The 567,814-nt window shown below is 47.8% G+C and overlaps 3 protein-coding genes across 4 annotated transcripts in view; 1 reads left to right on the top strand and 2 right to left on the bottom strand.

Moving 5' to 3' along the window:
• The window catches only part of ETHE1 (ETHE1 persulfide dioxygenase), a 90,386-nt gene extending 33,218 nt beyond the window's left edge, over positions 1 to 57,168 (bottom strand). Inside the window, exons 1-2 of the mRNA XM_085615663.1 lie at positions 56,798 to 57,168; positions 1,650 to 1,794 (exon numbers count right to left, since the gene is read on the bottom strand). Of these exons, the coding sequence (XP_085471789.1) occupies positions 1,650 to 1,794; positions 56,798 to 56,911 (259 nt within the window). The 5' untranslated portion in view covers positions 56,912 to 57,168. The remainder of the gene's footprint in view (positions 1 to 1,649; positions 1,795 to 56,797) is intronic.
• Positions 57,169 to 96,019: 38,851 nt separating this feature from the next.
• Positions 96,020 to 347,168, bottom strand: LOC146808839 (transmembrane protease serine 5-like). The gene is made up of 18 exons (XM_085614243.1): positions 347,041 to 347,168; positions 333,165 to 333,224; positions 305,278 to 305,349; positions 299,172 to 299,231; positions 296,725 to 296,796; positions 285,885 to 285,944; positions 253,284 to 253,419; positions 225,512 to 225,649; positions 208,546 to 208,695; positions 200,671 to 200,815; positions 170,923 to 171,042; positions 144,110 to 144,153; positions 143,356 to 143,521; positions 141,930 to 142,099; positions 135,825 to 135,920; positions 120,196 to 120,338; positions 117,812 to 117,964; positions 96,020 to 96,152 (listed from the first exon to the last, which is right to left on the bottom strand). Exons 1-18 carry the CDS (start codon positions 347,047 to 347,049, stop codon positions 96,132 to 96,134), a joined length of 1,815 nt encoding a protein of 604 aa, XP_085470369.1. The 5' UTR covers positions 347,050 to 347,168; the 3' UTR covers positions 96,020 to 96,131.
• Positions 347,169 to 401,771: 54,603 nt separating this feature from the next.
• On the top strand, positions 401,772 to 444,159 carry LOC146808838 (uncharacterized). Of its 2 annotated transcripts, none has more exons than XM_085615662.1 (4): positions 401,772 to 402,013; positions 415,134 to 415,260; positions 415,370 to 415,468; positions 435,224 to 444,159. In XM_085615662.1, exons 1-4 carry the CDS (start codon positions 402,002 to 402,004, stop codon positions 441,307 to 441,309), a joined length of 6,324 nt encoding a protein of 2,107 aa, XP_085471788.1. In that variant the 5' UTR covers positions 401,772 to 402,001; the 3' UTR covers positions 441,310 to 444,159. The 2 variants fall into 2 exon arrangements, with proteins under 2 accessions (XP_085471788.1, XP_085471787.1); XM_085615661.1 differs by lacking the exon at positions 401,772 to 402,013 and adding an exon at positions 402,332 to 402,505.
• Positions 444,160 to 567,814: the final 123,655 nt, after the last annotated feature.

Below are 567,814 nucleotides of genomic sequence, written 5' to 3'. Positions count from 1 at the left end.
CGTCACAGCTGGAGAGCCGGGTGAGTGCGGCTCTTCTACTCTTCCTTAGGCTCGCAGCCGGTTCCTCTCACACCTCCAGAGCTCATCTTTGCACAGCTGGGGCGTCTCGAGCTCACTCGGGTCTAGGAGCTTGTCCCAACACCTCACGGTGGCCCTATCCAAGAGGCAGGGCCATGAGGTCATTCCCAATCCCAGCCTCAGTGCCTGGACCATGACCCCTCAGGGCATATTCAGAATCCTTGTCAAGCACTGACCTCCAATTCCTTCCCAACTATGCCCCCGCCTCTAGAATAACATCTCGGCGCCATCAACCATCTTGTCTGAGCCATGGCTGTGAAAGCAATATTGGCTGGGCCCAGATCGTGCCCGCCAGACTCCTTACCAAAAGTATTTACCCCATTATCGTAGGCATAGCATTGTTTGAACTGCTTCTCAATGTGTTTCCACCTTAAGTTAGATGTACAATGCATGCACTAATATCTTTACATTTCCACCTCTTTTATCCGTGTCCTCTCCAAGTCCAATTTAAACTCTTTCTTCTTCTGATCGAAGACTAACATTTTGGTTTTCTCCACATCAATCATGAGTTTCTTGGTCTTACTGTACCTTTGAAAGGCATCTCATTTCCTCTGGAGCCAATCTGAGCCGTATCCACAATGACTATGTTGCCTGCATAGAGTACACAGGATATATGGTGCCCACTCATCTCTGGGGAAAAGGAGGCGGATCCCATAAGGCCTCTTAGGGGGATCTCTTAAGTTTAGTGCGTACAATCTCAGGGCCAGCACACACCTCTACCGCAAACCATTCTGTGCCTCAATCTTATCAGCTAAAGTTCCATCCATACCTAACTCTGCCTGCGCCCAATGCCTCTGATGGCGTCCCTTCAGTATACTCAGCAACTTTCTTAACGGACTCCTTCGCTTCTGGCACTCTGGGTCTGGTTTAGATCTCAGCGGACGGGTTACTCCATCACAGCACTGACGTATATCCCGTCCACCGAAGCGTAAATCGCTTAGGATATAATGGGAATTACATTTTGCTTCGAGGATATCTGTCACCGTGGTGAGTGGAGTAACCCATTCACCAAAATGTACTTAGGCCTCTGCGTCCATCTATCGGTTCAGACTGGCCAGTTGCTTTCCACCTGTGGTTATTTTCTTCCTATTGATTCCAGGAAACGCAGAACCAGAAAAAGAGCCTCCAGGGAACACATAAACGAGAACACAACAAAATGTCGTTAGGCACGGACACAGGATAAGAGAACACAGGAGACACACACACAAGAACTGGAGCAACACAGCACAGACAGAAGAAGAAAATGCCACAGCGACATAAAAATGTACCTCCTACATGCGACAAAGACTTATGTGCATTACACAAAGAGCAATATAACACATAACTCACTACCAACATCCCGCCGGATGGAGTTGTACCGAGTACTCACCTGCGACATGCCTTGGGACTGAGACAAGGAGGCACTTTACTGTGATGGCCAACACGCAAGATGCACACTTGGTATCCACCAGTAGGCGTCTATGTAGGAGCCGTAGTTGGTACTCACCCGGAGCACTGCGGGTAGTAGATGTGCGGCACAGAGCACCTATAGAGGTAAACATGCTGCCCCAGAGGGAGGGGCCAGTACTCACCAGCGTACAGAAGGTTGAGTCCGAGATCATTCACCAGCTTGGCGTCTCGCTGGGCTTTCTCCAGCACGGGGTCAATCAGGACGGCCTCCTTCGTCGCCTGGTCAGCCAGCAGGTAGGTGTAGGTGGCACTCACTGGCTCGAAGAGCTGCGGGTCCAAACAGAGAGGGGGTCAGGGTACAGCAGTGGAAGCACAGAGAACCTATAGAAGGTCAAGGCCAAAGAAAAGGAAACAGGGTACAACAGCCGCACAACGTCCCTGTAGAAGGAGGTCACAGGATAGAGAAGAGGGAGCACACAGCACCTATAAAAGAGACTCAGCTCAAAGAACAGGAAACACACAACACCAAATTAAAGGATCAGGACAGAGAAGATAGAGCACACAAAACCTATAGCGGAGGATCAGGATAGAGAAGAGAGAGCACAGAGAACCAATAGAAGAGGATCAGGGCAGAGAAGAGGGAGCACAGAGCACCTACAGAAGAGGATCAGGATAGAGAAGGGAGAGGACAGAGAACATATAGAAGAGGATCAGGGCAGAGAAGAGTGAGCACAGAGCACCTACAGAAGAGGATCAGGACAGAGAAGAGGGAGCACAGAGCACCTACAGAAGAGGATCAGGGCAGAGAAAAGGGAGCACAGAGCACCTACAGAAGAGGATCAGGGCAGAGAACAGGGAGCACAGAGCACCTATAGAAGAGGATCAGGATAGAGAAGAGGGAGCACAGAGCACCTACAGAAGAGGATCAGGATAGAGAAGAGAGAGCACAGAGCACCTATACAAGAGGATCAGGGCAGAGAAGAGGGAGTACACACCACCTATACAAGAGGATCAGGACAGAGAAGAGGGGGCACAGAGCACCTACAGAAGAGGATCAGGATAGAGAAGAGAGAGCACAGAACACCTATACAAGAGGACCAGGGCAGAGAAGAGGGAGTACACAGCACCTATACAAGAGGATCAGCACAGAGAAGAGGGAGCACAGAGCACCTACAGAAGAGATCAGGATAGAGAAGAGGGAGCACAGAGCACCTACAGAAGAGGATCAGGATAAAGAAGAGGGAGCACAGAGCACCTATAGAGGAGGATCAGGATAGAGAAGAGGGAGCACAGAGCACCTATAGAAGAGGATCAGGATAGAGAAGAGAGAGCACAGAGCACCTATACAAGAGGATCAGGGCAGAGAAGAGGGAGTACACAGCACCTATACAAGAGGATCAGGACATAGAAGAGGGGGCATAGAGCACCTATAGAAGAGGATCAGGACGGAGACGAGTGAGCACAGAGCACCTATAGAGGAGGATCAGGACGGAGACAAGTGAGCACAGAGCACCTATAGAGGAGGATCAGGACAGAGAAGAGCACGCACAGAGCACCTATACAAGAGGATCAGGATAGAGAAGAGGGAGCACTGAGCACCTATACAAGAGGATCAGGATAGAGAAGAGGGAGCACAGAGCACCTATACAAGAGGATCAGGTCAGAGAAGAGGGAGTACACAGCACCTATACAAGAGGATCAGGATAGAGAAGAGGGAGCACAGAGCACCTACAGAAGAGGATCAGGGCAGAGAAGAGGGAGCACAGAGCACCTACAGAAGAGGATCAGGACAGAGAAAAGGGAGCACAGAGCACCGACAGAAGAGGATCAGGGCAGAGAAGAGGGAGCACAGAGCACCTATAGAGGAGGATCAGGACAGAGAAGAGGGAGCACAGAGCACCTACAGAAGAGGATCAGGATAGAGAAGAGGGAACACAGAGCACCTACAGAAGAGGATCAGGGCAGAGAAGAGGGAGCACAGAGCACCTACAGAAGAGGATCAGGATAGAGAAGAGGGAGCACACAGCACCTATAGAGGAGGATCAGGACGGAGACGAGTGAGCACAGAGAACCTATAGAGGAGGATCAGGACAGAGAAGAGCAAGCACAGAGCACCTATACAAGAGGATCAGGGCAGAGAAGAGGGAGCACAGAGCACCTACAGAAGAGTATCAGGGCAGAGAAAAGGGAGCACAGAGCACCTACAGAAGAGGATCAGGGCAGAGAAGAGGGAGCACAGAGCACCTATAGAAGAGGATCAGGATAGAGAAGAGGGAGCACAGAGCACCTACAGAAGAGGATCAGGATAGAGAAGAGAGAGCACAGAGCACCTATACAAGAGGATCAGGGCAGAGAAGAGGGAGTACACACCACCTATACAAGAGGATCAGGACAGAGAAGAGGGGGCACAGAGCACCTACAGAAGAGGATCAGGATAGAGAAGAGAGAGCACAGAACACCTATACAAGAGGACCAGGGCAGAGAAGAGGGAGTACACAGCACCTATACAAGAGGATCAGCACAGAGAAGAGGGAGCACAGAGCACCTACAGAAGAGATCAGGATAGAGAAGAGGGAGCACAGAGCACCTACAGAAGAGGATCAGGATAGAGAAGAGGGAGCACAGAGCACCTATAGAGGAGGATCAGGATAGAGAAGAGGGAGCACAGAGCACCTATAGAAGAGGATCAGGATAGAGAAGAGAGAGCACAGAGCACCTATACAAGAGGATCAGGGCAGAGAAGAGGGAGTACACAGCATCTATACAAGAGGATCAGGACATAGAAGAGGGGGCACAAAGCACCTATAGAAGAGGATCAGGATAGAGAAGAGAAAGCACAGAGCACCCACAGAAGAGGATCAGGACAGAGAAGAGGGAGCATAGAGCACCTATACAAGAGGATCAGGGCAGAGAAGAGGGAGCACAGAGCACCTACAGAAGAGGATCAGGATAGAGAAGAGGGAGCACCTATAGATGAGGATCAGGACAGAGAAGAGGGAGCACAGAGCACCTACAGAAGAGGATCAGGATAGAGAAGAGGGAGCACACAACACCTATAGAGGAGGATCAGGACAGAGAAGAGCAAGCACAGAGCACCTATACAAGAGGATCAGGATAGAGAAGAGGGAGCACTGAGCACCTATACAAGAGGATCAGGATAGAGAAGAGGGAGCACAGAGCACCTATACAAGAGGATCAGGTCAGAGAAGAGGGAGTACACAGCACTTATACAAGAGGATCAGGATAGAGAAGAGGGAGCACAGAGCACCTACAGAAGAGGATCAGGGCAGAGAAGAGGGAGCACAGAGCACCTACAGAAGAGGATCAGGACAGAGAAAAGGGAGCACAGAGCACCTACAGAAGAGGATCAGGGCAGAGAAGAGGGAGCACAGAGCACCTATAGAGGAGGATCAGGACAGAGAAGAGGGAGCACAGAGCACCTACAGAAGAGGATCAGGATAGAGAAGAGGGAAAACAGAGCACTTACAGAAGAGGATCAGGGCAGAGAAGAGGGAGCACAGAGCACCTACAGAAGAGGATCAGGATAGAGAAGAGGGAGCACACAGCACCTATAGAGGAGGATCAGGACGGAGACGAGTGAGCACAGAGAACCTATAGAGGAGGATCAGGACAGAGAAGAGCAAGCACAGAGCACCTATACAAGAGGATCAGGATAGAGAAGAGGGAGCACAGAGCACCTATACAAGAGGATCAGGTCAGAGAAGAGGGAGTACACAGCACCTATACAAGAGGATCAGGATAGAGAAGAGGGAGCACAGAGCACCTACAGAAGAGGATCAGGGCAGAGAAGAGGGAGCACAGAGCACCTACAGAAGAGGATCAGGACAGAGAAAAGGGAGCACAGAGCACCTACAGAAGAGGATCAGGGCAGAGAAGAGGGAGCACAGAGCACCTATGGAGGAGGATCCGGACAGAGAAGAGGGAGCACAGAGCACCTACAGAAGAGGATCAGGATAGAGAAGAGGGAACACAGAGCACCTACAGAAGAGGATCAGGACAGAGAAAAGGGAGCACAGAGCACCTACAGAAGAGGCTCAGGGCAGAGAAGAGGGAGCACAGAGCACCTATAGAGGAGGATCAGAAAAGAGAAGAGGGAGCACAGAGGACCTACAGAAGAGGATCAGGATAGAGAAGAGGGAACACTGAGCACCTACAGAAGAGGATCAGGGCAGAGAAGAGGGAGCACAGAGCACCTATACAAGAGGATCAGGGCAGAGAAGAGGGAGCACAGAACACCTACAGTAGAGGATCTCGACAGAGACGAGTGGGCCCACAGCACCAATAGAGGAGGATCAGGGCAGAGAACAGGGAGCACAGAACACCTATAGAAGAGGATCAGGGCAGAGAAGAGGGGGCACAGAGCACCTACAGAAGAGGATCAGGGCAGAGAAGAGGGAGCACAGAGCACCTACAGAAGAGGATCAGGATAGAGAAGAGGGATCACAGAGCACCTATAGAGAAGGACCAGGACGGAGAAGAGGGAGCACAGAGCACCTACAGAAGAGGATCAGGGCAGAGAAGAGGGAGCACAGAGCACCTACAGAAGAGGATCAGGATAGAGAAGAGGGAACACAGAGCACCTACAGAAGAGGATCAGGGCAGAGAAGAAGGAGCACAGAGCACCTATACAAGAGGATCAGGGCAGAGAAGAGGGAGCACAGAACACCTACAGAAGAGGATCTCGACAGAGACGAGTGGGCCCACAGCACCAATGGAGGAGGATCAGGGCAGTGAAGAGGGAGCACAGAGCACCTATAGAAGAGGATCAGGGCAGAGAAGAGGGGGCACAGAGCACCCATAGAAGAGGATCAGGACAGAGACCAGTGAGCACACTGCAACTATACAAGATCAGGAGAAAGACGAGGAAGCACAGAGCACCTATACAAGAGGATTAGGATAGAGAAGAGGGAGCACAGAGCACCTATAGAAGAGGATCAGGATAGAGAAGAGAGAAAACACAGCACCTATAGAAGAGGATCAGGATAGAGAAGAGGGAGCACAGCGCACCTATACAAGCGGATCAGGGCAGAGAAGAGGGAGCACCGAGCACCTATAGAAGAGGATCAGGATAGAGAAGAGGGAGAACAGAGCACCTATAGAAGAGGATCAGGATAGAGAAGAGGGAGAACAGAGCTCCTATAGAAGAGGATCAGGATAGAGAAGAGGGAGCACGGAGCACCTATACAAGAGGATCAGGGCAGAGAAGAGGGAGTACAGAGCACCTATAGAAGAGGATCAGGATAGAGAAGAGAGAGCACAGAGCACCTATACAAGAGGATCAGGGCAGAGAAGAGGGAGTACAGAGTGCCTATAGAAGAGGATCGGGGTAGAGAAGAGAGAACATAGAGCACCTATACAAGAGGATCTGGGCAGAGAAGAGGGAGTACACAGCACCCATACATGAGGATCAGGACAGAGACGAGAGGGTACAGAGCACCTATAGAAGAGGATCAGGATAGAGAAGAGGGAGCACAGAGCACCTATAGAAGAGGATCAGGATAGAGAAGAGAGAAAACAGCACCTCTACAAGAAGATCAGGACAGAGACCAGTGAGCACACTGCACCTATACAAGATCAGGACAAAGACGAGGGAGCACAGAGCACCTAAACAAGAGGATCAGGATAGAGAAGAGAGAGCACAGAGCACCTATACAAGAGGATCAGGGCAGAGAAGAGGGAGTACACAGCAACCATACAAGAGGATCAGGACAGAGAAGAGGGGCACAGAGCACCTATAGAAGAGGATCAGGATAGAGAAGAGGGAGCACAAAGCACCTATAGAAGAGGATCAGGATAGAGAAGAGAGAAAACACAGCACCTCTACAAGAAGATCAGGACAGAGTCCAGTGAGCACACTGCACCTATACAAGATCAGGACAAAGACGAGGGAGCACAGAGCACCTATACAAGAGGATCAGGATAGAGAAGAGGGAGCACAGAGCACCTATAGAAGAGGATCAGGATAGAGAAGAGAGAAAACACAGCACCTATAGAAGAGGATCAGGGCAGAGAAGAGAGAGCACAGAGCACCTATACAAGAGGATCAGGACAGAGAAGAGGGAGTACACAGCACCCATACAAGAGGATCAGGACAGAGAAGAGGGGGCACCGAGCACCTATAGAAGAGGATCAGGATAGAAAAGAGGGAGCACAGAGCACCTATAGAAGAGGATCAGGACAGAGAAGAGAGAAAACACAGCACCAATAGAGGAGGATCAGTGCAGAGAAGAGGATCGGGACAGAGACCAGTGAGCACACTGCACCTATACAAGATCAGGACAAAGACGAGGGAGCACCCACACAGGGTCTATACCAGGCAGCACAGAGAAGCCTCTGGCAGGCTACAATGATATGCAGAGGTTATTAGGAAAGCACGGACTATGCTGAGCAGAGTGTATTTAGTACTCAAAGTGAGTGGCCCTATCTGATTGTCCTTAGTTGCTGCTCCCACACAAAGATGTCAGTGTGAATTCCCCTAGTGCACATTCACGATTCTCGGTCACCACCCCAGGCTTCAGAGTTGAGGTGAGTGACTATCAAACTAGTCCTTAGTCGCTCCCCTATGCTTTCGATTCAATCTGAGTTCCCCTACTGCAAAAAGAACTATTGATGGACAGAATGCAGAACAATATCATACATTCACCCCAGTACAGAGATCTGGGCCTAAATCCATCGATTTTTTGCTCACCATGCCATTCCAGTATGGACCCAGCCATATGCAAATCAGTCTTGACCCTGTGCCAGGATAGCTTGATTCCAGTGGCTGAAGAGGGGTGAAACCCCGAAACCGGTCCTAGGATGCTTATTTCCAGTCCAGGGAGGACCTAGCTTGGCAGTTCGGGCTGGACTGTTCCCATGAGGCACAGGGTCAAGACTGATTTGCATATGGCTGGGTTCAAACTGGAACGGCATGGTGAGCAAAAAAACGATGGATTTAGGCCCAGATCTCTGTACTGGGGTGAATGTATGACATTGTTCTGCATTCTGTCCATCAACTGTTGTTTTTGCATGAGTTCCCCTACTGCACATTTCGAACCATGTTTTACTGTGAAGCCACACTGCATTGCCACATATGATCAGTTGACTGCTTGTCCTGTGTACATGAACTTTGACTAAGAGCCTCTGGTGAAAGCATCTGTTACCGTATAAGGAGTTATTGATAGCTGGCTGGAATACATACACATTTCTGCCAAGCCATCTATCTCTAGATTTTCCAAGAATATGCCCTTCATCCATATTGGCTTCCTACTCGGTAGTTCAAAGGAAGGCAATGCTATTGTTTGAGAGGCAGATCAGTGTCCAGTGTGGTGCACACAGTCATCACAAATATTTGCTCAGGCTGAAATACCAACCCCTGTCATTTGGTTAGCAGTGATATTCCATTTTCGTTTTTTGTCAGCGCTTAGCTACCTCTCTGATCATTGGGCAGATCCTTCCAACTTCAGCAATAAGTTGTTAAACAGCGTGAACCAGAAAGGGAAAAGGACTCCCCCAGGAACGGTGGACCTTCCCTAAGCCACACCTGAACTTCTCAAAGTGTACTCAGAGTGAGGATTCATTCTCCATGGAGTGGCCCAACCATAGAAGCTGCTAGGGGCAAAGATGTCCAATCTGACCTTCCATGAACAGTAAAGTCAGTGTGAACCACTAGAAAGGATTCTAGTGTTCCCACGGGAGTGGACTTAGGCCTTCACATCCTGCACAAGCTGCCAGTTCCTGCACATCTGTCGTACTGGGGGCAAACATCTCGCCAAACTGGGATTTTCAGACGCCAAGTGGAACATGAATCATTAACACCACAAAGTGCTCAAGGACTAGAAGACCTTGACATGAGAGCCTAGGGGCAGAGATAAGCCAGTCTCCTCTGGTACTAGTAGGCCCTCCAGAAGAGCGAGAAAGGAAGCTTATGGGGTTGGAAGTGAGAGGCAACACCAACGACATCCCACCTTCACAAGACCTGTGCGACTCGCTGGCCACCTTCTTCCATCGCAAGATCACAGACATCCACAACTGCTTCAACACCGTCACCACCCCGGCAACCACTAAGACCCCCGCTCCCACGACCACCACCCGCACCAACTGCCTGATCTCCTGGACCAACATCAATGACGACGACACCATCAAGATCATGAACACCGTCCACTCCGGATCCCCGGACGACCCCTGCCCACACCACATCTTCAACAAAGCCAGCAGCACCATCGCACCCCATCTCCGGAAAACCATCAATATCTCCTTCGAGACAGCGACCTTCCCGGAGAGCTGGAGGCATGCAGAGATCAACGCCTTACTCAAGAAACCCAAGGCGGACCCCAAGGACCTCAAGAACTTCCGACCCATCTTCCTGCTCCAGTTACAGGTGAAGATCTTTGAAAAGGCCGTCAACAAACAACGGACCAGCTTCCTCGAGGAGAACAGCATCCTGGACCCGTCCCAGTCCGGGTTCCGCAGCAACCACAGCACCGAAACTGCCCTCATCGCCGCCACCGATGACATCAGGTCCCTGCTAGACAACGGAGAAACCGCAGCCCTCATCCTCCTGGACCTTTCAGCCGCCTTCGACACGGTCTGCCACCGCACACTACGAACACGCCTCTACGATGCCGGAATCCAAGAGAAAACTCTGGACTGGACCTCCTCATTCCTCTCCGGCAGAACACAGAGCGTCTGCCTCCCTCCTTCTGCTCCGAAGCCACCGAGATCATCTGCGGCGCACCCCAGGGCTCATCCCTCAGCCCAACGTTGTTCAACGTCTACATGGCACCACTCGCCCACATCGCACGACCTCAACCTCATCGCCGACGACACCCAGCTGATCCTCTCCCTCACCAAGGACCCCCACACCGCTACTGGCCGACTGCACTAGGAACACCCCCAACTCCCACCGACCACGCACGCAACCTACGGGTCATCCTCTACTCTACCTTCTCCATGACGAAGCAGGTCAACGCCGTCTCCTCCTTCTGCTTCAACACCCTCCGCATGCTTCGCAGGATCTTCAAGTGGCTCCACACAGAATCAAGAAGGACGGTCACCCAGGCCCTCGTCAGCAGTAGAATGGACTACGGAAACGCACTCTACACAGGAGCCTCGGCCAAACTCCTGAAACGGCTTCAATGCATCCAGAATGCCTCCGCACGCCTGATCCTCGACATTCCTCGCCGCAGCCACATCACACCCCACCTGAGAGACCTACACTGGCTCCCTGTCAACAAGAGGATAACATTCAAACTCCTCACCCACGCACACAAGGCACTCCAAAACACCGGACCAACGTACCTTAACAGTCGACTTAGCCTCTACATCCCTAACCGCCAGCTCCGCTCCGCCACCGTCCCCACATCCGAAGAGTGACCGCCGGCAGCAGATCATTCTCCCACCTCGCCGCCAAGACATGGAACACCCTGCCCATCCGCCTACGGCAGACCGAAGACATTCTGCCCTTCAGAAGACTTCTCAAGACCTGGCTCTTCGAACAGTAGCAGCTTCCCCCCCCCTAGCGCCTTGAGACCCTCGTGGGTATGTAGTGCGCTTTTCAAATGCCATGATTCAGAGGGCCCACTGGGAGCATTCTGAAAGGAAGACCATGGAAATTAAACTCAAGCAGAAGACTTGAACGCCTCAGCCTAAATGAGTTTTAAACTTCTACCATTTTAAAAATTGGGCAATTTTATATCTCTTTTAAAATACAATGTATACCTTCTTTTTAAACAAGCATTGGCATAGCCAATAGGTCTCGCCTTTGGAACCTTATAAGTATTTAGTTATGCAGTACAATATCCTTGGTGCAACAACATCAACTGTTGCATTGTTGTAAATTGCAACTTCGATGTGATTAAGCATTTACTAAAGACATGAATTCTCCTCCCTTATACATGTTCCTTTTGTTATGTTGACTGAAGTCTGGACTCCATTTTGTACTGTCATGTCTCCACGTGCTCAACACGAGGAGAGTCTTATCTTTGTGTTAGTTGCTCTTGTAATCTGCCTAGTAACAGTCTATAAATAGTTCCTTTGTCCGTCTGGCGCATGCCCAGACTTGACCACATCTGTTATCAGTTAGTCCTTGCTTGACCATGTTTTCGCGGGCTTAAGGAGTATGTCAGCTCCGCCCACATATCGATCTTGTATTGCAAATGTCCATAAAAGGTAACATTCCTCGTCTCATGTCGTACCCTCCCACTTATGAGCCCCTCTGTTGTGTATAAAAGGGGACCGTGTATGCAAGTTCTGTGTGCTACTCTATGCAATACTGAAGGGTATTGTATGGATTGTAGGACCACCCTTAAGGGTTAATAAACCTTGTCTTTGTACTTTGCAGTTTCCGTGCCAACTTCCTTATAGATTCCATTGCAGGAGAGCGAACCCTTGTGTCCTGCGGGCCTAGCTGGGGCCTGTACTCATCAATTGGCGCCCGCCACGTGGGGCTCATCGGCGACTCGGATGCTCGAAGGATTGGTCGCGACGAAGGTGAGGAATTTGGCCGGGGATGTGATCACTGCCAGAGGCACTTTAGTCCTGGCATCCCGAGGTTTTTCTTCCTTCCCTTCCGAGCTGACCATCTGGGTGGCGCCGGTCCTCGACTGAGACCTCTTCTGTCGGTTCTGCCGTGACAGCCGTTTGGGCGAATTTCGGAGCTTGGCAGTTGGAATCTGGACTCTTGATTGGTAAGAACCGTTGTACGGTACTTGCTCCGAGTTTTTGAAGCCTGGGTTGGCTATTTGAGTTTGATTTGTGATGACCGGTCATATCTTGTATTGATTATTGTGAGAATATATGCGTTGCAACACATATAGGCAGGTAATGTGGAGATATTTCTCCGGAACTGTGTAACTTTGACCAGCACAACGTTTAAGTGCCATTTTTGATAATACTGCATATTCTGCATTATTTTTGAGCATGCCTGCTTTTAGCGCACTCCGTAAGTGGTGCTGCTGTTTTGGAAACCGGTTAAACCTCGAGGAATCTGCTCCAGCTCCCCCAGAGGGGACTCCTAATAGGGATATGTATGTGAAGCATGGTCTTTCCTCCATAATGTACAGCACACTATGGAGGAAATATACCAGGAAGGATCCTGAGTTACGGTGGCCGTTGTATGGGTCGTTTGATATACGTAAGATTGAGTATGTGGAACAGTGTATGTGTAAACGGCGTGCGCGGCAAGATATGTTTGAATGTGTGCGATTATGGGTGAAGGAAGTGCGTGAGCGAGAGAAACGCGAGAAAGCGCTGTTTGATAAAGAGCAACGAAAGAATGATCATGTGAGAGCGCAGGAAGCAAAACGTCGGGAGGAAAGAGAACAGACGGAGAAACGAGAGAAAGAACATAGGTTACAAGTCTCGGGTCAATATGCTGTTCGTCAGCCACTCTATCCTGTCCTTAATAATCATGACGATGATTTTTATTTATTAGATCGTTCTCCGCCTCCTTATGTCGGCGCGTCTGCTCCGAGGCCACAAGATTCTGGATCGGGTTCGAGTAAGGTAGACACGCGGTCCATGTTATCGGCTGAGCGAATGGGTGAGCTTCGGCAGGTTTCTTATCGTGCATGTAAGGGCAAGTTATCCCTTGATGAACTGTTGGCTTCTTGGGAACCGTGGCAGGATAGAGAAAGGTTGTATTTCTTGGGACACTTTTCTGATGAAGTGATTGGTGCCTTTCGGAAATATTCCAGCGTCTTTGAACCTGACGATGTGGTATTGGATGCTAAAGCATTGCGTAATGGTGTTTTCTCTCCCTCTAAGGCGCCTGAAGCAGTTCGGCGACTGTTTGCGTTGCGGGATGCGGCAGCAGACCTTAAAGAGAAAGCGCGCCAACATCTTGAGGAGGAAAGGCGGTCGGATTCGCGTACTGGAGGCGGCCATTCATCCATCTCTCAATCAGATAAGAGCGATCCAGTGCATGCTAAACCAATGCGCGAGGCGGCGCCTTTGTATGTTCCTCCTAAAGGAGCGGGGACTAGCTCGGATATTACCTCCGCCGATGCTAAGGGATATTTTGTGTATAATTGGGTTTATACTCCCTGGCATAGGGCTGACGTCATGGCATTAAAGAATGCGTTGCCTGATCCCCGCAAGAATCCAGCGGCCTTTTACGAAGAAGTCGAGGGGGCCTTGAATTCTTGTATTATGACCTTAGCGGATATAGATTTGTTCTTTGGGCTTATTCTACCACCAGATATGTGGCGATCCGTGCGGAAGGTAGATGATGTTGCCACTTTTAAGGCTCGATGGTCTGAACTTGAGGATGAGGATAGGGAGAGAAAGCCCGCGCAGAAACCACCTCAGATTATTTTAGATCTCCCCGCTGCTATTCTGACTAAGTTGAAGACCATCATTCCCCCTAAAAAGATTGACTGGAATATGCTAGCCTCGTGTAAGCAGAAAGCCGATGAATCAGTTGCAGATTTCTTTACGCGCTTTGAGGAGACGTTCCATGATTTTAGTGGTCAGTCTCTTACGGATGATACGGGTCGGCACCTTTTTGCTGACAAATATGTGGCGAATTTATTACCGGCAATTGCAGCTCGCCTCAAAGCGAGTGAAAGTTCTTGGTCCACTACGACCCCGACAGCCCTTCTGACTATAGCTCAGTACTATGAGCGCCAGGAGCTAGAAGCGAAGGGGCAGGAGGAAAAGAAATCGAAGGATTTAAAAACGAAGGTGATGTTAGCACAAGTATATGGTCCGCCCCGGCGGGGTGTAAATAGAGGTAGGGGAGGATTTTATGGTCCTCCCTCGGGCCGATCTGATCTGAATAGGAATCAATGTGCGTATTGTAAGCAATCGGGGCACTGGGCCAGAGAATGCCCAGCATTGCATGCTTCACGGCAGGGGCACGGTCAGGGACACACTCAGAGTGGCCCCAGAGGTAGAGGGGGTTTCTTGAATTTTAGAGGGAATTCTAATGATCACGCTCGTTTTGACCTTGCGGGGCAGCAACGAGATAGGCCTAATGTTTTTGATCGACAAAATCAGTATCAAGTGTCGGGGATTGACCGGTCTGGGTATCATGATTCTCAGCATGCATAGGAATGCGTTGGATGGGGGTTAGAATCAGTTGAGGTGCCAGTTGATCAGAGGGGTCCTTACGTATCAGCTGAGGTTTTGGGCTCCACTGATCAGTTTCTAGTGGACACAGGAGCGACTCGTAGTGCGCTGTCTAAACAATTGGTTCCGAGGGCTCCCCCATCTGGCTTAATGGTTACATCGGTAGGGTTTGATGGAACACTCTCCCGAAGCCCTCTTTCGCAGCCCCTTGCATTTCGGGTTAATTCCTTTTCTGCACCCTGTCCGTTTTTGTTAGCTCCGAGCACGCCGGATAATATTATGGGCCTTGATATGCTGAAGCACTTCAGAGCTACGATCCGGTGTTCCCCTGCTGGAGTGCGGGTGATATTGAATGACAATTACCCCTTGTCTGAACGGATGTGTGTGGCTACAGAAGATGCTGTGTTAGCTGCCCTCCCCCGTGCTCTGTGGGCCACTTCGGATACTGATGTGGGACAGATGGTGATTCCGCCCGTTCACATTAGTGTCCAGGAGGGGGCGGTGTTACCCCGCCTTCCACAGTATCGTATTTCGCAGGAGGGGGAAGAGGCTCTTATACAGATTGTGCAGGATTTGATTAAGGTGGGAGTGGTGGAAGAAGTTCCCTATAATGTTTGTAATAGCCCGATTCTACCCATTCTGAAAAAGGATACGGATGCCAAAGTCTATCGGTTTATCATTGATTTGAGAGAAGTAAACAAGATCGTGATACCTCAGTACCCAGTGGTTTCGGATATCACGACGTTGCTTACTTTGGTCCCGCCTACGGCGACCACGTTTTCTGTTATTGATTTGAAAAATGCCTTCTTTTCAATTCCCATTCATCCCGATAGTCGATACCTTTTTGGTTTCACTCTCAATAATAGGTCTTACCGATTTTGTAGAATTCCCCAGGGCTATACGGAAAGCCCTAGCATCTATAGTCAAGCCTTGAAAAGACAATTGGACTCCTTTGTTCTGCCCGAGGGTGTCGCCCTCATTCAATATGTCGATGACATCTTGCTGGCGGCTGACACCCCGGAGTTGTGTGAAACGAGTACGTTGTCTTTGCTTTCCTTTTTGGCATCCCACAATCACAAGGTCTCTCGGAAAAAGTTGCAATTTTGTAGACCAAAGGTGACTTATCTAGGTCACCTTTTGTCTAAGGAGGGACGTGCACTCACACCAGACCGTGTTCAAGTGATTCTGGATACACCGACGCCGTCCACGCAGAAGGACGTGCGCACATTTTTGGGTCTTGTCTCTTTTTGCAGGCAGTGGATATTAGGGTTTTCGTATATAGCCAAGCCATTGTTAGTCCTTTTGACAAAAGATACACCTATCCCGCCCCCCTGGACGAATGAGTGTGACACTGCCTTTCAGAAACTGCGACAGGCCCTCTGTTCAGCACCAGTATTAGGAACACCTGATTATACCAAGCCTTTTTCATTGTATGTGCATGAGAAAGATGGATGTGCATTATCAGTTTTAGTGCAGATGCACGGCGATAAGCAGCGCCCTTGTGCATATTTTTCGGCTGTACTTGATCCTGTTGCCCGAGCATTGCCTGGTTGTTTTCGCTCGGTTGCGGCGACAGCTGTGTCAATACGCCAGAGCGAGGGAATTGTGTTATCTCATAAGCTGTTGGTATTAGTCCCCCATGCTGTTGATGCCCTGCTTAATCAGACAAAGACGCAGCATTTGACCAGTGCCCGTTTAACGGGATATGAGCTGACGCTTTTGGCTCCTCATATCACGTTGAAGAGGTGCGTGACGTTAAATCCTGCCACATTGTTGCCATACCCCGAGACTCGGTCTGAGGCACGAGAAGCACATGATTGTAACCTCATGACCGAGGAACAAACAAAGGGTCGTATTGATCTCCAGGATACGCCCTTTTCAGATGTAGATGGAGAACTGTGGGTGGATGGGTCATGCCTGAAGCTACCAGATGGTACGACTTCAGCGGCGTATGCGATTACCACATTGCAAACAATAGTGGAGACAGCACGCATACCACAGAAATCAGCTCAAGCAGCGGAACTGATAGCATTAACACGAGCATGTGAGCTCAGTACAGGATTGTGTGTGAATGTTTATACAGATAGCCGCTATGCCTTCGGAGTAGCGCACGATTTCGGCCTGCTCTGGAAGGAAAGAGGGTTCTTAACGTCGCATGGAGTACAAATAATGCATGGGGAGTTAGTTCATAATCTTTTAACTGCATTGACATATCCGAAGAAAATTGCTATCATTAAATGTAGCGCCCATAGGAAAGTAGTCGATAAAGTTGGAGAAGGGAATGCGTTAGCAGACCGAGTGGCGCGGGAGACTGCGATGCAGCCCGGTGCTACTGCCATGTATGTAGTGAAGTCACAAGTAGAAAGATGGCATGATGCGAAGGAAGAAGTGCGAGAAATACAGAGGACAGCTTCTGACAAAGAACGGGAGCAATGGTCCAGTGAGGGAGAATTGGATGATGAGGGTTGCTGGAGAAATAAGCAGATGGATCGATGGAAATTACCCACAGCTTTTGTACAACCTATGGTTCAGATGGCACATGGGCTAGCACATGTTGGAGCTTCCGCAATTGTAAAATTGCTTACCCAAGTCTGGGAGCATCCAGAGATTGCTAGCACGGCAAAGAGGGTGGTACAGACCTGTATGATCTGCCTGAGGTACAACCCAGGAAAGGGGACTCGGACCCCAGCAGGAGGATTCGTAACGCCTACTGCACCCTTTGAGGTGTTACAGATGGATTACATCCAGCTGGAGCGTTGTAATAATTTGAAGTATGTTCTAGTAGTGGTGTGTGCCTTTAGCAAATGGGTTGAGGCATACCCCACGAAGGATAATACTGCAATGACTACCGCTAAGATGCTGTTGAAGGAGTTCTTTCCTCGATATGGCGTTTGTAGACTTCTGTGGAGTGATAACGGGCCCCACTTTATAGCGGACGTTATAAAGTATGTTCTGAAGGGTCTAGGCATCACCCAGAAGTTCCATGCAGTATTCCACCCTCAATCTGCAGGACTAGTCGAGAAGTATAATGGTACACTGAAGCTCAAGATCGCTAAAATTCAAGCTTCAACGTCTTTGACTTGGCCAGACGCCTTACCGCTGGCATTGTTGTCAATTAGGTCGGTACCGCACTCTCGAATCGGTCTTACACCATATGAGATGGTCTTTGGACGCCCAATGAATATTTGGGGTCCACCAAAACCTAAGACTGTGTATGATGTACCTTGCGTAATGATGAATGATTATTTGGCACAGTTAACGGATAACTTGGTTTCCATTCATCAACAGGTCCGGGAGGCGCTCCCTGATCGGTCCACCGGCGAAGGACATAGTCTCCGGCCTGGAGACCATGTCATGCTGAAAATCTTCGACAGGACGAACAGCCTGGAGCCGAGATGGGTGGGCCCTGAGCAAGTCTTGCTGGCAACAAGGACGGCTGTTCGAGTCTCCAACAGAAAGAATTGGATCCATTCCCTGCACTGCCGCAAAGTACCGCCCGGATTGGTGGAGCCCGCTGTACTGACCGATCAACGAGAGATTCTGACCACAGAGAAAGGCCGTGCTGTGGAATCGAACGACGCTGAGGAGCTCTTTCCGGACCACGCGACTCCTGGAGGAAGGCGATATCATCTGAGGCCAAGAAAGTGAATCCTTCAGTATCGGGACATGTTGTCAGAACGGCCCTTGGGTTAGTGAAACGGAGAGCCAGTGAGGCAAGGGGGGGGGATCAGCCCTGCATTAGTGTAGTGACACCCGTCTTGGCCCGTTGGTGAAGAAATCGACCGCTGCCCAAGGGGAAGAGTTCTGACAAACCTTTAGTTTCAGGAAGATATTGATTTTTTATTTTTGACATGGAGAAGAAGAAGATCCTCTGTGCAACAGGGTTTATGCTCACAGTAACTATTGTTGGGATAACCACATGGTTTGTGGAGAATGTGACTCCTGCCCGAGAGTTGCTTGTGTTGACCACTCCAGTGCCTGCGGAGCACTATTTCTATACCCTTCCATACCAAGAATTGAAGCCTCGTCAGTCTTATTTGAATAACACTTTCATTCAGATGTTACATCATACCCATGTTGCCACCAATGCTACGAACTGTTGGATATGTGGTATGATGCCAGCTCATCAGAAGAAGGGAGGAACGCCATTTATACCTCTTCCTTTCTCTCATAATGGCTCTTGTAGAGCATGGTACACTTTGCTTTTTGCCACTCGGAAACCCACAGTGGGACGATTACTCTTCAGACTCAATAAAGAATGTCATCAGGATAAAGATGGATATCCGCAAGCGAATGGGACAATTTGGGAATGGGAAGAGTATCGACCAGACAATGAATCGATTCCATATGTTTTTACGAACACCAGAGACACTGTGGGAAGAGATAAATTTGTGATTCAAGTGGCACAAGCTCAAGCGGACCTGTGTGTCCAAAGTGTGGGTTATATTCCCGTCGGTGTTAGCGATTGTATTATCATATTAAACATCGATGGATTGAATAACAGTACTTTCCTAGCATCCCATAATACGTACTTTGTGTGTGGAACTAAAGGTTATTATCGTTTGCCAGCCGGTTGGTCTGGAGTATGTTATGTATCATTTTTGTTACCTCCTGTATTTCTGGCACCTGCATCCTATCATAAGGATTTAAAGTTGTTGAATAATGTGACTGTAAATAGGTATAAACGTACTTTATCAATTGATGATGTGGATCAAACTGACACCAGTTTACAGCAGTATATCGACTTCAATCTAGGATTGTTTTTCTTTGTTGGAGCTGCCCTAAATAGTAGGAAAATTCGAAGATTAACACGAGTGGTAGAGGCTGTGACAAACCAAACCGCTGCTGCTCTTGGGAATCTTACGGAAGAATTACAGATTACCAGAATTGTTGCATTGCAGAATCGTATGGTGTTAGATGTTATGTTAGCTGATCGAGGTGGAGCTTGTAAAATTATCGGAAGTAGTTGCTGTGTGTTTATTCCTGACCACACACCTTCAGTCTACAATGCAATTAATAGGTTGCATAAAATTGCAGCTGAAATCCATACAGAAAACGGCACTTGGTCCTTTTCTGGATGGTTTTGGGCATTGATCACTGCTTGGGGTTGGAAGGTTTTGACTGGTCTCTGCATAATTATAGCAGTTCTGTTTTCTTGCTGTATCTGTATTCAATGTGGTCCTTTGCTCTGTTCCGTATGTGTATCATTTTGTATCCCCGATAAGAAAGCTATTTCCAATGTCACTTATCAGAAACGTTTAGCTAAGGAAGTAGAAGAGATGATGATAATTGATATATATGATGATTATTCTAACAAGCCGGATGTCTTCAGTAAATGCTGAAAGGGTCGTCTGTTGTAAATTGCAACTTCGATGTGATTAAGCATTTACTAAAGACATGAATTCTCCTCCCTTATACATGTTCCTTTTGTTATGTTGACTGAAGTCTGGACTCCATTTTGTACTGTCATGTCTCCACGTGCTCAACACGAGGAGAGTCTTATCTTTGTGTTAGTTGCTCTTGTAATCTGCCTAGTAACAGTCTATAAATAGTTCCTTTGTCCGTCTGGCGCATGCCCAGACTTGACCACATCTGTTATCAGTTAGTCCTTGCTTGACCATGTTTTCGCGGGCTTAAGGAGTATGTCAGCTCCGCCCACATATCGATCTTGTATTGCAAATGTCCATAAAAGGTAACATTCCTCGTCTCATGTCGTACCCTCCCACTTATGAGCCCCTCTGTTGTGTATAAAAGGGGACCGTGTATGCAAGTTCTGTGTGCTACTCTATGCAATACTGAAGGGTATTGTATGGATTGTAGGACCACCCTTAAGGGTTAATAAACCTTGTCTTTGTACTTTGCAGTTTCCGTGCCAACTTCCTTATAGATTCCATTGCAGGAGAGCGAACCCTTGTGTCCTGCGGGCCTAGCTGGGGCCTGTACTCATCAGCATGTCTAAACACTTATAAGGTCCCAAAGGCGAGACCTATTGGCTATGCCAATGCTTGTTTTTTAATCTTTCTAAGAATGATAGCTGGAACTTGTGTGCACTGACCCTCGTCACCATCCCTCTACCCACTTTATGCCTCTCACGTTTAGTGGCTAGGCATAAAGTATTTTTAAGTAGGTTAAAACAAGTTGGCAATTAAAGTCTGTAAATCAGTACACTTTACCATCTTGCACGCTGAAACACACAAACGAAAGGAGAGCTTTAGGAAGGTTTCTTTCACACCCACCGGACAGCAACAAACGCCTTGCGAATGCTCTGCCATGGACCACCACCGCCCCTTCCCCCACAAAAGACTGAAAAAGAACTTGAATTATTTGACTTTTTTGGGTAATCCATGATTTGATGCGCCTCCCCCATGGAATCACAATCATACTAAGTTTTGAAAGCGAGAGATGGTGCGACCCAGTGCTTTCTTTAGCTGCTTATAAACAAACGAACCTGGTCACAAGACAGAAGTGAACCCCTCAGAGGTGACTCTTAGCACCTGCAAACCTACTGCAAGACAATATGTGGTCTGTAGCCCTGCAGCTCTCAGGGTGCTTGGTTCATGTAGCTCTCACAACAGGGCAAGCTTAATTTATTTTCAGATGCACCCTGAAAGGACCCCGCCAGTATCAGGCACTGTACGGATAAAAGCAGAGCACACCCAGAGTGGTGAATGTTCGAGTTATGCAAGACCTACCCTGATGTAATGTGGCATGGGCCCTAGCACCTGAAAACAGGCCTCAAAGCGCTCTACCTTTGCAGCCCTCAGGATGGTGTGTGATTTAGTTATTTACAGACCATCCCAACCCTGAGATCATATACAATATGTTCCCTGACCAGTACATCTTCTAAGGCAGTCAGTGCGGCTCTACTGGAGAATACGTTGGTCATTTACAGGCCCATACTGAAAGGATAGCGATTCCTTTCAGGCATTGCACTGGTAAAAGCAGGTAAGTCCTAGGAGGGGGTGTGCTTCGTTTATTCAAGACCTACACTGCCAGGATGCACAGCCTGCTCCCATTTCAAAGGCATTGTGGAGGTATACCAATGCAGTTCTCCGAAACTGAAACATTTTGATTTGTTTCCCCAGCCTCGGTGGTCAAATCTCTGAAGTACGGTGAGCGACGAGGCAAAAGCAAAAAGACACCCACTTCTCATTGACTAATTAACCACATGTAACCTGTCGATAGCAAGTCTTCTGCAAGCCCCCGGCAGCACTGTTTACTACGCGTATCCATCTCCTAGCTGGGAAATCAGCGTGGTGATGAGCTGAAAAAAAAAACTGTTTTAAACAACGCGGCCACGAAAGTTAAAGAGTACTCATGCATGCGCCGAGAGCAGGGACACGCAGCGTTTACCTTGCGGGAGCGAGCGCGGTAATTGCCAACACATGGCGCCGCAGCACGCTCCCGCAAGCTAATCGCCAAACGTGTACGCATTGCAATGCAATGCGTGCACGTTTTTGGCCCAAAAAGCCAAATCGATTTCAAGAGGTCCTCCCTATGCAACGCATGTGCGCTGCGTAGGCGAGACCTAAAAAGAGAGTAAACGACTCACAGCCATTAACTCTCAAAACTGATTTGTATATGGCAGGGTCCACACTGAGTTGGCAGGCAAAATAACAATGGTTTGGCATGCGGCCTCAGTAATTACCATGGGCTTCCATCCATCACTTTTGTGTATAATTTGGTGAACCGGGTATGCCCAGAAGTGGGTCCAGTGCACAGTGTGTCATTGGAACCAAGTAATACCTGGCTAATGAAACCTAACTCAGACGAAACCAGTCCTGGGTTGCTTGTGTTCTGGTTCATACAGTCCCTGGTTGACAGTTCAAACTGGGCTGTTTCCATTGGGGCTGGGTAAAGACGGTATTGCATACAACTGTCCAAACTGAGGTGGCACGGTGTGCAAATTAACGATGGACTGGGATGCAGCCCCCAGTAATTACCAGTGGCTGAGATTAATTCAAGCATTCCATCCATCGCGTTTTGTACACTGTAGCACTGAATGGGGTTCAGTCCCTTCATAGTCCTCCTCAGACACCCTGTGGGGGTGTTTCTGACGGTAGCAAGGGAGCAGCTCCACACTCGTGATGTAGGGAACTATGTGCTATGGCTAAGGAAGAAGACAGACCAACTCATGATGAAGGTACTGCAAACTCCGAGCCAACGAGGATAAGGGGATGTATTATGTGTGGGGCACACTTTCACTATCTGCAACACAGCGCACCTTTCAAAGGCCCTGGAGGCAGCACTTTCAAGTAAGATTCGTAGGAGCTGCTTCAAAGCCACTCTGTTTCACAGAGAGAGAAATCACCTTGCAGGTGGGTGCAGTAAATGACTGCACCTGCCTGCAGGGGGATATCTGGGGGGTGGGGGAGGGCGGTTCATGGGACCCACTTCCTCCCCTTCAGAGGGCTACTCATAGGGGCATGTTGACCTCTGTGTCCACAATCCATAATGCGGCACTGGTGCAGAGGAAGAGATTCCCTCAGCTTTATGTTTCGGACGCTGGCAGCAGCACATTTCCCCAAGAATACGGAAGTGTGTAGCTAACGTACCACACACGCTGCGCACAGGGGTCACGTAACGTGACCTGGACGGCCATTTTTAGTATCAGCCAGAGAAGTGAGGAAGTCTTTGCACGGGGAGTTGAAGATAAACGGTGTTATTTATTGACTTCTGTGGCATTTCATTTACATATTTTTCTTTCTTGCATCGTTTTATTGTTCCTGCCTATGGGTTCTAGTTGCACAGGAAACAGATGTGAAACTTTGCCTACTAATGTATTGAGGAACTGTTTGGGGCAGAAGTATTTTTACACAGTTGTGCTGCATCTCCTTTTCATTTGACTTTTGAAGGCAAAGAAGTTTTCTTTTCACCTTTAACTTTGTTTTTGATTACAGTGTATTTCTATACAGAGGTACACAGTTTTTTGGGCAACAGTATAATGGCACAACAACATTTTAGCCCCCCACATGCATTTTGGGTGTCGGGATCCAAATCTTTTATAAAGTGGGTAGAATGCAAGGAATATTTCGAGGAATATATAGCTGCAATCGTTGGATCCCAAAAAAGTCTTAGGGGAGCAGAAAAAGAGGATACTTTTGCATTCTTTGGGCCCCATTGGTTTGAAAACATACAATTGCATGCTAAAAGCTACGGTTGGGGGGGGTGAGGGGGGTTGTGTTTTTATTGGTGCCTTACAGGAGTTGGGCAAATGTTTTATACCTAAAGTTTGCTTAGGCATTACCAGGTTTAAGTTTTTCCAATGCAAACAAAATAAAGGTGAATCAGTGGATGATTATGTGACAACATTTTAAAAATTGGCCATTGATTGTAAATTTGGGTCATCCACGATGATTTAATTAGAGATGAATTGGTCACGCACGTCAATAATCCCACAAAACAAGAACAATTGTGGGTTAATGGTGAGTCCCCATTGGAGGAAGTATGCTCAGCAGAGATATGTGGGAAATGTGCCACTGAATTAAAGCAATCTTATAAGGAACAAGCTTGTGTCTGTAAAGTATTGCCTCGTAAAGGTGATTACGAGAAAAAGGGTGACAGTAAAGACAAACATGGAGGCAACAACAGAAGGTGTTATCCCTGCAGAAGCAAGGAACATCCTGCTTATAGTAAAGCTTGTACTTCACTCAAGCAAAAATGCAGTAGTTGTGGCACTCTGGGTCATTACGCTATAGTATGCCAGAAGAAGAAACACAAATTGAAGTGTATTTATGTAAGTAGAAGCTCATGTGAGAGTGAAGGAGAAGATGTGTCTCCTAAGAGGGACTGTGCGATGAATTTACAGGAGAAATCTGTTATCAAGATAGAGGAGAGAAGTACTAAGGGACACTACTACAGTCTGTTTGTGCTTTTACTCAAGCGAACAGTACTGGCCCAATCAGAAGCTGCAGTGTCTCTCTGGTCTCTGAGGACATACTGGAATGAAAGTCGTGTGTGGGATAGGTGTTGAGAGAGATCTGGAAGAAGCAGAATCCTAGGAAGGTGGTGCAAGCCAGTTCTTTTGAAGCGTTGTCTGGGTATCTGGTATTTGGGAGTTTTCCGGTTAAAAAAATCCAACTTGAGGTGTTTCTCTGGTAAAATCATGAAAGAGGTTCCAGATCACAGATTTTTGAACAAAATCCAAACAAATCACTCCGCTAATTTTAGTATCGTGCTAGGAGGTGAGAGATGGGCACTGTGATCACAGCTACCAGAAACCAGTGCTTCTGTTGAGAGTCACTCACAATAGGTACCACCGCAGTGCAGGGACAGAAAGAGATGTAGCGGGCTGCAGTCATTAGTCCCAACAGAAGAGCGAGGGCTCAATTGAAAAGGACACAAAGCAGAGGGTTACTCTCAATGCAGATTATCACACATCTTTTTGGTGGGCATTTTAGAGATTTATGAACAAACTGAAAGTAGAAAGGACCCCAATTCCAGACTGTTTATATTTCCTAATTAGACCAACATAGTCGTTTGACTCCATAACATGAATAGACAGGCCGCATACATAAATGTTTTCAGAAGATTGTTGTAATATCAAAGGATTGTCAATGCTGAATACAGCTACTTCTAAACACTTTACAGAAGTGGACCATAAGGGTTCAGTAAACATTAAATAATGTGAATTAAAGCAGGCTTTTTATGAAAGAGGGCAATAACTACACTTCACAACCATCATTTTTCACCGTGGTTGTAGAAGTGGTCTGCAGCACTGAATCGATAGCCATATTTAAGATACCCCAGTCGGTAAATCAGTAGATTTAGAAACATGTTTTTTATCACTTAAATATTTTGTGATCTCCCAACAGCAGTAAGTTGTAAGAGTACATGTACAACCCTGTTGATGTGTTCCAGTAATGATAGCAAGGAGATGTGAAAGGCAAACTCCATGTCAAAATTTACACTTTGTATACAAGTTTATTACAGATCTGTAAAGACAATTTACTTAGTATAATCTCCAAGTCTGAAAACGCACCTTATGTGTGCACAGTTCATTTTCTAATCAAATAGAAATTTTAATAACCAAATGAAATGCTGTGGACAGTATTTATTTGATTGGCTACGATTTATCTACGTTTTCCAAACAAGACACAGGTGATATTTCGGTCAGTCAAGTGTCCAGCATCAGTTAACATGACACCGTGGGGCACCTACTGTTTAATTACAGTATTTCTGAACAAACAAATTCCGCTGTTTAACGTGGATTTGTGTGTGTACATATGTACATCTTCACGTCTGGTTAAGTGATCAAGTCGGCTTAGAATTGTACCACTACAATACAGTGAGACCCTATTTCGGGTTACTATGGCAAAGTAACTGAAGTATGCTTTATGTCACTTAAAGGGTGTCATGTACTGGGATGCTGTCTTGGTAGTACTAATTTCCTTCTTGAGGAAAGGGCGGCAGCTCCCAGTTGTTACTGTCCCACCCTGCACCTTATGCACATGTGAAAGGTTTCAGGTATCTCCTTAAGAGGGGCATCTCAGTTAGGAGGAAAATGCCACAAAGGGCATGAAAAAATCCTATGGGTAGAGATTGTGAATGGTACAGGAGTTCCGCGTGACTGGTTCGAGAAAGAGCAGAACATGTACAGGAAATCCAATGAGGGACACTGCTGCAGGAAAAGGGAGCAAAAATCAGATGATGCCTTTTGACTTTGCCAATTTGCCTTCCCTAAAGACAGCTGCCACGCTCATGTACAAACACTTGCGAAGAAAAATCATTCATGTAAAAATGTCGATTCTTGAACATTGTGAATTTGAGGAAAAAGTACCCTTCTTGATACATTTACTCCATATTTATTTATTTATTTATTTATTATTTAAACTTATAACACGCATCAGCTACCCGCAGTGGGTTTCCCGGCGCAAGGGGTAGACTCAAGGAGAAAACAAACCTCTCAGACAGCACCGTGACTCAACTAAGGCGGCATGAAGATCATTGGAAAAGTAAAGTTTTCAGTTTTTTTCTAAAAATGAGAAAATTGGTTTCCGTTTTCAGAGTGGTGGGTAACGCGTTCCAATATTTAGGACCTAGATGGGAAAAGGCCCGTCCCCCCATCCTTACAAGCTTGAATCGAGGGACAACAAAGTCGCAATTGGCAGAAGATCTAAGTGTGCGACTAGGCTTGTAGGGTTGGACCAGACTTTGCAAGTATTTTGGGGCCGAGTCCTGCTTGATTTTAAAAAGATAGCATATGGCTTTGAAATTGATGCGGCTGGGGATCCTGAGCCAATGTAGATCGCGCAGAGCCTGTGTGGCCGATGATCTCCTCGGGATATTGCAGAGAAGTCGTGGCTGCCCGGTTCTGAACAAACTGGAGTTTGTTTACGGTGGCCACATCGGCGCCGAGATAGAGGACATTTCCGTAGTCCAGGCGAGATGTTACTAACGCCTGGACAACGGTTCTCCTGGTGGCAAGAGGCAGCATCCAAAGAATTTTCTGGAGCCATCGCAGGATGGCAAAGCATATGGCGGCCGCCTTTGTGGCCTGCTGTCTCATGGAGAGTTTGTCGTCTATAAGAAAACCGAGGTTGCGGACCACAGAAGATGGCTGAGGAAGGGGTCCCATCTCACTAGGCCAATGTTGAGGGCCCCATAGATCTTTATGCTTCCCTAAGATAAGAATTTCGGTTTTGTCACCGTTTAGTTTGAGGAGATGCCTTTGCATCCACTCAGCTATACGTGACAGTCCAATTTTCAGAGCCGATATATCGTTGCTCTCGCTGCTGCATATCATCCTAAATCATTCACATTTCAGAACTACAGATACATTTTACCTACAGATGTAGGAGGCGTGGCGTAGGGCAGCAATATGGCCCCAACATACCTGAACATTCTTATGCATTACACTGAATAAAAATGATAATTGTCCAACCAACAATGGAAAGGCCATATTATGGTGGTGTTATATTGAGAATGTTTTCGGTGGATGGAAATGGCCAGATGGGGAACTAAGAGAATTTGAAACGTATTTGTATACATGCCACATTATGATTATGCTTACGTTAAATACTGGACAACCAGATGGGGCTTTCCTAGATTAAAGAATTATTGTTTGACAAGTTTAATTAATGACAGGCTTGCATGTAAAGCCAACCAACAAAAAATAGCACAAATGATGAAAGACATTTCCAACCTGAATCTTTTTTTTTTTTTTTTTTTTTTTTAAAAACCTTTATTTGCGTCAACATGGTACACAGCTATTCAGCCGACATCCCGGAGGTTCGGCAGCACAATAGGAACAATACGTAGGAAGGTCCATGTCCGTACATCAGGAGTAACAAAGGTTTAGTTTTAATGTAAACCAAAAAAAAAAAAAACACGAGCAAGGCCAAGCATATAATAAGAATGCGCTAGTTCTCAGCTGGGGCGAGGTCCCACTCCCATCAGCGGAGCGGTACTCCACGCCAAAGAAGCGAGGGGAACGCAGGGGTACAGACTCCAGGTTATGAACAGTTTACTTATATAGTTGGAAGTAGAGCTAGGGGGAAAGTTGCACATCGAGCATCTCAGCAACCGGGGGCACACAAATATCTCCCCTATAATGGTTCCATTGCCCCCATATCTTATGCCACTTCTTAGGGCGCCCCCGGGCACTGTACACCGTTTTCTCCCGGAACATGCCCCAGTCCATATTTTCCATCCATGCTGCCAAGGTGGGAGGTCTCTGGGATCCCCACAGCTGCGCAATATCTCGCTTCGCCACCATATTCCCCAGAGTCACCCATTGGGTCTGAGCGGCATCGTAGTCGGTGGGGCCCCAGACATTCAACAGGCATCGTCTTGCCTCCGGGAAGAGTGCGATACCCGTGACCTCTTCCATCACGTCATGAATTTGTTTCCAGAACTCTACGATCTCCCCACACTCCCAAATAGTGTGTAGAAAGGTGCCCAACGTCCCACAGCCTCTCCTGCATAAGCCATCGTCAGAGAAACCCATATGGATCAGGCGGGGCCCCGTGACGTAAACCCTGTGAAGTATCTTAAGCTGCACCAGCCGCAGTCTAGCCGGGATCGCAACCTCCTTCGGAGAGGAGACGGCGTATTGCCAGTCCTCATCGTCCAGTTCGAGACCATCCCTAGTCCATTGTTCTCGCACATCAAGGAGGAGGTCGGTCCGGACATTGACAAGCTTCTTGTAAATCAAGGAGATTGTACTCTCCGGCATATGACCATCCAGAAACCGATCCTCCAAAGGAGAAGACTCAGGCACGGCCTCCCCCTCGGCACGAACGGAAAGCAGAGCGTTACGCACCTGGGCATATCGAAAGTATTCGGTACCCCCTAATTCGTACTCCATCTGCAGCATCTCAAACGATTTCACCTTACCCTTAGTCAGCAGATCCCCAACTCTAGAAATCCCAATTAGGTCCCACTTCTCAAACCCTTTCGTGTGCCATAATTTCCCTAGTATATCGGATTCAAAAAGCGGAGTAGCTCGGGTAAGTCTGTCCTTCCAGCCCAACGAGTTTGTAACCGCCTTCCACACATGCACTGCCGTCTTGGTCGGTCCCGTGAGGGACCCGTCCAATGATTTGGAATACAGCGCCCTAAGGTAATTGCCCCCGCGCAGCAGCCACCGATCCATAGCAAACCCAGGGTTCAACGCCGGACCGTAAACCCCATGGTTAATCGCTCCCAATTGGGTAGCCCAATAATATCTTCTGATGTCAGGGAGTGCTATCCCCCCGTCATACCATGGAAGGGTCAACTTTGCTATAGCTATACGCGGTCGACCGTCCCATAACAGCGAACGCTGGAGGCTCTCCACCTCACGAAAATAACAGGCAGGAACTAACTCTAGGGTGTTCTGTAAGGCGTAGAGAAACCGGGGAAGAGACATCATTTTAAACAATGTGGCGCGGCCTAGGAGGGAGAGCGGTAGCCGCCTCCAACCCGCGACATCCCGTCTCAAGCGTGACAGCGGAGGGAGGAGGTTCTTCTCGTATCGGACAGAGGGGTCTGTGGAAATATATATCCCCAATTACAGAAAGCCCCGCTGGGCGATCTGGATGGAGCAATCCCGCGGGACAGCAGGGGTGTCCCCACTGAGAACATATAGGTGCGACTTTTCCCAATTAATGGCGAGACCCGAGTTACTACCAAAAGACTTCAAAACGTCGCAGACCACTATGAGGGATTTCCGAGGCGAGGTCAAGTATAACAAAATGTCGTCTGCATACAATGAAATGCGGTCCTCGTGGTCTGGCGACCATCGGATCCCTCTTATGTCTGGCTGCCATCTAATCCATGCCGCCAGCGGCTCAAGGGCGAGAGCGAACATTAGTGGCGACAAAGGACAACCCTGCCGAGTGCCCCTCCCGAGCCCGAACGGAGATGACGCCCTACCGTTCACCGCGATTTTAGCCAAAGGGTCCTCATAAAGTAGCCTAATCCAGCCTATAAAACCGGGTCCGAAGCTGAATTTTGTGAGCGCTGCCCACAGATACGGCCATTCCACAGTATCGAAAGACATCGTGGCGTCGAGTGACACCAAAATGGCCGACTCCCGCAGCGTCTCAACCCTCGCGAGCGTGCCATGAAGTCGCCTGAGGTTCAACGCAGTGTTGCGGTGTGGGATAAAACCAGATTGGTCCGGGTGGATCAAGTCCCCAATGACCCTGATCAGACGGTTAGCCAGCAGTTTGGCGAGGATTTTGGGCTCAGCGTTGAGTAGGGAGATCGGCCTATACGATCCGCATCTGTTTCGGGGCTTGCCATCTTTATGTATAACCACTATTGTCGCCAGACGTTGGTCGAATGGAAGACACCCTTGCTCCCGCGCCTCCACAAACATATCTCGCAAATACGGAGCAATCTTATCCGGTCTGAGATTATACAACTCGACCGGCAAGCCATTCGGGCCCGAGGCCTTGCCCGGGCGTAGCAAGCGGATAGCAACTGCAACCTCGTCAGCGGTGATGTCACCATCAAGGTCCTCCCTGTCAACGTCGGATAGACAAGGCAGGGCAATGTCTCGCAGCAGTTCATGCGAGTCTTCCTCCGGCTTGTCCGACACAGACGTATAGACCCTGCGGAAGTGGTCCGCGAAACACTGGACTATCCCATCGGGTTCTGTGACAATATCCCCGCCATCCGTCAGTATTTCTGGCACAACTCTATTCACTCGTTCTTTCCTGTCTAACCACGCTATGAATTTCCCAGCCTTGTCACCCACATCATACAATCGCCCTTGTTGGTCCCTGCTAAGAACCTTAGCCGCGTTTGTCACCAGTGCTTTATATTCAGAATGTTTTAATCTCAACTTATGCAGTGTTTCCGCCGTGACCTCATCTTCCAGGACAGACTCTAATGCCACTATCTCAGCCTCGATCTGCGCCACCTCCGCATCTCTCCGACGTTTGACATCCGCTATCAAGGAGAGGGCCTCCCCTCTCAGTACTGTTTTAAACGCTTCCCACAAAGACACCGCGGAGGTAACCGAGCCAAGGTTCTCCGAAAAGTAAAGATCAACCGCTTTCAACAACGCACCACGAGTCTTAGGATCACGGAAATACCAGGGGTTAATAGGGGCAACCCTACCTGCCGCACCACGGCCAAAATCCATACTAATCCACACCGGCGAGTGATCGGAGATGCCCCTGGCCATGTGCCTAGCCTCGGACACCAAGGAAGCGTGGGCAGCCGAGGTGAGAACATAATCTATTCTAGAGAGACTGCCGTGCGCCCCAGAGTGAAAAGTGTACTGCCGCTGAGCGGGGTGCAGCAGCCTCCAGCAGTCAACCAAACCTAGTGTATCAGTAAAGTCTGGGAGCCATCTCTGCGCCCCCCCGGGGTCCCTTGGCGGATGTCTGTCTAGTAATCCGGAACCAACTGCATTAAAGTCACCACCCATTACCAACACTCCCTCGGGGAGATCCAACATGGCCCTCCCCAAGTCGGCAAATCTGACGGCCTGCAGGCCAGGGGGGACATAAACAGAAACCAAAACCAGTGTCCTGCCCTCCCATCTCCCCGCAGCCGCCGCAAAGAGCCCCCTCCCATCAACAGTAGTAGAGTCAATCTCCAACGGCAGCGAGGTCCTAACAAGTATTCCAGCCCCCCGAGATCCCGAGGAAAACCCAGAGTGGGCGATAAATTTATACCCCTTTCTATTAAGGGCATGACACGTGTTGCCTATCAGGTGCGTCTCCTGCAGCAAAACTATGTCAGGAGAGCACCTCTTCAGAAATTGCAGAACAATCCCCCGCTTAATACGATCCCCCCAGCCGTTAACATTCCAACTAAGTATATTCAAACCCCTACCCCCATCACAAAATGGCAAGAGACCCCCGCCCATCCCCGAGAGCAGCACACAAGACTTGCATTGCGATACCTTGCAAAATGAAAAACAACAAACACTCCAACAAACCCAAACCACCCCCCACCCTGCACCCCTGCATAAGCCTAAAAGCCCCCCCAACTTGCAGTGTGCCTGTCGCCCTAGCAAAAGCTAATCTACAAGAAGAAACCCCATAGGAGGAAAGAGATCCCAGTGTGCCCTCGCCACCCCCGGACAATAGCTAGCAATAAAAACAAATCAGTGAACCACTGCCCCGAGCTTAGCCAGAATGGTCGATCACCAGAGTCCTCACTCTTTTGCGACATGGCCTCCGTCCGCTCCGACAGCATGATCCCCGCTAGTCCGCCGCTGAGGCAATGTGTCCAGCCATTCCCCAACCTCGTCTGGCAAGTCAAAGAAAAAGGTTCGTTCTTCGTACTCGACGCGCAGCTTGGCTGGGAAGAGCATGGCATACTTCAGACCCCTATCACGTAGCCTCCTCTTAACCCCCAGGAAACTCTGCCGTTGCTTCTGCACCGCCTGGGTGAAGTCAGGATAAAAACTCACTGCAGTGTTCTGGAAAGTGACCGGTCCGGACCCCCGTGACGCCTGCAGAATGGCATCGCGGTCCCTGAAGTTGAAGATCCTGGCGATGATCGGTCTCGGGGGGCTCCCACCTTGGGCCTGCCGCCCGGGACTCGGTGGGCCCGCTCGACCGCAAAGAACTTGCTGAGGCCCTTAGGTGCCAGATGGTTAAGCACCAAGTCCTCGACAAACAAATCCGCCGATTGCTCCTCCGATTTCTCCGGAACGCCAACAATGCGCACATTATTGCGCCTCGCCCGGCCTTCAAAATCCTCCATCTTGCGGGCAATGAGGTCGTTGGTAGTCCTCAGCGTGCGGACCTCTATTTGCAGATCAGAGACGTCCCCCGTGAGGCTAGTGGTTTTTTGGTCCAATGATTTTACTCTCTCATTAGTTTTCCCCAGGTCAGCGCGGAGCAAGTTAACGTCGACTGAGATGGTGTCCACTTTGAGTGCCAGGGTCTCAAACTGTTGCCCAATAGAGGACTTCATCTCCTCAATGGCGCCCATAATGTCTTGCAGTGTCAATTCCGGTGCGGGGACCGAGCCGTCTCCCGATGATTCCTGTGGCTTCCCCGGTCCGCTTGGCGATCCCTTTTGCTGGGCATAGCGATCCATATTGTTGGTTTGGGTGTAGCCCCCCCGCCTGGTATTCTTGGGCTTCTGTTTGTCGGCCTCCGATTTGGTCGACATCCTCAACCCCGGAACAGTCAGCGTCAAAAACAGGCCGCTCAGCCACGCAATTGGCACGAGGTCCGCTGGATCTGGGACTCCGATGCAATCCCATGCATGTGCAGGCCGAGCTACAGGCAACTGTTGTCCAAGACACTCGCGGGCCGAGGCACGTAATTGTGAGAGAAAGCGAAAGTGAAAGTGGAAGCAGCCCCACTCCGATGATCCGCACCGCACACGGCTGCTGTTGTTCAAATAGTGTGCGGGCCCATGCCAACGCGAGACCCGGGCACCTCCCGGGGGATAGGCCGCAAACTTCAGCCTGTCACAACTTCGGTCTCCGGTGTATGATTTCAGTCCGGACAACGACGCTCGCCTCAGCAGTAGTCCATGTCCAATATTCCGGATATTTGACACAGGATTTTTCCAGGATAATTGCCGGAGGGAACGAGGGTCACGGGAGCTCTGTGCTCACGCGGCCATCTTGGTCCCGCGCTAGGCTCCTCCCCCCAACCTGAATCTGTAATCGCAAATGCAACAATCAGCCACTATTTAAGACTTAAATAAATAAGCACATACAAAGAGTGATACCAGATAAGAGAAAATGAAATGTGTGACAATTGTTACAAAATAAACTATTTGCAAACAATGGTTGAAGAATCAAAACGAAAGCTAAAGAACACTGATAGAACAACGGCTATACAGAAAAGACCACAAAAGAGTGCACAAAACCGAGTTTAAATGATGTTACCGCATTCAAGACAAAACTATAAGATAACTTGGGTAAAGAAAAAAAAGAACTGGAACATTCTGGAGAAAATAACTCCTTAAATGAGCTATGTCAATTGAAACCAATGTCAGTGTTTCCCAGAAAGAAAAATATCCAATAGTTGGTTGTCAAAGCTAATATTACAAAAAAACTTCAAATATTCTATATCAAATCTAATGGAAAGTTCTCATGTCTACATTGTACAGATTGTTGCAATGTTATCAAGGGAGGAGAAATGCAAACACTCGATAACTGGTAGTGATTTTAAAGTCAACCATTGTGCAACATGCTTAAAAAAGAATGTAATCTACTGGATGAAATGCCAATATGCGAAGGCCTATGTGGGCCAAACAGAACAACCAGCATGATCAAAACACAGATTTGTGAGCACAAATCAGAGATTAGCAATAGAAAAATTAAAAGTCATAAGCAGTGAGACGCTTTATAAGAATGAGACATAAAATCAACCAAAGGAAATACCAAGTCTCTGAAATTGTAGTTCAGTCAAAAAGAATAGCGAACGCAGAAAAAGTACAGCAAAAAGAGATGGGGTGGATAGAATTTATGGGGACGCTTTACCCAAAAGGTCTGAATGAGATGGTGACAACTGTCTTTTGTAAACCACCGGGGGGATTTTTGGACACCCTGCTATAAGATGTTGAGTGTTGATGGGTGCATCCTTTCAGAAACTTAGCTGAATAAACTATAGGATCAGAAATTGAGGACATCGCTATCAAATACTGAATCGGACTACAATGAAAAAGGGCAAAGGACTACTCGATTACTTACAAAATTAATAGAAAAAAATACATATTACTTTTTGTATAATGTATAGTGTTTACCATGTTACTGGAAGCTATATTCTGTTGAAGTTGAATTTTAAGCACCGTGAAAGGGTACTGCGGAAGTGAAAATCAATGGTACATCTTACTCGAGCCCGATCACTCAGGTGACTGAGGCGCACACCAGCGTGTATGGAAATATGGCGGGTAGGCCATATTGGCTAACCAGTCTGCTAGTAAGAACAGAGAGAACTCTAGCAGCAGAAGCACTGGTAGTCTGAATGTGGAACTGTAAACAGGTATCTATAGTGCAGAATAAAAATATATAATTCAACGTGAGGTGTGTACTGTAAATACGATATTTCAATTACTGCTCGATTAGTAGTAGTAGTAACTTTATTCGGGAGCCAAGTACCATCAAAGTATACAAATATATAACATTACAATAAATACATCAGAGTACATATTAAAAATATCTTCCAGCGCAGTTCAATTTCCCTGTTTTTTGCAACAAATAGAGGCTTATCAAGATTCTCTCTCTTCCGTTATTATTAGCACAAAAAAACAGAAGCTATGGACAGGTTAGGCTAAGTACAAATAGTGCAAGACATTTGAAAACATATAAAATGTACCTTTCTACTTGATACATAAAATACATAAAATTGATACAATTTAGATCAGACAATAATTAAAAAAGAATTAATCTAAGCACTAGAAATCAAATTTAGCCATCTACTGCGTTTATACCAGACTGCCTGTAAAAATTTGCTTGTAGCAATAACAATAACAGGAGTAGTATCGCTTTTTAGAATTCTGAGACACCACAAAATATTTGTTCACCTTCAAATTTTGACACAAGGGAATTATCCAATTCCGGCGTTGGCCGTGGTAATGAGGACTGAAAAATAGTATATATGCCTCGTTCTCATCTCCCAGGCCACACGCTGGACAGATACTAAAACTAGAGACCTTGTGTCATTTATTAGTTAGAGATCTCAAAGGTAGAGTACCAAATCTGAAGCGAATATAAAGGCTTTTGGCTAGGGGAGAGGCAAAATCTAATAATTCCTCAAAACGGGAAAAAAGGTTTAATGTCTAAAAATCTACTCGTCAGTGTGCCAATTTGCTGGTTATTAAAATAATTGTCTAGGATATAAACCCAGTAGCTAGATTTCATAATGTTAAAATCAATTTTACGCATATTTTCCGGGTTAGTCCAAAATCTTGTTAGGCCCAGTTTAATGAACCAATTGGAAACATGTTTAACCCAGGATATTGACTTGGCACCCCTAATAGAGAGCATTTCAATGAAACAATCTCTAAATCCCTTTAGCTCAGGGGTGACCCAAAGCCGAATCCAATAAACAAGTGGTCTTAGAGCAGCTAGATCTGCAATTCTTTTGAGTCCTAAATCCAAGAACAGGGGAGTTAAAGGTGTACTGTTGGAAACAGAGACAAGCCGTCTAACAAATCTATTTTCTGCGGCAGTAACTGGGGAAACATCAGCACATCCCCATATTTCAGCTCCATATAGAGCAGCCCCTTGTGCCTTGCCATGGTAAACCTCTATAGCCGGCGAAACAGCACGAGAGCTTGTTTGTCTATGTACTAATAGCATTTGCTCTATGCTCCAGTAGTAGCATGCTTTTCCGGAGCTGATGATTCCACTTCAGGCTCTCCATTACCTTGACTCCTAAATAATACAAACTATTCACCCTCTCCAGTGTTTCCTTCCCAGCATGTATCGCTAAGTTTTTGGCCACTTTCTTCCCAAACACCATGAACTTGGTTTTACTAGCATTGAGCTCCAGACCCCTTGACAGACAGAAATCTATGAATTTGTCAGCAAGGAGCTGGAGTCCCATTGGAGTCTTGGAGATGAGAAGGGAGTCGTCGGCAAACAAGAGGATCGGCACCTTGCTGCTGTTCTGTGTAAGGGAATAATTTCTGCAGGCCTTCAGGATGTCAGCCACTTCATTTATATAGAGGGTAAAGAGCGTAGGAGCAAGGAACACCCTTGGCGCACTGCTTGATTATAGTATTTTGCCAGGTTTCCTATTTAGAAAAAGAAGGGAAACCCAGTACCGAAACACATAAGGAGATGGTTGTGGAACACAGTTGTGATTTAAAGGAAAAGTGATTAGATTATTAATCATTTATCAAAAAGAATGAATGGTTGACTACAAATATGAATAACTATGCAATACAATATTTTCACTAAGCATCTGGGCTGTGTGCTCCTACCTAGGGTGATAGAGTTCACCATATATTTTCCCTCGAATTCTTTTACACTTACAGCAGTCAGGAAAAACTGTATTTTATTGGATTTGCTCGAGACACTGGCCCAGAATAGATTTGATCATCTCCCTTCCTCCAAGCCACCTCAAGTTGTGCAACCTGCAGCATAAGATGAATGTGTTGAGGCACTGGATAGACTTAAGCTCCAGTTCACTGAAGAACCATATGCGGTTATGAAGCAATCAAACTTGTACGGTAGACATCAATTTGTTTGCAAACCCATTGACAGTCAAGCTGCTGCTCTATGCATAATACCTGCTAAATGCGAAATTAGTTAATCATTATATTTATGACCAAATTATTATGCACAAAAAAAGCATAGCAGCAACTTCTGAGACATAAACATCCCACCTTTGCTATTGAAACAGATCTCGCTCAAGGAGCTGAAAAATCGACCAGATCATTTAAACTTTTGAACGAAGAGAAAGATACAGAGGAAGAAATACCTCTAGTGCAGAACAAGGACAGAAAGAAATGTAATATAATGAAGGATCAGAGTTCCTTTAGAGGATAATGCATAAGGTGTGGCTGGAAATCTCACAATGGCAAGGCAGTTTATCCCGCTTTGTACAGGCAGTGCAGTATAGCAAAGTTGGTCATTTTTCAAGTGTTTGCGGATCTCAGCGTAATACCAGTTCTATTCAAGATTGGATTAATGGCTGTCAAGAACCTAGGGCAACTAAGGAAAATATTGTTCTGTTGGCCAAAGAAGGTTCAGATGAACAGGTTCAAAAGTTTTATCATTGATGGTAACCCATGCATACCTCTGTAGTGCAAAAGTTTGACTGATAGGGTCTACTGACCCGGCGCCCCCAGCAAATAGCTGAGGGGCGCTATTATACACTCCGAGGGCAGGAGCGAGCCAAGGTGTGAGTCCGTTGTTTGTTCTGCCTCTGAACCAGGTCATGACGTCATGAAGAAGCGCCCGTGCAAAGATATTTAAAGCGCCGCGCTCCGGCACACCCTGTGGTGTGAAGACCCTTGCCAAGACATCTAATGCACTCACATCTGAAACCTTTTTACATGAAATCAGACGTAATAGTTTGGCTGATAGCTCTTTTCAGCAAAGATAATGGTTATCCTGCCAACTCGGAAGAAGTCGCAGGACTACATTAACATCCCACAAACCAGAATATCTGGGTTCTGGAGGTCTTGTCAGCTTTATTCCCTTCATCAGCTTACAAATCGAAGGATGGTCCCCTATCGGTATGTCGTTCATGGGGGCATGACTCAAAGATAAAGCCGATCCATGGGAATTCACTGGACAATAGGACAGGCCTGACTGTGCCAGTTCCACTAGAAAATTCAGGATATTCGTAATTTCAGACCCCATGGGATCCAGATGTCTCTCCACAGATCAACTAAGCCATCTTCTCCAGGCTGATCTGTACCTCTTGATGGTACCCGATGCCCAGGCCTGCTGGATGAAGTATGCAGCGACCTCTGAAAGTTGGTTGTTTTTCCAATGTCGCCGGAAATCTTCCACATCATGAGTCTGAGATGATCCTACAAAACCAATGGATGCAGGCAGCCTTGGAAACCCGGTACATGGTGAGGTAGAACAGCAGTTCCCACGATTATTCCGTCGGGAACGAGGCTTGAGACTTCCAAATCGGTGGCACCAATACCAGGGTTGTTTTCTGATGCCTGACTTCAGCTGCCACTCTGGGAATCATCAGAAAGGGCGAAAATACAGAAAGCTGGCCGCTTAACCAGTCATGGAGGAAAGCGTCTACCGCTGTCGCTCCCGAATCTACATGCCAGCTGACATAATGGGGCAGTTGATTATTCAGACTGGACGCAAACAGATCCAACTCGAACGGTTCCCATCTGTCTAGTAGGGGTATAAAAATGATGTGATCCAGTTGCCAGTCACTGTTGTTTGTGATATATCTGGAGTTCCAGTCCACCAGCCCGTTCGGGATTCTTGGAAGGTATTCCGCTGTCACAGAAATCTGCCTCTGTAAACAATAATGCCAGAAGTCCTTTACCAGGTCTGACAGGGCCTTCGAGCGAGTGCCCCCTAAGCAATTTATGTATAGTACCGCAGGCACAATGTCCATCCTCAAGAGATTGCAGCAGAAGACCTAGTGCCTGGTCAGAAATTCAAGGAGATCCAGGTAGTTGAAGTGTATCGCAAGTTCCTTCTCCATCCATGCCCCCCATGGAGATGTTGCCGCATTTGGCTCCCAAACCCCAACCTCTATCATCCGATTCTATGATCAGGTCTGGCGTGGACCCGAAGAACGCCCAGCCATTCCAAGCCGCCATGTGATTTATCCATCACAGGAGTTCCGTCTTGGCTTCGGATGACAGAGGAATCAGTTCTGAGTATGTCAATGCCCTCTGGAGATGTGTTGCCTTGATCGTTGCAGGGCTCTGTAATGCAGCGGGCCTGGGAAGATGGCTTGGATCGATGAAGATAACAACCCCACAATCCTGACTAACTGCCAGAGAGAAACGCTGCTCAGTCTCAATACTTTTGTCAACTCCTTCTTTATTTTGGAGACTTTCGACTCTGGAAGACTCAGAGTATCTAGGTTTGAATCTGTAAGGAAGCCTAAAAAAGACATCTTCTGTCTTGGATCCAGCTCTGATTTCTTGCTGTTGATCACAAATCCTTGATCTTGCAGAAGCGCAATAGTCATGTTCAAATTGGATTGTAGTTGTTGCCGAGATTGGTCCGTCAACAGGATATCATCTAGATAAATAATCAATCTGATCCCTCTCGTCCTCAGAACCTCTGCCACTGGGCAAAGACGTTTGGTGAAGCACCACGGGCTAAGGACAGGCCGAAGGAGAGTGCCTAGAACTTGTAGATCTGCTCCTCCAGGAGAACTGCAGGAACTACCTGTGAAGGAGGTAAATAGCGATGGTGAATTACGCATCCATTAAGTCAAACCTTACCATCCAATCCGTTGGGCCCTATGGGCTTCCCCGTATGAAATGCTCCTATTGCCTGTGTGAGTTCCTCCGGATTTAAATCTTCTTCCAGAGTTGCTGCTGCATCTGGAGTTAACGTGGGAATATGTATGTCTCAGAGAAATGCAAGATTGTCATCCCTTGAGGCTGTGGCGGTTGGTGTATATATAATTTTATAATGCGCCGCTAACACTTCAGTGATTTGTTGCGGTGCCGCTGTTATTTGTCCATCTAAACGGATCTGCGCCACCCATTTAGTCACCCTTTCCTTCTTTTCCAACCAAGCCAGTAGCTTACCTGCTTTATCGCCCAATTCGTAAACGGTGTGTTGTGTTTTTGTGAGCGTATTATTAGCCTCCTCCCGCATGTATGCTTTATATGCCTGTTGTGCAAGGTGTAGCTTATGTGTCGTCTCCTCATTAATGTCTGCCATATGTGCTGCCTCTGCCAAGGATACTTCCAACACCTGATCCATTTTCTATCCCACCTACAACAGAGGCAGGAGAGGCAGGCAGAATCAAGGTGGTTACAGAGGAGGCAACGCCAGCAATGCCGGTGACACCTCCTATGCAGGTAAGCATTGTTCAGGCTGGAGAGGTGTTGGTGGGAGGAAGAATTGGTCTGTTCCTTCAAAATTGGGAGGCATTAACGTGAGACTCTTGGGTGCTTTAAACAGTGCAGGGTTTCCATTTCAGGTTCTACTCCTCCCCAAACCAAAATCGAAGACCTGAACCTATAAATGTTTACCTAACAGAGAGCTTTTTCATAGACGAAGAGGTAGCATCATTGTTGAAAAAAAGGGCAATTATAGAGTCAATACTTCATCCACACGGTTTTGTAAGCACAACTTTTCTGGTGCCAAAGAAGGATCAGGGATTTCTCCTTGTTTTAAATCTCAAGGACTTCAACTCCTGGATTGTGTATCACCATTTCAAAATGGAAGGCACACACCTATTGAGGAATCTGATGTTAGAAAAGTACTGAATGGTGCGTCTCGACCTAAAAGATGCATATTTGGCAGTACCTATTTTCCCACCTCATCGAAGGTTCCTACAGTTTCAATGGCGACAAGGATGGTTCGAATTTATCGCCATGTCCTTCGGCCACTCCTCCGCCCCTTGGTGTTTCACCAAGCTGCTCAAACCAGTAGTGCAATATCTTTGAGAGAGAGGAGTGAGGTTGATCATTTATTTGGATGACATTCTGATTATGGCACAGAACGCAGAGACAGTGTTACTCCACTTACCTTAGACGATCCAGCTCTTTCAGGACTTGGGTTTCGTCATCAGCTCGGACAAGTCGATCCTGATCCCGTCTCAGTCAATGGAGTTCTTGGGGTTTCAGGTGGACTCTGTGTTGTGATAACTGTTGCTCCCTCTGAAGAAGAGGATCTTGATCAAGAAGGAGTTGAGGAGAGCGCTTGCCTCTCCGACTATAACCTTGAGGATTCTGGCTCGCCTGGTAGGCCTTTTGGCCTCTTCTATTCAGGTGTTTTTCCCAGGCCCTATGCATTACATAGACTGAAGATCATGCATTTGTGCAAGGGTGTGCGTTATTCAGGCAACCATGATAGTGGGAAAGACACACTGTTATCCCTTACTATCAGAACCTAGAGTGTTTGTGAAAAGGAAAAAGCATTATTCTTATAATACTGCCCTCACACACTTTTCAGTGTCATGCTTCATCATTGGGCCGCGTCAAACGCCCCCGTGCAGACCAACACAGAGGGCGGAGCGCAATGTTTTTTAAGAGATGAAGAAAGTAGTGGTGAGGTCACAGAAAGATGAAAGGTGATAACAAATACAAATAATGACAACAAACAAAGTAAGGAAAAATATTCCCTCAAGAAGGGACCAAAGGTGTGCAGACATATATACTAAAACTACCTAGGGGGAGACTGTATACCATTTTTTTCCTGTCACCTCCTGGCAGAATTTAAAAATAAACTGTTGGGATTCTTTTGGGGAGGTAAAGACCCCTAAATCCCAGCTGCTTGTACCAGGAGGACCGAGGTGAGGGCGATCAGTCCCGTGGGTCCTTGGAGTAAGTGTGACTACAGGACCACGGTCCCTCGCCGGTCCCGGGTTTGGAGACTTTCTAATAAACCCTTAAATTGTTCACTCTTGGAAACTTTCCAGAGTACAGTACTAAAAACGACAAGCGGCTGCCTGTCGTCTGAAGGTAACGAATCCTCAAATAGGGGTTAGACTATAAACCTAAGGGACCAACACCCTGATGAATGCCAGTACGACTCTTGTGAGCGTTGAAGTTGGCAGAAACATGTTGGTTTCGGTGAAGACTGGAAGATTCCTTAGGTTGGAGGACCTGGTGAAGAAAATCAGTTGGAAGACCGGAAGTTATGAAGTTTATGTTCATGGGTATGGACTTTTGGCAAAGAAAGGACGGACATTGGTGTTCTGCGGTTATATACTTAGCAGGGTGCACACTGATTGGTAGAGAGATGACAAGCTATGCTTCATGGGTTATGTAGTTTAAAGTATATTGCTGCTGTTTGGCTTCAGTAAAGAAAGAGAAGCATAATCCTCCGTATCATTAATAGAATTGAAAATTCTTGATTTGTTAGCTAGAAAAAAAAGATTCCTATGCACAGAATGCAAATCTGAGGGAGCACACAGGGCTTCCATGACAGGCCACGTCGCCCCTGACAGGGCCGAAGACAGTGCGAGCAGCTCCACCAAGAGTCCCCGAGAGGTAGAAGAAAATAACGCACTTGAGCAGGAACACTTACTGAGCCTGAAACCAAAATGTGTAGAGCAATATATATAACATTAATGAACAACACGAGGAACCAGAAGAAAGATAATCATCTCCTTTACTGAAGAATGCACACGGCCACTCCAGCAGTCTGTCCCAGCACAACTGCCTGAGCCATGACAGACCGCCAGAATGAAGAATGAGGGTTTGGGTTTAAATTAAGAACGGTGATGAACCACGGCAAACATAACACTGTCTATCACCCTCCCCTAACAAACACAAGGGAAAGTGGAAAACGCAAGGCAATAAAACAAAAGGAAAATAAAGAGGAAAACTAAATTTAATTACAGAAAAGAATACACCATAAGAATTAGAAAAACCTATAACCTATTGGACACAAAACAAAAGAAGATACATTTCACATTCTTAACATTGTTGTAAAAACAAAGATGATACATTTCAAGTTCTTACACAGTTCTATAACAAGATACGGTATATAAGAACATCAAGCTTACAAAAATGTCCACTGTTGGAAACAGCAAATCCCATCAATCTAAAACGTAGTCTCTTAGATATCTGGGACGACTAATATTGGTCCTTATATGCTCCCTGCCCGGCCACCATCTGTTATTGCTCACCCTCATCAAGGATACCTCCCCTGCACACTCATCCATCTTCTTAATCAAAGCAGCGTTCCTCTTGCTCCACCATTTTCCATTCTCCATTAGTATAGCATGACTAGAAACTTTTACCACTTGCATGGCTGAGAAAAATCTGAACCCATTCTTTTCTGCCCATGGGGCCTCTTGATTTTCACCACATCGCTCAACCGAAACAATACATCTCTTACTTTATTTGAAACATCATGTCTTTCTTTGCTTACTTTGGCCCACTTCCACCTTGGTATGTACCTCCTCCATACCCAGTATCTTCTTGACAGCCCCAGTCTTATCCAAGACCCATGCTGGAGACAAATCGAGAAGAGAAGAACCTGCCTCATAACAAAACGAATGGGGAGACCCCCGTGGAGGCATGTGGCATGTTATGTTATGTTAATATTGAGCGCACGAATACCCGGATGTGTCTTGGCGCTACGACAGTGGTAAGACCAGGAGAAAGCAACTTGTTCTGAAAAAAACATGTTTTAAGGTCGTTTCTGAAAGTGGTGAGTGAGCAAGCGTTTCTAATATCAAATGGAAGCTTATTCCATAATCTTGCTGTGCCGTACGAGATATTGCGGCCTCCCCAGCATGAGGTTTGGATCCTTGGAACCCTCATGAGTCTGGCGCGAGCGTAGTTGTCTGGCTGGGTGATACCAGGAAAAAAGACTTCGGAGAAACATTGTTCCTGAGTTGTTCGAGGCCTTGCAAGCTAGACAAAGTGCCTTGAACTTAATAAACTGCGCCACCGGGAGCCAGTGAAGTCTTTGAATTTCCTTGGCTACAGACTAGTATTTAGGGACATTTAGTAGTTGTCTTGCGGATGCGTTTTGAATCATCTGAAGCTTTTTTAGATAGTGTTTCTGCATATTTAGGTAGAGTCCGTTGCAGTGGTCTAACTTTGACTGTACGAGTGTGGTCACTACCATTCTTTTGGCATTGTTAGGAATATAAGAAATACCCTTCACAAAACCAAAAGCTTCCTCACAAGCAAAAAAAAAAAACAGAAAATGGGCTTGGGACACTAGAGGGCTCAATATGGATTTGGTCGCAGCACGCTGTGAGATAGAATTGCAACCTCCTAATAACATGGTGGACGTCAGTGACCTCACGGAGTATTACAATAATACAATGTCAAGTATTATGGAGGACATAGCCCCGCTAAAACTCAAAAAGACCCCTGACAAAGACAAAAACCCTTGGTTTGACAGCGACCTCAATGAAGAAAGACGGTCACTTAGATTCACAGGACGGAAATGGCGACAACACCCTTCCTTGCAACTAAGACTGGCCAGGAAAGCATACAATAAAAGAATTATAAACTAAAAAAAAAAAGACTTCTTCAGGAAAGAACTGGACAGCGCAAAAAATAGACCGAGGAAACTATTCGACCTGCTAAAAGATCAATCTAATAAAATGGCCAAATCAGCACCAACTACCACAAAGTCGATTATAAGCAGTGAAGATTTCTCCTCCTCCTTCACAGCCAAAGCCAAATCGATGGAGGTGGAGCTCAAAAAAGCAGCTGAAGACCCTTGTATTACTAAGAGCACCCCAGTTCTGGAAAAGCCTAAAAATAATGCGGGATGGTCAGAATTCAAGCCTATCAGTGATCTAGACATTGCAAAGATCATCCCGATCATTAAACCAAACAATCACTACAACGATCCTTTACCTGCAAAGTGTTGGTCTTCAATAAACCAATTGCTCATTCCCTCATGGACAAAGATCATCAATGCGTCACTGGCACAAGGCTCAATATCGGACTGCCTAAAAACAGGGCAAGTCACCCCAATCTTAAAAAAAACAACAGAAAACCCCGCTGACCCCCAACAATTTTAGACCAGTAACAAACATCCCCTTGCTAGCCAAAGTCCTGGAAAAATGCACACAACAAAAATTGAGCCATCATATCTCTGAATTCAATCTGCTGAATGACTGCCAATCAGGGTTTAGACCAAACCATAGTACTGAAACAGCGATCCTGCACATCGTGGATGATGCTCTACTAGCCCTTGACCGCAACAAAACCTGTCTCTTAATCCTGCTCGACCTCTCTTCGGCATTCGACATGGTGAATGATGCCAAAATACTTGATCGAATGAAAAATAGGATGGGCTTAGAGGGTACAGTTCTGAAATGGTTTAGATCTTTCTTAGAGGATAGAACACAAAAATTTACAGTCAACCAAACACTATCAGCTTTGTCCAGAAATGCGACCGGAGTGCCTCAGGGCTCAACACTATCCCCAGCACTATTCAATTTGTACGTAGAGCCACTCACAGAAGCCTTACAACGAGCTACCATCTCTTTCCACATGTACGCAGATGACACACAGCTGTACATCAAGATTGCATCGACAGAAGAGATAGATATCATGAACCAAGCTCTAAAGAGTACCATCCATAGGCTAACCAGTAATCATTTAAAGCTTAATCCTCATAAAACCGAATTCCTGCTGATTCACACACAGAAAAGCGTTGATCACAGCACTAAACTGTATGCCGAGGATTGTTGATTCTACCAAATCCTTGGGAATTATACTAGACAAAAACCTGAATATGCTATTGCATATCAACACAATGGCAAAAAAATGCCCGGTTCCACCTAAGCTGCCTTAGAAAACTGAACCCTTCCTAAATAAGACAGACCTTAAAACTGCAGTCCAGGCACTAGTAATATCAAGGATCGAGTACGGTTGCACAACCTTAGCTGGTCTCCCCAAGATTTCAACAGCCCCACTGAAAGCCTGTCTCAGTGCGGCCACAAGACTTATAACGGGCTCCAGGAAATTCGACCACATCACCCCTCATCTGAAATCGCTTAACTGGTTGCCTTACGAAGCGAGAATACAAGTGAAAATGGCATGTATCACCCATAAAGCGATTTATTGCAAAACACCAGCATAACTAGCCCAGAAAATAACACTATCAGGAGGATGCCGCGTATCACGGAGTCAGGGAGATCTACTACTGAAACCGGCCCGTTTCCGTAAGAAAAGAACCTATGACTGATCTTTCTCTGGTGCAGCGCCTAGAATTTGGAACGCTCTCCCCCCTAACATTAGAAGAATTTCGTCAACCTCTGCTTTCAAAAAGGAAGCCAAATCTTTTTACATGAGTAAATACCTACCATAATCGCAACAGATTCGTCATTATCATGGATTCCCATGGTCATATGCATGCTACCTCGCACCTAACATTAACCTCTTCGGGGTACTGTATTTATGTGTTTTTTGTTGTTTTGTAAGCATAATTGTTTTCGCAAATAGTGTACAACTACTGATGACTTGGCAACAAAATTGTTGATAGAACTATTAATGTATAGCGCTCTGATACCCCACTCAGGGTCATGTCCGTGCTATATAAAACACCAAATAAATAAATAAAAATAAGGTTGAATCTTCTGCAATTTCTTGATCAGAAAATGGGAGGTAGACACTATGGCATTGGTATGCTGAGATAAGGTGAGTTTATTATCAATCAGAACCCCCAAGTTTTTGCCTTCTGAACTAGTTTTGGCAGTTCCTCCATTTCTGCCAGCCACCAAAGGTCATCAAATCTGGGTTGTTGATTCCCAACAATCACCACTTCGGTTTTCCCGGAATTAAGCCTGAGACAGTGGTTTTCCATCCGCCTGTTTATTTCCATCATACAATTTTGAAACTGCAATGATGGGGACGCTTGATCTTTATACGCTGCCAACATCATCTGAGTGTCATCGGCGTATGAAGTAAGACTAAAACCGAAATCTTGGATAAACAGGGCAAGTTCTGAAACCTAAACGTTAAAAAGTGCTGGGCTTAGCGACGAGCCCTGTGGGACTCTGCATAGAAGGACATAAGGTGTTGATTTAGACTGGCCCAGTATCACCGTTTGTCTCCTTCCCTTCAGAAAGGAGGATAGCAGGGCTAGTGCTGGAGCGGGTAGTACAAAATGTTGCATACCCCCCCATTCTGCATGTTTATATTAATCCGAATAATCAATTAATTGTAATATTATCAATCTGTTTGAAGTGATAACTCACCAACTATATTAACAAGAGAATTACACGTGGGAATTGCATTATGCATGGCTATATTAATTGTGAATTAACTTGTGTACGCATATTTATAGTAAAAAATTAGAATATTATATGTTGCTTTAAGTGATGTATTTGTGATTTGTGCTTTATTCAGTGAGTATAAACCGCTCTGAGTGTTGCTTCTGCTAGATAAATACACACACATATGGGTATTAGTAAGGGGATAACATTTTATTAGTCATTTCTATCTTTTAATTACGTTTTTGTGTTTCTTTTGCTTAAGTTGACCATTTCGGCCTATACAAGATGGCTGAACGAGACGTTAAACGTGACTGCCCTGACAACACGAGGTTCTGGGTGAAGTGTGCATGCGTCACCGCCAGCGACAGTGGCCTGGACCTGACCCCGGGAGAACATGTACCCTCCAAGGTCGTTCCGGGAACCCATCCAAGACTAAAGACAATGCTCAATTTAAAAGCCAGAACAAGCAAGTTTGATGACTTCATCATTCAACACCCTGAGAACTGTGCATCGCAAGTCAAAATTGACCAATAAGAACTCTCTAAACCCCGATCTTGATACATTTTAAATTATTATTTTCCTTATAAAAGTAGGTAGGGAATTAGGGTAGTATCTGGACGCTCTCGCTCTTCTTTGACGAACTCGATTTCCTGACGTTATGCTGACGGAGAGGACAATGACACTGCTGGACAGCTGTTATCCTGAATCTATGAGAGACTGAATTGCGGCCTAAACTTTGCTGAATAAATTCTCTTTGACTGACTGACTTAGAGGATGACTTTAGCCAGAATAGGTAAATATAATGCTCTGAAATGCTAATGATGATTTCTAACATTTCTTTCATATTTCTTAGATAAAGAATAATTGATTAATTGACAAATGTGTTGTGTCGATTGTTTGAAGAAGAAGATTGAGAGAAAAGTAATAGAGCAAAGGTAGATGAGTTAATCATCAATTACCAATTCAACTAAATGATCTATCTCCGTATGGGAGGGATATCTTAGGTTTAATTTCAATGTGTTTAATGTAAAGTAAAGGTATTCCTCTCATGTCAGCGTTGAGAAACGTATTTTCCCCCAGAAAACAGGTCAACCGAGAGGAAGTATATTGGTGTTATGGGCCCCACCAATGAATGTATGTGAGTGAATTGGTCTGTGCCAAAGGGAAATTTGACGTTTTGCGCTGCATCACCATGCCCTTAACCCCTAGCAATTCCAGATGCAATAGCAGTAGGTTATGATCCACAGTATCGAAAGCTGCCGAAAGATCGAGGAGGATGAGGGTGGCAGCGCCCCCTCTATCCATCACCTTCCTGATCTCTTCGGTGGCCTTGATTAGTGCTGTTTCTGTACTGTGTTCAGGGTGAAAGCCGAATTGGGAGGGATCGAGTAAGTCATTTTCTTGTATGAACTGAGATAACTGCTTGCTCATAATTTTCTCCACTATCTTGGCAGGGAGGGGTAGTCTGCATATCGGACAATAGTTATTAGGGTTAGAGTAGTCCAGAATTATTAATTTTTTTTTTTTTTTTAAATCAGTGGCAGTATTGACACATCCTTCCACAGAGCCGGAAAGGTGCCAGAAAAAGAACATATTGTTCAAGATTTCTGTGAGCGAAGGGCTCACCTCCTTCGCTATATCTTTCATCCAGATTTAATTTGTTTGATGTGTTTTTCCACTAGCTTAGTATTAACCAGCGAGAAGCTGTGAAAAATCTTTTCACTGGGATCTGAGCATGGCAGTATATCAATAGGAACAGGAGTGGGGATAGTTTCAAAAGAATCATAGATGTCTTTAACTTTATTTCTAAAAGCCTCACTAATAACCTCACAGAAACTGTGGTTGTTCTTGGTGCATTTTTTCTTTGGTAGAGAGGAAAGCTTCTCTACTACCCCAATCAGTTATTTGGAAGAATTCTTGGCTTTTTCACTCTGCCAGGTAAAACATGCCTTTTTTCTGCGATCAGCAGAGTTGTGTAACAAATTAATGCCGATTTATAAATGCCTTTGTTTATTATATCATATTTTGTTCTCCAGCAACTTACGAATCTGTGGCATTTTTGTTTTTCCTGTCATAAGGCCTCGGTAAACCAATGGGCTGAAGGTAAGCTACGGTTCCCTGAAATTTTACCGGTGGGCACCGTGGCCCCAATTGCTTCATTAAGCCAATCCGTATATTTGCTATCTGCTAAGTCCCCAATTGCTTCATTAAGCCAATCCGTATATTTGCTATCTGCTAAGTCAGGTGACACATTTAAAGGTGGTCGTGTCCTATCCGGTCAGATAGCTCCATAACCTATGCTGTACTGATTTCAACACTTCCTACCCAGATGCCAAAGCCACGTGAATGGTTTCTTTCAACATTCTATTAACACTTTCCACCATTCCATTTCCTTGTGAGCTGCACAGGGCAAAAGATAAATGTTTGATACCATGGCAACTGACGAGCGACTGCATTGCACTAGATTTAAAAAACACCATTATCTATGACCAAGACTTGGGGAAATCCTTCCCTTGGAAATAGTCACAATAGAAAATGACAGCCATGGTGTTCGGTTCCCTCATGAACTCACATTCAACCCATTTAGAAAAATAATTTCCCACCACCAAAGCGTATCTCATGTTTGTTGGCAAATTGTACATGGGTCCCACAAAGTTCATACCCAGCTTCTCCTGTTGACCGCTAGAAAACTCGACCCGGCATAATGGAATTTTATAAACTCGCAAGGATTTGTCGGCCTGATTACAGACATTACATTTCCCTACCATGACTTCAATATCGTTGTCCATGCGTGCCACCAGTAAAAATGATGTACTATTTTCTTTGTGCCTGTCAAACTCACGTGGCCCAGGTGTGCCATCCTCACCAGCCGAGCTCTAAGTGTGACTGGGGAATTGACAGACTTTCATGCAACACCAATTCTCCCTGTATGGACAACTCCTCCTTGATTTTACAATAAGGTTTGAAATTGTCTCTAACATTCCTATCATGGGGCCCTCCCCCAATGATGAATTTATTCAGAATGGGTTGGCAACTGTCAAGCATGGCACATTCTTCACATTCCCGGAAAGACACCACCCCTCAGCTGCCACAATTCCATCCACCTTCCCAACAAGGAAATTGAATTCATACATCCTAGCAAAAAGTCTTACTAATCTAGGACTAGCCTTGTAAAAATTATCCTCAAACAATAGGTAAACCGGATGTTTATGGTCTGTGATGAGTGAAAATTTCTGTCCCCACAAATATGTCACTAAGTGCCTTGTTGCTCCCACACAACATCCAGCCCAACTCCACAGGCATCAACTGTTACAATGGAAATAACATCATATCTGAATGGATAAAGCACAGGAGCCTCCACAATTAATTTCTTCAAACCTATGAAAGCTTTGTGCTACTCAGCTCCCCACTCAAAGATCTTCCCTTTGCATAAACGTTTCCTGAGTGGTTCTGTTTGAAAAGCAAAGTTCTCTAGGAACCTGGAGGATTCCTCGTAAAGCTCCAGAAATGTTCTTAGTTGGTCCTTAACTGTAGGCTCAGGACCACGTGATTGCGTCTACCACATTCGTTTTAGGTTTGATGCTCCCCCAGAGAGAACATGCCCCATATACTCTACCTCTGGTACGACAAAACAACACTTTTCCTCCTTCGCAGTGAACCCTTTGGCTTTTAACATGCCCAGAACCCTCGCATGTTCCTTTTCACTCTGAGTAAATACCAGGATATCATCCTAATATGCCAATACTTGCTTACAGTCCCCAAAAAGCTGAAGCTTTAACTTCTGAAAGACTGATGCGGCATTGTGCTTTAAACACGTGGGTTTGTATCTCATCCTCGTCGCCAAAACGTATTATAGGGAACACATGGAAACAGCAAAAGATAATAATCTCATTTATTAAAGAATATGGACAGCACCTGGCCACTCCCACAGTCCATCCCAGCTCCAGCTCAACTCTCTGAGCCGTGACGGACCGCAAGAATGAAGGTTCAGGTTCTAATTGAGAACTGTGCTGAACCAGAGCAAACATAACAATTAACCTGAGCAAAGCCAACATTCACAGTAGCTAATGTGAAAGTAGTTAAAGAAAGATAAGTTACTTAACTGAGGAGCAGTGAAGAAGGAAGAACTGGAAGGGACGTCATTCATGATAGATAGATAGATAGATAGATAGATAGATAGATAGATAGATAGATCCCTGTTGTGATTGGAGGACTATGGATTATTGTTATTACTACTATGAATACTTATACCCCAATGGTTGCTGGAGAATGTAGTTCAATGTTTGTTTCTTTTTTAGGTCTCGCGAGCCAAAGGCTCGAAGAGACATTTTATATGTGGGATTTTCAAAGTGCTACCCACACTTTTGGCTGGCCTAAACCTTGAGTGCACGATCACATGCACGTGCACAGCTGCTCCTCTGCTCATTGCATTCCCCCCTCCCTTCTCACCCAGCCCTTTGATGCTCTGCTCGATTACTTTCACTTTTGCCGCTTTGATGTTTGATCGCAAACGCGATCACTTCCGCTTGTTGAAATTTGTCTGAGAGGGAAACTCGAAACGGGAGCGGAGCGTTGTGGGTGAAAATATTTCCTTGATTTATTCTGATCGTAGGAGGTAATCATATAAACCACATTACATGCAGGTAGTTTGGACAGTCTGTGAGAAGAACTGAATTGATGTATGAATATACCTTAAGTTAAAAATACCGTTTTACATAGGAGCCACAGACGTCTAGTAGTTTATCCGACCGACGATCCTCGGTTATTAACCAAGCTGGCGAGTGTTAAATGGGCTGCTTTTTTTTCGCCACCTTTTATTTACATTTAATAGTGTTTGTTTTACGCAGCAATCGGCGCTTAATTGTCCCTGTTCTTGTATTTATCTGTGGAAACTGGGCTCCCGAAAGGTGCTCTCTCCACGTAAGCGTGTCTGGCTGTGGATCACAACATTTGAAGCCATGAAAGAGAATACATGAATAAATGTTATGCACTAGTTTGATGTGCTGGCTTACGACTGAATGTTTTCCAAACTGAAAACGGGGCACCCGGACTTCGTTTCAACTTCAGAATAATAATTCATGTTTCTCACCTTAGTGACCTCGTTCCTTCTTTTGTTTTAGGTCGAAGCCTGTCACAAATTGCAGCTCTCTGATTGTGAAATACTTATTTGGGGCATGTCCCTATCTGACCTGGGGCTAACTCCGCTCATTGCCGTTTTATTTTGTCTTACTTTCTAGCTTGTTATAAAATGGTTTTATTTGTTTTAGCCCTTCCAGCTAGACTTTGGCCCTCCAGTGGGAGCATAGCGTGTTTACTATCTCCCTGGTCTGCTCCTTTTATCCCTCCTCGAGTGTCTTTTCGGGAACTTTTTGTTTGTTTTCTAAAAGGACTTGATTAGAGTGCATGCATTCCCCCGTTCTCTGTGTTTTCCACTTCTATTAGCACGTTTGGTTTCCTATTAATATAAAAATATAATGTTCCATAACTTTACCCTTTCAGTGGCTCTTATGTACGCTTTCCCTTTTATGCAGCTTCGCCTGCTTCCTTGTAGCTTTTAGCTGTCAAACCTGATGTTCATGCACCCGGAGACGAGGTTACTTGCTTACAGGGTTTATAAATGCAGCAGCTACAATGCTGGGGTACAGGCTACCACCTCTCAGCCTCCTGTGTCTTGGGTAGGAGGAACAAGAGTCCCCTCTCTTAAGAGGTAGGGGGGACTCTGTCCACTCCCGACTTGTGTCCTGCGGGCGGTGCACACTTCCATTACTAACAAATATCAAAGAGTGAGACTGGTGAAAGCTTGCTTCACTTCTCTCTGATTCAACAAACACAAAGAGAGAGAGAGCCTGCTACCAGAGTCCTGGGTCTGCAGGATTGGTAGAGGCGCGCTTGCATTCCCCCGTAATGGTATCTCAGCGCTTCTTCAGTGCTGTGGTTGTGCTCAGTATTTGAATTCACCTTGGACTTCCACACAAGCCTCTGAGGCCAGGCTCTTTCATCAGTATGTAGCCCACTCGCCCACGTGCAAGAGTGGAATGTCTTTGAGTGGTGTTTAAAAGGGGACCTATTTCCTTGTGGGCAGTGTTGTGATTCCAGAGGTATGATCTACTAAAGAAAGGGCAGGTGTTGTACTTTGTGTCGGAGTTCTTGAAGGTACCTCACTGTTAAAGAACAGAGGCTGTGGAAGAGAGTAAACCTGGAAATAATATCGGGGCTGGACTACCAACCCAAAGCAGCCCTGGTAATTTTCTGGGACCAGCCCCTGGGGAAGCACAGCCTGCCCCTGGAGGCTGGAAACGAATATGACTTGTTACAACGCAAGGAATTACATCGCGTGTCATCACAATGTGGTTGTTACAACGACCACATTGTTACCACGCAAAACCATTACTACGCAAGTCATTACATCGACTTGCAGTAGATGGCGCGCTGACATTAGAAATGTATAATTTACTATTCCAACTCCAGCCTACGTAACAGTAGGGAAGGTGTTGGAATAGTAATCTATACTATTCCTAATGTTAGCGCGCCATCTACTGCAAGTCGATGTAATGACTTACGTAGTAATGGCTTTGCGTGGTAACAACACGGTTGTTGTAACAACCGTGTTGTAATGGCATTGCGGTGTGATGACCGCAATGTAAAGGTCGTCTCCCGCTGGAAACGCTTGCTGCTTTTAATACAGGTGGCCGATGTTGCAGCACCACAGCAAAACAGGCCCCAAGTAACAAAACCATCCCCCACCCTTCCAGCCTCCCAGGGAAATGCTCAATGCCTGGTACAAGCCCTGGATCATATCAGAAAACTTGATTTCAGTCCTAGAAGTTTCACCTGCCCGTCTCTCCACAGGTGGATCGTATATTGTTTAGTGAAGCTGTGGTTGCAAAGGTGTTGCCGTAATCCGTGAATCCATGGTTTAGGGCAATCTCCCAAGCCCAGAATTTGGCATTCGACATTGATAATACATCACCAGTGCAACCTCAGGTTTCCGCAGCCTGCTAGAGCAGCCTCTTTCTATTAAAACTATTCCACCTCAGGTGTCATATTATAAATGATATTACACTCAGATTACAGCCACAGTTTTTTACTTGGGTCTCCCAGAGTGGGTAAGGTTCAGAACTGGACATACTGCTGGTCTGCTGCTTGAGTAATTGTTTAAATGTGGATGGCCATAGCACTCATCCCCCCAGTGAGGCACCCTTACAATGGCACCACCACTGCTCTTGGCCTTACAGCGGAAGTGGAACAACACACTTACAACTACAGTGAGGTGAGTTACTGTGTGTAGTAATTACTATGCATACTGTGTGTTTAGGGAACAGTGTATAGGGCGTTTAGAGGGATGTTTTAGGTTTTTAGGGCTTGGTTGTAGGAGATACAAGTGATCAGGGATTGACTTTAGGATTCAGTGTACCTATGGCTCTTAGGGTGTGCACAGCTTGTTTTTTTAAGGTAGCATTAATACACAAATATAACAAGCATTTGCAATGCAATAGGTCTCGCAGTTACACAAGTTTAAGCTATTGGCATTGTAAATGACCATGCCTTTTATTTATGTTTTAAAAACGAAAACAAAAATAAAAGGCATTGTTATTTGCCATGTCAATAGCTCAAACTCGCGTAAATGCGAGACCTATTGCATTGCAAATGCTTGTTGTTTATGATGTGCTGTGAAGGTAACTGCTGAATAATAAAGGTGAAGAAAGAAACGCATAACCCTCGCCTCTGGTCCTGGCAGGTCCTGTCTCCCAGGCCTGACTATAACTGGTCTTTCCTTAGCTCTGTCAGTCCTTCTTACGTGTTGCAGAAGGCTGCGACAATGGTTCTTCTTCCAATCTCTGGTTGGAGCCCCCCCCCCCCCTGAAGTCCTACTTCTATGCTAGTGATCTGTTTCAGTTTTTATTTTGAAATGCTGTCTCCCGCCCCCAGGCAGCGTCACATCCAGTCAGGGATATTCGCTGGCTTTTGGGTCACGTGCTGTCTGTCACAGTGACAGGTGGCCGCGCGGCGGGGAGGATGTTTAACGGACAGAGTCAAAGCCTCATTAGACAAGTGTTTAGGGGGGCGGTGGGGTGTCACTGACTGTAGATTGTGTGGGAAGTTAATGCTCTGGAAACGCGCGTGTCAACGTTTCTAGGACATTTCGCAAACGGACGTTTCCTCAAAACTAGGTGAGAGGAAGAGATGGTAGACGGCCGGAAGTGACGTCGGAGACAGCCTGTCCTGGAGCCCCGTTAGAGTTCACAGGGGGTGCGAAGTCCAAGTTGCACCGCCTGCGGAAGTACAGGGGGGTGCACGGGTACAATGGCAGTGTCAGGGTTAAAGAGACTGCTGGGGGGATGTCAGGTCACACGCGGGATGGGAGCGCTCTCCATCCTACCCCACGCACACCTTTGGGCCCCTGAGGGCTACAAACCAGGAATACAACACTCATCCACACAAGTACTGTTGGGCCACCCCTACCCCCAGTGTCTCCCATGTGCCTGTATATTTATCCAGCTCAAACCCCCCAGTCGCTATTCATCTATTCACCTGTCCATGTCGCTTCAGCCCCTTACCTAACAAGTGACCCCCTGCCACATGTGACACACCCTAAGACAGTCTGACCTTTTCACCCAACATCGCTTTTCGTACTGTAATGTTCCAGCCCCTGTTAAACTACAGATCCCAGAATGCAGTGCGTCGGTGGCTAACAATGCATGGCTGGCTGCAAGTGGTACACACGGCATGTGACCCCTGAGCAATACATGTTTCTTGCCTTGTCTCCGATGCCAATATGTCCATGTTCCAACCCACATTCTTCTCAACCTATGACACGTCCCTGCTCCAACCCTTCGCACACCTGTCAACTCACTCTTACGCTTTCAAACCTACACCACCCTTTGAAACAGTTTATGTCCACTGACTACAACCTGCACCCTTGTAAACACCTGATATCCCCATTAATAAAGTGCCAATATGTTGACAGGTAGCTGTAGGTGCTATCTCGAGTCTCTACAACCCCATTCTCGTAACCTAAACCCTACCTACCACCAGTCGGAGTCAACCCCCGATCGATGCTCCCCGTGCCTTGCCTACTTCCCCCATCGCATCTCCTCAAAGCACAGCACTACTCTTTCTGCCCCAGCCCACCTGTCCCAGTTTTCCTCATCCGGCCATGTTCAAGTCTGACCGTGCCCTCGTTACTGAAACACCTAGCCACCCCCCCCCTGCCTTCTCCCATCCCCTTCACAGGAACCCGGCCCAACTCTCCCTCACACCAGGGGTGAATGTCCTGCTCCCCACTCCCAGTGACTCCTGCCCACCTCCCATCCCGATGCCCATTCACCCCTCCTGGTTATCCACACCCTGGTCCAGCCCTCTCCCAGACCCCTCCCGCACACCAGGGGTCAATGACCTGCTCTAACTGCCAGAGCCCCACTCATTCCCAAAGACCCCTGCCCACCTCACATCCCGATGCCCCTTGACCCCTCCTGGTTATCCACACCCCCTGACCTCTCATCCCCTGCCCCCACCAGTCTCACCTGCCGGAAGATGAGTCCCTGCAGCTGTCCTGCGCGGGCACAGTAGCCCCTGACCCCCCCGGACACGGGGTGTCCAAGGGCTCGTAGGCCTGCCTTCGGGAGGGAGCCCAACATCCTCAGCGCACCCGGAGACGAGTGGTGCCGGCAGGGCTGGGGCAGAGGGCGACACTGACAGCAGAGGGCGTGCAGGGGAGTGGTATGGGAGGACCGAGGGCGTGCAGGGGAGGAGCTTGAGGTGGCAGAGGGTCGACGGCAGGAGGATAAGGGAGGGCAGTAAGGCCCTGGGCAGCGGGAGGGGATTGTGCCCACAGGTAAGTAAGGGTCTTGTCAGACCTAAGAGCCTCGCCAGACAGTAGGGGCACTGGTAGGATGAGGATCAGATGTAGGAGAGGATCCTACGTAGGCGGAGCCGGGACTGGGCGGACGGAGGCGGGGTGACAGGGAAACAGACAGAGGATCAGAGCAGACAGGGAGGGGCTTGATGACAGGGGAGGGGCAGTGGACAAGGAGGGAGGGACCGGGTACAACAGAGGACTCCCTCAACCAGGCACCAAGGGCAGGCCCATGCCGGGAGGTGCCACCGCAGGCCAATAGGATCTTCCCGAGGGAGGACTCTAACCTCCCCAGCTGTGGGCTGGAAAGTATGGTAATGTACGTTCACTCTTTTACTCTGAGTGTGTTGTGAGGTATTGGCGAAGCTCTTGTAGGGTGTTTGAGACACTGAATTCGGAGACCACCACCGGGACTGTGTGTCAGTGAGTGAGTACATTCCAGGGGCTGTGGGGCATTGTGCAGTTTACAGAGGTGTGAAGAAGTAGGTTATATGGATGGACCTTGGATCAGGTTGTGGGTTTCTGAATATTCCACATTGACTGTGAACAGGCATCAAGTACTCTGCGGGGACTGTGTGAAATCAGTACCCGGCAGGACGTGTGTGGTAAATAGTAGGGGACTGCTTGAGGACTATTTATTTATTTAATGTCGTTTTATATAGCGAGGACTTTACCCAAAGGTGTCAGAGCGCTTTACAATAGAACCAAGCACGCTACATAAAGAGATTTACACACTAACAAGTTACAAATAGAGTTAGGATAATTAAAAAATAAAATACAAGGTGGTAAAATTAGGTTAATACAGGTATAGAATACATATTTACAACATTGAGCTCAAGTGAATGGCATGCGGCCTTGATCATGAAAACGGGTTGAATTAATCCTGGAAGTGTCTTTGGGAGAGAAAAGATTTGTGATCTGTTTTGAAAGTCCGGATAGAGGTGGTGGTTCGGAGGATTGGAGGAATCGAGATCCCGATTCTAGCCACATTGACTGAGAAAGATTGAGCTAGGCGTGCAAACCCATAGCGCTAAAAGGGCTTCAGCCCCCCGTGTGTCTCAGCCCGGGCTGCTGCAGCTCGAGCTGGCTGGGCAGTGTCTGGAGTCTTATCTCCGGCACACCCACGTTTTTCACAGGTCTTTAAAGACTATTTGCATATTTACATACCTTTGTAAACTGGTTACTGAGGCTTCATTTTTTTTCTGGTTCCAGTATCCCCTAGGCCCCCACTCTGCCTGTTCCTTACATTTGTATTTTACATTTACTGCCATAGTGTGAATATGCATTTCATGAAAAGGAATATAAAGTAGGGTTGCCAAAAGAAAAAGGCCAGCCATGTGTTGTTTAAAGAGCCTGCAAATACCTCGTTTTGACACTAAATAGGGTTATAAATAAAAAAGAGAGAAGGTGGCCTGATATATGCTGTCCACTAGTTCTAGTGGGCACCTTGTATCAGTCCAAACAACCCCTTATTGGTTATAGGTTAAAGACAACCTTTATTGAAAGCTATCCTAGTGGTAGCTATGGAGAGCAGCCTTCAGACTAAGTCTTGAAGGAATGTAAAGCAGCTTGTTTTACCAGTCTATAGTCTCTTGAGTCACTAAATGAAAGATATCCACACCAGGTATATATATAAAATATATGTATTTATTACTAAACAACACACCCTCCTAGTCTCTTTATGAGACTAGAGGTCAAAACACATAAGTTCCACTTCAATAATCACAGTAAAATAGCACAAATACACGTCAGTCCCTAGGGGCGAGCCAAACCATATACTAAAATAGTGGTATAAGAACCACGACTTAACTAGACACAAGGCCTAGAACCTGTAGAATCGCTGGAACCCCAAGGAACCACCCAAGGTAGTGAAACAGGGGTACCACGGGGGCCGTGTGCAGTGTGTGAACACAGCCGCAAGCTCCCGTTAGTTTCTATGGGGAAAGTCGCGGTTAGATTTTTAAAGATTAGGGACACCTAGAAATGAGTCAGGACCAAACCCTTTTGGACTTAGGAAGTTCTAGGGCTAGCACCCACGGGAGCACAGGAGTACTCGTGTTACCTCACCCAGGGAAGCTGGGTGCAGAGGTGTCTTTTGGTGTCGGGTCACGTTGTCGATTTAAAAGGGAGCTGGCGAAGAAGTGCTGCTGCCGTGAAGATGCAAAGTGTCCAAAGAGATCCAAGCCTTGATGGAAGACGAGAAGAACCTGAAAGCAGAGGGGACAGAGTCTGGGTCACTTGCCAGTGACCAGGAAGGCAATGAGCAGATGCCCACCGATGTCGGATGATTTCAGGTGAAGGAGGTGAAGCTTGACTCTTCAGCCACGAGAACCAGGAGGCGTCGAGGGCGACCAGGAGCTGGATTCGAGCTGTCCCACGGAGGATGTCGAGTGCTGTAGCGTCGGTGCCCGGATAGGACACAACAAGCCTTGGCAACAGCAACCCACGCAGAAACGAGGTGCAGACCAGCAAGGTCTGTGGGACTCACCACTTGGATGGGAGTCAGGGCACATCTGGAACAACCCGGAAAGCCCAAGGAAATGCAAAGTTACCCCCTCAGGGACCCACCAGTCAACGGACCAGGGTTCGCGAAGGGACCTCGAGACGAAACACAAAATGGCAGCCCACGGGTCACTCGGAATGACCAGGCCGACAATCTTCAGTGGATTCAGTGCTTGAGGTGGGGGCTACATGTCAGCCCAAGCACGACTTCAAGATACGTCGAGAAGTCAATGCACTTGCAGAAAAGCATGGTGACCAGGAGTTCCGGTTCCACGCTACTCACGAGGGCTGCGGGTCTCAGCTTTGCTGGGGACTTGGGTTGGCCTCTGAGATGTCTGGAAATCCTCTTCCTGGGCTGCAAATACTTCAGAGTCCGGCGGGACCTTCGATGATGCAGACCGGCAAATTGCTTCGTTGGTGCCTGCTAAGCAGGGAAGTCACTCCTTGACCCCAAGGGAGATTTCTTCAGTCCTCTGGTCTTGAGCAGAGCGTCGAAGGTCCAGGATTCAGCATCAGAGTTTCGTCCAGGGTAATCTAAAGTCCTAAGGACAGGGGTCCCATACTTATACTAACGTAGGGGGTTGGACATACTCTGGGGACCCACCTATGGGAGGGTTTGGAAAGAGTGGTGGCTACACCCATTTCCTTTGTCCAGTTTCGCACCAGACCAGGGGCTGGAAGCCCCTGAACCGGTTTGAGCTGGACTATGCACAGGGACACCAAATGTGCCCCAGTGCAGGACTTCAAAGCACTCAGAGAGTGCTCCCACCCAGCCCCAATACACATAAGCCTGTCTGGGAGGTGGTTACACTTCTCTGTGACAGGAAACCTATTGTCCATCCCTCCCCTGCCAGAGTTTCGGTCAGCAGCAGGAGGCCAGACCCCCGTCTGTGGCTGCAGCATCCATTTTGTGATGCCAGGGCTCTATTAAGTTTCTACTGGGTATACCAGTGCTGTCATGTCTCTCCCTCTAGAAGGCTGGGATCATACTCCCACACCAGTTACTGGTGTGGGGGTATGATTCCAAGGTGTTTGACACCAAACACAACATGTTTCCGTGCAGCCAGTCCAAAGTTAGCATTTACCGTTTGGTTATAATGCACTTAAGAGTGTATGGTCAGGCAGCACTACAAACAGCATCAGAGAAGGGTCTCCGAACGCTGCAGAGGGGCTCTGCTCATGCAGGGGCACCCTCTCACATTAGAACCAAGCACTCTGCCTTCAGGATTGATAAGGCCTGCCATAGGAGTGACGTATAGGTTTATTTGTGTGTATATATATAGTGATATAGGTAACCTATATCACAGTAAGGGGTGCAAGCACCACCTTACCCAGGCTGCAGTAGCAGCCCTGTGGTGTCATTTTGGGTGGCTTTCCAGGGGTGGCATAATACATGCTTCAGCCCCTGGTAGGCCTCTGGGGTACCTATGCCCTGGGTACATGGTATACCATATACTAGGGACTTATACGGGCACCTCAGTTCCAATCTGAACTGTACCTAAAGTACATGGAATCATTTTAGAGAGGAAGCAGCTAGGCTGGGGCCCTGATTAGCAGGGTCCCAGCCGGACTAAAGTCGAAAAACAGTGAAACACCAGCAAAAAGTGGGGGTAAACATGTGAAGCAGATCCTACTCTCCTACATGTATTTGTTTGTAATGTGACTTTTATGTCTATGTTCCCTTTAATTATCAGTCATGGATCATTCAGAAAGCCCTACAACACAATTAAAAGTGCTTTCAATCTATATTTGCTCTTTGAAAAAAGCACAGATAGGTGCTGAAAATACGGCTTTAGGTGACTGTTTATGTTTTTTACCATCTGGGACATCAAAATAATGAGCTGGCAACCCTTATCTTAAGACTGGAAGTTTGTTGCAGGATCAGCACATTATTTATTTCCTCCACCCTCGATCCCTGATTAATGCCATAATAGCAGTAGTTTAACTTATATCTGAAACCCTACGCCGCAGTCTTTAACAAGCTGAGTTACTTCAAGTGTCTGGGAATGCACCCTGCATTCAGGTCACTGACTCCTCATTCTCGCCCTTCACTTTCACGCTCACCCTGCACTCACAGCCATTACAATGCACTCACACTGATCACCTTGCACTCACACCATTTACCCGCTCACCCTCCACTCACAATGATCACTCTGCACTCACAATGTACTTGCGCTGTTCCCCTGTACCTCACCCTGCAGTCACACAAGCACACGACTTACCCTGCACTCATGTGACACTTCACTCACCTGTCCCCCTCACTGCTCAATCTGCAATCTCACTCAAACAAGCTCATCACTAACCATGCATGCATTCGTCCCACTCTGCACTTACATCCGCACCCAAAGTCATATGGTCACTTCACTCAGCCTGCAGCCACTCCTCTTACTCTATGCTCACACTGTCGCATCGCACACCATGCACTCACATGGGCACTCCTGCCATTTACATAGCGCAGAGGGTCAATGTGCTTGCTACAAAGAACATGTACCATGTAGATCACAAAACTGAGTGTGAGTAGCGCTATAAAACAATGAAATGTTTATAAGAAAGGTGCTATAGAGAGATGTGGTGCATTGTTGGTGAGTGGTAGTGAGGGAATACATGGAGAAGGAGGAAATGGGGACGGGGTGCTAAAAAAGACTGTTGCACAATGTGACACTGCACCCATGGGCTATGCAAGGACCGTGAAGACTTGTCATTACATGCTCTGTGGGGACTGTGAAGAGGCGCGCACTGCAGTGTCGGTGAGAAACTGCACCCATGGGGTGTGCACGCTCGTACAGTGAAGACTTGAGTAATTACGAGCTCTGTGGGGACTGTGGAGCAGTGAGCACTGCAGGGTTTGTGTGCACCCATGGGCTATGCAAGGACAGTACCTCTCTGCTGAGCTCGTACAGTGAAGACTTGAGTCATTACGTGCTCTGTGGGGACTGTGAGGCAGTGAGCACTGCAGTGTGGATGAGACACTGCACCCAAGGGCTATGCAAGGACGGTGCCTCTCTGCTGAGCTCGTACAGTGAAGACTTGAGTAATTACGAGCTCTGTGGGGACTGTGAGGCAGTGAGCACTGCAGTGTCGGTGAGACACTGCACCCATGGGCTATGCAAGGACGGTGCCTCTCTGCTGAGCTTGTACAGTGAAGACTTGAGAAATTACGGGCTCTGTGGGGACTGTGAGGCAGTGAGCACTGCAGTGTCGGTGAGACACTGCACCCATGGGCTATGCAAGGACGGTGCCTCTCTGCTGAGCTCGTACAGTGAAGACTTGAGTAATTACGAGCTCTGTGGGGACTGTGAGGCAGTGAGCACTGCAGTGTCGGTGAGACACTGCACCCATGGGCTATGCAAGGACGGTGCCTCTCTGCTTTACAGTGAAGACTTGAGTAATTACGAGCTCTGTGGGGACTGTGAGGCAGTGAGCACTGCAGTGTCGGTGAGACACTGCACCCATGGGCTATGCAAGGACGGTGCCTCTCTGCTGAGCTCGTACAGTGAAGACTTGAGTAATTACGAGCTCTGTGAGGCAGTGAGCTCAGCAGTGTCGGTGAGACACTGCACCCATGGGCTATGCAAGGACAGTGCCTCTCTGCTTTACAGTGAAGACTTGAGTAATTACGAGCTCCGTGGGGACTGTGGAGCAGTGAGCACTGCAGGATCTGTGAGACACTTTATCCCAGGAGGCAGTGATCACTACAGGGTCTGTGAGACACTGCATCCCAGGGCGGACGGTGCCTCTCTGCTGAGCTCGGACAGTGAAGAATTTAGTCATTACGTGCTCTGTGGGGACTTTGGGACAGTGAGCACTGCAGGGTCTGTGAGACACTGCATCCCAGGAGGCAGTGAACACTGCAGGGTCTGTGAGACACTGCATCCCAGGGCTATGCAAGGACGGTGCCTCTCTGCTGAGCTCGGACAGTGAAGACTTGAGTCATTACGTGCTCTGTGGGGACTGTGGGGCAGTGAGCACTGCAAGGAGATTTGACACCGCGCATCCAAGTCTGGAAGCACTGAAAATAGCGCCCTGGACTTCTCAGCACGGTATTTGTGGCAGGGAGTAAAAGCGTTTCGTGGAAGGGGTTGTGAGTACTCACAGCCCCCGCAGGCTGGGGATCTCTTTCTGCCTGTGTCGGGTGACTCAGCAGTTCTTTCAAGTTCGTGCTGTACGTGCCTGCCTCAGAGCCCTGCATGGGACTGTCCTTTCCCCAGGAACAGGAAGAACCTGCAAGGCCTGGCTGTGGGAGGTGCTACTTTCTAGGAAACCTTAACCGTCTCGCCGCCACTGCCTACACATGTCACAGTCCACAGCACTAGGTACCTTGGCTTATCAGACACATCAGGGTGGGAATGCACAAACTTTCACTTCACAGACTCCTTTTATGGCGGTGTGACAACCACTGAAATCAAATACAGCTTTGCCAAGATTCCCAGGCCAACGACTAGCTCTTCAAGTTCAGGTTTTTACTTTGCATCTGGGACCCCCTTGTAAAACCAGGGCTACAAGTCCAGAATGCAAAGGAAGCCTTGGCCTGCAGCAGCTAGACTCGTCCTTGGAGCAGCTAGATTCGGCCTTGGAGCAGCTAGATTCGGCCTTGGAGCAGCTAGATTCGGCCTTGGAGCAGCTAGACTCGGCCTGGAGACGCTAGACTCGGCCTGGAGACGCTAGACTCGGCCTGGAGCCTCTAGACTCGGCCTTTGAGCAGCTAGACTCGGCCTTTGAGCAGCTAGACTCGGCCTGGAGCCGCTAGACTCGGCCTTGGAGCAGCTACACTCGGCCTTGGAGCAGCTAGACTCGGCCTTGGAGCAGCTAGACTCGGCCTTGGAGCAGCTAGACTCGGCCTTGGAGCAGCTAGACTCGGCCTGGAGCCGCTAGACTCGGCCTGGAGCCGCTAGACTCGACCTGGAGCCTCTAGACTCGGCCTTTGAGCAGCTAGACACGGCCTTTGAGCAGCTAGACTCGGCCTGGAGCCGCTAGACTCGGCCTTGGAGCAGCTAGATTCGGCCTTGGAGCAGCTAGATTCGGCCATGAGCCTCTAGACTCTGCCTTGGAGCAGCTAGACTCGACCTGGAGCCTCTAGACTCGGCCTGGAGCCTCTAGACTCGGCCTTGGAGCAGCTAGACTCGGCCTTGGAGCATCTAGATTCGGCCTTGTAGCAGCTAGACACGGCCTGGAGCCTCTAGACTCGGCCTGGAGCAGCTAGACTCGGCCTGGTGTAGCTGGACTCAGCCTGGTGTAGCTTGGCTCGGCCTGGAGCAGCTAGATTCGGCATTGGAGCAGCTAGATTCGGCATTGGAGCAGCTAGACTCGGCATTGGAGCAGCTAGACTCGGCCTTGGAGCAGGTAGATTCGGCCTTGGAGCAGGTAGACACGGCCTGGAGCCTCTAGACTCGGCGTGGAGCAGCTAGACTCGGCCTGGTGTAGCGGGACTCGGCCTGGAGCAGCTAGATTCGGCCTTGGAGCAGCTAGACTCGGCCTGGAGCCTCTAGACTCGGCCTGGAGCAGCTAGACTCGGCCTGGAGCCTCTAGACTCGGCCTGCAGCAGCTAGACACGGCCTGGAGCCTCTAGAGTCGGCCTGGAGCAGCTAGACTCGGCCTGGAGCCTCTAGACTCGGCCTGCAGCAGCTAGACACGGCCTGGAAAACTTGACAGCTTTGATTTATGCGTCCAGGGAAAACAGTTTGGTGGTTTTAAATGGGACTGACCTGAACATGCGACAGTTCCTTTTACTGCAGTAGAATACTGTGAGCTATAATCTAGTATACAACAAGGACGGATTTGTTGAGTGCTGTCTTATGACAAGACTGCAGTAGCCCAACTTTGACAGCGTCATGGAGTTTCTTGACGTACCATATTTGCTGTCTGCAAGAGAAATATACTGTCCTCCTTGAGCCACTGCCCTCAGTAATTAGGGAGGAGGGTCCCACCAATAGCAACTAGTCTAAAAGTATTTTATTAGCCCTATTAACCACCAAATGCTAAATCGAATGCCATATGCCTTTCTAGTCTGATATGCGCTCTTTCACTAGAACATAGCCCTATCGAATCTCTATGGCATAGACCGTCACTGGCGCGTGAACTGGCATGTCTTAAGAACACAAGACTAAAGTTACGAGCGTTACCCACAAGAATCCCAGCCTGATGCGTGAAATTAGTTTTCATGTAAAATAATATTTGTGACAGGGCTAGCAAACCAAACAATGCATGAGCCACATACCCAGCTGTGTGCCACTCGCCGAAAAAGCACTCCAGCGCCTCTCCAAGGGTAGTAAGCATAGCTGTACTACTAATGCTATAGCAGTACAACATCAGGCCGCGGAAAATGCACGTTTTCAAATTCCTTGTGTATTATCCCCGTGGACAAAAGAGACACGGACACAGGGTTCTTGCTGGTCAGCTCCTTTATTATGTCTATCCTCTTACAGGGCTAACGGCTAACTGCCGTCCCTAGCCCTCCGCTCCTCCCTTTCTGCCCGCCCTGGTCCCCACTCAGGCCGGTCCTAGTGCCTGACCTGTTTGGTCATTGTGCACTGTAGAGTAGGCGCCATTACATCTCCCCCCTCTGTAAATAAGAAAAACAGAATATGACCAACACAGCAGCTGTCTCTTTAAAGTTCCTCAATAAGGTGAGACGGTTTTGTGATGACCCGTCTGGGGCGTGCCTGGAGTTCAGGATTGTCACGCTCGTTCTCGTCGGCCATTTCCATCAATGCCTGACTGTGGTGCGGCAGTGTCTCTGGTTCTCTCTTCTCTATTTTCAGTACAGTCAGTAGTTCCTTAATGTTGGGTCCGCACTTTTTAAAATACGTCACGTTCCTGGTCAGTCTTCTTCCGTCGGTCTCTGCAGTGATCATAGTTCCTTTTTGTTGTATCACTTTCAGCGGAACCTCATGATACTTGCTATCAGTCTTCCGGGGCTGCTCTTGTCGTGCCAGCACCCAGTCTCCTTCTTGTATTTGAGGGGACGTTGCACGTCGCCGTTCATCCGCATAGTCCTTCATCTTTTCTTTCTTTATCTTGTCTCTGGCTGCCATCTCCTCATGGTCAGAGTCGGGATACTGTTCGTTCGCTGTCATCGTCATCATCGGTAGTCTGGTGCGCACTGGGCGTCCCAGCATGAGAGCGGCAGGACATTTGCCTGTGGTCGAATGAGGCGTGTTTCGGTATGCTCGCAGTACCTCGTTCAGTGCCATCTGAAAGCTCTTTCCGGTGAGTTCTGCTTGCTGAATGGCTTTCTTGATTGTGGACATGAAGCGTTCAACCATTCCGTTGGCCTGAAGCCATAATGGTGTGATCTTGCTGTGTTTGAAGTTGAGGTGTTGAGCAAAAGCAGCAAAGTCGTGGCTGTTGAATGGAGGCCCGTTATCTGACTTCACCACTAGGGGAATGCCCCATGCGGCAAAGACCTCCTCTAGTATCGGTATGGTACTCGATGCTTTCGTGGATGAGCACAGTTGTGTGATGGGGAATCTGGAGTACTCGTCCATGATGACCAGGACATATTGGCCCGATTTTATTGGCACAAAGAAGTCAATGGCAATGTGTTGCCAGACACCCTCCGGTAGTGGAGACATTTGTAGCGGTGCAGGAGGATCCGGACGGCTCACCAGTTGACATTGCGGGAAATCTTTCAGGGTTGTCTCTACCATCAGGTCTAGTGTTGGAAACCAGACTCTTTCACGGAGTACTCTTTTTGTGGCTACTATGCCCCTGTGCCCTTCATGCGCTAAATTAATGACCCCTTGTCTGAGTTGTCGTGGGATCACTATTCTGGTGTCTCGTAAAACGAGACCATTTGTTGCTATTGACAGTTCGTCATGGACATGTTTGAATGCTGCCATTTCTTGGTCGTTTTGTTTACTGATTTGGGGGTGTCTCCAGCTGTTGGTTTGAATCCGACTTTTCACCTCTTGCAGGGTGGCATCTGTTTGCGTCGCTTCACAAATGGCTTCCAGTGGAACAGCCGGAGGTCTCGCTTGGTCTACTACGAAGTGAATGTATTCGTCCGCGATTGATTGTTCTGATTTGTTGGATCTGATGGGGTGCCGGGACATGTAGTCTGCGGGGTTTGCAGCTTTTCCTGGCTTGTGAATGATGGTGTAGGTGTATTCCTGGAGTCGGAGGCCCCATCGTTCTATTCTTGGTGGCATTTTTGCTCGCGGGTTTCCAAAAATTGTGGTCAAGGCTTGATGGTCAGTCACTAGTGTAAAGTGTTTCCCAAAGATGAAGATGTGAAAGTGTTCACACGCCCAGACAACGGCCAGGCTTTCTTTTTCTGGCTGTGAATACGCTTTCTCCGTGTCTGTTAGACTTCTGCTGGCGTACGCTACTATGTGTCGCTGATCTTCTTCTCTCTCATATTGTGCTAGGATGGCTCCTAGTCCTACGGGGCTGGCGTCCACTGTTATCTCTGTTTTCTTTTTCGGATTGAAGTAAGCCAAATTTTTGGCCGACTCTACAGTTCTTTTGATCTCTCTGAACGCCCCTTCACATTGGGTGGACCATTGAAAAGGTTGTCCTTGCTTGGTGAGCATCCTCAGAGGGTAACTTAACGTGGCGTAGTCAGGTATATATCTGGAACAGTAGCTGGCCATGCCTAGGAACGATCGTACATCGTCCACGTCGTCTGGGCTTGGTGTGTCGTTTAGCGTTGCTACCTTTTCTGGGTCGGGTTTCATGCCACTTCCAGAGAATATGTGGCCGAAAAATGTCAGCGTCGGTTTGTGAAATTCACACTTGTCGCTGTTGAGTGTGAGGTTGGCTTCCCTGAGTGCATGACAGACCTGATCTAGTGCTTTGTCGTGTTCTTGAGTCGTTGCTCCATATACGAGTATGTCATCACTGTAGTTTAGGACATGTGGAATGTGATGTATTGTTCTCCTGATTGCCTCTTGGAATATTTCCGTTGCTGATGACACTCCGAAACTTAGTCTTTTATACCTGAATAGCCCGAGGTGTGTCGAGAATGTCGTGATATATCTTGACCTTTCATGCAATTCTAGCTGGTGGTATCCTTTGTTGAGGTCTAGTTTTGAAAATTATCTTGGCTCCGTTGAGTGACGTGATCATGTCACTGATGTGAGGGCCTGGATGTCTCTCTCTCTCTATCGCCATGTTGGGCGCCCTCATATCCACACATAGGCGGACTCGGCTGGTTTCCCCTTTCTTCGGGACTACCACCACCGGGGAGACCCATGGCGTTGGTCCATCTGTTTTTTCTATGATGTCTGCTTCCAGTAGATCTTGGAGCTCCTTCTCCACGGCTTCTTGCAGGTGAAACGGGATTTTCCGGTGATGCTGTGCTACCGGTGTGACTTGTTCATTTATGTGTAGTCTTATTTGGCAGTCCTTCATTTTTCCAAGGCCTTGAAAGAGCTTGGGGAATTTTTGGATGATAGCTGGTTTGTCAGCCACTCGGTATAGGATGTCAACCAGTTTCAGTCGTTCTGCGGTGGCCAGGCTCAGGAGGCAGTCGGCCTCAGGCCCCTCGATGACATGGATGTAGGCTGATATTGTGCGATCTTGGTATGATAGTTCGGTTGCAAATTTCCCAAGACACGTCAGTGGCTTTTTGGACATCCACGTGTATACTCGTACATGTGCGTTATCCAGCTTGGGAGGTGACTTCATTCGTTGGTATTCCGTTACGGGCAAGTAGTTTAGTGATGCCCCACTGTCTAGCACGAACTTTGTGGGGTGAGTACCAATTCTGATGTCCAATCGCGGGTACTCTTTCAGCCGATCAGGGTCGGCTACACAATAAATATATTCCTTTCGGTCTTGAGAGATGGGTGATGTGGTTCGGGATTCTCTTGATGACGACCGTCGAGATTGATATGTCCTGCAAGAGTGGCAGCTGGATTGTGACGACCCAGTGGATGAGTCTTGTCTATCCTGGACTGCTCTGACCTGGTGACGACGGCTTGAAGGCTGTTGTTGCCGGTGCCTTCCCTGTTGATCACCTTTGGGTATCGCCCCGCACATGCTTTCAAAGTGGTTGTCCCTACCACACTTCCGGCATTGTTGTCCTAGTGCTGGGCATGCGTCGGCATGTGGGAAGTCGTAGCCGCATCTGTAGCATTTGAGTTGTCTGTCTGATCGTTCCCTGGTGTGGGATCTGCCTTTGTGTCCTTTGTTTGACTGGTGGTGATGTTTCTTCGATCTGGAGGAACGCACCTGTGGTGGGGATCTTCCATGCATTTGCAGAGACTGCATCCTGAATGCTTGTTCCCGTCTCTCACCCTTCCCGGCTTCTATTTTCTTCGCATGTTCATCGGCTTGTTCATCTACTCTTGTCATCTCTTCAATCTCTTCCAGCGAGTAGCTTCTCTTGAGCAATTTGCGTCTCAGTGGTTCCGAGAGGCAACCTTCTATGACTCTCAGCCGAAGGGCGTCTTCGGTTGAAAGCTTGTCAAAATCACAGTATCTCGCCAGTCGTCTCAGACGTGTGACGAACACCCCCATTTGCTCACCTTTCTCTTGCGCGGCCAGATTGAATGTGTACCGCTCGTAGTCAACGTTCCTTTTGTGTAGGAACTTGCGATTTAGTGCTTCGCAGACTTTGTCATAGGAAGCAGAGGACTCAGCAGGCAGTTCCTTTATGATTCGTCCAACTTCCTTGCCAATCAGGTTCTTGAGAGCAGTTGTTCTTCAAGGTCCGTCACCTTGGACGCTTTCATGAAGTCCTCGAAATCTTCTATCCATTCTTGCCATCGCGGACCCATGCCCCCACCAGATTCAAGAACGAGGGGCTCGGGGCGGCGCAGGAATGAGGCTCCAAACATGCTTGTGGGAGCTGGGTCGGGCATTGTTCGACTGTTATTGCTGATTGCATTTACAGACTTTGTTTGCTCTCCGTTACACTCGCCAGTGTTTGTTTGTTAGTTTTGTTGCACTCGCCAGTGCTTGTTTGTTACTTCTGATGCATTCACCAATGCTGGTGTGCTACTTCTATTGCATTTGCCAATGCTTGTGTGTTGCTTCTGTTGCATTTACCAATGTGTGTTTGTTATTTCTGTTTCTTTTGCCAATGCTTATTTGTTACTTCTGTTGCATTTACCAATGCTTGTTTGTTGCTTCTATTGTATTTACCAATGCTTGTTTGTTACTTCCGTGTCATTTATCAATGCTTGTTTGCGGTTTGGCTCAGCTGCCTGACTTCAAAATGGCCGCTGATGGTCCCTGACAGGGGGATCGGGCAAATCTCGCGCCTGACCTCAAAATGGCCGCCGCGAGAATCTCGTGTGCAGCGAGATTTTGCCTTTTGAATCACCGGAGACACCGCGCTCATCAGCACTTGAGTTCACTCACCGGGGCTTCGCTTTTGGGCACTGCTACCACGCCAGGTGAGGTTATTTTCTTCCGCCGAGGTGGACTCCCGGCGGGCACTTCTGTCGTCGCGCTCCCAGCCCCACACGCGGGGCTAGCTGACGTGTCTCGTAGAGCTTCACGCACACGTGGAAAGCTCGAAACCTTCGTCGCCAGTTGTAGTATCCCCGTGGACAAAAGAGACACGGACACAGGGTTCTTGCTGGTCAGCTCCTTTATTACGTCTATCATCTTACAGGGCTAACGCTAACTGCCGTCCCTAGCCCTCCGCTCCTCCCTTTCCGCCCGCCCTGGTCCCCACTCAGGCCGGTCCTAGTGCCTGACCTGTTTGGTCATTGTGCACTGTAGAGTCGGCACCATTACATCTTGCATATGATGTCAAATGTTTGTTTCTCAGTTCTGAGTTTAGCAAGCGCAGAGCGGGGGAGTAGAAATCTGATGAATTCATTCTCCATGATTCTATGACTATTGGGATCTGGCGTGCAAAGCACTGAGATTTCACAGGATTGAGCTGGGAGCGTGGCGCCGTCTAACTTCCTTGGCTATTCAAACAGGAGACTTACACAGTATTATCCATTATCATAATTTGCTTTTTGTTTCCTCCATGTGAATCTATCTGTTCTTTATCTAGTCACAAGAAAAAAAGTTGTTATTTAGTGGTAAGAAATGTTAAATCTTTATTGTGAGAAATTTGTATGATGGATTTACTACAAATGCTTATCTTGTGCCCCACCAGGACCTCAAATTTACAAAGATTGATGAGTATAAAATGTACAGAATAAATACATGTTTTAGAATTATATTATAAACTGTATATATTTTAGTATTTTAATCAGCCGAGTGTTTAAAAAATTGAGAATACATGAAGTAATACTAGTAGAAAAAGTGGCTGTGAACAATTGAAATGTCGAACTAGAAAAAATTAGGAAATTTGAAACAATATGGTTCATTTAATAAATTTTGATATAAATACTATTTTGTTTGTATTGTATAAATTATGTAAATAATGTATAATAACTTTGTAAATATATATATGTTATTTGTAGCCCTGAAGAAGTCCGCGAGGATGAAACGCGTTGGCTACGGTCTTTTTAACTTGTTGGAAAGAAGTTTCTGAATAAAGGATCTGATGAAAAACAACTCTGCTGAATGATTATGTGTTCTTATGGAATATAATCCATTGATATATATCTGTATTTAAATATTGCTTCATATTTTGATTGGAATTTGAGTGCTGGACCATTGTGTTGTGTTTATAGTTATTGGAGGCATTCTGTCTCAGGAGATTTAGGGGTTTTGGATCTCCGGTCATTAGCACCTTGCTTATATAAATAAATTTCACTAAGGATAGGTGCAATTGTGCTTTGCCCCAAACCTCGTTTTCTTGTATAATATGTTCTTTATCCAGTGATGGATCTGTTGCAGGCAGGCTGTCATGCTACGTTTTCCAGTCTGAAAGCTCACCTGGACTTAACAAACTTGGATCCCACACTAACAACACGAAGTAGACATCCTCAAAACTCACTATCCCCCACCTCTGAAACCTTCATTCTGCTCTCACAGGCTGAAAAAGTGTCCATCCTAAACCGACTCAAGATCACCTTATATGACAACGAACTTCTGCAGTCCACCATTGTAGGAAGGTAGGATCCTTCTAGCATGGTTACTCCCACTTTTTGCCTGGTGTCAATGTGTTTTGGACTAGTCTGACTGGGATACTCCTAATCAGGACCCCCAGTCACTGTGCTTTCTTCCTAAAATAGACTATGTTAAGTACTTGGGTAGTTTTCTAATTGGCTACTGGTGTACCCTTATAAGTCCCTAATATATGGTATTAACCTCTTCTGTGCCCATGACGAGATAGTCTCGTCATGGATCACGGTTGCGCTGTGCCCATGACGAGACTATCTCGTCATGGACCCCGCCCGCTAATGTAACGCCCGGCACAGGAGGGGGAAAGGGCGTGGCACTGAAGGGGTTAAGGTTCCCAGGGCATAGGGGATAGGCACACCAGGGGCCTCCCATGGGCTGCAGCAAATATTATGCCACCCATGAGAGACCACTCAAACTGTGATGACAGTCCTTCCATTGCAGCCTGTGTGACCTGGTGCTAGCACTACTCACAACAGATATAAGTTTCCTTATATCTGAGGTCATTGCACATAAAACCTATAAGTCATCCCTAAGGTAGGCCTTTCAATCCTGAAGTCAGGGGTCTTGGTTATAAGTGTGAGGGTGCCCTGCATGATCAGGACACCCCCTACAAACCCAGGAATCGATTCTCCAGACTTTGTAAGTGCAGTCAGCCATTTTATACATATAGTGGACATCAAGTCAATTACAAGATGTCTAACTATATATTGGCTGCACCAAAACTGGTCATGTTTGGTATCAAACACGTTAGAATCCTACCCCATCACCGATTCCAGTGTTGGATATAGGATCCCAGGTACTGGGGGCTCCCCTAGGAAGCCCCCTGTATTACCTGTACCAGCCTTTCAGGGTCTAACAGCAAGCTAGTGCTGCTGCAGACCACAGACACAGTTCTGCCCTCCTGCTGCTGAGCCAGGCTCGAGCAAGGGAAGGTAGAACAATAAGTTTTCTGTCACAGGGAGGTGTGACCACCTCCCAGACAGGACTTAGTGTGTTGGGCTGGGGTGGGGGCCTTTGCCAGCGCCACCAGACTGCTTTGAAAGGCGTATCTGGTGCCCTCTTTGCATACTCCAGTTGGAACCAGTTCAGGGAGCCTTTGGCTCCCGCTCTGGTGCAAAACTGGACAAAGGTCATGGGAGTATCCTCCCCTCTGTCCAGCCCCTCCTGTGAGAGGGACCCCTGAATCAACCCAACCCTTTCCTTTGGGTACTTAAGGGCTTACCTGTGAGTGGCTCTTCATATTCGTCTTGGGACAAGATTCAGATCTGAAACCACTTCTACTTCATCCGTCTGGGCACTTTGGGCTTCGTTGGACTTCGCTTTGGGAACCAAGACTGCATATGGGAGACTCCTGCTGCTTCTGGCCTCGTCGTCCTGCCAGTCTTCAGCGTTGTCTGTGCCTGTGCTCCATCCAGGTTCTTCTCCAAGCTTGTGGGCATCAAAGACTCTCGAAGGAATCTCACTTGGAGGGAGGGAGTCATTCCCCTGCATCTGCAGGCACTGCAACTAAGCTGACCGGTCTGCTGCTCCTGATGTCCTCCAGACTTCACAAGGCCCAGTAACACAGGTGGTGGTTCTGCAACTCCCTCGAGGCCTGCACTGTCTTCTTACCAAGTGCGAGGCCAGTATGCCTTTGTAGGAACAGCTCCCCTGTGCACCCCGTCGACTTGCCATTGCCAAGGCTTGTTGACTCTCTTCTCCAGAGATCTTCGGTCTCCAAGAGCTCCAGCCTCCAGCATCTCTTGCTACCAAGATCTTCGTCCTCACCGCATCCTGTGCATCGTGGCCCTGTATCATTGGTCAGCTGCTCGAAGTCCTCTCGGAACTCCTGTGCCTTTTTCCTGTGGGTCCTCTTGAGGTTCTTCTTTGGCTCCAATGGGCTCCCCTGCTTGCTCAGGGCCTGCTCTGACTCTCCTGCATTTGGTGAGTCCCTTGGACCTTGCTGGTCTCGACACTGTACCTTCTGTGTTTTCCACATCTTTTGCTGCTGCCAAGACTTCTTGGTGCTCCCGCTGGACACTGACCCCCTGGTTCTCGACTTCTGACGTGGGACAGCTTGTGAACGGCTTCTGGTCTTCCACAGCGTTGCCTGGGCCTCATAGCTGCAGCGACAAGGTCACCGTCAACCCTCCCGCATCTTCCGTCAACCGTGGTCATTGGTCTTCCATGCCTCCTAGTCACTTCCGAGTGGCATAGACTCGGTCCCTTCTGTTTGCAGGTACTCCTCTTCAAGAATCTACCCATGAATGCCACCAGACTCTTTCACCTTCTTCACAAGCGGCATCTTCACTGAGGTCCTCCATTGTGGTCTACAGCGGCTTCTGATGTCACTTCGCACCCATGCACCAGGCTTCCCTGGTGTAGTTATCCTGTTCCTGGGGTATCCACAGTTGAGGTGACTCTCCAACCTTCCATCTTCCACGGGGTTTCTTCAGGGTCCTCTGAGAAGGGTCCTTCTTCTGCAAAACTGCAACACGACTTCCCCATTGAGTTGCATTGAATACACGGCTGTGTTTCCACTCTGCACACAGCTCAGTGGGGTTCCTGGGTACTTACCTTGGGTGGTTCCTTGGGTCTTCAGCTCTTCTAAGTCTTCTGGGTCAAGTCTCGACTTCAGTCGCACCTAGCATTCCACTTTATTAGGAGCTGGTTTGGTCTCTCCTTGGGGACCACTGTGTATTTAGGCTACTTACCTGTTCTCCTTTTGAAATATTGGGTGTATTGTGTTTATATCTCCAGTTAGGAGATATACCAATGTGTTTGTGAGCGTGTGTAATAAATATTACTATTTTCAAAACTACACAGTGTGGTTCTTTTTCGTTTAACCTACACTATATGATTAGTACTGGTAAAACAAGCTGCCTTACACTCCTTCTGGACTAAGCCTGAAGGCTGGTCTCCACAGCTACCATTTAGAGACCTTTCTAAGGTTGTCTAAGACCACTAAAATCACCATAAGAGTTGTCTGGATTAGTGCAGGGTGCCTCACTTAAATAAATGTGCACCATATACTAAGCCAGCCTCCTACAACCATTGTTAAATCTCTTTAAGGTAATGCCTCACACCTCACGTCAACATTATCAACTCCCTCCTCTCCTAGGGAATATTCCTGTATACCTTTAGGCCGGGACTGATCTTTCCCTTGCTGAAGAAACAAACAAAGGAGCAAGATGATCTTGCCAATGTCCTCAGCTCTACACCATTATCTGCCTAACTTTTATCGGTAAAATCATTAAAAAAAAGTCTACACAGCCACACAAACAGATTAATAAGAACAGTCTCCAAGACTACCGCTTCAGACCATGCTCAGGCATAGAAAGCTACTCTTCACGTGGTCAATAACACCCACCTCCTCAATGGTGGACACCATCCCTGCTCGACCTCTCTGTGGCCTTCACCACTGACCCACAAACTGGAAAACCCATTGGCTCCTATGACTGCAGTGGTTGGCATATATAGGTACCAAAAGATCTCAGAAGCTCACTGTCACCCATGAAGTACCACAGAGCTCTATCCTCACCCCTTCATCTTCAACCTCTACCATGGAGCTCCTCATATCCATAGTGTAGGGACAGAAAAGTCCCTAGCATGTTAATGGATATGTATACCTCTGTCCTGAGAGCAGAAGCTGCGATGATGTCAGGATCCCTGGTGCTGATTTTTGTTGTCATGCGCAAACTCAGATCATACGTGTGCACCATTTCATAGGCCTATCTCACGGATTGTAATCTTTATGGACTAGGAGGGGCAACCAAAGCGCTACCACATAGTGGTAAAAGGCTTCGGCCTTTGCCACCATAATTCAAGTGGTAGGAGTGGGGTGGTACCAGCATACTATGTAGTGATCAGTAGAATTGAATAGGCTGTTTTACCTGTGTCACTGGACTGAAGCCTACAGGTTCACTCATGTAAAGTTCCGCTGCTGTGTGCTTAACTTATCCTTGGCCTACATCAAGTAAGTATGTAATGATGTGCATTGTGTGTGTGTTGTATGTATGTGGTGGGTGTATGTGTACCTGTTAATGGTGCAATACATGGGAGATTCTGGGTTTCAGTTTAGGAGACAGGGCTGACTGGTGGAGCATGAGGAGATAGAGGCATCCCTCAGACAGGTTTGTGGATTGCTGTATTCCTGTGAACCGGGTAGGACACACACTGGCAGGGAGGAGAGCCAGGATCTCCAGCACAATACAAAGAGTGTCCTTTGATTCAGAAAGGGGTCACTGGAAAGTGGCTGGGCACATCTCTGGAGAGAGATGGGTCTGATAACGGAATCAAGAAGAGTAGGACCGAGGCCCTGGGTTAACTGTTTGATACATATATCACTGTGGCTGACATCCAGGTGTGAACCTCTAGTCAGATTTGGAGTCACTGCTGCTGTGACAAACTGCTTTCTGGAGGAAAGGCAAGGCCGAGGAGAGGACACTTCAAAAGCAAGCAGACCCCAACATAAACTTCAAAAACTCAGACCCTAAATCACATTTGGTGTCTGGAAATAGACTATAAGAAGGGGCGCTCGGACCCCAAAATTGTCAACTGTCAAGCAGCCAGATGGGCTGGGCGAGGAGAGAAAGCTCTGCAAAAATCCTCTTTGTAACCAGGGCTTGAGGCAAGTCTCCCAGCTGGGTGAAGGGACATCACCCAGAGACATCCAAGACCACGTGCATCTGGAGCCTAGAGCACCAGTGGCTGCCTGCTTGCCAAGACCATGAGTTCTGTGAAGAAGAGGAGAGCTGGGAGCAAAATTCGGTGGTGGATTCTGGTGAGTAGATCCCTGCAGCGAAGTGTGGAGACTTGATGCTGCACCATTCATGTGTTGCCCGTGTGCAGGGTTAAGTGAGTAACTCCCATTTGCCGGATGGGGCCTGTCAGGGAATGGGCTGTGAACTTTGCTGCACCAATCGGGTTGTTGCCCGTGTGCAGTATCAAGTTGCTAACCAATGTATGCCAGATGTGGGCTGTCAAGAATTGAACTGTGAACTCTGCTGCACCATTCGGTTAGTTGCCTATGTGCAACTCTGAATTAGAGATATGTGACGTTACAACGCATGCCATTACATTGCATGCTGTTGCTTTTACTCCGACTTTCTGTTGGGGGGGCGCTGGAAGTTGGAATAGATTAATTTTCTATTCCAACTCCAGTGTGCAATAGTAGGGAAGGTGTTGGAGTTAAATTCAACACCTTCTACCCACTGCTACACACCTGGCATGCATTGTAGTGGTTGCGTTGTTAAGGTTGTTTCCTGTGAATCGGTGACCCCATATGCCAAAGGGGGCAGCCGTGAAGATTGCCATGCTTATCGGGCCATCACCCATGTGTGGTGTGGGTCGGGAACCCTGTAAGCCAGTGGGTACTGCCACGAAGAGGAACCTGCTGTTGAGCCGATTAGGCCATCACCCGAGTAAAGAGCAGGTGGGTGATCACGTATGCCAGAAGGGCTACCAGAGGAACACAAGGACAAGGAGAACAATCTGTTGAATGCCATAGTCGTGAGGGGAAACCACTGTGGTGATCTGTACAGGCCCGAGCCCCAGCTGAGGATCAAAAACGGAAACCGAAGGCAATACTCTCCCCCTTGAGTGGAAGACCAAAGGAAACTTACTGTTGCATCGGGAGAGCGCAGAGAACACCCTGTTATGGCCCCTGCAGAGTCATGTGTGTAATATCCAACCGAGGTAGCCGCCGTGCCCGCAAGAGAGGCACTCTTGGAGACTTTGGTCGGACAATCCCTGATGATGTGGGTAAGACTGAGCTATGGGCTTGAAGGCCCAGAGGGAACTTGGCTGCCAGATAGTGCTTCAGCGCTTAAACACTTTTGACTTTTCCAGCGGAGTCTGAGTGTGACTAATGAGACTAAGGCTTGCTAGAGTGCCTAACCTGAATTTGGTTGAATGGTGCATGGGGAATAACCGCATCTTCTAGTGATAGGGAAGTGGGACTTTGGGGACTACCATTAAACACTAGAGCTCTGACCCAAGAGGGCTGTGTGATTACAAATATGCCGTATTTTACTTTGTGTTTGTATATAAATACTACTTTTGTCACAAAGGAAAGTATTTGAACGGACATTCATTTATTGATGCTATTGAATGTATTTTCAGTTTTGAGCCTGTGTTCAACCCCTCTGCCTACCTCCCCTCAAGAAGCCTTACACTGCTCACCACTGAGAGTCAAGTGATGAAGGGGTACTTAGCCCTGTTTCTCAGCATCCATGGTACGTCGAGCTCAGGAATTCAGTGGTAAAAGGCCTCAACCCTCTTGCTTGGGCGTAGTGGCTCCTGTTTGCCCCGTGACCCTCTGAACGGGGTTCTAACATAGTTATTGACAACATCAAGATCATTCAATATAGGAACACCACTCAACTATACCTCAAAATCTCAATCATTGACATACAGTGTCTTAATATCTGCCTCCAAGTCATCTTTATTTGGATATCCAATACCTATCTATAATCCAGTAAATGAATTTAGGATTCCTCCGGCTTACCCACAACTCCAGACGACCTCAGTAATAAGCGTGGCTTTCTAACATGAACACCACAGTTGACAGACAAGGCAAAATTATTCGGGTTCGCCCGTAACCTAGATCACACTTTCCAAAAACCCAACACATGGAAAACCAAGATATCACGATACAAGCTTTCTGTCCGGAAAAAAGATAAAATCTTTACTTCCAGAAATGGATTTCAGATTAATTGTACCAGCAGCGGTGCTCTCCCTAGAAAGGGAAAGAGATGGTAGCTCCAGGATGACAAAGAAGGGTCAGTTGGTCCATGTCAAACAAATGAGTGCAAACATGGAATTTCACGTCTAGAAAGTGTTACGTTTTTAAAAGAAAACAAGAAAAGGAGCAACTGTAGTTTTAACTAGCAAGTGGATAAGACTGAAATTATGTTATCTTTAAAGAGACTAGAATGTAAGTATGAGGAAAAGTGTCTGAGCGCTTTACTAAAGTAACGCACATAAATAAGAGCAAATGGCCTCTACAAAAAGTACATTGAGCCATTGATCAGCTAAGGCATACTATTAAGTTCATATAATCAGTAACTTGATGTACTGAATATTAAAAAATACAAAAAGACAAAGAGAGTCTATGCAGCTGTCAGGAAGAAGCAATCAGTAACACACAAAAATTGTACATAAAATATAGGAAAATACAGTGGAGATCACAGGACCTTCACCAGAATTTTAGGCCAAGCACTGTAGTACTTTAGATATAGGATTAGGCGTTTTATATACTATTTTGCCTTAAGGGTAGCTTTGTAGGGCCAGTTTAGCAATGTTTGTGACATCAGACCTTTCACATTAAAGTGACCTTTTACACACTGTTTATTGCTCCTTTTTGCTAAGAGTAGCGGTGTGCTGATCGATCCAAGATGGCTGCTGCCTGGCACTGGTCATCTGGTCAGTAATGCCCTGGTTACTTACTGGTAATCTTTATTGCCCTTAGTCCATCCCATCCTCATCTCAGTAATTACAAGCGAGCTGATGTTACCTTACAACAGGAACAAAACTAGAGAATTCTGAAGCCAGCACCACCAACCCTGCGTAGGTGCCATAAAGGGGGCTGCCACTCCTGCTTCCTCTTGTAAATATCTAAGCCCCTTTATCAAAGGCCTGAAAGCAGGGAGGGTTGGTGGGATTTAATGACTTTGACGATGACGAGATGGACAAAGGGTAATGAAGGTTACCGGTAACTAACCAGGGCACTACCCTTACGTCCCTCATCCTTGTCTCAGACATTGCAAGTGAGATATACCAAAGCTGAAGTCCTTTAACCCTAAAAGACCTAAAGCCATGATAATGCAACATACAGAATCTTTAATAGAATCAAGAAAAATAAAGAAAACAGCAACAATATATATCATGTACTCATTTATCTGAATTATAGACAACAGTGCTTAGTTACAACTGACAATTTGTAATATAATTAAGACAATATTGTCTCACAAAGGGGTGCTCTGAAGCCCAAGTGTCTGCTCTACAAATTTCCTGGAACAATACTCCCTGCAATTCTGCCCAGAAAGTGTCTATCCCCTGGTGAATCTTCCCTGGATAGGAATACTTGTATCCATATCCTGCAGCGCCAAAAGAATTGTAGATTTGATCTATCTCCGGAGAGTGATCGTAGATGCCCTCATACCCCTTCTAGATTGTCCAAAAGTCACAAACAAGTAATCGGTCTTTCTGTGTTGCTGCGAGCTATCAACGTAAATTAAAAGAGCTTGTTGAACATCAAGTATACTTAACTGTTCCTCTGCATTAGAGGGGGAAGGAAAGAAAGAAAGTAGGATTATCTCCTGAGACATATGAAAGACAGAGTTAAACTTAGGTACAAAGGTTAGATCAGGTTTTAACACCACCCCATCCTCCATAAACCTCAGGTAAGGAGAACATCTCAATCCCCCTAACTCCCCAACTCTACGAGCTGAGGTAATGCCAAAAAAATAAGGAATTTAAGGAAGAGGAGTCTTAAGTCTACACTTTCCAAAGGGTCAACTGGGGGAAATAGAATTCTCCCCTGTCTTTCAGTTCCTTCTCGATGGCTTTCACTAAGATCTTTCTGTCTCAACCCTTAGATATCAGTGGTTCGCTAACAAAGCTTTAAGGGAATTCACTGAGCCTTTGTCTATAATTACATTTTTGATTGCTAGATTATTTAAGAGGTTTTTAGTGGCTAGGCCTGGGAGAAATCCTATCTCTCCATCTTGGGATCTTCCAACAGTGTTGAGTGCACTTAACTTATCAGGCTCATTCTTGCCACTATACTCTAGCGATTGCCCCTCATTCATAATGGATATGCAAAAGTGTAACGTGAATGCCACATCGTGTAGAGAAGGCAAATCTAAGTAAAGAACAAGCAGTCTTCATGTAATTTGCCTCTTAAAAAGCAGTTAAGAGAGTTGATTGGAGTACATTCACAAAGGCCCAAATGGATTGCTGTAATGTCTTCTATACTGACCTCCCTAAGTGACTCCCAGATATCTGCAGGTCCAAAATGCAGCAGTTTAGGACATCTGGGGACCGAAGAAGAAAGGTGCTGCTTCTGTCACTTTTGGGGTGCTGCACTGGATCCCAGTTTCTTAGCACACTGCATTCAAGATTCCCTGAATTCTCTTCTAAAGCCTGTGTCATGGTGCTGCGTCCTATATTGCTAACAAGAGTGAAAACCATTGTTGCTAGCTCGCAATCTCTGCAGCAATGACAAGAACAACTTGATAGTTTGGAGATTGAGCCTTATTACTCAAGGCAACCGATCTTCTACTGTCCAAGCTACAAAACTGTGGAATGCCCTCCTAGAAGAATTTAAACTAGCAACCACAATATTAAGCTTCAGGAAAAAGCTGAAGTCCTATGTGTTGGGTTAGGCAGTTTTAAGATTAGCAACAAGAGACTCCACAAGGGGTGGTGTTGGCTTCCCTAAAAAAGTAAAACATCAACAAAGATACATTACCCCCTCATGGGTCCTCCTCATCCCAGTCCTTACAAAGTGAGCCAGTCCTCCCTCCATCCAGCCAATCAAAACGCTAGAAAACCAAAGGCTAAAGGTCACATGAGCCCCTCCCAGCCACCGCCATGCCTGTTTTTTTTCTGCTCCGACGGCGGTCAGAACGCTGGTGCTCCGTGTTCCAGTGTCTATTTCTGGGTTTCCTGCAGGATGGTTGCGGTACCGTGAGTCTTTCTAACCATATTTTAAAAAAAGGTCGTTTTTACAGTTTATTATTCATGCTGTTGTTTCGTCTCTGCGCGGCCGTACAGGTGCTCCGGTCGGCCGCACTCCTGCTCTGCTCCCCGCGCATGTGCTGGGCTGGGGCAGGGAGCTCTCCAGGTGTCCTGGCCCCGGGTTGTTCCGGCGCTGGAGTTTGCAAGCAGCGTCCGGCCCCCGCGGCCATGTTTGATGTATGTGGGTGGAGACTGCCGGGCTGCCCTTTTGTTGGTTTTTCAGGTCTCTCGTTATGAGACTTGGATTTTGGGGGCAGTATTTAATGGAGGTTGCTGGGCACTTCCTTTTTGGTGTATTGAGAGTTACCTGTGGGGTTTACTCCTTTTTGCTCGCCATGAGTGATGGGGCTTCTACGGTGCCTGCAAAGGCAGTTTCCAAGCAGTATAATGTCCAGGACCTGCAAGAGGATGACGTTTTGCAGATTTCTAGGGCTGTCTTGCAAGAATTGATGAATTCTGCTGTCCAGTCTGCGCTGCTGGAGCCTGCGGCGAAAAGGTCTAAGGATGATGAGAAGGACATGCACAATTCTTCTAAGAGAAAGTGTGTCCAGGGCGAGGTTTTTTCAGACATGCTGGTCCATATTCGGGAGGTGCTTGGTTTTAACCCTAAATCATTGTCTGATGAGGGGTTTTATGCCCAGTATAGTTCCTCTGTGGTGGATGACCTTCCCTTTCATGATGTCCTGAAGGATATACTGACTCAGGAATGGCTTGAGGTTGATAAACAGGGTATCCCTCTCTTTATGGGGAAGCGGTATCGCCTGGCGGACTTTGACGCCCAGTTTCCAGCAGTTCCCAAAGTCAGTTCTCTTTTGTCCTCTATGGCTTCCGCTTCTTCTTCCTCTTTGTCATCGGAGGAGTCTTCCCTGACAGACCCGGTGGAGCAGAAGTTGGAGTCTGCTCTCAAGCAGTCTTACGCAGCTTCTCATTTTGGGGTCCGTGCTTGCACCTATGAGGCATATGCCTCACAGGTCCTTTTGAAGGATTTTGAGAAGTTGTTTGACTTCAGTCAGGGGGACCCTACTCCTGTCTTGGCTCAGATAGAGGTCTTGGCGCAATTCCTCTCGGATGTGACTTTTGATTCGTTGTGGGCCTTCTTCTTGGCTGCCGGGGCAGCAGTGGCTGGTAGGAGGTCTCTCTGGACCAAGCCTTGGCGTCTTGAGGCTGCTCAAAAGGCCTTGGTCCATAAACTGCCTTTTGAGGGTTCCTGTCTCTTTGGGGATGCTTTGAATGCGATGATGCAGCGCTCTGCGGAGGAGAAGAAAATCTTGAAGCCTTTTCAGCCTGTGCCTAAGAAGAAGTTCTTTTTTCATAAGCAGGGTTTTCAGGGGGCTTTGTCTTCTCAGCCCTTTCGTGGTCGGGCCCATGGTCGGGGGGCCGCGTTCCATTATAAATCCTAGCCTCAGCAACAGCAGCAGCTGCATCCCTCTGCTGCGGGCCAGAAGTGACTATGCTGTAGTGGGGGCTGTGCTCCGTTTGTTTCTGGACCGTTGGTCTGCTCTGATTTCCGACCTGTGGGTCTTGTCTGTCATCAGGTTGGGGTACCAGATTCCCTTCTAGGGCCCTAACCCTCTGGATTACTTTAAAGTTACCCCATTGTCAAGAGATCATGTGAGGGGGTCTGCCATGTTGTCCGGCGTCGCCATGTTGTTGTCAAAGGGGGCTGTTGTACTGCTTCCAGTGGTTCCATTGGAAGAAGTGGGCTTGGGGCTCTATTCCCATCTGTTTCTGGTTCCAAAATCAGATGGTTCCTTCTCCCCAATTCTGAATCTCCGGTCTTCGAACAAGTTGGTGCGGTTGGATCATTTTTGGATGGTCACCTTACAATCCGTCATTCCCTTCATCCAGGAGGGCATATTTTTTGGCTTCTCTGGACTTGGAAGACGCCTATTTTCACATCCCAATCCATCCTGCCAGTCAGCGGTTCCTGTGGTTTGCTGTCCAGGCGATGCATTTCCAGTTTCAGGTTTTGCCGTTCGGCCTCTCCACTGCTCCCAGGACTTTTACCAAGGAATTGGCTCCTGCTGTGGGGGTTTTACAGCATCAGGGTTTCTCCGTGTTTCCCTATATTGATGATTGTTTGATCTCTGCTTCCTCCTTTCCTAAGACTCTTCTGGTTGTGGAGGCTACATTGACCTTGTTCCAGGATCTGGGGTTCAAGTTGAATCTGGCCAAATTCTCATCTGGATCCTGTTCAGAGACTTCAGTTAATCGGGGGTCTGTTTGACACCTCTCCTGGGGCGGTGTTTCTCCCTCCTGTTTGGATCCTTTCCCTGCAGTCTCTGTTGCGGGATCTGTTGAGTCGTCCCTCTGCCCCGGCTCGTGTTTAGGTGTGGGTTCAGGGGTTGATGGCTGCCACCACTGCTGTGGTTCCTTGGGCTCGCCTCCATCTCAAGTCCTTGGTGACTCATCTGTTGGCTCGGTGGGATTCCTCCCGGGTGGATTACGAGACTCTGGTTCCTCCCTCTCCTGCTCTGGCTCGGGACTTGGACTGGTGGCTTTGCACTCCCAATCTGGAGAAGGGGGTGAGGTTTTGTCTTCCACATCCCCTTTTGTTGACAACGAATGCCAGTCTTTGGGGTTGGGGGGCCACATTGGGGTCCTTGGAAGCCAAGGGTCGGTGGTCTCGGAGGGATGGCGCCCATTCCTTGAACTGGCAGGAGTTGGCGGCCATCTGGGAGGCGGTGCAGTTCTTTCAGGTTCATCTCCACGGGACGAATCTGTTGGTTTGTAGCAACAAACAGGTGACTCATTGTTACTTGAACAGTCAGGGGGTTTCAAGTGCGCGTCTCTGAACCGGTTGGCCTCCATGATTTGTGCTTGGGCGGAATCTCACCTGTTGGCCTTGAGGGCGGTGTACATTCTGGGACAGTTGAATTTTCATGCGGACGCTTTGAGCCGCAACCTTCCATCCTCTGTTCTGTACCATCTCACTCTTCCTCTGTTCCAGTCCCTTTGTCTTCTGTTTGGGACTCCCTAGATCGATCTCTTTGCCTCTCCTCACAACGCTCTTCTCCCCCGGTTTTGTTCGGAAATGCTGTGTCCTCAGGCTTGGGCGGTGGATGCTCTTTCGATTCCCTGGCCTTTGGCCCTTCTGTGTGCCTTCCCTCCTATTCCCCTCCTCCCGTGGGCACTGCAGAAGATTCAGGGGGAGAGAGTGTCGGTCCTGTTGATTGCTCCCTTCTGGCCTCACGCCTTTGGTTTCCTCTCCTGTTGCGGCTGGCGGGGGTCGGTTTGTCCTGCTTCCTTTGGTTCTGGCTCCTCTTCAGTTTCCGCTCCTGTATCTGCCTTGTCTTCGTCGTTTGCAGCTGACGGCCTGGCTCCTGAGCGGTTGATGTTGGAGTCTTTGGGCTGTTCTTCTGTGGTAGCTCGCGACATCCAGTTGCCACGTCGTCCTTCGACCCTTAAACGCTACCGTCGTCATTGGGCCTCCTTTGTCTCTTGGTGTTCTTCCCATGGGGTGGATCCTGTGCTGGAGGATCCTGCGTCTGTGTCGGATTTTCTCCGGGATGGTTTTTTAAAGGGCCTTTCTCCTTCCATTTTCTCTACTCAGTGGGCGGCGGTTCATGCTTGTCGGCGTCCTGGGGCCTCCTTGGAGGTTGTTGCCCCTTTGGTGAGTCGGCTTCTTCTGAGCTTTAGGCTTCGTCAGCCGGTTTCTCCTGTGATCGTGCCTTCTTGGGATTTGCCTACTGTTTTGCGGGGTCTGCAGTTGCCCCATTTTGAGCTCTTGTTGGAGGCGGACTTGTTGTGGTTGTCCGTTAAGGTGGCTTTTTCGCTGGCCATCACCTCCGCTCGTCGGTTGGGCGCCGTGCTTATTTCTTTCCCTTATTTACAGTTCCTGCAGAATTGGGTTGTTTTGAGGCTTGAGCCGGCTTTTCTGCCTAAGGTTTCTTCCCGGTTCCATTTGCAATGGGAGGTGATCCTTCCTGATTTTCCTACGGAGGGGGATTCCCTTGTTCCCTCTTCTTTGGATGTTCGCAGGGCTCTTCAGATTTACCTACAGCGTTCGCTGGGGTTTTGGCTTTCTCCTGCCCTGGAAGAAGGTGTCCACTTCCACGATCAGTCAATGTGTGCGTTTGGCGGTCCGCAAGTCCTATAAGTCTGTGGATCTGCCCCCTCAGTCTCCGGTGCACGGTCGTTCGACATGTTCTGTGTCCGCTTCCTGGGCTGAGGCGGCAGGGGTCTCTATCCAGGAGCTTTGTAGGGCGGCCACTTGGCAGTCCCATCACACGTTTGTTCGGCATTATCATCTTGATGTTTTGCATGCATCTGTTGACAGTTTTGCTGTTGGGGTTCTGAACGCTGCTGTTCGTTGATCATTTCATTGATTAAACATTTTGTACTTTTTGAATGGATCCCTGGTGTCCTGCGTTTTTTCTTCTTGGTTCTCTGCTTGTGAGTTCCTCACTTTGTAAGGACTGGGACGGGGACGACCCATGAGGGGGTAATGTCTTGTTACTTACCGGTAATCTTCATTACCCCAATTAGGGTTTTCCCCGTCCCAGTCCTCTTCCCTCCCTCCCGCTGTGTTTGTATCTGGGTCTTGTTGATAACCGGCATGGCGGTGGGTGGGAGGGGTTTATGTGACCTTTAGCCTTTGGTTTTCTAGCACTTTGATTGGCTGGGTGGAGGCAGGACTGCCTCACTTTGTAAGGACTGGGACGGGGAGGACCCTAATCGGGGTAATGAAGATTACCGGTAAGTAACAAGACATTTACAGGGCAGCACCAGACAGAAATGCCCACTGTTGCCACCCCTCTTTACAATCTACATAGAGCCACTGACACAGAGGATAACAGTGAACGGGGAACAACCTTTACAACGCAACTTTTACAACGCACTACACTTACAACGCATTTTTTACAACGCAAAATCCATTACAACGCACTACACTTACAACGCATGACACTACAACGCATTTTTAAAAACTACCTTTACAACGCATTCCATTACAACGCCTACCATTACAACGCATAATATTACACTACACTATCCAACACTTACCCTACTGTTGCACCCCCTGGAGATAGAATAGTAATTTTTACCCCTATACTATCCAACACTTACCCTACTGTTGCACCCCCTGGAGTTAGAATAGTAATTTTTACCCCTATACTATCCAACACTTACCCTACTGTTGCACCCCCTGGAGATAGAATAGTATTTTTTACCCCTATACTATCCAACACTTACCCTACTGTTGCACCCCCTGGAGTTAGAATAGTAATTTTTACCCCTATAGTATCCAACACTTACCCTACTGTTGCACCCCCTGGAGTTAGAATAGTAATTTTTACCCCTATACTATCCAACACTTACCCTACTGTTGCACCCCCTGGAGTTAGAATAGTAATTTTTACCCCTATACTATCCAACACTTAACCTACTGTTGCACCCCCTGGAGTTAGAATAGTAATTTTTGCCCACATCCACAGTGAACACCGATATTAGTTGGGTAGAACTCTGGGAGGATACCCATGTGTTGAATGCTTACAGATTACTTAATTGCATCTTTAACAGACATGATTCATTCACAAACCACTCTAAAGAAAGTTATTAGACAATTTGAAAGAACATCTTCCTTCAGTATTAAATTTGGGAAAACAGATTGTTCAAAATGGACATGTTTAAACCCCTGCCAAAGGGATATTAATAACCAGCAAAATAGTGCTTCACACTGCACTGCAGCACCGTTTGTAAGCTTTTTACAACTGTACCTCTTCCAAACTTCTAGCCCTGTTACCTAAGACATCGAGCACATGCTAAAAAAGGAAATAGAATGTCTTAAAATTCCCATCTATTTGAAAGAAACAAGAGCGCTATTAAGGAAGGCCGGAGGTCACTCCATGTCGGAAGACCCGAAATATGCAGCACTCAGTATCCCCATCACTCGAATAATCAGCAACAGGTAGGAAGAGGAACACCCATGATGTGTCTGCAAAGACTTCAAGCCCCGGAACTCTTCGAGTGAAGGACAGAAAGGACCTGCGACCATTCAAGATTTGCAAGGACATGAGTGATTCTTCTCGCGGGGCAGCATTCGGAAACCTATAGAAACACCTGCAACGGTCAGATATGAATGAGCACACCTGCTCTGGAACCGTATGACTGCACTAGGTACATGATCAACAGGGAGGGGAGGGGAAGACAGGAGCATTTTCAAATTTCATCAACGGGTAGAATTCACAGGATTACTTATCAGTGAACATCTATGTATGTGTTTTTACCAAATATTTCTTATTGTTAGAAATGACAAAAAGTACTTGGAATAAAAATTCTTCCCTGAAAGCTCGACATCCTCTCCCGTAGTCTGGTTCTTTACACACTGCCATGTGGGCCTTAGGAATCAAAACAGCTTCTAAGTATTGTGCACTCTTCTACAACATAGAATAATAAGCAGCATAAAAGGCCTCATTGGCCACAGTAGTTAAAGGCCCCTCCTTTTGTGAGGTGCCCAGGTTGGTGAGGTGCTGAACAGTCAAACTGTTGCTAGTATCCATGCTGATCATGGTGCCACATGTTGGCCACCAGAATCACCCCTCTGGGATTTCTCTGCCTCATGAAATGGTACAGGTGGACAAAGGAAGCCTATCGCTGGCCTGAGAGGGGTGTGATGCATTGCAGGACCCCAGTGTCCATCATACTTTAATGAATAGTGAGGGGGCTCTACTCATTCAATAGAATTAAATGCCCAATTGCCAGTCTTAGTCAAAATAATTATTAGGCATCTTGGAAAAATAGGATTGAGAGGATGGGAGTTTAGTTGTATCTTAACTACAGTCTTCCCCCAGACAGTGGGAGGGTCTGAATGTCACACTAGATTTTGTGAGAGCTGCTTTTATAGCTGGATGTATGGTCCCTGAGTGCAGCCCTAAGGGATTAGTACTCTGTCTCAGCCCACAGCCATGCCCACCCCTTACTAAGGGACCTGCTTCATCCCTTAAACCCATCCTTGAAGTCGTCAATGCCTCCCTCAGCAAATCAACAACCAAGATGACCTCAAAACAGAACAGATTCTGCTCCTGCTGCAAGTCTAGGTTGAATCGAGACAACCCTTAGCCCCAGCTACTGATCTGTCACCCACCTTCCTTTCATTGGAAACATCGTTGAGAAAGCAGGTAATAACTACGTAGAGCATCAGACTATCAAATACATCTTCCAATATGTCGACCAATCTGGTTCCATACCATGCTGCATTACTGAGGCTGCCGCCCTGCCAGTAGTTCACAATGGCCTCCTCCTCAAGGACAGCATGAAGACGGCCTCCTGCTTGACTCTCAGTTGCCGTTGACTCAGTGAACCACCGAACATAAATCAACACCCTGGGTTAGGTTTCATGAGCACGGTTCTTCATTGGTACACACCGCCTATCTCACCAACCTCCACTAACTCACCCAGGTGGGAGCGTTTAAGAGCTCTGAAACTCCCTAACCCTACAGAGTCCTCCATAGTACTAACCTCTCCCTCATCATCCTCAAAAAATGCCAGGAACCACTGGGAGCCCTTAACAACAACAGGCACCAGTATGCCCCCGATACTCAACTGAATCTTCTCACTGGATGGCACTCGGAGACTTAAAATCTTCATTGAGCTTATTTAGAACTGGATTTGTTGCAAACACCTAAAGTTCAACCCAACCAGCGCATAATTCCCCCTATACTCTAATAATGCAAAACAACCTTTGAGTTAAGGCTGACTTGCAGGCATGTACCTCGACACCTTCACCACAAAAGCTAACTCAGCCTTCACCACAAAAACTAACTCAGCCTTCACCACTAAAGCTAACTCACATGCCTTCACCACAAAAGCTAAGTCAGCCTTAAGCTAACTCACATGCCTTCACCACAAAAGCTAAGTCAGCCTTAAGCTAACTCACATGCCTTCACCACAAAAGCTAACTCAGCCTTAAGCTAACTCACATGCCTTCACCACAAAAGCTAAGTCAGCCTTAAGCTAACTCACATGCCTTCACCACAAAAGCTAAGTCAGCCTTAAGCTAACTCACATGCCTTCACCACAAAAGCTAACTCAGCCTTAAGCTAACTCACATGCCTTCACCACAAAAGCTAACTCAGCCTTCACCACAAAAGCGAACTCAATCTCCATCACTGGTAATTACTGAGGCTGCACCCCAGTCCATCCTAGTCCATGGTTAATTTGCCCACCATGTCACCTCAGTTTGGACCTAGCTATATGCTAAATCAGTCTTGACCCTATTGGAACAGTCCAGCTCCAATTGCCAATCCAGGTCCTCTCTGAACCGGAACACAAGCAACCCAGGACCAGTATTACCCTTGTTATGGGCTCATCAGTCTGGTATAGCTTGTTTACAGTGATGCAGTGTACATGGGACCCATGACTGGGTGACACACTAAAGTATACAAAAAGTGATAGATGGAAGGCTTGAATCAATATCAGCTACTAGGCTTCACTTGGGCCGCATCCTAGTACATAGTTATTTTGCACAACATGCCACCTCAGCTTTGGCCCAGCTATGTGCAAATACGTCTTGCTCCTGCTCCAATGGGAACAGTCCAGACCGAACTGCCAAGCCAGGTCCTCCCTAAAACAGAACGAAAGCAACCCAGGACCGGTTACACCCTTGTTATGTGCTCATCAGCTGGGTGCTGGCAGCAGTATCAAAATGATCTGGATTCATCATCCTCGACACTGGCCTCTACTTTAAAGATCACAATGCTAAGAAAGGTAACCAGGTGCCTATAGTCCCTCCTGAAAAGTTACACATTTCCTACTGAAAAGTAACATCATATCAACAGTGCAAGCACGATTACCTCCCATTTTGGCAGACAACACTGAGCTCGACAGTCCCTGAATTGCGTTAAACATATCCTTAGGGCATCCTGCAAGCTGGAGCTCGTCTGATCAAGGGCCTCAGGATATTTGACAACAACACCTTAGACTCTGAGGAACTTCACTGGCTCTCTGTCAACCCTATGGATTTGATGCTCATGGACGGTACCCTTTAATTCAGAAAACCAGCACTGGGTAGGCAGCAGCATCATTGGGGCTCTGGAAGAATAAATGGGATCATTAATTAGTCACAGTTGTGTGTGTAGGATAGAGCTCCCTCCTTTCCATAACTCCCACGTCAAATATTGCAGATATCAATGCTGCGTTGCATTATAAATCGCCTTTTCCCCAATTTATTAAATCAACAGGAAAACTGGTTCATTTACCTGATCCAGAATTTAAGAAGCTGACAAAGGGAAGTGGGAAATGCATTCAGAGCATTGTCAGGACCCAGGAACGTAGACAGCCAGTAAAGTTAGGTAGCAGTCAGGAACACAAAATGCAGAGTGAACCCTTAGGGTATTTAATAATTTCCTAATAGCAGGTTAGCACAGGTCAAGGTATCCTCGAGCAAGCCACAGAGTAGGACGTTCATTACGCACAAGGTGGGTCAACTGATCCAGGAATTGTAAAGGCACCTCTTCGCGGTTAGCTGAACTCTTATAGGTCCATGTGCACGTGCTCTCTTACCCCCGGTTCTGGGATTGGTTGGAAGACACGAGAAACAAACCAACAACAAATCCAAGCAGGAGACAAGGCCTCACCCAATTGCCCTGACTGTATCCCTGCACTCTCACTGACATAAAGGGGCCAATACTCTGGATCGCCATTCTTCTGTATTGGGCCCTTGTCACATCCCCAACAATGGCTGATGACTCCAGGTAGGACCAGCCGCGGCTCTTCGGTCGGGCCAGACCACGCAAGACCCATCCTTCTCTGCTTCTGCGGCAGTGACAGCAGGAATCAGCTAAGACGGCGGTCTCTGCTCCTTTCACTTCTTCCAACACCCCCTCCAAGCCTGCATCATTTTCAAAACTACCTGCACCACCAATGAAGCCTTCAGAAACAAATCTTCATGATATCTGGATGAGAAGCTAACCATGTTCAGCAGACAATGCCCTGTAGCAGTCATCGCTTTGCCAGGCTTGAAATATGGACACGAAATTATGAAAAGGCAAGTTATCTCAGTATACGGACCCAGGATATTGAGGTATTTGGATAAAATATCCGAAACTCACAAAATATTGTGTCAAACTATCGAGGACAAGTATATAGTGTAGCTCATTTTCTGAAGTCTTATTATATAAAACTCAACATATATGTACCTTCAGAATATATATCTTCAAGGTACGTAGATCTGCAGTCAAGAATAGTAAATGTATACATCCCTATTTGCACGATATTCTTGTCGTCGATATTTTTGACACAATATTCTGTTCACACGATATTTGTGTTTCCGATATTCTGTCACAGATCCAATATTGAAAAGCATCCTCATCGACATGAGAAATGTGTCCCCCGGCCTGGTATTGAGATTACACTGAAGATAATGTCATCTCAGCAGTATGGTACTTCTGTAGTGCTAGAGGCACTCTTATGGTTTGACACCACGTGGTGACCTTTGACTACCATCATTTTGACTTTTGGTGTTTTACTTTACCCTAGCCCGAATGTACGTCCTGCATATGCCTTTTTCCTTGAAGATTTAATCTTTTAATCTTAAAGTGGGATCTGTCACAGATTACCAGGAACAGAACGTGTGGGATGTGGATATGAAAGCAAGAGAGAGAGAGTTGTGGAATTTACTTTTTGGTCCCGAAGTGCAGCGTTATGAGCAGTGGTGCACAAATGTGCATTGTGTTGTACATTTGGAAGTATAATGAAGTTCTTACTAATGGCTTTGACATGCCCTCATGTCATCTTGAATTCTGACTCTGTCTTGCTTGAGCTTTTTGCGCGCATAGGCAGGCCCCTAGAGTTCTCAAGTTGTTTGGGTTATTCACGTTCAAGGTTGCTTTGTTTTTGGAGAGGAGATTGTTGAATGTACCAGTGGAGACTTTCGTAAGCTTCGTTAAGATAAAGGCTGGAACATGTGAGAATGTAGAGGGAACGTGGGCACTCCTTTTGCCTTTGGAATGCTTGCATGGAAGGTGACCAATTGGAAAGACTCTCGAACCTTCTAGTGTGTTTTGAGACTATAAAGCTGAGGTTTGGTGTCTTAGAAACCGGGATTGTTTGAGCCTGAGTGGACGCATCATCAGTGCTGGCATTTGGTTGCTGAGTCTCCTGACTTCGGCTGTGAGTCCCCTAGTCTGGAGTGGGTCAGGATGTAGATTGCACCAGGTGAAGTGTGTGATTTTTGATTAGTGCATTGTGATGCATGGCTGTTTATATCGGCATATTCAGTTTCCAGTGGCTATAATCATCCAAGGTGTTTTCTTTGTGATGTGTGAGTGAGTCAGAGTGCACATCCATGGTAATCATTTGATGTATTTAGTGTATATAGCTGTCTGATTTCTTGCAGGATGTCCAGTATAGCTTTCTTGTATTATTGTGTTTTATTTCATATTATTATTCATGCATGTAACAGTTGCATTTTCCAAGTGTGTTATTATTGCTTGCATATATACATATATATCTATATACATTTTAATGTTGTTCATTGGACATCTGGAAAAGCCTTTCTGTTAGAGAGCATTGCATAAATAAAACCCCCAAGCCTTATACTAAAAAGAGAGTCTTTGATGTGTTTCATTTTTTAAAGTGAAACCCCTTTCTAGGTGGTGTTGTGTTATATGTATTGCCCCGCTGTGTTTGAGCCATCATGTGGTATTCTGTATTATCTGACTGAGGGCGAAGCAAGACACCTTCTCTCTGCCTCACTGTTAGCATTTAATGAACCTCCCTGGACCTCACCTTGCTTTGCTTTCTAGCTATTTGTTCACTATAGATGTACAGACACCGACAGACTGACACCGCACAGAAAAGAAACAAGCAATGGGAAATATGTATCATGTTCTAATTTCTGAACAGGGCAATGGCTTTGCTGAGTGGGTTGGTGGAGGTGGGGAGCTTGCCAAGGCAGCACTGTGTGAGGATATGTGGCTACCGCAGTGATAATAGTGATTTCATTTTAGAATGGGAGCATGTATATTCTGGAGTGGCAGAAGTGCTCTCTGTACTGAGGTCATGTGAATTCTGGATTGATAGAAGTACTCTCTGTACTAGGGGGCATGTGGCTTCAGGGAGTGATAGGAGTGCTCTCTGTACCAGAGGTATGTGGATTCTGGAGCGACATAAGTGCTCTCTGTACTGGAGGGATGTGGATTCTGGAGAGACAGAAGTGCTCTCTATACTGAGGCATGTGGATTCTGGAGAGACAGAAGTGCTCTTTGTACTGAGGCATGTGGATTCTGGATTGATAGAAGTACTCTCTGTACTAGGGGGCATGTGGCTTCTGGAGTGATAGGAGTGCTCCCTGTACCAGAGGTATGTGGATTCTGGAGCGACAGAAGTGCTCTCTGTACTGGAGGGATGTGGATTCTGGAGAGACAGAAGTGCTCTCTATACTGAGGCATGTGGATTCTGGAGTAACAGAAGTGCTCTCTATACCTGGAACATGTGGATTCTGGAGTGACAGAAATGCTCTCTGTACTGAGGCATGTGGATTCTGGAGTGACATAAATTCTCTCTGTACTGAGGCACGTGGATGCTGGAGTGACAGAAGTGGTCTCTGTACTGGAGGCATGTGGATTCTGGAGTGACAGAAGTGGTCTCTGTACTGGAGGCATGTGGATTCTGGAGCGACAGAAATGCTCTTTGTGCCGGGAGGAAGTGGATTCTAAAGTGGCAGTAGTGCTCTCTGTATTGAGGCATGTGGATTCTGGAGTGGCAAGTGCTTTCCGTACTGGAGGGATGTGGATTCTAAAGTGGCAGTAGTGCGCTCTGCACTGGAGGCATGTGGATGCTGGAGTGACAGAAATGATCGGTACTGGAGGCATGTGGATTCTGGAGTGACAGAAATGCTCTGTACTTGGAGGCATGTGGATTCTGGAGTGACAGAAGTGCTCTGTACTGGAGGCATGTGGATTCTGGAGTGACAGAAGTGCTCTGTACTGGAGGCATGTGGATTCTGGAGTGACAGACGTGCTCTGTACTGGAGGCATGTGGATTCTGGAGTGACCGAAGTGCTCTCTGTGTTGGAGGCATGTGGATGCTGAGATGGAAATAGTGCTTTACATGCTGGACTCGTGTGGATCTTAAAATGCCAATGATGCTTCACAGGATGGTGTGTGGTTAGCGGATTAGCAATGGTACTTTACACGTTGGAGAAAGTAGATCTAGGAACAGGAATGACGTTTCACATTCTACAGGCCTTTTGATAAAGGGCATCACTGGTGAACCAATTGAGGTTTACACACCAGGGGACATTTACACAGTGGAATGGCAGCAGTGCTTTACCTGCTGGAAGTATATGGATAATGGAATGACAAACATGTTCTACATATAGTGAGTACACATATACTTGAATGGCTGTGGTATGTTACATACCGTGGAAATGTATATTTATGTCCAGAAGCAATGAGGCAGCTGGCATCATGGCAGTCTTTGAGAACATGATGCATTCACCTTCTGGCTGAGAGCTGACCCTGTGCAATCAGTAGCATGAGGGCAGTCAGTGACCTGCTCCAGCCCCCCCCCCCCCTGAGTCACAATCCTGAGACTGCCTAAAGGGGCCTTGATGGGGCCACTGGCGCCCTCACAGCAGAGCTCTTTGGTGCTAGATTTCCAGGTCTCATCTAGAAGCAGAGAGATGCTTCCTTCCCATCCCCACCACCCTGCAGCAGAAATAATTCTCAAAGACAAACTAAGGAGTTTTCCATGTTTTATTTCAAGTCACCAATTGTCCATTTAGCTGTGCCATTTCCCACCAGGGCAGACGGCTTGCTCTCGTTTACTAAGCTCAGCACGAGGGGTTGGACCAGACGTCAGGGAATCTCGTTATCGACCTGTAGAGAAACAAATGCATGAGCAGGAAGTAGAGAAATGATAACCTGTCCCTTCTACCGCTAGAGGAGTCAGAGCCATAAAGCATGCACTGTCTAGGACTGTCTGTCCGTGGATTCGCACAGAGGTACAGAGCATGTCACTACTACGGCTTTAGGGTTACAGGGCTACAGAGCATGTCACTACTACGGCTTTAGGGTTACAGGGCTACAGAGCATGTTACTACTACGGCTTTAGGGTTACAGGGCTACAGAGCATGTTACTACTACGGCTAGAGGTTCGCAGAGGTACAGAGCATGTCACTACTACAGCTAGAGGGTCACAGAGGTACAGAGCATGTCACTACTACGGCTAGAGGGTCACAGAGGTACAGAGCATGTCACTACTACGGCTAGAGGGTCACAGAGGTACAGAGCATGTCACTACTACGGCTAGAGGGTCGCAGGGCTACAGAGCATGTCACTACTACGGCTTTAGGGTTACAGGGCTACAGAGCATGTTACTACTACGGCTAGAGGTTCGCAGAGGTACAGAGCATGTCACTACTACAGCTAGAGGGTCACAGAGGTACAGAGCATGTCACTACTACGGCTAGAGGGTCACAGAGGTACAGAGCATGTCACTACTACGGCTAGAGGGTCGCAGAGGTACAGAGCATGTCACTACTACGGCTAGAGGGTCGCAGAGGTACAGAGCATTTCACTACTACGGCTAGAGGGTCGCAGAGGTACAGAGCATGTCACTACTACGGCTAGAGGGTCACAGAGGTACAGAGCATGTCACTACTACGGCTAGAGGGTCACAGAGGTACAGAGCATGTCACTACTACGGCTAGAGGGTCGCAGAGGTACAGAGCATGTCACTACTACGGCTAGAGGGTCGCAGAGGTACAGAGCATGTCACTACTACGGCTAGAGGGTTGAAGAGGTACAGAGCATGTCACTGATGCGACTAGAGGGTCACAGAGGTACAGAACATGTCACTACTATGACTAGAGGGCCGTAGGGGTGCAGAGCATTTCACTGCTATGGCTAGAGGACCGCAGACGTTCGGAACATGTCACTACAATGGCTAGAAGGTAGCAAAGGTACAGAGCATGTCACTACTACAGCTAGAGGCTTGCAGAGGTTCAGAGCGTGACACTGCCATGACTAGAGGGTCACAGGGTAACAGAGCATGTCACTACTACGACTAGAGGGTCGCAGAGGTACAACACATATCACTACTATGCATAGAGGGTCGTAGAGGTACAGAGCATGTCATTGCTATGGCTAGAGGGCCGTAGAGGTACAGAACATGTCTCTACTACGACTAGGGGGTCACAAAGTAACAGGGCATGTAACTACAACAACCAGAGGGTCACAGAGGTACAGAACATGTCACTACTACGACTAGATGGTCGGACGGGTGCTGAGCCTGTCCCTGCTACGACTGGAGGTACAAAACATGTCCCTGCTATTACTAGAGGGTCATAGGGGTGCAGAGCATATCACTGCTATGGCTAGAGGGCCGCAGAGTAACAAAGCATGCCACTACTATGCATAGAGGGTCATAGAGGTACAGAGCATGTCACTACTATGACTAGAGGGTCACAGAGGTATGGAGCATGTCACTACTACGACTAGAGGGTCGCAGAGTAACAGAGCATGTCACTACTATGGCTAGAGGGTAGCAGGGGTACAAAGCATGTCATTACTATGGCTAGAGGGTCACGGAGATACAGAGCATGTCACTACTATATCTAGAGGGTCGCAGAGTAACAGAGCATGTCACTACTATGGCTAGAGGGTCACAGAGAAAAAGAGCATGTCACTCCTTACCTTAGAATATCCCCAGGCATCAGACTGGATCCGGAAAGTTTTTCGTCAGCAGTACCCCTGCGCATCGGTAGGTGGCGTCGTGCGGCTCCGCATCCGTCGCTGGCGTCGTATGTGCTGAGATGACATCACGGAGACTACTTAGACGCCACCCATGCGCTCTTACGTCAGTTCTTTCTTTTTCTGCGCCAGTAAGCGCAGATCCGGTTAGAGCACGTACCTTAGTCACTTTTTGACTATCTTTTTGAGACTTTTTGTCTCCTGTAAGTTTGCGTCTACTCTGATGCACGTAGGGATTCCTGGTTTTAAGTCTTGTGGGACCTGCCGTCACAATATGTCGGTGGCGGACCCCCACGACGTCTGTCTCTACTGCCTGGAGAGCGACCACGACTCCCGGTCCTGCACTCGTCCCCGCGCCGTTCACGGACCAGGGGCCGCTCCAGAGAACGCTCGCGGGGCCACCATCATCGTTCCTCGTGCTCCGAGTCTTAACCCTCGGATTCAGGTAAGAGACGACACAAAAAAAGCCGAAGAAGCGTTGTCGCTCTCCGACGTCCCCCAGTCGGTCCCCAGATGCGGATGAGGGGGACAGGGGTTCTGCCCCTGTGGCTCCTTCGGAGCCCGGGAGTCCCACGGCCTACCCACCTTACCTGGGTCCGTCGGCGACTCCCACACAGGTGCAAGAATTTCTTGCTACCATGGACCACCTGTTTAGGCCTCGGGCTCTCGCCGGCTCGCCCTTGGGCCCCGCGGTCCCGTGTCAGGATCCTGTCGGGCTGCCGGCAGCTCCGGCCACGGCACCACAAGGTCCCGCGCTGCGGGCTCTGGCCCCAGCGCCACCCTCGGCTCCGCCTCCGGCACCGCAGTGGATGCCATTTGTTCTGTCCCTGCCCAGGTTCCCAGACGCTTTTGTCCCTACCTGGGATCCGCATTGGGACACGGCGCCGGTTCGGCCCCGCCTGGCGCCATTCCTGGCGCTGTTTGTTCCTTCCCCAGTCCCTACCCTGCCACCGCAGTCTGTCCCACATATGGTGGAGGTGGAGGATGACTGTGAGGGGTTCGAGGGCCCTCTTGCTCATCAGTGTGACTCAGAGCAGGACTGGACGGATGAGTTAGAGGAGGTCGGCAGCCTTGATCTCTCGTCTGACCCAGGGTTTGCCTCTCCTCCGCCTACCATGGAGGAGGGTGCTTCGTACACGATGGTGCTCCGTCGGGCCACTGAGGTCCTCCACCTTGATCTCCCTACGGTGGTCCTCAAAACTATTCTCCTCACTGAGGTGCTCCAGACGGCGTCCACTTCGTCGGAGCCCCTGCTGCCATTTAATGACGCCCTCACTGATGACTTACTGGGCACTTGGTCGCGGCCAGCCACAGGGGCCCCTGTGGATAAGAATGTCGCCAGGCGTCATCACCCGGCGCCAGTTGACCCTGCCTTTCTGACCACTCATCCTACGCCCGTGAACCTGGTCAACCAAGCTTTGACGTCCCAGAGTGCCTTTCCCACGGCTCCGCCGGGTAAGGACTCTAAGAAGCTGGAGCAGTTCGGCAAGCGGTTGTTCTCTTCGGCCAGCTTAGGGCTGCAGTCGGTGAACACCGCATGTCTATTGGGCCGCTATTCCCACATGGTGTGGGATGCCGTTGCACAGGTGTTACCTCAGTGTCCTGAAGAGACCCAAGCTGTGCTGTCTCAAGCTGTTGCCGAGGGTAAAGATGCGGCTAAGTTCGCCATTCGGTGTGGTTTGGACACCACGGACTCACTAGGTAGAGCATTTTCTACGACTGTGGTGCTTCGTCGCCACACCTGGTTGAGATCTGCCGGGTTCTCGCCCGATATACAAAGCTCACTCATGGACATGCCCTTTGATGGCACTCGCCTGTTTGGCGGGCTACGGCCAAGTCCTTAGGTCTTTCCACGAAAAGCCCAGCCATTCCTGGTTTTCATTCCTTTCGTGGCCACGGAAGGGGCACCCAGCCACGTTCCATCAGCAAACCTGTGCAGAACCAGCCTCAGCGCGGCTGCAGACGCGGTTTCCGCAGGGGTGCGTCTGGGAATCAGCGTGGGGGCCAGTCCACCTCCGCCCCCGCTGCTTCTACCTCCAAACCTTCCTAATCTGAGCTTTGTGGGGCACCCCATGCCAGTGGGTGGCAGGATCAGCCATCACCTCCCCCACTGGCCTGCTATCACATCGGACAAGTGGGTGTTGCAGATCACCGCATGTCGGCGGAACACTTGGCAACTCTCCAGCAGGAAGTTACGAACCTTTTTTTTTTTTTTTTTCCTTTTTTTTTTCTTTTTTTTATTATATACCTGGTACAATCCGTAAACATTACATTTTATACTTCAATTTATACATAGTTCCAACTAAAATCCAACTTTCTTTACAAGGATTCAGAAAAATGTCCAAAAAAAAAAAAAAAAAGAAAGAGAAAACAAACCGCTAAATCATTAAGAGGACAAATTCACCATAATGTAAAATATATCACCATAAACAATTCATAGTCGAGAATCTCTCCAGCTCTTGAGGGGGGCCCAGATGCTAATCCCCAGCATCTTCAGCTTCCTGCCCTTCCTAGTATATAAGGAGGATTCAATGTTATGAATCCCCAGGAGTCTAGCCAGCCAGAGCTGGAAGGTTGGTGCGACAGAATCTTTCCAACCTGCCGCTAATAGTATTCGCAAAACAGCCACAGATATAAAAACAAAAGCTTAATTCTCCTTACTGAGACCCAGTTTACTATCAACTCCTAGTATCATGAGAGTGGGGGATAGATTAATCTTAACATTTAGCAGCCCTTCCCAAAACTTCTCTATCTCTCCCCGGATTCCAATTAATTTAACACATTGATGAAACATGTGTATAAGGTTGGCGGGCCCTTCCAAGCACCTTGGGCATGTATCATTGTCTCTTTTACCCCAATCATATAATTTAGCTGGTGTGAAATACAGATTAAACAGTGTTTTGTAATGTTGGGCTCTAAGATTCGTGGAACGAAACAGTTTCCCAGCTAGTTGTAAAGCTTTATCTAAGTCTACTTCAGGGTTTTGTAGTTTCAGCATCCAGGAGGACTCAAATTTGTCCAGATCATCTAATATTGAAGATACTAGGGTTCTATAGATCATTTTAATTTTTGTTCCCCCTCCTAATAAATACTCAATAATATTGATTTTCCCCCATGGAGATAACCGTGGTCTAATACCTTTCATGGTTTGATATATCTGTACAAATTTATACACTTGATTATCCGATATTTCGTATTTACGTTGGATATCATCAAAACTCAATAGATTATCCCCTACAAATAAATCACCAATTCTTCTGACACCTTGCTGAAGCCATATTTTTCCCATCCTATCATTACTAAGATGCGGAAAAATACCAGAGTTCCAGAGAGGAGTATATTAATTGATCCTCGGAATTGTCAGTATTCTCTGGACTGATTTCCAGACTCCCCACACGCTATCTAAAACCTTATATCGTTTTTTATTATAATAGCGTCTGTCGGTCTTACGTAAAAGCAACCCCAGGGCTTCTCTCCCCAATAATAATTCAAAAATAGACGGCGGATTCAAGTTGCCTAGAGGAGTATCCGTCAAATTTGTAGCAGAATCGAATAATATTGCCATCTGACTAATTAAACAAGCCCATTGATAGAATCTAATGTTAGGGATTGACAATCCTCCCCTTTCATATGGAAGGGACAAATATTTAATAGATCGCCTAATTTTACCGGTAACTAGACATAATATCGGAAAAAAAATATCGAGTAGCCAGAATATCGAGTTTTTAATATCGAATGGACAGAATATCGACTTGCAAAAATATAGTGGTGAAGAATATCGAAAAACAGGTAAGAAATATCGATTGCAATAATATAGAAGTAAGTAATATCGACAGTCATAATATAGTTGTTAAAAATATCGAATTTTTTATAGTGTTTTAAGTGTTAGTATATGTGTTAAAAGTATGTATTAATATTGGAATGTATGTTAGAATATTTTTAAATTAATGAATTTTATATATTTTTTATTTTTTTGTAATTTAATTCCGTAGCGGGTTGTGGGTTTATAGGGGAGTAGGGTGGGAAGTAATGTAATTATAGTACATTAAATAATAATTTATAGGAATTATTAATTATTTTTAATTTAATTTTGCGTTTTACTTCTGTAGCGGGTTGTGGGTTTATAGGGGAATAGGGTGGGAAGTAATTTAATTATAGATTATTAAATAATAATTTATAGGAATTATTAATTATTTTGTATTTAATTTTGCGTTTTACTTCTGTAGCGGGTGGTGGGTTTATAGGGGAATAGGGTGGGAAGTAATTTAATTGTTATTAGTTAATTATTAATTGGTATTGAAAATTAATTGGTTGTTGATGAATTATTAATTGGTAAATAATTAGTATTAATTGGTAATTAATTTGTATTAATTGTTTAATTGATAATTATGTTAATTGTATTCATTTAATATTTGTAGCGGGCAGTGTGTTCATAGGGGAATATGGTGGCAAGTAATATAATTGTAAATAAATAATTATTTAATTTATTTGTGTATATTGTTAATTAATATATCTTTAATTTAATTTTGCGTTTTACTTCTGTAGCGGGTTGTGGGTTTATAGGGGAATAGGGTGGGAAGTAATTTAATTGTTATTAGTTAATTATTAATTGGTATTGAAAATTAATTGGTTGTTGATGAATTATTAATTGGTAAATAATTAGTATTAATTGGTAATTAATTTGTATTAATTGTTTAATTGATAATTATGTTAATTGTATTCATTTAATATTTGTAGCGGGCAGTGTGTTTATAGGGGAATATGGTGGCAAGTAATATATTGTAAATAAATAATTATTTAATTTATTTGTGTATATTGTTAATTAATATATCTTTAATTTAATTTTGCGTTTTACTTCTGTAGCGGGTTGTGGGTTTATAGGGGAATAGGGTGGGAAGTAATTTAATTGTTATTAGTTAATTATTAATTGGTATTGCAAATTAATTGGTTGTTGATTAATTATTAATTGGTAAATAATTAGTATTAATTGGTAATTAATTAGTATTAATAGTTTAATTGATATTTATGTTAATTGTATTCAATTAATATTTGTAGCGGGTATTGTGTTTATAGGGGAATATGGTGGGAACTAATATAATTGGAAAAAAATAATTATTTAAATAATTTGTGTATATCCTTAATTAATATATTATAAATTAATTATTAATTGGTATTATTTGCATTTATTAATGTCTGTTATTGAAAAACAATTGTTTGTTAATTAATTATTAATAGTTAATTAATTAAACACAAATGTATTGGTATTTATAAATAATCAATTCTTGTGTGATTGGTAATTAATTGTAATACTTGTTTTTGTATTAATAATTAATTAATTAAAAAAAAAAACATTTATCATTTTCTCTACTATTGCACTTACTTGAGTGGGAATAGTAATTTTTACCCCTACGCTATCCAATGCTTTCCGTATTATTGCACTCTCTGGAGTGTGAATATTAATTTTTATCCTCCCGCTATCCAACACTTTCCCTACTGTTGCATTGTCTGGAGTGGGAATATTAATTTTTACCCTACCGCTATCCAACGCTTTCTCTAGTGTTGCACTCACTGGAGTGGGAATAGTAAATTTGACCCTCCCCCTATCCAACGCTTTCCCTACTGTTGCACTCTCTGGAGTGGGAATAGTAATTTTTACCCCTACGCTATCCAATGCTTTCCCTACTGTTGCACTCTCTGGAGTGGGAATAGTAATTTTTACCCCTACGCTATCCAACGCTTTCCCTACTGTTGCACTCACTGGAGTGGGAATAGTAAATGTTACCCTCCCGCTATCCAACGCTTTCCCTACTGTTGCACTCTCTGGAGTGGGAATAGTAATTTTTACCCCTATGCTATCCAACGCTTTCCCTACTGTTGCACTCACTGGAGTGGGAATAGTAAATGTTACCCTCCCGCTATCCAACGCTTTCCCTACTGTTGCACTCTCTGGAGTGGGAATAGTAATTTTTACCCTCCCGCTATCCAACGCTTTCCCTACTGTTGCACTCTCTGGAGTGGGAATAGTAATTTTTACCCCTACGCTATCCAACGCTTTCCCTACTGTTGCACTCACTGGAGTGGGAATAGTAAATGTTACCCTCCCGCTATCCAACGCTTTCCCTACTGTTGCACTCTCTGGAGTGGGAATAGTAATTTTTACCCCTACGCTATCCAACGCTTTCCCTACTGTTGCACTCACTGGAGTGGGAATAGTAAATGTTACCCTCCCGCTATCCAACGCTTTCCCTACTGTTGCACTCTCTGGAGTGGGAATAGTAATTATTACCCCTACGCTATCCAATGTTTTCCCTATTATTGCACTCTCTGGAGTGGGAATAGTAATTTTTACCCTCCCGCTATCCAACGCTTTCCCTACTGTTGCACTCTCTGGAGTGGGAATAGTAATTTTTACCCATACGCTATCCAACACTTTCCCTACTGTTGCACTCACTGGAGTGGGAATAGTAAATGTTACCCTCCCGCTATCCAACGCTTTCTCTACTGTTGCACTCTCTGGAGTGGGAATAGTAATTTTTACCCCTACGCTATCCAACGCTTTCCCTACTGTTGCACTCACTGGAGTGGGAATAGTAAATGTTACCCTCCCGCTATCCAACGCTTTCCCTACTGTTGCACCCTCTGGAGTGGGAATAGTAATTTTTACCCCTACGCTATCCAATGTTTTCCCTATTATTGCACTCTCTGGAGTGGGAATAGTAATTTTTACCCTCCCGCTATCCAACGCTTTCCCTACTGTTGCATTCTCTGGAGTGGGAATAGTAATTTTTACCCTCCCGCTTTCCAACGCTTTCCCTACTATTGCACTTACTGGAGTGGTAATAGTAAATTTTACGCGCCCGCTATCCTACATAGAAAATATTGAATATTTTTAATTAATATCATGTTAAGATATATGTATTAATTTTTTTTTTTAACTTACTTTAATTATTCATTAAGTTTACTGTTATTTAAGTATTTTTAAGTATGTGTCAGTTAATTATATGTATTATTTCATTAATTTAATATTACTTTTAAAACATTTAAAAAATTCGATATTTTGACTAACTATATTATTTACAACGATATTTTGGATTCGATATTTATGTAATTTCCTGTTTGGAGATAGGACTTCGATATTTTGGTATTCTATATTTTTGCATCGATATTTTTGTAAGTCTATATTTTTGTAGTCGATATTATGTCAGTGATCCAATTTTACCATATTGCCACATAAAATTCCTAAATAGTGCTCCAAGAGATTTTAGCATATCCTCTCCAATCATATACGGGATAGAGCGGAAGAGATACAATACTTTAGGTAGCATTGTCATTTTAAGGACATTAGCCTTCCCTATTAAAGTCAGATGCATGGCATCTATTCTTTTTAAATCTGACGCAATTGATATAATTAAGGGAGTAAAATTGTCTTTGATAATTCTATCAATTGCGGAACTTATCCTGACCCCCAAATAAACCGCAGAATCAGAATAGCTTTGATCAGGCCTATCTATATTATTAGTACATATTATCTGGGTTTTATTTTCATTAAGTAGGTACCCTGAACGCTGTCCAAATTCCAGCGCTATACCTGTTATAGCAATCAAAGATGCCACTGGATCTGGGGTAATTATGGCCAAATCATCAGCATAAGCCAATAGTTTGGTTTCATACCTATTATAGACTATCGGCTTAATATCCTCACAGCGTAGTATTCTACGTACAAGTGGATCGATATACATGGCAAAGAGGATTGGTGAGCATGGGCATCCCTGCCGTGTTCCACGAGAGATATCAATTTTTTCCGAGCTTTCTCCCATTATCTTGATTCTAGCCTTGGGGTCTGACTACATGGCTTTAATAGCTTGCACCATTTTAGGGCCGAAGCCCCTTCGATCCAATATCCCCCACAGATACTTCCATGTAACGCGATCAAAAGCTTTTTCTGCATCTAGGAGGATCATGGCCATCCGTCCCCCCGTGACAGCATGTATATCAAACAAAGTAATAGCCCGCCTGATATGATCTGTTGTTCCTCGACCTGGGATAAATCCATGCTGCCACGGGGAGACCATACCACCAATGACCCTCCCGAGCCTTTTAGCCAAGACCTTGGCGTAGATCTTAGTGTCCACATTTATGAGGGATATTGGTCGATAAGACCCAGGATTTTCTTTAGGCTTACCTTTCTTATGGAATACCACAATATTAGTTTCTTTCCAGGACTCTGGGATTACCCCAGAGATAATTATGCCAATAAATAAATCCAGCAATAGAGGAGCTATCACATCCTGTAAGCATTTATATAGCTCAAGCTGTATACTATCCGGCCCTGCGGCTTTCCCTGTTGATAGTTCCTGCAGTGCTTCGATCACTTCCCCTATTGCCAAATCCTCCTCCAACATTACTATATCCTCATTAACTAACTGTGGGCCTATATCCTCGAATTCTGGACTAGAGGTATCTATTCTACTCACCTCACTATATAAATTTTGATAATAATTTTTAAATACCTTAAGAATGTCCTCTGGCTCGGAGTAATCCTGGTCCCCTTCTCGAATATTGCTTATCACATTCCTACTTTGCACCTGCCTAATCCTAAGTGCTAGAAGTTTACCTGCCTGCTCTCCTGTCTCATACATCTTACCCCTGAAGATCTGATATTCCTCCGCAGTTCTCAAGGCTATCCATTTATGTAATTCAGCTTTAATGATTAAATATTTCTGTTGGCTTTCATCTGCCTCCCTCCTATGAATTATATCCATCATATGTGCTTCTTCTGCTTCTGTCAGATGAGCCACTAATCTCTCATTTTCGTCCCTTGCCACCTTCCTTACACGGGCTGAATAACTAATGATTTCACCTCTCAAAGTAGATTTAAAAGAGTCCCAGACCATATTTCTAGATGTACTATATCGGTTCATCTCGAAAAAAATTTGAGACCAGATCCTTATATGTTCAACAAATTTAGGGTCTGCTAGAAGTCTCCTCTCAAAAGTCCAACTCGAGTGGCCCTTACTGAAGATTTCTATATCATACTCCATAATTAACGGATTATGATCGGAGATCACTTTTGGTAGTTTTTTTATGCCCACTCTATTCAGTTCGGTTGAAGAGATAAGAAAATAAGCTAATTTAGTATATCTCTTAAATGGGAATGAAAAATATGTAAATCCTGGGTTGCTCGGTACTTTAGCCCCCCAGACATCTGATAGTCCATGTGATGTAATTAAGGAGCTCAGTGCTTGAAATACTTTGGGCTTATGACCCGTGTAACAAACATTATTATCTACATTATTACCTACACCAGTAAAGTCTGCTGAGATGTTAAAATCCCCACAGACCACTACAGGACCAGGCCAATTCGCCAATTCTAGCTCCAATTGATCAAATAGTTTGGGCTCATCCTGGTTAGAGCCATAAATTGTACATATTGTAAATCCCATCTCGAGTTCCGCCAGTGCCCACCTACCTAAAGCATCTGACTGAAGACGTCTAGCCCCTCCCATCATTGATTTAGCCAATAAAAAAAAATAAGGAAGTTACGAACCTCTTGGCCAAGGGGGCCATCGAGTGCATTCCTGGGCCAGAAGTAGGGAGTGGTTGTTATACTTTCTGGTCCCCAAGAAGGACAAAGGAGGTCTGCGTCCCATCTTGGAGAAGTTCAAAATGCTGACTCTGGCTCAGGTCTAGGTTGCCCTCGACCCTGGAGACTGGATGGTAGCGTTGGACTTGCAGGACGCATATTTTCACATCCCCGTCCTGCCGGCCCACCGGCGTTACCTGCGGTTCACGGTAGGCCAGGGGCATTTTCAGTTTGCCGTGCTCCCCTTCGGCCTTACCAGTGCCCCTCGGGTGTTCACGAAAGTGATGGCAGTGGTCGCAGCTCATCTGCGCAGGTCCGGGGTGTCGGTCTTCCCCTACCTTCGCCCCAAGCAGTCGTCTCCGACCTTCAGACTACGGCCGACCTCCTGCATTTGCTGGGGTTCTCCATCAACGTGCCGAAGTCCCACTTGAGTCCCTCTCAGCAGCTCCCCTTCATTGGAGCTGTTCTGGATTCGACTCGGTTTCGGGCGTATCTTCCCGAGCAGCGACTCTGGGATATTCAGGCTATGATTCCAATCTTTCAGCCTCTATCCTGGGTTTCAGTCAGGATGACCCTCCGGGTCCTGGGCCTGATGGCCTCCTGCATCCTGCTAGTGCAACATGCCAGATGGCATATGCAGGCTCTGCAGTGGGACCTAAAGTTCCAGTGGGCGCAGCATCAGGGCAACCTGTCCGATAATGTCCAGATGTCGGAGGGCACTGCACGACAATTGCAGTGGTGGCTCACGAATCGCGATTGGGTCAATGGCAGATCCCTCTCTCTTCCCCAACCGGAGCACACAATAGTGACGAATGCGTCCCTCCTGGGACGGGGAGGCCACTTGGGAGAGGCGGAGATCAGAGGACTCTGGTCTCCGGCGGAGTCCCGGCTCCATATCAACCTTTTGGAGCTCGGGCGATCCGACTTGCACTGAAGGCATTCCTTCCCTCTGTCCGGGGAAGTGTGGTGCAGGTGTTCACGGACAACATCACCGCCATGTGGTATTGCAACAAACAGGGTGGGGTGGGGTCCTGGACCCTATGTCAGGAGGCTCTGCGCCTCTGGACATGGCTGGAACATCAAGGTATTACCTTGGTGGTTGAACACCTGGCAGGTTCTCTGAACACCAGGGTGGACGAACTCAGCCGCCGGTGCTTGATGGATCACGAATGGCGTCTGATCTTAGACGTGGCGCGAGGTCTCTTTCAGCAGTTGGGAGAGCCTTGGATAGATCTATTTGCCACCGAAGAGAACACGGAATGTCATCAGTTCTGCGCGTTGGAATTTCCGAGGCGGCGCTCGCTATGCGACGCTTTTTCGTAAGTGGAGTTGCGGTCTATTGTACGCCTTTCTGCCTATACCACTTCTGCCCAGAGTGCTGAAGAAGATTTGGCGCGACCAAGCCCAAGTCATCCTTGTGGCTCCGGACTAGGCACGAAGATACTGGTATCCCGAGCTACTCAGCATGGCGATCGATCCCCTGATCCGGCTGCCTCTTCGGGAGGATCTTCTGTCACAGCAGCAGGGGACGGTCCTCCACCCGAACCTGTCCAGCCTCCACCTACATGCGTGGAGATTGAGCGGCGACAGTTGACAGGCTTCGATCTTCCTCCTGAAGTCTGTGACGTTATTCTGGCAGCCAGGCGTCCCTCCACTAAAACGGTATACGCCTGCAGGTGGAACAAATTTGTGGCATGGTGCACAGCCAAGGCTGTGGATCCCCTCTCTGCCCCTCTTTCTGAGGTCCTTCTGTTCCTTCTTTCTTTGGCCCAGCAAGGCTCTGCCTTGGGCAATATCAAAGGTTATCTTTCAGCCATCTCCGCCTTCCTACGACTTCCAAATCAGCCTTCTCTGTTTAAGTCCCCGGTTGTTAACCGTTTCTTGAAAGGCATTACGCACACATTTCCTCCCGTCACGTTCAGAATGCCTCAATGGGACTTAAACCTTGTTTTGACATATCTGATGTGCACTCCCTTCGAGCCCCTTCATACCTGTCTTTTTTGTCTTCTCACTCTTAAGACGGCTTTCCTGGTAGCTATCACCTCTGCCAGAAGAGTGAGTGAGCTCCAGGCTCTTTCTTCCAAACCTCCTTTCCTTTCTGTTCATCCGGACAAGGTGGTTTTAAGGACCCGTCCTTCTTTCTTGCCAAAGGTTGTCACGCTCTTCCACATCAGGCAGACCATCACTTTGCCAACCTTCTTTCTGCCTCCGCATCCTTCAAAAGAGGAAGAGCGGCTCCACAGTCTGGACCCAAAACACGCGCTCTCGTTCTAGCTGACACACCGTTCCGGATGGATGACCAGCTCTTTGTTGGCTACGTGGGCACCAAAAAAGGTCGGGCTGTGCACAAATGAACCATCTCTCGGTGGGTTGTTCTGTGCATAAAAGCATGTTACTCGTTGGCCAAGAAGGAGCCTCCTGTGGGGCAGTGTGCCCATTCTACCAGGGCAACAGCAGCCACTACTGCCTTGGGACGCAGCGTTCCCTTGCAGGACATTTGTCAGGCAGCTACGTGGGATTCGCTGCACACGTTTGCCAAGCATTACTGCCTTGACAGTCCAGTCCGGAGAGACGGCTTCTTTGACCGTTCTGTTCTTCCTGACTTTCTGCTGTAATCTTGTTCGCAGACCCACCACCAGGGTTGGTATTGCTGGGGTATCTCTACTAAGGTAAGGAATCTATCACTAACGTGTCTCTTTCAGATGCACAAGTTACTACTTGTGTAATGATATATCTGTAAGAGACATTAGTTAGTGATAGATTCCTTACCGCCCCACCCATCCTCCCCGTTCTGCGAAATGATTTCTAGGGTTAAGGTCATCCCTTTAACTGCCCTAGTTTCATGGCACCAGTGGTCAGTTTTCTTGCATGGCTCTGTGTTCCTGGCACGGAAAGTCATGTACAGAACTGATGTCAGAGCGCATGGGTGGCACCTAAGTAGTCTCCGTGACGTCATCTCAGCGCATACAACGCCAGCGACGGACGCGGAGCCGCGCGACGCCACCTATCGACGCGGAAGGGTACTGCTGACGAAAAACTTTCCGGATCCAGTCTGACGCCTGGGGATATTCTAAGGTAAGGAATATATCACTAACTAATGGCTCTTATAGATATATCGTTACACAAGTAGTAACTTGTGCGTCACTACTACGACTACACAAGGAGGAGGGGGAGCACACTGCCTGTCGCCCCAGCACAGTTCTCCCCATTGCATCATGGTAAATGCAGTACGCTTACTTCAAAGTTGCTGTAGTTTTTCACCAAAGTTGGTGCAGGTAGTGCTGTTCTCTCTAGACACATGTTTCTGGGTTTAGCCCTTCATCAGTAGAGAGCAAAAAGTAGTAAAGAGGAGAAAAAAGTCATCAGGGGTTGCTAAAATGCTTCCCAAGTCTTCACAGGTCACAGCACCATTCCACAGGCACACAGGTGCATCCCAGGTGAGCTCGTCAGCTCGTTGGCTCAAGGGAGCCTTTTAAACACAAGGGGGAGGGATAACACTGCCTCTCATCTCAGCAGAGTTCTCCCCATTCCATTCTGGTAAATGCAGTACGCTTACTTCAAAGTTGCTGTCGTTTTTCACCAAAGTTGGTGCAGGTAGTGCTGTTATCTCTAGGCACATGTTTCTGGGTTTAGCCCTTCATCAGTAGAGAGCATAAAGTAGTAAAGAGGAGAAAAATGTCATCAGGGATTGCTAAAATGCTGCACAAGTCTTCACAGGTCACAGCACCACTCCACAGGCACACAGGTGCATTCCAGGTGAGCTTATCAGCTCGTTGGCTCAAGGGAGCCTTTTAAACACAAGGGGGAGGGAGAACACTGCCTCTCATCTCAGCAGAGTTCTCCCCATTCCATTCTGGTTAATGCAAAGCATCTTACTTCAAAGTTGCTGTCGTTTTTCACCAAAGTTGGTGCAGGTAGCGCTGTTCTCTCTACGACTAGAGGGTCACAGAGGTACAAAACATGTCACTACTATTATTAGAGGGTCGTAGAGGTGCAGAGCATGTCACTGCTATGGCTAGAGGGCCGCAGGAGTACAGAACATGTCACTACTATAGCCAGAGGGTCGCAGAGGTATAGAGCATGTCACTACTACGGCTAGAGGGTCACAAAGGTACAGAGCATGTCACTACTACAGCTAGAGAGTCACAGAGGTACAGAGCATGTCACTACTACGACTAGAGGGTCGCAGAGGTCCAGAGAATGTCACTACTATGACTAGAGGGTCACAGAGGTACAGAACATGTCACTACTATGACTAGAGCATCGTAGGGGTACAGAGCATGTCACTGCTACGGCTAGAGGGTCACAGAGTAACAGAGCATGTCAATACTACGACTAGAGGGTCACAGAGGTACAGAGCAAGTCACTACTATGACTAAAGGGTCGCAGAGTAACAGAAGATGTCACTACTATGGATAGAGGGTAAAGAACATGTCACTACTACAGCTACAGTGCCGCAGAAGTACATAGCCTTTCACTACTATGGCTAGAGGGTAACTGAGGTACAGAGCATGTCACTACTATGACAAGAGGTTTGTGAGCACAGTGTCATAGTCATTACTACGACAAGAGGGCTGCAGAGGTACAGAGCATGTCACTGCTATGGCTAGAGGGCCATACATGTACAGAACATGTCACTACTACGACTAGGAGGTCACTCAGTAACAGAGTATGTCACTACTACAACTGGAGGGCTGCAGATGTACAGAGAATGTCACTACTACGACTAGAGGGTCGCAGAGGTACAGAACATGTCACTACTATGACTAGAGCGTAGTAGGGGTGCAGAGCATGTCACTGCTGCACCTAGAGGGCCCCAGAGGTACAGAACATGTCACTACTATGGCTAGAGGGTCGTAGGGGTGCAGAGCACGTCGCTGCTACGGCTAGAGGGCTGAAGAGGTACATAACATGTCACTACTATGGCTAGAGGGCACAGAGCATGTCACTACTATGACAAGAGGGCCGCAGAGTTACAGAACATGTCTTTACTATGGACAAAGGGTCTCAGAGGTACAGAGCATGTCACTACTATGGCTAGATGGTCGCAAAGGTACAGAGCATGACACTACTACAGCTAGAGGGTCACAGCGGTACAGAGAATGTCACTACTACGACTAGAGGGTGGTAGGGGTGCAGAGCATGCCACTGCTATGGCTTGAGGGCTGCAGAGCTACAGAACATGTCACTACTATGGACAGAGGGTCATAGAGGTATAGAGCAAGTCACTATTACTACTAGAGGGTTGAAGAGTAAGAGAGCATGTCACTAGTACGACTAGAGGGTTCCAGAGGTACAGAACATGTCAGTGCTATGACTAGAGGATCGCAGAGGTACAGAACATGCCACTACTACAACCAGAGGGTCGCAGAAGGACAGAGCCTTTTACTACTACGGCTAGAGGGTAACTGAGGTACTGAGCTTTTCGCTACGATGGCTAGAGGGTTGCAGAGGTACAAAACATGTCACTACTATTATTAGAGGGTCGTAGGGGTGCAGAGCATGTCACTGCTATGGCTAGAGGGCCGCAGAAGTACAGAACATGTCACTACTATGGACAGAGGGTCGCAGAGGTGCAGAGCATGGCACTACTATGACTAGAGGGTCACAGAGGTACAGAGAATGTCACTACTACGACTAGAGGGTCGCAGAGGTACAGAACATGTCACTACTATGACTAGAGCGTCATAGGGGTACATAGTATGTCACTGCTACAGCTAGAGGGTCACAGAGTAACAGAGCATGTCAATACTACGACTAGAGGGTCACAGAGGTACAGAGCATGTCACTACTATGACTAAATGGTCGCAGAGTAACAGAAGATGTCACTACTATGGCTAAAGGGTACAGAGCATGTCACTACTATGACCAGAGGGCCGCAGAGTTACAGAACATGTCTTTACTATGGACAGAGGGTCTCAGAGGTACACAGCATGTCACTACTAAGGCTAGAGGGTCGCAAAGGTACAGAGCATGACACTACTACAACTAGAGGGTCACAGAGGTACGTAGAATGTCGCTACTATGGCTAGAGGGTCGTAGGGGTGCAGAGCATGTTGCTGAGGTACAGAGCTTTTCGCTACGATGGCTATAGGGTTGCAGAGGTACAAAACATGTCACTACTATGACTAGAGGGTGGTAGGGGTGCAGAGCATGTCCCTGCTACGACTAGAGGGTCACAGAGGTACAGAACATGTCAGTGCAATGACAAGAGGGTCGCAGAGTAACATCGCATGTCACTGCTACGGCTAGAGGGCAGAAGGGGTACAGAACATGCTACTACTACAACTGCTACAACTAGAGGGTCGCAGAAGGACAGAGCCTTTCACTACTACGGCTAGAGGGTAACTGAGGTGCAGAGCATGTCGCTTCATATGGCTACAGGCTCGCAGAGGTACAGAGCATGTCACTGCTATGGCTAGTGGGCCATACATGTACAGAACATGTCACTACTACGACTAGGAGGTCACTCAGTAACAGAGTATGTCACTACTACAACTGGAGGGCCGCAGATGTACAGAGAATGTCACTACTACGACTAGAGGGTCGCAGAGGTACAGAACATGTCACTACTATGACTAGAGCGTAGTAGGGGTGCAGAGCATGTCACTGCTGCACCTAGAGGGCCCCAGAGGTACAGAACATGTCACTACTATGGCTAGAGGGTCGTAGGGGTGCAGAGCATGTCGCTGCTATGGCTAGAGGGCTGAAGAGGTACATAACATGTCACTACTATGGCTAGAGGGCACAGAGCATGTCACTACTATGACAAGAGGGCAGCAGAGTTACAGAACATGTCTTTACTATGGACAAAGGGTCTCAGAGGTACAGAGCATGTCACTACTATGGCTAGATGGTCGCAAAGGTACAGAGCATGACACTACTACAGCTAGAGGGTCACAGCGGTACAGAGAATGTCACTACTACGACTAGAGGGTGGTAGGGGTGCAGAGCATGCCACTGCTATGGCTTGAGGGCTGCAGAACTACAGAACATGTCACTACTATGGACAGAGGGTCATAGAGGTATAGAGCAAGTCACTATTACTACTAGAGGGTTGAAGAGTAAGAGAGCATGTCACTAGTACGACTAGAGGGTTCCAGAGGTACAGAACATGTCAGTGCTATGACTAGAGGATCGCAGAGGTACAGAACATGCCACTACTACAACCAGAGGGTCGCAGAAGGACAGAGCCTTTTACTACTACGGCTAGAGGGTAACTGAGGTACTGAGCTTTTCGCTACGATGGCTAGAGGGTTGCAGAGGTACAAAACATGTCACTACTATTATTAGAGGGTTGTAGGGGTGCAGAGCATGTCACTGCTATGGCTAGAGGGCCGCAGAAGTACAGAACATGTCACTACTATGGACAGAGGGTCGCAGAGGTGCAGAGCATGGCACTACTATGACTAGAGAGTCCCAGAGGTACAGAGAATGTCACTACTACGACTAGAGGGTCGCAGAGGTCCAGAGAATGTCACTACTATGACTAGAGGGTCGCAGAGGTACAGAACATGTCACTACTATGACTAGAGCGTAGTAGGGGTGCAGAGCATGTCACTGCTGCACCTAGAGGGCCCCAGAGGTACAGAACATGTCACTACTATGGCTAGAGGGTCGTAGGGGTGCAGAGCATGTCGCTGCTACGGCTAGAGGGCTGAAGAGGTACATAACATGTCACTACTATGGCTAGAGGGCACAGAGCATGTCACTACTATGACAAGAGGGCCGCAGAGTTACAGAACATGTCTTTACTATGGACAAAGGGTCTCAGAGGTACAGAGCATGTCACTACTATGGCTAGATGGTCGCAAAGGTACAGAACATGACACTACTACAGCTAGAGGGTCACAGCGGTACAGAGAATGTCACTACTACGACTAGAGGGTGGTAGGGGTGCAGAGCATGCCACTGCTATGGCTAGAGGGCTGCAGAGCTACAGAACATGTCACTACTATGGACAGAGGGTCATAGAGGTATAGAGCAAGTCACTATTACTACTAGAGGGTTGAAGAGTAAGAGAGCATGTCACTAGTACGACTAGAGGGTCCCAGAGGTACAGAACATGTCAGTGCTATGACTAGAGGATCGCAGAGGTACAGAACATGCCACTACTACAACCAGAGGGTCGCAGAAGGACAGAGCCTTTTACTACTACGGCTAGAGGGTAACTGAGGTACTGAGCTTTTCGCTACGATGGCTAGAGGGTTGCAGAGGTACAAAACATGTCACTACTATTATTAGAGGGTCGTAGGGGTGCAGAGCATGTCACTGCTATGGCTAGAGGGCCGCAGAAGTACAGAACATGTCACTACTATGGACAGATGGTCGCAGAGGTGCAGAGCATGGCACTACTATGACTAGAGGGTCCCAGAGGTACAGAGAATGTCACTACTACGACTAGAGGGTCGCAGAGGTCCAGAGAATGTCACTACTATGACTAGAGGGTCACAGAGGTACAGAACATGTCACTACTATGACTAGAGCGTCATAGGGGTACATAGTATGTCACTGCTACGGCTAGAGGGTCACAGAGGTACAGAGCATGTCACTACTATGACTAAATGGTCGCAGAGTAACAGAAGATGTCACTACTATGGCTAAAGGGTACAGAGCATGTCACTACTATGACTAGAGGGCCGCAGAGTTACAGAACATGTCTTTACTATGGACAGAGGGTCTCAGAGGTACACAGCATGTCACTACTACGGCTAGAGGGTCGCAAAGGTACAGAGCATGACACTACTACAACTAGAGGGTCACAGAGGTACGTAGAATGTCACTACTATGGCTAGAGGGTCGTAGGGGTGCAGAGCATGTTGCTGCTACGACTAGAGGGACGCAGAGGTACAGAACATGTCTTTACTATGGAGAGAGGGTCTCAGAGTTACAGAGCATGTCACTACTACGGCTAGACGGTCGCAAAGGTACAGAGCATGACACTACTACAGCTAGAGGGTCACAGAGGTACGTAGAATGTCACTACTATGACTAGAGTGTGCTGGGGGTGCTAAGCATGCCACTGCCATGGCTTGAGGGCTGCAGAGCTACAGAACATGTCAATACTATGGACAGAGGGTCGTAGAGGTATAGAGCAAGTTACTATTACTACTACAGCGTTGAAGAGTAAGAGAGCATGTCACTAGTACGACTAGAGGGTCACAGAGGTACAGAACCTGCCACTACTACAACTAGAGGGTCGCAGAAGGACAGAGCCTTTTACTACTACGGCTAGAGGGTAACTGAGGTACAGAGCTTTTCGCTACGATGGCTATAGGGTTGCAGAGGTACAAAACATGTCACTACTATGACTAGAGGGTGGTAGGGGTGCAGAGCATGTCCCTGCTACGACTAGAGGGTCACAGAGGTACAGAACATGTCAGTGCAATGACAAGAGGGTCGCAGAGTAACATCGCATGTCACTGCTACGGCTAGAGGGCAGAAGGGGTACAGAACATGCTACTACTACAACTGCTACAACTAGAGGGTCGCAGAAGGACAGAGCCTTTCACTAGTACGGCTAGAGGGTAACTGAGGTGCAGAGCATGTCGCTTCATATGGCTAGAGGCTCGCAGAGTACAGAGCATGTCACTACTATGGCAAGAGGGTTGTGAGCACAGTATCATATTCAGAAATATTGTCTGACATTAATGCTGTGTTCAAATCATTGTCCAATGGGGTGTAGACTTTCTGTTATTAACTCTAAAGGGAATTATATTTTTGTAAACAATGTTTAAGACACAATATTGATGGCAGGCAATATTCTATAATATTTTGATATATCTACCTAGAGGATTGACAAGATGGTCACAGGACACATAGCCTGCCACCTCTAGGGACTGGTTTAGGGATACAGCATCTGTAAGCAATAGTAGAGGTGGGGGTTGGCACTGCAAGTGCCACTGCTAGGGTTGGTTGGTACAGGAATACGGAACATGACAACTTTAGGAAAGGATGGCTTAAGGGACTGACACAGGGAATCAGAGTCCATCACCTCTAGGCATGGATGGCTCTGGGGACGGGCCCATGGATACAGAACTGTAGGCATGTAATGTAATGTAACGTAACGTGGACTTGTAGAGCGCTGCTTGTCACCCGGGAGGGTATCCAGGCACATTCATGGCTCCGGAGGTTAGCACAGTGGTAGAGCCACTTCTGTAGCTGGCTAGGTGCTTGATGCTTGCAGACACCACTCCCTCACCTGCAGCCGGTGGTACACCCAGTCCAGCAGCACAGTGAGGTTGGCATAGACCCCTGGCCGATTGGGCCTGCCACAGCCTTCACCCCAGCTCACGATGCCCACCTGCCACCACAGCCCATCCTCCTGGCACACAAGGGGTCCGCCAGAGTCACCCTACAAAAAAAGAGATGAAGTATGTCACTCCGATAACCAGATTGTCAGAGGCCCTGATTACAAGCTGTGTGAGTAGGGCAGGATATTTACCTCACCCAGTAAATACCATTATCACATATCTCTGACTTATAATCCCTCCCAAGCCTTCTGTGTGCATATATCAACCCTTGACCTCCATCTTATAATCAGAGCCTTACATGCTGGGAATGCTAACAGAAACTTCTATAGTATTGACATTGTGAAAGGGCAGGAGAGGTAAATTTCCAGGCACTAAGGCAGACGTCTCTGCTTTCAGCGTGGAAGCTATTGCTGTGAACTGCCTGGGACTCAGCGGAGAACCAATGGTATGAGGATTCTTGACTGAAGGGGGATGGGACATAGCTCCTAAATTGCCCTCGGAAAGCCTTCAGCACTAAACCTTTCAAACAGTCGCCTAGCTTTTGGAAAAAATGGTCTGAGCAGAAGCTTTTTTTCCTACATAAGGGATTGTTTTTTCCTTGATTCCATAGTCATTGGCCTCACTTTCCCAGTTCAACTTGAGAACCGTTGGTAGAACTCACAAGCTGGGGTGCGATGGTCTTGTACTGGCAAGAAACACAGACTTCATGGGAGTCTTCTTAAAATGAAACCTTTTCCTTTTCTTATGCTGTTATTGCATTGTGTATGGCTTATTGCCTATCTCACGCTGATAATAAACGATGGATTTAGGCCCAGATCTTTGTACTGTGGGTGAATGTTTGTCATTGTTCAGCATTCCTTCTATCATTCAATTGTTCTTTTTGCATGAGTTACCTCGAGTGGGATGGGTATGCCCAGACGTGAGTCCCGGCTCGCCATCCCACTGAAGTCAAGCTAACTCGACTGATGAGGGGTGATACCCCGAAACCTGTCTCTGGGTTCTTGTTTCCGGTCCAGGGAGGACCTGGCCTGGCAATTCAGGCTGGACTTTTCCCATGTGGAGCAGGGTCAAGACTGATTTGCATATGACTGGGAGCAAGTTGGAATGGCATGTTGAGCAAAACAAAAAACAGTAGCTTTAGGCCCAAATATTTGTATTGGGGGTGAATGTTTGACACTGTTCAGCATTCCATCCATCAATTGTTCTTTTTGCAACTTATACTCTCCCTCTCTGACAAGACGCCAAACACTAGGACCAATTTCCCCATCTGCATGACCAAAATCGCCAGATGGATGAAAATCAATTGCCTCCAGATCAACACAGACAAGACGAAAGTAGTAATCTTCCGCAAAGACACCTTACTCTGGGACTCCATGTAGTGGCCCACTGAACTCAGACCCACGCCCCTCCAGGCAAGCCATGCAAAACATTCTTTGGAATAGCAGTCAACATCCAACTCACCATGATTGGCCAAAAGAGCTCATTCTCAGTCTCCTGCTTCCACACACTCAAGATGCTCAAGACCTTCAAATGGCTCCCCGGCAAAAGTTGCAGAACTGCTTAGAATGACCTGCCACTGTGCATCAGAGCCTCCTCCTCCATTCTTGAATTCCTCAAGAAACTAAAGACCTGGCTCTTCACCTAGCCCTGACCTTGGCTCAGACCAAACAGCTCCTATTTCAGCACAAGAATATCCTCAAGGGTGAGTTGTGCACGATACAGACACACATAATATAGCAAAACAGAACATAATATTGTAACCAGAAAATGACAGGTCTCATTACTGGGGTGGAGCTATCAATGGTTCAGCAGGTGCAGTGGCACCCGAACCCAGGGGTGTGAGGGGCTCTCTGCACCACAATTGTATATACTTTTAATATCCTCCAATGAGTAAAGGAGTGTCATTTGCCATGCTTGCATTAAACCCATGATACCATTGTTTTGCTACTGCTCGATACAGTGTTTAGTAGAAACAATCTTAGACACAAACCTTTGTAACAAAGGAGATAGTAACAAAATATTTGATATTTAAATCTGTCAAGTAGAGCAACAACTCCTTGTAGGATTCCCTCAGAATAATATGTGATGAAGAAACAAACTAGTGTGTTGGTTATGGGTTGAGCTACTGCGTTAGCAGAACAAACATAGGTGGGTGAAAACAAGCCCTACTGCCTTTAGACATCTATTTTTACTCATCTATTTTTACAAGGGATTTTCCATCTGACACCAGGCAATATTAAAAAATATGTGAATCTATAATCCTGCAGTATTTCAGAAGCAGGAGCATGAGGCTGATATGGAGAGAGGTTAGGGCAGGAAAGCGAAGAGTCACCTGGCAGGTGTCCACAGTGCCATCGAGGTACCCAGCGCACATCATGCGAGGGGTGATGGTGCCATCATAGTACCGCGATTGGTTGCACGTCACAGCATCGATCAACTGCAGTTTGGCTTCCCTGAGGACTGGAGAGACTTTTCCTGGAAAGGAAGAGAGCAGAAAGTATTACTTCACCACAGAGTAAGAGTTCCCCAATGGTGGTTGGGATGACACCTTCCCCACCATGTGATGGCTATGGGAAGGGATACTTCTTATAATGTCTTCAAAGGCTAACATTGTGTTTACTTGAAAGCCAAGAGATGGACCACTGCCTGCCTGAAATGGAGCCAGACCACTAACAGAATACCAATGGCAAAAGAATAACGACAGTCAGTCAGACTACTGAAAAAATGATTAAAAAATTCAGACTTCCCGGGTGATATTTGGGGAGTAACATAATTAAATATAAATATATCACTTTCACCTCCTGCTTCTATAAAAGAAGGCACCAAAACTGCTGGAATCTTTTTAAACAGTTTTATTTACTCCGAACACAATGGTGTTCCGCGTTTCGGCAGTCTCCACTGCTTTGATCACAGATATTAGATGCCATTTTCTCACCCTTATATAAACGTAGCCTGATGTGCATACAGAATGGCATAGACATAGTAAACAGTTAAAAAAATATATATTCTTATTAAACAACAAAAACGACATTTCCATTCACGCTTTGCCAAAGGAAACCACTTTACATAGTTGCAGACACAATCACCAACGTTGTACAGTCCATGGGTGATACAGTAATATAATGAACTCTACGGCGTAACAGGATCTTCCAAAGAGAGAACAACTGGGGGTTCACATATATTCACACGGTAGTTATTCCATTTCCTCCTTATGTCAATCCATTTTTTGGGGCACCCTCTAGAGACATACACAGTTTTCTCCCGTAGCATGCACCAATCCATGTCTGCTTTCCACCCTTTATCCGTGGGCGAATTCGCAGCCCCCCACAATCTTGCCAAATTCCTTTTTGCGACCATCAACCCCAATGTGACTCAGATGCAGTCTTTCCTCCCTAAGTCTGTGGGTTCCCAGACATTTAGGCAGTGGCGGCTCCTCCATAGGAGCGTGGGGGCGTCGCCCCACTGCTTTCTCGCAGTGCGAGAAGCAGAAAACATACATTGGTAAAACTACCATTGTATGTTTCTGCTTCTCGCACTGCGAGAAAGCAGAAGTGCCTGGTTGTGGGAGGGCGGGTGGGCGGTCCCGCTCGAGGTTAGGGGGTGTGGCTAGCCCAATGCTTTGGGCCCTGAGTGCTTTGGTCAGCCTGGGGCCGACCAAAGCAGTCATGCGCACTCTCCCTTTTCTCTATGTAGGGAAAAGGGCCTCCGATTAGGCACCTGGCTGGGGCGCTGAGCGCCTGCAGCGCACCAATCACAACGCTGCCTTGCAGCGTTCTGATTGGCGGAGGGGAGGGAGGCTGCTTGTGGGTGGCTTCCCTGTGGAGAACGGAAAATGCGGGAGTGCGGGAGTCAAGAGCTGAGGTTGTGTTGAGTTTTCTTTTCTTTTAATGATATTCTGTTAGCATACCGAACAAATGCCTTAACACTGAATGTCTTATTTATTCTGCCCTCTGAGATTTCTCGGGGCACAAGTTGTGATCCCAAAGAACTGTTTGTTGCTACTGCTAAACCCTAAAATAAATAAAGTCGTTTTACTTTAGGGGGTCCCTGCCAGTTATTTGCGCATGAAGCTAGCATTCCTGCTCACTCTGCGACCCCTGGGTGAGTGAAATCTTACGTTGAGTGTGAAAAATGGCAACCCAACACAACCAGCTAAGCCACATCACAACATATTTCATCGCACTGCCATGACACGGACAGCTAATCTTCCGGCCTCCGCTTCGCCGCATCCGAAATAAGCCGTCTTCAGAGCGACGACATGTTGTAGGAATTGGATTTCTCCAGGGAACCATTCTCTATTATTTTAAAGTGCGTCATATGCTCTGAACACTAGACATGAAGGGTAACGGGATGGATGCGTCATTAAAAATGTTAACACCAGACTCCTCCGTGAGGTATCTCAGAAGAGGAAGGCGCCCAGAAGGCCACCTCTTTTGCAAATAGACGCCAGAAATTGTAATAAATTAGCACCAGCTGCCTCAAAACAAAAAATGTTCCCGCCCTCAAGGGCAGGACAGTATGTTCACCAGCTACTGTGTAGTCCATCATTTGATACGGGGCGTGCAGCAGACCAGAGCTCCATAGCCTGCTGTTGTGATTTTCTGTCACGGCGCACATATTTCCTGTTCATTGATTAAAGACTCCAACAGGCCACACCATCATTGTCCCACGGAAACAATGCACAAAATACGTAAGATTCAACGAAAAGGTAAAAGGCTTACAGCAGAGATCTGCACATTACTGTTATATCCTGAGTTCAATGCTATTCATGCCCTGCCTGTAGAATCTTACTGTGATGACATGTCATAGGATGCTATGAGTCAATTGTTCACAGGTGACTGGGCTGAGGAGCATGCTGGCTGCTCCTGGTGGGGTCTGTTGTATCATCTTGAATAAAGCTACCTGAAACTCATCACTTGTATCTGACTCAATCACTACAAGTTTTCCCGCCTCCCCCCGCCCGCCCGTCATACCATAAGTCTCCCACATCCTGCCAGTAACTTGCATGACTTTTTTTGTCCACGACTGTATCCCTCGTCGTGTGTGCGCACCTCAGAAAATACAGCCCAACAATAAACTGCGATAAACATTATGCTCGTGAGTAAGAAAAATCCGTTGTCAGACAGTATTATGAATGGTTTTGCATTATTGTTGGGCTGTTGTGTGTGGTGGTGAAGGATGTTTGTGTGTGTTCGCTGTAATCAATATTGCGACTATTAAGAGCCTTTTTACTTAGTCACTTCTACCTCATCATCACCCCCCATTTCTCGCTAATTTCTTAACTGCGCGAACTGCTCATTTCTTTGTTATTAAGTTGTCGATTCTCAAACCCTTGCTGGCAGCTACGAGGATCTATGAGAATTTCCTGGGAGTCTGTTAATGTTACCACAGTCTGTTACCCAGGAGTGGCTACCGTTGCTGAAATCTTGCGTCGCTATCCCTAATGAAAAGAAATGTGTGTTCACTGGTAGCGTGAGGTAGCAATGACGCCGATGGTTTCCCACCCTGGCACTGCTTGGAGGGGGAATCATAAGTGTAGATTAAAAGCATATCTTTACCACTTTCTTTGAAAAAAACTGCATAATATTCTGCTCTCTTGAAGATTCGATTGATTTGTGTTCCAGGCATTTTGATACCACTATGTTTCTCGGTCTGTGTTGCTTAAAATAGCCTCGTGCATTTCCACTTGGCCGGGCCTGTTTGTTTTGCACGTGTGGTTACAATTATTTCACCTGTAGCCAGGCATGTCAGCAGAAATGTCACCCCTCGTTCTTTCCCTCGACGGCAGATCTTTGGGTCAGATGCATGCATTTGCATCTCATTTCACCTCTGATAAAAGGAAGGTGCGCGGTTTCGGCTTTGAGGTTAGGCCTATCTCTGCATCTGTGTGCGTGCTTTCCTGTTTCTCTCAGACATCCTGGGAAAAACTATTATTTATGCAATAATAAAATTAATGCACGGTTGCCCACTTGTGGTTTAACCCATTGTGTTGGTGAGGTCAGGTTGAATCACAGAAAATTGAAGATTGCCATGTACCCACAGGTGAGGTAGAGCATTGGCACATGATGTTGGGCTGCTGCGACTAGGATGTATTATATTGCAGCATTTATATAGTGCGTACTACCCCTATGTGGGCTTGCTTGCGTGTGTAGCATGCTGCACTGCATACAGTGTGTGGTTGAAGTGTGTTGTGTTTGTTTTGATCCTTGCCACCTGAAAACTGTTCAAAGGCGTAGCTGGGGTTTATATGCCAATAGGGGTAACAAAATCAGTAAACCCCCTCAAACCCCCCGTAGGTTGTTCAGGCTTGCTACGCTCGCTCGCCACAGTGCAGTGTGATAATTATTTTACGCTCACTACTTTCAAATGTCACCAGCCGCCACTGCGTTTAGGAGACATCTCTTACCTTCGATTCCCGCCACAAGTCCAAGGACATCCCCCAGAATGGCGTGTATCCCCTTCCAGTAAACACACTGTTGAATAATTTTCTCTGCTTGCTTCGTGAATTTATTCTTTTCTATCCTCTTATTTCTTTTTTTTCTAATAAACGTCATTCTCTTTTATCACCTCAAAGTGCAAGTGCTATGAAAATGCAAGATTTTAATCCTTCAATATACAAACGTGCAAAAAATGCAAAATAGAGATTAATAAATATGATAACGTTTCTAAAATATTAGAGAAAAGATCACCATTGGTTTAAATAAATCTCAACAATCTCCCAGTGGTTAAAATCGCTGTCTGCGCATCATGACGAGGACAAAAGTCAATCAAACTCGCAAGTGGGATATTATTTATGTTGCCAATTTCTTGTCAGTTATCACCTCCCACCATTATTGCATGATGCGTTAATTCCATTAGTGGCAAAGCGTTACTGTAGGGTATGTCCTCCCCGAGCGGGGTTTTGTGTTGAACTTTCCAACCATCTTCCAACATTGCTGACATCAAATTGCCGTACATTTCTTACCCGAAAGCCCATAGCGACTCTACCTCTCCAATTACGCTGATGATAATGCATAAAAACCAATTATCTAATGTAGCAATTCACTCTTACTGCCTTATCTATCAGATTTCATTTAGTAAACTAGAAGGAATATTGGAATCATCATCACGTCATAGCACAAAAAACAAAAAAATACTTAATGTAACAATAACGTGCAAAACCAGTGCATACTCTTTGTGCCTGAACATTAAATTATAGTATTAATGAATACATCTATCTAAAACTGGTCTTCTACAGAACAGGGATGGTTGATCATGGTCCTGATATTACATTCATATGTGAACATGTAATTCTTCATCAGAACTCAGTCCATTCAGAATTTTTGTATTAAGGATGATGATATATTTGGACTACAACTTCCTCAATCTTAGTTCTCTGTTGCCTCACATCCTACTTTTGGGAACCAAATCAATGACAAAATACAGTAATTCGTCACATCTACCATTGTGGGACTCATGCATGTATTGGGCAACTGGGTAATTCCTGTCTTAATTGTTTTGTTTTACTGCTGTCAAATGCTGCAGAATCCTCACATGCACCATATGAATAGCGCTCCCTACATACATCATAGGGCCGGGACATTAGTATGTAGACGACATGGTCACTACTGCAATTGAATGAATTGCGTATTATGAACAGAGTTTTCAATAATGGTGATGAGACTTTGATATTCAGACCATGTTTACATGCCTTGCACCGATTACATTTTTGGAACTCAGGATTACCTCTTAGCCAAGTGTCAGATAGGTGTGTCTCTGGACTACTGTCTACCAATTCCTGGCACAAAGACTTGGCACACCTGAACGTAAGCAGGCGCGTTTAAGGAACCGAAAAGCCAATCACAGGATCACTCTTAATGAGGTTCCAGTGCGTAGTTAGTATGCCTCTCAATTTTTGGTGAGAAGTGTGATTCCCTGTGAAAATCCTAAAATCCTGTTTGTCACCTGACATTTTTCCTACTCCCTTTTGTGCAAACAGTAAGGATTCTTTTGACATACTCCCTGCTTTACTTTTTGCTTGATCTAATACTTGAGGGCTATACCCTCTCTCAGCAAATCTTTTCTGAAGTTCCATCTGCGTGTCCCTCAATGTGGTTTCCTAGCTGCAATTTCTCTTCATCTGAAGATGTTCAGCATATGGAATGCTTTGTTTTAGTTTACTCGGATGAAAACTATTTGAGTGAAAAATAGAATTTCCCGCACTAGGCTTTCTGTGTGTTTTCATGTGTATTTAGTTGTTTTTTACAAAAACAATAAAGTCAAGAAAGCCTACCTACGTCGTGCTAATATTGGAAGTAAAATTCAGATTTAAATTGTTGTTATTTAGTTGTTGTGCAAATGCCTGCACAGACTCAGGAGTACCCTTCCACAGAATAAATAGATCGTCAATAAAACGTGTCCAAAGGATCACGTAGGATCCTACGTGTCCAAAGGATCATGTAGTACTGTGGCATACTACATCATGAGCACCTGCTCCTCCCATCAGCCCATATGTAGATTGGCATAACTAGAGGCTAAGCAAGTGCCCATGGCCGTTCCCCTAACCTGTCTGTAAGTGACCTTCCCAAACATGAAGACATTATTTTGGAGACACCACTCTGTCATTTCTAAGAGCATTACTTTATGCTGATGTAGATGTATCGGTCTGGAGCGTAGAAAGTGTGACATGGCCTTAAGCCAATCCTGATGGGAGATGCTAGTGTACAAGAAAGACAAATGTGTTTTACCATTGATTTCATTAATCCTTCAAAAAAAATCTCCTGTGTCTTAAATGTAGGCGGGCAGGTTACAGACATGCTCTTGCAGGAAATAATCTATGAATCGAAAGGTCGTCTTATTATTGGCCTGCCTGGGGCACTGAGATAGTTCTTATGAATTTTGGGAATCAGGTATATAAGAGGTATTACTGGTGAATCTACCTTCAAATAAATATATTCCTCTTGTGTAATCAGACCTGTCCCTCTCCACCTAGATAACTTTTGCTTCAAATATGTTTGTTTGTGACACTTTACAATAAAACGGGTCTCTTAATTGGTGCTTGGCCTCTACTACATACATTTCTAGGGGCCATAAAACTATATTTCCCCCTTTGTCCGATTGTCAGACAGCTATATTCTTTCTGGTTTTAATTTATTGACAACCTGATGTTATCTAGCCGCTGGAGCACCACTCTCAGACAAACATTCCTCACTAGATGCCACTAATAATGCTTTTAAATCAGAAATCACCAACTCTGAAAAAATGTCAAAAGATTCCCTGGGTAAGGTTGGGAGAAACACTGATTTCGGCTTCAATGGAGTATGAACACTTTCGTAGGTGTCAATTCTGAGGGTATCTGCTGTCTCCCTAGTGCAGGATAGTAAATTTCTTTCTTTGTTATCTATTTCCAATTGTTCCAAATTGAAAAAGAGTTCCATATCGGCAACTGCCAAGTTAGTCCCAGATGTTTCTCCACTTCCTCCGGGGCCGCTTTCTCTCCTTTCATTATTAAATAAATATTTTTGCAATTTTAGCTTTTCTTAAATCGAAAGAAATCAATGGAGGTTTGTCCATAATTCAATTTGTACAATTTGACAGTCCCAAAGTGAGAGTTTCTCCTTCTTCACTCGATAATTTCATGTTCGAAAGATTCCCTATGGTTTGGGCATTGTTCATCACCATCATTTGCTTTGCCATGTTTGTTTGGCTTTGGTTCCTGAAATTGGCTCCATGCGGTTGTTTTCTTCTTTGGCGCCTCCCTTGGTTGACTTGTCTCTTCTTTGTGGACGAGGCCTTGTGTTCAACGTACGGTTTAGCCTTAAAAACCTGAGCTCATCAATAACTGTGGGGTATTCTCTGTGGTTATCCATACCCCCTGAAGCCCGTTCTCTTCTGGATCTGTTTCTACTTCCAAGCTGAACTCTGAGCTCGTTTATGTTCTGGCTGATTTTACTTGACTAGGTGCTTTGTTAGAAAGCTTTTGTCTACGCAAGTTGTCAAATCTGGGCTAAAAGGTATAAATTTGCCCCCTTTGATAGTCAATCTTATCTCTTAGAAATTTCACTGCCTTGCGATCTTTAATTGCCTACTCGTACTTTTTTTTTCTACTCACCATCTCCTTCTCAAATTTCTGGATCTCTTCCTGATTGGCATGTTGGCTCATTTCCTGTTACAACACTTGTTTTCCCTCCAATATCTTATCACCCTCTTGTTTCGTACATTTTACGAGAATTGTCATAATTCTTTTAGATGATTCAGCACTGCTGTCGGCCCATTCATGAAGCATTTTCGGGTCTGGGTTTTCATAAGTGGGGGCTATTAGTACATGCAGCCCCCTTGGAACTCTGCTCACTTCTCAGTATTTAGAGATTTAGCTCTTGCTAAGCTTTATCATTCTCTGTATTTTAGCACGCAGGTCCAACTCTGGACTTGGAGTATTAAAGTGTCAAAGCGACAAATCAGCGGCAGCTGCCCTGCTTTCGTCGAACATTATCTCTGCAGTCTCTTCCCATTCTTTCAACCAGATTGAAGCCATAGTTCTAGTTGTTCAATCCTTTTTTATTGTGATTCAAGATCAGCTGTAATTGTATACAGCTACCTCTCCCAACTGCCCCAAAACTGTGAGTGAAGTTTCAAGAAGTCGCCTACCTGCCCACCGGGCATCCTCTGACACTCCGTTAGCTGATCGCTGCACTCCTCTTCACTTCTGATAATCGCACCACTTTTGGCTTGGGTGCTCCGCGGTATGTGTTGCATCAATTTCCCATGACTGTTGGAATCCGCATTGCACCAAAACGAAGGTGTGTCGGTTCAGCCGAGACCAGCATATATCAGCACTACATCACTTCTACCTCCTGCTTCTTTAAAACAGGTACCGACACCGCTAGGATCTTTTAAAACAGTTTTATTTACTCTGAACACTATGGCGTTACACATTTCGGCAGTCTCCACTGCCAAAACGCCATACATGTATAAAGTTATTCAGCTACTAAAAGGGATTGAAGAGGGTAAGGCCCATCTTTGGCCCCACAGGACATTTCCAACAGTGGAGAAAATGATGAGACAGTGTTATAAATTCCTTCAGCGTTCGATACACGCTTGTGGGAACTGCAGAAACCAACTCTGTCCAGAAGAAAGGGTTATTCAATAAGTCAGTGGTTGCAGGGAGGGAAATCCCAGCCCTCAGTACCACAGAAGCACTTATGCAAGGTGAGTAAATGAGAGGGTAAACACATTGCTGAGATGAAGCAGTATGCATAACAACTACCCAAGGTGCATTTAGGATGGAGGTGTGGATCAAGATATGCTAAGAAATGGTATGCCAGATGTTTGTTCCAGAGCTTACAATTTTAAGTAAGAATCTTTAAACCTTTCCAGAATCATCAAGTGCCATTCAATCCCTAGGAAATGCAGCGTGAGACTGGTTCATTGCTGGGGACCGGTGGTAATCCAGTGCAAGAGTAACAGAGACGGTATGGAGAAGCCCCTGATAACTAGTGACACTATTTCCTCCCACAAAGCAATCACAAGGACTTGATGGACGGAGTGCTGAAACTGTTCAGACACTCACCCCAATCACAGATCTGGGTTGAATCCATCATCGTTCTTTAGCTCACTACGCAACCCCATTTCAGACCCAGCTATATGCAAATCAGTCTTGACCCTGTGCCTCATGGGAACAGTCCAGCCTGAACTGCCAAGCCAGATCTTTCCTGTACCCTAAACAAGCATCCTGGGTTTGGTTTCAGGGTAACACCCCTTATCAGTGAGGCTAGCTTGGATCCAGTGGCAAAGTGAGCAAGGGACCCAAGTCTGGACATACCAAAGCATGTGGCGGGAGTGGTTATTTTATCTCCAAAGGAGAGTTGAGAAACGAAAGCCCAACAAACATGACAAAGAATGACATGGTACCTCCAGTTGCGAAGTAGACTGCAGGGTTCTTATAAGACATTGGTGCTTGCTAAGAGTAATCACCATCTGCATCTCATCGAGAGATCCTATTGAGCAAACAATGATCGGGTGAAGCAACAACCACCGGTCACGGTTCCAACATGTTTGCTGTCCGAAGGCAGTGCCTGGAAGCCTGTGAGGACACCAACACCAATTGTACTCCTCAAGAAGCCTGGTGGAGTTTGCATCTGATGAAACAAAGGACCGTGCAGCGCTGAGAAACAACATACTTACCTTTGGTAACACTTTATCTGGTGTAGACTTTAGCTAGCTGCAGATTCCTTACCTTAGAATATTCCCCAGAAGTCAGACTGGTACCATAAAATCTTGAGCGGAACATCTGCTTGCCTGTAGGTGGCACTGATTGGCTCCACATAAGCGTCTTACATGCCAGATGTGACGTATGCGGTGCTGATAAAGCCGGCATCCTAGCGCGCAGACATCAATTTCTTTACAAAACTCTTCCTGTGCCAGAAGCATAGAGCCATGCCAGAAGGCTTATTGACCAGTGTGCAGAAACTAAGGGCCTACAGGAAGCTTTTTAGGTAGGAAGACTGGTATGCTGACATTGGGAGGCTTGGAGGGTTGTTAAGGAATCTGTGACTAGATAGAGTCTCTACCAGATAAGGCATTACTGAAGGTAAGTAACTTGTTCATCTGAAAGAAACTTCAAGCTACAGATTATAGATATCAAAGCAATACCACCCCAGAGGTGGGTTTGCAAGCTGGCTCAGACCAAAAAGTCCTCTAGGTCCAAATCAGCAAAGGGCCCGCCAAAACAGATCCGACTGTCAAGGCAGTAGTGTTTGGTGAATGTGTGCAATGATGCCCACATCACGGCTTGACAGATGTCCAAGACAGAATGTCCATGAGCTAACGTAGTGATCACAGCTTTGACTCTAATGGAATGAGCCCACAAGCCCATAGGGAGTTGCTTTTATGGCATTTTGTAGCAGATCTGAATGCAGAGTACAACATCTCTGGAGAGCGTCCATTTCTACACTGCTTTCCCTTTCTACATTCCAATAAACCCGACAAAGAGCTGATCATCCGTCCGGAGTTCTTTGGTGTGATCAATGTAGAACAACGCTCTTTTTGGGTGAAAGTGGTAGAGTCTCTTCTCCTCTTTGGAGGGATGAGGCGGAGAAGAGCAGATAGGCAGCATGAAGCCCTGGCCACGTGGAAAGGTGTCACCGTCTTTGGCAGAAATGAGGCACTGGTGCAGAGAAAACAGTTTGTCTGGGAAAAAGCTGGTGTACGGAGCCTGAACAGAAAGCACCTGCAGCTTGCGGACCCTCCTGACTGATGTGATGCCCACCAAAAAGTCTGTCTTGATTGTTTGAAATCTTAAGGGGCATTTATGCATGGATACAAATGATGAACACATTAAAACCAAATCACGGACACATTGTGGCATAACAAACAGTTTGGGAGCAAACATTTGTTTAAGACTCATTAGAAAATGTGTCACAACACAATAGGTGACTTGATCAGGAAGGGTTGATCGGGCAACCTCAAAAAAGCACAGCTGGCCAAACGAGATGCCACGCAACTGTGCCCAGAGCAAGGCCTTGCTGGGGTAGAGATAAAATAAATGGCACACTTCAGACAAGGGTGCAGAAAGAGGGTCAACAAATTTTTCAGTGCACCAAGCCAGAAATGTGTCCCAACAACAGGTGTAGCAGCGGTCTTTTTGAAGGGAGGACTGGCTGACAAGATAACCTCACAGACTGTGGAGGGAAGATTAAAGATGCTCAACACTGTAGTTCATTCTCCACGCATGTAGCCGGAGCTCGTGCAGGTTCGGGAGCAGAACCCTGCTGCTGCAACAAGAGATCCTCCTGAACGGACAGACTAATTGGAGGACCAATGCTCATGCTCAGGAGTTCGAGATACAATACTCTCTGATCTGCACCTCTCATAGATGGCTGCCCCAACCCAGGGGTTACACCACTGTCATATCTGGGAGGGGAAGAGAAGGGGGTCTGCCGCCGACCCAATTGCCAATAGATGGCTGCCCCACCCAGGGGCGACACCACTGTCATATCCGGGTGGGGAAGAGAAGGGGGTCTGCCGCCGACCCAATTGCAGTCTGTTTATCTGCAGTTTACCACCATATCTGGACCAGGCCAGAGAGATTCTCCCTATGCTGTGCCTATTGGGACTTCAGGACCCACTGCTGAGCCCTATTATATGCCAGCTGGCATGTTTTACCAGCGGAATGCATGAGGCCAGGAGGCCCAGCCTCCTCAGAGTTAGGCTCACCGAAATACAGGATGAAAGGGAGCATCTGAGAGGGAATCAGCTATGACTTTGGCACCTTTATAGTGAACTGCAGTAAAAGCAGGCAGTCCACCATAGTCAGCAGGTGGGTGACAGCCACCTGGGGCCAGCCTGCTTCCAACAGCAATTCATCAAGGTTGGGGAACCCCTGACCTCCGCAGGTGAGCTGCAACTATTGCCATCACGTTTGTGAACACCAGAGGAGCTCTGGTAAGGAAAACAGGCAAGTACAGTGAAGTAAAAGTGCTTGTGGCCCACCATGAACCACGGGTAACATCTGTGGCCCAGCAGAATGAATATACAGAAATGTGTGACGTGCAAATCCAACACTACCATACAGCCTCCCGAGCCCAGGGCAGACAGTACATGAGCCAAGGCGCAGGTCTAGAATAGGAAGAGGTCTCTGTCCTTCTTTGGCATCAGAAAATAGTGCGAATAGCATCCATGACCTACTTCTGATGTCTACACCCTCTCTTCTTTGCCCCCAATGGCCAAAAGAGCCTGTACTTACTGACGCAACATGGAAAGATTATCCTCCATCAGCCAATCTGAAGATGTTGAAGGCATGGCAGGGTTTCCGTGAATGGGAGGGCACAGCTCAGCAGAAACATTTGGAGCACCCACTATGCCGAATTTATGGACTGCGAGAAGGGCAGGTGATGCTTGAACCAGTTGCCCTTGATGTTGCAATGGCATGTTAAAGAGTTGTGGAGGCTAGGGCTGCTGGGAAGAGGGTGGCAGACTGGGCAGATCTCTGGGTTTAGGTCCTATGAATCTTGTGAGAGCCGCATACATGGCCATTGAGGGACTGGGAAGCCAGCAGGTCATATTGGCTGGGTGGAAATGGACGTGGCTGGTAGCCCCTACAGTAGCTACAGAAGGAGCGGAGTGCAGAATAGGGCTGGCGTGGGGCCATGGTCATCCCGAAAACTGGGAGATGGCTCTCTATCCTTGAAGCACTCGAGCACTTTGTGTGTGTTGTCGCCAAACAGGCAAGTGCCATTAAAGGGCATTACCATAAGGAATGTCTGGACATTTCCCCAGAAGCCAGTCGACCTCAGCCAGACATGGCTGTGGAGCACCACTGATGAAGTAATCGTTCTACCCAGCGAGTTTGTCATGTCGAGTCTGTAGTGTACCATGAACTTTGCTGCATTCCTACCATCGGGCTTCCTCTGAACCCATGGGCAGCACTTGCATGACCAAGTCCCACACTGTGTGGGTATGCCAGCCCTAGCGGCATGCAGTGTTCACTGACCACAGTGCAAGCTGATGTAAGAGAAAATCCTCTTACCAAAGGTGTCCAGCCTCCCGGATTCCTTATTCGGTGATTATGGTATGCACCAGGATTAACCTTGGACATTGATGCCTGCACAACCAGGGTCTCAGGGGTAGGGTGCTGGGGGAAGGCAGCTGGATCCCCAGGAGCAGGCGGTGGCAGCAGGCAACTCTCTTGTGCACTGGAGTGCCTTTGCAGGGCTTGCCCCAGGCCCCGAGCAGGACATGGGTAAGGGCTTAATTGAAGGGGAGGAGAGGTACTGAGGGGCTACCCCGGGTTGAAGCACCTCTGTGAAAACATTGGTCTTGCCGGCCACTGAGGGCAGCATAAGGTCCAGGACCGCAGCCACCCTCTGCACCACCATGGTAAAAGAAGCCTCTTCCTCTATAGCCACACTGGGAGGAAAGACCAGGACAACATTCGGTGAAGTGTCCAGACCATTGGCATCATCCAGTTCCTCATACCAGTTATCCTCGGTCAAGTGCTCCTCAAGGGAGTCAGAAAAACCATAAGGATCCTCATATCTGATTTAAGCATATTTTCTCACAGGGCCCGTCAAATAATGGAGACACGGTCTCCGACCTGTTGGGTCTTGGTCTGGGCGGCGCCAGATTCCATGTCCATCGCCCCCAGTCCAACTCCATAGCAGAGTCAGGGATTGCAATGGGGTCGGCGCTACTGAAGGACCTTCGGGACGGCACCACTGCATCAGACTCCAGTGAAGGTCATGGATTAGTGACTGGAGACGATCTCGATCTAGGAACGCTTAAAAAGGACCTGGCTGACACCCAGGGCAAACCTGCAGGTGGAAATACAGTTTGGGCACCTCCAGAATGTATAGGGCCCAAAGGCACTCCAGAGGGGTCAGTTCGCCTAAAGACAAGGTGCATAGCCTCACAGAATACTTGCAGCTGGACAAATTACAATTATGGAAGGCGCAGACTGGACCCAGACTTAAACTCCTGGGGGCGACGTTTGGAAGTGGGCCTGGTCTTGTGGTGTCTTTCCCACGCCTCATTCGATGACTTGTTCCAGCGCAGGGCAGTTGGTTTGACTTCTAGAGTGGGCCCGGGACCTTCCACCCGACCTAGACCTGTAGAAGTGCTGAGTCGTCTGATGCCAAGTGACCAGGCACTTCAGCGCATGGCATGGTAGTCAGGACAGGCCGTCGAGCTGTGGTCTGGCTCCAGGCACTATAAGCAAACGCAGTGGGGGTTTGCCACAGACATATGCCTGTGGCAGGCTCCACAAGGTTTAAAACCCATAGGTTTCTTAGGGGACATGCTTAAGGCACATTGGGAGCAGAATTGCTTGAAAAAAGGTCGACAGAAAGTTGAAAAAAGTAGTCAAAAAATGACTGAGGTAGCTCTTCCAGCTCTGCACTGATGGCGCGGAAAGAACAGAACTGATGTCACTATGCTGCGATGGCGTCTATATAGGCATGGCGAACATCACATCTGGCGTGGACGTCACTTACGAAACCAATTGTTGCCACCTACCAGCGTGCAGCGGTACGGCTCAGGATCTTCCAAATCCAGTCGCGACAAGTGATCATCTTGGGAGGAAAGTGGCATCCGCTTTAAAGCCCTTGGTACAGCACAACTTCTTTCGTCTCTATTTCAAATTTGCTGACGAAGTAAAACATGTGGGTGTTGTGTTCTGCCCTGACACTTCTTTTATGCCCCAGGTTGGCAGGGCGCCAAGCAGCGGCCTTCCTCTGAGCAAGTGAAACCTTCCCTCCCCTTTCTGACACCATAAGCTCGCGCACTGGTTGTGGGGTGATGATTCGCTCCCGCCCTGGTTGCTGTAATTCTGAGTCAATCACTTAACCTCCTGTGCCTTAAAAACATTGTAACGTCTGGCTCTCAAGTAAAGCAATCTAACGTCCTTGGGCCAAGTGTTAAATAAAACTGCAAAACTCGAAAATAAAATAAATCCATCAACTTATAGTTTGATGCACTATGGGCCTGCCTACGAGTAGCCCCTCTCCGATACCGTATTTATCGCATCCCATAAAAATCTGAAACTAAGGTCACACATTCTAAGTGAGGAAGGAGTAACTTGCAGATTTTGGTGCTTACCACACCCAAATTCTCATGTGTGGAAAATACCAGGTCATTTAGCCTAGTTTGAACAGCAGGTTTGAACAGCTGACATTTAAAGACCAGAGTGAACTGTATATCACCTAATGACTGCGCAGGAATCGCAATCCGCACCTCCGAGATTCACAAAAAAGCAATTCTAAACTCAAGGAGCAGGTGCACTAGAAATCTTAGCTTTCAAGCACTTTACGACTCATTGGAGAGGATTATGGGCAATAAAGAAATGTAAATAAAATAAATACCCTGCCTGGCCCAACTGTCTCCGAGAAGAGGTCCTAGGGATTGGCTGGTGTAATATCAATGCAATCTATGGGTGCACCATGAAAGATGGGGTGAGTGCTGTTTGCCAGGTAACCCCACCTTGCTTACCCCCTTCATTGAGGTGGCCCCAGCCAGTGATCCAACAGTTGCCGTTGGGCTGGAATTGCTGTCGGTATCCAGGAAGGCAGACCGGCTTCAGGGTTTCTGCAATAAAGAAGAAAGCCAAGAGGGTTTACGTAAGTCTGGATGGTGGGGGTATTGTGGTCTTCAGCACAGAGGTGGCCTTTATAAGCACTGGGTAAAGTCTCAAGCAGCAGCGGGGGTGATGCTGCACTAAGGATACCATGGTGGTCCCAAAACCATTGCTTGTTCTCTCTTTGACAGCATAGTTAAGCAGGAACCTCTGAGTGAATAAACCCAGACGAGCACAGAGTTTAATATATCTGAACCAGTTCTGTCTAACCAAAATACACAAACTTTGAGAGTAACTGCAGACTATGTAAACAAGTTACATTTACTGTCACTGGGGCCTATTTAGAACTGCATTTCGTATTCTGTTTAGTATTGCTACCCGGGTACTACAAAATGCAATTCACAAGCCTTCAGGTGGTCACCTCCGTCTCTCCTATCCGTTGCATGCGGAGAGCTCCTCCGCTAGTAAATTTACCACCTCACACGTAGGTCTACGGTTTCGTAGTAAATGTGGAAGGGGCAGTGGGAACAGCTGGCAAATGGGGAAAACTGATCCCTAAATGAGAGGGGAAAGGAGGATTTAGAGAGGGACATTCAAAAACAAAACATGCACCCACACAAGAGTTAGCTCATTGCTTTTCACAAAGTGGCAACTGACAAAACAATCCCAAAACAAAATAAATGCACTCCAGCCCATCCCTGAATTAAGCCCAGCACCACACATAGCCACTCACAGGTACTGCAGAAGACTTCCATCGAAAGCAACGGAGAGAGTGACTTAAAATAATACCCACAGGAAATAACATTTAAATAAATAAAATTATTTCCACTTTTGAAATAAATATACAGATTTTGTTTAGTTTTAAGCCATATATAATTAATAAGTAATTATTATATCATTGAAATATTTATTAAGAAGTTATTTTAATATTAAATATTTTAATAAACGTTAACATGTTTGTTGAACAATTATTAGTATTTATAAAAAATTATATACATAACTTTTGATAAATTTTAATACATATTAAATTACAAAAACATGATGTAGTTTGGATTTTTAAAATGTATTCTTTAAGGATAATATTTTTAAAATTAAATATACATATTTAAAATAATTATTTAATACAAAATTAAGTTAATGTGCTTTCACATTAAATTTTTATTAAGGGGCTGATTTAAATGTTGGCAGATGGAGTCACTACTGTCACCATTGCAAAGTACTTTACGCCCGCCATGGTGAGCCTACTCTGCACACCCCATTTGGAAATGTCCACTGCCCCTGCGGCCATGTCTTGCATTTCCAGGAACCACCGTCATGGTGGTTCCTCTAAACGTATTGTAAGGTTGACGGATAGGTCTGTCAAAATGCAATTTTTTTCGATCTTCAAAAAGCAAATCCCAAAGCAGTATTTTCTTTTTGAAAATAAAAAACAATGATCTCCCTCACCATGGAAGCTGGTCATTTAACATTTTTCACTGCCCCTTACTGCCACGTTTTTCATTGCGGTGATGGACAGTGAACACTGGCCATGTGTCTGCCCACTCTTAATAGTGCGGGTGGGCACATGGTGATACCTCCGGCGGCTCTTACTCCATCAGAGGTGTGTGTAGGCGGCTTAAACAGAGTAGTCTCTGTTGTCTACACACTGAAATTCCACCTGACTCTAAATGAGGGGGCGGACCTTCAGGTTGCCGGAAAGGGTACTTTGTCGCCTTTGCAACAGAGTACCTTTTCTGCTAACATATAAATCAGGACCGATTTCTAAATGTAAAATATATATATAAAAGTATTTTACGTTATTATTTTCTACTTTGTTTCAAAGTTTAATAGGCTTTAATACGTGTTCTTTTACTTTACCATAGGGAGATCTCTGCTCCGAAGGCTGAGACCTCCGGCCACATATGGAAAGTTATGAGTAGGAACTTTACACTCATAAACCATAAACCAGAGAGGAGACATGCAATTCTGCACGTCAGAATAATTTTACACTCCGAGCGGGCCTATGCCAAAACAGTTTAAAGTTGCTTATCAGGTGCAGTAGCAGATTGACATACGAGTAAATGTACATGTGTAAATTTATCTTTGTGAATAGGCATCATTGCATGTAAATGTATGTCAGATGGAAATCCCATAAATTTCACAATTAACCATCCCACCTTTGGTGTGAACCATGTTTAAAACCATCGAAAATTAAACCAAACAGAACTGTAAAAAACAGAGACCATCAACATCTATATTAGATGTTCTTAATTACTATTATGTCACGTGTGAAATCCATAGTCTAGTTAAAGCCCATAAATGTACAGCGTTCAGATCATAATCTGAAGGAACCTCCAACACTCTTAAATGTATGCGATAATGTAAAACCCCAACCAGACCTTCAAAAGGTAATGTTTGGAGAAAGGTTAAAGTCAGGTCATGGAGTAAGGGTCTATCTTTGATAATTAAGGCTCAAAGTAGCTCAGGGCCCCACGTCCTAGATGAAAGATGTAGGTGAATTAGGGTCTGGACCTACATCACAAAGACTCAGGGAAATTCATGGTGGGTGGGTGATCTGTGGCCCTATCTGAAAGAAGATCTGACCTCCATGACCAAGGATTCAGCTGAGGTAGGAGACCTTCACGGTGATGGATCATGTGGGATCTTCGGTGAAGGAGGGCCTGGCCGTCATCACCAAGGCTCCAAATGACTTAATGATCCACCATAGTGGATGGATAATGTTAGATTCCTTGGCAAAGTTTATACATACAGACTTAGCCTGAGATACAGCCAGTCTGGCTCTATGTGGACTTCTTGGCCCATCATGCTGCTCTCCCTGGCTCTTTCATGCTAAGGTTCTAATTACTAATTTGACTAATTCTGAGTTTGGTGCAGGAGTTTGGTGATTCCTGCACCACATTCTGGCAATCAGAAGTTTTGTCTCCAGGCTGGAAACTAACAAATATGGATTTATTTTCTGTGTGTTATTCTACGATTCTGGTGAATAAACCACACACATTTTCTACCATCTCTGTGAAGGGCGGGAAATGTCTGGAAAATGTCTGATAGGGGTTTGGAGGTAAGGTTGAGGAGTTGCATAGTCCGGGCTTGCGTCAGTCCAAGTGGAGCACCATCTGCTGCCCACGTAGAGCTGCAGGGACCAGACGGGGGCCAGCCTGTGATGCTGCCCCTTCCACACTAAAGACAACACCAGTGTTTACGGAATGATAGGGTCTGGAGTGTGCAGACCCATTAAATCGAGGCTTGAAGAGAGTTGAAATTGCCAGGGGTGAACTTCATTGGAGATATTGCTCCGGAGGAATTTCCACCAGTTATTCTATGCAAGAGTATTGCCACCTGTAGAAGACTGTGCACTTTGCGTGGCTCTGAGTGGATTAAGAAATCTGGAGTAAAGCAGTGCACCGTAAATTGCTGCGTTGTGTTACTCTGCCCTGGGAAGGCGTTCAATAGGCATAACGTGGGTGTTTCCACGCAACTCCCATGGATTTTGACGCGTTCCGAAATTTACAAGAATTTGTAAACCTGGGGATGCTCCAAAATCTTACACCTTGCCAGGTGAGACGTAACAAAGGGAAGTATCTCCATTTCACTTCGTTTCTTCCTCTTTCTATGTGTGCTGCATTCTGCCGCACATATAGAGGAGGAATACGCCTCCCAGGGTTGCTTTTGTGCAGGAAGATGTACCTTCCTGCACAAAAACAATCCTGCCTGCAATGCAGACACCCTTGTACCACAGTGCCTGCATTGGCGCTAGGCAGCCCATTGTGCGCTTGTGCATGGGAAAGGACAGAAATGCACCATATTCCATTAAATACGGCGCATTCTGGCACTTTTCAATTCACACAGGGCATCAAGGTGACTTGCTGCGCTGCACTGCATCACAAAGCTCATATATGAGCCCATAAGGCTTCACTATACAACAGCTCTGTACACACTTCTGGAAAAGTGTTTCAGATATTTATAGATTCTTTGAAAACACAGAGGTGTAGAGCAAATGCTGCAGGTCTGTTTTCCTTGCATAGTGTTCTTGGGAAGGTCAGAAGAGGAGGAGGAGCAAAACTGCCAAGGGCCCCAATGGTAAAAAAGAAAAAGGACCTCCTAACCCAGGATCTCTGGCACGCCCTACGTCAGGCAATTCACTCTCAGCCGCCATCACCTTACTGGGCCCAGCCAGGGCTTGTCAGTAAATCTCCAATGACAGTCATTGGTGACCTCAGACCCGTGCACAGTGGCGGCTCCTCCGCTACGGCAGAGGAGGGCCGCCCCAATGCATTCTGAGCAGTGGGAAAAGGAAAAATGATAATAACACTTAGTTATTATCATTTTATTTCTCTGTTGTCAGGCAGGTTTGTTGGCGTGGCAGGCGTGGCTTGGCTGTTGTCACAGCCAGCAAGGAGAGGAGGGGTGGGCACTTAAGTGCGGATGACGGTTTGGCCGCTCGTCATGGGCAGACCCAACAGTCATGCACACTTTGCATGTTGCCCACCAGGCTGTAATGCACTGCCTGGTGAGGAACATGCACAGGCTCCCACTGCCTGTCTGAGCGCCGAACCGCGGCACTCAGACCAATCACAACGCTCCATTGCAGCATTGTGATTGGGTTAGGGGAGCCTTGGTGTGCTTTCTGCTTTTTTCATTCAGGGTGCTATCTGAGCAAAGGCCGGCTCTGGGTAAAACGTACTGCAGTGTACAAAAAAATGATGGATGGAATGCCTGAACTAATCTCAGACACTGGTAATTACTCTGGCCGCGTCCCAGTCCATCGTTCTTGTTATACTGAGGTGGAGTGATGTGCAAAATACAATGGACTAGGATGCGGCCCAAATAATTGCCAGATTGTTAAGGCCTTATAATGGCAAAACTGGTCTTGGGTTGCTTGTGTTCCGATTCAGGGAGGACCTGGCCTAGGTGTCCAGTTCGGGCTGGACTGTTCCTATTGGAGCATGGTGAGAATGATTCGCATATGACTGGGTCCAAATTGAGGTGGGATGGTGTGCAAAATAACAACGGGCTGTGATGCGACCTGAGTAATTACCAGTGCCTGAGAGTAATTCAAACCTTCCATCCATCACTTTTTTGTAGACGTCAGTTTGGCACCCTAAGTGGGACGGTTATGCCCAGACATGGGTCCTGTGCACAGTGTGTTACTGGAACCAAGCTGTACCTGGCTGATAAGCACTAACTAGGTAGGGTGAAACCGGTTTGGGTTGCTTATGTTCCGGTTAAGGGAGTACCTGGCATAGCAGTTCAGGCTGGGCTGATCCCATTGGAGCAAGGTCAAGACTGAATTGCGTATAGTTGGGTCCAAACTGAGGTGGCATGACAAACAAAGTAACAATGGACTGGTATGCAGCTCAAGGAATTACTAGTGGCTGAGATTAATTCAAGCATCCCATCAATCACTTTTTTGTATATGTTGCTGTAGATGTTTTTAGTAGACCCAGAGGGCCAGGAACAGGGGCACCTGGGAAAGAGGGGGGGAGCTCACAAAACGCTGCAGGGACTATGTTGGGGGAGCTGTGTAAGAGTGTGAGAGAGAGGAGAGTCAGAAGAGACAGAAAGGGGTTAATATATGCAAGTGTACAATTATGTGCACACATCATTGTCAAGGGGAATAGAAACAGGTACAGACACTATGAAAAACTGCCGACCACTGCGAGTCGGGTGCGTGTGAAAACACAGCCTCCAGAATATAAGCCCCAAAGGTTAGACCACCAACACCTCAACCTTGGATAAATAACTCCCTACAAAATGTCAATCCACTATTAACCACTTACACCAAATATACTAGGACAGGACTTGGAATAAGAACATTACACCAGCACCCAAATATGTGGGAAGTGACTCTGGGTGGATTTAAGAATTACATTTACATTAAATTGACAAAAGGTCAAGATTTTGGCAGGGTATATGTCGGAGCCTATGTCACATTGCAGTCTGTGTTTTTAGATGGAATTCCAGCAGTGAGACAGCCTGTGGTAACGAATATCACACTGTCTTCTTACATGAGGCCAGGTCACCTGAGAACTGTAGAGGTACAGAGGTCTTCAGCAGGGCCACGTCGTAGTCAGTGGTAGATGTGGAGAACTGCGCGTTGTAGTAGATATTTTTCACTGAATAAACCCCAGAGCCCCCAATCAAGGTGGAGCCAGCATGGACCTTCCAGTTATTGACGGTGAAGAGGCCGGACCTGGAATACAGGGTAGAAAGGACTACTTGTTAAAGGCAGACTTGCTAAGGGGCAGGTGAGGCAGGACTCGGTGAACAGAGGAATAGTCACATTGATGGGGTGAAAAAGTGACCTGACCCTCAGGGCAATAAATGCTATGACAGATAATCAAGGCTCACCTTGACAAAAATCATTTTGGCTTCAGAATGAGTGGTCAGTGTAGGGCAATCATCTTTTTACTGATACCAACAATGCTGGCATGGGGTTCAAATGACAGTGTAACTAATCATGGGAAGCTAGGTCTGTGGTGAAATTGCACCTGTGCGAATTGAAGCAAGATCTGACACACCGGCCTTGTGACCTAAAGATCACATCTGAAATCACCAGCAATTACTTTGCGAGTTCCCTGGCTGCTGCCACGGAAGAACAGCCAGAGAATAGTTTGTCTGGGCAAATTTGGCCCTCATGGAATCAGGACTAGGTAAAACCTAAGTCTTAAGCTTGGGTGGTAGATTGCAAAATCTAGGCTAGCGCATGGTTGATCAGCTTGAATGAGAAATGTCAACTAAAGAAGGTAAAGGCAATGGTTTTAAGACTAGTGAATGAGGGCGGGGAATGTAAGTAGTGGACCCATAGATTCAGATGGCCTCCGAGAACAAGGCTCAATGAAGCCGGGCAAAAGTAGTGCCTACAACTCATGGACAGAATGAGAGAGAGAAGAAGGCCAGGCATGGGGTGATTATTTACAGCACAGCTGTTCTCCAGAAAAAAAGACTTGTGAGACAAAACCATTGTCAGCAATCTCCTGATAAAATGTGTGCTGTAGAAAGCAATGACTCAACTTTCCAGTGGATGGCAAGCAGGGAAGCACAGACTATTGGATAAGATTTCCATTATGAATGTCTAGGCCAACTAGTAGTGTTTGTAAAACAAGGAAGAGCATTTCAGCCATGAAACTCAAAGCATACACACAGAGGACACTTGGGGGCATACATGAAGTGCATTCTCAACATATGCATGGAGTAAAGCCCTGGCGCATACACTGAGTAGATTCCAAACTTGTGCACGAAGGATACGTACTCACAGATCATACCTAGCGGATATTCTGAGTATATTTATAACTCATAGACCATACCTGGAAGAGGGAGATGTTCAAAGCACAAACGGACATTTGAATCTCATCCAGGGTAGGAGAGGTCCTCCACGCACATAGGACAGCATGACAACCGTAGCATGGGGGTAGGTTACTCGCAGAACATATCCAAAGAGATACTCACAGCACAAAGCAGTGGGCAGAACTCAGGACCCACTGCGACGAGATGATGGAACCGCTGCAAACATGCTGCCCATCCCAATGTAGGCTGACTTGCCAGGGCCAGCTCCCCTCAGATGACGGGGACCCTCCAATGATACGCTGCTCCACTGCAGGCCGACGACCACAGTCTACAGAAGGACAGACAAGGGAGAGATACTATCAGTAGAAAAAAGGGTGTGTGGAAAGGGTAACAAGATGGGACAGCAGAGCACACCCCACTTCAGCACAGCAGAACCACACACAAACAGCAGGTCCATAACACCCTCTGTAGCAGACTAAAGGACATACAGATAGAATTTACTGCATCAATTGAAAGCGTGGCTGATTCCAGGCCCACTCTGTCCTATTTCACAGGGGTTCAAGAGTTGAAATGAGGCTGAACTCAGAGAAAAGCTGGTGATATACCTGAAAGACCGTCTAGGTCATGTGTAGACAAGGACTATATACCGCAATGCATGCACAATACCTCATTCTGAGCAGCCGCCATGCCAAGTTTTAGCAAAGTGTTCTGATAAATCTGCAAAGATGACATCTTGGTCACATCCACCATGAAGCAAGTGCCATTGAACCCCGTCAACATGCACGGTCCAGGGTTTCAGAGGACCATCACTAATAACAATAGTCTGCGACCAGTATGTTTCTTTTAAGACACTCAACTGGGCCTGGTGCCCAGCACACACAGCACACAGGAACAGGTGTGATGCCGGAAGCATTACCTGTGCACTGCAGGGAGACGCCTTGTTGAGCGGGACAGCTCTGACTTCATGTACCACAAAGAGACAATAACACAACTTAGAGATTAAGGCCACTCCCTCTTTACTTTGTTGAGCATTCTAAATAATTTCCTGAATAAAACGCATGTACAGAAGCAAGACTGAACCATGGTCATCAATAAATGAATGGGTATAAATTATTGTCATCCATGACTAGCTGTGAATGAATCATGGTCGTTTATGAGCGAATGCTAATGAACCATGGTCGTTTATGAGCGACTGCTAATGAATCATGGTGTTTATGAGTGACTGCTAATGAATCATGGTGTTTATGAGTGACTGCTAATGAACCATGGTCATACACGAGTGACTGCTAATGAACCATGGTCGTTTTCTGAGTGCCTGCTAATGAACCATGATCGTTTATGAGTGACTGCTAATGAACCATGGTCATTTATGAGTCACTGCTAAAGAACCATAGTCGTTTATGAGAGAGTGCTAATGAATCATGGTGTTTATGAGTGACTGCTAATGAACCATGGTCATTCATGAGTGACTGCTAATGAACCATGGTCGTTTTCTGAGTGACTGCTAATGAACCATGGTAGTTTATGAGTCACTGCTAAAGAACCATGGTCGTTTATGAGTCACTGCTAAAGAACCATAGTCGTTTATGAGTGAGTGCTAATGAACCATGGTCGTTTATGAGTCACTGCTAAAGAACCATAGTCGTTTATGAGTGAGTGCTAATGAACCATGGTCATTCACGAGTGACTGCTAATAAACCATGGTTGTTTATGAGTGACTGCTAATGAATCATGGTTGTTTAGGAGTGACTGCTAATAAATCATGGCCGTTCGTGACTGCTAATGAACCACGGTGATACATGCCTTATTGCCTATCCACCATGAAGCCATGACTGACTTCATAAATCCATGAATATAGTTGATCATAAACATGAGAGCAGGCACCAGACCATGTTCTGCAGTGCCCTCAAAAACACCAAGGAAGATTCCGGATCCCTGTAAACACTAGAACGTGGAAGATCACTCTAGACTACAAATGAAACCACTTTCCTGTTGGTCTGGAGGACTTTGTCTTTTCAGTTATGGTCAAACACACATTGATATAGTTAGTGTAGTGAACTTTTAGGGAGAAGATGACCTGGAAGGTTAGTACACAGCCACAAAGCTGTGAGTTACTGAGAACTCAACATTTTATCGGCCTAGACGAATCTGGAAAACACTCGAGTTAATGTTATCAGAAACAGGAGTATACGTGTTTCCAGAGTAGGAACAGGCATACAACAAAATTGGCAGGGGGGTGAATATATTTTCCACATGTTGAAGAAAAAAACAGCGAGCGAGAAAAAATGCACTTTTGATAAGCATTTTCACAAGTGTAAATGTACAAATTACGCATTATGATTGTGAGTAATGTGGAATTCTCAGACAATTGAAAAACATGTATACATTTATTTGCATGCATAGTTTCAAATTCAAGATTTTTTCCCCACAAGGTAAGAGAAAGTTGCACTTCCGGTATGGCTTGCACACACCTTTATTTTATAACAAAGCTGCACCAATCCTTACGCATTTCGGTCTCAATAGACCTTGATCACAGGTGACGACAAGCATGCACTGATGCCTACCACAGTGGCGCTTCCAAAATGCAAAGTACTTTCCAAGTGGCTCCCTTGTGGGTTCCAGATGCATGATGGGACCTGTAGTATGCCCTAAAGCAAACAAATTGAGACGGAGGCTACTGCCGTCGCGTGTACCTGTACTGCTGGAAGGAGAACGGCAAGAATTGGCGCATTGCCTTCATTGGCAGCCCACGGACCTTGCCTTGCCGCTCCTACGTTTCCAGTGAGGCCACAGTGAACACAGAAGATGACGGCAGGAGCATACGTGGTGAATACGTATTAAATGCGGGTGCCCGTGGACCCCAGAGGGGGCCACCTAAAAGGGCAGCCCTTTAGTGCCATTTGGGCAAAAACGCCACCTCTACTGGTCTATAGCTTTGGACTCAGGGAAGGAGTCCTTCGCCTTGATGAGCTAGGCGCGTCACTTCTGGCGCACAGAGGTGGGGGGAGGTTTCTTATACCTCCCCCCACCGCTCTGGCATCCTCTTTGTGCCAGACACGCCGTCTTGCTGAGGGATCGCTGCCGAGTTCCCACTCGGGTCATGTGGTCGGTCGGAGTGGGAAGTGAGGTTAGTTGTGAACTGTTGTTTTTGCATTTGTCACCCCGAGTGGGACGGGTATGCTCAGACGTGAGTCCCGTGCTCTCCATGCCACTGGAATCAAACTATCCTGGCTGAAGAGGGGTGAAACCCCGAAACCGGTCCTAGGATGCTTGTTTCCAGTCCAGAGAGGACCTGGCTTGGCAGTTCGGGCTGGACTGTTCCCATGAGGCACAGGGTCAAGACTGATTTGCATATGGCTGGGTTCAAACTGGAATGGCATGGTGAGCAAAAAAACGATGGATTTAGGCCCAGATCTCTGTACTGGGGTGAATGTATGACATTGTTCTGCATTCTGTCCATCAACTCTTGTTTTTGCATGATCTATATTCAAAGCACCGCGTATCTTGAGTTGTTTATTACCCCTGCTGCACAGGCTCACCCAGGCACCACCTTACTAAACAAAGCAGTGGGTGGGATTATCGTTAAGCTGTACAGTTCGGGCGTGTTGCCTTACCTGGCAACTGGGGCATGGTTGGCTGCCTCATCACTACTCGGTTGCCTGCTTGGTGTGTCACTGCTTTAACACCATGTACACAAAGTTTGTCATCCCCTGGGGCAGCCACTCACAAGTACAACTCCACACCATATCTGCCTTGGTTATGATGGTACTGATCATTGTTGATTCGGAAGGGGATCCACGGTACGGTACCTCTTGGGTTAATCCGGTGTTTTGTTTGCAAGTTAAGGCTGTGGGTCGTGCTATCAGGTGTGCAATAGATAAGTGATGGTTGCTAGGCTGTCCGAGGCAGCGACTGCTCGCACGGTCTTGCTGGAGCTCCAAAGTTGTACCGCTCCTTCCTTGCCTTGGTTTGTGAATAGCCTTTGGGACTGGGATTCCGGCACAGATACGGTTAAAAAAGCCAGGGTCCAGTAATGCACACATTTCTCTTTTCTCATGAGCACTTCACGACATCGAGGTTAGCCTCACATGGAGCAACAGCATTGTGCAGGCAATACCTACCGGTACTTCAGTTACAACTTACCAGAGCAGATAATTATTCATTAATTATGGAGAACTGCATGCGTGGACATCCCTGCGCTCCAATACAAAAAAGCATTAGTCCCCTGTACAGAATGCAGACATGAATCTAGTGGCTAGCGAATCAAAGCACCCACTGCAGGGGTCCGTGTTTGTCCCATGGTAACAGGTCATTCCCGGCAGGCCCACCTAGCTTTTCATCCTTCTGAGATCGATCACCATTAAGTTGAGTATCAAGAAACATTGGTTATGGGGAGGTACTTTTGTTCTCACCATCCCAGGAGCTTCATTAACTGTGTGCTGTCTGTCAAGAGGCTGGGAAGATGTGGTTGGGGACAAATGCCGACAAATAGTTGCTCATATTTTACTCCCTGTCCTCATATCCAAATACATTGGCTAACCTTTTGACACGCTGGGATACCTTAGCAAAAGTTGTTATGGGATACATATGCAGGATGAGGGACGCCGGCATGGCGACACAGCATCAGTCAGTGCAGATGACGGATGGGTTTGCAGGCTATAAGGACCTGGTGATCCACCCTTGTCTTGGTTTAGGCGAGGTGACACATCGAGCGGCCTTGTAGCGCATGATATAGCGTAAATTCATTCCATGTCTATATGTTTATTGGCTGGCGCAGCACTTGGTCATCAGTCTGTACCCTCGTACTGGGGATCATCCAGGTAAAGGGGCACATTAGTGCTTAGCCACCCCAAAATGATATGCACAAACTGGCACACGGGGCGTTAGGGTGGTATCCCACAGAACTGGGGTGTCTCATGGGTCACACTCACTGCCTGTGCATTGGGCCTTGGCCGGTTGGTTTCATCTTTTCATAGGGAAAAGATAGGTGGGGTACCTAATTGCTCACAGCATGGCACATTAAGGTGGGCGCAAACCGGGTTGTTACTTATTAAAAGTTTTATAATAAATGCTTTGGGAACCTGGAGCAGCGAGGGATGCTCCCTGAGTGCTTAGGACTTGAGGGTCAGTAGCACTCCCTTCCCCCACGCCCACAGGGCTTTCAGCAGAATAGCCACATGCTCGTGCAGGTCAAATGGGGACTTCTGTGCAGTGCTTGTAAATGTCACGTACCATTAAGGCTAGCAAAAGTTTGCGAGGGCTACTCGTCACCTAGGGTGGTGACTGGCCTAATTCAATGGACAAGTCCAGAAGGTTTCACATTTATTAACATGTGCCATTTTCGTTGCCTGTGCATAGTATTCATATGCACACTATTATATTAATTTAAATAATCACTGTATTAACTAGTGCGACCGGCCATGTGTCATTGAGTGACAGACAAGGGCATTAAGAGGCAGTAGTAAGCAACGAGGTCATTTGCAAGGATGCAGAAGGGTCACAGCGGATCCACTGAAGGTGGGCTGCAGCTAAACAACAAACTGGGAATCCTGGATTACGGCGCTCCTGATGCTTAAGCATCTAGGGTCGCAGCTGGATTGCAGGTACGTTGCATCTGTGACCGGACAGCAGTCAAGCAAGCCTGGTGAGCTGTGTAAGTTGTCATTCCACAAAGGGGTGAGGTGCCTACAATAGTGGGCACAATACATTTATTGTTTCAAACCAGATTTGACACCATTAATGGTTCATTAGGGTCTAGCAATCAAAGAGGTCTGTGAAATTGTCTGGTCAATGGTGCGAAGTAAGTGCACTCCAAAACTAAGGTTAAGTGACACAGGAGGATGGAGGGTGATTCAAGGAACACAGGTGGTGTGACGGTAACGCGAGACTGTCAGCTGATGCTGGGTAGGAGGTTCCGTATCACCAACCAGAAGGGTGCCATGTGGCAAAACCAGTAATATGTTTAAGAATGATATAGATGCTGGTCAGGAGAGATTTGTCAAAGGTATTACACTTAATGCCAGGCATCGTTATCAACCCATCCACACCATGCCTATTGCTTATGTTCCTGGGCCGCATAAACACAGCCCGGTATTGGGCACCTGCGCTTGTCTGCGCCATGAGTTACTAAATTACAACTGTACAGTGGGTGTACTTGCTGACCGAGCAGTATTGCTAGGGCCTCCAAGGGCCGATTAGTCAGACACCAGTAGCAGTGAGTGTGGCTTGCCCTTAGTGCAGTTGTTAGGAGAATTTAAATTCCATGTACAGGTTATGCTGGACTGGCTACCAGCAGGTCTCCTGTGTGAGTGGGTTAACAGCTTTGAAAAAGGCATAAAAGGAGTATGGCATAACACATACACTACTAGGAATTAAATCAGGGACCAGCTACCCTTACACATGGATGTCGGTGGAGGGCAATTAAGTCTGGGGTAACCAGGTGTACCGGGTCTAGGGCTTTGCATCTTGGGTCAAAGCGGGTTGGCATGCAGGGGGCGTCTAGGATCGTACCAGGCTCACACTGCAGTGTAGAATGCAAAGAACTGTATCCCGGGATAACAAAGTGAACTAGGTCTATAGCTGGATTGAGCTCCAAGGGTCACAGGATCGAGCTTTAGTAAGCAAGCCAAAGGGTCCGGTGCAAATATCTAGGCAACTGCAACAGAGTAGGGTCACCCTGCTCTATGGGCAGGTTTTGGGTTGCTTCAGTTAAGCACAATATTCTCTGCCCTTACAGCCCCAGTAGATAGGCTGGTTTTGGAAGCGGTCATCTAACAAGGGTGATGCTGTCCCACAAATTGGGGGAAAATGGTGCTAAAGCACTTAAAATACTGGAGGATTGAAACTACAGGTTGCAGGAGGTGGGAGCCTACATTAGCCTCAAGGGCTAATGTAGGCACCATATTGCAGACTGTGCGCACTGTATTAACGCAGACAGGTTAACTAAGCTGATATGTCTAGGGGGGTTTCACCACAGTGGGAGCTGAGCAGGCAAAATTCCCATAAGGAATCAGGGATGCATGGCAAGTGCAGGGGGACACCCTTGCTCAGAGATTGGCCCAAGGGGGGGTCCCCTCCCACAATTTCTTAGTGATACACCTAGGGGGCAACAACCTCATTGCCATGGGGAGGAGGTCACTCTTACAAGCCATGAAAGCTGACTTAGGGGAGATCAGCAAATACATGGGTCAATGTGAGCTCTGGTGGTCTGAGATTATTCCCCGCAGAGTGTGGCATGTGGCTAAGTCAGAGGAGGCCGTTGAACATTTCCGAAAGAGAGTGAACAGTTCATGGCGTTAGTTCGCAGACCAGAGGGGTCTGGGTTTCATCAGACACGAGCTGATTCAGGCTAATGTTAAAGGCTACTTTGATAAAGATGGGGTTCATTGTCACCATTGGGAATGGAGTTGTTTCCTTGGTCTTGCAGGGGGCCCTGGAAATGAAAGGTAGCAAGTGAGAAGACAGCTGTCTTGGTAGCACGGGCCATGCAGGCGTACGCCTAAGGTTAAGTTGACAAACATGGGGTGCATTTGTCACAGGTGGGCATGGACACATTCCTCTGGACATGCAGGAGGCCCTAGAAAGCAGGTTGCAGGTGAGAAATGAGCTGTTTGGTGGGGGACTCTGGCGGCGACGGGGGGTGCCTTCAGAGCTGGGGCGGAGTTACAGGGCGATCTGGAAGCAGACTGGTACAGTAAGGGTACCTCTGTGGCAGACGGGTACAGAAGGGTACCTCTGCGTGGCACAATAGGGGTGCCAGAGCCAAAGACCAGGAGCCTCGGGGAAGATTCCTGGAAAACCGTGACGGCGCCCTGTTAGTCCTTCGGGCGGTTAGGGGACTGACCAACCGGGGGTTCGCCCTGCTACGCTCCGCCCTGAAAAGGGCGTGAGTAATAAGGGACCAACGGGTCACATGATCCAGAGGAGGATCACCCAAAAGGTGTAGCACTGATTGGGTTCCCCACAGTGCTTGGCTCATCAGGCGGGTGGGGCAGCATAGGTTGGTACAGCTTCCTGCCCTCGGATCACCCGAAAGATAACCCACCTTATTGCATACTTTTGTATGGAATAAACCTGCAGCAATGTTTTCCCATAACAAAAGTTGTGTTGTGTATTTATTTATTCAAAGCGATACCAAAGGGGATAATGGACGGAGCGTTTGAGCAAATCAAACACTCACCCCCAGTCAACTGATCGGGGTATAATCCATCATCATTCTTTAGCTCACTCCACCACCCCAGTTCAGACATGGCCATATGCAAATCAGTCTGACCCTGTGCCTCATGGGAACAGTCCAGCCCGAACTGCCAAGCCATGTCTTCCCTGGACCGGAAACAAGCATCCTGGGACCAGTTTCGGGTTCATAACCCTCATCAGCCAGGCTATCTTGAATCCAGTGGCAAAGTGAGCAAGGGACCCACGTCTGGGCATACCCTGCCATCTTAGGGCGAACAAAGCGTTACCAAAGGGGATAATGGACGGAGCATTTGAGCAAATCAAACACTCACCCCCAGTCAACTGACCTGGGTATAATCCATCATCATTCTTTAACTCACTCCACCACCCCAGTTCAGACATGGCCATATGCATGCAAATCAGTCTGACCCTGTGCTTCATGGGAACAGTCCAGCCCAAACTGCCAAACCATGTCTTCCCTGGACCGGAAACAAGCATCCTGGGACGCGTTTCTGGTTCATAACCCTCATCAGCCAGGCTATCTTGAATCCAGTGGCAAAGTGAGCAAGGAACCCACGTCTGGGCATACCCTGCCATCTTAGGGCGAACAAAGCGATACCAAAGGGGATAATGGACGGAACGTTTGAGCAAATCAAACACTCACCCCCAGTCAAATGATCTGGGTATAATCCATCATCATTCTTTAGCTCACTCCACCATCCCAGTTCAGACATGGCCATATGCAAATCAGTCTGACCCTGTGCCTCATGGGAACAGTCCAGCCCGAACTGCCAAGCCATGTCTTCCCTGGACCGGAAACAAGCATCCTGGGACCGGTTTCGGGTTCATAACCCTCATCAGCCAGGCTATCTTGAATCCAGTGGCAAAGTGAGCAAGGGACCCACGTCTGGGCATACCCTGCCACCTTAGGACGAACAAAGCGATACCAAAGGGGATAATGGACGGAGCGTTTGAGCAAATCAAACACTCACCCCCAGTCAACTGATCTGGGTATAATCCATCATCATTCTTTAGCTCACTCCACCACCCCAGTTCAGACATGGCCATATCGGACGGGTATGCCCAGACGTGGGTCCCGTGCTCTCCATGCCACTGGAATCAAGCTGTCCTGGCTGAAGAGGGGTGATACCCCGAAACCGGTCCTAGGATGCTTGGTTCCAGTCCAGGGAGGACCTGGCTTGGCAGTTCGGACTGGACTGTTCTCATGAGGCACAGGGTCAAGACTGATTTGCATATGGCTGGGTTCAAACTGGAATAGCATGGTGAGCAAAAACTCGATGGATTTAGGCCCAGATCTCTGTACTGGGGTGAATGTATGACATTGTTCTGCATTCTGTACATCAACTGTTGGTTTTGTATTTATTGATACATCCATGCTCAGACTGTGGGTGGGGTTGTTGCCAATAATGGCACTGTAGGTATTCAGTATGTATGCTCCTGCGGCCATTTTCTGTGTTTACTGCCGGCCTCAGTGTCCTCACGGCACCGTGGGAAAGCTTCCCAAAAGGCCCTTTAAAAGTCAGCTATGAATGCGCTTACAGCTGACTTTTAAAGGGCCTTTTAGGAAGCTTCCTGTTTGGACAGAGACAGGTAAAGGCATAGGCGGGTAGAGGCAGAGAAAGATAGAGACAGACAGATAGATAGAGACTGAGACAGAGACAGACAGAGAGAGACCGAGACAGACAGATAGAGACAGATACAGCTAGAGACAAAGACAGGGATAGAGACAGTGACAGACTGAGACAGAGAGAGAGACATCGATAGAGACAGGGACAGACAGAGACAGATAGGGACAGAGACAGAGAGAGACAGAGACAAATAGAGACAGACAGTTAGAGACAGAGAGAGATCGAGACAGATAGAGACAGAGAGAGAGATAGGGACAGACAGTGACAGACAGAGAGAGACAGAGAAAGACAGAGACAAATAGACACAGAGACAGAGACAGACAGATAGAGACTGGGACAGACAGAGACAGGGACAGACAGAGACAGAGACAGATGGAGATAGAGACAGATGGAGATAGAGACAGATGGAGATAGAGACAGATGGAGACAGAGATAGAGGCAGATTGAGACAGAGATATAGACAGATAGAGACAGAGACAAATGGAGACAGAGATAGAGACAAATGGAGACAGAGATAGAGACAGATGGAGACAGAGATAGAGTCAGATGGAGACAGAGATAGAGACAGACAGATCGAGACAAAAACAGACAGAGAGAAATGGAGACAAAAACAAACAGACAGAGAGAGATATAGCTAGGTAGATAGAGAGATGGAAAGAGAGAGAGATAGATGTGTATATGCCGGGTATGGTGGCTCAGTGGACTAATGCATCTGCTGCAGGGGCCTGTGTTCAACCTCATGGTAACAGGTTCTTTTTTTTTTTGCTGTAGCCTGCCCCATCACTGCCCCCGCCTCCACCGGGTCTGCCCCTCGGCCACAAACCACGCTGTAAATTTTCCCCCAAGAGAAAGTTTGTGAGTACACATGTCTTAGAGTGTCCCTGTGGCCGCAAATATATTGGGAGTACCAGGCTGAAATTAGGACTTAGGATTCTTCAACACCTACGTGCCATAACGAACAGGGATTTTAATTATCCTTTAGTAAAACACTTTTATGAACAACGTGACAGTAATAGCGATCTGCTAAGTTTTTATGGCATAGATAGAGTTATGGCATATCCCCGTGGAGGTGACAGGGAGAAACACCTACGTAACCTAGAATCAAGATATATTGTGGACCTTAATACAAAAGTCCCCAATGGGCACAATGGAGGAGAAGAACTGGCTACTCACATAGGGTGATTTATTGAGATCAATGAATCACACATATTAAAAAGTTGTAGCTGCCCACATAGGGATGAAACCACAGGAGGGCCCTTCTGTGGATAATATCTTCCCAATTGTGAGATAATGCTATTGATGTATGACTATGGCTTTCAGACACATAATTTTAAACCACTGGGTGTGGATTATATGAAGCTATCATTTGCACTAGGCACTTTATTCACATTAACTTACTCTTATATTTACACTTGTGTTTTAAAGATATACGTAGGCATGGGACGATTATAGTTTCCTTCACCTATGAAACCCCTATAGGGATATAATTGTTTACTGCTGTTTGTCCCACAATGAGAAATAAATAGATCCATACATATTACTCTCAATTTTATATAAAAAAAAATGGGGGGGGGACATATTATGCAGAAATCAAACCTAATAATCGAACCGGTAAAAAACCCAACCTACTATCATTTATTTAAATTAATTTATTTTGTCACATTATCAGTATTAACAATTATCGGTGCACATTCTCACGTACATGGGGTGCTATTTTTGCCGAATTAGAGATCCCTATGATGGAGTGAATGTTTTTGACAAAATGAGCCTGTACATATCGCGTACGAAAAAAAGAAAAAAAGTTAATTTTGTATTATGTAACTTTATTGTTCCCGCTGGTAATCATGATGGCATTTGTAAAGGAAACTTTTCTTCGATAAATTCACAAATGATTTGTATCCAAATATTGTTACAATCCATGATGCCAGGACCGGCTTGTCTTATCATGAATTTGAATTTAGCAACTTTATTGTACAAAGCCAGAAATAATGAGGAATAATGGATATTCATTTAATTCTCTTTTCATTGTCAATGATGCATTTTATCCTTATTCTTTCCACTTTTCTGGATTAATAATTTAAAATTAATATTTTCGTGAACTAGCTAGATGAATAGGAATTTAACTTGGAAACTTTGTCAAAATTCCGACAGTATGTCTTTCATTTCTATGATGCATTAGGACTATTTCTATCGGCATTTGGGCATGGTAAAGTTACTCGAAAAAGGCTTTTGCCGAAACGTGTCGTCGTATTGCATAAATAAGTGAATCCTTTTATGCTGTCTGTAGGTGTGCTGCAGTGATTATTTTGGGAATTGCAAGAATTGCCCTAAAGAAAACATATATATATATATATATATATATATATATATATATATATATATATTTATATATATATATATATATATATATATATATATATATTATCTACTGGCGGTCGCCAGTAGATAGTTATAGTTAGGACCGTGTTTCCATAGGAAATCCGCAACATTCTATTTGGAATAACTTTGGCGCCGGTCGACGAATCCTCGCGAAATTTTCAAAACTAATGGGGCGCTACGCTCCGCTCCTACCCTGAAAGTCTCGGGGGGATTCGTCAAGCGGGGGCTGAGGAAAAAGGGGGGTCCCAAAACGCGTTTTCCCCATGCATTTTCCCATAGGACCTTTAGTCCGAGCTACAGCCCGAACGGCTGAACAGAATTACTTGAAATTTGGCAGAGAGGTAGTCCTCAGGTCAAGGATGTGCCTTTTGTAGGTCTGGTGTAAATCTGTTCAGTAGGTCCTGAGAAAATAGCATTTAAATCAATATATACATCTGTAAGCGCGCTCCGTGCGCTTACCGTAAGCTTAGCGTACGCGTACAGTGCCGTGCGCGAGCTCAATTCTGATTGGTGGTTACATGACTGTAAACATTCAAATCGGTCGAAATCAGGAAGTGTCGGCCGCTATTTTCTGTCTCTCGCACCGAGAAACAAAGGTGGGGAACGTGAAAAGGGGGCAACGAAGAGAGTTGCAGACCCCCTAGTGTTTGTCAGGGGGTCCAAGTAGGACCCAAAAGTACGAAAACTACATTTAATAATTTAAAAAAAAAATCACGGAGTGCGCGTACCGTAAGCGTACCGTACGCGCACGGCAAAAAAAAAAAAAAAAAAAAAAAAAGAATTAACAATCACATTTATTAAATAAATTAAAGGACCCACAAGGGAGAAAAAAACAAATGTTACTGTGTAAAAAAAAGCGAGGCGCGCACGGCATGGACTGCGCTACGTGGGCGCTCGGTGCTTGAAGCGCACCGTGCGCGCAGGGTGTGCGCACAGTGAAAAACCAGAAAAAAAAAAAAAAAAAAAATACATAACTTAGCATTTAAAAAACGGTACAAATTCACTGAAAAAACCATAGGTTTCACACACGTTATAGTTAGGAATTATCATTTACAAAACCTTGCAAATTCACTTAAAAAACCATAGGTTTCACACATGTTATAGTTAGCTGTACATTTCACTCGTAAAAAACCAATGAAATTCCACGTTATAGTTAGATCAGGTAACTATAACTTGCGCGACCGCAATCCACAATGTGTAATTTCAGATGGCATCATTGATGTCATGAGTGATGTCACTGACCATGTCATGAGTGATGTAATATGTGACGTCATGAGCAGTTTATTGTGGGCGCGCAAGTTATAGTTACCTGATCTAACTATAACGTGGAATTTCATTGGTTTTTTACGAGTGAAATGTACAGCTAACTATAACATGTGTGAAACCTATGGTTTTTTAAGTGAATTTGCAAGGTTTTGTAAATGATAATTCCTAACTATAACGTGTGTGAAACCTATGGTTTTTTCAGTGAATATATATATATATATATATATACACACACACACACACACACACACATATATATATATGAAGAAACAAAGTGCCCGTAGCATTTTGAGAAGCACACAACAGGTCTCTGCCCTCCGGGCTTACAGGTCAGCATTCATTTCTGCATCACAAAACATTAAAACGCCCGACGCGTTTCAGGGAAACATCCCCTTCCTCATGGGCTGCTGATGAAAGACACTCGATTTTGCGCCATGAATATTTCGACCTTTTATTCAAACAAGCCCCCTTGTGGGCGTGTGCTGAGTGCATCGTCCAACATGGTTTGCTGGGACTTGTGGTCCGATGTGGTGCAAATTCAATATTACCTTTGCAGTAAGGTCGAGTGTTCATTTCACTAGTAATGCATTATTTGTTAGTCTTTTCAATACCTTAAGTAGGCTGTGTGACAGGCAGGTGCGCTGTAGTTAAATTTAGAGTCTGGTGCTTCTCAAAATGCTACGGGCACTTTGTTTCTTCATATATATATATATATATATATATATATATATATATATATATATATATATATATATATATATATATATATTATCTACTGGCGGTCGCCAGTAGATAGTTATAGTTAGGACCGTGTTTCCATAGGAAATCTGAAAATTCTATTTTGAATAACTTTGGCGCCGGTTGACGAATCCTCGCGAAATTTTCAAAACTAATGGGGCGCTCCGCTCAGCTCCTACCCTGAAAGTTTCGGGGTGATTCGTCAAGTGGGGGCCGAGAAAAAAGGGGGACCAAAAACGCGTTTTCCCCATGCATTTTCCCATAGGACCTTTAGTCGAAGGTACAGCCCGAACGGCTGAACAGAATTACTTGAAATTTGGCAGAGAGGTAGTCCTCAGGTCAGGGAAGTGCCTTTTGCAGGTCTGGTGTCAATCTGTTCAGTAGTTCCTGAGAAAATAGCATTTAAAAGCATATAAATATCTATAAGCGCGCACCGTGCGCGCACCGTGCGAGCACCGTGCGAGCATCCTAACGTGCGCGAGCGTAATTCTGATTGGTGGTTACATGTTAGTCAACGTTCGAATCGGTCAAAATCAGGAAGTATCGGCCGCCATTTTGTTTGTTTTCAGTGCGAGAGTGAAAAAGGAAGGTGGCGAACGTGAAAAGGGGGCAGGGTAGAGAGTTCCTGACCCCCTAGCCTTTGTCAGGGGGTCCCTGAAGGACCCCGAAGGCAGAAAAAAAAATGTAATTTTTTTTTAAAAAATCGCGGGGTGCGCCCACCGTGCGCGCACGGTAAAAAACCAAAAAAAAATAAAAATAAAATTTTAATACGTAATTTATTGTAAAATAAAAATATCAAAAAAATAATAATACGTACATAACTTAGCATTTAAAAAACCGTACAAATTCACTGAAAAAACCATAGGTTTCACACACGTTATAGTTAGGAATTAGCATTTAAAAAACCTTGCAAATTCACTTAAAAAACCATAGGTTTCACGCATGTTATAGTTAGGTGGATATTTCACTCGTAAAAAACCAATGAAATTCCTCCCGTTATAGTTAGTTCAGATAACTATAACTCGCGCAACCGCCACTCTATCACAAGTATGATGTCATCAGTGATGTCATGAGTGATGCCACTGACCATGTCATGAGTGATGTAATATGTGACGTCATGAGCAGGATTGCGGGCGCGAGAGTTATAGTTATCTGAACTAACTATAACGGGGGAATTTCATTGGTTTTTTACGAGTGAAATATCCACCTAACTATAACATGCGTGAAACCTATGGTTTTTTAAGTGAATATATATATATATATATATCCTTTCACCTACGGCCCGTTTTTTTGACACCTGGGCGCTCTCGATGGTGCGTGTGCGATACGACGGAGCCAAGTCGTTAACAAATCCACAAACAGCGTCTCCGATTAGAAACAGGTTCGCTCGCACTCAGAAATGATCACAGCCGAGATTCGGCTGTGATCATTTCTGAGTGCGAGCGAACCTGTTTCTAATCGGAGACGCTGTTTGTGGATATATATATATGTATCTACATATATATATATATATATATATCTCCAAGCTCCAAAGTACCCAACGTACATGGAGCACTCGAACGGCAACATGCTCATGAAGAGCCTTTATGGTATACAATCCGCCGGCAGAACGATAACTTTATGCAGTTCAATTTACCATGGATGCCTGACACGTTTCGAAGTGTCCCCACTTCTCTTCAGAGGCTTTTGCAATTGAAGGCGCATAGGACACGGCCCTCATCATTTAAATGCTCCGATGCATGCCCTGGATGGGACGCTCTGCTGCGACTAGCAGAGCATTATGGGCCTTGTAGTGTCCTTTGTCTCCAGATGGAGCATATATATATATATATATATATATATATATGCAAAAAACACACGAAGTCTCAGCACTTCCACAGACTATGAGGCGATCAGAGACGACACAAATCCTCCAAGTATAGGCACTGCTGTTATTTATTTGAGAGCTGCAATCTGACGCGTTTCGGACAAGAATGTCCTTGCTCACAGATGATGTATATATAACCTGCGCAATAACTGAGAGCAAGGGAGGTAAGGCACCTGGCCCAGACGGCGTCCCAGTTGATCTTTTAAAATCAGATCTGCTCTTATGGGCCCCCTTTTAACACAGGTATAAGCAGCCTGCAGTTCTTTTGGATTCATCGAAACGTGGTCAGAATCCATACTGGTACCTAGTTTTCAAAAGGGCGACTAGCAGAATCCAGCGTGTTACCGTCCTATATCTTTACTGGATTCACTAGTAAAGACAGCGGGACGGATTGTGCTCAATCGGCTCCCAAGACTGGGTAGAAGATAATCATGTGCTTTTAGATGTACAATTTGGGTTTCGCCAGGGTATGGGTACACTCGAACAAGGATTAAACCTTAATATTTTGTTAGGGAAGTGTTGGACCCGGCCTCGTGGCATGGTCTTAACCCTCTTGGTTTGTGCTCGTCCCCCCGCACCGGCCTACACGGGCCGCCCTTTCAGGCCACCAGGGACCTCTCCTCCCTTCGAGGTCCCCCTGGGATTGTATCCCTTTGCCTACACCCGCCTCAGCGGCCCCCTTTTCCAGGCCGCACAGGAACCCTTCATCTCTTCGGGGTTCCCCCCCATGCTTGCTCCACGCACCAGCCCACGCAACCCGGCTCCCCCCGGCCGCGGCCCCAGCGAAGCCCCGACATCGAGGCACCAAGATCTGGCCAGGGGGCACCACGTGGCCACTTCACCTCTCCCGGAGGAGGAGAGTTTCGATGGGACCCCCACCGTCCCCCCACACCTAGGTGCGATCATCCTCCGGCCTCCCCGGGCCTGGCGCCTCCCCCGCTGGGTGTCTGGCCTCTCCCAGCCCGGCCTCTCCACGCCCCCCAGGCGCGAGGGTCCGGACATCAAAGAGCTCCAGACCTATATCTGGGGCAACCCCGCAAGGGAACGGCAGCTGTATCCCGGAGTCAAGAGCCCTGCTGATGAAATCGCGGCTGACCCTACGGAGAAGAACTCTTGCTTGACCCTGTACCACGAGCTCAGCTGACTGCGTCGCGGCTCCACCTTATTGAGACAAGGAACCTCACGGAACATCGGGGCCCTGCTGACGCCGTCGCGGCCCAACCTCGCTGAAGCCTCCCCCAGAGCCCTGCTGACGTCGTCACAGCTCGAGCTGAACTGAACCACCTGAAGAGCCCTGCTGACCTAGTCGCGGCTCAAGCTCCACGAACTGATCACCAGAGCCCTGCTGACGCCGTCGCGGCTCGACCACTCCGGGACACGGAGTCCCTCCAGCTTGAGGAACAAGAACTGGGCCTAAGGTACCCTCGTACCCCGCTACTACCAAAGACTGTCCCGCTACCCCGTCCCCACCAAAGACTTTGAGACTCTTGCGGATCCCTCGATCCTCCCCTTGTATATATCGATAACCGTAACCTCCTAAATGCTGATAAAGAATTGCTCATCGTGATAAACAGCCTCGAGTCCTGTGTGGTGGTGTTACTGTGCTGGTACGGTATAGGAGAAGGACCTCTCCTAGGAGGCTTCTCAGCGGCGCTCGGCTACTTCGTACAGTGTGGGGGCCCCCCTGGGTGGTCTCTCCGACTCCCCCGGGGTCCGCCTTCCAACATTTGGTGGCCAGCGACGGGATCCGAGCCGAACGCAGAGCGTACAAGCAAGTAACCCACTCGCTATCCATCCAGAGGAACACAGACCATGGAGTTCCAACCAGAACGATTGGAAGAGTACACACACAAAGAGTTAAAACAGTTCTGCAAGGACAAGGGCATTTCGACCACCGGCCTAGGTACCAAGGAAGAGATGCAGGAAGCCCTGAGAACCTGGATAGAGTCCGAGGCGGGTCCTTCCCAGAGCGAAGGTCCCCTGCCCCTGAATGCAGCCACGCCACCAGCCCCGACCCCCGCGAACGGGGGGGAGAAACAGCCTGGAAACCAGCCTCTCCGCGGAAGAAATACGAGAGCGGGAGAAGGTCCGGACCCATGAGCTAGAGCTCGCACGACTTCGGCTGGACGGCGAACTCTTGCTGGCCGAAAAGAAATTGGCCATAGAACAGCTACGGCTACAAGAGGAGATAGAGGAGAAGAAGCGGCATCGAGAGCTGGAGGAGAAAAGGCTGACCCTCGAACACGAGTGGGGCCTCAAAGAACTCGAGCTCAAGGCCCAGAAGGGGGAGACTGGCACCCCCAGCAATAGAGATGCTCTGCCGCCCACCGAGGCCAAGGTCCATATTCCCAAAGATGTCGTCAAAGAGTACTATAAAAACGACGACATCCAGCAGTGGTTTAAGGCATACGAGGTGGCCATGACCTCCCATCGGGTACCCCGGAAGGATTGGGGTGCCGGCCTATGGGGTCGGTTCCTTAGCGAGGGCCGAGACACCCTACTCCAGCTCCCGGAAGAAGTGATGACCTCGTACGACAATATGAAGGAGGCCCTGCTCACCCGCTATGGACTAACCGCGGAAATGTACCGCCAGCGGTTCAGAGACTGCAAGAAAATCCCCGGTACCACGTGGGTAGAGTATGTTGACTTTTTCAGCAGGGCCCTAGAAGGGTGGATCAAGGGGAGCAAGGTCGCCACCTACGGGCAGCTGGTCGACCTCATTATTTGGGAACACCTCTCCAACAACTGCTTCGTGGAGCTAAGACAACACCTCCTCGACAGCAATCTGACCGAGCCGCGGAAGCTTGCCGCCGAGGCCGATCGATGGGTCAACACCCGAGTCCCCCGGAGCTCGATGGGGGAGTACCAGCGAAACCCCACCGGACCCCCCGCCAGCGCGGCGGGGGAGGAGGGTCAAACAGGAGTCGGGACATCCCAGCCAGGCCGCCCCGGAGTCCGCCGCGAGGGCCGCCTCAGCAACACACCTCCCCGAGCTTAGCCCGAAGAGGGACGGCGCCAGCCAAAGCCGGACCCCGGCCCACAATAACCTGCTACGGCTGCCAACAAACAGGACACTATGCCAGCGACCCTGCCTGCCCCATGAACCGACGAAGTGGGAGCAGCGGGCCCCCGCCCCGACAACTAGTGGCTGCCGCCCTGGGAGAAGGGGAGGAAGAGGAAGAACCCCTCAGCGGGGGGTCCACTGAGTGGGAGCCGGCGGCTATGTCCCTGGTCTGCCTGGGCAGCCGAGAAATGGTGCCCCGAACCCCCATCCCGAGCAACACCCAGAAGTACCAACAGTGGGTCACTATCAATGGACGGCGGGCCGAAGCCCTCCGTGACACCGGAGCCAGTGTCACCGCTGTCCGCTGCCACCTGGTGGCCCCCGAACAGATCCTGCCAAATGTGCTATGCCCCGTCCGGCCAGCCGACAACAGCGAGAACATGTGCCAGATGGCACAGATTCCCTTCGAATGGGGAGGGGTGACGGGCATACTGAAGGTGACTGTCAGCGACGACGCTCCGGTGGACTGCCTCCTGGGGAACGACCTCGAGAGTTCCCCCTGGGCTCAAGTGGAGCGGCGAGAGCATCTCCGAATGCTAGGACTACCCGAATGGGCCTGCGCCACCACCCGGTCCATGGCCGCCCAGGCTCCCCGTTCGTCCATGGCCGCCGACACCGTCGAGCCCGAGGGGCCCGTGCCACCGCCTGCCTCCAGCGAGGAAGAAGCGGACCCCGATGCCAGATCCACGGTGCCCCCCCCCCCGGATGAGATCGCCTCTCTCGGCACACTCCTGGAACTTGCCCAATGGCGCCACGACGGGGGCCCCACCAGAGAACAATTTGTGCAGGAACAGAAGACCTGCCCCTCCCTTGAAGGAGTCCGGCAACAAGCGGCCTCGCAGGCCAACGGTGACCAGACCGGAACCCACTGGGTCTATTGGGCTGAAGGACTACTGTACAGCGAGCAGAAGATTGCCGAACCAGGGGCCAGTCGAGTGCTGGTGGTCCCCCTCCGGTTTCGGGAGTTCCTCCTTAACCTGGCACATGATGTGCCCCTCGCTGGGCACCTGGGGCAGGACAAAACCTACAGCCGCCTGGTGACCCACTTCTACTGGCCCCGGATGCGGAGGGACGTGGACAACCACTGCTTGTTCTGCCAGACCTGCCAAGCCAGCGGCAAGATGCGGGGACGGGTCAAAGCCCCTCTCCAGCCCTTCCCAGCAGTCAACACCCCCTTCGAACGGGTCGGAATAGACATCGTAGGGCCCCTGGACCCCCAGACCGCCCTGGGTCACCACTTCATCCTGGTCCTCTTAGACCACGCAACCAGGTACCCTGAGGCCATCCCGCTTCGAACTGTGACTGCCCCCGTAGTGGGCCGGGCCTTAATGGGGATCTTCTCGAGAGTGGGGTTCCCCCGAGAAGTGGTGAGCGACCGAGGTACGAACTTCATCTCTAAATACATGCGGTCCCTGTGGCAGCAGTGCGGGGTCACGTACAAGTTCACCACCCCCTACCACCCTCAGGGGAACGGACTGGTCGAGCGGTTCAACAGAACCTTAAAAGGCATGATCAAGGGCCTGGAAGAGCCCCTACGGAGGAGATGGGATGTCCTGCTGCCGTGCCTCCTGTTTGCCTATCGGGAGGTCCCGCAGAAGTCCCTGGGGTTCAGCCCTTTCGAATTGTTGTACGGGCATCCCGTCCGAGGACCCCTCAGCCTGGTCAAGGAAGGCTGGGAGACGAAGCCCCGAGATGCCCCTCCCGACGTCTACAGATACCTCCTGACCCTTCGCAACCAGACACGGAGGTTCCGAGCCCTGGCCGAAGCCAACCTCGAGGCCAGCCAAGAGGACATGAAAAGATGGTACGATCAAAACGCCTCTACCATCGAGTTTGAGCCGGGCCAGCAGGTCTGGGTCATGTCACCGGTTGACCCCTGCGCCCTCCAGGACAAATGGATCGGGCCCTTCAAGGTGGTGGAAAAGAAGAGCCCTGTCACCTACCTGATCGACATGGAATCTCCCCGGAACCCCCTCCGGGTTCTGCACGCTAACCGGCTCAAACCCCACTTTGCCCGGACTGAACTAAGCCTACTGCTAGCGACCGACGACGGGGGCGAAGGCGACTCCGAGCCCCTACCCGACCTCCTGCGGACCAGCGACCACGACGGGACCATCGAAGGCGTCCAACTCGCCCCCTCCCTGACCCCGGAACAGCACCACGACTGTCAGCAACTGTTGCCGCCCTTTGCGGCCCTCTTCTCCCTCACTCCGGGGGTGACTCCATGGTGTGTCCACGACGTCGACACTGGGGACAGTCCCCCCGTGCGACACAGAGCCTACAGAGTACCTGACCGGGTGCGGGCCTGCATCCAGGCTGAGGTGGCGAAGATGCTGGCCCTCGGGGTCATCGAGCCCTCCGACAGCCCGTGGGCCAGTCCCGTCGTCCTGGTGCCCAAAGCCGCCGCACCAGGCACCCCCCCGGAGCTACGATTTTGTGTGGACTACCGGGCCCTGAACACCGTTACCAAGACCGATGCCCATCCTCTTCCCCGGGCCGACGAGCTCATCGACCGCTTAGGGGCAGCCCGCTACCTGAGCACTTTTGACCTCACCGCCGGGTACTGGCAGATCCAGCTCACCCCCGGTGCCCAAGAAAGATCCGCTTTCTCCACCCCTGACGGGCACTACCACTTTCGGGTGATGCCCTTCGGCATGAAGAACGCCCCGGCCACCTTCCAAAGACTAGTGAACAAGGTCCTGGCCGGGCTAGAGGCCTTCAGCGCGGCTTATTTGGATGACATTGCCGTATACAGCAGCCACTGGGCTGAGCACCTGGGACACCTCAAAGCAGTCCTGACCGCCCTCCAAAGGGCCGGGCTCACGATCAAGGCCAGTAAATGCCAGATAGGCCAAGGATCGGTGACCTATATGGGCCATCAAGTAGGGAGCGGCCAGGTGGCTCCCCTCCAACCGAAAGTTGATGCCATCCAGGCGTGGGAACCCCCCACCACCCAGACAGCTGTCCGGGCCTTCCTGGGCCTCACCGGGTACTACCGGCGATTCATCAGAGACTATGGGAGCATTGTCGGCCCCCTCACAGAGCTCACGTCAAAAAAGCAGCCCAAGAAGGTACACTGGACCCCCCGCTGCCAGGCGGCCTTCGAGGCCCTCAAAACGGCAATGTGCACGGCCCCCGTGCTACAGGCCCCGGACTACAGCAAGGAGTTTGTGGTGCAGACGGACGCCTCCGAATATGGAATTGGGGCCGTCCTGTCCCAGGTAGATTCGGAGGGACTCGACAGACCCGTGGCCTTCATCAGCCGACGGCTGCTGCCCCGGGAGCAGCGGTGGAGCACCATCGAGCGGGAAGCCTTCGCTGTAGTGTGGGCCCTCAAAAAGCTCCGGCCCTATCTCTTCGGCACCCACTTCCGGGTCCAGACCGACCACCGGCCCTTGCGGTGGTTAATGCAAATGAGGGGCGAGAACCCCAAGCTGCTGCGGTGGTCCATCTCGCTGCAAGGGATGGACTTCTCTGTTGAACACCGGCCTGGCAGTGACCACGCCAACGCCGACGGCCTGTCCCGCTTCTTCCGCCTCGACGAGGAGAACCCCCAAGGAAATGGGTGACTCTCCCTGCCTTCGGCTGGGGGGGACGCCTGTTGGACCCGGCCTCGTGGCGTGGTCTTAACCCTCTTGGTTTGTGCTCGTCCCCCCGCACCGGCCTACACGGGCCGCCCTTTCAGGCCACCAGGGACCTCTCCTCCCTTCGAGGTCCCCCTTGGATTGTATCCCTTTGCCTACACCCGCCTCAGCGGCCCCCTTTTCCAGGCCGCACAGGAACCCCTCATCTCTTCGGGGTTCCCCCCATGCTTGCTCCACGCCCCAGCCCACGCAACCCGGCTCCCCCCGGCCGCGGCCCCAGCGAAGCCCCGATATCGAGGCACCAAGATCTGGCCAGGGGGCACCACGTGGCCACTTCACCTCTCCCGGAGGAGGAGAGTTTCGATGGGACCCCCACCGTCCCCCCACACCTAGGTACGATCATCCTCTGGCCTCCCCGGGCCTGGCGCCTCCCCCGCTGGGTGTCTGGCCTCTCCAAGCCCGGCCTCTCCACGCCCTCTAGGCGCGAGGGTCCAGACATCAAAGAGCTCCAGACCTATATCTGGGGCAACCCCGCAAGTGAACGGCAGTTGTATCCCGGAGTGAAGAGCCCTGCTGATGGAATCGCGGCTGACCCTACGGAGAAGAACTCTTGCTTGACCCTGTACCACGAGCCCAGCTGACTGCGTCGCGGCTCCACCTTATTGAGACAAGGAACCTCACGGAACATCGGGGCCCTGCTGACGCCGTCGCGGCCCAACCTCGCTGAAGCTTCCCCCAGAGCCCTGCTGACGTCGTCGCGGCTCGAGCTGAACTGAACCACCTGAAGAGCCCTGCTGACCTAGTCGCGGCTCAAGCTCCACGAACTGATCACCAGAGCCCTGCTGACGCCTTCGCGGCTCGACCACTCCGGGACACGGAGTCCCTTCAGGTTGAGGAACAAAAACTGGGCCTAAGGTACCCTCGTACCCCGCTACTACCAAAGACTGTCCCGCTACCCCGTCCCCACCAAAGACTTTGAGACTCTTGCGGATCCCTCGATCCCCCCTTGTATATATCGATAACCGTAACCTCCTAAATGCTGATAAAGAATTGCTCATCGTGATAAACAGCCTCGAGTCCTGTGTGGTGGTGTTACTGTGCTGGTACGGTATAGGAGAAGGACCTCTCCTAGGAGGCTTCTCAGCGGCGCTCGGCTACTTCGTACAGTGTGGGGGCCCCCCTGGGTGGTCTCTCCGACTCCCCCGGGGTCCGCCTTCTAACAGGAAGTATATGCGGTCCAAACAAGTTAGATTATATCTTGCCTTCGTAGATATCACGGCAGCTTTTGACTGTGTGATACACAGTAAATTATGGGAGATATTAGCTACCAGGGGGTGGAGACGTCACTGATTCAATTTCTAAGGCAATTGTACTGTAACGCGAAAGCAAGGGTTCGCTATGGCCTTAAGGGAGAAAGCACTGCACCGTTCGACATGGAGAGGGGGTCAGACAGGGATGCGTCCTGTCACCGTTTTTATTTACACTCTATACCAATGGTTTGGTACAAGCATTGATAGACAAGTGCCAGGACTTCCCACAACTAAATAATCGTCCCATACCTACCCTTCTGTATGCAGACGAGGCAGTGCTGATGGCCCGAACACAACTAGAACTCCAAAGGGTACTCACTAGCTATACTGAGTTGTGTCTACAAGTTAATATTACAAAAACTTTCAAAATGAAGTGTGTTAAAAAACAGCTCTAGGTTCAGCGGCATTTTTATTGGCAATAAAAGTGTGGAATCTACCAAAACATTTCCCTACCTAGGTATTTCATTTGATAATAAGGAGACATGGTACAAGGCAGTACAAAATAGGAGTTTGCAATTTATGAAAGCTACTGCAGCCCTAGCCAATTTCTCTTGGGCAGAAAACCACCCGTGGAGCTCCTACAAATTTATCGGGCAAAATGCATCAGTACAGCGATGTATGGCGCGAGTGTGTGGGGCTATCATGATACCAAACCTATACAACAGGTTGAGAATGCTTTCTTAAAGTATCTCCTCCGGTCCCAGATAGTACTTCTACCTATGTATGCCACTCAGAACGAGGACTGCCATATGTTTCAGACTTAATAAAAGTCCAACCAGTTCTGTTGTGGCATAGGATCTGGACTTCTCCAAAAACCACTTTGAATTGTGACATACTAAAAGAAAGCCTCACGTTGGATTGGGCTCTGGAGATTTCTTGGCTAAAAAATAAAAATAAAATTAGGAATGATTTGGGCCACTCTGAATATTATACCAATCCTGGAATTTTACATTCTGTCACCAGAAAGCACCTTAAAAAATGTTGTATGACCCTTCTGGAGGCAAATAGATTTGCTGTTGAGGCAACTAAATCGTCGGACCAATCTAACCAATTGATACTCACCACTTATGGTATGCAGCCGTATCTAAACCTTGCATTAAGTGGGTACGACCGATTTGTTGTAACCTGTTTTAGACTCAGAATCTTTCATCGTCTGATAAGCTTTCCAAAATTAAACGACTGGTCTGCAACATTAAGTAGTTGCCCATGTGATAAACAATCTCAGCAATCAACAATGTATGTGGTATTATTTTGCAAATTTTATGTAATGCAAAGGAGATGGATTTGACCAATTGTAAGATTGCTAGGATTGAGACAATGCAGGCCAGCGCGTTTATCATTACAATTTTTAGAAAATTAATGTTATGTATAGTCTATTGCATCTTTTTTTTAAAGTATTATAAGGTGTAGGAAAGACATTTTTATATGATTTTCGTTGGGGGTGACAAAACCAATTTGTAATTAGCGTTGGAATCAAATGCTGTATTATCAAGTAACTTGTATTTAAAATTACCCTACGCACTAGCATTGCGTCTTAAAAATGCCTACATAATCTTTATTATCTAAAATGAAACACTATTCATTTTAAAATATATAAATCACTAGCATGGTCTTTAAATACCCACAAATAACTCATATAACCTTTTAAAACACTTACGCAAGATATACCTTATCAATAATCATTAGAAACACTGTTTTAAGCTCTAAATGTTATTGATAGGCATGTGATAGTTTTAAAATAGAAAGAAAGGTTCATTCAAATGCCTTTATTAGAAGTTCTTCACAAGGTTAGCACTGTTTAATAACACAACAACATTTTATGAAAGTTGAAAAAAAGATGGACTCGTTAAAACAAAAAATGTTATAAAAGTTATATTGGGTTCAAACTCATGGTTAAAAAAAGCTCAACTTTCACCAGGAATTTTTTTTATTCTTTCAGGAGCAAGATTTCAGTAGGAAGACCTGTTCTTTATTCTTAGTCGAAAGATGCCTTTAGTTTGTAGATCTTGTTTTCGGGTGATGCCTTTTCACCTGTCTGAGGGTGAGTACCTGCGACGAGGTGCGGCGGCGGTGAAAACTGTGCCTGGCCTACGGCTTCAACCTATCTTGAAGGACTTGGACTCAAACTGCTGCTATAAAACTTAACTGCTTTTGGGTGAGGCATGTATTGAACTGTAAACAGTGGTGTGGCATTTATAGGAGGTTCAGTGCAACCCATCAGTTCTGATACGCCTTTTTGCGTCATAGCAACAGGGTAAACATTCGAATCATGAAGAGTAGATCTCTCTTGCTCGCCTATGCACCCTAAGGGTCACTCTGATGCCACTGCTTAGCTGAACCAGTAACAGTTGCTGGTGTATGCCAACAGCTTTTATTGGAGCCCTCTGCAGTGTCAGATGGACCAAGTGCCAACAAAGGCCAGAGTCCCCTCTCAAAGCCGGGGGCATAGCTGGTGTCCCAGAGACTAAAGCTCAGCGTCATCTGTCCTTACGCCCACGCAGCTAACAATCTATATAGTCAATATAGAATGCGTTGAGGGTTGGGATATCTTCACAAGAGGTGTTGGTGGCCAAGAGGAAGAGAGGATCAGCTCCCTTTGCTGACACCCTGAGATACCATGCTCACTCATTTGACCATGGCCTCCTTAGCCTTGGGATTTATGCATGTCTACAGGGCATCCGTATAGCGCCTTAATGGGCTGGTGCCATACAGTACAGCTCCAAACCAAGCATGGCATGGCACACTACGGATGACCTTCTCTTAAAATGCCCAACATAGCAAAGGCCGCCTTCACCAAAACACAGCCGAGGTTTAGAGGCCAAGACTCTGTGAAGCTTGCAAAGTAAACGGCGCCAGGATGAGAAAACTCAGGGAGAATTGATGCAACAATTGAGTTTCAACAGTCCAATAGCGAGTCTGCGCGGTGTGTCAGGAGGAAGAAGAGAACTTCATTTGCCCAGAACTTCAAACATAAAAAGGAGGCTTGAAACTTGTGGTTCGATTACTTTTTTTCTCACAAAGGAAAGGTGGAGCATTAGTAGCTGTGAGCTGAACAGGAAGCGCTCTGACCTTGATAGGTGCATCACATCCTGGTTCACAGGAGGCAGGATGAAAACAATATGGCGACCCCCCGCTGCACAATAGGGCCACCACCAAGCAGGATAAGATACATATGTAGAAGTGGTGACAGAGGTCAACCGCAGCAGTATCAGAAAGGTTCATTTTAAATATGGAAATCATAGGAACCTCTTTCTGAAGAACCATGTACGTATGTCTGTAATAGCTTATGTATGACGTGCTCCATGCCAGCTGGGGAGTCTGCTTCCAAACCGCTGAATCTGATATGTGGTCGGTTAGACAAATAGCCTTTGCAGAAGGGCATGGGAGTGGACCGCAAGGTCAGAGATTGGATCAGTACTACTAGGTTATTAATGGAAGAAGGCTTCCATTCACAACAATCTATTACTATTTGACCTGAAGGTGCGGTGACCCCCAAAGATGTTGGCAGGGCGTTTCAAAGCCTTGGTAGCAACACAACATTCAAAAACTGTATTTTTGTGGTACATACTTTCCATATAAATGTTTGTTAAATATTGTTACATATCCTACACATATAAAGTTTCAGAACTTCCCCCATCCCCAATATTTCTTACAGTGCATCCAGAATGAATTTACTCTAAACATGATCAGAACTTACACCGGAAGGAGGAAGCTCTCTGTGGTTTTTGGCAGGTCTCCACCCCTGTTCACCAAAGCGAAACCATCCAAGCACCAAGGCCCAGGAGAAGGCAGATCTACCGCTTCTGAGTCTATGTGGCTGGAGAAGGTGGAGGAAAAGGTACAAAATACAGTACAACATGACTGGGCGTGATAATACAAAGCACACAGAAGGGAAAGAATGAACGCAATAAAACACAAACGAGAGTGCAAAAAAACAATAGACAGAAGGCAATAATAAAAACAGCGCTCAAGGAAGCGCATTAAAAAAATAGCAAAAAGAAGGGTGCGTGTAAAATGCAAGACATAAAATGAGGGAGTAGAAACAGTACAAAAAGGGAAAGTGGTAAAAAGCCTAAAGCAAAGCGTGTCAGATTGAAAAAGCAAACCACAAATGTGGGGGAATGACACTGAAAATTTAAAGCAAATTTAGAAAGAAGAGTGAAAAAAGGATACAGAAACAAGGGGGTGAAAAAAGAAAATGAGAAAGAACAAAAGAGAAAATGAGGGAGAATGAAAAATTCAAATCACAAATACAAAGAACCTTATGGATAGTTTGCCCTAGGACAATAAGACAGTGTGGTTTTCATCTTCCTGGGATATGTAGTGGAAAGCCTCGAGGCTTCACCTGAAGCAAACTGCTGACTTCAGGAGCAAATTGTAATCCATTGATCTCCAATGTCAGATTTTGGGGTATGAAGTGGACTAAAAGAAGCAAGGAGACAGCAATGCATTAATGTTGCTGACCAGAGGAATAGCTGTCTCCAGCCTAAATATTCATTTTCTGAACAGAGAAGATGGGTGTCAGGGCAGGGATCCCAGTGGAAGGCCAGCCCGAAGAGTCGCAGAGAAGATGGGTGTCAGGGCAGGGATCCCAGTGGAAGGCCATCCTGAAGAGTCGCAGAGAAGATGGGTGTCAGAGCAGGGATCCCAGTGGAAGGCCAGCCCGAAGATTCGCAGAGAAGATGGGTGTCAGGGCAGGGAACCCAGTGGAAGGCCAGCCCTAAGAGTCACAGAGAAGATGGGTGTCAGGGCAGGGATCGCAGTGGAAGGCCAGCCCAAGAGTCGCAGAGAAGATGGGTGTCAGGGCAGGGACCACAGTTGAAGCCCAGCCCGAAGAGTCACAGAGAAGATGGGTGTCAGGGCAGGGACCACAGTGGAAGGCCAGCCCGAAGAGTCGCAGAGAAGATGGGTGTCAGGGCAGGGATCTCAGTGGAAGGCCAGCCCAAAGAGCCGCAGAGAAGATGGGTGTCATGTCAGGGACCACAGTGGAAGGCCAGCCCGAAGAGTCGCCGAGAAGATGGGTGTCAGGGCAGGGACCACAGTGGATGGCCAGCCCGAAGAGTCGCAGAGAAGATGGGTGTCAGGGCAGGGACCACAGTGGAAGGCCAGCCCAAAGAGTCGCAGAGAAGATGGGTGTCAGGGCAGGGACCACAGTGGAAGGCCAGCCCGAAGAGTCGCAGAGAAGATGGGTGTCAGGGCAGGGACCACAGTGGAAGGCCAGCCCGAAGAGTCGCAGAGAAGATGGGTGTCAGGGCAGGGATCCCAGTGGAAGGCCAGCCCGAAGAGTCGCAGAGAAGATGGGTGTCAGGGCAGGGATCCCAGTGGAAGGCCAGCCCGAAGAGTCACAGAGAAGATGGGTGTCAGGGCAGGGATCGCAGTGGAAGGCCAGCCCGAAGAGTCGCAGAGAAGATGGGTGTCAGGGCAGTAACCACAGTGGAAGGCTAGCCCGAAGAGTCACAGAGAAGATGGGTGTCAGGGCAGGGACCACAGTGGAAGGCCAGCCCGAAGAGTCGCAGAGAAGATGGGTGTCAGGGCAGGGATCCCAGTGGAAGGCCATCCCGAAGAGTCGCAGAGAAGATGGGTGTCAGGGCAGGGATCCCAGTGGAAGGCCAGCCCGAAGAGTCGCAGAGAAGATGGGTGTCAGGGCAGGGATCCCAGTGGAAGGCCAGCCCGAAGAGTCACAGAGAAGATGGGTGTCAGGGCAGGGATCTCAGTGGAAGGCCAGCCCAAAGAGTCACAGAGAAGATGGGTGTCAGGGCAGGGATCTCAGTGGAAGGCCAGCCCAAAGAGTCGCAGAGAAGATGGGTGTCATGTCAGGGACCACAGTGGAAGGCCAGCCCGAAGAGTGGCAGAGAAGATGGGTGTCAGGGCAGGGACCACAGTGGAAAGCCAGCCCGAAGAGTCGCAGAGAAGATGGGTGTCAGGGCAGGGATCTCAGTGGAAGGCCAGCCCAAAGAGTCGCAGAGAAGATGGCTGTCAGGGCAGGGACCACAGTGGATGGCCATCCCGAAGAGTCGCAGAGAAGATGGGTGTCAGGGTAGGGACCACAGTGGAAGGCCAGCCCAAAGAGTCGCAGAGAAGATGGGTGTCAGGGCAGGGACCACAGTGGAAGGCCAGCCCGAAGAGTCGCAGAGAAGATGGGTGTCAGGGCAGGGACCACAGTGGAAGTCCAGCCCGAAGAGTCGCAGAGAGGATGGGTGTCAGGGCAGGGATCCCAGTGGAAGGTCAGCCCGAAGAGTCGCAGAGAAGATGGGTGTCAGGGCAGGGATCCCAGTGGAAGGCCAGCCCGAAGAGTCACAGAGAAGATGGGTGTCAGGGCAGGGATCTAAGTGGAAGGCCAGCCCAAAGAGTCGCAGAGAAGATGGGTGTCAGGCAGGGATCTCACTGGAAGGCCAGCCCAAAGAGTCGCAGAGAAGATGGGTGTCATGTCAGGGACCACAGTGGAAGGCCAGCCCGAAGAGTCGCAGAGAAGATGGGTGTCAGGGCAGGGACCACAGTGGAAGGCCAGCCCGAAGAGTCGCAGAGAAGATGGGTGTCAGGGCAGGGACCACAGTGGAAGGCCAGCCCAAGAGTCACAGAGGTTGCTGCTGCAGCTATTCATTGAAACAACCAGGATCAGCTAAAGAGGGGAGGGTGAGGAGCACCACGGGGAGTTGGATAAGTGTAAGAAAGGGAAGTACAGAATATTATAATCCACAGACCAAAGTTGGACATGTTTACTAATATAAATGCCAAAACTTGTCCAGAAAGACGAATCGGCACTCTTGTCGAATTTACAGAGAAATGACAAAAGTAAAATCACTGGAAACAGCTTTGCCTTACGCGTTTCGGAAACCATATCCTTGAAAACAGGCTGCCATTCTGATCATGTGCAACTTTAAAACTAAACCACCACTTGATTGACTGCCCATGTGGGTTTCCTTTCATTGGTCGAAGACACACCCATGTCGCTTTGTATTATGGAACATGTAATTTAAAAATACATTTCTACCCCTTGTGGGTGTTGCACTGTTAGAAACATAAATACATTTCCATTGCCCAAGTGGGTCCATACTTTTGCCATGAAACAGCATATCACATCCCCTTTTGGTATTCCGCATAAGTCTCTAAAAATGCACACGGACCTGCTTTTACTTCCAGCAACGGTGCACCCTTCACGGTCGGACCACCGTTTCAAATAAATGCCAAAGATTGTCCAGAAAGACAAAACTTCAAACTATATTTCTAAACCACATGTTCCATAATGCAAAGCGGCATGGGTGTGTCTTTGACCAATAAAAGGAAACCCACATGGGCAGTGAATCAAATGGTGGTTTAGTTTTAAAGTTGCACATGATCAGAATGGCAGCCTGTGATCAAGGATATGTTTTCCGAAACGCTTAAGGCAAAGCTGTTTCCAATGATTTTACTTTTGTCATTTCCCTGAAAATTCGATATGAGTGCCGCTTCATCTTTCTGGACAAACTTTGGCATGTTTACTAATATAAAAGTGTCCAACCAGCTGTCATTTAAAGAAAATCAAGAACAATTATGGTGAGATATTCAATGGATAACAATAAGCAGTGAATGAATCGGTGAACCATAGTTAAAGAAAAAGACCATGCAAATAAAAACACAATGTAGAAAATAGTTTATGTATAGTAAGTCATAGAAAGGCCTTATATCAATCAGTACCGCAGCTATATGTGCTCAGTGTGAAAAGTGAATTCACACTGCTAGTTATCAGAAAAACAGCCCAAAGAGATAATCAAAGGAACAGCGACAGATTTTAAACAAGACAATTGCAAAGAGCACTGTATTTATAAAGTTCATAATGGTCAACCCATTATTCCCTACATTGAACTGATTTGCAGAAATGTCGTTGAAGCAGCATGTGTCCAAGACGTTTCGGCTCTCAAGCAGTTTACATGGTCGTCATCAGGACAAAGACAGGCTGAGCATAGCAGCAGTCTATGTCACTTGGACTAGGCAAGAGACAGCGAACACAGAGAAGTTCTATGGTGACCACTGCGTAGACAAGAGGTGTACTGCACACACAAGGATGCATGAAGTCTGGCTGCCAGACTGAAGGATTGGAAACAGCAGAGAAAAAGGAACACTCTCCTGCCCTCCGAGACTGTGATCTTACTATGAGCCTGTCCCAAGGCGTAGCCGCAGGGAGAGCTGGGAGACCTAATGCAATAAACTAACGATAAAGAACCTGAAGGATATAATGGTAGTGTAAGAACAAGTAAATGGGTCTCATGAGGGGATCCGGTCCTGGCATAACAGACCTTGTGCCATACTCTAGTTAGGGGACAGTGGAGGTGCTAGAATATAGTTTGGATGGAGAAGGATTTGTGGGACAGAGGAGGCTCTAAAATAGAGTGTGTGGAATGGGATGGATTTGTGGGACAGAAGAGGCACCAGGAGAGAGTGTGTGGAAGGAGTGGAATTTGTGGGACAGAGGAGGCATCGGGATAGAGTATAGAAGGAGATGAATTTGTGGGACAGAAGAGGCACCAGGAGAGAGTGTGTGGAAGGAGTGGGGTTTGTGGGACAGAGGAGGCATCAGGATAGAGTATACAAGGAGATGGATTTGTGGGACAGAGGAGGCACCAGGATAGTGTGTGGAAGAAGAGGAACTTATTGGACAGAGGGGGCACTAGGATAGAGTGTGGAAGGAGGGGGATTAGTGGGGGAAAGGAGGCACCAGGATAGAGTGTGAGGGAGAGGGATTTGTAGGACAGACCCAACCCCAGGATGGAGTTAGGAAGGAGGAGGCTCCAGGATAGAGAGTGTGGAAGGAGAGGGATTTGTGAGATAGAGGAGGCACCAGGAGAGAGTGTGTGTGGAAGGAGAGGGATGTGTGGAACAGAGGTGGCTCCAGGATAGGGTGTGTGGAAGGAGAAGGATTGTGGGACAGAGTAGGCACCAGGATAGAGTGTGGAAGGAGAGGGATTTGTAGGACAGACCCAACCCCAGGATGGAGTTAGGAAGGAGGAGGCTCCAGGATAGAGAGTGTGGAAGGAGAGGGATTTGTGTGATAAAGGAGACCCCATGATGGTGTGTGGAAGGAGAGGGATTTGTAGGACAGAGGAAGCACCAGGATGGACTGTATGGAAGGAGAGGGATTTGTGAGACAGAGGAGGCTCCATTATAGAGAATGTGGAAGTAGAGGGATTTGTAGGATAGAGCAGACACCAGGATAGAGTGTGGAAGGAGAGGGATTTGTGTGATAGAGGAGACCCCAGGATGGAGTGTGGAAGGCGAGAGATTTGTGGGATAGACGAGACCCCAGGATGGAGTGTGGAAGGAGAGGGATTTGTGGGTCAGCAGAGGCTCTAGGATAGAGTGTGGAAGGCGAGGGATTTGTGGGACAGAGGAGGCTCCAGTGTAAAGAGTGTGGAGGGAGAGGGATTTGTGGGTCAGCGGAGGCTCTAGGATAGAGTGTGGAAGGAGAGGGATTTGTGGGACAGAGGAGGCTCCCGGATAGATAGTGTGTGGAAGGAGCGGGATTTGTGTGACAGAGTAGACCCCGTGATGGAGTTAGGAAGGAGAGGGATTTGTGGGTCAGAGGAGGCTCCAGGATAGAGTGTGGAAGGAGAGGGATTTGTGGGATAGAGGAGACCCCATGATGGAGTGTGGAAGGAGAGGGATTTGTTGGACAGAGGAAGCACCAGGATAGACTGTATTTTAGGAGAGGGATTTGTGGGTCAGAGGAGTCTTCAGGATAGAGTGTGGAAGGAGAGGGATTTGGGGACAGAGGAGGCTCCAGTATAGAGAGCATAGAAGGAGAGGGATTTGTGGGATAGAGGAGACCCCAGAATAGAGTATGGAAGGAGAGGGATTTGTGGGATAGAGAAGACACCAGTATAGACTGTGTGGAAGGAGAGGGATTTGTGGGATAGAGGAGACCCCAGGATGGAGTGTGGAAGGAGAGGGATTTGTGGGACAGAGGAGGCTCCAGGATAGAGTGTGGAAGGAGAGGGATTTGTGGGACAGAGGAGGCTCCAGTGTAAAGAGTGTGGAAGGAGAGGTATTTGTGGGATAGAGGAGACCCCAGGATAGAGTGTGGAAAGAGAGGAATTTGTGGGATAGAGGAGATACCAGGATAGACTGGAAGGAGAGGGATTTGTGGGATAGAGGAGACCCCAGGATGGAGTGTGAAGGAGAGGGATTTGTGGGACAGAGGAGGCTCCAGTATGGAGTGTGGAAGGAGAGGGATTAGTGGGTCAGAGGAGGCTCCAGGATAGAGTGTGGAAGGAGAGGGATGTGTGGGACAGAGGAGGCACCCGGATAGAGAGTGTGTGGAAGGAGAGGGATTTGTGAGACAGAGAAGGCTCCAGTATAGGGAATGTGGAAGGAGAGGGATTTGTGGGATAGAGGAGACCCCAGGATAGAGTGTGTAAGGAGAGGGATTTGTGGGATAGAGGAGACCCCAGGATGGAGTGTGGAAGGCGAGAGATTTGTGGGATAGAGGAGACCCCAGGATAGAGTGTGGAAAGAGAGGGATTTGTGGGACAGAGGAGACCCCGTGATGGAGTTAGGAAGGAGAGGGATTTGTGGGTCGGAGGAGGCTCCAGGATAGAGTGTGGAAGGAGAGTGATTTGTTGGACAGAGGAAGCACCAGGATAGACTGTATTTTAGGAGAGGGATTTGTGGGTCAGAGGAGTCTTCAGGATAGAGTGTGGAAGGAGAGGGATTTGGGGACAGAGGAGGCTCCAGTATAGAGAGCATAGAAGGAGAGGGATTTGTGGGATAGAGGAGACCCCAGGATAGAGTGTGGAAGGAGAGGGATTTGTGGGATAGAGAAGACACCAGTATAGACTGTGTGGAAGGTGAGGGATTTGTGGGATAGAGGAGACCCCAGGATGGAGTGTGGAAGGTGAGGGATTTGTGGGACAGAGGAGGCTCCAGGATAGAGTGTGGAAGGAGAGGGATTTGTGGGACAGAGGAGGCTCCAGTGTAAAGAGTGTGGAAGGAGAGGTATTTGTGGGATAGAGGAGACCCCAGGATAGAGTGTGGAAGGAGAGGAATTTGTGGGATAGAGGAGATACCAGGATAGACTGGAAGGAGAGGGATTTGTGGGACAGAGGAGACCCCAGGATGGAGTGTGAAGGAGAGGGATTTGTGGGACAGAGGAGGCTCCAGTATGGAGTGTGGAAGGAGAGGGATGTGTGGGACAGAGGAGGCACCCGGATAGAGAGTGTGTGGAAGGAGAGGGATTTGTGAGACAGAGAAGGCTCCAGTATAGGGAATGTGGAAGGAGAGGGATTTGTGGGATAGAGGAGACCCCAGGATAGAGTGTGGAAGGAGAGGGATTTGTGGGATAGAGGAGACCCCAGGATGGAGTGTGGAAGGCGAGAGATTTGTGGGATAGAGGAGACCCCAGGATGGAGTGTGGAAGGAGAGGGATTTGTGGGTCAGCGGAGGTTCTAGGATAGAGTATGGAAGAAGAGGAATTTGTGGGACAGAGGAGGCTCCCGGATAGATAGTGTCTGGAAGGAGAGGGATTTGTGTGACAGAGTAGGCATCAGGATAGAGTGTGGAAGGAGAGGGATTTGTGGGACAGAGGAGAACCCAAGATGGAGTTAGGAAGGAGAGGGATTTGTGGGGAGGAGGAGGCTCCAGGATAGAGTGTGGAAGGAGAGGGATTTGTGGGATAGAGGAGACCCCAGGATGGATTGTGGAAGGAGAGGGATTTGTGTGACAGATGAGGCTCCAGGATGGAGTGTGGAAGGAGAGGGATTAGTGGGTCAGAGGAGGCTCCAGGATAGAGACTGTGTGGAAGGAGAGGGAATTGTGGGACAGAGGAGGCTCCCGGATAGAGAGTGTGTGGAAGGAGAGGGAATTGTGATACAGGTCTACGGTGCAGCCAGCAAAGTTCAACAGATTGCCCCTTGAAATATCACATTTTCCCCATTTCAATGGGAAGGAGGCTGCAAAATACCATTTACTCTGGGGTTCTACAAGGACAGATGTCATTCCACCCTGTTGTGATGCGAAGGATTTTGATTTCATAGGCCCTCACGTTGCATTCTTTTTGACGTACGGACCCCTTTTGATCTTCCTAAAATCCTTCCTTATCCCATCAGTACTGGTCTGTTACTCTTCCACCCCAGAACTACTGCACGGGTTGCATGAGGACTTAACTCCTAGTGAAATCAGTGCCTATGGTGAAATGTAGTAAGCGGCCCCCAACGAAGGGCTCTCATTTACAGTATTTAGAAGGCATTACATGAAGTGGCCTCCAATGGGCATCTTGACTGACAGAGCACTGTGGTTCTGATGTGCTTCGGTCAGTTTCTTGAATGGTGAGTTCTCAGCACATAAGTGTGTACATCTTTGTGTGTTTTTCTCCATCAGCATGAGTAATACTACCAAGAGAACAGGTTGCCAATAAATCAAGGCTGTTAAGCTGTGACCCAAGACGAAAAAATAATCAATTAACCAAATCATTTATTTTGGTAGGACCACCAACCACCCGTGGACAGTCCTTAGAAAATTGGGCTTTAAATGAACGATTGGAACAAACTTGTAAAGCGTGATACCTGCTCCAACCGGAGCGTCCCAGCGCTAATTTGATGTAAGAAAGCAAGGACCAGGGGCGTGGCTAGCAGCCAGACAAGATGGCCGCAGCCTGAAGGAGCTCCGAGGGTGAGGCCGACTCCCCTTGCATCCGGACATCAATCCGCTAAGCAAGCTGTCCTCAAGTACTATAGGCTGTGAGCCTAAAGGTAGCGGCACCGTCTGAGGCGACTCTGGGGCTCCTACGTGGTCAGGAGCTCGATCGACGCTGACCCGACATTTGCGGCCTGGCCGCCGGCCGCGACCGGGGCCTCGATTTTGCTGGAGGCCGGGCGCGGTGCGGAGGGAGCCTAAGATCGGGCGGCTCAGTGAGGCGGCCGGATCCAAACGTCGCATTGGAGGCGGCGGCGCTGTAGCGAGCGAGGCTCAACGCTACGCTGAAACCCTGAAAGATTGCCCCGCACTGTGATACCGCACCACAGGCATCAGGAGGCGGTCCCTGGCGGGGGGCTGGCGCCGGCACAACCCGGGGAAGAAATATCGGCTTGCACTGCCGTTGGATTAAGCGATGTAATCGCCGGCTGCGGAGGTCCTTTGCCCCATGAGCAGACACCCTCGGGTGGGCCCATGAGTCGTGCTGCGCAAGCGGAGGACTTGAGAGGAGAGGTGCAGCGGTGATCGAAACTTCTGGCCCCAACTGACTTGAAGGTAAGCCTGCGGCCGGTCTATCGTCCAGGGAGGAGGTGCTGCCTGCCGGGGGCTCCGAATTCGCTGCGTTTTGATCTGTGTGGTGGCCGGGGGTGTCTATCCGGGGCCCCCCACTCCCCCGACTGATCGGTGAGGCGCGGAGAAGACTCGAGACGGCGTCCACCTGCCCAGAAATTACTGGGAAAGGGACTCGTGTGCACCAGCAGGGTAAACTGGACAAATTCGCCTATAATAAAGACGCCGCCGCAATGCCGGAGAAAAATGGGAGAGCGGAAAAGGCAGGGGAGGAGGCTGGGGCACCTAAAGTGACGCTGGAGGACATCATGGCAGCTCTCACTAAAGTGCAGACCACAGTGGGGTCTATCTCCACGGATGTGTCCCTACTCAGAGCGGTTCTCCAGAAAATGACGACCAGGGTCACGGAAGTGGAGCAAGTGACAACCGCGTTGACGAAAGACACTAATTTTCTGCTCCAAAAAGTGTCCCAGCTAGAGGCAGAAACCAAGCGAATGGCGACAAAGATGGACGATCAGGAAGGGCACTCCCGGCGCAATAACATACGAATCACGGGAATTCCCGAAAGTGAAGGGAATCCCGCCATGGACCTGTATGTGGATGAATTGATAAAAACCAAATTGCAGCCCAGGGGTCTCTCGTCCTTCTTCTCAGTGGAGCACGCTCACAGAGTGCCTGGAGGTAGGCCCAAGGTTGGGGCGCCCCCCCCGGCCGGTACTGGCTAGTATATTCAATTTCCGCGACAGGGATGCCATTATTCAAACGGCACGGGTGGCGCCGCAATTGCGTATACAGAACTCGACGGTGTCATTCTTCCCAGACTTCACGGCAGCGGTGGCGGCGCGGCGGAGTAGCTTCTTGGAGATCAAGAAAAAACTGAGAGCCCGGGAGCTGCCCTACTCCATGATTTTTCAAGCGCGACTGCGGGTGGTGGCGGATGGGAAGACACTGTTCTTCGAGACGCCGGAGGAAGCACACGACTGGCTCGAGGGATGGCGGCAGGTGGGCAGCTCTGGGCGCTCTGACAGGCGGAGGCAGCGCACGGAGGGGACAGAGGACATCAGCGACCAGGATAGGGGAGAGGAGGACTCGGACCGGCTGTAGGATGAAGTAAAGTATCATGCTGGGTGTTCCTTTTTGATCTCTAAAGGTGCCGAGAACTTGATGGCCTACGGGGATAGACGGTGCCTACTCAGTTATACTTCAACGGGTGGACAGTTGAACTTTGGGACAGGGGAAGTACTTGGTCTTCCTCGGACCGCCCGCTCCACTACACGCAAGTACTGTTCCGGGGATTGGGCTTTGAGCACTCTGCTGAGTTGGGGTGGCGGGCAGTTCGGAGTCCGTATGGCAGGGAGGCAGCGAGGGGGTGGGGGGGTAAGGGGTTGGTCAAAGGTTTTGTTCGAAAGTTCATGTTAATGATGTCAAGGTTATCTCAACAAACAGTACAAGCACCAAGCATAACAGGCACGGCCAGCGCCGATCCATTCACAACGCCAGTTCTACATTACTCCAATTGCAGTGATAGCTGACACAGCGCAAGGGCAGTCCAATAAGTTCCCTCTCACTCCAGCGCAGCCTCTCTCCCTACTCAAGTGGAACGTGCGCGGTTTAGGAGACAAGATTAAAAGGGGTCTGGTCCTCCAGAGTCTCAAGGGGTGCTCCCCTGTGGTGGTCTTGTTGCAGGAGACCCACCTCATGGGCACCGCTAGTAAAGCAATGGATAGGTGGGGATATAAGATGGTAGCACACTCTGAATTTTCATCCGGTTCCCGTGGGGTGGGTATAATGGTGAAAAAACAGTCCCCACTAATCATACACAAAGCCAAAACCGATGGTTTAGGGAGATTTCCAGCGATCCTTACCCAGTGGGAGGGGCGTCCCTTAAATATTGTTTCGGTTTACATTACTCCTGCCTTACATGCCACAGCACTTCCTGCGTTGAGCGGATTCCTGCTTGATCTGCCGGAGGGGGAGCTCATAATGGGCGGAGACTTCAATGCGGTTATAGACGACCTAATCGATCGCTATCCTCTGGGAAGCATATAAAACAGTCCTGAGAGGGCAAGCTATTGCTTCCATTGCGGCGCACAATGGCGAGAAACATCTTGAACTGCAGTCGCTAGAATTAGACCTTAACGCGGCAGAGGCACAACAGGCCACAAACCCGACGCCTCAGACTTCCCGAGGCTTGCGAGCGGCGCAGGCGAAATACAAGGAGCACCTTGCGGAGCGTACCAGGCAGCGGTTGGAGACCACAAGGCACAGAATCTATGATGTTGGGGACAAGACTGGGAAGCTGCTGGCATGGTTAGATAAAAGGGAAAGAGGTTCTAGGTGGATAGCGCGGATCAGCTCGGAGAGAGGTCAGGTAACAACTTACCCGCGTGACATAGTGAACATCCTTGCAGGACACTTTCAAGCGGTCTACTCTTCCGCTTCCTCTATGACAGTGGAGGAGGCGCTGACATATGTTAAAGATCTGGATATGCCCAGATTGGCCCCTGAAGCAATGACGGCCCTGGAAGCCGATCTCACGGTGGAAGAAATACAGGCTGCGGTGGGGGCGCTGCGGTCGGGTAAAGCGACAGGTCCGAATGGCATCCCGGTCGAGCTGTACAGGAGGACGGTGGGGACACTTGCCCCTCACTTGCTCAATATGTTCTCGGACAGTCTGCAGAGAGGCGAACTCCCGCCTGATCAGCGCACAGCCACCATTGTGGTAATACCAAAGCCAGGCAAGCCGGCGGATAAGTGTACTTCTTACCGCTCCATTTCGTTACTTAATGCAGAGGCAAAGATTCTGGCAAAGCTGCTGGCGACTAGGCTAACACCGCACCTGTCCGAAACTATACATCCGGATCAGTCTGGCTTCATGCCCGGCAGAAGTACGTCCCATAACCTAAGGCGATTACAAGCGCACTGGCTCGGGCCGATCGTGTGGGGGAGCCAGCGGTGCTCCTATCACTTGATGCACAGATGGCGTTCGACATGGTCGAATGGCCCTTTCTGTTTGCAGTACTGCACCATCTGGGATTTGGGCCCAAATTTTGTGCCTGGATTCGGCTTTTATACACCAAGCCGGTGGCTCATGTTACAGCCAACGGGCATATGTCCGATGATTTCCCCCTGACGCGGGGCACGCTTCAGGGTTGTCCCCTATCGCCGTTGTTATTTGCCCTTGTGCTTGAGCCTCTGGCGGCGTGGATACATTGGGAACCCTCGATAAGGGGACTCAAGTGGTCAGATGGGTGGGAAGACAGAGTCTCGCTCTACGCGAATGATGTGCTGTTGTATCTGGCCTCCCCGCGACACTCCATCCTAACACTACTCAATATCTGCAAAGTCTTTGGCAAGGCATCAGGGTATACGATAAACTGGTCCAAATCTGTCATGTATGTGCTCCACGGCCCTCCACCGCAACTACCGGCAGATTGCCCCCTTAGGGTGGCAGAAGGATCATTTAAGTATCTGGGTATACACATCACAGAAGATCAAGCTGAATTTTTCCAAAAGAATCTTCGGCCCCCACTGGACCGTCTCAAGCAGGATGTCCGTCATTGGGGTGCGCTGCCGCCGACCCTGTTGGGGAGGGCGGCGCTTTTTAAGATGATGGCCTTGCCTCGCTTCATCTACGTGCTGGAAAACACACCGTACCAAATACCGCCGGCGTATTTTCGTACAATTGCGGCGCAAGTGACTGGCCTTCTGTGGAATAACGGGCCGGCGCGTATTGCACAGTCCAAACTAACCCGCAGCTGGTACGATGGGGGGATAGCACTTCCCGACATCCAACTTTACTATTGGGCGACACAGCTAAAGGTCAAAACCAATGGCTTCCCGTCTCACAATGTGACCCAGCATTTAAAGCGGACAGAGACATACTGGGCACAAGGGGTATGCTATCGCCCTTGTATGACGGGAGGCTAACCCCAGACCTAATTGGCCCCCTGAGGCAGACCGTGGCCATATGGCATGCGGCCCAGGCTAGGCTGGGGTGGAGAGGAGTTCTGACCCAGCTCACGCCTCTGTGGGATACGAAGCGGCTCGGGAGGCTTAGGCACAGCAAGGGCTTTGATAATTGGGACGACATCGGAATTTCCACGGTGGGCGACATGTGGCATAAGGGTGCAGTGGTCTCCTTCTCGCGCCTGCAACAACAATACAAGCTGGCGTCTTCGGAATGGTTCCGTTATACGCAAATCAAACACGCATTACTATCAAAACTAGAGCCTGGCGCTACAGTTCCAGAGGCGTCGCCAATGGAGGACAGGTTGCTGACAGATTATAGGCCACATCATTCACGTACCGTAAGTTAATAAATAACCTACTGGACCCTATGGGACTCCTGCGGGAGAAATGGTCCAGCGATGTAGGGGAATTTGATGACCCGGAATGGAGGGAGGCATTGGCGTCCCCCCGGGAAGGCGGGGATACCCTCTAGGCTTAGGTTGGTACAGCTCTGGATTATTACACCAGGTACACTCTACACAAAATAGGTAGGGCACCCCACCCATTCTGCCTGCGCGGCTGCGGGGAGGAGGGTACTGTAGGAGAGTAGGGTCTGCAATCCTATGATCACCCAGATTTTTTGCTTTTGCTTCATTGGTTTACGACTTTCTCCGGCTGTGGGCCTGCCAATCAGACCCACAGCCTAGCTGTTCTCTCTCGAAATTAACGCACATGTACGTTAGGTGCATCCACTAATTGGAACTGGGCCGCCTTGTCAGTCCCTGTCTCAGCATACCACAGGTATCCAGGGCACCGGTGTACCCAGGGCCTACCAGGGGCTGAAGCAGGTATTATGCCACCCCTGGAATGGCCGCCCAAATCTGACACAACTGGCTGCACGACAGCTGGGGCCACGTGGTGTAATCACCCGTTGCTGTAGGTGTAGTATTCCTACACCTAACCCCTAAAATGGACACATGGATTCCTATCAGTCACTCCTATAGCAGGCCTTATCAATCCTGAAGGCAGAGTGCAGGGGATCCTGTGGGACGGTGCTCTGGCGCGAGCTGAGCCCGTCGACGGCTTGCGGAACCAAGTCCTAATAGCCGTGCCATGGTGACGCGGGCCAACTACTTTTAATGCCTTATAATCCTTGCGGTTATCTGCTAACTTTGGCCTCGCATCACCTACACATGTCGAGTAAGGTGTCATACGAATGGGAATACGAACCCCTCGCCAGTCCTGGTGACGGGGTTGGCATTCCCCCCTTTTAGAGGGACACGACATGGAAGTAACCTTGAACCCCGGTTAAAGTTGACTCAAGCCTCAGCATCACAAAATGGATGCTGCCACCAGACACAAGTCTGACCTCCCGCTGCTGGGGGACCTTCCAGCGAGGGGAGCTTGGACAAAGGGTTTCCTGTCGAGGGCGGTGTCAGCACCGTCCCAGACAGGGTTTGTGTATCCCAGGTAGGCAGGGCTGAAAGGAAGGTGATTGCAAGTGGCACCCCGGTGCTCACTGTGCATAGCCCGGCTCAAACCAGTTTCGGGGGCACACCAGCCCCTGAGCTGGCGCGAAGCCGGACAAAGGATAGGGGTGTAACCACCCCCCTCCTGGCTCCACCCATAGGTAGAACCTAGTCACGGGCCAGCCCCTTTTTCTTAGAATAAAGGTAGGAGCGAGTCCCCTTCCCAAATTGGATAATCGGATAATCAGATAATCGGATACCTCCGAATCACGAACCACTTTCCACGAAAGGAACTCTTGACTATTTCTGAAGACTCTCCCTTGTGGCTAAGGAGTAGCCACCCTGCACCAGCAGGCACCACCTAAGCGCTTGCGGTTTGCTGTAAGTCTCTCCTACGGATCAAGACTGCCCAGCTCGACGAGACCCGAGTTCCCTGCCATCTCTGACCTTTTACCTCCCTCATCAGCTCAGCTGAGAGTCGTAGGTGTGACGAGACCTGCGGGACCGGCTATCTTCAGAACCTGCACGACGCTTATCTAGCACGCCCACCGAGGGACCCTCGAGTGAGTGCACCTAGGGTTTGAGAAGCCCTAAACCCTGAGCAGCTCCAGCATCGAAGTCTGTCTCCCCAGCATCCACGAGATCTGCGTGGGGGCCCTTCCGCTCCTTGCTGTTCACCGCGTTGTCCGACCACTTGCCGACCGGCTTGTGGCCCTCTTCACGGCGCACCACGTTTTGGTTTCATCACTAGTCTGGTTGCTCCAGACTGGCTCTTGCTCCCCTTCAACAGAGGAGTACCCCGGACCCTCCTGGTCCACTCCCGACGCCATCTTGACTCCCCCGCTTGGGTGGCCACTGCCAAGATCCGCTGCCCCTTCCTGGGCCCAGCATCATCGACAGCAGACACCTTCGTGGGACAGCTCGCCCTCCATCCTGGTCGCCGCCGCGCCTCCTGGTCCGAGGAACAGCCGAGTCCGACGTCACCCACTCACCTGGTCGAGGTGACTTCAGCCGGTACCCTCCTGGTACCCACACGATCGCTGGCTAGCGGTTGAGAACTGAGTCCCCTCTGCTTTCAGGTTTTCCTTCATCACCGATCCAGGCTTGGATCGCTCTGAACATCGTCACTGGTCGCCTGCCAGCAACTTCTTCTTTCAGGCTCCTGAGACTACACGAGGACTCCCGACATCTTGACGAACTTCACGCAGCCGCAGCCTCCGGGCTAGGTAACTCGAGCATCTCGGTGCTCCATCGCAGGTTCGCTCTACAAGTGTCCAGTTCCTTTTTCGTTTAGTCCCACTGATCGGATCACTCCGGAATCAGTACCTCCAGACTCTAACCATTCGCATTTCACTGTTAGTGTAGGTGGTTTCTCGTGCCCCTCGGGCATTTGTGTAAATTGTGCAACTGAAGTATTTTCCTAAGAGTTTTGTAGTGTGCTTAGCTCCCTGACTCATAAAGAGCCAGGGTAGTCTTGTTATAAATAAATATCCTTTTATTTTCATAACAACTTGTGTGGTGTCCTTTCACTTGGTGTTCAAGGGGTATATGTGATGGTAAACAGCTGGCTTAACACGCCCTCTAGAGTTTAGCCTAAGACTGCTCGTATCCACGCTACTAGGATAGCTGGTCTAAAAGGTTGACTTACAACCAATCATCAATAAGGGTCGTTTGGAATGATACACAGTGATCACTAGAATAGTGAGCACTACATATCAGGCCAACTTCTCACATTGGTGAGCAGCGGTTGGGATTTGAGCTTGCTGTTGTTTTACCACACACGTATCCTAAGAATATCGCAGTGAAAGATCACATAAGTACCCAGGTACATATAACTTAACTTAGAATACTCCGAGTTCTACTGAACTGGCTGTTGTAGTGTAACAGGGCTTAGCACACCCTGACTACAACTCCTAGCAAGGGATCAGTAGGTAAACCCATAGTGTAGGTAGGTGCAACACTTACACCTCACTAGGAAAGCATGTCGATCCACGGAGAGTCTTCGCAGACTCCCTTAGTGGTCAGTGACCCTCCACAGGTCGTGTCACGATATGCAACTCTTAGCTTCAAGGAGATGCGACAACTGTGTGCCTCCAGGAAGCTAAACCAGGGTTCTAACCCTACCATCGCAATACTGATAGGTCTCTTAGAGGCGTACGATGCTAGGAGGTCCTCTAACACAGGTCCCCCCAGTGCAGATGGGAACATGCCGCCCTTAGAGGGAACCCTCGGTGACCCGGACCTCGACCCTCACACAGAGGAGGAGGACGAGGACGAGTTATCGGGAGACGAGGCAGACAAAGGTCCAGTGGTAGTCGGCAGGCTTACAAGGACCAACTTAAGCAGGCATGAGAATGGAACTGGGGGAGCCCCGGGCCCACGCTCAAGCAGGCTTAACCTTGGGAACGGACGAGCTAGGTCTCTCTCCAGAGGCTCTGGCAGATCGGTTCATACACATGTCTCTCAGGCATCCTCTCAGAGAGGAATGACTTCCCCTCAGAGGAGGGAGCATGAAGCGAAGATGCGGGAGGTCAATCTGAGGATCGAGCGGGAAGAACTTGCCCTCGCCAAAGAAAGACTTGCCTTGGCCCGAGAACAGAAATTAAGTGGGTTAGATCCCACTGGTGGCAGCATTCTCCTTAGAGAGAAAGACAGGGGTATAGACACTAGACACCTGAGTAAAATCGTGCCCCCCTTTAAACAAGGGGACGACATCCACAAGTGGATAACTGCCTTGGAGAGGGCCTGCACTGTCCAGTGCGTCCCCCCAAGTCAGTGGGCAGCTATACTGTGGCTTTCCTTTGAAGGTAAAGGAAGGGACAAGCTCCTCACTACAAGAGCTGAGGATGCTAACAACTACCAGGTCCTGAAGAACACACTGATTGATGGGTTCGGCTTAACCACGGAACAGTACCGGGTGCTGTTCCGGGACACCCAGAAAATTCAGTCTCAGGATTGGGCTGACTTTGTCGATTGTGCCACTAAGGCTTTGGAAGGCTGGTTGCTGGGTAGCAAGGTTACTGATTACACAGGATTGTACAATCTTATCATGCGAGAACAGATTTTAAACAACTGTCAGAACCAATTGTTGCATCAGCACCTTGTCGACTCGGATCTGACCTCTCCCCAAGAATTGGGAAAGAAGGCGGACAGATGGGTCAGAACAAGGGTCAAGCAGAACCAGAATCAGAACCAGGGTGGTCAGAAGAAAGCAGACCAAAAGGGTAACAAGAACGAACAAAATGACCAGAAGTCTTCGACAGGTCCCCAACAAACCAAAGAGGGTGGGGGTCAGGCTTCACAGAAGAAGAAGACTCAAGAAGGCCAGTCAAAAAGGTGGTGCCAATACTGTAAAAGTAAGACTCACTGGTTTAGTGAGTGCACCAAGAAAGGAGGGCAAACTCCTGCCACTGCAGCCCCTAAGGCACCTGCACCCCCTAGTACAGTCAGCAGTGGTAGTGCGCCTCCCAAGGCATTAGTTGGGTTAACCTTGGGAACCGAGGGGAGTGACGACTTAGTCGGCACGCTCACTCAGGCCGTCCTTGTCTGTACAGGGGATATGGATATGTCCCCTGACGCCAGTCCCAATACTTTTGGCAAATACAGACAGACACCTTTGATAAATGGAAGAGTGGCTCAGGCCTACAGGGACACGTGTGCCAGTGTCACCATGGTGACGCCTAACTTCGTGGACCCTGGACAGATCATGCTAGGTACCAGTTACCTAGTGACCAATGCCAGCAACGTCACTACCAATCACAGTATGGCAGTTGTTGATTTCTCCTGGGGAGGGGTAAGTGGCCCGAAAAAGGTTGTGGTTAGTTCAGACCTCCCCGTAGAATGTCTGTTGGGCAATGATTTGGAAACGTCACAATGGTCAGAAGTGGAGCAGAGGACTCACATGGAGATGTTAGGCTTGCCAGCACATGTCCTTGCTGTGACCAGGTCACAGGCCAAAAGATGCCCCACTGAACAGGTGCTGGATCCTGGAAGAACGGACCAGGCACCTTCCAAGAAAAGGAGCAGTAAGGGTAAGGCTTCGCCTTCCCCCTTGCCCCAGGTCGTGGATCAAGTCTCCGAGGAGGCTGACCTTAAAGAACTGAGGGAAACTGAGCCGCAAGAGCTTGAACCTGGTCAGGTTGAGTTTCTGGGCTCAGGGGGACCCTCCAGGGAAGACCTGGGGAAGGCACAGTTAGACTGCCCCTCACTTGAACCCCTCAGACAGCAGGCCGCTGCTGAGGCTGCAGGGAACGCCACAGGTACCCACACAGTGTACTGGGACGATGGACTCCTGTACTCCGAGGCAAGAGACCCCAAACCTGGTGCGACCAGGAGGTTGGTCATCCCCTTGTCTCTGAGAGGTTTCCTTCTCACCTTGGCCCACGAGATTCCCCTTGCAGGTCACTTAGGCCAGAATAAGACTTGGGACAGAATTGTTCCACACTTTCACTGGCCCCACATGTCCGAAGATACGAAGGAGTTTTGCCGCTCCTGTGTCACTTGCCAAGCCAGTGGTAAGTCAGGTGGCACGACAAAGGCCCCCCTCATACCACTGCCAGTGGTGGGGGTACCCTTTGAACGAGTGGGGATCGACATTGTCGGACCAATGGAACCCCAGACAGCATCAGGGCACAAGTTCATACTGGTGGTGGTGGACCACGCCACCAGGTATCCTGAAGCTATTCCCCTTAGGACCACTACAGCACCTGTGGTGGCACGGGCCCTACTTGGAGTGTTCTCCAGAGTGGGCTTCCCTAAGGAGGTCGTCTCAGACAGAGGTGCAAACTTCATGTCGGGATATCTGACTGCTATGTGGAAGGAATGTGGTGTCAACTACAAGTTCACCACACCCTATCACCCACAATGCAATGGGCTGGTTGAGAGATTCAACCGGACCCTAAAAGGGATGATTCACGGACTACCTGAAAAGCTTCGGCGGAGATGGGATGTCCTGATACCCTGCCTCTTGTTCGCCTACAGAGAGGTCCCGCAGAAGGGGGTTGGCTACAGCCCTTTCGAGCTTCTGTTCGGACATCCTGTAAGGGGACCCCTTTGTTTGGTAAAGGAAGGATGGGAGAGACCTCTCAGAAAGCCGGCATCAAACATTGTGGACTATGTGCTCGGTCTCCGCTCGCGGATGGCGGAGTACATGGAAAAGGCGTCTAAAAACCTGGAGGCGAGCCAAGAATTACAGAAAGCTTGGCACGACCAAAAGGCTGTCCTGACTGTGTACCAGCCTGGACAGAAGGTGTGGGTGCTGGAGCCAGTGGCCCCAGCAGCACTCAAAGACAAATGGTCTGGGCCCCACACGATCATTGAGCAAAAGGGAGAGGTCACCTACTTGGTAGACCTGGGAACTCCTCGGAGCCCCCACAGGGTGCTCCATGTAAACAGGCTCAAGGCATATGTCGACAGGGAGGGCATGGGCTTGCTCATGGCCACAGATGAGGGACAGGAGGAGGAGAGTGACCCTCTCCCAGACCTGCTCTCTCAGAACCCTGACGATGGATCAGTAGATGGTGTTGTCTTTTGTGGCAGCCTCTCTGGACATCAACAAGAGGATTGTAAACAGGTTCTTCAATCCTTTCGACATATGTTCTCTCTGACACCCAGTCAGACCAAGTGGTGTACCCATGAGGTCGACACTGGGGACAGTCTGCCCGTAAAGAGTAAAATCTATCGGCAACCTGATCATGTCAGAGACTGCATCAAGACAGAGGTGCAGAAAATGTTGGAGCTGGGAGTCATTGAACCCTCGGACAGCCCCTGGGCTAGTCCCGTAGTGCTCGTGCCGAAACCTCACACCCAGGGCGGTAAGAAAGAGATGAGGTTCTGCGTGGACTACAGAGGTCTCAATGCGGTCACTAAGACTGACGCCCACCCGATACCAAGAGCAGACGAACTTATCGACCGGTTGGCCTCGGCCAGCTACTTAAGTACGTTTGACCTGACAGCTGGGTATTGGCAAATCAGGTTAGCTGAGGAGGCCAAGCCCAAAACAGCATTTTCTACCCCGGGTGGGCACTATCAGTTCGTGGTAATGCCCTTTGGTTTGAAAAATGCACCTGCCACCTTCCAAAGGCTGGTGAATCGAGTTCTCACTGGGTTGGACGACTTCTGTGCGGCGTATCTGGACGATATCGCTGTCTTTAGCTCCACCTGGGAGGATCACCTGGTCCACCTGAGGAAAGTGTTAGAGGCCCTGCAGAAGGCAGGCCTCACTATCAAGGCCACCAAGTGCCAGATAGGGCAGACACAGGTTGTATACCTGGGCCACCTTGTAGGTGGAGGCCAGGTTCAACCATTGGAGAGCAAAATACAGGCCATCCAGGACTGGGCTCCTCCAACCACCCAGACTCAGGTTCGAGCTTTCTTGGGCCTGACTGGTTATTACCGGAAATTTGTCAGAAATTATGGATCCATTGTGACCCCGCTAAACGACCTGACAAGTAAAAAGATGCCAAAAAAAGTTCAGTGGACAGCAAGCTGTCAGAAGGCATTCGATGACCTAAAGCAGGCCATGTGCACAGCACCTATCCTAAAGAGTCCAGACTACTCCAAACCATTCATTGTCCAAACAGACGCTTCGGAGCTGGGTGTGGGAGCTGTTCTATCGCAACTGAATTTTGATGGTCATGACCAGCCCATAGCTTTTATTAGCAGGAGGCTGACCCCCAGAGAGAAGAATTGGTCAGCTATTGAGAGGAAGGCCTTTGCTGTGGTTTGGGCCCTGAAGAAGTTGAGGCCATACTTGTTTGGCACTCACTTCAAGATTCAGACCGACCATAAGCCCCTCTTGTGGCTAAATCAGATGAAGGGTGAAAACCCCAAACTACTTAGGTGGTCCATTTCCCTACAGGGGATGGACTTCACAGTGGAGCATAGACCTGGCACTGATCATGGCAATGCAGATGGGCTCTCCAGGTATTTCCACTTAGAGCAAGAAGACTCACCTGGTCAAGGTTAGCTTATTGTCCCAAAGTTTGGGGGGGGGTCATGTAGGAGAGTAGGGTCTGCAATCCTATGATCACCCAGATTTTTTGCTTTTGCTTCATTGGTTTACGACTTTCTCCGGCTGTGGGCCTGCCAATCAGACCCACAGCCTAGCTGTTCTCTCTCGAAATTAACGCACATGTACGTTAGGTGCATCCACTAATTGGAACTGGGCCGCCTTGTCAGTCCCTGTCTCAGCATACCACAGGTATCCAGGGCACCGGTGTACCCAGGGCCTACCAGGGGCTGAAGCAGGTATTATGCCACCCCTGGAATGGCCGCCCAAATCTGACACAACTGGCTGCACGACAGCTGGGGCCACGTGGTGTAATCACCCGTTGCTGTAGTTGTAGTATTCCTACACCTAACCCCTAAAATGGACACATGGATTCCTATCAGTCACTCCTATAGCAGGCCTTATCAATCCTGAAGGCAGAGTGCAGGGGATCCTGTGGGACGGTGCTCTGGCGCGAGCTGAGCCCGTCGACGGCTTGCGGAACCAAGTCCTAATAGCCGTGCCATGGTGACGCGGGCCAACTACTTTTAATGCCTTATAATCCTTGCGGTTATCTGCTAACTTTGGCCTCGCATCACCTACACATGTCGAGTAAGGTGTCATACGAATGGGAATACGAACCCCTCGCCAGTCCTGGTGACGGGGTTGGCATTCCCCCCTTTTAGAGGGACACGACATGGAAGTAACCTTGAACCCCGGTTAAAGTTGACTCAAGCCTCAGCATCACAAAATGGATGCTGCCACCAGACACAAGTCTGACCTCCCGCTGCTGGGGGACCTTCCAGCGAGGGGAGCTTGGACAAAGGGTTTCCTGTCGAGGGCGGTGTCAGCACCGTCCCAGACAGGGTTTGTGTATCCCAGGTAGGCAGGGCTGAAAGGAAGGTGATTGCAAGTGGCACCCCGGTGCTCACTGTGCATAGCCCGGCTCAAACCAGTTTCGGGGGCACACCAGCCCCTGAGCTGGCGCGAAGCCGGACAAAGGATAGGGGTGTAACCACCCCCCTCCTGGCTCCACCCATAGGTAGAACCTAGTCACGGGCCAGCCCCTTTTTCTTAGAATAAAGGTAGGAGCGAGTCCCCTTCCCAAATTGGATAATCGGATAATCAGATAATCGGATACCTCCGAATCACGAACCACTTTCCACGAAAGGAACTCTTGACTATTTCTGAAGACTCTCCCTTGTGGCTAAGGAGTAGCCACCCTGCACCAGCAGGCACCACCTAAGCGCTTGCGGTTTGCTGTAAGTCTCTCCTACGGATCAAGACTGCCCAGCTCGACGAGACCCGAGTTCCCTGCCATCTCTGACCTTTTACCTCCCTCATCAGCTCAGCTGAGAGTCGTAGGTGTGACGAGACCTGCGGGACCGGCTATCTTCAGAACCTGCACGACGCTTATCTAGCACGCCCACCGAGGGACCCTCGAGTGAGTGCACCTAGGGTTTGAGAAGCCCTAAACCCTGAGCAGCTCCAGCATCGAAGTCTGTCTCCCCAGCATCCACGAGATCTGCGTGGGGGCCCTTCCGCTCCTTGCTGTTCACCGCGTTGTCCGACCACTTGCCGACCGGCTTGTGGCCCTCTTCACGGCGCACCACGTTTTGGTTTCATCACTAGTCTGGTTGCTCCAGACTGGCTCTTGCTCCCCTTCAACAGAGGAGTACCCCGGACCCTCCTGGTCCACTCCCGACGCCATCTTGACTCCCCCGCTTGGGTGGCCACTGCCAAGATCCGCTGCCCCTTCCTGGGCCCAGCATCATCGACAGCAGACACCTTCGTGGGACAGCTCGCCCTCCATCCTGGTCGCCGCCGCGCCTCCTGGTCCGAGGAACAGCCGAGTCCGACGTCACCCACTCACCTGGTCGAGGTGACTTCAGCCGGTACCCTCCTGGTACCCACACGATCGCTGGCTAGCGGTTGAGAACTGAGTCCCCTCTGCTTTCAGGTTTTCCTTCATCACCGATCCAGGCTTGGATCGCTCTGAACATCGTCACTGGTCGCCTGCCAGCAACTTCTTCTTTCAGGCTCCTGAGACTACACGAGGACTCCCGACATCTTGACGAACTTCACGCAGCCGCAGCCTCCGGGCTAGGTAACTCGAGCATCTCGGTGCTCCATCGCAGGTTCGCTCTACAAGTGTCCAGTTCCTTTTTCGTTTAGTCCCACTGATCGGATCACTCCGGAATCAGTACCTCCAGACTCTAACCATTCGCATTTCACTGTTAGTGTAGGTGGTTTCTCGTGCCCCTCGGGCATTTGTGTAAATTGTGCAACTGAAGTATTTTCCTAAGAGTTTTGTAGTGTGCTTAGCTCCCTGACTCATAAAGAGCCAGGGTAGTCTTGTTATAAATAAATATCCTTTTATTTTCATAACAACTTGTGTGGTGTCCTTTCACTTGGTGTTCAAGGGGTATATGTGATGGTAAACAGCTGGCTTAACACGCCCTCTAGAGTTTAGCCTAAGACTGCTCGTATTCACGCTACTAGGATAGCTGGTCTAAAAGGTTGACTTACAACCAATCATCAATAAGGGTCGTTTGGAATGATACACAGTGATCACTAGAATAGTGAGCACTACATATCAGGCCAACTTCTCACAGGTACCTTCTATCGCACCATATGGGAGTGCCCCATAATCCAAGAATACTGGAGGCGGGTGATGCGGACGCTGTCCCAGTCGGGGGGAGTGTCACTGGTGCCGGAGCCCAGGCGCTGCCTGCTAAACATGTGGGAACCCAATGACCTTAGCCGACAGGCTCAGAGCTGGGCTACGCTGGGGATTGTGCTAGCTAAGCGGAACATAGCTCAGAAATGGGGGTGAGAGAGGCGCTGTTGCTGTCCATATGGGGAAGGGACATGGATATGGCTATGCTGGCCGAGCGATCAGTGTTCATCAGGCGGGGGTGTCCTCAAAAATGGAATAAAGTGTGGGGGGCATGGAACAAATACAGAGGGGACATATGCGAACCACCACAAACGCAAGACGATGAAGCCTCTGACACTGACTGAGGAGAGGAACTCTGATGCGAACATTTGGGGCGTGGATGTCAGAACTGGAAAACTGTGCAGAAGCACTACTGGAGGGTTGGATGTAGGGCCAGGTGCGACACTGTTATATGATGGAAAACGAATATGTAATCAACTACTAATGCAAAGTACTGTTATGAACGAAAACAATAAAATTCTTTAAAAAAAAAAAAAGAAAGCTAGGACCTGAGTCCCCTTTCAGAATTAATCAGCTTAGATATCCTTATTTGGCAAAGGCACATGGAAGAGGTAACCAGGAACGTCAAGGGATGCGGTGAGGCTGATCTATTGTTTTTGAAAATACATGGGTACCCTATCCTTGATCTGCTAATCCAAGGGAAAGGATGAGCTATAGTTCAACATCTAGGGCATATGTGTAGATATTTCACCAATAGAGTGTCTAGAAAGATGATTTTTGTGGAAAGCATTTGGCAATTTCATTGGTTTCCTAAGCAGCACCCAGAGTTACATGTCAGTCCCAGATTAACCAGAAAATGGCCACCTGTTCTACTCAGCGAAAAACAAATTTAGCACAACAAAAATGCGGTATGGTAACTCAGGTAAGTTGAAAGGCCTAATTTTAATGGAAATCCAGAACCCGCCAACAAACCCAGGCCCACCCAATGCTACAATGAAGGCACTTCTGAAATAGTGTCCAGCAGAGTAAAATCTTTGAAATAAAGAAACTGGCTGAAGATCCCGAAAGAATGATCTGGATAGAAAATTACTAATTTTGACAAGCACTGTTGGACTAGCAAAAATGTTCTTTCCAACATGCAGTAATACTGCTTTAAAAACAAGCATTTTTAAAACATATTTACTGCATATTTGCTATGCCGTGGGTTTTAGAACAAGCTGCGCACGGTTCATCCTGCAGCAGAGCCTCTCTTCCTCCTGCAGAGTACATCTTCTTGCCCGCGCTGTGACCTGGGAAATGTCTGAGAGCCCCAAGAGATTGTTACATACAGGAGACTGGTCGGTCCAGGAGAGGTAGGGGACACGTTTGTACTCAGCAAGGAATGTTCGAGTACTTAAATCTCAGATTTTATTTAATTAAATCCTGGATGTTTATTTTCCAGTCTAAAAAACACTTAAGCCGCTCTTTTTAACAAATGGATGAACCTTTCCTCTTGAAGCAATATCGTGATTGGAACGAGAGGACAATACTCCCTGGGGCGCACAATTGAAAATGTCTGAATTCAGTTCTTAAGTGTGTTGGATTGCTGAATTTTACTTAGCCCACATGTATGGAAATAGAGAATTTTCATATTCTGCAGCGTACATTGAAATGATGGTTCTGAGATGGACAGTTTGATTGTCTTGAAAATAAATTGCTGCAAAGTCATTTTGTTTGGAGCTCTGCTGCCCTCTTGTGGGCTCTGTCAGCACTGACATTGGCGCGGCGAATAAGAGAAAGCCGGAGAGCATACATTTTCTTTTGTCTAATTGCTGAACCGTGGATTTTGTCTCATCTACAGGGTAGGCTATATAGTGTTGTGACCCTAAAGCACTGCGTAAAACAGATTAGAGTAATACCAACAAGCATTGGCAATGCAATAGGACTCGCATTTACGTGAGACCTATTGCATTGCAAATAGCAATGCGTGTGGGCGATGAGGCACGAGGGGGGTGGCGGCGAGAAGGCATCGGACTGTGGGTGGGGGCACAGGAAGAAAGTAGTCTGTGCTGTGAAGGGGGCAGTAGCCGTGGAAAGACACAAATGACTGACATGGCTGTTATGAGGAGGGACTAACAAGCTTAAAACCAATCGGAAGGCAGCATTTAGAACCTAAGGCAATGAAGAAGATGGGCCGGAGAGTGGGCGGAGCTTCCACAAAGCTTCCACACTATAGTGTATACTGCATGCCTCACAAAGCGATGGCAGCGCATTCGCGCTGCAACGCTAGGCAAGACCTAAGAAGAAGAAAGTAGTCTGTGCTGTGAAGGGGCCAGTAGCCGTGGAAGGACACAAATGACTGACATGGCTGTTATGGGGAGGGACTAACAAGCTTAAAACCAATCGGAAGGCAGCATTTAAAACCTAAGCCAATGAAGAAGATGGGCCGGAGAGTGGGCGGAGCTTCCACAAAGCTGCCACACTATAGTGTATACTGCATGCCTTACAAAGCGATGGTAGCGCATTTGCGCTGCAACGCTAGGCGAGACCTAAAAAGTAACTCGTGGTTCGAACACCCAAATGCCAGTGATGTATATTTCACAGTGAAACATTTACTTGTTTTGCCTTCTTTTCAAAGCACACAACTAGGTGAGGCTAAAGGCAACAAGGCCTTAATGTAAGGAGTGATCACACAAGCAAAACTCCCTAGGATCTTTCTACTAAAGAATTCTGAAGACTGTATTCCTCTTTCAGCGAGACGCTTCGACTCTCCTTCAAGGAAGCCCATGATAGGATGTTGACACCTAAGGGCAGCTCGTGCCAAACCTACAAACAAGAAGCAGAAAGGAAAAGGTGCTCCTTCAACTGTCTCCTCCCATTAAAACTTTGGTATTAGAGATAGTAGAAGGATGTTCTTATTTTTAAAACGTTTTTACAGTGAAGCATTTAGGTCCCTAAATTGTATTACTTTATATTATTTTACTTTAGTTATGTTATGTATTTGCCTCTACATATTCTTATTTCGCTCATGAAACTTGGCAGGGCCGATTTTGAAAATAAAATTATAATTCCAATTTGGGGGTCCCAAATAAACCCACATTTACTCACAAAGGTGAACGGGGAACCTGCGCAGTGTGAACAGAGCGTGAGAAGGTTTCTGTTCGGCCTCCTGGCAGGAATATGAATTTGAACTTTGAATTCAGAAAGCGCATAAAACCAAAGAGGCATTAAAGCGCTATAACTGGCAGGAGCAAATGGGGAAAGCCAGCAAAAGTAGTTAAGGTTGCGAGAAGAGCCACATTTTCAGGTACCTCCAAAAGATAGAATAAGTATTAAGGCTCACAGTGTGAGCAGGGAGAGTGCTGCATAGCCTGGCAGCTGCCACAGGAAAGGCACCCTCGCCCCATTTCAACTTCCAGAACCTGGGTACAATCACTTTCCTCTAACAAGCCCATCTCAATAGTCTGTAAGGAAGATACCAATTGAAGCTGGTTCTCAAATAGCAAGAGCCCTGCTGGTTGAGGGCCTTGTAAACCAAGCACAGGGCTTTGAACATTAACCGCTTCCTCACAAGCAGCCAATGAAGAAACTGCAATCCCTTCCTCACCCAGAGATGTTTAGGGACGCCCAACACCAACGTAGCAGCCATATTCTGGGTGACCTCAAGTAGGGACTGTGGCCCCACCAACTTCCAAAGGTATGCAACCCTGTGCCTGTCTCACCTCGTCCTTGCCGGTCCCTTCTTGCCCTCTCCCTTCACACCTCCTTCTCACTCACCTTAACGGTCAGTCCCTACAGAAGCAACCACAGGACGGGCACTGTTCTCTCACTCTCTTTCCTCTTTGTCACTGGTCCTACTTTCCATCTGCCCTCACACCTACCCACTACATTCACCTGTCTGAGGCCAGATGTCTACAGAAACATCATAGGCCGTACACCATTGTCTCACTCTCTGTCCTCACACATCTGAACCTCACTCACCTTGAAGGACTACCTTAGCCCTGATAGGTTGTTGTTCCACCATCCCAAGATTGTGGAATTTCAGGAGAGGGGTTCACATCATCTGCCCCACCCTAGGGTGGTGCAGGCTAACTGGGGACGCTCCTCCTAATCTAACTTCTGCCCCGCCAAAAGTGGAGCAGGAAAGGGGGTTTGGCTTCCCCCACTATCTAGAGGTTCCTAAGTTGGATTTCGAAGGCAGCCTCGCCTTTGAAGTTTCCCGCCGAGTTGGCCATCCTATCCTGGAGGCTGGTGAAAACAAGACTGGAACCACACCAGTGCTTGGTAGGGTTTTCAGGGGACCCTTTTATAGGGTCACCTGTGTGAATTTATTAATAAATCCAACACTGGCATTGAGGATTTATTAGGATAAGATGTTGGTACCAAACATCTTAGAAATCAGTGAACCCATCATAGAGCTGGGAAACCCATGTTGACAAGTATCCGGCCCATGTACTCTTTATGGCTTCCCTGTTCACTTACATCACAGAATGGACTGGGCTTTGTATGGGCATATCTGTTAATGCAGATATGCCCACACATGGGATATAGTGCACCCTGCCTTAGGGATAAAGGCCTGCAATAGGGGGGACGTATCTATATTATTTGCAGTGTATGGGTGGCAAGGCACACAGGGCTGTGTGCCATGTTGTCTCTTTGGATTTTACATGCACCAAGACACGCAGCCTGCAATGGCAGAGTGCATTGTCTTGGTGAGGGGTCCCTGCGGGGGGCACAGCCAGTGTTGCAGCCCCAGGGGACCCGCTTCAGTACCTATGCCCTAGGTACCAGAGGTACCACTTACTAGGCACTTACAGGGGTAGCTGAAGTTGTGTCAATCATTGTACAGGGCTTGGGAAGGAGATCTGGCAGTGGGAACCCGGCTGGCAGGGACCCAGTGCACTTACAGTTCGAAATCACATCATACATCAGGCAAAACATGGGAACTAACCATGCAAAAAGGTACTTTCCTACACCTGCCCACCTCACTCCCCTTGAAGGAGAGGTCTGTACAGCATCCATAGACTGGACACCGTTGTCTCACTCCCTCCCCTCACATATTCCCACCTTGAAGGACAAGTCTTTACATCAACTGGCTGGGCACCATTGTCCACTCTATCCCCTTACACCTCCCCCCTCACTCACCTGTTGAAGCCAAGCTCCCTGCACGTGATCCAGCCGTGCGCCGGGTCCCAGCCCTCGTGGCACACGGTGTAGTAGCGGCCCTCAGACCCGTTGTACACCTGGAGTAGGGAGCTGCCCCCCAGCAGCAGCACCGGGTTCCTGTAACCTGCGGGAGGAGGAGCGTGTTAGCCGGAGGAAGGGTGGTAGGCACATGCCTGCATGCGCTTGCCCATGGGTAGCAGAAAGAGAGACTCAAAGAGGAGAGTTGAATGTCCTGTCCTGCCCTGCCCCTCTCACACTGAAGAGAGACCTCTAAGAGGGAGGGGGAGCTCTGTGCCAGGGCCATTCAGTCTCTCTGGAAGGGGGGGATCGCTTCTTAGGTAACTTTTATCTGAAGACCGTTTCAATCTTTGATTTCTCTTATAGATCTCTCTTTCTCGCTCTGTCTGTCTCTCTCGTGCCTTCATTTACTGTCTCTCTCGAATGAGTCTCTATCACTTTTTGTCTTTGTCTCTCTCGTTCTTTCATTTATTGTCTCTGTTTCTCCCTCACAAGTCTTTCTTACGATCTTTGTCTCTCTTGCTCTCATTGTCTCTCTCGCTCACTAAAGTCTCTCTTTTTCACTCTCTGTCTTTGTGTATCGCTCTTTTATTTATTGTCTCTCATACATCTCTCTTTCTCACATTGTCTTTTTCTCTCTTGCTCTCATTTATTCTCTGTGTCATAAGTCCCTTTCTCACTCTGTCTTGGTCTCTCGCACTCTTTCATTTCTCGGTCTCCCATAAGCCTCTTTCTCTCACTGTCTGTTTGTCTTTGTCTCTCTCGCACTTTCCATTATTGTCTCTATCTCTTTCTCATAAGTCTCTTTATCTCTCTCTCCCTCTATCATTTATTTCTCTCTCGCATAGGTCTCTCTTTTTCACTCTCTGTCTTTGTCACTCTTTCATTTATTGTCTCTCTCACAAGTTTCTATCACTTTCTGTCTGTGTCTCCCTCGCTGTTTCATTTGTCTCAGTTTCCCTCTCATAAATCTCTTTCCTACCGTCTTTGCCTCTCATGCTCTCATTGTCTCTCTCGCTTTCATAAATCTCTCTATCTCACTATTGTTTCTCTCTCACTCTCATTTATTCTTTATCTCATAAGTCTCTTTCTCACTCTGCCTGTCTTTGTCTCTCGCTCTCTTTCATTTGTCTATCTCTCACTGACTGTTTGTCTTTATCTCTCTCCTTCTTTCATTTATTGTCTCTGTCTCTCATAAATCTCTCTCTGTCTCTTGCTCCCTCTTTCCTGTATTATTTTTCTCTTTCATTAGTCTCTCTTTCTTGCTGTTTGTTTTTTTCTCTTTCACTCTCATGTATTCTCGCTCATTCACAAGTCACTCTTTCTTACTCTCGCTCTCTCTCTCTCTCCCTCTCTAAGTCTCTCTCTCTGTCTCTCCCTCGCCCTCTTTCTCCATCTCTCTGTCTCCCTGTCTCTCTTCTCTCTCTGCCTCTCTTTCGCTCTCTCTGTCTCTTTCTGCCTCCCTCTCTCTCTTTTCTCTCTTTCTCCATCTCTCTTTCTCTCTCTCTCTCTCTCTCTCTCTCTCGATGACACAGAGAGCCCTCACCAGCAGGGGTCTGTGCCAGACATAAGCACGGCACATCCCTCACCCTCTTAGGATTCACAATTGAGATTATAATGACAGCAAACACAAGCGCAAACCCATCCCAGGTAAGTGGAAAACCTACCCCAGGTTATAGACAGAGTACGAGCCCTCCCTGCTGCTTCCAATAGGTTAGCGAAAGGGGAAAAAGTGCGAAAATAAGTACGCGTTTGAGCTTCTTTCGACAACCTCACCCAGTGGCCTCCTCTATTATGTTCAAAGGTGTCTTGGGCAAAGTTCATCGACATAAAAAACGAAAAAGGTCTGAAAAGAAAAATGTTTTGAAATGAGACAGCTTTGTGTAGTGTGTCTGTCAAAAACATGCAGGACGTTGTGTGGCACAATCCCCCCCAACTCTCCCCCAGGTGCAGTGTGGGGGTGGGGGTGTTCAAAAAGCTCTGAATGAAAGAAAGAGTCCGTAAGTGGAAACTCATCAGCTGAATTGTCAGCATCAGCTTCCGGGTCACTGCAATGCAGTGGCGTAGCAAAGATGCCTTTGATCCTAGTGCACTCGAAAAGAACAGTTGATGGACGGAATGCTGAAATAATCAAACAATCACCCCCAGTCACAGATCTGAGTTAAGCCATCATTTTTTGCACAGCACGCCATTCAAGTTTAGACCCAGACAGAGATTGAAATGGAAAAATAGAAGTGCAGTTACTCTCTACCAGAGTACCTGCTTGTTTTTGAGAAGTGCCAGTACTCTCCAATTAAAAGTATTAGGTCACTCTTGAGAAGTGCAGGTACTCCCCTCTCAAAAATAAAAAAGTGCCGGTACTCAGTACCGGACAGTACCGCCCCATTTAAAGCACTGGACCCAGCCATATTCAAATCAGTCTTGACCCTGTGCCTCATGGGAACAGTCCAGCACAAACTGCCAGGCCAGGTCCTCCCTGGACCAGAAACAAGCTTCCTGGGACTGGTTCCGGGGTAACACCCCTCATCAGCCAGGCTAGCAACGCATCGAGCACGGGATCCATGCCTGGGCATACCCGTCCCACGTCTGGGCTTCCCCTTCACACTTAGGGCGACAAATGCAAAAAAACAGATGATGGACAGAATGATGCAAAAAAAAAAAACAGATGATGGACAGAATGATGCAAAAAAAAAAACAGATGATGGACAGAATGCTGAATTAATCTAACATTCACCCCGTCACAGATCTGGGTTAAATCCATCAATTTTTTTCCATGACAAACCATTCCAGTTTAGACTCCGCCATATGCAAATCAGTCTTGACCCTGTTCCCCATGGGAACAGTGCAGCCCTAACTGCCAGGCCAGGTCCTCCCTGGACCAGAAAGAAGCATCCTGGGAACGGTTTCAGGGTAACACCCCTCATCGGCCAGGCTAGCTTGAATAGGGTGGAGTAGTGAGCACGGGACCCACACCTGGGCATATCCTTCCCACTTAGGGCGGCACATGCAAAAAGAGCAGATGATGGACGGAATGCTGAATTAATCAAACATTCACCCCCAGTCACAGATTTAGGTTAAATCCATTGTTTTTTTGCACACCACGCCATTCCAGTTTAGACCCAGACATATGCAAATCAGCCTTGACCCCGTTCCCCATGGGAACAGTCCTGCCCAAACTAGGGTGATGAAGTGAGCTAAAGAACGATGATCGATTCAACACAGATCTCTGACTGGGGGCAAGTGTCTTAAAAGTTTCAGCTCTCCGTCAATGGTCTCTTTGTGTTTGCACTGACCCTAGTGCAAGGAAGGAGGAGTCACTGACTGCCCATAGCTGGCTGGTAAATCAGCGCAATAATCCGTGTTCCGTGGGCCCTTCAGCCACTGGACCACGGTGCCACTGAATCTGCGGAACCTTTGGTAGCTATGCTCATGCTGTAAGGTTAATAGCTTCAGTACTGCCCATGGCTGCAGAGACTCGCAGGGTATATTTACAAGGAAAGTGACGGAGCTTGGCGTTAGCCTTCTTGGATTAACGCCAAGCTCCGTCACTTTGGAAACACAGGGCTGCACCGTATTTACAACAATACAGGGCAGCCCTGGGTTTCCCCTGCGCTGGCGCTAATTACAGGCACCCTTGCACCTGTGTTGTGGGAATGATTATTTATGTGCAGGTTGGTGTTCCTTCCTGCACATAAACAATCTTAAATGGCGATTTGTAAATTCTATGTGTGCTGCTTTGTGCAGGACACATAGCAATTGCAACTCATAAGTTTTTTAAATCATTTTTTATGTGCAGGAAGGGACACCTCCCTGCACATAAGCAATCATTCATGGCAATTTGCTGTTTCTATGTGTGCTCCACAATACAGCACACAAAGAAACATCAAAAATGAGGAGAAATACAGCATTTCTCCTCGTTTCGCCATGTTAAGACCAGGTTTTCCATGGTCTTAATTTTGGCGCTGCCACATATTTACGCCACCCTTGTAAATATGGGGCAGCGTCAAAATGAATGGGTGTTGCAGCGCAATGGCCACCGCAACACCCATTGGCCACTCCTTTCACACTAAGTATAGAGTGAAAGGGTTCCTTATTTACATGGCGGCGTTAAGCCACTTAGCGTGGCTTAACGCCGCCTTTTAAATAAGGCAAAGCCCCTATTGCCATAGGAACGTCAAAAGAAGTGAAGTTTCTGTGGTGATAGGGGCTTGTAAATATGCCCAGTGTGCAGCCACTCTTTCTATGTCTCACTCTGACAGGCACCTTCAGGGCAAAGAACACAGACCTTTGGGTGAAAAGTCTTTACTTTATCAACTATTTAAGGCTTATATCGTTCAAACTGTTTGGCAGAACCTTCCTTTTTGTGACGACGATGCAGCCCCATACCCGGGTACTCTGGTTTCTTTCCAGGCAGATTGAGCCATCCTGAAGTTTGATATCTCTCCCTCTCCTCCCTATATATATTTCTTCCGAAGAGTGGTCTCTAGACTGAACCACAATTCTTACTATACTGTGAGAGACCTCCCTGGGCACAGGGTCATTATATAGGTCCCCTGTGCAGGGGTTACCTTTCCAACCGCTCCCAGAAGACATAGATGCCCTTCACCCACCTATTGTATAGTTGATGGTCACTTCCGAGGGAAAGCTCTCTTCTCTACACCTTGGCGCCCAGGGAAGCAAAGGTTATCATCTACATCGCGAGGTACCTAGTATCCAAAGAATTAGGGTAATGGGCATCAAGCACAGAACCACACACCAAAGGACACCTAGACCTCGTCTACCACAATCTACCCTACAGAAGAGTCCTTGACTCAGTACCGAGCATCTTTCAGACACAGAGCCTCCATCTGTCAGTATCCATACCAAGCATCTGTCGGAGACAGGGCCTCACTCTGTCGGTATCCATACCAAGCATCTGTCGGAGACAGGGCCTCCATTGGTCGGTAACCATAGCAAGCATCTGTTGGACACAGTGCCTCACTCTGTTGGTATTTATAACAGGCATCTGTCGGAGTCAGGGCCTCCCTCTGTCTGTATCCATACCAGACATATGTCGGAGACAGGGCCTCCCTCTGTCTGTATCCATACCAGACATATGTCGGAGACAGGGCCTCCCTCTGTCTGTATCCATACCAGACATATGTCGGAGACAGGGCCTCCCTCTGTCTGTATCCATACCAGACATATGTCGGAGACAGGGCCTCCCTCTGTCTGTATCCATACCAGACATATGTCGGAGACAGGGCCTCCCTCTGTCTGTATCCATACCAAGCATCTGTCGGAGTCAGGGCCTCCCTCTGTCTGTATCCATACCAAGCATCTGTCGGAGACAGGGCCTCCATTGGTCGGTAACCATAGCAAGCATCTGTTGGACACAGGGCCTCACTCTGTTGGTATTTATAACAGGCATCTGTCGGAGTCAGGGCCTCCCTCTGTCTGTATCCATACCAGACATATGTCGGAGACAGGGCCTCCCTCTGTCTGTATCCATACCAGACATATGTCGGAGACAGGGCCTCCCTCTGTCTGTATCCATACCAGACATATGTCGGAGACAGGGCCTCCCTCTGTCTGTATCCATACCAGACATATGTCGGAGACAGGGCCTCCCTCTGTCTGTATCCATACCAGACATATGTCGGAGTCAGGGCCTCCCTCTGTCTGTATCCATACCAGACATATGTCGGAGACAGGGCCTCCCTCTGTCTGTATCCATACCAAGCATCTGTCGGAGTCAGGGCCTCCCTCTGTCTGTAGCCATACCAAGCATCTGTCGGAGACAGGGCCTCCCTCTGTCTGTATCCATACCAGACATATGTCGGAGAGAGGGCCTCCCTCTGTCTGTATCCATACCAGACATATGTCGGAGACAGGGCCTCTCTCTGTCTGTATCCATACCAGACATATGTCGGAGACAGGGCCTCCCTCTGTCTGTATCCATACCAGACATATGTCGGAGACAGGGCCTCTCTCTGTCTGTATCCATACCAGACATATGTCGGAGACAGGGCCTCCCTCTGTCTGTATCCATACCAGACATATGTCGGAGACAGGGCCACCCTCTGTCTGTATCCATACCAGACATATGTCGGAGACAGGGCCTCCCTCTGTCTGTATCCATACCAAGCATCTGTCGGAGTCAGGGCCTCCCTCTGTCTGTATCCATACCAAGCATCTGTTGGAGACAGGGCCTCCCTCTGTCTGTATCCATACCAAGCATCTGTCAGAGTCAGGGCCTCCCTCTGTCTGTATCCATACCAGACATATGTCGGAGACAGGGCCTCCCTCTGTCTGTATCCATACCAAGCATCTGTCGGAGTCAGGGCCTCCCTCTGTCTGTATCCATACCAAGCATCTGTCGGAGACAGGGCCTCCCTCTGTCGGTATCCATACCAGGCATGTGTCGGAGACAGGGCCCACCTCTGTCGATATCCATACCAAGCATCTGTCGGAGTCAGGGCCTCCCTCTGTCTGTATCCATACCAAGCATCTGCCGGAGTCAGGGCCTCCCTCTGTCGGTATCCATACCAAGCATCTGTCGGAGTCAGGGCCTCCCTCTGTCTGTATCCATACCAAGCATCTGTCGGAGTCAGGGCCTCCCTCTGTCGGTATCCATACCAAGCATCTGTCGGAGTCAGGGCCTCCCTCTGTCTGTATCCATACCAAGCATCTGTCGGAGTCAGGGCCTCCCTCTGTCTGTATCCATACCAAGCATCTGTCGGAGTCAGGGCCTCCCTCTGTCTGTATCCATACCATGCATCTGTCGGAGACAGGGCCTCCCTCTGTTGGTATTTATAACAGGCATCTGCCAGAGACAGGGTCTCCCTTTATCGGCATCCATACCAAGTGTCTGTCTAAGGAAGGGCCTCCCTCTGTAGCTATCCCACATGGTAGAGAGCCTGGACAGACTCTGTCAATTGATCATGATCTGATCATGCCATTAATTTGATTGATTCCTAGCCAGGGAGGTGCAGGTTGGCTAAGGCAGGGAATCTCTGCTTAATTTATTGTTTCTCTGCAGCCCCACCCGGCAACAGGTGTCCAACCTAGGCTGTTGGCTATGCCATGGGTGACATTACACTGTTTGCGAGAAAGCGTCACTCATAGTCGTTGAAACGTCACCCATAATTACACTGAAATTGTGAAAATGTCACACATAAGCAATCTGAAACCTAGGCAGCTATACTGCAAGGTGTGTTTTGTGAAATATTAGTGGCATGGCTTCAACACTGTGCCAAAACCAGGAAATTTCCAAAACAGCATTTTTGACTCAGTAAACGCCTACCCCCACTCACTACTCATCCTCGGCCATTGCCCTCCCCTTGAAGTGTTGGCACTTTGGTGTTGGCACTTAGAATGCAATGTGGTGAGCACCCTATTTTTAGGTTAGGTGAAAATTGCTTTTGGCATAGGATAGACTCTGGCCCAGCCCCAACAATTATCAATGGTGAATGACTCTGTCCACATTGCACTGACCTTTGTGAGCCTGGCATGCAATTTACTCTCCCTAGGGCTTATGCTACTTTAAGGCCTTATGTTGCCACCACAAATGCCCACAAGAGGGCACTAAACTGCAACACACAGCCTCAAAAAAGAGCTTGTTACGAGGGGAAAAGAAGCGCCAGGGGACAAAAGATTGGCCTTGGTCTCTGAGTATCCTTGCACCCGAGCTGGCTCTGCCTAACTGGAATGTCCTTTTGGATGTCGAATGACATCATTAACTCTCCTCCTCCTGTACAATACTTTCTGAAGCACAGTTTGTCGTGGAACCTTCCAGGTTTGAGAAGAACTCCCCACCATAGACATGGGTCACCCTGCCTCAGCTCAGATACTCACTAGATGCAGAGGTGAAGCTCTTGTTGGCCTGCTGCTTGGCGGCCGAGCAGCCGTTTCCACCGGTGGGAGTTGAGCAGTTCTCAGACAGGATGCAGAGCTCCACATAATCCGGGCAGGCTTTCTGGCTTGGCGGGAAGTAGACGTATCTCACTGTAGGAATGTAAGTACAAAACTCAATGAAAACCAAGTAGGCATTATGTTTCATCATGGAGGGCGCATGAACGGAAGCCACAAGAGCAAGAACGCACTAGGAACATTCAGATTTTGTGACTTCACTCTGTCCAACAGTGGAGAACTTTCTGCCTCCTCTCACATGCTTCTTCAACACACTCAAAGGCAGCCCTCCCAAGACAACATTCTGCCTTCACAATACATATAATATCTTCATTGAGGTGCCCATAAACCCTATCTTCAATGAGAAGCACTAACAACCCAACTTCGCTGGGCTGCCCTTCCACCCCTCCATCCTAAACACCTTCCTCAACCAAGCAACATTCCTGGACAAGCTCAAAATAGGATAGATACTTCCACTGCTGAAAAAACCTATTCAAGAACCAGGCGACCTAGACAACTATCAACCATCAACTCAAAACTCAAGTTGAGTTTGTCTGAATAATTGAGAAAGCAGCCCGTCTACAAGATCAGATCATCAAGAACAACATCCTATAGCTTGAGACACCACAGCAGCACTAGACAAATCTCTACCCAAGTAGTCAATGTCATCTTCCGTCTTAAGATGCTGCTTGACCTCTTAGCTGGCATCGGCACAGTTGATCAGCGAACATTGATCAACACCCTGAAAACATTCATGGGTTTCACACAGTCCTGTTCTCACCTGTTGCCACTAGCTCATCCAGGTGGAAACGTCAAGAACCTAGAGCCTCCCAGCCTCCCGAAAAGACCCCCAAAGGATCCATGCTCTCTCCATCATCTTTAACGCATGGAAGCCTTATTGCACGCTGCTCACTGACAACATCAAGATCCAACAATACACCGGCAACACACAAGTCTACCTAAGGATCTCCTCAGTGACCAGCACTCAGTGACTTAAAACATGTTTTGCGCTAATTCACAACTGGATACAAAGCGCTTAAAACACAAACTTAGGCAACATTTCTCCTGGTCTCCACCTGTTTAGTAAACACGAAACTTGATGGCTATGACACCAAATGCAAAATCCCTTGTATGAACTATTGACACACTCTTCGCCATCCCTAAGAAAACCAAGACGGAATGGTACAAGCTTTCCCTCCAGAAAATATTAGGCACTTCCTATCTGAAACCAACGGAGGTGCGATCAGGGGTTTTATCCTGACTCTATGAAGGCAACGCTCTGCTCAACGGCTTTCCGCTCCGCTCAACGGCTTTCCGCTCCGCTCAACGGCTTTCCGCTCTGCTCAACGGCTTTCCGCTCCGCTCAACGGATTTCCGCTCCGCTCAACGGCTTTCCGCTCCGCTCAACGGCTTTCTGCTCCACTCAACGGCTTTTTTGACTTCATATTTAAACCCCAAGAAAACATCCTATATGCTGAGACTTGTCTCATTGAGTACCACATTATTGTGACACTGAAGATACTTCACTTTCTCCCACTCCAGGCCACCATAATCTTCAAGACAAGTTGTGTCAGCTACAAGACTCTGAGAAACCAAAGCAAAGTACAGCAGACAGCAAAACTAGCCATCAAGAACATACAGCGCCACACTAAGCACAAGACAACACCAGACTAGCGAGAAGGAAATGCTAGAAAGAAAAGACAAGGCAGGTCTTCTTGGCTTAGGCACCCAGGATCTGGGTATACTTTCCCACTGACTTCAAAAGTGCTCACACCAGGGTAACCAACTCACCCCATATCACTAAGACAATCGTTTCCATTTTGGGGTTTAACGGACCCATCACTGCGGTCAGCTGTGTTAGTCTAATGAAATCAATGGAAAAAACAAGACTAGAACAGCAAGAATGCATAAGGTTGTCACATGAATGCCTAGGAATGGAGAAGCAAATGGCCGCAATGACACAAATTCTTCTGGTCACCATAACTCCCACCCTCCTGCAGCTCAAGAAAGAAACTGAAGGGACCCCTCTTCACAGGACCCATATTCTGACCATGAACCCTCTTCAAACATACCTTGGGCTCTTGCTCTTCATTTCGGCTTGTTTTGTTCTGCTGCTTCCCAGTTAGGGTTGTACTTTAGAAGTAACTTTAAATGCATAGATACTCATGGGCAAGGAGGAGGAGGCAGGGGTTAGATGGTGGATGGGACAAAGTCGAGATCATACAGGACTAGAGGGGACACAGACATCTAGGCACAGAGGGCAAGGAGGCCTGGGGTAAAATGCACAGGATGAGTAGGCTGGTAGGGGAGGCAGAATGGAAGCGCAGGCGAAGGAGGACCAGTGCATCACAACAGGCGCGAGAGGGGAAGGGTGACTGAGCATGCAGGCTTGACTTAGGGGCAAGGTGATGCATGAAGGCAGGCGGTCGCACTGGGATGTGGCCAGAGAGGTTGTGATGCACAGGGAATATGGGTGGCATCAGCGCACAGAAGCAGCTAGGAATAGAAAGGCATGAGCAGGCAGAAAAAGACTGGGCATGAGTGGGAAAGAAAACCAGGGACACAAGTGTAGTGGCACAGCCAGGACACAGGAGAAATGATGCATGAGGAGTAATAAGGCATGGGGAGGTACAGGCAAGAGGCACGGAGGCCACGCGTAAGAGGGTACAGAGAGCTGGGCTTGGGCGCAAAGATAGAAGATGCACTAAAATGGAGGCCAAGGCAGCACAATAGGAGAAGTGACAATGACACTAAAACAAGCATTGGCAATTCCAATAGATCTGGCCTATGAATGCACTGTAAAGGCCGACCTAGACATCCATGCATGTTAGTGACCCACCTCCTCCCAAATGCATCTAGAGAAAAACACCATCAATTATTTAGTTGTCTAAGACACTTTCATAGCATTCCAATGGCGTGTGTGCCCCTAAAAGTTCAACCTAAGCTAGGTGAATAAATATATAAAAGGATCACACTGAGTGGAGGGCAGGCACTTTTTTTGCGGAAGCATACAACTTCGTCCCATTCAAAACATGAACTGCTGGCTCCCAACATTCAGGCGGAGCCGAAGCCCCGGCCTCTGCTGGAGATGCTCACACCATTGTCTGGCAACAGTAGCGCTATCAAGACAGGCCACAGCCAGAAAGAAAATGGTAGACTGAAAGTACAAACATAGTAAATCATCACTGTTTGGAATGCATAAGCCTCCATGGACAGAAAAACGCAGAATACCAACAGTGACAGGCCTGTAAAGGTTTTCAGATCCACGTGTACCTCGGTGCTCCAGTCCAGGTTTTTTCTTTGCTTCCGGTGACTTGTAGTTTTGTTCATCCCATTATAAAACCAGGACTTCAAGGACTCTGAACTGGAGTAGCCAGTCTTTCATGCACCTGAAAAACCTGGCAGCCCTGCAGTGATTCTGCCATTTAGCTGATGGTGGAGGAGAGGGGGGGAATCAGTAATTAAAGGTGGGGATGCTTCTAGGCAGGACCTGCCCTTTTGCTTGTCCCTGATTACTGCTTCAGGAAGGCTGACAGCAAGGTGCAGAATACTCACACTTCTTTGTGCTGAGGGTTTGGTGACTCCTACTTGGAGCCAGCTCCATCACTTCCTGCTATAAGATGCATCATCATGCACAAACTTTGTGTCTGCACAACAGCCAGAAAATGACACCTCAAACTGAACCCGCATCCCATCTAAACAAGCATTGGCATAGCCAATAGGTCTCGCATTTGGGACCTTATAAGTATTTAGTTATGCAGCACAATATCCTTGGTGCAACATCAACTGTTACATGGCTAAACACTTATAAGGTGCCAAAGGCGAGACCTATTGGCTAAGCCAATGCTTTTTTTTTTTTTAGTAGGGAGCAACTACTGTCTCTTAACTGGCCTGGGAAATACTAGAAGCTGATAATACTGGGAGGAGTAGACACCCTTTTTCTGTTCAATTAATACAGAAAAGGGCCTACATGGGAGGGAAGTGGATATGCATGTGACTGTCCTTTCGGACTACAAAGACACAGGAATCCATTTTGAATCCTCTGTGCAAGGGTGATTCATAAAACTGGGGAAAGAGAAAGATTGTCAGATGGGATGCAGACTGGAGTCAGACCCTAGAACATTAGTGAAGACCTGGGAGTGCACTAGGCTCCAATGAAAAGAACGAGAGAGAAAAAAGCCACTCTGAAATGTAAGGCCAGACTCCGCCCTCTTAGTAACTCCATTATTTTCTAGAAGTGTGCACAGATGGGGTTATGTATCAAAGAAGTGAGGGAAGTACAACTCCTTTAGGACTATTTACCTTGCAAGACCCACTCAGGCAAAACACCTGGCTCCACCCACCTACCAGCAGCATTTACAGCACAGTGACATATGACCAAGGAGCTAGGTGTGAAAAGACATGCTCCCCTGAAACCAGACAACCCATAAAAAGTCAGGCTGGAAGAATATACATCTCTAGCCTAGAAACAGAATACAAATATGTGATGGCCTCCTGTGACAGGGCGTTCGATACTGTAGGACCGCCCTCCTATAAACAGAAATGTTGTACACCAGATGCCTCGTTGACCCCTTCTCTCCCCCTGCAGCAACCCGAAGTGACAGGACCACTGGAGGAGACATATCCCTATTATACGCAGGACTGGCCCGTGGAAAGTGGACAGGGCTCCTTTAACTTCGCCTTTCAGAATGACGAGACCACTCCCACCGATGACGTCACGTTGCTAGGATACACAAAAGCGGTAGGATTCCGGAAGACGACGGACGGCGTTTCCCAGGAGGCGGAAGGAGATTCAGTGCGGAGAAGGAGGACGATTCGAGAGCGGAGAAGCGGAGGTAGCAGTACGGAGGAAGGGAGACCGGACGAAGACGACACCGACAAGCCAGGAGGCCAACATTACCACGAAGCGCCCGGCCACGTTCCCAGGGGAGGAGCGTGGCTCGAGCAGGGAAGACACGGAGGGAACCAGACCGGGGAGTCAACAGCAGCGGACCTGACGATCGAATAGGAGCGTGCCGCCCTGAGTGTCAACCAGACAGTCCAAAGACGGAAGAGCCGGAGACATACCATCCTTGTACCGAACATTATTGGGAGAAGCCCTGTACCCGGTTGAGAATAAAGTGCTCGACCACCCTGCATTCTCTTGTTTGTCGTCTCTGCCGCCCCAGCCCCGTCACACTGGTGTCAGAAGTGGGATCCAGTCCGTCTGTACGACAAGATGGACGCCCTCATCCAGCATCTCGTAAAAGGACAGGAAAAGTTAGAATGGGCAGTACAGAGGCAGATGACGTCAGCCCAAGCCGACCGGGACCTTTTCCAAAATACTATCGCGGCCCACATGGAGAGTCTGCAGAAAAGTCCTCCGGTCGCAATAGTACAAACAACCCCGGAGGCGCGACCCCTTCCCGCTCCTCACCCCTCAGGACTGGCCTTACAGAAATATACGCCGGGGGAGGACCCGGACATGTTCTTGATGAACTTTGAGAGGGCTGCCAGAGCGATGGGATGGCCGGAGGACAAGTGGCTCTTCTTTTTGGCGCCGCTCCTGTCAGGGGAGGCGCAATTTGCATATCAGGTGGCCAACCCCATGGGCACCACGCCCTACCCAACCATAAAAGAGGTCATCTTGGACCATTTAGGGCTCGATGGAGAGGCATACAGACTCCGCTTCAGGAAAGAGAGGGGTATACCAGGCGAGAACCCCAAAACTTTGTTCTTCCGATTGAAGTTCGCTGCGGACAAGTGGCTACGACCGGCCACCAGCACGACGGAGGAAGTAATGACCAAGATATACTTAGAACAGTTTATGGAGGCCTTGCCGTACGCCTCTCAGAGGTGGCTCAAACAACACCAGGGGTTGACCTTGGAGCAAGCCATTGAAATGGCTGCTAATTATGCTCGTGCACAACCTAAGGTCACAGGGTGGGACTACGAGAAGGGGACAAAGATACAGACTCCCGTCAGGACCGAGAGAAAGAAACCAGTACCAGACAACCCGAAACCTAGGCCCCTAAGATTTGAGGGAACACCGCTCCGAGGCCCCCAGTGCTTCGAATGTGGAGAGTGGGGCCATATAGCCCGCCTGTGTCCCAAGAAACGAGCGACCGAGGAGCCCATGGAGGTTGGGTATCTCCCTAAGACCATAATGTATGCGGCTGAAACAGGTCCCTCGTTTTATGTGAGTGTGTCTCTGAACGGTAAAACTGTAAAAGCCCTCTTAGATTCGGGATGCCGACAGTCGGTGGTCCAAAAAAAACTGATACGTCCAAACCAATATGTCCGGGACGTTCTGGTACACATAAAATGCGTCCATGGGGACGTTAAGCCTTACCCACTTGCTCAGGTCACAATAAAACCCCATGAAAAAAACCCGTGCACAGTAAGGGTTGGGGTGGTTGACTCCCTGCCGGAGGAAGTGATTTTGGGGGTGGATAATCCGGAGTTCTTGGCCCTCTTTCATAGATCAATAACCACTACAACAGCTCCTAGGATAGTAACAACCCTTATCTCTCCCGAGCCATGGGTCACGGACCGCAGTTTTCGTTTTGCACAAGCCAATGACTCCACTTTATTAAATGCTTGGGAGAGTGCACATATGTCCCAGAGCCTAGACACACCGAGATATCCTAGATTTCTCATAACCAAGGATCTCCTATACCGGGAGGGGGTTGAGGGAGGGGACCCTCAGTTAGTGGTGCCTCTCTCTTTCCGAGACCAGGTTCTCTTCTTCGCCCACACCCATCTCACAGCCGGACACAGTGGGACCGAGAAAACCACAGACAGTATACTACGGTATTTTTACTGGCCCGGGATTTATAAACAGGTGAAGGACTATTGCACGAAGTGTGAAATATGCCAGAGAAGGAACCTACATCGCCCCCCAGCAACACCGCTGGTTCCATTACCAATCGTAGGACGACCCTTCGATAGAATTGGCATGGATTTAATCGGACCGCTACCCCGTTCATCTAAAGGCAACATGTATGCGCTGGTGCTTGTTGATTACGCCACCAGATTTATCGAGGCTTTTCCCCTAAGAGCCCCCACAACAGCTAACATAGCCGAAAGGTTGATTGAGCTATGCTCCAGGGTCGGATTTCCGAAGGAGATTTTAACAGACCAAGGTACCCCGTTCACTTCAAAATTGATGCAGGAGGTCTGTAAAACCTTAGATATAAAACATCTACGGACGTCGGTGTACCACCCGCAGACGGACGGTCTCGTCGAGCGGTATAACCAGTCTCTGAAAACCACCCTAAAGAAGATGCTGTCGGCTGAAGGACCCGAGTGGGATCGCCTCCTCCCATTAGCCCTCTACGTCTTGAGAGCTCAGAAACAGAGCAGTCTGGGATGTTCAGCCTTCGAACTCCTTTATGGCAGACATCCGAGATCCCTGCTGGAAATGACCAAGGATGCGTGGGAGATGGAAGGCGAACAAGAACAAAGGGCCCTCCTTGACTACACACAACAACTCCGGTCCAAAATAGGTAAACTAAGGAGCTTGGCCTATACCAATTTGGAGATGCAAAGACAGAAGCAAAAACGATGCTATGACAAAGGAAAAAAACTCCGGACCTTAGCGGTCGGCGATTGGGCTTTGATCATGCTCCCGGCCTGCGCCAGCAAAGAACGGAGTGAGTGGAAGGGACCTTACGAGGTGGTTGGTACGATCGGAGATACCACCTACCGATTACGTCTTTCACCATCAAAAACCCAAACATACCATATAAACTTATTGAAGAAGTGGATAGGGCCCCCCCCAACAAGTGCCCACTTGCTCCTACCTCAACCCCAAAAGGAACCCTCCACCCTGAACGAACTGGTCATAAGTGAAGAACTTCCACGAGTCCGCCAGCAACAGTTACGCGATGTTCTCCGTCCCTTTCAAGAGATCTTTTCAAATAGACCCGGGAGAACATCGTTAGTGGAACATCACATTGAGACCCCGACGGGACAGAAGGTAAAGCTGAAACCGTACCGCATACCGGCCGCTCGGAGAGAGGCCATCAAAAAGGAGGTCAGAGAGATGTTGAACCTTGGGGTGATTCGGCCCTCGAATAGTGACTGGGCCTCGCCGATTGTCATGGTGCCTAAACCCGACGGTTCTCGGCGTTTCTGCATGGACTTTCGAGCCCTAAATGCCATCTCTACGTTCGACGCCTACCCCATACCGCGCGTAGACGAGTTGATTGAAAGACTCGGAGAAGCCGCCTTTATAACAACGCTAGACCTGACAAAGGGATATTGGCAGGTGCCCCTCAGGGAAGCCGATAGGAAGAAAACGGCCTTCATCACGGACGAAGGATTATTCGAGTTCACCGTGCTACCGTTTGGCCTTCATGGGGCCCCGGCCACTTTTCAAAGACTTATGAATGCGATCCTACAACCCTTCCCGTCATTCAGCTCAGCTTACTTGGACGACATCGTCATATACAGCGACACTTGGGAGGAACATTTGGGGCATCTAAAAATGATCCTCACCGCCCTGCAAGAAGCTGGACTGCACATAAACGCCAAGAAGTCCAGAGCGGCGTTTACGAAGGTCAATTATCTCGGCTTTGTGTTAGGTGAGGGCTCTATCACCCCACAAACCTCCAAAGTCCGAGCTATACAGGCTACCCCCTTTCCTTGCAATAAAAGAGATCTGAGGGCGTTCCTAGGCCTTATCGGGTACTATCGGAGATTCATCCCCAACTTTGCAGACACTGCTGCCCCTCTTACAGACCTGCTACGCAAGGGGAGTAACCAAAGGGAATTCCTACAGCCCAGTCCTAGTGCACTACGCGCCTTCTCAGATTTGAAAGATACCATCACAAACCAGCCGGTGTTGTTATCCCCGAACTTCTCCAAGCCCTTTATCTTAGCCACCGACGCCTCGGACATGGGCATAGGAGCGGTGTTGTCTCAGGAGGGGGGGGATGGGCTAGAACACCCCATTCTATTTGTAAGCCGAAAACTGTTCCCGAGGGAGGCCAAGTACCCAACTATTGAGAGAGAGTGCCTGGCCATAAAATGGGCCATAGAGAAGCTTCAATATTACCTGGAAGGTAAACCATTTATCCTATATACTGACCACGCGCCCCTGCAATGGATGTATAAAAATAGGAGCCAAAACCCCAGAATCCTACGATGGTTCCTCACCTTGCAGCCGTACGCCTTCACCATCAGACATAGGAAGGGCAGGGATAATGGTAACGCTGATTTTCTCTCAAGGGTCTTCCCTCTCCCCGAACGGGAGAATCCAGGGGGGGAGGAGTGTGACAGGGCGTTCGATACTGTAGGACCGCCCTCCTATAAACAGAAATGTTGTACACCAGATGCCTCGTTGACCCCTTCTCTCCCCCTGCAGCAACCCGAAGTGACAGGACCACTGGAGGAGACATATCCCTATTATATGCAGGACTGGCCCGTGGAAAGTGGACAGGGCTCCTTTAACTTCGCCTTTCAGAATGACGAGACCACTCCCACCGATGACGTCACGTTGCTAGGATACACAAAAGCGGTAGGATTCCGGAAGACGACGGACGGCGTTTCCCAGGAGGCGGAAGGAGATTCAGTGCGGAGAAGGAGGACGATTCGAGAGCGGAGAAGCGGAGGTAGCAGTACGGAGGAAGGGAGACCGGACGAAGACGACACCGACAAGCCAGGAGGCCAACATTACCACGAAGCGCCCGGCCACGTTCCCAGGGGAGGAGCGTGGCTCGAGCAGGGAAGACACGGAGGGAACCAGACCGGGGAGTCAACAGCAGCGGACCTGACGATCGAATAGGAGCGTGCCGCCCTGAGTGTCAACCAGACAGTCCAAAGACGGAAGAGCCGGAGACATACCATCCTTGTACCGAACATTATTGGAGGAAGGGAGACCGGACAAAGACGACACCGACAAGCCAGGAGGCCAACATTACCACGAAGCGCCCGGCCACGTTCCCAGGGGAGGAGCGTGGCTCGAGCAGGGAAGACACGGAGGGAACCAGACCGGGGAGTCAACAGCAGCGGACCTGACGATCGAATAGGAGCGTGCCGCCCTGAGTGTCAACCAGACAGTCCAAAGACGGAAGAGCCGGAGACATACCATCCTTGTACCGAACATTATTGGGAGAAGCCCTGTACCCGGTTGAGAATAAAGTGCTCGACCACCCTGCATTCTCTTGTTTGTCGTCTCTGCCGCCCCAGCCCCGTCACACCTCCCCAGAACAGTGTTTGAGGCACTTCTCATTGATCAGTGCGAGGTGGACCACAGCAGCAGACTGGTGAGTGGTGCTTTTGGGCATCAGTTTCCTTTTTTGGTTGGAAACACAATCTTAAGTCCTGCTACAATTTTGCTTGGACTACACCCGAGAGAGGTTTGAAGGAAGGGTCAATCAATGAGCCGAAGCGGGTACTGAAGGTGTCCCCAAAACAAAGCACCCCTAAGAATAGCATCCAGTGGTCAACAGAGGGAAGGAGCTGTGCCAAGAAGCAAGATCAACAAACAATGAGTTAATAGGTCGCCAGGTGCTATTTGTTGACCTTCTCCCCACTGCTTCTGTACCATTTAGTATTTACGTCAGTAGGACCTTGGGTCATACTCAGCAAGTGTTATCCCAGAGCAGTAACCTACTACCTAGAGGACATGTGAATGTGCAGTTACCTGCATGCCATATCTTGTGTCGGAATGAACTTGAACCGCGGAGCTTCTGCTGAAATATCCAGCAATCAAAGCATGTTCATAGACCACTTAAAGATGGTACCTGCGTCACCAGAGGTAAAACTCTGGGATTCTGGTGGACAGGCACTGGGTGACATCTCTAATCCCATTGGATGCATGTAAAAATCTCGCCGAACAATCCAGCATAATTGTTTGTTAGGAGATGGCTCTACACCCATTTTAGTAGTTGGCTTGGGTGAGCCCGCATGACCACCTTCGTAGGTCACTAACCGCTGCGTCACCGACAGATGTGGAGGACTGCAACTGGTATTCCCCTTGGTCACTGAAGCCGCTTTATAATATGTTCTCTAACTAGGGTGGTTTCCAAGCGAAACCCCCTTATGTACTTGGTCAGAGCGAAAGAACTGGCTGAAATATCAGTTGTGGTCAGCACGCATGGGCAGCACTGAATGGTGGAGAGCATTACTGTAAAGAAACACTGACTAAGCAAATCAATTTGGGAGGGCGCTTGTGTGACCGTAGACGCAAGGAGAAAGGTGATGCAGAACGGGACGGGTGCAAATTGCCGAAAGGGATACTGCCCGGACTACAAGTTCCAGAGTGCACCAAGTCCGTTATTTAGAAGTGTGCACAGATGGGGTTATGTATCAAAGAAGTGAGGGAAGTACAACTCCTTTAGGACTATTTACCTTGCAAGACCCACTCAGGCAAAACACCTGGCTCCACCCACCTACCAGCAGCAATTACAGCACAGTGACATATGACCAAGGAGCTAGGTGTGAAAAGACATGCTCCCCTGAAACCAGACAACCCATAAAAAGTCAGGCTGGAAGAATATACATCTCTAGCCTAGAAACAGAATACAAATATGTGATGGCCTCCCCAGAACAGTGTTTGAGGCACTTCTCATTGATCAGTGCGAGGTGGACCACAGCAGCAGACTGGTGAGTGGTGCTTTTGGGCATCAGTTTCCTTTTTTGGTTGGAAACACAATCTTAAGTCCTGCTACAATTTTGCTTGGACTACACCCGAGAGAGGTTTGAAGGAAGGGTCAATCAATGAGCCGAAGCGGGTACTGAAGGTGACCCCAAAACAAAGCACCCCTAAGAATAGCATCCAGTGGTCAACAGAGGGAAGGAGCTGTGCCAAGAAGCAAGATCAACAAACAATGAGTTGATAGTTCGCCAGGTGCTATTTGTTGACCTTCTCCCCACTGCTTCTGTACCATTTAGTATTTACGTCAGTAGGACCTTGGGTCATACTCAGCAAGTGTTATCCCAGAGCAGAAACCTACTACCTAGAGGACATGTGAATGTGCAGTTACCTGCATGCCATATCTTGTGTCGGAATGAACTTGAACCGCGGAGCTTCTGCTGAAATATCCAGCAATCAAAGCATGTTCATAGACCACTTAAAGATGGTACCTGCGTCACCAGAGGTAAAACTCTGGGATTCTGGTGGACAGGCACTGGGTGACATCTCTAATCCCGTTGGATGCATGTAAAAATCTCGCCGAACAATCCAGCATAATTGTTTGTTAGGAGATGGCTCTACACCCATTTTAGTAGTTGGCTTGGGTGAGCCCGCATGACCACCTTCGTAGGTCACTAACCGCTGCGTCACCGACAGATGTGGAGGACTGCAACTGGTATTCCCCTTGGTCACTGAAGCCGCTTTATAATATGTTCTCTAACTAGGGTGGTTTCCAAGCGAAACCCCCTTATGTACTTGGTCAGAGCGAAAGAACTGGCTGAAATATCAGTTGTGGTCAGCACGCATGGGCAGCACTGAATGGTGGAGAGCATTACTGTAAAGAAACACTGACTAAGCAAATCAATTTGGGAGGGCGCTTGTGTGACCGTAGACGCAAGGAGAAAGGTGATGCAGAACGGGACGGGTGCAAATTGCCGAAAGGGATACTGCCCGGACTACAAGTTCCAGAGTGCACCAAGTCCGTTATTTAGAGATGGGAAGAAACTGTGCAAGTGCAGCCTGCATACACCACAGCAAGAGAAATTTTCAAGGTTGGGACGCTGGGAACACAATAAGTCATCAGTGCATGAAGGTTTTAAATATCCCCTTTGAAGCAATCTAAATGGGACCTGTGGAGAAAATGGAATTTGAAGCAATGCAAACGTTTACTGGTAGATATAACTTTTCTATACTATCAGTGGCGGGAGTCATTTTACGGCCTAGTATTTCAAAGCAAGCGCCCGCTTCGAGCAAGCGTCCGCTTCGAGCAAGCGCCCGCTTCGAGCAAGCGCCCGCTTCGAGAAATGACTACCGCCGGCCACAGCTTGCAGTGCATGTGCACGAGTGGTGCGCGCGCAGCAGTAATCACGCCATATGGCGCCTCTGCTCAAGTGCACGCCCGTGCACATGCACTGCAAGCTGTGGCCGGCAGTAGTATTTTTTGAAGCCCTTACTTAAAGTCTCGCCAGACCAGTGCAAGCGCTGGGTCAGGCGAGACTGAAAAACGAGCATACAAGTAGGATGCAATCCTCCTTACTTTGTGTCTGTTTCAAGTTCTTCTTGACCAAGGAAGAAGGCGAACCACAAAGTGTCTTGCAACCAGGGCATGTCTGTCTGAATGCCAATCTCCCAGAGGGGAGGGGACCACACCAGAAGGCTGTAACCTGCTCAAGAAGCTGTGGTTCTTCCATGAGCCAAGACGCCTGCCTGGTCAGAAAAGGAAGGAGAGTGCCTGGCCTTGTAGGCGGAGTGACTGTCCAGGAGGGGGAGCTAGCTATGTATCCAGTGGGTGAAACATCCATAAGAAACTGACTTCCCAGTGGGGGTTGTCTGTTCTCCAAAGTGTGATTCTGGTGATGAACTGTATGACGAAGTGCATACCACCTGGCACAGTAAACGACTGGTACTGCCACTGGCAATGTTTGGTAAAATTTCCGAGGAGCTTTCGACCATCTAAGTAGGAGAAATGTGCCTTGGCCTGGAGACTGCATCTGCCATGAAGCACTGTCCCTGGGCCCCACCTGCTGAAGGCAAGCTCTCACCAGTTCATCCTGCCATACGCACACATGTAGGGGGCCGTGAGAGAGAGAAGCGGGACTGCTGTCGCAGTCAAAGTGATACCACCAAAGACACTAATGGTGTACACCTATGGGCACCCCCTCTAACAGCCACCAAGCCACCTCCTCTGCACAGAAGTAAACGCGAGGCACAGCATCTGGAGACTGGGAGACTATAAGCACGAGCAAAGCCAAGTCGCTTCAAGGAACTGTCCTTATCAGTAAGACTGTTTTGGGATACAGATCTGCATGAACAGATCCACTGGTTGACATTCTGTGAAAGTTGCACCTGTGCATAATCTTACCTAACTTGACTTGTTTGGGGGCTCCCTAAACCTTGTTGCGTAGGCTAGCTTCAATTCCACCCAAACTGAAAAAACTGATTCGCACAAGGGAAGTCAGGTGGTACCCCAACTTACAGCACCTGTCTGATTTATCTCTGTGCAAAAATGGCAGTAATGTACCACTTCATTCCACAGTGTGGGGTAAGCAACTCCTGTTACCATTAACCACTTTAATGTGAATCTGTTTGGTTACCTCGGAAGGATGAGTTGACCTGGTCAGGATGAGAACTCGTACCCTGCAGACCATTGGATGTGGGTGACAGAGAATACTCAGAACTGACTGAGATGAACGTGCATGCTACACTCACTCCGCCGCGTGCCATGGCACTGATACAGAAACATTTTCCAGAACTCCCTTGAGCTCTCGTCCCACTTCTACTGGCTCCTGCCCCATTCCAATATGTCACGCCTTTGGCCAGACCCCTGATAAACACAATCAACATGGGGTATGGAGGGCGGCGGCCAGGGGTGCATCTGATGTATGCAGCAAGGGCTCACCCCCTTTCGAGGTTCCTCTCGGAACCCCTCAGCCTGAAGTTGGAAGCATTGGACTGAAGGCATTATTGGGATGCTATAACTTTTTGTATAAAATGAATGCGAAACTTTGACCAGAGCCCCAAATAAAGGCCGGAGGAGTCATGACAATCCACGCGACGGCTTCAGGATTCTGTCTAAGGGGCTCTTCGTAGCACAGACCAGAGAGTCTTTGGGGGAAAACTCTGTTAAAGTGGTCATCAAATACCACAAGCCTAAATAAGATGTTAAGTGTGCATCAGTAGTAACTAAATTCCCTTAAAGTTTTCTCAGGGTAACACCAATGCTCCCTGTAAAGAGGTGTTGAAACCATACCAATGTTACTGGCATATGAAGCAGTTGAACATTTTCCTCTTACATTTTCCCTCAACTTCTCCTGTCGTGGCCCATAAGATGCTCAACCCATCACAGCCCCCAAGAGCACGAGGGGTGTGGAGGAGCAGAGGGTATTATGATCACTTCCCAGTGACATGACTTGGGATTGGATGAGGAGAGGGACACGTGGTTGCTGGAGCGGGTCATGGAAAAATTTTGTATACCCACCCCATTTTGCATGTTGTTTTATTAATTAGATTAATTAATTAATTATAATCGAACTAATGGATTGGAGTGATGTGGAAAATATTTACCAACCTTACTAATGTATGAATTACACGTGGGATTTGCATCTGCATGGCTTAATTAATTACGTAAACTAAACTTTGTACGCATATTAATGATAGACAATCAGAATATCGCATGATATTTGTCGCTTTTGTGATGTAATTGTGATTCGTGCTTTATTTAGTAAGTATAAATCGCACTGAGTGTTGCTTTTTGTTAGATAAATGCATACACATATGGGTATTAGCGAGGGAATAACATTTGATTAGTCATTTTTATGTATTAATTACGTTTTTGTGTTTCTTTGCTTAAGTTGACCATTTTGGCCTATCAAAAGATGGCTGCCTTTGGTGCTTAACCCGACTGCCAACGCTGAACAAGGCCTGGGTGAAGTGCGCCTGCACTGACAACAGATACACAGTGGCCTGCACCTGACCCCAGATGAACATGTACCTTTCAAGGACAGCCTGGGACGTCGTCCAAATATTCCGAACAAAGACTGTTGTGTGAACCGGAACTGACAAGGGTCATAACCCAAAAGACACTTTCGTGAGAACTTAAAAGGATGATCCCTGATTGTCCAATCAGCGAACTCGGATGCCTAAAACTTTGATACATTTGATATTGATTTTACTATAAATTATGGTAGAATAGAGAGGTGGGAGCGGGTTTGTTTCTGGCCTTTCTCGATTTCCTGACGTTATGCTGACGGAGAGGACGGTGACACTGCAGGACAGCTGTTTGCCTGAATCTTTGACGGACTGAATTAATGCCCAAACTCCTGATGAACTGAACCTACTAATTTTGATGGGCATAGATTTGCGAGACTGCCAGATTTGACATAGAGGACGACATTTAGCCAGAATAGGTAAATATGAATGGCAACTTGATCAAATGAATGATTTAATTTGCAATATTAATATAAATTAGAATTTGAATATCTACAGAAACGAATTGGGTGGTTTATTCATTGAAATGTGTTAATGAAAAGTTTCATTAAAGAATTAGAAAGTCACTTAGACCTACAACTAACTGATCCGTCCCGATTTAAGAGAAGGAATACCAAAGGTGAAGTTTAGGGCCTAATGAGTATCAGAAGGCTGTGTAGATTTGTCGCTCATTAGGGTAGAAATGGTATTTTCCCTCTCATTTCCAGCGCTTGGAAGGATAATCGCCTCCCACACGGACTGATGGTGAGTGAATGTTGGTGTTATGCGCCCCACCAGCGAATGTATGGATAGTGTGTGTATGTGAGATCTTTGGTCCGTGACGGTAGGGAGGGATTTTGCACTCCGCGCTGGAGCATGGTCACCTGCCAGTGCTATGAATTGAGACTGCGGGAGGAGAGAGGGAGGCGTTTCACCTGTCAGTGTTGTGGATTAAGATTGGATGAGTAAAGGGGCAGTCCTTCCTTCACCTCTCAGGGTTGTGATTTGGGATTGGATGCAGAGATGGGCAGGTGTTCAGTTGTCAGTGTTATGATTTAGGACTGGACGAAGAAAGGGGCAGTCCCTCATCTGTCAGTGTTGTGGTTTGTGATTGGAAGAGGAGAGGGCCAGGCTTTCACCTGCCAGTATTGTGATTTGGGATTGGATGGCGAAAGGATGAGCTGTCCTCCACAGTTTTATGATCCATTAGTAGTCGACCAGGAGAAGAACAGGCGATATCTCACAGTGGAGTCAGGTAAGATTTGGGGGTTCTTGAAGAGAGACTGAGGACACTTTAAAGGGTCTTCTTTGGAGATTCAGACTTACTTATGAGGCAGATGGAGAGCGCGGCAGCCGTCAGTGCTAATATGATGGAGACGTTCACAAACCAGATGTAGAACTGTTGTCGAGAGCAGCAGCGAGCCGGATCTCCCTCCTCACTGAGCTGCTCTATGCTGGAGACATCTGGAAGAAGACAAGCATGAATCAAGATGTTGTGTGACACATTGACCATATGCAGTCTGTTGCTCTATGTATAGTCCACACCTCTGGTTCCTTTGAAATCCTCACCATAAACAACGCCTACCAGCCTGGGGGCAGGGACATCGCCTGCTAACAGCTTGGAGACGTCTGTACACCAGAGTGGAGCATTTCATAATTATTTGTATATTTAGCACTTCCATGCAGAATACCAGAACACCTCTACTGCCATGTATACACTCTTCTGTGAGGGGTTGCTTCAGGAGGCGAGGTGATAAGAAACCATATGTACAAAATGTGTTTAGGCTTCATACTAGCTGTGTCTTATGCTTTAAAGTTGCCAAGTGAAGTGTGATTCACACTTTGTTGAAGATAATTGGTTGTTGAAAGAAAGAGAACCTTATTTACACAGCTTTTGACACACCAAGGTTCACGCAGAAAGGAAAAAAGTATCATCTACAAAACACAGGTCCTGGTTCAGGGACTCAGGACCTGCAGGAAACAGAAAGAAGTTACAACAGTAGAAAATGCACCAGGTAATGACGTATTTTGCAGTCGTGAGTTTAGTTCAAGGATGTGAAAATGTATGGTTTGAGGGGAGATTCGGGGGACTGTGGTAATGTGGCAACAACCAAAATTGTAGCTTAGAGTGGGTTCACAAACACTACCAATGGGTTTCCCCTCCTTAAAGGTAGGTATGGACATTAAATACCGTAAACTGTACTCGACAAGGGTACAACAGTGCGATACAGGAGGGGTGAGTATGAGGAGAGAATGGACACATGACTAGTGCAAGAGGACAGGAGGAGGGACCAGTTCCTCTTAATGGTTAGTACTGTAACCAAGGTGATTATACAGCATTCCTTCAAAAGAAGAGTTCTCAGCTGCAGCAAAACTTCACATCTCAATTTAGTTGTAAATTAAAAGCTGGAGTAGGTTTGCAGTTAGAGAAAGAAATAGCTCCAAACATACACTTATTATGAGTGGGACTTGAGAAGGGAATTCTGCAATGGCAAAAACATTCAAAAAATGAATTTAAAAGTATGCTGGTGGTTATGTCTACCTATGATTGCTGGTGTGTCGACATCTGATGGTGGTCGTGGAGAAGTATGAGGTTGGTGAGTCGAAGTATGATGTTTTGTTCTTTCATATGGTGTTGAGTGGGTTATGAATGATGTTGATTGTGTTAGTGTATGATCGTGGGTTTGTTGATCTATGATGGTGGGTGTGTTGACGTATGATGGTGAATGTTTTGACGTATGATCGTGGGTGTATTGACGTATGGTGGTGGGTGTGTTGACGTTTGATGGTGGGTATGTTGCTGTATGATGTGGGTGTGTTGGCGCATGATGATGGGTGTTTTGATGAACGATGGTGGGCACATTGGCGTATGATGGTGGGTGTGTTGAGGTATGATGATGGATGTGTTGACATATGATGGTGGGTGTGTTGACATTTGATGGTGGGTCTGTTGCTGTATGATGGTGAATGTGTTGACGTAGGATGGTGGGTGCGTTGACGTATGATGGTGGGTGTGTTGATGTATTATGATGGGTGTGTTGACATATGATGGTGGGTGTGTTGACGTATGATGATGGGTGTGTTGATGTAAGATGGTGGGTGTGTTGATGTATTATGATGGGTGTGTTGATGTATGATGGTGGGTGTGTTGACATGTGATGATGGGTGTGTTGATGTATGATGGTAATTATACCCCCTCCAACCTGTAGTCTCTCTATTTGCCCCTGAAGCAGCTCTATGTGAAAATGTCTCATCTGCAGCGGCTTTTTGTGCCACACTATCTTTTCAGTCCCTCTAAGTGGCACCCTGCCCTGTCCCTGCAACCCCTCTGTGTGCCACTGTACCTCACCCTTGCATCCTTTCTGCACCATCCTGCAGCACCTCTACAAACTCTCTCTTTGTCCCCAGCCTCTAAAACTGGCAAAGCCATAAGTCCAGCTTGTAGATGAAAATGCAATGTCAAGCCAGACCCATTGGCTATGCCATTGGCTTCTTTGCAAATCTCTTCCATGGTCAGCGAAAATATATAGATATTTTAAATAAGAATTGAGCCCAGGAATTGGTGCATGTTATGTTTTTTAAACTCCCTAACCCCCAGACTCAGTTTTGTTTGAAATCTCTTCTGATAGTCATGAAGATCAGGAGACAACGTTTGTAGGAAGGTGGAATCTGACTAATGGTTGCCACCAACTTTTTGCCTGGCATTTGAGTGGTGTTTGACTAGTCTGGCTGGGATCCTGCTATCCAGGACCTCAGCCTATCTGCTTTCTCCCTAAAACTAATGTGAGTACCCTAGGTACAAACCAATTGGATGCTGAGGATGCCCTGACAGTCCCTTGTAGATGGTACCCTAGGTACCCAGGGCATGGGTCCCTCAGTAGGCCTACCAGGGCTGCAGCACTTATTGTGCCACCCTGGGACAGCCATACAAACTGACACCACCAGACCACTACTGTAGTCTGGGTAAGGTGGTGCTAGCACCCCTTACAGGGATATAGGTACCCTATATCCCACCCCATTACAACACATATACTCTCATTGGTAACCCCTATGGCAGGCCTTGGTAATCCTACAAGGCAGGGTGCTGAGGTATGTGTGAGGGGGGACCCCTACGTGAGTAGGACCTCCCTGCAACCTTCGTAAAATCATTGCTGGGTTGTTTGTAGTGTAGCCATACCATATACTCTTAACCGCATTATAAGTCTATCGCGATAACGCGATAACTTGGGAATGGCTACACAGAACCATATCGTGTTTGATGTCAAACATGTAGGAATCATACCCCCAGTCCAGCCATGGGCATGAGGGTACGATTCCCCCCTGCTAGAGGGGCGATATGGGAAAAGCGGTAGAATTTGGACACCAATTTAAAAGTGCACAAGTAACACAAAATGGCTACTACCCGCCACCTACACGACCCTAGCGGTACAAAAGGGGGTGGTGATGGACGGAGCATCAGAACCAATCAAACACTCACACCCAGGGGGGAGGAGCCTAGCGCGCATCCAAGATGGTCGCGTGAGCACAGGGCTCCCCGGACCCTCGCTGCTCCTCGGAATTTATCCTGACTTTATCCTGACTTGGCTGATGGAATCTGGAAGGCGAACTCTGGCTGAACGTTGACCTTCTTTCAGAAACCGAATCGGACCTGGGAATCCTGATCTAAGGTGGTTTGAACTTTCGAGGCCCAATCGATGGCTGTGCCCGGTGCGAGGGTGACCTGTGGACCCGGGGCGTAATTGAACAACAGCGGCAGCGGATCTGTGCCAGTGGCCGCTCCATTACTTTCGGTTTCACTTTTGGATCCCTGAGGGGCTGGAAATCGTAACTGCTTGGAGCGGCTGGGTGTTTATCTCTGCTGGATGCCCTTGTCTCCGCCTGCCACCAGTGTGCCCGTTGACTTTGGTTTCCTCGCCCGGCCGCATCACGGTCTCTGGTGCGGCTCCTGACTGAGTGGCCGGTGCCCCCTTGACGCTTGGCCGGTGGTCCCCGTTGGTGAGCGTGGTTCTCATGGGTGGCAGGGGGGGCCCCGAGGGGCGTAAGACTAAGACATCCCTCCGCGGGGGACCGGTCTAGACGAACAACATGGACCGCTATACTCAAGGAAGAGGGTCCCCTGGAGCGGCCGGTGCCCCCCCGGACGACGCTGGTGGTGGCCTGTCCGTTTCTTCGGATCTGTCCCTGCAGGACATTATGGGTGCCATTAACGGCATCAAGGAGACTATTGCTACGCAATACGAGGCCTTGGCCCGTAAAATCGACACGGTGGCTATTGATGTCGCACTGATTCGGGCGGATCTCTCTAAGACCAAAGAGAGGGTTCAATCGCTTGACGTGCGGACGTCCACCCTGGTTGCGGATGTGTCGGACCAGCGGGCCACTCTCGGCGACCTCAAGTCGGCCAACGATCTGATGGCCCGGCGGCTGGAGGACTTTGAGGGACGGGCCCGCCGCAATAACATCCGCGTCATAGGCGTCCCGGAGACCTCCGACAGCCACCCGGTGGATCTCATGGTGGAGGAGCTCATCCTCAAGCAGCTTGCCCCCGCTGGCCTGAGTAAGTTCTTTGCCGTGGAAGCGGGCCCATCGAGTTCCGGGCGGTCGGCCGCGGCCGGGGGCCCCCCCGAGGCCTATTGTTGCCAAACTTTTCTACTACAGAGACCGAGATGTGATTTTGCAGGCCTCGCGGGCCCATGGCCCGGTCCGCCATGAGAATGCGTCTATTAACTTTTTCCCGGACTTCACCCAACTTGTCCAGAAACAGAGGATGGGCTTCCAGGGGGTAAAGCGTCGCCTCTGGGTCTCAAGTACTCCATGCTTTTTCCTGTTAGGCTCCGAGTGGAACACGACGATCGGACTACCTTCTTTGACTCTCCCGCGACTGTGAGTGACTGGCTTGACTCGCTGCCGGGCCGCGGGGACCGGCCTGGGCCCTTTGCTGGTACCGAGGGTGGCGGGTCTCCCTCGTAGTGACTTTGGTCCTTGACTTTGCCATTTTGTACTGTTCGGCTGGGTTCAACTTCTTTTTTGCATTTTGCTTCATTATGATCTATGTGGGGGGCGGTCGGGGACGGGTCCCTCTCCTCCTCCGGGGTCTTTCCGTAGAATGGGGTTTATGGGGCGACAGGCACACTGCAAGTTGGGGTGGTTTTTTGGGTCGCAGGGGTGCAGGGTGGGGGGAGTTGGAAGTGGGGGGGGGTTGGGGGGTTTTGATTTGTGTGTTTTGTTTTTAATGCGAGGTCTTTGTTCTGTTCCAGTTTCGGGCGTTGCGCTATCTGCTGGGGGACCCTTGATCGATTGGAGGGGATGGGGGGGGACGGGTTGAGGTTGATGTCATGGAACGTCAATGGATTGGGGGACCGTATCAAACGGGGTGTTGTGCTGCAGTATTTGCGACGCATGTCTCCTGATGTGGTGTTTTTACAGGAGACGCATCTGGTGGGTAACGTTTGTCATGCCATGAACAGGGGGGGTTACCGACTCGTTGCCCATTCTGGTTTCACCACTGGCTCTAGAGGGGTTGGCATTCTCCTGCGTTCTTCACTTCCGCTGGAGATCACCAGGGTAGTCCCGGACGATAGAGGGCGCTATGTGGCTTTGACTGGGCGGTGGGAGGGGCAGTCCCTTTCCTTGGTCTCTGTCTATGTTCCCCCGGGCCTCCAGAACTCCACCTTTTCAGACTTGGGTCGAATGCTGCTTGAGCTTCCTGACAGTCTTCTGCTTATGGGTGGGGATTTCAATTCGGTAGTCTCGGGCGACCGGGATCGCCACCCGCCCAGGGCCCTCCCTGCTGCCCAGGCGTGGCTTGGCGGATTCTTGGAGACCTTCGGTCTGGTCCATTGCTGGAGGTTAATGCATCCTACACAGTGTCAGTACACCTTTCACTCTGGGGCGCATGGGAGTCTCTCCAGATTGGATTACTTTCTTATGCCCGCGGCCCAGACTGCCCGGATTCGAGAGGTTAAGCACCTGGCCCGGGGTATTTCTGATCATTCCCCACTGTGGTTGCTTTTTGACACTGGGATGCGGTCTGCTGGGCGGATCGCTCCTATTAACCCTTGGTACCTGCGGAACCCCTCGATCCGCGATAGCCTGGTCAAGTCGATTGACCAATACTTCCTTGAGAATGATGGGTCGGTGATGTCCGCAGTGTCCCTGTGGGAAGCTTTTAAGGCAGTACTCCGTGGGCAGGCCCTATCCCAGATAGTGGCGGCTAAGAAGGTTAAGACGGAGGCGGTGGTGAAGCTGGAGACCGACATCTTGGGGTTGGAGGCGGCCTTGGAGACGGGTGTCACTCCGGATGGGCTACATGCCCTCAGCCTGAAGCAGTTCGAGTATAAGTCCCTTGTCACTGACGCTGCCAAGACCATGTATAGGGAGCAGCAGGGTAGGTTGTATGATGCCGGGGACAAGGCTGGTAAATTGATTGCTTGGCTGGATAGGAAGGAGAGAGTGAATCGTGTGGTCCCAGAGCTCCGGGTTGCGGATGGAGTGTGTGTGACTGAGCCTGGCGAGATTGTGGAGTGTTTTGCTGACCACCTCCGGGCGGTGTATTCCCCGGTGTCTGATAGAGATGAAGACGACTCTCGTCTTCTACTACGGGATATTGCCCTGCCCGGCTTATCCGTCGAGGACCGTGAGCAGTTGGATGCCCCCTTGTCCGTCGATGAGATTGCTACTGCGATTAGCTCCCTTCGCTCGGGCAAAGCCATGGGCCCCAATGGCCTGCCGATCGAACTATATAAACTACGCCCGGATAAAATCGCGCCCTTCCTTCGTCGTATGTTTCAGGAGTCGAACGAGAGGGGTTCCCTTCCCGCCGACCAGCGTCTGGCGACTATAGTCGTGATTCCCAAGGAGGGTAAACCACGTGACCGCTGTGCTTCGTATAGGCCTATCTCCCTCTTAAACGCAGAACCCAAAATCCTTGCTAAAGTCCTCGCCAACCGCTTGCTGAGCGTTATCTGTGATCTGATTCATCCGGATCAATGCGGCTTCATCCCCCACCGTAATACCGCTCTTAATCTGCGGCGTCTGCACGGCGTCCTAGCTAGGGCGGAGTACTTTTCTGAACCAGCCGTATTGGTTTCCTTGGACGCCACGATGGCCTTTGATACCATCGAGTGGCCATTCCTCTGGGCTGTCTTGGAGAAGTTTGGCTTTGGGGAGGGATTTCTTAGCTGGGTGAAGCTTCTTTATGCCGGACCAATGGCTCAGGTGGTTGTCAATGGGCGGGCTTCCCAGCCTTTTGCTCTCGGGAGGGGCACTAGGCAGGGGTGCCCGTTGTCCCCTCTGCTTTTTGCTCTTGCCTTGGAACCGCTCGCCGCCTGGCTCCGCTGGGAGCCCTCGATCAGAGGGATCCGGTGGGCCCCGGGCTTCGAGGATCGGGTCTCGCTGTAAGCGGATGATATTCTTCTGTACCTCACCTCGCCGCGACAGTCGCTTAATGTTCTCTTTGATGTCCTTACTTCCTTTGGGAGAAACTCGGGTTTGATAATTAACTGGTCCAAATCTTGCGTGTACCCTATCTCTGGTGGCCTTCCCCTTTTGCCGCCTCTACTTCCTATCCAAATGTCTTCATCCGGCTTTAAGTGCCTGGGGGTATATGTTTCGTTGGACCCGGCGGTCCGCTATGAGCAGAACCTCCTGTCTCCACTCCGACGTTTGAGGGTGGATACGGCTCGGTGGTGTAGGTTGCCCCTGTCTCCGCTTGGTCGCGCGGCCCTGTTTAAAATGATGTCCCTTCCCAGATTTCTTTACGCACTTCAGAACTCCTTTGATGTCATTCCGGTGGCCTACTTTTGGGAGGTGGAGAGTCTGCAGAGGAGACTGGTTTGGGACGGGCGGGCGCGTATCGCTCTGGCAAAGCTTACTCTCCCCTGGTATGACGGGGGCATCGCGCTTCCTGACATTAGACGGTACTATTGGGCCTCCCAACTGTCGGCAATTAACCATGCCACGTATGCTCCTGGTCTGAACCCGGCGTATGAGATGGATAAATTCCTGCTTCCCGGCGGTAATTATAACAGAGCGCTTTACTCCCGATCTGCTGGTAGGACCCTCACGGGCCCTACTAGGATTGCGGTACGGGTGTGGAAGGCGGCGAATGTAGCGATGGGCTGGAGTGAGCGTTTAACGTGTGCTACTCCCTTGTTTGCCTCAGACCGCCTGGGGAGCCTCTGGACGACGAAAGGCTTTGAGCACTGGGACACGATCGGCATTAGCAGAGTGGGGGATCTGTGGGTTAAAGGCGCGGTCAAGACCTTCGCGGCGCTCCGGAGCGAGTATGAGCTTAGTGAGAGGGAGTTTTTCCGCTACGCTCAGGTTCGGCATGCCCTGCTCTCGGTTTTTGGGGAAGGGACCACGGTCCCTGTTTCTTCGCCCCTCGAGGACCGCATACTCGACGGTCACGTTCCCGATAGTACTATCTCTTTGATCTATAAAAAATTGATAAATAATCGGGCTGACCTCTTGGTGCGTCTACGGGAGGCATGGACGGGGGATGGGGTTGAGTTGGACGACGAGGACTGGCAGTCCGCGCTGTCATCTCCTAAGGAGGTTGCCATCCCGGCCCGTCTCCGTTTGGTCCAGCTTAAGATTCTCCATCGCGTTTACGTGACGGGTCCCCGATTGGTCTCGATGGGGTTTTCTGAGGACGGGCTCTGTAAGCGTGGCTGTGGGCTCAGTGCCACCTTTCTCCACATCCTGTGGGAGTGCCGCGAGGTGGTGGAATACTGGCGTCAGGTACATGAGGTTATGAGGCGAGTCACCGGGGTCACGCTGTTGCCGGAGGTGCGTCGCTGTGTTCTGAATGTGTGGGAGCCCAATGACTATAACGCGGCCCAGACTCGGTGGGCGGCCCTGGGGAACATGATAGCAAAGAGGGACATAGCGCAGCTTTGGGGTTCGCAGCGGCCCCCCACCGTGTCTGTCTGGAAGGAGAACATGGACTGGTGCATGTTCAGGGAAAAGACTGTGTATGTGGCTCGTGGTAAACCCGGGGCTTGGAGTAGAATTTGGGGGCAGTGGAATGTGTATCGTGGAAGTATTTGTGCTCCCCCCCTGGTGGAAACGTCTGAGGTAGCCTTGTCCCCCTGATCCTTGATGGTTCCTTACTTATCTGGCACATCTGAGTATAGATTTGGTATTCCCGTTTCTCCCCCCCCCTACCTCTTAGTTCCCCTTCTTCTTGACTGCCATCGGGTGGTCGGGTATGGAAGTGCCCCTGCTGTGGTCCGACGCCCATCTCATGTCTTCTTGCCTCGCTTTTTGTTTTAAGTTGTTATTTACGTTAAAAGGGTGTATCCTGATTTCCTTTATGTGCAGTCTGATCTTCTGTAGGGTGCGGAGCCCCGGTGGGCCAGTCATTGTGTTTGCACTGTTTGAACTTTTTACCTACTAGCGGCCGGCCCAGGTGGTTGTAGGCCCGTGCTTGTACCCTTCTTTCTGCACAATAAAATTTTCAAAAAAAAACACTCACACCCAGTCAACAGATCTGGGTTTGATCCATCACCGTTCTTTAGCCCACTCTGCCACCCCAGTTCAGACATGGCCATATGCAAATCAGTCTGACCCTGTGCCTCATGGGAACAGTCCAGCCCGAACTGCCAAGCCATGCCTTCCCTGGACCGGAAACAAGCTTCCTAGGACTGGTTTCTGGCATTTCAGCCGTCTTCAGCCAGGCTTGCTTGAATCCAGTGGCAAAGTGAGCAAGGGACTCACGTCTGAGCATACCCTGCCAACTTATGGCGAACAAAGCGGTACAAAAGGGGGTGGTGATGGACGGAGCATCAGAACCAATCAAACACTCACACCCAGTCAACAGATCTGGGTTTGATCCATCACCATTCTTTAGCCCACTCTGCCACCCCAGTTCAAACATGGCCATATGCAAATCAGTCTGACCCTGTGCCTCATGGGAACAGTCCAGCCCGAACTGCCAAGCCATGCCTTCCCTGGACCGGAAACAAGCTTCCTAGGACTGGTTTCTGGCATTTCAGCCGTCTTCAGCCAGGCTTGCTTGAATCCAGTGGCAAAGTGAGCAAGGGACTCACGTCTGAGCATACCCTGCCAACTTATGGCGAACAAAGCGGTACAAAAGGGGGTGGTGATGGACGGAGCATCAGAACCAATCAAACACTCACACCCAGTCAACAGATCTGGGTTTGATCCATCACCGTTCTTTAGCCCACTCTGCCACCCCAGTTCAGACATGGCCATATGCAAATCAGTCTGACCCTGTGCCTCATGGGAACAGTCCAGCCCGAACTGCCAAGCCATGCCTTCCCTGGACCGGAAACAAGCTTCCTAGGACTGGTTTCTGGCATTTCAGCCGTCTTCAGCCAGGCTTGCTTGAATCCAGTGGCAAAGTGAGCAAGGGACTCACGTCTGAGCATACCCTGCCAACTTATGGCGAACAAAGCGGTACAAAAGGGGGTGGTGATGGACGGAGCATCAGAACCAATCAAACACTCACACCCAGTCAACAGATCTGGGTTTGATCCATCACCGTTCCTTAGCCCACTCTGCCACCCCAGTTCAGACATGGCCATATGCAAATCAGTCTGACCCTGTGCCTCATGGGAACAGTCCAGCCCGAACTGCCAAGCCATGCCTTCCCTGGACCGCAAACAAGCTTCCTAGGACCGGTTTCTGGCATTTCAACCGTCTTCAGCCAGGCTTGCTTGAATCCAGTGGCAAAGTGAGCAAGGGACTCACGTCTGAGCATACCCTGCCAACTTATGGCGAACAAAGCGGTACAAAAGGGGGTGGTGATGGACGGAGCATCAGAACCAATCAAACACTCACACCCAGTCAACAGATCTGGGTTTGATCCATCACCATTCTTTAGTCCACTCTGCCACCCCAGTTCAGACATGGCCATATGCAAATCAGTCTGACCCTGTGCCTCATGGGAACAGTCCAGCCCGAACTGCCAAGCCATGCCTTCCCTGGACCGGAAACAAGCTTCCTAGGACCGGTTTCTGGCATTTCAGCCGTCTTCAGCCAGGCTTGCTTGAATCCAGTGGCAAAGTGAGCAAGGGACTCACGTCTGAGCATACCCTGCCAACTTATAGCGAACAAAGCGGTACAAAAGGGGGTGGTGATGGACGGAGTATCAGAACCAATCAAACACTCACACCCAGTCAACAGATCTGGGTTTGATCCATCACCGTTCTTTAGCCCACTCTGCCACCCCAGTTCAGACATGGCCATATGCAAATCAGTCTGACCCTGTGCCTCATGGGAACAGTCCAGCCCGAACTGCCAAGCCATGCCTTCCCTGGACCGGAAACAAGCTTCCTAGGACCGGTTCTTATACCACTTTTTTGATATATGGTTTGGTCCCCCCCTGGGGCCCTGTGATTCCTGTGCTATTTATTGTGTTTATAAATGCTTGTTTGAATTGTAACTTTGCCACAGCTTCATAAAGAGACTGTGGGATTCTGTCTAGAATAAATACATATATTTTATATATATACCTGTGTGGGCTACTCTTTCATTTGGTTATTCAAGAGGTTATCTATGGTAAAACAATAAGCTTAACACTCCTTCAAGACTTAGCCTGAAGGCTGCTCTCCACAGCTACCACTAGGATAGCTTTCTTTAAAGGTTGTCTTAAACCTATCATCAATATGAGTCAAATTGGACTGGTGCAAGGTGTCCCTATAACTAGGAGACACATTGGTGTGCAGCGGTTGGATTCAAGCTTGCCATTGTTTTACCAGATAACAAATTGAATTTCTAAAGTGAAAGCCACTTGGTACCAAAGGTACATATAAATTCAAGCTTAGAATACAATAAGTTCTACTGAACTTAGGAGTTGTGTGTAGAGGGTTTAGCACACCTTGACTACAACTCAAGAAAGGGTTCAGAAGGCCACACCTAGTGTAGGTAGATACACCACTCCAACTACACTAGAAATGTCTTTAGGTTCAGGTGCCCATAAGGCTCAGGAAGGACCCCAAAGGGTCCCAGTCGACAAATATGATCATCTCTCCTTTGCTGATCTTAGGGAGATGTGCACCTCTAGGAAACTTAAGACAAACAAAGGTGCCAATACCCAACGTCTCAGGGAAATCCTGCTCATAGCAGACTTTAAGCAGACTTTAGGGTCTGATGGGGTAGACAGGTTGGGTGGGCATCCCTCAGAAGAGGACCCTCCTAGAGAGGACTCTGATGAGGACCAGGAAGAGGATGAAGATCCTGACCTGGGAGAACCAGACCACTCACAACATGGAGGTGATGGCCCAACAGGCACTCTCTCCATCCCTAAAAGGAGAGTGGTGGATCCGATCCAATTAGAAGGAACAGATCCCCCTCAGTGGGGTCCAACCATTCTAGGAGATCCAAAAGGACCTCTGCCTCTCCTCAGAGGAGAGAATCCTCCCAAGAGAGGAAATGCAGACTGATCCAGTTTGAGCAGGCTAAGCTACAGCTCAGGAGAGAACAGTTAGCATTGGACAGGGAGTCCCTGGAGCTTCAGAAAGCTTCAAGAAAGTGGGGTCTAGAGACCCCTGGTGGCAGTAATGAAACCCCTAGAGTTAGAGAGAAAGTCCCTGACAATAGGAACCTCCACAAGATTGTGCCCCCCTATAAGACAGGGGATGATATCCACAAATGGATCTCTGCTCTTGAGAGGGCCTGTAAAGTACAAAGGGTCCCAGTAGAGCAGTGGGCAGCAATCCTGTGGCTCTCCTTTGCAGACAAAGGTAGAGACAAGCTCCTCTCTGTAAGAGAAGAGGATGCAGATGATTATTATATCTTTAGAGATGCTTTAATAGATGGGTTTGGCTTAACCACTGATCAATACAGACTTAAGTTCAGAGACACCCAAAAAGCACAGGATCAAGATTGGGTAGACTTTGTGGATTGTGCTATCAAGGCATTGGAAGGTTGGTTAAATGGCAGTAAAGTAAATAATTATCAAGGATTGTATAATCTCATCATGAGGGAGCAGATTCTTAATAATTGTCAAAACCAACTCTTACACCAGCACCTGGTGGACTCTGATCTGACCTCTCCCCAAGAATTGGGAAAGAAGGCAGACAAATGGGTCAGAACCAGGATCAGGCCCAAGAACCAAGGTGGTGACCAGAAGAAAGATTCTACCAAGCCCAAAGAGAAAGGTGGGGATAATAAAACAGAAAAGTCTCCTGAAGGACCCCAAAAACCCAGTGCTGGGGGTGGGTCCCAAAATCCTTCCTCTTCTAACAAGAAACCATATTGCCATGTGTGGAAGCAACCTGGCCACTGGAAAACTGACTCCAGCTGTCCAAAGAATGGCAATAAAGAAAAGGTACCTCCCATTGCAGCTCCAACACCTCCTGTTGCTACTAGTAGTAATCCCCCAGGTGGTGGGAGTGCACCCAAAAAGTTAGTTGGGCTTGCTTGGGGAACTCAGGTGGACTCTGACCTAACCAGGTCCCCTACACAAGCAACTCTAGTCTGTGATGGTGGCATGGGGTTTGTCAACTTTACCATGGATCCCAATATCTTGGGCAGGTACAGACACGAGCCCATGATCAATGGTCAGAAGGCTGTGGCCTACAAGGACACAGGGGCCAGTGTCACCATGGTGACCAAAAGGCTAGTGCCCCTAGAACAGCTTTTACCTGGGTTTAGCTACCAGGTGACCAATATAGATGGAATTAGGACAGACCATCCCATGGCAGTGGTAAATCTCAGCTGGGGAGGGGTCACTGGCCCAAAGAGAGTGGCAGTGTCCCCCACCTTGCCTGTAGATTGTCTACTGGGGAATGATCTGGAAATCTCAGCCTGGGTTAAGGTAGACCACAAGGCCCATTTGAAAATGGTAGGAATCCCTGAGAGAGTGGATGAGACCCTGAGGGCCTCACCTCCACCCCAGGAGAAAATCAAGGGAGTGAAGCCTGAAACTATGGATCACTCCACCCAAACAGAGAGCATAGGGGGTGAGGAACAGCCCTCCCCCCAACAGACCAAAGGTAAGGGTCAAGTTTCTCAGGGAACTGATCCTGCCCCTTGTGAAGTAACTGCCCCAGAAGTGGACAGGCCTCGCCTGGCCACCTCTCTGATGGCAGGGGATCCTTCCAAGGTGGTACCCAGTCTGGAGCAGGTATCCTGCCCCTCTCTACCCTGCCTCAGTCAGCCCAGGGCTGCAGAGGTCAGGGAGGTCAGTGGACCCTAATGAGCCCCTGCCCAGAGGAACCCCCTCATCAGCAGATTAGGGACACCCAGCAGAGTAGTTCTAGCCAGGTGTATATTCCTCTACAAACTGAGGGATCCCCCTTACCCCTAAGTATAGGTACCCCTCAAATGGATGTTGTTGGGCCCAGGGAAACCTGGGGCATAGTTGCCCCAAACCTTCCAGTGCCCTCCACTATTCCAACCAAAGAGATCCAACCCCCAGCTGTAGGCAGCCAGAGGTTGACCCTTAGGGCCAGATATGACACAGTCATGGGCAGAAAGGCTTCCATGGTGACCAGTGACCTGAGGAGGTTGAGACCACCCCAAATAGGGCCTCACTTCCAGACTCAGACACCCCACCAGCCCACCTCTGTACCAAATACCAATACAGGTAATTCCCCTAGACTTTGGAGAAACTCTAGAACCCCTTGGGGTAGGATTTCCCAAGTGGACCATGAGACAGGGAGCAACCATGCTGGTGCAGGTTCTTCCTTATATGGCCACTCAGGAAATAAAGGCTTATCTGGACAAGGTTAGCCATATCTCCTTTCGTTTGGGGGGGGGGTGGGGGGGTTATGTAGGAAGGTGGAATTTGACTAATGGTTGCCCCCATCTTTTTGCCTGGTATTTGAGTGGTTTTTGACTAGTCTGGCTGGGATCCTGCTATCCAGGACCTCAGCCTATCTGCTTTCTCCCTAAAACTAATGTGAGTACCCTAGGTACAAACCAATTGGATGCTGAGGATGCCCTGACAGTCCCTTGTAGATGGTACCCTAGGTACCCAGGGCATGGGTCCCTCAGTAGGCCTACCAGGGCTGCAGCACTTATTGTGCCACCCTGGGACAGCCATACAAACTGACACCACCAGACCACTACTGTAGTCTGGGTAAGGTGGTGCTAGCACCCCTTACAGGGATATAGGTTCCCTATATCCCACCCCATTACAACACATATACTCTCATTGGTCACCCCTATGGCAGGCCTTGGTAATCCTACACGGCAGGGTGCTGAGGTATGTGTGAGGGGGGACCCCTACGTGAGTAGGACCTCCCTGCAACCTTCGTAAAATCATTGCTGGGTTGTTTGTAGTGTAGCCATACCATATACTCTTAACCGCATTATAAGTCTATCACGATAACGCGATAACTTGGGAATGGCTACACAGAACCATATTGTGTTTGCTGTCAAACATGTAGGAATCATACCCCCAGTCCAGCCATGGGCATGAGGGTACGATTCCCCCCTGCTAGAGGGGCGATATGGGAAAAGCGGTAGAATTTGGACACCAATTTAAAAGTGCACAAGTAACACAAAATGGCTACTGCCCGCCACCTACACGACCCTGGCTGGCTGTTGCTGGGGTAAACCCCAGCCTCGCCAGCTGGACAATAGGGCTCCTGTGGCAGGGAGGTGCTAGCATCTCCCCAGACAGGATAATGTGGATTGGAACAGGGTGGGTGCACCAAATGTCCTTTCAGAGTTGCACCTAGGCAGCTGCAGAGCCCTCATTCTGCATACACCGCTTGGAACCGGTTCAGGGGCATCCTGCCCCTTGCCCAGGTGGGAAACACACAAAGGGGAGAGGGTGTAGCCACCCTTTCCCGCCTCACATCTCATTGGTGGACACTACTCTGGACACTCCCCTAATCTTGGGGATAAAGGTGAATAACGTGGCCCCCGAGCCTCAGATTAATCTTGAACTTTACAGTCTTGACCTTCAACTTGCTGCTGCCCAGCTGACAGAAGAAATCTCCCTTGGAATAAAGGAGTTATCCCCCTGCTTGGCAGGCACCTGAAACACTGCAAGTGACCCAGTTGGAACCTCGCTGCTCCTACGGACTTCGACGACTTCCAGCACCCTTGAGGTGGGTTTCCAGCGCATCCCAGAGGACAGTGAGTGTGCTCAACGAGTTTGGGCACCGTGGACCGTGTGGGTGCCGAGATCCCCAATACCCCAGGACACCGGCCACCTCTTGCGTAGCACACGACCCTGACCAGTGGGGAAGTTGTGCTTTGGCCCGTTTACGAGCCAACCCCTCTACAGCAATTGTGCTAAAGACCAGCGCCCTAGCCCCGTCCGGTGGCCCGTGGGTGCCCTTTTACGCACTCCAAATTGCCACCTCCCGTGGTCCCTTGTCTCTCAACTTGTGGGCCCCAGCGGAGGTCTATTTCGACAATCAAGAGTTCCCCTGGTTGCTCCAGGCCTGCTCTACAGTCTCCCCAAAGGAGACCTCTCCCAGACCTCGTGGGTCTGTATTGTAGCAGATTTGTTTATCTTGCATGGGTTGCGGTTGCCAAGGCTTAGTGGATCCAATCCGGACACTAACACCGCAGCGACCCTCATCTGACATGGGACAGTCGCCCTCCAGAAGCTGGCCTTCCTTGAAGCCTCCCGGAGCCCGTGGCTGCAGTTCCAAGCTACACCACTTCGCACCTGAAGCACCCAACATCGAAGGGCTCTTTGCTTTGAGCATCCTGGTCACTTTGCCGTGACCCAGACTCTGTCCCCTCTGCTTTCAGGTTCTTCTCTACAATCTTCACATCTTTGATCTTCACGGCATCATCGACGCTTTTGGCTAGCAGCACTTTTGAACATTTTCCTATTGAAAATCAGACCGCGACCCGACATCGAAAACGACCTATGCACCCGGCTTCCCTGGGGCAGGTAACAGTGGTACCTCGGTACTCTCGTGGTAGTGGGCTCCTCAATAGCTTAAGTCTAAAGTTTTAACTTTGTACTCCTGCTAGAAGTGACTTTAATCTGTGTAATTTCAACCGCGACATTCTCCATAGGCTATAATAGAGATCCCGATAGCAGCTATTTCCACTGCACGCGCCTCCCGTGGGTCCCCTTCCTCATAACCTAGGGTGGATTCTTAAGGGGCCAGCGATCCTAAATGCCCTAGGCATTGTCTGTAGAATTGTCGTGGTTCTTATACCACTTTTTTGATATATGGTTTGGTCCCACCCTGGGGCCCTGTGATTCCTGTGCTATTTATTGTGTTTATAAATGCTTGTTTGAATTGTAACTTTGCCACAGCTTCATAAAGAGACTGTGGGATTCTGTCTAGAATAAATACGTATATTTTATATATATACCTGTGTGGGCTACTCTTTCATTTGGTTATTCAAGAGGTTATCTATGGTAAAACAATAAGCTTAACACTCCTTCAAGACTTAGCCTGAAGGCTGCTCTCTACAGCTACCACTAGGATAGCTTTCTTTAAAGGTTGTCTTAAACCTATCATCAATAAGAGTCGAATTGGACTGGTGCAAGGTGTCCCTATAACTAGGAGAGAGCATATGCCAGGCCAACTTCTCACAACGTTCTTAAAAACTGGTCCTGGGGTGCGGTGTTTACTGTAAAGCCTCCCTGAAGTGGGCATCACAGGTCTCTACATCTGTCTTGTGCATGGGCGGAGGGTTCATAGGAGCCGGAAGTAGGGGTGCTGAGGATGCTGCAGCATCTCCAGAAATAACCATTCTGGAGTTCAAAAGCTGAATGAGCAATAAAGCTGTCTTTCATTTTTGTTTTTAACTTGTCATGAGTACTGTGCGTTCAAAGACATGGGGTCAGATGTCAGGCTGTGTTTTCTGACAAATAGCTGCTTATTCAATTACCATGAAGATTGGTGTTTACTTTCTCTTTTTTTAATATAATGATTTTAGGAACAAGATATCATTACAGTTCATTTACTTGTCCCCTTCCCCTCCTTCAACCCCCCCCCCCCACACAGAGAGAGATGTGAGTCACACCATGTACAAATGAATATAAGTCCATACATTACATTTGGATTGTGTAGGCAGCACAATTAGTATCATTACATCATCTTACAACAAATCACCATTACAGACACATCTAGGAAGTATTAATCATCTGTTCCTTATACATCTTGTTTCGGTTCAGGGCTTTCCGTTTTCTGATGTAGTCTCTTAAGTCCCATTCCACCCTTCCTCCCTGTTCTTCTCTGGTGTAAACCAACCTATGACATACCCCACATTCAGCCCATACTCACCTTGCAAATTCCCATAACCATTGATTTTGTGTGGGCAGTGGTTTGGTCATCCATCTCAAGGCTACACCCTTCTTTGCCACAGTGAGGACTATTTCCAATACCTACTCCACACATTTAATGTGTTTATTATGGGTAACTAGTCCCAGCAAGCACATCTGTATCATTGGCTGTAGTTGTAGATCGGTTGGTATCCCTGAGGTCTGAATTACCTCACCCGAAAAGGCACTCATACCCGGGCATGTCCACCACATGTGAATATAGTTTCCTTCTGTTATTCTGCGTTTGGGGCACTTCTGCAGTTTGGAGGAAACTAGTCTGTGCAACCACTGTGGCGTGATGTAATCCCTATGTACACATTTATAATGTATACATTTCAGGTGTGCATTATGTGTAACTCTCCTGCAATTACCTAATATAGATGTCCAGTCCCCTTCCCTTAACACACTGCCCATATCACCTTCCCATTGTGGCTTTAGAGTAGTTTCAGAGGCAGCTGTGTGGAACCAGCAAAGAGTAATTTAGAGTGAAGAGTTTACCTCTCCTTCGATGTCAGAAGAGTCTGGTTTAACACATGAGTTTCCAGTTCCCGTGGAAACCCTGCCCAGATCTTGCGAACAGCCGCCGCCAAACCAGGATATGCCAGAAAGCGCCCACTAGCTATCCCCCATTTATTGCAGAAATCTGCATAGCCCACCATTCGTCCATCCTCAAACAAGTCTCCTATATTCTGTGGGATATCTCTCTAACCTCTATGTCTTAAGAAGAAAGGCATCGTTGGGCTAATCCCAGAATGCCGGGGAACCAGCTGCTTTTAGTTGCCTGTCCCCATATATCAAACATGGTCTTAACCTGTAATGGTAAAGCTGTCTGCTTCTTGCAAGGAACTAGGGGCTATGAAAGTAGTGCCCGTGGTCGTACCAAGAGAGCAAACATCCCTGCCACTGGATCAGTACTTTTGTCCGGAAACATAACATGTCTTGAAATGTGGTGCCTGTAACCCTCCACTGTCCCACAGAATCTTCAGTACCTCTAAACATATCCGTGCTCTCCAGGTCCCTCAGTAGAGCAATCCATCCAATCTGCGCAAGTAGGACTCCGGTATGCGCATCGGCATGTATTGCAATACATAGAGTACTTGAGGTAATATGATCATTTTGCTAATTGCAATGCGACCCATTATGGACATCGGGAACTTTAACCACTTGTGCACACTTTGTTGAAGGGGGACCAGTAAATTACCCACATTAGAATCATATGTTTCAGTGCAATCCGAGCTCAAACACACTCCGAGGTACTTCACTGGAGTTGTCTCCACCTTTTTGTTAGGGAGGCATACCTCATCAGCTACAGTCACTTGTATGGGATACAACACCAACTGGTCTGGGTTCAGCCAGAACCCTGGGTATGCGGCACCCATGTTAATGCACTGTATATAGCTGGCATTGTGGTCATCGAGTTTCTTAATGTGAAAAGTATATCATTGGTATATAATGAGATGACTTCCTGATTACCGCCCACCATTATACCATCATCTGCATGCCGGATAAAAATTGTTTGTGCCAGTGGCTCTATAATTAGTACAAATATCAGTGGAGAGTGAGGACAGCCCTGCCGAGTCCCTCTCTCTATCAACCAACTGTCCGGCACTCTATTACCTACTTTCACGCTTGCCTTGCTGGCAGTATAAGTAGCTTCACCCATCGCAAGTAATCTGTCTCCAAAGCATAATGCCATAGTGTGCGGTCCATAAACACCCAGTGCCCGATTCACAGAATTAACTTAAGACAAAATCCTAAACTTACTACTTTTGGTATTCACAGACTGCACTTACTACTTTTGGTATTCACAGAATGGATTTACGACTACTAACTTTACGTCCGCACTCGGGCCGGAAATTCCGGCCCGGAGGTGGAGCTTCCGGGCCAGAGGCGGAGCTTCCATCCTAGAGGCGGGGCTTCCGGGCCGGAGGCGGAGCTTCCGGCCCAGAGGTGGGGATTCCGGCCCGAGTGCGGACGTAAAGTTAGTAGTCGTAAATCCATTCTGTGAATACCAAAAGTAGTAAGTGCATTCTGTGAATACCAAAAGCAGTAAGTGCATTCTGTGAATACCAAAATGGTAGTAAGTTTAGGATTTTGTCTTAAGTTAGTTCTGTGAATCGGGCCCTGCCAGTTAACAGTATCAAAAGCCTTGTGAGCATCTAGACCAGCAACCGTGCTTGGTTCCTTTATATGCACAGCCTGTTCTGTGATGAGGAATGCCTTTCAGATGTTGGCAGTGGTGGTACGCCTGCCAACAAATTCCGCCTGATCAGCATGTATTATCCCCTCTGCTGCCTTTGCTTGGCATTGTGCCAATATTTCCCCAAATATTTTGCATCCACATTTATCATTGATAATGGGTGATATGTTTCGCAATCAGTGGCGTCTCTCCCAGGCTTGGGCAATACTACTATAGCTGCATCCCTCAACAAAGCCGGCAATACTCCTGACTCAAACGCCTCTTTATACATAGCTAGCAATGGTGCCCACAGCAAATCCACATATGTCTGGTAGAATTCAACTGACAACCCATCCTTACCTGGTGTTTATCCCTTGTTCATGTACTTAATAGCCCACCTGATATCCGCCTCCTCTATAGGAGCATTCAGAAAAGCCCTTGCAGCCTCATCCACTACAGGTAAGCACGATCCAACTAAAATGGCATCTATGCCTGCCTCATCACTGCCATTGTGTCACGCATAGAACATGTTTACTTTCTCTTACTAAAAAGTGAGAGGAATTTGTAAAGTGAACTATGTGACAATCTTCAATGAATTAAGGAAACAGTATTTGTAGAGTGCGCGCCAACTCCAAGGAGTGTCCCGGCACTGGAGAAAGTTATCTGCACACGTGAAGCTGGACAAATTACCTCATTTGCTGAACAACCAAGTTTTCAGTTTCTTCCTGAAAATTGAAAGTTCCGGGATGGCATGAAGTGCCAGTGGGAGTGGTTTCCAGGCTTTAGCACCGAGATATGAAAATGACCTGCCAACTATTCTGGTCGGGTGGATTTTTGGAATGGTGGCCAGGTAGCCAGAAGTCGACAGTAGTGTCCTAGGAGGGGCATAAGTAGAAAGCCTCCTCCTAAGGTATACTGAGCCATTAATGTGCAGTGCTTTATGTGCCAGGACCAGTGTCTTAAAGCGAATCCTCTTTTTCACTGGAAGCGAGTGAAGGGAATATAAATGTGGGGACAAATGGGGTCTAGAGGTGAGATTGAGAACTAGTCTGGCCGCCGCATTTTGAACAATTTGTAACTGGTTCAAGAGATATCAGGCAGACCCAGATACAAAACATTTCCATAATTGAGTCTGGATGTAATCAGGGCCTGGACTACTGTTTTCCTTGTATCAACTGGAAGAAGTGGTAGGAATTTTTTCAAGGTAAGTGGTAGTCAAAACAGGGGACCACTAGAGCCTGAATTTGAGTTTGTAGGAACAGAGCACTGTCAATTTTTGTCCCCGAATTTTTCACCGAGCTCTGAAGACTGGAAGGAGGAGGGACATCTTGAGGCCACCACAATCTCCAGATTTCTAATGCAGTTGTGCCGAAAAAGACAATCTCCAATTTGTCTGGATTGCATTTCAGTTGGTTGATGGACAGCCAGTTGAACACCTTAGACAGACAAGTTGATTTCACCCTCAAATTCTGTCCCCTTATCACAGGTAAAACAAATCTGAGTGTTGTCCGCATATGATATCACTTTGGCGCTACATGTTTCAGTAAGAACGATTAGGGGAGCCAGATAAGCATTGAATAGCATGGGGCTCAGTGCTGAACCTTGAGGGACACCCACCTTCAAGTTCTGTATAGGGGATGCAAACAGGGGTATCCATACTTCTTGGCTTCTATTGTCCAAGAAGGAAGTCAGCCAGTTTATAGCCAGGCCACCAATCCCGATGTTATGAGGCCGATCTGATAGTCTTTTATGAGGGACGGTATCAAAAGCCGCCGACAGATCCAACATAATCAAGACGGCCTTGCCCGACAATCAAGCTTGTCTTTCATGTAATCTGTTACCTCTAGCAAGGCTGTTTCCGTACTACAGCTTGCTCTAACACCCGATTGACTGGGATGCAGCAAGTTGTTACTTTCAAGGAAACCTGAGATAAGTGAATTTCCATGTTTTTCTAGCACTTTTGAGAAAGCAGGGAGAAGAGAAATTAGATCTATAATTGGCCAGGACCTTGTGGTCGGCAGACGGCTTTCTAAGCAGTGGGAGGATTTTGGCGTGTTTCCATTTAAGAGGCACCCTTCCAGATGCTAGTGATGCATTTAAGACTTTATTAGCCACTCGATTAATAGCCTGAGCCACTTTGGCCAAAAGCCAGAGAGGTTAAGGATCGGTGGGAGATCCAGCCTTCGGACATGCAATGGCGGAGAGGGACTCGTCCATAGACATGAGAGGAAAGTAGAGGAGTGGGGGCGCTTCACCGTGGGATGTCCTCGGGTGGGCTCCTCAGTAACACAGCCTGTGACACATTCGCCAGAGTGACTTGGATAATAACTATTTTTTTATGAAAAAACTTCGCCAGTTGGTTGACCTATTCGGCCATTAGTTGTTGGTGTTTCATGATAGCCTCTGGGTTCAAAAACGTTTTAACAATTTTGAACGTTTCCTTAGTCTGATTCTTCAATTTTTTCACAATGAAGGCTTTTTTCTTTAAGTTAACCTTGACATAGTATTCCTTTAAAGCAGCTCTATAGGTGAATTTGCCCTCTAATTTGTAATATTTTGCCATATCCTTTCGAAGCTGTTACAGAGTTTTTTTACTTATCTTAAGTTTGTCATTAAACCAAAATGCCGACTGTTTAGATCAGAGAGAGCGTCGTTCTGAAAGTGAAGCTAGTCATTTATATTGTAAGTATCCACTCATCCATCTGAACGGCGTCAGCCTCTGGATCGCCAGAAAGTGTAGGGGGACTGTTGCAAGGGTGGCACTGAGGTCGGAAGGAAGAATTCTGTGAAAAGTTCTGGTGATAGTTTTAGTTTCTACAGGGAGAGTCTGTTTTTTTAGAAAGTTTAGACCAGTTCAAGCTGACTGACAAATGGACTGACCAAGTTAATGGTAGAGGGTTATCTGTCTTAAGCGTGATAATAGAGAAAATTTGTTCTAATATATGGCCAGCCTGGTGTGTAGGTTTGAACACATGTGGGGCCAGACCGAGAGCAGACAGGGTTTCCGTTTAAGATGCCACCTCCAAATCCAGTGGCTTGTCCATGTGGAGGTTGAGGTCACCAAGCACTAAACAATGTGTATATTTGAGGGACCAGGGTCTGAAATATTATTTAATGATCTCAGGAAGGGACCGGCATAGCCGGGAGGTCTGTAGATCAGGACTCCACCCACAGACTCTTCAGGCGACAAAAAGTAGCAGAAACCCAAACCTTCCGCTACATCTAAATCCCCACGGGTAATAGGGACACAGTCATATTTATTTTTATACATGATGGCCATTCCCCTCCCCCCTGCCTATCAGCTGTCCCTCCCAAGGATTTTATAACCCTGAGGGATGGCTGTTGCTGGGGTTGCTGGAGTACAGGGAGAGTGACAGGAAAGACTGTAGGATGTCAATTTGTTTTCAAACACCACAAAATCAGAAATACCTGTAAATGGACTTTACAAACATTTCAAAATATGTCGCAACTGTGGATTGCACCACCAAATTCGGGTTTCTCAAATAATTGGGTCCATCCAGTGTTATTAATGTTAAATTCCTTTATTCTTTTCTTGTGATAAAAAACAGCCAAGCAGCCAATGCGTTTCGTCCAGGTTCAGTGGACTTCATCAGGGCTCATTTTTGAAATTCAAATTCCTATCTCTGTAAGGAGTTGCAAACATGCTGTGTTATCAAGTTTGTTTCTCCGCATTCGAACTATACCCTACTGTATCCAGGGTAGTTTATTAGTGATTGGCTCTTGTGCAGTAATAGTTTCAAAGTGTGGGACGCCAAAGATCCGCATCTTACCCCATGCATCGAGAAAACTCAATACCTCTGCTCTAAATTGATGAAGTCCACTGAAGCTGGATGAAACGCATTGGCTGCTTGGCTGTTTTTTATCATAAGAAAAGAATAAAGGAATTGAACATTAATAACACTGGATGGACCCAATTATTTGTGAAACCTGAATTTGGTGGTGCAATTCACAGTTGTGATGAATTTAATTCTGGTCTTGGAGACTGCTCTCTGGAGACAGCGGAAGCGGTGGAGGTGCACACCATTGGAGTAAAATACTCCAAGCATTGGACTTTCTATGGGGAATTGGTGTTTTTCTTTCAGGGGGAGGTGTGTCACATATACACAGTAGTGTGTATGTATGGACTTGCTGTTTCACCCCGGTACTGTAACATTTCAAAATATATCAGCACTTAAGAAAGCAGAAATAAAACACTTTTTGTGATTCTGAAGTGCCATTTCAATGAAAATGAGTGAGCTACCACACCATACTTTCATAAGATGTTTGTAGCAGTGTGCTCCAAAATGCACACCCGCTGGCTACATACCACACCTTTACCGCCCTCCTGCTGAGTGGGCGTGCCTCATTTGCTGCACTTGCTCATTGTATGATGCTTGGATGTTTCCAGTCCCTATGACGTGGGTGACGTACCATTGATGGCAGCACCCCACTCTGAAAATAGTTTAGGGACCGCTGGGAGGGTTGTTGGAAAATAAGTAACCTGTCATGCCCAAGGGGTGGGGCAGAATCTAAACCCAGGACTCCCATCGCCTTGCCTAAAGGCAGGGCCGTTTCTACCATTAGGCAAGACTCGGCGGCAAAAGGATAGAGCGGCACTATTTTTAATTTGAAATCAAACAGCAAAAACATTAAGCACATTAGGAGAAAAAAAATGAAATAGAGGAAAAATTAAAACATCGAATTGTTTTCAGAAGCATAGGGAACAATTACTTAATAAGTGTTTACTTTGACTAATGTAAACATTGCCTCTACCTACCCCAAAAGTAAGAAAGTAAAGAGCCGCTACTGAGTCAGAAACGTAAACAAACATGAGTTTGGGAATCCCCGCCTTGAACGGACTTCGACCTCGAAAGCGCATTGGTAAGCGCCTTCTACAATTCGACGTCACCTTCGGCGCCACAGGCGGGGTCCGTGCGCACTGCTATAATTGTGCGAGTCTCGCCGACGGGGAGGACTTTGGGCGAAAAGGAGTTCTGAAATGGACTTTCGACTTCAGATACCGACTTCCGATTTCGCTCTCGACCCGATCGGACCTCTGTGACAACATCAAACAACACTCGCTGAATCGCCTCCTTCCACCGGATCATTACACGGGAAGAGCCTCTAACACGAAGCATCGACGGGTCAAGAGCTGCCGCATTAGACAGCGCCAGAAGTTCCGGGATCGAGCCACACAACGACCGTGCCTGAGTAACGGTCAATGTACTAGAGCTAGGTTTTGTACTTCTCTTTCAACATATCTAAAAGATAAGTGCAATTAATGTTTCATATAAAAGAGATAAGTACCATTATGTTATATTATTTCCTAACAACCTACCTATATAATTGTGAATAAGTGTGAGGGCTATGAGAAACAAAATGGCACCAGCTTAATAATTTAGATTTTGTGATGGCCGGTAGAAAACAAACAGCGAAAAATAACTAATTTGTGAACAGTAAGCCGATTTGAAAAATTCTGTGTAGTGAGATGTAGAATTGATGTGTTTTATTGTTTAATGTTGAATACAAGTTCTTTTATATCTAATGCATTAATTCTTCTAGCCTGGATGACAGGGGGAGAGAGTGATGGTAGTAAAAGGGAGGGGGTGGCATTTTTCAATTCTCGCGTAGGGTGGCAAAACACCTAGAAACGGCCTTGTCTAAGGGCAAGGGGGTGGGTCTAAAAACTCCCCAACCCTTGTACTGCCTCAGTGTGGGTGTAGTGTGTGACCCTATGTCTTCCTGTCCTTGCCCAAGAGCAAGAGTTGGTTTGAAAAACCATCACACCAACAGTTCATGGCTCACACAAGCCTGTGCCAGAGTTACTTCCGACCTACATCACCCAAAGCATGCAGGCCATGGAGTGCCAGACCAGGTGGCATCTACTCTGCCCCCTGATGCCTGCTGTCAGCAGGGTGCAGGAGATGGCACAAGTGGGGCAGCTTCTGTCTGGCTCCTCCTGGGGCTGCACAATGCTTTAGGGGCAGAGGCAGCTGGCACCCTCTCCTGTGCTCTGTTCACAATTGTGAACAGGGCACAGGGGCAGGTGCCAATTATGCGCTCCTCTGTGGCCCCAGAGCAGTGGGGCAGCTGCTTGCAGCCCCATTGTTATTGCCTTCTGTTTTCAAAGTTCCTCATCACCCTTGGGCAAGGTGATGGACTTCCGTGGAAAGTCTCCCCAGCACTTGGGCAATGCCCGGGAAGTTAGAGGGAAGAGTAAGACATCTTCTCTCCTAATCCTCAAACAAGGTGAGGGGGGACCAGGGCCTGCATGTCCCATCCCCTCACCTTTAGGGAAGGGGAAGCAATGTTAATTCAGCAGTCCCCCGCTGCACCGGGTTATGAGAGGGCAATTTCCCTCCCACATAACCTAGGGGATAGTTGAGGGAGGTTTGTCCAGTTCCCCCTCACACTTTGTCAAGGTGAAGCGGGGGGTGACCCCCAAAGTTAAATTGCTTTCCCACTCTTGACCTAAGCACCAGAGCACAGGCACCATGCACCCCGGGCCACCCCTTAAGCAAGGCCAAGGATGGAGTAAATGAACTCCCACCTGCCTTTGGACCGGGCAGAGAGTCTATATACAACCCCCCCCAAAATCCACAGTCCTGTACATGCTGGGGGGTTGAGATTCAAAGTCTCTTTATTCATGCCTCCCAGGCTGTCAAGAAGCATGAGGGGAAATGCTCAAATGTGGCTGGGAATACAACATACAACATTTAGCTTTCTTGAATAATTCTCAGGGAAGTTCTAGTTCTGATCTACAAAGTTTCTGTAAACGGAAAGGGGTGCTATACACACTGGGGCTAGCAAGCTGCATATAGGACCGCGTGTTTCACTTAAGGCCTAAACTAGTCAATATACTGGGAATATATTTGAATGCAGTGTCTCAAAGAACTCTTGGCTCTAGTCTCTACTTGCGCCCCTTGGTTCACCCTGTTGTTCCCTTCAATCCCTCAAATGTCTCTCCATACTAACCAGCCAGCCCTTGTTAACCCCACTGAGGGGTTTCAGACGGGGTGGATGGCACTCTTTCGATGAGAGTTGGATATTTGCCTTCAACCATCTTATTTACTAGTTGCTGTCGGAGGTCTGCTTCGCTTCGCTCCTCATTGACCACAACCCCCCCATGGCCATCATCGCAGCACCTATCCCGGATCCATCTTTGAGTTTGATGCATATGGTGAACATATTGTATTCGGTGTTTAGTTTAAGGGGATTTGAGTCATTGGCGTTCAATCATTGGCTTCTTTGGCTCTGGAACTTTCAGCTGTTGGCTTGAGTTGATGTCAATCACATCTTGGATCAGCCAATAGCAGTATCTCAGCCACACCGTTTTCCTACTGGCTGTTTGGATGTGTCCTTCTCCCTTTACTGCAATGCATGAGGGGTCATCTTACATTTCAAATCAGTTGGTACCCGGTGTGGTGGTAATGGGCAGCAAGAAATAAAGGCAACCCTTCTTTCTGTAACATCCATTTTGTCAGATACTTTTCTCCGCACTCACCTCCCTCCCCCCGTTCTGAATGGCAAACAAGGGTCATAAAAGTCCATGGATTTGACACATGTATGACATGCATGTCCGATCCACATGCCACACAAACATCAAGTCTACTGGTGTTGTCAATGCTTCTTTTATAGCTACTTTCTGAGGTGCACTTTGCTTCCCTTCTATGGCCACACACAAGAACTACCCTTACCTGCTTTCGGTGGCTCGTCGTCCGTTTGGACCGTGATGGCGGACACCTCGATGGGCGTGGAGGAGCCATCCCCTTCTGGGTACCCCGCCCCTGGTCGGGCGGTGACTGGCTGCCTCAGAGGGGGGCTGCTGGAGGGCTGGGGGGAAGGGGAAAAGAAGGAGAGATGGTGAGAGAGCCATGAAAGGTCAGCCGGAGCGAGAAGGAGAGATTGAAACCGGGGTTCATACAATGCTGAAATGTGGGTTCACCCAACTATGGCTTTTAATGGATCTTTCAGCTGAGTTCAGATACTGGACTTCTGCAGACTATGGGGCATATCAACAACAACCGGCGATAATTATCGCTGAGCGCACTTAGCGCTCGGATAATTATCGCCGGCTAGCGCCGATTTTTATCGCTGAGATAGTGTGCTATTAGCAACGCTTATCTCATCAGCGATAAAAATCCTAGCGCTAACTGGCTAACGTGAGATTATCGCTGGAAATCCAGCGATAATCTCACGTTAGCTAGTTGATAGGGACTCACAAACTTAGCCATGATATCCTCCTTCCATTGGATACCATGGCTAAGTCAGTGCTGAAGCAGGCGTAAGGAAAGTAGCGATAACAGGGGTTATCACTACTTTTCCTGACACTATGCTTCATAGCGTTAGGCTTGCTGATAGGAGAAATGTCGCTTAGCGACATTTCTCCTGTCATGCCAGGTCAAGAACGCCCACTTTGCATCTCATTAGAGATGCAAAGCTGGGCGTTAGGAATCCTGATGCTAAAACAAGGTTTCACGCGTTAGCGTGGCCTTGCTGATTAGGCGATAAAATTATCGCCGCTTTTCGGCCGAAAACGGCCGCAAAAGTGGCGATAATTTTTTATCGCCTGCTTGTTGATATGCCCCTATGTTTAGATAGGTGTGGCTAGTGATTATCGCTCGGATATCACAGGAGATTAATATGTGCGACAAAGTATTGAAAGGTGAGTTGTATCGATTGTCTATATCTATCTCCACATCTATATAACTTGCCAATACATATATCATCAAGTCACGCAGATGTGGAGTTGGGAATAGTGAATCTATGCTTGCTTCTGCGTGTGACCTTTCTGTATTTTGGCCTCAATATTCCCTCCGCAATATTAGAGTGGCACAACGTTCTTGTACTCCATATTCAATAGCGAAATCCTTTATATATTTACCTGTGCGTAGATAAACCATGCAAATTCAGAAAAAATTCACTTTAGACCAGAACATTAAGATTTATAGCTTGAAATCAAATTGTTAGATGAGGAATTCTTATATCTTTAATTTGTTTTATTACCCACAATCTGCTGATCGAATAAAGAAAAAAAGGAAAGTAAGAGCTCATCCTTTTGATATCATTCCATTGCAGTGAGTGGTTTTGTCAATTTTGAAGTTTAAGTTAACGAAGCATTGACAAAACCAACAGTTTTTCCTTTTGCATAGTGAAAACCCTGTAGTGAGTGCACACCGAGGACCTCATAGCGAGGTCTTAGTAGATTCCGATTTGGTCAGCATCAGGAGTTACCCTTTGAATCAGGAAGATTTGCGGGACACCCGCACCTCTGCTATTTGCCAATTCTTCCTTCGCCAGGTAAAGTCTAGCACTATGCGAATTGGTTAAACCGAGGGAATCCACAGCGAAACACCAAGTTCTAAGTTCATCCCTCATTGCAGCAAACAAAAAAATCTCCCTCCCTGAAAGAAATTTCAGACCTGGGAATTACAAATCTCCATGGTGCAGAAGTGCTACCAGTAGACAGTTGTATTAGTCGATTGCTTGTTTAGCACCGAATGAAACAATCTTTTTTTTTTAATTATTTCATAAACCCTATTGCTTTTTACTTATAAGTGAAAATAGCCTTAAACAAAACTATGCATGCCATCAGTCTCAATGCACCAATGCGCGACACTTATCCCTCCCCACTCCCCAGCATGTATCTACATTTAATGTATCCCTCTCACGCCATGCACACCTGCTACAGCTACCCCCTTGCATATCATATATCTGTATTCCAGTTTAATATGTTCTGCCATGAAATTCGTACACGTATATATGTATATCTATCTATCTATCTATCTATCTATCTATCTATCTATCTATCTATCTATCTATCTATCTATCTATCTATCTATCTATCTATCTATCTATCTATCTATCTAAACTAATCTATCTATCTATCTATCTATCTATCTATCTATCTATCTATCTATCTATCTGTATATATGCACTAATTTAAAATTCAAGGTTGTCTATCATTTGGTGGGTCTCTCTGTTTAGTTAACATTTCAGCACAATCCGCTGAATCCTCTGCCAGTGTCTCATCCTTTCTTCTATTCTTCAGCTTCAGCCTGTTCCAGTAAGTCCTTACTCCAGGTGTGGTGTTCAGGAGCTCTAGGAGGCTTTCTATGAATAGCAGCTCAGCATTTGGCCAGCACCGTACCCAATGTTACCGTTCACTTCTCAAACTTGTTGTAGCTCCATCTCCCGCTGACAGATCAGACACTACCCTCTCCCTGTATATCAATGGAATTATCCTCATCCAGTCCTCAGACCCAAACTTTGCTCTATGTGATTAAATTTTCTCTAACATCAAAAATGTGGTTATCAACTATGCCCCCCAAGTCCGAAATACTACACACACAGTTCTGAAATAGGGTCACCGCTTATACTTGATTCTTCCCGCATGCCACATCTCTCACCTCCTCTCCCCCCCATGGCGATCTACTTACATAACATCAACCTCCCCTCACTCTCACCCTCACCGCCTACACTGAAGCATAATCTCCCCTCCGTGATTCGCCAGACTAAGTTCCACCCACACGTCTTCCACTTAGCGGCAAATGCAGCAATACTCAAGTACGCTTGTAACACACCAACCCCTTCTAGTCCGTCATCTCCGAAAGTTTCCAACTTTGATATAACTAGCTTCCCTGTGACACTACCCATGGCCCATCCAAATTTAACCCCAGAGTCTGAAACCTCCCCTACGAAGAGCAACATGACCTGTACGTCCCCAGCGATCTTACACAGCCAGCCTCTAAGTCCTCCTCCGCCCTCCCTCAAGCCCTACCCTATCACCAACCCACCCACTTCTCTGTTGAATCTCCATGAACAGAGTTTTCCCAACACCATAGTCTTAGGCATTGTTACCTCGGGTCCACTTTCACAGAACACGACAACGCTCTCCCATATGTCACTTAAATCCAGACTCGATGAGATCTTATGGGATTTACATCAACTTAAGGATGTTTTACAGGGTCTTATCAACATCACCTTAGAGCTCACAAATAAGACCTGGCCCAACAGGATTCCTAGGGAGACCTGTAATGTCCATGCCAAATCTACCTCCTCCCTCACTAGACATCCTTCACACCTCTCTACCAAACGGATTGCCACAATCCGCATTGCTCCTCTCCCTAGATGAAATTCCACTCCTTTTCCAAATGACCCCACTAGACCCGCTAAGACCTCAGACCCTATATCAGACAGTGACCTTCATGCCATCCTTTGCTCCTATAATTCTGCTTCTTCGGACCACTCTGTACATATCCAAACAATCCCTTTGAACCCACTCAAAGTACAGAGGACCAATTCTAGATCTGTTAACAACTCAAACCTCACGCAAATCTCCATCACCCAGTCTAGCTCAGTTGACCCTATTTCTCATCTGAAAAGATTGACTCTCAATTTCAGATCAGCTATCAAACACGAAGCGGACATCGCTGACCTCATTCTTACAAATTATCTTGACCTCATTATCCTTACTGAGACATGGCTTACCAATTCCTCCTCACCTCTCATTGAACCTTCTAGTTCCTCCCGATCATGACATCATAAGACTGGACAAAACTGACAAAACGAGGGGTGGTATCGCCTGCATCCACTGCAACAATCTTGCAGTGAAACAGACTCAAATGGTTGATCTTTCTTCATGCGAATACCTTTGCATCGACATTGCATGTAACAACAGACCACTATGCAAACTGCACGCGATCGTCATCCACCACAAGATAACCTATCGTTCCGTGAACAATTCATGGAAATCATCTCCTCTAACTCGGGACAACACTGAACCCAAATCTTCCTTGATGATTTCAACCTCCACTGGAATGACCAGAACGACGCTGCAGTGATCATCCTGAAAGCCTTCCTAGAGGATCTCAGCCTGATCCAAATTTGCGACATTCCTACTCAGAACAAGGGTGCGATGTTAGATCTAATTATAGCCAAGCCCAATACCATTCTCCTCGAATCCATTGTCCCCTGTGATTGGACCAACCACCACCGCATCACCTTCCTCATCGCTGAATTGATAATAACTAATAAGGCCGAACCAAAGAAACCTAAACACTGGAAAAGGAGCGTAAGAAATATAAATACCAATGATTTAACAGTCATCGGCAACATCTTCTTGCCTACTCCGGCAGAATTGCTGGATGTCCATGAACTCATAAACCATTATAACTATTTCATGACGAACATCCTGGACTCTAATGCGCCTCTTCACCAAAAAAGAGTGTCCACCAAAAATTCTAAACCATGGTATAATACCCTTAATGAAGAAAGACACAATTTGAGAAGGGCTGAACGTATATGGAGATTCTCCCCGTCCCTCGGTCACTTGAAGCAGCTAAGATCACATATGCACACCTATAACAAACACATCCGAAACTCAAAAGCAAACTTCTTCAGACATCAGCTTGACAATGCTAGAAACCGACCTAAAAAAGTATTTGAGCTGGTCAAACTTCAAACGACTAGTCATCCCAGTCTGACCCACAGTGGATCTAATCTGCAACCAAACTGCAAGGATTTTGCCTCCTTCTACTGGAAAAAACCCCAAATACAATTGAAATTGAGCTAATGACAGCTCTGGAGCTCCTTCCAAACTCTCCACGTCCCAGCCTCTCCCCACCCCTCTTGGGGCTTTCCCCTAAAAACCCTGTGTGGAGCTCTTTCAAATTTTATTAAGAAACTGACATTCTCAAAATTCTCACAGCACTTAAACCCTCCAGTCCAGTCCAGTATTTGTAAAGCACAAACAATTACCCGAGGGTGTCAAGGTGCTAGGGGCCGTCCAGAAGATTAAGCAAGCTATTGCCCAGAGTCACATGGTGTTGGGATGATCTGCCGCTGGCACTGGGGATCGAACCGTGAGCCCCCAGGTTCTGGAGTCAGATGCCCTGGCCGCTGCGCCACACCTCTTCCACCTCTTCTGACCCTCAAGCCACTTCAACGACCCTCTGCCATCGAATTTCTTTAATGACTTCAAGCTGTCCCTACTGTCACTCTGGGCCAAGATTGTTAATGCCTCTTTACGTAAAGGCACTATCCCAGATTACTTAAAGTCCAGTCAGGTAACTCCTATTCTTAAGAAATCTATGACAGATCATACATACCTGAATAACTTTTGCCCTATCACCAACATTCCGACTTCGGCTAAGCTATTGGAGAAATATGTTCACATCCACCTAGCCAACACCATAGAACATTTCCAGTTGTTAGACCAATTCCAGTCTGGCATCTGCCAAGGCAACAGCACTGAATCGTCTCTAACACACATAGTAGATGAGGTGCTAAAAATGCTGGATCAAAATGAATCCTGCCTACTACTTCTCCTTTACCCATCATCAGTCTTGACACTGTTAAACACGACAGCTTCCTTCACCTTTTGGAACGGAGAATGGGATTATTGGGGTCTGTCCTTACTCAGTTCACTTCCTTCAAACACAACAGATTCCAAACATTTAAGGTTAACCTCTCCCTTTCCACTTCATCGCCTGTCACACTGAGGGTTCTGCAGGGATCAAAGCTTTCACCCACCCTCTTTAACCTGTTCACGGAGCCACTAATGGAAATCCTGAAGTTATCCTATATTCACTATCACATGTACGCTGATGGCTCCCAATTGTACCTGAAAATCTCTTCCCCTGAAGATATACGAGTTCTTAACTCTACTCTCCACAAAACTCAAAACTGGCTTACATGCAACCACTTCAAACTAAATGCAAAATAACTGAATTCCTCTTAATTGCCCCACTCAATCAATCAGCTAATATCGGAGAATGGATGAAGCAACTTACAGGTCTAACTTGCCTTCCACACATTATAGATTCCACAAGATCACTTGGAATAATCCTTGATAAGAACCTGGATATGCAGGAGCACATCAGCTCTATCACTAAAGGTGGCAACTTCCAAATGAACATCACAAGGAAAATCAAACCCTTCCTCCCCCTCAATGATTTCAAGGCAGTGGTTCAAACCCTAGTCGTTTCCAGGTTGGACTATGGAAGCACAACCCTCTGTGGCCTCCCTAGATCAACGCTGGCCCCTTTAAGAACCTCCTTGAACTCTGCTGCTAGGCTCATCACAGGATCCAAAAAATACAACCACGTCACTCCTGATCTCCTCGGTCTAAATTAGCTCCTGTTTGAAGCAAGAATTAAGTTAAAAATCGCATGCATTGCCCATAAAGCACTACATCTTAACACCTCCTTGTACCTAGCACAAAAACTGGAGCTCTCTAGTAGCTGCAGATCTTCCAGACTTTATTGCTAAAACCACAGAAATTCTGTAAAAAGAAAACCTACAATTGAGCTTTCTCCTGTATTGCCCCAAGGATCTGGAACTCCCTACCCCCTGAAATAAGACTGAACCCCTCGCCTGTATCATTGGCATTGCCAATAGGACTTGCTTTTGGGACCTTATAAGTATTTAGTTATGTAGCACAATATCCTTGGTGCAACAACATCAACTATTGCATGGCTAAACACTTATAAGGTCCCAAAGGCTAAACCTATTGGCTATACCAATGCTTGTTTTTTTTTACCAATTAGGCTCTGGCGTCATGCACAGGCTCGCCTCCAGGGTAACTTCTCTCATGCACTGTCTGGGACCGATTAGGCAATGTGAGGATCATTGTGCTTGAGGGATGTGCTATCTCTTTCTGAAAGCATCACCGTCCACCAATGTAACTGCTGTATTTTCTGCTGAACAAGAACACCCTGAAACCTGTGGGAAGCTGAGGCAGGAGTTGGAAAGAGCATCCATGACAAAGCCCAGCTAGATGGAAGACCAATTAAAGACACCAAAGATTAAAAGAATTGCCTGATGGATGCTCGCACCTAATCCTCCGGGGGGGTGCTGTCCCGCCAAACCCATCTTGTCTTCTCGTAAGGGGGAGGGGTAATGTAAGGTGTTAAAGAGCAGAGATGGGGAGGGTTAGCCCGTATGCAGTTGTTATTTGAAGCCACTTTACCCCCAAGAAGGATGAGCTCACTTTTCAACAAACAGTGTGTCTGGAACACTACATTGGTGTCTTAAAGCAGCCTGTGTGTATAAAGAGTAGAGTCCTCTGTAAGAATGACTGGATGCAGGAGGAGATCTTGTAAGCTTCCTAAATACAGAACCCAAGGCAGCAACATCCCCTCCATCAAGGTCTCCAAGAGTCATGCAAACTCTGGCCAGGCCGGATATGGAGAGGCCGCTCTAGCAAACCTCCGAGAGGCTGCTGTCCATGCCATGCAGTGCCATAACAACGGGCTTGATTGGATGAAGCAGCTTTCAGGGGTGCAAGGTGATATGAAGCGGACTCGCCTCCATACCCTTCTTCCCTTGTGATGCATTAAATACTGGGGGCATAAGAGGGTCCAGGGTGGGACTCCTTTGAACACTTCATAGACTAACTCCTGTGCCTGGAACGGATTAAAAATACATTTATTGACTGTTTAATATGGTCACTGGTGCACCAAGCTCCTGTATTAGGGGTCTTCTGGCTGGCCATGAGGTGTTTTATTTGGTGGTTATTCTTACAGTTGCCTGGTGATTGGTCATTTGGTTGGAAGATTATTGGTATTGTGTTAGTTCTTGTGGTAGGCTGACGTCTACCTCTACCCACCTCTTTACCTTGAGTCGGTGGTCACTGGTGACCCCCGCTGCTTTCTGCAGTGCCTGGCTGTCTCTGAAGGGAATGCATAGATAGATGGATAATGAGGGGCTCAGCAGACATGAAGTGGGCGTCTTGCACTGTGCACACCGTTCTCCTCGAGGCTCGTTTATCTGAGGGTGTGGCGGAGAATTAAGTTTGGTGTTAAAATTCTTGGAGAAAAGTGCGAGGAAGGAACATTTCTTCAGTAAATGAGTCCTTTGGGGGCTGTGGCGGCGTCCCGCTTCATTACTCTGCATATTGGTTCGTGGTTTTACTGTGTTCAACAACAAAAACTGTATAGAACGCAAAGAGCACCGGGAGGAGGGAGAAGAGAAGATGCTGAAGAAGTGACGGAATAGGGGAGAAGACGAGAGGAGTTTGGTGAAGCAGGGAGGGAGGATGGGACGGCAGTAAGGAGAGCCAGTGCAGAGGTGGAAAAGAGGGACAGGAGAAAGCAAAGAATGGACAGATGAGGGGTGGCATAAGAGGGCAGTGGATAAACCGATAATGGCAAAGGTCGTGCAAAGAAATCAAGTGGAAAGAGGAGGCGATGGGTGTAAGGACTGAAGAGAGAGGGGAGAAGGAGGAAAGAAAAAATAGTGAAAAGATCAGGGAACATGGGCGAAGAATGCATAGATGGGGGCTGCAGTGGCAGAGAGAGGCGGAGGGAGTTGCGTGCGCGCACGCGCTGAAAGAACATTTAAAAAATCCACGCGAGTGGTGCGCACGCGACGGCAAAATTGAAAGCAGGCTGGTGAGTGGTGTGCGATGTGTGCGCCCCATGATGAGAGAGGAAAGGCAGATGGCGCCTCTGCTCGTCATTGTGCACGTAACCGCATGCTCTATGCCAGACAAAAAGCTGTGGTCGGCTTTTTAAAGGCCACACACTAAATGTCTCGCCAGTGCAGCGCATGTGCTGGCTCAGGCGAGACCTAAAAAGGAAGTCAAAGCAATGCTAATGAACACGTTCTTGCTCTAAGGCTCATGCACCTCAGTAGCCTTCATCCTTTACTACACTTGCCATGTTCAGTTCTGGCCCCCTATAATCTTGTATATTCTGTGATGATTTGGTCCCGTTACTGGCCACCAACCTTTTCTGGGACCCACCACATCTTGGTTAGCTCTCAATCTTGTTTGTTTTATTGTTTCTTCCTTCCTGATATTTTGTAAAGCGCTCTAATACCCTCTTGGGTCATGTTTGTGCTATATAAAACCTTACAAATAAAGTGTTGTGTGATAGGAAATACGCCCAGTAAGCTATGTTTCTCAGATTTTTCAGGCGGACCACCTGCCATTATCTGAAGGCTTCTCACAACCCCTCCCAAAATCCCACCACTTTAGAGCATCTCCACACCATATGTAGGAAGTTTGCCCCCAAGCAATACGCATGGACATGCTGAGTTTGTTAGCTGTGTAAACTCTAGTCGATTTTTAGGTGTGAGGTAAGCCATGTGAAGGTAATGGCAGTAAATTCATCTGAATCTTGCATTTGTGGAGAGAGTTTTCACTCGGTCACACACTTTCATCCACTTAGCATCCGACAAGGTGACCACGCATGCTTGTAAACACCTCTCTCTTGCATTCACTGTGCTTACCCCCATCTGATATCAGGGCTGCATATATTAACCGTGCAACTGCAGTCAGCTGAAGCTAGGAGCATAGTCATCACTTAGGTGGAGGACGTTCCACCTGGAAAAGCTGCCCATATTGCCCTAGCTGTCCAGGCGGTACATATATGTTCTAAAAACTGTTCAGGAACGAGGTCAAATGTCTCCTTCGCTTGATCATATGTGAGAAATTGCTTATTTCGATAAAGGGCTCCCACCATATAAAGCCTCCTTCTTGCCATATATGGACTGTGTGATCTGATCATTTATATCTTTAGGGGGCTGTAGGGCCCATAATGGAATGCTTGGGTTGTAGAGTGGTTTCTCAAGACAACAATAATCACCATTTCCCATAATATCACTGCTTGTCTGATCAGATATGGGAATGCCCAACCCACCTTTTTCACATCCATCATAGAGGCTTCAATCCAATCCTGCGCTGGGTGTGTTTCTGCTATAAGGCTTTTTCCCAATTATCATTCGGGTCAAACCAATGCGTAACTTGTTGTAGTTGAGCCACCGAGTATTATAAAAAAAAAGGGTCAGGTAATCCCATCCCCCTTAGGGGGTGTGTCCAATCAACTCGGCAGCACCTCCAGCCCAAACCGAAGAAGAGCCAAGCAGTCTATCCAGCTCTCAACCTTTAAAGAGTAAGGGGCACATTGTATTGAGTAGCATATACAGGCAACTGGGGAGGAACACCATTTTTCGCTAGTGCTATCCTTCCCATTATGGAAAGCAGCAAAGTTTTCCAAAATGCCAATGGGCCTACAAGTCCCGTAATCAGCCTTCCCATATTTAGGCCATATTGTGGGTTAAGATCTACTATCACCTGAGTATTTAAATATCTAAAAAGCCCTAAGATCTATCTAATCCCCACCTCTGGAAACTGCACAGGGGCAGCCTCTCTCAAACGCCTTAAAGGGTATAGTAGCGCTTTACTACTGTTGACCTTCAGCCCCAGGGCATCACCAAAGCCAGTCAACTCAAGACAAAGAATTTGCACCAATAGTTGCAAGGCTCTCAGATATACCATTAGCTTATCTGCATAATGTGATATCATACGAGTTGTATAAGCAACACGTATACCCCATTCCAACATGGATGCCCTCAGTCTGTAGACCAAAGGCTCCAGGGCAAACACAAATAACATTGAGGACAGCAGGCACCCCTGTCTTGTTCCTCTTCCCAGAGTCCTTTCCTCCAATACCCAAACTCCAGTTCTCACTCTCGCTGTTGGCTGCTGATACAGCAGGTGTACCCACAAGCAGAAGCTTGGCCCAAACCCATGCACGCCAGTCCTGTCCACAGGTATCGCCAGGACACTGTATCAAACTCTTGCTCAAGAGTAAGAATAGCTCATGCTAATGTTTTAGGAGCACCCGCATCAGAGGTCATCACATGTGTCAGGCGTGTGCATAGAGCTCCTACCGGGTATAAAGCCTGATTGGTCAGAGCGGATCAAGGTAGTCAGGACCCGAAGCATCCTGTGAGCTAAGTCCTTACTTAATATTTTCACATCAGTACTGAGCATAAACAAAGGGCGATATGAGGCTCTGAGTGTTGTATCTCTGTCTCTTTTCGGGATCAATGTAATCACTGCTTGGCAAACATATCAAGTAGCTTCTCCCTCACCATTTGCATCTGGTAATTTTTGTTCTTCCATCCTGTGTAATGTCTCCCGGAGCTCCTGAGCAGTGAGGAGCCTCCAGCTGCTACCTTTGCTTCCCGGACAGAGAGGGCAGGTGCAGACCAGCGAGATGTCCCTGCATCTCATCTCTGGTCATTTGTGGTAACTGCGCGTAAATCGCTTTCAAGTTGTCCTCACCTTTGTTGTTTAATCCCTTCCACAGAATTAATATCTGCCCCCCCCCCTCCTGGTTTAGCTGTAAAATGTGGGTGTGAGGTAATTTCCTCTTCAGCTCCAGGCTAGGTGAGGACCAGATGTGCACCCCTCCCTGTAGAGTCCCTGCCTGTGAGTAGTAAGTGTATACTTATCAAGCCTGTTCCATGTGTCAGATAGTCTCCGTTTAACGTCTTTGAGGCTGCGCGAGTCCCCCGGGTTGGACACCACCTCAAGCCTTGCCACTCCATCTCTCTATCATGGAGCTTCTGCTGTAGTTCTGCTTTAACTCCTCCAATGTGGGAGATGCATTCCCCTTTCAAGGCCACCTTACAGGCTTCCCATTCTGCAGACCTGGTGTGCCCCTGTCAGCCTCAAAGAAATACGAGGTAAAGTCTCGTACATGTGAGACAAATGGAGGGCTGGACAGTGCCTCAAGTTTCAGTCTCCACAAAGGGATCTTGTGTGTCGCTGCCGTTTGCTTCTTCGTTAGCACCACGGGTGAGAGCTCAGAAAGGAAGATGAGTAAATATGCAAACGTACCAACTCACATCACTCATTGTTATAATATAGTCAATTCTATTGTTTGTGTTAGGTGTGGGTGAGTGACACCAGAACTCTATTGCTGTTGGTGTTTGAAATCGCCAGATGTCTACCCTTCTCATCTCAGCTTAAATCTGCTTCAGTGCAGCAACCGTTCCAGGCTTTATCCCCTCCTCAGGGTGGTGTCAATTGCAATGTCCATAGACTGAGCAATTAAAGTTTGCCACCCAAATATATAGTGCCTGTATATGTGGGCTACCAGATGAATAATTTCTATGAATCAACCAATCTTTAGTGGAAGTTCACACCTAGGCTAGAAACATTCTACCTTGGGTCCAGTCTGCCATGCCACCGCCTGCCAATATTCTTACATTAGGATATCATACAGGTATGCCAACGAGGCTCTCCAAGAGCCAGGAGAGTCAGGTGTAGGAGCAGTGTTTACCTACCATCTGATAAGTGCTGGACTCAGGGTATGGGCGCCGATATCAAGTGTAACACTGATGCCAACTGTTAAAGGGGTTATGGACTATTAGAACATTGGAATGCTGGAAGCTCCATTGAAAACAATGGAGTGCTTCGGGCTTATAATGGCTGGTATAAGCCCGGAGCGCCAACATTCCAATGTGTCTTTGTTCACAGCTCTGGCTGTGAACAAAGGCTTCAGGGAGCCCGAGGGGATTTGAATCCCCTCGCGCTCCCTGAAGGCTTCGTTTTGTTAGAACATTCTGCCCTCTAGTGGCAGAATGTTCTAATAGCCTTATAGCCCTTCGTAGCAGGGCTATACCGGCTTTTAAAGTCCCGCTGCTGTTGTTAAAGTCCCTCGCCTTCGGCTCGGGCCTTTAACGCTGCAGCGGGCCTTTAACAGCCGGTATAGCCCGCTACGGCGGGCTATAAGGCTATAGGAAAGCATGAATGCACCAAGCCCTGGATATCAGACGAAGATACGGGGCAAGAGCAGGAACACACCTGGGTCTCCTCACCCTGCTTGGCTCCTGGTAGTTGGTGCCTGTCCTTGATCAGGGGAAGAGATAAATGTGGTGTTGGATGCCAAAGCATTCCTAGGGGAGTGTACCATTGGTAGATAAAGCACTGCTGATATATTCATCCGCTAGGCAGTGCATTAATGAACAACAAATCATTTTACATACCACTAAAAAGAAGAAATAAAAGATTGGATATGTGTAGAAAAGGTCTATGTTCAATTTCACTCTTTTGCACCGCAAAGAGTGAGAGGTGAACCTATGGCAGATCTGCCGGATAATCATTGTTAATTACAATGGAGTCAACTGCGCCAGCTAGACAGTGGGCATCTGTGAAGCCTTGACTGTGCCGGCTAGACAACGGGCATCTGTGAAGACTTAAGTGCACCAGCTAGATAGAGGGCATCCATGAAGCCTTGACCGCACTAGCTAGACAGGAGGCATCTATGAAGCCTTAACTGCACAAGCTAGACAGTGGGCATATGTGAAGCCCTAACTGCACCGGCGAGACAGAGAGCATCTGTGAAGACTTAACTGCACCAGCTAGACAGTGGGCATCTGTGAAGCCTTAACCGCACCAGCTAGACAGCAGGCTTCTGTGAAGCCTTAACCGAACCAGCTAGACAGAGGAAATCTGTGATGCCTTAACTGCACCAGCTAGACAGACGGCATCTGTGAAACCTTAACGGCACCAGCTAGATAAAGGGCATCTGTGAAGCCTTAACCGCACGAGCTAGACAGACAAAATCTGTGAAGCCTTAACGGCACCAGCTAGACAGCAGGAATCTGTGAAGCCTTGACTGCACTGGCTAGACAGTGATCATCTGTGAAGCCTTAACTGCACAAGCTAGACAGTGGACATATCTGAAGCCCTAACCGCACCGGCTAGACAGACGGCATCTGTGAAGCCTTAACAGCACCAGAAAGACAGTGGGTATCTGTGAAGCATTAACTGCACTAGCTAGTAAGTGGGCATCTGTGAAGCCTTAACTGCACCAGCTAGGCAGAGGGAATCTGTGAAGCCCTAACTGCACCAGCTGAACAGAGGGCATCTGTGAAGCCTTAACTGCACTGGCTAGACTTGGGACGTCTATGAAGCCTTAACTGCACCAGATAGCATGCATCTGTGAAGTCTCAACTGCACCAGCTAGACAGTGGGCATCTGTGAAGCCCCAACTGCACCAGATAGACAGTGGACATACCTGAAGCCCTAACCGCACCAGCTAGGCAGACGGCATCTGTGAAGCCCTAATAGCACCGGATAGACAGTGGGCATCTGTGAAGCCCTAATAGCACCGGATAGACAGCGGGCATCTGTGAAGCCCCAACTGCACCAGCTGGACAGAGGGCATATGTGAAGCCCTAACTGCACAGGCTAGACAGCGGAGATCTGTGAAGTCTAAACTGCATCAGCTAGACAAAGGGCATCTGTGAAGCCTTAACTGCACCAGATAGACAGGGGACATCTGTGAAGTCTCAACTGCAGAGCAGTATTAACAGAAACAAGCATTGGCATAGCCAATAGGTCACGCTTTTGGGACCTTATAAGTGTTTAGCCATGCAACAGTTGCATAAATAAATACTTATAAGGTCCCAAAAAGGAGACCTATTGGCTATGCCAATGCTTGTTTCTGTTTATTACTGCTCTGTAGTAATGGTGGCACCTGCTACATAGAAGTAATAAACAGGGGGAAAAAAACCTGGCTCACGGGAGAACATCAAAGCGGCCCTGCGGCCGCGAAAGTGAAAGTGATCGCAATCGCAATCAAACATCAAAGCGGCCGTGCGGCCGCGAAAGTGAGGCGCACGCGCCCGCGCACATGCGCTGTAGCTCTAGGCTTCAGTGTTAGCACTTTTTTGAGCCCTCACAAAAAGTCTCGCAAGACCAGCGCATGCGCTGGGTCAGGCGAGACCTAAAAAGGGCATCTGTGAAACCTTAACTGCATCAGCTAGACATCGTGCACCTGTGAAGCCCCAACTGCAACAACTAGACAGCGTGCACCTGTGAAGTCTCAACTGCACCAACTAGACAGCTGTCATTTGAGAAAGAGCAAATGCCCTGCTGGACAACGGGCACTAATAATGTCTCAACTCTACTTGATGTATATCGATCAGGAGTGAAGACCCAACCCCACGCTTTAGGTAGTGGGCACTGGTGACGTGTACTAAGTAAAGGGCATGGGTGCCACCATGGTGCCAGAGGTATCACATCAAGATAATGCTTTGGAAACCTGTTCTTATGTCCGATATTTACCGGAAGTGGAGAGCAATCTGTCTGCCACTTTCATGCCTCCCGTGTCCCTTCCACGATGCACCACTGGAATAAAACCCCCAACATCGGATGGCTGTGCCCAGAGACATCAAAAAGTTCAAAGTTCTTGCTCTTGGCACACATATCTATTTTGCCTCTTTTTCAAATATTCAGAGATGTGGAAAATAAAAACTGAGGACAGTTTATAGCTTTCAGTTTCATCTTATGCAAATATAATTGAGAAGTTTGCATGAATATTTTTAACACTCAAATTTAAAGATTTTCTGATATTCCCTGCAGATTTTGACATGTTTTGTGCAGAGTAAGACTGCCTCTAGACATGTAGCTACCTGCATTTCTACTGCGTGTACGTATGACGTCATCTCTGTTGGGCACCTGTATGTCCGTGTGCTCAATGTCATTGTAACTGTGCAACACTGGCTGCTTTTCCCGAGGTGTTTGTTCTTAGGTGCCCCATGTCTGATTTTTGCAAGGGTGAGCGAGTACTTTTATGCCTGTGTGTGCACGTGTGTATCCGTATATCTCTCGTGCTTTGAGTAGAGGTAAGTGTATTTTTGTTCGCCTTTGTATGTGATACATGTATGTCTATGGGTGTGGATGCTTGAATGTCTGTTGGGTTATGTACATGGATGTCTATAAGTGCATTAGTCAGTGTGTGCTTGTGTATCTGTATGGTCTCTTGGTCTTTGAGAAGAGGTAAGTGTTTTTCTGTTAGTCTTTGTATGTGATACATGTATGTCTATAGGTGTGTGTGCTTGAATGTCTGTTGGGTTATGTACATGGATGTCTATAAGTGCATTAGTCAGTGTGTGCTTGTGTATCTGTATGGTCTCTTGGTCTTTGAGAAGAGGTAAGTGTTTTTCTGTTAGTCTTTGTATGTGATACATGTATGTCTATAGGTGTGTGTGCTTGAATGTCTGTTGGGTTATGTACATGGATGTCTATAAGTGCATTAGTCAGTGTGTGCTTGTGTATCTGTATGGTCTCTTGGTCTTTGAGAAGAGGTAAGTGTTTTTCTGTTAGTCTTTGTATGTGATACATGTATGTCTAAAGGTGTGTGTGCTTGAATGTCTGTTGGGTTATGTACATGGATGTCTATAAGTGCATTAGTCAGTGTGTGCTTGTGTATCTGTATGGTCTCTTCGTCTTTGAGAAGAGGTATGTGTTTTTCTGTTAGTCTTTGTATGTGATACATGTATGACTATAGGTGTGTGTGCTTGAATGTCTGTTGGGTTATGTACATGGATGTCTATAAGTGCATTAGTCAGTGTGTGCTTGTGTATCTGTATGCCTCTTGGTCTTTGAGAAGAGGTAAGTGTTTTTCTGTAAGTCTTTGTATGTGATACATGTATGTCTATAGGTGTGTGTGCTTGAATGTCTGTTGGTTTATGTACATGGATGTCTATAAGTGCATTAGTCAGTGTGTGCTTGTGTATCTGTATGGTCTCTTGGTCTTTGAGAAGAGGTAAGTGTTTTTCTGTTAGTCTTTGTATGTGATACATGTATGTCTATAGGTGTGTGTGCTTGAATGTCTGTTGGATTATGTACATGGATGTCTATAAGTGCATTAGTCAGTGTGTGCTTCTGTATCTGTATGGTCTCTTGGTCTTTGAGAAGAGGTAAGTGTTTTTCTGTTAGTCTTTGTATGTGATACATGTATGTCTATAGGTGTGTGTGCTTGAATGTCTGTTGGAATATGCACATGGATGTCTATAAGTGTATTAGCCTGTGTTTGTGCCGGGATGCCATTAGATATGTTATCTGTCTCTCAGTCCTTCTGTCTGCTCATTCAGCCTGCGTGCCCAGTTGTCACTTTGTCTGTCCATCTGTGTGTGTCTCCTTCAGTGGGTGTTTGGTGGGACTGCAGATCGAACTTTGTGTTTTGTCCACATGTGTGTGGGTCTGTGAGCCTTTGCATGTTGATCTGCATGCTCAGATGCCTGTGTATCTTTGGTCTGTGCGTACAAAGGGCTGTAAGCATGTTGATCTGAGTGCCTGGATGTATACATGTTGGGTGGCCTGCATACATAAGTGCCTTAGGCACTCGGTTTGAGTGCCTTGAAGTCTGGAAGTCCGTGCACTTAGATGTTGGTGGGTGCGCGTCTGCGCGTTCACGTATGACTGAGGTCTGTTCTGTCTATACAAGTGTATGTTTTAACTATGGGTGTATAGCTAACTGAACATGCTAACGAAAGTGTCCGCCTCTGTTGTTCATGTGATTGCTGCTATGAGTTCGGGTGGCCGATGCTTCTGTCTTTATGGTGTTAATCCGCCATCTGTACCTCATCTCATTCAATCTTGTCATCAGCTATGATATGCATTTACACAGCTGCGGAGGCCAATATTCCATAGACTAGCAGTCACTACTACCACTCAAGCAATCAGCCTGTAAGTCAGTGAGTGGCAGGAGCGAGCAGGCGGCGGTGTAACCTCAGACAGACTTAGGGTGCCCGCCTCACTCCGGGGCATTAGGGTGCCCCTCTGCAGGACTGAACTTCTCCCTGCGAATCAATGGTTTCAGAAGTGTTACTTTTATTAGTTCACAACTACAACTCCCAGAGTGCACTAGGCCATCACCCAGCAGTCCAGGACTGGGCCAGGGGTCAGGTGGGCACACTGGACAGAAGGCTGCCAGCACCATGAACCTCTGCCCAGCAGTGCCCCGAAAGCTCCCTGAATCTGAGGAACTCTTCAAAGCGGCAGCATAACGACTGATTATTGCATGACTATGCTTGAAATCAGTTCACTCATAAAGTGGCTGGCCGGGGTCTGTGGAGACGCTTCTTCTAACAGCCCCACACTCCAATCGACACGCCTTCACCCGGAGGCGTCCACCGTTCAAATAGAGTCACCCCTCTGCCGAGAGTGGGGCTGGGTCTCACTGGGGTCTGATTGGGGTCAGTGGCCTTGCACTTCCATTCAGTGGCCTCACCCCTGGGATTGAATGAATGGGATTATTCGGCTTTTTATGCAAAGAATAATGACCTGAGCCCAGGTTTGAAGAGCCTGGCCTGGTTGAGACCTTTCCTCCGGCACCTCAGGCTCAGGCCGGTGCCTCTAGTAGGTATGTCCTGCTGCACGTAGGGGTTCAATGTGCACACAACGGTGTATCCTAGTAGCAGACTGTTCTGGGGCTTGGATCACATCTTGTTCGCTTCTGTCACCCAGGGCAGCCCCAGTACACTGAGTACATTACGATTTGCTGATGTTAGTCGTTTTATAGATTTACAGTTTAGTAACGAGGCCAAAGCACGCTGTGCTGGGGGTGAGCATGGGGTTCACAAGTTGTGTTGTAACAGCAGCTGCTCTTGTGGCCTCATTACCTTTATATTTCTAGTTTTTGATGCACAGAGCAGCCTTCTTTTAAAGACCATGCTACGTTTTTATAGTAGGTATTTTCTCAGGTCTGTGTTAATGTAATGTTTATTTAGTTCTTATATTGTGGTGATTATCCACAATAAAAGTTTACTGGAGTGCATGTCCGCACGCATGTACTTTGAACTTTTCTGTGTGCTTGTGCTGCAGAATAGCCGAACATATTGGCTGTGCCAAGTCTTGTTTTCCACGGTGCTCACTCTTTTCCCATGTGCTGCCATTCATGAGCAATGCGGGGGAGAGACTGGAGAGAGAGGGCGAGAGAGAGACAGACAAACAAAGATAGAGAGAGACAGAGAGAAAGAGAGAGAGAGAGATTGAGAGAGAGAGTGACGGAGAGAGAGAGTGACAGAGAGAGATAGAGATAGAGAAGGAGACGGAGGGAGAAAGAAAGAGCGACAGAGATGGAGAGAGAGAGAGAGACAGAGAGATGTAGAAAGACTGAGAGAAAGTGACAGAGAGAGAAAGAGAGCTAGAGATGGAGAGAGAGAAAGAAAGGAAGCGAGAGAGAAAGTGGCGAGAGACAGTGGGGAGAGAGAGAGATAGAGAGCGAGTGGAGAGAGAGAGAGACGGAGAGAGAGAGAGGGTGAGGGGTGAGGGACAGTGTGCGAGAGAGAAAGAGGGGAGGCCGGGGTGCGGCAGCCACAAGGGAGGCGCCTGGAAGTCTCTCCTGCAGGAAGGCGCTGGTTCTACAGCCACGCATCAGCGATGGCGCTGGACCCACCTGGTGCACGTGCGGAGGCACACTCGTCCTCACCTTTACACACCTGGCGCACAGCCAGCGAATGATCGCTGTATGAAAAGGTGCTTCGAGGGGCGTGGCCAGCTCTAGGACAAGGGAGCACCTCTCAAATGTCACTGAGGCAGGGGGAGCCTTCCTGCAGACTACTGACCCTGCCCCAGCCCTACTGCCAGAGGTACTGTGGTGTCTAAAATGTCCTGGTTTACTTACAAGTGGTGCCACCACCACCAGGCGTAATGTGATCTACCTCAAAAAGAGCTTTCAGGAGTGCTTCTGTGAGGAACCTTGGCTCCGCCCACACGTTTGTAGCCAGAAGCACAACTTTTGAGTGGGCGGAAGCTGTGAAGCATGCCACTACTAGTGGGGAGGGCAATTTTAAACCTTTTTTGGTTTCCCAGTGCGGGTGGAGTCCCCTTTAGACGACCTCCTGTTCCCCTTTTTGTGTGTGCTATATTATCAATGATATTATAGAAGATGACTCATTAGACTCCGGGGACCCTACCCCCGGGGCCAAATTCAACAAAAAAGGAAGGGGCCGCACAGCCCCCCTCCCCAACACTTCCTGGACCCCAGGGCCCCAATCCCCCAGGGAACAAAAAGGAAAGGGGGCCGCGTGCCCTACTCCGTGAGACTTCAATGTATCCAGGGACCCCGTCCCCCAGGGCCAAATCCAATTACAAACGGGAAGGGGGTCTCAGGGCCCCCCTACCTGAGCCTTCATAGGCCCGTGGACCCCATCCCCCGGGGCCGTATCTTACTACAAAGAGGAGGGAGCCACGCGCCCACCCTCCCTAGGCCCCGAGGACCCCCTCCCCCGGGGCCGTATCTTACTAAAAAGAGGAGGGAGCCACGCGCCCACCCTCCCTAGGCCCTGAGGACCCCCTCCCCCGGGGCCGTATGTATTTTAAAAGGGGAGGGAGGCCATGTGGCCCCCCCTTCCTGAGCCAGGCCCCCCCTTCCTGAGCCATCTCAGGCCCCCCCAACAGGCATATTCTTTGCAAGGGTTAACATCACCTGTCAGTGCCTGATTGCTGCATTTAGGGGTTCAATTGGGGCTAGGGAGGTGCACCTTTTCCCAGACAGTATTAATAGCTGTTGTTAACATGGCGGCAAACTATTAACAAAAGAATAATGCTACATATTGTGCACGCTATGCCGCATAAGTGGCCTTTTCTTACTGCATAACGCCTGCTCGTTCCAGGGCATCCCGTGTTTGCACCTTCTTAAGGGCTGCTGAGATATTTTCTGCTGTGTGCTTCCTTCTGGGCCTGGGAAGGTGTATGTGTCTAAAGGTTGCGTGCAGTCCACATTCTAGTGCACAAGGTGACAGCGGGCCTTAGAATGACAACTAATAAAAGAGTCTGACTGTCCATAATCCACGTCACCAACCAAGATGTCTGTAACCAGAGAGATCACGCAGGTCCTGTCCAACTGTAAGACACTGCAGTGGCTGTCTCGTTCCTTTTTAGGTCTCGCCTGACCCAGCGCATGCGCTGGCTCGCGAGACTTTTTGTAAGGGCTCCAAAAAGTGCTACCATGGCCAGCCTAGAGCTACAGTGCATGTGCGCTGGCGCGCGCTTAGGAGCAGAAGCACCATATGGCAATCCTCGTCATGCTCATTAAGCGCCCGCGATCACTTTCACTTTCGCCCGCGATGTACTCAGTCAATAGAAGACACAAGACTCAGATTATGTAGGCTTCCAGTATGTATGATGCTCTGAATTCAACCTCAAACTCGACTTTACTTCGTATCCTCTCACTCGCACACATGCCGCTTTACCCCTGCCCCATCATTCAGATGACACTCACGCTCGCAGGACCAAGCCATGCATCTTGAAGGCAGAAGTCACTTTGCTCTTCAATTTGTCTGTTGCCATCTTCCCGTCAGACTTTCGCGCCACTTCAGACACTAGCCCGCCCCGTCTACATATGGTAGAAATAAAAAAGGCACTAGATATTCTGCCTCACTAGCTATTAGAAAACAGGCAATACTTGAAGCAGAAGCGGAAAGCCTTTTTCAGACAACCAGGTAATATACTTTTACGGCATATAACCACTGAAGTTGGCAAAATATCAACGTGCATAAGCTTCCGATTTACTATAAACTTTCTTTTAACGTGAACATAATACAAATAGTAAATAAAATACTGACATTGAACTTTTTCTCCGACGCAGTACATGTATTTTAATGTTTCTCTATGGTTTTTCGGTCGTTTGTAGTGACTTAAAACCAAAAAAATACATTCACCTTGAATAAAACTGTCTTTAAACGTATTATGCATATATATATATTGCACACTGCTTCTGCCGCGACAAGGTTGCGGCCTAATTTATAATAAGTGACGGACATCAAGCAGAAGTGCTTGGAACTGCACATAGGTGTTTTTTTGCTATTTTATATAGAGCTTCATCGGCCCAAGGGCATTGAAGCGCTTTATATGAGCACCAGTTACCACATTGCACAAGGTTAGATTTACATATTCCAGTTAAGTCCTCTGCGCAATACATACATTAAGCGTTAAATGAACAGTTATATGAAATTCAAAAGTTGAGTTCGTGGACTATGCCTTCCTGCGCAGAACGATGTTCTAGGGTTTCACGTGGGTCTCCTAAGCATATGATAAAATACGAATTGTATTGTATTTTGTAAGTTGCTTACAAACCCCTTCGAATCAGAACAAAATTCTAGGTTATGAGCAGTATCTGGTGCATTGATGATTATTTCCTGCGATTAGAAGTGGCAGTAAAAAGGTGTGAAGCACACACACACACAACCACACACACACACAGACACACACACACACTATCACACACACACACACAACCACACACACAACCACACACACAACAACCACACAACCACACACACACAACCCCACACACAACCCCACACACAACCCCATACACAACCACACACACACACAATCAAACGCGCAACCACACCCACAACCACACACACACACAAATACACACACACAACCACACACACACAACCACACACAACTACACCCAACCACACACACAACCACACACACACAACCACACAAACAACCACACACACACAACCACACCCACAACAACACCCACAACCACACCCACAACCACACACACACACACAACCACAACCACACACACACAACCACCCACACACAACCACACACACAACCACACACACACAGCCACACACACACACAACCACGCACAACCACGCACACACATAACCAAACACACACAACCACACACAACCACACACACACAACCACACACACACAACCACACCCAACCACACATCCACAACCGCACCCACAACTGCACCCACACACACAACCACACACACAACCACACACACAACCACACACACACAACCATACACACAACCACACACACACAACCACACACACAACACAACCACACACAACCACACCAAGCATTGGCATAGCCAATAGGTCTCGCCTTTGGGACCTTATAAGTGTTTAGCCACGCAACAGTTGATGTGGTTGCACCAAGGATATTGTGCTGCATAACTAAATACTTAGAAGGTCCCAAAAGCGAGACCTATTGGCTATGCCAATGCTTGTTTATATCTGACGGATATTTCTTTTTACATGGGCTCCTCCACACACCCCTTGTCCTTCAGTGCTGTCAGTCATCTACTTGTGTCAGCCGAAGCCTTCCATCTATATATTTTCCAACCAAGCTATATACTGACTCTGTTCTGTGTTTTGCCACTTTACTCTACGCCATACCACTCCATTTTAATCTACGCCAACTGTACTCCACTCTACGCCACTCCACTCCAAGCCACTTCACTCTATTCTATGCCACTTTACTCTACACCACTCTACACTACTTCACGCCACTCCACTCTATGTCACTCCATTCCACTCTATGCCACTCTACTCCTTTGTATGCCTCTCTAATCTACACCACCCCTCTCTAACCTATGCCACTCCAATCTATACCACCCTACTCTATGCCACTATACTCTACACCACTCCACTCTACCCTAAACCACTCTATGCCTCTCCACTCTACAGCACTCCACGCCACTCTACTCTATGCCACTCTACGCCACTCTACTCTATGCCATTCGATGCAACTCTTTTCCAACCCACTCTACGCCATTCTACTCTACAATACTCTATTCCACTCTAAGCCACTCAACTCTATGCCACTACACTCAATACCAACTATAAGCCTCTTGATGCCACTCTGCCATTCCACTTCACTCTTCTCTATGCCTATATTGTCTACGTCAATCTACCCCCTCCACTTTACTATACACCCCTCTACTCTACAGCACTCCACCCAACTCTACACCACTCCACTCTACTCCATGCCACTCCAGACAATGGCAATCTACAGCACTGTACACTACTCTACTCTACTCTGCTTTATCCTACACAACTCTGCTCTACGTTACTCTACACATCTCCACTCTAAGCCATTCCACTCTATGCCACGCTACTCTACTCTGCCTCACTCCACTGCATGCCATTCCACTCTACAACACTTCACAACTCTCTACACCACTCCACTCTTTGCCAACCCACTCTATGCCATTCCACTCTATACCACTCCGTGACACTCCACTCTATGCCACTCCACTCTATGCCATTCCACTCTACTCACTTCAACTCCACTCTACGCCACTCCACTCTCTGTCACTCTACTCTACAACACTCTATTCCACACCACTCCACTCTACATCACTCCACTGTAGTCCACAGAATGCATGGAATTGTACTCTATGCCACTCTATGCCACTCTACTCTACATCACTCTTTGCCACCCTAGGGTACTCTGTGCCACTCTTCTCTATGCCACTTTATTCTACTCTGTGCGACTCTACTCTAAGGCTATGCCACTCTACCCAATGCCACTCCACTCTATGTTACTTTACCACACGTCACTCCATGCTACTCTATGCCACACCCACCTACCCTCCCCCATTCTTGTCAATTGCTTCAACCAACCCCTCCCCCCCAAGCTGGTTTTGTCTATTTTATTTTGACAACACCCTCCCCCCAACCAAGTTCCTCTGTTGCGCCCCCTGCTGCTCCCGCCGCCTACCGGTGCCTATTTCTCAATCCCACCCTTGCCTGCTCCACCGCTGCTCCCCTTCTAAATCTTAATTCTTGTTCTTTTCAAAACTTGTGTGTACTTTTTTTGTTCTATTTGGAGAGACCATCAACTGTTATTTGCTGCCCGAATGCTCCTTTCTTTTTTATCTGATGCTCCATCTTGGAATGGTAAATTAAAACTAAAAACAAAATGGTCACCACGTTGTGATGCATCTGTGGTGCCACATGTATGGTGATGCCAGTGCCCTCACAGAGTCACAGTGGATATGCACGTATGTGTGATGACACTTTAAAGCATGTGCATTTTCACACCTTTTTTTGATGATGCTATTCAGCATTGCTAATAATATATATATATATATATATTCAATGAAAAAACCATAGGTTTCACACACGTTATAGTTAGGAATTAGCATTTAAAAAACCTTGCAAATTCAATGAAAAAACGATAGGTTTCACACATGTTACAGTTAGCTGGACATTTCACTCGTAAAAAACCATTGAAATTCCCCCGTTATAGTTAGTGCAGGCAACTATAACTCACGCGACCGCAATCCTCTGCTGATGACATATGTGTCTTTATGAAAAAAAAATATTTGTAATATATGTATAGCTAAAATTTAATGGAAGAAGACATGGGCAAATAAGTGTCTAAATACAGTATTAGCATCAGCAGAGGTTTGCGGTCGCGTGAGTTATAGTTGCCTGCACTAACTATAACGGGGGAATTTCATTGGTTTTTTACGAGTGAAATGTCCAGCTAACTGTAACATGTGTGAAACCTATGGTTTTTTCATTGAATTTGCAAGGTTTTTTAAATGCTAATTCCTAACTATAACGTGTGTGAAACCTATGGTTTTTCAGTGAATTTGTACATTTTTTTAAATGCTAAGTTACTTTACGCCATTCGTGGCGTGCGCGCCCACTTCACGCAGTTCGTTCCGTGCGCGCACGGTGCGCGAAGCGCACCGTGCGCGCACAGTGAGCACGCGGTGCGCTTCGCGCACCGCGCGCCCACTTTACGCAGTTAGTGCCGTGCACGCACGGTGGGCACGCGGTGCGCTACGCGCACCGCGTGCCCACGTTACGCTGGATGGGCCATGTACGCAAGATGCGCTTCGCGCACCGTCCGCACACGGACATATTATGCGCTTCGTTGTGAAAGGTTATCTATTATTGGTTCTATAACGTTATATGCCATGCACAAAAGGTGCAGTTCGGGCACCTTTTGCACACGGGGTGGGGAAATTGTGGATATTTTTTATTTTTTTATTTATTTTTTACCGTATGCGTACGGTAAGCGCAATCGGCGTTTTTTAAAAAAAAAGTTAAATTGAATTTTTGGCCTTGGGCGTTCTTTTGGGACACCCTAACCATGGCTATGTGGTTAGGAGCAGTCTAGCCTGCCCCTTTTCATGTTATCCAGCTTTGTTTTTCCTCCCCCCCTCAGAGTGCGAGAGAGAAAATGGCGGCCGACACTTCCTGGTTTCGACCGATTCGAATGTTTACTAAGATCTAACAGCCAATCAGAATCGCGCTCGCGCACGTCACCGTACGTGTACGGTAAGCTTACCGTAAGCGCACGGTAAGCGCACCGTAAGCTGCCACAGATATATATATTGATTTAAATGCTATTTTCTCAGGAACTACTGAACAGATTTACACCAGACCTACAAAAGGCACTTCCTTGACCTGTAGACTACCTCTCTGCCAAATTTCAAGTAACTCTGTTCAGCCGTTCGGGCTGTAGCTGTGTCTAAAGGTCCTATGGAAAAATGCATGGGGAAAACGTGTTTTGGGACCCCCCTTTTTTCTCAGCCCCCGCTTGACGAATCCCCCCGAGACTTTCAGGGTAGGAGCGGACCGTAGCGCCCCATTCGTTTTGAAAATCTCGCGAGGATTCGTCGACCGGCGCCAAAGTTATTCCAAATAGAATGTTGCGGTTTTCCTATGGAAACAGGGTCCTAACTATAACTATCTACTGGCGACCGCCAGTAGATAATATATATATATATATATATATTTTTTTTGCCAATGATGAGCATCGATAGAAAAAAAAAGCAACTGCAAAGCCAATAAATCTGTATTTGCACAGCTAAAACGTAGGAACTGCTGGCTTTGCCAAAGCTTGTTAGCTCTAGCGTGGGGAGCAGCTATTGCTTCCTTCCAGGTTACAGGAGGGGTGCATGGAGGTGAGAGGAGCCTTGTATGGCCACGCCTCCTCTGTATAAACACTGATGCTGCCTCCTGGTCCTTCCTTGCTGTTACTTTGAATGAAGGAGTTGCCGACGTGAAATGGGGCTATCACTCAAGGACAGCAAAAGAAGCCGCTTCCAATGTGTCAGCCTCTTACAAAGAGTCTAAACATCTAAGTATACATTATTTGCAGAAGTTAGCAGTGAGTTTTACAATATTATGACAGAGCGAGAGGGAGAGGTAGAGAGGACAGAAAGGGAAAAGGTAAGAGGCACCCAGGGTTGGCGTGTGTATATTTGCATAGCGAGGTTCTAAGCTTTCGAAAGCCCTACCACACTACACAGCACCTCTCTAATGCTGTTCTGCAAACTATTGAAAACATGGCCATTCTAAGCCCGGTGTCTCAGTAGCCTATGCCTATGCTTAGCGCCGGGAAACCCAATGGGTAGCCGCGGGCTCTACAAAGGAAATTAATAATTATTAATAATAATAATAATATATGTGACAGAGACGAAAAAGCTCCTCTGGGTTAAGACTGAAGCCTCATTTCTTCGGGTGCGGTTGATGACCAGGCGCCCCCTGCAAATAGCAGTAGGGCGCCCTTATTCGCGTCACGGGCAGGAGCCAAAGCAGGGAGTCCTTTTGTCTGTTTTAACAGGAAGAGGGTGCCAGTGATGTCATCTGGCGGTGCTTGGAGCGGCAACATGTAAGGCATCGCGAGGTGAGGGATCAGCCTCTTCATTCACTCCACCGCGCCCGCCAGCATACCTCATCAACCACCCACCCACTCCTGGAGGAAGGAGGAATTGGCGGAATTTCTTGAAGCTGAAAAAGGGGGCAACCCAAAATTTCGACTGATTTACTGAAATTGCACCTTCGAGAGGTGTTGTTTTGTGCAGGCACTGGGCAGACAGAAGGGGGGGACTGGCCTGCTGGTGGTCCTGGACCTTTCTGCCCTACCCCGGAATGCCTGGAGTTGAACAATTTGGGGGTTTGCCCGGTGACAGGTACCCCGGCAGGGTAGGGTGACCAACCGTCCGTAAATTTCATGGACAGTCCGTAAATTGGACCTCACGTCCGTTGTCCGTGAGGATCCTTTTTACGGACGGCTTTTGTCCGTAATTTTAGGCATGTTAGGGAACAGATCTGTTCCCCTGCGAGAGGCCTCAGCTCCGTGATGGGGCCGCCTCGCACTCCTCTGAGCACAAGAGCAGCCCCACCCGCCCATTGTCATTCTGTGTGGGGCTGATTGCCACATACAGAATGACAATGCGTCAGTCTGGGCTGGCACAGCATGTGGTGGCCTCCTCCTGCCTCGGTCCAGGCAGAGCATTCTGTCACCTGGAAGCGCAAAACGCCCATGCTGCTGCTGCTACCTGAGAATCCAGTTAATCGAAGGAAGGCAGTGAAAGAAGTTCAAAGGTGTGAGACCGGCCTCACGGCGTTGCCCTCTCCATCGTCCCGCCAACCTGCAACCACCCTCAAGACACGACATCCCCGACTCCGGCCGCCCCAGCCACCCCCGATCCACGGGCCGGCCAGAGACCTGACAGACTCAACACCCTACCACGCATGCCCAACCGAGGGAGCGGGAACCCTCGAGCCAGACCCAGAGGCGCCAGCCCAGTCACACCTCGGGTCGCCTTCCCCGGGAGGACTCAATCGGCCACCCGGCCCCTGGGGAGCAGGCGCCTCCCCTACCGAGCGTCTGGGGTCCCTCCCAGACCCGCCTGAAAAGACCAAAGGAGTGAGCGGCAGGAAATCCCGCCGAACCCCCTCCGTCACCCCAGTCCCCCCTCTGCGAGCACTCCGGACTTCAAAGAACCAGCGGAGTATAACAAGGGGTGCCGGAGGAACAAGGAGAGGGAAGACCTGGAACCATCTGAGCCTGCTGACGCTGACGCGGCTCCTGAACGCTGAAGTCACCTGGGCCTGCTGAGTGACTCGCGGCCTCTTGCTATTGAACCATCTGAGCCCTGCGGACGAGGTCGCGGCTCCCGAACACTGATCCACCTAGGCCTGCTGAGTGACTCGCGGCCCCCCAGCTATTGAACCATCTGAGCCCTGCGGACGGAATCGCGGCTCCTGAACTCCGACCACCTGTGCCTGCTGAGAGACTCGCGGCGCTCCCCTTGAGGACGACTCGATAAGAGATCGCCCAGAGACACGACACCCTCCAGCTCGAGGATTGTGAGCTTCCGCAGGGTATTTCGCAGAGACACTATCTTGAAAGACTGTCCCGCTACCCCCATTCCCCACGACTGATTTGTGGTACGTTGTGCCACTGCTGTACTATTTGCCTTTGGGTCATAAAGATCCCTGAAATCATCGATAAAAGAACTTATCGTCCTACAAAGAATACGTGTGGTGTCCCTCTGTTTACAGTGCAGATCAGGGTGTGCGCGCCTGGTTCGGCTTACTTGGGAGAGGTGGGTCAAAGGGGTGGGCAAGACGTGTATCGAACCCCCTTCCGGCAGACGCCTTTCCAACAAAAGGAAAGGATTGTAGTTATAGTATAGCAGTCATGGTTGCTGCTTTTTTATTTTATGCAACTAACAACCATTGACAAAGCCAATAGTTCTGGCTTGTTGTAGGTGTAACGTTACTTGTTCCAAGTGTAACGTTACTTGCTGTATTATATATCTGGATGCAATGACACAAGTAACAAAAATACCAGTCGGGCGGCACATTATATTAAGCACGGATTTTTAGCTTATGTGTTTTAAGCCACGCATTTTATTACATTAAACACCCTTTTGGAGAGACCCCCCCTAGTTTTTACATCCCACTTAAAGCTCTGGAAACACCATGTCACAGTCGCCCCACGTCCAGGCACTGTGCATGACTCATGCCTTCCACTTTTTCAGATTGCCTAAGTGCAGGGGCATAGTGAACCCTGCCCCACCCCACCCCTTGCTTTAGGAACTACAGCAAGGGTGGAGTTATTGATGGGTCTCATAATTAATGTGAAAAGGTGAGTGAGTAAGTAAGTGAAGGGATGGGATGGGTGGATGGATGGCTGGATAGATGAGTGAAATGATGGATTGATGGATGAGTGAAAGGGTGGATGACGGGCGAGAGAATGGGTGGATGGATGAGTGAAATGATGGATGGATTGATGAATTGATAAGTGAAAGGGTGGACTGCTGAATTGATGAGTGAAAGGGTGAATGATGTACGGATGAGTGAAAGGGTGGATGTAAGGCTGGATGAGTGAGTGAAAGGACGGGTAGATGGACAAAAGGATGGATAGATGAGTGAAAGGGTGGATGGGTGAGTGAAAGGATGAATGGATGAGTGAAAGGATGGATGAATGATAGGTTCAATGGATGGATTCATGAGTGGATGAGTAGATGGATGGATGGGTGGATGGATGGAAGGATGGATGGCTAAGTGAAAGGGGGATGGGTAAATGGATGGCTGAACGGGTGAATGGGTAGAAGGATGAGTGACTGGATGGATGAATGAGTAAGTGAAAGGATGGCTGGATAGGTAAATGGCTGGATGGATGAGTGAATGGATGGATGGGTGGAAGACTGGATGGATGAGTCTACGGATGGATAGGGTGAAAGGGTGGATGGATGGATGAGTAAAAGGGTGGATTGAGGGATGGATGAGTGAAATGATGGATGGAAGGATACATGATGGATAGGTTTGTAAATGGTTGAACATGGACGGGCACAGATGGAAGGACAGAATGAATGGTGAAAGACTGAATGACGGATGAAAGTAGGATTACACATTGTAAGCCCCATTACCTTAAGCAACATTTCCTATACATTGACTTTCACATTTATAGGAGTGATTGTCTCTTTATAATATGTGTGTGTTGTAACACACTCCAACACTCTGCCCCACATACTTGGGATGAGTAGGACTATAGAAGAAATTAAATACACATGAGAGAGGGTCTATGTGAAGATGAGGGGCGCCATTGGAGGGTGGTAGCAAGGCCAGACTGGCCGGACCGGGCATCAGGCGTTTTCTCTGGGAGCTGGAAAGGTGGGGGCGGTTTTGTTACCACAAAAAGACCTGCACATTTGCTTAAAGCTGCACGCACACTGACAAACCATGAAGTGCACAATTGTCTCAACCTAATATAAACTTATTTTCACTTGTACTTTAGTACTTGTCTATTTACTTACTTGTATACTATTGCGCAACCTTCTCTGATATGTCTGTAAATCGTACCTTTTGTCCTGCATTTTGACCTCCTGTCCTGAATTTTTGTCCTGAATTTTGACCCCTTGTCCTGAATTTTTCCACTCACTGTCCTGAATTTACACCGATGTCAGTTGGTCACCCTACGGCAGGGACAGGGCGCGATGCGGTGCCCTGGTGTATGTGGAACTGCGGGTATTGCATATCCCTTTGAGTGATGGAGGAGAAGTTGCCACTAAGATATGCTCCGGATGCCCTTGGTTGAGGGTGTGGGCGATGGATATGGATAACGGGCCTTCTGGCACTTTTACATTCCGAAGCGTTGCCAACTGTTTTATTGCTTGCACAGTCTTGTTTTACTGATCTTGCGCCCTGTATTCTCATAACAATGTCTTTGGCCGATCTGATGTCCTTTGTTCTCATAACAATAATGTATGCTCAACTATGGTTATTATGCCTCACTGATGCGATGTGACTATGTGAATAAAAGGCTACGCCCCCGGTTTATCCTTGGGCGTTGTTTCAGTGTGGGGCAGCGAGCTGCACTGTGGGGCCCTGCATCAAATATGGCCGACTTGTCCATCCGCTGGCGGTTCTCCATTCCATACCCTGTGCAGACTGTTTACGGGGGTCAAAGGTTATAAGCCGCCCTGTGGTGTCACCATTCCAGATGTGACTAGCACAAGCACAGCAGGTACTTTTTCTTTGAAATGGCAACACTTGTAACCCTGTATCACGCCTAAAATTCAGAACTGCAAATTTTGGAAGGCAAAGAAAAACACTGGCTGTACTCACATGTAACGCAAGGCCCCTTGGGAGCTCGTTGTGTCGTCACACCACGGAAGCACATGGCGTTTGTTGATCTCTCCCTCATGTGCTGATTTCTGGTTTGCGGAGATTTCCACCAATCACGTTGTTTTTTGTCACAGCTCTGCTGGGTTCTGGCTATTCAACTCTTATGATTGGGTTTTATATATTGCCTAAAGCGAGGCTTCTTGCCATCACCTCTGCTGTTAAGTGTCTCTACGGGGAATGTTCTAGAATTAAGTCTAAGGTGGGCCAGCCCGAAAATAGGGAACGTTATAAATCTATTAATATATGATAATGCCTGTTTGTTGTTACAAACTCTTTGAGGTCTTCAACACCAACTGAATGCTCTCTTGTCTTACTGTAGTGTTTACCACCGAAGCATAAAAATCTCCAGCCAAAAACGTGATATTTGGAAGCGGCACAGACTCGCCCTCTTTGGCCATCGATGGACGTCCTGAGAACAATCAATCATGGTATTTGTAAAGCGCGCTACTTACCCGTGAGGGTCTCAAGGCGCTGAGAACAGTATCATTAATTATTCAGAGTATGCATACCTGCCAACACACACGGTGCCACAGTGTGACTCACGATATCGGCTTCCATCACACGGTCACCCGGTGAGGAGCCGATTTCAAGCTGTGACAGGGAACATTTACTGTAAAGAGTGGTTTTCCGGGTCGTTTTCGAGAGGATTTACACTGCCGAAGTCCATTAAGGGGTTTGAAAACACCCAGGACATCAGCACCGGCTTCAGAACCCTATTTTGTTTTGGGGATGCGGGGTTCAAAAGTCAAGTGCCTACTAGGTACTTCTCGGCACGAGGCCCCGCCCCCTCCTCACACTGTGAGATTGTTCTTCAAGATAGAAGGTATTGAATATGGCAGAGAACCCACATCAATGACCCTTGGAGGCTGAGCGTGAAGCGCACAGGGGTGGTGATTTCACATCTGGAATTACCGTCCCAGGACCTCTCCCCAAACTCTGCTGTCCTGTTACGAGTGTATTATGGCAGTGAATGTATACCTGGCACATCGTGTCTCACCTGCTCTGCTGCTGCGGGGGCACGGTGCTCAGCGAAGCTCTGCAGCTGGGGATAGAGACACTGGAAGAGAGAAATAAAGATGTTATTAAACTACAGACAACAGTGGCATCTAGTGGTCTACGGGAGCATGGCATTGACAAAAGTAAGGCCTCGTCGCCACACAATATATGGCGTTAACAGCACTGACTGTAGCATGCTGACCCTGGGACCAGGCTTTCGCCATGACACAAGGCTATGCAAAGAAGCACATTTATTGCAATCCTGTTATAACATCTTCCCATAGTTGCATATTTAAGTGCTGCCACTTGCAGTACGTGTATGTGCACATCCCTTAGTGGCACATAATTGTACACACCTTTTGGATGGGTAACTTATGTACAATTCTCTTGATGTACATTAACGTACACTCACCTGAAAGGGGGCAGTATTAGGGATCAGGTGTTTGGGAAGCATTCGGAGAGCCACACACAAGCACACTTCTTTAAATACAGACATGCATACATAAAAAGGATGCCTAGTGCAAGTCCGGCCTAACCCCTCCTGCCCATCATTAGATCTGGCTAGAGACAGCTTCTGGTTCTGCTCACCAGAGGACCGCCTTCTCTTTCCAAAATACTGTTCATTGTTTGGGGAGTCACTCCGCTTCCTATGGAAAGTTTCTGCTATTGGACTATATGAGGGACTATTTTACATTGGACGAGAACAACCATTAATTACACAACTATCTAGAAGACAGAACTTATTTTCTTTGGAAACACCTATATTCAAATCTGCTTTTAGCGCTAATGCAATCCTTTTCTGGAGTGGAACTCAGTTTTTGGAACGCGCTTCCTCTAGACCTAAGACGCAATCACGACATCCTATCTTTCGGGAAAGGCCTCAAGACTTACCTCTGTAAACCTTACGTTTACACTGATTGAACAAACTTCTAGAAGACCCACGCAGAACACCACCTTCATTGCTGCCCCGAAGTATGGTCTTACTGTCATACCTGAAGAGACTACACGACTCACAGTCGGCTGTTGTTGGCCTCAGCTTGTTCCATCTTACTGTCCCTGCACCCCCTCTCTCTCATCCCCTCGTTTCTTGGTGTTCCCAGAAATACTCCTATACATTGGTTTTATATAAAGTGTCTTAATAGATGTCCAGTGACGAGGCCCTATATTCAAACTTCAAATGAATGAATTATATGGCAATCTTTTTTTTTTATAGTTTTTCAATGCAGTGCAGTGTTTGCTGTTCTTCTTGTTAAGGCTCAAAATGAAGCTTGACATTAATATGGGCACCTTGGTGCTTTTTGCCTTTATAGCCTGACATTAATATGGGCACCTTGGTGCTTATTTAGCTTAATATCCTGACATTATATGGGCACCTTAGTGCTTTGTGCCTTTATAGCCTGACATTAATAGGGGCACCTTGGTGCTTTTTACCTTTATAGCCTGACATTAATATGGGCACCTTGGTGCTTTTTGCCTTTATAGCCTGACATTAATATGGGCGCCTTGGTGCTTTGTTCCTTTATAGGTTGACATAAATATGGGCACCTTGATGCTTTTTGCCTTTATAGCCTAAAATTAATATGGGCACCTTGGTGCTTATTTACCTTTATAGCCTGACATTATATGGGCACCTTGGTGCTTTTTGCCTTTATAGCCTGACATTAAGATGGGCACCTTGGTGCTTTGTGCCTTTACAGCCTGACCAACAAATGGCCGCCCCAGCTTCTTCTTAGCCTTGCCCTCTTTCACTGCAGTTCAGTGGCCTTGCGGCGTCTCTTTCCACTGCCCTTGGATGCACCCTCTTCCTTCCTCTGCTGGTACTCTGCCTGGATCCCTCTGCCTGTATGGCCTCCATCACTCCCTGCCACACTCATAGCTTCCTTTGTCGTTGTGCCATTCCACTTTCAATAGAAGGATGCATTCAAGGGGGTCTGCTCTGTTCAGAGCTCTCTGGCTTCCTGAGATTGGGAAGGCAGTGATGGGCGCCTGTGAGAGAATGTATGATGTTAAAACGCAAACATTAACAACGCATGCCTTTACAAAGCAGTTTTTACATCGCAACATCCATTACAGCGCATGATTTTACATCGCATGCCATCACAACACATTTTTAGAAACTACATTTACAACGCATTCCATTACAATGCATATTACTTTTAGGGCAACAGTAGGGTAAGTGTTGGATAGTGCAGGGGTAAAAATTACTATTCCCATTCAAGTGAGTGCAACAGTAGGGCAAGTGTTGGATAGTGTAGGGGTAAAAATTAGTATTCCCACTCCAGTGAGTGTAACAGTAGGCTAAGTGTTGGATAGTGTTGGGGTAAAAATTACTTTTCCCCATTACTTACCTTATATTGTGCTGTAATGGCATGCGTTGTAGTGACATGCGTTTTAATGACGCGTTGTAGTGACCTGCGATGTAATGGCTGCGTTGTAATGGCATGCGATGTAAAGGATGTTGCATTGAAATGACTGCGTTGTAAAGGTAGTGTGATGTAATAACTGTGTTGTAAAGGTTGTTTCCCCTGTGAGACCACTAAAAAACGTCTCCTCTCCAGCAAGGACTTGTGTCTGACTCAATAGACCCACAACAGTGACCTACGTCCTGCTACAGAGAGGAGCTGTGTACAACTCCGGGGCCTCTCATAACGCACTGCAGCCTGCCACAGCACGCACGTGTATTTCTGACTCAACAGACCTACAGCAAGGACCTATGTCCTGCTACAGAGAGGAGCTGTGTACAACTCAAGGGCCTCTCATAACACACTGCAGCCTGCCACAGCACGCACATGTGTCTGATTCAACATACCTACAGCATGGACCTTACGTCCTGCTAAAGTGAGGAACTGTGTACAACTCAAGGGCCTCTCATAACACTCTGCAGCCTGCCACAGCACGCACGTGTATCTGACTCAAGATGGACATCTACTCCCCTGCAGTACTGCTGTTTCCATGCATCCGTATATGCAATCCAGACCTATTGCATTTGCCACTGCTTCTTTTTCAGGTATACACACCAGAGGAATGTTGTGCTAGAGCCCATGTGCTACACATACAATGTTTTGCTTATAATAAGAATCCGGTATTTGTAAAGCGCAAACTAACCACCCCCAAGGGTCTGAAGGCGCTGAGGGCCAAGTATGCAATTACCCAGAGACACATGATGCTGAGCTCAGCTGCCGCTGGTGATCGAACCGTGAGCCCCGTGCTCCGGAGTCAGCCGCTCTGGCCGCTGCGCATTGCCCAGAGACACATGATGCTGAGCTGCCGCTGGTGATCGAACCGTGAGCCCCGTGCTCCGAAGTCAGTTGCTCTGGCCGCTGCGCATTGCCCAGAGACACATGATGCTGAGCTGAGCTGCCGCTGGTGATCGAACCATGAGCCCCATGCTCCGGAGTCAGCCGCTCTGGCCGCTGCGCATTGCCCAGAGACACATGATGCTGAGCTGAGCTGAGCTGCCGCTGGTGATCAAACCGTGAGCCCCGTGCGCCGAAGTCAGTTGCTCTGGCCGCTGCTCCATGTTGTGTTGCTGTGCAGGATGCAGCAACTGGCAGGTACGGCTAGCAAAGTATGGGTGCAGGCGACTTCCCTTTGCTCATGAGGGCCCATTTGTAAAAAGTGATCAAGGACACAACATGGTAACTTTCCCGATGCTGCGCGGGGTCCCTCTCTGAGGCCACCCCTGGCAGCATCAGCATTTATTATCCTGGTCCCACTTTAGCAGTAGCCCGGGGCACATCACCAAAACACCCCCAGCTTTACACCAACATGATAACGACGCATGGGGTGACATCATTGCAACGGGCGACATTACATTCCTCCCCAAAACAGAAAACATCATGCACAGTAGCATTTGAAACAACATTAATAACAGCAAAAAACATAACTTGACATTTTGTGGAAAAAGGTCCCAAGCATTATAAAATCTACCCATGCCGACCATACCTGGGATCAGGAATTTACCTCACATCATGGACAAAGCAGTCCTTAAGATCACATGATCTTTCGGTTTGGTCGAGGGCATGGGATTGCTACGGCGCTGTACCTGGTTCGAGAATCACAGCCCTGTTGGAGATCCGCCTCTCGGTTGACAGGAATCTCTAGGGGGTTTAGTACTCCACTAAGACTCAGGATTCTCGGATCGACACCCTCGACTGGTCTACACTCCAGTCTTCGAGATCGATGGCCCCACCATCAGGGTCCTCGACATCCCAGGCACCGCCCAGGCAGGATGGAACTTTTTGAATGCTGAAGTATTCGAAGTTGTGGTCTCTCGCCCAGGACCCACAGTGACCTGTGTGCCACGCAGAGAAGTAATGTGCCAGGGATCACTTTCAAACAGTAGCCTAAACGTCCTACCAGGATGTCAATCCTGCACAAGCACCAAGTCACCTACTTGCAGACTTGAACTCTGGGCTCTTCGCCCATGACTGACCTTCTCATTGGACATCTTTCTCTGCTCATAGACCAGATGATCATTCATGGGACCAGGAACCCATTTCGGATGGTGAGGAATAGAGTCCACAATAATCCTTCTCATTGAAAGGTGCCCAGGCGCTCGACCCGTGGTAGAGTGGGGAGTCTGCCTATAGTCTAGTTAAAAAAAGAGTAAATAGCCTCCTCAGGAGATTGTTGGCTCGCCGAGGCAATCTGGATGACCTTGGCTATAGTCCTCATGAATCGCTCAGCCTCTCCATTAGCTTGGGGCCACCTTGGAGTGATTTTCTTTTGGACAATTCCCAAGGAGCTGAGATACGAGGCTATTTCCTGCCCCTGAAAGGGAGGACCAATGGCAGTTCTGATCTCTTTGATTAATCTATGGGTAGCCATGATTTTTTCTAACTTGGGTACCACTTGAGACAGACTTAGAGAAGACAGGATTTCTACTTCCAGATATTTGGAATAATCGCCAATCATCACTAGAGTATGCCTTTCATCTGAGAGACTTCCAAAATCCATGCCAGCGCATACCCATGGACCACTTGGACCTTATTCAGTAAATATGGGCGGTGGAGGATTGGCATCTCCCAATGCTTGACACCATGGGCTGGGCTGGACCTGACGGCTTCTTCTACCTTCTCATCCATTAGAGGGAACCAAACCTAGGTTTGGGGTCGACCCTTGGTCTTCACCTTGCCCTGGTGACCAGCCTGGGCCAGCTGTATCACCCTTTCAGTGAGCGAGGTAGGGATGACCAGATGATGGCCTCGCAAAAGACATCCATTTGGATCAGCACTCACTTGTTGGCGAACATGGTATAGGCTTTCTAACACATTGACAACGCATCGACAACGCACACAACAGCAAAGAACTCTTCACCATCGTGAAGCAGCTCGCCAAACTCCAGATCTCTGCGACTCTCTAGCAACCTACTTCTACCGCAAGATCGCAGACATCCACGACAGCTTAAACTCCCAGACCTCCCCAACAGCTGCTGTCACCCCATATATACCGCCCCCCAGTCACACCGGCCGTCTGATCTCCTGGAACCACGTCAACGACGAAGACACCATCAAGACCATGAACATCATCCACTCCGGCGCACCATCAGACCCCTGCCCCCATCACATCTTCAACAAAGCGAGCTCCATCATCGCCTCCCAACTCTGTAAGATCTTCAATAGCTCATTCGAGGCCGCCACCTTCCCAGAAAGCTGGAAACACGCAGAGATCAACGCCCTACTCAAGAAACCCATGGCAGACCCAGAGGACCTCAAGAACTTCCGGCCCATCTCCCTGCTCCCGTTCCCGGCGAAAGTCCTCGAGAAGATCGTCAACTGACAACTGACCCAATTCCTTGAAGAAACCAACACGTTGGACTCATCCCAATCCAGATTCCGCAGCAACCACAGCACCGAAACTGCCCTCATCGCCGCCACCGATGACAACAGGGCCCTGCTGGACAAAGGCGAAACCGCGGCCCTCATCCTCCTGGACCTCTCAGCCGCCTTGGACACCGTCTGCCACCACACCCTCCGCACACGCCTCTACAACGCAGGTATCCGCAACAAAGCCCTGGATCGGATCACCTCCTTCCTCACCAACAGAACCTAAAAGGTCCGCCTCCCTCCATTCCAATACGAAGTCACCAAGATGACCTGCGGCGTACCCCAAGGATCATCCCTCAGCCCAACCCTCTTCAACATCTACATGACACCACTCGCCAACATCGTCCGATCACACGACCTCAACATAGTCTCATACGCCGACGGCACCCAGCTGATCCTATCACTCACTAAAGACCCCGACACCGCCAAAACCAACTTCCACGAAGGGATGAAGGCCTTCGCTGAATGGATGAAGAGCAGTCGCCTGAAACTGAACTCGGACAAGACATAGGTCCTCATCCTCGGCTCCACCCCCTCCGCCTGGGATGACACCTGGTGGCCGGCCTCACTGGGAACTGCACCGACACCCACCGACCACGCATGCAACCTGGGCTTCATCCTGGACTCTTCTCTGTCAATGACCCAACAACTCAACGCCGTCTCCTCCTCCTGCTTTAACACCCTCCATATGCTTCGTAAGATCTACAAATGGTTCCCCACCGGAACCAGAAGAACGGTCACCCAGGCTGGACTAGGCAATGCCCCCTACGCGGGTACCACGGCCAAACTCCAGAAGAGACTACAACACATACAGAATGCCTTCGCACGCCTCATCCTCGACATCCCCCACCACAGCCACATCACCGCCCACCTGAGGGACCTGCACAGGCTCCCCGTCAACCAGAGGATCACCTTCAAGCTCCTCACCCACGCACACAAGGCACTCCACGATGCCGGACCAGCATACCTCAACAAGCGACTCACCTTCTACACCCCCAACCACCAACTCCGCTCCGCTGACCTCGCCCTCGCTGCCGTCCCGCGAATCCACCGCAAAACCACCGGTGGCAGATCCTTCTCCTACCTCGCCACCAAGACATGGAACACCCTCCCCATCTACCTACAAGAGACCCAGGACCTGCTGACCTTCAGGAGACTCCTCAAGACCTGGCTGTTCGATCAGTAGCTGCTCCCTTCCCCCCGGCTCTCAGCGCCTTGAGACCCTCACGGGTGAATAGCGCTCTTTACAAATATTTGATTGAATACCTGCCATGCTACAGGAGTGAGTAAAACCCACTGGCTCTTGAAACTGTGCCACTGGTTCATCCTTATCGTCTCCAGCGTTTTCTGTGGACATTTGTCCTAAGGGGGGTGTTGCGACACAGGTCTTCAAGGGATAGAGGTATTTGGCGAGACTTGTCAACCACATACCCCACATACTCTTCAGTTTCCTCCGCTTCATCTTCCTCACTAGCAGTGGTTGCCCAAGGATGCCTGGATAAATAGTCTGCTGGGTTATTCAACCTAGGGCGGTACTCTGCTCTGCAGTTGTACTCTTGCAACAGGAGCATCCACTTTTCTATTCTCTGTGGTGGTTTCGATGCTGTTCCCATGAACAGTGGAATTAAAGGCTTATGGTCAGTGGTGACCAGGGAAGGTTTCCCATACACATTTAGGTGGAAATGGCGGCATCCCCAGTGGATAGCAATGGCCTCCTTCTTTATTTGAGAATACCGTTGTTTGGTGTTAGCCAGTGAACTACTTGCAAAAGCAACAGGAGGCCAGTCATTTTCATCAGTGGACCTCTGCATTAGAACCGCCCCTAATCCTCGAGGACCAGCATCCACGGCTATCATGGTGCTTTGTTGAGGGTCAAAGTAACTCAGTGTGGTGGAGGACGACAAAGCATCCTTTGTGGCCTGAAATGCAGCTTCTTGCTCAGATCCCCACGACCATGGGACAGATCATTTGGTCAGCTCTCGGAGAGGCTGCATCAGTGAGGGGAGCCATTTTATGAAGCGACCACAATAGTTGACCATGCCTAGGAAACTGTGCATCTCGGTCACGGGTGGTAGGTGCGGGTGCCTCTCTGATATCCTTCACCTTCTTGGGGTCAGGAACAACCCCCTTGGACGAGAAGATGTAACCAAAAAACTGTAGCCTTTGCTGGAGGAATTCACATTTGTTGCAATACATGGTGAGACCAGAGTCTTGAATTCGCTGCAGTACCTTCCGTAATCGGGCGTTGTGCTCTGGCACATCTTTGCATGAATCAAAATGTCATCGCTGACATTCACAACTCCAGGGAGGTCCATACGAAGTTCTTGAATTGTGTTCTGAAATACTTCAGCTGCACTAGAAACTCGAAAACTCAAACATTTGTAATTCCTTAGTCCCACATGTGTTGAAAATGTTGTGATATAATGGGTCTCCTCAACAAGAACCAGCTGGTGATACCCTGAGTGCAAATACAGCTAGGAGAACCAGCTGGCTCCCCTGGGCTCACCAATTAATTCGTCAATTGTTGGAGTGAGGTGCCACTCTCTTTTTATGGCAGCATTGGGTAGGCGCATGTCTACACATATTCTCACCTCTCCAGGTCGGTTTGGTTTCCTTGCGAAGAAATTTGGCAACACCCACGGGGTGGGCCCTATCACCTTCTCAATAATCCCTGCAGCCTCAAACTTGTTCAGTTACTTTTCCATGAGAGGTCTTAGGTGGAGCGCAATGTGCCTGTGTCTGAGAGCCACCGGCTGTACTAATGCATCTACATGCAGGTGAATTTCTTTGTCTCGCAGGCACCTGATGCCATCAAATACCTTTGGACATTCATCCAGAATGTGATTTATGGCTTCCTGATGTATCCCGAATGAAAATATCACGTTGCCCAGAGCCTCCGCGCACCCCAGAAGCATGCCATGACCTTCTTCAGTAACATATACTTGAGATTCGACTGATTAAGAGCCATTTGTTATGGTTGCCCTGAATTTGCCTCGCATTACCAGAGGTCTCTCTTGACCATATGCAAAGACTTTAATCATGGTGGGAGTAGCAGTGGGGTCGAACGCATGGCCCCATAGGCTTCCGCCGACATTATGATGATCATCGCACCCGTGTCCACAACTGCAGTTGAGGGGTGTTCTCCCACCAGTATTTGACACTGGGGTAGGCACCTTATGGACTGAGTGGACTGTGTGTTCCTCGCTCTCGTCATCATCCATGTTGCTGCTTCTTTCCTGCCCCTCTGGTATGGCATTGACAGTGGTGCGCAGAAATCATCTCTCTCCTGGATAGCAGACTTTCATGAAATGATTAAGCTTTCTGCACCCGGTGCACTTCTTGCCTCTTGCCAGACACTCCGAGGGTTGATGAGTGGGTCCGCCACAATTTCCACAGGTCCGGGTCCTCATGTTCCTTTTCCTGTTCTTTTTTGCTGTAGGGCCCGGTGTAATGATGGTGACTGGTTCTGCTTTCATAGGTTTCTGTAATGCGGCTTCCATGTGTGCAGCATGAGCTCTGGATAGTTCTTTGGTCCGGCCTAGCGTCAGGATGTCAGCTAGAGATTTGCCTGACTCCTCCAGGATTCGCTCACGTGGTTTAGCTGAGGCCCACCCCTGGATTATTTTACCTCTTATTTCTTCAGTCTCATCATTGAAACTGCATGTACTGGCTATCTCCTTTAGGCATGCGTACAAGACATCAATGGATTCTTCTGCCTGTTGTTTTGCCTGTGAAAACACAAACCTTTCATAGTCCTGGTTTGCCATTGGTTCAAAATGCGCTGTTACGGCTGCTATGAGGGTGAGGTGCGTCTTTGGCGCTGCTTCATTGATTGATTTGGATATTTTATAAATGTCTCTTCCCCATAAATGGAGTGGTATAGCCCGCTTTTGGGCATTTTTGATTTTCATGGCTTCAAAGAATAGCCTTACTCTCTCCACCCACTCCTTCCACTTAGGTGCCTGCGCTGATGGGGCACCTTCCACTAAGAACGGTTCCACTGCCGGAATGTTTACCATTTTATAGTGAAGATTAGCCAGTTCTAGTCACGTGTTCTGAGTCTCCCCTTGCGTGCCTTCTCCAGTAACCCTCAGCCTGGATGTGGGGTTATTTGTCGATAATTGTGCTTGTGTGACCTAGGGGTTGATGTCAGTGAGAACCCTCCTTTAAGAATAACTTGTGCTATCTTTACCCTTGTCCTCCTTTCATGACAATCCGCTTGTGGAAACAAATTTTCATTGGTGTCTTTTTATTTATTATTTTCTTTTTTATTATTGTCTTTACATTTTTTTTTCAGAGCATACATTTCCTGCTCTTTGCCAGTATAATCTTTCCCATCTGTGCAATTGCCTGCCTTTCTTCTTTCTCACCGTTGAAGGCCAGCATGCAGCTACTCTCAGTGGGTCAACGAGGCAGCCTCTGCAAGGGGCAACTCGCTCTGTGGCCAGAAGAGTGGGATCGCCTCGCTGCAGATGCTGACTTCGCATGGCGCGATGTGGTGGAGGAGCCCACTACAGCAGAACAGACGTGCAGGGCTAATCGGGGCTGGGCCTAACATGCAGCACGAGCACTACGCATCCTTGCACCAGGTACGCGGCTGCCACGTATCACTGGAGACAGCACGGGGCACTCTCTTGTCCCCAATATTGTGTCACTGTGCAGGATGCAGTGGCTGGCAGGTATGGCTAGCACAGTTTGGGTGCAGGTAACTTCCCTTTACTCATGAGGACCCATATGCGAAAAGTGATCAAGGACACAACGGGGTAACTATACCGATGCTGCGCCGGGTCCCTCTCTGTGGCCACGCCCAGCAGCATCAGCATTTATTATTCTGGTCCCAAGTGGTGTGGGACGAACCACTTTAGCAGTAGCCCAGGGCACATTACCAAAACACCCCCAACTTTACACCAACATGATAATGACGTTGGGGTGACGTCATCGCAACGAGCCACATTACACTCCACACCTCTTTCTCAATGGCACGGTGAAGGTAAGTTTGGCACAGTATCTTACCTGCTGTGCTGCTGCAGTATCAGGACCAGGTGTGATATATCCAGCCAGGTTCTGCAGCTGGGGATACAATGACTGAGAGAGAGAGACAGTGTGAGATAGATAAAGCGAGAGGGAGAGAGAGAGAGAGAGAGAGAGAGAGAGAGAGAGCGAGAGAGAGAGAAAGAGAGAGATGTAGACGTTATTGAACTAGAGATAATAGTGACACGTAGCGGTCAAGGTAAGCATGGCATGACGCTTGCAGTGCGTCTCCATGAATGCTCCTCTCGCAGGGCAGAGGCCTGTCAAGGACATTTCCCATAACCTGATTACAAACCACTCCTATAGTTTGCAGTTATCCTACTTGATTTATCAGCGGCCTTTGACACTGTGAATCACCCAGACTTACTGGAATCACTGAAGATCCGCTTCGGCATCAATGGCACAGTTTTAAAATGGTTCACTTCTTACCTTCAACACCGATCACAACAAATCAGAATCCAGTCTTGCCTCTCGAAACCCACACCTGTCACTCTTGGCGTCCCCCAGGGCTCAGTCCTCTCCCCTTCAATTTCAATCTTTTCATGGAGTCCCTTACTTTCATCCTGAAGCAAGCAGGGATCAAAGTTCACCTCCATGCAGACAACACTCAACTCTACTACAAAATGAAATCACCCAGTGACATCCTACAACTCAACGTCACACTGAGTAATACACAATCTTGGTTTAACTCTAACCATCCACAATGAAACGCCACCAAAACAGAAGTAATCCTGTTCTCCCCCAAAAGTAACCACCTTCCAATCAAAGACTGGATTAGTGACCTGAAGGCTCTAAATTGTTCTCTCACTCTTTCCAACTCGGCTAAATCCTTAGGCTTCACCCTGGATAAAATCTCGTCAATGAAGGATCACATCAAACACTCAGCCAAAAGAGTGATTTACACACTAAAACACCTATAAAAAAAATCACACCATTCATTCCCTCGGATGATCTCAAATGGGTCATTCAATTTCTGGTCCTCTCCAAACTTGACTACGGGAATGCTACCCTAACAGGGACCCCGAAATCGCACCTCGCTCCGCTCAGATCTGTACTAAACATTGCAACCCGCCTCATAACACATATTAAACGGTATGATCACATCAATCCTGCACTCCAGACACTCAACTGGATTCCCATCGACAGAAGATGCAATTACAAGACTGCCTGTATCACCCACAAAGCGATTCACTCACACACCCCTGACTATTTAGATAACAAACTCACAAAAGCAGGAAGAACCAGATCACCGAGAAGCTCAACCACACTTCTTCTCGTTTCTCCCAAACTAAAAAAATAAATCTACCCAGGCTCCCTCTTTTTCGGGTAATGCTCGCAGCATATGGAACTCTCTCCCGAGGGACCTACAATGCAACCCCTCCTTCACTATCTTCAAAAGAGACCTGAAACGCCATCTCCTCAACAAATACTGGGACACATGAGCAATTCTGGAACTAGGTTCTATTAGTCTCTCTTTCTCAGATCTGACCCTGTTGAACAGTTGGCTGTTTTCTTTTCGTTGGCCTCTTTTGCCTAGAAGGTCGATCTCTCTCTCCACTTAAAATATGCAATTTGTCCACAATCAGTAACCGCCCTCAGGGCCGAACTTCTGTTCAGTGTACATATTGTATTCCACCCTCATTGCCTCATATTTTTTTGTGTGTATATATTGTTGTTTGTACTTGAACCTAAGATTGTTGCACGTCATATACTTAGTGACTGGATTATGTCCTTGCTCTCGATTCTATAAAGCGCTCAGATACCTTTGGGTCTAGCTTGCGCTATATAAAATGTATGAATAAATAAATAGAGTGTGTGAGGGTTATTTAAAGAAAATTAACCCCTTCCTTCCCCACCCATAGGAAGGCGGTGCGCCACCTGAAAAGACTACTGCCCAGCACGCCGGTAAAAAATATTAGGCGGGATACCTTTTGTTTGTATGAGGTCATCAACACCAACTGATTGATCTCTTGTCTTACTGTAGTGTTTACTACAGAAGCATAAAAATCTCCAGCCAAAAACGTGATATTTGAAAGCGCCACAGACTCGCCCTCTTTGGCCATCAGTGGACCTACCAAGAACAGTATCAGAGCAGCCGCGGCCCGTGCAGGTAAGAGAGGTGGGGCCGTGGGGGAGGTGGGGATTTTGACAGACGACCAAGAGAGAAAATGAAATAAATAATTCATTGTTCCTCCTGGTTGTCTGTCGAAATCCCCCCACCCAGCCCCACCGCTCGTGCCTGCATGGGCTGCGGCTGCTTCAGAGTATGGCAGAGAGCCCTAAGCAGCGGCCCTTGGAGGCTGAGCGTGAAGTGCACAGTGGTGATTTCACATCTGATGTTACCGTCTCCAGCCCTCTCGCCCAAACACTACTTTCCTGTTGTGCGTTTTTGATGGCAGTGAATGTATACCTGGCGCAGCGTGACTCACCTGCTCTGCTGCTGCGGGGGCACGGTGCTCAGCGAAGCTCTGCTGCTGGGCATAGAGAAGCTGGAAGAGAGAGAGACAGATAGAGATATTATTAAACTACAGACAATAACCCAGGGACAACCTGCTGGAATCTTTGAGGCTTGACCCTAACTTACTTTCTTTCAGAAAGAGCCTTAAGATATGGTTGTTTCAATAAAATACCGGCCCTTTCACTCCTCTCTTATCGCTGCGCAAGCGCCAGGACACTCTTGTTTGAGTAGCTGTGCGTTCTACCAAATACAAGTTTTCATTTCATTTCAACAGTGACATCTAGTGGTCTACAGGAGCACGGCATTGGCAGAAGTAAGGCCTCGTCGCCACACAATATATGGCGTTAACAGCACTGACTGTAACATGCTGTCCCTGGGACCAGGCTTTCGCCATTGACACAAGGCTATGCAAAGAAGCACATTTATTGCAATCCTGTTATAACATCTTCCCATAGTTGCATATTTAAGTGCTGCCACTTGCAGTACGTGTGTGTGCACATCCCTTAGTGGCACATAATTGTACACACCTTTTGGATGGGTAATTTATGTACAATTCTCTTGATGTACATTTACGTACACTCACCTGAAAGGGGGCAGTATTAGGGATCAGGTGTTTGGGAAGCATTCGGAGAGCCACACACAAGCACACTTCTTTAAATACAGACATACTTTGTGCAAGTCCGGCATACCCGTTCCGACCCATCATGAGGTCTGGCTAGAGACAGCTTTAGTTGACTGTGTACAGACATCTTTAGCTTCTGGTTCTGCTCACCAGAGGACCACCCTCTCTTTCCAAATACTGTTCATTGTTTGGTGAATCACTCCGCTTCCTATGGAAAGTTTCTTCTATTGGACTATATGAGGGACTATTTTATATTGGGCGAGAACGACCTTTAATTACACAACTATCTAGAAGCCAGAACTCCTTTTCTTTAGAAACACCTATATTCAAGTCTGCTTTAGCGCTAAAGCAATCCATTTCTGGAGTGGTACTCATTTTTGGAACTCCCTTCCTCTTGACCTAAGACACGGGGAACAACCTTTACAACGCAACTTTTACAACGCACTACCATTACAACGCATTTTTTACAACGCATAATCCATTACAACGCATGACATTACAACGCATGACACTACAACGCATTTTTAAAAACTACCTTTACAACGCATTCCATTACAACGCATACTACCATTACAACGCATACCATTACAACGCATAATATTACACTATACTATCCAACACTTACCCTACTGATGCACCCCCTGGAGTTAGAATAGTAATTTTTACCCCTACACTATCCAACACTTACCCTACTGTTGCACCCCCTGGAGTTAGAATAGTAATTTTTACCCCTACACTATCCAACACTTACCCTACTGTTGCACCCCCTGGAGTTAGAATAGTAATTTTTACCCCTACACTATCCAACACTTACCCTACTGTTGCACCCCCTGGAGTTAGAATAGTAATTTTTACCCCTACACTATCCAACATTTACCCTACTGTTGCACCCCCTGGAGTCAGAATAGTAATTTTTACCCCTATACTATCCAACACTTACCCTACTGATGCACCCCCTGGAGTTAGAATAGTAATTTTTACCCCTATACTATCCAACACTTACCCTACTGATGCACCCCCTGGAGTTAGAATAGTAATTTTTACCCCTATACTATCCAACACTTACCCTACTGATGCACCCCCTGGAGTTAGAATAGTAATTTTTACCCCTATACTATCCAACACTTACCCTACTGATGCACCCCCTGGAGTTAGAATAGTAATTTTTACCCCTATACTATCCAACACTTACCCTACTGATGCACCCCCTGGAGTTAGAATAGTAATTTTTACCCCTATACTATCCAACACTTACCCTACTGTTGCACCCCCTGGAGTTAGAATAGTAATTTTTACCCCTACACTATCCAACACTTACCCTACTGTTGCACCCCCTGGAGTTAGAATAGTAATTTTTACCCCTATACTATCTAATACTTACCTTAAATGTAATTTAATATTATGCGTTGTAATGGTATGCGTTGTAAAGGTAGTATGCGTTGTAATGGTAATGCGTTGTAAAGGTATTTTTTAAAAATGCGTTGTAGTGTCCTGCGTTGTAATGTCATGCGTTGTAATGGATTATGCGTTGTAAAAAATGCGTTGTAAGTGCATGCGTTGTAAAAGTGTGCGTTGTAACGTCATACATCCTAAGACACAATTACGACATCCTATCTTTCTGGAAAGGCCTCAAGATTTACCTCTGTAAACCTTACCTCTGCAGTGATTGAACAAGCTTCTAGAAGACCCACACAGAACACCACCTTCATTGCTGCCCCCAAGTATGGTCTTACTGTCCTACCTGAAGAGACTACATGACTCACAGGCACCTGTTTAATGTTTAAACTCAGCTTGTTCCATCCTATTGTCCCTCCCCCCCACCCCACCCCCCACGCCTCTCTTTCTCTTCCCCTCATTTCTTGATGTTCCTTGACATACTCATAGAAACTGGTTCTAGGTAAAGCACCTTTATAGGTCTCCAGTGACGAGGCCCTATATACTAACTTCAAATAAATGTATTACATGACAATCTTTTTTGTATACTTTTCCAATGCAGTGCAGCTTTTGTTATTCTTTTTGTTAAGATGCAAAATGAAGCCTTACATTAAGATGGTCACAGTGGTGCTTTTTGCCTTTATAGCCTGACATAAATATGGGCACCTTGGTGCTTTTTGTCTTGATAGCCTGACATTAATATGGGCACCTTGGTGCTTATTTACCTTAATATCCTGACATTATATGGGCACCTTCGTGCTTTTTCTCTTTATATTCTGACGTTAATATGGGCACCTTGGTGCTTTTTGCCTTTTTAGCCTGACATTAATATATATACCTTGGTGCATTTTGCCTTTATAGCCTGACATTAACATGGGCACCTTGGTGCTTATTTACCTTAATACCCTGACATTATTTGGGCACCTTAGTGCTATGTGCCTTTATAGCCTGACATTAATATGGGCACCTTGGTGCTTTTTGCCTTTATAGCCTGACATTAATATGGGTACCTTGGTGCTTATTTACCTTAAAACCCTGGCATTATATGGGCACCTTGGTGCATTGTGCCTTTATAGCCTGACATTAATATGGGCACCTTGGTGCTTTTTAGGACTCGCGCCTAGCTTTGCAGTGCGTAGCACTGCTCATACAGCGCAAGACCTCATGTAGGGGCTTCTGAAAGCTGACCACATGCTTGTGCATGTGGTTTTGTTATTGTTGCAGGCTATTGGGCGTTGCGTGCGTCTTTCTAACAAAGACAGCACGCAATTGGGTAAATGCAGGCGCATGTCCCGCATTTGCCCCGCCCATGGCCTATTGGTGTCTGTTACCCACACGGCCGACATCTGTTTTGCACTATCATGCCAGATAATGCAAAACATATGTGTCGCTGTGGCGTGCGCATGCGCACTACTTCCATGCTTGTTGGTACTGCGAGTGAGATGCACCGCGTTGATTGGCATCGCTTGCTGCTAAGCCGTGTCTCTGGAAGGTGGGACGGCAGGTCCTGCCCCTGGCCGTGCGTCAGCCTGTGTCGGTATGCAGTGTGTGTGCTTCAGCACTGTCAGTGCGTGCTGACCTCACCTCGCCCCCCCGGGCGTCTACAGTGCTCAGCCCCTCTCCCTCGGTGGATGTGCTGCCCTGGGCCCTATTGTTGAAACGCCTGCCCTTCCTGGCAGCCCATGGTTGGCTTGTGGCCTGGATTGGCCTGGCTCCCGGTGCCGGCTTTGCTGCATTCGGCCGTGTGCGCTGCCTCCTCGCCGGTGGAGAAGGCCTCTGTGCGCAGACAGCGGCTGCTGGGGAGCGGGAAGGCAGCAGCCTGGGACCCAGGACGACAGGGCCCGCCATGCATGTTCCAGGTGAGAAGAGTCCCGGACTTATACCCATCCTATGTGGCTGGACCGGTACGCTTCTGAGGGGTCAGCGGCTTAAGGGTGCACCCGTGGGGTGTTTTTGCATAGTTTATGCATCCCGAGCACACCCCAGGCTCCCCGCTGCGCCGCGAGGGTTCCTGTTGCATTGGTGGATCTCATTGGAACCCCTATTGCGTGCTGGATCTCCTCGAATCCTGCGAGGCATGCTGTCGCGGTGCATCTTGAAGCAGCGCACCTTGGCGCTTCTTCTGGGCCCCGTGGGCTTCTTGCTGCCCCTTCTGAGTCCCACGTGCACATTGGAATTTCATCTGTGATCTGAGAGTCCCTTAGGTATTCCACAGGCGCATTTGTTATCCCCTCCCCTCCCAGTGGTTACCTTGATGTCCCTTCTGTATCTTCGGGGTGACTTTCGTTATAACCCCTTTTACCAAACGGAGACGACTTGGTGAAACCGGCACAATGCAGACGCCCGAAGAACCAAGTAATAGGGATTCTCTGCACTTCAAGTAGTGAGAGGGTGGTGTAAAAGGGGCTCACTGACACTGGTCCACGAGGAAATGTCCCTACTGGCCTTACTTAAAAGGCCTTTAAATTGCCATTGGGGCTGTGGCGGAGTCAGTCACTCATCAAGGCACCTCAGCATTTCTTACGTTTAAGATGCCAAGAAAATGAGTACCTTTGCCTAACAGAACTTGTAAATCGCTCACATTCCGACTGTGCCGCTTGGCGCAGGTGTTACCAACCAAACACCACAGGCAGGTTTTGAAATGCGAGTGCCAAGAGGCCCAGTGGGGTGCTGTGCACTTTACGCCATTCAGTCCACGCCAACGGTACGTGTTTTCTTGGCGTCACTTGAACACATGGAGAATAATTCGTAGCAGGTCCGAGAGGCCCGCCTGTTTTAAGTGCTAATAGACTGGCAGCTCTGTCCTACGGCCCAGGAGCTCACCGAGCAAACAACACCACTGGCATACCACAAGCGAGCTCAGCGTGATCGTTTCTGTGGTGCATGCACTCCCTGTGCGTGTATGTTCGTGTGTGCAATAGGCCTCGCATTTGCGAGAGATTAGGCTATTGGCATTGTAAATGACAATTCCTTTTATTTATGTTTTAAAAACCAACACGTAAATAAAAGGCATTGCCATTTACAATGCCAATAGATCAAACTATCACAACTGTGAGACCTATTGCATTGCAAATGCTTGTTACCTTTATAGCCTGACATTAAGATGGCACCTTGGGGCTTTTTGCCTTTATAGCCTGACATTAATATGGGCAACTTTGTGCTTTTTATATCCTGACATTAATATGGACACCGTGGTGCTTTGTGCCTTTATAGCCTCACATTAGGATGGGCACCTTGGTGCTTTGTGCCTTTACAGCCTGACCAACAAATGGCCGGCCCAGCTTCTTCTTAGCCTTACCCTCTTTCACTGCAGCTCAGTGACCATTCGGCCTCTCTCTCCACTGCCCTTAGATGCACCCTCTTCCTTCCTCTGCTGGTACTCCGCCTGGAGTCCCACTGCCTTTATGGCCTCCATCTCTCCCTGCCAGGCTCATAGCTTCCTTTGTCGTTTTGCCATTCCACTTTCAACAGAAGGATGCATTCAAGGGGGTCTGCTCTGTGTATAGCTCTCTGGCTTCCTGTCATTGGAGGAGGGGGGTGGGGTAGTGATGGGCGCCTGTGAGACCACTAGAGAAGGTCTCATCTCCAGCAAGGACTTGTGTCTGACTCAATAGACCTACAGCAGTGACCTACGTCCTGCTACAGAAAGGAGCTGTGTCCAACTCCGGGGCCTCTCATAACACACTGCAGCCTGCCACAGCACGCACGTGTGTCCGACTCAACAGACCCACACCAAGGACCTACGTCCTGCTACAGAGAGGAGCTGTGTACAACTCAAGGGCCTCTCATAACACTCTGCAGCCTGCCTCAGCACGCACGTGTCTGACTCAAGATGGACATCTACTCCCCTGCAGTACTGCTGTTTCCATGCATCCGTATACACAATCCAGACCTATTGTATTTGACAATGTTTCTTTTTTCAGGTATACACAGCAGAGGAATGTTATGCTAGAGCCCATGGGCCACACAGACGATGTTTTGGCTATGGCACAGTGAAGGTAAGTTTGGCACAGTGTCTCACCTGCTCTGCTGCTGCCGGATCAGGGCCTGGTGTGCCATGTTCAGTCAGGTTCTGCAGCTGGGGATACAACGACTGAGAGAGAGAGAGACAGTGTGTGAGCGAGAGAGAGAGGGGGGGGGGCGGAAGAGACAGAGAGATAGAGAGAGAAAGAAAGAGAGAGAGAGAGAGAAAGCGAGAGCGAGGGCGAGGGCGAGGGGTTGTGAGGGAGAGAGAAATGCAGAAGTTATTAAACTACTAGAGATAATAGTGACACCTAGTGGTCAAGGTAAGCATGGCACGACACTTGCAGTAATCTCTATGGACGCTCCCAGTGCAGAGGTCCATCACGGACATTTCTCATAACCTGATTACAAACCTCTCCTATAGTTTGCAGTTGTGAATCATATTTGCATAAAGTAGCGTGGGGAGTTTCGAGTGGCAGAACAGCAGCTCATATTCTTCTAAAGTCCCTGTAAACCCTATGGACGTGTAGTAACCTGGCTTCAACGGGGTCTGCTGACTCTGCACAGACACTTGTATGGGAACTACAGGTCTGCGGGCCCTGCTCGGTTTCACCAGTGGCCTTCTGTGGCCCCGTGTCTGCGGAATGGAGACCAAGACCATGTGACAACACCTGACCCCAGTATAGCCCAATCAATTCCAATCATGGGCAACAGAAACCACTTATGTGGGACTTTAGCGATATAGACTGCAGCTGAACCACCACCAATCGATGACGTCACATCTGAAACCAATATATATGCCAATAAAACCCCAAATGCACCAACTGTCCACCTTCCCACATCCAACTCACCACCATCTTCCAATGTATAGTGTGCATCACCACCCAGGAGCTCTCTGGTGAAAGTCACCGAACATGTGAACTGGAATTCCCACCTACCAACCAGATGTGCAAACAGAAGCAGGCGATGACACCCTTCATACCCCACAGACCAATGCAGCGATGCAAGCAGCAGCTGGGGCTGAAGTGAAGGTTCACAGCAGCACCAGGGGCAGAACGTCCCCTGGTGCTTGACTCCTGCACTGGGTCTGCTGGGATTGGAGCTCTTGTCTACACAGTCTGCTGCCTTATATATCACAAACCCCACCCTTGGTGCTGTAGCCTGAGGGCTCCGGCCTCCACCATGAGCCATTCTTAATGGGGGTCCCCCGCCCCTCCCTGCACTCAACCTCTTCCCATGCTGCAGTAGGTTTGAGGGAGCATGACTGACTCTCCTTCCTGAATGGTCCACTTCTTACATAACCCCTTTCTTGCTTCTCCCCCTCTCCCTGTCTGGGTTCTCACTGCCACAATTCTTTCCTTTCTTGCAATATTTTTTCTTACTGGCCTTTCTCTCTCCCACGTCTGTCATTTGCTACTCTCAGTTTCTTCTTTCTGTGCATCATTTCTGTCTCCCTCTCGTTCACTGAGCCCTCACATAGGAGCACTTCACCCCATCAGTTAGCCCTGCTCTGATCTTCCGTGGGCCGTTTAATGAGATTATCTCTGTGGCCCGTAGAACTGAAGAGGCCAATTTAAAACGGTTCATCTTTCAGTGGTTGCCCCCACTTAGGATGCTAGAGCGGGTGCTCACAGCATCACTGTCTCCAACCAGAGCCTCCCGCTTTGGCGTCCATGGAAAGGGTGGGGGTTAAGGGCCTTGTTATTGTTTGGGCCTGTTAGGCTCCAGGCCCAGAATCCAGGCTGTTAGAAGGGCGCCCGCCGGGAGCCCGATGGTGTCGGACTGACCACCCCGAGGGCCGCCGCTCCGTAGGCGAGTAGCCGAGCGCCGCTGAGAAGCCTCCTGGGCGAGGTCCTTCTCCTATGATCGTATCAGCCAAGCAACCCCACCACCACAAAGGGACACAGCCAGGGTATTTATTCTTATAAGAATTTATCGGTTATCAAGGCAGGTTTCTGTGGCAATATTTACAGGTGTATCTAGGGATCCAAGAGAGTCTCAAAGTCTGGTTTGGGATGGGGTAGCGGGACAGTCTCAGTCTTAGCCTGGTACTGGACACCCTGCGCCTAGCTCTCAAACCTCGAGCCGGGGCGTTCCGGGAGCCGGGACGTCGTCCGCACGGTTCGGGGGATTGCTGCGGTGAGGTCGAGCCGCAACGAGGTCAGCAGGGCTCCGATGGTCTACTTCTGCGAGGTCGAGCCGCGACGAGGTCAGCAGGGCTCCGATGTTCCGTGAGGGTCTTCTTCTCAGCAAAGGGGGGAGCCGCGATGCAGTCAGTAGGGCTCAGAGGTCCAAGTTCCCAGTACGAGTCTTTCTCCGTAGGGTCAGCCGCGATCCGATCAGCAGGGCTCTTGACTCCAGGATACAACTGCCGTCCTGGTTTGAGGCTGCCCCAGATATAGGTCTGGACCCCTTTGATGTCCGGACCCTTGCGCCTGGGAGGCGGAGGGGCCGGGATGGGAGAGGCCAAACACCCAGCGGGAGAGGCACCAGCGCCCAGGAAGGATAAAGGGCGATCGAAACCAGGCGTTGGGGACCGGTTGGGGGTCCCATCGAAACTCCCCTCCTCCGGGATCGGTGGAGTGGCCACTTGGTGCCCCCTGGCCGGTTCTTGGTGCCTCGATGTCGGGGCTTCGCTGGGGCCGAGGCCGGGGCGAGCCGTGTCGCGTAGGCTGGGGCCGGTAGCAAGGTACAATCCGGAGGGACCCCTAAGGGTGGGGGCTGCCCTCGTCGGGTCGGGTAGGAGGGTTCGGGACCACGCCACGAGGCCGGGTCCAACACAGGCCTAGCGAGATATGCAGACCTTTGCCACGCCTCCCTTCACTCCTTCCTCCCCAAACACTGAATGCCACCGGAGAGCACCCCCTTTTACCGGCTGCTATGCTCTTGGTTGCCCCCGACACTCTGCCTCATTCTGAGCTGTAGGTACCTCCGCTCTGCTGTGGTCACTCTCTTTACACCATAGTGGTACCTTTAGGACATTTTTAATGTTGAAGCCACACCCACTGAGTGACCTGCCACACTCAGAGCTTATCTTGTCCTTGTGCCATTCCACTTTCAACAAAAGGATGCTAAGCGTGCTCTGCTGTGGTCACTCTCTTCACACCACAGTGGTACCTGTAGGATGTGCCCAGGTGCCTGAATGTGGCGCGCCCTGGTCATTCGCCCATCTCTTGCTTCTGGGTGGAGACCATAGAGCAGGCTCTCCTATGTCTCCAGCTGTCCCAGATCTTTCACTTTCTTCCACCCTTGGGCGCACCCCACAGAGCAGGGGAGCCCAACACAGGTCTAGAAGATGGATGCTGGGAACTCAGCAATGCTGGTACTCCTGGATCTGTCGGCCGCCTTTGATACGGTGGACCACACCAGACTACTCAGCCGGCTGGCCGAGATAGGGATTCAGGATAAGGCGCTGGATTGGGTACACTCCTACCTATCCCAGAAAACCCAGAAGGTGGCACTTGGAACGATCTCGTCGGCTCCCAAGCCCCTTGGCTGTGGAGTCCCGCAGGGGTCGGCCTTAAGCCCCCTTTTGTTCAATGTCTACCTTGCTCCTCTCTTTACGCTTATTGCCAACTGGGGTGTCAAGGCAATTTCATATGCCGATGACACACAGTTGGTATTTCCGTATTCCGAGATCACGCAAGAGTCCTTTTCTAACTTCAAAGGCTGTCTTCAAGATGTAGCCCACTGGATGAACGCTAATAAATTAAAACTTAATGCCAATAAGACTGAGGTTATCTTTTTTGGCAAGGGCTCCCCGCCCGCGTCAGATCTTTGGTGGCCGTCGGAGATGGGTCCTGCTCCATCACCCAGTCACACGGCAAAAAATCTTGGAGTGAGATGGGATGATTGCATGTCCTTTACCTCCCATATCCAACAAGTTGCCGGATGTTGTACGAGCAAACTGAGAAATCTTCGTAAAATTCTCAGACTCCTACCAGAAGGCTGCCCGAAAAACGGTTATCCACGCTACTGTGACCTCAAGGCTGGATTATGCCAATGGACTCTACCTAGGCCTACCAAAATACCTGACACAAAAGCTTCAGGTAGTTCAAAATGCGGCTGCGAGACTGTTACTGCGAATTCCACTCAAGCAGTCAGTCTCTCCGCATCTTCGATCTCTGCACTGGTTGCCAGTTGCCAGCAGAATAAAGTTTAAAGCACTAACGCTGGCTTTTAGATCTTTGCATGGCTCCTGTCCAGTATACCTGAAAAACCGTCTTCCCAGATACTCCCAAACCCGCGCATTGCGGTCTAACTGCCGTGTTCAACTGACAGTCCCACGCACGAATAAGGCTCGACTCGGGGGTCGGACTTTTTCGGCTAACGTCTCCGCTCTGTGGAATACCCTGCCACAAGAAATTCAACAGGCCCCTTCCGAATCCTGTTTTAAGACACTGCTAAAAACCTGGCTTTTTAACCAACCACGCTAGCTTTTTAATTTTTAATTGCTATTTTTTCCCATGTCTTCTGTGTTCTACTAGCGCCGGGACACCTCCTTGCGAGGTAGCTGTCGCGCTTTACAAAATCCAGTATTATTATTATTATTATTATTAGAAGGGCCGAATGTTCACCAGATGTTCAGTATATTCACTTTACACTCAATGGATCTAAGTGGCGCTTATTTACGTAATCTGCGAATATCCTGCAAATGTGGCATGGGTGTGGCCCTCCTGGACAGAGAACGCTGAGTTGCCGTTTTATCTACACAAGACAGCATTTTACGAATCGGAGGACTTATCAAGGTCCAAAAACGATTTCCAGAAACCAATTGGGAATTCTGTTTGCAACTGCGATAAACTTTTCATTTAGCACGCACTATGGTCGAACATACCGACGTGGTACAAGACGAGTGAGTTTACGTCCGTGACTCGGGAATTAATCAAGCAAGTGATTTGTATACAACAACTAATACCATATAAAACTGGATACATAGCTACGAAACTCAAGCCTTGAAAAAGCCCAGGGGGGCGAAACGTGCGTCGGCTGCTGTTGTTCTGCATGTTTTTTGACCATTAAAACTCTGCGACAGGACCTGATTGAAAAGTTTTTTGTGCCATCACGATAAAGGACATTTGAACAATTGATTCTTTGACATTGTGCTCAGGTTTTAACTATACCTATGGATTACAGACACTACAAATGGGTGTGCTCAGGTGTATTTTAAGTTTGTATGTTGCTATAGGACTTGTCCTAACGCTATTATACCCTGATGGGTGGGTATTGCCAACACCATTGCAGCACCCCTAAAAGAAAGACATGAGCTATATATTTTGATGTTCAATTGACTTTTTTCAATGGATGTGCAGATCCTTAAGCAAATACCCATTAAGTTTTGAGTATACCCTCCTGGACTATGTTAGAGCTCATCCGCTACCTGCTCTTGAATGTTGTAGTCTGTGGTTTGCTCCTGTTCCACTGCTCCCTTTGGTCTTTGGCCATTCCTTCCCAGTTGGCGTCCATCAGTCCATGATGGAGCCCACAAACCACAGCTCCATGTTACAGCTTCCCCACTCAGTGGGTTTCTCCTCTTGTGCACTTGTGTAAACCCCATGGACCATATTCTCTTTAGCTGCTTCTCTTTCACTCCTAGGTGGATCCCAAAGAGCAGTCGACCCCCCCTCAGCTGTGCCTCTCACTGGGGGCTTCTCTTTCACTCCTGGGAGGATCCCAAAGAGCAGTCTCCCCCCCCCCTCAGCTGTGCCTCTCAGTGGGGGCTTGTCTTTCACTCCTGGAGCAGTCTCCCCCCTCAGCTGTGCCTCTCAGTGGGGGCGTCTTTTTCACTCCTGGGTGGATCCTACAGAGCAGTCTCCCCCCCCTCAGCTGTGCCTCTCAGTGGGGTCGTCTCTATCACTCATGGGTGGATCCCAAAGAGCAGTTCCTCCCCCTCAGCTGTGCCTCTCAGTGGGGGCTTCTCTTTCACTCCTGGGTGGATCCCACAGAGCAGTCTCCCCCCTCAGCTGTGCCTCTCAGTGGGGGCGTCTCTTTCACTCCTGGGTGGATCCCAAAGAGCAGTCTCCCCCTCTCAGTGGGGGCATCTCTTTCACTCCTGGGTGGATCCCAAAGAGCAGTCTCCCCCCCCCTCAGCTGTGCCTCTCAGTGGGGGCGTCTCTTTCACTCCTGGGTGGATCCCAAAGAGCAGTCTCTCCCCTCAGCTGTGCCTCTCAGTGGGGGCTTCTCTTTCACTCCTGGGTGGATCCCAAAGAGCAGTCTCCCCCCTCAGCTGTGTATCTCAGTGGGGGCGTCTCTTTCACTCCTGGGTGGATCCCACAGAGCAGTCTCCACCCCTCTCAGCTGTGCCTCTCAGTGGCTGCTTCTCTTTCACTCCTGGGTGGATCCCAAAGAACAGTCTCCCCCCTCAGCTGTGCCTCTCAGGGGGGGCGTCTCTTTCACTCCTGGGTGGATCCCAAAGAGCAGTCTCCCCCCCCCCTCAGCTGTGCCTCTCAGTGGGGGCGTCTCTTTCACTCCTGGGTGGATCCCAAAGAGCAGTCTCTCCCCTCAGCTGTGCCTCTCAGTGGGGGCTTCTCTTTCACTCCTGGGTGGATCCCAAAGAACAGTCTCCCCCCTCAGCTGTGCCTCTCAGTGGGGGCGTCTCTTTCGCTCCTGGGTGGATCCCACAGAGCAGTCTCCCCCCTCTCAGCTGTGCCTCTCAGTGGGGGCGTCTCTGTCACTCCTGGGTGGATCCCAAAGAGCAGTCTCCCCCCCCTGAGCTGTGCCTCTCAGTGGGGGCGTCTCTTTCACTCCTGGGTGGATCCCAAAGAGCAGTCTCCCCCCCCTCAGCTGTGCCTCTCAGTGGGGGCGTCTCTTTCACTCCTGGGTGGATCCCAAAGAGCAGTCGCTCCCCTCAGCTGTGCCTCTCAGTGGGGGCTTCTCTTTCACTCCTGGGTGGATCCCAAAGAGCAGTCCCCCCCCTCAGCTGTGCCTCTCAGTGGGGACATCTCTTTCACTCCTGGGTGGATCCCACAGAGCAGTCTCCCCCCCTCTCAGCTGTGCCTCTCAGTGGGGGCGTCTCTGTCACTCCTGGGTGGATCCCAAAGAGCAGTCCCTCCCCCCTCAGCTGTGCCTCTCAGTGGGGGCTTCTCTTTCACTCCTGGGTGGATCCCAAAGAGCAGTCTCCCCCCCCTCAGCTGTGCCTCTCACTGGGGGCGTCTCTTTCACTCCTGGGTGGATCCCAAAGAGCAGTCTCCCCCCCCTCAGCTGTGCCTCTCAGTGGGGGCTTCTCTTTCACTCCTGGGTGGATCCCAAAGAGCAGTCTCCCCCCCTCAGCTGTGCCTCTCAGTGGGGGCTCCTCTTTCACTCCTGGGTGGATCCCAAAGAGCAGTCTCCCCCCACCCCCTCAGCTGTGCCTCTCAGTGGCTGCTTCTCTTTCGCTCCTGGGTGGATCCCAAAGAGCAGTCTCCCCCCTCAGCTGTGCCTCTCAGTGGGGGCGTCTTTTTCACTCCTGGGTGGATCCTACAGAGCAGTCCCCCCCCCCCCCTCAGCTGTGCCTCTCAGTGGGGGCGTCTCTATCACTCATGGGTGGATCCCAAAGAGCAGTCCCTCCCCCCTCAGCTGTGCCTCTCAGTGGGGGCTTCTCTTTCACTCCTGGGTGGATCCCACAGAGCAGTCTCCCCCCTCAGCTGTGCCTCTCAGTGGGGGCGTCTCTTTCACTCCTGGGCGGATCCCAAAGAGCAGTCTCCCCCCCTCAGCTGTACCTCTCAGTGGGGGCATCTCTTTCACTCCTGGGTGGATCCCAAAGAGCAGTCTCCCCCCCCCCTCAGCTGTGCCTCTCAGTGGGGGCGTCTCTTTCACTCCTGGGTGGATCCCAAAGAGCAGTCTCTCCCCTCAGCTGTGCCTCTCAGTGGGGGCTTCTCTTTCACTCCTGGGTGGATCCCAAAGAGCAGTCTCCCCCCTCAGCTGTGTATCTCAGTGGGGGCGTCTCTTTCACTCCTGGGTGGATCCCACAGAGCAGTCTCCCCCCCTCTCAGCTGTGCCTCTCAGTGGCTGCTTCTCTTTCACTCCTGGGTGGATCCCAAAGAGCAGTCTCCCCCCTCAGCTGTGCCTCTCAGGGGGGGCGTCTCTTTCACTCCTGGGTGGATCCCAAAGAGCAGTCTCCCCCCCCTCAGCTGTGCCTCTCAGTGGGGGCGTCTCTTTCACTCCTGGGTGGATCCCAAAGAGCAGTCTCTCCCCTCAGCTGTGCCTCTCAGTGGGGGCTTCTCTTTCACTCCTGGGTGGATCCCAAAGAACAGTCTCCCCCCTCTCAGCTGTGCCTCTCAGTGGGGGCGTCTCTGTCACTCCTGGGTGGATCCCAAAGAGCAGTCTCCCCCCCCCCCTGAGCTGTGCCTCTCAGTGGGGGCGTCTCTTTCACTCCTGGGTGGATCCCAAAGAGCAGTCTCCCCCCCCTCAGCTGTGCCTCTCAGTGGGGGCGTCTCTTTCACTCCTGGGTGGATCCCAAAGAGCAGTCGCTCCCCTCAGCTGTGCCTCTCAGTGGGGGCTTCTCTTTCACTCCTGGGTGGATCCCAAAGAGCAGTCCCCCCCTCAGCTGTGCCTCTCAGTGGGGGCATCTCTTTCACTCCTGGGTGGATCCCACAGAGCAGTCTCCCCCCCTCTCAGCTGTGCCTCTCAGTGGGGGCGTCTCTGTCACTCCTAGGTGGATCCCAAAGAGCAGTCCCTCCCCCCTCAGCTGTGCCTCTCAGTGGGGGCTTCTCTTTCACTCCTGGGTGGATCCCAAAGAGCAGTCTCCCCCCCCCCCCCTCAGCTGTGCCTCTCAGTGGGGGCGTCTCTTTCACTCCTGGGTGGATCCCAAAGAGCAGTCTCCCCCCCCCCTCAGCTGTGCCTCTCAGTGGGGGCTTCTCTTTCACTCCTGGGTGGATCCCAAAGAGCAGTCTCCCCCCCTCAGCTGTGCCTCTCAGTGGGGGCTCCTCTTTCACTCCTGGGTGGATCCCAAAGAGCAGTCTCCCCCCCCCTCAGCTGTGCCTCTCAGTGGCTGCTTCTCTTTCACTCCTGGGTGGATCCCAAAGAGCAGTCTCCCCCCTCAGCTGTGCCTCTCAGTGGGGGAGTCTCTTTCACTCCTGGGTGGATTCCAAAGAGCAGTCTCCCCCCCCCCCCTCAGCTGTGCCTCTCAGTGGGTGCTTCTCTTTCACTCCTGGGTGGATCCCAAAGAGCAGTCTCCCCCCCCCTCAGCTGTGCCTCTCAGTGGCTGCCTCTTTTTCACTCCTGGGTGGATCCCAAAGAGCAGTCTCCCCCCTCAGCTGTGCCTCTCAGTGGGGGCGTCTCTTTCACTCCTGGGTGGATCCCACAGAGCAGTCTCCCCTCCCCCCCCCCTCAACTGTACCTCTCGGTGGGGGCTTCTCTTTCACTCCTGGGTGGATCCCAAAGAGCAGTCTCCCCCCTCAGCTGTGCCTCTCAGTGGCTGCTTCTCTTTCACTCCTGGGTGGATACCAAAGAGCAGTCTCCCCCCCCCCCTCAGCTGTGCCTCTCAGTGGCTGCTTCTCTTTCACTCCTGGGTGGATCCCAAAGAGCAGTCTCCCCGCATCAGCTGTGCCTCTCAGTGGCTGCTTCTCTTTCACTCCTGTGTGGATCCCAAAGAGCAGTCTCCCCTCCCTCAGCTGTGCCTCTCAGTGGCTGCTTCTCTTTCACTCCTGGGTGGATCCCAAAGAGCAGTCTCTCCCCCTCAGCTGTGCCTCTCAGTGGCTGCTTCTCTTTCACTCCTGGGTGGATCCCACAGAGCAGTCTCCCCCCCTCAGCTGTGCCTCTCAGTGGCTGCTTCTCTTTCACTCCTGGGTGGATCCCACAGAACAGTCTCCCCCCCCCCCTCAGCTGTGCCTCTCAGTGGGGGCTTCTCTTTCACTCCTTGGTGGATCCCAAAGAGCAGTCTCCCCCCCCCCTCAGCTGTGCCTCTCAGTGGCTGCTTCTCTTTCACTCCTGGGTGGATCCCAAAGAGCACTCTCCCCCCTCAGCTGTGCCTCTCAGTGGGGGCTTCCCTTTCACTCATGGGTGGTTCCCAAAGAGCAGTCTCCCCCCCCCCTCAGCTGTGCCTCTCAGTGGGGGCTTCCCTTTCACTCATGGGTGGTTCCCAAAGAGCAGTCTCCCCCCCCCTCAGCTGTGCCTCTCAGTGGTTGCTTCTCTTTCACTCCTGGGTGGATCCCACAGAGCAGTCTCCCCCCCTCTCAGCTGTGCCTCTCAGTGGGGGCGTCTCTGTCACTCCTGGGTGGATCCCAAATAGCAGTCCCCCCCCCCTCAGCTGTGCCTCTCAGTGGCTGCTTCTCTTTCACTCCTGGGTAGATCCCATCGAGCAGTCTCCCCCCCCCCTCAGCCCTGCCTCTCAGTGGGTGCCTCTCTTTCACTCCTGGGTGGATCCCAAAGAGCAGTCTCTTCCCCTCAGCTGTGCCTCTCAGTGGGGGCTTCTCTTTCACTCCTGGGTGGATCCCAAAGAGCAGTCTCCCCCCCCCCTCAGCTGTGCCTCTCAGTGGCTGCTTCTCTTTCACTCCTGGGTGGATCCCATCGAGCAGTCTCCCCCCCCCCCTCAGATGTGCATCTCAGTGGGGGCTTCTGTTTCACTCCTGGGTGGGTCCCAAAGACCATGTCTCCCCCCCCCCCTCAGCTGTGCCTCTCAGTGGGGGCGTCTCTTTCATTCCTGGGTGGATCCCAAAGAGCAGTCTCTCCCCTCAGCTGTGCCTCTCAGTGGGGGCTTCTCTTTCACTCATGGGTGGATCCCAAAGAGCAGTCTCCCCCCTCAGCTGTGCCTCTCAGTAGAGCTTCTCTTTCACTCCTGGGTGGATCCCAAAGAGCAGTCTCCCCCCTCAGCTGTGCCTCTCAGTAGAGCTTCTCTTTCACTCCTGGGTGGATCCCAAAGAGCAGTCTCCCCCCCTCAGCTGTGCCTCTCAGTGGGGGCTTGTCTTTCACTCCTGGGTGGATCCCACAGAGCAGTCCCTCCCCCCTCAGCTGTGCCTCTCAGTGGGGGCTTCTCTTTCACTCCTGGGTGGATCCCAAAGAGCAGTCCCCCCCCCCTCAGCTGTGCCTCTCAGTGGGGGCGTCTCTTTCACTCCTGGGTGGATCCCAAAGAGCAGTCTCCCCCCCCCCCCCTCAGCTGTGCCTCTCAGTGGCTGCTTCTCTTTCACGCCTGGGTGGATCCCATCGAGCAGTCTCCCCCCCTCAGCTGTGCCTCTCAGTGGGGGCTTCTCTTTCACTCCTGGGTGGATCCCAAAGAGCAGTCTCCCCCCCCCCCCTCAGCTGTGCCTCTCAGTGGCTGCTTCTCTTTCACTCCTGGGTGGATCCCACAGAGCAGTCTCCCTCCCTCCCCTCGGCTGTGCCTCTCAGTGGGGGCTTCTCTTTCACTCCTGGGTGGATCCCACAGAGCAGTCTCCCCCCCCTCCCCTCAGCTGTGCCTCTCAGTGGGGGCTTCTCTTTCACTCCTGGGTGGATCCCAAAGAGCAGTCTCCCCCCTCAGCTGTGCCTCTCAGTGGGGGCGTCTCTTTCACTCCTGGGTGGATCCCAAAGAGCAGTCTCCCCCCCTCAGCTGTGTCTCTCAGTGGGGGCTTCTCGTTTACTCATGGGTGGATCCCAAAGAGCAGTCTCTCCCCCTCAGCTGTGCCTCTCAGTGGGTGCTTCTCTTTCACTCATTCATGGACCACATGGAGCCCCCTCCCTTCTGTATTCACGCGGCTTTCTTGATGCTCTGAGTCCTTCTTCATGTCTGAATATTCCAAATCCAAGTGATCCCTGAAACCTGAGCTTCCGCCACACAGATCTGACACCAATTCAAACTCCTCACCCACACTTCAAGGCACTACATAGCACTGGTCCAGCACACCCTAACAACCACATCTGCTTTTACAAACCTTGCAGACACCCACGCTTGTCCAGACTCTGACTTGCACACAGCCCACGCATACGGAAACCCAATTCCGGTGGACGGTCCATCTCCTACATCACTCCTAAAGCATGGAACGACCTGCCTTCACCGCACATCTTGAGTTCCGCAAGTGGCTAAAGACCTGGATTTTCTGGTAGTCCCACTGGGCCCTCGGATTGGCTAGACTCGCCCCTGCTCATCGGCAGCGCTGGAGTACCCTTCCAGGTGATCCTGAACTCTACAAATCTGCATAATATAACTCCTCAAAAAAGTATTCACAAGCTTCTTAGGACAGAAATAAATACCAACAATGCCTGGAAGACGGGCTTCAGCACAGAGAGAAGACGGCCATTGAAAAACAAATACAAGTTTGGACTGACCCAACCCAAACAATGGAGGGGGTCCTGGGAGAGCTTCTTCCAGCCAGGGATAACGCCACACCAATGAATAATTATTCAACCATCTCTGGGCAGAAGTACAACCAAAAGCACCAGTGGTCCTGGACATTTCACTCCACAGCACACCTTAGATAACAACCAATAACCCTGGAATGATGTCATCATCCAGATAAAAATATGCTTCTTTCTGACTATTCCACTCCAATGAGAAACTACCTCCCACCAATCGCACATAAAGCCATACATTGGGCTACAAAATACTGTTCATAAATCAACCCACAAAGAAGGTTGGTGGAGAACTAGCCACTGCCCACAGTAACTCTCCAGCAACCCAAACTATCCCAGATTACACTGCTTGGAATGTATACATCCAGCCATCCAATGCTCTCCATCCCCAACCCTCGTAGCCAAATTTGTTTTTATTTACTGACGTTTCCCATGCAATCTGTTATTTGCTGAGCCCTTAATAGACGTTGCCTCCAAGATTGTAATGAAACATCCTAACCATTGCCCACTCCAAGACTTTCATTTCTGGGTTGACAAACATAAACTGTCTAAGATTAAATGCCCCCTTTCCAACCTGGAATCACTTACCTTCTTCAAATGACATATGCCCCCTTCGACCCTCCTAGGCATACACTTCATACAATATTCACCCCTCTACTTCATCACCCTGACTGACAAACATTGCATCACCTCAACTGACAAACACATAGTCCAACCTCCAAATCTCGTCGTCGCCGTTGACTGGAACCCCACAAATCATAAAATAACTGACTGTAGAAAAAATGAATGTTCCATTTCTCAACTGACCACCTCCCTCCCTAACAACCCAAGAATAGCAGCCCCACCTCTAGCTGACATCTGTCCATGGCAACCTTGTCTGGCCCTAAACCTGCTGAACTACTTATCACCCACAGACAGCTGGACAGCTTCAATCTGTATTACTATCCCTGGAACCAGGTCAAGGGGTTTCTGGAAAGGTGATGGAATTAAACGTGCAGCCGCAATGACAAACCAGGGCTCTGCAGCTGTGGAATTTATAGAGCCACTGTGAAAAAAACAAATTACCCCTGATGCATCTCACGCCATCACCCCACCATCGAAGTAAGTTGACAAGATGACAATAGAATTCCAGAATATGGAATTAAGTGGTAAACTTTACCTCAAGAGTATTTCACACAGAAGACTGATTCATCTCAAAAGCTTAAAAGGTGAAAATAATATCTTCACATAAGCAAACTGATTAACTTAATGCTTCAGCCTTACAAAAGACCCTGTCTCATCAGGATTCCTAGAAGTCACACCCTCCGCACATATATTCCAGTAAACTTCCTTAATATCTCAGTAGCCGCCCTGGCGAGCGCGATCATCAAACAATCAAGAGAATTGACGAACAAACTCAAGAGCTCATCTATGAAACCTTTTGTAAAAAGCTGCGCAGTGACCCAAGGGCTACTTCTCTCGCCAATAGAGAACGGTCTAGTCTTAGGCAAAGGAAATGAACGGTCTGACGTCAGTCAACTGCCAGCCTTCATGAACCGCGTCTCCGGATTCTGCCCTGTTCGTGGCATGGAAGCGGCAACGACACATGGGACGACATAAGACTATGACCGGTTGTAATACGGTCCATCCTGCCACGCTGCCACAGACACTCAAGTACTCTGGCACTGCCCCCTTCCTCTCTAGCAGGCACCTCGACATAGCGCTTTATCTTCAGCGCACTCCCCTCTAACCGAGAGATTCCCACGAGGCGCTATCATTGTCCTCTTCCTCTTTAATGTGTAACTCAGCCCTCACCCTGCCTCATCCCTCGTCCAGCATCAAGCTGTACAATTACACTCATGACACACGTAATCCACCTTACAGCACGGAAACCCATTGTGTCTGCTTCCGGTGCCAAAGGCCAATACCTGGAAAGGGGTGACCACGGGGTGCTTAGCACCTCAAACTAGACACATGGAAATCCGCGATGCTAGCTTACAAAAACCATCAATGTGTCCCTTTTCCACATCTACCAAATGAGCATGACCCCTTCAAACCAGGTAAGGAATCTGGGGTGATTATGGGCTTCAATCTTTCCCTTGTGGCACAGGTGAAGCATGATAATAAAGGGTCTTTTACATGATGTAAAGCCTATGTCGAAGCGTTCATTACAGCCTCCACCTCGAAGGGCATAAGCAATATCAACCTACAACTCCTCCGCCCAGACTACGCTAATAGTATATGTCTTGGGGTTTACTTTCCTCTCCACTGGATTCGTAAATTACAGAAAACCAAAACTGCATGTGTGAGACCACGCCTAAGTCTATGCATCTGGACTTGCGTCTCACCTCCTTGTATCATTACACTGGCGGCGCGTGTGAGACCACGCTTCACTCTATGCATCTGGACTCGCGTCTCACCGGCACGTATCACTACACTGGAGGCACGTGTGAGACGACCACGCTTCACTCTATGCATCTGGACTCGTGTCTCACCTGCTCACATCACTACACTAGAGGCACGTGTGAGACCGCGCTTCACTCTTTGCATCTGGACTCGCGTCTCACCTGCTCGTATCACTACACTGGCAGCGACTCGCGTCTCATCTGCTCGTATCACTACACTGGTGGCGCGTGTGAGACCGTGCTTCACTCTTTGCATCTGGACTCGCGTCTCACCTGCTCGGATCACTACACCGGCGGCGCGTGTGAGACCGCGCTTCATTCTATGCATCTGGACTCGTGTCTCACCTGCTCGCATCACTACACCTGTTACAGCAAACAAATGATGGACAAAATGCTGACAATGCAAACATTCTCCCCCAGTCAAAAGATCTGGGTTAAACCCATCGTTCTTTTCCCCACTACGCTATCCCAGTTTGGACCCAGCCATATGCAAATCAGTCTTGACCCTGTGCCCCATGGGAACAGTCCAGACCGAACTGCCAGGCCAGGTCCTCCCTGGACCGGAGACAAGCATCCTGGTACCGGTTTCAGGGTATGTCACCCTTCTTCAACCAGGCTAGCTTGAATCCAGTGGCGCAGTGAGCAAGGGACCCACGTCTGGGCATACCCATCCCACTTAGGGCGAAAAGTGTTACAGCAAACAAATGATGGACGGAATGCTGACAATGCAAACATTCTCCCCCAGTCAAAATATCTGGGATAAATCCATCGTTCTTTTGCCCACTACGCCACCCCAGTTTGGACCCAGCCATATGCAAATCAGTTTTGACTCTGTGCCCCATGGGAACAGTCCAGACCGAACTGCCAGGCCAGGTCCTCCCTGGACCGGAGACAAGCATCCTGGGACCGGTTAAAGGGTATGTCACCATTCTTCAACCAGGCTAGCTTGAATCCAGTGGCACAGTGAGCAAGGGACCCACGTCTGGGCATACCCATCCCACTTAGGGCGAAAAGTGTTACAGCAAACAAATGATGGACGGAATGCTGACAATACAAACCTTCTCCCCCAGTCAAAAGATCTGGGTTAAATCCATTGTTCTTTTGCCCACTACGCCACCCCAGTTTGGACCCAGCCATATGCATATCAGTCTTGACCCTGTGCCCCATGGGAACAGTCCAAACCGAACTGCCAGGCCAGGTCCTCCCTCGACTGGAGACAAGCATCCTGGGACCGGTTTCAGGGTATGTCACCCTCTTTCAGCCAGGCTAGCTTGAATCCAGTGGCACAGTGAGCAAGGGACCCACGACTGGGCATACCCATCCCACTTAGGGCGAAAAGTGTTACAGCAAACAAATGATGGACGGAATGCTGACAATGCAAGCATTCTCCCCCAGTCAAAATATCTGGGATAAATCCATCGTTCTTTTGCCCACTACGCCAGCCCAGTTTGGACCCAGCTACATGCAAATCAGTTTTGACTCTGTGCCCCATGGGAACAGTCCAGACCGAACTGCCAGGCCAGGTCCTCCCTGGACCGGAGACAAGCATCCTGGGACCGGTTTCAGGGTATGTCACCCTTCTTCAACCAGGCTAGCTTGAATGCAGTGGCGCAGTGAGCAAGGGACCCACGTCTGGGCATACCGATCCCACTTAGGGCGAAAAGTGTTACAGCAAACAAATGATGGACGGAATGCTGACAATACAAACCTTCTCCCCCAGTCAAAAGATCTGGGTTAAATCCAACTGTTGTTTTTGCATGCATCACTGCACCGGCGGCGCGTGTGAGACCACGCTTCACTCTATGCATCTGTACTTGCGTCTCACCTGCTCGCATCACTACACCGGCGGCGCGTGTGAGACCACGCTTCACTCTTTGCATCTGGACTCGCATATCACCTGCTCGCATCACTACACCGGCGGCGCGTGTGAGACCGCGCTTCATTCTATGCATCTGGACTCGTGTCTCACCTGCTCGCATCACTACACCTGTTACAGCAAACAAATGATGGACAAAATGCTGACAATGCAAACATTCTCCCCCAGTCAAAAGATCTGGGTTAAACCCATCGTTCTTTTCCCCACTACGCTATCCCAGTTTGGACCCAGCCATATGCAAATCAGTCTTGACCCTGTGCCCCATGAGAACAGTCCAGACCGAGCTGCCAGGCCAGGTCCTCCCTGGACCGGAGACAAGCATCCTGGGACCGGTTTCAGGGTATGTCACCCTTCTTCAACCAGGCTAGCTTGAATCCAGTGGCACAGTGAGCAAGGGACCCACGTCTGGGCATACCCATCCCACTTAGGGCGAAAAGTGTTACAGCAAACAAATGATGGACGGAATGCTGACAATGCAAACCTTCTCCCCCAGTCAAAAGATCTGGGTTAAATCCATCGTTCTTTTGCCCACTACGCCACCCCAGTTTGGACCCAGCCATATGCAAATCAGTCTTGACCCTGTGCCCCATGGGAACGGTCCAGACCGAACTGCCAGGCCAGGTCCTCCCTGGACCGGAGACAAGCATCCTGGGACCGCTTTCAGGCTATGTCACCCTCTTTCAGCCAGGCTAGCTTGAATCCAGTGGCACAGTGAGCAAGGAACCCACGTCTGTACATACCCTTCCCACTTAGGGCGAAAAGTGTTACAGCAAACAAATGATGGACGGAATGCTGACAATGCAAACATTCTCCCCCAGTCAAGAGATCTGGGTTAAATCCATTGTTCTTTTGCCCACTACGCCACCCCAGTTTGGACCCGGCCATATGCATATCAGTCTTGACCCTGTGCCCCATGGGAACAGTCCAGACCGAACTGCCAGGCCAGGTCCTCCCTGGACTGGAGACAAGCATCCTGGGACCGGTTTCAGGGTATGTCACCCTCTTTCAGCCAGGCTAGCTTGAATCCAGTGGCGCAGTGAGCAAGGGACCCACGTCTGGGCCTACCCATCCCACTTAGGGCGAAAAGTGTTACAGCAAACAAATGATGGACGGAATGCTGACAATGCAATCATTCTCCCCCAGTCAAAAGATCTGGGTTAAATTCAACTATTGTTTTTGCATGCATCACTACACCGGCGGCGCGTATGAGACCACGCTTCACTCTATGCATCTGTACTTGCGTCTCACCTGCTCGCATCACTACACCGGCGGTGCGTGTGAGACCACGCTTCACTCTTTGCATCTGGACTCGTATATCACCTGCTCGCATCACTACACCGGCGGCGCGTGTGAGACCGCGCTTCATTCTATGCATCTGGACTCGTGTCTCACCTGCTCGCATCACTACACCTGTTACAGCAAACAAATGATGGACAAAATGCTGACAATGCAAACATTCTCCCCCAGTCATAAGATCTGGGTTAAACCCATCGTTATTTTCCCCACTATGCTATCCCAGTTTGGACCCAGCCATATGCAAATCAGTCTAGACCCTGTGCCCCATGGGAACAGTCCAGACCGAACTGCCAGGCCAGGTCCTCCCTGGACCGGAGACAAGCATCCTGGGACCGGTTTCAGGGTATGTCACCCTTCTTCAACCAGGCTAGCTTGAATCCAGTGGCGCAGTGAGCAAGGGACCCACGTCTGGGCATACCCATCCCACTTAGGGCGAAAAGTGTTACAGCAAACAAATGATGGACGGAATGCTGACAATGCAAGCATTCTCCCCCAGTCAAAAGATCTGGGTTAAAGCCAACTGTTGTTTTTGCATGCATCACTACACCGGCGGCGCGTGTGAGACCACGCTTCACTCTATGCATGTGGACTTGCGTCTCACCTGCTCGTATCACTACACTGGCGGCGACTCACGTCTCACCTGCTCGTATCACACACTGGTGGTACGTGTGAGACCACGCTTTAGTTTCTGCATCTGGACTTGCATCTCACCTGCTCGTATCACTACACTGGCGGCGCATGTGAGACCACGCTTCACTGTTTGCATCTGGACTCGTGTCTCACCTGCTCGCAACACTACACTGGCGGCGCATGCGAGACTGAGGTTCACTCTATGCATCTGGACTCTCGTCTCACCTGCTCGTATCACTACACTGGAGGCACATGTGAGACGACCACGCTTCACTCTACGCATCTGGATTCATGCCTCACCTGCTCGCATCACTACACTGGCGGCATGTGTGAGACCTCGCTTCACTCTATGCATCCGGACTTGCATCTCACCTGCTCGTATTACTACACTGGAGGCACGTGTGAGACCACGCTTCACACTATGCACCTGGACTCGCGTCTCACCTGCTCGTATCACTACACTGGCGGCGCGTGTGAGACCACACTTCTCTCTATGCACCTGGACTCACGTCTCACCTGCTCGCATCACTACACTGGCGGCGCGTGTGAGACCGGGCTTCACTCTATGCATCTGGACTCGTGTCTCACCTGCTCGTATCACTACACTGGAGGCACATGTGAGACGACCACGCTTCACTCTATGCATCTGGACTCATGTCTCACCTGCTCGCATCACTACACTGGCGGCGTGAGACCTCGCTTCACTCTTTGCATCTGGACTCGCGTCTCACCTGCTCGCATCACTACACTGGAGGCACTTGTGAGCCCACGCTTCACTCTATGCATCTTGACTCGCGTCTCACCTGCTTGTATCACTACACTGGAGGCACGTGTGAGACGACCACGCTTCACTCTATGCATCCGGACTCTTATCTCACCTGCTCGTATTACTACACTGGAGGCACGTGTGAGACCACACTTCACACTATACACCTGGACTCGCGTCTCACCTGCTTGTATCACTACACTGGCGGTGCGTGTGAGACCATACTCCACTCTATGCACCTGGAATCGCGTCTCACCAGGTCGTATCGCTACACTGGAGGCACGTGTGAGATTGCGCTTCACTCTATGCATCTGGATTTGCGTCTCACCTGCTCGTATCACTACGCTGGAGGCACGTGTGAGACCGCGCTTCACTCTTTCTATCTGGACTCGCGTCTCACCTGCTAGTATCACTCCACTGGCGGCGACTAGCGTCTCTCCTGCTCGTATAACTAGACTGGTGGTGCGTGTGAGCCACGCTTTAGTCTCTGCATCTGGATTTGCATCTCACCTGCTCGTATCACTACACTGGTGGTGCGTGTGAGACTGCGCTTCACTCTTTGCACCTGGACTTGCGTCTCACCTGCTTGCACGTGTGAGATGACCACGCTTCACTCTATGCATCTGGACTCGTGTCTCACCTGCTCGTATCACTACACTGGAAGCACGTGTGAGACCACGCTTCACTCTTTGCACCTGGACTCGCGTCTCACCTGCTCGTATCTCTACACTGTAGGCACGTGTGAGACCGCGCTTCACACTTTGCATCTGGACACGCGTCTCACCTACTCATATCAGTACACTGGCGGCGCGTGTGAGACTGTGCTTCACTCTATGCATCTGGACTCGCGTCTCACCTGCTCGAATCACTACACTGGTGGCGACTCGCGTCTCACCTGCTCGTATCACTACACTGGCGGCGTGTGTGAGACCGTGCTTCACTCTATGCATCTGGACTCACGTCTCACCTGCTCGTATCACTACACTGGAGGCACGTGTGAGATGACCACGCTTCAGTCTATGCATCTGGACTCACAACTCACCTGCTCGTATCACTACACTGGAAACACGTGTGAGACCACGCTTCGCTCTATGCATCTGGACTCGCGTGTCACCTGCTCGTATCACTACACTGGAGGCACATGTGAGACCGCGCTTCACTCTTTGCATCTGGACTTGCCTCTCACCTACTCGTATCACTACACTGGCGGTGCGTGTGAGACCGCGCTTCAGTCTATGCATCTGGACTCACATCTCACCTGCTCGTATCACTACAGTGGAAGCACGTGTGAGACCACGCTTCACTCTATGCATCTGGACTTGCGTCTCACCTGCTCACATCACTACAGTGGCGGCACATGTGAGACCGCGCTTCACTCTTTGCATCTGGACTTGCCTCTCACCTACTCGTATCACTACACTGGAGGTGCGTGTGAGACCGCGCTTCACTCTTTGCATTTGGATTCGCGTCTCACCTGCTCGTATCACTACACTGGAGGCACGTGTGAGACCGCGCTTCACTCTTTGCATCTGGACTCGCGTCTCACCTGCTCGCATCACTACACTGGAGGCACGTGTGAGACCACGCTTCACTCTATGCATCTGGACTCGTATTTCACCTGCTCACATCACTACACTGGAGGCGCGTGGTAGCCACGCTTTATTCTATGCAGCTGGACTTCATCTCACCTGCTTGCATCACTATACTGCCGGCGCGTGTGAGACCACGCTTCATTCTGTGCATCTAGACTTGCATCTCACCTCCTCGTTTCATTACACTGGCTGCCCGTGGCTAGATGTACTACCTTTAGAACAATGTGCACCGTACATCAAGCCTTGCAATGCACAGGACCACTTTTCCCTCTGATTCTACAGCCACACTACACACATTGTCAGACCCACCATTGACCGACCCTTCTTTCCAAAGCTCTTGTACTGGCTTCTCAGAGCAAATGGCTGAGATTTGGAAATCCAGCAAGAATAAAAACAATTCTTGGCCACCTCAAGTTCCATAGAGTATTAAAAACCTGCCTCTTCCAAGACATTTAAAAATCATGAAACAGAAACAGAGGACTCCTAAACCAAGCACAAGCAAAGCCAACAGGCCTCAGCCTTAAAAAGGCTGAAGTAGCCAAAGGTAGTTGGCACTGGCATGTGATTCCATGCATGGCTGGCAACCTTGGGGAAAAGAGGAAAAAGAGCAAGAGAAAATGTGCAGCAATGTATTAACAGATTAAACAAAAAAGTGATGGGTGGAATGCTTGAATGCTTCACTTAATCTCACACCCTGGTAATTACTCGGGCTGCACCCCATACTAACATTATTTGCCCACCAAGCCACCTCATATTGGACACAGTCACATGTAAATCAGCCTTGAACATTATCCAATAGGAAGAGTTCACACTGAACTGCCAAGCCCAGCTGGTCCTTTCTGAACTGGAACACAAGCAATCCAGGCCTGGTTTCACCCTAGTTGGGGCTCTTCAATCGGGTACAGCTTGGACTAACCAATAAGTCTGGTGTTTGCTACCAGTGTTTTGGCTTTGTTAATGCTTGTTTTTTATCAGTAGTGGCCGGTCTAGTGGCCGAGTGGCAGGGCTAGGAGGGGTGTGAGGGGGACAGGATACAGGTCACAGGACAGCAAAAAAAGATTATAATATGTATTTTTTTAACTTACCTGCAGCCGGCCATATCACCCTCTCTTGCTCCTCTTCTCGCGAGCACAGGCTCTCAGACTGCCCTGCGGCCAATCCTGAAGCTGCTCTCAAGCGTGAGAGCAGCTTCAGGATTGGCCTGAGTGCCTTTGATTTGCACTCCCAGAGAGACTGGGAGCCGGTGCCTGCTCTCTCCAACCCAGCAACGCAGCTGGGTTGTAGAGTGCTTAAATGCGCATGACAGTTTGGCTGGCCTGAGACGGCTGGCCAAACCATCATGCGCACTGAAGACAGTTCACTACCAGTCCTCCTGTCATTCCTCTGTCCCCGCCCCCAAGACTCGGCAGAAAAGAAAAAATAAAACGATAATAAAACAGATTTGTTTATTTTCCCTTTCTTGCTATGTTTGGGGAGGCAATGCTCCTCTGCCATATCAGATGAGCCGCCGCGCTTTGGTATTGTTTTTGCAACACTTTTTTTAGGTCTCGCTCCTAGCGTGGCAGCACGCAGCACTGCTCGCGCAGTGAGAGACTTCTTGTAGGGGGTTTAAAAACTAACCTAGGAATCGCACATGCTCGTGCATGTGCTTTTCGTTTTGCCCCACACTATTGGCCTTTGCGTGCATCTTTTTAACAAAGACAGCACGAAATTGGCCAAAGCCGGGCGCATTGCTCCGCCCATAGCCTATTGGTGCCGGTTACCCTCAGCCCCGACATCTGTTTGCAATTATCGTGCACAGAGGCGTGCGCGATAATAGGAAACAGATGTCTCGGTGTGGCGCGCGAGCGTGCACCACTCGTTCCTGTCTTCACGTTGATTAGGTTCATTTAGGTAAAAGTTCAAATGCTGTTTTTGAACGATGTGAGAATTAACTTGTGCTGTTTTTACATAGATCTCTTTTTAATTCCGTTTTAGCATATAGTCTACCTGTTTTTTTTAATTGATAGGGATACTTTATTTGAAATTTATTTTTATTTTCAGCTATTAATATGTTTAATTGTTATTCTAGTTTTTTTTTACTTTGGGGTGGCACTCTAAGAGAGACAGACATTTTATTCAACCCTAGTGAAGTATAACGCAAGCCTGTGGACGACGACAGTTGTATGTGGAGGAAGGAATCAAACTAAATACGAAGGGTAAATAAACCGTGTGGTACTAAAAGTCTGCAGTCCCCTTTCTGCTTCACTGTAATAGAATTTTACATTACAGTTGCCTGTACAGTTATCAGTGTCATTCTGGATACTACAGGGCATTACTTTCCAGCTAAGCAGTGTTTCGAGATATCCAGCATTTTATTTGAAATGTACTGTGGCTTAGTAGGATTTCCAGTGATGTCACTGCGCCTGATGTTTAGTTTGTCTAGACTGCATGGAGTCTTCCTAATCTTGTTTCTGTACAAGCTCAGCCTCACAGTTATAAATTCAACATTGCACCATGTATGTACCAATTTGTAAGTAGAAGACCTCAATTGGAAAAATCCTTTTCATGCACATGATATATTTGCATGCTGAAAAAGTGGACTGCTCAGCGTGCAAAATCTAATTCGAATTCACAGAGGGTCGCTAATCAATAATCATTATAGGATGCCGACGTTCACTTTTGAAATTAATTATCACAATTGTGCGAAGTTCCACTAAGGGTTGAGATTTCTCAGCAGTCGTGAACATAGTGTATATTGTCAGGGGAGCGCCACTGGGTGGGGTCTGTGCAAATTTGATTTTTGCGGATGATGGGGGAGATTCGGGGGGGGGGGGGGAGATATTTTTTAAGATGCGCTGAGCTTTTCTCACATCTTTTTCCACTTCTAAACTCAAACGCAGCGCCTTAAGTGGTCTGGGTCCTGCTAGGCCTTATTACCAGAAAAGCAAAACAAGCACTTGCAAAGTTAATAGGCAAGGGTTTGACCAGCACACACATGCAAACCCAGTGTGAGCACATTAAAGCCAAATACTCAAAAAAAACAAGCATTGGCATAGCCAAGAGGTCTCGTCTTTGGGACCTTATAAGCATTTAGACTAATACAGCAATACATACAGTGGAGTGCTTCCTAGTAAACATCTGCCATTTTTGGAATTGTTCAGGTGTTATTATCGTCCACTTTAATGATGCTGAATTTACCGGCCTAAAAAGGATGCAGGCTGGATTCTGAAATCCATGTTTGACAGTAGTCCGTCAAATTATAACTTTAACGCCGCAGTGCTCTGATAGTCCGGAGTAGCGCCGTGAGCACAGAGAGGTGCGCTAGGCACGATCCCGGCTCCTGGGGACCTCACACACAGTCTCACCAGTCGGACTGCCCAAGGACCGCACGAGCGCCGTTACGTTCCACTCCCCACATGTACTCTCCGGCCAGGCGACCACCACTCTCTCCTGTCTACGTACTTGCTCGCTAGGCGCTAATTTTCAACGCGCTAGGTACAGCTCGGTCCTGCCTCCGGCAAACTCGTCCCATTATTGTGCCGCTTGGGATGAAAACAACAACAATTTGTTATTACAATTATTATTATCTCCACTGATGCTAGTTGTAGCAGCGAGGTACCGATAAGCACAATAACAGTGATAAAACGAATACTAGGAGCGCTTGTGCACGCGGGGTCTCTTCCTCGGTGCACTAGCGGCTGTCACGGATCACCTCCTCGGAGCTCGCCGCGCACACAGGCCTTTTTATTCGCCTACTTTTCTTCTTCGTATACACAGTAGTACGATGCATCTCATTAGTAGTAAATATTAGTATTTGTATAACACGGCCACTGTAATTATCAATACTACTACCAGGCATTCTACTGATAATAATAGTGAACATTGTGAAAATTGGGCCTTGGAGCCGGGATGTCATCTCAAGAAGGGAAACTCGAAAAAAAGCAAACTTTTTCCCCCAGTTTTTTAAGCAAGAGTATTCTAGTTTTCTTGATATTTAAAAATAGTGGACTGAATCTGTCCCTAAATTCAGGCCTACGCAGAACCGTCTATAGGCACATTCACCTATTTTAATGAGTGTTTACAACGTGTTTCGTCTCTTACCTGCACCTCAAAAAGTCCGCCTGTTTCAGCCAAGCCCTTCATTCGAAGGATAAAATGAGTTCGCAGTAGGTATAGCGCCAACAGAACGACCTCACATGATTTGTAGTCCCAAAAAGTGTGCATTCAAGTGCCGTGCACTTAAACATCCACATATACATACATAATACATCACTGTATTTCTTGTTAAACGGAACGCTGGACTAAGAAGCGGGCTCTAACGCTGGAATGCGGAAGTTATGCTCACTTGCCTGAATTACCGTTCTTTATTCTGTTAGAGGCTAGAAATGAGTACAGTTCTGTGACGCAGGCTGAGGCTCATTAACCTAATAGCTCACCTAACCTAACTCCCGCTCGGAAATGGTACAAGCAGTGTCTAAGGCCAGCCTCCATTACACCTACTGTGTGTGAATAAGCACCACACGCCCGCTCCCCCCCCCCCCACCTAACTCTTTATTCCATGGATTATCCCACTGTGTGGACCTGCAGGCAACTGGTTTACTGACAAAGCAGGGGATTTCGATCACCTGCAAGGTCTCTGAACAGAGGCTACAACCAGACCACAGTCAGACGGGTGCCAGAGCGGTGATTCTCTGAGTCCGCGAGGCTTGGGGCACAGTCAGTTACATTGCAAAATGGCACCTTTCAAAGGGCCCTAGATCAAAACTTATCAGTCACCAGTCACCACTAGTCCATACATACCAACATTTCAGAGCAGGCAAGTGGGAGATTTAAACAAGCATTTGCAATGCAATAGGTCTCGCAGTTGTGAGAGTTTGAGCTATTGGCATTGAAAATGGCAATGCCTTTTATTTACGTGTTGGTTTTTAAAACATAAATAAAAGGCATTGTCATTTATAATGCCAATAGATTAAACTCTCGCAAATGCGAGACCCATTGCATTGCAAATGTTTGTTGTTGGAAAGTTGCCAGTTCTCTTTAATCTAAAAAGGAAAAAGTTGCTAAAGACAAAAATATGTTTTTGGTCTCAAAAAGCACACATTGACATAGACGTCCCTGGCACTTAAAGGAACTGCTATGTGTGTGAATGTGCCGTCATTCACAGTGGAGTCAGCCAAAGGCTTACGTGGGTTGACCTACTGTCCCTACTTGCTGTGGTTGAAAATGTGAATGACACAGTGACAGACCAATGGATGAAGAGGGCTGACTGAAAGCCCTTATCAGTGTTGTATAAATGTAATTCTTTTACAATCAAAATGTCTTGGCTTATATAAGACCTAAAAAGACTCCGCTCAAATATGTTGTGGAAGGAGACAACTCATCCAATCACAACGCTGTGAGACTGAAATGCTCCTGGGTGGGACACGCGCAACAATAGGGAGGAAAGCCATCAACCATTGAAAAGGCAATAGAGATAGACAAGAAATCCATCCAATCGTGAGCAAGGGACTGACCCAAAGTCCACTCAAAGTAAAGCTATGCAGGGCCGACTTTTGCCACGTGCGAGCTGGGCGCACTCCCTGGGGGCAATCATCAAAGAGGCGCCCTCTGCTGTCGACATAAAGGTCGTGCAAACAGCAGCGTCCATCTCAGGGCTCCAGTGCCTCGGTTTCAAGTGCTTTTAATCATTTGTGCACGGGTGCTTTTTCAACACCCCAACAGCCCTTCCTCTTGTTGTTCCTTCTCACCCCCTGCTGTCACACACCAATACCACCCCCAACAAACAGCGTGCAACCAGTGTGGGAGGCCTGAGCTGTGGGTGACTCAGGTGAGTTGGGGGAGGTGCGGAGATGCCTGTGCTCAACCACAATGTCACTGGTGTGATGTTGCCTGAAGGTGACCTGTGAACACAACAGGGCCCCCCTGCTGCCTCCTTTTATTCATCAGCAGCAGCGAGGGCGCGGATCTTCCTTCCACCCAGGGCGCTGTCACAGCAAGGACCGGCTCTGATGTATATATCGCGTGAACTTTGTGGAAAGTCAACTGTCCTGGCTCGGGTAATTCCAAAAGTTTAAATACTTCAGCTTTAGTATCAGGCAGGGAGTCTCCTGCGCTGTGAAACCGAGGGAGGGGCCGACAGCTGAACAAGCCTTCTTGCCAGGGTGCCTGCTTGCCTGAAAGAAGTGTAAACGCGCACACTGGTTATTCTGAAAATGTAACGGGTGCTTGGAAGCCAGTATTGGCTTTACTTGATGGAATCACTTGAAATTTCCTGATGACACAGATTTATTCTTTTTAAGTGGTTGTGCAAGGAGTAACAGGCTGATCTGTGAAGTACGTGCTTTTAATGGACAGTTATATAAAATAAATTGCACTACAAATACGTCTGGGTAATGCTACAATTGATACTTTGGAAGCAACTTTGTATCTTAAACCTTTTTGGGCATTTTGTAGCAGCCTATCTCATACAGTCTGTAACGCAAGTTTCAAATATTGAAATATATTCACAGTGCTTCATGTCACGGCTGGACCTCGTAGCACTAAAAAGACACAAATCACTATTGTCCACTGCATCAACCAAGATTCAGCGTGTGGCTCTCCGGTTACCCGCAGGCCTCTGCAGTGCATTAACTAATAGAGGTTTCATAATGTACAGCTTTGGGGCATGTCCCACTGATTAACTTAACTTGTATTTATCTTTCATTTAAGCAGCACCATTTTAATATGTAGTTACCTGACGGTGAAAGACATAAAAACTTGCAGCATATTTGATTTGTTGACCCCGCCCCCACGCTCACTCCCCTCCCCCATTTTATACAGCATCACACTTCCCATACTTTTTTTAATGCCCTCCGGCCGCTGGTCCGACACAGCATGTTTAGAGTAAATCTCTGACCCTGCGAACCTTACTCAACACCCCTCGTAGGCCTAACTATATCCGGCGCCCACCCAACATGCACTCCGAAAAAGAGCGCCCAGAGAGCTGATGTGAAGCACTAAGCAGACTGTGCAACACAACGGATAGAAACATCTATGTGACAGTGATCGATAATGTATTGTTGGTTACTCTCCGTTTTTAATAGATCAATAGGGAATGGCTGGTGTCATTAGTGGCTCTGTGGTCACCCTTACCTTCCCCTGGTAAAAGTGTGTGTGCGAGCGTGAGGGCGCAGCACTTACCTGTCCGGCGGGGGCCCGTGGGAAGATGTCGAACACAGAGACTCTCGCGGGGGCTTCAGGCTGCGGAGACAAAGCAGAGGTGGAAGTGAGACGAGGCCTCAGTGACGCAGATGACCATGGGCCATAACAACTCTTCTTGGGCGCTTTCTGCTGCTTCCAAAAACCATCTTTGACTCGGGTCTGGCCCAGGGCTGGACTGGCTGTAGCGGGCACCTGGCGTTTACCCGGTGGGCCGCCAGGGTGGATGACGGTTTTGGGCCCCTGGGGGGCTGCTTTTGTTACTGGCCCCCTGCAACAAAATCGGCCCAAACTACCCCTAGCAAACTGCTCAGCCGCACACACCTACCCGGAGGGGGGTGGCTGAGCAGTTTTCCAGGGTCGGTTCCTAGTCCGGCCCCGGACTCCTTATTTCTAATCAAACTGTTCACAAGTTTCCCTTTTACGTCTTTTTTCTGGTGCGCTACTTTGCTCTCCCTGGTGCGCTACTTCGCTCTCCCTGGTGCGCTACTTCGCTCTCCCTGGTGCGGTTCTTCAGAAGTCAAATGCCTGGTTACTCATAATAATATTCATTTCTCCGAGTCCTAGTCTTCCCGTTCCATTCCTTAACAACGAGCAGCTCGTCTGCTCCGGAGAAGCGTATCACCCAGCAGAGGTCAAACACTTCCCTCAATATGGCGCTGCCTACTTGGCTTGCATAAAGGGGGAAGTGCATCACCACGATAGCCTGCGAGTATCAAAGAAACCCAAGAAATAGAAACACACAAAGAATCACCACATAAGCAGGGAGGGAGGGACGGGCTCAGCAATGGAACGGGGAGACCAGGACTCGGGGTAACTGGGCATTACCTCCTCATCCTTCTTCCCGTTCCATTCCTAAACCATGAGCCCAGACCCAAGCACATGGTGATTGAAACACAAAGACCAGAGAGATGCAGCAAAAACCCACCGGGCCAGTTTAATGACAAAAGAAAACAGTACAAATCATGTACAGCAGACAAAACATGAGCACCAAAAGCAGCAGAAGCCGCCATCTGAAGAAAGTGGGGGACAAGAGTGTGGGGAGAGACCCATGGAGCAGCATTACAAATATCACATAAGAAGGCACCCTTAAACATGGTCCAAGATGAGGAAACCCCTCGAGTGGACCGCCCCTTGACAGAAGAAGGAAGAGGACAATGAGCAGCCTCACAGGGCAGCAGAACTGGACACTTCACCCAACGAGTCACAGTGGACAAGGAAAGCTTGAGACCCATCCCAGAGAGACCGTTGGTAACAAGTACGGAATCCACCTTCCTAAAATCACGGGTACGATCCAGGTATACGCGAAGGGCCTGCAATACCATCAAGGGAATGGAGAACCTCCTCTTCAGGAGAAGATGGGTCAGGAAAAAACAGGAAGGACAATATCCTCCTGACAGTGGAAGTCAGGCAAGATCTAGGCAGAAAAAACTGACTAGGACTCAAAATCACCTTGTCTGGTCTAAAATGTCAGAAAGGGAGAGAACCCAATGAAGCCACAAGCTCACCAACCTGTCGACCAGAAGAAATGGCCACCCAAAAAAAACCTTTGCCGAAAGAAACTTAAGGCCAACACAAAGCAGGGGTTCAAACAGAGGACCAGTCAATGCCTGAAGCACCAAGGGACGATCCCAAGCCAGAACCGAAGAACGGGAGACAGGACGTTGAAGCAAAAAACTTTGCAAAAGGCGAGACCTCAAGGGAGACACAGACGCCATAGCAGAACCCCAAAAGGCAACAATGGCAGCTCGCTGGGCATGGAGAGTAGAACCAGCCAGAGCCAAGACAAACCATCCCTTAAAAGGTCTAACGCCTTGAAAGGATCATAGCAAGAAGAAGACAGACTCTTCTCAGGGCACCAGGAGTCAAGGTGCCACGAATGCCGACCATAAGACTTCAGGGTCAAAGGCCTGCAAGATGATTGGATGCACTGAGCCACTTCAAGCGATCCAACAAAGTCATCCTCTCAAGTGGCAGAATCCCAGCCGGAGGCGAAGGAGGGAAGACAAGCTGAGAATAGGAGCATGCAGCGGAGATGGGTACAGGGGAAACTGTCATTAGGGACAGACTGCCAAATCCAGGAGAAGGGGAAACCAGGGCCTCCGGGACCACTCTGGAACAACCAAAAGAACCTCTGCCCAATCCAGCTGAATCTTTCTGAGGACCCGGGGAATCAAGGGAAAAGGGGAAGAGGGTGAACATGAGTCCCTGAGACCACGGGATGGAGATAGCATTGATTGCCCAGCCCAACCTTGATGCAACCTAGCTCCAAAAATGAAGAAGAAGAGCCATCTCCTCTTAGGTAAACCGAACCAGCCATGGAAGGCCAAACTTGGAAAGAATATTCCCAAAAAAAGGGGAGACAGACACATGGCCACTGATGAGGGAAACACCTGGCTCAATGAATCCGCAGGTCCATTCTTCCTACCTAGAAGAAAGACTGCTGAGAGAGAATGGATAGTCTTCTCAGCCCACAGACCGATCCTCTGGGAAAGACAAAACAGAGACTGACGAATCCCCCCCTGCTGGTTAACATAAGCGCGAACGACCTGGTTGTCAGTTTGAATGTAAATAGCCTGATCCGCAGGAGGGGAGCAAACCAAAGAGGCCCCCCAAAACCACCATCAATTCGTGCCAGTTGGAAGACTGGAGAGCCACAAGACAGGACCACTGGCCCTGGGCCTTGGAATCCCCCTGAACTGCACCCCACCCTGTGGCACTGGCATCTGTTGACAAGACCACCAGGGAAGGAGGAGGAAGGAGCTCAAAACCCCTGGAGAGATAGAGAGGGGACAACCACCGCTGAAGGGAATCTGGACTCTCCGGAGGGAGAGACTCATAGGTCTGAGAAGAAGGATCCCAGTGGCGCAGAATGTAATGCACGAGGGGATACAAATGGAGATGGGTCCAGGGGAGCACATCAGGTGTGGAGACCATCTCCTTCTGACTCCGCAGCCAGAGCCAGGCAGACACCTGAGACTGGGACAGGACCCAAGAGACATACTGGAACAGAGTCAATTGTCTTTCAGGAAACAAGAACACCATCCTCAGATCCATCCGGAAGAGGGCCCAGAGGAGCTTCAGGGACTGGGAGGGCCGGAGGGAGGATTTCCTGTGGTTGATGAGGAAAACAAAAGAATTCAGCAGAAGACAGACCTGATGAACATCCTCTGTGGCCTGAGAGAAAAAAGGAGAAACAATCAGCCAATCATCAAGGTACGGAAAAACCTGAATGCCCTGGGAAAGGAAAATACCCACCAAGGGGGCTAAGAGCTTCGTAAATACTCTTGCCATTAATGAAAGGCCGAAAGGAAGCACCTAGAACTGGAAGTGCTGGGAGTCCACCACAAAGTGCAGAAACTGCTGATCTGCCAGATGGAAAGGCACATACAGCTAGACGTCCATCAGGTCAAGGGAGGCGAGGAAGCACCCCTGGCGCACCAGTTGAAGGATCGACTGCAAAGTCACCATCTTTAAACAATGATGAGGAATGTAGAGATTCACCAACTTCAGAACCAACACAGGGTGAAAGTCCACAGTAGCCTTTCCGCCGTTATCTTGTGGGTGGTAAGGGGTGGTGAACTTGTAGGCTACACCCACTCGATATGGTGACGAGCAGCAATGGAAGCCTGTGATGCAGTAGCCGTCGCACACAAGTTATCAAAGAAGATGTCGGACAGGTAGTGAACCAGGGGTTCCATGAGAGCTGACAGAGAGGAAGCATCCCCTCCTTCACCCAACTGGAGAGCCAAAGCCTGGAAATGCTGCAAGAGGAATTGAATCATATAAGTGGTATAGGCCATAGCCCGAACCGACAAATTGGAGGCAGCGTAAGACCTCTTCACAGGACCCTTCATCTTCTTGTCTACCAGGTTGGATGGGAGGGCATCATCGGAAAGAACCATGCCCTGTGAAGAACAGCCAGCCATCAAATTATCCCACTTGACAGGCTGAGGGAACTCCTCTGAAAACCCCTCCAAAGTGTAACGTTTACGCAAAAAGTGAGGAAAGGCAGATTTCTCTACATCTCACCATTCATGGGCCAGCACCTTGCGGACAGCACTGTGCAAAGGCAGAGTCAGGATCAGGTTGGTGATTCTGATTCAAGAGCTCATCCTCCAAGTCATTTATCACAGGTGAAGGAAATCCCATAATATTTTTGACATGGGCAAAAAAGTCAAAGAGCTCAACTCCCTGCATAAGGCGACCCCTCCTTCCATCCTCGTCATCAGGGTCAACAGAATCAGCCAGGGGAGCAGGGAGAGGTACCTAGCAGGAGGACCATCAGCCTTCTGAGCCCCGATTCCAGCCTCAACAGCCTCATCTATCAGGAGGCGCAGCGCATCCACTGTGGGCACCCCTGCAGAGCCAGAAGCAACCGGCTCCATGACCTCAAGCACAATGGAGAAGGCACTTCCTGCACTAGACCTGTTACAAAAGAAGCAAAGTCTCACAGCCCCCGACCTCTCGTGGGAGGCTATGACATGCAGGAAGCACCTGTAACCATAACAAGCATTTGCAATGCAATAGGTCCCGCATTTATGAGGGTTTGAACTATTGGCATTACAAATGACAATGCCTTTTATTTATGTGTTGTTTTTAAAACAGATTAACAAAAGGCATTGTCATTTACAATGCCAATATCTTAAACTCTTGCAAATGCGAGACCTATTGCATTACAAATGCGTGTTATAAACATTTTAAAAAGCGTTAGGAGAGAGTGTGTCCTGCCTACAACAGCAGGCAGGACAAAGCTTTATGAGAAATTAGTGCTCAGAGGCTGTAATTAAAGCCTACCGAGCAACAACACACGTAACAGGGAGTGTGACCATGGGAGGTTACAAAATGAGACAGGCGGTACTAAGGAGGGACTACTAAACCTTTTAACCAATGAACAGCCACAGATTACAGTGGACAAGACCTCTGAAATCCTGGTTAGGGACATGCTCTCTCCCCCACAGCTCCGCTGTTGTGCTGCTGACGCTGATCCCGTCTCACCTTCGCTCATAGGTTCGAGCTCCCTTGCAGGTTCGAGTCTGCCCCTGAGTCTGTATCTGTGACTGTGCCTGTTTATGTTCTGCTGTTTGTCTTTTGTTTGCTTTGGTATTTGCTGTATTTGTCACCTCTGTTTTCTGTCTTATTTGTTTTGCCTGTTAATTCATTGTGCCTGGTTGTCCCTTTTGTTGTGTCCTCCGTGCCCGCTCGCCGCCCTCACACCACTGCTGCCCCTGCGGTCCCTCCCCCCTGCCAGTTCCCACTCCCGCCTTCCAGCTGTGCTTCCCTCCCCCCTTCCCTATTTAATAGCAGCCACTGAGCTGGAGTGCGAGCAAGATCTCTGACCTCCTGGTCAGGGACCAGCTCTCTCCCCCACAGCTCTGCTGTTGTGCTGCTGACGCTGATCCCGTCTCACCTTCGCTCATAGGTTCGAGCTCCCTTGCAGGTTCAAGTCTGCCCCTGAGTCTGTATCTGTGATTGTGCCTGTTTCTGTTCTGCTGTCTGTCTTTTGTTGGCTTTGGTATTTGCTGCATTTGTCACCTCTGTTTTCTGTCTTATTTGTTTTGCCTGTTAATTCATTGTGCCTGGTTGTCCCCTTTGTGTGTCCTCCGTGCCCGCTCTCCGCCCTTCCCGCCGCTGCTGCCCCTGCAGCCCCTCCCCCTTGCCAGTTCCTGCTCCCACCTACCGGCTGTGCTTCTCTCCCCCGTTCCCTATTTGATGGCGCAGGGGCGTACCACTGGCGTGCCAAAGGGAAGCCCGTCTGAGCCCGTCCATGACCCGACCGCGACCAGCGCCAGAGACCCTGGATCTCCGGCCTCCCCCCGCTACGGTTCAGCTGCCCTCCACGCACTCAACCCTGGAAGGAACAACATGTGCCTGCTGTCCTCGCCAAACACCACCCATGGCCAGTTCTCCTGCCTCCACGGCCGCCAGACCTTCACCACCCTCCACACCCCCACAGTCACTGCCCCCTCTCTGGACGCCAACAACGCCGAAGCCCTGAAATGCATACTCCTCAAAGTGCGCTCCATGCACAAACATGCCGTAGAGATCTGGGACCTCCTCAACACCCTCTCGCCAGACATCGCCTTCTTCACAAAACCCTGGACCAACGCCTCCTCTGCCCCCGACATCACCACCGCGATCCCTGAAGGTTACAAGACCCAGAGGAAGGACCACCCAGGAGTAGGACTCGTCATCGCACACAAGAGCTCCCTCTAACTCTCCACCTCCACCATGAGCGATCCCTCCTCCACCACAGAACACCTTCACTTCCAGATCCAGACCAGCCCTAGAACCACGCTTCACAGCACCCTCACATACAGACCCCAGGACCTAACACCTCATTTGCCACAACCATCGTCGACCTCAACACAAGCCACCCCATCGCCTCCATGGACTACATGCTCATCGGAGAGCTAAACTTTCACCTCGACAACCCCAGCGACCCCAGCTCCACCACCCTTCTGGACAACCTCGTCAACATCGGACTGAAACAGCTCGTCACCACACCTACCCACAAGGCAGGACACACCCTCGACCCCATCTTCGCAGGTGGGAACAACATCTGCTTCAGCACCAACACGCATCCACCATGGACAGACCACCACTGCGCACACTTCCTCATCAACAAACCAACGAAACCCAAACCTGCAACCCTTCCTCCATGAATAAACTGAAGCAAAGTCACTGAGGAGCTACTAAACTGCACCCTTAACCGTGATGCCCCCACCACCTCAACCGATGCCAATCTCGCAGCCAAAGAACTCCACAGATAGATCACCAACTGCACAGAATGGCTCGCACCCCTATGCAACCCCGGCAAACTGCCCCCCCAGGAAGGCTGCTTGGTTCACAGCCAACCTCCAAGAATCCAGACGCACCTGCAGACATCTCGAGAAGAACTGGAGAAACAGCAATGCCTCAGAAGATCACACAACCTACAAGAACGCCATGACGGAATACCACCAGACCATCAGATCCACCAAAAGGACCTTCATCCAGGACAAAATCCTCGCCAACTCCAGCAACTCCAATGACCTCTTCAGCATCATCAAGGAATTCAACCAAACCCCCCAGGGAATCCTCGGACAACACCCCCTCCCAAGACCTCTGCAACAAGCTCGGCTCCTACTTCCACCTGAAAATCAAGGGCCTCTATGACAACTTCAATGACCAGACATCTGACTCCGTAACTACTCCCTCCTCCAGCAACATTGACTAGCCCACCATCTCCTTCTGGACTGCAGTCACCACAGAATACACTGCATCCACCATGAAAGGCATTCTCTCAGGAGACCCCACAGACCTCTGCCCCACGCACATCTTCCACAAAGCAGCTGTTGCCATTGCTCCGGAACTGCGACGCACCATCAATGCCACTCTCGAAACCGGCATATTTCCTGCCGATTGGAAATGCGCAGAGGTCAGACCTCTACTCAAGAAGCCCTCAGCAGATGCCACGGACCTCAAGAACTACCGGCCCATCTCCCTCCTCCCCTTCACGGCCAAAGTCACAGAGAAGACCGTCAATGCCCAACTAACAAAATTAATTGAAGAAAACTCCATCCTCGACCCCTCCCAATCCAGATTCCGCAGCAACCACAGCACCAAGACCGCTCTACTCATCGCCACAAACAACATCCGCACCCTCCTCGGCCAAGGACACACCGCAGCCCTGATCCTACTCGACCTCTCTGCAGCCTTCGACACTGTCTCACACCGCACACTCGCCGCCAGACTCCACAACGCTGGCAAACAGGGAACCGCCCTCAACTGGCCCCGCTACTTCCTCATCGGCAGAATGCAAAGAATCAGAATGCCGCCCTTCCTCTCCGAACCCACGGAAATCAACTGCAGAGTACCCCAAGGATTGTCGCTCAGCCCCACGCTCTTCAACATCAATCAATCAATCAATCAATCAAAGACATTTATAGAGCACACTACTTACCCGTAGGGTCTCAAGGTGCTTGGGGGGGGGGGCCGTTACAGCTCGAACAGCCAGGTCTTGAGCTTCTTCCTGAAGGAGAGGTGGTCTTGGGTCAGGCGCAGGTCGGTCGGGAGGGAGTTCCAGGTCTTGGCGGCCAGGTAGGAGAAGGACCTTCCTCCTGTTGTCGCTCTTTGGATGCGGGGGACGGCGGCGAGGGCGTGGCTGGCTGATCGGTGGTGGCGTTTGGGAGCGTAGAAGTTGATGCGGTTGTTGAGGTAGCTCGGGCCTTGATCGTGTAGGGCTTTGTGTGCGTGGGTGAGGAGACGGAAGGTGAATCTTTTGTTGACGGGGAGCCAATGCAGGTCTCTCAGATGTCCGGAGATGTGGCTGTTACGTGGGATGTCGAGGATGAGTATGGCTGAGGCGTTCTGGATCTGTTGGAGTCTCTTCTGGAGCTTGGCGGTGGTTCCGGCGTAGAGGGCGTTGCCGTAGTCCAGTCGGCTGGTGACGAGGGCCTGGGTGGCAGTCTTCCTGGTCTCGGTGGGGATCCACCGGAAGATCTTCCGTAGCATGCGCAGGATGTTGAAGCACGACGAGGAGACGGCGTTGACTTGTCTGGTCATGGAGAGGGAAGAGTCCAGGATGAAGCCCAGGTTGCGTGCGTGGTCCGTCGGTTTGGGTGCGGTGCCCAGGACGGGGGGCCACCAGGAGTCGTCCCAGACGGAGGGCGAGGAGCCCAGGATGAGGACCTCCGTCTTGTCTGAGTTCAGTTTCAGGCGGCTGGTCATCATCCACTCGGCTACATCTTTCATCCCTTCGTGAAGGTTGGCTCTGGCGGCGGCGGGGTCGTTGGTCAGGGAGAGGATCAGCTGGGTGTCGTCGGCGTAGGAGATGATGTTGAGGTTGTGTTGGCGTGCGATGGCCGCGAGGGGGCTCATGTAGATGTTGAAGAGGGTGGGGCTCAGCGAGGATCCTTGAGGGATGCCGCAGATGACTTTGGTGGCCTCTGACTTGTACGGTGGTAGGCGGACTCTATGTGTTCTTCCGTCGAGGAAGGAGATGATCCATTCCAGTGCCTTCTCCTGGATTCCGACGTTGCTGAGGCGCTGCACTAGGGTGCAGTGGCAGACAGTGTCGAAAGCCGCAGAGATGTCTAGGAGGATGAGGGCCGCTGTTTCTCCGTTGTCCATCAGGGCTCGGATGTCATCGGTGGCAGCGATGAGGGCGGTCTCGGTGCTGTGGTTGGCTCGGAAGCCAGACTGTGAGGGGTCGAGGGATCCATTCGTCTCGAGGAAGGCGGCCAGCTGTTTGTTGACGGTCTTCTCGATGACTTTAGCTGGAAACGGGAGGAGCGAGATGGGGCGGTAATTCTTGAGGTCGGTGGGGTCGGCTGTTGGTTTCTTGAGTAGAGCGCTGAGTTCGGCGTGTTTCCAGCTCTCCGGGAAGGTGACGGTGTCGAAGGAGGTGTTGATGATGTCCCGCAGGTGGGGTGCGATGACAGAGTCGGCCATGTTGAAGACGTGGTGAGGGCAGGGGTCGGTCGGAGATCCGGAGTGGATGGAGTTCATCATGCGGATGGTATCTTCGGTGCTGATCGGAGTCCAGGCGCGGAGGGTGGTGGTGGGCGGTGTTGCTGCGGTCGTGGCGTGCGTCGGTTGAATGCTGAAGCTGTTGTGTATGTCCGCGATCTTGTTGTGGAAGTAGGAGGCGAGGGAGTTGCAGAGGTCTTGCGATGGGGTGATGTCGTTGTTTCCGGCGTTGGGGTTGGAGAGCTCTTTCACGATGTTGAAGAGTTCCTTGCAGTTGTGTGCGTTGTTGTCCAGCCGGTCCTTGAAAGCAGTTATCTTGGTGGCGCGGATCAGTTGGTGGTGCTTCCGGGTGGCAAGCTTGAGGGCGTTCATGTTGTCCGGTGTTGGTTCCCTTCTCCAGACTTTCTTGAGGGCTCGGCAGTTCTTCTTGGAGCTCTTGAGTTCGTCGGTGAACCATGGGGCTTTCTTGCTGCCGGGTCTGCTGGGCGGGGTCCTCAGAGGGGCGAGTTCGTCCGCGCAGTTGCTGATCCACTTCGTGAGGTTGTCGGCGGCCTGGCTGGGGTTCGCTGAGCTAGCAGGAGGGTGCTGGCTCAGGGAAGCGGCGAGCTGGTCGGCTGTGATCTTGTTCCAGCTTCTTCGGGCAACCTGTTGCTGGTGGTGGTGGATCGTCGTTCTTCTGAAGGTGAAGTGGACGCAGCTGTGGTCTGTCCAGTGGAGTCCTGTGGCGTGGCTGAAGGCGATGTCTTTGCTGGATGAGAAGACGGCGTCGAGTGTGTGTCCGGCGAGGTGGGTGGGGGTGGACACCAGCTGCTTGAGTCCGAGGTTGGCAAGGTTGTCGAGCAGGGTGATGGTGTTGCGGTCGGTGTTGTTCTCCAGGTGGAAGTTGAGGTCCCCCAGGAGGATGTAGTCAGCGGAGGGGAGGGCATGCGGGCAGACGCAGTCGGCGATGTCCTCGCTGAATTGTGTGCGTGGTCCCGGGGGTCGGTAGATCAGGGTGCCTCTGAGGGTGGTCTTTGGGTCGGTGTGGATCTAGAAGTGCAGGTGTTCGGCGGTGGTCAGGGTGTCGTCGGTGTTGGTCGTGATGCGGATGGTGTCCCTGTGGATGATGGCGATGCCTCCTCCCATCTGGTTGGCGGTGCGGTCCCTCCGGGTGATCTTGTAGCCCTCTGGGATGGCGATGGCGATGTCGGGCGCTGAGGAGTCGTTCATCCAGGTTTCCGTGAGGAAGGCAACGTCGGGGGCTGTGGTGTCGAGGAGGTTCCAGAGTTTGATGGCGTGTCTGTGGACGGAGCGGGTGTTGAGCAGGATGCACTTGAGGTGGTTGCTGCTGGTGTTCGGCTTGGCGGGTGCTGGTGCGAGGCAGGTCCGGATGCAGGTGAACTTGCAGGCGTGGCAGCTGAAGGGTCCGTGGGTGCGTCTCGGGGTGGCTCGGTAGCATCCTGGGATTCGTCCGGTGTTGAGCGCGTTGAGGGTGGCGGCGGTGTACGTCCGGCGGGTGGGCAGGGGTCCTCGAGGGCCAGGGGTCCTGGCACTGGGCGCGGTCCAGGCGCGGACGGGCGCAGACGGGCTTACCTTTGGCGCGCCTTCGGCGCACAATCGGCGCACAATCGGCGCGCCCGCTGCGCGTTCGCCCGGTCGCCATATATGGCGAAGTGCGAGGGGGCGGAGCAGCTGGGAGGCGGGAGCGGGGAGGGTACAGAAAGAAAAAAGGGGCGGGGTTAGCGGCGGTGGCGGGGAGAGGGTAGGGAAGAGACGGAGGAAAACAGGCAAACGCGCAATCAGGCAGAAATTACAATATCACAAACACAATAATTACAAAATACAAAGGGGCACACGTCGAGAAAGCGGGGAATGGGAGCCTGCAGGACAGGGGAGCTCAGCGCTACACGGAGCCCACGCCGCTCGGTGGCAGGGGGCGTGGTCACACGGCGGCGGCCGGGGCAGCGAGGCAGACAGGCGGGGAGGCACACGCAGCAGCTGGTGGCCGTGCGGCGCGGGGGGTGTCCTAAGCTAGGTCACATCTAAATGGTCCCCCTCGCCACCATTTTCAGACAGCACAGACTCAGCATAGAGCTACATCGACAACACCCAGCTCATCCTCTCACTCACCAAGGACCCTATCATCACCAATCTCAACTTCCGGGAAGGAATGGAGGACGTTGCATCCTGGATGAGCAGCAGCTGCCTGAAGCTCAACTTAGAGAAGATAGAAGTCCTTGTCCTCAGACCCTCCCCCTCTGCATGGGACAACAACTGGTGGCCCACTGCCCTTGGCAGCCCCCCCATGTGCCACACCCAAAACCTCGGCATTGTACTCAACGATTCCCTCTCCAGGGCCCGTCAGGTCAATGCCGTCACCTCCACCTGCTTCAACACCCTCCGCATCCTCCACAAAACCTTCAAATGGATCACCCCTGAATCAAGGAAGACCATCACCCACGCACTCATAACCAGCAGACTGGACTACGGAAACACCCTCTACGCCAGGATCAACAAGTCTCTGCTCTGCAGACTCCAGACCATACAGAACACCGCAGCCAGACTCGTCCTCGGCACCCCTCGACATGAACACATCACCGAATACCTGCGTAACCTCCACTGGCTCCCCGTTGAGAAGCAAATAACCTTCAAGATACTCACCAATGCCTACAAATGCCTCCACATCACTGGACCTCAATATCTCAATGACAGAATCTCCTTCCACGTACCCAAGAGGAACCTCAGATCTGCCAACCTCGCCAAACACCCGCGCATCCACAGAGCAAGAACAGGTGGAAGAACCTTCTCATGCATCGCGGCCAAGACCTGGAACGAGCTCCCGATCGACATCAGACGTGCCCCCACCCTGCACACCTTCAGGAAGACCTTCAAGACCTGGCTCTTCGACTGATCGGAGCTGCTCCCCCCTCCCAAGCGCCTTGAGACCCTCACGGGTGTGTAGCACTCTTAAAATTCCTAGATTGATTGATTGATTGACAATGACAGAAGCGAATGAAAAAGGTAGGTGGAGAGTGGTCAGAGCTTCAAGTCCCTACCTCAATAAAGCATGCCTCACAGAGCAGCGCATGGGCTGCCTAGGCTCGACCTAAAAACAGCTCATACGGGCGGGCACCACAATGGAGGAATGCAGGGGGTCAAGAACAGGCACCAACATGCTCTGCGCTGCAGCCCAAAGTAAATACCAACACACGCTGAGCAGGGTGGGCAGGCCACAGAAATTAACATGACTGCTAAAGCAAGTCACAAAAAAACAAAAAGGTAATGAAAACATAACTTACCTGACCACGCTAGGTAAGCTGCACAGCAAGGCAGAAAAAGGAACAGGCTACGGTGGTGAAGCGCTTTGCCGTTTATGCATGCCGGTAGGCAGCGTCATATATGGGGACGTTTTTGACCTCTGATGGGCAATGGGCTTCTGCGGAGCAGACGAGCTGCTCATTGTTAAGGAATGGAAAGGGAAGACAGACGAGGAGGTAATACCTGTGTTGTAAATAAAGGTATGATTTACACGGGAGTCTTTGTCGCAGTCCTAGACAACATTCTTATACATCAAATAAATACCTAACTAACATTCCATCTATTACCTGTGGCACAAGGTAAGAACTGATAGGACAGTGACCTCGTGCAAGTGTTTATGTCAACGTGTGAGTGTCAGTAAGTGTGTTACATGTTTTACTGTATGAATGATTGGAAGCATGAATGTATGAATGTAAGGTGCTAGTTAAAGCCACGTGTGTGAACTATAGACAACAGCCTGTTCCCCACGATGCACCATCACTCAGTTCTGAGAAGTAATACAGCTGTGAGGAGGTCCCCTCCACCCACAAGGCACACTCAGCCTTCCATGCCACCTATTCTGTCCCTCCCAGATCTCCTGTCCTTACCAGTGCTTTGAAGCACCCTTGGAACAGCATGAAGAGCTATGCAAAGAATTAATGTAAAAAAACGTGCAGTTAAGCTCCATGTTGGCTCTTCGATTCCAGCCACTAGCGGTACAGAAGACTCACCCAACATCTGCCAGTCTGTGCCCTGACAGGGCTTCAGACCACTTTGTAATCTCCAGTACCAATCATAGGGGTGCATGCCCACTTTTGTGAGAGGCAGATGGAGCCTTTGTGGGGACTCTTAGCAAAGGGGCCAAGGAGTGAATGGGTATTATGCCTGGCCCATGGAAATGCTCCAGACCATGGACATGCTTGCTGTCCTGGGGGCTTCGGTCACTAGAGATGTCTATGCCCCATGTTTATGGGCAAGAAACTCATCCTAATGTCCAGACACTGCAAGTGCGAGAGCGCAGGAGAATCAATACCCAAGGATGGTAACAAGAGACACTTGGCAATGAAGCTAAGACTGGGACACAGATCCTCTGACTCTCTGACCCCTTGAGTCCCCTCCCTCCATTTACCTGTTTCATGATGGCGCCATGCCGTGCTGTGGCCTCATCTCAGCTGGAATCCTTCTCTTCGGTGGCCTTAGACCCCCCTCCAGCTCACGCACAGTCGCTACCGCTTTCCAGTGGGCCGTCCCCCCACCTGTCGATGGTCCAAGCTTCAGGGTGACTAAAAGCCCCGAAGAAGCCTCAGAGCCGAAACATGTTTGGATCTGGGCCACTTCTCAGGTGTTCAGCTCACTACACCAATCGCACCAGCCTTGCTGCCCCCTGTCCTCAGTCAGCGTCATTCCCGAGTGCCAGGGAGTGAGAAAGAAGCAAACACATTTGCCTTTCCCAAAAAACATCTGGATTCCATGATGGGGTGAATACTTGTTTTTAGTGTTCGGCACGCGCCCCTCTTGGATTTAAGAGAGTTATTCCAGGTCCTCCGGATATTGTTGGTGCCGCAGCAGGTACCTTTGACGGTGGACAGCACAATGTGAGAATGATGGCTAAACCGGATACCTCGGGTAGGAGGCCCTGGGGGAGGAAGTGGGGAGGAGTATACTGTTACAGGCAGCACCAGGCTCGTGGCACCAGCGATGATGTCACTTGTGCTTCCAAGAAATTGCAACCGTACAATGGACTGGCGGGGGGGGCGAGGAAGCGGCGGGGGTCTCCCCTTACCTTTTCATACTTCATCCCCCATTCCGGTTACACCTGAGGACGGACACAGGTGTGCTGTTTGTGTTCAGAGGCATTTGGTACCAACCGAAAGGGGGCGGGGTCACCTGTAATATGGGACATGTTACTGCAGGTCTGGGTCTCTGAGAAGCCACTATAACCAGGTAGAGGTGACATCTCACACATCATCAGAGGAATCACTTTGAGCGCATATTAACCTATAAGCAGGGAAAGGTGACACATCACACATCATCAGAGGAATCACTTTTAGCGCATATTAACCTATAAGCAGGGAAATGTGACACATCACACATCATCAGAGGAATCACTTTTAGCGCATATTGACCTATAACCAGGTAGAGGTGACATCTCACACATCATCAGAGGAATCACTTTTAGCGCATATTAACCTATAAGCAGGGAAAGGTGACACATCACACATCATCAGAGGAATCACTTTTAGCGCATATTGACCTATAACCAGGTAGAGGTGACATCTCACACATCAACAGAGGAATCACTTTTAGCGCATATTAACCTATAACTCGGAGGGGTGACATCTCGTCGCTGTCAGAGCATATTAGCCTTTCACCTGTGGCTGACATATAATAGACATCTAAACATCTCTTTCAGTGCATATCAACATATAACCATGGGAGGTGATCTCATGTCATCAAACACATTACTGTTACCTATGACTCGGAGAGGCGACATCTCTTTACTTTCAGTGCATATTAGCCTATAACCAGGCGTGACATCGCATACACCTTTAGAGATATCACTCCCAGTGTATATTAACATATAACCAGGAGAAGTGACATATCATAAGTCATCGGATACATTACTATCTATGACGTAAGTCTCGGAGAGGCGACATCTGGTTACTTTCAGTGCATATTAACATATAACCTGGGGTGACATCTCACACACCATCAGAGATCTCTTTCAGTGCATATTAACATCTATCCATGAGAGGTGAAATCTCATGAGTCATCGGACTTATTAACATATAACCAGGGATGACATCTCGCACACCATCAGAGATCTGTTTCAGTGCATATCAACATATAACCATGGGATGTGAAATATCATGTCATCAAACACATTACTGTTACCTATGACTCGGAGCGGCGACATCTCGTTACTTTCAGTGCAGATTAACATATAACCAGGGGTGACTTCTCACACACCACCAGACATCTCTTTCAGTGCATATTAATATATAACCAGGGGTGACATCTCACACACCACCAGGCAACTCTTTCAGTGCATATTAATATATAACCAGGGGTGACATCTCACACACCACCAGGCAACTCTTTCAGTGCATATTAACATATATCCATGAGAGGATACATCTCATGAGCCTTCGCACACACTCGCTTTACTATTAATCTAAGACTCGGAGAGGTGACATCTCCTCGCTTACAACATATGTTGGTCTATAACCAGGAGATGTGACGTCTCATACCGTCTGTGTCTGCGAATGTACACTCGGCGTGAGATCGCCGCACACGTTACAATTATATCTCTGCTGCATTCGGCTGACCAGACACGGTGAATGAAGCGTCTGGCGCCCGCGGAGGTGGTGCGAGGTGGGGGGTGTTGTCTGAATTAAGGGGGCAGAGCTGGTTGTGTTACCTGGCAGACGGTGTCACCGGACACCTGTCTCTCGGTGGACTCCATCTGTGCAGGGTGCAGCTAGGGTGTCAGCCCCCCCACCTCCGCCCATGCACGTTTATCACCATCCTCCACCTGCCCCGGTCTGTCCTCGTCTCCAGTTGCGCCTCACCCAGGGCCTACGTCACAGCGTGCATAGCACGTTACTGCACTGAGACAGCCGTGCACTATACACCTTCTGGCCAGGGTTTACTGTTAAACAACCGCTCAGCGGCGCTGCACAGAGAAAAGGCAGGCACCCTGCCACCCACTACCTTTACTGAGAGCCCTTCGGAGGCTATAAGCAGGGCCACTGGAATTATGCGGCAGGAGAAGGCCAAATTACACAGGGTTGAATAAATTATGCAAGAATTTTTGCTACAGCATTACTTCATTATTTTGTCACTTTTACACTGTGTGGGCATTGGTTGCGCCTCTTTCCGTACCAGTTTAACACCCCTATATGGCAATAAGCAACAGAAAAGTGACCAGTCAACCTTTGTAAAGGGCCTTCCACTGCCAGGTGCCGCTGCATTTTTAGTAACTTTTGAACCATATGAGTTAGAATGTTTTTGGGTTTAAATCTGCAGATTATAGATTATGTGGCAAATGCGGAAAATGTATTATCATGCAAAAAAACGTAGTAGCAGTAATATCCCAGTGAGTCTGGCTATAACTGGAATGGAAAAGGTGGAGGGTCTCTAAAGGGGGTGTGGCCAAAGAAGCATAATGCTGTCCAAGAGGCGTGGCCTATGCTATTAACACTGTGGCTTAAAACACATGAACTAAAATCCTGTGCTTTGCACAGCATGCCACCTGAGCAGTATTTGAGTTACTCTCAGCGAGTTCTTCGTTAGTGCTTCCAGATGCATCACACACAACCGAACATAGGCCTGAAACAAGCCAGAACTTTTGGCTTTACCAGTGCTTGTTAGCATTATCAGCAACATGAGTAATAAAATGGTCTTGTTATGACTAATTAAAACTGAAAATGTTTCAGCTGTGAATGAAACATTACTAATGTCTCTGGAAGGTTAGTCGCCTCGCGAGTGTCCCAGTGTCCCCGCTTCTACTCTTCACACTTCTTTCCACTACAGTCTCTCACCATTTAGCTCTCACATTTCTGAAATCCTCCGTCTGCATCTCACACATCATCTTCTTCCACTTCATCACCATCTCCTCACTGTGTCTCTACATGGTACATGGCCTTCCGTGCATCGTCACCATTTCCCCATGCACTCTCTCACACACCTCTCCCTCCCCACCTGGAACACAGAATTTCTTTTTCCTTTGGTGTTGCCAATATTTTGTGTTGTGTGCCTCCTTCACACACTTTCACATACAATGGCTATTTCAATATGCACATATATGACTATCGCTCTGCGAGAGAGGCCAAGGATTGGATGAGCATCTACTCTGAGCATCTTTATGACAAACTGCACTGACAAGCATGGTGAGAAATGTACTTTGCCTTCAGCCTCAGCTCCAAAGCTCTCGGTCATCAAGCCTTGACAAACCCAACCACCCATTACATGAACTCAACCGGACACCGACAGGCTACTCTATGCAATTTACAAGATTCACACACTGCATGACAAATACAGAAACACATGATATGGAAAAAAGCAAATACTCCTCGGTAAAGCTAGAAAGTACAATGTAACAGATACTGCGTCACCAACGAGGATTTCTAGGTGTTTTCACAGACATTCAGAAATCAATCTGTGTTTTTACCTGTAAAGTTAAGGGCGTGAATATAGGGCCTAGCAGGGACCCATCACAAAGTCAGCTTTTAAATCACTGCTAGGTGTGAAACTGGTAGGACCCGCCCCACTTTAAGGTCTGTTCCTCAGGTATACATATGAGCTAGCAATGAAAACAAGCATTGGTAAATGTGTTAGATTTTGCCTATGTGATTAAAAATAAGCTGTTTGTGCAGGTGAAACCTAAAAACAAAGATATCCAACTTTATATCCGAGTTAACCTGTGGTATTTGGTTAAGTACCCGAGCAACATAAAACTTAGGCTGGGCGGTGAACTTTGCTCCGCTCGCGGAGTTTACTGCACTCAGGGTTACGCGGCGCTGGCGAAGTTCCAAAAAACTCTGCTTCGCGGAGCAGAGTTTTTTACTCGCTCGCGTTCGTCAACGTCAAGTTGGCGAGAGAGGAAAATCCACCTCCCGGTGAGATTTATCCTCGTTTGTGATCAACAACATCAAGTTGGCGAGCGCAAGTGTGGAAAATCAACCTCCGGTGAGATTTTTCAACGCGGCCGGTCAGATTTCTCATTGCGAGTGGTCGCGTATGCTCACGACCGCTCGCATTGAGAAACCATCCGTTCGCATTGAGAAAGCTGCCGCTCAAGTGAAAATCTACTCGAGCGGCAGAAAGGAAGCAGCACCCGCTCGCTGTGCATGGTGCCGTTCACAATGATTGCACAGTGCGGACAAGCACCTGGAACTGAAAATCACAGTGAACAGCATTTATCTAATGCAGTCTGCTGTTCGCGGAGTGCCGTGTAGCGCGGCTTAGTTTTTTTTGCACTTTGCGGAGTTCCGCTACGGAACTCCGCGAACTCCTCCCAGGCTTACATAAAACCTGAAGAGAAAATGTGTGCAAGAGCAATTTTTATACATTCAATTAAAAAAAATACCCAGTAGATGGCAGTGTTGTCCAGTTCTTTCATTATGGGGCGAGAGTGACGTGAGATCTTCCCAAGGCTAATGGAGGCACACTAATAACTGCCCAAAACAAAGCCATAAAATCAAATTCAAGAACTTAAGCCCACATAAAATGTAGAGTGAGATCAAATGAATACTCCTGTGTGGCGTCCCAATGAAAAGATCAGGAATGTAACACAGCTGTTTCAATACGTGCATCCAGGGAAAGTAAATAAAAAAAAGTTCCACACAACAGTGGGGACACAGTAATTCGGCTTGGGTACCGATAAGAGCCCCCTTTAAGATATATTCTGGGTCTGGTGGCTCAGTGGACTAATGTGTCCACTGCAAGGACCTGTGTTCGACCTCATGGTCACAGGTTCAAATCCTGGTGGGTCCACTCAGCCTTTCATCCATCGGAGGTCGATAAAATGAGTACCATTGAGTTGGGTAACAATAAACATCTGTTTTTCAGCGCCAAGATGCCTACGGGTGAACAAGTGCTTTACAAATACACATTGTTGGACCTAAATACCTTTGGTAGCTTGGCTCAGGTGATAAGGCTTCATTCCGGAGTATTATGTCGTGCTTGCATTCCACTCAACTCAGCACTCCAGCGTACCACCACTAAAAACGACAATACACCAAGGAATTTAGAGAAATTAGAAAAGCTTTATCGTCTCTTTTATCATTCTTTTCCTTTCCTTTCAAATGGCCCTAATTAGCTTTTATCCGCTTCACATTAGGGTCTAAACATTTCTTCGTGACCAGATTGGCATTGCATAGACATTTTAAATCTGTTACGAAATCAAGCACGCCACCTGATGATCAATCACAGTACCGCCAATTCAATAGTGCTTTGGATAGAGACTTTAAATATAGCACTGCCTATAGCGATTTCATTAGCGCCTTAAATAGAGTGTCTAAACATAGCACTTCACATAGCGATTTCCTACCACTTTAAATAGAGTCTTTAGACATAGCGCTTTACTTGGCAATCACATAGAACTTTGAGTAGAGTCATTAACTATAGAGCTTCACTTATGGATCACATAGCACTTCAGGTAGAGACATTAAATATAGCGTTTCTCTTAGCGATCACATAGTACTTTGAGTAGAGTCATTAAATATAGCGCTTCACTTATGGATCACATAGCACTTCAAGTAGAGACATTAAATATAGCGTTTCTCTTAGCGATCACATAGTACTTTGAGTAGAGTCATTAAATATAGCGCTTCACTTATGGATCACATAGCACTTCAAGTAGAGACATTAAATATAGCATTTCTCTTAGCGATCACATAGTACTTTGAGTAGAGTCATTAAATATAGCGCTTCACTTATGGATCACATAGCACTTCAAGTAGAGACATTAAATATAGCGTTTCTCTTAGCGATCACATAGTACTTTGAGTAGAGTCATTAAATATAGCGCTTCACTTATGCTTTTCATCAAGGGGACCAAGCGCTGAGCATTGAACTGGCTACCTCCGTAGACTCATGTTGACTGGGGAGGCAGTTATTTCCACTCTGGGGGCCAACGTTTAGTATTACACTGGCACGAATTCACTGGGCCATGGTTCGACCGCTTCCCCACTCCGGGGTAGTTGCAGGGCCAAGCAGGCCCGACGATCGGATTCCCCGGGGGAGGGGCGTGCACGGGGCTTCTCCCAGGCCTCCCGCCCTCCTCCCCAGGGTTTACCTCAGACTTTGGCCTCACCGGCCCTTGCGAAGATCCTCCGTCAGCCGTGCAGTTTTCCCGGCGATGTCCGGGTCGGTCACACCTCTCGAGGCTCCTCACTGACGACGCACCACAGCCAAGGCGCACCTGTAGGCGCCAATGACAGTGCGGCCTGCGGGGGCGCGGCCCAGTCAGCGAGTGGTGAAGCAGCGGGGGCGGCGCTTGACAGTCCTCCCCGTCAGATGACAGGAGACACCGGCTTCAGGCCTACGCGGCCTCGATTAGTCTGCTTGGCCTAACAAGGCCCTCCCTGAACTCTAGCGGCCTCCTCAGCCCTGGGGGCCACGCAAACTCAGCTGTGACATCAGCGACAGGGCCCCGGGCTTCTCCGCGGGCGCCAGCAATTGCAGGGACAATCTTTCTGGCCCCCAGGCCACAGTGGTGAGTTCTTTCAGGATCTCCTCAAGGGGGGGTGTAGAAATTAAGGCCAGGCCTACAGTTTGAGGGGTGGTGAATAGTTTGACACCTAGGGCCCCCTACTCTCACAGGGTCGCCTCAGCTAAGCAAAGTCAGGGAAATGGTGGATAAGGTCGGTGGAGGTCACTCTCTCACTCAGTTCTCTTCAGGGGTCCTGACTAGGCGGGAAACACAGACGGTTAACGTGATCCCAGAGTTAGAGGTTGAAGGCAAGGCTAGGTCACGAGGTAGGGGGTAGTATCAACTGTGGGGGGAGAAAAAGCAGGCCCTAAGAACAGTCAGTTCTCCCCCCCTCCAGCGCACCTACCTCCCCACTCAGGTGCCTTGCTCCTGACCACCTCACTTCACACCTTCTACCCCACCTAAAATGGCCGACGCAACTCACCTCTATATATAGCCTGGGCCCTGAGGGGCCGATTCACAGAACTAACTTAAGACAAAATCCTAAACTTCCTACTTTTGGTATTCACAGAAGTTAGGATTTTGTCTTAAGTTTGTCTTAAGACAAACTTAAGACAGACTTAAGACAGACTTAAGATAGACTTAAGACAAACTTAAGACTGACTTAAGACAGACTTAAGACAAACTTAAGACAGACTTAAGACAGACTTAAGACAAACTTAAGACAAAATCCTAACTTCTGTGAATACCAAAAGTAGTAAGTTTAGGATTTTGTCTCGAGTTAGTTCTGTGAATCGGGCCCTGACTGTCCAGAGTGGTCCAGAAGGTTCTGGAACTCCTCATGCCAGCCTATGGCCCAGGTTCTGAGGTGACAGTTTTAGGTCACCATTTTGTGGAAGAGATCTCTCCCTCCCTCCATTTTAGGGAAGCACCTTGCGCCACACCATCAATTAGTGATAATGGGGTTCCCAGAGCCTCTAAGTCAACACCAAAAAAACTAGTGGACAGAAAAATTAGAGGGTAAAGGAAGAAAAAATGAGGAGGGGACAGCCAGAGGACTGGCAGGTCTAACACGCGTCCCCCCCAGCTGAAAGTGGGGAGAGCTACCCAATCCCTTGGGAGTTCTCTTCACTAAGGCGGAAAAACCTGGAGAGACCGTCAGCATTGGCGTGGTCCATTCCTGGCCGATGTTCCACCCTAAAGTCCATTCCCTGTAGGGAGATGGACCACCTCAACAACTTAGGATTCTCACCCCTCATTTGCATCAGCCACCTGAGGGGTCGGTGGTCGGTCTGAACCAGGAAGTGCGAGCCAAACAGGTATGGCCGCAACTTCTTCAGAGCCCACACCACTCCAAAAGCCTCCCTCTCAATCGCACTCCACGTCTGTTCCCGGGGGAGAAGTCTTCTAGATAGGAAAACCACAGGTTGGTCCAGACCCTCTTCATTGAGCTGCGACAGCACAGCCCCGATGCCATGCTCCGACGCATCCGTTTGGACGATAAATTCTTTGGAGAAGTCATGGGCCCTGAGGACAGGCGTCGCACACATTGCTTGTTTCAGGGTGTCAAAGGCTCGTTGACACACCTCGTTCCAGATTACCCGTCGAGGGTGCTTCTTTGATGTAAGCTCAGTCAAGGGAGCCACGATAGTACCATACCCCTTGACGAAGCGTCGGTAGTAACCGGTGAGGCCCAGAAATGCTCGGACCTCCGTCTGAGTCTTGGGGGGTTCCCAGGCCATGATGGTTTCGATCTTGGCCTGGAGGGGTTGCACCTTGCCCCGACTCACCAAGTGACCGAGGTACACTACTGACCCCTGCCCGATCTGGCATTTGCTAGCCTTAATCGTCAGACCCGCCTGCTGCAGGGCCTGAAGGACAGCCTGAAGGTGACACAAATGGTCCTCCCAGCTGCTGCTGAAGACGGTGATGTCATCCAGGTAAGCAGCCGAGAAAGCCTCCATCCCGGAGAGGACCTGGTTCACCGGCCGCTGAAAAGTGGCAGGGGCGTTCTTGAGCCCAAAGGGCATCATTCAGAACTGGTAGTGACCCTCAGGTGTGGAGAAGGCTGACCTTTCCTTTGCTCCATCTGTCAGGGAGATCTGCCAGTACCCGGATGTAAGTTCAAAGGTACTCAGATATTGGGCAGCTCCCAGCCGGTCAATGAGCTCATCCGCCCTCGGGATAGGATGAGCATCGGTCTTCGTCACAGAGTTCAGTCCCCTGTAATCCACACAGAACCCGAGTTCTGGGGTAGTGCCCGGTGGGGCAGCTTTAGGTACCAGTACCACCGGACTGGACCAGGGACTGCTTGAAGGTTCAATCACTCCCAGCTCCAGCATCTTGGTGACTTCACCATGGATGCTAGCCTTCACCTTATCCGACAAATGGTAGGACTTGGACTTCACAGGTGGGCTGTCCCCTGTGTCCACATCATGGGTATACAGATGAGTCCTTCCCGGGATAAGTGAGAACAGTGAAGCATACTGCTCCCGGACCTGGCGGCAGTCTCTCCGCTGTTCGGGAGTTAGAGATGGTGAGAGGATCACTCCCTCTACCGACCCATCCTTCTCTTGGGACGCGAAAAGATCAGGGAGAGGTTCACTTTCCTCTTCCTCTGACCCATCAGTCACCATCATCAAAGTGACCTCTGATCTCTCTTGATGGGGCTTGAGGCGGTTGACATGGAGCACCCGATGGGGCTGCCTGGGGGTCTTAAGATCCACCACATAGGTGACCTTGCCCTTCTTCTCAATCACCTCAAAGGGGCCTGACCAGCGATCCTGGAGGGCGCTAAGCTCCCCAGGCTCCATGACCCACACCTTCTGGCCAGGCTCCAGCTCCACCGGGTGAGCATTTTGGTCATACCATTCCTTCATGACCGTCTGGCTGGCTTCTAGGTTTTCGGAAGCTTGCTTCCACAACCTAGCCATTTGGCTACGAAAGGCCAGCATGTAGCTCACCACATCCGGGGCAAGTTTTCTGGGAGTCTTTTCCCATCCATCCTTCACCAGGCTGAGGGGTCAACGAACAGGGTGTCCATACAAGAGCTCAAAGGGGCTGCAGCCCACTCCCTTCTGTGGTACCTCCCTGTAGGAGAACAGCAAACAAGGCAGGAGGACGTCCCATTTCCTCCGCAGGCTCTCGGGCAGACTTCGGATCATGCCCTTCAAGGTTTTGTTAAACCTCTCCACCAGACCATTGGTCTGGGGGTGATAGGGGGTGGAGAACCGGTAAGTGACTCCACACTCTTTCCACATAGCCCGCATGTATGCTGACATGAAGTTGGTACCTCTGTCAGATACAACTTCCTTGGGGAACCCCATCCGGGTGAAAATCCCCATCAGGGCCCGTGCCACCGCAGGTGCGGTAATGGTCCTCAGAGGAATAGCCTCTGGGTACCGGGTGGCATGATCCACCAGAACCAGGATAAACCTGTGACCGGCAGATGTTGGTGGATCCAATGGCCCAACAATGTCGATGCCCACCCTTTCAAAGTGGGTGCCAACGACAGGCAGTGGTTCCAGGGGAGCCTTCAGCTTCACCCCTGTTTTCCCACTAGCTTGGCAGGTAACACACGTCCTACAAAAAGTGTCGGACGTAATCCTCATCTGAGGCCAGTAAAAGTGAGGGACAAGCCGAGCAAAGGTCTTGTCCTGTCCCAAGTGTCCTGCCAAGGGTATCTCGTGAGCCAATTCCAAAAGGAAGGCTCGGTAATGCTGGGGAACCACCAAGGCCCGGGATGATCCATGCACCGGAGCCTTGGGTTCGCTATAGAGGAGTCCATCTTCCCAGTATATGTGAAAGTTGCCCGAATCGTTACCCACTGCCTGGGCTTCGGCTTGCCGCCGTAAGCCCTCATGGGTGGGGCACTCCTTCTGGGCCCGACAAAACTCCTCCCTGGTAGGTCCTCCCTCCACCTGCCATTCTGCAGGGGTAGGTAAGCCCTCCAGGGAAGTCACATCCCCCTCTGTGGACTCCGGGACCACCTCAGTTGCCCCATCCACCTTACGAGGTGCAGATGCCGGGGCAGGCTTCCCCTGTCCCCGTTTACCCTTTTTGGCAGCTGGTTGGGCCTTTGTCCCAGGCTCCAACCTCTGTGAACTCCCCCTCCAGGCGGTCACGGACCGCGTGGTGCCACAAGTCCACTCAGGTGAACTCAACATCTCCATATGAGCCTTGAACTCGACCTCCTTCCAGGCCGTATGTTCAAGGTCATTTCCCAACAGACAGTCGACCGGCATAGCAGGGCTTACCGCAACTCGTAGAGGACCCGTAACCCCTCCCCACTCAAAGGGAATCTGGGCCACCGGATAGTGACCCTCTCGGTTGTCAGCCATCACAACCGAGTGGACTACGTTGGGAACCACCTGCTCTGGGGACACCAGCTGACTCCTTACCATAGTCATGCTGGCTCCTGTGTCCCTCAGAGCCTCCACCCTCTGGGCATTGATGGTGACCCATTGCCTGTACTTGGTGGTATTCGAGGGCACATGGGTCTTAGGAACCATTTCGCAATCTCCCAGGGACACTAATGTTAGCCTTGCCCACTCACCTCCCTTATCTAGGGGCAACTCCTCCCCGAGCACTACACTCGCCACCCCAGGGGTCTTTCCTCCAGTTTGAGGGTGTGGTCTCTTGGGACACTTGGTATCCCCCTTGTAGTGCCCAATCTCGCCACACTCATAACAACGGACAACCCTAGGCTGCTGACTACGGTCAGGATAAGGGGGTTTGTGGGGGCCAACCTTAGGAGGGAATCCTGATCCCTTTCCCTGCGAATTCTTTTGGGGGCCTTTAGGGAACTCCCTCTTTTTGTCTCCCCCCTCTTTCTTCTGGGGAGCGCCCTGTCCAGTCCCTTGGGAATTCCCCCCAATTCCTTTTGAAGACACCCGGGTACTAGCCCAGATGTCCGCCTGCTCCGCAAGCTTCCTAGGATTAGTCAGCTTGCATTCCACCAGGTGTTGACGTAGCTCCGGAAAACTTTTCTCGAAGAGGTGCTCCCTCAAAAATAGGTTATACAACCCCTCATAGTCTTTCACCTCACTGCCCTGAACCCAGCCCTCCAAAGCCTTCTTGGCGTAGTCCAGAAAGTCCACCCAATTCTGGGCGGCTAGCTTTTGGCTACCCCGGAATCTCTGCCTGTATTTCTCAGGGGTCAGCCCAAACTTCCTAATCAAGGCGACCCTCATGGTGGGGTAATTGGTCTGCTCCCATTGTTCAAGGGCTAAAAGGGCATCCCTCCCCACCGGAGGCATGTACCTGTACAGACCACCCTCCCACTGAGCTTCCGGGATCCCATGGGCTCGTAAGGAGACCTCATAGGCAGCCAACCACTTGGCGATGTCGTCCCCAACACCGTAGCTGGCAACTACGTCCTTTGGCAAGTGGGGTCTAGGTTCACTGGTGACTTCTTTCTGTACGCTGCCACCAGCAGGACTACCGGGGGCCCCAAACTGAAGGGCCTTGAGATCCAATTCTTTCAAATGGAGCTCATGAAGGAACCTCCGCTCTTCCCTCTCCTTCTCCAAGCGGGCTAATTCCATCCTGAATTGCCTCTCCTCCCTCCTGTCGGCTAAATCAGCCGAAGACAGGCTTCCCCCTGAAGCGCTACTACCGGCCCTTGAAGGTGCCCTGGGTCCTGCATCCATATTGCTGCTCTCAGGGGGGGAAAGTGATTCTGTCCCTTCCGTGGTGTCCGGTTCTGGTCCCTCCTCCTCCTGTCCCCCGCTAGGGTGGGCCATCACCCAGGCTCTCAAGCTAGTCTGGAGCTCCTCTTTCTTTGCTCCCCGCTTGAAAAATACCCCCCTCTCCTGGCAGAATTCCTTTAACTGGGTCACAGTGTACTCTTCTAGACTACCCAGCTCAAACTCCATCCTGCCAGATGGGGCCCTAACCAATGCGGAAAAGGACTCAGAAGGTAAGAAGAACCTTCTTTCAAGAAAAAGCCACACCACAGGACAGGGATAATTTCAGGAAATCAAATCAGGGAGACAACCTGGAGAAAACTCCAATAAAAACAAAAATCCGATGTAGGGTGCGTGGCGCACACTGAATTGCTGATAAGTGGACGCAAGCACATGCTCAGAATCCCACCGCTGAACACCAACTTGTTGGACCTAAAGACCTTTGGTAGCTTGGCTCAGGTGATAAGGCTTCATTCCGGAGTATTATGTTGTGCTTGCATTCCACTCAACTCAGCACTCCAGCGTAACACCACTAAAAACGACACTACACCAAGGAATTTAGAGAAATTAGAAAAGCTTTATCGTCTCTTTTATCATTCTTTTCCTTTCCTTTCAAATGGCCCTAATTAGCTTTTATCCGCTTCACATTAGGGTCTAAACATTTCTTCGTGACCAGATTGGCATTGCATAGACATTTTAAATCTGTTACGAAATCAAGCACGCCACCTGATGATCAATCACAGTACCGCCAATTCAAAAGTGCTTTGGATAGAGACATTAAATATAGCACTACCTATAGCGATTTCATAGCGCCTTAAATAGAGTGTCTAAACATAGCACTTCACATAGCGATTACCTACCACTTTAAATAGAGTCTTTAGACATAGCGCTTTACTTGGCAATCACATAGTACTTTGAGTAGAGTCATTAACTATAGCGCTTCACTTATGGATCACATAGCACTTCAGGTAGAGACATTAAATATAGCGTTTCTCTTAGCGATCACATAGTACTTCAAGTAGAGTCATTAAATATAGCGCTTCACTTATGGATCACATAGCACTTCAAGTAGAGACATTAAATATAGCGTTTCTCTTAGCGATCACATAGTACTTCGAGTAGAGTCATTAAACATAGCGCTTCACTTATGGATCACATAGCACTTCAAGTAGAGACATTAAATATAGCATTTCTCTTAGCGATCACATAGTACTTTGAGTAGAGTCATTAAATATAGCGCTTCACTTATGGATCACATAGCACTTCAAGTAGAGACATTAAATATAGTGTTTCTCTTAGCGATCACTTAGTACTTTGAGTAGAGTCATTAAATATAGCGCTTCACTTATGCTTTTCATCAAGGGGACCTAGCGCTGAGCATTGAACTGGCTACCTCCGTAGGGGACTCATGTTGACTGGGGAGGCAGTTATTTCCACTCTGGGGTCCAACGTTTAGTATTACACTGGCACGAATTCACTGGGCCATGGTTCGACCGCTTCCCCACTCCGGGGTAGTTGCAGGGCCAAGCAGGCCCGACGATCGGATTCCCTGGGGGAGGGGCGTGCACTGGGCTTCTCCCAGGCCTCCCGCCCTCCTCCCCAGGGTTTACCTCAGACTTGGCCTCACCAGCCCTTGCGAAGATCCTCCGTCAGCCGTGCAGGTTTCCCGGCGATGTCCGGGTCGGTCACACCTCTCGAGGCTCCGCACTGAGGACGCACCACAGCCAGGGCGCACCCGCAGCCGCCAATGACAGTGCGGCCTGCGGGGGCGCGGCCTAGTCAGCGAGTGGTGAAGCGGCAGGGGCGGCGCTTGACAGTCCGCCCCCGTCAGATGACAGGAGACACCGGCTTCAGGCCAACGCGGCCTCGATTACTCTGCTCGGCCTAACAAGGCCCTCCCTGAACTCTAGCGGCCTCCTCAGCCCTGGGGGCCACGCAAACTCAGCTGTGACGTCAGTGACAGGGCCCCGGGCTTCTCCGCTGGCCCCAGCAATTGCAGGGACAATCTTTCTGGCCCCCAGGCCACAGTGGTGAGTTCTTTCAGGATCTCCTCAATGGGGAGTGTAGAAATTAAGGCCAGGCCTACAGTTTGAGGGGTGGTGAATAGTTTGACACCCAGAGCCCCCTACTCTCACAGGGTCGCCTCAGCTAAGCAAAGTCAGGGAAATGGTGGATAAGGTCGGTGGAGGTCACTCTCTCACTCAGTTCTCTTCAGGGGTCCTGACTAGGCGGGAAACACAGACGGTTAACGTGATCCCAGAGTTAGAGGTTGAAGGCAAGGCTAGGTCACGAGGTAGGGGGTAGTATCAACTGTGGGGGGAGAAAAAGCAGGCCCTAAGAACAGTCAGTTCTCCCCCCCTCCAGCGCACCTACCTCCCCACTCAGGTGCCTTGCTCCTGACCACCTCACTTCACACCTTCTACCCCACCTAAAATGGCCGACACAACTCACCTCTATATATAGCCTGGGCCCTGACTGTCCAGAGTGGTCCAGAAGGTTCTGGAACTCCTCATGCCAGCCTATGGCCCAGGTTCTGAGGTGACAGTTTTAGGCCACCATTTTGTGGAAGAGCTCTCTCCCTCCCTCCATTTTAGGGAAGCACCTTGCGCCACACCATCAATTAGTGATAATGGGGTTCCCAGAGCCTCTAAGTCAACACCAAAAAAACTAGTGGACAGAAAAATTAGAGGGTAAAGGAAGAAAAAATGAGGAGGGGACAGCCAGAGGACTGGCAGGTCTAACACGCGTCCCCCCCAGCTGAAAGTGGGGAGAGCTACCCAATCCCTTGGGAGTTCTCTTCACTAAGGCGGAAAAACCTGGAGAGACCGTCAGCATTGGCGTGGTCCATTCCTGGCCGATGTTCCACCCTAAAGTCCATTCCCTGTAGGGAGATGGACCACCTCAACAACTTAGGATTCTCACCCCTCATTTGCATCAGCCACCTGAGGGGTCGGTGGTCGGTCTGAACCAGGAAGTGCGAGCCAAACAGGTATGGCCGCAACTTCTTCAGAGCCCACACCACTCCAAAAGCCTCCCTCTCAATCGCACTCCACGTCTGTTCCCGGGGGAGTAGTCTTCTAGATAGGAAAACCACAGGTTGGTCCAGACCCTCTTCATTGAGCTGCGACAGCACAGCCCCGATGCCATGCTCCGACGCATCCGTTTGGACGATAAATTCTTTGGAGAAGTCATGGGCCCTGAGGACAGGCGTCGCACACATTGCTTGTTTCAGGGTGTCAAAGGCTCGTTGACACACCTCGTTCCAGATTACCCGTCGAGGGTGCTTCTTTGATGTAAGCTCAGTCAAGGGAGCCACGATAGTACCATACCCCTTGACGAAGCGTCGGTAGTAACCTGTGAGGCCCAGAAATGCTCGGACCTCCGTCTGAGTCTTGGGGGGTTCCCAGGCCATGATGGTTTCGATCTTGGCCTGGAGGGGTTGCACTCGTCGCACGCGAGCCCCGGGTACAGAGCAGACGGAGGAGCCCCACGGGTGCAGAGGATCGCGCCTCCGGGTAAATATCGGCGAAGGCCGTTCCTGCCGCGGTGGGAAAGGTCTCTCTGTCTCCCCTCCCCTCTGGGAGCAACGACTGTACCCGGTTTCGCCAATGCGAGCGGCGTGCTCTGTACGCGACATTGGGCTGTGTGAGAAGGCCCAGGAGGTGGAAGAAGCAAAGGACGTGGTCGAACCAAAGATGGCCGCCCCCGCGAACCTCCGGTGAATCTGATCCCGGTGACCTAATTCAAGGTGCTGCAGACCCCTGCACCCAAAGAAGAGACGAGTGAAGCTCTATCAGACGACCTGCCCCCTGCTGCTGAGCCACTTGGCGGAGACAGGCCTGTGAAGGCGGGGCCTCCCTGGGGCTCTGGCATCAGGTAGGCCCGGTGAGTGAACCGCGTGTCCCTGGAATTTGTTTGCTGCATGACTGGCCCTCGAGTGGAAGAGCAATCCGATAACGTAGCTACAGGGGAGCAGTGTGCAGATAAGTTTGTAACGGCAGGGCCGCCTCAAGACCACGAGAACGTACCAACCAGGCACCAGCCCGACACTGAGGTCCAGACATTAGGAGGGCTGAAGAATTCGGACACCTCAACGCAGGAGGGTCTGGGGTGTGTGGCGCTTTCCTTGAGCCACCAGCTGCTATAATCAGGACTGTGCCAGAGTAAACAGGGGGGTGGCGTTCATCCTGAGCCAAAAAATAAAGCAAAAGTGGGGGATACAGCGTGCTGTACCACTGAGAAGATGTCGAACCCCAAGGTGCCGAAGCCAACGCACCAAACAAAACGTGAAAAGTACGCACTTTCCAAAGCAGAGGTAACGGGGGGAAGTCGGACACAACCACACCGAAACCAACGGAGGAAGATGCCCCGACTCTCTATGACGTAATGGAGGCGATACAAGGTGTACGCTCACTGCTGGAGTCCAAGATCGACACAGTCACCACGGAGGTGACATTAATACGCGCAGACCTATGCACCTTGGGAGACCGAGTTAAAGCCACTGAAGTCTCCGTCTCTACACTGGAAAAGACCACCAATACACTTCAACAAAATGTGAAAAAGCTCCTCACAACCACAGCGGAATTGGAGGGAAAGTTGGAGAATTATGAGGGGCGCTCCCGGAGAAACAATGTCCATATTTTGGGAGTTCCCGAGAAGGCGGAGGGCCAGGTCGCCGACTTATTCGTGGAGGACCTGGTCCAAAATCATGTGCAGCCCTGTGCCCTCTCCCGATACTTCTCGGTTGAGCGTACCCACAGGGTTCCGGGAGGCCCGCCAAAGTCGTGTGCACCCCCACGCCCTATCCTAGCAAGAATTTTCAACTTCAGGGACAGAGACATAATTCTACAACCAGCCCGCTCTGCTCCTCCATTGAATTTTGAGAAATCAACAATATCCTTCTTTCCGAGCTTCATGATAAAGGTTCAAAAAATGCGTAGTTCCTTTCTCGAGGTCAAAAAGGCACTAGGACCTCAAAGAGCTGGAGGCCCCCCTCACGTTAGACGAGGTCAAAAAGGCACTGACCAGGCTTCGGGTGGGGAAAGCACCGGGCCCGAACGGGTTCCCGGCGGAATTCTTTAAAAGGACGGCGGACCTTCTGGCTCGCCATTTACTGGCGCTCTTCGAGAGAGGAGGGGAACCTTCCCCCGGACCTGAGGTTGGCCACGATCATCCCGATCTTTAAAGAAGGGAGGCCACCGGAGGAATGCACCTCATATCGCCCGATCTCCCTTCTTAATACTGAAGTGAAACTATTGGCGACGGTGCTAGCCCTCAGACTGCGGAAGGTGCTTCCGGGATTGGTTCACTTGGACCAGACGGGCTTTCTCCCCAGTAGAGCGACAAGACTTAAATTACGGAGATCTGCTGCAGGAGGTGCGTGGACGGCGGGACCCCCACTGGTTTCTCTCACTTGACGCAGAGAAGGCATTCAATGCGGTACATTGGCCCTTCCTGGAGGGGGTCCTGGGGCGAATGGGCTTCGGACCCGCCTTCCGCCAATGGATACGTCTGCTGTATACGGACCCAAGAGCGCGGGTGAGAGTAAATGGGGTCACCTCCGGGGATTTCCCTATCTGCAGGGGCACACGGCAGGGGTGCCCTCTGTCCCCCCTGCTTTTCACAATGACAATAGAGGTACTGGCGGCAGTAGTCAGGCAACACCCAGAGGTTAGGGTTTTTAGAAAGGGACCGCAGGACGAGATAGAGGAAAAGATATCCCTGTATGCGGATGATGTCCTTCTCTATATTACCCACCCGGCGACGACGATCCCGATAATCTTTTCGGAGCTGGAGCGGTACGGAGCCCATTCGGGATATAGGGTTAACTGGCACAAGTCGGTACTGTACGATCCGAAGGGGCAAGGGCAATGGCCGTGTCTCCCGGACAGGCTCCAGACAACGAAGGAAGGGTTTCATTATCTTGGAGTGTTTCTAACGCTTGATCAGAACGTCTCCTATGACAGGAATGTAGGAAGGGTTTTCCACAACTTCATAGAGGACGCGAGCAGATGGCGACGACTGCCGCTTACGATCCTGGGTCGCGCAGCCATGTTTAAGATGATGACGTTGCCCAAGTTCCTGTACGCATTCCAAAATGAATACTATCCAGTTCCCAGGAGGGTTTTCCGGGAGATAGTCTCGGAGGTCTGTAGCTTCCTTTGGTTTGGCAAGCAACCCAGGGTAGCGTTAAAGACCCTGCAGAGACACCAATGTAGCAGGGGGATCTCACTTCCTAACGTTGAAACCTACTACTGGGCGGAACACCTAGTATCCATTAACGACTGGTTTCATGTCCCAGCCACACACCCAACGTATGCTTTAGAACGGTTCGCCATGAGCACACACTCATACAACCACTACCTCTATGGTGGTAAAGGTATGGGACGGCTATTACCGGCAACTAGACTCACCCTGGCGATATGGAAAAGGGCGAACCGGGTGATTGGATGGGATCAGAAACTTACTAGACAAACGCCTCTATGGCACTGCGCGTGGTTACCGGAACTGAACAAGTTGAAAGGGTTTAAACAATGGGACACCTTAGGGATTTCGACGGTGGGGGACGTGCTAGTAAGGGGGGAACTGAAGACATTCTCTGTACTTAAGACGGAATTTGGCTTACTCCCCACGCAATACTACAAATATGCCCAGCAGAAGCATGCATGGAAGGGGGGAGGGCTGCAGACGGCCTCACTCCCGGAATACGCACCCCTTGAGGGGCGCCTATTACAGGAACACATGATAGAGAAAGCGGTGTCCCTCACATATCGGACCCTCGTGAACAACATGCCTGACACTCTGGGGGCACTTAGAGATACCTGGGAGAAAGAAGTGGGTGAGATGGACGAAGTGGATTGGAACACAGTTCTCATGCACCCACGAGAAGTGGCGATTAAGTCTCGGCTGCGGCTGATACAATTTAATATCCTGCACAGGACCTACTTCGACAGAATACGATTATACAAAATGGGGAAGATAGGGGACACGACCTGTCTGAGATGCGCAAGGGAAGGGGGGGACTTCTATCACATACTCTGGAACTGCCCACAGATTCAGACATATTGGCGAGGGATCCTGGGGGAACTAGGTAAAGTGCTAGAGGTTCCATTGCAGGAAGATCCCAAAATGGTGTTGCTGGGCATGACCAACGATGTAGATCTCACTCGCCCACTGCTGACCTTCTTGGTTCTGGCCCTAGTGGTGGCTAAAAGGGACGTAGCGAAATACTGGGGAGCGCCCGCGCCACCCCGACTGGAGGAATGGAGGAGGGGTCTCGACCTTTACATGGCGGCAGAAAGGGTTACATACAAGGCTCGGGGATGTCCCGAGAAATTTAGCAGAGTGTGGTCTAGGTGGAGGAAATATAATGGAGGGGGGTCCCTAGAGGGGCGGATGGGAGGGGGTTCCTACACGGTTCACGGAGGGAATGGATAGCCCAGGAGCCTGGGCAGATATGAACATTAAGGACGATTGTGAATTGGTGCGGAGCAATCATTGAAATGGCTCCTCTTCTGAGGGGGGAGGGGGGGCGGTGGAAGACAAGCAAAGTGGATGTGATGACCAGTGTTGACCTGTCTGTTTGGTTGTTCTTGTTTTGTGATAAGAAAAATGCAAATAAAAATAATACAAAAAAAAAAAGGCACTAAGAGACAAGAACCTAAAATATGCTATGCTCTTCCAAGCCAAACTCAGGGTGCTGACGGAAGGGAAGTCATGGTTCTCTACATCTACCGAGGAGATATGGGAATGGCTGGAGGGCTGGAGAACTGTTGGAGCCCCCAGAGCTGACCCCAGAAACGTCTACAGGGACAGGATCGACGCCATGAAAATCGTAGATAAGACGCAGGTTTGGAGTTGGAGGATAGAGGGGGCACCGCTAAGTAGCGGAGTGACTCACAGGGCTTTGGTAGCCGTAATAAAATTCACACTGGGCTGATTTGCCTGTGACTTGTAGGCCCTCGTACCGCAAGTGAAAATGTATCAATTTTGCAAACTCATTATACGTTTTTAGTAACCGACACCATTATATGTTTACTATGATGTTTTGACTACGTGGCTTACACATGGCAGGTAATACAGGGGAAGGAATACGATAAGTCAGGAAACAGCTAGGCCGTTTTTCCCAACGTTGTAAATATGGGTTTGGGTACACAGGCACTCTCCAAGGTTGGGGGGTGGGCAGTTTCAAGTCCACAATGCAGGAAGGCAGGGAAAGGGGAGGGACGAGGAAGTTTCACACTGTTGATGGATCGACGTTTCGAGTTATTTAAAATGTTCAAGGGGGAAGGTCAAACAGTACATGTGTAAAGTGCAGAGCAACGTTGTAGCAGTGCATGGGAAATATATAATGACGCTCATGGGATACAGTCAATGTGTTGGTTTTTAGTGTCGATACCGCTGACCTGGAGGAGGTATGCTAACTTGGCCCTCTGGTGCTGCACTTACATTAGCCCCGACTACAAACATCCACACCCACACCACCCAAATGTATGATAATTCTGGGGAGGTCCCGGGAACGGTCAGCTTAAACTACTCTCATGGAATGTTAATGGCTTGGGAGATAAAATCAAAAGAAGAACGGTCCTACAATATCTGAAGCGGCAAGCCCCAGACGTGGTCCTGCTACAAGAAACCCATATCCAGGGGAGCACTTACTGTGCACTTAATAGATGGGGTTACAAACAGGTGGCGCATGCGGGCTATGCCAGGGGATCAAGGGGTGTGGGGGTTCTCCTGTGTACCTCATTCCCCTTTCAGATACAGTCACACGCGACACACTAGGTAGATTTGTCATGGTGTCCAGTTGTTGGGAAGGCAAACCGCTCAACATAACATCACTTTATGTGCCACCAAGACTTCACTCACCGACACTGACACCGGCTGATTTCGGTACCCACTTGCTTAACGTACCCAAGGGCGACCTACTGATGGGAGGAGACGGTAATGCCGCCCTCAATGGGGAACTGGATAGAAAGCCGCCCAGACAGGGAGAAGCCCCTGGAAAATTATTAGCTGACTTCTTGAGGGCCATGGGTCTAGTGGATATTTGGAGAACACAGAATCCCTCTTCCCTACAATACACTTTTCTCTCAGGGCTCCACGGTTGTTTGTCCCGGATGGATGATATTTTCTGTAAGGCCGATCACCTCCCCATGTTTGGACAAGCTGCCCATCTGCCGAGGGGCATCTCTGATCACTCTCCCCTAGTGGCATGTTACGGGGGCTCCCCACCCCGCTGCACGTCGTGAGATGGCTCTTAACCCATGGCATCTCAAGCTGCCAGCAATTAGGGAGAAGCTCATACAGGAGACCACAGATTATTTCAAGGACAACAAGGGATCTGTAGAGTCATATATAGTGCTATGGAAGGCATACAAGACAGTGGTGCGGGGAGGGGGTGTATCTGCGATCACTGGACATAGAAAGCAAAAGAGAAAGCAACTACTGGAGATAGAAGCTGAGATCAGTCAACTGGAACATGATTTAATAACAACTAACGCTCCAGATACTAAACATAGGCTGCTTCTGGAGCAAAAGGACTACAAAGACATCATGGAGGATGCGGCTAGGGCCCATCACCTCGCCTCCCAATACTGTATATAGGAGGTTGGTGACAAAGTCAGCAAACTATTGGCCTGGCTGGATAGGCGGGAACAAGCCAATAGATGGGTCTCCATGATCGAGGGCAAAGATGGCTCAAGGCTACAGAATAAGACCGAGATTGCGGAGGCATTTGCAGACCCCTTTGAGCAGATCTATGCATCTGTAGGGGCCTCCACGCACAAGGAAGCACATGAGCTACTGGCCACCCTCAGGTTGCCGGTCCTTGAGCAACAAGAAGCCGAAGATCTAGACTTGGCGTTGACCTCTGAGGAAGTTGTCAAGGAAATCGGTCCCTTCAGTCTGGGAAAGCCATGGGCCCGAGTGGCCTTCCAATAGAATTGTATAAAGTAAACGCGTCCACGATCGCCCCATATCTTATAAGAATGAAAGTGTGACTGCGGGCATTCTGCCCAAAACGCAGAGAATGGCCAATATCATAGTTATACCCAAAGCAGGTAAGCCCCCCGAGAGTTGCGGATTATACCAGCCCTTTTCCCTCCTAGACCCGGAAGTCAAGATACTTGCCAAGAGTTTCACAACGCGTATGTCTCCCCTGCTAGGCAAGCTGATCCATCCAGATCAATCCAGCTTTATGCCCGGCAGAAACACTGCCCTTAACTTAAGGCGCCTTCATGGTGTCATGGGTAGGCCAGCGACGATCAGGGAAGACACAGTGATCATGTTGCTGGGTGCAAAGATGGCATTCAACATGATTGAATGGCCTTTTTAGGTCTCGGCCTGACGAAAGCAGCGCATGCGTTGCTCTCCTCATACGAGGTCTTCTTGGAATCAATACGATTCCAGAACCTCGCTTTCTGCTCTGCCCGTGTTTTGCATTGGTGCGCGTCATTTCGCATCACCAATTATGCAAAATTGGGTGTTCTGATTGTCCAGTAGTTTTTAGTCTCCTTTTGGCCCCGCCCACTGGGATTGCATCTTTTACTGGCAGCAGGAGACAGTGTCTCCTAATTAGCCGCTAAGTACTTTTTTTTGGTATAGCTTTTCGCTGTCCCTCGCTGATCCTCAGGCTTTGTTTAACGTCCCCCCTACACAAATGCCCGCAAGTCGGGCTCCTACATAAGACCATGCTTGTTAAACATGGCAGCGCAGACAAGGCAATGCTACTGTGTTCTCTGACAGTCTTACCTGTGCTGCATTCAATGGGTTAAACTCCAGTGCCTTTGGTTTGGGCGACTGTAGGAGAGTAGGATCTGCACTTATGTTGCCCCCGCTTTTTTTTCTGATGTTTACACTGGTTTCTGGCTATAGTCTGGCTGGGCCCCTGCTAATCAGGGCTCCAGCCTCTCTGTTCTCTCTAAACAACTTGGAGTGCATATTAGATGCACTAGTGATTGGATACTGTGGTACCTTATGAGCACCTAGTATATGGTACCTTAGGTACCAAGGGCATAGGTACTTCACAGGCCTACCAGGGGCTGAAGCATGTATTATGCGACCCCTGGGAAGCAGACTAAATCTGACACCACAGGCCTGCTACTTGCGCTATATAAATATCTGCACATGGGTGAGGTAGTGTTAGCACTCCTCATGGAGGTATAGGTTCCCTATATCTCACCTTACACACACATATAAACCTATTAGTCACCCCTAAGGCAGGCCCTGTCAATCCTGAGGGCAGGGTGCTTGGTTTCCATGTGAGGGGGTGCCTCTGCCTGAGCAGGGCCCCTCTGCAGCTCTCGGAGTCCATTCTCTGTAGCTGTTTGTGGATGCGGTTAAAAGATATACTCTTAAGTGCATTATAACCTTGCGGTAAATGCTAACTTTGGGATGGCTGCATCAAAACATGTCGTGTTTGGTGTCAAACGCTTTGGAATCATACCCCCACACCAGTAACTGGTGTGGGAGTATGATCCCACCCATCTAGAGGGATAGACATGTACCCACTGTGGAAACATGGTAGAATCCTGAAGAGCCCTGGCATCACAAAATGGATGCCACCAGAACAGACACTGGGCTGCCCTCCTGCTGCTGACCGAAACTCACAGTGGAGGAGGCCCAACAATAGGCATCCTGTCACAGGGAGGTGGGGTCACCTCCCAGACAGGGTTTAGTGTATTGGGGCTGGGTGGGTGCTCTCCTAGAGTGCTTTGAAGTCCTGCACTGGGGAGCAGTAGGCTCCTCTGTGCATATGCCAGCTCAAACAGGTTCAGGGGCTACCAACCCCTGCTCTGGTGCGAAACTGGACAAAGGGAAGTTAGTGTAGCCACCCACTCCCCTGACCCTCCCATAGGAGTGGTCATAGAGCTAGTTCCTCCCTTCCTTGTAGTATAAGTTAGGGAACCCTTGCCATTGCAAACTAGATATCCCTGGACGACGCTCTGAAGAAGAATCCTGGACCTTCGACATTCCACTACCTTTGGAAGACTGAAGAAACTCCCTTGGAGTCAAGGAGTGACTCCCATGCTTGGCAGACACCAAAACTTTGCATCAACGGTCGCAAACTTTCCCGCTCCCGCCAGAGTCCGAAGTACCTGCAGCCCCAGAAGTGGATTTCCTGATTTCTCGACTGAGGCGAGAGGATCCCTCGAGTGACGAGCAACAGCAATACCCTGGTACCGTGCACTATTGTCAAGTGCAACCCCTTCACGACGGTCTACGAACTTGTGCTTTGGACCACGTGTGGCCCAAGCCTCCAGCAGGATTTCCTCTGAAAATCAGAGGACTACCTCATCTCGAGAGACCGTGGGCCCCTGGTGAGTGAATCCTCCCGAGGCGTCTTTGCGATCGCTTGCCGGTTGGCTTGTGGGTCCCCTGAAGACCTTTCTACAGAACCAAAGGGCTCTCCTGGTTGCTCCAGGCCTGCCCTGACTTACCCTCACTGGATGAGTCCCTCAGACCTTGCTGGTCTGCACCGCTGACTTTCTTCACTTTCCAAGAGACTTGCTGTTGCCAAGGCTTGTTGGCTCCAATCCGGTTGCCGACACCTCAGTAAGCTGCAGACTTCATGGGACACTCCGAATCCAGCTCCTGGTTGTCGTCGACGCCTCCTGGACCTCGTGGCTGAAGAGTCAAGACACCCGTGATCACCTGAAATCACCCAACATCTGTGGGCATCCAGCTTCCTGGCCCCGGGTCACTAGCAAGTGACTTTGAAAACTGTCTCCACTGCTTTCAGGTCTTCTTTCTTCAGAATCCAGCCTTGGATTCCACCGGACACTTCTCCTGTCTTCACAAGCAGCAATTCTTCTTTGGCTCCCTTTGAAAACGACGCCGCGACCAGACACCAAAAGATACCTATGCACCCGGCTTCCCTGGGTGAGGTAACTCGAGTACTCCGGTGCTCCTGTGTGTGTTGGCCCTAGAACTACTTACCCTGTAAGTGACTTGCTTGTAGACTCTCCCGAAGTATCCTAAAACTTTAAAATTACAACCGCGACTTGCTCCATTGAAGTTTATTGGGATCCGCGGCTGTGTTCTCACACTGCATGCGTCTCCCGTGGGTCCTTTTCTTACCTGTCTTGGGTGGATTAGTGAGGTCCCAGCGCTTCTGAAGACCATAGACCTTCTCCCTTCTCAAGTCGTTCTTCTTATACCTCTTTTTTAGTATATGGTCTAGTACGCCCCAGGGCCCCAGCCATTTAAGTGCTTAATTTGTTGTGAAAGTCGATTTGTGCATATGTCCTTGACTTCTAATATCATAAAGAGATTAGTAGAGTGTGTCTAGTAATAAATACATATGTATTTTATATATATACCTGTGTGGTGTCCTTTCATCTAGTGATTCAAGAGATTATAAGGTAAAACAAGCTGCTTTACATTCCTCTGAGACTTAGCCTGAAGGCTGCTCTCCACAGCTACCACTAGGATAGCTTTCTTTAAAAGGTTGTCTTAAACGTATCTACCATAAGAGTCGAATTGTACTGGTGCAAGGTGGCCACTTTGAATAGTGACCAGCATATACCAGGCCAACTTCTCACAGCGACTAGTAATGATACCTCTGCAGTAAATATGTTTATACTGATAAGTGGTGAAATCAATAGCTGAATGTTACTGAAACGCATAAATCAATATCGCTGATCGTCTTTAGAGCCTCTTTTGATCTTGCAAGTGGCCCAGCAATGTTGTGTCTGTTTATAGGCACCGGCAGGGCTTTAAGTGGGCCGTGTCTGTAATTGTTTTTCGGTCATCTCTGCTATCTCTGTATATACATCTGCGCAGTTTGTATTCTATTTCACGTGTCTGTATGAAATCGATATTGTGTATTGGTTCGTCCGTCTGTTTTTGCCTGTCTGCATTTCGCATCTGATGCTGCCAGTGGTGACCCCTGTTTTCACCCCTTCATTGACTGCACTTGGATGCATTGCAAGGCTGCCCGGGGTGGTTGCGCAGGGCGGCCGCCTTAGTGCCGCATGAAGGCACTGGGGGCAGCCGGTCTAGTCCCTGGGCTCGGCCAGGGTAGACGTCCAGCAAATGGTTACTTCCGGCGGAGGGGGCAGGGGTATTTAGGTTGTCCCTGCCCCTTCCTCGCCCTCTTGTCCCTCTCGTCTCGCCTTGAGCAGGTCGCAGCTCGATCGTCTCGTCGTCGCTGGTCGCAGCTTGTTCATCGCGCGCCCAGCTTGTCCAGTACATCTATTGCGGTGAGTTTGACAGTGAGCATCCCCCTGCCCCGGCCCTCGCCCTGGGCAGTACCAGGCCACGGGGCCCTGTGGTCGGCGTACCACGGGCTGGGGGAGGATCGTGCCCGGCGCTAGAGTTTTCGTGTCGACCGCGGGGCGTGTGTGGTGGGGGGCACGATTGCATTTATTGGGTGGTACGCCATTGCCGGGTCTCTGCGGAATTGGGATGGCCTGGCAGTGTTGTTCTACCAGGCAAGCCGGTGGCCAGCCGGGTTCGCACAGGCCCTCTTCTACTTACCTCCCTGGGTTGCGCCTCCGTGCCCCGGGTGGGTGGCTGGGCGCCAAGCCGCCGGCAGCGACTCGGATCGGTGCTGGGGGCAAGGGTGTTTTTCCCCGGTGTTCGTGTTTGCGCCCGGGCTCCTTCTCTCCCCCCCCGGCGGGCCTCGCTCTGTGGACGTATGGGGGGAAGCCCGAGGTCGCGCGCTGCCCGTTGTTTTGTATACCACCTCTGTTCTGGTCATGAAAACATTTTATAGTTGGAGTGCAGTGGGTCCCTCGCACCTCCGGGACCCCGTGCCACTAAACCTGCCACCCTGAGTCTCGGTGGATGAATAGCATTGACGTAAACACAGACTAAGCAGGGCCTCGATTATAAAATGTCCGCCCACTCTTGCACGGATATAGGTGCGCACGTGTGACCGGGGGGGCTCCTTTTGGTACTCTAATCCTGAATGCCTCCCCTGGTCATTGGGCACTTTAAAAGTCTCGTCTCAATCCTGTTCCCGCATTTTCGCGGGCTGCTGAGTGCCCGCCTCTTGCTCCACCCCCGGTATCGGTTTGTCCCAGGCCCCTTAATGGTCGGGCTTCGCCTCGATCCCCATCTATTTTACGTCCGATTGGTATCTCACGCACGTCACAAACTGATTACACCTCGATCTGTTGCCCCTTAACCAGCCTCTTCGTGCTGTGGTGTCAGTTTGTTTGCGGATAAATATGACCCTTCCTTCATCTAAATGCGGTTGTCTGAGTGGATTAGAGCTTGTCACTGATAAATTTGACGGCAACCCAATCGAAAATGAGCAACTCTGCAAGGCTGCACAGGGGGGTTGCGCAGCAGCCCCCCTAAAAGGGCGGCCGCCGTAGTGCCGGGGTGGGTGGTGAAACGATCTTGTGACGCCGGCCTTTAACATGCGTAACTGGCATGCGTGCTCCTGGTGGCGAGTTCTGTAATGTGGGGGCGAGATGCGACACAGAGGGCGCGACAGCGGCAGGCCTCACGCGGCGGGCGTCCGCCCGGCTCGGTCGGGGGAGCTAGCATTCCTTTGCTGCGCCCTCGGTTTAACACTGGCGTTGCCCCCTCCCCCCCCATGCTATGGGCGCTCCGGTGAGCTATCGATGGCACGGCAGCGCAGTGACAGGCTTCAGGGTGGAGAGGGATGGCCTAACGGCTAGGGCGCTCGACCTCAGACCTGGGGGAACTGGGTTCAAGTCTCAGTAATGACGCTAATCTTCCTGTGATTCGGGGCAAATCACTTCATCTGCCCATGGACAACACCATTTTTGTAATTTCTGGGGCCGCCTGTATATCACACCGTGTGACACAGAGGTCCGCCGGATGCGCCGCCGCTGCTGGGATCCAGGGCTTGAGCATGAGGTCGATCACGGATCCGCTCACATTCCGGGCCGGAAGTTGCTTGCTCGCATGGTCAGGGGAGAAGCGTTTGGGGGAAAGGAGGCGTCACACCGGCAAGGGTGGCTGTATTCGATGGGGGGGTTCAGGGCACGCCTCATCGGGGGGGCGCGACTCCTTCTGGTATTCTCAGGCGCATCTCCTGATCTCCTCGCGACCATCGTGATTGCTTGGGAACAGCCGGAGTGATATGGGGGCGGGTTTCCCCTTGCCTCTAACCCCTCGCCTCTAACCCCCTTTCTTTTTCTCACACAGATTCCGCAAGTGACCCTCTAAGTCGCGGGATCCCATCGCTAGGGAGCTGGGCGTGCGTAAGGCCGGTGAGAACAGAAGAGGCATGCAGAGCTAGCCATTTGGCTATTTGGTCGGGGGAAGCACGCTAGGGCTGTTCAGTTAATATTCTCTCAATTTTGCTTCAGATTTGGAACTATTCGGGGTACGGTCCAGACAGTCACGCTACCCTTGTGTACGAGAGTAAGGAGGGGCGGGGCTTGCGTGGTGGATGAGCATCTGGGGTGTGGGGGCCAGGCATGTGTTGATAAGCTGCAGCTCACGTTGGCTTTCTCTTTCAGTCAGTTGTCCTATTCCCGAGTGATGGATAGCGAGGGTACCCCGGCACTCTTCTCCATGACGTCCCAGGTGGAGGAAACACAGCAAGTCACCGCCCAGGACACACAGCTAGCGACTATTATCGAACTGGCCAAGACGAAGGTACTGGCATGGGCTGCGGACCTCTTGAAAGCCAGCAACCCAGACGATTCGGGGGTCATTTCCGGTGGCCCGCCCACGGGCCAAGAGCCGTTAGACGAGGCAGGGCCGTCCCGGTCCAAGCGGATACGCAGGGCCACCGTCAAAGACTTCCTGTCGGAAGTGCCATCTCACAAGAGCCGTCCGGCGCTAACCCCCAGAGGCGCTACCGGGGTTGCTCCACAGACGGTGTCGGTCAGACCCGCCCCACCCACGTTCGCAGGCCCATCCCAAACTAACTTTGCCACCAATGAGGACTTGGGTAAGCTCCATGACACTCTGAAGAGCTTCATGGAAGAGGTCAGAGCTGGCTTCTCGAGGGCTGGATCTACAGGGACATCCTCACCAGCAGCAGGTGTGGGTGGGGGAGTGTCCTCGGCGGCAAATGTTTGGGCAATTCAAGAGAAGGGCAGTCAGGCATCTGACTTGCCCACGGCAGTGAACGCCTCTGGAAGCAACACAGGAAAGAGCGCGGAGGTAGTAGCAGCAAGAGTGGAAGTACCTCCCAGGTTGGAGGCGTCGCAGGCGGGGCCCGCTGGGCTAGGGCACACATTAGTAGGGGGGGAGCAGCAGCAATACCTCTGAGTACTGCCACCCCGATGCCGGTCACCTCCACCCCTCCGGCCGTTCCCTCCACCACCACGCAGCCTGAGAACACGGCTAATGCCGGGCCGGTTCACACAGCGACATCTAAGAAGGCTATCACACACGCTCCATTACTGTCGGGGCACAGCTCACTGGCCTGGGAAGTGCCTATTGCAGTGAAGGAATTCATATGGAGGCGAGAATTCCTGGACATATTTTCTTTACTTCTGCCGGGCCAACATGGCCAAAATGCGCGCAGGCTAGGGGGGAAGGAAGAGGATAAGAAGATTAGGTTCCAGCAGTGGCCAGAGAAAACTATAGACACCTGGCTGTCGGCCTTTTCCATCCTTCATTCTGTCATTTTAGAGAAGTTCCCAGAGCAGGGCCAGGCGCTGGTAGTGTACCAAAGATTGATTCACACTGACGCACAGAAGTGGGGGGGAGAAGGGTGGCTGACCTATGACAGGGAATTCCGAAAAAAGATGGCCATATGCCCTGAGATGGAATGGGATCAGAAGGAAGTACAGTTGTGGATGGACCACATGGGTTCCCGGGGAGCACAGAACCCAGTCGCTCCGACTAAGGTCTCAGGGGGAGGGAGTGCTCAGCCTGGGAACAGCCAGCCCAACACTAAACCGTTCAGGCAGTCCTTTCGGGGGGCGCGCAGGGGAGGTGGCAGAGGGGGAGGCAGGAGAGTCATTCCTGGGACATGCAACCTTTTTAATGCTGGCGCATGCTCGTGGGGGTTCAAATGCAAGTTTCAGCACGCATGCAGCAAGTGCGGAGGTCGTCACACAGCATCATCGTGCCAGGTTAAGCAAGGCAGGAAACCGGCTGAGTCCTCTAAGCAGGCCAGCTGAGTTAGCTCGGACTCCCCCAATTGCGCCCTCTCCACCTATCTCCAGCCCGATCGTGCCAATTTACAGCACGCCCTCCTCACCCCCCATTGGGCATGTAGACCTTCCTCTTTCGCTACCCCTCTGCGCGTCCGCATCCCACGCCCGCAAGGGCCCATCTCCGGTTAACCTTGGCCAAATGCTACATCTCCTGAGGCGGTATCCCAACCAACTTGACAGCGCGCTCCTGCTGAAGGGGTTTTCTGAGGGCTTCATCATCCCATTCGTGGGCGCGCCGTCTAGTAGGGAAGCGGATAACCTCAAATCCGCCAGAGAGCTTCCTCAGGTACTACATGAGAACATCTGGAAAGAACTAAGACTGGGGAGGGTGGCTGGTCCGTTCAAGGAACCTCCGCTTCAGAACTTCGTGGTCTCCCCGCTGGGGTTGGTACCCAAGAAAGAACCAGGAGCCTTTCGACTGATACACCACCTATCATATCCAGAAGGGGACTCCGTAAACCATGGGCTGCAAGAGGGTGCTTGCTCTGTGTCCTATTGTACGCTGGACGTGGCTCTGGACCTTGTCAGGAGGGCTGGCAAGGGAGCCTGGTTAGCTAAGGCTGACATTGAATCGGCTTTCCGCCTGCTACCAGTGCACCCGACCAGCCAACACCTGCTTGGCTTCAAGATGGACGGCCTGTACTATTTTGACAAGTGTATGCCCATGGGGTGCACAGTCTCCTGTGCCTTCTTCAAAGCCTTCAGCTCGTTCTTACAATGGGCTTTCCAGCAATTCTCGGGGGTGACGGGGGTCTCTCATTACTTGGATGACTTTCTATTCATTGGGTTAGATGGCTCCCAAGAGTGCAGGGCAGCCCTTTCTAAGTTCCAATCCCTCATGCAGCAGCTCGGCGTTCCCTTGGCCCCCAAGAAAACTGAGGGCCCAGCGCAAGTCCTCACCTTCCTGGGCGTTGAGATAGACACTGTTGCGGGCGAAGCTAGGCTCCCCAGAGATAAGGTGCAGGACTTGAGACAGCAGATTGGGATTACAGTGGAGAAAGAAAAGGTCTCGCTGGGTGTCCTCCAGGGGCTGCTGGGTAAACTCAATTTCGCTGCCAGAATCATCCCCGCAGGTAGGGTCTTTGCGCGAAGGTTGGCCCGAGCTACTTCCCAGGTCAAAAAGAAACATCATATGGTCAAGCTGAGCAGGGGCATGCGGGAAGACTTACTGATGTGGGCGGACTTCCTGAACGACTTTAACGGGTCGGTCATCTGGCGCGACCCCTGGCGCAGCAACGCAGAGCTAGCGCTCTTCTTAGACGTGTCAGGTCGGGAAGGGTTCGGCATGATCATGGACAAGGAGTGGTGTGCCGAGAAGTGGCCTAATGCGTGGCATAAGAAGAAAGTGACGTCCAAGATCACTGTCCTGGAACTCTTCCCCATAGTCGTAGCCTTTCATCTTTGGCCTAGGGCCTTGTCAGACAAACGGGTTTTGTTCTGGTCAGACAACCTAGCTGTGGTGCAGGCCATAAACACTCATTCAGCCACTTGTCCCCTGGTATTGTGTCTGCTGCGCGAACTGGTGAGGGCATGCCTAAAAAACAATGTAGAGTGTAGGGCCAGGCACATCCAAGGGGTGTTGAATGTAGCCGCTGACTCTCTCTCTCGTTTTCAGTGGCACTGCTTTCGGGAGGCCTGGCCGAAGGCGAGAGAAGAGGGGACCCATTTCCCGCCACACTTGTGGCTGCTTCTGAAGTGGGACTGCGGATGAGGGAACTGGGGGAACGGTCCTTAGCCCCTAGGACAGCGAGACGTTACAAGAGCTGTGTGGCGAAGTTTTGCGCGATCACCGGGGCGTGGGAAGGGGAACAGGATGGCTTGGAACTTAGGGTGCAACAATTCTTCTTGTGGGCTAAAGGTGGGGGGAAGTTGCATTCATGGATCATGGGTCACCTGTCCGCCATCAGCCACCACGCCAAGTTAAGGGGACAGTCAGACCCCACCAAAGCCTTTGTGATTAAGGCGGCGCTGCAAGGGTGGGCCAGGATGCAGCCGCGCGTGCAGGATTCCAGGTCACCTATTGGGTATCCTATTCTTCAGGGGATGATAGATTGCATGGTTAGGGCCACTTACTCAGGCTATGAAGCTACGCTGTTCTCGGCCTGCTTCGCCCTGGCCTTCTTTGGGGCTTTCAGGATCGGGGAACTGGTGGCAAGATCAAAGACAGACAGTTCAGGGGTGGCCCTGAACGTAAAGGACGTACACCTGGATGCTGAAAGTATCAGAATTAGCATGAGACAGTCCAAAACAGACCAAGGCAGGCGGGGGAGGTTGATTGTGTTGCATAGGTTAGGGGACGACAGATATTGCCCGGTGGTCAGGCTCAGAGCATACTGGGCCCTTCGCCCGGTGACAGCGGGTTAACTACTGGTACATTCTGATGGGGTCCCGGTCACTAGATTCCAGGTGGACCACATCATGCAGGCGTGCCTTTGCTTATCAGGGCAGGTGGACGGGAACAAGAAATTCAGTAGCCACTCCTTTAGAATAGGGGCGGCGACCACGGCTTTTCTTGAAGGGATGCCAGCAGAAGGGATCAAGAAAGTGGGGCGCTGGGAGTCGCAGTGCTACAAACGATACATCCGGCCCTGGGTGAGGGGACTAGGACCTCGGCCCGGGGCGCAGTCAGTGTTGGTATCGGTAGGATTGTGGGGCCCCCTGGCCACACCTTCCTTGTGTGCAGTGCAGGAATTTTTGTGTATATTTTGAAGTGTTGTGCTTTGTGGTATTTGTCAATAAAAGGTTGCACCAATTAGTAGTAGTGACCACATTAGCGTTCTTCCAATTGCAGCTGTGCCAAGTATCACACATCAGGCGAGAGACTAACGCATTTCAGTGTGGTGGTCCGCATCACCGCACTGAAATGCAAAGTCACGCATAATAGGCATAGCCGCTCCTTCGCTGTCAAGCCGTTCTTGCGCTGGTAATTATGCACCCTTGCAATGCTAAACTAAAGTTGGAGTGGCTCCCAGCAGGCTTTAGGGGCTCCGGCAGCTCTCTTGCTTAGCTGCTACAATGTAACAATTATTTTATTCCCACTGCGCAGCATACTGATGTACACGTGACTGACATAACCGTGTCCTGCTGTGTGCGCGTTTGCACGGGCGAGGGGCTGCAGTTGAGTTCCTGAGTTGCGGTAGCTGTGAGTGCTCGCTGCTGTAGTGGTAATGAGCGATCCTCGCACCACAGTAATCATATTTTGAAAAATATGTTCGACATCCACCACCGACGGCGAACCTGACCCACTCCTGAGGACAGGACTGCGGTGACTGCTAAATCCTGAGAACACACCACTGTACATCTCTGCCGCTGAATCTTCATGCTGCTGGAGTGGTTGTGGCCACGAGGCGGCCGGGCCCGTAACAGTTTGCAGCCTCTCGCCTCTCAAAGTAAGCCAGTGGAGTGAGATATCGCTCTCTCTTCTAATAAAATTAACCTGCGCCACCCCATCGACTCCCAGTTAGAGCCACTGACACCTTTTTGCGGCCACCTGGGACATTATCTGCAGAGGATCACATGGGCATTTACTATCTTGAATTGGCGCCTCTGCTGCTAGACTGGGCCCCTGGCGCCTGTCAGGTCATGTGAACAGACTCTGACTTTGCCGCAATGTCCGGACTCAGCACAGGCTGTGGCAGCATGATGTATTTTTCACTACCAGGTGCTAGCTGTTGTCAGGAGTCTGACTTAAGAAACCCAGAGACGGCAGAGACGCAGTTCCCCGGAGGCCCTGGAGCAGTGCTTAATTTGTAAAATATTAAGTGCCAGAGCTCTGACCAGGAAGCCACTGCAGCTTGCACCACCCATTGCCCCGGTCATCGCTGTCAAAAAAACTACTAACCTTCTCTCTCACATGTAAATGCGACAGTTCAGATTATTCCAGGTTCCCAAAACTAAAGGAATGACTGGGGAGGTAAGTGTTAGGAATGTTTTAATGTATATCGCATTCCTAAACAACCGTTGTTCTGCTCCTCTCTAAATTAGTTGAGCAGCGCCACCATGTGTATGGTGCTGACAATTAAGTGCCAGTGTCGAGCACCGTAAACCAATTAAGTGCCGGTGCTGAGCACCTGAAAGCACCGGTTCAAATTAAGCACTGCCCTGGAGGGTGCGTGTGGCAGAACAGTGCGTGTGGCAGAACACGTAGCACCGACCGGGCCTGCATGGACAGAGTCGGACCCTGAGGAGAGGTCTAGAAACAGCAGCGGGATTGTGAGTGAGGGACTGCCAGTTACACCTACACTGGCCTAAACCTAGGGCGCACAGACAGTGTTATTAGCTGTTTGCAATCTGCTTTCCAGTCGGGTAAGCCAGAAATTCGACTACCTTAAGATTTACTATTCTCTTTGCAAAGTTTTTGGTTGTGTCACTAGTAAAGTATCTTTTTTTGTGGCTTTCTGTACAATTGACTGGTGACTTTGGGTTAACATTAGCCTAGAGAGAGCTGCGTGATGATTCACGTGTTAGTAGGCCTATGCAATGAATAGTCCTGCAGCTGGTTTTGGCAGGTTGTCACTTTTCACTACAACCAGTGGCTGAATTTACATGAAAACTTCTTAGTTTGCATTTTTTCTTTGTCGTCGTGTTGGCACCGTGCATGACACTTACATTTGTGTGCTGTGATGTTCCGTTTGTGTTTGTGGGCTCGGCGAAGGATGTTGTACCTAATTGCAGCCACCCCCTTCAGCCCATCTGGACATAATCAGTAGGCCAGACAGATCTGAACTTCACCCTTACCAGTGAAGGCCTTCAGTCATGTACGTTTGTCACAGTCTGGATAAAAGGCCCTGATTGCATCCATAACATGACCCATGGGATAGAGACACTACAAAAGAAAGGCTGCCTGTCACTAGACAGTGCCATCACCATCAAGCAGCCCTGCAAGACCTACAGAGAGCAAAGCTGGCCTGAGAGGAGTCGAGAGCTGTAGTGTGTGAGTCACTGCAAGGCTATCCCTGCAATGGCAGCGTGCAGCGGTCCGGAGACTGTAGCTGTGGTGCAATTCTTCACGAGCTTTTAATTTAATATTAAACCAGTTAAATCTTACTGCCTATTTTGCATTCATTTATCACTAAGGGCCCTCCTCTGAAGTTAGTGCACTTCCGTTTTTAGTGCTTTGCACAGGTTTTAATATCTTCTTAGAGTTTCTCATTGCTCAAATTGGTGTAATTTCTGATATTTATATGTTTCCTGGTCTTCAATACTTGATTTTGCTCGCAAGAAAGTGTCACTCATAGTAGTTGAACGTCACTCATAATTACACTGAAATTATGATTTCACACATAAGCAATCTGAAACCTTGGCAGCTATGATTACAATCCTTCTCAGGCAATGCAATGAGAATCTGGATCTCACTTCCCCCATTGCTCCGTGCCACCTCCTCTACCCGGATCTTCAAAGCTGATCTCAAATCTCTCCTCTTCCAAAGACACTTTGAGAACTAATACTTTCATTCTCAGGCCCCTCTTGGAAGTTCGCTCCTCATTGTAAAAATGTTTATTTTTGCCTGTACATTCCTCTCTCCTGCGTGCTTTATCGGAATTTGTGTCTATGTAACCTTCATTTTTAGTCTCCTGTTTTTCTTTGTAATGTTTTATTGTGTTCCACTGTTCTTTTGTAACTGTTGTATATCCTGATCCACTTCTAGCTCGGCCATGCTTGACGTGTTGTACACTCCCTTCCCATTGGTCTTTCCCTCACTACGTCATTTAGAATACCCAACCCATATTTAAGTAACGTCACTGTGGGCGGTACGGGCTTCCCTCACCGGCTGTTTGCCAGAGCCACATATTGTTATCAGCTGTCTGCGGGTCTTTTGTATTGGTAATAAATCAGTTACAAATACTTTCCTTCGTGTACGTATTTCTCTCAATATACCGACACTTCAATTGGCGACGAGGGACGGGATACGATTGTTTAATAAAGGCCCGCTTTGCTGATATTCGTTTCGGGAAGGAGTTTTCGAGGAAAGAAATTAAACAGGCAAGTTACTACTAACATTGCCTACTTCGGATTAACCTTCCTTTTTAATTGTTTCCATATATTTCTTGACTTTATTGCCGTAGTTGTTACTGGACCCAACCGGCGTTCAGAAGATGCATCGTGTGATGACTGCTTCAAAAGATTTTCTTTCAAGGCAAGTTACTATGTGATATGTATTGCGTGAGGAATCTTTACATTTCTAACGGCGGTGCATGGTGTGTGTATTTCCGTCATGTTTTTTAGCTGTTGAGGAGTTTCGACGGCCGTTTGTTTTCAGTTAACGGCAAGTCTACGATCAGCTGTAACGATCGTTTCTCAACGTTCAGCTGCAACTGTCATTTATGGTGATGTTTCTATCTACGCTTGCAAGCACGCCGCGCTCAGCTGTAACTGCCTTTCTTCAATGCTCAGCTGTAACCGGCCTCTGTAGTGACGTGTTGATCTACGTTCACACACATGTATTTACGCTGCGTGACTCCATTTTGTGGAGATTGAGTTTCAAGTAAGTTTTATTTACCGCGCATTCAAACAGATTGTATCTACGTTTCATGCAGTTTTTTTCTTCGGCATATCCAAGGTAAATTAAACTAAAATAAACTTAATTCAACAAGTTCACACAGTGTAGATACAACTGGATTTCCATTCTAAATAGTATTGTCCCGAAATTCGAAAATTCATGTTTAGCAATAGGAAAAACAACTCGTAATTAGGCAACTTCAAAAACTTCATACTTTATTCAATTTCATTATTTTTTCACTGGAACATTATAATTCTGCGGTGCGTTTGTTTTTCAATTTTATTCAAAATTGCTTTTACAGTTAAGAAAGAAAAAGGTAATTCTAGCACAAACATGTCAAATAATTCTAACATCAGTGCTCCTGCAGCATTTTTAACTGACCCAGGAAAACCAGTTATGAAATGGAAAAACTGGTTAAGGGCATTTGAGAATTACTTGGTCACAATAGATAGAAAGAAGTATGAGCCAGAAAGGAAAAAGTCCATTTTATTTGGGTTGTTCGGTGCTGCAGGCCAAGAAATGTTTGACAGTTTACCAGAATACGAGGTACCTCCTGGCCAATTTATACCTATGGATGAATACCAGGAAGCAATAAAACGTCTTGAAAAACAGTTCGGAGACGAACCTAACATTTTGATAGGCAGACATCGCTTCGCAATGCGCAAACAATTGGAAAATGAGACGATTGAAGAATACATTGCTTGTTTACGTGTGTTGGCTACCAAGTGTGAATTTAATGACATGGTTGACGTATACATTAGAGACCAATTTGTTTTTTATTGTTTTGAAAAGAAAATACAGGAGAGGCTTTTAGCTTGCAGAAACCCTTCTTTACAGTAAACTATAGACATAGCTAAAGGTATAGAGCGGTCTCTTGAAAGCTCAAAGGAACTCTCTTCTGATAAAAATTCAAAGACTGATGTATATTCTGTTCAAGAGCATAAGAAACATATAACAAACTTTGACAAAAGAGGAAAAATTAGTAAAAGTACAGATTCTAATGCTTTTATTTGTTTTAGATGTGGGTAAAAAAATCATAAGGTGGATTTTCCAGGATGTCCTGCACAAGGGAGAAAATGCACTAAATGCTGTAAGGTAGGACATTTTGCTGGTGTGTGCAACAATTTCAAACCACAGAGATTCCAGAAAGTCAAAGTTAGTACTGTAGATGATTTTGAGGAAGACATGTGCTCTAATATCGTGTTGACAGTAGATGACCCTGGCGATTCCATAAAAGGTCCACTTGGTATTGCGCACATAGGTAATGTTGAAGTAAATATTATGGCAGACTCAGGTTCACCTATTACCATTATTTCAGATAAAAAGTACGAAAAGCATTGGCCAAATACTGATTTACTTGCTTCTGATGTCAATCCTAAGGCATTCGGGGATTTTTAAATATATATGTTGGGTTATTTTCAAGATAATGTGAACATCAAAGGAAGATCCATTACCACTAAAGTGTATGTCGCGGGGCAGAGACATACTAGGATGGAAAGATTTGGCACGTCTGGGCATAATTCTTAAGCCAGGTGCTATTGATCCCATTGTTTTGGATGAGACTTTTGTTCAAGCAGTCTCTCCTTCTAATTCTTTGTCATCTTTAGACAAAATGGAATCCATTTTAAGTAAATATGAGACTCTTTTTGAAGACAGAATCGGATGTGTCAAAGGGTTTGAACACACTATTAAGTTGAAGAAAAACACGATACCTGTTAAGCATAAGGTAAGATCCAATCCTCTTTCTGTAAAAGATGAGTTACAAAAACTTCTCAACAAATTGGTTGATGAAGGTGTTATTGAACAGACCAATTCTGCAGAATGGGTTTCTGCAATAGTTTTGATTTTTAAAAAAAAATGGTGAGGTACGCTTATGCGCGGATTTGAGATCATTAAACAAAAATATCTTGGTGTACTGTTTTCCGTTACCCAAAATTCAGGAGATTCTAGCGGCCACTAAGGGTTCAAGATATTTTTCGCTAATAGATCTCAAGTCAGCATATCACCAAGTCCAACTTTCTGATGAATCTAAAGATTTAACCACATTCATTACTTCATTGGGTGCATATAGATTTGTAAGACTCCCCTTTGGTGGAATGTATATTTAAAGGAGTGTTAGGCGTACAGAAGTTTCAGGACGACATCCTCATTCATGCTAATTCAATCGAAGAGCGCAATAGAATTTTAGACATTGTACCTAACAAATTGAATGAGAGGCATGACAGTTGCTAAAGACAAAAGTAAGTTCCTTCAAACTGAAATCGAATATTTGGGCCATGTTTTGAGAGGCAACGGTATCAAACCTAAACTCAACTTAGTCAGAGCCATAACTGATGCCCCTAAACCAACTGATAAGGATACCCTAAGATCCTTTTTAGGGCTCAGTGAGTACTATTCGCGTTTTGTTGAAAACTACTCAGAAATAGTTGAGCCATTGTGTGCATTACTACGCAAGGGAGTAAAATATGTTTGGTCTGAAAGTCAAGATTTTGCATTCACAGAGATCAAGAATGCCATTGTGAGAGCCCCTACTTTGGAACTTTATGACCCGGACGGTACCAATATCATCACTGTGGATGCAAGTTCAGTTGGCATAGGTGCAGTGTTCACTCAAAAGGTAGCAGGTAATGTACATACCATCGCTTTCATTTCTAGATGTTTGCTGGATTTAGAAATTAATAACAGCACTATATAGAGAGAGGCACTAGCCTGTGTTTGGGCTGTTGAAATACTTAAAACGTAGTTATGGGGTAAAAGTTATGAGTTGATCACAGATCACAAACCCTTGACATTCTTAATGGGTGGAAGGGGAAATGGCAAAGTGTCTGCAAGGTTGGTCAGGTTGTTATCAAAACTTCAAGAATACAATTTTATGATAAAACACATTGCTGGTAAAAAATAATATAAGAGCACTTTCTTTCACGCCTCCCTTTAAACAGTGGTGAACCCAAAATGGAAGAAGACACTGAGTGCGTAGTATCGTATGTAAGTACTTTTAACCACTCAGAACAGGTATGCAAAGAATCTGAATGGTTGACCCTCACAGAAGAAGACCCAGTATTAAGCAAAGTAAAATCATATATAAAGAGTAAGTGGCCACCTATCAGGAATGTATATGCTGATTTAAAAACATATGTACAAGTTGCAGATGAATTGAGCATTGAGAAAGGTTTTGTGTTAAGGGGGGATCTTTTGGTCCCACCTACCAAAGTAAGAACACGCCTAATTGAATTAGCTCACAATACCCATTTAGGGTCAACCATGACCAAGAAGTTGCTGAAACAGTATTATTGGTGGCCAGGGTTGGACTCAGACATAAATGTATTTGTTAAAAATTGTTCAGTATGTTTGAAGTCAGATAAACGTTGGAAGCCTAGAGTGCAAGAAATGCAGTTAGTTGATATACCCAACACATCTTGGAGCAAAGTTGCGATAGATTTTGCTGGTCCATTCAATGCGTTAGAACATAATTCTAGATTTCTAATTGTTTTGTGTGACTATTACAGTAAATGGATATATTTCAAATTTGTGTCAACTATAGATTCTAAATGTGTAATAGAATTTTTGGAGTCACGTTTTTCTTTAGAAGGTTTGCCACATGTTCTAGTGTCGGACAATGGAAAAAAACGTACCTCTGAATTAATGATCACATTTTTAAAGAGAAATGGAATCCGCCAGGAGAAAACTCCTTGTTACTCCACCAAATCCAATGGACAGGTGGAAAGAGTTAACCATTTCCTCAAAGATGGAATTCAGATGGCACTTTCCGCAGGATTTCCAGTAACTGAATTTACTGAAGAAAGAGTTGATATGTACAACAACACAATAAACAGTGTAACAGGGTATTCCCCTTTTTTAGGTCTCGGCTAGCGAAGGCTGCGCTTGCGCAGTCTCGCTTGGCGAGATTTATTGTTTTTCAGTAGTGGTGCTTGAACCCGCCCTCTTCTCCATTGGCTGGCTTCCTAAACGGAGGCCAGCCATTGGAGGAGAGGGGCGTCTGTCCATTTAAGCCCCGTCTTTTTCGGATTCGGGGCGTGTTTTTTAGTTTCTTTCTCTCTTCTGGAATGTAAACATTCCAGCCAATGGGAAGAGGAGAGAAAGAAAAACACGCCCCCGAATCCGAAAATGACGCTGCGTTTCTCCGAGGCATTTCTGCTTGACCTCGGAGAAAGATGGTTACAAAGTCGGCGAGCTCCTGCAGGGTCCTGGGGTCGGTGTCAGCCATGCCGCTGTCGGTGTCTGCGCTATCTGAGAACTGCCTTGGCTTCCTTTATCGACAAGGATTCCTTTAGTCTCCCACCTTCCTTGGACTTCCCGCCTCTCCATGCTGTCTTCCCGGGGAATGAGGTCAACTGGCGGCTGCCATCAGCGCCTCCCGCAAACAAACAAGCACTCGGCAAACAGGACACAAAGGCGAGAGCAACTGTCCAGGGAACGACTAGGAGACCGACTCCATCCCCACCCAGCCCGACACACTCACAGGGAGGCACCTGAGAAGAAATGTAGACGAACAGGACCGTCCTGTTCGTCGGCGTCGAGAACAAATGAACGAGGGAAGGTACGAAATTAAAGAGGTCACCCACCCAGGAAACAGAGCATCTTGGCAGGAATAAAATGGTGACGCATGTTGCAAAAAGCAAATACCGTTGGTTGACACAAATAGCTTCAAACTATACAATGCTTTTGGCACATAATATGCTGAACCGTCGTCGTGTTAATGTTGGCACTTACATCATCATCCCTGGTATCCGAGAGGGTGCCCATCCCGCACTTATGCAGAAATTTGCAGTGGGTGCCCAACCCACTGCTCGTGTGATTCTACGGGAGTCCACCCCGCATCTGTGTCGCTTGTTGGAAATTTGAATACCGCAGGTGCCCACCCCACGTATTTGTGACCGTTAACGGGAGCCTACCCCGTACTGCTGCCAGGAGAAGGAGCCGTGGAAATCCCTGAGGGCCGCCGCGCTGCCCGCAGCGACCCGGAAGTCGAACGGTGCAAGCCTCAATTAGGGGTGGGGCGCGAGACCGCAACCCGGAGGTTGAAGCAGGGCTCCCGTGAGCGTGAGGGAGCCCCATGGTACTGAGAGAGGGAGCGGACGGGAGCCTATCCCGCGCTCCAGTGCAGAGGAAGAGCCGGCGGCCGCTGTCAGCCCAAGCGCCACTCCTGTGTGGTTGGGAGGGGTCCTGCGAGCAGCCCAGGATGTACGGAGCCTTGAAGGCTCCTCGCTGAATTCCAACAGTCCTGCCCGAGTCGCGGAGAGACCGAAGAGGAGGCGTCAGAGCCCCGCGGTCCAGCCGGTGAGTGGGTCTGGAGACCAAATCGTGGGGAGGCCGGGTGCCCATAAGACAAGAGCCGGTGAGCAAGGCTCTTGGTCCCTAGTTGTGAGAGGGGGCGTCGGGGCACATTGCCGGTGCCCACCCCCCTCCTGCTGAACCGTCGTCGTGTTAATGTTGACACTTACATCATCATCCTTGGTATCCACCTGTGCACCTGGTATGCACCACCATGTGCACGCCTAGCACTCACTTTACGTGCACAGCGCCAAGTTCATTGAACCCATTGGAACCTCTGGCGGGGAGTACTGTGCTGTACTGTACCCCAGTCTTTACTTCATGCACCATGTGTGCACTTAGAACTGTGAGTACGGTGCTGAATCCGATGTTTCCTTTGTGTGTATCTTCAATGTGCCACCCCATGAGCACCTAGCACTACATGACTCGGCCAAGAGAGCGCAGCACTGTACCCCGATGCTTGCTGTATTTACCTCCACCACCGCACTTCGCCCAGCTACTGATACCACATGTTTTTAGTGGTGAGCTCCGCAAGGCCCCGGGCAGCCTTTGGCGGTGAGTACTCTGCGCTATCCCTTACAGTACTCACGATACGGGCCAAGTGCAGCGCTCTCCCATAATGTCGATGTTTAAATATATTACTAATTAGGGTGCCACACTATCGAACCCCTAGGTGTATAGGCGCACCTCCCTGTGTATGCACACCACACTCTGTGTGTGTGTGTGTGTGTGTAGGTGGCTCTGTGGGTGGCTCTATTTGTGTGTGGGTTGCTCTATGTGTGTGGGTGGCTCTGTGTGTGTGGGTGGCTTTGTGTGTGTGGCTCTGTGTGTGGGTGCAAATGCAATAGGTCTCGCATTTGAGAGTGATTAAGCTATTGACATTATAAATAACAATGCCGTTTCTTTAAATGTTTTAAAAGCAAAAACATAAACAAAAATAATATCATGAGCAATGCCAATAGCTCTAACTTTAACAATGCCGAGACCATTGCATTGTAAATGCTTGTTCCTCATGAGAGGACGGCAATGTAACATGGCCATCACTCCAAAGTTTTCCATTCATCAGGAACTAACTAAGGAAGTGACAAAATTGGATGATTCCAAGCTTAAAGTGAGAGATAAAATCTTGGAACAACAACTAAAGTCAAAAGAATACAATGACAAGATCCACAGAGCCATTGTCAAAGACATCTACAAGGGTGATTGGGTTATTGTCAAAAAGCCTTTTGTCAAGCAGAAAGGAGAATCCAAATACTATGAACCTAGTGAAGTTATGGATGTCTCAAGTGGCTCTGTCCGACTGCCTAAATTGGGGTGGAGAAACAAAAGCGACGTTATCAAACTCAAATGTGGGCAAAAAGAACTCATGTCGCATGCATTTAGTGACAATGCAGTTTCTGAACAGTGCTGTTTGGTTTGACGTAAGTTTAAATGAAAATGATAATTGTGTTACCTATGACCATTCAGTCACTGTTGAACCCAACAGAGATTGTTCCATTGCAAGTGAGACTTCAAAATTTGCGAACATACGTGACAAGAATATTCATTTCTATTAAGGACGCGGAGGCGAGGATTATGCTTCTCATTTTCTTTACTGAAAATTCTCAGCAGCCAATCAGATAAAGTAAAACAAGAATAAACGCTACAATACCCATAAACACTCCTGGGTACCACGTGACAACCATAGAGTAGACCCCTTTATAAGGCGCACAAGAGAATACCACGTCCTCTTTCTTTGTGTGAAAATAAACAGTTAAGTCCAAGAAACAAAGTTCGTCATCTATGAACCATCCTGAAGAAGAACGAGGAATCCGGAAGGAAATCCGCAGACCAATGGCAGCAAACAGTTGACTGGAAGCAAACTTCAACGGAACAAAGCCATCCTGTAGAGACCATGAAGACCACTCCAAAAGTGAGAATCAGAAAACTTCATTTGAGATCAGAACCTAAAATGTAAAGATAAAGCCGTAATACCACACTCACTGCAAGAGTGACTTATAGCCTAAAGGGAAGGGCAAAAAACAGGAGATATATACAGTGCAATGTATACAATGCAAATCAGGAATCACAATACCGAATTATGGGTGGGATAATCCTCGCCTCCGTGTCTTTAATTGAATTGAAAATTCTTGTCACGTATGTTCGCAAATTTTGAATTCTATGTCAGGACCAGAGGCTCCGATTATGCTTGTTCAAAGCTGCGCCACCACCACAGATGCAACATTAACAATAGGTTTATAATAAAAAGATTTAAACGTAGAGTCAGAGGACCAGTCAGCGGCATTCATAATGTCCAACAAACTGACTCTTACAGAAAAAGCTTTAGATGCCATAGCTCCACGAGCAGAATGAGCACCAAATCTTGAAACATCAATTCCTGCTTCGCCCATGAGCCAGCGTTCCCATCTTGCTAATGTAGCTGGGGTCACTGGGTGAAAAGGTTTCTGCAGAGCAATCAACAATTGACCTCCCATATCCTGTCAAAAGTCTGCAGTACTTACCTCATAATCTCGGATACATTGTACCACACATAGTTCAGGATTATCAGGAAACACAGGATAAGTGATAGAAGTGGTGTTACATTTAGTGCGTCTGGTGACCAGAAAGGTAACACCCTCTGGAGAAAATCTACGACCCGCTAGATCTAGCGCGCGTAAATCCGAAACCCGCTTGCAAGACACTAAACAAAGCAACATAGCCAGCTTGGCAGAAAGTTGTTTACGGGACAGAAACTGATTAGCAGGCCAGGCCTCCAAGAAACGTAAGACAGTGGAAACATCCCATAGCTCAGAATACTTAGGACGAGGTGGTTTTACCATCCGGATACCCCTGAGTAATTTACATACCAAAGGATGTTCACCAATCGGTTTGCCATCAATCGCCACGTGACCTGCCGAGATGGCTGACCGAGAATTATTGACAGTGTGATAGGCAAGACCTGAAGCAGTAATGGACGCAAGAAAGTTCACTACCAAGGAGACATACGCTGTAGCGGGATCCACCTCCCGTTGAGAGAACCAATAACACCATTGTTTCCAGGCTGCAGCATAACGCTTGTGTGTGTTTGGGCGACCAAGCCTCACTGATAAATCTGGTAGCGTCTCGCGAAAAGCCCGGGATTGTCCAGCGATCCCCGAAATTCTCCAAGCAACCAGCAGGAGTTGACCTGAGGCTATCAATGGATGCGGAGATTTGAGAGGATCTAGTAACAGATTCCACCGTTGGGGTAGAAGAATCGGTACTGCACACAACATTTCCAGAAGTACTGGGAACCACGCTTGAGCACTCCAAAGAGGAGTGATCAGATTCAACTCAGACTGATAACACTTGGTCCGGGCCAGGACCCTGGGGATCATTACAAACGGAGGAAACGCATAACACTCGAGGGTGAAGCCTCCAATCGCTGAAATTCCGGAGATGTCGGGAATGCCAATCGGTAATCTGGTTGTTGCACCCCGGAAGATATTCCACGACTACAAACAGATTGTTTTGGAGGCAAAAGTGCCAAAAATCCTTGGCAATCTCCGCCAGAAGCCGGGAACGTGTCCCGCCCAATTTGTTCACATAACGAACCGCTGACACATTGTCCATGCGGAGAAGAATGCAACAATTTGTCTGACGGGGCAAAAGGCAATGAATCGCAAAGGATCCCGCCAGAACTTCCAGGCAATTGATATGGAGATTCAATTCCTCCGGAGACCAACGGCCGCCCGTGGACACTGGACCGCAATGGGCTCCCCAACCCCACCGACTGGCATCGGATTCGATCACCACCTCCGGAGTGGTGCTGAATAGGGCTCGACCGTTCCACGACTCCATATGTTCTAGCCACCACAACATCTCCCACCTCGCCTCGTCTGTGAGAGGAATCTGATCGGAATATTTGAGGCCTTTCTGGAGATGACGAATTTTGAGTCGTTGAAGAGCCCGGTAATGAAGGGGACCCGGGAATATCGCCTGGATAGAGGAAGCTAACAAGCCGACTATCCGGGCTACAGACCTCAAGGACACAATCTGCTTGTGCAAAATCAACCTCAACTCTCTCTTGATAGATCTGATTTTCTGATTGGGCAAGAGGAGTTGACAAGTGAGGGAGTTGATCAGAAAACCCAGGAACTCGACAGACTAAGATGGAACTAACACAGACTTCTGTGGATTGACCAGGAAACCCAGAGTCTGCAAAAGATCTATGGTCCAAGCAAGATGTTGCATCACTAGACGAAGACACTGACCCATGATGAGAATGTCGTCCAGGTAAATTATGAGGTGAACGCCCCGGGCCAGAAGAAGTTCGACCACAGGCCTCAGAAGTTTCGTGAAGCACCAAGGTGCTGACGAGAGGCCGAAAGGAAGGACTCTGTATTCGTACCAGTGGAACTGAAGAAAACGACAATGAGGTTTGAAAATGGGCACTGACAGATACGCATCCTTCAGATCTAGGCGGACCATCCAGTCGCCTTCCTGAAGAAGATCGCGAAGAAGATGGATCCCTTCCATCTTGAAGTGTCAATATACAACCCATCCATTGAACTCCTTGAGATTTAAAACAAGCCTGGATCCACCCCCCTTCTTCTGTACCAGGAAGATACTGCTGACGAAACCCTGGGGGTGACGAGACGTCAGCACTATGGCCCCTTTTTGAAGCAGAGACGCGATCTCGGTGGAAATGAACACCTGATCCTGAAGGGAAAAAAGCATCGGGCGAGGAGGGAGATTTTGAGAGGGGGAATGATAAAACTCTATTTTGTAACCTTGTACCGAGTCCAGGATCCACGCATCCTGAGAGATTTGTTGCCAATTGTGGAGACAATACTGGATCCTGCCCCCCAACCGCACCTCCGAAAAAGAAATCAGGCTCACTTGCAGATGCGGCATGCTGTTGACCGTCTTGTCTGCCTCCAAAACTGCCTTTCCTGAATTTGTTACGGGCTCCACGTGTTGGATAGAAGGAGGCGGAGGAATTGGAGTCCTGATATCGTCCAAGCTGTGAGTTAAATCCCCGCTGGGCGGTTTGCTGGAAGCCACGGCCGAACGATCGCCCACGATGTCGTCCGGCCCGGCCCGGCCAAAAACCGGATGAAAAGCCCACTTGAGGGAACCCTGTGCCTTATTAAGTCCACTGAAAGTAGCGAAAAACTTTGTCAGTTCTTTTAGAAAAGGCTGACCAAAAAGAAGACCCTGAGCCAAAGGGCCCGATTCAGAGGTGGAAAGCTCAGCTAACTTTGCGTCGAGTTTTAATAGAATACAGCGGCGGCGTTCACAGGACATGGCACAGTTAGCATTGCCCAATTGACAGATAGCTCGCTGAGCCCATCCGATCAGATCATCAGGATCTATTATGTGCCCAGAGGCTTTAACCCTAAAACCCAAGTTTAATATTTTTGTCAGGGGACCTGTCAAATCAAGCAATTTATCCTGGCATGACCTCCATGCTCGATCGATTCCTTTCTTAGGGTCTTTTGTGTATTTTTTTAGATAAGTGAGCATGGAGGGGTCCACCTCTGGTGTGTCTGCCACTTTGTCAGCAAGATCAGGTCTAGGGCATTCTGAGCGGAGACGCGCTCTGACATCCTTATCAAAAGCCTGACGTAGATGGGACTGCACATAATCAGCAACCTCAGTAGAGGGAAGCCAAGAGGAAGAGTTAGGGTGAACAATGGCCGTGGGATCAAAGGTAAGTAAAGTTGGATGGGATGGTGCATCAACAAAACGCTCTTTGCGATATTTTTTAGTAGGAGGAGGAGTATCCTCCGGTTCGGAAGCCGTATCTGAGGAGGTAGAACCATCATCCCTTTGAGATGAACTAGAAGGAGCTGCTTCAGCAGAAGAACCATAAGTGTGATCAGAAGACAAAGATTTCGCTAATCTCGCAAAATCTGAAGAATGCGGATTTTTGGAACCTTTCCCACTAGAGGAAGAACGGGACGCAGAACCCGGAAGCCATCCCTGCCGCAGGGCATAATTACACAAATTAAGCTTCAAGGGTTCAATAGCCCGAAACATGGCCTTATTAACGGAGTGCTGAACTCCCACATCAAGAGCTTCGACCAGCTCATGCTCCAATGACCCAGAGGGGCCCTCATCAAAATATTCCTCATCATAATAGTAGTTTGACATAATGACACTAAAAAAGTGACAGTTATACCCACAAGAGGAAATTTGGAGCCAATATGCACTGTCTGCGCTGCAAAAGGCACGTTAAATATCTGAGAAATGACAGTGATATAATAAGGGGGAGTGGCGAACCCCAGGCAAGCCAATGCCACACAAGGACGCAAGACCCAATGTGTGCAACAATAATATTTGAATGTGGAGGGAGGGCTTGCCTAGAAAAAAACACTCTAGGCAATGCCTATGCGGTAGTTTACTGCCCAAATCACCCTAAGAAAGACTTGAGCGTCGCTGGGGAACCTGGCACAGGCTGGTGGGCATTGAGCAAAGCTAAGCGCTGCTCCCGCGCTCACAACTACCCGATAACGGTCCTCACCCCGTCTCTCCTGCTCCACATAAACAAACGCGGGCCCACAGCGCCCGGTCTAGGAGGCAATCAGTGCTCCGCAACCCCCGCACGCAGAAAAAACGGCCGATGGAAGGCCGTATAAGGACAAAGATCCGCACTGGAAATACCGGGAAGAAGAAAGAAACTAACACGCTGGCAGCGCAACTCGCCAAGGAAACGAAACCAGAAACATATTGGAAACATTACGGAAACTCGCACAGCTACAGCGCGAACAGCGCGCACAGTCATCGGTAAATAACACAAGACAAATCAAGTAAGCGCACAAAGCGTATAAGCATAAAGCGCAAAGCAAACAATAGCAGAATAAAAGACAATAAAGGTAATGCACTTAACTGGCTGCGGAGCAGCAAAGAAAGAGGATGTGGTATTCTCTTGTGCTCCTTATATAGGGGTCTACTCTATAGTTGTCACGTGGTACCCAGGAGTGTTTATGGGTATTGTAGTGTTTATTTTTGTTTTACTTTATCTGATTGGCTGCTGAGAATTTTCAGTAAAGAAAATTAGAAGCATAATCGGAGCCTCCGGTCCTGACATAGAATTCTGAGTTTCCAGTGCATGTTCGTTCTGAAAATGAGTTGGTACTTAACAGGGAAACTATGAACTACTGAACAATAAACCCATCATTGTCAAGAGCGCAAAATCCCTTGGTGTCATACTCGACAAAAATCTCAATCTACTCTCCCACATCGATTCCATTGCAAAGTCTGCTCGATACCAACTGCGCCTTCTTTGGGGGATTCGTCGCCTCTTCCCGGAGCACGACCTTAAAACCCTGGTCCAATCGCTGGTTCTCTCCAGATTTGACTACTGCAATTCACTTCTTACTGGCCTCCCCAAATCCCACCTGTCCCCCCTGAAGTCCGTTCTCCATTCAGCAGCTCGCTTCATATATGGGGCCAAAAGAAGCGACCACATCACACCCATTTTATCCACCCTCCGGTGGCTTCCCATAGGAGCAAGATCTATCTACAAGACTGCCTGTATCACCCACAAAGCCTTGCACTCCTCCTCCCCTCGCTACCTGGCGGATAAACTGAAACTCTCTGGAGGCTCCAGACAATCACGTAATGCAGAAAATGTATTGCTTGAACCTCCCACTTTCAAGAAGGAAAGATCGATGACCCAATCCTTTTCAGGCAACGCGGTGAGAATCTGGAACTCACTTCCGTCTCAGCTCCGGACCACCAGCTCTTCCAAGGCCTTCAAAACTGACCTCAAAGCTCTCCTCCTTCAAAGACACTTCCAAATTTAATTCACGCCCTCTATTTTCTGAAGGAAGTCCTTCCATTATAGGAAATTCTGTTCTCCATGCCTATAGAAGTGCCTTCCCAGTGTGTTTTTGTGTTTTGAGTGTCTGCCATTTATTGCAGTATTATACTTTTACTTGTATTTTGAACGCTTTTGTAACATGCACACGTAACTTTTTCCTTTTGTAACGTATCGTTTGCTACCTCTTGTATTTTGTGTGCTTTCGATACATGCACAACGGCCACCACTGCCTCATGTAACGTAACTTTTGTTTTAGTGTTTTGAGCGTCTGCCATTTATTGTAATTTTTTACCTCTACGTGTACTTTGTATGCTCTTTTAACCTGCACACGTCACTTTTTCCTTTTGTAACGTATCGTTTGCTACCTCTTGTATTCTGTTTGCTCTTGATACTTGCACAATTGTCACTATTGCCTCATGTAACGTACCGTTTGATTTTGTAACATGCTCACTTGTAATTTTTCCCCTTATGTATCATTACTGCTCCTATTGTGAAGCGCTCTGACACCTTCGGGTAAAGTCCGCGCTATATAAAAACGCATTAAATAAAAATAAATAGATAAATATGTGTCCATCAGCAGTTCAAGAAGCACATGTACCTAATGTAGACGTTACAGATGGCAATTGTTTTGATAGCAACGAGTTGTTTACAACTAATGTGTTTGAAGGGTCATGCACTGGTTCTGGAAGATTGTCACGTTTTCCAAACCGGTTTAGAGATTTTATTATGTATTAACTTTTTGTTTGTTGTTAAAAAAAAGGGAGATGTATATCCTGTTCCACTTCTAGCTCGGCCATGCTTGACGTGTTGTACACTCCCTTCCCATTGGTCTTTCCCTCACTACGTCATTTAGAATACCCAACCCATATTTAAGTAACTTCACTGTGGGCGGTCAATGTTGCCAGATTGGGCTATTTCCCGCACAATTGGGCGACTTTTTTCCCAGTTGTGCGGGAAAAACCCATGCCTGGCGGGGGGCTACTTTTTGGGCTAGATTTAAAAGGTTGTGCGCAATTTTGTGGCCTGGGTGGGCGCCGAACACGAGGAGTTCGTCGCGTTAACTTGTTACGTAGACAGTGCACAGTGCACTCACTCTTATTTTGCACATGCGTGCTGCAGGGGTCACCTAGCTTTGTTGTTGTCAACTTGTGTGTGTGCGGGCCAATGTGGGGGTCCCCCAGGGCCGTCAATCCAGTAGCGCGCGAAAACGCTACCAATGACGGCCCTGGGTATCATTTTGTGGCCAGCCCCTGCGGTTCTCTATAATGCTGGGACTGCATGCGTCACGGTGCGTGACCTGACGGAGCTCTTACTTTCGGCTTGGCTCAACGGTGGACGCCAGGACGCATCATCATCATCATGAGGAGTCGAACTGGAGTCGGACGCACGTGGTGTGTGTCCCTGCTGCTGCCACCCACTGTGGTCCACTGGTGGTCACCCAGGCCACAGGCGGCGGTGGGTGGTGCTCGCAGGCAGCGCTTTCTGCGCAGCGCAGGCTAACCAGCCCAGTGAGCCCACCACCTGTCGACAGCACAGCCTGGAGTCACGCGGCACAGCAGCAGGCCGCCCGGCGGCGCCCGCAGTTGCTGAGTCTGGACTTCGACGCCCGCCCCGACCTCAGGTGAGTGAGTCAGAGGCGCAACTAGAGCCAAATTTCGGGGGGGGGGGGGTGTAAGAAAAAATTTCGAGGGGGGGTGCTGAGTCTTTAAGCAATAGACAGAGTGGAGATTGGGGCAGGGAATTCTTTCCGTCTCATCATTTTAGAAAAGTGCAGTTTCAATATTATATTCAATTAAGCCATGGTTGCTGCATTTTTATTTTATGAAACTAACAACCATTAACAAAGCAAATGGTTCTGGCTTGTTGTATGTGTAACGTTACTTGTTGTGATATATATCTGGATGCAATGACAGAAGAGGCAAAATACCAGTCCGGCGATACACAATGCTAAGCACAGAGTTTTAGCTTAGTTGTTTTAAGCAACACCATTAATTACATCAGACACGCCCCTTGGAGAGACCCCCAGTTTTTTCATCCCGCTTACAGCCCTGGAAACACCATGTCACAATCCCCTCATGGCCTGGCACTGTGCATCATGCATGACTCATGACTTCCACTTTTTCAGATTGCCTATGTGCAGGTGCATAGTGAACCCTCCCCCACCACACCCCTTGCTTTAGGAAGACAGCAAGGGCGAAATTCTTGATGGGCCTCTTCTGTCTGCAACTCTGCAGACAAAGGCTCAGCTCATAATTAAGAGGAAAAGGTGGGCGGGTGAGTAAGTGAAGGGATGGGTGGATGGCTGGATTAGTGAAAGGGTGAATGGATGAATGGAAGGGTGAATAGATGGATAATGAGTGAAAGGATGGATGGATGAGTGAAAGGGTGGCTGATCGGTGAGTGAATGGATGGATGAGTGGATGGATGAGTGATAAGGTCAATGGATGGATTCATGAGTGGATGAGTTGAAGTATGGGTGGATCGAAGAAAGGAAGGATGGCTAAGTGAAAGGGTCAATGAAGAGAGAAAGGGAGGATGAATGGATGACTGAAAAGGGGACTGGGTGGTAGGATGAGTAACTGGGTGGATGGATGAGTAAGTGAAAGGATGGCTGGATGGGTGAGTGGATAAATGGATGGATGAGTAGATGGTTGGGTGGAAGAGTGGATGGATGAGTGTACGGATGGATAGGGTGAAAGGGTGGAAGAATGGATGAGTGAAAGTGTGGATGGAGGGATGGATGAGTGAAATGATGGATGGAAAGATACGTACGTTTTCAAATGGATGAATGTTTGGATATAGATGGAATTACTTATACACTATTACGCGACCTCCTTTGATGTGTCTGTAAAACGTACCATTTTTCCCGAAGTTTTGTCCTGAATTTTGACCTCCCGTCCTGAATTTTTGTCCTGAATTTTGACCCTTTGTCCTGAATTTTTACACTCACCGTCCTGAATTTGCACCCATGCCAGTTGGTCACCCTATTTGTAGGAAGTGATGAATATTGATAGATGCCAGGAAGTTGACGTAGGTAAAGAGAGTGTTTTAACACCCAAACCAAAACTGACCACATCGGTTGTTCGTAGGCCAGCCCAGCTTCGAAAACGGTCGTGCAGGGGCCACCCAACCTCGCACGCACCTGCTGGCAGCACCACGTGCGTCTGTTATTTACCACTGTCCTGGCATGGATCTGACACTCCGTGCTTCACCACGTTGCTGATGCCAAGGCGCGCACTGATGCACACTGTTTGCCGCTCGAACTGGAGCTGATTTCGGGGGGGGGGGCTGAATCTTTAAGCAATAGGCAGAGTGGAGCTGCAGGGGCTCTTAGAAGTCGCAGTGAGAACTGGTCTTAAAAATTAATAGCATTAAGGCAGGTGCCCAGTTAACACCCTCGCACCATCTGTATATTGAATAGAATGTATATTTGTCGTTAAAATTGTTTCTGATGACAATTTGTGCATAATTGGAGACTTGCTAATTTGGGCTGGTTTGGGGGCTGAAACTGGTCTGATTGGGCTTATTTTGGGCTTATATTTGAGCGGCTTTGGGCTTGGGACGGGTCTAAAAATCTGGCAACACTGTGGGCGGTACGGGCTTCCCTCACCGGCTGTTCGCCAGAGCCACATATTGTTATCAGCTGTCTGCGGGCCTTTTGTATTGGTAATAAATCAGTTACAAATACTTTCCTTCGTGTAGGTATTTCTCTAATATACCGACACTTCAGTAACGTAACTGGCTCTATTGTACAACACTACTGCTTTTCTTTGCAATGTTTTATTGTGTTCCACGGTTCTTTTGTAATGTAACTGGTTCTATTGTACAGCGCTCTGACACCTTCGGGTAATGTCCGCGCTTTATAAAATGCACAAATAAATGCAATTGGATTAAATGATCTGAAGGGCAATGGTAATAAACAGAGCCACACATTTACCGGTTACAATTAACCTGCCAAAAATGAGAGGTGATTCCCAAAAAAGAAGTTGAATATCAAATGGAAAATTAATTGAACAGATAGTGGAACTTTTTCTACAAACTTAAAGCAGTTTAATCTTGTTCAACTCCCCCCTTGCATCGTTCTACGGAACGTAGGACGAGTTAGCAGGACTTCCGCAAACAACCCCCTCCTGTGCATGCTCTGTGAGTTAGTTGTACAAAGATGGCGTCTCTAATCACACTTCCAATGTACGAAAGATTCTGAGAAGCCGCGACATAATATAGGGGAGCAGCTAGTGCGCGCGCCTACTCATTGAAACCTCAGACTGTTACACCAAGATGGCAGGTCCTCTGCTCCGCGCATGCGCGCGCCTGCTGTGTTCGTTTTCCCGATGGTATGACCAGCAACGGCCACCGTAGAGACAGTGTTTTTCCCTCTTCTAGTTTAGCACCGCTTTCTCGGCAACAGAGAGGGGGGAAAAAGCAGCGCCTATTACGCTGCCTTTGCTGCAACTGAGAAAGAGCGGAAGAATTCGGCAACGAGGACGTCCTCTATAACATATTCCCGTCCCACGCGAGCCCCCGCCCAATCACTAGGCACCATCATGAGTACGTGACCGGCGCCATGACATCACAGGTGAGCTTGCCGGAAGCGACGTAGCGGAAACTGTCTGTTATGAGTAGTGTTTACAATGACGTCACGTGGATGGAACGTGATGTCATGTGGGAGAAATGATGCAGTTTTCAGGAGTTTAGTGTGTTTTGATGCTTTTCATTTTTGTGCGTCTCTTAGTGCTTGGAGTTGTCTGTTAGGTATTGTAGATACTTCGGACAAGTATGTTTTGCGCTGCTGCCAGGGTTTCATTGTGCATATGTGTGACATTTCTGTGTTCGTGGTGTGCCTATGTGTCACGTTTGAATCGATGAGATCATCAGTAAGTTTTGGCTCTGAGTTCAGATAGTCGGTTTTGGCTGCTGACGGAAAATGACTAAAACTACATGTACCGGATCTCTGTGGAGAAAGGAACTAGCTGGCGTACTTGAAAACCCTTGTTACGTCCCAACCCACTTTTATTCTTACGACCATAGCAACTTCAGCCTTACAGACTCAAAGAAAAGAGAAACCAGTGTAAGTAAACATGTGGAACGTCAACGTACACGCTAGAGCACATGCTTAGCTGTGGTGTCGCTGGGGTATGTATACGGCGATGCGCGTGGGGCCTGCAGCGCACGTGGCACACAATAACTCGGGGACACTTGTATTGGTTCTTCTGCCGTCTCCGCAGCCCGGGGCTTAACTGCCGCCGCGTCCGCGTGACGTCATCTTTATTACATTACGTACAGCCAACGTGCCCTGACGCGCACACCGTCGCGTGTCACGTCAGGGCCTGGTATCGCGACACTACATTCCTCCCCAACACACAAAACAAAATACAGTATAACCCAAACAGTCCGTAATTACACTCTCCAGCATGGACGGCAGGTCCCGCCTTGTCCACCACTTTGCAGATCAACGGGCTCATAAACAAAACATGAACAGTCTTACTTTACGTAGTCTCGCAGCCGGCAGGAAGGCGCTGGGTGCGGCCTCAGGTCGTATCGCATTCCGCCACGCTCGCCGGCAGCGTCCTGATCTCCGCTCCCAAAGTCACCCTCAGCGTCGGTCTCTCCGGCCTCAGGTACACCTGCGACTCCAGGCGGCAGGGTCTCTGGCCGGTGCGGCGTGGTGACATGTCCTTGACCTGTGAGCTCTACTCTCCCACTCACGTGACCCTCGGGTCCTGAAAACCCTTCTTCTCGCGGCATGTCTCTGAGGGCTCTGTCTTGGCGTTGCACATCCCTGTCCTGTCGTTGTTCCTCCCCTCCGGAGGGCACGGGAATCTGCTTGAAGAAGGAGACGTTTCTCGTTATCCTTTCAGCACCCTTCCGGGCCGTCACGCATGTGCCTCGAACTTTCTCTACCATCCAGGGCTGAGGTTCAAAGTTCAAACGAAACTTGCCCCCTGGCACCCTGTTGCGGATTAGAACATAGTCACCTGGGGCTATTGGTGAGGACACAGCCCTCCTACGGGCGTCGGCTTGGGCAAACGCTCCGCGTCGATGCGCATCAATGGCACTGTCATTGGGAGTTTCGGGCTGCCATTCTGGGTGATGTGGTATGGAGTCGGTGACAACCCGCCCCATTAGCAAGTGCGCGGGAGCCACTCCCGTGATAGAGTGGGGCGTTTGGCGATAACTACGGAGGAATGTGAAAATGGCAAGTTCTACAGACTGGCTCTTTTCGTGGGCAATTCGAATTACTTTGTTGAGAGTCCTCATGAAGCGTTCTGCTTCCCCATTCGCTTGGGGCCATCGTGGAGTGATCCGCCGATGGTGAATTCCGAGAGCCTGGAGGTACGCCGCGAAGTCTTGACTCTGAAACGGTGACCCATTGTCGGTCCTGATCTCTTTGACGATGCCGTGTGTTGCCATGATCTTTTCGAGCTTCGGGATTACTTCCTGAGCACTCAGAACGGTCAGTATTTCAACCTCTGGATACTTGGAATGATCGTCTATGGCCACCAAGGTGTGCCTTCCGTCAGGCAGGCTGCCGAAATCAACGCTGATCTTTGACCAGGGCCTCCTTGGGCGAGGCTCCATCACTACCGGGGCCGGCCGGGGCACTTCACCGGATAGTTGACACGCCTGGCACTCGCGAACGGTCGCCTCCACAATGTCGTCCATAAGAGGGAACCATACTTTGGTTCTGAGCCGTGACTTGGTCTTGACCATACCCTGGTGACCGATGTGGGCTAGATCCACCACTCTCTGAGTGAGGGACGTCGGTATTACCAGCCGGTGGCCTCTCAGCAGGCATCCAGTCTCGTCTTCCGTTAGTTCTGTCCTCACGTGGTACAGGCTCTCCATTATCTGCTTCGCCTGAGGCGTCAGGCTCTTCCACTCCTCTCGGGCGCGGGTCCAACTGTTGTCCCGGACCGCCACTCTCGCCCTCTGTAAGCACTCGTCTTCGCTGGTGGCCTTGGACAGGCTTGCCATGGACACTGGCCGGGGGCACGACCGCGCCGTAACGCACCGGACGTACTCTTCCGTTTCTGCCGCCTCTTGTACTTCTCTTGGAGTTGCTGTTCGGGGGTGGCGAGAGAGGTAGTCTGCCGGGTTACGCGCACCCGGTTGGTACTCAATCTTGCAGTTGTAGTCCTGCAGTTGCAACATCCACTTTTCTATCCGTGGCGGCGGCTTCGTTGAGGTGCCTGCAAACAGGGAAACCAGTGGCTTATGGTCGGTTGTCACGACGAACGGTTTTCCATAGACGTACAAGTGGAAGTGACGACACCCCCAGTGAATGGCGATCGCTTCCTTTTCTATTTGAGAATACCTCTGCTCCGTGTCAGTGAGTGATCGGCTTGCGAAGGCCACCGGGGCCCACTCCTCAGCGTCCGTCTTCCGCTGCAGCAGGACCGCGCCCAGCCCGACCGGACCAGCATCAACGGCAATTTGTGTCAGCTTGGCCGGGTCGAAGAAGGCCAGCGTCGTAGCTTCTGAAAGTGCATGTTTGACTTCCTCAAATGCTCTGCTCTGGTCCATGTTCCACGTCCAGGGGGTTGAGTCTTTTGTGAGCTCTCTCAGCGGCGCTGTGAGGTTCGCTAGATCCTTGATGAACCGGCCACAGTAATTCACCATGCCTAGAAAGCTTCTCACCTCTGTGACATTGGCGGGAGCAGCTGCTTCCTTGATGTCTCTGACCTTGTCCGGATCGGGGTTTACACCATCAGCTGAGAAGATGTAGCCGAAGAACTGGATCTTTCGGCATAGGAACTCGCACTTCTCCCGATGCAGCGTGAGGCCTGCGTCTCGTATGCGTCGTAGCACTTGCACCAGCCTCTCGTTGTGTTCCGCTACCGTCGTGGCGTGTATCATGATGTCATCGCTGACATTGAGCGCCCCTGGGATCCCCGCGATCAGTTCCTGGATCACATTCTGGAACACCTCCGCAGCGCTCGAAACCCCGAAGCTCAACCTCGTGTATCGCCTCAGACCTACGTGCGTGGAGAATGTCGTTATGTTCCGTGACGCCTCATCCAGGACTAGTTGATGATACCCTGAGCGGAGGTCCAACTTTGAGAACCACTTGGCGCCGGCCATTTCACCAACGATGTCATCGATAGTGGGGGTGATGTGTCGCTCCCTTTTGATGGCTACGTTCGGGAGCCTCATGTCCACACATATCCGGACAGCGCCTGGCTGCTTGGGTTTCTTCGCCACGACAATCGGCGACACCCACGGGGTCGGTCCGGACACCTTCTCAATGATCCCCGCCGCCTCTAGCTTCTTCAGTTCCGCTTCCACGAGTGGCCTGAGGTGGAATGCTATGCGGCGATGTCGGAGTGCTATCGGCTGGACCGTGGGATCGATGTGTAGGTGGACTTCTTTCCCCCGGAACTTGCCTATCCCCTGAAAGATTTCCTCGAACTCCTCCAGAGTGTGCTGTACTGACTCTTGGTGCACCCCAAACGCGAAGGTCACCACTCCCAGGTCTTCCGCCGCCCGACAGCCCAGGAGCATGCCTTGCCCGTCTTCGGTGACATAGACGTTCGATGTGATGGATCGGGTCCCATGGGATATTACCGTTCTGAACTTCCCTCGCACCTTTAACGGTTCTTCTTGTCCATAGGCGAATACTGTGATGGTCGAGGGTTGTAGTGGGGGCTGTGGGCGCATGGACTTGTGCATAGCAGCGGCCATGATGTTGATGCTGGCTCCTGTGTCTACCACTGTTGTAACTTCTTCTGACCCTATTCGGATGCTGCATTGCGGCAGTCTCCTGGTTCGGCGGGCCGCCGTGCCTATCATGTGCACCCGGTGTATGACTTTTTCCTCCTCTTCGTCGTCGTCCATGTCGCTGGCTCCTGGGCCTCCTTCCTCGACCGTGTGCACGGCCTGGCGGGGCTTTCGAAAACCCTTCGAACGGCACACTTTCTCAAAGTGATTGAAGCGTCCACACCCTCTGCATTTGGTCCCTCTCGCTGGGCACTCTGCCGGGGCGTGGGGTGAGCCGCCACAGTATCCACAGGACTTCTGCTGTTCTTAAGCAGCCGGGGCTGGCTTTCGTCGGGGCCACCTCTGTTTTGGCTTGACTGCCACAGCATTGACCGGCTCGGCCTTCACTGGCACTTGTAGCGCCGCTTCCATGTGCGCGGCGCGCGCCTTGGATAGTTCCTTCGTTCGGCCCATCGTCAGGATGTCCGCTAGAGGTTTACCGGATTCTTCCAAGATCCTCTCCCTGAGCTTTGCGGACGCACATCCTTGTATTATCTGGCCCCTTATCTCTTCCGTCTCATCTCGAAACCCGCAGGTGGCCGCTAAGTTCTTGAGACGAGCGTAGAATTTGTCGAGTGACTCCTCCGGCGACTGGCGCGCCTGGCGAAATATGAAGCGTTCATAGTCGCGGTTTGCCATCGGTTCAAAGTATTCGTTGAGCGCGGCTATGAGCGTCGTGTGCGTCTTGGGTGTGGCCTCTGCAAGCGTCTTCACTATGTTGTGAATTTCTTTCCCGCCTAGGTGAATTATCATTGCGCGCTTTTGATCTCTGTGGACCTTCGTGGCCTCGAAGAAGATGCGCACTCTGTCCTCCCAGTCTCTCCACCGGGCTGCTACCGTTGATGGGGACCCCTCGACGGAGAACGGCTCTATTGGCGGGATTGTCGCCATGTTGCGTGCGCGTGGCTTGCGCAGGCTTGAACCTCCTTCTCTCCGTCGCAGGCACGCTGGGCGAGACCTTCTGGCGCGTGTGTGTGTGGCGCGATGCGAGGCCTTGGTTCCCTTGGGCAGTTCAGGTTCCCCTGGGCGAGACCTTCTGACCTGTGTGTTGCTGACCTTAGGCGAGACCTCTTCTCCCTTGGTTTATCCTATTGTTTTTTTTCAGAGTCCCCAGGGATTCGTGTGTGGGCCAGCCCCTCCCTTTCGCCGTCTGATTTGGAGGGTTTATGGGAGCCCAGGGGTACTTGACCCTACCTTCTTATGCCTCCGGTGGTCCAGATAACACCGTGTGCTTTCCTTGGATGGTTTCGTCGTGGAGAGGCAGGGCACAGAGGACGCTGCGCGCTCTCCGGGTCAGGAGGGCAGGGCACGTGATGGGAGGGCAGGGCACGTGATGTCTTTGAAGCGCGCTGGGCGCCGATCGCAGAGCCGGCCCCAGCGCGAGCAGTCAGGCACACCGTAGCGCTTTCCGGGTGGGCTCACAGCATGGGGGCCTCCAGCGCGCTCCGGCGGGGCACGAGCACCGCAACGAGGATCGTTAGCGGCCGCCACTCCAACCGGACGCGCCAAGGCTGAGCAGGGGCACGATCCCACCCTCGTCGCCAAATTGTGGTGTCGCTGGGGTATGTATACGGCGATGCGCGTGGGGCCTGCAGCGCACGTGGCACACAATAACTCGGGGACACTTGTATTGGTTCTTCTGCCGTCTCCGCAGCCCGGGGCTTAACTGCCGCCGCGTCCGCGTGACGTCATCTTTATTACATTACGTACAGCCAACGTGCCCTGACGCGCACACCGTCGCGTGTCACGTCAGGGCCTGGTATCGCGACACTACACTTAGCCAGTGGACTCTCTGAAATCTAGGCTGTGTACATTTTTGCAGATACCTGGGTTTTGGCGAGAGGTTTAGGCAAGGTCATACCTACTGTATTTGTTAATGTTAGTTTCTTATATTAGATAATACTCAGACTGGTTAATTCAGGATAATGTCAATCTAGGGTGCAGAAAAATCCTAGCCATGAGATAATAGCATGTAGTAGAGACCTGTAGTGAGGAATGTGCTGGCTAATGAGTATATCAGGACCACCTCCCCCACTTCACTTTCCCCATCACAACTGTTGGGACAGGAATATCTTTTTTGTCTGATATTAGCGTGGTCTCCTGCCCTGGGTGCCCAACTGCATGTGTATCTCGCATCCTGACATTTTCCTTTGACATTTGCGTCACTGTAATGTAAACGTTTGCTCAGAGGCCTTTTCTTGACTATCGGAGGTCCAGGACTTGTGCTGTGACCTGCCTTGGGTTTAGATCTTGGAGCAGTTTTGTAGCATGCCGTGGTTTAGAGAATTAATATTGCAACTAGGCGTGACATTGAAGAAAGGGAGTGGAGACGGGGTTGGCTTTAACTATTATAATACCTTGTTGTTTAGCATGGAGCTGTTGAATTGTCTTAGCGCTGACATTTGATGGATTGTAAGGGTGTGGGGATAGCAGAATCTCTTGTGAAGGTGAGTACATCTCTAAGTGAGACCTGCCATTTTTTCTTACCCTGATTATTCCTTAATTTGGGCTGATTACATTCAATGCAGGAACCTTGCACCTCCTTGTGCCTCTGTTATGGGTAGTCCAGGATGGAGACCGCCCCAGTGCTACCTGCTGTGAGAATTCTCACATTACACAAAGACTGTTTCTGGAGATTAGCCTGGAAAGGACACTTGAAATAAGTACCGACTCACTCCAGTTCTATAGTTTGAGACAGTGGTTCCAGATTCTCTGCTGGAGGAGCTGTGTATCTGCCCTGAAGTGGCTAGAAGCCTCCTGCCTGCTGAGAGAGGGAAGAAGCTTGCCAGGCGCTAGTGAAGGAGACACTATCCAGGAAAGAGCACAATTAAGCACCTATGCAGAAGCTGTGGCACCCAGAAAAAGATTGACTATAACATGGTGATCTGGAAGGGCCCTTGTGCCTGTTGATGCCCCCATACTATCGCTTTGCTTTCCAACAGGGACTGTTATACTAAAATCTCAACCAGGGCTGCACCCGTCGATTCGCTGATGGCACAGTCGGTAGTGCACCTATCGACTCATTGAAAGTCCAAGTGGCTCTGTAACTTTCAAATTGCTGAAGGCACAATTGAAGCTAGATCTGTTGAGCAGTCAGATTGGATGAGAGCTGCAACTGCCTACTGCAAAAGACACCTCCCTGAGACTGCATCTAACTACAGTCAGGACTGGACAGCTTCCATTCAGGGCTGTAGATCGCCAATTATTGTACTGCCCCTTCTAAGGCAGAGCGGTGCTATCCTGGCCATCGTAGTCAGAACCTCAACCTCATACTCATGGAAGCTGGCTCCACAACCTCAAGAGGACAGCAGGGCAGACATGCTACTGAATGCGGCTCGCTCCAGGCTCTAAAGAACTCCAACAAAAATTTACCAGTTTTCTGCAGTCCTTTCAAGTGCACAAGTGTGTAGAAAGGATTCATGAAAACTCATGTAACCAGAGAATGGGGTAATATAAAAAGACTGAGTTCATTTTTGAACTGTGGTTAATTAAACTCCACCTGAGCTTGATTCACACTACTTCTGACTGTCCTTAAAACAAGGAAAACCCAGAATCTAGGGGAGCACCTGCAAGAGAACAAACAGTGAAGGAACTGGTTGGGTGTAGCACCAACATGAAATAGTGCCTAGGATCACTCACTTGTATATGGTTACTTAAATGTGTAGTATTTATTACAATTGTGTGATTAAAGTACTTTCTCGCATTCAAAAATAAGCACTGGGCTGAATTTGATTTAATACCTGGAGGCGTCGTGGCGCTATGCGACAAGGTTATTGAGCAGCTTGCCGATGATATTGGCTGACAAGCCAGGAAGTTACATCTTAGGAGCAAACGAAAATCTATTGGCTAAAGAACCAGGTTTTTAAAGCTTTTCGGAACAAAAGCAAGGGTGGAGCTGTTTTCAATCCTAAAGGGAGCGTGTTTCAGATACGTGCAGTGCAAATAACAAAACTCCTGCCTGCCCAAGAAGAAAGAATGTGGAAGGGAAGAGCCACGTTATTGGCTAAGCTTGAACAAAGAGTTCTGCTAGGCACATACCATCTGTGGGTTTCCCTAAGTTACGCTGGACTTGAGCCGTGAAGAGCCTTGTATGCGATGCACAGGGCCTTAAAAATGATACGCTTCCTCGATGTAAACTAGGTAAACAAAGCAAACAGAGGTGCACCCCTTTTACAATATTAATTCCAATTCCAAATATGTCCACAGTGTTCCGGATGTAGTTGAAAATCTTCTCTTTATTGTTGCATCTTCAATGTGAATCAAAAAATCAAGCTGAAAGACATAGGTCAAATGTCAGCTTGTGTCTACAGTTGCTGCTTATTTTATCCCAGATATTGGTGTTTACTTTTCTTTCTCTCACTGTAAAAGTAGAGAATTTTGTAAAGCGAACTGTCTGTCAATCCTGCTGTACAAAGACTGAAATGAAAGGCTATATGATATCAGTTTTTTTTCTAACACATACCATTAAATAGCTTGTAAATGAACCGTATAAACATTTCAAAATATATTTCAGTAGTTATGAGAGCAAATTTATTTGTAATTGTGTGATTGAGAAAAAAGATTTTAATAGGATGAAAATAATCAACACTTTACTTGGTGATGTGCAAATGATAATTATTTTTGCTGAAACCCAATTTCCATTGATTATGGTCTATACGCTGTATAGTTTTATCTGTAAAACTGCATGTTAGTAGGAACGTGTGTAGCTCTTTCAATAGAAAATCTGTTTGTAAATGACAGTATGCTATCACACAATGCTTTAGTAATATGTTTATTATCGGTGAGTTTTTAAACGTGAACTAAAACATTCCTGCCTCTGCCCTGATGACAATGTTATTAGTGACGAAGAGGCAAGTCAGGGGTCATGTGTACCCTATATGTGGGCTAGATTCTAATTGTACATGACGCAAAAGTTGAGTCTATGATATCAAACAAAACAGTCTTTTTTGTTCAGCAGAAATGCTGAATTTGCATATTTGAAGGTGTTTTCATATGTGATAATGAAGAAAAGGGTAGCTCTAAAAAAATAAAATATTTACCTAAGATCACACAATTTGAGTCAAGTATATTACAGTTAGGTCGAGTGAATTATTCAAGTCACTAGACCTGTAGGTCTGGTAATATTTTTATGATTTTTCCAAGCCTGGAGCAGGATAGGAGAAAGACTGATACTTTGATAGAGAGATCATAGCTATAGAGAAAGGGAAGTTCAGGATGGCAGCAGAGATGCCTACATCTGGGGGATAAAAGCAATTCCACCTCCAGCTGTATAGGAATACCTATCACGGTTCCAAAAGAGTTTGTGCATGTATTTGGAAGACCAAGATATTTTGGAATGGTTTGTGATTTTTGAGATTGCTTGTAGAGCACAGGTTTTTAATGATGTATCTGGTGTTTTAATGATTCACTTGCATATGGAGAGTAAGGAATTATTCGGAGAATGCTTGTAGATGATCATATGAACTATGAGTGAATGAAGGAGTTTCTAAATGCACAATTTGGGCTTCAGAATAGGCTGTGGCATCAACAGCCCCTGCTCCAGAGCGACAGGCGGATGGGACACGCAAAACATAACAGGTGTTGGAGTCAGAGTCACTGCCAGAGTTCAAGTCATTATTAGTTTCTGGAGGATCAACCCAGGATGAATTTTGCCAGGCACAAGTAGACCACCCTACACTTGTGGGACTTCGGAAGGAAGCCTAGCAACTGATTAGCAAGAGAGTGGCAAGAAAACACTTAATAGGTTGGGAGAAAGGCTGCTTATCAGTGAGCCCATGAATATTGAGTCAGGAGCTAGCAAGCACTTAGCGGTTCCCTTAGTCCACAGGCATCTCCAGTTGCCAATGGCTCACGAAATGCACACCTGGGCATTAGAAAGACCAGAGATGGTTAGACTGTCTGTTGTACTGTCCGGGAATGCGCAGAGAGCATCTGTAGAACCTGAATCACTTACTGGTAAGCTATGGTAAGACCAAGGTCTAGTTGTTGGTGTCCTATTTGGGTAGGTGAAAATTGACATTGTCCGTTTGAGCTCAAGCCCTCTAAGATTCAGGCAATAAGTATATCTTGGTTGTGGTGGATCATGCACCAGCTATTCAGAGGTGGTCCCTCTGAGGAGCACAACTGCAAATGCGAGAACTAGGGCATTCCGAGTGATCTTTTTGGGGATTGGAGTTCCTAAACAGTGATATTTCGACTAGGGACAAACTTTATAGCATTATTTATGAGAGAAATGTGGGAGCAATCTGGCGTGACCTTCTGGTTCTCAACAGCATACCACCCACAAGCCAATGAGTTGGTAAAAAGTTTTAGCACAACTCTTAAGAGCATGATGAGGACTTAGTCATAGAACCTCAGGAGAAAAGAGGATGTTCTCATGTCATATCTCTTTGGATATAGGAAAATTCCACAGAAGTGGGTAGATTTAGCCCCTTTGAACTTCTGTTGGGGCATCCCGTGACAGACCTACTCGCCCTAATCAGAGAAGAGTGGGAAGGACCTTCAAAGTTGTTTTATTGTGGTGTTGTAGACTATGTGATTGGCAACAGGAAATTGATGGCCTGATACAGGAATCGAGCGAAGAAAAACTTTCAGGAGCCAATAAAGAAGTGGTATGACTAGAAAATAATGCTGAGTTGGTATCAGATTGTTTTGGTGCCGAAGCCCATTTGTCCAAGTCCTTTGGAAGATAAGTAGTGAGGGCCAATAGGGTAGTGCATACGATGCATTTTTTTGCAATATTTCTTAATTGGAAATTTAGTAATTGCAGAAGTACATTGAGAATAGTATAACATTGAAATAATACTGGAAATACTGTAAGGTAGCATACATAGGTACCAAAATAGGTCAGGCACAATGTAATTGCTATACATTAATAAATCTCCTAAGCAAAGAGCCTATGCCCTTTGTAGTACTGTACGAGATGCACAATACTCGATCAGGAATTCTTGACCAGTAATGTTGAGTTCACATTAAAACAAAAGCATGAAGGGAGAGTGATGGAAGCAGAGGGATGTTAAAGGGAGAGGTGAAGAGTAGTGAGCGACAGCTATATTGGCAGTATCAGTTGTTGAATCATTGGCAGTAACCACAATAAAATCATGAGACAAAAGCCTTTGTCATATAGTACTTGTGGGGAAGCTACAAAAAAGAGGATGAGCACACCTAAGAAATATACCAAAGAAGGTAGCTATACTGTAAAGCAAAAGTCAACACTGAGTTAAAAAAAATGAACAATGTGTGAACCCAGTCCATGTCCATCACTGATCTCACTAGGAACAAGTGAATCTCTGGTCCTTGGAATTTGCTGTTGAATTAAAGAACCGTGTGAATGAGAGGAAGATCCGATCGCTTAGCAACCATTGTTAAAGGTTTACTATTGTGAGCCACAACTCTCCCTCCTCCAGTAGTATTTCTTGAAGTTATTATTTTAGATGAGATCAAAGGGGTCATACAGACGAAGCTGGAAAGCGTAGCCCTTTGTGTTAATGCAAAAAGAACAATTGATGGACAGAAGGCACAGGGTCAATACTGATTTGCATATACCTGGGTCTGAACTGAGGTGGTTAAGTGAGATAAAGAACAATGATGGATTCAACCCAGATCTGTGACTGGGGGGGGAGTGTCTGGAAAGTTTTAGCGCTCCGTCCATCATCTTGTGTTTGCTTTGTTTGCCCTAAGTTTGCAGGGTATGCCCAGACGTGGGTCCCTTGCTCACTTTGCCACTGGATTCAAGCTTGCCTGGCTGATGTGGGGTATTACCCCGAAACCGGTCCCAGAATGCTTGTTTCCGGTTCAGGGAAGACCTGGCTTGGCAGTTCGGGCTGGACTGTTCCCATGAGGCAGAGGGTCTAGACTGATTTGCATATAGCTCGGTCTGAAATGAGGTGGTGAAGTGAGCTAAAGAACGATGATGGATTCAACCCAGATCTGTGTTTGGGAGAGAGTGTCTGAAAAGATTCAGCGCTCCTTCCATCATCTCCTTGGGTTTGCTTTGTTCGCCCTAAGTTGGCAGAGTATGCCCAGATAGGTCCCTTGCTCACTTTGCCACTGAATTCAAGCTAGCCTGGCTGATGAGGGGTGTTTCCCCAAAACCGGTCCCAGGATGTTTGTTTCCGGTTGAGGGAAGACCTGGCTTGGCAGTTCGGTCTGGACTGTTCCCATGAGGCACAGGGTCAAGACTGATTTTCATATAGCTGGGTCTGAACTAAGGTGGTGAAGTGAGCTAAAGAACGATGATGCATTCAACCCAGATCTGTTACTGGGGGTGAGTGTCTGAAAAGTTTCAGCTCTCCGTCCATCATCTCATTGTGTTTGCTTTGTATTAATGCAGCTGGTACGGAACTGCACGCATCATTCTGCACTTCCCTACTTTGTACTGTCTCACCAGGATGTCATTTTCCTAGTTTTTAAAAGGACTGTGTGTATATATATCTCAGTTTATCCTGTCTGTTTTTCTTTACATTACTTTAGTAGACGTATTTATCAATGAAACGTCTTTCTCATTTACATTTTCTGCGCCACACTGCATTATCTTCATATAATGGACAAGCTTTGGGCATTCTAAGCTTCCCCTCCTTGTGCCTAATGACTGTGTCACAGTGGCCAACCACACAACAAAAAATATTCTGCTTTCTCAAATTACGGTCTTTGATATCGCAGCTAAGAATAACATCTCCTGTAATATATTTCTTAATTATTTGATTATTTCTCCTTAATGAACTGATTAAAGTTTAAACTGTCTAATGCGTTACTGTTAGTAATGTTCACCGCAATCCTGAGGCACATCAGTTTATGCATCCAAGGAGGCAAGAAGCCTTGGGAATCTTGTGCCGGAACCTTGAGTTTTAATGAACCCTGCGATCCATTAGTTTGCTTGTCATGCCTTTGATCATATCTGGTGCTAGAACTGGTGACACAGTGAGCTTGTCTTCTTTCAGATACTTCAGACATTCGCAGATGTAGCTGTTTTCTTCTCGAAGGAAGAGTGGAAGGAGTTGGATGTGCACCAGAAGGAACTTTACAAGGCGGTGATGAAGGACAGTTATGACACCATGGCATCTCTTGGTAAGTGCTTCCACCTTGCCTTGAGTTTTCTGACAAGGACTGGTGCATGTAGCAGTGGTCCCCCAGGTATGATGTCATCCTGTGTCCTCTTTTTTTGTCTTCTGTACAGGATACCACATTCCCAAACCAGAAGTTTTAGAGATGCTTGATGAGGGGATGGAACGGTGTAGCCGCTCTGACTGCGCCACCCCGGAGAACAAAGGACCTGGTATGTTCTATTGCACAGCACATGTGTTTTCCATTTAATGTATCCGCGTTGGTTATTAAGTAACAGTTCTCAGTATAGATTTTTTCACTCTAGAGTTTTTCACACTTGTTAAATAGATGGTGCGGTTCAAATCAAGTTGTTCCAAAATCTGTGGTTTTGCATACCAGTTAGACTGAAAGTTAGAAATGCCAAATAGACAAGAAGTTAGAATAGACACATTTACTGCCAATGTAAAAAAGTAAGGCCTATAGTAGTTAGTTGAATATCTAGCAGTCAAAGGGGAGGGATATTTTAGGGTAAAGGACTTGGTAACGTATATGTGAATATATGAGAGTTCCTTGATTAAGGTAGGTGTGACTAAATTAATTTGATGTCTATTATTCTCTCTGCATACAATTTCAAATATATTCAGTCAATTTGACTCATTTTAATTAATGAACATGTATTCAAGCTACTTATGTAGAATCATCTTTGCCAATATACAGCTTTTGACCTGACAGCTAAAAAAAAACACCTTTCCAATCAGTACTTTGTGGTCTGCCAGTTTCCTTCGTGATTAAAGCCCTGTTTGAAGACTCATGTAAAGATTCTTACACCAGCTTGATCAAGCTCAAGTAAGAGAGCTCTTTTATTTTATCTTCTCTTCACAACACCAATGGTCAGCTCATGAAGCTGTTCCTTTTAATCTCTTCCATAAAACTACAAAATGATACAGTTAGAACAGCACTTGGATGGCGAGCCAGAGTGGCTACAGAAACGTTTCGCAAAAGGTCCACCTTGAGATTCTACTTCCACCATATTCTTTGCTTCCACATTTGTGCTATGTATGGCTTGTGACAGCATAGTGAATCAGAATAGGAACACCTATCGTTGGCTGGTGATGGACGCTTCAATCGAAGCACACTAACCACTCGCACAGGTTCACATCTCAAACATGTGACAAACGTGTTCCCACACGAGAAGAAATCCTTGGTACAGCTGTGTATTGATTTCTGTTGAATATAAATTCAATTAATTATTCAACCTGTTCATCAGATGACCAAAACTGTAGGCAGACTTTCAGTAGTCACTATTGTCTAAGAGCAACGCCATGCAGGTGTCTCTATGGCCTGACTCACAAAGTTCTTAAGTTCCTGTCCTGTTCATGGCTGGTGGCGCAGGTCTAAAGTGCTCACTAAAGTTTTAGTGTCAACGTAGGTCCAGAAAGGCTGGATTCAAGAGAAATATTCACGCTGACCACTGACTATAAATTATTTTCATTTGCATATCTTGTTGTCCACATTTCAAATGTTGACACCCTGAAACTCTGGTACAGTCCAGTTCTGCACTTCGTTTACTGCACTGAAAGTACTTTAAAGGAGTTAGAATATGGTTTATTAATAAACTGTAATGAGTAGACACAACTAAGGAATTCAGCACTTCTTTGTCCTTTTGTGTGATTTAAACATTGCACATGCGCCCAGCTTTCTCAATCCCATTGAATAATTTGAATTTTGAACCGCAGCCCAGACAGTATTGTATTTAAATACATTTACATACACCAAAAATGCTTTTGGGCCAGTCTGCCCCGGCCCAAACAAATTGGCTTAAATGAAAGACTGATAAGAAAATGTAGGGCCTTTCTTTGCATGTGATTTCATTCCTGTGATTGACCTTCCTTGTATGAGGTCTGCAACTTAGTATGTGTAGAAGCTATGCGATTAGCAGTGCTTGTGAGTAGCTTACAATTATAGAAACAAGGATCGAAGCATCCTCTGGAAGCGGTATGAGCAAATGTAATCTGAATTCATAGAGGAGAACTCCTTTGTGTGGGTTCTGAGGCAGAGTTTATTTGGCAGCCGGCAGGGGATAGCTGGTCAAGTATTACTGCCCTGATTTAACAGTCAGTGGGACTCCATGCTTTTGTGACTGTGAGGTCCTTACTGATATTTATAATTGTAGATTTTAGATTTACCAAGGCATTTCAAAATAACAAAATGCACAGGATGCATCGAACTGGAGTGCAACTTGAAATACATTATAAAGCTGTTTATAGAGCGCCTGGTTACTTCAGCTGAAGTGTCCATGCGCTAAAACTTCATACTCGGGCAACACCTATGAGACAAGCTCCAAAATGGCATTAAGCCAGTCCAAATAAACAGTTTTTAAGTCTCCTTCGAAAGATCAATTCAGAGCTTTCTTGTCTGAGGAAAGGTATTCCACTGTTTGGAAGCTAGCCAGCTAAAGGAGCAGCCTCCCATACAAGCTCTTTTCACAGTGGAGATAATGGCGAGAAAGGCCCTGTGGACCTAAGGTTTTACAATACGAGGAGGCTAGTGATTTATCCAGCAACCAGACACTAAAAGTGGTCACAATGCAGCAAAGAAACAGTGGTTCTGTAGAACACTTCTTCGAACAGATTCCTATTGTGAGCCTCTTCTCAAGCATCAAACGGCAGAAATGGAACAGCTTCACATGCACATGCTCAGTGTTGCTTAAAACTGTTCCTGGAGTAGTTCACGCAGCATAACTCAGTTTATTGCACACTAGAGTCGATGTAAAAGTTGTGACTTTGCAAATAGTCACTGTGGACATTCATGGCTTAGTTTTCGAAGCTCTAAATAAATGCTCAAGAGGGGCAGGGCCGGCTGCAGCTCAAGATGGCACTTGGGGCTACTGAGTTGGCCCCGTTTTTCCACCCATAGTGGAAACCCTGCACTACTAAGCATCCGGGAACGCAACACAGAGATTGTCCGGAGGTATTGCTTGAATGGGCAATGACTGTAGAGCTGTGGTGGCTTCTTATAAGGGGTTCCAGTGAGCAGGTCGGCCCTCTCGACCTTGTCTCCAGGCTCCTGATAAGAAGACGAGGAGGAGGGGGCTGAGTGATGATCCAGCTACAGAGTGTTGTTTCAAAATACAGCACTCTTTAGGTGTATGTCTGGCTTGTGCAAGTCTGAGGGACTTATTTCAGCTCCGGTCCCCTCACACAGGCACAATCCATTTTATGTAACAGGCAGCACAGTATATCTGCTAAATTGTGGTTGTCAGTGCGCACGTCAGTGCATCCCTGAGGCCAATGAGAAGCCACACAGAGCAGCAGGGGCAGGATCCCCAGCACTGTCCCAGCTTCTTATAGGGCTGTTGTTCCAGTCCTATGAAGAAACTGGGAGAGGGATTGAGGTGGTACTTTCCCTTTTCAAACCTACACTTGCTGCTCTATCTGGCTCCTCATTGGGAATCATGGCTTGCTGGTTCCAATGACCAGCACCAGATTCCTGCTCTGCTGCTGCCATGGAGCCTCTGATTTTGCAGCATAGGAAACAAGGTATGTAATACAAATTGTTTCTCTCTCTATGTATGCATGCATTTGGAAGTGTGTTTGTGAGTGATTGAAAGTGAATGGAAATGAGTGAAAGTGTGTGTGGGTTTGAAAGGGTGTGTGAATGAGTGAAAGTGAGACCGAGGGAGTGAGGGACGAAGTGTGCGCGCATTAGGAGGAGTGAGTGATTGGAAATTGTAAGAGGAGTGGAAGTGAGTCAGGGGTGTAGCTATCAGTGGTGTGGCAAACAGTGAGTGTGTGTGTGTGTGTGTGTGTGTGTGTGTGTGTGTGTTTTTAAGTGAGTGATACCCAGTGAGTAGGAGTATGTTTGTGTGTGAGTACCAGTGAGTGGGAGTGAGTATTAGTGAGAATGAGTACATGAGAGAATGTGAGTTAGAGTGAGGGGAAAAGAGTATGAGCGAGACAAACTTTGAAAAACCTGTTGTGAACTCCTGGCAGTTTTTATGCCCCGCCCTTTCAAAGATAACCAGCTACCATTGCTATTGAGGTCTCGCTAACGGGAGTGTTAGTGACCGGGCCGATCTACTCCTGGCCTTCCAGGATTGGGGCACTTGCACACCGGTCACAACTGTGCAGTAGTCTGGGGAACATCAAAAATTGTGGCGGCTGAGACGTTAAGACAGACAAAAGTGCGTGTACCGTGCCAGCCACGGTGATCCCATACAGGCCTCGTGAGTGCCAGCAGGGTGGGGATATAATCCAGAGAATGCAGTGGATCTCTCCCTTTGGTAAGTAGTGTTCACAGACATCGGGCACCTGAGACTCGCCGCTAAGATGCCCCCAAAGAATTTCCACCCTCATTTGCAGTGTCCCGGATCCTGAATGGAGCGCCAGTGACAAGCCATTCCAGGACATCATTTACGTACTAATTATTACAGGTGAGGATGCTAGCCCACCTTGAAATGGTGATCAAAAGAAGACAAGAAATTACTTCTTTGTGTGCCTTTCAGCATCCTCCAAAGGAGAACTGACTGGTTTGAAGGACCCTGTGTGGTACTGGGTGTATTGAGATCTGCTAATGTTGGAACAAGCCAATACAAGATTTAATACTAAATTGTGGTTGTCACATACATAAAAACTTGGAGGCATAACCGTGTATACTGAGATGTGACAACCTACATCAGACCAGAGCATAACCGTTCTAAGCCTATTTCGTAATTTGAATGCAGGCTAATAATGCAGCTCTAATGAGCCAGGAAGTTGTTACAGCACTGTAGGAAAATTGATTGTTAAGCTATGAGGAAATGAGACCACCTACTGGATGTGTCCTGTGCATAAAGCCAAAACAGTGGCTTCTGTTAGTGAAGCTTAATTCTGAGACTCGCCCTTCATAACTAGGCATGATCAGCAATGCTTTCCTATCAGAATATCAGTGCGAGACATAACCAAAACCATAATACATTTTAAAAGTAACGTATTAATAGGAAACAACTTAGTTAAAAAGCTAACATAATAATAGGTAAAATGACACAGAAATAAACAAATCTGATTGAGGAATAAAGTTATTAAAAAAAAAAAAAAGAACAGTTGCAATGCAAACCAGTTGGATGCCTAACAATTAATGTTAGTCTGTTGGGTGCAGTAGGCCAGCACCTGAGCTGGCTTGTGATAATTCATGACACACATGCAAAGTAAGGTAACAGTTCCTGAAGAAATATATATGCCAGTATGGTCTACTATGCAAGAGGAAGGGGAAAAGGGGAGGATGACAAAGGGTCTCAGACTAGGTTCGAAAATGATAGTGTGATGGAGACTAGAGACTCCTGGATGGTACTAGAAGTGCCCTCACACACCCTTGCGGGTGCAAAGCATCATCATCGGGCTGTGCTCCTCGTGGGGGTGGCGCTGCAGTCCCTCACGGGCCCTAAAAGGGCTCTCTATCGGAGATCTTTTGGTGGAGTCGCCGTAGTTGTGCGTGTGGGTGTGTGGGGAGGGGGGTGGTGGTGAGGCTAAAAAGACCTAATGGTGCCCTAACTATTTATTGGTGGGCCCAGGAGGTCTGCTAAAAATAACGGGGGACAATGTTATATAAACATTCTGAGTGGGGGAAAAAAGCTGTAAATACGTCCCACTGCTCTCGGCCCGTAAGAGTGAGGGTTTAAAGTGAGAGAGAGGGAGTGCAAGTGATGGTCAACATGTTTCGCGCTGTTGCCGGTCCCTAATGGATCCTAGCGCTTCGTCAGGACCAAGGTGGTGATTAAAAAGAAAGGGGTGGGATTCAGAAACAAGGGGGGAGAGTATACTGTAATCCCAGAAACACAACAAAGTTGTGGGAGGAACACGGATTATTCGTGTCCTTGACGTCGAACCTGTGATGGAGAGGGAGAGAATAAAACATTAAAAAAATATATTGTGGGGCTTCCTACGAAAGAGGGCTCGAAAAGCATGCACCAGAGAGAAGAGTATTCCAGCCGTAGTCGTGCTAGGAACGGGTGCTCGTGCCCTGTGTGACGTCGATGGAAGCGCCCAGCAATGGGGATTAGAACAAGACAAACACAAACTGCAAGTAAGGTTTCTCAGATTGCCCGTAAAAAGTCCCTTCTAAGATAAAACAGGCTAAATGTGATGGTGGGGTTTAAGAGACTCAGTGACAGCGCTGTGTGTGGTGACAGGAGTTTACTCACACCAGTGGGCGATTGGCTGACTCGTCTACAAGTAAGGCGGGAAGTGATCAGAGAGTTAAAATGACTCCCTAGCAGTATTTTAAATAAAATAGCCCAGACATAATAGGGTGATTCGATATGAGTATGGCATGGACGTGGAGGGAACATGCCATAGGTTGCAAGTGCTGGGTACGTGAGAGTACAAATAACGAGTGTAGACGTAACAAAGATAAATACATGCTTGTAGACAATGATTGAATAGACAGTCCTACCCGCAAGAAGTCTGGGTCCACGCGGTGCCGGGTCTTGACAAACTGGGGCGGGGGCTTCAGCTGTGAAGGTAATGGGTTAGGGATGGAAACCAGGCAGCATAAGTTATGGAGGGGGTTGTTGTTGTGCAATGGCTCGCACACGGGGCTAAAAAGTGTAGTCACGCCGTCTATCACAACAAGTACAAAGGCTGTATGAAGGTCGCTTAAGACCGTAGGACGTACTTACATCTGCCCCGGGAAATCGCCTCGACAACCTAAGATGCCTCCAGAGTCGCCGGTACTGCTTATCGGCGGCGCAGCGTCTTAAATGTGCGCTCAAAGATCAATGGTCAGAAGGGTAGGGTAGATACTGAGAAGAGACTCAACTACGTCTCAAAAGGGTAGCGGCCATCTTGGAACGGCAAGAAAGTCCGAACATATTCCTTTAGCTGTAAGGCAAGGGCTGGTATCATAGGTGGTGGGGTTAGGCAGAGTGTGGGTATAGGTATCCCGCATAGCCATATGCAGTGATTTGGGAATGCGTATGGCTGTGTATCCAGTATTGTTATTTGTTGGATTCAGCTACGTCTCAAAAAAGTAGCGGCGGCCATCTTGGAACGGTCAAGTGTCCGAACCTATGTCTATTGCTGTGTGGCCGGTGCTAGTATCATAAGTGGTGGGGTTAGGGAAAAGTGTACGTATAGGTGTCCCATATAACCATATGTAATGGCTGTTGACTGCATATGGTTCGATGATCCAGAATCGTTATGTTAGGACCATAGGAGTGTGTGTCACAAGTGTCAGAATGTCACAACACATAGAGGGCCAGTGTATTGCTCGTAAATGGAAAAAGTCTACAAGTTCCCCAAGGAGGCTGGTGCTAAGAGGTTAATTGGCAAAAGTATATGCCAGGAGTTCAGTATACCATGGGGGGATATAGGGTGCCACCATCTAAGATTGCTCAGTTATGATGGTACGGCAGGTGGAAGGTGTATTACATTGTTTTCTAAAAGGTAATGAATCAGGCGTGGAGTGTGGTCCACGGAATGTCGTCATTAAGGCCAGACACATTAGACTTAAGTCTGAAGACCCATCGCTGTTCGGTTTTGAAGAGGGTCCCAGCTGACCAGGAAGGGTTGTGATCAATGACAACCCAACGTAAGCTCTCAGGGGGGTGGTTGAGTTCGAGAAAATGGTTCTGCAACCTCGTTTGGGTTCGTTTACATCTTATTGTGCTTTTGTGTTCCCCAATGCGTGTTTTGACGGGTCTTGACGTCATCCCGATGTAGTGGAGTCCGCACGGACATGTTAGTAAATAGATGCAGTTCTTGGAGTTGCAGTTTGTATGGCGTTTTAATTGCCATGGTCTAGACATGCCTAGATCAACCTCCTTTGTAGATCTGGTTTGGGAACAGCACGAACACGACCCACAGGGGAAATGGCCCGAGATGGGAGGTAAGTGCCAAAGGGTTGGAGACGGTTTAGGAATGGTTCTGGGGCGTGTATGTACAAGGATGTCCCTCAGGTTTTGAGTGCGTTTGAAGGCAAACAGGGGGGGAGGTCCCGGATCAAACGTCCCAGTACTTAGTATTCGCCAGTGTCTTTTCACTATTTTTTGGATAGTGTTGGAACGAGGGGTGAACGAGGTCACGCAGGTGAGTGCAGAGTTCTCTGGTCTTGTTCTTGTTTCCAACAAGGACTCGCGATGGTTGTTTCTTGCCCTCTTATGAGCTATTTTGATGATGTTGGTGGGGTAGTTCCTAGCAGTGAGGTTTTTACTCAGTATGGTTGCTTGTGTCTCGAACTCGTTGAGGGTGTTACAATTTCTTCTTAGGCGGAGGAACTGGCCCACAGGGAGGTTGTCCCTAAGTGATTTGGGGTGGTGGCTCTGATAAAGTAGGAGGCTATTTCTGTCCGTGGGTTTTTTGTAGTTGGTTGTGTAAAGCCCACCCTCTTTGAGTGTGATGAGGAGGTCCAGAAATGGTATGGATTCGGGGGAGTGGGTTCCTGTGAATCTGAGGAACGGGTCAATTGTATTCATCCAAGTGAAAAAGGCGATACATTCCTCTACACTACCTCTCCAGAAGATGAGGATGTCGTCGATGTATCGGCGCCAGAGGAGGATGTTATCATGGAATGGGTTGGAGGGTGTTCTAATTTTTGCTTCCTCCAAGTCGGCCATATAGAGACATGCCAGGCTCGGCGCAAAAGTGCTGCCCATGCATGTACCTTGGATTTGGTGGTAAAGTTTATTGTTGAATGCGAAGAAATTTTCTTTAAGTGCAAGATGAGCACAGTTGCAGATGAAGGGTATCGGAGTGATGTATGGCCATGGGTCCACATTCTGTAGGGCACGATCAAGGACTGTCAAGGTGGCGTCCTGCGGGATGTTCGTGTATAGTGCCTCAACGTCCATAGTTACGAGCAAGTCAATCGTCTCTGGAGAGTCAAAAAGTTGTATCAGATTGAGTACCTCCATAGTGTCTCTCAGGTAAGTGGGTGTCTTGCTGACTAGAGGTCGTAAAAAGAAGTCGCAGAACTTACTCAGAGGTTCAAGTAAGGAGTCAATACCTGAGACTATGGGGCGTCCTGGCGGCGGATTCATGCCTTTATGAATTTTTGGAAGGCAGTAGAAAAACGGTGTCCGTGGGTTGGTTTGGTTTAGGAAAAGGGCCTCATCATGCGAGATCCAATCCTCAGCCTCACCTTCTGTGGTCAGGCTCTGTATCATGTTCACGAGGCGTGGCGTAGGGTCCGTTTCAATGAGTTGGTAGTATTTGGTATCTGAAAGTTGTCTTTCACATTCCGCTTCATAAATCCCTTTGTCAAGGATGACGATCGCGCCGCCCTTATCAGCTGGTTTGAGGATGATCGTCTGGTCATCCGCGAGACTTGACAGGATACTTCGTTCTGCCTTGGATAGATTGTCATAGTGATGGCCAGTGACTCTGGTCTCGGTGACTTCTTTAAGGACTGCCTGTTCGAAAGTGAGGACTTCGTTAGGTGTCATGGCTGATGTGGGGGTGAACCTGGATTTATTCTTCAGACCAGTCCCTACTGTCGGGGGAGCAGGTTTACCATCAAAAAATGCCTTGAGACGTATTTTCCTAAAGAAGAGGTGAAGTTCCTGATGGAGTCTAAAATCATCCTCTCTGGGAGTTGGAACAAAACCAAGGCCTTTCTCCAGGAGTTGTTGTTCGTCCGGGGTGAGTGATCTAGATGATAGATTCACTACTAGGGATTCGTTGACTTGCTCCTGAGAGTCATCCTGTCCTGGTCTTGCCACTGGACATTTTTTCCTCCTGTTCTTCTCCTGCCTCTTCCTCTGCCCCTCCCACTGTTTAGAAAAGGGGGGTTCGGAAATTGGTTGTACTGAGGTATGGGCTGGTGGGGTCCAGGTGGGTGGTTCCAGAGAGGTTGGGGGCCCATCCATGGTCCTTGATACATAGGTGGTTGATAAGGGAGGCCCGGGAAGCCTTGAAACAAGGGAGGAGGTGGTGGTGGTTGTCTGTATCCTCCTCGGTACCTTGGTTGTCTATTATCATAGCTAGAATTGCTATTATTGGAGCCTGACGAGTGGTTGCTGCTAGCATCATCCGAAGTCTCAGGAGTTTGACTAACATAGTCTTCTTTCGTGTATGGAAAGATTTTCTCTTTATCAAATCTTTTCACATCCTTTTGGAGTTGGTGAATCTTTTGTTTGGTCAGGTACTCCTTATGATCGTTTATCTCCTGATTGATCTCAGACAGGCGTGACTTGAAGGTAGTGATGGAAATGCCTGTCTTAAGTCTATTCTCGGACAGTGTAATTTGTATTAGGAGTTCGTCCGATAGTCTTTTGGCTGTGTTGATGATTAACACCAGCCAATCCCTCGTGCACTTCCATGCAATGCGGGACCATTCCCGTCGAAAAATGATGTCCTCAAGGAATATACGTGGCGAGAGCGTGACAAGTAAACCATTGGGAGCAATATTGGCTCTTAGGTACTCGGTCATAATTGTACCATGTAGGGCTGTTTTAATTTGTAGCCTCCTCAGAGTTTGTAGGGCTTTCCAGTCGTCGTCCCTGCTGCCTGATGGAAGGTTGCCGTCCTCTGATAATAAAGAGGGGGCTCTTAGAATCTCGGCTACTGTCTCGTCATCGAAACAGAGGCCGGGGTCATCCATGATGGATCAGGGGTCTAAAGATGTTAGGGGGACTATAGAGTTAGTGATGTCTTGTGTGGAGGGGGGGTGGGGGGTGTGGGAAAAAAGGGAAAAGGGGCGGGTTATGTTAACCAAGCCAAAGAGATGAAAAATAGAGGGGTTGTCCCACGGCTAGCTGCCGTTCTAATATGTATACACACTTCAGAGAGAATGGGGGGACAAGGAGCGGATGAGTAGGAAAGGGAAAAGGTCCTGTACCGGTGCTCCTGAAGTTAAACCACATGCAAAGTAAGGTAACAGTTCCTGAAGAAATATATATGCCAGTATGGTCTACTATGCAAGAGGAAGGGGAAAAGGGGAGGATGACAAAGGGTCTCAGACTAGGTTCGAAAATGATAGTGTGATGGAGACTAGAGACTCCTGGATGGTACTAGAAGTGCCCTCACACACCCTTGCGGGTGCAAAGCATCATCATCGGGCTGTGCTCCTCGTGGGGGTGGCGCTGCAGTCCCTCACGGGCCCTAAAAGGGCTCTCTATCGGAGATCTTTTGGTGGAGTCGCTGTAGTTGTGCGTGTGGGTGTGTGGGGAGGGGGGTGGTGGTGAGGCTAAAAAGACCTAATGGTGCCCTAACTATTTATTGGTGGGCCCAGGAGGTCTGCTAAAAATAACGGGGGACAATGTTATATAAACATTCTGAGTGGGGGAAAAAAGCTGTAAATACGTCCCACTGCTCTCGGCCCGTAAGAGTGAGGGTTTAAAGTGAGAGAGAGGGAGTGCAAGTGATGGTCAACATGTTTCGCGCTGTTGCCGGTCCCTAATGGATCCTAGCGCTTCGTCAGGACCAAGGTGGTGATTAACAAGAAAGGGGTGGGATTCAGAAACAAGGGGGGAGAGTATACTGTAATCCCAGAAACACAACAAAGTTGTGGGAGGAACACGGATTATTCGTGTCCTTGACGTCGAACCTGTGATGGAGAGGGAGAGAATAAAACATTAAAAAAATATATTGTGGGGCTTCCTACGAAAGAGGGCTCGAAAAGCATGCACCAGAGAGAAGAGTATTCCAGCCGTAGTCGTGCTAGGAACGGGTGCTCGTGCCCTGTGTGACGTCGATGGAAGCGCCCAGCAATGGGGATTAGAACAAGACAAACACAAACTGCAAGTAAGGTTTCTCAGATTGCCCGTAAAAAGTCCCTTCTAAGATAAAACAGGCTAAATGTGATGGTGGGGTTTAAGAGACTCAGTGACAGCGCTGTGTGTGGTGACAGGAGTTTACTCACACCAGTGGGCGATTGGCTGACTCGTCTACAAGTAAGGCGGGAAGTGATCAGAGAGTTAAAATGACTCCCTAGCAGTATTTTAAATAAAATAGCCCAGACATAATAGGGTGATTCGATATGAGTATGGCATGGACGTGGAGGGAACATGCCATAGGTTGCAAGTGCTGGGTACGTGAGAGTACAAATAACGAGTGTAGACGTAACAAAGATAAATACATGCTTGTAGACAATGATTGAATAGACAGTCCTACCCGCAAGAAGTCCGGGTCCACGCGGTGCCGGGTCTTGACAAACTGGGGCGGGGGCTTCAGCTGTGAAGGTAATGGGTTAGGGATGGAAACCAGGCAGCATAAGTTATGGAGGGGGTTGTTGTTGTGCAATGGCTCGCACACGGGGCTAAAAAGTGTAGTCACGCCGTCTATCACAACAAGTACAAAGGCTGTATGAAGGTCGCTTAAGACCGTAGGACGTACTTACATCTGCCCCGGGAAATCGCCTCGACAACCTAAGATGCCTCCAGAGTCGCCGGTACTGCTTATCGGCGGCGCAGCGTCTTAAATGTGCGCTCAAAGATCAATGGTCAGAAGGGTAGGGTAGATACTGAGAAGAGACTCAACTACGTCTCAAAAGGGTAGCGGCCATCTTGGAACGGCAAGAAAGTCCGAACATATTCCTTTAGCTGTAAGGCAAGGGCTGGTATCATAGGTGGTGGGGTTAGGCAGAGTGTGGGTATAGGTATCCCGCATAGCCATATGCAGTGATTTGGGAATGCGTATGGCTGTGTATCCAGTATTGTTATTTGTTGGATTCAGCTACGTCTCAAAAAAGTAGCGGCGGCCATCTTGGAACGGTCAAGTGTCCGAACCTATGTCTATTGCTGTGTGGCCGGTGCTAGTATCATAAGTGGTGGGGTTAGGGAAAAGTGTACGTATAGGTGTCCCATATAACCATATGTAATGGCTGTTGACTGCATATGGTTCGATGATCCAGAATCGTTATGTTAGGACCATAGGAGTGTGTGTCACAAGTGTCAGAATGTCACAACACATAGAGGGCCAGTGTATTGCTCGTAAATGGAAAAAGTCTACAAGTTCCCCAAGGAGGCTGGTGCTAAGAGGTTAATTGGCAAAAGTATATGCCAGGAGTTCAGTATACCATGGGGGGGATATAGGGTGCCACCATCTAAGATTGCTCAGTTATGATGGTACGGCAGGTGGAAGGTGTATTACATTGTGATAATTCATGGCCAGGTAAAAACTGCTGTCTTGCCCTCGTCATGAAGTTTGCTTTTACACTTAAAACATTTCTTGAGGTCAAATCTTAAGCAGTTCAAGGTTGCAAATTGTAGCTGAACTGCCATGCAATAATTAACAATTTAAAACTGGATCAGCCGAATAGCAAATAAAAATGTATTGGTTCCTGTGGTATCCTGGATTACCTGTAGTTTCCAATTTTGAAAAAGTTAGCAATTGATTATTCAGGTAAAATGGATGAAAAGCAACACAGTAAAGATCAAGCCGGCATAAACGTGGACAAACAACCACAGCAAAATAGTTCTGTGGGTAAGCATTATATCAATGGCACGCCACATCTTGTCCCTATTTGAAATTAGTGCAGGACTCCTTATATAGTCTGTGATCATGCTTAAGCTTGCTTGATCATACATATTTTGCTATGGATGTGAATCTCTACTGTCTTGGCAACAATAATTATATGGCTTAGACCTGTACGGATTAGGATCTTTTGTAGGTCATTTGAATCACCCATAAGTGGATTTCCTTTACAAAACCACCTCAAATGTCATAAATAGAGAAATTATATATTTTTAGGAACTAATGCGGATATTACAGGATCTGGAAAGTTGTGTTTGCTATTTTTCTCACCAGGGTTCTAAGAAGCCCATGGGGGTAAACTTGCACTCTATAAGACTTTTTACATGGCATAACATTTACAAGCTTGCTTCAATCAACACGTGCAAATTTGCAGCCATCAGGAGATACATTTTATTTTAACTTGTACTAAATTCAGGGCTAGGCACTACCATGAGTGGCAGAGACATTACCACTGACTGCGATTACAGTGTTGGAATGACGATCTGCATGCATTTTTTTATTGAGATGAGGGGCTCCAGGGTATTTCATACAATAGTACCTGGTCTATTTAAGGTATCTGATTACCCCATGTACTACTCTGTCTAATGTGATGTGTGATTGCCCCGGAATGGAAATGCTTGAACTCTTCAGACAGACAGATACTGGATATGTATTTATCCCAGGGTTTGAAAGATCAACAAATTCCCACTAGACCCAATCAATCAATCAGACATTTATAGAGAATGGCAAATCACCCGTGAGGGTCTCGAGGTGCTGGAGATTATGATTGCTTCGTGGGGGACATCCAGGTCTTTAGCTCCCTTCTGAATTGCTGGAGCGAAGAAGCAGTCCTGAGGTGGAGGTTGTTCCAGGCCTTGGCTGCCAGGTGTGAGAAGGAGCACCCTCTGCTGTTGGTTCGGTGGATGCGTGGGGTGTCTGCGAAGGAGAAGGATGCCAATTGGAGGTGTCTAGTCGGTTGATGGAAGGTCAGACGTTTGTTGATGTATTCTGGTTCTTTGTTGTCCAGGCCTTGTAGGCATAGGTCAACATCTTGAACTGGCATCTCTTCTGAATCCGGAGCCAGTGTAGGTTTCTGAGGTGGTTTGTGATGTGGGTCCTTTTTGGGGGGTCGAGTATGAGTAGTGCAGCTGCATTCTGTATTGTCTAGAGTCTTTTTAGGGGGCGTGCCGTGATTCATACATAGAGTATGTTTCCGTAGTCCAGTCGACTGGTGGTGAGAGCTTCAGTGATGTCCCTTCTGGGGCTGGTTGGGAGCCACCTGAGGATCTAGTGGAGCATGTGAAGGTTGTGGAAGCAGGCCGATTATACTGCGTTGACTTGTTTCTCATGGATAGCTTGCTATTCAGGATGATGCTGAGGTTGCGGTGTGGTCTGTTGTGGCGGAGTCAAGTACCTTAAAAAGTGTCTTAAAAGGTATTATACCATGTTCATATATATTTCTTGAGTTTAATCTTGTAGTGAAGAAGTGCAGTCAAATGTACACCTCAATGACTGCATCACTTTCATGACCCTGCTCCCAGTGTCACGGTTTACCTGAGTTCACCATCTACCTCCACCACCAACACATGTATGTACTTGCGCACCGGCAGTGAATCTGGATGCTGATGGTGAACAGGTCTTTGCAGTAGCCAGAAATATTTGGGTCATGCTGTTTTCATTCAGTGGTGGAGGTGTGCATCTGACTCCTCCCAGCATTACATCATTTTATGGTAAAAGCTCAAGTATACTGGAGTAAACCATGGCTAAAGTGAATAACTCCCTAGTGACTGCCTTAGCCTAAAGTCACAGTCTGGTGCTAGTGACGAAAGCCCTGTACACAGTACTCCTGTCCCTTCCAGCTACACTGACCTATTGGCAGATTTTTTATTTAAATTTTTTATTGGGTGCTTTTATATACCGTGTACAAGTGACGAGATCATCCGAACGTTACAAGCTCTAAGGTCTCATTGACTGCACTGCATCAACTAATAGAGAGCCCCTACTGGTAGGGAATCGGCAGAGAAGATGTTACTCCTGGAGTTAGACAGAGGAGAGCAGCAAAACACTGTTCAAAGTGCCGAAAATATAGCTTGCAGTTTTGCAGATATGTTTATGTAATCTGCAGGCCACAGAAATGAATATTGTGCTTCTGCTTCTAAGTTTAATACAGGAAGTTGTGTTACCTATTTTTTAAGGAGCAATAGACAATTCATTTTATGGTATGTGTTATACCTGGCACTATTGGCGTTGGTTTCCCCTTCATTTTTTGCTTTTGCCTCCTGTGTTTTTGCTGTGGGGTAGACTCCGTTTTGCTGGTCTAGATGCTTTGGGCACTTTGTCACTGCTGTTCAGTGCCAAAGTGCAAGTGCTCGCTTTGTAAATTACTGTTATGGATTGGTGTTTTTCATGATTGGCTAATTGATTTACTAGTCAGTCCCTAGTACTGTGCACTGTGTGTGCCCAGGGCCTGTAAATCAAATGCTACTAGTGGGCTTGCAGCACTGATTGTGCCACCCACAGAAGCAGCCTGTAAATGTAACTCTGGCCTGCCATTGCAGAGCCTGTGTGCAGTCTGGCACTGCCATGTCGATAAGGCAAGTGTACCCACTTGCCAGTCCCTAACATTCTCTTATCTTACATATTAGTCACCCCTCAGGTAGGCCCACGGTACTCCTGTGGGCAGGGTGCAGTGTATGTGAAAGGTAGGACGTACCCTGGTGTGGGTGGCATGTCCTGATAGTGAATTACTGCCAATTTCATTTTTCACTATTGCAAGGCTACCTGTTGCCATAGGATAGAATGGGGAGTTTGTTTATAACATCTTATAAACATAACTCCCCCTGGGAACAAGATAGAAAAATAAAGTTTAGTATACCTGAACTCAGAATATTAAAATGCATCTTTTAGTGAGGGTGATTTTTACATTCTGTGTTTAAAAATACTGCTTTTAGAAAGTAGGTATTTTCTTGTTTTGCCATCAAGTACGCCTCTGCTAGGTTTGTGTATTACATGTCTGGCTTTTGGATAACAGCGGCTGTGGAGGAGCAGTGGCTCCAGAGAGCCTGACGAGTCAGGGCTGGGCTGTATAGACTTGGGCTGCATTTAGAGTAGGGGGATGAGATTTCCTTTCACCTGAATGGACCTGGTCTGCCAAGGACAATGCTGTCTCCACCTCTTGCCAGGAAGCTGCACCAGAAAGGACCGAACCGGTTTTGACCAAGCACAGGGCTTCTCTGCCACCAGAGAGAAAGGATTTTGGGATATAAATATTGGGGCCCAGACCCCAGTCTTTTAGATCACTTCTGGGAATCAAGAGGAACCTTTGCCAAGGAGAAGAGCCGGAGAACCGGAGGAGGAGTACTGCCCCTGTGCTGTTTGCTGTCTGGGGTTGGCCTGCAGTGGGTACTTGCTGCCAAGGAAGGGAGAAAGGACTTTGCTGTGTCCCCTGCTTGAGGAAGGGCTTGAACTGAGCTTGCCCCTGTTCACAAGATCTCAAGAACATCAAAGATCTCACCAAACTTCTGGGCACCGTCTCTGGAACTGCTGGTTTCAGTTGCCTGGAGAAGAAAAGGGTAACCGACTGTCATCGAGTCCGTTGCAGGCTTCCGTGTCCTGAAAGCACCGTAGAGAGCACGGCCTCATGTTGCAACGCAACCCTGGTCTTACCGACTCCGTCCTGGGGGCATCGCACTCTGCAATGCTTTGCTACACGCAGCACTGACGTCCGCGACTCCGTCGCTGCCCTACTCAAACATTGACCGGCTCTGCCGCCGCACCGTGACTTGCCAGCACCGCATCGAGTATCGCCTCACCTTGCAACGCAAGCCTTGGTGTCACCGATTCTGTCAACGAGCCGCTGCCTGCACCGAGCCATGAGGACACCGCACGCTGCAACGCTTCCATCTCACATCGCAACCACGACGGTTGCCCCGGACCAGCTCATACCATTGTGTCGGCCGCAGCAACAAAAGGTACTGTCTCCGAGTCTGTCAACGCTTTTGCTAACCCGTATCGACGCGGATGGCTGGAATTGTTAAACTCTGTCTTATTCAGTATCACAGTAGCCCCAGACGACGCTACCAAGTCGGAGGAACTGTATTTTCACGTTTTTCCTGCAATTGAAAGGTTATTTTGCACAGTAACTATTTTTAAGAGTATTGTACGTTGGATTTTTGTCATTCTTGATCTTGTTGGTTTAGATAAAGTTTACTTATTTTTCTAAACTGGTGTGGTGTTAATTTGTAGTGTTGCCACTGTATTACTGTATGTGTTCACAAATGCTTTACACACTCTCTCTGAGATAAGCCTGTCTGCTCTTGCCAAGCTAACAAGGGGGTGAGCAGGGGTTATTTTTGAAGTGTATCCCCCTTACCCTGACTAGGAAGAAGGGTCCCTATTTTGACAAAGATACCTACCTCTGCCAACTAGAGACCCCCACAGTATGGCTCATTGGAATGTCACTGTCATTATTGAATAAAATAATAACTTGTGATTTACACAATGCTTGCTGCCACCTTTCTGTGATACTGCATCACTGTATCAACACATTTTACTATTTTAGCAAGAGTACATGGGAAAGAGGAAGAGAAAGTAAGGGGGAAAAGACTGAGAAGAGAGAAAAAGAGACAGAGTGGGAGACAGTTGTGAGAGGAACAGTCAGGGTATAATAGTGAAGTAGAACGAGAGGGAGATGTTCAGATATGGGTGTGAAGCAGAGGTAACAATGGCAGGCAGAAATATTAGAATACCTTGGGAAGACAGAACGGAGCAAAGGGCCTCAGAGTTTGGTAGTTTGAAGTGCACTGTCTGCCAAGCTCCCGGTTACCCACTCAGTTTAGGCAAGCAACTGTCACTCAGCTGGTGGAATCTAAGACCATCCGCCTTACGGAAATCAGTTTATGTACCTTAGACCTGTGCCCTATTGTACTTTTTCCTTTTCTGAACAACAGTGAAAGCCTGTCAGGGAACAGTAAAACACAGAAATAATACCCCCCCCCATCCCCCTATGCTGGGGGAGTGGGGAGAATCACAGCATATCAGGGACATTTGTTTTACAAAACAGACTCCCACTTTGTGAGTTTGTAAAACAAAAAACTGTGCTGGCTTATTAAACATTGTGCCTGTACAGCAAAGCTGCAGAGGCGCTAGCTCCTCTGAAGGCACAGCGATCACTGTAAGGCGGGCAAAGATCTCTAAATGTGGAGTGCTGTAGTCCACCAGGACAGCAGAGTGCCTACCTGGTGGAACAGAGTGCATCCCTCCTTAGTCTGAATGAGGCCTGCAGTCTCACACCTCACCTTCCAAACCACATCTCTAACACCAACTGGGGCCAGTGGAAAAAATACCTTTTCAGCCTACTCTGTTTTCATTCCAGGAAAACCTACAATCGCAGACAATGTACTCTGTGTACCAAACACCAAGATGACATATAATAGGTGGTCTGTGCATTGTAAAAAACTCAGTGTGGGTCATGCCTCTGAACCATGAATTAGTTGTGCCTACTAAAACAATGAATTAGTGTCAAAGCTTCTTGGACTCAAACTAATGTCTGCAGTGAATTTTGTGTGGTTCCCTACGTCCCTCAACCATTTGCCCACTGGCAGCTCTGGCTAGCTACCTTTAACAAGCCTGCCTCTGATTCAGGCCCACTTCCCATGAGTACTACTGGGTGACATTCACAGCACGTGCATTGCTGTATTTTTGTGTGATTAATATGTTAGTGAATGTAAGATAACAATACAACCACAGAATCTCAATTTCTTGAACCAATTTAGTGTTGAAATGCAGAGCAATAGTACAATGACTGTATATTTTATTTCAATATTACCAAATTTTTAGAGCGTAAGAGCTGCATGGTAGATGAAAGGGACAGTAGAGGTGTTGTATACTCAGTCAGAAACTTAGGAGGCAAGCTCTTCTAAGTGCCCATAGTTCTATCTGGTATCTAGTTTAACTATACTGCTTGGTCAGAGGGAAACTCCAGACATTTTCTCTTAGGAGGGTCTGTGTGCCATCGTTGATGTTGTTTATCAGCTGCCTAAGCCTGGCATTAAGCCACCTCACATCACCGTCCATCTCTGTGTCATCCACTCACTGTACTCTGTGTAGTCTTAAAAGCCCCTTCACTCTGGCAAGCCATAGGGTGGTAGCATATCTCAGTGACTTGTCTGCCATTCCTGCTCGGCCTATAATCTGTGCTTTCTCTTGGGCTTGTTTGCTAGGAAACACCCCTTCCCAACAAGTAAAAGTAAAAGACTGCTCGCTCTGCCACAGTTCAGCTCGTCATGGGGCGTAAACAAGCATCATTTCTAAAGACATATCATTTTGACTGCTAACTCTTAGGTCTCTAAATTAACTGACCAGATTTCTAAGCATGCAATATGTATACATGTAATATTAACCCTTAGAGTCCCCGTCCCCCCAATCAACCCTTTTGTGCTATTATACCCCTGTATCCTGTGGTTATACTCCTTATATTGTGTCTGTCTTGACATGATTAATCATCTTTGCTTTATCAAATTGAGTAAGTAGCTCACTGTGTTTTAATGCTTTCTTTCCAGAGAAAATGCAAGACATTGCAGATGAAGAATCCATCACTCAACATTCAGGGGAGAACGACAAGCACCAAACACCACACCCCACAGAAGACTCTGCTGCGGACAGAGGGGAGAACAAAACTGACATTCCTCCTTTCACATCCTGTCTTCAGCTCAACACAGACCTAGCGACAAGAGTTTACTCTTATCCATGTCCTTCAACCCAGATGCCAGAAGGAGAAATTGCTAATGTTGCAGCACAATGTTTATCTGGTGCAACCTTATTGCTCAATGGATTATTACATACACAGAATATGGAGGAAGAGGTTACTCAGAATCATGATCCGTCCCCCTCTCAGGGAGGCATTCCATGGTCTACAAGTGTGAAGCAGCTTGGTCAGGAAGAGTTGGTGGCTGAAGAGAACACACAAGGAACAAAAAATGTCTTCTCAGATGATCCTAATTTTAACCAGTCCTCCCAACTGGACATCCACTCATGGGTGAGCATGGAAGAGAGAGCCCACCAGTGTCACATTTGTGGCAAGCACTTCAAGACCCCATCCACACTACGCATTCACCAGCGTATTCACACTGGAGAGCGTCCATATGGTTGTGATGTGTGTGGCCAGAGCTTCCGTCATCAGTCCTCGCTGGTGAGCCACCAAAGGATACACACAGGACATAAACCGTACCAGTGTAATGAATGTGGCAAGTGCTTTGGGCGGCGTTCCTTGCTCACAGTGCACTATAGGACTCACACCGGTGAAAGACCGTACAAGTGCACAGAATGTAAAAGCAGTTTCAGCTGTCGGTCATCTCTCAACCACCACCTCCAGAGCCACAAAATAGGCAAGTGTTTTATATGTGGGGATTGTGGCCGAAGCTTCCGGCATCAGAACTCTCTGGAGAGCCACCAGAGGAAACACTCTGGGATAGGGCTGTATCAGTGTCAGGAATGTGGTAAAGACTTCGCCAGGCTTTCACAGCTTGCGTCACATCAGAGAAAGCATAGTGGAGTCAGACGTTTACAAAGTGAAGGTAACCTTGACGGCCATACCGTTGACAAAACCAATAAGCGTTTTGAGTGCAGTGACTGTGGCAAAAGCTTTGGTATGAAAACCACCCTTAGAGTTCACCAACGGATCCATACCGGTGAACGTCCCTTCCGGTGTGACCTGTGTGGACAGGACTTTCGGCACCAGTCCTCGCTTGTAAGTCACCAAAGAATTCATACTGGTCAGAAGCCATACCAGTGTAACGAGTGTGGCAAGTGCTTTGGTCGGAGAGCTCTGCTCACTGTGCATCAGAGGACTCACACTGGGGAGCGTCCCCATAAATGTACAGAGTGTAAGAGTAGCTTCAGCTGTCGCTCATCCCTCACCCAGCACCTCCAGGGTCACAGACAGGGCAAGTCATTCATCTGTGGGGAATGTGGGAAAAGCTTTGGCAAGCACTCTACTCTCCTCATTCACCAACGGACACACACTGGAGAGCAACCCTACCGCTGCGATGCTTGTGGGAGAAGCTTCCGTCACCAATCGTCACTGGTGAGCCATCAGAAAACCCACAGTAGACCATTCTATCAGTGTAATGAGTGTGGTAGAGGCTTCACCCGGGAGTTGCAGCTTCAGGCCCATCAAAAAACGCACAGTGCAGAGAAGCAGTTGAAAATGGAAACGGAGTGTGCGGTCATAGCTGGTGATGCTGCCACCCTAGCCGCAGAATTCCAGATAGACAACTCTGGTAAACACTTTAGGTGCAATGAATGTGGAAAAACCTTTGGCATGAAAACCACTCTTCGTGTACACCAGCGTATACATACTGGAGAGCGGCCATTTGCTTGTGAATTGTGTGGTAACAATTTTCGGCATCAGTCCTCACTAGTGAGCCATCGACGGATTCACACTGGACAGAAACCATACCATTGCAACGAGTGTGGCAAATGTTTCGGCCGGCGTTCCCTTCTCACTGTCCATATGAGAACTCATACTGGGGAGCGGCCCTACAAGTGCACAGAGTGTAAGAGCAGTTTCAGCTGTCGATCATCACTCACCCATCACATAAAAAGTCACAGACTGGGCAAGTGCTTCATATGCAATGACTGTGGCAAAAGCTTCGGTAGACACTCCACTCTCCTTATCCACCAGCGGACACATACAGCTGAACAGCTTTTCCGGTGTGACATATGTAAAAAAGGCTTCAGGAAGCAGTCGGTTCTAGCGAGTCATCAAAAGTCACACTTGGAGCAGGGATTGCATCATTGTAAGGAATGCGGTCAAGACTTTGTTCGGAAGTCACAACTCCGAGTGCATCAGAAGACGCATACTATAAAGGAAAAGATGAAAATGGAATCTGACTCAGAGGGTGTTCTCAGCAACTCGTCCTCTATACCACATAAGAAAGAGATTCACAGCATCAAAAGCTTTAAATGTAATGAATGTGGTAAAACCTTTGGCATGAAAACAACTCTTCGGGTGCACCAGCGAATTCACACTGGAGAGCGTCCATTTGCTTGTGACGTGTGTGATAAGAACTTCAGGCACCAGTCCTCTCTGGTGAGCCACCGGCAGATACACACGGGGCAGAAGCCGTACCAGTGCAGTGAGTGCAGCAAGTGCTTCGGTCGCCGCTCCCTTCTCACTGTGCACCAGAGGACCCACACTGGGGAGCGCCCTTACAAGTGCACAGAGTGCAAGAGCAGCTTCAGCTGTCGGTCCTCTCTCAATCACCATCTCAAGAGTCACCGGCTAGGCAAGTGTTTTGTATGTGTTGATTGTGGCAGGAGTTTCCGAAATGAGACCTCTCTGTCTCGCCACCAAAGGATACACTCCGGGCTAGGGCTGCATCAGTGTAAGGTTTGTGGTAAAGACTTTATCAGACTTTCACAACTGACTTTACATCAGCGGAAACACGCTGGAGAGAGGTGTTTGAAAAGAGAAACTAACTTTGAAAGTGGAATGTGTCACCAGCCTCCCACCCGCCAGCCTTTTTATGCCCTAATTAAAGACCAATCATATGCCCCCCAGGCTATCTATGGCATCATCAGTGACCAGCTCCCCCTTCATAAACCTGTTCTTGGCATCATGAGTGGCCCTGCCCTTCCAGAGAATGTGAAAACTATTATCAGCGACCAGTCCCTACTCTCCCAGGCAGCACAGAGCATCATCAGTGACCAGTCCCAGAGTTCTGAAGCTGTACATGGCTTCAATCAGAAGTCTGCAATCCCACAAGCTATGTGTAGTGTCATTCATGACTCCTCTTCTCTGCTGGCTCCTGTCCATGTCAGTAACCAATCCTGTCAACCCCAGGCTGTCCAATACCTGCAGCAACAGTCTGTACATAGTGCCAGCGAACAGTCATCCCTCCCACAGGCTGCCTACAGTATCCTCAGTGACCAACCTCCTCTGACCCAGGTTGTACGTACAATTGTCTGTGATCCCCAGGTTGTACATAGTATTCCAAGTGACCAACTCAGTTACCCCCAGGCTGTTCATAGTATCCTAAGCGACCAGTCCTCCCTCCCTAAGGTCATGCAGATAAACAATCCCAGTAAGACGTTTCATTGTAACGAATGTGGGAAAACCTTTGGAATGAAAACAACCCTTCGGATTCACCAGCGAATCCACACCGGGGAGCGTCCCTACGGATGTGACCTGTGTGGACAGAGCTTCCGGCACCAGTCCTCCCTGGTAAGCCACCAAAGGATCCACACAGGACAGAAGCCGTACCAGTGCAATGAGTGTGGAAGGCGCTTTAACAGGCGTTCCCTACTCACAGTGCACCAGAGAACACACACTGGAGAGCGTCCCTACAAGTGCACGGATTGTAAAAGCAGCTTCAGCTGCCGATCCTCGCTCAACCATCATCTCAAGAGTCACCGGCTAGGCAAGTGCTTTATATGCAGCGAATGTGGCAAAAGCTTTGGTAGGCACTCCACCCTACTCATCCACCAGCGGATGCACACCATAGGACCATTGTTCCATTGTCACACATGCGGTAAAACGTTCCGGAACCAGGCTTCTGTTGTAAGCCATCAAAGAACTCACATAGAGGAGGAGTTGCATTTGTGTGAGGAACGTGGTAAAGGCTTCTCCACAGAGTCAGACCTTACTGTCCATCAGAAGGCACATAGCACAAAACAGCCAGTCCCACAGCTAGTAACTACAGAGAAACTGTTAAAAAAAGAAACAGACTCCGAAACTATTCTCCTAGACCCGACCAGCTTCCATAAGCACACTGCTGTTCCCAACTCTGGAAAATGCTTTGAATGTAATGAATGTGGTAAAAGCTTTGGTATGAAAACCACTCTTCGAATACATCAGAGGATACACTCTGGAGAACGTCCATTTCAATGTGATATTTGTGGACAAAAATTCCGGCACCAGTCATCACTTGTTAGCCACAGAAGGATCCACACCGGACAGAAGCCGTACCAGTGCAGTGAGTGCGGAAGGTGCTTCAGCCGACGTGCACTACTCAATTCTCACCAGAAAACTCACTCAAGGGAAACCAGACCCCCTATCAAGGAGAGCAAGGCTGACTCCATTACCGCAGCTGCCCTTCCAGCAGTCCAAGAAATTGCCGATAGCTTAGAGCACAGTGAGTTTGAGATGGCTATCGGCAGCAGCCCCACCATTTCCTTCCACCAGCAAAAGCACTCCAGAGAGAAGCCATTCTGGTGCAGCATCTGCTGGAAACGTTATCGCAATAAATCTTCGTTATCACAGCACTTACGGTCTCATTCATATCGGGACAAGAGGCACCTATATAGTGAGCGTGGGATTGACTTCAACCATCTCAGCAATCTACTTGAGCATCAGAAAATTCGCAGCGGGGATAGATCATTGCTGTGGGATGGACGCAAGACCCTCTTTTCTGCACAGCCTTCTTGCTCTGTGTCCCAACCAGTTACAGAGGAGAAGCCCGACCTGAGTGATGTCTACAACAAAACATTGGAATCAGTGTCCCAACATGTCCTCTCACATGACGCGCGCCGAGTAACATCACCCTTACCAGCAATATTTGATGAGAAGCCCCAACTTACCCTGCCTCTCAAAGTTCCAGTAGAAGAACAGCGATACCCATGTGCTGTCATCGATAAAACCAGTGCTGCACCGTGCCATTTTCCTGTCCTTCAGCAGTTTCAAATGGACATAAAGCCTTATCCTTCTAGTGTCACTGACCACATTTCTGCTGGCCAATCTCCTGTTGTGGGTACACTGCAGATTCAGGAGGAAAAGGTGTGTGTAAGCAACACGTTCAATCAGACCCTTAATAAGGAGTCCACTAACTCTCCACCAGTTCAGAAAGAGGAACATGCAATCCCAGACCATGACTGTGATCAGGTCAATGTTAGTCCTCCAAATGATATGAGCCAGAATCCACCTCCGTTGACTGACCACAGGCATGTCCCTAAGGTTGAGCACCCAGACAAATGGAAGTCATGCAGTGCGAAAATTGACAGGCCGCCCCAGGTTGCAAGCGCCAGACTGTCTTCGAAGGAGGACAAGCTGTGTATGGACGAGGCTCTTAATGGAACTAGTCATGTGCCAAGCCATCTCCACCTTCCCTGGCAGGCCCAGGACGAGTATGAGGAGAGAGAAGGGGGGCGACCTTTCAAGTGCGAGCAGTGCCAAAAGTGCTTTCACAAGCAGTCCACCCTTCGTGTCCACCTTCGGATCCACACCGGGGAGCGGCCCTATCCGTGTGGCAAGTGTGAGAAGAGTTTCAGACACAAGCAGTCTCTCACACACCATCTGCGCAGTCACACCGGTGAGCGGCCATATCAGTGCAACCAGTGCAGGAAATGTTTTACTAGACTCACTACCTTGCTGGAACACAGGAGAACTCACTGTAGAACTGGGCTGCATGAAGACTATGCCAGGGGGAACAAGAATGTTGTTTACCCATTTTTAGATAACTTGGGCACACAAGCTGTGGAGGGTTGGGCCATCCATAGCCTCCTATATAGTGGAGACATTTTAGCCAGCTACCCAGTTTTGCCCTCGACCAGGGGTTTACCCATTTGCTGGGCACCAAACCTGTCTGTCAGTCAGAGTTATAATGGCCTTTCAAACTGCGATGGACTTCCAGAGTCAAATGCCTTGTGAAATGTCTGCAAGAGCTGTTAAGAAAAGGCAATGACTACCTATAATGTAATTGAAGAGAGGATGGACCATGGCTTTGCCCCTACAAACACAGATTTAGGGGGGTTAAAACTGCCACAGAGCTTGCTGTTGCATTGCAGTTTAGGGCTAAGGGGCCTGAGGTTTTGAGGGTCAGAGTCTCCGTACCTATTGAGGTGTTTGGGGCAGAGAGAGGCTTTTTCAAGCTAGTACACAGGGGGATACACGGTCTGTGGGGCAATGTTTCATAAAAGTGTGCTTTTTCAGTATAGAACAGGTGGACTGCGAAGTGGACAGACTTGGAGAGCACAGTAGTGTAGTAAGAATAGCTTTGTGAAGTGTGTCATCCTCTTATTGTGGATGTTTTTAGAAGGCATCATTGAGTGCTGTGGAAAAAGAGATGCCTCCTTGTAGGTTAAAGTGGAATCCTTGGTGTCTCCAGAAAAGCTGCAACAGATGCTATGGGTTATGTTTACTGCCAGTAGAGGAAAGGGACAGCTTTTTATTGTTCTAAAAATCCTGCTCTGTGAGCTGTGGCATTGTCTTGTCCATTGCAGGGAACTGTGATCTCTGTATGACAACGGTCTTTGTACGCTGTGGATAGAGCTGCGATTGCTCCATATCATAGGAGAGCTTTTTGAGAGCTATGGTTGTGTTTCCTTTCTGTTGCACTGAATTATGGCTATGCCTTTGTCACTTGGATGAAGCTGTTGTCAGCGACTGGTGCATGGAAGCTGTAGTGTGCCTGTTTTTTATGGATGAAGCTTTCAACTCTGAACATCATCTAGAAGCTGCATGTGAGATGTGCTTGTGCCTTGGATGACCTGCTGACTGAGTGTTTTGCATATGAACTGTGAGTGGTACGTGGTCTCTGAATATTGTATGAGAGCAAACATTGTGTCCTGTGGAAGGCCCAATTGTTTCTAGATATCATATGAGTGCTGTGATTGCATCCTATGGATGGTGCTGTGCTCCCAGAAGGTCACCACAGATTCTCACTGTTAAACTGAAGGGTGATCGCCACATCCTGTGAATGCCGCAGAGACTGGTATGTTTGTCATTTATGAATGTCAAATGAGAGCAGTGGCTGCATCCTGTGGATGTGCCTGAAATCTCTGATTGGCTTTTCTGTTGTTTGGGTTATCCCTCTATGTGCTGTGTAGGCTCCAGTGAGCAGTTATACAACAATGGTGTAGTATTGTGAGGGTGTGTGCTTGTCGCTGGTGTAACTTCATCCAGTGTGCAGGAAGTGTTACAGGATTGGGCATTTGTTGCTTGGATGCAGTTGTCTGGGTGTGGCATCGCTGCAGGAAGTGCTGCAAGCCTGTGCCTCACTCTGAAAGTATTGCAATGACTGCTGTACAGCTGTTTCTCCTCTTGATTGTATTTCTGAAATGAGTGGTATCAGTCTGTTTCCCCCCTGTGTGCTGTGGTCACTGAATGCCCTGTATTCGGTGCTGTAAAGCTGTGTGTCTCCTCTAATAGACTTTGGACTCTGCATCCGGCTGCAATATAGATAGAGGAAGGTACCACAAAGTGCTGCATGGGCCCCCTTTGGAGACTTCGTCTCTGCACCTTTAGGAATGTCTAGAAGGACCCATTTGCAATGGAAGCAATCGAAGCGAGAACAAGATGGAGGATCTGGAACTGTTTGCGTTGTAGCATTTCCTTGTGTTGGAGATGGGCTGCACACTGTTTAATAAAGAGCATACTCACTTCTAAACACTACTTTGTATGAAGAATCTGGAGGTGTCTGGGAGTGTTGTTCAGTCATTGATTTTAGGCTTGTGTTATGCATGTAATTCATTTACATCCAATTGTGCCGCTACGGTTTCCATCTTTTATGGCAGGTTTGGAGGTTTTCCCTCAGCAATTCCATGCCCTACTTTTAGGGGTAGCAGTATAGGTGTCCGGCGATGTGGTGTCCTACAGGTAAGGAGGACGGCAAGGGGTGTCTCCCAGTGACACACATTCCTTCACGCTTAGCTAGAAGTGGCAGTCCCTCAGCGACAGAGTGTCTTGCAGTAATGGTTGTCTCCGAATGATATGCTGTCCCAATGGAAGGCCAGAGTAGTTGTCTCCCAAGGGTGCCCAAGAATGCTTGTCAGTATTGCTGTGTGAAACTCGAGGGAAAAACACGAGGAAATAGACTAAGAAAAAAAAATAATTCATGGTAATCACCAAAAGATTGTAAATATTTCTCTGCCTCAGAAATGAGTGGAGACCGTGGTAATGGTAATTCATAGATGGGATGAGTGGCCTTGAAGTCTTAACATGATGAGAGCGGTTGTCTTCCCTTCCAGGCATTATATGAATAGTGGGATCCTCGGAGAGCCTTTCTGTGTTGCTTGCGCCGAGAGAGGTTTCTTCTGTATGTCTGTCCAGTCCAGTTACTCGAGTCTCTTTCACCTCTGCCTTTGCCAAGTAGTTCAGAAGGTTGTGTTTTGCAAGGCAGGGCCCGACGCTGCATTGATATGTGTTGAGAATGGAGCTGGTTTTCCTTGAAACTATGGCTGGAAGGAAGGAGTAGGACTCGGGTAACTGGGACCGAGTCCTGAGAGGTCCACAGTGTCTGAGACATTGGTGTGCATCATAATGCCCACGTGGCTTCATTCCAGAGCCTCCCTATGATGTCCATGTGGCCCTTTATTGTGGGTTTCCCTGAAGTTCTACTGAGGCCCAATGACATTGGATAGAAAGAAGTAATACAACCAACAATGATAAACAGTAAGTATGAATGAATTAGGTTTTTTCATTTGCATAAGTTAATTAAAACCTTTGCATTACTGTAAAATAGCATTGTGAAATAGAACTCATAATAATATGTAAAAATATGCCCTAGCTAGAGTCTTTGTTTACATTAAAAAAGGTGCCAGTTACTCTGGGATCCAAATTTTTTTTTGTTCATATGGCATTACAACTGGCCCTTGCGTCGTAGTTTGTAAATGGCAAAGTTACTTCAGGTTTTGTAAACAATACCAAAAAAAAGTATGCATTGTGCATCAGACCATACCCAGTAAACATGTCCCTAATTTCAGTCCCATCAGGGCTCCTGCTCTGCAACCATGTCCCTTTAGCCGCATAGGTTTTACCCTTGGTCGCGACTCTCTGATAAAGTGTATGTGCATTTGTGCAATCTTGAAGTCCGAAACTTAAGTTTCATGCTGTTAGATGTCCATTACTCATCGGTTCATCCCCAGTAAGCATGTCACCTGTTTGTGTTACAGTTCTTCCTCCCTATCCCTTTGACCGCGCATGTTTTGCACGTGGTCCTGACTCTATAATGAAGTGCATGTCCTTTGTGCAGTCGTGGAGCCTAAAACAATAATTGAGTGAGTTGGTAGTTCCCAATTGCTGTAGTTCGTAATTCAAAGATGATTGTTGATCTTGTGGGAAATGCTATAGACTCCTTCCGCTAGTTTATCTTTGATGATGTAGAAACATAACCTCGTAGTTTCATTTCTGTCAGACGGAATGTCTATCTCCTGGTTTCTTTTGACAGTAATCCGATTTCAGCTTTTGGACTTTGTGTAGGCGTTGAGAGGGTGTGGGACGCGGCTGGAGAGCATCCCTAAGAATTTGTACGAATCTTCCACAGTAGGCCAAGGTGGAGGGCTCCTTTTATAAGAAACCTATTGCTGAGGCCTTTAGGCAGGTGCTAGCTCTTTGTCTCATAAATAAATCCCAGAGTAAGATTCTCCTTTCATGGGCTGTGTCCGGACACCAATACAAAAGGTGCAGCCATGATTCGTGTTTGTAGACACAAAGTCTGCAGGCTCCTCCAGTTTTTTTGTTAGCCAGGGCTCGGTTGAAATCCCCCATTTGTAGGAGATTTCAACTGGATATACATAATCAACCTCATGTACATGATCGCTCTCCTAATTTTAGGGATAATGGAAGCTGAGAGGTAAGGATGTAAGTATGTTGAAATGAGTGAGAGCACTCTGGATTGTAGGCCAAAAAGCCAAACATATTGTTGAATAAAGTGTCTTTATCTACATTGAGCACCAATGCACCACACTTAAAGCTAATATAGTGGTTCACCAGTTGGGTTACAAGGAGAGTGGCTTGGATTAAAATAGTTATAAGAGCTAAGATTGGAAGTACCCAGAGGATTGTGTACAATTTATTTCGAGCTCTTGCAGTACCTGGTTGGTTGTGGTTTGAGCTTAACTCTGTCGCACCAACCAGCGCCACAAAATGTATCAAGTTCCCATGGCCTCGGTGATGGACATCTTTCAGGATGGTGCTATAAAACTGGATGCCAGAGACTGCAGATTGGGATCAACTTTCATGAACTTCAACTGAAGGAGATGTTATGTTATTGAATTCATAGAGCGCTGCGTTTACCCATAGGGGTGTCCTTGCGCTGATATGCAAGTCTCGGGGAATAACTGTTTATGTTTGCAGTCTTGTAACTGTGTTTTCAAATTGCACTTGACTTTTTTAGTGATAGAAAATCTTTTAGGTTTTGCCCAGTTGTCATAGAAAGTTCACTTCGAGTGATACGCATTGTGTAATTTATGTCTTCTACGTGATTATAGGGCTGAAGGAAATGTTCATTGTTCAAAATTCAAGTCTAAAGAAGGACAATTTTGGTCTGATTTTAGCATGGTGTAGAGGCCCAACTCTGGGTTCGCAAGACACGTATCTCTCTGATGCAGCCAGCTCTGACAACTTTAAAGGGGAGATAACCCCACCCCCACCCCCACTGAAAATATTTTTGGGAGCAGATACGTTCAGAGTGATGGGTAGGCATTTCAGGAACAAATTCACGTTTACCTGAAGTTACAGTCTGTGAGAAGAGTGGCCACCAATGGTCATAGTCTTCTGGGGACTTCTCAGAGTTGAGCTGCTGTAAAACTGTGTATTCGGGACGACACAGTGAAGGGGAGAAACATCAGACCAACAGTCCCTACTCAGAAGATGCCTCAGACAGTGTTGGGGCGCATTTCAACCATCTACACGGTCACTGGAAAGAGGTGGTCAGTGAAACATATACATATTGGAAATCAATATACCATGCTCGGCACTGAAAGCTTTTCATTTCATAACAAACCGAGTGGTGGCACAGATTTAGACGGTCAAAATGACCAGTTTTCTAAACCAGCTGTCTATTGTAGCACATGAGCTTTTTCATTGGGCCATTCTCAAGGAAATTTGTCTGGTGGCACAACACCTATTGGCAGAACAAACTTTCAGGGAGACACTTTAAGCAGACTATTGGACAAATCTCATGAATTGAAATTAGACCAATCAGCGGTGGAAAGTGAGTTCTCAGTAGGGGAAAAACCTTGCATAGCAATATTTCCATCATATGTCTACATTTTTTTCAGGGTACCAGCTTCTCCTAATTTTTTTCATACCACAGGTAGTCAACAAATGTAATTCATCACATATTACCATGATTTTGTCACAGAGGGCTGTCAACCACGACTCTCCCTTCTGTTGAAAATATCACTGAAAAGGCAATACAAATTCCACCATTTCCACTCTTATCTTGTAGAGGGGGACCTTTGAGGCATCCAAGGTCCAAGAGGCTCAGTTTGATAGCTTGGTCTCTGAGGTCTTGGAATTTGAGCATCTTAATTTGCCAACAGAACATCAAACAACATGATATACCTGGCACTACATTAATAACAGCAGGCTGTTTAGAGAGTTATTGTTCCATACCATATGCATTTTAGGTGTAGGCTATGAGTTTGCTCAATAAAACGTGACCGGAGTAAAAATGAAACTTCAGACAAAATGTACAAAGGTATAGAGCCTTTTATCTGACTGTGATGCTTCAAAGGAGTACACCAAAACAGAACATATTGGAGACGAAGAGAGGGTGATTAGATTTAATGTCAATTAAATGCAGTAAAAGAAGTTACATTAATACAGAAGAGACGTTGACAAGCATGGCTGTACGGTCTACCCAGATGCTGGCAGTGACTGCTGCTGCCAGCTCACAGACAATATAAACCTGTCTTGCACCTATTGAGGTTTTAAAAAGTCCCCAAGCTTTCTTCAAAAGACACCAAGTTTGTTTGTTTGTTTCAGAATCAAACATTTACAGGACTTTCATGTTAGCTCCAAACGTCACCCTGGAGTGATAACTCTTTTAATAGGCTTAATATAAAAGAAAACGGAGAATTCCACTCTTCAACATTCTGCATTGAAACATTACATGCAAGGCAGTACTGAGAAGTCTGTGTTTAAGTCTTGCAATAGAAAACTGGGGTATCTTAACTAGAAGGAAAAGACTTGAGCACTTCTATTCTTACAAGAAATCCAATGCGCCAAAAGGAAACGATGGAGAGTGCAAAGTGAGACTAACACATCTGTGAAAGTACAAAGTGTTTGTGTTCACTGTGGTAGTAGGTTGTGTTTAAGAACAGGGTGTGAATCCTTCAAAGTCAACTCCAGATCACCTACGTATAAAAAAGGCAGTCGTCCATAAAGCAACAGAAGCATATACAAATCCCCTGGAGTCGCAAGACACAGGAATTAATATCCGATTTGATTTCATTTTTTGGCACTAAGTCAATTATCTAGTCATAAAACTTCTCTGAAAACATGACTTCTTGGCGTTTTTACAACAATCATGTGAGTTTGCTCCATTCCCTGCCCTATTGGTGGCTATTCGTTGTATTTCAATTAATCAACTGGGATTTGTAGAGTACAGCTAATCACCCGCCAGGGTGTCCAGGCACTGGGTTGTTGCAGGGTTCAGTCGAAAAGTCAGGTCTTGAGACCCTTTCTGAATTCCGGCAGGGAGGATGATTTGTGGAGGTGCAGGGGAAGGTCATTCCAGGAGAAGGAACGTCCTCCACTGTTGCTTTGGAGGAGGCAGGGAGTGTGAGCGAGGAAGGGAGAGCACAGATGTCTGGAGGGTTTGTGGAAGTTCATGCCGTGGTTGATGTATGCTGGTCCTTGGTCGTGGGGGGCCTGGTAGGCATGAATCAGCACCTTGAATTGGCACCTTTTCTGGATGGGGAGCCTATGGAATTCCTGAAGTGGGGGGTGATGTGGGTCCGTTTTGGGAGGTCGAGGATGAGTCTGGCAGCTCAGTTCTGTATCATCTGGAGCCTCTTTAGGAGTTGGATGGTTAGTCCTGCATAGAGTGCATTGCCGTAGTCCAGTCGGCTGATGACTAGGGCTTGAATGACGGCTTTCCAGATGTTGACGGGGAGCCATCTGAAAATCTTTCGGAGCATGCGAAGGGTGTGGGAGCAGGCAGAGCCGACTACATTGATCTGGCATTTCATGGTGAGTTTACTGTCCAGGATGATGCCACAGTTGCAGGTGTGATCTGTCTCTGTGGGCTCAGGTTTGGATGGCCACAAGGTGTTGTTCTATGGGGAAGTGGTATTCAGAAATATCAGCATCTCCGTCTTGTCCATGTTGAGCTTCAGGCAGGACGCCTGTCCTGCAAATATGGAAGTTGGTTCTAGAGGTGGAGGGGTCTTCTGAAAGCGAGAGGGTTACTTTGGTGTCATCTGTGTAGGATATGATGTTGAGGCCAGTGGTTCTGATGATGTAGGTCAGGGGCGTCATGTATGTGTTAAAGAGGATGGGGCTAAGGGATGAACCTTGAGGGCCACTGCAGATGGTACTCTTTGGTCCCGAGATGAAAGGTGTAGGCAGTGTTTATCTTGGTTCGTCCTATGATGAAGGATGGATCCGTTCGAGAGCGTCTCCCTAGATCCCGATGTGGCGGAGTATCTTGATGAGGATGTGCTGGGAGAAGGTATTGAATGTTGCTGAGAAGTTGATGAGGATCAAAGCCGCTGTCTCTCCTCAGTCGAGGAGGGTTGTGATGTCGTTGGTGGTGGCGATAAGGGCAGACTCGGTGCTGTGGTTGGTGCGAAAGCCGGTTTGGGAGGTGTCCAGCAGGTTGTTGCTCTCCAGGTGTTCGGTTAGTTGATTATTGATGGCCTTCTCGAGGACTTAGGCGAGGAAGGGGAGCAGAGAGATAGGGCGGTAGTGTTTGAGCTCGCGGGGGTCGGCAGAGGGTTTCTGGAGGAGAGGTCTGACTTCTGCTTGTTTCCATTGGTTTAGGAATATGGCTGTGGTGATGGAAGCATTGAGTATGGCGGTGAGTTTGCTGCTGATTTCTTTGCTCCTGAGGTTGAAGGAGGTGGGCATGGGTTCAAGGGTGTTCCAGAGTGGATGGAGCTCATGATGGCTGTGGTGTTCCGTGTGGTAAGCTGTTGCCCTGCGGTTAATGGATGGTTGTGAGTGGCGTCGTGAGGAGGCTGTAGATAGTGGCTAGCTTGTGGAAGTAGTCTCTCAGGGTGCTGCAGTGTTCCTTGGTAGGGAAGATCGTGTTCTTGGTGGCTGATGTGCAGGAGAACTCCGACGATGTTAAAGAGTTCTTTGTAGTGGTTGGAGCAGGCTTTAATGCGGTCAGCCAGGGCACATTTTTTCATGTCTTTTAGGCGTTGATGGTATTTGTTGAGGAATGGCTGGAGGGTGGCTCGGTTTGTGGGATCTTTGCTGGTGCGCCATCGTCTTTCTAGGCGTTTGCATTTGCGTTTTATGGTCCTGAGTTCTTGTTTATAACAGTTGGCTTGTTTGGCGGATCTCCAGGTCTTGTCAGGCTTGATCGGGGTGATTCTGTCATCGCATTTGGTGATCCAGGCGGAGAAGTTTGTGACGGCCTGTTCCAGGTTGATTGCTGGTTTGGAATGAGTGGTGTTGAGGGTGTCCGTTCATTGGATTTTGTCACTTTGTTCCAGCGGCGGTAGGAGGAGCTGGGAGTCTGAGTGGTGGTGCATGGGGGTCCTGCGATGAAGTGGACGATGGCATGGTCGGTCCAGGTGAGTCTGGTGACATGGCTGTACTTGACTTTTGTTTTTGAAGTGATTATAGTTTTAAAGCAAACTCCTCTTGTTCATTCTTCCTCGGGGGGGATAGTATTTCTTTATTTTAAAAACATTATCTCTTTTAAAGCCGCCTTTTGTTATTCTTCGGCTTTTCTGTTTTCTACCACTGTACTCCTCAGAATCCAACTGGAAATCCTCTTCATCTGCAAAGTCTGTTAGTTTCACACACCCGGTGTTTTTTAAAATTTCCTTTTAATAAGGCTGAGTTATAAAGACTGCCCTTAGATTGCCTGCTGCTCTTGTAAGAACATGATGCAACCATCAAACAATAATCAAGCTGACTTGGTTCAAGCCTGTACTCCACTGTGCACCACTTTTAGCTAACAAAGCGCACATGCTCACCCTCTTGGTCCGACTGTCCACTGCTGCATGCCTTAGTTGAACTCTGACTGCTCATGCCATCCCCTGGGTGATGCCGCTGGTCCATTACAAACCGAAATAAGAGCCTCAGTGATTGCAATATTGCAAAGAACATTTACATCAAATACATTTATAAGCTAGATATAGGGGAAATCTAGATCAGCCTTTCTACAACTATGGATATACAGACGTGTTTATATCATTCTTGACTTTTAAAATTAGCTGGTGTTTTTAAGGTGTCTAGATCATTCCAGGGCAAGGGTTTTGCATTCCGGGACTCCGGGTTCATCATCACTTGGGTTCAGAAGGGAACCCTTGTCATATGTTAGCTAAGTGCAGGGCAAGGTTGTTGTTTTGGAGCACAGCAGTAAAGGTTGAAACTGTCCAGGCAAAATTATCTCTTCAGCAGAGATTGTAAATCATGCAAAGTTGTGGTCTTTCCAGTGAAAGCACCAGGGGGTGAAGTGCTCCATGCATAATTGCAGATCAGGATTATGGTTTCTGGGTTGGGAAATTATATTGATTTCTCACATTTTGGACAGGGAGATTTAGATGTTCACTACAAGATTTGCAAGAGATGTTTTTAAATGGGCTAACAATACACTGCCCTTTCACAATATCTGGACGGATAATGGAGTATCCCTTTAGCAGAAGCGATCCCTGAATGTTTGGGAGACGAACCATGCGTTGGTCAGGAAAAGGGGGTTGTGGTTCTACTCTCGGATCATATGAGCAAACTACACGCTATGTGCTGTGGCTCTTCAGACATTGAGGAGAAAGCACAGTGTAGACTTAGTTAATGGTGTTTTGATTGGGCGGGCATCGTTTACAAGTTTTGGTTGATCAATGATTGGAAGCAATCAGATTTTTCAGCTATGTTTCCTTGGCACCCAAGACTGTGTGCTGTTCTGCTTTGTCTTGTAGGCATGCAAAAGGTTTTTCTGTTGATAAGAGGTGTAAACATGTTGATACTATAATTAGGCGTATATCTCAAGTACTTGGCCTTTTAAGCAAACAGTCTTGTGGGCGGACTTGGCATCCTATTTAGCTGTGGCTGGGATGTTGCGTTTTTGGTGTCTACAGTGGGGTGTTAACTACAGTCACTGTAGCTCATTATTTTGGTTTACTTTTTTTAGTTTGTAATAATGTTTTTAGTTTGTAATAATGGTATTGGATCATGGGTTAGGGTGATTTGTGGTTTGTTTACTGTCTTATGCTAGTAAAATGACTCTTCATGGGGAGGTTTGAGCATCGATATTAGTTTATTGTCTTTTTGGATTTTACATGGTCATCTGCATTGGATTCGTGTTTTTTAGATTCTTCTTCTTGTTACTTCCATTGAATGGGATTTTCGGTTTGATCACTTCGTCTTTGGGACATTCTGAGTTGCTTCTGTGCTGGCTCCTGGATAATGGAATCACACCATTTGCACAAATGTGTGCGATTTATTTAGTTCGAGGGTGATATAACTTCTATGAGAGGCTTATTCTACTCTGCGTGTTGCGTATCATTGTAGGGGGAACTGAATCTGGCTAAGTAAAAGATGTCATCAGGGGAATTGTGTTTTTGAGGAGCCCGCCTTGCTTAGTTGTGTTGGTGATGTCTCTTTTAGCTCCAAGGGAAAATAGGGTTTGCATCAAAGTTTGTGTGAGTTTAAAAATATTATTTTCCCCTGTCCCTTGCCCTTTACCTACTAGCTACTAGCAGAAACGTTGTGAGTTAACTGGGATGCGTGTTAGGGGCCTAATAGAGTGCACTCTGAGCTCAAAGACTTCAGCTCAGTGGAAGCTCATTCCTGGCCCAGACCATTATCTGTCCCTACTGCAGTGGTTGCCTCATTATGCAGCATATTTGGTGTCAATTACAGATGTCTCCTGTACTGCGGAAGCTCTCCTGTGAGTGGACCCGCCATCCACATCACTGTGTACACCAGGTGTCATCCAAGAGCCTCAAAGACTTTTTTAAGATTTGCTGAAGATCACCTTTTCTACTCAATACATAAGAGTTGATTTGGGTCAACCCCCTTCAATTCATTGGCTTGCTTGGATGAGCCACCTTCAGCCATTGGCATGATAGATTGCTAATCTTGTCTTTGGTCAGCATAGAGGAATATTTTGGCCTCGCCATCATGCAATAGGCTGTTTGAGTGCATCCTTCTACCTCCCAGGATAGACTTCTGTGAATGCATGAGAGACTATTAATGTGAAAAGTATACTCACATCACTCTCATATTTTATCACATCCAGTTCTTTAACTGATATATACCTTGAATACAACAATTTTTCGTCACTTTTTTCACTGCGAATTTTGAGGTAGTAGTGATTGCGTGCAAACATGAGATCACAAAGATTCCTCTGTATGCCATTGTAGGCTTTTGCACTGTGATCTACCATGGGCGAGAGATTGCCCAATAAAAACTTGGAAGCTTCTGAATCCTCCTCTCTTGATAGATGCACTGTCTGTCAAGACACACTTCTTCTCGTTAAAGCAAAAGAAATGAGTTGCTATGGATGCTAAAGAGGCTTGCCACTATTGGTTTCAATTAGTGGAATGGCCTTTTGTCGTTCATTTTCACATCCTGGGCTGTGGATAACATTCAGCGTGCCCACCAGTTTTCCTGCTTCTGCTGCCCGACTGCTGCTGTAATACACATTCCGGGCACCGCGCAACTTTGCAATTGGAAATGCAAGCTACACGTAGAGGCTTTGTCAATGCTTGGTTGCATTGGAAACAACAGCAGACCCATAAAACAGTTCTCACGTGGCACATGCACTGTGCAGTACTTGTTGGTAAGTGTTGCTTCTGTACAGGCAATTATACCAGAAGTTGGGAGTGCTTTTTTGTGTTACCTCAACACATGGAAATTATTTCCAGAATTTTAATTTAATTAGAAGGTGAGAATCTACTGAGGGAAAGTGCCCAGTAAATGCAGCCTATTGACGCTACATTACAAACCCTATCCAGACAACAGTTTACCTAATCCCAGGACATGCAAATCAGTGAAAGATTATTTTAAGATGATTTATAGCCTCACCCAGGCTGTTCTGGAAAAAAGAAGGATGGTATTGATGTTCTTTGGAATACGCTTAGCCGATGACTCGAGGCACACAAGCTACTTACATCACTTAAGGCAGCAGGCTATGGCTTTTTAACCATATCTACTGCCTACTGATTTTATACTACATCCAAAAGCATTCCATTCATTACTTTGTTTTTGATGCCCTAAGTGGGATAAGTATGCCCAGACATCGGTCCCGTGCTCACTGTTTCACTAGAACCAAGCTATACCTGGCTGACAAGCCCCAATAAGGGTGAAACAAGCAGTTTGGACTGGATTGTTCCCATTGTGTTTGCATGCCTTCTTGCACACATTAAGCATGTTGTGCCAAAGCATGAGAGAATATATTGTAAGGGAGGAAGATACCCCCCCTAACAGGTACATAAGAATATTTTCTTTTTTGAATCTAGAGACAATAGATAGGAAAAGATCCGTTATGGTCTATATGTTGCTTTAATGCTTCTGTTTGTTCAATTTAACCAGTCCAGAGTTGGAAATACCAACCTCACATTGTAGGGATACAACATAGTTTTTGGTCCTGAAGTAAGCCTACTGACCCTTGGTGGCATATAAAAAGCTGAAACATGTCAACCCACTGATGTTATGGGTCATTTTACCCACAAAACATGTCTTTGTTTTTATCTCTGTCAGAGGCCTTCAATAGTAACAAGCATTGAAAATGCAATAGGTCTCCCCTTTGATTAAGTTAAAGCCATTTGCTTTGCTAATGGTATTGTATTCTAGCTTTGCATTATTTAGTGTATATTTGTGATATGTTGTAGTTGTATGTAGTTCGAATTGTTTTGTTAGCTGTGTAGTAGTTTTAAGCATAGTGTTAGTAGGAAAAGAGCAGTGTTTCAGATGTGGGAGGTGAATGAATAGAAGAATAGTATGTGTGTTAATTTCGTATAGTGAGGATTACAATAGCATGAGGCAGACGAAACGGGCGAGGGGAGATCAAATATATGCACATATCACAAATATACACTAAATAATGCAAACCTAGAATACAATACCATTAGCAAAGCAAATGGCTTTAACTTAATCAAAGGTGAGACCTATTGCATTTTCAGTGCTTGTTTTCTTAGGCAATTAACAACCATTGACAAAGCCAATAGTGACTGGCTTGTTACAAAATACCAGTTGGAGAGCACAGTATACTAAGCGCCGATTTTAAGTTTCCGTGCTTTTAAGCTAAGCCCTTAATTACATCAGCCACACCCCTTTGAGAGACCGCCCCCCTCCCACCACACACACACACACCATTTTTTCATCCCACTCAAAGCCCTGCCAGTTCCCAAAAATGACAGCTGGAGAGCCCCACCAGCAGCCACCGGCTCAAATTAAACACTGACCACATATAAAAAAACACACACAAAAAAACATGTGGTGCTATTATATTTTACATGATGTGCATTTCATGAGCATGATGTGCATTTCATGAGTTACATACTATATATTTTTCAAGGCTCCCTTCCTCTCCACGTGCATAGGTGCTTCCCGTCTTTAAAATACAAATGCAGAAGCAAGTAGAATTAAACATTGTATTCAACAACTAATGTTGTCTGAAGCTGGGCGCAAATTAGTACTCCCCTTGACATAGTCAGATGTAAGACGACACACTGATCATGTAATTAAACGCACAATATGATTGTCATGTCATCACATGTAAGAAGATATTGTCAAAACGGATAATAATTTTTTTTCCTCAAAAAACAGAAGTGAAATATTGGGTAAAATCAGTCAAGTATGTGCCCTGCTCTTGTACAACACACAGACCCTTTTTGATATGGTGATATATTTTACTGAACTAATTTACGTATTATGTTTGGTGTAATAAGCACACAGACCTGAATTATTACATATGCACGCTGTGAACTGCATATTTTTAATTGTTACGCTGGAGACAATGTGTGTTTTGACCAAAATAACAAGGATGGGGAGAGGGTGTGGCTTAACGGCGAGAGCGACCGACTTTGAAGCTGGGGAACCGGGTTCGAGTCTGGCAGGAGGTTCAAACATCCTGTGGTTCTGGGCAAACCCCTAATCTCCACTTTCCTAAAACAAAAAACAAAATAATGAACGTGTCCGTCTTTAAAGCAACTGGTGCTCATGTAAAGCGCTCTGATACCTTTGAATCTAGTTTACGCTATATAAAACTGCAAAACAAATAATGGCAACCCTCCCACACTCTAACTATTCACCAGCTTTAAAGCCCACTGCTGGAGCTAGCAAACCATAGAAGCTAAGCTCATTTGTACCCTGCCTTTTACTATGCAGCAAAACCTGTTTTTAGGTAGAGAAATGCTTCTATCTCCGGCCTTTGGTAGCAATTGTTTAGATAAAAAGTATACAATGCATGGAGATAAACATTTTCTTAAAAGATTGCGTACAACGATACTGACGAAACAAAAAGAAGTGTGATTCTATCCAATATTACCTCTTTTTGTTTTTTAAGAGCATGCGCAAATGTTACCTTAACAAACGGCTCGTTTTATTTCCGAAGATGTTTGTTGTAGCTATTAAGCCACATCTGTTGTTTACATTTATTTGTTTTGTCTAACAACAAGAAAGCCATGCTCATTGGTTCTTTAACTTTTACTGTGCACAACGACTGTTTAAAATGTGTTGCTGCACTGGACTTGGTCACACTGTTACCACAAAGGGAAATAAAAGCATTCATGTTTTGCTGGTTTATCCACAGTGGCAGAAAAAAACCAAAGAGAGCGAGAAGAGAAACAGTTTAATACACCAACGAGTAAAACAATAGTGAAGAAACCACAAGTAAAGGATGTGGCTTAATGGCTAGAGCGTCAGACCTTGAAGCTGGGGAACCATGTTCGATGGTGCACTCCAAAGCAAGAATGACAAGGACAATGGGAGGGGGCAGGAGAAAAGGCAAAACGTGCAAGGGTAGCGCTTGCACTCGGAGCTGATCATGCATATCCATAAAAGGAACAAGAGCGGCAGTGGGCAAATGAGAAACGGTGCGGGAGCATTGAATGCCAAAAAAAGAGTGCGCCGAACAAAGGATATATAAACCTGTTAGTAAGTGCACATGTAACGGGCAGTCACCACAAAAGTGAAAACATGCCCATAGGCAGGACACAGAACAGAGTTTCACAAATAAAAATAAAGCAGTTTTGAAAGGCACACGAAGCAACAAATGGCAAGAGGTGGGTGTTGCCTTAACCCACAGAGGGATTACAGCATGCCTCGCCGAGGAGCACATATGTGCTGCCCCTATGCTCGACCTAAAAAATGGCACTTTTACTGCCGTTTAACATATGAGAAGGACTCCTACCTCCCTCTGGTGCTCCTCCCATCTCCCCTTCTGGCACTCATCCAGCCCTCAAGTCAACCATATCCCCTATATTCTTACCAGGCACCCATGGTAGCCCATTCTTAACTCAGTACTCGGTGCCTGCTGTGCAGCACGTGATATACCTGCAATGAACAAATAGGTGCAATGGTAGTAGGGTTATGTGTTTTCAGTGGTTCATCAAAAGGGGTACAGGCTGTTACAGGTGTCTTGCTGTTTCCTTAAGTCACAGACCGAGGCCATGTACTCTATTACTCTTTCGTGTGGGGGACTCGGCTTCTCACCTTTTGGGGGCAGTTGTGTACCTCGCTGCAACTCTTGTGGCCGCACCGCTCTTCCCCTGCCACCTTCCTGCAGTGCTTTTCTGGGCGCCCCCCTCTCAGCCGATTTGGAGCGGAGGGATAGACGGGGAGGCTGCGCATTAGTACGGCGGCCATCTTGGGTGAGGCAGGCCTGCTAGTCGGCGGACGAGGCTTGCTGCCTCACAGGCGGGAAGTATAAAGTTAGACGGGGATGGCTCCGCGCAGCGGACGCGAGCAGCGGATGCGCCTTTCCCGCGCCAAAGGAGCGCCTAAGGAAAGCCCGTCTGCGCCCGTCAGCGTCCCGGAAGCGGACGGATGCGGACGGGTTGGCGACCTTCGTACACTGCACCAGGGAGGAATCCAAGGTTACTCTGCTGCACAACTCTTGGGCTTAAGACCGTTAATTAATAGAGGCTGTATCATCCATGACCAATTATTTCAGGGTAACTTCCTTTGCACTGGCTGTGGGTGGTCATTAAAGGAAGTGCGGACTGAGATGGGCTCCGCGGAGTCTGGGCACCACGTAATTTCGACGGTGGAGCGGGGTCCCTCTGAACGCTATTTCAGCTGCGCCCTTCTAAACACTCGGTCTGCGTGCAAACATGCTCAGGATCTGTTCAATTTTCTATCTGATTCTAATCCCGCCTGCCTTTTCCTGACGGAAACCTGGCTTGGCGATGCATCAAGCCCAGATGTAGCGAATGCCCTGCCCTCTAACTACTTTATGCTGCGGAAAGACCGACGCATAGGCAAAGGAGGGGGAGTGGCTCTGGTGATAGATAGACGCTATGAGTGCTCCATCGTACCTACAGAAGACATTTCTGGGGCAGAAGCATTGGGTTTCTGTCTGACACTTTCCCCCGCTCAATCCTGTGCGGGCCTGCTGGTTTACAGACCCCCAGGTCCTATTGGATCTTTTCACGAGGAGTTGGACTCAGTGATTTCGGCAATGAGTGTACAATTTAAGCACTTCATTCTCCTGGGCGACTTTAACATTCACTTTGATATAGCGGATGCTGCGGATACCATCAAAGTTTTAGACATCACTACTCCTCTGGGCTTGTCACCCTACGTAGTGTCTCCTACTCACAACAAGGGGCATATATTGGACCAGATTTTCTCTACCGTGCCTATTACAGTGGCGCCCCCCTTTCCCGTGTTATGGTCTGACCACCTACTGGTGTTTTTTCATATCCAGTTTAAAACCACTGTGACTATGAAAGGCAATGGGTGTCAACCCCGGATGTCACGTGCTCTCCATCGAGTAACACCGGATTTGATCAATATCTGCTAACTCACCCCTGCTCCTCGACGGGTGACTTAGAGGAGGACCTAGTCCGCGTGGCACATGCAGTGTTTGGGTGATTTGGCTCCGCCTGGGCGGACTTCTAAGAAATCTACGCGAGCGTCAGCCCCATGGTTCACGCCTGCGCTCAATACCAGTCGACGGCTCTGTAAGAAGGCCGAAAGAGCATGGCGAGCAAACTATCTTGAACCACTGAGGGAGGCCTATAGGTGCTGTACTAAGGCCTATCACAAGGAAATCTATATGGCTAAGAAAGCCTACTTTGCTCGAAGGATTGAGGAGGCCACTAACACCAGCAAAGAAATCTTCCTGATTGTGAAGGAATTTACATCACCAGCCTCCGTCACTCCGAAGTGCTCTTTTTCGGAACCGTGGGTTACGCAACTGGCAAGCTTTTTTGCTAACAAGATCAAAAGCATCCAGGCAACTTTTCCAGCTGTTGTGTTAGGGGGAGTGTCTAATCCAGAACCCCTCTCCGTTGTGTCTAACTCGGGACAGCCCAGTTTGTCGATTTTTCCACCTATTGAGCCTCAAGTCTCACTGGATTTTCTTTCTAAAATGAGATCTGGCTCTCCGCTGGACCCCTGTCCCACTAAGTTTCTAGCCAAAGTGGCTCATGTCATTAACCCCATTGTTAATCCGATCTTAAATCGCTCATTGGAGACAGGGATAGTGCCGCTTGCCTGGAAACTGGCGTTGGTTCTTCCTCTTTTGAAGAAACCCTCTCTGGACCCTGCCATCCATGCTAATTACTGGCCTATCTCTCTGCTCCCGGCCCTGGCTAAGGTGGTAGAAAAGCATGTACAGTCCATTCTCTCAGACTTTGTTGAGTCACACGGTGTCCTGCATTATACCCAATCCGGTTTCCGTGGGAATATGAGCACGGAAACGGCACTGCTGGAGGTGGCGGAGGCCATTAAGGAGGTCCAGGACACAGGAGGGAAGGCACTGCTGGTGTTGCTTGATCTCTCGGCGGCGTTTGTCACCGTTCCACACGATCGCCTACTGGCCAGACTTGTGGAGATTGGCGTCGGGGGAACGGTGTTCAGATGGTTTAAGTCCTTTCTCTCCAACCGGCAACAGACAGTCTGGGCTCCTCCGTACTCGGCGGCAGTGCCGCCCCTGGAGGTGGGAGTACCACAAGGGTCGATATTAAGCCCCACTCTTTTCAACATATATATGTCCCCTTTGGTGGCGCTGGCTGAGTCTTTTGGAGCCCAGATTGTCTCATACGCTGATGACACTCAGCTTCTTTTCACATGTGGAAAGAATATGGACTTGAACGGTGACCGCATTAAAAGTTGTCTGGGTGCGGTTTTTGCCTGGTTTCAATGTAACCAGTTGAAATGCAACTCGGACAAATCCGAGGTTCTTTTTTTTGGCTGTCCTCCGAATCCCTGTTGGAAGTCCTAGTGGCCGGCGGACATGTTTCCTCCTTCCACTGTGGCCTCGGTGGCTAGGAATCTTGGTGTTAGGATGGACAATTGTCTTACTCTTAAACCACAGATTATGAGCCTGGTCGATCAGTGTTTTGGGATACTGAAAACGCTAAGGAAATTCCTTCCTTTCCTATCCATTTCCCATGGGAAAATTACGGTGCAGGCTATGATAGGTTCAAGGCTGGACTATGCTAACATCCTCTACCTGGGTCTTCCGAAGTTCCTTCTGTCACGCTTGCAGGTAGTGCAGAACTCGGCCGCACGGGCAATCTTTGGCCTCGGCCATCGCTCCCATGCGGTGGGACTGTTGGAGTCTCTTCACTGGTTGCCAATTCAGAAACGCATTGAATTCAAGGCTCTCACCATGGCGTTTAAGGCACTTCATGGCACTGGTGCCCTCTATTTGAGGAAGAGAATTGGTTTTCATTTGCCTTCTAGAGCCTTGCGTTCAGCGTCATTGTCTTTGACCACGGTCCCGACAATTAGGCGTGCCCGGATCGGTGGGCGGTCTTTTAAATATCTTGCACCCCGGGCCTGGAATGCCCTCCCGCTGTCCTTAAGGAAGTGCGAGAGCTTACTGTCATTTAGAAAGGAGCTCAAAACGTGGCAGTTCGGCCATTAAGTCCCTTCTTTCTTGCCGGGGCTCTGCGGGTATGGGTCTGATAGCGCCGGGACACTCTGCTTGAGTAGCTGAGCGCTCAATAAAACACCTGATAACATAACATAACATGTGCAACTCTGTTCAGGCCCCAAAATGCATACCGTACTTATGTCCACTTACCGTCAGGACAGCCCTCAGTTTATCAAACCCGGGGTATACTGAATAAACGGTCCTTTCTGCTTCTTTTGTTTTCCTTTCTCTTTAAAGGGTAAAACCTCACTTATCTCCTCTCCTCTATTATTCGTTTGATGTGAACGTGAAGAACCTAATTTTTCTCCCTCACAGTCATATCTTTTATTAGTCCTGTCCTACTGATCAGGTTATTTTGAAATTGGAAAAAACACAAACCCCGGTTTCATAAAGAAAATGACCGCAGTTCGGCTCCTGCAGCCTCTCTGACTTTATTTAAATCACAGCAGTTCTTTCCCTAGTCTTCTGGGAAATGTAGTTTACAGTCCCCACACACTCATACCTTACGCCGTGTGCCCCCGCTATCGCGCCCCCGCACCTGATTCATGACAGAACCCCCTCGCAAGGTCCGACGTCTCGGCGGACTGCCTGGTTTCAGGGGGTATCGTGAGTGAAAGCGCCGTAATAAGAGCGGGCAATGGAGATTGGCCTTGGGTTCCCATGTGCAGTCCTCCGGACCATACCCTTTCCAATCAACTAGGTAATAAACTCGTCCTCTGACGGTTTTGGAATCGAGTATGGAGTGGACTTCATATTCTTCCTCCCCTTCTATGTCTATAGCTGAGGGCCTGGCTGGTAATCTCGTGCCTTGAAGACATGGTTTGAGTAAGGACACGTGAAACACGGGATGTATTCGCCATTGGGGAGGTAATACAAGTTTCATGGCTACTGGATTTATGGCCTCGGCTATTCTGTAGGGACCTATGTACTTGGGCTGTAACCTGTTACTCCCCTTAAGCTTCAGGTACTTCGTGCTCAGCCACACCCTCTCTCCGACTATATAAGTGGGTTCAGGTGTGCGTTTTTTATCTGCTTGTGTCTTGTCTCTTTTACGTGCTTCTTCCAAGTGTTCCCTGGCAGTGTTTAAAGTCTGTTGTAATTTAGCATGATGTTCCTGTATGGAAGGGTGGTTTGATGTAACCGGATACTCGAATGGCAACATATTTGGATGGAAACCCTGAAGGCAATAAAAGGGTGAACAACCCAGTGAAGTGTGAGAGGCGTTGTTATATGCAAATTCTGCTGTCCATAATAACGAGCTCCATTCTTCCTTCTCTTGTAATGTGAAACAGCGAAGGTACTGTTCCAAGGTTTGATTGAGCCTTTCGGTTTTTCCGTCCGTCTGCGGATGATAGCTGGTAGAGAGACGGGCGTCAATTTTCATTTTCTGGCATAATTCTTTCCAAAACCAGGAAGTAAACTGGGTTCCTCTGTCGGTGATGATGACTGCGGGTACTCCGTGTAATTTAATTATGTTTTGCAGGACAATAACTGCTAAGGTAGATGCTGTGGGTAACTTGGCAAGCGCAATGAAATGAGCCATTTTCGTCAGGTGGTCAACTACCACTAAAATGGTTGTGTAGCCTTGACTGGGGGGCATTTCAACTATAAAGTCCATGGAGATGGTGTGCCATGGGGCTGGAGGAACTGGAATCGGTCGTAACAGACCACTGGGTCGTTGATGAGGTGTTTTAGCTTGAGAACAAACAGAGCATTCTGAGACGTAGGTGGACACGTCTTTATTTAAGGTGTCCCACCAGAAATATCGGGTTAAGGTAAGCGCTGTCTTGTGGATTCCGGGATGTCCCCCCAAGGAGGTGTCGTGTATCCACTGCAAGGCCTGGATTTGCAGGGAACGTGTGGGCAGTATGAGTTTACCCTCTTGGAACAGCAGTCCTTCTTTCACTTGTCGTAGAAGAGGTGCTTCTTGTACCCATTTGGCTTTATCTATCATTGCGGAGTGCTCTCGGACTTCCGTCAGGAAGTTCTGCGAGGAGAAAATCGCCACCGTCTCAGAGGGGAAGGCCGCCTTATGTAGAATCACGGGGGGGTTCTTCTGTCTCGGGGTGTTCCTTGTCTCCCGCCGAAGAGGGTCTAGAAAGGGCGTCCGCCTTCCCATTCTGAGGACCAGGTCTGTATTTGTTAACAAAGTCAAAGTCTGCAAAAAACAATGACCATCGTAGCTGCCGTGGTGTGAGAGCTCGGGCGCTTTTCAGAAACAGCAAATTTCTGTGGTCCGTGTATATCTCGACGGTATGCCGGGCTCCCAATAGATGGTGTCTCCACTCCTCGCATGCGCGCTTGATGGCCAAAAGTTCTTTGTCGGTTATGTTGTAATTGATTTCACAACTGGTTAACTTCTTTGAGAAGAATGCGACGGGATGTAATTGCCCTGTATCGGGGTGTCTTTGCGATAGTATTCCTCCTATCGCGAAATAAGAAGCATCTGTTTCCAGGATGAAGGGTTGCGAGGCGTCGGGATGGCGCAAGATGGGAGCGCTAGTAAATCTACGTTTGAGAGTTAGAAAGGCCTCCTCGGCTCCAGGTGACCATTTGAATACCACCCCTTTCCTTAGAAGGTGTGTCATGGGCTGAATGATTCTGGAAAAATCCTGGATGAATCTCCTGTAAAAATTCGCAAACCCCAGAAAGCTCTGTAGGGCCTTAACACTGGATGGTGACTCCCATTCTCTAATGGCCTGTGTCTTCTTAGTGTCCATACATAAGCCTTTGGGACCGATGACGTATCCCAAGAATTCCACTTCGTTGGTATGGAAAAAACATTTTTCCAGTTTGGCATAGAGGGCATGTTTGTGGAGTCGTTCCAATACTTCGGTTACATGCCCGATGTGTTCCGGCAAGGAGGAGGAATACAGTAGAATGTCGTCAATATAGACGATGCAGGACACATCCAATAATCCCCTCAGTACCTCGTCCATGAAGTACTGGAAGGCGGCGGGGGCATTACAGAGCCCAAAAGGCATGACCTGATATTCAAAAAGGCCGAATTTGGTTCTAAAGGCCGTCTTCTATTCATCCCCCCGCCGCACTCGTACCAGATGATAGGCTCCACGGAGGTCTAGTTTTGTGAAGATCGTTGCTCCCTTTAATTGGTCCAACAGTACCGGAATTCTTCTTGGTAATGCGGTTTAGAGCCCGATAATCGATACACGCCCTCAATCCTCCCTCGCGTTTCGGAATAAAAAAAAGAGGCGAGGATGCCGGGGAAGTGGAGTGACGGATGAATCCGCTGTCCAATAATGTCTTCAGGTACTGTTGCAGATACGTGGTTTCGGCTTCAGTGAGAGCGTATATGCGGCTGCACGGAACGCTGGCACCGGGTTCCAGGTTAATCACACAATCATATGCTCGATGTGGGGGAAGACTACTGGCTTCTTGTTCATTGAATACGTTCAGGTATTTCTGGTAGACTTGAGGTAGCGTCGTGGTGCAATTGATGCTAGCGGTGACAGCACTGTTAGCTAAAAACTCTGCGGGGTTCCTTGTAGGGGGTGAAGCAGGTCCTGTCTTAGCTTTGCAATGTTCCCTACAATAGGGAGAGTTCAACGTGATGGTTCTAGCTGCCCACTGTATATGCGGGTCGTGGAGCATGAGCCACGGCATCCCTAGTATGAGAGTAAACTGAGGCGCATCAATCAGGTCAAACTGGATGAATTCCTGATGCTCTAAACCAACCAGCATCTGGGCCAAGGGAGTGTGGAACCTGATGGGCCCTGACGTTAATTCGGAGCCGTCCACGGCCTTTACTGGTTCTGGGACCTTCTTTTTTATGCAGCTCATGCCTATCTCCTGGGCATAACTTTGGTCGATAAAGTTGCCAGTGGCTCCGGAATCCAATAGAGCATGGACCGACACCATCCCCATTCCAGGTACCTCCAAGGATACGCAAACGTTGATGTGGGCTACAGCGTTCTGAATCGTGTTTACCACCGTATGGCAGACCTCATCTTCAGATGGCCACAAACTAGGGGTCTGAGTCGTGTTTGGGCACTTTAGTTTTCCGGCATCTCCGGCGAGTAGACCAACGCTGGAACCTTCGGTTCAGTCTTGCCGTCTCTGTAAGGGAGCCTGGTTTTTGCCTTACACTCCTTTATGAAATGTCCTGCCTTCCCGCAATATAAACACAGGCGCTGCTTTCTTCTCTTCTCCCTCTCCTCCTGAGTTAATGGCCCTCTAATGCCCCCGATCTGCATGGGTTCTGTCCCATCTGCGCTGGGGGGAACCCCGTCTGTAATGGGTCTAGCGCGAGGAGTTGGATATCGTGTCTCCGGGCGTTGTTTGTCTCCCTTCCGTTCCTGAAGCCGATGATCAAGTTGTACAGTCAGGTCAATAAGCTCATCACAGGCAGAGGGCAAGTGGACCACTTGGGCCAAGACGTCCTTCAGTTCACTTCTTAAACCTTGGTAATACAGGGAAGATCTTTTCTCCATCGGCCAATCAGTTTCAGAGTTGAGTCTATTGAAGGTAGTAATGTATGTAAGTAAATCTTGGTTTCCTTGCTTCAGTGTTATCAGTTCCCTGTCTAAGGAGAGGAGGTGGGCCTTACGATCAAATAACTTACGCATTTCGTCTCAAAACGTGTCAAAATCACGCAAGGCGGGATCATCCCTTTCAATGAGAGGAAAGGACCAACTAGCTGCATTCCCTCCCAAATAGGACATGACGAACGCGGTTTTGGTCTGATCGTTAGGGAACAATGCCGGCTTACACATAAAGTGCAACTTGCACTGTCCGAGGAAAATGCCAAACTTTTTTGGGTCTCCATAGAACCGTTCAGGTGGCGCCAACGGCAGCTGGGCAGGCTGAATGACTTGTATGGTCGACGGACCTGAGCTACTCCCTGACGCCTGTGCCGGTTGCCCTACACTTCCCCCATGATGCTGAGGCGGGGGCAGTGTCCAAGGTTTAATATATTGAGATCCTCTAACCTCTCCTTGTCCCTGGCGTGACAGACCTACCATCTCTCTCCTCATAGAACTCATCTTGTTACGGAGCTCTAAATTCTCACCCCGGAACGTCTCTACATCCGTTCTCAAGGCAGTCAATGTTTCCATCATAGCGGCTAACACGGCTTGAGTATCCATCGTTCAGGCTGTATGTCACCGTGGGCTTGCCACTCTGTCACACAGAGATTAAAAGGACGTACCTGGGCGCCGGGTACAGCGGGAACGATGTGGAGAGTGTTTACCCTGTCCCCTCAGAGGTGCTATCCAAGCGTGCTCAGCAAACACGGCTTAGCTACCACCCCCCACGGGGAAAGGGAAAAAAGGGAGAAATAAACCCAAACGAAAATAAATCAGCAGTGGCGCGTCAATGGCAGGGACAATCTTCACGAGGTAGCCCTTCCGCCATCTGTGCTTCACCCTTGAGCCCTGTGTGTGGAACACAAAACAACATTCAATCACGCTAGCGCAAGGTATGCACCACCCTCCTCTTATCCCCCATATGGGAGCAGACTTAAAGGGGCAGCGCGCGCACTTCCTCCCGCAATCAGTATTCAACAGAACATCACAGGTAGCTGGATAACAGAAGGTACTTAGCTCCGGGTATCTGGTGTCGAGCTCTTCTCCTCAGGCAGACCGGTTTCGTGAAATGTTACCCGGACACCGCCGAGGAGGAATAACTGCAGGGGAGGTCGTGGGAAATCACACGGCAGGCTAAAGGAAAATCCTGGCAGGACCTGGCAACTGTAGGCGCGCTTCACAGCGTACTGGAAGAGCTGCAGGCGCTCGGTGATTGAGGAGGCTCCTACGGAGCAAGTAGTTCCTTGCTTACGTTGGCGGAGTCCTTAGGGGGCGCATGCGCACTGAGAGAGCTCCAGTGCGGTCGAGTCTTGAAACAAAGTATCTCGCTTGGTATCCCTGAAGCGGTGCAGGGTCCGATACCGGGACCGGTATCCTGGAAGCGAGCAGAGCACTTGATCCTGGTATCACAGCGGTGAGCAAGGCACGAATTCCGGTAATGAGAGACCGGTAATGGTATCACAGAAGCAAGCACGGCACTTGGTTCCGGCAATGGGATACCGGCAATGGTATCACAGAAGCGAGCACGGCACTTGATACCGGCAATGGTATCACAGCAGCGAGCAAGGCACTTGATACCGGCAATGGTATCACAGCAGCGAGCAAGACGCTCGCGTAGGCTTACTCCGACGTCTTCCAAGGAATCTTCGTTGTGGCAAGCCCCGTCCTTCGTGGGGGCGGAGCTTAAATAGTCCAAACAGGTGCTGCCGGTAGTTCTTTCCCTAGTCTTCTGGGAAATGTAGTTTACAGTCCCCACACACTCATACCTTACGCCGTGTGCCCCCGCTATCGCGCCCCCGCACCTGATTCATGACAAGTTCCTATAAGCAGAGCTGAACCCCCTCCATGCTCGTTGTTGCTGAGGCACTCGAGTGAAAGTTAGAAAGGGTAGGAGAGCGCTGCTCCATAAGCGAGCACAACAACAACGAGCGTGACATTTGCTATTTCCAGGAGACATGGGCTAGGGAAGAGTACCATCGTGCGGGGTTTGCTTCCTTTTCTGTCCCAGCGAAGTGGGGAGGTAAGGGTCGACCCTCAGGTGGTCTTATAATCTGGGTTGCGACACACTTGGGTTGTAGTGCCACTGTTTTGGATACAGGGTCTGCCGATGTCCAGGGTATACTTTTGAATTGGCGGTCTGGCTTGCATCTGGCCTTGATTAATGTATACTCAAGACCGGTTAGTTTTTCTGCAGAGTCTGGGGCCGTTGAAGTGTTATCCACTGTATTGTTTAAAATCCCTGAGGGCACTATCTTAGTGGTGGGTGGAGATTTCAATTCCCACTTTGAACCACTTGAGGGGTTGCTGGATGCTATTAATCAGGAGGAAGATGACCTATGGAAAATTCCATCTGTGGTGGGACCTACTGTAAGATCCTGGACTCCATTGGCTTTACAAATTACCTCTCTAGCACTGGCTCATTCTATTAGAGCATGTAATGGGCGAACAAAATCTGACAATCCGTCCAAGCCTACCTTTAATAAATTTGGTAGAGAGGCTCGACTTGATTATATCTTTTTCCAGTGTAAGGAATGGCATTGAGTCCAGGATTTTATGGTGCTCTCTAGGGGAGAGAGCGACCATAATCCCCTGATTTTGGACTTCCTCTTACCAGGTTTTGGTAAGCCTGAATCTTCATTGCAACTGGATAGAAATAATACTCTCGTTCTCTCTAATAATAGACGTAGGGTAAAATGGGCTAAATTAGCCAGAAACTCAGATGATATATCTAAAGTCTATGCTAGCCTCAGCCCAATCTTGGAAGAAATGGCTGTCATCACCCTGCATCAACCTCTGTCAGATTTTAATGGAAAAATTGCCGTACTTAATAATACATTATACTCCAGCTTAATAGATATTTTTAATCCATTAGCCCCCTTTAGGACAAGGCCATGTAGGAAGTACCCATGGTATAACAGGGCGTGTAGCCTGGCAAAGACAGAATTGATGAATGCTTTAAAGGGAAATGATAGCAGAGATGTTATTCGCCAAAGGAGGCGAGCCTATCGATATCTCATTCATCACGCTAAGCAGGAGTGGGGTAACAAGAATTGGGCTACCCTAACAACCGCTCTGGCTGATATGGATTCACGGAGGTTCTGGCAGATTGTGACTACTGGATCAGCTGTGCTGGATTTTGCAATCAATCCGAACATTGCTCCAGAAGCTTGGGAAGACCATTTTAGTCTTTTATATAAGGGCGACTCTCTTACTACGGAGCCCCTCTGGGATGATCTGTCGTCGAGTGATGTCCCAGCAACTGATTTGGTTAGTTTTACTCTTGCCGAGGTACAAGCCGCTATTTCGGCCCTTCCTACGGGCAAAGCTCCAGGGCTTGATAGGGTCCCCGGAGATTTATATAAACATGAAGCCAGTGTCTGGGCACCCTACCTCTTAACAATTTTTAATGCCATTTCTATGGGTATGCCGATTCCCTGCACCTGGTTGGGTGCGGAGGTGGTCCCTATTTTTAAGAAGGGGTCACCCCTCCTCCCAGCTAATTATAGGCCTATCAGCCTGATAGATGTAGCCCAAAAACTCTTTGCCAGGCTGATTTTAAATTGTCTCTTAGATTGGATGGAGGAGTTTGAGATTCTGAGCCACTACCAGGCTGGTTTCAGAAAGAGTGTATCTACTACTGACCAGGTTTTTAGACTGAATATGTTATACTGGAAGACGGTCAAAGTAGAGGGCGGCTCCCTATATACCGTCTTTGTAGATCTGCGTGCAGCCTTTGATCTGGTCCCACGCATGAAGCTATGGGTTGTTTTGCGTAATTTAGGAATTCCACCTTCCCTATTGGATATTATTATACGACTCCATAGTGACAACTTTGCCATGGTTAGATGTGGGAGAGAAGGTAACCTGTCATCTAGCTTCCCTGTTAACAGGGGGGTTCGGCAGGGTTGCGTCCTGGCACCAACCTTGTTTTGTCTTTATGTAAATGGTGTCATCTCCCATTTGAACTCGGTCCTTAATAGAGACGCTCCCAAGCTCGCTGGTACAGGGATTTCGGTGATTATGTTCGCTGATGATACCCTGTTACTTGCTAAGTCCCCAATGGGTATCCAACGAGTTTTTGACGGCTTTGTCTCTTTTTGTCACGATCGGGGGTTGGAAATAAATACGGCTAAAACAAAGTTTATGATTTTTAATCCCCCGTAATCATCGCGTCCTAATCCGACTATTGACGGTGTTAGTTTGGAGAGAGTTCAGATGTTTGAGTATTTGGGACTCACCGTGAACGAGAATTTCACTTGGACTCAACATCAGACTAAATCCCAACTAAAGTTAATGCAAAAAACCGGGGGGGATCATTAAACTTTGGAATAAATCTCACATAAAACCTATTGGTCCGCCACTTGAGATTTATAAAATGCAGGCCAGAGGGGCAGTAACTTATGGCGCTGAGTTGTGGGGACATAATTGCGCCCAAGATATCGTGGCCATCGAAAATAAATTCCTTCGGCATTTACTATCCCTTCCTAGTAGTACTCCCCTTCTCCCTCTTAGGTTAGATCTAGGAATAAGATCCATAAAGGAGTAATTAGGTTTAAAGCCCCTAACATTTTGGAGGCGTTTATGGGTAACACCTGAACTTATTGTTTATAGACAAGAACTTTTGGAACTATTAAATTATCCAATCATTCAAAAACTCCCTTGGCTAAAATATATAAAGGAAGAGTTTGACAGGCTGGGCTACTCCCCTTTGTGGACAAAACCAGAAGAGGCATCCAGAACTATATCCCGCAAAGACCTGGTCAGTAGGTATTATGAAACTAATCAGTCTGTGTGGTTAGCGACTGATAAGCTGGGCTCAATGACAAGTTCATTTTTATTAATGAAAGATTATTATAAGCTTGAGACAGTGCTGAATGATATCAATCCCACTGGTCTCAGGAAATTATTTCTCCAATGGAGATACAACTCCCTTCCAATTAGAGCTCTTACGAGCAGATGGCACCCTCCATCTATTGTAAATTGTCCTGTCTGTACTGAGAAGCCAGAAAATGATGTCCATGTAATGTTTTTTTGTCCCTCGTACATGAAGTCCAGGAAGAAGTGGATTCTTCCCCTATGTAAAAAATGGGGTTTTAGGAATCATTTGGATGCTTATCGAATACTAAAATCTGATTTATCTCCACTAACTGTTTTTGCTGTCAGTAAATTTTTAGCTGCAATGTGGAACATCAGAAGAAGATCTTTGGTATAATGAGATTATTCCCGCTGTATACGATCTGTTTAATGTCAGATGATTCTTCTAGAGGACATCTTTTCAGGCAATACTGACAATTTTTAATTTCATGGTTAATATCGCATCGATGACGTATTGTTTCTGTATATTGGAATTTGTCAATGTTTTGTTTAATTTTCATATGTCTGTCTTTTGTGACTCTTTGAAGTCGAAATAAAGAATAAAGAAGAAGAAGACAACGAGCGTGGGAACTGGCCCGCTTCCAAATGAAAACAGAAACTGAAGCGCTTTAAACTGCAATCCAAAACTAAGCTGATAAAATAAAGGAAACAAGTAATCAAATAAGTGTTGTTATTAAAGATACAGCATTGTTCGAAAGACGTTGAACACCTCTGTGGCCGAGGTTGGTCAGGTCCTTTTCAGTCTGTCGCTGGGTGTAGCTACCAAGGACATTCTGGGTGCGGTGGAGGGGGTAGGGGAGGACAGGAGGCTGGGAGGCCTGGTGTAAAAACAATATAGACCCTGGGTCGTGTAGCCTGAGCCCAAAAAGAACGCAACATAATTTAGCTCCTGCAGCCTGAAGGTTTGTGCTCTAATCGCAGCAGTTCGTATAAGCATACCAAAAAACTGCATTATAGTCATGGAAGTCCATTGCGATCACGGCTTCAACATGAGATCTAAAAAAAACAGTAAAAAAGAGTGCTTAGAAACTGTAAAATACATACAGAGTAAGATCATATGTAGCAGGGGCCATGGGAGGTTAAAACACTACAAATTAGGGATTAATAAACAGTTTAACCAAGGAAAAAAAATCATTTGGGAAGAACAATCAAAAGAGCCAATTAAAAATATGGGCAGAGCTTAAATTCTATATTCTGGATACAAAGAACAAAAACAGAGAAAGCCCGTTAACCCAGTTGAGACCTAGGTAAATATGTTTAACAAAATGACAATGTCTCAACCCGTAATCATTCAATTAGGCAGGTACATAAGAGAAACAATTCAATATTCTAGATACATCATACCATCACCTGCCTAGGCAAATCCTAAACATTTGGGAGTGGTCATGGATAACAAACTTACATTTAACCAGCAGGGGAAAGCAGTCACCTCTTCCGCTTTCTTCATCCCGAGGATGTTAAAAAAGATTCTCCTTTTCATCCCTTTGGTTACCTAAGACGGGGGTAACGGCATTGGTACTATGAAAGATGGACTACTGCAATGGCTTGTACCTAAATATGCAACTTCAACATCTTAACAAGCTACAAGCCCTGCAGAATGCGGCAGCCAGATTACTGGCTGGCAGTCCGAAATAGAAAGCTGCTTCTCAAGCCATCAGAAAGTTACATAGGCTCCCGATAAGGCATCGAATAAGGTTTAAAGCTTTCTGTCGTGCATATGAGGCTCTCCATGGTGTAGGCCCGGATTTTCTGAAACAATCCTTCAATCAGTATATCCCAGGGAGTAACTTAAGTTACTCAGGTGCCATGAAACTTGTGATTCCCAGGGTCAAACTGCCAAACTTGGGAGGAAGAAGTTTTGTGACCTCCCCTTCAAAAGAATGGAACCAACTTCTATTCACATTAGAACCAAGCATAACCTCCTATCCTTTGGGGAGGACTCCTGGCTTTTCTCCAACCAAGGACAATTCCTATGCCCACTTAACAGAGCTAGCGCCTTGACATCTGTTTGCGCTTTAGAAATTTATAAAAAATATAAACAACTAAATCATCCGATCACTACCCCCCAAATCAGGAGCTACAGGAGTTATTGACAGATAACCCTGCCGCGCATTGATGTGTTTGTAGGTGAAGATGTGTGCAAGTCAAATTAGGGCTGGTCACAGTACTCAGTCTGTCATGCGTGTCATTTATTTCTCAAAATGCCGCCTGGGACTTAAACCATATTCTCATTTTCTGTGATGAAGGTCTAGTGTTATCTGATTTCATGTCATGAGCTTGATTTTGGGGAAGACATCATTTGGTAATTGGTGGTTTTGAAACCTGAAGAGTCAACCTACCTCTTTTTGGTCACAGATGTTTGGCATGTATGGATCCATGCTTCACCTTCCAAGATTTAGTTTACAATCTTAATTCATTCCGAGAGTTGAAGTCTTAATCACTTCAGTTCAAGGAGCTGAACTCATACACTTGAAAATAATGAGCGCTAAACTAAAACTGCAAGACAGGAGTATTGCGTACTGATGACATGCGGCCATCTAGTACTAACTGTATCAGCAGGTGAACCTGCATTAACAGGCAAGGCTTAACTGAGATGAGTCCTTGTGTACACCTGGCTTAACTCCTAACATCTCTTGGCCATCAGTGGCAAACTTACCACAGTTTTGTTGTGGCTTTTTTTGGAATGCAGGCAAAAGACAAGAATAAACACTTTTCTGAAATGTAGATAAAGAATCTAGCTCCCTAATATCTTCAGAATATAACCACAGAAAACAGACGTATAAAACCTTAAAACAAGAGAGCAAAATGGACTCCTACAGTTGTCAGCAAAACAGAGAAAGGACATCACAATATGAAAGACAACTTTCAAACTCCCTTCACTTGCTTTGTTTTGATAATTACATTTGAAACAAGTGCATTGAAAGAAAAGTTGTATCTCAAAACATAAAAAGTCACGACTATCACATTTACAACAGAAGTAGTAGGAGAGACAATTGTGATCCATTTGAAGTCTGTGTTTGTGCTACTCCCATCAGACAGTTACTTCTGCTGGTGTTCTCGTACTGGTGATCTTGATATTGTACAACACCACCTTATTGATTACGTCATTGCAAGTTCACAGTCTTATTATGAGCAACATCTCCAAAATAGAAACAATTCCTACAACCTTACTCATGGACCAGGGGGAAGATATTAACCACGGGTAATTTGGTCGATACCAATACAACAATAGCAGGAACCAAAAACAGCTGACAAAAATGTTGAAACCAGTCCCGCAGTCCACTAACTCTTTTGCTATATCTTCTTCCTCATTGCCATCCTTCCGTCCTTCCGTCCTTTCCATCCCTACTCTATCTCGCAGTCTTTCTTTCCATCCTCTTACTTCCTTCCACTCTGTTTCCCACACTTGTGTCTATCTTCCCCATCTTTCTACATATTTCCTTTACCCACCTACTGCATTGAACCCACGGAGCTGGAGAGAGGAAGCGGTGTCGTAGGCAGCCATGAGCCTTCAGGAATGTACCTGCAATTGCTCAAGCCCACCGGGGAATTATCCAATAAGATTAATAGCCAGCCCAGGCCGGGGGATTAACACCCAGAATTCAATCTGTTTTTAATCATTTGATTTTGTTACACTAGAATCTGTTAATATAGTTTGTGTTGCAAGAGATTCACCATCCTGCAGGAACAATAAGGAAAAAGATGCTTCAATCCCTACATCTAGTGGCATTTAGGCATTGACTGAGACTATGCCATGGGCAGTCTCCTCCTGCCAGGCTTGCATCACCGCCTTCTGCTTGACCAAATCAGATGCAAGGGACAAACGTGGGTGTCGCACCAAGCTGGTGATAGATGCCCACCGGTTTCCAGAGCTTGCCAAGCTTGCACTAGGGCAAGATGATCATGGGGACAGTTGCAAAGGTCATCAGAAGGAAAAGGAGTGGCGGTGGGTAAGTTTGGACTAAACCACTTCTCCCACTTGTCCTGAGGCTCATGGAAGTCCAGAGTGTCCTCCCCATGGTCTGCTGCATCTCTGCAGAAAGTTGCGGGGTCCCTTGAGATTTATTGAAGCCCACTAAGTGGGAAAGTGAGTCCATCACCCCTGGGAAAATGAGTTTTTATTACTTTAGAGGTTTTTGATATAGTGCTACTGAACCCCACAAAAGTGATTTGGCACTTTACAGTAAAGGTTCATTGACAAAATATCATTGGAACAGAAGTAGAACACCGGATGGGTCTCCTTACTTTACATCCCATGTTTGGCTCATCTGTCTGCACACAGCCTACTCTAACTCACATATCTGTTTGCTTTAATCCCTGTTATTGTATTTCTGCAGATGTCCCACATCATATTTCAAAGATCACAAGATCTCCTTTATGTCAAGTGCCCGCAACCTAACGAAACCTAATCTACTGCAGCTCGTTTATTAACACCACCAACCAGTTGCATGAATCCTAACGCGTGACACTCCCCCTCGCACAAAAGATCGCACCTCCTATTAATTTAATCTAACCCCTTGAAGCGGGAATACATGCATGGGATGGTTTCCTTAAGAGCACCAGGCTTTGGTTCTGGAGCAGCGTGCTGCCCAGCGCAAAGGGCTTCAACGCATCATCCCGGGTAAGAAGCATTGTATAAATGCAATAACAATATAAAACCAAACATAATCCCCCTTGTCTACATTAATATTAATACCATAATGCTCATCGATCGGGCAGTCGTACATGTCGGCTGCATATTAATTTCTTTATACTGCTTGAGACCCTCACACTCGCACACGGCAAACCCGCTACGGGTCATGTTCATCACCCAGTGCGCTGCCAGTCCACAGCAATAAACCACCCATCACCAACTGAACAGGAATGGAATAACGGAAGAGATCTGACACAAGCCGCTGGCCAGCTGGTCCACCAGTGCTAGTCGTCCACTGCTACAGGTCCCGACAAGCTACACACTACGGACACTGCTTGACCCCTCACAATGACCAATGAATAATGGACAATATTAACTAAGTGTGTCCCAGCAGATCTCGCCACCATTTTCCCTCCACCTTGTGCCTACGCAGGGCCATACACTTCAAACAAAATACCTCAGAAAGAACAAACCAGTGCAGTGGGCAGCGCTCATAAGAAATACCATGAAGGGACCTGCAGAGCCGCTCAGAGTGTACTTAAAACCATCATCTGCATGCTTATCTCAGGCTTCTTCATCCAGCACACTGCTAAACACTGTGCCCCATAACACAATAACCGCACCTCAGTAGTCCTTGCGCATGACATGGAAGCACTAACCCACATAGGACCAAACCAAAGACAACACCCTTCTAACCACACACTCTAAACAGGGTAGAATTCTGCCTATGTAGGCAAGGTCTTCAGCACCCCGCATAAGGGTAGAAAGTGCTGTCTACATTTTGCAATACAATACTTGTAGATGTCACTTATTCAACATTCAATACTTGGAAGATAGAATTGTACATGGTAAATGCATTGTACAAAGGTTATGCCGAGCTGGAATCGTAAAACAAGGAATAGGCATCTAAGCAAAACTCTGGATGCTGGTTTATAGATGAAAATTCCCAGAAGGACCCACATCTCACCGCATCTCAAGAAACGACACTGGCTCCCGATTCAGAAGAGATGCCAGTTGAAGATGCTGACCCAGGTTTACAAGGCCTTGCACAACGAAGGACCAGCATGCATCAACAAATTCCTGACCTTCCACCAACCGACCAGACACCTTCGATCTGCTTCCCTCTCCCTCGCAGACACCCCACGGATCTGCTGAGCCAACAGCGGAGGACGCTCCTTCTTGCACCTTGCCGCCAAGGCATAGAACAGCCTCCCCTGCACCTCAGGACCGCACCTTCGCTCCAGCAATTCAGGAAGGAACTAAAGACCCGGGTATTCAAAGGTTGTGTGATGGAACCACATATGCCTTTAACAGATGACGATTCAACGCCGTCTTAGCAACGCAAGTCTTAACCACAAATATGCCTTTACCAGCATGTCTTTATAAATTATGCTTTGTTAAGGCATGTATGGTAAGGACATATCTGTGGCTAAGAGTTGACAGGTAAGTCTTAACCTCAAACCCCTGCCCCCACCCTGACTTCTAAAACTACCCTCTCCCTCCTGTAAACCACTGCCCGTCCAAAAAACGTCCCACCCTTCCTTAATTTCTAAAAACTACCCCGATTCCCTGAGCCCTACAAACTACCCTGCTTCCCTAAGCCCTAAAAAGTATTACAATCCCTGCCCCCTACTCTGAGCCCTAAAACAGCCCCCAAGTCTCCACCCTGACATCTAAAACTACCTCCTGCCTCCTAAAAACCCCCTCCCCCAGCCATTGTGAGAAAAATGTGGGTTTTTTCGACACATTTTTAGGTTTGCAAGGGATTTTGGGTAACAGAACCTGGTGAGAGCCAATCAAGTCACCGCACCCTGGATCCCCCTGGGTGTCTAGTTTCCAAAAATGTATAGGTTTGCTAGGTTTCCCTACGTGCCGGCTGCTTTAGGGCCCAAAATCCACAGGTAGGCATATTGCCAAAAACAAATACGTGCCTAGTCGGCTTTCTGCCACCCTGGCGGGGATATCAGCGAGGATCAGTCATGAAGCCCTTAGAGGGCAGGGATATGTACGGCCCTCCCCCATGGCGGAGACTGGACGGCGTTAGGCGAATGGGAGACTCTGGGAGTGCAGGTGCTGGGTGATCTACATGAAGATGGAGTGTTGCTACTGTTTCAGACCCTGCAAGACAGATACGGCCTCCCTCGGGGAGATTACTTATTGCACTCAGCCTTGGTCTCGGCAATGCAACGTTACAGGAAGGAGGGGCTGTCGGAACCACAGACATCCATGGCTTGTCAGTATGTGGTGATGGCCGTGGGAACCTTAAAGGCGATCACATGCCTTTATAGGCGCATGTTGACTGAGAGGCTGAAACCACTGCGGGAACTACGAGGGAAATGGGAGGCGGACCTAGGTAAAGAGATCCCTGAGAAGACGTGGGCCCAGAGAGTTAGGAGAGCCTGGAAAAGCACTAGAAATTCCAGATTTCAATTGGTTAATTTTTTCCTTCTGCATAGGGCATATTTAACCCCCGCCAAAATCAATCGATATTTCCAAACGGATTCTACCCAATGCCCGCGTTGTAGTCTGGAGGGGGCACACTTTCAGCATATGATGTGGGGGTGTCCGCAACTGGGAACGTATTGGGAGGAAGTGGTTGATCAGCTCTGTGGGATTACAGGCCGTTATCTGGAATCTGACCAGGGCACTTGCCTGTTGCACTGGTTTCCGCACACCTCTAAAACAAAAGTGACGAGCAAGTTTATAGATCTAGGCCTGTTGCTGGCTAAGAGAGAGATCACTGCACACTGGAAATCAGTGCGAGGGCCCAATTTAGAGAGGTGGAGGGCGGAGTTACTCAAATGGGCACAGAGCAAAAGCACACTCAGGTTTCAACAGGCCACGCGAACCAATAACGAAAAAACACTGGAGGCAGCGAGGGCGTGGGAAGCGCTGGTGGTTACATTACAGGCACCTGAGACGGACTCAGAGGTCGGCTCGGCCTTGGAGGTATCGACGGGTTCACCAAGCCTCATGGGAGTGGAAGAGAGATAATGTACATACCCTGTGGTATACTAGTTGGACTTCGATAGTAGTGGGTTTACCTGTATTGTGTTGCTATTACTGAGGGCACCATACCGAAGGGGGTTCGATGTTACTATACTTATGAGCTGCGAGTTGGTAGGGCACGCAGGTGGCACGGGAGGGGTGGGGAGGGAGTGGGGTTTAGATGGGCGTTAATTTTTCTATTATATTATTCAGTTATTGTAATGCTTATTTTTGCTTTTGATTGCTATCCTGAATTGATATTGTATTGAGCACCGGGACATTACACTGCTGGGATGGGGGTGGCCGTAAGCTGGCAGATGGACAGGGCATCAGCATGTGGTATTTCTATCACCATGCTGATGTCTGCCCCTGGGCTCCGCAGGCACAGCTGCATCTTCACGGGAGGAGACTGATCAAGGAGGCTTTCATCGGGGAAACACTTGGATGGATGCGGTATTGCAGTCCCTTCTCCTGTACATTGTACAGAGGACCAATGATTGAGCATAAACCTCCACGGGGAATCTATTGGTAGAGCTGGCCAGGGTACGTCAGGTAGCACTAAAGCAGGTATACCTGGATAGCCAGAGAATCAAGGCAACTACCGGGACTAAGGTAGGGTTGTCCTTCTAAAAGATCCGCATCCGACAGCCTCGCGTAATCATAGGACAAGTGGGGTTACCATCGTAATAAAAAATACTTCCATCATACACTACCCCCGAGTAAAGAGGTTGCTACTCTAGAACAGATTCACTGTGCAAAAGAAACAAGCTGCTAGTAGTTCGCTGCTTTATCAAAGATTAATTTGCATATGACCCACTCATCCTCTGCCAAGGGGAGAGGATGAGGCCTAATGGCTAGGGCGGTCGACCTCAAATCTGAGGAACCAGGTTCGAGTCTCGGAAACGACGCTCAACATCCTGTGATTCTGGGAAAATCACTTAATCGCCCGATAAAAATGAATGTGTCCTTGTGTAACACAACTGGTGCTCATGCAAAGCGTTCTGATACCCGATACCTTCGGGTCAAGTTTGAGCTATATCAAACTCCAGAAAAAAAGGGGTTAATTTGAAGCATGATATGCGTGCAATGCCCACAGGGCTGAAAGGGCTTCAGTGCGCCCTTTCACCCCATCCTGCCCCCCCCCCCCTCGTGTGTCTCATCCCTTGCTGCTGCAGTTCGAGCTGCTGTGGGCTCGGCTGGGCAGTGTCTGGAGCATACCAAGCTAATAAAATAAAGGAATTGTCCGAAAGAAGTTGAACACCCCCGTGGCCGAGGTTGGTCGGGTACTTTTCAGTCTGTCGCTGGGTGTAGCGCGTATGGCAGGATATTGATGGTAATTGCTACCAAGGACATTCTGGGTGCTGTGGAGGGGCTACTGCTGCGGCTCGAGCTGCTGTGGGCTCGGTTGGGCAGTGTCTGGAGTCTTATCTCTGGCACGCCCACGTTTTTCACGGGTCTTGAAAGACCATTTGCATATTTACATACGTTTGTAAACTGGTTACCGAGGCTTTTTTTTCTGGTTCCAGTACCCCCTGGCCCCCCACTCTGCCTATTCCTTTACGGTAGCGTGAGAATGCATTTCATGAAAAGGAATATAAAGTAGGGTTGCCAAAAGAAAAGTACCAGCAATGTGTTGTTTAAGGGCCTGCAAAGACCTCATCTTGACACTAAATAGGGTTATAAATAAAAACGTATGTATTCATTTGTAATGTGACACATGGGCACTCCTGCCACCCGCACAGCAGGGAGAGTTAACATGCCAGCTACAAAGAACGTGTACCATGCAGATCACAGAACTGAGTGTGAGTAAACTGAGTGGCGCTATAAAAAAAATGAACTGTTTGTCAGAAAGGTGCTAAAGAGAGGGATGAGGTGCATTGTTGGTGAGTGGTAGTGAGGGAATTCATGGGGAAGGAGGAAATGGTGGAGGGGACCCCAAAAAGACTGTTGCACCATGTGCGACAGGTGCTATGGCCAGCACTGGCTGGGAGTGTTAGCCTCCCCCCCGGTTCGGGTCTGGTTGCGCCCCTGATGCATGACCCAATGAACATAACAAGTGCATGCACATAACCACAGACGTATAAACAAATACAAGAATGGCGCAGAGACGTTCTGCTCTGTTCTACGTGACAGGAGAGTTGAATTTTTATAGACTTACGTACATTTGAACTTTTAGAGAAAGGGCATATCATTTTAAACCCAACCATTCGATGGCAGGTGGGGGCTTGGTCTTTCTGGCACCCAGAGCCCCACCCTGTCTGCCCTTCATGCTAGTTTCCCCCCTTCTTTGACTTTCCTCCCCCCTCTTTTCTGTGGGGGTTTCGACATTTTACCATGAATTGCTGCTGCTCTTGTATTTCATTTGTAATATAGTTTATTACACACATAAATATTCATTCAAACATATACATCCTCCAGTTGAAAAGACAGGGCTGTGGGAGCCTTTTCCCTCTGTGGTTCTGGGGCTTACCTCACTGTGGGACCTAAAACTGAAGGCTTCGTGCAGCCCCAAGCCTGCAGCACCTGCCCCTCAGTGCACCATGGGACAGTGACCCAAGGCTTGCCCAGGGAGGGGGTGTGGCTAGACAGCCAGGAACACTCAGGCAAGGAACAGCGGCAGATACAATACTGCCCAGCCAGTGCTTTGTCTTGAAAGCAATACAAGCTGTAATTATGATTCACAACGAAATATTACACATGAAATACAGAGGGCAACACAAACTGGCACAAGTATCACCAGGAGTATTGTGGTGGAAAGACAGGTACTCAGTACTAACTGCAGGGTTATTTCCTGTGTTTACAAGGGGTCTGGCAGAATCAGCATGAAAAGCATTAGTTGTCCCAGGGCTAGGCGGTGCTGTCTTCTTTCGCTTTCTCAAGACTTTGCTTTCTCAAATTGCGTTTACAAGACTAGTATTGAAGAAGTAGGGCTGCCTGAGCTATGTTCACACCTGCCACAGTGACTGGCACCTCAACAAACAGCCCTGCAGTGTGGACCCTTCAGGTCTGCAGGCATAGTTCGTCACAGTCCCCTCCATGCAGGTAGTTTTAGGTCAGCTCTTCTTGTCGGGATGCAGAGCTTTCGGGTTCATTTTCCTGAACCAGGCAAGGGGGCTAGTGGTCACCTCAGCCCTAGAGCTCAGATGTCTTTCTGGTGTGGGAGGGCTGGCGATGGTCAATGACAGATCCTGCTGCAATAAGAGGGGGGTTCTGCCCCATACAGTTTGCAGACAGAGGTTGTGAATTCCATAGCTCCAGTTCTGGTACCGATTTGTATTCCTCCCAGACTGGCCAAGCCAGTCTTTGACCTCTAGTCTCAGCAGGAAGGATGGGTGTGGCAGGGACTTCCTGGTCAGAGACACCCAAAACAGAGGCACACATGAGGGAAAGACTCCCTCACATATCTACCTCTCAACCTATTGGGGGTAACACCCCCTGGAAAGAGTGCTTCTTTACTTCAACTGGACCCTGAATACTGTTGGAGTCTAGATATAGCTCAGATACCCCCAGGGGTGCTTTGGGGGATTTCTGTAACTCACATTGCTGTCTGGCAGGCTCTGTACCACATTCATCTTGTGCACCATCCATGCACTGGAGATCCAGAGCGGACTCCTGGGCTGCAGCGGACAAGCACAGCACATACGCTCTGTGCCCATCCTACAACACATACGCAGTGTAAACATACATGCGACATCATTGCCTGAAATGGAATGTACGAAAGACCCGGTTGTTGAGGACTGGCAGACAATTTCAACCATCAGGTAGGCAACTCTCACTGTGCAAGTACCTGGAAAATAGGTCTGTTGCGGGCACAATCAGTCGTTGCCACCAATGCCCCGCACAGCCCAGTGAGTAGACAGTAGTCACACTTTGTAAACGGTGGGTGTCGGTTGAATGATCCTCCAGACCACAGAGCCCCACCAGGGCCACAGTCCTTGTCACATTGGGCCTTCAGCATAAACACGTAATTTTCATGGCATGCTTAGGCAAAAACCGAAAGTAACAAGAGACTTGCTACCTGAGGAACTCAGGAAAGTGGCGCACTCTCCAGAGCCATGAGAGGGGCATTTCACCCCAACAATATTCCTCTATCTGTTCTAGGTCATTTGTGGCTAAAGATTGTTTATATTGTTTTATGGAGGTTTTTCTAGCACAGCCAGACTCAAGGTCTCTCTTGCACTGGGTGGAAAGCATAGGCGCTGGAATTAGGGGTCCTGCGGGTGCCACAGCACCCACAAACATTCCATATTGGAGTTCAGAAGGTAAATGAGCAATAAAGATGCCTTTAGATTTTGATTTTGTCTTGTCACATTTGCTGTGCATTCAAAGACAAAGGTAAAATATCTTTCTATGCCTTCTGACAAATAGCTGCTTATTCGGACACAGGGATTTACTTTTATTTTTCTGACTGTGAAGTGAAAGGCTTTTCTAAAAGTGGCCTAGGTGACAATCTTGCTGAGGTACAGAAAGTCAAAGAAGAGGTTGTAGGATGTCAGTTTTTTTTCTATATACTGTTGCACTTGCCAGACTGGCAAGTGTCCCTCGGAATGCACCGCCTCAAATCCGAATGGAAACTATTAAATCAACTTAAGTCCAAATTCAAAAATAGTTACTCCAACATGTCATTTTATTTCAAGACATGAATGTTGTAATTTCATTCCTTCATGAATTATATATTTCTCTTTTGTATAAATCCATAATAGGAAATGCTTTAGAAACACAAGCGTGTGTTTTGTTTAGCCCCAATGCATTTCGGGCAATCTCCTGCCCTTCGTCAGTGGGTAATTTCTAGAAAGAAAGAATGAGTGGCGAAATGAGGCGACAACCATTCAAGAAACTGTGCACATCAATATCCTAATAATCATGTGCTGATTAAAAATGGCTGAGGTGAAACGAGAAATTGTGCTCTGAAGAATTGGTGAAAAGAACGTGCCGAAAGTAAAAGAACATGCCAAAAATAAAAATGCAGAAAGCATGCCAAGGTCCAAATATGTGTAAACGCGTGTAAGCAGAACGATTTGCAGTTGACTATGAACATAAAAGGAACGTGCTAAAAAATAAAGATGCAAAAAGCCAACCTAGGATCGAATATGATACCTAGAGTGAACGCGTGTAAGCAGGATTGTTTGCAGGTAATTTTACCGTTAGACATGCTCCAAACTTAAAAGTGCCGAAACCAGAATACCCTGGTTTCATCTACGTGTGTGTTAGGAATTTCACCTGTTAAACCAGCTCAAGCCGCGATGTTAAACAATCAAAGTGCTTTTAACTGACAAAAATACATGTAGAAAGAGACTCAATGCTTCCGTTAAGAGGATAGAAATACCTTGTGCAGTTATAGAGTGCTTCCGGTATTGCTCCGAAATGCAAACCAAGTGAAACGGAGTTCACCGAACAAGCTGCCATAATAAAGTGCTCGAAAGTGTGAAGACATGGAAAACTGACTTGTGCAATACCATTCACATTATGGAGGCCATCTTGAAATGGGTAAAGGTGCAAAGGAAGGATTTTATGCATAAACAAGCATGGGAGTCATATTTAAATGTAAACTAGATGATCATGTACTTTAACATTTAAACAATGATTAAAACTAAACCAAGACAGAAATGGGTATACAAAAAAAGATAGCAATAACTGAGTGTACATCATTTAAAGACAGTTATCAAGGAAAAGCAAAGAAAGACGAAGTGCATTACATGAAGGCGAATAAAGGTACAGGCTAGATTGAAATGTAGTTGAACTGCATCGGAAAGGATAGAGATGAAGCGTAAACAAAGGCAGACATACAAAAGAAGAGGATAACTGAGCATACAACATTCAAGGTCAGTGGGTGCTCAAAGACAAGTTTAAAGGAATGTGGATAAAAAAGGGGATGAAAGATGATGACTAAGAATGAAAAGGATATTGGGAGTGAAAGTCAAAGTGGCATATCAGGTCAAACATAGCAACTATATTCAATGTGATCATTGAGGCCATGTGGCATCAAAGAGTTCATCTTTATTATCCACAACGTTTCATGCTGGATTAAGAACTTTCGATTGTCTCTTCCTTCCTTGATATCGACTACTTCGCAAACTTGAAACCGTAGTTGACTGACGTGATGATGAGTAGAAAAATGGGTGGCCACTACTGATTTGGGGTTATTATTTCTTTTTTAAGTTCAAAAATATGTTTATTAAAGAAAAGCATTTCTCAATACAACAGACAAAATAACAATATAAAGTCACATGAAATATTCTTTGAATACATGGAGGAAATAAATATAGAGACAATCAAAATTAATCTATGTGAACAGAAAAAAATCGGTAACAATAGAAAAAATGAAAATCATATAATATATAAACTATAATGTAAAGGAGAGATAATTAAGCATATAAAAAGTTACGATACCGGAAATTCATGGGGGTTTGGAAACCTCTTGTTGTATAGGGGTCAGAGAAAATGAACGTTTGGCACTAGCTTCAATGAATGTTGTGACAGGTAGCCACAAACACAGACATTCACTTTAAGCTGTGCGCATCAGCGCACACCGGAAACTTGTTTCTTTGGTTACTGGAGAAATCAAAATGGCCGCCGATGATGTATCACGTCGTCGTGCGTGCGTGATCTGACGTTTTCAGCAGCTCAGAGATCGCGATCTTCACAGGCAATGACAAAGAAGGCTCCGTCAATATGGAACGCTGGCTGATCTCAAAGGGCGCGGGCAATGGCAAGTAAAACGGTGGATGTTTACTTTTAACTATAACATCATTGAATGTCTCAGCAATAGTAAGTAAGGCGGTTGATGTTAATTCCAACTGTAACATCACTTAATGCCCAACGAACCCCTTTACCAAAATACTTTTAATACCAAACTCGCCCGTAATGTAGAACGATCGGAGTTTCAATACAACGATAGAAAAAAACTGCTTTCAGATCCACACAGTCATGAAATGTTCATGAAATCTTCTTTTTTTTAATTTTTATTTTTTAATTAAAGCGGCTGTGACAGTATCTTCCACCATGAGTTACATACTGCTAAATCCACCAAGGGAATCAACATACCACGCAGCATGATATATTAAATTGTATATTTGAGGATTAGTTGCTGACCATAAAATTTGAGAAGAGTTCAAATTTCAATCTAGATGAAACAAACACTCCCGCTGGTGCAATCAAATTACAATCCAATAAGAATACAGCTGCAGGTGCTATCAAGGCACTTAATTTTGAATGTTGATTAGAAAATCTTCATAGCAGCCTTCAGCATTTTCCTACTAATTTATGAGATTTACTTCTCTTAAATCCACTTTAACAAAAATTTGAAAGTAGCTAAGATGATTTAATATTAAAGGTCTTGGAAAGTCACTTGGATGAAAGGAAAGGCTTGAATTGTTCAATATCCATAAGAAAATTTATAAAATGCCTCACCAATCTCCTGTGTTAGGATCCTCAAAGGCTTATCCTGCCGACTACGCCAGTGAAGTGTCCTGGATGACAAAATCAGGACACATTCATTAAGAATATTCTCCAGTTTATTCCACAATAAGAATCCCATCCAACAGCATCCAAGCATCAACAGTAACTCCTTAGTTTATCTTCAAAGCTCCACTAGAACACCATGAGCTCAGTGGATGACACAGTAAATGACTCATATAAATTCTAATATTCTAACAGTGACATATTACAATTCCATCAATGTCCATGTAATGAAATAGATACAGAACATCACACAATTGTTCTCCGCATTTTACTTTTAGTATTTCTTTTTCAGGTTCTGGGTGTGAGGGTACAGTTTTTATCTCGATTCCGAGAGTGAGTAAGTGCCCTTCTCTTACAGTGGGCTCCTAGATGCTCACTCACTATGGTAGTTTTTCAGTCTGTGTGCGTGTCTGCCTGTGTGTATGCATCTGTGTGTATGATTGCGTGTGTGTCTGTGTCTGCTTGTGTGTCTGACATTTGCAGTGCAATAGTGTTGCATTTGCAAAAGTTTCAGCAATTGCCATTGTAAATGACAATGCCTTTTATTTATGTTTTAAAATCCAACACATAAATAAAAGGCATTGTCATTTACAAAGCCAATAGTTTAAACTCTCGCAAAGGCAAGACCAATTGCATTGCAAATGCGTGTTAATCATAGACATTAATAAGTTTTCTTGTAACAACCGCATGTATTTTTAGAGCTGCAATCTTGGTTCCACCCAGTTGATTCAGTGCAACTAACACACATGAAAACAATGGTTTCTGCAAGAAAAGGCAAGGCCTGAACCAATGTGTTTTTGGAGCCTTGAAGGCATCTGGCGATCTTATTCTGTGCATTTGTCCTTCCCAGATGTACCTCTTTACCAAAACAGTCCTTATTTTCAGGCCTATTTTGTGTAATGTGTATATTATTGACATATATTTTCTTCTAAAAAATCAATTATACCCAATGATAGAATACACTTTTTTCTGTTGTTGGATCGTGGAGTGAGATAGCTTATTAGGTAGGGCTGTGAATAATACAAACTATGCATAATACATGTGCAGTAAATTGAAATTGGAAAATGTCTGTCTGTGTGTAGTGACCAGAGTTTTCTGATGAGACTTGATCATATGCGGTATTAATACAAAATGTGATGCAATTGTAAAGTAGCAGATTAACTGAAAAATATAATGGATCGGAAACCGGATGGGCTATTAAATCTGTTGCTTGAACATTAAATATCTTGAAAAGACAAGAGACAAGGGGTGTTTGGCAAAACAGGAACAGTTTGTTTAATTAAACAGTGTGGCCGGGAGCTCAGCCATAGGCATAGTCTCTGAGGACTTTCTCAATTTACAATCGGTCTAACATAGAATTTTGTACAGTTAATGGGATGCAATATATGGTTCTGCCAGTCCTTTTTTTGGAAAGGAATGTGGACCACTGCCTTGACCTTGCTTGGACACAATGCGGACAGTAGATAATGTGTTCAGATGTCCGGCATGGGGAGCGCATGATCACTGTGTGTGCTGTGTCCTGATTGGCTGAGTATTCCTAACTTTATGTGGCATCTGACTTTATGGTGTTTCGGGAACGCGTGCAGCCTTCTGGGCGGCCATGTGTGCTTTATTGCGGCCCATCTCCAAGGACCATTGTGGTGTTGCTGCGCCTATCTGTGGGTTTGCTCTGGGATTTCCTGTTTGCATGTTTGTCTGCTGGCTATGTGCTACCCCACCTGTGATCTGTCACTTAGCGATCTCGGTCCTGGGTCTTAGGGCCTGCCTAACTAATTATTTATGAGTCGGGGTTGACGTGTGTAGGGACTCTGACTCTCTATATAGTATACTAAAAATGAAGTACAGTGTGCAGAGAGTCCAGGAAGACCCAGATTTGTTTACAGAGGCAAAAGGAGATAACACTAACGCTCTATTTGTGGTGGTGTGGGCGAGCAGTTAGGCTTATCAAAGGGCAGTGTTAAGCATTTGTTGTACTCACAGAGACAATAAATGAGACACACACTCAAGAAGAAATCTGAGACCAAGTCCCAAAAATATAAATTTTTATATAATTTTTCCAGACCCAGAATTTCGTTCTACAGTAAGTACTTTAAAAATTATGAATTGTAACTTTTGTGTACAATAACGCACCATTGATGTCTATGGGGTAAAGACAAAAATGCATGTAAAATCGTACAATCGACTTTCAAGATTCACCTCTTGGATTTCCATGTTTAGCCATGCCAGGTCTAATGTTCCACCAGCGGATTCTCAGAGTGCTGAGGTTCTTAGTAGCTGGTGCATTACGAAGAAGGGGGCCATTTGAAAACACACTGCACAAGGCGACTTAAAGGAAAGTCCGGGGGGTCTCACTTGAGGGAGCAGGTCATGAGGGCCTCAGGACCACGGGAGCACAGCTGGATCATCGTTACCAAGGTCGGTTGGGCAGGGTGCAGAGCAGATAGGTCAGCCGGGTGGCGTGCGTCAAGATGTCTACGCGGTCAGGAGCAGGCAGATCGGAGCGGTGATTTTAAAACAGCTGGGCCACTCACAAATTGGTTCTCAGGCGTTGTAATATCCCTCGACAGGTGCTTGCTTCCTGGACAATTGAAGTCCGGAGTGGACTCTTCATGCCGGTGAATGCTATAGAGGGTCTGGTACCCTGGGTATTGATGCAGCACAGCTCCAGTAGGTCCTGGTGTACCCAAACGTGGTGGGGGCACAGATCCGACCCTTCAGAGCTGGTGAAAAACTTTTGGTCCGGGTGCTGCGTCAGAGTCGCCGAGAAGCAGCAAGTTGGTGAAACCAGAGTCTGTAGTTTGGGCCTGCTGTCACGCCTCTACTCTAGGGAAGTTCTTTAGCAATTTGTGGAAGGCTAGATGGGCTCTGAGGTTCTTGGAGGCCTCACAGTTGCAGGACAAGATATTTTACACCAGGACTGTCGAGTCCTTTAGGCAGCAAGAAGGATTTAGCATGAATTTCCTGCGGCAGGGCTTCAGTCCTCAGGTCAGCAGCTTTTCTTTGTCTTTTTCTTCTTTGCGTCCATTGAATTTAAGTAACAATGTCAAGAGATGCCACCTAAATACTGAATTTAGGGGCATTAAAAGAGGAGACAGGTAATTGTCAATAGACTACCTACCATTAGGGTGTCTACACCCTCTAAGTGACCACTTTGTGGGGGAGGGGGCACTACCCTAGCCCTGATAGGTTGTTTTCCTTTCATTTCAAGAAGGCAGATTTGCAAAAGTGGGCTCCACATCGCCTGCCACGCCTTAGGGTTGGTACTGACTGACTGTGGGCACACCTCCTCATCTAACTAATTTTGCCACCTTTCCTCCTGCCAAAAGTGGAACTGGAAAGTGAGGTTGGCATCCTCCACTATCTGGAAATGCCGGGATTGTATTTCAAAGGCGGCTTACCCTTAGAAGCTTCCCGCCTCGGAAGGCCACCCTGTCCGGGGAGGTGTGAAGCACTTAATCTCAGCAAAGCAGTCTTTGTTCATGGCCTCTGAGAGCGCTGGCCCTCACCCCCAGGAGGTCAGAAACATGTCTGGTGGTGGCAGGCTGGCTAAAACTAGTTAAGGACGACACCAGTGATTGGTAGGTTTTCAGGAGACTCTCTATAGGGTTTCCTGTGTGCAGTTATTATTAAATCCAACTCTGACATCAGTGAGGATTTATTAAGATGAGATGTTTGGTACTAAACATCTTAGGGTACAGTGAAGCCATCATGGAGCTAGGAAACTCGTAATGACAATTACCCAGCCCATGTACTCTCTATGGCTTCCCTGTCCACTTCCAATATCCAAGAATGGACTTAGATATTATAGGGTCATATCTGCTCATGCAGATATGTCCACACGTGGGATATAGTGCACCATGCCTTAGGACTGTAAGTCCTGCAGTAGGGGTGACTTACCTGTACCTCATGCAGTGCAGGGCTGTGTAAATGTGTGTGTATTGCGAACACCTGTTTATGTGTTCTCTGTGGAAAAACTCAAATTTTCAACAAATCTTTTTAATGTTTCGCATGCAGATCAGGAACGTGGCACTGCCTAACACGTGTGAAATGTAACTGTATCGCAAGTGTCACTGAACACTTGAAACCTGAGTGCACAGCTAATGAATTTATCAAAGATTATTTTTCTCAAATTAAAACACAATTATTGTAACCAACTTCACTGTTCTTTTCGATCTGTATTATTTAATTGAACATTTTATCAAATTGGCGACATTAGTTTACTGGTTTCAAAATACACATCAGTATTCTGTGTTTTTTTACACTTGCTGAAAGTCTAAAGAATAGCCTATTTGACAGACAAAGGTTATATGTGCGATCAGGTATCTGTTGCCTAATGCATTTCGGGAACACACTACCTTCCTCAGGGGCCACTGTAAAAAAACAACATAGTGGGAGGAAATGTCACAAAATCATTTTGTTTTAATGTAACAAAGTAACACAATTTATTTCTTATTAATTGTTGACTGGATAGATAAAAATATGCAGAGGACAGCAATAACTTGGAATTTGAAAAATGTGCTGAGGTGACCTAAAAATAGAAAAGACGTGAAAAGACACAAAGCGTCACATGTAGAAATGGTCCACAAGCGAGAAGTTACCCTGATGAAAAACCTTTATCTCCAATCCAAATGGAACCAATGAGTCGTGCCAGGTCGACTCTTCGGTTTTCTCTGCGCCAAGACACGCAGCCTGTAGTGGCAGTTTGCATGATCTTGGTGAGGGGTCTCTGGGGTTGCATAATTTATGCTGCAGCCCCAGTGGACCCTCTTAATTACCCATGCTCTGGAATCCAGGAGTAACATTTATTAGGGACTTACAGGGGTGGCTGAAGTTGTGCTAATTGTGTTACTGTTTTGGGAAGAGGTCTGGCACTGGGAACCTGGTTGGCAGGGCCCCAGTGCATTTACACGTCATTTACATTTACAGCAGTTACTTTAGACAGTCAAACCCCTCCTCAAGAAGCCCTCCGCAGACCCAATGAACCTCAAGAACTACAGGCCCATCTCTCTCCTCTTTTTCGACGCCAAAGTCATCGAGAGAATCTTCATCACCCAGCTGGCGTACTTCATAGAAACTAACAACATCCTTGACTCATCTCAATCCGGATTCTGCAGCAACCACAGCACCGACACTGCCCTCCTAGCCACCACTGACGACATCTGCACCCTCCTCGATCAAGGCCACACTGCAGCCATCATTCTACTAGACCTCTTAGCAGGCTTCGACACCGTCTCCCATTGCACACTAGCTGACAGACTCCACGACGTCGGCATACAGGGAACTGCCTTACACTGGATTCACTCTTTCCTCTCCAGCAGAACACAAAGAATAAGTCTCCCGCCCTTCCTCTCTGAACCCACAGAGATCAGATGCGGAGTACCCCAAGGATTCACCCTCAGCCCCACGCTCTTCAACATCTACATGGCCCCCCTTGCAGCCATCGCCAGAAAACACGGACTCAGAATAGTAACCTACTCCAACAACACCCAGCTCATACTCTACCTCACCAAGGAACCCGACATCACCAGGCACAATTTCCAAGAAGGAATGAAGGATGTCGCATCCTGGATGAGCAGCAGCTACCTGAAGCTTAACTCAGAGAAAGCGGAAGTCCTCCTCCTTGGATCCACCCCCGCCGCATGGAATGACACCTGGTGGCCCACCGCCCTCAGAAACCCTCCCACCCCCCCAAGGACCACGCACACAACCTCAGCATCATACTCGACTTCACACTCACCATGAACCGACAGATCAATGCCATGTCCTCCACATGCTTCAACACCCTGTGCATACTCCGCAAGACCTTCAAATGGATCCCCCCTGACTCCAGGATGACCGTCACCCACGCACTCATCACCAGCAGGCTGGACTACGGAAACACTCTTGACGCTGTTGATGCAGCGCCTAAATGTATTGAAAATTGTAGGGGTGTATCATATTCATTGTTAGTTGGCACTCGCATATAATGAACGTATCTTTAGTTGTGCTGTGCGAAATGTATTAAGAAATGTATCAGCTATGTTGCAATGTAGAAGCATTAGGAGACGCGGAAAACCTATAAGGAATGTATTAAAGAAAATGTAAAATGATACGTTTCTGTTTAATGCAATGTACCCGACTAAATGTGTAATTCGATTGGATTAATTCATGTATGGCGTTTATTCATGTATGTGAAAGTAAAAGCACTAACGTTAGAATGTAATTTAATAGTGTATTTAACCTAGTAGAGGCCCGAAGTCACACATATCGTGGAAGAGAAAGGCCTGGTATTTCTTATGTTAGCTGTATGCGGTAGGCCGCAAGTGATTTATTTTAGCAGAGGTTTTAGGCTGCAGTAAATTGTAGAAGTAAAGGATGCGAAGTATTTCTTCACTCTGTGATCTCACCGCAGGTGCAAGGACAGTTGGTTCGTTAGTAAAAAGGTCTTTGTTTAACAGTTGAATTATGGAGAAAGCCAGACATGGGAGTGCATTGGAATGTGCTAATCGTAACTCCTAGTGCCGACAGTGTCTAGGACTCAAGGCCAAGCTGATGGACGAGGGAAGATGGACGGAGCCGAATGGAAAATTACTGGAAGAAGACCTGGTTGAGGAGGTGTGCCAGAGGGCGTGTTTTGTGTTTTGGGGTTTCGTATTAGGGACAGCGCCCCGAGGGTTGAGCAGAGAGGAGGTAGGCGAGGAGCTAGAAGGAGCGTTTAGATCGAGCTCTTCAAGTGAAGACTTCTTAGGAAGTTCACTTCTGACACCTTTTCACAAGTTCTTGGGTCTCAAGGGAATGGTACGTAGGGATGTCATTTAGCATAGAGTAGGGACAGAAATGCTTTGGTTTAAGGATTCCTAACATCGACATTAGCTTGGTAGTTATCTACCTCATGCTTTTAGAAGCCGTGCTTTTGTTCATATTCAGTCGTATGCGGATTCTTCGTAGATTGGCATTTGTATTAGTACCCATTTATTTGCTGAACCTTGTGCTAAGGTGCTTGTATCTGCAGATGTTTTTTCTGATAATAAAACTCCGAAAGGAATAGAAATTGACCTCCGAGTCTTCAATTATGTCAAATTGCGGAAGGTATTCTTTGATAATTGTGTTTGCTCCCTCCACGCTATTGGGAGGGTAAAAAAGTTCATTCGACCAGAGTGGGTTCTTGAGATAAATGATTCAAGAAAATTGTGCCCCAGCAGTTGGTAGCAGAGTAGGATGGTTACTTCCGATAGCGAGGGATGATTAGATAAGATAAGTGATCCTCGAGACCCATAGACAATAAGTAACGGTGAATCATCAGATGGTGAGCAGCGGACGACTGTGGATGATGAACATAGACGGCGAGTAGCAGTGCGGCAGGAAGCAGCAGTTCGTGGAGTGAGTATCAACAGGATGAGATGTTGTAGATTGCGGTGTTGATTTGTTGTGTGATGTCTTGCGGAGTTAGAGTGAATGTTGAGTAATTGCGAGATCAGGCTGTGAGCGCGCGCAGCCCGGGAAGTGTGGTGTAGAAGACACCCGTGGTAGATTTTGTTGACCACCCAAAGGAGATCGTGAGGTACCATCGATCACCTGGACCGAGATAGGGGGAGTGAATGTGTGAGTGCATGGCAACTTGACGCTGGTCGTGAGTTGCTGCATGTGGACTTGAGAATTTGTAACCTATCAGAGGCGACAGATAGTTGCCAGCCGAGGTCAACAATTTCGAGAGACTGTGGACGAACAGTCAGAGGCTGTGGACGGACGGCCAGGCAAGTAACTTGTATTTAGGGTATGAATGGGACGAGTGCGGGTGTGAAAGGTAAACGGTAAGGAGAGGGAACTGCTGCGAACGAAGGCAGGTGAAGTCAGAGAGTGTCGCGCTGTGATAGGTCGGTTGGTGTTAGTCGCGCTGTTATTGGAGGATTTGATATCAAGAGGTAAACAGTGTGTGAGACCGAATTTTTAAATCATGAAGTGTTTTAAGGTTTTTCGAGAAATGTGTAGAGGAGATAAGCATGTGGTTACTCGAGAGGGAGAAGAGGCCCCTCCCGAGGACACTCCAGCACATTATATGGCAAAGAATGTGGGTTTGCACACGATTATTTGGCTTGAGAATTGGCATAAAATGACCCAAAGTGAGGGGGAATTAGCATTCCCGAGATATGGCTCGTTCAGGCTAGCAGTGTTGTACCAGCTGAAATCTGTAATGGCGGGGTTACGACCCTTGCCGAGGCCCACACAGTTTGAAGCACTACATGCGTGGATTAGAGCAGCGCATGATAGGGATAGAGGGAGGGATCAGGAAAGAGTGAAGAAGTCAATCAGGGCTTATCAGGATGCTAGATGGGACGCAGCGGAGAAAAGATGGAGAGTGCAGGCGATAGAGGAGGAGAGACTTTACCCCTTGTTGATTACATCAGAGGGGGTAAGGAATGTAAAGTCAGAAGAAGAAGATGAGAGTGAGATAGACGATGACTTATTGGAAAGGTTATTGTCAGAGAGACCACCTCCGTATAACCCAGAAGTCCCAGAGGGGACATTGGTTCAAATAGAAGATACGAGAAGGGTAATAAGCAATTCAGAAATGAGAGTAGAAGGAAGACTCTCAATAGGAACAGAGAGCACGAGGAGCCCGTCTGAGGCAAGCATAAAGGGAGATAGAGAGGGGAGGTTACCGGACGCCTTTAAGGTACCGGTTACCATTGTACCCATAGTTTCGATTTACCACCCAGATACAGGAGAGGGCGAAAACCCGGAGCGGACAACCGAGGAGGTTAGGGGAGAGGTCGCAGAAAGTGGTCTGGCGGGTGCAATGACCCGGAATCCGAACCCTATAGAATGGAGTACGCCCTTGCCAGCCATGTCAGATTCATCAGGGGAGCAAAGAGAGCAGAGACCAGAGAGGCCGAGGTCCCTGATGGAGTCGAGATCCGATTTATGATCATGGGTGCCGCCACAGAGAGGCCAGGACCCGAGGGTAAGAATGGCAGAGAGAGAGCAGGTCAGCTTCGGAGATCAGTCCGCTCCAAGGGAAGTGTTTCGAGAAGGGAGGTCGCAGAACCAAGAATGTGAGGAAGACGGTAGAGGAAGGGTAGTCTGCCGTGAGGTCCTGAAAGGGGCCCTAGGAGCCGGAATGATAGATGTGGTAAGGTTAAAAGCAGAAGTGGATGAGATGATAAGCGGAAGCTTATCCCTGGAGAGAGTGGTAACATATGTTCCGGACTAAATACTTTTTGTGGCGAAGAATGTGACTCGGAAGGCACGAGCGGCACATGAGAAATTGTTAGAATTGGCTAGGCGATATGAGGTGGATTTGTCTAAGACTAAAACATTGCAAGGAAGCCATAGGTTGCAGTACAGTGACCAGGAACTGGAGGAGAAAAGGGTCATTGGATTAAGGGCTCACAGTAGAGAGTTGATCCTGGCCATTCGAGTATGGATGACGCTTGATAAATGGGAAGAAAAATGGTCCAGGACGAAAAATTCTAGAGAAATGGTAGGAGGGACCCCGCCTCCGGGTGGAGGCCAGGTGAAAATAGGAAACTTCCCTTTAAGGGAAGTACAGAATGGAGGTTACGTGTACGTACCCTGGAGTAGGGGCGATTTGGCGGCGTTTACCAATGATTTTCCCCCGCTTAGGGAGAAGCCGGTAGAGTGGTATAAGCAAGTCGATCGTTTTGTTAAGATCTCAAAGGTATTGTGGACCGATCTGAATACTCTGTTCGACATCGTGGTCCCGGGAGATCTGTGGGCGGCATGTAAGACTGCTATTGATGGGCCAACTCAAGAGCCTGAGAGAAATGCGTACACGAATGGTCCATCACCGGCAGTAATGAGGATGTATGAGCGAGTGATTGCCTGGCTGAAGGTGAAGGTTTCTCCTCAAGACATCGATTGGGTAAAAATAGACAGGACAGTGCAGGAACCAAAAGAGACGGTGCATGAGTTTTATGAGAGACTCTTGCAGGCTTCTAAGCAGTACAGTGGTCTAGATGCGCTGGATACAAAGGGTATGGGACAGTTTGTTTCAAAATTTGTGTTGGGATTGAGGCCAGAGGTTAGCCTTATGATACAGCAACACTTGATCTGCTGGCAGAATAAACCGGTTGACGAAATCTTGTGGTACGCTAGGTACTGTGCTGATGAGATCGAATCTAAGCATAGGAAATTGAAGGATAATCTCATGCTTGTCCAGATGCAATCCGCTCAGGGACAGCCTAATGGCGGAGCATTGGTAAGGAGACAGGGGAATTATCAGGCAGGAAATCAGAACGTCCAGGGGCAAGGAAGGCCTAGACCAATAGACCCTAGGACAGGGATGGATGTGGCGATATTGAAAAAGACTACAGCCTGTCACCAGTGTCATCAGATTGGACACTGGCGACGCGAGTGTCCCATGAATCCATGGAATCAGACGCAGCCGGAAGGAGAGGTAGTTCAGGTCCCTGGGACGGAGGCGGTACAGACAGTAACCAGACCCAGAATGGTTAAAGGGGGGACTGGCGTCCCGCAGATGCAGGTTCCCCAGCCACCTAGAATACAGACTGTACAGCAGGGTGCTCGCACTTACTTGCAGATGCCAATGTTTGAAGTGAGTGAGGAAGATGAGACGAGCTTGTTGGCCCGACTAGGGTCTGAGGAGGACGAGGATTGTATGCTCAGGGCCGTTCTAGAAGTGGACCAGACAGGACCCTTTGTGGAAGCAGATCTTGACGGTCATCCTACAAACTTTTTGGTTGATACGGGAGCTATGGTTGTGGAGAGGTGTGGCTCACTGGTTAGAGGCGGCAGATCCGTAAGCAGAGAATCGGCCAGGGACCAGGGTTCAATTCCCGACGCGGCAGGGTCGTGGACCAGGGTCAAAACGGACTTGATAATTCTCGCCTCGGTACCTACTCTAACCAGGAACACACTCGGCAACTCTGGGCATTAGCTTGCCTCATCTCCACAACGGCCCCCCACATTCGCCGGGGATGCCTGGTTTCACCTTGGAGATACCCTGGAGGGACCATCTCACAGGGATAGCCAGGACGGGTTCCCCAGCGGTCTACAGCGCCAGGACGCCTCAGGGCAGCAGTGCGCTTTACAAGACACATACATTTACATTTACATTTACTAGATCGACTATAAGGTCGGCTGTGGTTCCACGGTTGGCCCTTTCTGGACAGAGTATCCAGGTCGTTGGAGTGGCGAATAAGAAGCTGGTTAGTCCGCTGACGGAGCCAATTCCAATCAGGATAGGAAATTTCAGTGATCGGCACCAGTTCGTGGTGTGCGACTCTAGTCCAGTTTGCTTGTTAGGAAGAGATTTACTGTGCAAACTCAATTGTACAATCAACTGTACCCCGAAAGGAGTGGAGGTACAGACGAGAGACGATGATGCGACCTTTAAGGTTGCAAATCAGAGCGCGTGCGTGGAAATGTACCCAGCCTTAACGGTGGAGGAACTTCCACTCGATCTGAGAGATTCAGTGTCTATTGATGTATGGGATCTTAGTGGCGAGGAAATTGGTTTAGTCAAAGGAGCAGAGCCAGTGAAAATCAAGGTTAAGCCAAACGTAGAATTCCCGAGGACACCCCAGTATAAGTTATCCCCGGAAACAGTCGCAGGGATTAAACCTGTGATTGAGTCCATGATTAGGCAGGGAATACTGATGGAGATTATGGGTAGCCCATGTAATTCGCCCATTATGGGGCTACAGAAACCAAGCGGGAAATTTAGGATTGTGCAAGACTTGCGAAAGATAAACGAAGTAGTTGTTCCATGTTGTCCAGTGGTACCGAATGCATCCGTGATCCTATTTCAGGTCCCATGTGAAGCTGAATGGTTCACAGTGATTGACTTGTGTCAAGCATTTTTCTCGATTCCTCTGCATGAGGAGAGCCGATTTCTTTTTGCATTTAGGCTGGAGAATCATGTGTTAACGTGGTGTCGTATCCCACAGGGGTACACGGAGAGCCCATCTATCTTTAATCAGATCTTGAAGAAGAATCTCGAAGGTCTTGTGTTGTCACAAAACTCTGTGTTAGTGCAATACATCGATGATCTGCTTGTTGCGTCAGAGACGGAAGACGCCTGCAGAATTGACACAGTTGCTTTGTTGAATTATTTGGGAGAGAATGGTCACAAGGTGTCTCCAAACAAACTGCAATACTGTTTGAGAGAAGTACAGTATTTGGGGCACCGGATTGAGAAGGGAAAGAGGAAGGTGTCTCCAGATCGTATTGATGCGATTTTGAGGATTCCAGTTCCTTCGACTCAGAGGGAAGTCAGACTGTTTTTGGGAATGGTGGGCTATTGCCGCCAGTGGATCCCAAATCTTTCCTTTGAAGCGAAGCCCTTACAGCGGCTGACGAGAAAGGATGTGAGTGATCCGGTACCATGGGACGAAGATTGTTTAAAGTCGTTCTTGGGACTGAGAGAAGCTTTGTGCACCGCTCCAGCTTTGGGAAGGCCAGACTATAACAAGGCATTTGCCTTATTTTGTTGCGAAAAGGAAGGTTGTGCATTAGCAGTGTTGACTCAGAGTTACGGAGGAGTCCGTAGACCAGTTGCCTATTTTTCAGCTACTTTAGATCCAGTAGCTTCTGCGTTGCCCGGATGTCTCAGATCCGTTGCTGCAACAGGTGTCAGTATCGAAAGATGTGAGAGCATTGTGATGGGGCATCCGCTTACTGTTCATGTACCACATTCTGTTGAATTGCTGATGACTAGGACTAAAACTCAGCACCTCACGAATAATAGACTGACTCGTTATGAACAAGTTATCCTTGCTGCAGATAATGTAACGTTGAAGAGGTGTTCTGTTTTAAATCCTGCTACACTGTTGCCTATTCCAAATGTAAATGATGATGAAGATTGTGAGGACCATGATTGTCTCGATGTGACGGAACTATGCACCAAACCGAGGCCGGACATTGTCGATGAACCGCTCCCAGTTTCAGATGAGATTTTCTTTGTGGACGGTTTATGCTTAAGAGACAGTGTCGGTCGACTGAGAGCAGCGTTCGCTGTGTGTACCATCTCAGGGGTAGTGGAAGCCGCTTGTTTAGAAGGAGTACACTCCGCACAGGTGGCTGAGCTTATTGCGCTGACCCGTGCCTGTTTGGCCGCTGATAAGATCCGTGTAACGATTTACACGGATAGTCAATATGGGTTTGGTGTGGTTCACGACTTCGGACAGCTATGGTCCCAGAGAGGATTTATGACATCTTCGGGTTCACCCATTAGGAATGGGGATTATGTACACCAATTGTTGGAGGCCTTGCAAAGCACAGATGAAATTGCTGTCGTTAAATGTTCTGCACACACTAAGGGAACTGATTTTGTGTCATTGGGTAATAATTACGCAGATGAGGTTGCTCGATTTTGTGCAGAGCAGGGATGTAATTATACTAACAATCATGTTGTAGAAAGCGAAGAAAAAACGGATTACACTGTGATGGTAGCTATGGCAGACTCATGGGAGGAACTGAAGCAGTTGCAAGATGGGGTCACCGACCAAGAGCGGGACAGTTGGATACGAGCGGGATGTCTGACTGAGGCCAAAGTCACTGCAGTTACCCCAGTAGAATGGTCTGACCATTTCCTGGTGTCTATCCAGTGTCCCGTATCAGTGACTCTTCCCATTTCTTCAGCTAGACGGGTACTCAGGAGATCTTGGAACAAACTCAGGTTGGAAGACTTTCACCATCTTTTGTTGGTGGAGCCCTTGGGCCCATTGAACAATGTGGACGAAGGGTACGATCTCTTTTGCTCCTGGCTTACTAGGGCTCTGGATGCTTTGATACCCATTGTATCGACTAAGATCAACCCTCGCGAGTCTAGTCCCTGGTATGACGGGGCCTTACGCGCCTTGACGGGAGCCTGTAGACGGGCGGAGAGAGCCTGGCGGAAGACATATGGGGCTGATTTAAAAGCCGCATATGCTGCTTCGGTTAAGCTCTATCACCGGGCCATATGTCGTGCTCGTGCGGCCTTCTATGCTGAAGAATTCCGGAACAGCACCAACCCGTCGAAGGCCATCTTCAAAGCGGTTAAAGATCTTATGGCCAAACGGACTATCTCTTTAGCCGAGAGCTCTGTTTCCCATTGTGAATCCCTGGCTTCCTATTTTTTGGGAAAGGTCCAAGCCATCTATCGGACTTTCCCTAGCATTGGGGTTCCGCTGGGACGTTCCAATGAGGCACTACGTCAGATCGCCCTGCCCTCATTTCCCCCTCTCACTTCGGACGGGTTTGACAAACTTGCTTTGCAAGTTAAATCAGGATCTCCATCTGATCCGGTAAAGCCTGCTCTCTTTCGAGACCAGACCTTTCTGGGGCGCCCTGTGGTGCGCTCCCTTGTCAACCTCTCTCTAGAGTCGGGGGTAGTTCCTACTAAATGGAAGCAGGCGGTAGTGTCTCCGATCATCAAAAAACCCTCCTTAGACCCGTCTAAGCCTGAAAGTTTTCGCCCCATCTCGCTGCTACCTTGGCCGGCAAAGTTGACAGAGGCCCATGTCAATCTGGCCCTGTCCCTGTCGTAACATCTAGCCCGGACCAACGCCCTTGATCCCACACAGAACGGTTTCCGCGCTGGTCACAGCACGGAGACCGCTCTCCTCGCAATGGTGGAATATCTGCGTGCTAGGTTGGATGCGGGTCAGACGGCGGCGCTGATATTGTTAGATCTCAGCGCCGCCTTCGACACCGTATCTCATGGCATCCTCCTGCATCGGCTTGAGGAGATCGGTGTCAGTGGTCTGGCGCTGCAGTGGTTCCGCTCCTTCCTGGACAATCGTTCCTTCTGTGTGGCCATTCCTCCCTTTTCGTCCAGTTTCCAGCCTCTGGCCATGGGGGCTCCGCAGGGGTCTTCGCTAAGTCCCACGTTGTTCAATCTTTACGTGAGACCGCTGGCTGATGTCGCGAGGCAGTGGGGCCTTACTTTGGTCTCATATGCCGATGACACTCAGCTGGCGGTTACCCTTAGCGGAGATGTCCACCAAGACGCCCCCAGGTTTCAGTCCGGACTGAAGGCGGTGGCTTGCTGGCTGACAGAAAACTGTCTCCAGCTTAATGCCACAAAAACAGAGGTGATGGTTGTCGGGAAGGGAGTGGAGCTCTGGGGCGATCAGTGGTGGCCTTCTGAGCTGGGCCCCACTCCGACCCCAGTGTCGGAGGTGAAAAATCAGTCTGGTTGGACGCTGGCCTTACCTTTATAGGACATACTAAAAAAACGGCAGCCTGTTGTTTTGGTCTATTAAGAGGTCTTAGACCAGTCCTTAAATACTTTGATGCCCCTACCAGACAGCTTGTAGTCCAGGCTACTATCATCTCTCGCCTGGACTACGCTAGCTCTCTTCTGGCTGGGGCTAATCAGGCTGAGTTAACGCGCCTACAGCGGGTTCAAAATGCTGCGGCCAGAGCCATTGTTGGCCTACCCAGATTTTGCCCGGTGGCGAATGTCCTTCACTCTTTGCATTGGCTCCCTGTAAGGAAGCGTATTCTTTTCAAGGTCCTTTGCTTGACTTTTAAGATATTAAGAGGTATAGGCCCTGAAATCCTGTCCAATCTTATTTCTTTCTATGTCCCCACTCGTAGCCTCCGATCTCAGGGCCAGGCCCTTGCTGTGGTCCCTAGATTTAGACTCTGTCGGATGGGGGGTCGTTCCTTCAGCGTGAAAGCTGCACTAATTTGGAACACCATCCCAGTTGAAATCCGTCAGTTAGACGATCTGCTTTCTTTCCGGAGAGCCATCAAGACTTTTCTGTTTTAGTTGTCTATCTTAGGCGTCCCCGTTTCTGTTGTGTTGTGTTCCTCCTTGTCTTTGCGCCGGGACTCTCCTTGGCTGGAGTAGCTGTGCGCATAATAAATCAATTTAAAAAAAAAAAAAAAAATGTGAGAAAGGAGAGGTGGATATATGGGTTTCAAGTGATGGACGTGCGGTGTTACCGGAGTGTTTGTTGAGTCCCATGGCGAGACTGATACATGGTGCTGTGCATCTTGGCAGGGATGCAATGATGCGAGTGTTTCGCCAAACATGGTATAATCCGAAGTTTCGAACAGTAGCTGAGGCTGTGTGTCAGAGGTGTGTTACCTGTCAGCAGATGAATGTGGGAAAAAGAACCGCTGTGATGTTGAGTCACATAGGTAGGTCAGGTGGACCTTTTAATAGGATGCAGCTGGATTTTGTTGAAATGCCGAAGTGTAATGGGTTGAGGTACATATTAGTTATAGTATGTGTCTTTTCCAGGTGGGTGGAAGCTTACCCAACACGTAGGTGTGACACACTCACCGTAGATAAGTTGCTATTGAGGGAATTAATCCCGAGGTACGGGTTCCCGACCTCTTTTGAATCAGATAGAGGGACTCATTTCCACAGTGAAATCATGAAGCTGCTTTGTGCTGCCTTAAATGTAGACCAAAGATTGCACTGCAGCTACCGACCAGAGGCTTCAGGGATTGTGGAGCAAGTTAATGGAACTTTGAAGGCCCGAATGTCGAAAGTATGCTCCTCGACATCCTTGAAATGGCCGGATGCATTACCCATAGTTCTCATGAGTCTCCGGAGTGTACCCGATAGGAGGACTGGATTGTCACCCCACGAGATAATAATGGGGAGGGCGATGCGCTTGCCAGCAATACCTGCTACTGCTTTGATTAACATCACTGATGACATGATTTTGGACTATTGTAAAGGCCTGGCTGACGTGGTCCGTTCTGTGTCTCAGCAGGTGCAGACAGCAACGGTTCCCGCCACAATCGACCTGTGCCACGACCTGTGCCCAGGCGACTGGGTATTGGTGCGCAAACACGTGAGGAAGAGTTGTCTGGATGCTCGCTGGCGCGGGCCATACCAGATAATCTTGATAACGAATACAGCAGTGAAGTGTGGGGGACTGCCGAACTGGATACACGCCTCCCATACCCGTAGAGTCCCAGCACCCCTGGAAGAAACAGCCCCTCATGAGAATGAAAACCCAGTTGAGGTGGCAGAGCCATCTGGAGGGCAAGTCAAGGTGTAGGGGTTGCTGACGCAGCTGGTTGTGCACTGAATCAAGGACTTGAAAATAACGCTGAAAGAGACTCGGAAGAAGAAGAAAGAGCTGCAGTGGGCAGTACTGAGTCAGATTTTGCTGAGGAAGAAAACAGTGCACAGGGTACCAGAAGGGAGCGCGGAGGTGCCAAAGAGGCAGGAAAAGTTTGGCCCGCGAGTCAGAGGCAGGAGAACTTGAAACCAGCACCCAGAACTGATCTTGCCCCAGTCTCTGAAGAATCTGAAGCAGAGCAAGAGTACATGGATCGACCCAAAGGTGCTCTGAGAAGATCGAAGCGAATCAGAGTGCCAAGTCAAAAGTACGCTTCACCAGAGTGGGCATACGCAGTGGCTGATGCCAAGCTTACCGAACACGGGAAGATTGAGATCGATCACACTGGTCAACAGTCTTCCGTTTCCGAGAGTGGAAGTGTTGTTGAAGATTCCAGGCTTGGAGATCGAAGGAGTACTGACCATCAATATTCCGAGTCCTCCATTCTTGAGTATCATCCGTGGTCTGATTTTGGAAACGCTAGACTTCCCAACCTTTGCAGTTATACCCACACCCCAAGAACTGACAACCCTTAAGCTTGAAATACTGCAGGCGGTCCTAGAACTGTTGGGACCGGCAGTCATTCTGGACTGATTGTGAAGTTGTTGTACATAAAGTTGAAAAGAAGATAACCTAGGCCCGAGTGGAAGAAGAATACATTTAGGGATTTCCCGTTGAAGGACAAGGAAGAGTTAGGGAAGTCTTCCCGATCAGAAGAAACGAGAAATTGATTATTGCTAAAAGTTCCCTGGTTCGAGAAAGCAGTTGGATTGAACCTTTTGGATGAGAAAGAGACTTGTGTCCGCAGAGACTGTACTGAACATTGAGAACATTTCAGAGATGGCGGAACCTGGGAATGCGCATCGTAGAGCTAAAGTAGTGATAGGCACACTGTTAGGAGTAGTGATAGCGGTCATATTTGCAGTAGTAGTGACTTCATACATGGTGGCCCATAGACAGGAGGGGGAGGTTCAGGGAGCACCCACACCTACCACTCCAAGACAGGGAGGGGTCACTGACAGGGATCAAAGAGTCCAGACGCTCGAGGAGAATCGCATGTTCCACATAGATTTGTCCAGAGCTGACTTCAGACTCAATGCTTATGCGAAACTGTTGTACGAATATGTGGATGCGATGGATGCGAAAGATCGTTATGTGTGTATGCAGTTGCCTGCTTCGGTAGATGAGGGTATTAGATACCATCATCTCCCACTGACATATGGGATCTCTTGCAGCCTATTGCTTAGTTTGTTTTATGAAAGGAAACAGTGTGAGTATTTCTTCTCAAATTATGACGCAGTACTTCCCGAAGTTCCGGCATACAAGCATTTGAACAAATATGACTATTATAAGACAGAGGATAGGCTTCGGAAGTATTTTAGGCCGACTGCGAAGCTAGATACAGCTTATGCTCATAGACATAATTTGACATGCTGGTTGTCCGAAACGGAAAAGAAGTTCATAGGCCAGATAGAGGATAGGTATAGAAAATTGACTCAGACACGAGAGACAGGAGATAGTCCAGTGGATTGGACGGATGAGGAGAGATGGCATAAATCCAAGGGAAGTTCTGGACCGATTGCATTGGATGAAGTACAGAGGGGGAAGTTGTGTGTTGCCCGGCCTCAAACTCCTAAGGAGAAGGTTTTAGTGGGGCATAGTATGTGTGAACATACTTTTACCATGGAGGACTCAGCTAAAGATTTCTTGCAGAAGTCTATACAGGTGATTCCGACGGTGTATTATGTGTGTGGAAGGAATGCATATGTGATATTGCCTGCGAATTGGTATGGTACGTGTTACTTGGCCATTATATTCCCAAAGATTTACCATACGGAAGATTTGAAATTGTTAGAGACGGGAAGGCACTCCAAAGTACGGAGAGCTGTGAATGTAGGAATGGTGATTCGGGATATATACGGAGTGACAATACCTAGTTTGGGTGTTGTCCTGAATGATGTGAAGATAAGAAAGTTGGCGACCGTGGTGGATGAATTGTCGATGAATTCGGCGAGGTCATTGTTGTTGGTGAATGGAGAAATGTTGTCGAAATGGAATATGGTTTTGCAGAATCGACTTGCGTTAGACGTATTATTGGCAAAAGAGGGCGGAGTCTGTAAATTGTTGAAGGTCCAAGAATGTTGCACGTATATTCCAGACAACAGTAAGGACCTGGCGAAGTATATTGTCAACATTACCACGATCCATAAAGGGATAGAAGATTTGACAGAAGAGAATGTGTGGGAAAAGATTAGCCAAGGATTTGGTCGAGTGGGGACTTGGTTTGCGAACTTAGGAATGGGATTCCTGGGTTCTGTGTTGAAACCAATTATAATTGCTGTGGTATGTGTGATCTGTTTGTGGGGACTCTTAAGGGCCTGGAAGTGGTATAGAGGGAATAAGGCCGAAAGAGCCCTCAGAGCAAGTGAGCAGCGAATGGAGAGATTGCAGGATCGTCAGTATCAGAATCTCAAAAGAATGGAAGGGATTCGACATGGTGGGATAGTAGCAACTGCAGTTTAGGTCAGCTATATTCCAGGAGGAATGAGAATGATGGGGTGATGACAGTTGTCATCAAAGGGGGGAACTGATGTAGCGCCTAAATGTATTGAAAATTGTAGGGGTGTATCATATTCATTGTTAGCTCGTGGAGAAACTGACCTTTGGTGCCCTGGGATTCCCGTACCGAGGACTGCGAGGTCCAGCAGCCCTCCAACTTCCTGCTGCTGCTGCCTGCTTCTTCCTCAGGACCCGCCCCTGGACACAGGTTAAAACCTCGCGGCCCCCGCTTCGCGGGAGCCGCTCGTGGAGAAACTGACCTTCGGTGCCCTGGGATTCCCGTACCGAGGACTGCGAGGTCCAGCAGCCCTCCAACTTCCTGCTGCTGCTGCCTGCCTCTTCCTCAGGACCCGCCCCCCGGCGTGACTATATCCTTCGGTGCACCCATTTCTGCAGCGCGGAACGCAGCGCGGGCGAAGCCCGGGCCAAGGGCGGGCCAGTTTATGCCCGTTCGTGCCCGAGAGAGTCCGGTCCGGCCATACCCTCTTAGTGCACCAGTCTTGTGAGTACACTTAAATCTTGTGCCAATTGCAGGAGAACAATGGTGAATAAAAGGGGCTTGAAACCGAGTGCTACTGATCATGTTGCTGGCTCGCTGGACAAATTTATAGTAAGAGCATCTTCAATACTTGAGCACGAAATTGCAATAACTGAGCGTCGGTTGTCCTTGGAACCACTCTTTTCTAAACGCTCCTCATTGGGTACAATTGCATCTAGTCGCTCTCCTGTTATCTCCCCAGTTACTATGTCCACCCAGACTACTAATAATGGTCAGCCTCGTCCACCAACCTTATCTATTGTTCCCACTGATGTAGCTATAGCTACGGTCACAAATGTTCCCGCTTCAGCACTTGGCTCTGCCATTATGCCTGCAACTCCAGTTCGAGAAGTTGGTACCATCCCTAAAAGGAAACGAACTGGGTTATCACCAAAAGGCAGGAGAAATAAAACTCAGAAACCTAATCCTGATACCTTGGACACTTCTTTGACTGTATCTACAGCTACCATCAACCTAACTTGCTCAGAGCGCCCTTCCCCAGATGTAGTCCCACCGCTTTTAGATATAGACTTGTTACTTGGGAAAATGTCTACTGTACTAGATCTGGCCATGCGGCCGCTCGAGCTTAGATTGGTTGCTATAGAAAATAGGTTGGTTGCTCTGGAGACAGCTTTAGTTAAACATGATGAAAATATACAATCTATTATTTCAGGTTTATCTTCATGTCAAAACCAGGCTAACACTCCTGAAAACCCAATAATTTCGCAAGATGGACCTGATACTCAGTCGATACAACATCGGGGAGCTGCTTGTAATCCTCATTTGAGTCATAGACGGGGGCCTCTTACACAAAAACCAGCTGCTAATAATATGTCTGCTAGCCTCCATCCAACTGCTAACTATTGTCCTGTACCTCCTGTTGAGGTTCCTCACCAGCTGGAATCTCCACGGATCGACCTTCCCCCTGAAAGTGCCCCTTACATGGTTGTTTTGACCAATGTTCCCAAACTGACCTCTAAGAGACCAGAATCCTTTCAGGAACTTAAAAATAAAGTTATGTTCTGGCTGAATGCAAACAGACCCCTGCCCATGAACGTACGGTCTTCTATTTTGTTTGCTAGAAGAGTTGGTTGGGTGGGCCATAAACAAAAAAATGTGGGAGGCGACTGTGTCATTGTTAATTTTCAAGCGCCTGAGGTGGTTGACCACATATGTAGCCCCGCCTTTGATAATTTATCTTCCAACATCAAAACGCTTCCCTTAGGTTATTTCTACCCCCCGTCTACCAAACCCCCCTTTCCATGCTTAAGGCCTCTTGCTCCGTCCCACAATTATGTTGACAGAGAGCAATTTAGCGAGGGAACGTGGGGTAGGAGGCCTGTTAATGAAGCTCTGGGTTTTCCCACCCATAATAGGTTTAGCTTGTTGGATGAGGTAGAATGACTAGAGACACAAGTTAGATCCTTACCTTCCTTTACCCACACTGTAGATGAGACCGGTGCCAAAGGAGGCTATGGTGACCTACTAGCGACCACCTTTGTGGGTTCTGCATCTTTGGTAGTCGGAACCACTTCTCCTATTTTTTTAGGTTCTACGTGTGACGCCCCCGCTCAATCTTCGGCTTTGAAGGTAGTCCCTGCGACCCAATTAGCAACTACTGATATTGTACCCGTTCAGCCTAATACCATTGAGGTTCTTCCTAATTCTGATAACCAGCTTAAAGTTCTTAGCTGGAATATCGCAGGCCTAGCTTCCAATACTGGCAATCCAGAGTGGTGTTCCTTTATGGACCCCTTTGGGATTTGCCTATTTCAGGAAACCCGGTCAACTGAACCTATCCATAGACTGGGGTACATTACTTATATGCTACCTGCCATAAAAGGCCATCGGGGGAGACCCTCGGGGGGTCTGTGTGTCTGGGTGGGCACTCATCTTGGTTTCAACATCAAAAGGGTTGAAACGAATAGTAGCGATATAATATGCATTCTTTTGTCCCATAAAAAGACCCCTAAGATTGCACTTATTAATATTTATTCTCGCCCTACCCGTGGTGGTGGTCCATCACCTACCTTTGATTCCCTGTTAACCCTTTTGGAATTACTTCCAGACGATGTTGTGTTGATGATTGGAGGAGACTTCAATTGTCACTTTGAGCCCCTGCCCGGAGTAACCCCACTTACACTTGAGGAAGATGAGGCTAGATCTATACCATCTACTAGTATGTACCCTGCTAAACATTGGACCCCTTTGGTACTCCAGCTTACCTCCCTCACTTACGCTTTCTCTATGAGAGCGTGCAATGGTCGTTTCAGCGGAGATATACCGGGCCAGCCAACATATAGGGGCATGGGTCATGAAACTGTGATTGATTACGTCCTGGTCAGTCTAGACCTATGGCCCCATGTGCTGGATTTTAAGATAACTAGGCGAACTGAAAGTGACCATGATCCCTTGATAGTTGCTCTAAATTTCCATCTATTGAACACGGGGCTAGCTATGGTCACCTCTCCAGTAGGTAACCTAAGAGTTATACAAGGGGGGAAGAGGATTCGCTGGCAAACTATAAAACAGTCAGACACGGCAATAGCCAGCCTGTACCTAAAAATACTCCCCTTACTTGATATGGTGTTTAAAGGAGATGTTAACAATACTGTAGTTGATGGAACCTTGGATTTGGTTAAAACCCATAAGGACCTTGTAGAAATACTGCATGGTTCCTTTTACACCACAGGTACTGTTAATGCTAAGAAGCCGGTTAACAAAAATTCCTGGTTTACAAAGGACTGCAGGCTAGCCAAACAGGATTTATTACAGGCCATCAGGGGGGGCAATCCTTCATTTATTCGGGAAGCTGGGAGGGCATATAGAAAGTTAATTCTTATTGCTAAGAACGAGTGGGAAGAGGAAAGATGGGTTGCTATGAGATTAGCTCTTGTGGCAAAAGATCTAAGATCCTTTTGGAACCTTGTCCACTTTGGGAAATCGGAGGGTAACTCCCCGATTGACCCAAACATCTCCGAAGACGCTTGGGCTTCCCACTTCGAAAATTTGTATTCGATGAACACAATCAGGACCGTTGATCCCCCTGCTATTCTATCAGCCATGGATCCTTCCTGGCTTGTTCCCCCCTGGACCCTATCAGAAGTGAATCTGGCTTTGGATCAGCTTCAAGTGAACAAGGCCCCAGGGTTAGATCGTATTCCCGGGGATCTTTATAAGGATGAACCGAAGATCTGGGCCCCTTACCTTCAAATCCTATTCAACGCCATTTTACTAGGTTTACCGGTACCATCAACCTGGATGGGTGCGGAAATTATTCCCATCTTTAAAAAGGGATCTCCCCTTGATCCAGGTAACTATAGGCCTATAAGCCTAATAGATGTGAGCCAAAAAATCTACTCTAGGCTCATTCTGCAACGGCTACAGAACTGGATAGAAGAGAAAAATATACTAACCCCACTCCAAGCGGGATTTAGGCCCAAAACGTCAACTATGGACCAATTATTTAGGCTCCAGATGCTTCATTGGAAACATGTCATATTGGATGGGGGTAGCCTATATATGACCTTCGTGGATTTGAAATCCGCATTTGATATGGTGGACCGTAACCAGTTATGGAACCTATTGTTAGCCATGGGGGCCCCGCCATACCTATGCTACCAATTGAAGATTCTCCACGATGGGACCTATGCTAGAGTCCGTTATGGAAAACATGGTAATTTGACTGGCCCCTTCCCCGTTGAAAAGGGAGTACGACAGGGATGTGTCCTTGCCCAACCCTGTTCTCTCTCTTTCTTAATGGGCTCATTGCTGATCTTTTGGACACCACTGATATAGACGCACCAAAATTGGCCTCTAGAAAATATCCTGCCCTCATGTTTGCTGACGACACCCTGCTGCTGTCAAAATCCCCAATGGGTATGCAGCGGGTGTTGGATCAGTTTACCAACTTTTGTAAAAAAAGGAACCTGGTGGTCAACATAGGCAAAACGAAGTATATGGCTTTTAATGTAAAACCCTCCAGCTACCCGCATCCCAAAATGGAAGGTATCGCCCTGGACCGGGTTACTATATTAGAGTACCTAGGTTTGACCTTGAACGACAAAATGGGTTGGTCCCCTCAAATGCGCAAGGCCAATCTAAAACTTAATCAGGCTGTGGGGGGCATCCTTAAAGTTTATAAGAATTGTCGTACAAAAATTATAAGTGCTCCCTTAGAAATTTACTGTGTGCAATCCCGATCCTCTACATTGTACGGGGCTGAACTTTGGGGCCATACCCGTGCAAATGATTTGGCTACCACCGAAAACAATTTTATCAGGAAACTCTTATCCCTTCCAACTAACACGCCGCTTATGCCATTGAGGTTGGATCTTAACATCCGTCCCATCCTAGAGGTCATTGCCACTAGACCGGTGATGTACTGGAAAAGGCTCTGGAGTACACCAGAGCTAGTATGCCACAGAGACAAATTGAAAGTAATCCTGGGCACACTTGGGGCCGATAAGATTCCTTGGCTCCAGTATGTAAGGCAGACATTAACTCATATTGGCCTTGCCCATCTCTGGGTTAACCCAGAGACTTCTACTCTAGGCATTTCCAAAAAAACTTTTGCCTTAACCTTTAAAGATTACTTTCTAATGAAAGCTTATAGCTCAGTCAGTCCATCAGTCCATCTAGTCTGACAGATGCTTTCCTTGATGTTAAACCTTACTACGCCTTTGTACCTGACCTTGATGTAATCCAACCCATTTTAGCAAAGAAGCTGTACTTACAGTTCAGATATGGAACCCTCCCTCTTTATTCCTTTACTGATCGATGGGCGGGCGGTTCCAAGCATACTTGTCCTGGTTGTTCATCTGAACTGGAAACTACGATCCATGTTGTGCTTTTCTGCCCCGCATATGTCGGTATCCGGAAAAAATGGATCATACAATTATGTTTAAACTTGGGTATTAGGAGTTATCTTGATTTTATTAGGATCATGCGAAGCGATTTAAACCCAGTTGTTGTGGCTGCAGTTTCTAAGTTTTTGTTCGCGATGTGGTCAATTCGTAGGAAACTAATGCAGCAACAACACTGACTGACCTATTGGTTTTAAAAGGGGTTTGCTTACTGATTAATTACTATGACATCCTGTTTTTTTAAGATGGGCTATTGTATTAACTGGAATATGTATTCTAAATGAACTGTTTTATATTGTACTTTTATGATTTTAAACAATCGCAATAAAGTTTTTTTGGATTGGATTGGATTCATTGTTAGCTGGCACCCGCATATAATGAACGTATCTTTAGTTGTGCTGTGCGAAATGTATTAGGAAATGTATCAGCTATGTTGCAATGTAGAAGCATTAGGAAACGCGGAAAACGTATAAGGAATGTATTAAAGAAAATGTAAAATGATAAGTTTCTGTTTAATGCAATGTACCCGACTAAATGTGTAATTCGATTGGATTAATTCATGTATGGCGTTTATTCATGTATGTGAAAGTAAAAGCACTAACGTTAGAATGTAATTTAATAGTGTATTTAACCTAGTAGAGACCCGAAGTCACACATATCGTGGAAGAGAAAGGCCTGGTATTTCTTATGTTAGCTGTATGCGGTACGCCGCAAGTGATTTATTTTAGCAGAGGTTTTAGGCTGCAGTAAATTGTAGAAGTAAAGGATGCGAAGTATTTCTTCACTCTGTGATCTCACCGCAGGTGCAAGGACAGTTGGTTCGTTAGTAAAAAGGTCTTTGTTTAACAGTTGAATTATGGAGAAAGCCAGACATGGGAGTGCATTGGAATGTGCCAATCGTAACTCCTAGTGCCGACAGTGTCTAGGCCTCAAGGCCAAGGTGATGGACGAGGGAAGATGGACGGAGCTGAATGGAAAATTACTGGAAGAAGACCTGGTCGAGGAGGTGTGCCAGAAGGCGTGTTTTTGCGTTTTGGGGTTTCGTATTATGGACAGCGCCCCGAGGGTTGAGCAGAGAGGAGGTAGGCGAGGAGCTAGAAGGAGCGTTTAGATCGAGCTCTCCAAGTGAAGACTTCTTAGGAAGTTCACTTCTGACAACTTTTCACGAGTTCTTGGGTCTCAAGGGAATGGTACGTAGGGATGTCATTTAGCATAGAGTAGGGACAGAAATGCTTTGGTTTAAGGATTCCTAACATCGACATTAGCTTGGTAGTTATCTACCTCATGCTTTTAGAAGCCGTGCTTTTGTTCATATTCAGTCGTATGCGGATTCTTCGTAGAGTGGCATTTGTATTAGTACCCATTTATTTGCTGAACCTTGTGCTAAGGTGCTTGTATCTGCAGATGTTTTTTCTGATAATAAATAGAAATTGACCTCCGAGTCTTCAATTATGTCAAATTGCGGAAGGTATTCTTTGATAATTGTGTTTGCTCCCTCCACGCTATTGGGCAGGTAAAAAGGTTCATTCGACCAGAGTGGGTTCTTGAGATAAATGATTCAAGAAAATTGGGCCCCAGCACTGTAATCAACAAATCACTCCTTCGCAAACTCCAGAACATGCAGCCAGACTCGTCCTCAGCATCCCACGACACGACCACATCACCAAGCACCTCCGCGACCTCCACTGGCTCCCTGTCGAAAAGAGAGTTACCTTCAAGCTGCTCACAAACTCCTACAAAGCCCTCAACAACACCGGCCCCCAATACCTCAACAAAAGAATCTCCTTCCACACCCCCAAGAGAAACCTCCGCTCTGCCGACCTAGCCCTTGCCATAATCCCCTGCATCCACAGAGCCAGAACGGGGGAGCAGGCCCTTCTCCTACCTCGTGGCCAAGACCTGGAACAAACTCCCCCTCAGCATCAGGTGAAGCCCTACACTGCACGCCTTCAGAAAAGAACCTCAAGACCTGGCTCTTTGGATGACCTCGGAGCTGTCTGCCCCCACCCCCCCCCCCCCTTGCCCCCACCAGCACCTTGAGACCCCTACGGGTGAGTGGTGCGCTCTAGAAATCTGATTGATTGATTGAAATCACATCAGGCATCAGGCAAAAAGTAGAGATAACCATGTCAAAAGAGGCACTTTCCTACAACGTGGAGTTCTGTGTTTTTTGGTGTGCAACCTTATGAGCTTTGAATGTTGCCATTTCTCACAATTTGCTTTTGTAGTATTGTGTTGTATTGTGATAATATTTTTCTATGCACAGAACCTCATTGTTGAGATGGTCCTGCTGACGTATTCTGCTCTGTAAATCACATTGCATCTCCTATAATAACACTCATTTTATATCAAATAAATAACATAAAATAAAAATAACTATTACAAAGTAGCTATGGAATGTGCACGTTCAAATTCACTGCCCTTGTGGTGTGTCCACGAAATTAAGCTTTAAAAAAAAACAAATATCCAGTCTTGGGTGTTAATTCCCACTCTTGGTCTCCCAGAAAGATGCAGGGACAAGAAGAGACGGTTAGATTAACACAAAAGCATAACAAAGAGTAATAAACTTGAGGAGCTGCACAAATTTGTGCAGCAGTTGCATTAACCCACTAAATTATCTCAATAGCATCAGACCTTGTAACCTGCAGATTATATGATGAGTTCAGTATACTGCAGTAGACACACTGCCTCCCCAGCTTTCCGCGCGGTTGGATCTGTTATCAAGATGCGTCTGACCAAGTCATTGATCATTTGTAGCTTACTCAAGCTCCTTTTATACAACACACAGAGACCTCGAGGCTTGGACAGATCTGAGATGTTTCTAGAAGACTGTTTACTTTTCAGAAGTTTGTTCACATCTCCGACTAGCACCTCAGGAACCTCCAACCCACTACCCTCACAGTAGCCCTCAGACCACGCTTTTGATACACCTTTTGAAGCTGGCTCCGCCACAGAGCTTGAGGACATCTCAGACTCACATCCCTTGATTCCCACTAAGCTGCACCAATGTAAACGAGTCAAACTATGAGCCTCTTCCCACCAATAGGAAACACTGCTCTAAATGGACCATTGTTTAAAGGAATCCTCAAACCATCATTTTCCCATATTATGTGATAAAAAATGACCAACCTTCAACTTGTACTCCTCTTGGGGTTTACCTCTAAGATAGCGGTTCTTAAACCTTTTGACTTCTGCAGACCCCCACTGAAATCCAGGGACCCAGGCCAATGAATTTCTATGATTTGAAACTTAAAATAACATGCAAAAATACTAAAACAAGTAAACATCAAACAAATACACAAATAACCAAATATTTTATTTATTCGCTAACAAAAGAACATACTGAAATTGGAATTTTAATTTTAACAGGAAGGTTCGAGCTTTTTTCATTGTGTATTTTCAATGTAATAGTCCCTAATTGTTACAGTTAATACGCATTCTACAGTTCCTAACCTCTTAATAGACTCACATCTTGAAGAAATATATTCTCATACATTAAGTTTCAAATGGTCTCTCCTCAAGTTCATGTCTCAATATAAAGTAGTTATACCCCGCATAAAATCTGAGTCTTGGCTGGGCTCTGACTTGGTTCATGTCCTATAAAAACATAAGTGAGTTATTCTCTGCATAAAATCTGAGTCTTAGTTTATAAGAAGGAGTTTCTGTTGGTAATGGACTTTGGCTCGACTCAAGTTTCAGAAAACCTATTCACAGCACTGAATCTGAATTGAAACTTCAAAAATATATTTTTTTCCCCTGCATATTCATAGGACTTTTGTTAATAGTCAATTGTCTGTTTATATCTATGTAGAATAATAATCAATGAATGTGTAAGAGAGAACAACTGTGAAAATGTGGTGATTAGTCTATTTCATAAGACTAGGATTAGATTTAGTAATAACGTGTTGCTCCCCCATGTATTGCTGGATTCTGATTTCTGCCCCCATAGTTCTAGCTATGGATACCAACTTAATGTTTAGCCTCGAATTTCAAAGTCCATTATATTTAGAATGCTTTGAAATAGTCAATTTTTTTTGTTGGGATATGTACTTTATAAATCTATTAAAAGGATTTTACTTTCTAAACAGCTCTGGACCCACTGAGTAGGAGTTGCAGCTTCCCCCCCAATAAAAAGGGGTCCATGGACCCCAGGTTAAGAATCACTGGAAAGAAAGAATTAAACTAAGGCCTGCAGGAGAGACAGAATAATAAATGTGAGAGAGAAAATGATGAGTGGAGGTTGCGGGGTTAAAAGAGTGTCCAAGAATGAACAATAGGAAAGCAGAAGGAAAGAGTGAGAGACACTGAGACAGTGACAGAAAGAGAGAGAGAGAGAGAGGGAGAGAGGGAGAGGGAAAGAGAGAGAGGAAAAAAGGCAAAAAGGATCCGAAAGAAAAAAGAGAACATAGAAAATAAAGACCAGCTATCTGTCAATTAGCTTCACTCCATACAGGACTCCTTTCGCCAGTCCTGTCTTTGTATCCAATATGCTGCATTTTCACTTTTAACACTGTAAACTAAAAAGGCCCAGCATACAAAATTCTGTTGGCTAAAATATTAGGATTAGCTAACATAGATAATCTGACTGCAGGGGCCAAAAGCTACATTTCCTTCATTTTTTCCCCAGCAGAGCTCTCGGTTTTCCCAATTCCGTTTGTGAGTAGTTCGTCTAGTCAAGACTTCTCTTTGCATTGTGTTACTTGTAGTATGTACTGAAGTTATCTTCAGTATAGATACCACAATGTGAAAAATAATGAAAAGGAATGGAAAAGCGTCTCAAACATAAAATTTAAAAACTTGAGAACTCCCTTGCTGAATATTCTTCCTCTGCAGCAGCAGAACTGTCCCAGGTGGATGCAGAACACCTAGACATCTCCTCCCTGTCGCCTGGTCCAAAACTACTATTATTTGTAGTTCATGAATTTTACTTTTATTTTTCGCATTTATCATCATTTCTCTAAAGTTGCTTTATATTTCGCAGTGTCCAACGTAGGCTTCTGGTCAGGATTTTGTGAACTCGGTCTGTACTTTTACTTCAAGGATAGAAAAATCAGCAAAGGCAGAATATTTCCAGTTAGAGAGATAACATTGAAGACATTTCTACTGAAGTACAAACTCCTGGACCTGTGAGGCTTTTCAAACCTACACATCTGGCAAGTATTTGGTGACAACTTGTGATCGTATTAAATATGATAACACAAACGAATTTTTAAAAAAGTGTGATTTCGGGACAGCAAAATACAAGTACAATTATGTGCATGAAAATAAAAGTGAAAAGTCGAATGCGCAATAAAGAAAGGGCACAAGAACAAGTTAAAAGAATAAAAAGGAAAAAGAAAGGACAGGTAAATAAAGGCGTAATAGAAAGAAAAAACAGTAGGGAAAAAAGAGGCTAGGCGGAAGAAGAAGAATGGAAACACGGAAGACGGGATGAAAGTAAAAAACAGAAGGAAGACAAGCATTGGCAAAGCCAATAGGTCTCGACTTTGGAACCTTGAAAGTGTTTAGCCATGCAACAGTTAATGTTGTTGCAGTAAGGATATTGTGCTGCATAACTAAATACTTATAAGGTCCCAAAGATGAGACCTATTGGCTATGCCAATGCTTGTTTTTGGTTGTTAAACTGATACTAATACAGTGAAACATTTGCCCAGATAGTGTTAACGTGTAAAAATTACAAAATAATACAGTAATTCTATCATAATACGTGCCGCATTACGCTGCATAGTTTTCCTTTTCTGGTTCCATAAGTTAGTCAACTCCGCTGCATAATTTTGACCTGCTCTGCGGCATCAGGTCATTGAGTACTTAAAATAATAAACTTATTTCTCAACCCGATCTTGGTAAATTAGCGCCAAGGAACCCCAAGACACTCCATGGCTGGCGACCACAAAATAGTCTCCCCAAGCAGAAGTACACTGTGAGGTATGAAGGAGTGCATCATTTTAAATTGTTTTGCATAGAAAAGAAAAGAAAAGAAAAACACAGGACTGGACCCAATGCATCCTGGGAAACTTGTGGAAATTCTGGACCCAAGAGCTACTGTCCTTGTTCAAATGCACCTCCTACTGAGACAGGGCTTGATTTTTTTCAATTGCACCCAACAGATGATCTGTTTGAAGACGAGGACCGGGTTCTCTGGTGTGGAAATAACACAGAATACGCATCTTAGAAATGCCTCCCCAGTGTGCTCTTGGTTCTAAGCATAAGTCGCGAGATCAGTGAATGTGATGCACAAAAGAAGAGAAGATTGCATATCTTAATAAAGGTTTTGCCAATAGTAAAACAAGATTGCCAACTCACTAACTATACAAAAAAAATATTTCATGTTGGCTGAGGATTTGAACCCAAGTAATATTTCGCTTTTAAGACCCTCATGACAAGTGTCCCATTTTTTGGGATCCCTGAACAAACATCTGCTTGGCTAAGGATTGCAACTACAAGCGTTCAGAATTTATGGCAACCAACAGGTACTAAATGCAGTAAATTCTATAGCCCTGTATTAATTACTGAATGGCAAACCTGCCAAAATTTGACAGTGGGGCAAAGGCCTGGTAAATGCATGCAGATGGGGATTTTCAGTGCTTACATCATAAGAAATCCAATCGTTAGTCCAGATTTGAAAGGGAAACCTGGATATGGAGATAGTCATCACACATATGGAAATACTAAACCCTGTTGTATCGCATTTTATTCTGTGGAATAATTGTCGGATAATTCTTCGGGACAATCGTAACCTAAATAGTCGACCCTAAACTAGTGTCTTAAAACGGATTGGCCAGTTGAGTGAAGACATTTTATTATTTATTGTATCTGCTCTGCATCCTGCCTTTACGTTGCCCTCCAGCTCCTTCACCATTCTCCGAGTCTATACATTTTTTTTTTTAAAGTTCATGGAGAAAATAATCAAATTGCTCGATTTGGACCAAAATAAAAAATGGGGGATAGAACCTTAATACACAATTTTTCTTTAAATGTAAGGTTGTACATTCGAGGAAGGCTCGATAAAAATAATTTCTCAATCAGGAGAAAGTTTCCAAACCCGTGGTGGCAAAGAGAATTTGAAGATGGCAGTGATGCTTTGTGGTCCCATGGTGGGCATGATTCTGAGCCACACTAAAGTCTCTGTGGTGGACGAGGAATAATGTGCAGCATGTAAACACAGAACATAAAAATTCAGTTGCAAAACCATTGTTACTGGTGAGTAACTGTTTCCTTAGGCAAAATAACCACGAGAGAAAATTTAATTATTTAATTTTCACTCGGGGTCGTCTTTCGCAATCCACCCCACCCTCCCCCACTGCCTCGCCGCTCGTACCTGCGCGGGCCGCGGCTGCCACCGCCAGATGCAAAGGGGGAGTTTGCTCACAAGCACCATGGAAGACAATACATTTGTATACCACTTGCACTTCTGATGTGGTTTGCTTTTTGTACTCAGATTTACGATTTCTGATGGGACTCCAGGCTTACTATATGGTCTGAACCACTATGAGGTCTGCATGGAAAGAACCTGTCTGTTCAACATCAGTGCAGCACTGTGGGACTGACACAGCCTGGGCTCAGGCACTTGACTGGCTGTGAGAGGTGCATTTCAAGTTAAAAATCACATAAGAGTTTAGTTGAACGGTTGTGAAGCGGAAGGTATTCATCTGGCCTGGGGGGCACATTACAGTAACATGCCCTTTTAAACCGCAGCCTCGTCTCTCCTAAAAACATTAAGCCGAGTGAAACTACCAATGCAGAACTGGCCGCTGCAGAAAAATGTGTTTTGGCTGAAACTATGTTATTCAACTGGATTTCAATGTATTTTGGGATAAAGAGTTCTGAGAAATAAAAGTGCAATATATTTTTCCTGTCAGAAAATAAAGTGTGTGTAATTAAACTACCAGGGGTTGATGGTAAGGCTATGCTTATGCAAACCTGCTGTCATGCGGGGAAGGTGAGCCTGCCAGCAGCTTCAATGCATAAGAACCCATGCATAAAATGTAGGAAGGGCTTGGGATGGATGAGTTAATAAGGGTCTGTTCCCTCTGGGTGGATAGTTCATGAGTCGATGGTAAAGGGCCATGAAGGCTCTTGACTGCAGAGACTTACAGGAGAAGGCACTCGCAGTTTGTTTATTCCAAAAACATGACAATTAAATTAAACTCAAACCCGTGAGCAGGCAGCAGCAATGGGAACAGTCCAGGCGGGGAGGTGGCTTTTGAATCCTTTCCTCATGAGCCCTAGAAAAGAGGCAACAGATGACAGGCGCCGCATGGTTTAAAGAGAAGTGTCGCATTCACAGTAAACGGTAGAGAGGGATATTATTCTGAAGAGTGTCTCTCTAGTATTTAACAATTTATTAAAAGGGCCTCTTGGTTGCAAAGAATAAAGGAATTCCCAAAATTCCTACACATGGCTCAAGGACTGAGTAAATAAAAAATTTAAGTAACACCTTCACACAATTCACAAATATATGGAAATAGGAAAACTCAAACAAGTTGGGAAGTAAAAAAGAAAAAAACATAGCTATCTGTTTCATCTCTAATGTGACAGATCAGTACAAGATGTGACAAGGGAGGAGAAAGCAAGACTAAAGAAATGCGTATTGGGCTGATAGAGGAAACAGTGTTGCTTGTAAGGGGCTTAGCAGGGGAGACTAGGAAAAAGGAGGAGGCATATACATTTTTAAAAAAGAAAGAAAAAAATCCGAAATCACACTGTGCTGCATGTAGGACCTAAATGTTTATTTAGCACACCGCAAAATGGCCGCGATGGAGTTAACAAATTGCCCCCCAAAAATAATAATCGACAAGCATTTTCCTGACACAATAAAATCGCACTAAGTGTTCATGGATTATCTTTCCTCGACATGCTCCATACGTGCACGTTTGTTTTTGTATTTTAAGAAAGGCCTATTATAAGAAGAGCAATGGATTTTTTTCTCCTTGTTTGCATCTGAGGATTGCTCACACCCGACAGATTGCCCACTTGCAGCGTGAGGTCATCGTCTATTATTGCTTGTGAGCAGCGGATTTGAAAAACCAAAACTAGTGGAGTACGTACTGAAGAGCTCTCTGGTCTGAAGTGATAGCTGTGAACGTATGCAGAAGCTGATGGCGAATGACAGAGAGGTAAGGAGTCCATCAGTGCTAGAGGTCCATGGCAAGGATAGTAAGGAAGACAGAAAGCCTGGAGGAGAGCAACGAGAGACAGGAAGGCAAAAGTGAAAGCAGGGGTGCGCGCGCGCGACGGCAGAAAAAGTGAAAGCTCCAGATGGCGCCTCAGGCGCTGAAAGCTGCCAGCTGCGCGCGTGAACGCAAGTGCTAAGCCAGCCAGTAGCACTTTGAAAACTCACCTACTAAATATCTCTCCGAGCAACGCATGCGCGCTGACTCAGAGAGACCTGAAAAATCAAGGAGAGGCAAGCGGAGCCGGGGGGTTTTGGTTTGTCGCACTCTGTTAGTGTCCACGAAAAGAGTTACGGTGGAGGAAGTCAGCCCGGAAGCACACCGTGCGGCGCATGTTGATGACGTCAAGCTCGGCTGTATGGCCTCTACAGCATTGGTTTGTTTTCAATGAGTGGGGACTGCTCCTCTGCATACCCACCCCTCCATTCACCGCCTCTGTGCCCTGTCACTACCGCCATGCATCATGCTCCAGGCTTGGACTCCGCCCCCACCCCCCCCAGGTTCTAGGTGTGTTTTTTGTTAGTGCTGTCCTGCGCCCGACCTATCGTGAATGCACATCAACGTAGGGACTTGCTCACACTCTTGATGGAGGCAGGGAATCCCCACTTTTATTTAAAAAAAAAAACTTTATTTTAGCTTTCTCCCTCTTAACACGTCCTCCAATGCAACATATGCAGGGACGTTATAGTCCCTGGTTCTTTTGATAAATCTCCCCCTTTTTGGACCAGTATGATGGCTTGTACGTATATAAATAGTGAAAAGGCACTCGAAAACTGAGACAGCAACCTTTCTTATTCATTTTGTATGCCTCTTACGACTTATAAATACACATTTCTGAACGCAGTTTGTGTGAAACTTAACAAAAACGCTTGTGTTCCCAGGTTCTGCTCCTGAACATGCATACTTTCATAAGTGCACAGTGTTCATCTGTCTAGACTCACACTTACACTCCAGCCTCCAGGGGAAGTCAGGTTCTTGTGAGTACTGATGCAGCGTAAAGGGCAAAATTTACATATTCTCCCTATGTCACAGATTCGTAATCACAACTCATCCATACACTCATTCATTGGTGGAGCCCATAACACCAACACGCACTCATCTCATTTGAATCTGTGCATAGGAGGAAAGCGTTGGACATGTGGGTACATTATTACCTATCAGGATTAATTTTCATTACATTATATACATTTTATACACATACACCTACAGATCCTGACCTTAACATCAAGGCACTCCACCACTTGGTCAATGGACCAATTAGCTCGACTGGTTGATTGTGAATTAGAACCAGCTTAAACACAATTAAAGCCTAGGAAACATTTGGTTATTTTCTGTAATCAATTAAAGAAACCACAAACTAATTTCTTATTAATTCAGTTTTGTTTATCTAATAATAACTTTTCTCTGCATTAGCATTTATGCGCTACAGTTCCTAGTATAAATTCAGTATTATTTTCAAAGAGAAATTGGACATTTAGTAAATAAGCATACATTTTAAAAGCGCATTTAATTAGTTACCAATTAGCAAGCGTCGGTGACTTTCTGAATAAACCGGGAGTTATCCGCATTTTCTGGTACGATATCCGGGATGAGCTGTCCGACCCACAGTAAAGATCAAACCATCTGACGAAATATCTTTCTGAAAATCAAAGAAACGCAAGGCAAACCATGGAAATCTTCACCAGCTCAATGCAGACCCAACGCCATGAAAATCAGCCCGATGACCACCCCCTTTGGCGGATGAGAACCTTATATACCCTTTTTCCCTATTACCGCATGCTAACGTGCAACAATTTAGGGGTAGAGAAATGTTCTGATTGGACAGTTCGGGGTTATCTGTAATTTTTCTAAAGTTTCCCAGGGTAAACTGGTTCTCCATGAGACTTGGCATAGGAAGGCGCAATTTGTATAATTTCCTTTTTCTCCCAGGCGAAAGTTGCAAATGTAACATTTAGAATAAGAGAAGACATTTCTCCACAGGTTCTGTATTGTCCCTTCCGCTGTTCTCACAGCATTGTCAGTTGGCAGACAAACACGTTCATCCTTGACAAGGAACATGGTGTCACAGATCTGAGGTCATTTGGAGATCTCCATAGCCATCCGATTCTGCGCAGAAACCATCACGCTCACATGGTGGCGGTAGAGACTCCATCTTGGGTACTGCGGCCTAGTAGGCCCGAATGCCAACTTAAGCAAAACAGACATAACAGTAATTAAAATATAAAAATGGAGATTCTAATGTTTAAACCCACTCTAATCCCAATATATATTAGTATTTCCCTAGCTTTAGGAACATTTAAAGCGATAATACTAACCATTTTGTAATTCTGAAAGGACAAACAATCACAAAGCAACATAAATCTTGCAATTTTCTATTTCACCCCAAATCTAAGGTTAGTTTGCATACCATAATTAATTGTTCTGCCATGCAATTAGCATTTTAGTCCCATGTGTATCTTGTGTTTATCAAGGTGTAAAAGTTGATTAGTAAATTTCACTGCAAACCAGTTAGTGCAAGTTAGAATTAGAATGCTTACATAGTTAATTTCATGCAATTTAGAGGAGGTATACAAAATGTTGTTTTACCTGCTCCATCAATCCCCCCTTTGGCGATTTTTTTAAACATCACCACTAATCACTACATTTTCTAAATTTCTCTACGGAAATGGTTTTATTCAGTTCCACTTCCATTGGCTAGGTTACATCATAGTGTTTCCCATCTCGTTCTCTTTTGTTTTCTTGTACATATTATCTTGTAACTCTTCTAGTTCTATGTCTATCTCTCTTTCTCTTATTTCTTTCTCTTTCCTGGTTTTCTCTTTTTATCTTATTTTGTACTTTTCTTCTTTTTATACACACACATCCCAATCTTAATATTAACACTAAAACAATCACTAAAGTCACAGGTATCAGTATTTTCCCCACAAAGGAGCTACCTAGTTTTGGTAATAAATTCTTAATAGTGGAAAAACCCTTTCCAAGTTTCTCCCATACACCTTCAACCTCCAGTGAAACAATTTCTTCATGCAAATCAGTTATATTCTTAATATATTTCTTTAAATTCTGACTCTTGTCATGAATATAAGTACAACAATGTTGTACCTTCAGCACTCCACAGACTCCTCCCTCTTTGACCAATATAATATCAAGGGCAAGTCGATGTTGCATAATCATCGCTCTCATGGCAACCATTTCGGTATTTACCATTAAGAACCCTCCAGTTGTGCTTGTTGATAAATGATCCACAACTGTAGACAATTTTCTAATTTTATGTGCATTCAGAGATATTCCAACTGCTGGTATCAGTGCTCCAAAGATATCACCTATAGTTACTGGCCAACTTTCCCTCCTTCTACATGTTAGCTGTCTACCTATTTCGTGCAAACCGTCATCTCCCCTTTTCACATGAAATATTTTTGGAAAGACCAGGCCTAGGTAACAATTCCCATACCAGCGGTCCGGTAACATATAATAAGCTTGGTTCCCACAGATGTAATATGTTCCATGAATACCGGATCATTTCCTCCTTTAAATCCCCATCCTCCCATGATTTTATATAAGTCATGACATTCACTTGCACCTACAAAATAATTATCATATACCGTATTATCTCTATGCACAACTTCCCTTTCTGGGGCTAACATAAAGCCATTGCTGGATTTGTTTCTTCCTTTAAATGGTCTTCCTTCCCAACATCCCAAAATGTTGTTTCCATCTTTCCCCAGACGCCTTATTTTGCATTTTAACTCTCATCTACCATGTTCAGGAAACTTTTCTTAAACTACAAGTAAGGTTATTCTTAAACACTTTTTCTAAAGTTAATTATCTTGTTTCCAGGACAAATTCACCTAGTATTCTACCAGGAATGACTTTGTTTAGTTCAGGAACTACAGAAATCTGTGAGAAAATATTATCTACATCAGTGTAATAGTATTCTAATTTTCCTGTTTTATAAAACAAACTAGCTAGGACACTACAAGTTATCCCATATGTCAAAGGAAGGTGATAAGTAACATGCAGGTAACTGCATGCAAACATAACAGTCTCTAACCTCCATTGTTTTCACATATTCGTACAATAATTTTGAAAAAACATTAATAGAGAAATCATTTATGGACTTATCTTTGTGAAGTTCTGTTCTATCTACCAGTTTTGTAACATGACTTTCTTCAACCTTTCCACTATTAGTTCTGTTTACTGTGTGTTCATCTACAATTTCAAATGTTACTCTAAATGAAATTGTTATTGCTAATATGATCCAGACAAGCATTAGTAATCCTGTACAACAAAAACACATTTTACACCATCTTTGGAGAAACCCACATGTTGGATTTCTATTTTCATTGTTTGCCATTTTGGTAATGATCAGTGTCTTTTGACATAGCCTCTTTTCTTCAACAATTTACTTTTGTCTAAACCCAAGGCTTTGGTTGCCAACTTGGTTCTTTTCTGGTCAAATGTCTTGTCCGGGTTTTTATTCCTTTTTGATTTTCCTTTGCCACTCAGTCCATGTATGAATCATCTTTGTCTTTAGGTTCACAGTCTTTGTTCAGAATTTCCTGATCATCCGTTTCTTCTCTGGCGTCAGACAAGATAACTCTCAGGATTTCCAAATCTTCTCCTTAGTCCACTTTTTGCACAGTCACTCTTAGACTTTCTTGGCTATCTGCTTCCTCTTGGATATCAGGAAGTGCCAAAGATGTCCATTCCGGTGACTTGTACTTCTGGTTAGGTCTCTTTATCCTTTTTGCTCTTTGCAAGTGTTTCTGATCAGTGTCCTTTTGTTTTTCTTGACTAGACACTTCACTCACTTGTTCAGCATTATCAGATTGTATTCTGGTTAGTCGATATCTCAATCTCTTAATTTTGTTAGGACAAATATCTTCTTTCAAAGGCCTTTTCAATTTCAATCCTTTCCCTTTTCGCTTTCTTTTCCAAGCTCTTTTCCTCAAAGTTCTTCCACCCTTGCTTTCTTCTTCACTTTCTTCAGATTCTGTATCTGTCTGGACTTTACTTTCTTTGGATTTTATCCACAAAACTTCAGGTTCACTGTCTGTATCTATCCCTCCTCGTATTTCTTCCACGCAATCTTCCTGCTGACTATCTGTCCCTTTTTCTACCTGTGTGTTGTGTCCCTACACCTCCTCGGGTTTCTTCCGCAATTACCTCACCCTCACTTTCTCGATCTAATTCCTCACCTTCTATCTCTATGATTTCGGGCGGAATTTCTCTTGTGCTTGTACTCTGGATTTCTTTTCCGAAGATTACTTGTTCAGTTTTTTCAAGTGTCCTCATTTATTCTTTCTTGTATTCCCACTGGTTCTTTCTCAGATTCTGAACTGGTATCAGAAATTTCAAGGCGTCTTCTTAGCGGTATATTTTCGTGCCCAACAACTTGACTTAATCCCGTTTCTCCTGCTTCTGGGTTTTGTCTTGTTCTCGTTTCTTCTGATTCAGAACTGGTATCTGATACTTCTCGTTGTTCCTCTTCAGATTGATCTTCCGGATTTGGGACTTGAAGAGTGTGACTGGCATGAATCCAGTTCTTCACTCCTGCACACTTCCCAGCAGTCGTCAGAATCACTTGTTGTGGTCTTCCCCAACATGGAACCAGACAATTTCTTCTTCTGTGTACTTTTGTGCATACCCAATCTCCAGGACTCAAGTCATGAGCTGGCTTCTTTTCAAGAATGGTCGCATCTGGTCCAACCTGATGAAACACAGAATGTACCATATCAGCAAATCCTTTGCAATAATCCAAGACGAAGTCATCAGATATAGGCAGCAGTTTGTTGACGGGAATAAAAACATGTCTCATCGCTCTACCCATGATAATTTCGTGAGGGCTCAGACCAGTCTTCCTATCAGTTATTGATCTAATTGTCATGAGAACTAGAGGCAAGACATCTGGCCATTTTAGACCTGTGGCCAAACACATTTTTCCCAATCTGTTCTTTATGGAGCCATTTATTTGCTCCACTACTCAAACCTCTGGTAGGTAGGCACAATGCAGTTTCTTTTGTACATTCAATGCTTTACAACTGAATTTTATAACTTAATTCTGGAAATGTGTTCCTCTATCTGTTTCAATCGTTACAGGGAAACCAAACCTAGGAATGAACTCTCTCAGTACGAGTTTTGCTATAGTAACTCCATCATTCCTTCAGGTCGGGTAAGCCTCCACCCAACGTGAAAACAGACAGACAATCACCAGTACATATCTTAGCCTGTTACATGAGGGCATTTCAATGAAATCAAGCTGCATTCGAGTGAAAGGACCTCCCTTTCGTCCTATGGTTCCCAAGCTCACCACAGTCTTCCTTCCTGGATTTAAGTGTTGGCATACGAGACATCTCTGACAAAGGCTCTCAGCTATAAGCCGGAACTTTGCATTATACCAGGTCTGTTTAAAAAGTCTAATCATGGCATCCCTACCTATGTGAGCCTGCCCATGGTACATCCGTGCCATGGTAGAGATCATGCTATTAGGCATTACTGGTCTTCCATCACGGTAAACCCAAACTCTGTCTGCTTTTCATGGTGTACATCCTAATTTTATCCACTGTTTCTTTTCCTCTTCCCCTGCCTCTTCCTGCAACTGTCTTACTTCATCCCATGTACTCACGGTGTTAGTAAAGAGCAAGGGACATAAATCCATTTCCTTCTCCCTGTTACGACTTAATGAAGTTTGGTTTCGGGCACAATGCTGTGCTAGGTCATTGGCAAACTCATGGCCTGCTGACACATAGTCAGTTCCCTTTCTGTGAGCGCTACATTTTATAACAGCGATCTGTTTAGGCAGCTGCATCGCCTTGAGTAATTTTCCAACTAATTCTGCATTTCTGATTGGAGTTCCACTCGACGTCAAGAAACCTCTTTGGGACCAGATTTGCCCAAAGTCATGCACCACTCCAAACCCATACTGACTGTCAGTTATTACAGTTACTCGCAAATTCTTTTCCAACTTGCATGCTCTAATCAGTGCAAACAACTCAGCAACCTGCGCAGATCAAACTCCTGTCAAACAAGATGCTTCCAACACAGTCGCTACACTACACACAGCATTTGCAGCATTCAAAATACCTTCTCCAGTTCTTAGGCATGACCCATGCACAAACATCACATAGTCACTCTCTTTCAGGGGCACATCTTTTATGTCAGGACGCGGTTTGGTGCAAAAGTCAAGCACTTCCAAACAATCATGATCAACATCATCCTTTACTTCCGCATTCACAGCATCAGGTAGTAATGTCAATGGGTTCACATTACTGCATCTTACAAGATTCACATTTGTAGCACCCAAAATCACCTTTTCATATTTAGTTAGACGGCTATGCATCATGAATGGAGTCTTACTTCTTGTCAAAAGGATCGCCACATCATGGGGAACAAACACTCTCACAATTCCTTCACTTTGTTCTAAGCTCTTACATGTGGCTGCTACGACTTTCAAACAACCAGGCAATGCTACAGCTACTGGATCTAGTACAGCTGAAAAATACGCAATCGGTCGTCTCAATCTTCTGTGTCTCTGCACTAATATGGAAAGAGCACACCCATCTATCTCACTGCAATATAGATCGAATTCTTTTTCATAATCAGGCATTCCAAGAGCCGGTGCTTCACACAAGTTGTCTCTCAGTTGTTTAAAAGATTTCATCTCTTTGTTCAGCTCAAAGGGATCTTTCACATCACTCTTTGTCAAACGTACTAGTGGTTTTGTGATCAGCGAGAAATTGCTGATCCTCTGTCGACAATATCCCACCATTCCAAGAAACATTCTGACTTCTCTCTGTGTCATTGATGCTCTCATTCCTTTGATTTTAATTCTGTCCATTGTCAATTTTTTCAGGCCCTTTTCAATCTTATTACCTAAGTATTGTACTTCTTTCTGACAAAACTGTAATTTTGATGGGGATACTTTAAGTCCTCCATCAGCCAAATTATTTAACAGTTCAACTGTGTCAACCACACATGCTGCTCGCATCTTCGATGCCACTAATAGGTCATCGATATATTGCACAAGCACTGAACTTCCGGGCATTTTTAAATCTTCCAGTGACTTCTTTAGAATCTGATTAAATATTGAAGGACTCTCTGTATACCCTTGAGGGATACGGCACCATGCCAAAATACGCTCACTGAACCGGAACACAAACATTTGTTGGCTGTCAGGGTGCAATGGAATAGAAAGGAAAGCATGACACAAGTCAATGACTGTGTACCATTCTGCATCATGGGGAATCTGATATAGAATTACCGAAGGGTTTGGCACAATTGGACAGCAAGGAACAATTGTATTCACTTTTCTCAAAGCCTGTACTATCCTAAAGGTCCCATTTGGCTTCTTCACACCCATGATCGGAGAGTTACATGGACTGCTCATTATCTCTCTCAGAATTCCTTGTTCAATCATTCTGTCTATTACAGGCGTTCCTCCTGCAATTATCTTTGGTGTTAATTTATACTGAGGAATGTTCGGGTAATTTACTACTCCTTTTACAGTTATTTTCACAGGATCTACCCTTTTCATTAATCCAACATCCTCTCCTGTGAAATCCCACACTTTTATTTTCACCTTTTCTTTCAACTCGAGGCAATCCTTCCGGATCAAATACAACAAATGCCTCAGTAATTTCAGGTTCCAAGTTGGCCATTGTCATTCTATACAGTACGTCTTCATCGGGGGTTTCAAAAGCTATACCATCAGGGGTACAAAAGATGGTGCAATTCATCTTGCACAACAATTCTCTCCCCAACAGATTTACAGGACTGGTGTCACATACAACAAATCGATGCATATCAGTGAATTTCCCTATTTTAACTTTTACAGGATCAGTAAGATACGCTTTTATCTGTCTGTTTGAGACTCCAACTACTTGGATTGTTTCACCCGAGAGAGGAAGATTTTTCACTTCAGCTGATCTAACAGTTGAACGAGTAGCACCAGTATCCATTAGGAAAGTAATGTTTACTTCATTCACCTTTCCATCCACAAAGGGTCCGGTCTGGTCTACCTCTAGAGTTGCGCCAAGTACGCACTCCTCTTCCTCTGCTTGACACCATCAATAATTCTCTTCTGACTCACTTTCATTGCGTTGCAGCCAATACTGCGAAATGGCACCAGCGCGCGGTAGCTTTGTTACCTAGCGCCGAGATACCCCTCCGGGGGTTGACTTCCTGCGCTATACAAGAATACAAATAAATACCTGTTCTTCGGTGTAGAATCCTGTCTCATTACTGTATCTTTAAGGATTTACGTTCTGTGGAAAAGGTGGCTTTGGCACCTGACACTGTTGGGTAACAACCTGCCGCTGTCGCAGCGGTTGGCCACTCACCTCATTCTACACCTGTGGATTCAATGATGAATTATCACCATTAGCCCTCGGTGGTAATTTACACTCGGATTTCCAATGCCCTACTTTTCCGCAATTATGACATGGCTATTTCTTTTTAGCTTCCTCTATGCTGATCTGTCCTTTTCCATTTCCGATATTAGGCTTTTGTTTTGCTTGCCCTATTCCATTAGCTTGCTCGATTAACTGGGCTTCTTGTTGCTCAGCTACCTTAACCTGTTCCCACATTGTCTTTTCTTTCAGTTTACGCTGTTTGGCTTCAATTTCATCACTAAAATATTTTGCATGCCATAAAACTTCATCTATCTTTTTGTTCTGCCAATCTACTGTATGTTGTTTGATCATTTCACTAACTTCAGGCCTTAAACCATAAACAAATTTGTACACAAAATGATTTAAATCCTTTTCACTTAATTTCTCATTTCCACTGTATTGTTTATAAGCCAACATTAACCTTTCTTAATATGCATGCACTGATTCTTTAGCCTCTTGGTGAGTTCTGTCAATTTTTACCCAGTCTGTTTCTTTCGGAGGTACTTTATTTTTCAAAAAAGTAATTACCTGATCATATTTTTTCATTACTTCGGGATCGAGGGCTCCCGTCTTAGGATCCCGTCGATATTCTTGTGTTGGCCAATCTATTGTAATTTTACATTCTGCCTATAAATCTGCAGGTACAATTATATCAAAAAGACCATTCAGATCTATCCACAACACCTTTGAAAGTTTGACAAACCTTTCTACCTGTCGGTACCATTCAACTGGTTTTTCTCTTAACCTTGGAAAATCATTTGTAAATGATAAAATATCCTGTCTAGTCCATGGAACATGCACATATCCTCCTCAAGGAATTTCTCTCATTGGACATTCTGTTACCACTGGCTCTTTTTCTCTCACTGGGAAAGCTAGAGAGGCCTCATCTGTAGTTTCCTCTCTTTTTCTAAACCATCTACTTTTCCATCGATCTACATCACCCCATTTCCTTAATAATGCAATCAGGTATTTAATTTGGGTCAGTCTCCCTGCAGTATTCAAGTTTTCAATATCTTTTTCAGAAAAATCTACCCTATAGGGCTTTTGTAATGACCTCATTTTCTCAAAATCGATTCCCATTTTACTCGCTGTCTCTTCTAATTTTTCTTGCAGAGTCCTTGCTCTCCAAGTTATGCTTTTACATGAAAACATTAGCTCTTCATCTTGATATGCTTTTAATTTTTCAGTTGGAATTGTTCCTACGATTAACTCATCTAATGATACTTTTAATTTGGCTACATCCAAGGGTTGTGGTTCTGTATCTTTTCTGTAAACTTCTTAACCAATCACTTAATTCTTCCGATGTCGGTCCTAAAGCGGTTGCCTCTATTCTCATTTTATCTATCATTCTCTCTGGGGTTTCGGTTGCTGATTCTGTTGTCATAAGTGTCTTACTCGCTGGACTTTGATTTACAGTTAGATTTTTAGGGGTACTTAATCCTGATGTTCCTGCCATACTTTTCCAATCATTTTCTCCAGAACCACTCCTTTCTTTCTCCTTTTGCATACCGCAATTATAGGAGACTGTTAAGCAATGCTCACTATCTTTTTGTTTATCAAAAACAGGTATCACTGGTCATATAGTTACAGGCACAGTCACTTCCATATTCTTAGTTAATTCTCTAATTTTCTCAGTTAATTCCAGTGTAGTCCTAGCTAACTCTGCTGATTTTTCATTTTCAATTCTTACGGTCTGTGGTATTTTAGAATCTTTAAACGGATTATTTCTCCCCAAATTAGGTGGCATTTGCTCAAAATTTTTATTCATTACAGTCTCCCTTGCCGGTGCACTCGGCGTCACCAACGTAGAATCCTGTTGATATGGAGGTGGGTTTTTATAAAACATGTCTTCCAGCACTTCATCTTCCGATTCACTGACTCCATATCTGTAACCTTCTGGCCCTGTGTTATTTCTCTTTTCTGTGTATTTTCTGCCACTCATTTCTCCAAGGAAACATACCATCAGTCATATTCGCATTTCGCCATCTTCTCATCCTGTCATCATGACTCTCTTGACCACAGTGTCTACCAAACATATAAGTATACCTTTTCCCACTCCGATGCCTTTCTCTTTCATACATCTCTTCTTCCCATTCAGTCAAAGCCTCGAATTGGGTAGGTCTGGGTTTCGGTTCTAACATCAACCTATCATTTAAATTTCGTAATACCGCCAAACTAAATTAACCATTTTCCAGAAATGCTAGTACTCCATCGTCTTTAGTAGACTTTGCCCAATTCTCTAACCAAATACATGTATGATAACCATATTTCGCTACCATAAAAGATGCAGGAGATTTCTGTGGAGGAAGTATCTGTCCTTCCCTAGTCACAATCAGCTTATCCTTTTTAAATAGGTCTTTGATTTTTCCAAACCATGATTTTTTCCTCTCTCAGGTGGATCGTATTACATCATTTTTATTTTTCAAAGTTCTTAATCAACTAAGCTTCGCAAATCACTTCCTTCACTGCTTCTTCGTATTCTGTCCAATCCCAGCGCGACTCACACTAACGCACTAATCCTGGGCGTCTACGTCACTCTGGTAATTCTCCACTGCCAGCGTGTCTCACGCTAATGCACCAATCAGTGAAAGCTTTGCTTCTCTACAACTGACCAATCCCAGCATTTCTTTCCGACGTCAGCCTTTCTTGCTACTCCTGCTTTCTTGCTGACCCCTCCTTCACAACATTTTATCGGCAAATTTTTCTTACGTTTTCTTTAATCAAAATCTGTTAGTAACAACATAAAACATCTCCATTGCCTGTTTCGCTAAACCAAAGAGATAGTTTTGTTCATTTACACAAGAATTCTGTCTTTCCAGTAGGCAGCGCTTACCTCTACCCCTACCACAGAATTTTCCGTTTACGCCGATAAAGCAACACTTCCCTCTACCTTACCCTTCTATCAAGCAAAAGGCAAACTGTTACTCTGGGGATAAAACACATGTGGAGATTACAATGCTCCTGAGAATTAAGGCCAGAGTTTCACAAGAGAACCTATTACTCTGCCACTCACACACATTCACACAGAGATTTCCCTACCATAACACAATTCCGTGTTATCACAATGATTGAAACCAGGCAATGTTAAATGTGACTTCTCTTGCCACATAAATCCACTCCCTACTTCCCGGAAGCTTCAAATTTCCGACTACATTTAACGTGGACAATACTCAACATAAAGTGTTAAACATAAATCAATAATCACCAAACCAATGCAATAAAACCATCAATCTGCTACCATGAAATCTGATTCTGCTACCATGAAATCTGATGCAGCGTAAAGGGCAACATTTACATATTTTCCCTATGTCACATATTCGTAATCACAACAACTCATCCATACACTCATTCATTGGTGGGGCCCATAACACCAACACACACTCATCTCATTTGAATCCGTGCACAGGAGGAAAGAGCTGGACATGTGGGTACCTTATTACCTATCAGGATTAATTTTCTTTACATTATATACATTTTATACACATACAGAATCCTGACCTTAACATCAAGGCACTCCACCACTTGGTCGATGGACCAATTAGTTGGACTGGTTGATGGTGAATTAGAACCAGCTAAAACACAATTAAAGCCTAGGAAACATTTGGTTATTTTATGTAATCAATTAAAGAAACCACAAACTAATTTCTTATTAATTCAGTTTTGTTTATCTAATAATAAATTCTCTGCATTAGCATTTATGCGCTACAGTTCATAGTATATTCAGTTTTATTTTCATAGAGAAATCAGACATTTAGTAAATAAGCATACATTTTAAAAGCTTATTTGATTAGTTACCAATTAGCAAGCATTGGCGACTTTCTAAATAAGCCGGGAGTTATCCGCATTCTCTGGTACAATATCCGGGATGAGCTGTCCGACCCACAGTAGAGATCAAACCATCAGACGAAATAACTTTCCGAAAATCAAAGAAACCCAAGGCAAACCATGGAAATCTTCACCAGCTTAATGCAGACCCAACGCTATGAAAATCAGCCCGAGGACCACCACCCTTTGGTAGATGAGAAACTTTTATACCCTTTTTCACTATTAATTCATGCTAACGTGCAACAATTTAGGGGTAGAGAAATGTTCGGATTGGACAGTTCGGGGTTATCTGTAATTTTTCAAAAGTTTATATTTGCAAATACATATATAGGAAACTTATTCAAACAAGGTGTAGTGATTTAAAAACAGATGAAAATGTGCACTGTGCTGTCATAATGACCAAATATAACTCCAACATAAACTTTGTGATTTCTATCTTTTTATTTTGTTGCTTATCAATCTATAAACTTATTTATGTACATACATACAATGTATCATTTTGTCTCTCAATATTTTTTATACAAACTATTCCCATTATGGGTACTAAATCATTGTATATTTGATTGATCAATTACATTCCATTTAATATCAACAAATAAGTTCATTTGAACATGGCTCTATTATTGATTTAGTACCCATAATGTGAATAGTTTGTATAAAAAATATTGAGAAAAACAAAATGATACATTGTATGTATGTACATAAATACGTTTATAGATTGATAAGCAACAAAATAAAAAGATAGAAATCACAAAGTTTATGTTGGAGTTATATTTGGTCATTATGACAGCACAGTGCACATTTTCAACTGTTTTTAAATCACTACATCTTGTTTGAATAAGTTTCCTATATATGTATTTGCAATTATTTGCTTTAACCCTGATATAGGAAGCTAAATTAGGGGTACCCTGGTTATATTGCATTATATTTTTCAAAAGTTTCCCAGGGTAAATTGGTTCTCCATGAGACTTGGCATAGGAAGGCACAATTTGTATAATTTCCTTTTTCTCCCAGGCGAAAGTTGCAAATGTAACATTTAGAATAAGAAAAGACATTTATCCACAGGTTCTGTATTGTCCCTTCCGCTGTTCTCACAGCATCGTCAGTTGGCAGACAAACATGTTCATCCTTGACAAGGAACACGGTGTCACAGATCTCAGGTCATTTGGAGATCTCCATAGCCATCCGATTCTGCGCAGAACCCATCGCGCTCACATGGTAGCGTTCGCGGTAGAGACTCCATCTTGGGTACTGCGGCCTAGTAGGCCCGAATGCCAACTTAAGCAAAACAGACATAACAGTAATTAAAATATAGAAATGGAGATTCTAATGTTTAAACCCACTCTAATCCCAATATAGATTAGTATTTCCCTAGCTGTAGCAACATTTAAAGCAATAATACTCACCATTTTGTAATCCTGAAAGCACAAACAATCACAAAGCAACATAAATCATGCAATTTTCTATTTTGCCACAATCTAAGGTTAGTTTGCGTACCATAATTAATTAATTATTCTGCCATGCAATTAGCATTTTAGTCCCACGTGTATCTTGTGTTTATCAAGGTGTAAAAGTTGATTAGTAAATTTCACTGCAAACCAGTTAGTGCAAGTTAGAATTAGAATGGTTACGTAATTAATTTCATGCAATTTAGAGGAGGTATAAAAAAAAATTGTTTTACCTGCTCCATCAGTACTGTTCCTGGACATACTAGCACTGCAGTAGGGACACCATACACGGGATTTCAGTCCCTGACTGATCTTAACACATTCACAAACGGCCTTCTCTTGCCAGGAGAGGAATTGAATTCAGCAAGCAACATAAGTTTAAAAGTTTATTCAGCAATTCATCCTAACGCCTGATTTAGTTAGAAGGCTCCAGCTTGTCTATTCCGAAAATTATTTTATTTAGCTTTATTCTTACTTTGAGCAGATCAATGCAAGTTAATTGTGGAATACAATGTTTGGTTTTTTTTTTTAATTCTTCCACTTTTTTCCAAATGTTGACAGGCATGTACATCACACTTACTTTGGGCCATTAGCTAGCGCTCTCAACCTTTCAGAGCTACGGGGAGGGTGAGCTCAAGCGATCCCATTGAAATCAAAGGCTGGGAAGAATGTTGTGGAGCATGAGAACGTTGGAGCATGAGAACGTTTTACAAGCAGGCAATCCTGTTGAAGTTGGAGAGTGAAGATGAGTCCAATAGGGCGGCCCCTCACAATGAGGGCTGGCAATAATGCGTTTGGCACCTAACACATTGACATTGTGAATATTTGCGGTTTTGATACCACCTTCAAAATGCAGACTTTCAGTGCTCATGTGAAAGAGGATAAGCACCTTTTTAGCACACATCCGCACATGCAAAATACATCTCTAGGTACATGCATGACACACTTGTACTTATTTTATATCTTATCTGAAGACCTATTGTGTGCAATACCAATACTTAGAGCATGGATTAACCAAATTCTGATGGGTAGCGGAAGTGAGATCACAGGCCTTTTCACTAGCGGTGGGCGGAATTCGCGGTATGCAAAGCTCCGCAAAACTGTAAAAAATCTCCGCGAGCACGCAAAAGTTCTGCAAACACGCGGAATTGCTTGTTCCGCCCGTTCGCAATGCTTTTTCCTGTTCGCAAAAGCGGTTTGCGTGCTCGGGGAGAAATATCTTGCGAACACGCATTTTGAAAGCGCGAAAGAGCAAAAAATTCTGCAAAGCCGCGGATTGCGGAATTTTTGGCAATTCCGCGTTCTCCTCAGAACGCGAAATTACCTAAATTCTGCAAATTCCGTGAGCGGAACGGAATCTACCGCCCAGGCCTACTTTTCACATCAATAACATCACAGGTATTGATGTCATATTACATTTAATCTTCTGCCACCCTCCCTGCAGCAGTTTCTCAACTGTCTGTTTTTAGGTCTCAGCTGGCAAAAGCAGTGCGCATGCGTTGCTCTCGTCATACGAGAGCTTCTTGGAATCAATACAGATTCCAAAGCTCTCAAGGCGGAGTTGAAGCCCCGCCCATCTTTAATTGGTTCACGTCATCTTGCATGCAAAACGCTGGCTTCTCATTGTAAAGGAGGCTTCTTAGTCCCTCCTTGTTGCCGCCTTCTCTCCTTTTGGCCCCGCCCACCAGGCTTTGATCTTTTACCGGCGGCGTGATACTCTCTCCTTCATTAGTCCCCACGCACATTTGTCTTCTCACTCAGCGTTGGCAAAGTCAGCCGCGTGTTTATTTTCACATCGCGCTTTCACTTAAAGTGGAAGCGGGATGCGAAAATAAACTCCAGGATGGTACCTCTCCCAGATTACTGCTTTGTTAATATCCTGGTCACCCCACCCAGGCGGTGTTCAGAGACAAGACACTGGTTGTCCGAGTAGAGACTGCAATAATGAAGGGGCCGCCGAGGGGCCAGGCTATGAATGGTACTATACACCCCCTCACGGCTACAGTTTCCGTCCAGGGGGGCCCTATCATCCTGCTCGGCAGAGGCCCGATTCTTAAAGGCTGACATGCGCCTGACACGGTGTGTTCTCTCGGGACGAAGAAGTCCCAGATTGATGCAAACGGACCAGCACTGTTAGTACTGATGTTGGAGCCTTGATAAAACAGCAGCAGGCGCCTGCTCACCTGAGCTGCCTTCACAGTGCCTGCAAAAGGGCCGCAGAGACGCACGTTTCAAGGCACTCTAGTGAACCAGGAACTCCCCGAGGAAGAAGGAAAACAGCTCGTCCGGCCTGTGATAATGGACTGGAGGAGCCCAGGACCACCAGTTTGTGTCAAATACAATAACGACCCGTGCGAGGGCAGGGAACCAAACACCCGAGCTGACCCAGGCTGGACCCCCCAGCAAACCACTGGCCGGACTGAAATGCACCTGAAAATGGTGGCAGAGACCGGATGTGGCGCCGGGAAGAGGAGATGTAAAGTACAGCATGGAATAATGGCCCCCAAACTCACCTTGCGCCTTACAGCCTGTGAAATCTGTGGCATGACCTACGGACGGTGCCCCAGTGCCCCCCAGAGGATAACAGCTATGCCCACATGGGGTGGAACTGCCCAGCACTGCAGGGGTGGGAGACACTAGTACTGTCGTCAGTGACAGTAGCGCAGGCCGTGCAGACAGGTGCACTGTGCGGGGGAGGGTACAGGCACCAGGGCAATGGGCGCTTCTTTGGTTAGGGGAGGGGCCGATGTGGATTGTGTCTGCCGTCCTGGTGCTGTGGAAATGTGGATTTTCCTGATCAGTTATGTCCCCTATCTTGGACCCCAACGGTTCTATATGCATGTTACAAGTACATGTATGTTCCCTCCGGTTCCAGTTTCTAAGACGCAAACATATGTGTGTCTACCGCCGACATGTTCTCTGTCAGATCCGCCATCAATGGGCTGGATATTCGATTCCTAAACATGAAAGGCCACCGACTTTATATGGCTAAGTTATTCCATGTTTACAGTTCAGGCAAGTAGGCCCGATTCTGTCCTCAAAGCCTTTCCCTGCTCTCTGTCTTTTGACAACTTCAGCTTGAGCTCGCATCTGTATCCATGAACTTTGTCCTACTCCCTGTGCAGCTAACGGTGCCTGCCTCGGCCAGTTTTCGCCTGCCTGCCAAGAAGTTGTATTTCACCTTCGAATTATCTATTTTGCTCTTCAGCCGATGCATTCCTGTCTAGTGATTTAGGTAAACATTTCCCTTAGCTCACAAGCAAAGGACTCAGCCTTTCCGTCCTCCTGCAAGTGATTCATAGCCCTGCTGCCATGGAAAGTTTTCTGCCCCTCGCATCTCATATAGACACTTAGACGCTTGTACACGCACACACAGTTAGTATAGAATAGATTCTGTCCGAGAGTCCTTCCTTGTGGATAACATAGTTCTCCAAACATAGGATGGTAGATATGATTTGGGATTAGGTTGACTTGACCCCCAGACTTCTCGTCTCCACATGTAGAGCTAAATGTCAAGTCCCCTTCACCCCTAGTTGCACGTCTATCACACGTCATGCTGCTGCGCGCGCATCTATGCCAAGTATTATCTTATAGATCCACCTATGTCTGATAATCTTAACCAATCATGTTTCTTCTATTCCTTATTACGCCTAGTTTCGATTACGTACCTATTTTGTCACTTTTCTTATCAAATGTTACGCCTTCTACATTCGTTTCATTGTAATGCACTTATTATAAAAATACATGACTGTCAATAAAGTATTGTACTTCACTTCCTGTACCCTCGTGGTGACGGAACCTGAAGGCCGCGACTCGAGTCGGCCATTTTGAATGGAATAAAGCCCATTTAGAAAACCTCTTATACCACGGATTCTGCCTCTTGTTATTTTGAGCTATTTACTTTATTTTAAGATTCCGTATGAAATTCAGTCCGGTATTTTTATTTACCACATAATGGCGCCCGAACAGGGACACTTTCTCATCTCACGCGCCGGCGGTGCGTTGCAGGCCCGGTCTCCTGCCACAGCTGGACGGACCATAAACGCGTACCAGCAGGATTTCCTGTAAGCTCCCTCCGGTCAAGCGGGGGCGACTGAGGCTGCGATCAACCCAGACGAGGCGGTGAGAAGTGCGAAGTATCCCGACCAGAGCCTAGCTGAGAGAGCAAGATCCGAGGTATACTGAGGCCCACCAGGTTTTCCGAAATCCCGATGTCCAGAGGGTCCGCTGTCCGCAGTTATCGAGTCCTGTCCATTGTCTGAGGCCTTCCGTTTCAAGGAGCTACTCGGTGAGTACCATCACCGGGGAGGCGTGTTTACGCGCACATAGGTTGTGCCGGTCAAGACGGATTTGGGTACACAAATCCGGTCTGCACTGTTTAGCAGTGTATATGTACTGTTTAGCAGTAGATCAAGTATTCCGAAGTATTCAGTTATTGTCAAGAATTCAGCGTGGTGACTAGTTAGGCAGACTGTCATCATTGTCGATCATTGTTATAATGTTTAATGTTTAATGTTTAAAGTATTCAGAAATGTCTTGCATATTGTGGTATGAATGACTGTTCATTGTTCACTGTTCATTTATTGTGTTTTTCGTATTTAAGAAAATTCAAGAGTAAGTATCAGATCAGTTGTAAATATGCCGCTCTTCTCGAAGTTAAAACAGATTACTACCAGAAAAGGGGTGCTTGAAGAAGCAGTTCCTATTCCTCCTAGGGACACTCCAGGGCATTTTATGTACCATAAACATGGCTTAGATGCCATATTGTTTCTTGATCTATGGGTAGATTATACCAAGGGATTGCCGGAAAGTCAAAGGTGGCCCGTAGCGGGAACCTGGGATGCAGAATGCATCATGAAAGTGGAGGAAGAGTTATGGAAAAGAAAGGTCAGACAGTCACAGAAAGACGCTGTTGAGTTATGGCGTAAAGAATCTCATAGACGAACAGAAAAAGCACGTAGACAAGAAGAGAGGAGTAAAGAAAGTTCAAATAAAATTGAAGAAAATCTATTAATTAAGGAAGGTATCCGAGTGAAATCAGAACAAGTAAATAGACAAAGAAATGCTCTTATGAATGGTATGTATCCCCTTCTAGCCGAAGGACTACCTAAGGCTGCTCCAGAGACGCCAAAAGACTTGCCACCCCCATTATTTCCAATTAAGGTACATCCAAAAGGGCATCCCAGAACCGCAGAAGATGTTTTTCTTTCCTCATATCTAGACGACGCAGCTCCCGAGTATGCTAACGCCACACCACATAGACCGCCTAGCGGAGGGGTTCAACGTCAGGATCAGGTACCTGTCCCCGTGCAACAGCAAGTCCCGACACAAGCTTTGGCAAGCACATCTGTTTCCGCATCTGTCTCCGCAGTCGACTCTACAGGGGTATCGACACCCATAGTTGCTGTGTCACGTTCAACGAACCCATTCACACCCGACGCCCCAGATGGGGCCACGGGAGGGGCTAGCAACACCTTCACACCACCTAGAATAAATAAACTTGTTTTTCAAGAGTCAGCACATTCACGTACACCTAAATTCGTAAGTGAACGTACGCTTAAGGAACTCCTTGTAAATTGTAGATATGACCCAGTGGTTGGTAAAGAGGACGAAATGGTCCTGGCATCATTACGTATCAGGCGAGCCGCCGAGTATTTAGCGAGGTTACCAGGAATGACTACGCATCTAGATAACATATATCATTTTGTTCAAACAGGACGAGATCCAGGATGTATTAACAGAGCTATGGAATTCCAGAAAGTAGAAATACAAGGGGAACTGTTACGTTTCCTCATAAACTGTGTAATCAGAAATCAAGACCGTCCGGGGGTAGACCCGAATGCAATACTTACTCTTAGAAGATGGAGTCAGAATATATCAGAAGGGAGACACGATAAGCAAAATTGTATAATAGCCATGTGCCGAAAAATACGTAAAGAAATAGAGCGTATTCATGAAGAAAGATTGGGAACAGACGAGTTTGAGCAAGATGAAGTGTCCGAATCAGGGAATTCCGCAAGACAGTCAGAGACCATAGCCTATGTAGGCAGAGGAAGATCCTGTGATAATGCTAGATGTTTTTCTGATCCCATACACTCTGTATGTCCAAATAATAACAGAACGTATCCGACGCCTGTAATAAATCTGAAATCTCCTGAACATTCGTTCCAAGCCGCAGATAAGATACTGCGAGAACGAAGGGGTTACCACCTCCTCGATTCCATGGATGAGCAAGAATTGGCCAGATCAGCCGTTCACTGGATTGACAGTCCTGAAAAATACGGTGATGAGACCGTAGCACACACGTTTTTTAATCTCAGTACAGATGAACAACGCTTAGCTGGAATCTATATGATTCAGCAACTCCTCATATTATATAAGAGCCAACATGCTGACCCTGGTCCTTTACCTGATATATTAACGGAACTACTCACGAACAGATGGAGAGGTTCTAGTAACAAGCTAATTAAGGAGATATTAGTGTCACGTAAACAGTATGTCCTTTTTGTAAATCCAGATTCTCTCTCCCTGCCCCGCAGAGAAAGAGCACCGTACTATATGGATAGACAAAATCCTTTACGAGAAGTGCACCCAATAAAAGGCGAAGACAATGAGTTTCACCGTGTATTTGTTTACACACCCATATCAAAAATGGAATTATTAGAAATGAAGAAAGTAGTACCTAGTCACGACAAGGACCCAGCGGGTTTCCACCGAGAAATTAAAGACATGTTACTGATGGGAGAGTACACCTTTCCTGATATTATGACGATATTAAAGGTGCTTTTGCCTGCTGGCATATATGAAAAACTGAAAGAAAAAGAGTGGGAAGTAGGAGACCAAAAGATAGACTGGACAGCATTAGCAGAGGAAGAAAGGGGCCGAACTGCAGGTTCAGGGCTCGGGGATAAAGTTAAACTGTTACCAGGTTTACTAGTACGGGTACTGCCACGTTTATTAACTACAAAAAAGGAAGATTGGGGTGCAATCACAGCCTGCAAACAAAAGCAAGATGAAGACACAAGCGATTATTATGCTCGATTTGAAAAATGTTTTGGTATAAATAGTGGTATAAAAGCAAGTAGTGACTCATATCCACATCTATTTGTGACAAAATTAGTGGAAAATGCATTGCCTCCAGTGAAGAATAGAATATTGAAATTCGAGAGTACCTGGCAAAGTAACACTCCGTCGCAAATGCTACAAATGTTACAGTATCATCACAATAGAATTAGGGATGAACAAGAACATGAGCATAGACGCATGAAGGATACAAAAATGAAGATGCTAGTTTCTCAGACAGTACCAGCAGATGGTCACAAAAAGGGTGTGACACATTCTGGTGATTCTGCAGTTCCTGTAAAAGGAACCTGCAATTACTGTAAACAACTAGGCCATTATGTACATGATTGCCCAGTTCTAAAACGTAATATAGCTACAGGTATTGCAAAAGAGAGACCACGATTAGTTAGACAAGATCAGAATGAACAAGGAGCTATGCAGCATGGACAGTCCATGCCAGTTCAGCAACAGTCCATGCCAGCCTCACAGCAACCCATACAGTTTGTGCCAGCTGCACCACCGTTGCCTGCTACTGCCACACAAACCACAACACGACAAATGTATCAGACCGCACAGTATGAATACCCTGAGTATCAGCGTTACGCATGAACCAGCCTAGAGAGGGAAGTTGACTTACCACTTATCGAGATTCCTGTAGATCAAGAAGGACCTTATGTACATAGTGAATTATTAGGTCAAAATAGAAAATTCTTACTCGATACAGGGGCAAGTCGAACAACAATAAAACGTAGTGAAGTTCCAGGGGCACCCCTCTCAGGCTCTCAAAATGTTTCCCTTGGTTTTTCGGGAAAACCTATTGTTAATGAAGTATCACAGCCTCTACCACTTACGATAGGGCCTTTGACACGAACTACAGATTTATTGCTTACTAAATCATGCCCAGAAAATCTGTTAGGAATTAAGACTCTGAAAGCACTAGGAGCCATAATATGTTGTTCTCCGGAAGGAGTAAGGTTGTTTTTGCGTGATTTTAAAGGTCACTATGTGTCTAGAGACATGGATCCCCGACTACAGACTTTACCAGTACATCTATGGGCACAAGGCCCTACGGATGTTGGCTGCATGAACATTACACCCTATCGAGTTACATTGAAAGCAGGAGTGGTACTACCACGAATGCGACAATACAAGTTACCGCATGATGCGGTGGTGGCTTTGCTGAAAATCATTGACGAGCTGATTGCCCAGGGAGTAGTTGTAGAAACAGACTCTAATATATGTAATTCACCGATAATTCCGATTCTTAAACGAACTGATCCTACTGCCCCACCAGTATACCGATTGGTTATTGATTTGCGTGAACTAAACAAGTGTATTGTACCACAATTCCCTGTGGTCCCTGATATATCATCATTATTGACAGCAATTGATTCCGAAGCAACATTCTTTACTGTAATTGATCTCAAGAATGCCTTTTTCAGCGTCCCAATAGATCCGGAAAGCCAATACTTGTTCGGATTCAGTTTAAATGGGCGCAGCTTTAAATTCTCACGCGCTCCCCAAGGATTCACAGAAAGCCCCAGCATCTACAGCCAAGCATTGAAACGAGAACTTGACAGTATCCACATGCCAGTCAATACTGCACTGCTTCAATATGTCGATGATCTGCTGATCACCGCGAGAAGCGAGTCAGAATGTGAAAAAGCTTCTCTGACAGTTTTACATTTCCTAGCCGACAAGGGGCACAAGGTGTCCCCTTCCAAGCTGCAATTCTGTGTTCAGCGAGTTATTTATCTTGGTCACTCGCTGTCCAAGGAGGGAAGGCAGCTTACACCAGATCGCATCCAGTTAATTGCTAACATGTCAATACCCCAGACACAAAAGGAGGTGCGAGCTTTCATAGGCCTCACTTCATATTGTAGGCAGTGGATCCCTCAGTACGCATTTCTAGCAAAACCACTCATTCAGTTAACCACACAGGAGGCAGCCACATCGACTGTTCTCCCTTGGACTCAAGAACATACACAAGCTTTTGAAAGTTTAAAGAAAGCTTTATGTCAAGCACCTGTTTTAGCAACACCATGTTATAGCAAACATTTTACACTCTTTGTTACAGAACGCGAAGGTACTGCCTTGTCAGTACTCACTCAGGATCAAGCAGGATCACGTAAGCCATGTGCTTATTTTTCCAGTACATTAGATCCCGTAGCTCAGGCTTTGCCTGCATGCCTGAAATCAGTGGCAGCGACAGCCTTAGCTATCAGACAAAGCGATGCCATAGTATTAGGACACCCATTGACAGTACAAGTACCACATGCGGTAGAGGTTCTTGTGAACCGAACACAAACACAACACTTGACCATAGCAAGACTTACCGGTTATGAACTGACATTGTTTCAACCACACATAGAGATCCGACGGTGTAATACATTGAATCCTGCTACACTATTACCTATAATTGGAACAGACCCACTAGCTCATGATTGTGTTGAAATCATTGAAATAAAGACGAAACCTAGACAAGACTTGACAGACGTTCCATTGTTAGATCCAGACCTGACGTTGTATGTAGACGGATCGTGCATGAGAGCAAGTACAGGAGACTTAGTGGCCGCGTATGCAGTCACAACAGACACTGAAGTTATTGAGACAAATTGTGTAGATACTTTGTCAGCCCAAGCAGCAGAACTTATTGCTCTAACACAAGCCTGTATTCAAGCCACAAATAAGAAAGTTAATGTATACACTGACTCACGTTATGCATTCGGAGTTGTACACGACTTCGGCGTGCTGTGGCGAGAGAGAGGTTATTTAACCTCCCATGGTGCCCACATTCAGCACGGACCCCTCATTCATGCTTTGTTAGACGCAATACATCTACCCACTGCTATATCGATTATGAAATGTAAAGCACATACGAAGGCCACTGATACCATTTCTCAAGGCAATGATTTAGCTGACAGAACAGCTAAACAGACTGCTCAGAATCGCACATTAGACATGACAAAGCCAATAGTTCAGACACCAACACAGTGTATGACAATTAAGGATCCCGCACTTGACGTAATTGACATACAGACACATGCCACAGCAGAAGAAATAAAGAAGTGGACTGAACTAGGAGGGATCCAGACAGATCAAGGGTGGATGACGAAGGAGAAATCTGTATGGTTTCTCCCTGATTCCATGGTTCAAGCCATTATAGCTACAGTTCACAGTCCAGCACATTTAGGAGAGAAGGCTATGCTAGACAGCATTCAGCACATTTGGTTCAATAAACATTTACGAGCAGCAGCTAAACAAAAAGTTCGTACCTGTATGATATGTTGTCAGTTTAATCCAGGAAAAAGTGTTCCCGTAGAGCAGGGTGGATTTCAGCCTCCTGACCATCCTTTTGAAGTCCTCCAGATGGATTATATTCAGATGGAACGTTGTCGAGGATTCAAATATGTCCTCGTAGTTGTCTGCGCTCTCTCCCGTTGGACAGAGGCGTATCCCGTATCAGATTACACTGCCCCGACTACTGCCAAGCAGCTAGTTCGAGAATTCTTCCCACGGTACGGTTTACCACGTGTTGTATATTCAGATAACGGCCAGCCTTTCTCATCCGAATTAATGAAACATGTCTCACTTTTGTTGGGATATCAGTGGAAATTCCACTGTGTCCGACACCCCGAGGCAGCAGGTCTCGTGGAACGACATAATCAACTTCTAAAAATCAGATTGTCTAAAATATGTCAGGAAAAAGGTGTGGACTGGATAGTAGCCTTACCAGTTGCGCTATTCTACATGAGAATGGTAGCACACTCTCGAACAGGGCTATCCCCGTATGAAGTGATCTTTGGTAGACCACCGAATATGTGGGGGACGCCTATACCCCGTAAAATAACTGATGTTGACTGTAATATGCTGACAGATTACCTGGCTTCCTTGATGTCTGCACTACAATCTTGTCGTTCACAGGTAGTCGCAGCTTTTCCCGACAACACCGAGGTGAAACCTCATGATGTAATTCCCGGTGATTATGTTCTCATCAGAAATTTTGATCGGAAAACCCAACTGGAGCCAAGGTGGAGGCTTCCTAAGTTGGTCCTGCTGACGACCAGAACAGCTGTGAAGATCGAAGGAAGAAAAGGATGGGTGCATTCCAGCCATATTAAAAAATTTCATGGACTTCCTCCTGACACAAACAGTACTCCCCGTGTGTCTTCCCCCATTGACTCAAAGCTACCTTTGGCTGAGGCCAGTAGCACCGAACTCTATAAACAGAAACTCAGGTCCAGATCCAAGCTGTCGGACGATTTGATTGTTTAAGTCCTCTCCAAGGTGAAGCGGTTGAATCTGTCCCGACATGTATCCCTTAGGTCTGAATCATGTAGAGTCCAGAATCATAATGAAACGACATGCTTATTGTAAATTACTGCGTAACCACTGTATTGTGACTTTATTAATTTTGTTTTCCTTGAGTTTTTTAATAGTTACTGCAAGTATATTGTTGCATATGTATTATCCTGTTTCTAAACGTACTTTCAATATAACTGGTGAACATTCTTTTAGTGACCTACCGCCACATGAGTTGTCCTATAGACTTGCGCTGCGCAATAACACCTTCATTAGTATGTTACATCATTCCCATCAGACTAGTAATGCCACCAATTGTTGGGTGTGTGGCCGACTCCCTCCCTATCAGAATAACAAAGGAGTTCTGCCTTTCTTTCCACATCCGTTCACACACAATGGCTCCTGTGGAGCATGGTTTAGTTTATTAAATTCCATAGACCCAGACACAGCAGTTTATCAACAACATTGGATATGGGGAAATCTGAATCTAGTTTTATTCAAAGTCTGTCACCCTAATAAGGAGGGTCACCCCAGTAGAACAGGAACTGATTTAGAGAATGAAGTGTATAAATTAGGTAATTTTACGCCTAATCTTATGATTTTAAATGTCAAATCCGAAGTTGAACTAATTCTGCCCACTATGTCAGTATTTCCAGTTAAAGGTGAATTATGTGTAAGAAAAGTTGGTTCCATACATATGGGCCATAGCCAATGCATTACTACAATAGAATATAGTGATCAAGGCAAATCTTCATTTAGAGCTTCTCGCCATTCTTACTTCATATGTGGTCAGACGGCATATATGCGTCTGCCTCTAGATTGGGATGGTACCTGTTACATAGCATTCCTTTTGCCACCTGTTTTCCTAGCTCCCCCTGATTATTATCGAAATGTTCATTTAGTACATGAAAGAGAGCGTAGAGATCTCCCAGTTGTCGATTATACTGAGACGGCATGGGACAAGTATGTAGATTTCAATAAAGGTATCTTTCCCTATATAGGTACCATATCAAATAGTAAGCTGATACGTAGACTAACCAAGACTCTTGAAGCTGTAGTAAACGAGACTATAGCCGCCCTAGGCAATCTGACAGAGGAACAATCAGTGATGAGAATTGTTGTTCTCCAGAATCGTCTTGTCCTTGACGTCATCCTGGCCGATAGGGGCGGAGCTTGCAGGGTCATCGGATCCAGCTGTTGCATATTCATACCAGAAAATTCGCCATCTGTATATAAAGCTATAACACGACTTCATAAGATTGTAAGCCAGATACACGAGAATCCAGGCACTTGGACGTGGTCCGGGTGGTTTTGGAATGTGATATCAGCCTGGGGATGGAGAGTTCTATCCTTCCTAGGTATTGGCCTTCTTATGCTCTTCAGTTGTTGTTTATGTCTGCAATGTGGACCAGCGATTTGTGGTCTGTGTGCCACATCATGCATCCCATATCAAAGTTCTCGTTCAAAATGCCGGAAGAAGAAGGAAGAAGAAATGATGCTCCATGAGCAAATCGATGGAATGATGAAGATTGATATCTCTTGAAGGGCAAGAAGGGGACAAGGAGGGAATGTGGAAATGTGGATTTTCCTGATCAGTTATGTCCCCTATCTTGGACCCCAACGGTTCTATATGCATGTTACAAGTACATGTATGTTCCCTCCGGTTCCAGTTTCTAAGACGCAAACATATGTGTGTCTACCGCCGACATGTTCTCTGTCAGATCCGCCATCAATGGGCTGGATATTCGATTCCTAAACATGAAAGGCCACCGACTTTATATGGCTAAGTTATTCCATTTTTACAGTTCAGGCAAGTAGGCCCGATTCTGTCCTCAAAGCCTTTCCCTGCTCTCTGTCTTTTGACAACTTCAGCTTGAGCTCGCATCTGTATCCATGAACTTTGTCCTACTCCCTGTGCAGCTAACGGTGCCTGCCTCGGCCAGTTTTCGCCTGCCTGCCAAGAAGTTGTATTTCACCTTCGAATTATCTATTTTGCTCTTCAGCCGATGCATTCCTGTCTAGTGATTTAGGTAAACATTTCCCTTAGCTCACAAGCAAAGGACTCAGCCTTTCCGTCCTCCTGCAAGTGATTCATAGCCCTGCTGCCATGGAAAGTTTTCTGCCCCTCGCATCTCATATAGACACTTAGACGCTTGTACACGCACACACAGTTAGTATAGAATAGATTCTGTCCGAGAGTCCTTCCTTGTGGATAACATAGTTCTCCAAACATAGGATGGTAGATATGATTTGGGATTAGGTTGACTTGACCCCCAGACTTCTCGTCTCCACATGTAGAGCTAAATGTCAAGTCCCCTTCACCCCTAGTTGCACGTCTATCACACGTCATGCTGCTGCGCGCGCATCTATGCCAAGTATTATCTTATAGATCCACCTATGTCTGATAATCTTAACCAATCATGTTTCTTCTATTCCTTATTACGCCTAGTTTCGATTACGTACCTATTTTGTCACTTTTCTTATCAAATGTTACGCCTTCTACATTCGTTTCATTGTAATGCACTTATTATAAAAATACATGACTGTCAATAAAGTATTGTACTTCACTTCCTGTACCCTCGTGGTGACGGAACCTGAAGGCCGCGACTCGAGTCGGCCATTTTGAATGGAATAAAGCCCATTTAGAAAACCTCTTATACCACGGATTCTGCCTCTTGTTATTTTGAGCTATTTACTTTATTTTAAGATTCCGTATGAAATTCAGTCCGGTATTTTTATTTACCACAGTGCCGCCAGCGGCCCAGTGGGGGCCTGAGCGGCCTCTATTGCCTCCTCTTTACCGCGGGGGTGTCATTCCCAGTCTCTGACGGGGGCCATTAATGTATGCAGAGTCTGCAGGGCGTGAACACAAGTGGCCTCACTGATATCCAGGTGTGGGTCACCAGTGCGCACTAATCCGAGCACATAGTGCCAATATCGGCATCACTCCCCATCCCTACCACAGCAAAATCCTGGAAAAATATTCAGACAAGACACATTCTTAGTGGAGAAAATTGCTGCAGGTTTATTTTGCATAACAAATAGGCCAACATGGTGGGTTATCTTACGGGCAATCCCAGGTCAGGCAGCCCCTCGCCGCCTGCCCACCTGATGAGCCAAATAACACCGTGGCCCTAGCCAACCGGTGTTTGTTAGATTTGGGGGAGGGGATAGCCCCTCCCACCAGACCACCCCCTTACTCACGCCCCCCAGCTAAGGGGGGCGTGAGTAAGGGGGTTGCTCAGGTCAACAACTGCCCATAGGACTAACGGGGCACCATCGCTCCTCCAGGGTCCATCGTGAGGACCTCCCTGGGGATATTTTGCTTTAGCACCCTTACTGTGCTCCTGCAGAGGGTACCCTTCTGTACCTTACAGCCTCTGGATCTCCCTGTGACACCACCTGCAACACAAAATAATAAGTTAGATAAACAGCCCCGCTGTTTATCTAACTTAATGCATCTAATATGACTAGGAGTGCATATTGGATGCACTAGTGATTGGATACTGTGGTACCTTATGAGCCCCTAGTATATGCTACCTTAGATACCAATGGCATAGGTACTTCACAGGCCTACCAGGGGCTGAAGCATGTATTATGCCACCCCTGGGAAGCAGAATAAATCTGACACCACAGGCCTGCTACTGCAGCCTGGGTGAGGTAGTGTTAGCACTCCTCACTGAGGTATAGGTTCCCTATATCTCAACTTACACACACATATAAACCTATCAGTTACCCCTAAGGCAGGCCCTATCACTCCTGAGTGCAGGGTGCTTGGTTTCTATGTGAGCAGGGCCCCTCTGCAGCCCTCAGAGTCCATTCTCTGTAGCTGTTTGTGGATGCGGTTAAACCATATACTCTTAAGTGCATTATAACCTAGCGGTACATGCTAACTTTGGGATGGCTGCATCAAAACATGTCGTGTTTGGTGTCAAACGCCTTGGAATCTTACCCCCACACCAGTAACTGGTGTGGGAGTATATTCCACCCTTCCAGAGGGATAGACATGTACCTACTGTGGAAACACGGTAGAATCCTGAAGAGCCCTGGCATCACAAAATGGATGACACCAGCACAGATACTGGGCTGCCCTCATGCTGCTGACTGAAACTCGCAGTGGAGGAGGCCCATCAATAGGCATCCTGTCACAGGGAGGTGTAACCACCTCCCAGACAGGATTTAGTGTATTGGGGCTGGGTGGGTGCACTCCTAGAGTGCTTTGAAGTCCTGCACTGGGGGAGCAGTAGGCTCCTCTGTGCATATGCCAGTTCAAACCGGCTCAGGGGCTACCTGCCCCTGCTCTGGCGTGAAACTGGACAAAGGGAAGTGGGTGTAGCCACCCACTCTCCTGACCCTCCCATAGGCGGGGGGTCAGAGCTAGTCCCTACCTTCCTTTCAGTATAAGTTAGGGAACCCTTGCCATTGCAAACTAGATATCCCTGGATGACGCTCTGAAGAATCCTGGACCTTCAACGTTCCACTACCTCTGGAAGACTGAAGAATCTCCCTTGGAGTCAACGAGTGACTCCCCTGCTTGGCAGGCACCCAATATTGCAATCAACGGTCGCAAACTTTCCGGCTCCCGCCGGAGTTCGAAGTCCCTGCATCCCTGGAAGAGGATTTCCTGACTTCTCCAAGGTCATCGTGAGTCCCCAGCGACGCTGAGGCAAGTGGACCTCACGAATGACGAGGAACCGCAATCCCTGGGTACCGTGCACTATTTTCGAGTGCAACCCCTTCGCGACGTTCTACAAACTTGTGCATTGGACCACGTGTGGTCCAATCCTCCAGCAGGATTTCCTCCGAAGATCAGAGGCCTACCCTGTCCTGAGTGACCGTGGGCCCCTGTTGAGTGAATCCTCCTGAGGTGTTTTCGCGATCCCTTGCCGTTTGGCTTGTGGGTCCCCAGAAGACTTTTCTACAAAACCAAAGTGCCCCCCTGGTTGCTCCAGGCCTGCCCTGACTTACCCTCGCTCGGTGAGTCCCTCAGGCCTTGCTGGTCTGCACCGCTGACTTTTTACACTTTCCACGAGACTTGGTTGCCAAGGCTTGTTGGCTCCAATCTGGTCACCGACACCGCAGTTAGCTGCAGACTTCGTGGACACGGCGAATCCAGCTCCTGGTCGCCGTCGCCTCCTGGACCTTGTGGCTGAAGAGTCAAGACACCCGTGGATCACCTGAAATCACCCGACTGTGGGCATCCATCTTCCTTGCCCCGGGTCACTGCCAAGTGACTATGAACACTGTCCCTTCTGCTTTCAGGTCTTCCTTCTTCTGAATCCAGCCTTGGATTCCACCGGACACTTCTCCTGCCTTCACAAGCAGCAAGTCTTCTTTGGCTCCCATTGAAAACGATGCCGCGACCCGACACCAAAAGACACCTAGGCACCCGGCTTCCCTGGGTGAGGTAACTCCTGCACTACGGTGCTCCTGTGTGTGTTGGCTCTAGAACTACTTACCCTGGAGGTGACTTGCTTGTAGACTCTCCCGAAGTATCCTAAAACTTTAAAATTCCAACCGTGACTTGCTCCATTGAAGTCTATTGGGATCCGCGGCTGTGTTCTCACACTGCATGCGTCTCCCGTGGGTCATTTACTTACCTGCTTTGGGTGGATTAGTGAGGCCCCAGCACTTCTGAAGGCCCTAGGCCTTGTCCCCTTGCAAGTCGTTCTCTCCAAGTCTTTTTTTTAGTATATGGTCTGGTACGCCCCTAGGGCCCCAGCCATATTTGTGCTTAACTTGTTGTGAAATGTTGATTTGCGCACATGTCCTTGACTTCTAATCTCAAAGATTAGTAGAGTGTGTCTCGTAATAAATACACACACACACATATATATATATATATATTACACACACACACACACGTGGTGTCCTTTCAGTTAGTAATTCAAGAGATTATAAGGTAAAGCCAGCTGATTTACATTCCTCTAAAGACTTAGCCTGAAGGCTGCTCTCCACAGCTACCACGAGGATAGCTTTCTTTAAAAGGTTGTCTTCAACCATAAGAGTCGAATTGTACTGGTGCAAGGTGTCCACTTTAACTAGTGACCAGCATATACCAGGCCAACTCCTCACATCACGCACACAATGTAGCTGAGAGGCTAAGTAAACAAGTCTTCATTAAAGCCTTGTTCAACTTCTGTTTCTAACACTGGCCTGACCTCCTCTGAGGCCAAGGGGTCGCAAGGAGAGTGCCAGGGGTCGCAAGAGGGGTGCCAGGGGTCGCAAGAGGGAAGCCAGGGGTCGCAGTTGTGGCCCCTAAATGAGGTTCATTATGTAGAGCAGGCTATGGGCCAGGCCAGCGATTTTCATTGGGTGTTTTTGCAGGTCACTCATTCGCTTGCTTCTTATTCTATAACCTTCCTTCCTTCTCTCCCGACCCCCCAGAGCATAGCGTGGGAATTATTCCAATAGTGCTGTAATATGGTGATGCTGAGGAATATTGGGGGGGGGGGGGGGGGAGATTCTGGAGGTGACAGCTGGAAAAGAGCTGGGAACTTGCTGAAGGTTGCTGTCTTATGGAGAAATAAACAGTACTTGAATCTACTACGACTGGGTGGATTATTACATATTTCTTCTTTACCAGCCTTATGATTGGTTGCATAGTATCCTTCCATGGCTTACATCCATGAGCTAGTATCCTTCCATGGCTTACATCCATGAGCTAGTATCCTTCCATGGCTTACATCCATGAGCTACTTTTTTTTCCTTTTCTTGGAGCAATGCACGGGAGTGCATGTGTTTTCTTGCTGCGTTTCCCAAGTGCTGCTTCACCCCTCACCTCATCACGCTGCACCCTCCATATTACAACACAGTACTCTCAGCTCATCTGTAAAAGCACAGCAACAGCTATCTTTTTGCCGAGGTTTGACGAAAGCGCAAACTTTATCAAATTAGTTTTGTTCCACCTCCTTTATTCCACGTTTTGCTTCAAGCCCAGGCAATGGCACCATTTACAGTGTTGGAGGAGTGGCTGATTACCTCATTCACCTCTGAAAAGGAGTTGTCTTCTCTTAGGGGGCTCATAACTCCGCTCTCTATGCTGCTGCAGGGCACCAGATGGCTGGAGCATTTGTGTTAGTCCAGAGTCCTGCCAAAAGTAATTAAATCCATGTCGAGCATTTTCTTTTAAATTCTCACACTTAAAAGGTTTCAAATGTTTTTTAAATTAGGTTTCTATTTTCCTGCATGAAAAGTATTTTAGTATAAACCATGCCTTTTATGAATATTGAAAATATTGAATTCAATGTACATTTACAGAGGCCTTAAAACAGGTTTGCTTTTCTTCCAGTATTTTCTATATTTATCCTTTTACTTTTTTTGTCAACCATACTTTGCAAACAAGCCATGCTTTCCCCTTACCCCGAGATCCAAGTTGTTTACCCTGCGTCTCCCAGCCAACTACACATCGTTTGACACCCATCGGACCTAGCCCATGCCAGTATGTGACTGTGCTCCTCACCATTTGCTTATGTAAGCTTTGTCTGCATAGCTTATACTATGCCTTTGTATACTGCCTACCATTTTGCAACATACCATTCTTCATTAGTCTTGTAAAACACTGACACCCAAAAGGGTCTAGTTCGCGCTATATAAAACTCTAAATAAATAAAGCATTGGCAAAGCCAGTAGCATTACACTGACATTTTAAAGGCAGCACATAGTGGCTTTGCCAGTGCTTCTTTAACAAGGCACTTGCTATTGTTGTCTTTCTGTTAACTCCCTTCACATACATTACCTCAAATGTACTTGTTTTTTCAAACTTAAAAGCATGAAAAGCTATATTGGCCGCAATGAGGTTTGAACCCCACTAATTTCCACAGAAGGAATATTGGGTCATGAAGATCTATTAATAGCTATGGCTCGTGTTACGCCCAGTTCTTAGTTTGTAAATAAATAAGTGCCAGGGCACTTGTCAGGAGACAACTGCAGCTTGCACCTCCCACTGCCCCTGCCAGCACGGCCAACAACAGTAGCAACACAGCTACCAACCATCACACACCTACAATTGTGACGTTTAGACTATTTCAAGCCCCCGAACTAGAAGTGAGGCTTAGGTGGCAGGTATTAGTCAATTTTAAATCATATTGGGTTAATAAACAACTGCTGTTGGGGAGCTCTCCAAATTACCATCAGAATCATCAAAACTTTATTTCGGTTAAAAACCATAAAAGCGCATAAATGCAATACTTATTGCACATTAGTAAGAGTTCATAGATCGTACTACTCCACAATACATTTTCTAAAATAGGGATGCAATACAATAAAAGTTAAATACACGATGGAATCAGTTAAAATGCTTAGAAGTGATAATAAAGAAATAAGACATTAAAACAAATCAAGGGCCAATTTGAGGACAATAAAGATCAGGGGGTAGCGTCGTGAGGCTAGGCGCCTTTTAACTTGATTATTGCACTTCTTGCGTACCACATAGAAAGAAGGAATCTCGAAGTTACGAACACAAATACGGGGGTCGTATCATATTTTAATAATCTGAAGACCTCCCTAGTCCCTAAGGCCCCTCGATTTGCAAAGGGGGACAATCCATTTGGTTCGTGCCCCGATATAAGAGGGACAAAAAAGCAAAACATGCAGATCAGTCTCTTCTGCAGAGTCACAACCAGGGCAAGGGCTCCATGTGGAGGGAATACCCGACCATTTATTTGACAGAGCCCTCAACAGGAGAGATCCGTGTCTGAACTGAAGATATAATTTTTTTGCTAGCGAGGGCTGGATGTCATCCAGAAATGTTTCAAAAAAATAATGATCTTTCACCTCCAAAAATCGGAGGGACAACCTGCCCAAGCTAGAATTCAGATCACGGAGATTCAGGTGGTGCTGTTTAAGAATAACTCCCAGTGCCCTCTTACTAATCAAAGGACAAGAGGTTTCGGGCGAAATCCACAGATCCTCCCTATGCAAATCGTACCAGAGTTGTTTTACATGTTTAAGCCATAAAATGTTCCCCGATCCCCTTATAGACAGTAGATCGATTAACTCCCTTATAGCTTAACAGCTCTAAAGTGGACCAAAGTCTCCTCCAATATAGCAGAGGTCGGTGTAGGATGGTCTCCTTAATAGGAGCCAGTCCCAGATCCAATCTTAGAGGGGTCAAAGGAGTGCTCTTGGGGAGATTTAAAAGACGCCTGATAAAGTTATTCTCAGTAGTGGACATAGAGCTGGCGTTCACATGACCCCAAAGCTCTACGCCATATAGAGCCGCTCCCCTAGCCTGTGCCCTGTATATTTCAACTGGGGGACCTAGAGGTTTGTGGGAACATTCATTAAAAACCTTCAGGATGCCACTTGTTGATTGGATCAGCCTAAGGTTAACCTTAACCATATGAGAATCCCACTCCATCCTGTCATTCAGGATGACTCCCAGGTAATCAAAAGTGGAGACTCTCTCCAAAATGCATCCCTCTAGGTGTGGGTGGGGGTAGGTTGATGGTTTAGAATTGAAAACCATAAATTTGGTTTTTGAAAGGTTTATCTCCAGATTTCTAGAGCAGCAGAAATAGCAAAAGGCCTCCAAAGTTCACTGGACACCCATTGGAGATTTTGAGAGTAAAAGGGTGTCATCAGCGAACATTAGGGCAGGTATGCTGCGTGCTGCTAGAATCGGAGAGTCTAAATCTTTCGCCCCCAATAGGTGTAGAATCAGACTATTGATAAACAGGGAAAAAAGAGTGGGAGCCAACACACACCCCTGCCTTACACCCCTGTCTACCGGGAAGGGAGCAGAAAGCTCACCATTCCTACCATACCGGACCCTTGCATACGTTCCAGAATGGAGACGCTTGAAGAGGTCACAGAGGTATGGGGGAACACCCATCTCAAACAAGATTGACCAAAGCTTATCCCTCTGAACCAGATCAAATGCGGATCTAAGATCCACAAAGATCAGGTAGAGGGAACCCTTCCCCAAAAGCACCATCTTCCAGTATACCAACTGTAACCTGAACAGTTGGTCAGTTGTTGAGACCCTAGAGCGAACGCCCGCTTGAAGGGAGGATAGGATAGGATGTTCATCCATCCAACTTTCAAGCCTAGTTAATAAAAGACGGGCATATGTCCCTCCTGCCCTGCAGGCCTCCACGTTTGCTGATCTGGGCAAGGCCTTGTTGGAACTCCCCGAAGGGATGCTGGTGGTGGGAGGAGACTTCAATGCGGTTGGTTCTGGAATGCTCGATAGGTACCCGCCCAGAGACACCGGGGGTGCTCAGAAGTGGCTTCCCGACTTAATAGATACTTTTGGTCTGGTAGACTGTTGGAGGCTACGGCACCCCACTCAGAGACAATATACCTTTCATTTCGGGGCCCACGGGAGTCTCTCTCGGATTGATTACTTGCTCACTCTGGCTGCGCACGCCTCTTTGGTATCTGAGGTTAGGCATCTGGCACGGGGCATATCTGATCATTCACCAGTGTGGGCCCGTCTGGATATTGGCCGGGTGGTGGGGGGCAGGGTGGCTCCCATTAACCCCTGGTACTTTCGTGACCCCAAGCTGCGCAGTGCGTTGCTGAAGACAGTTGACCACTATTTTCAAGATAATCAGGGATCAGTTGAATCTGCGGTGTCCTTGTGGGAAGCTTTTAAGACTGTATTGAGAGGGGAGGCCCTTTCCTTGGTAGTGGCCGCCAAGCGGCGGAGAGACGCCGAGGTGACGCAAGTAGAGGACGAGATAGCGGCTTTAGAAGTGGCCTTGGAAGAGGATGTTGCACCGGCCACACTGCATAATTTGAGCTTGAAGCAACTGGAATATAGGGATCTGGTGACGAACGCTGCCAAGACCCTCAATAGGGAGCAGCAGGGTCGATTGTATGATGTTGGTGATAAGGCCGGGAAATTGCTGGCGTGGTTGGATAAAAAAGAGCGTGTCAATCGAGTGGTGCCGGAGTTGTCGACGGATGGGGGAGAGGTTGTCACTGACCCTGACGGTATAGTTCAGTGTTTCTCGGACTATTTTCGTACGGTATACACCTCTGTCTCGGATAGGCCGACTGGGGACTCGTGTGACCTCCTGCGTGATATCGCTCTGCCCTGCCTTTCTGCCATTGATAGGGATGACCTCGATGGAGATATAACTGTCGACGAAGTGGCGTGTGCTATCCGCGCGTTGCGCTCCGGTAAGGCTTCGGGCCCAAATGGTTTGCCGATTGAGCTGTATAAGCTTCGTCCGGATAAGTTGGCTCCTCACCTGCGCGCCATGTTCGTGGAGGCGCGGGTGAATGGGTTTCTTCCGCTCGATCAACGGCTGGCGACGATTGTGGTAATACATAAAGACGGTAAGCCCCGGGACAAGTGTGGCTCCTATCGGCCGATATCACTTCTCAACGCCGAGCCGAAAATCCTTGCTAAGATCCTTGCTAACCGCCTGGTCCGGGTGCTTGGCGACTTGATCCACCCGGATCAGTCGGGCTTTATCCCGCACCGTAACACTGCACTGAATCTTAGACGCCTCCATGGAGTGATTGCTAGGACGGGCACGATGCGAGAGCCGGCTATTGTGGCGTCCCTCGATGCCACGATGGCCTTCGATACGGTGGAGTGGGCATACCTGTGGGCTGTGCTAGCCAAGTTCGGCTTTGGGCCTGGATTTGTGGGCTGGGTGAGGCTGCTCTATGAGGGGCCTCTTGCTAGCATCGTGGTGAACGGGCGGGCGTCGGCACCGTTCGAGCTCGGGAGAGGCACCCGGCAGGGTTGTCCCCTGTCGCCGTTTTTGTTCGCCCTTGCTCTCGAGCCGCTGGCGGCGTGGATACGATGGCACCCGGATATACGTGGGATTCGTTGGTCGCCTGACCACGAAGACCGTATTTCACTTTACGCAGACGATATCCTGCTATACCTCACCTCGCCTAAGAAATCTCTGATAGTGGTTTGTGACGTCTTGACTTCTTTCGGTAGGAACTCTGGTCTGGTCATTAATTGGGGGAAGTCATACTTGTATGTCCTGTGTGGAGAGGTCCCGCCTGTCCCGCGCAACTGCTCGATTCAGATAGCCCAGCAGGGCTTTTTGTATTTGGGGATCTATATTTCCACCGACCCCATTTTACGATACGAGAGGAACTTGCTCCCTGCCTTGGCACGTCTGCGGCGGGACGTGGCGGGCTGGCGGCGGTTGCCGCTTTCCCTCCTTGGCCGTGCCGCTCTGTTCAAAATGATGTCTCTTCCCCGTTTCCTCTATGCCCTGCAGAATACCCTTGACTGGGTCCCGGCCAGTTATTTCCGTGAGGTCGAAAGCCACCAGCGCGCGCTATTGTGGGAAGGGCGTCCGCGTATAGCGACGCTTCCGTGGTACGACGGTGGTATCGCGCTTCCAGACATTCGACGTTATTACTGGGCCACCCAGTTGAGCGCGATTAACCATGGTGTGTATGGTCCAGCGCTGAGCCCCGGCTTCGCCATGGACCGATGGTTGCTACGTGGGGGTAACTACCCCAGAGCGTTGTATTCGAAGTCGTTGGACTTAACCCTTACGGGGCCCACCAGGGTGGCCGTGCATGTATGGAAGGTTGCGACGGATTCACTGGGCTGGAAGGGTAAGCTAACCCTCGCCACCCCTCTGTTTGACTCCGATATTCTGGGAAAGCTTTGGCATACAAAAGGGTTTGAGAAATGGGACCTGATCGGTATATCCAGGGTTGGAGACCTTTTGGTTAAGGGTAGGATAAAGTCATTCGAGGAGCTGCAGAAGGAATATGAGCTGGGGAGCACGGAGTTCTTCCGATACGCTCAAGTGTGCCACGCCCTGCGGTCAGTCCTTGTGGAAGGGAAGAAGGTGCCTGAGTCCTCTCCGTTAGAGGACCGGATCCTGGATGGCCATATGCCAGAGAGTACGATCTCGCTCATTTATAAGAAACTTATTAATGTTCGGGCGGATCTTCTTCTAGGGTTGCGTGATCAATTGACCAGAGATGGCCTTGAACTAGATGATGAGGATTGGCAGTACGCAGTTTCTTCTCCCAAAGAGGTCGCGATCCCCGCGCGCCTGCGGTTGGTGCAGCTTAAAATACTCCATAGGGTCTACGTGACGGGGCCCAGGCTGGTCCATATGGGTTTTTCTGAGGAGGGCTTATGTAAGAGAGGTTGTGGTATGGTGGGCACCTTCCTACATATTATTTGGGAATGCGGTGCGATTATGGAGTTTTGGAGGCGAATCCACGAGGTGATGGGGGAGGTGACAGGCATCGTCATGCAGCCTGAGGCGCGGTGTTGTCTCCTGAATGTTTGGGGTCCTACTGACCATGACGCGGCACAGACTCAGTGGGTGACCCTGGGGAACATGGTAGCCAAGCGCGACATCGCTCGTCTGTGGGGCTCTAATGGGCCTCCTACATTTACAGCGTGGATGGAAAACATGGATTGGAGCATGTTTAGGGAGAAGACAGTGTGTTGTGCTCGAGGGCGCCCTCGGAAATGGCACTCTGTATGGGGGCGATGGAACCAGTACAGAGGGGGCATATGCCTGCCCCCAGACCCGCCTGAGGAGCAGCTCTCCCCTTAGCTTTCTTTCCGGCTTTGAACTCCTTGCTGGTATGTGTTTGTCTTCTTGAGTCTCTGACTTCCCCTCCTTTCCCTTACTATAGACCTGTGTCTGTTGGACGAAATGGGGCTCGCTCCCCCTGATGGGAACCCCTTCTGGTGCTTACAGTACTTATCGCCTTGCTTGTGTTTAGGTTTGGGTTTGTGTTTATTTAAAACAGAACCTTTGATTCTCCTGTCAGTGGAATGTTGACGCTAGCATGTGTTGTGTTTTTAAAGCTGCCGTACCTCCGGGTTGTCGGCTGAATAGCTGTGTCACTGATTTCAAAGAATAAAGGTTTTAAAAAAAAAAAATTAAAAAAAAGACGGGCAAACACTTTCTGTAAGACGTCAATGAGGCTAATGGGCCGATAGTTTGCCGGATCTAATGGAGAGGCCTTCTTGTGGATGGGAATAATTTCTGCGCCCTTCCAAGTATAGGGGATGTCCATACCCAAGAGGATTGCATTAAAATATAACAATAGGTATGGTACCCAAACCAACGGTTCACTTATGAATAAGTCCCCAGGGATCCTATCTAAACCGGGAGCTTTACCAGGGGAGAGGCTCTTTAAGGCAGCCTGAATTTCACAAGAGGTGCAGAGTGGAAGGTCAGACGGCCATACTTCATTAGACACTTGGGGAGATAGACCCGTCAAAAATGGTGCTGACTCAACTAAAATGTTCCTCGTCGGGAGACAAAAAAGGGGCTTGAAGTGCGCCAGCCAAACCTCTTCACTCAAGCCGGGAGTTATAGCAGAAGATCCCTCTTGTCTACCACACCTAACTAAGTTCCAGAAGGTTCTGGAATCATGGTTAACCAAGGCGTCCTTTATATTAGCCCACCTGGCAGCCTCCCACTCCCTTTTAGATTCCGATATTATGGACTTATACACGTGTCTGGCTCCTCTAATACTATGCGGGGTACCACTTTTCACCTCCCGCAAAAGTGCCAGTTTTGCATCCCTGCAACTAGAGTTGAACCAGTTAACTTGTTTTCTCACCCCATTCAGCTTACAATTGGCCGTAACATAAAAAAAAACTAGCAGCCATGGTAATGAGTTTAGAGTGAGTGATCTCTAGTTCTTGAAAATATGATGGATCCTGTCTACCCTCCATAAGAACAAACGCTAAAGCTAGAAGGATGGCCACATGGGAATAGAGTACAGCAATTTTATCTGGAGTAGTCAAAAACTTTGATACGACGACCACCTGCCACCACTGTTAAATTAGATACTATAGACTGGTCCGGGGTCCCTGTAGCTCGTTTGGGACCCAAGTAATGCAATAATTCCAATCTGAGAAGATTGTGATCACTATCAGCCCTATCCACTATGGTAAAAGATTTAAGATGGGACCAAAACTCCACATTTACCAAAATGTAATCAATAGTTGAGCTTTTGCCCAATCTATTATAAGTATACTTCCACGGGGCATCAGGTACACGTCTGCCATTACAAGCTCGAAGAGAGCGGATAACTAAGAGCTTGTTGATCTCAATAGCCAATGGAGTTAAACGTTTAGCAGGATACATAAGGCAGTCCTGAATAGCCCAGGTTGAATCCTCCTCAGAGGTTATGGAGGGGATACCAGCCAGGGGTCCGAAGTGGCAGTTGAAATCACCCCCAATGACTTTGTGGACCGATGCAAGAAACAAGGTCAACAGGTCATCGAGGGTGTTAAGAATGGTAAGTCCCAACCGTAGTGGAGTGGGCCGTAGATAGATGTTGATTACCAGTACTGAAGTACCGTCCCCAAATTTCAGGATGATACAAAGAATATCTAATGAGTGGGAGTCAATCACTTTCACTGTACACCCCAAGTGAGTAGCCACCCAGATGCATAAACCCCCCGAGGGTCGCCCCCTAGGGCCCTGCACAGCCGGAATACTATAGGAGGCAAAACCAACCCTAACCGGAGGAGTCACCATCCAAGTCTCTTGAAAGAGGCATAGGTCGTAATCATCCACCAAAGCTTCCCAGTCAGGATTAGAGAGTTTGGTACCCAACCCTGCTACATTCCATGACCCAATTTAAGAACCAGAGTTGACATCCCCAAGTGAGCCACGGGGTACAATTTCAGAACATAATGAGTGAAGGGGGACCTCGGTGGGTCACCAAGGCCAAACCTGCACCGTCGGAAAGATTATCAGTGCTTGAGCCAAAGGAAGTCATTGATGTATTTAAATAACAAGCAGTGGGAAGACCAGCCTCTACACTCTCCCCCACCATCTTGATGGCAGCAACCCCGACATGTATTAAATCTGAAACCCCCAGACAGGGGACTAGTCAAACATCGCTGCCCAGAATACCAAAAGAGTTGGCAACTGCAACATTATAAACAGCCGTCTGCAAACCACAATAAGAATTCCTTAAGGCAGGCCCGCCCAAACCAGCCGACCGTTGATAAAAATAACCCAGAGGAAGAGGTAAAATCGGGCTCTGGGAAGGCGACCCTTTCCATTCAAGAATGTAATTTACCACTCTAGGATCCCTAAAGTTGATTATGACACAGTCACCTCCCTTTTCTTTTTGATTCACCCCCAACCAACTCACCCTTCTCACAAACAAAATTTCCCCTTGACGCCCTCTTGGCAAAGGTCTAGAGATGTTCAACCAGTGAGTAACCTTATTCTTCAGCTCGAGAAAAGATTCCTGGCGTGCAGCAGACAATGGGGGGGGGGGGGGGGGACACCTGTTAAAACCACCACATATGGCGAGGCCTCCGGAGGCAACAGGGGAAGGAATGATGGTAATTGCCCAGTGCTATGGTTGTTCCTGCCTATAGAGTGAGGTGGCAAGTTGGATACAGGCACAGATGGCCTGATAGGTGGAAGAAGAGCAGGTGCATTAGAACTTAAAGTAGGGGAAAGTCTGTTCGTAATAACGGATACCCGTGCCCCAATATCATTAAAACTAAGTACAGTAGGTCAAGTGGCTTGAAGAATAGGCATGGAAGTCACAGGGACCGTATGAGTAGTCTCACTTCCAGAAGGGGCAGGTGTGTGCCCAGCATTTTTATTATTAATTAAAGAGACAACTATAAATTTTGCTCATCAAGCTTTTAAATTGAGAAGTGATGAGTTGTTCCAAATGGGTTTGCAAATCAATTAATAGATGAGTAGCCCATACCGGCGGAGCTAAAGAAACAAACGGTTGAGTTGGTCCTAGATTTAGAGGTACTCTGGGTACAGAGCTATTTTTAGAAGGTTTGTTAGGTGGCTTTACTTTCTTATTTCTACCGCGGGGCTTTTGAGTCCTGGGAGTTTCTTGAAGAACATGGGATGGGGATATTATTAGACGAACTAACCACTGGGCTGGCCGCTGGGTTTGCTTGAGCACAAGGAAGCTCAGCAAATGAGGGTGCAAGCAGCGAGTTCTGATAGTTATCCGTAAAAATGGACACATTCCCAGGTAATGGGGGGGGGAATAAACTTGGGGTAAGGGAGAGACGTCTCTCAGTATTCTCTATTGCAGTTGCCACCACCCCTATAGTTTTTTGCAGCATTTTGTCGATGGCTGTGAGGCTTGGAACAGGAGTGTTAGAGACTACATTTTGTCTAGTGCAAGGACGGCTAGTTGCTGACTTAGTCTTACCCATAATCTTTGACCTGGCAAAGATGAAGTTGAAACTAATAAAGAACCTCCAGATCTAGAGCAGCAGAGCGCTATAACATCCCTCGATTACAATACCGGCTTAACCAACAGGGTTGCCCAGAGGAAGATGAAACAAATTGTACAAGCACCCTCCTTAAAACAAGGAAGAACCACAATACTGATATTAAACAACCTGGACCAATCCTTGATCGGCCAGCCGAGAAAGGTTGCCCAGCCCGGCCTCCCTCGGCCTCTGACGGCCTAGGACGGCCCGCCCTTGTCCCGGGCTTCTCCCGGCGCGTCCCGCAGGACGAGGTTCCAAACAGGCCTTTATGCACCTCCTGGCACCTGGAGATAGCGTCAGCAGCGTCAGCGGCGTCCTCGCCGCAAGCGGGATTGCTGGGGGATGTAGTCCCGACCACAGCGTACAGCGGAGCCAAGCCCGGCTGGAAAAAGTCACAAGGAAATAATCCCCCGCAGCAGCATATGTCAGTAGGTAGCGGAGCCAAGCCCGGCCAAGGATGTTTACTCAGGATAGGTTGCACCAGGTCCTCGGCCCCAAACAGGCCCTTATGCGCCTCCTGGCGCCTGGAGATAGCGTCAGCGGCGTCCTCGCCGCAAGCGGGATTGCTGGGGGATGTAGTCCCGACCACAGCGTACAGCGAAGCCAAGCCCGGCTGGAAAAGAGTCACAAGGAAATAATCCCCCGCAGCAGCATATGTCAGTAGGTAGCGGAGCCAAGCCCGGCCAAGGATGTTTACTCAGGATAGGATAGGTCTCCAAATTACACAAACTGCGCCATCATGTGGCAGATTGTCTTAAATGCCGGTGTTTGCAATTAAGTGTTCGTGCGAGCACCGGGAACCACTAGCTCAAATTAAACACGGACTATACTCCTGGAGATAGTACAACAGACTCACCTGCAACAAAAACACTAGCATTTGACCTTCAAAAACAGAGACAGTTCAGCCCTTTGTGGAAAGCTCTTGTTAATATGAAAATGTAAGCAGCAGCTGTTCTCCGATTCCTTCTACTTGCCATGAAAATCCTGGCAGCTATGGTTTAAAATCCAGGAACGCCTCTACGTAGAGTATCGAGTCCTGATATGTCCAACACATGGTCTGTACGTGAATTATTAGATTTTTTTTTATTAGCATTCTGTTTTTTACAGATATTTGTTAAATTTTATTGCAGTCTACTATACAAAGGTGGGTAACTGTGAATTACAGTGAGGTTTTTCACGAGGGGTTCTGAGTGAGATAAACTTACCAACGAGAACTAAGTTTGAGGTGTCTATGATGTCACTCAGAACCCCAAGTTGAAAAACATCCCTGTAATTCACTTTTTACCCGTCTATACTTTTATGCTATGTTTGGCCCTCAAAATCAACTGTCCCTGATTTAAACTGTGATGTAGAAACGGAAGAGCGGTGTGTGACATACGCAACTTCCACTCCCTCAACAATTGTAATAAACAGCATATTGTGCTGAGCAGATCTGCATGTAGGTCTTATGCCATTCTGTTCTTTTATGTATATTAGTTAGACATACATTTGTTTAACCAGAGCAGAAGGAGTTAAATCTGTGCAGTGAGGCAAGTTCTCAATACCTAGGCCTAGATGTGTGATCCACTTATTAAATGGACATAATACGGTTGTACATAATGAATCCTTACAGATATCAGCCATGTTTACCAAAGTTTTAGGGGTTCATTATACGCCTCATGTGAACACCGATGTGGCCATTTAGCACCTGTAAAAATGCACTTCACATGTCTCTTTCAAAAACTTTATTCGGTTTACAAGCATAAAAGTATACAATAAAACATTATCACAAGATAAATTAAAAACAATCCATATTCACATACTAATACATATTCCCCATGCTTATTCCCCATAAGAATTGTAATTTAGCAGCATAAAAACATCTCTCGGTGGCCGGCAGAGGCCTGAAAAGGGGTCTAAAGGTCATTGCTAATCGTGTGACTTCAGACCCGTCCCGTTTTTAGTCGATGGGTGATGAGAACTCATACGACGCAATCAGACTAGGTGGTAGCAGATTGCTCCAATGGCTCATATGTTAGGGCCTCGAGGTATGCTAGTTTTTTCCTTCTTCCTATGGCCATTTTAATGAATGTTATAACAGATAAGCAGATATCGCCACTTTCCAGGGTAAATAAATAATTAAAAGCATGCCGATAACAGATATATTTGCCATTTTTAAAAAGTGGGGCTCAAAAGCATTTCCTGAGGTGCTTATAAAAGCTGCAAAATAAAATAAAGTGAATTGTGCCTTGTCGTGACTTATCACATGGGCGTTTTGGGAGATTTTTAGTCCATGCCCCACTTTTTGGGAAGGCAAACTGTACATGCAATATGCCTGAACACAATCTGGTGAGATAAAATGTTTGCTGGCTGTTTTTAACAATTGTCCGATAGTTTGGCTGGCCCTCATGTACATAATGTAGTAGATAACTAGCTACCTTGGATGTATTGCTTCCATTTAGTTCTCTCTCATTTTCTCTTTGTCACATGTCAATAATGATATATTTGTAGTGCTGAAAGTACATCACTAGCAGTGATGTGTTAACAATTTTCTCAGCTGCCATCTGACTCATCAATAGTGCAAACCCATAGTGCAAACTCTGGCAGATGGCACGTGGACGCAGATTTTCTTTTCTCCTCATTTAGTGGATGATGATCAGGGGCCGGTCCCATGTTCCTCGTGCACAGCTGCCACCTTCGTCCAGTCCTGGGTTTTCATCTACAAAGAGGTTGCAATCTGGGAATAGTAGTTATGCTTCTGAATTTTACAAGTATGGGATTCAGAATTTCAAGCATGCAAAGTGTCACATAATACGTAGGGTCACTTTTCAGTTGTGCATCTATGTCAGAATGCACGCGTGGATCAGACAGAAAGGCCCCTTTGTAGAGGATACCATTTTGGGGACTAAAACTTGGAAACTGAAGCTTTAAGAACGATCCTACAAAGATGGGATTGTTAACACAAAGCTAAAGAAAGATTAGACCTATGGGTACTGCTCCTGCGATGGGTCAACCATTGCTGCTTTCGGATCCCCTTCCCTGGCCGGAGCCTGCTGAAAGCCTGGCCTGGGAGAGCAGCGTCCGTGCACTCGTCCCATCAGCAGGGTGGAGATGAAGGAGGCAGCATCACCGGTCTGCGGCTATACTTCTGCAATGGTACCGCAGTCTGCTAAAAGGCACTCACTGTTCCCGATTGGCTGCACAAGCGGGCAGACTCCTGCTAGAGGGAAGTCTCTCGGATAAGCAGTGTGAAGTACTCTTGGTGTGGGGGGTCTAACACACGGGCACAACACAGGCACACGCAGTGCGGGGCGGGCCCGAGCTGCAGGGGGCCCCCCCATCAGCACTGTACTCACGCCGGAGACCTCCGGATTAAATCCGGAGCGGGCCCCTCTGTGTACCTGGCAGGGGGGGCCCCCGAACTTTCGTTATGCCACTGGTTTAACACACAGGCCTTCAAGGTGCGATGCCCGATCATGCTTCTTTTTATTGACGCCACATACCAGTACGTCCCATTGTGAGAATCAAGGGCTGTAAAATGGAAAGCCCAGCATAATGGGGTCATACCATACCAAAGTGCACCCCTTTACGAGGATATATGCGGGAATTATTGACATGCGAGTGCCTAGCTGCATAACCCTGAATCAGACCACGGCGCAATAGTCAAACGGCCAGTCATTTATGTATTGTAGAGTATTGAATTTAAAAGATTGAAAACACATTTCAGAGGAGGCCTGCAGATGAGAAGGGCAGAGCCCCACTGCCCTACAGAACAAGCCGCCACTGCGGGCAAGGAGCACTACTTGTTAGATAGAATTCAGTATTGACGCAGGGCTCCAACACCATGATGGCACACCTATCTAATCTGCTGGCCAGAGTTACTGTTCACTCCTTCAGAGCTTGTAGTACTCTCCCCTTTTATGCCCCCTTTTTTAGGTCTCGCAAGCGCTGCTTAGGAGGAGACCTTTTGGAATCGATCAGCATTTTGGCCAAAAACGTGCACGTTTTGCATTGCTTTCTATTGCAACGCGTGCACATTTGGCGTTTCCCTTGCGGGAGCGAGCTTTGTCGCCATCTGTTTGTAATTATGTTGAAAACAGATGGTGCCCCTGCTCGCTCCCGCAAGGGAAACGCTGTGTGTGTCTGGGATGCAGGCCGTGTCAGTTGCCTTTCAATTCGATGGCACGCCACATGCCGCTCCTCTACCCCCTTCTGCCGTTTTGGTCTTCGCCCCTCCCGTGCTGCGATTGGCTCTGTATATTTTTTATGTTTTATTTTGTTTTGTGCTCTTCCGCACTATATTAACTTCTATTTTCCACGGGCTAAAAGAGATATCGCTAAATGGCAGAGGTTGCACTTTCCTCCTCTGATTGCTCCCTGGAAGCAGTAATACGATACAAAATCGTAAGCATTATATTTTATAGTACACGGACACGCTTGACTAGGACGAATGTGTATATGAGCCTGCAAACAGAAATTAATTTCAGTGTTTGAAGGGCCGATTAACTTTCTTTTCTCAGCAAGAATCAAATGCCTTAGAAACCAATACTTTAAATAAATATGTTAGAACTGAGAACCCGGATAATATTCGGCCTCTTTCTGCTCTCCCATGTGCCCCCTTCAAGATATTACTCTCCTTCCGCATTCTGCCAGCGCCCTCCTACCCAATAGTCGTCCACCACCACGTCGTGCACCAGCACCACGTCCACCACATGCACCACCACGTCCACCACATCCACCCCCACCACATGCACCACCACATTCACCACCACCACCACCACCACATCCACCCGCACCACATCCACCACCATGTCCACCACCACCGCCACATCCACCCCATCCACCACCACCACCACCCACCACAACCTCCTCCACCTTCTCCACATCCACCACCACCACGTCCATCACATCCACCACCAGCACCACGTCCACCACCCGCACATCCTCCACCACATCCTCCTCCACATCCTCCACCACCCGCACCACCACGTCCACCACCACATCCACGTCCTCCACCACCACCACCACCACATCCACGTTGTCCTCCACATCCACATCATCCTCCACATCGTCCTCCACCTCGTCCGCAACCACCACCACGTCCCCAACCACCACCACATCGTCCACAACCACCACCACCACCACATCCACCACGTCATCCACCACCACCACCGCGTCATCCACCACAACATCAACCACCACCACGTCCACCACCACGTCATTCACCACCACTTCGTCATCCACCACCACCACCTGTGACAGGTAAAGTGTCACTGGAGGGCAGGGATAATAAGAGTGTCAACCCAGGCTGTACATGGGACATTTAAGGATGCATTGGGT

This window comes from Triturus cristatus, chromosome 7, assembly GCF_964204655.1.
Source record: "Triturus cristatus chromosome 7, aTriCri1.1, whole genome shotgun sequence".
Taxonomy (NCBI): Eukaryota; Metazoa; Chordata; class Amphibia; order Caudata; family Salamandridae; genus Triturus; species Triturus cristatus.
This window is presented reverse-complemented; position numbering and strand designations above follow the sequence as displayed.

Bases quoted from the DNA above. Each gene is read 5' to 3' on its own strand.
- LOC146808839 (XM_085614243.1), bottom strand. The intron at 171,043-200,670 runs GTGAGTGAGGGG...CACCTTCTCCAG, and splicing joins AGGGAGCTTGGCTTCAACAG to CCACATAGACTCAGAAGCGG. The intron at 135,921-141,929 runs GTGACCTGGCCT...TCTTTATTGCAG, and splicing joins TGTACCTCTACAGTTCTCAG to AAACCCTGAAGCCGGTCTGC.
- LOC146808838 (XM_085615661.1), top strand. From the start codon at position 402,362: ATGACTAAAACTACATGTACCGGATCTCTGTGGAGAAAGGAACTAGCT. The intron at 402,506-415,133 runs GTAAGTAAACAT...GTCTTCTTTCAG, and splicing joins CAAAGAAAAGAGAAACCAGT to ATACTTCAGACATTCGCAGA. The intron at 415,469-435,223 runs GTATGTTCTATT...CTTTCTTTCCAG, and splicing joins CCCGGAGAACAAAGGACCTG to AGAAAATGCAAGACATTGCA.